Source organism: Homo sapiens, chromosome 18 (assembly GCF_000001405.40).
Source record: "Homo sapiens chromosome 18, GRCh38.p14 Primary Assembly".
Taxonomy (NCBI): domain Eukaryota; kingdom Metazoa; phylum Chordata; class Mammalia; order Primates; family Hominidae; genus Homo; species Homo sapiens.
In genome coordinates this window covers 61,943,969-62,514,013 of record NC_000018.10, presented here as the reverse complement: position 1 = coordinate 62,514,013, position 570,045 = coordinate 61,943,969, and the positions used below count along the sequence as shown (strand labels likewise).

At 39.0% G+C, this 570,045-nt stretch overlaps 3 protein-coding genes and 3 pseudogenes across 87 annotated transcripts, besides 28 other annotated features; 2 read left to right on the top strand and 4 right to left on the bottom strand.

The window, feature by feature from the left end:
- Positions 7,457–7,706: an enhancer, noted in NCBI's record as "active region_13431". NCBI's record gives its function as "activates an Ori minimal core promoter by ATAC-STARR-seq in GM12878 lymphoblastoid cells {active_cell/tissue: GM12878}" and the evidence as "EXISTENCE:reporter gene assay evidence [ECO:0000049][PMID:35858748]".
- Positions 19,798–19,967: an enhancer, noted in NCBI's record as "experimental_49001 CRE fragment used in MPRA reporter constructs". NCBI's record gives its function as "activates a minimal promoter by MPRAs in K562 erythroleukemia cells, with activity observed for both the introgressed and non-introgressed 18:60161365 variant alleles {active_cell/tissue: K562}" and the evidence as "EXISTENCE:reporter gene assay evidence [ECO:0000049][PMID:34662402]".
- On the bottom strand, positions 70,299–72,090 carry ACTBP9 (ACTB pseudogene 9; annotated as a pseudogene).
- Positions 93,256–93,305: a silencer, noted in NCBI's record as "silent region_9507". NCBI's record gives its function as "represses an Ori minimal core promoter by ATAC-STARR-seq in GM12878 lymphoblastoid cells {active_cell/tissue: GM12878}" and the evidence as "EXISTENCE:reporter gene assay evidence [ECO:0000049][PMID:35858748]".
- Positions 95,580–95,629: an enhancer, noted in NCBI's record as "active region_13430". NCBI's record gives its function as "activates an Ori minimal core promoter by ATAC-STARR-seq in GM12878 lymphoblastoid cells {active_cell/tissue: GM12878}" and the evidence as "EXISTENCE:reporter gene assay evidence [ECO:0000049][PMID:35858748]".
- RPL17P44 (ribosomal protein L17 pseudogene 44) lies at positions 97,757–98,357 on the bottom strand (annotated as a pseudogene).
- Positions 122,726–188,704, bottom strand: TNFRSF11A (TNF receptor superfamily member 11a). Of its 10 annotated transcripts, XM_011526245.3 has the most exons (11): positions 188,587–188,704; positions 177,627–177,700; positions 165,765–165,846; positions 164,077–164,202; positions 159,465–159,623; positions 155,673–155,761; positions 153,965–154,059; positions 152,221–152,334; positions 147,254–147,306; positions 144,530–145,313; positions 122,726–129,263 (listed from the first exon to the last, which is right to left on the bottom strand). In XM_011526245.3, exons 3-11 carry the CDS (start codon positions 165,801–165,803, stop codon positions 128,980–128,982), a joined length of 1,743 nt encoding a protein of 580 aa, XP_011524547.1. In that variant the 5' UTR covers positions 165,804–165,846; positions 177,627–177,700; positions 188,587–188,704; the 3' UTR covers positions 122,726–128,979. The 10 variants fall into 10 exon arrangements, with proteins under 10 accessions (XP_011524547.1, XP_011524546.1, NP_003830.1 ...); XM_011526244.3 differs by lacking the exon at positions 177,627–177,700 and having other exon boundaries at positions 155,673–155,766; NM_003839.4 differs by lacking the exon at positions 177,627–177,700 and having other exon boundaries at positions 155,673–155,766; positions 159,480–159,623.
- Positions 138,997–139,626: an enhancer, noted in NCBI's record as "NANOG-H3K27ac hESC enhancer chr18:60041621-60042250 (GRCh37/hg19 assembly coordinates)". NCBI's record gives its function as "activates a minimal SCP1, AML or CMV promoter by ChIP-STARR-seq in naive H9 embryonic stem cells {active_cell/tissue: H9 hESC(naive)}" and the evidence as "EXISTENCE:reporter gene assay evidence [ECO:0000049][PMID:30033119]".
- Positions 145,580–145,729: a silencer, noted in NCBI's record as "silent region_9506". NCBI's record gives its function as "represses an Ori minimal core promoter by ATAC-STARR-seq in GM12878 lymphoblastoid cells {active_cell/tissue: GM12878}" and the evidence as "EXISTENCE:reporter gene assay evidence [ECO:0000049][PMID:35858748]".
- Positions 146,515–147,051: an enhancer, noted in NCBI's record as "NANOG-H3K27ac hESC enhancer chr18:60034196-60034732 (GRCh37/hg19 assembly coordinates)". NCBI's record gives its function as "activates a minimal SCP1, AML or CMV promoter by ChIP-STARR-seq in naive H9 embryonic stem cells {active_cell/tissue: H9 hESC(naive)}" and the evidence as "EXISTENCE:reporter gene assay evidence [ECO:0000049][PMID:30033119]".
- Positions 188,613–188,812: a silencer, noted in NCBI's record as "silent region_9505". NCBI's record gives its function as "represses an Ori minimal core promoter by ATAC-STARR-seq in GM12878 lymphoblastoid cells {active_cell/tissue: GM12878}" and the evidence as "EXISTENCE:reporter gene assay evidence [ECO:0000049][PMID:35858748]".
- Positions 188,863–189,072: a silencer, noted in NCBI's record as "silent region_9504". NCBI's record gives its function as "represses an Ori minimal core promoter by ATAC-STARR-seq in GM12878 lymphoblastoid cells {active_cell/tissue: GM12878}" and the evidence as "EXISTENCE:reporter gene assay evidence [ECO:0000049][PMID:35858748]".
- RELCH (RAB11 binding and LisH domain, coiled-coil and HEAT repeat containing) lies at positions 203,765–326,759 on the bottom strand. 30 transcript variants are annotated; one of them, NR_144408.2, is made up of 33 exons: positions 325,983–326,759; positions 302,772–302,861; positions 292,906–292,977; positions 292,740–292,795; positions 292,517–292,630; positions 286,522–286,725; positions 286,325–286,416; positions 285,416–285,709; positions 282,745–282,820; positions 281,587–281,682; positions 281,414–281,437; positions 278,523–279,134; positions 274,535–274,614; positions 269,138–269,250; positions 261,260–261,350; positions 258,536–258,607; positions 255,926–256,066; positions 255,338–255,502; positions 252,356–252,503; positions 249,869–250,025; positions 249,162–249,285; positions 247,265–247,313; positions 245,066–245,145; positions 239,928–240,034; positions 238,541–238,640; positions 234,158–234,240; positions 233,572–233,654; positions 233,305–233,368; positions 231,570–231,708; positions 226,547–226,663; positions 222,383–222,471; positions 215,154–215,224; positions 203,765–208,600 (listed from the first exon to the last, which is right to left on the bottom strand). NR_144408.2 is itself a non-coding variant. In NM_001346235.2 (31 exons), exons 14-31 carry the CDS (start codon positions 261,344–261,346, stop codon positions 208,480–208,482), a joined length of 1,914 nt encoding a protein of 637 aa, NP_001333164.1. In that variant the 5' UTR covers positions 261,347–261,350; positions 269,138–269,250; positions 278,523–279,134; positions 281,414–281,437; positions 281,587–281,682; positions 282,745–282,820; positions 285,416–285,709; positions 286,325–286,416; positions 286,522–286,725; positions 292,517–292,630; positions 292,740–292,795; positions 292,906–292,977; positions 302,772–302,861; positions 325,983–326,759; the 3' UTR covers positions 203,765–208,479. The 30 variants fall into 30 exon arrangements, 20 of the variants coding, with proteins under 20 accessions (NP_001333164.1, NP_001333159.1, XP_011524413.1 ...); NR_144403.2 differs by lacking the exons at positions 233,572–233,654; positions 274,535–274,614 and adding an exon at positions 259,201–259,322; NR_144409.2 differs by lacking the exons at positions 274,535–274,614; positions 278,523–279,134 and adding an exon at positions 259,201–259,322 and having other exon boundaries at positions 226,547–228,565.
- Positions 223,538–223,716: a silencer, noted in NCBI's record as "fragment chr18:59957531-59957709 (GRCh37/hg19 assembly coordinates)". NCBI's record gives its function as "represses an EF-1alpha promoter that drives an FKBP-Casp9 reporter gene in an ReSE screen in phorbol 12-myristate 13-acetate-treated (for megakaryocytic differentiation) K562 erythroleukemia cells {active_cell/tissue: K562(+PMA)}" and the evidence as "EXISTENCE:reporter gene assay evidence [ECO:0000049][PMID:32094911]".
- Positions 263,235–263,404: an enhancer, noted in NCBI's record as "experimental_48897 CRE fragment used in MPRA reporter constructs". NCBI's record gives its function as "activates a minimal promoter by MPRAs in K562 erythroleukemia cells, with activity observed for both the introgressed and non-introgressed 18:59917928 variant alleles {active_cell/tissue: K562}" and the evidence as "EXISTENCE:reporter gene assay evidence [ECO:0000049][PMID:34662402]".
- Positions 264,370–264,419: a silencer, noted in NCBI's record as "silent region_9503". NCBI's record gives its function as "represses an Ori minimal core promoter by ATAC-STARR-seq in GM12878 lymphoblastoid cells {active_cell/tissue: GM12878}" and the evidence as "EXISTENCE:reporter gene assay evidence [ECO:0000049][PMID:35858748]".
- Positions 286,399–286,568: an enhancer, noted in NCBI's record as "experimental_48887 CRE fragment used in MPRA reporter constructs". NCBI's record gives its function as "activates a minimal promoter by MPRAs in K562 erythroleukemia cells, with activity observed for both the introgressed and non-introgressed 18:59894764 variant alleles {active_cell/tissue: K562}" and the evidence as "EXISTENCE:reporter gene assay evidence [ECO:0000049][PMID:34662402]".
- Positions 326,074–326,293: a silencer, noted in NCBI's record as "silent region_9502". NCBI's record gives its function as "represses an Ori minimal core promoter by ATAC-STARR-seq in GM12878 lymphoblastoid cells {active_cell/tissue: GM12878}" and the evidence as "EXISTENCE:reporter gene assay evidence [ECO:0000049][PMID:35858748]".
- Positions 326,444–326,653: an enhancer, noted in NCBI's record as "active region_13429". NCBI's record gives its function as "activates an Ori minimal core promoter by ATAC-STARR-seq in GM12878 lymphoblastoid cells {active_cell/tissue: GM12878}" and the evidence as "EXISTENCE:reporter gene assay evidence [ECO:0000049][PMID:35858748]".
- On the top strand, positions 326,958–496,399 carry PIGN (phosphatidylinositol glycan anchor biosynthesis class N). 47 transcript variants are annotated; one of them, XM_011525891.2, is made up of 32 exons: positions 326,958–326,991; positions 350,358–350,483; positions 351,685–351,761; positions 352,629–352,881; positions 356,206–356,327; positions 356,787–356,885; positions 359,363–359,469; positions 365,676–365,800; positions 366,913–367,043; positions 367,989–368,105; positions 370,668–370,708; positions 373,535–373,594; positions 374,939–375,031; positions 375,716–375,771; positions 399,375–399,453; positions 400,698–400,880; positions 404,041–404,180; positions 406,929–407,028; positions 407,133–407,225; positions 408,380–408,471; positions 411,112–411,220; positions 412,831–412,939; positions 418,064–418,166; positions 423,436–423,538; positions 425,172–425,258; positions 428,750–428,805; positions 429,408–429,483; positions 431,268–431,341; positions 439,193–439,235; positions 441,289–441,341; positions 443,508–443,624; positions 468,035–472,850. In XM_011525891.2, exons 4-32 carry the CDS (start codon positions 352,661–352,663, stop codon positions 468,156–468,158), a joined length of 2,913 nt encoding a protein of 970 aa, XP_011524193.1. In that variant the 5' UTR covers positions 326,958–326,991; positions 350,358–350,483; positions 351,685–351,761; positions 352,629–352,660; the 3' UTR covers positions 468,159–472,850. The 47 variants fall into 47 exon arrangements, with proteins under 47 accessions (XP_011524193.1, XP_011524198.1, NP_001425825.1 ...); XM_011525896.2 differs by having other exon boundaries at positions 326,958–327,170; positions 443,565–443,624; NM_001438896.1 differs by having other exon boundaries at positions 326,958–327,170.
- Positions 327,244–327,456: a silencer, noted in NCBI's record as "fragment chr18:59853791-59854003 (GRCh37/hg19 assembly coordinates)". NCBI's record gives its function as "represses an EF-1alpha promoter that drives an FKBP-Casp9 reporter gene in an ReSE screen in phorbol 12-myristate 13-acetate-treated (for megakaryocytic differentiation) K562 erythroleukemia cells {active_cell/tissue: K562(+PMA)}" and the evidence as "EXISTENCE:reporter gene assay evidence [ECO:0000049][PMID:32094911]".
- Positions 396,084–396,253: an enhancer, noted in NCBI's record as "experimental_48746 CRE fragment used in MPRA reporter constructs". NCBI's record gives its function as "activates a minimal promoter by MPRAs in K562 erythroleukemia cells, with activity observed for both the introgressed and non-introgressed 18:59785079 variant alleles {active_cell/tissue: K562}" and the evidence as "EXISTENCE:reporter gene assay evidence [ECO:0000049][PMID:34662402]".
- Positions 399,208–399,377: an enhancer, noted in NCBI's record as "experimental_48738 CRE fragment used in MPRA reporter constructs". NCBI's record gives its function as "activates a minimal promoter by MPRAs in K562 erythroleukemia cells, with activity observed for both the introgressed and non-introgressed 18:59781955 variant alleles {active_cell/tissue: K562}" and the evidence as "EXISTENCE:reporter gene assay evidence [ECO:0000049][PMID:34662402]".
- Positions 402,911–403,080: an enhancer, noted in NCBI's record as "experimental_48726/48728 CRE fragment used in MPRA reporter constructs". NCBI's record gives its function as "activates a minimal promoter by MPRAs in K562 erythroleukemia cells, with activity observed for both the introgressed and non-introgressed 18:59778252 or rs17642003 variant alleles {active_cell/tissue: K562}" and the evidence as "EXISTENCE:reporter gene assay evidence [ECO:0000049][PMID:34662402]".
- Position 402,995: a transcriptional cis regulatory region, noted in NCBI's record as "Neanderthal adaptively introgressed variant 18:59778252 (GRCh37/hg19 assembly coordinates) or rs17642003 in the experimental_48726/48728 CRE". NCBI's record gives its function as "modulates activity of the experimental_48726/48728 enhancer by MPRAs in K562 erythroleukemia cells {active_cell/tissue: K562}" and the evidence as "EXISTENCE:reporter gene assay evidence [ECO:0000049][PMID:34662402]".
- Positions 408,237–408,406: an enhancer, noted in NCBI's record as "experimental_48690 CRE fragment used in MPRA reporter constructs". NCBI's record gives its function as "activates a minimal promoter by MPRAs in K562 erythroleukemia cells, with activity observed for both the introgressed and non-introgressed 18:59772926 variant alleles {active_cell/tissue: K562}" and the evidence as "EXISTENCE:reporter gene assay evidence [ECO:0000049][PMID:34662402]".
- Positions 417,566–417,735: an enhancer, noted in NCBI's record as "experimental_48670 CRE fragment used in MPRA reporter constructs". NCBI's record gives its function as "activates a minimal promoter by MPRAs in K562 erythroleukemia cells, with activity observed for the non-introgressed 18:59763597 variant allele {active_cell/tissue: K562}" and the evidence as "EXISTENCE:reporter gene assay evidence [ECO:0000049][PMID:34662402]".
- Positions 485,724–486,018: a silencer, noted in NCBI's record as "tiled region #1275; HepG2 Repressive non-DNase unmatched - State 21:Repr, and K562 Repressive non-DNase unmatched - State 24:Quies". NCBI's record gives its function as "represses a minimal TATA promoter and a strong SV40 promoter by Sharpr-MPRA in HepG2 and K562 cells {active_cell/tissue: HepG2 | K562}" and the evidence as "EXISTENCE:reporter gene assay evidence [ECO:0000049][PMID:27701403]".
- Positions 511,611–512,449: an enhancer, noted in NCBI's record as "OCT4-NANOG-H3K27ac-H3K4me1 hESC enhancer chr18:59668798-59669636 (GRCh37/hg19 assembly coordinates)". NCBI's record gives its function as "activates a minimal SCP1, AML or CMV promoter by ChIP-STARR-seq in naive H9 embryonic stem cells {active_cell/tissue: H9 hESC(naive)}" and the evidence as "EXISTENCE:reporter gene assay evidence [ECO:0000049][PMID:30033119]".
- Positions 512,450–513,289: an enhancer, noted in NCBI's record as "OCT4-NANOG-H3K27ac-H3K4me1 hESC enhancer chr18:59667958-59668797 (GRCh37/hg19 assembly coordinates)". NCBI's record gives its function as "activates a minimal SCP1, AML or CMV promoter by ChIP-STARR-seq in naive H9 embryonic stem cells {active_cell/tissue: H9 hESC(naive)}" and the evidence as "EXISTENCE:reporter gene assay evidence [ECO:0000049][PMID:30033119]".
- Positions 548,902–549,071: an enhancer, noted in NCBI's record as "experimental_48472 CRE fragment used in MPRA reporter constructs". NCBI's record gives its function as "activates a minimal promoter by MPRAs in K562 erythroleukemia cells, with activity observed for the introgressed 18:59632261 variant allele {active_cell/tissue: K562}" and the evidence as "EXISTENCE:reporter gene assay evidence [ECO:0000049][PMID:34662402]".
- Positions 555,267–555,436: an enhancer, noted in NCBI's record as "experimental_48468 CRE fragment used in MPRA reporter constructs". NCBI's record gives its function as "activates a minimal promoter by MPRAs in K562 erythroleukemia cells, with activity observed for the non-introgressed 18:59625896 variant allele {active_cell/tissue: K562}" and the evidence as "EXISTENCE:reporter gene assay evidence [ECO:0000049][PMID:34662402]".
- On the top strand, positions 556,417–556,920 carry RPIAP1 (ribose 5-phosphate isomerase A pseudogene 1; annotated as a pseudogene).
- Positions 558,226–558,335: a silencer, noted in NCBI's record as "silent region_9501". NCBI's record gives its function as "represses an Ori minimal core promoter by ATAC-STARR-seq in GM12878 lymphoblastoid cells {active_cell/tissue: GM12878}" and the evidence as "EXISTENCE:reporter gene assay evidence [ECO:0000049][PMID:35858748]".

The following is a 570,045-nucleotide window of genomic DNA, read 5'->3' as shown; positions in this document are numbered from 1 at the left end:
CATTATCAATTTGAGATTATTCTTTTCTATTGAAGGTGTGATTAAAGGTACACATTTTTCCTATATATCCTGCTTTAGCTGCATCCCATATATTTTGATAGTTTTTTTCTCTGTTCCATTAAAAATATTTTCCAATTTTGCTTGTGCTTTTTTCCTTGGCTTATTTAGAACTGTGTTGTTTAATCTCTAAATATTTTTAAATTCCCTAAATTTTCTCATGTTGTTGATTTCTCATTTAATTCCATTGTGGCCAGAAAATAAACTTTGTAATATTTCAGTCCTCTGTTTTTAAAAATTCATTTGGGCTTGCTTGATGGCCTAGCTTATGGCGTGTCCTGTAGAATGTTTCATATGTGCTTAAAAAGAATTCTGCTGTTGTTGGGTGGAGTGTTCTATAGGTATCAGTTAGATCAAGTTGGTTGCTAGTGTTGCTCTAGTCTTCTATATCCCTGCTGTTTTTCTGTCTAGTTGTTTTTATCAAATATTGAGAGTGAAATATTGAAATCTGTAACTATTTACCATTTTTGTTGCTCTTCATTTCTTCTCATAGATTGGAGTTACTCTTTGGAACATTTCCTTGTTCTAGAGCTTCATTCTCTCCTTCCTTTTTTGTGTTATTATAGTTATCTACGTCACATCTTTATATTTTATAAGCTCAACAATAGTTTTATAATTATTTCATATAGTTGCATTTTCAATTAAGAAAAAAACCAGTCTGGGTCCAATGATTCACACCCTTAATCCTAGCACTTTGGGAAGCCAAAGGAGGAGGATCACTTGAGGCCAGGAATTTGAGACATGATGAGACACTGTCTCTACAGACATTTTTTTAAAAGTTAGCTAGGTGGGGTGGTGCATGCCTAGCTACTCGGGAGATTGAAGTGGGAGGATGGCTTGAGCCCAGGAGTTTGAGGTTGCAAGTGAGCTATGATCACACCACTGTACTGCAGCCTGGGTGACATAATAAGATCTATATCTAAAACAAAAAAAAAAGAAAAAAAGAAAAAAGAAAGATATTTATACTGTCTTTTATTGTTACATATATTTAATACTTACAAAAACTACCTTTGAGACTGCTCTGTTTCTTTATGTGAACTTGAGTTATCATCTGCTGTCATTTTCCTTCATCCTCAAGGATTCCTTTAGTATTTCTTGTAAGGCAAGTCAGCTAGGAACACATTATCTCGGTTTTTTTTGTTTGTTTAGTTTTTTGGAATATCTTTATTTGGCCTTTATTTCCAAAGAAGAGCTTTGCTGAATATAGAATTCTAGGTTGACAGGTTCTTCTTTTTTCCTTTAGTTCTTACAATATGTCATCCTATTGTCTTCTGGCCTTCACTCTGATGAAAATTCAGTTGTTAACATAATTGTGGGTTCCCTTGTATATAATGAGTTATTTTTGTCTTGATACTTCCATGATTTTCTCTTTGTCTTTGGCAGAACCCAGTGAAGATGAAAATGTGAAGTCCCTTTGTTCAGAAATTAAGAGTTTCAAAGTAGTGATGGGAAAGGCAGCCCTGATCTTTGGCTTTCAACAATTTTACTATGACTTATCCATGATATGTCAGTGGTTATTCTGTTTGGAATTAGTTGAGCTGCTTGAATGTGTAGATTAGGTTTTTCATCAAATTGAGAAGTTTGGGGCATTATTTCTTCAAATATTTTCTCTGCACCTTTCTTCTCATTCTGGTACTCTCATTATACACATGGTATCCTTCAGGTCTGTGAAGCTCTGTTCATTTTGTTATTCTTTTTCTTCTGTTCTTTAGATTGAATCTACTTCCAAGTTCATAGATTCTTCTTCTGCTATCTCAAACCTATTGAACCCCTCTAATAAATTTTTCATTCCAATTACTGTACTTTTCAACTTCAGAATTTCCATTTGGTTCTTTTTAATAATTTCTCTCTTTTCATCAGTATTCTCTATTTGATGAAATATTGTTGTCATCCTTTCATTTAATTATTTAAACATTATTTTCTTTAGTTATTTGAATGTATTTAGTCTTTGTCTAGTAAATCAAACATCTGGCCCCCCTCAGAGGTGGTCTCTATTGAGTGCTTCCATCCTCCCCTTCCACTGTGTATGAGTTATACTTACTGTTTCGTAGCATATCATAATTGTTGAAAACTGAACATTTTAGATAATGTGCTATACCAAGTTTGAATTCTGGTCCCCCTCAACTGCAGGTTGTTCTGATTTCTGTTTTGCTTGTTTGTTTAGCGATTTGCATGAACTAATTCTGTGGAATCTGGCTCCCTCACAACATGCAGCAGCTAATGTTTCTGCTCAGTTAATATTATTATTGTCGTTATCATTGTTTTCACTTCATGCCTAATTTCCTAAGGGTTACCCTGGGCCATCATAGCTTACTGGTCAGCCAGTGAGTGGTCAGAAGTTGTGCTTAAAACATCTTGATCTAATAAAGCTTCTACTTTTTAACTGACAGATTTGTGTTTAGGTGAAGATCACATGCAGTGTACAGGCAGTTTACAAGTCTACCCTGCTTTTATTTTTTTTATTTTATTATTTTTTTGAGACGGAGTCTCACTCTGTCGCCCAGGCTGAAGTGCAGTGGCATGGTCTCGGCTCACTGCAACCTTCACTTCCCAGATTCAAGTGATCCTCCTGCCTCAGCCTCCTGAGTAGCTGGGATTACCGGTGCATGCCACCACGACTGAGCTATTTTTTTTGTATTTTTAGTAGAAACGGGGTGTCACCATGTTGGCCAGGCTGGTCTCAAGCTCCTGACCTCAAATGATCCTCCTGCCTTGGCCTCCCAAAATGCTAGAATTACAGGCATGAGCCACCATCCCGGGCCAAGTCTACGCTGATTTTAGTATCTGTATCATAAAGCCTCATATTCAGTCAGCTACATAGCTAGCTAAAGCCATCTCTGGCCTCTCCTGAGCATATGCACAATTATGCATATGCAGGCAGTCTTCCAGACCCCCAGGGATATGTGAGAGCTTATCAGTGCCTACTGTGGCTGTCTCAGTCCCCAGATCACACTGTTAAATTTCTGGTTGGTCTGCTGGTATGTTGTTTACCCTAAACAGTGTTGCAACCTCAGGCTAGCTGCAATACTGGACTTCCCTGATTGTTTACCACTGAGATCCCTATTGTTTTTGACAGTGCTCCTGGGCATAGGTTTTTTTCAAGCTCTGGTACAAATGAACGCAGCCCCTTCTGCCAGCTACCTCCCATGACCTGCTCTGTCCTGGTAGAACTACCACACGATGAAGCTATGGGAAAAGGGTAGATAGGAACAGCCCCGGGGTAAAACACCACAGACCTCCACTGAGCTTACTAAAGTTTAGTGATTTTTTTTCAAAATAATTTCCTTTCAAGTTGTTGTATGACTTTGGTCAATTTACAGTGTACTGACATGGTTGTTTTTGATAATTTTGTCAAATTTTATCATTGCTTTTTGGGGAAAGGATTTGCCATGCTTCTTCCTCAGGCATTCTGGCAATCCTTCCGTATTTTTTGTAAGTGGTTTCTATAGGGGTGCAATAGACATTCTTAACTTTTCACAGTAACTTTAATGTTGTTTCCACTTTATGCAAAATGTAGAAACCTTGTAATAGAATATATAGATTCATTTACCACAACTCATGGTAAACACTTCCCCTGTCTCCTGTTCTTTTTTTTTTCAACTCCCAGTCAGTGAATAGATCTGCTCTTCTTTATGCCTTAGTTACTGTATATCTACCTACAGGTTTCAGGATTTGGATTAAGTAATGATTGGGCCCTCTTTCATTCAAAAAATACAAATGCTTTGAAGAGAGAAAAAACTATAACAAAAACTCTACATGTGTTCTGCATCTTTACATGTGTTCTCATCTCTTTATGTGTTCAATATGTATAGTACATGTCTCATGGTTTAGAATTCTTGAAAGAGGAAAGAAAGCCTTTATGTTTTAGGGACTAGTTACTAAAAGAATGGCTGTAATTCTTTTACTGTATAAAAGGTGCAAATGGTTATTTGGGGCAAAGGTATTATGTGCAGAGTGAGTGATCTGTGAACGCTTGCAATACCTTTACCCTTGTGCAATCACTCAGAACTGAACTTACATATCTTTTACACAGGAGAGAATTGGCATCCACCAATGTTTTGCTACTATTGATCCCAATCACTAAAATCTCTTAGAAATTTCAGGAAATGGTATATTTTCCATCCCTTACTATTCTAGTTTAAAGCATTAAGATTGGGGAAAATCTTTTACACCTTTGTTTCTGGTTTTTTTTTCCTTTGGAATATAATTTATTTACTTTTCAATGCTATCTTTTAGGATATATTTTTTCTCTTGTCCTAAAATTATCTCTTGGTGGAGGGCACTGTTAACTTTTTGCTTTGTGTGTGTGTAGGCTCATGTTATGCTATGTGTATGCTATTTTATGCTATGTGCCTGGTTATAACACATTTATCTATTTTGGAAAGTTAATTTTTAGCAATCAGAGAACATGTTTATCTCACTTGCCAAGAATAGATACTTTACGTTTCTGTTGCATTTCTTGTCTGCAGTGTTTCTCATCTCTTCCCAATTCTTTTAAATCTTAACCACGCTTGAGAACCCAGCTTGAATCACGGCTGGTTCCAGGACTCTTCCCCGGCTCTTCCACCTGGAAATGGTCTTTTCCTCCTTCCTTCATTTATTTCGCAAATAAATATTGAGTGCCCACTCTTTGTAAGACACTGATTAGGTAATAGAAGCTATGTAAAAGTTGTGACAAATAATTTTGCACTGGTAGATATGTGTTTCTATGCAGTCATGCACTGTATAACAATGTTTCAGTTAACCTAGGTTTGTATAAGTATACTCTATGATGTTTGCACAACAGTGAAGTCACGTAATGATGCACTTCTCAGAACATATTCCCATCGTGCAGAGATGCACAAGTATATCATATTTTCTCGGTTAAATTGTGATTTACTTGGGGGTACATCCTTCTCCTTATTGTTTCTTGTATTCCTTATAAAATTTAGCAGGGTGACTTCTACATAGTAAGGGTTCAAGAAAAAGCTGAATTTATATGATTATATTTGTAAATTTTCTTTAAATATACTTAGGTATGCAAGACACAAATAGTTCTTTTCTTTTTTTCTTTTGAGACAGAGTCTTGCTCTGTTGCCCAGGCTGGAGTGCAGTGGTGCGATCTTGGCTCACTGGTTAAAGCAATTCTCCTGCCTCAGCCTCCCAAGTAGCTGGGATTACAGGCACGCGCCACCATGCCCAACTAATGTTTGTATTCTTAGTAGATACGGGGTTTCACCATGTTGGCCGGGCTGGTCTCAAACTCATGGCCACCTTGGCCTCCCAAAGTGCTGGGCTTACAGGTATGAGCCATCACTCCTGGCCTAGGACTGAGTTATTTGAATGCAAATCAGGAAATGGCACATCGGAATTTATTATTTATTTTATTTTATTTTATTATTTTCTAGAGATGGGGGTCTCTCTATGTTGCCCAGGCTGGCCTCAACTCCTAGCCTCAAGTGATACTCATCACATCAGAATTTAGGGTACAAATATAGTCCATAACAATTGGAAATTTTAGTCCAGTCACCTCATTTTCCAACGCTATGATAAACATCCTTGTGAATGCTGTTCTCCTGGTCTAGAAGGCTCTTCTCAGCCTTCTGTGTGTCTAAGGCCCACCATTCTTCATTGTCAGGTTCCACCACTTCCAGAAGACAATAACCTGTCTTCCCCAACCATTTCAGTCCATACGGGTGCCATCTCCCTCTGAACTACTGTAGCACTTACCACCTAGTTCAGCAACCAGATTTCCCCAGCAACTCTTTCTATGTGGAATTCTTGTCTATTCTACGGGATATGGACCACATTATATATATACTTCTCTTTATGCCTGTGTGTCAAATACATTACTGATTAAAGCTTGGTTTTAAAGTCCAAATGTGGTCATATTGGTGAACTGCTATAAACCTTGCAGAGGCATTAGTAAAATAAAGGACTTCTTTTGGTACAAATTAGATGTGTGACAGGCTGCTTTTAACAGAGTATTGGCTTCACACAACTTTAAGTAGTGATTTTACCAGAAATGTTTACATTAAACAGCCTTTTTAGAAAGTAAACTGTTACAACTATCTTGTAAAGTAACCTAACAATATGTATCAAGAATCTTAAAACTTTTCATACCTTTTAGTGCACCTATTTTGGGGAGTTTAACTTAAGGAAACAATCCTAAAGCAGAAAAATAAAAAGCTTTGTATGTAAACATGTTTATAATAGGATATCAGTAATATTGTTGTTCCCAAAAAAGTGAATGAGCAAATACATTATATATACGTATACATACACACACAATATTTTATATGCTGATTGTTTCCACTTGTATTTCCCTGTGTTGATACAAATTTTACTAACTACATTTTTACTAGATATGTAATATTCTCTCATGTATATATAAAATTATATGTTTTATATAACATGTATAATTTAAATTTAAATATATAATATAAATTTATAATTTATATATAGTTATATAATATATATTTTTATATATGTATGAGAGAATATGTATCTAGTAAAAATATAGTTGGTAAAATTTGTATCAACACAGGGAAATACAATAAGTGGAAACAATCAGCATATAAAATTGTATATATGACATAGTCAAAATGATACACAAAAATATGAGTAGAAAGAAGAAATGAGAGGGAATATACCAAAATGCTAAGATGAGTTTTAGTGCCTGGATTGCCATTTAGATTTTTGTCTTTTTCTTTCTACTTTTTTTCTGTTTTCCAAATCATCAAAATTGGGCATAATTTCTGAATAAAAAAGAATATAATTTCAAATATGGAGGAGGCATCAAGGATTTAAATTTCAAGTAGACAGTTTTTAGAGTTTAAACATTTTAGTGATTTCGTGTCTGAAGTATGTGATTGTCCAAATTGTTGGATCTTCCCCACCCCCGCCCCTGCCCCCAACCCCGCCAAGTGCCGTCAGGTCTGGCGAGTGTCTAACCACTTGGTGGCCAGTTTAAATCTTTCCCACAAACTTTCTAGTTTATGTTGTCCCATGAGCCCTGGGGCAGTTTGGATTTTTGCAGAACTGAGAATAAGCTATGAATGAAAAGAAGAAAATGGGATTATAGATTCCTTTCCTCCACTTTATGGCCAGAATACTAGGTAGCTCAGGAAGTTCTGAATCAGTCCTTTTTCTAGGCAAAGGCAGAAATCCTGGGCTTGGGTTCTTCAAGGTAGGCTAATCAGGGTGTCAGAGATTTTTGGTGTCCTTTTAACATCCAGGAATTACAGATAAGGTAAATCAAGCCACGAACACATAGGTACTCAGGCAGCGATTGGACAAATTTATGCTCTACTACAGCAGATACATTTTGCCAATGCTGGAATAAATTGGCAAGGTACTAAGGTTTACCTCTGTTTAAAATTCCTGCTTGGGAATATCTACCTTAGAATAACTGTTCATTTTAATCAGGTTAAAGGGCACCAAGGAACAATTCTAACAAACAGAATCAGATAATACTAGTAAAAAGGGAAAGAGAATATCCTGAGAAACAGAACTGAAACTTAAGTGATAGGAGGAAAATGAAACGAAACTGAAACTTAGCCAGCAAAGCTATTTAAAAAAAAAAAAAGTCTCGATCTTAACAGAGACCTAGCAGGTAACTATATATGAGCCAGTATTATCAAAAGTAAAACCAATAAATGTTGTACATTTTCCTACGTTACACTTGAAAGAAACTCTTAACCAGCAGTGTGAGCTGCATGACCTTGCTGCAGCCACTGACGTTCTCTGAGTCTCAGTTTACTCATCTGTGAAAATAGGTGTAACAGTACATGCCAGCCTCAATTAAATACAGAACTTCAGGGCTTGAGGGGGTCTTGGAGGTCATCAGATCTTGGCTCCTCCACTGGACCAGGGCCTTGGGGCTACCATGCTTACCTTGTTGGTGTAAGTGAGCTCTCGCAGCAGCCAGACATACTGCAGAGCCCATTGTGGGTGCAGGCAAACTGACTCCCAGGTCATGTGCAAGAGGCCATGAGAGAAGACAGGAGGATATTCAACCAATCTGGCTTCAGAAGGAGGCTCTGTGAGGACAGCTGAGTGGCCCAAGGTGGCTCAGACAGGGTACAAGCAATCGTCATCCTCAGAGTGGGACTCCATAGTGTGATAAAGCAGCCATGGAGCGGGGACAGGAGACAGGGACGGGACACCACCAGGGCAGGGGACCCATGCAGACAGGACCCTGAGCTCAGAAGGGCCCTAAATGTTCTGCCAACACCTTCTTGATATTTTTTCTTTTCTTTTTTTTTTTTTTGAGAAAAGGTTTCACTCTGATGCCCAGGCTGGAGTACAATGGTGCAAATACAGCTCACTGCCACCTCAACCTCCAGTAGTCCTCCCACCTCAACTTCTTTAGTAGCTGGGACCACAGGCGTGCCCCACCACGCTTGGCTAAGTTGTTTCTTCTCTTCTTTGTAGAGATAGGGCCTCACTGTGTTGCCCGGCCTGGTCTCAAACTCCTGAGCTCAAGCGAACCTCCCACCCTGGCCTCCCAGTATGCTGGGATTACAGATGTGAGCCACTGTCCTGGCGTCATGGTGAAATTCTTAATTTTGTTAAGAGACATCCCCACAATTTCATTTCATACAGGCTCTGCAAATTATGTAGCCAGTGCAGGGTACAACATCCAAGATCTGCTGAACAGAGGGCTGGAGGGGAGGGGTTGTGACACAGGGTGATCAGAAACTGCTCTGGGATGTGTGACACTTCCCAAGCCTCAATAAACGGTAGAATGGGAATAGACTGCTTCCTGGCCCCTCAGGACTGGCTTAGCCATGAAGGACTAACCTGGATGTTCTTGGGGACTGTGGTTGATTCCCATGGAGGCAGCTCCACAGAGGTCCTGGGCTCAAGTGTGGTACCTGAGAGAGGGTCAAGAGTCTGGTGGTTGTTGTCATTTTAAAATTTATTCTATTTTATTGATGTAAAGTTCACTCAACATAAAATTAACTAAAACCTGAAGGTAGCTTTTTACAATATTTTAAATAGTTTTGTGCACGAAACAAAGTTTGTGATAAGTATTTTTGTGTGGAATTTACCACTTGTGGCATCATATCAGCATTCAAAAAGTTTCAGATTTTGATGATGAGTCGAAAATGCATTTAATACACCTAACCTACCAAGCATCAGAGCTTAGCCTAGCCTGCCTTAAACCATGCTAAGAACATTTACATTAGTCTACAGACGGGCAGAATCTTCTGTAACACAGTTGATGTAGTTTGGATATTTGTCCTCTCCAAACCTCATGTTGAAATTGGCCAGGCACAGTCGTTCATGCCTGTAATCCCACCACTTTGGGAGGCCGAGGCGGGCGGATCACGAGGTCAGGAGTTCGAGACCAGCCTGACCAACATGGGGAAACCTCGTCTCTGCTAAAAATACAAAAATTAGCTGGGCATGGTGGCACGCGCCTGGAATCCCAGCTACTCAGGAGGCTGAGGCAGGAGAATCGCTTGAACCCGGGAGGCGGAGGTTGCAGCACTCCAGCCTGGGAACAGAGTGAGACTCCGTCTCAAAAAAATAATTATTAAAAAAAAAAAAAAAAAAAAGAGGGAGAAATTTGACCCTGTGTTGGAGGCGGGGCCTGGTGAGAGGCGTTTGGGTGGAGGTGGGGCCTGGTGAGAGGTGTTTGGGTCAGGGAGGTGGGTCCCTCATGAATGGCTTGGGTCCTGTCCTTGTCCTCACAGTAATGACTGAGTTCCTTTTCTACCGGTTCCTGCAACCAGACGGAGTTTCGCTTTTGGCGCCCAGGCTGGAGTGCGGTGGGCAATCTCGGCTCACTGCAATCTCCGATTTCCGGTTTCAGGCGATTCTCCTGCCTCAGCCTCCCGAGTAGCTGGGATTACAGGCGCCCACCACCATGCCCCGCTAATTTTTGTATTTTTAGTAGAAACAGGGTTTCACCATGTTCACCAAGCTGGTCTCAAACTGCTGACCTCGTGATCCGCCCGCCTCGGCCTCCCAAAGTGCTGGGATTACAGGCGTGAGCCACTGCGCCCGGCCTCTTGCAACATTTGACTGTTAAAAAGAGCCTGACACCTCCTTCCCTCCCTCCTCCTCCCACTCTAGCCAAGCGATGCTTTATCTCCTTCCCCTTCCGCTATGATCACAAGTTTCCTGAGGTCCTCATCAGAAGCAGATGTTGGCAGCGGGCTTCTTGTGTACCCTGCAGAATTGTGAGCCAAATAAATCTCTTTTCTTTATAATTTTTTTTTAAAGGCCGGATGTGGTGGCTCACGCCTGTAATCCCAGCACTTTGAGAGGCCGAGGCAGGCGGATCACGAGGTCAGGAGTTTCAGACCAGACTGGCCAACATGGTAAAACCCCGTCTCTACTAAAAATACAAAAATTAGCTGGGCGTGGTGGCGGGCGCCTCTAGTCCCAGCTACTCTGGAGGCTGAGGCAGGAAAATCCCTTGAAACTGGAAGGCAGAGGTTGCGGTGAGTCGAGATCGCACCACTGCACTCCAACCTGGGCGAAAAAGCGAAACTCCATCCCCCCCACCCCCCAAAAAAGTTTCAGAGTTTGGAGCATTTCAGATTTTAGATTTTCGGATTAGGGATGTTCAACTGTGTAGAATTCAGTTGTATTTGGTGCGTTCACTGTACTGCGCAACAATCCGCTGTAGCTTGCTCCAAAGCATTTGTGTGACCTGAAAGGAAATCCTGTACCCATGAAGCACTCACTCCCCACTCCCCTCCTCTCTTCAATCCCTGCCAACAGCTAAAGTATTTTTGTCTCTGTGGGATTTACCTCTTCCCAATATGCCATACAAATGCAATCCTACAATCAATGACATTTGGTGTCTGTCGTCTCACTTCTCATACTGTTTTTGAGTTCATCCCCATGGTAGAATGAAGCATGTAGCATTGCGGTATTATGGCTGAATTATATCCCATGGTAGGTGCCTACCACGTTTTATTTATCTGTTGACGGGCATGTGGGTTGCTTTGCCTTTTGGCTATTGTGAATGGTGGTGCTATGCATATTACTGTACAATTATTTGAGTACCTGTTTTCCGGTTTTTTGAGGTATATACCCAGGATGTTAAATCGTATGATAATTCTGTATACCTTTTTGAGGAACTACCAAACTGTTTTCCACAAGGGCTACATCACTTCACAATGGTTCTAACTTCTCAATATCCTCGCCAATACTTGTTACTTTCTGTTATTTTCATTTTTATTTTTTGGACGGAGTCTCGCTCTGTCGCCCAGGCTGGAGTGCAGTGGCGCGATCTCAGCTCATTGCAAGCTCCGCCTCCTGGGTTCACGCCATTCTCCTGCCTCAGCCTCCCGAGTACCTGGGACTACAGGCACCTGCCACCACGCCTGGCTAATTTTTTGTATTTTTAGGAGAGACAGGGTTTCACCTTGTTAGCCAGGATGGTCTTGATTTCCTGACCTCGTGATCCACTGGCCTCGGCCTCCCAAAGTGCTGGGATTACAGGCGTGAACCACCGCGCCCAGCCCCTATTTTCTGTTTCCCTCCCCCCACCCAACTGTAGCCATCCTCCTCATGTGTATGAAGTGTATTTTATTGTGGTTTTGATTTGCATTTCCCTAATGACTAATGGTGTTGTATCTTTTCATGTGCTTGTTGGTCATTTATATATCTCCTTTGGAGAAATGTCCATTCAAGTCCTTTGCTTATTTTTGAATTTGATTGTGTTTTTTATCATTGAGTTTTTTTTTTTTTTTCCTTAGATGGAGTTTCACTCTTGTTGTCCAGGCTGGAGTAGTGCAATGGCGCGATCTCAGCTCGCTGCAACCTCCTCCTCCCAGGTTCAAGTGATTGTCCGGCCTCAGCCTCCTGAGTAGCTGAGATTACAGGCATGCACCACCACGCCCCGCTAATTTTGTATTTTTAGTAGAGACGGGGTTTCTCCATGTTGGTCAGGCTGGTCTCAAACTCCTGACCCCAGGTGATCCGCCTGCCTCGACCTCCCAGAGTGCTGGGATTACAGGCATGAGCCATCGCACCCAGCCTTTATCATTGAGTTCTAAGAGTTCTTTATATATTCTGGTTACAAGTCCCTTTATATGATATATGATTTGCAAATATTTTCTCCCATTGTTTTAGGTCATCTTTTGTTGACAGTGTCCTTTGATGCACAGTTTTAAATTTTTATGAGTCCCATTTATTTTTTCTTTTGTCACTTGTACCTTTGTGTTATTTCTAATAATTCATTGCCAAATCCAAGGTCATGAAGATTTACCCCTATGTTTTCTTACAAGAGTTGTATAGTTGTAGCTTCTAAATATAGGTCTTTGATCCATTCTGAGTTAATTCTTGTGTAAGCTGTAAAATAGGGGTCCACCTTCATTCTTTTGCATGTGAATATCCAGTTATCCCAGCATAATTTGTTGAATGACTATTTTTCCCCATTTTATTGTCTTGGCACCCTTGTCAACTAGCTATAGGTATATGGGTTTATTTCTGGGCTCCAAATTCTATTCCATTAATCTATATATCTTGTCATTTTGAATCAGTATGGATAGGAATGTGTCACAATGGGCTGTAGTCTACCTTGCACAGAGGCATGGTAAGTGACATGTCAATACATCCTGGCCAAAGGTCAGATACATAGGGTTTGGTAAATTTGATAAGAAGAGTGGAGCTATGAACATTAAGCACAAAAACTGCAAACATATAATATATACTGAGACAACAGCCCAGAAAATTTTTTAAGAACTCAAAATAAATCCATAAAGAGAGACAGCCTATGCAACCTTACTTGCCAGACCTGTCCTAGAAGCAATGGTTTGTATTATCTTGGTGGATGAACTCCTTCTACAAATACAAGTCAAACATTTTGAGGATGGGCAGATCCATCAAGTCCATTGTAAACAACTGAGAACATGGTGCTCCACATGCTAAAACCAGGAAGAAATTTGAATGCACTTGCTTGAAGCCATTTCAAATCATCTTTCTGTTTTCAGTTTTTGCAATATAACAATTTGCTTTTTTTTTTTTTTTAAGATGGAGTCTTGCTCTGTCACCTAGGCTGAAGTGTGGTGGCATGATCTCAGCTCACTGCAACCTCCACCTCCCAGGTTTAAGTGAGTCTCCCGCCTCAGTTTCCCAAGTAGCTGGGATTACAGATGCGCGCCACCACACCTGGCTAATTTTTGTATTTTTAGTAGAGATGTGGTTTCATCATGTTGGCCAGGCTGGTCTCAAACTCCTAAGCTCAAGTGATCCACCCACCTCAGCTTCCCAAAGTGCTGAAATTACAGGTATGAGCCACTGCACCCAGCCAACAATTTGCTTTGATCTCTCTTTAGACAATGTGGCCAAACTTTCTTGGAGTAAATTTAGTGCACGTAAATTCAATAAAATTGTTTAATAATGTAATATTTTAAATTAACCATTAATTATTAATTATCCATATTTTTATGTATGCATATATTATTTAGGTAATTATAACACATGCCCTCTGTCACACACATGTCCTGGGCACTAGAGTGGTGACAGATACAGTTTCTGCCTTCCTGAAGCTGCTGGGTCCTTCATCGACCTTGTATAAGGGCTAGGTAGCAGAGGTTACAAAATATCCCTGTGGCTCCACCTGCCATGGTTCTTTTGGCTCTGTCCTGAGTCCCTGGGCTCTGGACTCCCCAGCTGGCCAAGCCCACAAACCTACATTCCCCTTAGCCTCCCAGGTCAGCCAAGACATACAGGAGCTTTTTGTATGAAATTTTACTAGGATGCTAAGGGAAATCACAAAAGAAGAAAACACCAGAGCAGAGAAATAGATCAGTTTACTGAGTACAGATGATTTATCCCAAGGGAACAAGAGTTCCTCATTTCAGTACTACCACGAAAACCTTTCCCTAAGCCTCAGTCTTCCACACACTGCCGTCAACACTCCTGGAGCACTTCTTTCTTTGGCTGCCGACTCTTAAGAAGCTCTGCAAGGGAGGGATAACACCTTTGCAGGGACCTAATGGGCTATTGTGGTTAGGTTCCAGAACCTTCAGACTTTCTCTAGGGATAATTCACTGATGAAAACAAGCACTGCCAGCCCCAAGCTTACCCTAACCTTTGCAGGGACGTGGGGCAGAAGTACAAAGGGATGCCCACATACCATCTGTATAAATATTTAAAAGTTATTCCTCAAGCTAACAAACCATTAAATAGCATGTCCTTGCTAAATACAACTTCATCCTGACACAGAGAGCAGGTTCCAACTGAGAATTCCCTGTCCCATCTGCAGCCTGCCCCCCGACTCCCACCTTTCTTGCCTTACTCCACGAGGGGCCATTGTGTGCAGACCTCCAGCCACCAGGGCCAGGTTTTGTATTATTTCTTGCAACTGCATGTGAATCTACAATTATCCCAGTGAAAGTTTAGATAAAGAGGAAGGAAGAAGGGGGAAGGAGGAGGAGGGGTGGAGAGAGAGAGAGAGAGAGACAGAGAGAGCGAGCGAGCTGTGCAGTGTGACCTATAGACCCAAAGTCACTGTGCCTGATAGGCTCTTTGTTTGAGAGCCTGGCCTGGTCCCCCTCAGCCCGCCCCCTCCTCACAGAGCAAGGAGCCCACAGGCCAGTGGCTTTTGCCAAGCACTCGCTTAGTCCACAGTCTTGCCGAAATGGCCTCCAGCACGCTTCTAGGGCCTGCGAGGGCCTTCTCCTTGTGTCCGACTCCCGAGTGGGTCTTGCTGCACTGCCGGTGTGTGCACCTCTGGGCCCAAGAAGGCCAGCAGGTAGCTGTTTGTCGGAATCATGAACAGATCTTGATCTGGGAAATGAAGACCTGGAATGTCGGTAACCCTGCGTGGCAGTGATCCCGTTGGGGAAGGAGGAGAGGAACACTGCTTTTCTTCCTTCTTTTAGCCATAAGATTCTGGAAAGGAGAACCAGAGGAAGGCAGAGCCACCCCCTGGTACAGTCCCTGAACTCTAGTGAATGGGGCATGGTTCATGAAATACATTAGAGGCAAAGATCAACCACTCTGCTTCAATTAACCACATGCAATTGTGACATCAAACAAAAACGTCAGACGCCATTCCAAAGATTAAATTGTATAAATCTGAAATAAAGCAAGATATGCTTCATTATTTCACTCTTTAAACCATGAGCTATTTGTCCCTCTTTGCAAAGAAGGGCCATTGATTTTGGCAGCCACCACCCAACAGTTCAAAGTATAGGACATCTGACCAGGAGGCCACAGTGGAGAGAAGCTGTTCCTTGTTTCAAGTGCTGTCAGATATGAGGGTGTCCTGGTGTGAGCAACAACCTCATTCTCTGAGGATAAAGTGAATCAAGACCTGAGCTGTTATGGGACAGGAGGAAATAGGACATAGCAGGTAGCTGGTCTTAGGGTGCCGTTTAGAAGACATTTCTGGATGTTTAATATTCGTAATGGAATCACTTATCAATAACCAAGTGTTGAATATTTTCAAGTTCTGAACATTTCTTTTTCTATTCCAGTCTAATTTGTATTTCACAGCAAACTTTTGGAATTACCATCTTAGGTATTTCCTTAGGTGCTGCCTAGTTCCGCTCCCAGAAGGATTTGAAGCAGCTTATCTCTCTCTAAGGTTAATGTCTTTGGTCCCTAAAACTCTTCAAAATGCATTTGGTTTTATATTAGCCAAAATTTCTCTTGGGAAATTGTCAGAGAAATAAATAACTGAGGAGAGAGAGACATAGCCACACTAGGGATCTTGTGTTTGTGTGCCCTGAAAACATATTTCTGCTGGTGGCTGTGCTGGAGGAAAGGGCAAACACTTTTATATATATATATATGTACACTATATATATTTTTAAATTCGAGACAGGGTCTCTGTCACCCAGGCTGGAGTACAGTGGTGTGATCTCAGCTCACTTCAGCCTTGACCTCCCAGGCTCAAGCAATCCTACCTCAACCTCCCAAGTAGCTGAGTAGCTGGGTCTACAAGAGGTGTGCACCACCACACTGGCTAATTTTCAAAATATTTAAAAAGTCCTTTTTTTTTTTTTTTTTTTTTTTGAGACAGAGTCTCAGTCAGTCTCCCAGGCTGGAGAACAGTGACACGATCTCAGCTGACTGCAACCTCCGCCTTCTGGGTTCATGCCATTCTCCTGCCTCAGCTTCCCGAGTAGCTGAGACTACAGGCGCCCGCCACCATGTCCAGCTAATTTTTTGTATTTTTAGTAGAGACCGGGTTTCACCGTGTTAGCCAGGATGGTCTCCATCTCCTGACCTCGTGATTTGCCCGCCTCAGCCTCCCGAAGTGCTGGGATTATAGGCGTGAGCCACCGCGCCCAGCCTAAAAAGTCATTTCTAAGGGATTGTTTTGGAGAACAGGGCCTGGCACACAGAGTTGCTTGAGAAGCAGAGCCGATCTCCTGACCAGTGTGCCTCACGCCTGTGACAGGTTAGGAGTGGCTGCTGTCCTCTGGCAGGGTGCTGCCTTCTGAGACAAATATTATCATTTGCTGTGCAAGCTGTGTTGGAAATCACCACGTCCATCTCCAGCCCCATCTCCACTTCTCACTCTGGACCTTCCCATGAGCTCCTTGAGGGCAGGGCAGACAGCCCATTTGTATTTATGTCCTTAGACCAACGCATCATGCCCCACATCTGGTAGGTGCTGAATAAACGTTGAGCAGAATTTACAAGCACGCTTTTTATAGCTTCCTCCAAGTCATCTGTTAGAGTGTTGAGCAATAAAACATCAAGGACGGAACTATTGATCCTCCAGGTGCCAGGCTGACAATAATTTATTAATCCATATTGGAGGTATGTTAAGTCTAAAAAGGGAGAAGTCTTTGGAGGGACATGACAGTTTTTTCAGACACTTGAAAGCTTGTCCCAGGGGCAAGCTAAGAACCAATGGGTGAAAAATACAGAAAAGATAAAGTTCTCCCAAGAACAATATCATGGGTGAGGGCTTGGGGAAAGGGGCATTCTCATGATGGAAAATGGAATATATTGCCAAATTTGGTTCCACAAAAATAAAAATTCCATTCTATTTTTCTGGAACGGAATTTGGCAATATGTACAAAAAACCTTAAATATATGCAGAAATTTTGACCGAGGAATTCCACTTCTAGATTTTGGTTATAGAAGTTTGATCAGCTGCACAAAGATCTATGTACAAAGATGTTCAACACAGTACTGGTTATGATAGTGTAATAATTAGAGCCATGTAAACTTTTGACAATAAGGGCTTAAATAAATCATGATATATTCATTCAATGGAATGCCATACATTATTAAAATGGTGATTTGGAACTATGTTTGTTTGAATGAAAATATGTTTGTACTCTATGGGGGAAATAGAAACAAGTAGGATATAAATGGTTCCATTTTATTATATACACACACACACACACGGAGATGGAGAGAGATGGAGAGACAGACACAGAGAAAGTCTTGAAGCTTATATATCAAAATGCTATTGTGTTATTGGTGATTATCTTTCTGCGTGTTGGGAATACAACTGATTTCACATTTATTTGTATCCATTATTTCTAAATTTTTCAACTATAGATATATGATGTAATAACATATGGTGTAATAATAATCATCATCATCATCATAAAAAATTAGGACTGATGAATATGTGCCCCCACTGAAATGGTGAGCTTTCTTCTACCCAAAGTGCTCAGCCAGAGGCCAGATGGTTACTTGGTTGGATATTGTGGAGGAAAGTTGGAAGAGTGGAGTTTAAAGCCACTTCCAACTGTAAATGCTATGATCCATGAAGGAAGAAGGTGACACTGGAAAATGTGCCACAGATCCTCACGCAGTTTGTCTGGCAGATAGGGTAATTATTTGCAAGGCTTTTCTGTTGTTGATGAAGATGTCTATTTTATTTTAATTTTTTGAGACAGGGTCTTGCTCTGAATCCCAGGCTGGAGTGCAGCAGCATGTTCTTAGTTCACTGTAGCCTTGAGCCTCCTCCTGGGCTCAAGTGATCCTCCCACCTCAGCCTTCCGAGTAGATGGAACTATAGCTGCCACCATGCCTGGCTAACTTTTTTATTTTTTATAGAGATGGGGGTTTTGCTATGTTGCCCAGGCTGGTCTTGAACTCCTGGTCTTATACAATCTTCCCACCTCGACCTCTCAAAGTGTTGGGATTACAAGTGTGTCTGGCCTGAGAATGTCTTTAAAAATTGGAAATTATGTTCTTAATATTGGCCTCGTTCTGTGACTTCTTAGTGAGCAATAACCTAGGAATTGGAATATCCTCATGCTGTTCCCTGGCCTTACAAACTGAAATATTTGCCTCTCACCCCACTGGGTACAACATGAGCTCCCCACAGCCAGGGATTTTTGTTTCTTTTGTTCTAGATCCCAGAAGAGTGGTTGGCACACAGCAGGCACTCAATAAATATTTTTTGAATGAATAAATTAATGTTGGCAGAGTAAAATAAGCAACTTGGAAGACAGCTGCTATGCAAATAAATGCTTTCGCTGTGTTCATGCTAATTACTTCAAAAACATGAGTTTGGAAACAGAATTCCAAAACTAAAACTCATTTTGTCATGTAATTAATTTTTCAAATGATTAACATTCTTTAAAAATCAAGTATGATGTTTATATGGCCATACAGTTTAAAAATGAGAACTCCGCATTGTGTTCTAGATAACCACCGGTCAACAGCGCTTTCTCTAACGATAGAAATATTCTATATCTGCACTGTCTGGTACGGTAGCCACTAGCCACATTAGGCTATTGAGCAGTTGAAATGTGGCTGGTGAGAATGAGGAGCTGGTTTCTACATTTTATTTACTTTTAATTAATTTAAATTTAAACTTGAATAGCCATATGTGGCTAGTGGCTACTGTATCAGACAGTGCAGTTTTAGATCAAACTTCTCTTAGTTTATATGACAAGGTAGATACCATGTGCTTACCAAGATACCATATATAAGCATGAAACCATGGGTACAATCTAGACTGAATCTTGTACTGAGAGAAAGAGATGGAAATGAGTCCAAGACTTTTATATGCTTCGTATGCATGGCAGCAGAGTGACGTCATAGATTAAAACAATTTCTTTACCACACAGCCTTCCTAATCTCCAGTAGTCCTGCTAAACTCTCAACATTCCACAGAATTATTTGTATCCAAAAATAAGGTTTATAAAAGTTGCAAATCCAAAGCAATTATCTGTAGTGCATACTGTCAGCGTCAGAATGAAAAGTGCAATTTGCCAGAAAAGTATTATTGTTATTCTAGGGTGCCCTTTTTATTAGTTGACTATTGTACAATACTGCCTTCATAATGTTAGTTAAAAGTTTTTGTTTTTGCTTAAACATCACCTTTGATGTTGTTATCTCTAAAGCAGATAACAGCATTGAGGAATTAAGTGAATGCTAATTCAACTAAGCCAACCATTCAGAAGAACCACCCTGCTGTCCTCCTCAAAAGCCTTCATAGGCTGGGCATGGTGGCTCATGCCTATCAGCGATTTAAGAGGCCAAGGGAGGAGGATCACTTGAGCCCAGGAGTTTGAGACCAGCATGGGCAATAAAGTGAGACCCCGTCTCTACAAAAACTCCAAAACTTAACTGGGCATGGTGGCACGCACCTGTGATCCCAGCTACATGGGGGGCTGAGGTAGGAGGATTTCTTGACCCTGGGGGTCAAGGCTGCAGTGAGTGGCATTTACGCCACTGCACTCCAGCCTGGACAACAGAGTGAGACCCTGTCTCAAAAATGAATAAATAAAAATAAAATAAAATATAAATAACCTTTATAAACATGTGATGTGTTCTCCTTGAAATTAACTGAGTATTTATCTTAATTCTTCATCTTACTGATGTACAGTAGTCCCCCCTTATCCTTGGGGGACACATTCCAAGACCCCCAGTGGATGCCTGAAACCATAGCTAGTATCAAATCCTAGATATGTTTTTTCCTATGCCTACATACCTATGATAAAAGTTTAATTTACAAATTAGGCACAATGAGATTAACAATAACCAATAATAGAACAATTATAACAACACACTGTAATAAAGGTTATGTGAATATGGTTTCTCTCTCTCTGTAAGTATTTTACTGTACAGTCCTCACGCTTCTTTTTGGAATGATGGGAGATGAGAAAATGCCTATGTGATGAGATGAATTGAGGTGAATGGCACAGGCTTTGTGACCTAGGGTTAGGCTACCATCGACCTGCCGACGACACTTCAGGAGGATCATCTGCATTGGGTGATCCTGGATCATGCAGCCATGACAATATAGGTGGTGTCCAGTCATGACATTCAGGCAGGAACAGACAGTGGTGTTGATGACTAGCCAGCTAACCGGCAGGTAGCGAAGATAGTGCAGATACACTGGCAGGAGCAATTCACATCACATCCTGGGCAGGACGGAGTAGGATGAGATTTCATCATGCTACTCAGAATGGTGCACAATTTAAAACTCATGAGGTGTTTGTCTCCAGATCATTCCATGTAATATTTTCAGATTGCGGTTGACTGGGGATAACGGCAACCTCAGAAAGTGAAACCACAGATAAGTGTGGACTACTGTATAACTGTCCTATGGCCATTTGTAGTGACTTCGATGTTGCTGCAGGTGAAAGAACACACTGCAATTAAGGAGAAAGGCAAAAATGGAGGCAAACGCAGTTAAAATGAATATATTTTTGTTTTTAAATTTACTAAGCATTATAAGCAGATGGGGTGGGGGTGGAGAGACCGAATCACTTCCGAGAGCAGCAGGCTGGCCAAAGAAGGAACTCCCAGTGCTGGTGGGGACAGAGGACAGCCATGCACCCAGTGGGTGGGCACCTACAAACATGCTGTCCCCAGGGCGTGCTGCATGGAGGTATCCATGGGGGTCGATGTAGGAGGAGGCTCTTCTGCTGTTCCTGGAAGGGCCAGGATCTCTGAGTCTCTGGCACATTCTCACCACAGCTAATAAATGCCTCGAATGCCCCACCTTGGGTGACGGGGTGTGCCCTGAGGTCGCAATGCCCTACTCCCTGCTCTGGACACCGGGAACACAACGATACCCACAGACAAGTGCCTAGTGAATACGGAGAGTGTGTGAATGGTGCTTGACTCTTCATACAAAAGAACAGGAAGCTGGGGCACAGATGACACAAAACACTGTCCGTCAAACATCACCACTACCCGCTTCTACAACACCTTGTGTGATTCCTGACGCTATTCGCCTTCATCCATTTACCTTCTTGTTTCTCACATGTTTTCCCTGTATTCTGTTGGAAGAGTGTGATCCAGGTGCTGGGGTATGAGGTGGGGGTAATGTTGCCAACTTGAGATTAAACAGATCATCAGCTCAAAAAATAAATAAATAAATGAAAGAATTATAAGCTGTTGTTAGAAAGGTGCAATCATAGCCGGGGTGGTGGCACAGGCCTGCAGTCCCACCTACTTGGGAGGCTTAGGCGGGACCTGGGGAGATCAAGCCTGCAATGAGCCGTGATCAGGCCACTGCACTCCAGCTTGGGTGACAGAGTGAGACCCTGACTCAAAGAAAGAAAAAGAAAGAAGGAAAGAAAGAAAAAGAAAAGTGAGATCAGAAAACGGTTTGGCTGTTTTCCCATCACTACCTTCAAATGCGTGTTGTCAGGTCTCCCTTCTGGGAATCTGAATGCCTTGGAGGTCACCTCTGAGCATTTTGGATCCTTTATTTCAGTTTGCAAACTGTCACTAATTCCTGTATTTCAGATTTAATTCTTCATCTCCAATCTCACTGCTACCTCCAGAGTCGAGGACTTTGATTTTGGATTATAGATATTCTGTCTTGGAAGCTCAAAGATCTGCCAGCATTCCTGCTACAGGAGAATGTTCCTGAAATAATGCTGTGCTCATTCCCTCCACAATTAGCGGATGTGGAGTGAATGTCACCCTTTTGGCCCAGGGACCATCATGTCTTCAACTGCTTATTGCAACAGGTCTCAGTTAGATCTGCACACTGTGAGGTCAGAACAAATGGAAGGTTGTCTTTCTTGCGAATCAAGGGTGTACTGCAAACTGACCTGTTCCCTGAGGCAAGTCACCTGCTTCCCAGGCCTCAGCTTCCTCATCTCTAAAATATGAGATGAGACTGAATCGTTTTTTTAAGTTCTCTTCCAGCTTTGATTTTGAAATTATTTTCAGGTCAATGACCTAATTTTTAAGGTCTTTCATTGTTTCATCCAGTTCTTTCTAATCAAAAGTATCTCCCATTTCTCCTCAGTATGTAGATTTTCAGATCTGTCTTTGCTTCCCTTTCTCATCCTAGCTCAAATCACAGCTCCTTGGTCACTCCAGCTCATGGTGATTCTCCCTGTGTAATTGTCTCTGTTCCCAACTTACAATAAACACCTTGATAACATATATCATATTTTATGATTTGGCCATATGGTTTTATAGTTTCTAGCCCAATTTTTATTACTAGGAAGAGCTGTCCAATGAATACCTGATGGCTGATTGTTAATTATAATGTGTACTAGTCAGGGTTCTCCAGAGGGAGTTTATTAGGGAGAAATGGCTCACATGATTACAAGGCAAAGTCCCACAACAGGCCATCTGCAAGCTGGGGAAAGAGAGAAACTGGTAGTGGAGTCCAAGTTTGAAAGTTTCAGAACCAGGGAAGCCAACAGTGCAGCCTTCAGTCTGTGGCTGAAGGCCCGAGATACCCTGGGATGCCACTAGTGCAAGTACCAGAATCCAAAGGCAGAAGAACCTGGAGTCTGATGTCCAAGGGCAGGAGGAGTGGAAGCAAGGGTCTGGTACAGGAAGAAAGAGAGAGCCAGAAGATGCAGCAAGCAAACGTATCCTCCCTTCCTCCCCGTGCTTTGTTCTAGCTGTGCTGGCCACTGATTGGATGGCATCCACCCTCATTGAGGGTGGGCCCTCCTCTCCTAGCCCACCCACCATAATGTCAATCTCCTCTGGCAACACCCTCACAGACACACCCAGAAACAATACTAGCCATCTAGGCATTCCTCAGTCCACTCAAGTTGACACCTAATATTAACCATCACATAATGTATAAAAGTTAGCATGACATTCATTTTTCTACACAATAAAAGTCTATTGAGAACCAATTATGAGTCAGGCATTGTCATAGGCATGAGGGAACATTTGTGACCAAAACACACCACCTCTCCTGCCCATCTGAAGCCCACATTCCGGGTCACTTTTTCCTGTCCTTTTGAGGCCAGAAATGCATATTGTAATGTATAATGTAAATGTATGTTGTTTATATTGTTCCCAGGTTATGCAATGTCTTTAGAATCTATATGCCGTGCTGCTGTTGTAAAGCTGTGTGGATGCCTCTGAACAGGTCCATGCACCAAGGTCCCCAGTGATGGGGGTCCATTGCAGTAGGCAGCCGTGTCCTGGTGGCAGTCTGGCAGATGCCTTTAGTGAATTAAAATTTCTTGTAATTTCAGTTAATCATTTGCTGTTATTTCTCCACATGCCGTAGTGTGCCTTATCAGTGGAAATTGTATCTTTACAGCAGTAGTTCTCATACTTTTTGAACTCAGGACCTCTCTATACTCTTAAAAATTATTATTGGAACTCCAAAGAGGTTTGGTTTGTGTGAATTATAGCTGTGTAGTTACCCTATCAAAAATTTTTGAAAATGTTGATTAAATCATTTCAAAGCAATACTAAATCATGCATGAACATGAATAAAAGACTCATCCATTTATGTATGTTAACGTAAATTACATATTTTTATGAAAAATAGCGTTTTCATTTGTTGTTCTGCTTTCCAAAACAAAACACATTTGGTGAGAAAACTGGCATTATTTTATATTTTTATAGGTCTCTTTAATATGAAGCTTAGCATCTATTTGACAGCTGGATTCTCATATCTTCTGTGTTCGATCTGTTATAATACGTTTTTTGTGGAGTTTTTTTTTGTTTTTTTTTTTTTTTTTGGAGACAGAGTCTCACTCTGTCGCTCAGGCTGGAGTGCAGTGGTGCGATCTTGGCTCAACTGCAACCTCTGCCTCCCAGCTTCAAGCAATTCTCCTACCTCAGCCTCCCGAGTAGCTGAGTTTTAATTTAATTACGTGAAAAAAAATCTGACCTTGTACAGATATGAGTTTGGAAAAGAGGGGAGAATTGTCACAGCCTTTCTTATAGTTGTGAATATTATTTGAAACCTCACCAAAAGTAGACTAGTAGCAGTTTCTTAAGTTTAGTTGCAATGTGGAATCTATAAAACTGTATGAGTGAAATTTCCCCAATTAGTTACATTAATCCGTATATTTTGCAATTTGAAAGGATCTTTTATCCATGTTCATGCATTATTTTATAACATCATGCATGGACTGTTTGGAAAATATTCGTTCACTGAGTTGTGGGGATCGTCTAAATATTGACTCATTTTATTATACAATATCAAAACTACATCCATTCACATCACCACTGATCTCACCTGCAAAATCTTTAAGTATTGCGAAGCTCTCAAACTCATGATGCCTGATACAAGACTTGCAAAAATCTAATTTTTGCTTAAAATCTCAAAAGAAGCAAATCTATCAGTTGTTTTTCCTTAGAGTGACAAACTTACTTGGCTCATTTCCAGAAAATGTCTACCAAACAGCCAAGTCTGAATAACCCTAGTTGCCATTCTTTCAAGTAAAAGGAGCGTTCCATATAGAAAGCAGTTAGTTCACCTTGCAAGTCAAACTACAAGTGCTTTTCCTTGAGATTAACCGTGGTAGTTGGATACCCAGCTGAAGTGCTTTATGTATAATTTCTGTTTAATCACACAGAACACTCAAGGACATGTGCTTAAAGGTCAAGACTTAATAAAATTAATAGTTCCGCTGGGTGCGGTGGCTCATGCCTGTAATCCCAGCACTTTGGGAGGCCAAGGTGGGCGGATCACCTGAGGTCAGGAGTTTGAGACCAGCCTGACCAACATAGCAAAACCCTGTCTCTACTAAAAATACAAAAATTAGCCAGGTGTGGTGGTGCATGCCTGTAATCCTAGGTACTCGGGAAGCTGAGACAGGAAAATTGCTCGAACCCAGGAGGCAGAGGTTGTAGTGAGCTGAGATCACGCCACTGCACTCCAGCCTGGGCAGCAGACCAAGACTCCGCCTCAAAAAAAAAAAAAAAAAAAAAAGCTTATATTGCTTTATCAAGGACATTTTAATGTAAAACTTGCTTAGGACAAAACCCATCGTGGATGCCAGTGAAGAATACCATGACTAATGGTAACCATCGGACACCACTGTCCTGATTCATGCTAAGGCAGCTGTAGTTGTATCCCCCATTGCTATCGAAACATCATTACAAATGGCAACACAGTGAAAAAGGCAAATAACATCTTAGTATTTTTATGATCATAATCTTGACTTTGCAGACCCTCTGAAAGAGCCTTGGAGACCCCCAGGGGCCCATAGCATCACACTTTGAGAACTACTGCTTTAGAATCTGTTAGGGGCTGAATTATGTTCCCCCTAAATTTATATCTTGAAGCTCTAGCCTTCAATAATACCCAGAATGTGACTGTGGTCGGAGGTAGGGCTTTTAAAGAGTTGACTAAATTAAAATGAGGCCATTAGGGCAGGCACAAGTCCAATTTGACTGGTGTCCTTATAAGGAAAACAGATTAGGACACCAAGAGAGGCACTAGGGATGCCCGTGCAGAGGAAGGACCATGGGCAGAGGCTGCAAGAGGGAAGCCAGCTGGGAGCCAAGGAGAGAGGCTTCAAGGGAAACCACCCTGCCAGCACCGTGATTGTGGACTTCCAGCCTCCAGAACTGTGGGAAAACAAGTGTGCTGTTTAAGCCAACCTGTGCTATGTTGTTATGGCAGCCCTGGTAAATGAATATAGAGTCTTTCTCAGGCCTACTCCCCACGTCAGATGGCCTCTGCACCTATTGTCTTGAATATACATTTCCCCTCCTCTGCCTGGCAGATCAGCTCCAACACTGGTGTACCTGCGTCCCACCCTCCTTCAGACAGAGCTAACCAGCCCTGCATGGTGCTCATTTTGCCCTAGGTCCACCTTTTCATTACAGCTCTAGCCCAGGCATTTATCTACCCACCAAGCTGCTTCTCTGCTTAGCTGTGAGATTTTTGAATTTGTGGACCAATTCATTTGCCTCTTCATGGCCTCAGTGCCCAATGCAAGGCTTAGTGCATGGATAAATGCATGGATGTTAAATGTGTGGATAAATTTGTGTGGTGTAGCGGTTGCCGTCTATCCTTTCCTTGTGTTTGGCAGCTCTGAGGCAAAGCACACTCTGCTCTGATAGATTTGTGTCCAGGACCTCCTGGCCTATGGCCACAACTTGCTGTATAATATTAGTTTGGATGCTGTTTTAACAACTTAAAAAATTATCACATTATAAAAATGCATTGCCCCTCCTAAAGTATATATCAAATATTGAGTCACAGTTACACTTGCTTTGGGTATAATTTGAAAGAAAATTAAAAACTTCATTTCCCATTAAGACTTCAGTTTTCTTCTTTCTTAAAGTTATGGGCAAGTGTGGTGGCTCACACCTGTAATCCCAGTACTTTGGGAGGCTGAGGTGGGAGGATTGCTTGAGGCCAGGAGTTCGAGACCAGCCTGGGCAACATAGTGAGACTTAGTCTCTACAAAAATTACAAAAATTAGCCAGGTGTGGCCTTCGGTCCCAGCCACGCAGGAGGATCACTTGAGCCCAAGAGGTCAGGAACCATGCGAGTGCCACTGCATTCCAGCCTGGGCAGCAAAGCAAGACGCTGTCTCAAAAAAAAAAATGTTTACAAATTACCTGGGCATAAAGGTTAAGTCCTTGGCATGTACTTAACATAGTATCAAAATATTATCTTTGCCAATAACAAGCTTACTGCTAAAGATTCAAGAAGAGAATTTCAGAACACATAATCAAGAGACAAAAGATATATCCTTGTATTTTATACCAAAGTAGTTTGAGAAGTCACAATTCATTCACTAGACAGTAAGTTCCATGATGATATCATTCTGGTTAGTTCACTGCTATACCCCTAGCAACTAAAATTGTTTTTAACACAGAGAATATCTATAAAATTAATAAATGAATTTATAAAAGACAAAAAGTGAAAATATTACCATTGATTCACAGAATCACTAATTTCCCGGGGAACAAAGAGTATCTTTGGGAGCAAAAGTGTGAGACACAGCATAATCTTTGGTTTGTTTGTTTCTTTAAGATAGGGTTTTGCTCTGCCATCCAGGATGGAATGCAGTGGTGCCATTATGGCTCACTGCAGCCTCCTGGGCTTAGGGGATCCTCCCATCTCAGCCTTCCTAGTAGGTGGGACTACAGGCATGCACCACCGTGTCCAGCTAATTTTTGAATTTTTCCTTATTTTAGAGACAAGCTCTCACTATGTTGCCCAGGCTGATCTCAAACTCCTGACCTCAAGCAGTCCTCTTGCCTTGGCCTCAAAAGTGGTGGAATGACAGCCTGGGTTTTCACTTCAGTTACTACAATAGCATTATGCACGTTGGCCCCAAGGGACAGAGAGCTTGCTGTGTTGACTCACCTTTGCCTCTGACACTATCTTTAAAAAGGCAGTTAAGCTTCTTGGCTCTTTTCCCAGAGGTGAGTCGCTAGTTCACCTGAAATACCCAGTCAGTGCAAGGAGTCCTTCTCAAGGTGCACCCCCCTCAGGTATGGTGGGTGGGTCCTCTTGTTAGTTCAGTCAAGGGGTGACCCCCCAGGGGTGGGTCATTTTGTTAGTTCAGCCAAGGCCTTAAATATTTTCCAGAAAATTCTAATATTCCTTTCATTCAGTTCATTAATAAGCAGTTAATTACTCCTCTTATACAAACACATGATTCCTTTTTCAAGATAAAAAGAGATTTTATGTTCTCTGATCTTTCTCAGGTAATATACTTCTCTATTTCCTCGCTCCTCTCCATCTCCCAGCCCTCAGCAAACCTCTTTAAAATGTTTGCTTTTTGTTCTAAGACATTTGTGTTAGCCCCCTGATGGGCTTAGTGTCCTAATAGGAGGGAACGATGTTTTGAGTGGATCCCACTTGTTTTCAAAAGCATGTTTTCTTAAACATGCTTCACCTTGACAGTGAGGCCGACATTGAGTAATGTCAGAGCGTGCCTCTGCTATTCTCTTGAAAGACGTGTTAATAAAACTTGTCTAGCCTCCCAGGCTTTCTCTTTCTGGCTGGAGGGGGAGGTTTTCCTCTCATTCATTCTGACTCATTTTGTTGTCTCTTCCTCCTAAGAGCCTGCAGCATATCTGCCACGACCATGGTGTGTGACTCAACTGCATATTTTATCCCAGCGCTTGGCGGCACCTGCACGGTTTTGTAAGCCAGCAAGAGGCTGCGTTTCTACCCACTGCAAATCTTTCTTTTTACCTGATTTCTATATCCCACACAGATCCAACAGACAGAATAAAGGTTATATTTATCTGCGAGACCCCCAAAGGTAGGTAGAGTGTTATAAAAAATGAAAAACACATGCCTTAAAAACAGAGAGATTTTAAAGAAATATGAAATAGTAAAATAAGAAGAAATTCACCATCAAATATTAGAAAGTCATGTGAGAGAAGAAAAAAATAAAGATGCTATAGTTTGTGAATCATTCCTCCTCCACACTACCGAACTCTTCACTTGTGAACTCTTGTTTCATTGTATTTTAGGTATTTCTTTGCATGATTTGTTCTCCTTTAGGTTTTGGTTGCTGTAGGATAAAAACCGGGTTTTGTTTACTTCCATATCTCCAGTATCCAGCACAGTGCTTTGCTGGTTTGGGGCTCAACTGTGTTGCTGTGTTGGTGCTCAATAAAGGTTTATTAACGGCAAGAAAAGAAAAATAAACTGTTTCCTAGAGAAGACAGAAAGCCTATTGAGAGAGAAGATTGGAGTCTAACACATTAACCAAAAACAGCACAAAGCGTCCCTGGACCATAAGAAAAGGCGATTTTATGTGGCCATAATGTCATGTCTTGCCTCCAGCTTATTGGAAAGATACAGAGGATTACATACAGAATCGAGAGGGGAGAAGTGACGGAGTGGGGAATAGGGTAAGACTCATTGCAGATGGTGAATTTTAGAGTGGTGTTTTTCACACCCACGCTGTCCTATAGGCGGTAAGGCTGCAAGCAAATTAAATTAATCACAAAGTGTGAAATGCCTATGAATTCACCAGGAATGATTTGGGGATATTTTGAGAATTAAAGATGAGCAAAAGAATAATGGTCTAATGAGAGTTGGAAGAAAAAGAGGTTTCATCATCATTGCCATCCTCTTCCTTCTCAACACCATCATCAAATAAGCAGAAAACATAGTGTCAGTGTCAATACAGCTACACAGGGAAACATCTGCCTGATGAGATGCCTTCTAGAGAGAGATGCCCCTTTTATCAGCAGGTGCAGGAGGCCAATGAGGTAGGCAGGACAGGCAATGAACTGCAGCTTGGTGCTTGTTTTTCCCTGTGATTTTACTATAGTTATCATTGAGTGCCTCCGTTGATATAAGGTTCCCTACAGGGTTAGTATTCTGTTAACGTGGAAGAAGATGGAATCAGGATTTTTATATCTTCTGAAACAGATGGTTATAATTTAAACTTTATGAAATACAGGAAAGAAGAAATGCAATCAAAAACCTGAAAGTCCTAGTTTCTTGTTTTCCAGGCCAAAGCCTGCAGGATAATTGTATAAATAGTTCTGAGACTCCCTTCTATTTTTCTTCCTTCCTGAAGACAATCCGCAAAGTGTCCGTCTGGACATATCTAATGGTTAGCCAGATGGCATTCCAAGAATCGCTTTTCTGAAAGTCTGAGATCTCATCAGATACACTGGAATGATCTTGAGCTGGTGGATGGGAAACAGCGCCAAGGAGAGAAGCTGTGGAATGGAAGGAAGGGAAGAATAGAAAAGGGGGAAATATTTAATTTAAAACATGGAAGGAACAGTTGAGAGTGAGAAGAGAACAGCCTTATAGGTATTAAATCTCTCACCGTCCTTATGATGCAGTGTTGCCCTGAGCTAGTCTCAACACTACCACTGTATCTCTACAGCAGAGTAAATGCTATATTTGGGCTTATAATTGTCACAATCAGGATTGCTAACTGCAACACTTTCCTAGCTGAAATCAAACAGGTTTGAAAGCAAATTAGAATGGCTTTAAGCAAAGCTCATGAACCTTCCCTTCAGGAGCAACCAGAGCTATTCCAGGAGACCCCAGCCTCACATCAAATCCATGGCTGATGCTAGAAATTTGCCCAGAACTTCAGCACCTTGAGTCTACTTCTTGTGAGAATGTACCCTCCCTATACACCATTTTTTTTCATTAGCACTCTCCCAGAGTTAATAGTCAAAGTAAGCTGTATACTGGTCATTCAGGGGTTAGTGAATGAACTTCAATTTTGGTCCTGAGTATAAGGTTTTTAGGCATACAAATGTTTCTATTACATTCATAGATTTGTGCAACCATAACTCTTTTAATGGCTGAATAATATTCCATTGTATGGATACCACATTTTGTTGATTATTTCACGTGTTCATGGACACTTGTGTTTTTTCTACCTTTTGGCTACGGTGAATAGTGCTGTAAGGAACAATGGCACACACATTTCTGTTTGAGTCCATGTTTTCAATTATTTTAAGTCTATAACTAGAAGTCAGATTGTAATTCTATGTTTAGCTTTTGAGGAACCTCCAATTGTTTTCAACTACTGTAAATAGTACTGCAATGAACATTTGTGTATAAATATTTGTTCGAATACCTGTTTTCAATTGTTTTACTTATATACCTAGGAGTGGACTGGCTGGATCATATGGTAATTCTAAGTTTATCTTTTTGAGGAACTGCCAAACTGTTTTCCACAGGGCTGCACTAGTTTTTGTTCCTTTCCACCAGCATTGTAGAAGGGTTCCAATTTCTCCACATCCTCACCAATATTGTTATTTTCCTTTTTTTTAATTTTTTTATTTTTATTTTTTGCAGTTGAAAGATTTAATAGAGTGAAAACAGAGCTCCCATACAAAGGGAGGGGACCCAAAGGGGGTTGCCGTTGCCGGCTCGAATGCCTGGGTTTATATCCTGATCCTTGTCCCTCCCACTGTGCTCTCAGGCAATAGATGATTGGCTATTTCTTTACCTCCTGTTTTTGCCTAATTAGCATTTTAGTGAGCTCTCTGATTGGTCAGGTGTGAGCTAAGTTGCAAGCCCCGTGTTTAAAGGTGAATGCAGTCACCTTCCCAGCTAGGTTTAGGGATTCTTAGTCAGCCTAGGAAATCCAGCTAGTCCTGTCTCTCAGTACCCCCTCTGAACAGGAAAACCCAAGTGCTGTTGGGGAGGTTGGCTGATGACCGCCCTAACTGCTTCCTGCTGAACTGGGGCATAGTAGGGGTTGTGCAGTTGAGATTTCCTTGGGAGGGTTGCCTTCGCTGTCATTAACATTGGAGCATGGGCTAGCAGGCTGGTCCAGGGGTCTGTGGTAGATCTTAGTCATGGACTGCATCTGGGGCTCCATTTGAAGAATGATTTGTAGTTTTACAGCTTTGATTCTGGAAGAGACAAACTTAACAAGGAGGTTAAAGATACAGGGATTGAAATGTATGGCCTGCAGTACAGGGGATTATTTCTTTGGCACACTTTACGGGCCCTGACTATCTGCTTGATAATTTTGAAAAGGCCTGGTCCAGTAAATAATAATTTGGCCATCTGATGGGTGCTATCAATGCCTAAATATTTTCCATTTTTAAAAATAGCCATTCTAGTGGGCATGAAGTGTTATCTCATTGTGGTTTTGATTTGCATTTCCATAATGACTAATGATATTGAGTATCTTTTCATGTGCTTGTTGGTAATTTGTGTATTTTCTTTGGAGAAATGTCTATTGAAGTCTTTTGCCCATTTTTAAATTGAGTTGTCTTTTAGTTGTTAGGTTGTGCTGGATGCTAGACCCTTTCAGGCATATAATTTACAAATACTTTCTCTTATTCTATGAATTGTATTTTCACTCTCTTGATATAATTCTTTAGAGCACAGAAGTTTTAAATTTTGATGAAGTCTAATTGTTGTTTGTGGCTTTGGTGTCATTTCTAAGAATTCATGGACAAATGTGAGGTCATGAAGATTTACCTCTATGTTTTCTTCCAAGAGTGTTATAGTTTTAGCTCTTACATTTAGATTTCTGATCGATGTTAAGTAATTTTTATCTATGGTGTGAAGTAGAATCCAATTTTATTAATAGTATTTTGCATGTGAATATCCAGTTGTCCCTGCACCATTTGTTGAAAAGACTATTCTTTTCCTACCATGTGGTCTTGGCATCCTAGTCAAAAATCAGTTGACCACAGATGTATAGGTTTGTACTATTCATTCTATTTTATTGGTCTGTGTGTCTACCCTTAAACAAAAATAATGAAGCATAACAAATCAAAAATACGATCATATACTAATATAATACCTACATAGTTATCTTTACCATTGTTCTTTCTTTTTATTATTATTGCTCTTTATTTTTCATATAGCTTTGAGATACTGTCTAGGTACTAGAATTATTTTCATTATAGTTTGAAGGACTTTTTCAGGTCTATAGGCAGAAAACTCCCTCAGCTTTTTTGTTTATCTAGGAATGTCTCTCTTCTCTGTTCCTGCTTTTAAGATTTTTTTTCTTCCTGCTTTCAAGATTTTCTTCATCTTTGTCTTTTGATGGTTTGATTATGTGTCTGGAGTTCTTTGAGCTTCTTTAAAATCAAATTTGGGAAATGTGAGGCTACTCTTTCTTCAAATATTCTTTCCATCCCTTTCTTTCTCTGGGACTTTCATAATGCATATGTTAGAATACTGCAAATTATTCCACAGTTCTTTATGCTCTATTCACATGTCTTCATTTTTTTTCTTTCTGTTCCTCAAACTAGATAATTTCAATGAGCTCATCAAGTTTACTGATTCTTTCTTCTGCCTGCATAAATCTGCTGTTGAAGCTCTAGTAAAATTTTCATTTCAGTTATTGTATTTTTCAGCTCCAGAATTCCTATTTGCTTCCTTTATATAATTCAATTTCTTTATTGATATTTTTGTGGCATTATTTGTCTGGTTTCTTTTAATTTTTTTGTCAATGATTGCCTTTATCTATTTGAGGATATTTAAGGCAGTTGATTTAAAGCTTTGCCTAGTAAGACAATGTCTGTGCTTCCTCAGGGATACTTTCTGTTCATTTGGCTTTTTTTCCTGCAAATTGGCCATACTTTCTTGTATCTTTGTGCACCACGTGATTTTTTGGTTAGAAACTGGGCATGTTATATATTTAAATGTGGTAAGTGGATATAAGATTCTTCACCTTCCTCAAGGTTTGTTGTTATTGTTTGCTGTGGATGGCCTCTTAATTCTGTTGTTTCTTTAGCTTTTGGTCAGCTAGTGGTTTCACAGAGATTTTCTTAAAAGAAAAAAAAATAATAGTCTCCTGGTCTTTGCAGATTGGGTCTGTGTTAGGGATACTCCTTCCACACTTAGCCAGGCCATTTACAGCTCTGCCTTAGCCTTCACTTCCTGCTCACACTGAGCCTAAAAGTCAGCCAGAGGTGAGAGCTAAGGGGCTTTTCAGGTCTTTTCTGGGTATGCACCCTGCCCTGGGCATGCACATGACTTTCTAGATTTCCTGTTATATGCAGGAGATTACCAAATCCCTATTCCCCAAAGTAACTCTTTCCCTGGCTTTTTCTCCTAGGTTGTAGCATGTTTATTGTTTGACCCAACTGTAGTCTTTTACCCAAGGCAGCAACAGCTCATTCATTTGCCTATTGGTGTTTTCAAGGAACCCCTCTGCTTAGCAACTTTTCTGCACTGAAAGAGTTCTAAGTTAGATAAAACCAAAGCAAACACCCTGTGTCAGTCCTTCAAGGGATCCCCAGACAAACACAATTCTTTAGGAACTAGGTCTGCTCTGCTCCCTCTGGAACTAGGCACCCCCATCAGGAATATGGGTTGCATCTTAAAACTGCCAGCATGCTAGGAAAGGGAGAGGAGTAGGACAAAGCTAAGTTAAAACACCACAAAGCTATTCTACCATGTTTAAGTCATCTTTTCCTTCATTCAACATTCACTTGGTTTTTGGAGACCAGCACTATAGACTAATGCTGTTGACAATTTTCCAGACTTCTGACAATGTTGATTGTGACAGTTTTTGCTTGTTTATTTGATGTTTCTGTGGAGGGATGGGCCCTTGGAATTCCCTACTCTCCCATTTTTGCTGATATCACTCTCTCATACTTTCTTTTATATTTGAAATATTTTGTAATCTAAAAGAGGAAATGAGAAGTGTTATCTAGCTTTGCGTTATGTCTTCTGCAATATTTCTAGCCAGACACCAAGGTGAAGGCATCTAATGTAAGAATGTGTGAGGGGTGGCCAAGGAGCCCATAGAAACTCAAAAGAAAGTGTCATAAAGATGAGACTTACAAACCTGAGACTGGAGTTTCATTAGGTGGGCCTCTAGGAAACCTCAGTGACTAAAGGTCACAGACTTACAGATCTCAGACATTTTCTTCTTCCTATGATGCAATAGAAATATACAATGCACAATCCCACTTGTGAAGCATTGTTATCAAATGTTTAAATCAAATCTATTTAAGCGCCTATTTGATTTAAATTTTTGACAAGAATGCTTCACAAGTGGGGTTGTGCATTGTGTATTTCCTATTGCATCATATAAAGGAACAACGGAGCATATTAAATGAACCACAAGGATACAATCAGCAAATTCTGGAGTATCAGAAATGCTACAGGACAGACAGCTCAGTTCCTCCAGCAAATAAATGGCAAGGAAAGGAAAATGGGTGGGCATGGGGAGGAATGGTGCAACTCATAGACTAAAAGCAATTTAAGAGATACAACAACCAAATGCAATATATACACCTTAGTTTTTATCTCAATTTAAATCATTATGGGGCAGGTGAGGACATTTTAACAATGACTGGATATTTGATTATCTTAAAAAGTTAAGTTTTTAGCTGTGATAATGGTATTTTGGTTAACTTTTAAACATAAGTCCTTATATTTTGGAGTTACATAGCAAAGTGTTTATGGATGAAATAATATGGCATCCGGGATTTGATACCAAATAATCCACTGGAGACAGTGGGACAGTAGAGATAAAACAAGACTGGACATGTGCTCAAAATTGTTGGAGCTGAGTGATGAATGTGGAGGGATTTTATATTGCTATTTCTGTTGTTTAATATGTTTGATATTTTCCATAAAAATACATTTGAAAAATAGTAACTGAGATACTTATTTCTATAGCACCTAGTAGATCTTTGATATACTATGTTGATGAACTTCAAGTATTGATGTGCTATATTGATTAACTACAATCTTTGATATGCTATGTTGATTAACTTCAATAACTTGGGCACTAAAACTATTTCACTAAGCATCAAACTTAATAAATTCTTCCAAAAAAGCAAAATCTTAAAAAACTTTTAAAAGCAAAAACTTTTTGTAACAATAAACTTTTTCTAAAATTAAATGCTGAATTTAGTATGTCCAAATTACCTATATTACTTTTGTCTGTTTATTTAGCATTTGAAAAATAATCATCTTGTATAGAGAAATGTGATTTAAGATATAAGACAACCTTACTTATCTTTGTATTATCTCTGGGAAAACATCCTACTTCTACTTCTTAAGCGAAGCTTTCTGAGATTAAACAAAATTTATTGTCAAAGAAACTAATTTCAGTTTGATTTATTTTAACTAAAATGTTTACTCTGATTGTTTTTAGTCAGGAAAAATTCAAAACTAAGATTTACATACAGAACAAATTATAAGCCAGGCTAATAAGCTTAATCAGCTAATAATATCCTCAAAGAGAATACTTAGCAGAAAAACTTACTTTGGTTCAAGTTAACCTACTTATGCCTCAGGATGCAATGTTTTGAATTTTTGCAATCAGACCTTGGTGATAACTGAGCAGTAGGATATAAATAACTCCCACAGGTTTGTGTTCCAATAATGGAACACTAGGCATAAGTGGGTTTTGATAGAGAATGAGACCAGAGCATCTTGCCATGAAATATGTTTACTCCAGATTTCCATATTCCCACTATCACAGCTTAAAAAATTATCGACTTGTGGTCAAGCCTATTTTACCTACACTCCTAGAAATTTATTCTCCAGTACAGATAAAATTTTTGAGAATTATAGAAGGAAAAAAGAATCTTAATGGAAGATGTTTTTGTTTGTGCTGCTATAACAAAATACCATACACTGGATTATTTATAAACAATAGAAATTCATTTCTCACAGTTCTGGAGGCTGGGAAGTCCAAGATGAAGGTGTCAATAGGTTGCATGTCTGGAGAGGGCTGCCCTCTGCTTCCAAGATAGTGCCTTGCTGCTGCAGCCTCTGGAGGGAAGGAATGCTGTGTCCTCACATGACTGAAGAGCAGAAGGGAATGAACCCACTTTCTCAAGCCCTTCTATAAGGGTCCTAACCCCATTCTTTATGGCTCCTCATGATTGAATCACATCTTCAAGGCCTCACCTTTTAATTCTATCACTTTGGTGATTGTTTCAACATATGAATTTTGGGGGGACACATTCAGACCACAGCAGAAGCAAAAAAAAAAAAAATGGAATTGAAAGAAAACAAATACGTGGCAAATCAAAACTTATGAGATGTAGTTAAAGATGTGCTTAGAAAAAAATTATAGCCCTAAATATACTAGAGAGGAAGAAAGGATGAAAATTTGCTAACCTAACTAACCAACTTAAGAAGTTCAAAAAGAAGAGCAAATTAAATCCTAAGACAGTAGAAGGAAAAAAACTAAAGATCATTGATGAATTAATTAATAAAGCACAAAAATGTAAAATAGAGAGAGACAATGAAGCCAAAAGTTGGTTCTTTGGTAAGACTAATAATCAAATAAATCCTTAGCAAGACTGAAAAAGAGAAAAAGAGGCACAAGCTGCTAATATCAGGACTGTAAAAGGACATTGCTAAAGATCTAAGATTTGAAAAAGGTAATAACAAGGATGTCATCGATACCTCTGTACCAATAAATTTGAACATTTAGATTAAATGAGCAAATTTCCATATAAATATAACTTATGAAAACTGATGCAAGATGAAATAGGACCCTTATAAAAGGGTCCTTCAGAGAGTGGTTCATTCCCTTCTGCTCTTCAGCCATGTGAGGACACAGCATTCCTCCCCTCCAGAGGCTGCAGCAACAAGGCACTACCTTGGAAGCAGAGAACAGCCCTCTCCAGACATGCGACCTATTGACACCCTGATATTGGACTTCCCAGTCTCCAGAACTGTGAGAAACGAATTTCATCTAAATTGAATATCTATTAAGGAAACTGAATTTATGACTTTCATTCAAAGAAAACTCTAGGATTCCACTACTAGAAATCCTAGTGGGGATGGCCCCACTGGTGAAGTCTTCCATATATCTAAGAAAAAATAATATCACTCTTACACAAATTATTCCTAAAAATGGAAAAAAGAGGAAGCATTTCCCAACTTATTTTATGAAGACAGCATAATCTTGATACCAACAAAGGCAGCATAAAAAAAGAATATTACAGATTAATCTTTCTCAAAAACATAAATGCAAAAATCCTTTAAAAATAGGGAATTAAATCCCACATAGAAAGGATAATACATCATAACCAAGTTGGGCTTATTCTAGGAACGCAATATTGACTTGACATTTGAAAACCAATTATATAATTCAGCACATCAACAGAATAAAGAAGAAAAAATCATATGATGGATGACTGATAAATGGAGAGAAAAATTTGATAAGATGCAGCTCCCATTTATTTAAAACCTCTTAGCAAACTAGGAATGGAAGGCAGTTTTCTTAAAGATAATATAGTGGGTTGAACTGTGGCTCCCAAAAGGGTATGTCCAAATCATATCTCCCAGAACTGTGAATGTGATGGCATTTGGAAAAAAAGAGTTGATGGAGCAATGTGGCTGAATAGAAGCCTCCACCGATCACCCTCCTTGCAGGAATACCAAATTTTAACAACTAACTACACACAAAAAAAGCACCATTATAAGAATCAAAAATCAGGTCAGAAATCACAGTACCTGGTTTTGCCATTTTATTACTGAAAGAGGCACTGAAGAGGGTAGGGAAAACAATCTTGAATCATCTACATCACCCCTCCCTCTTGCCCTAGCATCTCTTGCCTAGATCTCTTGGAGAGAGAATCTGCACATTTTGGGGAGTGAGAGCACAGGGACTAGGAGACTTGGCATTGAACTCCATGCTTTCCTGTCACAGCAGACAGCAAAGCCATGCTGGTTCAGCCAGCACCTGCCCATGGACAGAGCATTGACACCTTAGCCAGAGGGGAATTGTCCATCCCAGCAGTTGGAACTTGAGTTTCTTGGCAAGCCTCACCACTGCAGACTAATGTGCTCTGGGGTAAACTTGAAAGGCAGTCTAGGACACAAGGACTGCAATTCCTAGGACAGTCCTAGTGCTGGGTGGGGGTTAGAGCCAGTGAACTAGGGTGGCATGTGACCTAGTGAGACACCAGCTGGAATGGCTAAAGCAGTGCTTGTGCCACCCCTTCCCCAACCCCATGCAGCACAGCTTGCAGCAAAGAAAGTGACTCCTTCCTTCTGCTTGAGGAGAGGAGAGCAAAGAGTAAAAAGGACTTTGTCTTGCATCTTGGATACCAGCTTAGCCACAATAGAATAGGGCACTGGGGCTGGGCATGGTGGCTCACACCTGTAATCCCAGCACTTTGGGAGGCCAAGGTGAGTGGATCACTTGAGCTCAGGAGTTTGAGACCAGCCTGGCCAACATGGTGAAACCCCATCTTTACTAAAAATACAAAAAATTAGCCGGGTGTGGTGGCTCATACCTGTGTCCCAGCTACTCAGGAAGCTGAAGCAGGAGAATCGCTTGAACCTGGGAGGTGGAGGTTGCAGTGAGCTAAGATCATGCCACTGCACTCCAGCCTGGGTGACAGAGTGAGACTGTCTCAAAAAAAAAAAAAAAATTGGGCAGTGGGCAGAGTTGTGAGGCCCCCTTCCCAGGCCTTCGCTCCCAGATGGCACTTCTAGACATACCCTGGGCCAGAAGGGAACCTGCTGCCTTGAAAGAAAGAACCCAGTAATGGAAGATTACCTGCTGACTAAAGAGCCCTTGGGCCCTGAATAACGAGTGGCAATGCCCAGATTGTACGCTGTGGGCATTGGGCTCTAAGATGTGCTGGCTTCAGGTGAGTCCCAGGACATTACAAACTGTGATGCTATGGTGAAAGACTCCTTCTGCTTGAGAAAAGCAGAGGGAAAATTAAAGGGGATTTTGTCTTGCACCCTAGGTACAAACCAGCTTGGCCACAGTGGGGCAGAGCACCAAGTAGACTCTTGGGGTTACTGAATCCAGGTATACGCTCTTGGACAGCACTTCTGGACCTGCTCTGGGACAGAGGGGAACACACTATCCTGAAAGGTGAGTCTCAGGCTGGGCAGCATTCACCACAAGCTGACTGAAGAGACCTTGGGCTTTAAGTGAACATTGGTGGTGGCCTCGCAGAACTCCCTGTGGGCTAGTGGTGGTGGTGGCCACTGGGAGAGACTCATCTGCCTGTGGAAAGGGGAGGGAAGAGCCGGAAGAAGGACTTTGTCTTGTGATCTGAGGGCCAGCTTAGCTGCAGTAGAATAGAATACCAGGTAGATTTCTAAGATTTTCTGACTATAATTCCTGGCTCCCAGACAACACATTTGAACCTGCCTAGAACCTGGTGGATCTTGCCACCCTGAAGGGAAGGACACAAACCTGTCTGGCTTCTCCACCTGCTGATTGCAGAACCCTAGGGCCTTGAGTGAATATAGGTGGTAGCCAGGTAGTGGTTATGGCAGGTCTTGGGCAAGACCTAGTGCTGTGCTGGCTTTAAGTCTAATGTAGCATAGTCCTAGTAGTGGCGGCCACAGGAGTGCTTGCATCATTCCACCCCCAGCTCCAGGCAGCTCATCACAGAGAGAAAGAGACTCCATTTGTGTGGGAGAAAGTAAGGAAAGAGAACAAGCGTATCTGCCTCATAATCCGGGGATCTTTTTCCTGATCTTATCCAAGACCACCGAAGTGGTACCTCTACAAGTCAGCAAGAACCACAGTTATTGCACTTGGGGCCCAATCCCTTTGAATGCTTAGAAAGTCTTCCCAAGAAAGGGGGGCACAAACAAGCGCAGACTGTAAAGACTGTAAAAAAACACCTAACCCAAACACTGAAGAACATCCACAAGCGTCAAGACCATCCAGAAAAACATGACCTTACCAAATGAACTAAATAGGGCACCAGGGACCAATCCTGGAGAAATAGAGATATGTGACCCTTCAGACAGAGAATTCAAAATAGCTGTTCTGAGGAAACTCAAAGAAATTTAAGATAACACAGAGAAGAAATTCAGAGTTCTATCAGATAAATTTAACAAACAGATTGAAATAATTAAAAAGAATCAAGCAGAAATTCCAGAGTTGAAAAATGCAATTGACATCATAAAGAATGCATGAGTCTGTTAATAGCAGAATTGATCTAAAAGAAAGAATTAGTGAGCTTGAAGATAGGCTATTTGAAAATACACAGTCAGAGGAGACAAAAGAAGAGAATAAAAAAGAATGACACATGCCTACAAGAGCTAGAAAATATCCTCAAAAGGTCAAATCACAGAATTATTGGCCTTACAGAGGAGGTAGAGAAAAAGATAACGGTAAAAAGTTTATTCAAAGGGATAATAACAGAGAACTTCCCAAACCTAAAGAAAAATATCAACATGCAAGTACAAGAAGGTTATAGAACACCAAACAGATTTAACCCAAAGAAGACTACATTAAAGCATTTAATAATCAAACTCCCAAAGGTCAAGGATAAAGAAAGGATCCTAAAGGCACCAAGAGAAAAGAAAGAAATAACATAAAATGGAGCTTCAATACATCCGTCAGCAGACTTTTCAGTGGAAACTTTACAGGCCAGGAGAGAGTGGCATGACATATTTAAAGTGCTGAAGGAAAAAAAACTTTACCCTAGATAGTATATCCAGCCAAAATGTCCTACAAACATAAAGGATATATATGGATTAAAAAGCAAGACCCTGTGATCTATTGCAAATGATTTTTCTTCTTTATTCTGTTGATATGCTGAATTGTATTAATTGTTTTTCAATGTCAAGGATATATTGAATGCAAATGGAATAAACTCTTCAATCAAAAGACACAGAATGGCTGAATGGATTAAAAAGCAAGACCCAATGATCTGTTGCCTAGAAGAAACACATTTCACCTATAAAGATATATAGACTGAAAATAAGAGATGGAAAAAGATATTCCACGCAAATAGAAACCAAAAAAGAGCAGGAGTAGCTATACCTATGTCATACAAAATAGATTTCAAGACAAAATCTGTAAGAAGAGACAAAAGTCATTATGTAGTAATAAAGGGGTCAATTTAGCAAGAGGATATAACAATTGCAAATATATATGAACCCAATGCTGGAGCACCCAGATACACAATGCAAATATTATTAAAGAGAGAGAGACAGATAAGCCCCAATACAATAATAGCTGGAGACTTCAATACCCCACTTCTAGCATTGGACAGATCTTCCAGACAGAAAATCAACAGAGAAACATTGGACTTAATCTGCACTGTAGAACAAATGGACCTAACAGATATTTACAAAACATTTCATCCAATGGCTGCAAAATACACATTCTTTTCCTCAGCACATGGATTATTTTTAAGGATAGACCATATGTTAGGTGACAAAGCAAATCTTAAAACATTCAAAAAAACCTGAAATAATATCACCCATCTTCTCTAACCACAATGGAATAAAATTAGAAATCATAACAAGAGGTATTTTGTAAACCATACAAACACATGGAAGTTAAACAATATGCTCCTGAATGACCACTGGGTCAACATGAAGAAATTAAGAAGGAAACTGAAAAATGTCGTGAAACAAATGATAATGGAAACACAACATACCCAAACCTATGGGATATAGCAAAAGCAGTACTAAGAGGGAAATTTATAGCCATAAATGCCTACATCAAAATAGAAGAAAAACTTCAAATAACCTAATGATGCATCTTAGAGAACTAGAAAAGCAAGAGCCAATAAAGCCCAAAATTAGTAGAAGAAATGATAAAAATCACAGCAGAAATAAATGAAATTGAATGAAGAAAACGATACAGAAGATAAATGAAATAAAAAGTTGGTATTTTGAAAAGATAAATAACGTTGACAAATGTTTAGCCAGACTAAGAAAAAAAGAGAGAAGACCCAAATAAGTAAAATTAGCAATGAAAAAGGAGACATCATGATCAATACTACAGGAATTCAAAGGATCATTAGTGGCTACTATAAGCAACTATATCCCAATAAATTGGAAAATCTGGAAGAAATGGACAAATTTCTAGATACATACAACCTACCAAGATTGAACTGGGAGGAAATCCAAAACCTGAACAGACCAATAACAAGTAATGAGATGGAAGCTGTAATAGAGTCTTCCAGTAAAGAAAACCCCGGGACCCGATGGCTTTATTGCTGAATTCTACCAAACATTTAAAGAATACCAATCCTATTTGAACTACTCCAAGAAAATATAGAAGGAGGGAATTCTTCCAAACTCATTCTATGAGGCCAGTATTACCCGGGTACCAAAACCAGACAAAGGCACATCAAAAAAAGGAGAAAACTACAGGCCAATATCTGTGATGAATATTGATGTAAAAATCCTCAACAAAATACTAACAAACCAAATTCAACAATACATTAAAAAAATCACTCATTCATGACCAATTGGGATTTATTCCAGGGTTGCAAGGATGGTTCAAATGCAAATCAATCAATGTGATATGTCATATCAACAGAATAAAGGACAAAAACCATATGATCATTTCAACTGACGCTGAGAAAGCATTTGATAACATTCAACAACCTTTCATGATTAAAAAAAATCCTAAAAAAACTGGGTATAAAAGAAACATACCTCAACATAATAAAAAATATATATATGACAGATTCACAGCTAGTATAATGTAGAATGGGAAAAAACTGAAAGCCTTTCCTCTAACATCTGGAACACAACAAAGATGCCCACTTTCACCACGGTTACTCAACCTGATACTAGAAATCCTAGCTAGAGCAATCAGACAAGAGAAAGAAATAAGGGGCATTCAAACTGGAAAGAAATGAGTTATCCTTGTTTGCAGACGATATAATCTTATATTTGGAAAAACCTAAAGATTCCACCAAGAAACTTTAGTAAAACTGAAATGAAAAACTTCAGTATCTTTCAGAAAAACTGCAGGATATAAAATCAACATACAAAAATCAGTAGCATTTTTATATACCAACAGTGAATAATCTGAAAAAGAAATTTAAAAAGCAATTCCATTTAAAATAGCCACATATAAAAGTAAACACCTAGGAATTAGCTTAACCAAAGAAGTGAAACATTTATACAATCATAACTATAAAACACTGATAAAAGAAATCGAAGAGGACACAGAAAAAGGAAAGTCACAAAAATTCTACAGAAGAGGACATACAAAAATATTCCATGTTATTGATCGGAAGAATTAATATGGTTAAAATGTTCATACTAGCCAAAGAAATCTACAGATTCAATGCAATCCCTGTTAAAATACCAGTGACATTCTTCACAGAAACAGAAAAAAAATCCATAAAATTTGTATGGAACCACATACAAGCTATCCATAACATTTCCATAAAATTTGTATGGAAACACAAACGACCCATAACAGCCAAAGCTATCCTGAGCAAAAAGAACAAAACTGGAGGAATCACATTATCTGACTTCAAATTGTACTACATAGCTATGGTAACCAAAACAGCATGGTCCTGGCATAAAAACAGACACACAGACCATGGAACAGAATAGAGAACCTAGAAACAAGTCCACACACTTACAGTGAACTCATTTTTGACAGAGGTGCCAAGAACATACACTGCGGAAAAGAAACTCTCTTGAATAAATGATGTTGGGAAAACTGTATATCCATACGCAGAAAACTTTAACTAGACCCCTGTCTCTTGCCATATACAAAAATAAAATCAAAGTGGATTACAGACTTTAATCTAAGACCTCAAACTATGAAACTTCTACAAGAAAACATTGGGGAAATGCTCCAGGACATTGGTCTGGGCAAAAATTTCTTGAGTAACACCCCACAAGCATAAGCAACCAAAGCAAAAATGTACAAATGGGATCACATCAAGTTAAAAAGCTTCTGCATAGCAAAGGAAACAATCAACAAAGTGAAGAGACAACCCACAGAATGGGAGAAAATATTTGCAAACTTAACCCTGTGACAAGGGATTAATAACCAGAATATATAAGGATCTCAAACAACACTATAGAAAAAATTTGAAGAATCCAATTTTAAAAATGGGCAAAAGACCTGAGTAGATATCTCTCAAAAGATAACATACAAATGTCAAACAAGCATATGAAAAGGTGTGCAACATCATTGATCACCAGAGAAATGCAAATCAAAACTACAATGAGGTATCATCTCACCCCAGTTAAAATGGCTTTTATCAAAAGACAGGCAATAACAAATGCTAGCAAGGAGGTGGAGAAAAGGGAACCCTCATACATTGTTGGGGGAAATGTAAATTAGAACAACTATGGAGAACAGTTTGGAGGTTCCTCAAAAACCTAAAAATAGAGTTATCCTTTGGGAGGGCGAGGTGGGCAGATCACGAAGTCAGGAGTTCATGACCAGGCTGGCGAACACAGTGAGATCCTGTCTCTACTAAAAACACAAAAATTAGCTGGGTCTTGTGGCAGGCACCTGTAATCCCAGCTACATGGGAGGCTGAGTCAGGAGAATCACTTGAACCCGGGAGGCAGAAGTTGCAGTGAGCTGAGATCGCACCATTGCACTCCAGCCTAGGCGACCAGAGTGAAACTCCATCTCACACACACACACACAAAAAAAAAGAAAAGAAAAAAATAGAGTTATCATATGATCCAGTAATCCTACTGCTGGGTATATACCCAAAAGAAAGGAAATTAGTATGCTGAAGGGATATCTGCACTCCCATGTTTATTGAAGCACCATTCGCAATAGCCAAGACATGGAAGCAACCTAAGTTGCTTTACATACATCAACAGATGAATGGATAAAGCAAATGTGGTACATATATACCATGGAGTACTATTCAGCCATGAGAAAGAATGAGATCCTATCATTTGCAACAACATGGATGGAACTCAATGTCATTATATTAAGTGAAATAAGCCAGGCACAGAAAGATAAATTTCATATGTTCTCACTTATTATGTGGGAACTAAAAATCAAAACAATTGAACTCATGGAGATAGAGAGTAGAAGGATGGTTACTAGAGGCTGGGAAGAGTAGTGAGGGAGTGGGGGTTGGGGGGAAGTGGGGATGATTAATGGGTACAAAAAGTACATATAGTTAGAAAGAATGAGTAAGACCTTGTATTAGTCTGCTGATAAAGACATACCTGAGACTGCATAATTTATACAGGAAAGGGATTTAATTGACTCAAAGTTCCACATGGCTGGGGAGGCCTCACAATCATGGAAGGAGGAGGAGCAAAGTCACATCTTACATGGCAGTAGGCAAGAGAGCGTGTGCCCTTTATAAAATCACCAGAGTCACTATCCCGAGAATAACATGGGAAAACCCGCCCCCATGATTCAGTTACCTCCCATGGGGTTCCTCCTATGACACATGGGAATTATGGGAGCTACAGTTCAAGATGAGATTTGGGTGGGGACACAGCCAAACCATATCAAACTTAGTATTTGATAGCACAACAGGAGGACTGTAGTCAATAATGATTTAATTGTACATTTAAAAATAACTAAAAGGGTGTAATTGGATTGTTTGTAATGCAAAGGATAAATGCTTCAGGGGATGGATTCCCCATTTACCATGATGTGAGTCTTACACATTACATGACTGTATCAAAGTATCTCATGTACCCCATAAATATATACACCTACTATGTACCCACAAAAATTAAAAACTAAAAAAGTTTAAAAGGGTCTCTGTAGTTGTAATTAAGTTGAGAACCTTGAGATGGGGTCATCTTGGATTTAGGGAGTACCCTAAGTCCAATGAAGAGGAGAAGACACAGAGACACAGAGAAAAGGCCATGTGAAGATGGAGACAGAGATTGGGGTGATGCATCCATCAGCCAAGGAATGCCAAGCATTGCTGACGATCACCAGAAACGAGGAGAAATACAGGAAACAGATTCTCCCTCAGAGCTTCCAGAAGGAAACAACACCACCAACATTTTGATTTCAGACTTCTGGCCTCCAGAACTGTTGGAGAATGAATTTTTGTTGTTTTAAGCCACCAAGTTGTGCTAATTTGTTAAAGCAACCTTAGGAAATCAATACAAGGGGTACCGACAAATAACCTCTTGCAAAAACTATACTCAATGGAAAAATATAGAATACCTTTTCCCTGAAATCAGGAGGGAAAAAAGGGTGACCACCATCATCACTTCTCTTCAACATTGAAGGGGAGGTTCTGGCCAGTGCACTAAGGGGAGAAAAAGAAATAAAAGTCATAAATATTGTAAAGAAAGAAATTAGGCTGGGCACAGTGGCTCATGCCTGTAATTCCAGCACCTTGAGGCTGAGGCGGGCAGATCACCTGAGGTCAGGATTTCGAGACCAGCCTGGCCAACATGGTGAAACTCTACTTCTACCAAAAATACAAAAATTAGCCAGGCGTGGTAGTGGCGCCTGTAATTCCAGCTATTTGAGGGCTGAGGCATGAGAATCGCTTGAACCCGGGAGGCGGAGTTTGCAGTGAGCTGAGGTCACACCATTGCACTCCAGCCTGGATGATAAGGAGAGACTGTGTCTCAAAAAAAACAAAAAATTTAAATTGTGATAAAATCATTTTTGGATAATGTGATTCTGTATATTTAAAAACATCTGAAAGAATGTACAGACAGGCTGGCTGCAGTGGCTCACACTTGTAATCCTAACACTTCGGGAGGCTGAGGCAGGACGATTGCTTAAGCCCAAGAGCTCAAGACCAGCCTGGGCAACAAGTGAGACCCCATCACTATAAAATTTAAAAAATAAAAATAAATAATGTCCAGGTAAATTCTTAGATCTGTCTCTCAGTCATGCGAGGACACAGTAAGAAGGGCATCATCTAAAGGCGGGAAACAGACCTCACCAGATTCTAAATCTGCTAGCACCTTGTTCGTGAACTTTCCAGCCTCCAGAACTGAGAGAAATACATTTCTGGTGTTTAAGCCACCAAGTCTTGGTATTTTGTTATAGCAGCCTGAGCTTATTCTTTTAGGTTTTAAACGTTTTAAGTTTTAAAACTTAAATTTTTTAGAAAAAATAACAATTTTAACCAGTTTTATTTTTCCTTTCTGGTGTTATGGAACATAATGAGGTTCTTGTTACTTTTTCCTCAATTGTTGATTAAAGTTGCCACTTAAGTGTGAAGTTTAGATAAACAACAAATTTAGGAGACATGATAAAAAGTTCATTGTTTATCTGAAATTATTATTATCATTTTTTTTGAGATGGAGTCTCACTCTCTTGCCTAGACTGGAGTGCAGTGGCATGATCTCAGCTCACTGCAACCTCTGCCTCCCAGGTTCAAGCGCTTTTCCTGTCTCAGCCTCCCAAGTAGCTGGAATTACAGGTCCATGCCACCACACCCTGCTAATTTTTGTATTTTTAGTAGAGACGGTGCTTCACCATGTTGGCCAGGCTTGTCTCGAACTCCTGACCTCAAATGATCTGCCCTCTTTTACCTCCCAAAGTGCTGGGATTACAGGCATGAGCCACTGTGCCCGGCCTGAAATTCATCTAATCAAGCATCTTGTATTTTTATTTGCTAAACTTTGATGGATCTTTTTTCTGTGGGTCACCATTTTCACAAAAAAGAGATTGATTAACTCTTGCTAAATAGGAAATTGGCAGGCAGGAAATGTGAAGAAGGTCCAGCTTTAGACAGAATTATTCTGTAGGTGTATCTAACAAGTCCTTCTCCTCTTGTTCTGTTTAACAACCATAACTTACTGTAAGTAATAAGCAATGATGGAAACTTCCATAGAGAAGAGAAGGCTTTAGAGTTAGTTACACCTGAGCTCAAATCCTAGCAGCATCTTTTATTAGCTTTGTGACCTTGGGCAAGTAACTCAATCTTCATCTGTAAAATAGTAATACTATTACTAAAAGCCTTCCACATTGCCATAAACCTTAAATAAAATAATATATGTAATAACTTAGCATGACAGCTGCCATAAATTAAAGTTCTCAACAAATAGCGGTTCACTTTTTTTCTATATTGGAGACAAGGTCTCACTCTGTTGCCGAGGCTGGAGTGCAGCAGCACGATCTCAGCTCATTGCAGCCTTGACCTCCCCAGGCTCAGGTGATCCTCCCACCTCAGCCTCCTGAGTAGCTGGGACTACAGCTGCACACCACCATGCCCAGCTAATTTTTTTGTAGAGATGGGGTTTTGCCATGTTGGCCAAGCTGGTCTCAAACTCCTGGGCTCAAGTGATCCTCCCACCTTGGCCTCCCAAAGTTCTGGGATTACAGGTGTGAGCCACCGCACTTGGCCCAAATGGCAGTTCTTCTTGTTAGTGTTGATACATGGTCCCTTTCTTTTATACCATTAAGGAAAGGACATAAAATAAATGCACAAATGACTATAATACGAGGCATACAATGATGTTGGTGAAATAGGGAAGGTATTATATTATGGAACTTCAGACGAGAAGTCATCTACCCTTTGATTCTTGCAATCAGATGTTCACTCGACACATAGTAATTGAACTTGAACCATGCACAGGTACACTACGGGCTACATTTGATGTGGAATTTAGAGTAATGCCATAGACTGTTTATGTCCCTCCAAAATTCATATGTTGAAACCAAATCCCAAAGGTGCTGGAATTTAGAGGTGAGGCCTTTGGGAAGTGATTAGGTCCTGAGGATGGAACCCTCTTGAATGGAATTAGTGCCCTTATGAAAGAGGCTCCAGAGAACTCTCATGCCTCTTCTGCCATGTGAAGTCACAGCAAGAAGATGGCCATCTGTGAGCCAGGAAGTGGGCCCTCAACAGACACCAAATCTACCAGTGCCTTGATCTTGGACTTCCCGTCCTCCAGAACTATGAGAAATTTCTGTTGTTCACAAACTACCCAATCTTGGTATTTTTGTTATAGCAGCCCAAGTGGATTAAGACAACAAAGGACATTCTAAGTGGCAAAAACACCTTGAAGACTTTTTAAGTGGAGAAAGCAGCTTTCTCCATGGTGGGAAAAATAGGGAATACATATAGGGAATAGCACATGACCTTGTTTGAAGGTGAAAAGAGGAGGAGAGTCAGGAGATGGGGTGGCTCTAAGTGCTGGGTCTAAGGATCTGGGCTTGATGTCACATCCATGGGGGTGCTATTAAATGTATTTTAGCAGGGCCATGAAAGATGAGGATGCACAAAAGAGTATTCTGCAGCATTGCACAAAAAGGAATGAGACGGAGATTTCCTAGTGGCTTGGGGAGGGAGGACACTGAGTTCAGGATCTATTGCAATAATGCTGATTTCATCACTCCCCTGCTTAAGACTCTTTAATGGCTTCCAGCTACCCAGAGGATCAAGTCCAGAGTGCTTTAGCTGGTCTAAAAGACCTGCATGTTCTGGCTCCTGCCTACTCCTCCCACCTTATGTCTCTGGGCTCTGGCCACAAGGCCTTTCTTCAGCCCCTTGGGCTGTTGGGACTCTCCCATATCTTGGGCTTCATGTTCGCTCTTCCATCTCCCTGGCATGTTCTCCTCCTACCATGTGGCCCTGGTAAACCCTACTCATCATTCATATGTTAGCTTAACTGACCCTCTGAGGGAAGTTTTCCTGGAGCCTCTAATTGGATGAGGTTTTCCCATTGTACACTCCCAGAGCATCCTAGGGTTCTCCTATGCGCACGCTTCACTATTTGCATATTTGTAATCATTTGCTTACTGCCTATAACTCTAGGTAGGAGGGCAGGAACTCAGCATACACTCCCCCTTTTCTTTTTTTTTTGAGACAGAATCTGGCTGTGTGCCCAGGCTAGAGTGCAATGGTGGGATCTCGGCTCACTGCAACCTCCACCTCCTGTGTTCAAGCGATTCTCCTGCCTCAGCCTCCTGAGGAGCTGGGACTACAGGCACGTGCCACCACGCCCAGCTAATTTTTTGTATTTTTAGTAGAGACGGGGTTTCACCATTTTGGCCAGGATGCTTTCGATCTCTTGACCTCATGATCTGCCCATCTCGGCCTCCCAAAATGCTGGGATTACAGGTGTGAGCCACCGCGCCCGGCCAGCATACACCACCCTTTGGGTACTAAGTAGTTGGCTGTCAATAAATACTTATTGACGGATGGACATGGTGGACAGTAACGGACTCCTTCGATTAGGATGATGGCAATGGAAATAACAAGGAGGGGATGGAGAAATATGAATCTGGAAGTCCATGCTTGCCTCTCTCCAAATGGAATGGTCTAGAACAGGGGTCAGCAAACTGTGAGTGGGGCCAAATCAGGCCAGCTGCCTGTTTTGTAAATGCAGTTTTATTGGAACAGAGCCACATTCATTCATTTATGTATTGTTTATGGCGGCCCTCACTTCGCAATGACAGAGTTGAGGAGTTGCAATGGTGAGCGGCGGGGCGGCCTGCAAAACCTGAAATATTTACTATCTGGCCCTATATAGAAAAAGTTTGCAAACCGCCACCCTAAAAGAAAGACTGCATGGAGGTTCGCCATAATAATTACAGTGGTTATCTTTGTGTGGCAGGATTATAGATGGGCTTTATATTCTTCTTAATTTTCTGCATTATTCATATTTTCTATGAAGAACATTATTTTTTATAATCAGTAAAACAATAAAGGTTATTAAAAAACAGATTGAGTGCCCCACTAATTCTTTTTAATTTTTAACTTCTAAGTGTTTTACACTTTTTTAAGGGAAAATCTTGTGAACCAGAGCTCTTTGCTTTGCTGGCTTTGGAGGGCAGAGCCAGACAACTCTAAGAGCAACAGAGGAAATCTCTGCTCCCCTGTTTTCTGCCCCAGTGGGACTGTGCTTTTCTGCTAGTTGGAGTCTGGCTTCTAATTCTAGGTTTACATAATCAAGCTGAGTGTTTCTATAAAACTTGGATTCCATTATATGTGTAGTTGTCACAAACTATACATGTCCATAATCAGCAACTTTATGGAACACTTAATATCTAGCAGTATTCTGACTGGAACCTATTTTCTAGAGTTTAATAACAATTATTAACTAAAGCTGCAAAGTGTAGACCCACAACTTTAACAGTGATTGCAGATTTTTTTTAAAAAAAAGTGTTAGCAAATGACTTCAATTAAAACAGAAAATGAATTTGCCAGATTTTCGTTCATGGCTGTGTCCCCAGCATAAGGAGCACATAATACGTGCTTAACAAATATCGGTTAAATCAAGAAATGAATTACTATAAAAGAAATAGGAGGCCAGGTGTGGTGGCTCACGCCTATAATCCCAGCACTTTGGGAGGCTGAGGCGGGCGGATCTCCCGAGGTCAGGAGTTCAAGACCAGCCTGGCCAACATGGTGAAACCCCATCTCTAATAAAAATACAAAAATTAGCTGGGTGTGGTGGTGTGCGCCTGTAATCCCAACTACTTGGGAGGCTGAGGCAGGAGAATCACTTGAACCCAGGAGGCAGAGGTTGCAGTAAGCCGAGATCATACCACTGCACTCCACCCTGGCAACAGAGCAAGACTCCATCTCAGAAAAAAAATAAAAAAAAGGAAAAAAGTGATACTCAGGGAAAATGATCTTTTACAAAACATTTCTATTAAGTATAAGAACAATGTGTACTCTTAGAAATACTGAAAATTAGGAAAAGGAGAAAAAAATCAAATCTATTATCTCAAATTTAAACCTATGAGTCTGGACACACTCTGGGAGACTGAGGTAGGAGGACCCCTTGAGCCCAGAAAGTTCAAGACCAGCCTGGGCAATGTAGGGAGACCCCATCTCCACCAAAAAAAAAAAAAAAAAATTTAGCTGGGTGTACTAGCAGGCACTTACAGTCCCAGCTACTCAGGAGACTGAGGTGGGAGGATCGCTTGAACCTGGGAAGTCAAGGCTACAGTGAGCTGTGATCATGCCACTGCCCTCCAGCCTCAATGACAGGGCAAGACCCTGTCTGAAATAAAAATAAAAATAAAGCTATCATCATCATTATTTTGTTGCACTGCTCTCATTCTTTTTCCATATGCCTAGCTTTGGAAATGTAATGTTAACTATGTACATTTACAATTTTGTCTTCCTCTTAAAATTAATCTTATAACATAAAAATTTTCCATGTAATTTCAAGGTCTTTGTAAACATTAATTTTAATGATTATATAATAAATGAAGTGGAATTCCATTATTTACTTAATTTCCACAGTAGTTTCTTTTCTTTTTTTTTCTTTTTTGCCCAATCTGGTAGACAAAGGTATAGTTTCTTTTCTTTTGTAATTATAAATACTACTACAAATAGCTTTGTGCATTTAGCCATTTTTCAAATAAAGCACTTGACAGGTAGCATATCAGCCCGGAGCGTCTACGGAATGCTACAGTAACAAACCCTCAAATCTCCGTGCTATGACAACAATGGTTTATTTCATGTTCATGCTATATGTCCACTGCAAAAACAGAATAATGGAATAAAGTCCTATAAAAATTCAGTTCCCTGCAATTTGATTCAACAAATATGTGTTGAGTGCCTGTTATTAACAAGGCCCACTGCTAGTCCTGAATGTAGTTGAAAAGATTTTCTGATGAGTCACAGATAAAATGAAAAGTGGGAACTTCATTTTCATCACATGCTGTACGGCAGCAGAAAAAAAATCAATAAGGCAAAAGATCATTTTTCTTAGTGTAGTCATTTGTATACCATGTCTGTATTGTTTCAGATGTGACTCTCTTTTTCTATCTGCCTCTGAAAAGCACTCCTTTATGCTTCAAGGACAGCCTGGTGTGTCTCTAGACCAGTGGAAAGCTTGATAGAGTCAATGCCAGGCCCTGGGATCCCCAGCCTTGGTTTTGCAACACACAAGTGTTCCCTGTGACCTTAAATGCTGTTGTGAAACTTTCCAAACAAAACACATTTCAATGCATGAAAAACAAATAAAAGAAAAAATACCCATTAGACCAATAATCTCCATCCTATGAATTTTCCTAAGGAAATATTCCAACAAAGGAAAAAACCATATACACATGAAAATCCTTGTTGTAGATATTTGTAATAGCAAAAGATTGCAGGTAAATTGTAGTATGTGTACTAGATGGAATACAATGAATCAGTAAACATTGATAAAAGTATGAAATTATGTAGAAACACAAATGTTTATGATTTAAAAGGAAAATAAAATTTCACCTATGTTGTAGAATTATATAACACGAATACGTTTTTTAAAAACTAGTAGGAAACATAAAATGGCTGATTTGTTACGAAATAGAACTTCTGCATTGTTTTTAAAGATTTGTATTTCTTCTATTTTTAACATTCAAAGCAATAAAACTTTTTTTTTTTTTTTTTTTTTTTTTTTTTTTTTTTTTTTGAGATGGAGTCTCACTCTGTCGCCCAGGCTGGAGTGCAGTGGCACGATCTCGGCTCACTGCAACCTCCACCTCCCAGGTTCACACCATTCTCCTGCCTCAGCTTCCCAAGTAGCTGGGACTACAGGCGCCTGCCACCATGCCCAGCTAATTTTTTTTGCATTTTTAGTAGAGACAGGGTTTCACCGTGTTAGCCAGGATGGTCTCAATCTCCTGACCTTGTGATCCGCCTGCCTTGGCCTCCCAAAGTGCTTGGATTTCAGGCGTGAGCCACCAGGCCCGGCCAACATTTTTTAAAAATACAATAAAACCCATTCCTGGGAGGAACTCTATGTTCAATTAATGTTTTTAAAAGTTGGAAGTAAAGACTTAGGTAGATTGCTAACACTGTGTTGGGATGTTTGTTTGGTAGCTCTTCTGGAAGCAACTGATCAGCTCCCCCTTTTTCTGCTATGCCCTTATTCCTCATCGCTCATAGACTGAATCATCGAAATAAAATGTTTTGAAATAGAGCTGTTTGGAGAAAAGAATATCCATTGCTATCTCTTGATATCACTTTCCAAAACTCAGAAAATGAATAGTTTTGAATGCCAAGGCATGCTTCGATATGAAATCTGTGGATCTAGGTGACAGAAGACATTTTTCAGAACTGACTATAATCAAGTCTTTCATTTTGCATTGAGTGGGCACACAGCAGACACCCGATAAATTGTTGATGGAATGAAAAGGAGGTGAGGGCTCTCTGTGCCCTCCAGATCAGCAGGCATTCAATGTGGGAGGCAGGAAGGACCATGGGATGAGGCCCAGCAGCCCCTGCAGAGAGCCCTCTCTCCACCCGCCCCAGCCCCACGGAGATCCTGGAGGAGGCATGAGCAAGAGCAGGCCCAGCGTTGGTGGGTTGATGGTTCTAGGGCGTTCCAACCAATTTTCACACCCTGTCAACAAAAGTGGAAGAAGGGACTGTTGAAAACCACCAAGGAGCTGCTGGGTTCCTGTACCTCACGTCAGCCAATTACATTCTTTACTGGAAGCTCTCTTGGGCTCTGATGCTGTAAGAACAGACTCTTGGAACCAACATTTATCCTTGAATCAAAAACTCGTTGGAAACATTACTGTGCTCTGCCATTTGAATCCGTAATACGCCACCAAGGCCAGAGACTTTTTTTTCTTTAGTATCTGTAACAACTCTTTGTTGATGATGTTAGTTTTGGTGTTTTGGTTTTGCCTGGAGCAGATCCCAATTTCTCCTTCGTAAACTTGATGACTGGCACAGCACAGCAGGAGCCTTCTAAATAGCTCAAGTGGCATCAATCTCAGCAGCCAGTGGCCACATGCCACCTCGTCACCTTGGCTGGGGTCCTGTAGACAGCACGGTGGCTGGTGGCATCTGTTTTGGCTGCTTCTCTGGGCTGTGCCTGAGCAGTGAAGAGACCAGTGTGGGTTTACCAGTGACCAGGAAGTCCTTGTTGAAAGAAAGATGGGAACAAGTCTTAAAGAGATAATTAGCATATTCCCGGGGAAATGACCCTTGACTGTTAGACACAGGCACTTGCAGTGAGCAGCTGCAATGTTACTGTTCAGGCCACCCTGGTAAGGGATCCCACAGGATCAGGGGCCCAGCCAGTCTGGGTAGCCCCAGTGGCTTTGTCTCTGTGTCTTCTTTTGCCCTACTTTGTTGCAAATTTAGCTAAAATATGTTTATCCCTTGGGTCATTGTGCAGTTTCAACTCCCTTTGCAAAATATTTCCCCAGGAGAAACTGGAGAGTAATTTTTAAGTATGAGTAATGAATTAGACTCCAGCCACATTTTCTGGGGAACAGGCAGGTGATTTTTTCTCTTTTCACACTGCAAAGAGATCCTAGAACGCTGACATCTGCAGGATGCCAGCCTCACCTGCATTCCTGACTGTTGGTTTGCTTCTTTAATGTAGAAGCTTAGGGGGAAAAAGAAGGCTTATTTAAATGATCTGATGTTTCCTTTACCAAAGATTTAAAAGATGCACAGAGTTCAGAAAACTGTGGGAAACGAACCTTCCACTGCCAAGTTTCAGGATGAAGAGAACACTCTGAGTGGTTTTCAATTGTCTGCTACAATAAATGATTAATTTTCCCATTATATTACATTAGAGGGATTAAAAATGATTCTGCCTTCCTTTTATACCCAGTTTTATGAGTCACTTGTATGATGGCGTGTCAGTAGTAATAAAGATGGACCAGACAGTTTAAATAAACTGTGCTCCAGCAGAAGGCTCCTGGGTGATGTGAGATTCCCTTAACTCTTTCTCTTGATTGAGGGTTTGGATGGAATCAGAGGCCAGGGTGGCAGGGCTGCAGGCAGCTGGGAGCCAGTTCCAAAGGCTGGCTCAAACTGGGTGGGGTTTGATGAACTGCCCCTCACCAGCGTCTCCTGCAGGCTCACTGTGTTAGTTTCCCACAGCTACTGTAACAGGGAACGACACACTGGGTGACTTAGAGCAACAGAAATGAATTATCATGCAGCTTGGGAGGCCATAGTCTGAGATGAAGATGTTGGCAGGGCCCTGCTGTCTCTGAAGGCAGCAGGGAAAGATTGGTTGGAGGCTCTCGGCTAGATTCTGGAGTTCCTGGGCTTGTGGCAGCAAAATTCCAGTCTTCACATGGCATTCTCCCTGTGTGTGTATGTCTCCAAATTTCCCTTTTTGATAACGACATCAATCATATTGGATTAGGGGCCCATAATACTCCAGTATAACCTCGTCTTAACTAATCGTATCTGCAACAACACTGTCTCCAAATAAGTCCACATTCTAAGGTACTGGAGATTAGGATGTCAACACAGGAATGATGGGGAGACGAACTTCAACCCAGACTGCGCACCCTGGTGAGTGTTGAAGCTTCACCCTCCATTCAGAAGCTGCAGGTAAGTGACCATGAGACTGCTTCTCCTCCCTGCTGCTCACCCCGGAGGAGGAGAAAAGCCAGCCTGTAGGGAGGCCCAGGCTTAGGTGAGGGACCCATACTTAGTTTGCATTTTCCTTACAGTTCTGCTCTGTTTCTGTTCCTCCTTCCTCAGATTACAGATGCTCCAATTCACTATCTAAATCATTATTATTATTATTATTATTTTTTGAGATGGACTCTCACTCTGTCTCCCAGGCTGGAGTGCAGTGGCACAATCTCGGCTCAATGCAACCTCCATCTCCCAGGTTCAAGCAATTCTCCTGCCTCAGGCTCTTGAGTAGCTGGGATTACAGGCATGTGAAAATGTGCAACCACACCTGGCTGATTTTTGTATTTTTAGTAGAGACGAGGTTTCGCCCTGTTGGCCAAGCTGGTCTTGAACTCCTGACGTCAAGTGATCCGCCCACCTTAGCCTCCCAAAGTGCTGGGATTACAGGTGTGAGCCACTGTGCCTGGCCCAAATCATTTTTCAAGAAATGATTTGGAATTTATTCACATTAAAAGAAAGAAGCATGATACCATGGAATCTTAACAGGCGATCTCAGAAGTCACCTAGTCTAAATCCTTTCCACGAATGTCCTAGATGATTCCTAGGTACCAAAGCTTCAACCAATGAATGAATGTCCCCAGTGGAATTCTGGGCCCTGGTGATCAAGTAGGATGGTTTTCTGGGAAAGTGATGGGAAGGATGGGTTGTTTAGGAGAGTTCTAAAGTCACAACCATGAAGCCACCTGTTTCTGCCCCAGAGAGTGTGCCTGGGTTTTCATACCTTGGATCCAAATAGCATCTTCCTTGGAGGCCAAGGTTCTGAAGAAGAGTGGGAGGGTGGGTGGGTGGGGGCACCCCCTTTTTGAGTGGGTGAGGCTCCACAATCACCTGAGAGCTGACGTGGGGTGACCCGTCACATATACACACAGGTTCGACACATTCTGCCCCTGAGGTTATCACAGCATCTGCTGAGTAAGTTCAATCCCTCAGGTATGTCAGAAGGGCAAGTACACTGAGATCCTGCTCCGGGAAGCTCAGAGTCCTTTTCTTTTAATAACTTTTCCCCCTATTTTCTTAAAAAGGAATATATATTCAATACATGAAACTGTGGAAAAATCATTAGAGTGTGTATTTTTTAATTGCTGTAATCCCTTTACCCAGAGATCCCTACTGCTAATGTTTCTGTGTATTTCATTTCTGTTTTCCCTCTATATATCTGTGTAGATTGATAGACAGTAGAGACATTTACAGAATAGGGCTGATATTGTAGATTACACTTTCATATCCTGTTTCTTCCAAGGGCTACTATGAATATTTCTACATGTTACTTAAAAAGCTTATACATATCATATTCAATGGCTATATAATGGTATTTTTTTGGCTATTTTATACGTTTATTAGCTATCCCATTGTTTGAGAACTTTAGGTTTGTTTTGCAGTTTGGGAGATATAAATATTTGATAATATTTGATTATTACCTTTGGTTGGTGCCTTAAAAGTGGAAGTGCTGGGTTAAAAGGCGTGAGCATTTGGAGGGATCTTGATAAATACTGCTAATTTATTACTGTCTCCCTTCCACATCCTAGTGAAGTCTTTCGCTTGTATTACAGCTGCCCAACATCTGGGCAGACAGTTCTTCATGGAGTGAGAGGTCAACAACCAGTGTCCTGGTATGAAGAGGATATAGAACTAACTTTCCCAATATTTCTGTGTCACTGAGCTGACAATAGCTGCATCCCCTTTTATTCAAATGTCTTGGGGGGTTTATTTTCCTACTCCTACTGGAGAAGGTTAGTGAGTACATGGCCAAGAACCCAGGGAGAAGAAAGCGTTGCCAGAAAGCAGTTACCTATTTTTTTCCCTAAATAAACCCATAACAGGAAGGAGATGGGAAAGGAAGAGATGAAATGAACCAAGCTGATTGTTAGCTGCTCACATTTCCTCGCAACAAATCATGCCATATAAGTTGCAGGAGGCAGATATTTAGTATCAACAGAATCATTATTTCATGCACCAGGAAACTGAGCAATGCTGGTGGAAATGTTGGCCAAATCCGTGCCCTAATTGATCTCAAGGCCACTTTTGGAAAAAAAAAGTGCATGAAAGACCCACAGGCGCCCCTAAGTGACCTGGGAAAACCTCTCTGGCTGACCCCTCTTTCCTAATCCCTTTGTTTCATTAATTTTTTACTACAAAATATTTTAGATATGTGAAAAGGCGTACCCACCACCCAGCTTGTTAAATAAAACCTTACAAATAAAGTGAGCCTTCGTGCCCGTTTATTACATTTCACCTTCACACCCCTGTTCCCAGAAATACTAATTATTCATAGTTTAGTGCTCACCATTGACATGTATTTCTTTATACTTCGGTACAGATGCATGCATTCCTAGGTACAATGTAGCATTGCTTCCCGTGATTTTTAGCTTTTGTAAGGATACAGTATACATCCTTTTGCAGACTACTTTTTTGTCCCACCGGATATCTATGAAACTTATTCATGTTGAACATGTAGCTCAGGTTCACTCATTTTTGCTGCTGCATAATATTCCTTTGTACGTACACTTTATTTATTGAGACAGAGTCTCACTTTGTCTCACAGCTACAGTGCAGAGGCGTGATTGAGGCTCACTGCAGCTTCGACCTCCCAGGCTTAAGCAATCTTCCCTCCTCAACTTTCTGAGTAGCTGGAAACTACAGGCACAAGCCACCACACCTGGCTAATTTTTGTATTTTTAATAGAGATGGGGTCTCACTATGCTGCCCAGGCTGGTCTTGAACTCCTAGGCTCAAGGGTTCCGCCTCCCAAAGTGCTGGGATTATAGGTGTGAGCCACCGCACCCACTCTGCTTAAGTTTTTGAATGATCAAATCTGGACAGAATGAACATGATAGTCGACCCTAAAAGGGAGAAAGCTGTCACTAAGGGGCAGCATCCAGAGGAGAGGCTGATTGGTCTGGATGGTGGTGATAGACCATTCTTCAACCATTGACAGATGGAACCACAACACTTCCCCGACTCCTGGTGAAGGGCCCAGGGAAATCTCCCAAATTGTCTAGTTTAGAAATGACTCTATGTACAGAACCAAGTCAGTTGATTTCCCCAGTCTATTAGTTCAGCACTCTTTACTACAAGCCTCAGAAACCAACTCTAGTTCATTTAAACCAAAATAGAACTTATTGAAAGGGTGCCAGTGACACAGAGGCTTGAAGAACCAGGTTTGGACAAGAGCTCTTGAAGCAGGAAAAATGACCCAAGGCATTTTGCAGAACTGACCTGGAGGAGACACCACTGGCCACAGATGCTGTGGCCTTCCTCAGCCCAGACATTGGACATCACCATCAACATCAACATTGGCATTGGTGGTTTCACTGTTGTGAGAACAAAAGCCCTGTTTGAGAGGGTTTCAGTGAGAACGGGAGGAAATGAGGTGGCAATGGAGAAGTCCCTGTAAAGGGAAGCTGAGAAATGGGTCTGTACCTAGAGGAGGGCATGGGGTCAAGAGGGTTTTGGGTTTTGTTTTGTGACAGAGTCTCGCTCTGTCACCCAGGCTGGAGTGCGGTGGTGCAATCTTGGCTCACTGCAACCTCTGCCTCCCAGGTTCAAGCAATTCTCCTGGCTCAGCCTCCCAAGTAGCTGGGATTACAGGTGCCCACCACCATGCTCGGCGAATTTTTGTATATTTAGTAGAGACAGGGTTTCATCATATTGGCTAGGCTGGTCTCGAACTTCTGACCTCAAGTGATCCACCTGCCTCAGCCTCCCGAAGTGTGCTGGGATTACAGGTATGAGCCACTGCACCTGGCCTAGAGGGTTTTTTAAGATGAGAACGCTGACAGCACGTTTGTGTACTCATGGGAATAATCTAGTGCAGAAAAAAGAGCAGATTAGATGATCACAGGAGCGACATTTTTGAGTAAGTGGGAAGGGATGCACCATTTGTACATGGAGGAGGAACAGTTCACTACAGTGATGGAGCAAACAGACAGTATTTCGGGACAGACACAGGAGGATAGTAGACGGGGAGGTGGGACAGGCAAGTTCTTTTCGGATGCCATCTATTTTCTCGGTGAAATAAGAAGCAAGGTCAATTGCAGATTATTAAGAAGGCAGCCAGGTGAGGTGGGTCACACCTGTAATCCCAGCACTTTGGGAGGCAGATGGATCACTTGAGCTCAGGAGTTTGAGCTCAGCCTGGGCAACATGATGAAACTCCATCTCTACAAAAAATTAAAAAATTAAAAAATTAGCTGGGCATGGGGACATGTGCCTGTAATTCCAGCTACTTGAGGGGCTGAAGCAGGAGGATCACTTGAACCCGGGAGGTCAAGGCTGTAGTGAGCCAAGATCATCACACCACTGTACTCCAGCCTGGGTGATAAAGCGAGGCCCTGTCTCTCTCTCTCTCTCTCTATATATATTATATATATGATAATTAAGGTGAAAAGGGCATCAAAAGGCTTGAGAACATGAAAAACAGAAATAACAATCAAATTTCAAAGGTTTTAATTTTTTTATTCCTGATTTTATAATATACTATGATAAAAATCAAATGAAAAAGAAATCTCTTAAAACGTCCAAAATGAACAAAAGTGGGATATAAATGATGTATATTGTTTTATCTTGGGGCATCAACTGTTAGTCTACAAAACTAGTTTCTCTACTAAAGAGCTCAGCCAGTCCTGGAGATTCTACAAACCCCCATCTATTTCCCTTTCTCCAGAAATGAAAGTGACAGAACAGTTAACATCTACTTGTCCTGAGTTAAAAGTCCAACTTGTGATATTGATTCTAACTAAACTTCAGAGAGTGAGAAAGGAATCTGTAAGAGGAGGGGGAAAACTTTAACCAGTGAGAATATACTGTGGCAAGTGCTGCATTTAAGAGACAAAGTCCAAGCAACCAGAGTTTTGCTCTTACAGAGCATGCAATGCTCTTCTGATAGCCGGAGAAGAAGATTCACCCTCCACGGATGTGTAAACAGCACTGGTTATTCTGCCAGCCACAGGATCTGTGATCCAGGCATCGTGGGCGTTTCAAAATAAGTGTTTTGAAATTTACCGCCCACACCTGCCATCTCCCTGCACCCACTGAATTTCAACACTGGTCTGGTGGTGCAATATTGATATTCCCCTGGCAAAAACTCCTTCCTGGAGGCTATGGGATGGGGTAGGCTTCTTGGTAGCAGTTTCCCTCAACTGCATGATCACCTCCCTGCACTGATTAGACAGTGTATGGCCAACCTGTCAATAAATTTGATTTAAAAATTTATTTCCTGGCTGAGCACAGTGGCTCATGCCTATAATTCCAGCACTTTGGGAGGCCGAGGTGGGAGGATTGCTTGAGACCAGGAATTAAAGACTGGCCTGAGTAATATAACGAGACCCCATCTCTACAAAAACATTTAAAAATAAAAAAAAAATTAGCCAGGCATAGTGGTATGTATCTGTAGTCCCAGCTACTCGGGAGACTGAGGCGGGAAGATTGGTTGAGCCCAGGAGGTTGAGGTAACAGTGAACTCTGTCTGATTGTGCCACTGCACTCCAGCCTGGGTAAGAGTGAGACACTCTCAAAAAAGAAAAAAAAAAAAAAAAAAAGAGAAAAGAAATAAAAAACTACAAATAGAAAAAAAATGAAATTAAAAAAATATTTTCTCCATAAAAAATTTTGCCAGGCCATATATTTTTCTCTTTGGCTCTTTTCCCAAAGTCATCCCTCTGATACTACTTGCTGGAAGCCCCAACAAGAGCACAAATTTGTCAATAATTTTCTCAGTTTCATTTAAAATGATGATTGACCTTCCCACCCCAGCCTGATTTCTTTCGGAGCGATCTAATTTCTTTGGAGACCTGTGCCTGTGGACTCGTGTTAATCTGTTAATTGAGTTAGACTGCTGCCAGAACATCACAAGCCCTTCATTTGAGCTCTATCCTGTGTCAAACGGTGAAACGCTGGATGTAATGAACCTATATTGGTTGAAAAAATGAGAGCTGATGAATTATCACCCAAATGTGATACTGATGACAGTAAATCCTTTGGAGGGGATGGCATGTCAGCCTCAGAAGTGCAGAGCTCATGGACCAGGCTGGCAGTGGGAAGGTTGGTGACTTCTAAGCAGTGTCACCTTCTGGAAGCTCTGACACTCAGCAAGTCAGTGCCAGGCGGAGAGGCATGACTCAGCACCCTGGCTCACCCCTCATAGACATTCTCCATGCCCCAGGATCGCAGTTTCAGTGCTATTCCCTGTGACTCAGCTGTCACGACCTCTTTGGGCAAGTTCCACCGCACGTTTTGTGGGCCAGGGCTCTTAATCTGAGTGCAAAGGCCTTATCAGCCAAGCAGATGGACCAGCAGCTGCCACTTCCCAGGGAAGCCAGGATTTACCCCTGGGTCAGCGGGAAAGGGTTTCCTGCGAGGATACCACGTGTAAAGTCCTTTGGGATGAAAGGCATTCTGAGGATGTGAGTTATCACAGCGGAGCTCACCAAGGCTTCTCCAATTTGATATAAATAACTCTGCATTGGCAGCAGATGGGAGGAGAGCCAACTAGTAATGAATACTAGGACAAACAAACAGGCCTCCGGGATGCCGGCCCAGCCTCTCCAAACCACAGTTGGCAACAGTTGGAGGTGGTGGTGGGCGAAGCTGTACCGGCAACATTGCATTAATCACTTATGAGTGAAGGGAGGAAGCGCTCCAGAATAACGGAAGTGCAAATAATTAGCAAAGGCCACACCACATAGGACTAGAAAGGGCATAACTGGGAAGCATGTTAATTTGCCTGACTTGATGTTTAGCTATTAACCAGCAAATCAGTAGTGACATAAAGGACCCTTCCTACTTACTAAGCTCTGTGTTTCAGAGATAACAGAGAGGGATGACACAGTGGTTGCACCACCCCACCCCCAACACAGAGCAACAACTCAATGGAAACAGAGGGAAAGCAAGTCTAGCGGTGCTGCATACAATAGCTAACTCCTGCAAAAAACAGACTCCTTATTGTATTGTTGGGGTGATATTAAGTATGGGAGGAAAAAGTGAGATGATTCCAAAGTGGGAACATTGGGGATGTGAAAGTTGTCAGAAGCAAAATGGAGTCACTAAGGTTAAGAAAACTCTGACAAACAGATCCAAGGAAGGCCATGAAGAGAGGATTCTCACACTTGTATGCCTGACCACGAAAGACTACAGAGACCACAACTTTGTACCAAGACCGTCACAGCCTTATACAACAAATGCTTCTGTAAGGACGTCTGCCCAGCAACTGCCTCTCCAGCCTTGGACGGGTGTCACCCTTGTTGTTGATCTTTTAGCCAGGGATAAGTATTTCAGAACAATTATGTAATCCCCTTCATTTTTTCCTTTAAAAATCCTTCTCTTCCTTTACCTCCCTGAATATGCACATGGTTTACCTATGGCACAGGTATTCACATTGCAATGCTCTGTTCCCAAGTAAACATCTTTTCTTTTAGACAGCCTCTCTTTGTTTGTTATTTAGATTGGTGGGGAACAAGCAAATATAAAAGACAGAGTTGCCTAGAGCTGAGATGCCAGGATTAGCCGTGCATTGATTGGGCTAAGCCATGGGCTGCAGTGAAACAGAGTGGGGAAGAGAAAGGGAGACTCTCGTTCGGCTGGGATAGTGCTCCCGGCTCTCAGGAGAAGCAAACCCAAGTCCTCCTTGGATAAAAGCATCGCCATCTTAGGTTCTCAGGGTTCCCATACATTAAGATCAACAAAATGAGTTCAGAATCAAATAACATGAAAAACACAAGCAAACAGGTTACCATGAGTGAGAATCAGCAAAAACAATCAACAACAGAATTAAACCCCCTTCCTTCGGGTAATGAAATTATCAGACTCAAAATACAAAATAACAGTGGATAAAATGTTTAAAACCTGAAAAAAAGGAATCTCAAAAATAATCAAGCAATAAGAGATCACAAAAATTACCTAGATTTTGAAAAAGACAAAATTGAAATTTGAAAACAGAATTGGCCGAGTGTGGTGGCTCACGCCTGTAATCCCAGCATTTTGGGAGGCTGAGGTGGGTGGATCATCTGAGGTCAGGGGTTCGAGACCAGCCTGGCCAACATGACAAAACCCCGTCTCTACTAAAAATACAAAAATTAGCTGGGCGTGGTGTTGGGTGCCTGTAATCCCAGCTACGCGGGAGGCTGAGGCAGGGAGAATCACTTGAACACTTGAACCCGGGAGGCAGAGCTTGCAGTGAGCCGAGATCTGCACTCCAGCCTGGGTGACAGAGTGAGACTCCATCTCAAAAAAAAAAAAAAAGAAAAGAAAAGAAAATAGAATTGCAAAAATTAAAAAAAAAAAAAGTCAATGGGTGGGTAAACAGCAAATTAGGTGAGGTGGGGGTGGTCTCAGAGGTGATGGAGGGCAGGTCCTGGGGGCTTTGCAGGGTCATAGAGGATGGTGCCAGGAAGCAATCACACTTTTGAGTACACTTGAGAGTTCTATAAAAGCCCATTAAATTATTGCAGAAAAGGGCTACATGATGACTGTTTGCACTAAGATTCTTTTGGTGCTGTTATGAGATTTGGTTTGTCTTTAATTTAGGCACACTGCTGAATGTGTGATCAATATTTAGTAATTATGTACAAATAGTCCCTGTTATAAATCAGAGTTGTTATTGCTGCCTTAAGCTTTGGCAACAAGCTGCTTCTTGGATATCGTGCCGTTTTCCTGGTGTCAGCTGCCTCAGTCAGCACTCAGCACTGTTCTCATACAAACCTGCATGTTGCAGTTAGTAGGAAACGTCTTGTTAAGGAGGGCAGACGCTGCCTTCCCAACGTGGCTAGGGTAGAGCTTCAGCACCTTTCTTCCCAGTGGGAGAATCAGGCCTCCGTCCCTAAATGCAGAATTCCAGCCAGAGGCTGTGAGGTTTTGTCCAGGCCCTCATGACTTCTTGCACAAAACTGTCCTAGGAACTTTGGGGGCTACAGTCACTCAACTCAAAAAGAAAATTCTGCTTCCTTCAAGGTCAAGGTGTATTAGTCAGAGTTCTCTTCAGGTACAGAACTAATAGGATAGATGTATATTTGAAAGGGAGTTTACTAAGGAGAATTGACTCACACGATCACAAGGTAAAGTCCCACGATAGGCTGTCTGCAAGTTGAGGAGCCAGGAAGCCAGTGGTGGATCAGTCCGAGTCCCGAAACCTCAAAAGTAGGGAAGCCGACAGTGCAGCCTCCAGTCTGTGGCCAAAGGCCCAAGAGCCTCTGGCAAACCACTGGTGTAAGATCAAGAGTTCAAAAGCTGAAGAACTTGGAGTCTGATGTTTGAGGGCAGGAAGCATCCAGCACTGGAGAAAGATAAAGGCCGGAAGACTCAGCAAGTCTGCTCTTCCACCTTCTCCTGCCTGCTTTATTCTAGCTGCACTGGCAGCTGATTAGATGGTGCCCACCCAGATTGAGGGTGGGTCTGCCTCTCCCAGTCCACTGACTCGAATGTTAATCTCCTTTGGTGCCTCACAGACACACCTAGGAACAATACTTAGCATCCTTCCATCCAATCAAGTTGACATTCAATATTAACCATCACAAAGGGCATCACAAGTAAACCCAGAGCTGAAGTCAGAGTGCCTGCCCCAAGTAATAATACCTGCAGCCCCTCCTGCAGGTTGGCACAGACTCTAGCCCTCAGTAGACTAATCCCTGACTCACTTCATCAGGTGTGGCCCTTGTGCTTCCCCAGGTGTGGACCTGGGCTCATGTTCATCAGAATCACCTGTGTGCTTAATAAAACTGCAGCCTCCAAAGCCTCACTCCGGCCTACTGAGTTCCTCTTCTGGTTGGAGTCAAGGAATCTTGCCTTCTGACAAGCACCCTGTTTGTATTAGTCTGTTTTCACATGCTATAAAGAACTTCCCTGAGACTGGGTAATTTATAAAGGAAAGTTTTAATTTACTCACAGTTCTGTATGGCTGAAGAGAACTCAGGAAACTTACAATCGTGGTGGAAGGGGAAGCAGCAGTGTCTTCCATGGCGGCAGGTGAGAGAGAACAGGCCAGGGGAACTGCCGTTTATAAAACCATCAGATCTCATGAGAACTCACGCACTATCATGAGAACAGCATGGGGGAAACTGTCTCCGTGATCCAATCACCTCCCACCAGGTCCCTCCCTCAATACATGGGGATTATAATTTGAGATGAGATTTGGATGGGGACACAGAGCCAAACTATATCACTGTCCTAGGTCAGTTTCCTAGAACCAGAGCTAAGATGGGAATTCTTGCGAACCTTATTGACTGGGGAAGCATTGCCCTTTGAAGGAGAGTGAGGGAACAGGATAGGGCAAGGGAAGCAAGTTAAGCAAGGGTCTGGTCCTCAATGGAGACTGGCTCCAGCCCAGTCCCATGGGGCGCTCCAGAACACAGACCGCACCTCGTAGTTGTCCCATCTTGACACAAGGGGAGTGGCATTTTGTGCCCTGTCATTGTACCCAAGCAAAGGTTATCCTCTGCTCACAAACTGCTACCTGCAGAAGCAGGCTGTTAATATGTGTCAGGAGTAGCCCCCCAGGCAAGATAATCCCCCTATGCCAGGACAGTTGAGTGGAGCAGCTCTCAGCCCCTAGCAGCCAACACTCACAGCAGACCCTCAGCAATCAATTCACATCCCCAGGAGATTCAAGCTAGAGCAAGATGGCTTGGCCAATAAAGCTGAAGAAAGCCTCAAATCGACATACTTTTCCTTCTTCTCCCATGGGGAACTAGACTAACTCAGCAGCCAACCAAGACAAAAGGGTTCTTTATGGAGTGGTGTCCTCATAATCACATTTGTTTCTTGCCAAGGCAATTTCAGCTGCCTAAACCTGTACCACACAGGCAAGAGAATCCAGATGTTGTCATGAGCCAAGAGAGACTCCATGATAGGAAAGCCTATATAAGGGGCCAGCACCCTGGAAGTACCCCATCCCTTCGTTATCTAGTTAGAGAGAACTGTTGCCTGGCACAGTGGTTCGTGCCTGTAATCTCAACATTTTGGGAGGCCAAGGTGGGAGGCTCTCTTGAATTCAGGGGTTTGAGACCAGCCTTGGCAACATAGCAAGACCCCCTCTCTACAAAAAATAAAAAATTAGTTGGGCACGGTGGTGCACACCTGTGGTCCCAGCTAGTTGGGAGGCTGAGGTGGGAGGATCATCTGGGCCTGGGGGGTCGAGGCTGCAGTGAGTCATGATCGTGCCACTGCATTCAGCCTGGGCAACAGAGTGAGACCCTGTCCACCCCCAAAAAAAGGATGAAGATTTTTTAAAAAGAAAGTAAACAAAGAGAGAGAAAAAACTGTCATCATTGGGCAAGCAGACAGCGAAATTGATGCCAGCCACACACATAAGGCTTCTATTTGACTTCTTAGAATCAGTAGGGAAAAATATCAATTTTATCTCAGGATTTTATCTCCTAATACTGTCCTCAAAGCCTTTGCTTCTGACCCAGCGCACATCAGAAGAGGGCTTACTAGCTGCTGCTTTTAAGGATAAATCGGTGTGTCCGAAGCCCTGTTGTCTGCCTCCCTACTTCTTCCAAGCAACACTAATGTACCCCTGTTTCCTCCTGAACTGGGCCATGCACATGCCAAACTGACACCTGACACATGTCAAATTCTCCTATAGATCATTATGAGAAACCCACATACCCCCCTTCACTCTTGCCTTTGGTTCAAAATAAATTAAAAACTGAAGACAAAGAATCTAACAGGAAATGAAAACAAAAACCTAATTTACCAAAATAGCTAGTCATTTACCCCCTGGAGGTATGAGTGGCTCACGCCTTGCTCTGAATCAGGGCATTGAATAAGAAACGCATGTGTTAAATATATATTTCAGCTTTACCTCAGACAGATGACTAATGGTGTTGTGCTGTGTTTTGTTTTGTTTTTTGTTAAACCCACAGAGATAATTATTTACTCAATAAAATTTAAACTGTTATCATAGCATAATTGGAAGTCGAGGGTAGTCATTTTCTCTCCCCGCCCCCTCCCAGCTGCAGGTGACATGGTCATATATTAGACAACATGATTATTAGTTTGCTTCTACAGTTTTGTGAAAAATTAATGGAGGGGAACTCCACAGGGCCTCATCTTCAGCAGCCTCCCTGTAGGTGCTTCTGTCCTCTCCCAACCTGAATATCCCTTATTTCTAACTGATCCATGTTCACTATCCCCAGGAAAAGGGACTATTTTACAGGCTTGCTATTTAGGGGAGAAGAAGCTGGCCATCTGTAAGCTCTCTTCTTTTTAATTTACCAGCTTTTAAGGGCTAGGAACAGTTTTGAACCATCCAAGTGAACCACTGGGTATCTGTCCAGTGGTCAGAGGGTAACAGGATCAGGGAACATTAGGAATAGATAAGACCTGGGTGATCACAGAACACAGCCCACCCATCACGGGGGTGAGCTAACCAGGGATGTATGTTAGCTGAGAGCTGGTCTGCAGAAGGGCTGGATCTGTTAGCGATGGCGGAGATCTGAGTTACCCCAAGTTACTGGCAGTGTGTCCATATGGGTCTGTAGCAACTTCAGCCCTTGCCTCCTCCGAAGAAAGCATTAAACTGAGGGCCATAAAGCAGAAAAAGAGACAGAGGCAAGTTTCAGAGCAGGAGTGGAAGTTTATTAAAAAGGCTTTAGAACAGAAAAGAAAGGAAAGAACCCTTGGGAGAGACCCAAGTGAGCGCCTGAAGGTCAAAGAGAGAAAAACAGCCCCTTTAACCTTGATCCTGGGACTTCATAGGCTCGCCTCTTTCCCATGATTCTTCCCCTAGGGTGTGCTTTCCACATGCGCAGTGCTTTCCTTACCCTTTGGAAATGAGCACGTGCAGTGTGTTTAGGGAGTTACATGCCTGCCCATCTGAGGCTTTTTCCTTTCTCTGGTGGCGTGTGTCCCCCGCAGCATCATACTTTGCCATTTTGTCACTTAACGTGTATGCCCCAGAAGCTGCTTCTCCCTGGGGTCTGCATTCAATTAACACTTTTTTTTTTTTTGAGACGGAGTCTCGCTCTGTCACCAGGCTGGAGTGCGGTGGCGCGATCTTGGCTCACTGCAACCTCCAACTCTTGGTTCAAGAGATTCTCCTGCCTCAGCCTCCTGAGTAGTTGGGACTACAGGCACGTGCCACCATGCCCAGCTAATTTTTGTATGTTTAGCAGAGACGGGTTTTCACCATGCTGGCCAGGATGGTCTCGATCTCTTGACCTTGTGACCTGCCCACCTTGGGAGAGCGTTAGACTGAAGATCTAAAGGTCCCTGGTTAGATCCTGGGTTTCGGCAATTAACGCTTTTAATGTTAACAGGTGTGGACCATCCAGAGATTGTCTCTCCCTGGCTGCCCAATTACCATTTTTAGAGCAGCAATGTGGTAACTGCTGAGCCATCACTTGACATTCCTAGTGTGTTGGGGGAGAGCCCTCTCCTGCCCCGCTCATGCCTGTCTAATTACCTAGAACAGACCTAGACCCAGACCGGATAATGGGCACCTCCCCCTGGGCTCCTGCTCAGTGTCCTACCCTGCATATGGCCCTTTCCCAGGCAGCTCCGTGGGTCTCTTCTGATTTAGGAATGGACCATGCTTCTGGGGTGACTGAATTTCCACACAGCACCCAGGGAACGAGTTAACCTCTATTTTGAATATATTCCATAAATCACTCTAGTTGATCTAAATATGGTTCTGGAATCATGAAAATAAAGTATAAGTGTGGTGCATGTCATGAGAATACAAAATGGTACTTCTTAGAACCCATTTTATTTTATTTTATTATTTTATTTTTAAGGTGTGCACTTTTATTCAGCTGGTCTCAAGTCAGTGTACAGGTAAACCCTGGCTGCCTCTACCCACTCCTAGGGAGACCAAAAGCCTTCATACATCTCAAGTTGGGGGACAAAAAAGGGGCACCACGAAGGCTGATCATTCAAAATGAAGCAAAATTAAAAAGTATTAAGGCGAAAATTAAAAAAGTTTTGCATTACATAATTTACATGAAGCAATGCTATCACCTCCTGTGTAGACTCGGGAGGGGACTGGGCCATTCTCCTTAAAGAGAAGCGGGGTGGCTTTTAGGAGGGCAAGGGACTTCCTGTAACAATGCATCTCACAATATTTGGAATGATTATTAAAAAAAAAAGAACAATGTACAATCAAAGTCTCGGCCACATTGTAGAACTTCGGGGGATGCTTGCTCCATCCAACTGCTGTCACCTTCACCGTTCCAGTTTTTAAATCCTGAGTCAAGCCAAAAAAAAAACCATAAAAAACAAAAAAGCAAATAAAGCCATGCCAATCTCATCTTGTTTTCTGCTCAGGTTAGGTTTTGTCAAGAGAGGGTGTAACGCAACTAAGTAACAGTCCGCCTAGAAGCATTTGTGGTGGACGATGGAGGGGCTGGACTCGTCATACTCCTGCTTGCTGATCCATATCTGCTGGGAGGTAGACAGCGAGGCCAGGATGGAGCTGCCAATCCACATGGAGTATTTGCGCTCAGAAGGAGCAATGATCTTGATCTTCATCGTGCTTGGAGCCAGGCCGGTGATCTCCTGCATCCTGTCGGCGATGCCAGGGTACACGGTGGTGCCGCCAGACAGCACTCTGTTGACGTACCGGTCTTTGCAGATGTCCATGTCACACTTCATGATGGAGTTGAAGGTAGTTTCATGGATGCCACAGGATTCCATGCCCAGGAAGGAAGGCTGAAAGAGTGCCTCAGGGCAGCGGAACTGCTCATTGCAGATGACTTGGCCACCTGGCAGCTCCTAGCTCTTCTCCAGCAGGGGGTTGGAGGCCACCATGGCCATCTCCTGCTCAAAGTCCAGGGCAACATAGCACAGCTTCTCCTCGATGTCATGCACGATTTCCCGCTTGGCCGTGGTGGTGAAGCTGTAGCCGCGCTCGGTGAGGATCTTCATGAGGTGGTCAGTCAGGTCTGGGCCAGCCAGGTCCAGATGCAGGATGGTGTGGGGGAGGGCATACCCCCCCGTAGATGGGCACAGTGTGGGTGAGCCCATCACCAGAGTCCATCACGATGCCAGTGGTATGGCCAGAGGCTTACAGGGACAGCAAGGCCTGGATGGCCACATACATGGCTGGGGTGTTGAAGGTCTCAAACATGATCTGGTTTACCTTCTCGTGGTTGGCCTTGGGGTTCAGAGAGGCCTCGGTCAGCAGCAGGGGGTGCTCCTCAGGAGCCACATGCAGCTCACTGTAGAAGGTGTGGAGCCAAATCTCCTCCATATCCTCCCAGTTGGTGACGATGCCATGCTCGATGCGGTACTTCAGGGTCAGAATGCCTCTCTTGCTCTGGGCCCTTGTCGCCCACGTAGGAGTCCTTCTGACCCATGCCCACCATCACACCCTGGTGCCTGGGGTGCCCCATGATGGAGAGGAAGACGGCCTGGAGAGCACTGTCGCCTGCGAAGCCAGCCCTGCACATGCCAGAGCCATTGTCGATGACGAGGGCGACAGTATCATCATCCATGGTGAGCTGGCAGCAGGTGTGGATGGGCGGCGGAGTGGCAAGGGACAAGGCTCTGTGCTCGCCGGGCAGATGCGGTCTCCGCGGTCTAGAACCCATTTTAGCTGGTAGCAACAATTCAGCCAGGTTCTGTGCCTCTGTTTAGCACCTTCTGTTTATGAGATAGGTAGTAGAGCCTACCAGGCAGTCACAAGACTTCAATCCACCTGGGTCAGCAGACCCTTTGTGTGGCATGGCATGAAATATTAATATACCGCCTTTCCTTAAAACCTGCACCTAGAGGCCTCAGTGTCTTCTCTTCCAACTCAGAGACCACCTTCCTCTATCTGCATTTTATCCTCTGCAGGTTGAATGGATCCCATGACATCTGGTGCAGAGATTCCTCAGCTCAGCAGTGCCTCAGAGTGATTCTTAGAGAGGACTAGGAACCAAGAGGCAAATGCACGAGGCACAAGTGGGCTTTGCCCCGGCGAAGGTGGAGGGAATGGGCCACTGGTGTCAGACGCTGGGATCAGATGCTCTGCCCGGCCACCTTCTCAGCCTGCTCCTGTGGATTACACCATTCCTCGTCTTCCCAAATGCCAGCCCTGCCAGCTGGGAAGCCCAGGGACCAGGTGATTGCTGTGCCTGGAATCTATCAGTCCTCTGAAAATGGCTTCTCCCTTGGCCACCAAAGGGGAGTAAACAATGCCATGGAGATTAAAATAATCATCAACAAGGACACTGGTTAATTGGGAAAGGTATTTTCCTTTTTTTTTCCTTTTTTTCTTTTTTGAGATGGAGTTTCGCTCTTGTTGCCCAGGCTGGTGTGCAGTGGCACGATCTCGGCTCACTGCAACCTCTGCCTCCCAGGTTCAAGGGATTCTCCTGCCTCAGCCTCCGAAGTAGCTGGGATTACAGGCATCTGCCACCATGCCTGGCTAATTTTGTATTTTTAGTAGAGATGGGGTTTCACCATGTTAGCCAGGCTGGTTTCAAACTCCTGACCTCAGGTGATCCACCCGCCTCGGCCTCCCAAAGTGCTGGGATTACAGGCATGAGCCATTGCGCCCAGCTGGGAAAGGTATTTTTCTTTACCAAAGAGAGTAAAGAACTATTGATTAGTAATTAAAGTCTGTGTAAACATACAACATGGTTGCTAAGGGTTTTCTTTTCTTTTCTTTTCTTTTTTTTTTTTTTTGAGACAGAGTCTTGCTCTGTCTCCAGGCTGGAGTGCAGTGGCACAATCTTGGCTCTCTCAACCTCTGCCTCCCACGTTCAAGCAATTCTCCTGCCTCAGTTTCCCGAGTAGCTGGGACTACAGGCGTGCACCACCATGCCCAGCTAATTTTTGTATTTTTAGTAGAGACCGTGTTTCACCATGTTGGCCAGAATGGTCTCGATCTCTTGACCTCATGATCCGCCTGCCTCGGCATCCCAAAGTGCTGGGATTACAGGCGTGAGCCACTGAGCCCAGCCAGGTTGCTAATGCTTTTCTATTATTTTCAGTAATAATTATAAATTAAGGAAAAGGCAAGAAGATTTGAGGATTTTTATCCCTGAAGATGAAATATGGGTTGTATTCAGAAGCTCTCAAAAAATAGTAAGAAATATTATGTTGAAAAATATATCAAACAATGGGAAAAAGTACCTTCGTATTTTTTTCCTAGCTATTAATTGTTAAGTGGGATCTAATTAAACTAAAGAGATTCTGCACAGCAAAAGAAACTACCATCAGAGTGAACAGGCAACCTACAAAATGGGAGAAAATTTTCGCAACCTACTCATCTGACAAAGGGCTAATATCCAGAATCTACAATGAACTCAAACAAATTTACAAGAAAAAAACAAACAACCCCATCAAAAAGTGGGCAAAGGATATGAACAGACACTTCTCAAAAGAAGACATTTATGCAGCCAAAAAAACACATGAAAAAATGCTCATGATCACTGGCCATCAGAGAAATGCAAATCAAAAGCACAATGAGATACCATCTCACACCTGTTAGAATGGCAATCATTAAAAAGTCAGGAAACAACAGGTGCTGGAAAGGATATGGAGAAACAGGAACACTTTTACACTGTTGGTGGGACAGTAAACTAGTTCAACCATTGTGGAAGTCAGTGTGGCGATTCCTCAGGGATCTAGAACTAGAAATACCATTTGACCCAGCCATCCCATCACTGGGTATATACCCAAAGGACTATAAATCATGCTGCTATAATGACACATGCACACGTATGTTTATTGTGGCACTATTCACAATAGCAAAGACTTGGAACCAACCCAAATGTCCAACAATGATAGACTGGATTAAGAAAATGTGGCACATATACACCGTGGAATACTATGCAGCCACAAAAAAGGATGAGTTCATGTCCTTTGTAGGGACATGGATGAAATTGGAAATCATCATTCTCGGTAAACTATCGCAAGGACAAAAAACCAAACACTGCATGTTCTCACTCATAGATGGGAATTGAACAATGAGAACACATGGACACAGGAAGGGGAACATCACACTCTGAGGACTGTTGTGGGGTGGGGGGAGGGGGGAGGGATGGCATTAGGAGATATACCTAATGCTAAATGACGAGTTAATTGGGTGCAGCACACCAGCATGGCACATGTGTACATATGTAACTAACCTGCACATTGTGCACATGTACCCTAAAACTTAAAGTATAATAATAATAATAAAAAAGAAAAAAAATTGTTAAAGCGATTTTCTCAGGCAAAGTGCCCTGATTAACTGAATCTTCCCAACCAATGACCATGTATGCGACAAAGGACCTGGCGACTGAGCCTGTTGAAGGTCTGCTTCCCCAAGGTGTAAAGAAAGAGATTAGTTCCCCACCCCCTACTGCCTCATGGGCCTTCTCACGGCAACCATTGCTTACAAAAGGGTCTGATAATTTTATGTTTTAATGACCCCATTTCCAGCACCAAGTAGCCTGTGATTGCCCCCATTTTTCTCGGGTCATTTGCTTGGCTGCTGAGCTGACAAAGCTGCCGTAGGCCTTCAGTTTACATTCAGAATCACTGATGCGCCACAGCAGACAGCGTAGAGAATGGACTCAGCCTCATCTGAGCCCCAACATAGCTGCTGGGTGCTTGGGTCCCACAGCTGCTTTGTGAGTGAAGCCGTGCCTCAGTTTCCTCACCTGTAATATGAGGGTATTTATACCTACTGTCTTAGTTTGGGTTTCCTCTCTCCCAAGAGCAGAACCTGAGTGAAGACTTGGGAGCAGGTATATTATTTGGAAAGTGTATTAGTTTGAGAAGGCTGCTGGAACCGATGACCACAAACTGGGTGGCTTGAAATAACAGAAATGTATGTGTCAGAGTCCTGGAGGTCAGATGTCCAAACATCAAAGTGTTGGCAGAGCTATGCTCTTTCCGAAGGTCCCAGGGTAAAATCGTCCCCTGCCTCTTCCTCGGCACGCCTGGGCTTGGAGCGGCATCCCTCCGGTCTCTGCCTCCGTCGCCACGTGGCCTTCTCCGTGTCTCTGTGCGTCCCTTTCCCTCTCTTATGAGGACACTCTCATTGGATTGAGGGCTCACCCTAATCCAGTGTGATCTCATCTCCCCCCTTAATTACATCTGCAAAGATCCTGTTTCCAAATGAGGCTGTATTCTGAGGTTCTGGGTGGACGTGGAATTTTGGGGGAATGCAACTTAGCCCCAGCACAGGGCTCATGGCTCCTTTCAGGTCCTAATCCCGGACTTACCCCATGTTGACCTTTAAGACGGACTAACTTAATGGGTATGCGACTTGGACGTCCTAGGAAGGGTAAAGGGTGTGGCTGGCGCTCAGGGTTCCTTCCTCACCACTCACCCCGGCCGAAATGTCCACATAAATCATTTCCAAACGATTTGACTCCACCTTCAAGACTCAGTCCTCCCAGAAATAGGAAAGATCTTCAAGACAGCTGCGATTCTCAAGGCGATGAGGCACATGAGGATCTCTGGCTGGGGGAGGGGGCTTTACAAAGAACATCTGCCCAGGAATCCTGGGAAGGATTCAGGAAGGAGTGCTTTACCAATGAAATAATTTCCACAGTCAACTGCGGCCACTTCTGCCGAGGTTTTACAGACCTCAGGTGTGTAACTTCTGTTTTAAGCTGTGCTTAGCACTTCCCAGCAGCTCGTTGCCCCTAGTGCTTGTTTGGGGGGTGGGGGGGTGGTGTGAATGGAGAGAAGAGTAAGGTTACCAGGCTGCAGCTCCCTGAAAGGGCAAACAACCGGAATTTCACATTTCCTGGAATAAGCAGCCTGAAATGTGTGGCAGGGACAGCAAATCGAATTTGGCTCACTAGCTGAAATCCCCTGTCAGATACGTGTCTGGGCAGAGTGCTGGATTAGGGAAGATTCTGAGGCTCATCTGGGCCAAGTGGGCAGAGCTGTGATAGAGTCGCAACGTGCCACAGACATCCCCAGGGACTCCTCAGGGCATGTGCCACAAATGTGTCATCCCTGGTGAATAGCTTTTTTTAGGACAGCTTCCTAAATGTGTTGTTGCCAGACATAGGTGACAAATTTAAAACACACAAATAAACAAAGTCATAGAAATGAGCTGTTTCTATGCTATTACTCCTTTGCCATATTTCTAAAGACATCTGGTTACTCAATGTAAAACCTTGTGATTTTTGAATCATAAATTCTCAGTGGCAAGGCACTGGGTCTATTTATACTCTCTAGCTGAGTACGTGCCCGATATCAGTTGTGTAACCGGGATTACTGGGCCTGGGCCAAGCCTGAGCTAAGCTAGCTGGAGCTGGGGTGGGTGAGTAAGGAGAAATGGGGATGAGGGTGTTCTAGTTCCAGTTCTGCCCCAAAGGGCTGCTGTATCACCTTGGGTGGTTCATTCCAAGCTTTGGCATCTCAGCTTCCCCATCTCTAAAATGGGAATAATGATTCTACCCCATCCTGCGTCACAGGTTGGAGTGAGATTGTGTGAGGGGGTGTATGGAATGGAAGCATGGCCTTGGGCCGAGCCAGAGTTGTCCTTTAGAACTCATTCCTGCACACTCTGAGGGCAGTGCCATAAAAAATAAGAATGTTTGCATGAGGCGGGCATTGCCCAGGAAATCCAGCTCTGATTGTTAAAAAAGACATCTGGAAATCTCCAGGGCCTAATGGTTCTGAGGATGCCAAACAAGGAAACCAGCTAAAAAGTCAGCAATGTCCCCGGGATGGGGACAAGGAACTGCCTGCGGCCACGCCTGAGGGAGGGAGCAGCGGTTTCAGGATCTGAACTTTCACTTCCTTGACACCATCTGCAGCAGCCCAGGATGGCCCAGCCAAGGCCATCTGACCTCCTAGCCAAGCCCTGAAGGGGCCTGAGAAATCACTCAGTTAAATGTTTGCCCATTTGCTTGTTTGCTTGTTTTTGTTTTTGAGATGGAGTGCAGTGGCGTGATCTCGGTTCACTGCGACCTCCGCCTCCCGGGTTCAAGCGATTCTCCTGCCTCAGCCTCCCGAGTAGCTGGGATTACAGACGCCCGCCACCATGCCTGGCTAATTTTTTGTATTTTTAGTAGAGAGTTTCACCATGTTGGCCAGGCTAGTCTCGAACTCCTGACCTCAGGTGATCCACCCACCTCAGCCTCCCAAAGTGCTGGGATTACAGGAGTGAGCCACCACGCCTGGCCTTGTTTTGTTTTTAATGAGGAAGCAGAAGGAAAAGTCATTTTCGCCAGGATCCCAAAGCTAATTAGTAGCTGAAAGGGAACAAGGACTCCGCTTCCCAGATGCCAGGGATAAAAGAGTACACAGGGAGCCAGAGGGAGACCCCAGAAAGAACCCTCTTCTTCCCCAGCAAGAGCTGGGCTTGAGAGATGACAGGGATGTGTTATTGGTGGGTTCCTTCATAGCGAAAGGGGTTGTCACTTGAGCAGGAGGAAAAAACCTGTGAGATTTCTGTCTTTTAAATCTATTTAATCCAGTCAATAATGAAATCAGTAAGAATTCTTATGATAGTCAGAAGGGTTGGATGTTCCGGAGATCTAAGCTGTGCACGGGAGGCCACTGAATTTTCTGGTTAAAGGCTGCAGTAGATTAAGATCTATGGTATAGCAAGGGAGGGCAGTGGACAGTCTGCCCTGGTGCAGGCAATGACGGGGGACATTGTCTGCAGAGAATTTAACAACACTAATAAAACGATCTAAGCACGGCTCTACGTGTTGGCAATTCTATATAATGTTAGGGACACAGTACTCCTCCTCCAATCATCTTTTGTTGGTCTAAGTTCTAAACAGCTGTGGTTACTGTTGAGTTTAATAGTATAGCTTCCGCTTAAATTAGCACATTTTTACTGTTTATCCTTTAGTAAACATTGTATTCCACATGGAAGTTAATTTGGCTGTCAATTCACAAGCACTCCGCTACACGTGTCTGTTCCAAACAGTGGATGAGAAGTAGACAATGGGAGTGATTGTAGGCAGAGACAAGGAACTTGAATGACTTCAATTCTGTCATTCTCTGCAACCTCTGCAACCAGGCAAAAATATATTCAGACTGTCAGAATGCACCTTGAACAGGTACACCAAGCTTTTTAAAATCGTTCCTTGCAGATCAGCACGGAGAAATGTGGAGAGGGGGCTGTTACCTCCACCAGAAGAAAAGGTGATTGTCAGGGAGAAAATGGACAGTTACATAGAAAAGAGAATCAACAGTCAAAGAAGAAGTGTTGGATGAAATGATCCAAGGTGCCAGTCTTAAATTGCCAGAAGAAGTTTCAGAGGCAGTGTTTGGACACCTCAGTCAATTTTACCAGGAGCTGGACAGAACACAATGGTTTAAGTAAGTCCCTGCTTGCTGTCATTCAGCTGCTTTCCCTGATTTTTGCAGAAAACTTGAAAACCAAGTATAATAGAAACGTATAATACATTTCCCGGTGATGGTTTTCTTAGTGAAAAATGTTCAACTGTGGAGACATTTGAAAGCTGCTACAATAATCCATCCTGAAGAAACAAAGACTTGAAGTGTATTGCCATTTCCGGAATTTGTTGTGCAATGGAATCTGCAAATTTATCCTTATGTTTATGGCTTTTCTGAACTTCTTGTATGCTTTTGGCTACGGGGGAAACAAAACTTCAGAAATTAAGATGAGTCAAAAGTATCCCTCTGCCAACAGTGAGTGAAGCTAGAATAATAAACCTGGCTACATTGCATATTAAATGTGGCTCTGCAAGGAAAATCAACTTTGATTAAATCACTGACAAATTTGCAGAAGTCTCAGAACCAAAAACTATAATGTCCCATGCATTAGCAATATGTAGGTAAAAGTTCTTCCCCTTTTCTCAGAAAAAGACCAGAATTTAAAAGTATTTACTTTTTTTCCTTTTTTGGCAATGTAGTATTTATTTATCTGCCATGATTATATATGTGAAGTTTAATAAAAGAAAAACTGGGGCTGGGCGTAGTGGCTCACACCTGTAATCTCAGCACTGGAACGCCAAGGCAGGAGGATTGCTTGAGCCCAGGATTTTGATACCAGCCTGAGCAACGTAGTGAGACCCCATCTCCACCAAAAAAGGAAAAAAAACAGAGGCAGGCATGGTGGCAAAAAGTTTTTTTGAGACAGGGTCTTGCTCTGTTGCCCAGGCTGGAGTGCAGTGGCACGACCTGGCTCACTGCAACCTCCGCTTCCCAGGCTTAAGCGATTCTCCTGACTCCTGAGTAGCTGGGACTACAGGCACATGCCACCATACCCGGCTAATTTTTTTTTTTTTTTTTTTGTATTTTTAGTAGAGATGGGGTTTCGCCATGTTGGCCAGGCTGTTCTCGAACTCCTGACCTCAAATGATCCATGTGCCTCGGCCTCCCAAAGTGCTGGGATTACAAGCGTGAACCACCGTGCCTGGCCAAAAAAATTGTCTTTAATTAAAAAAAGAAAAGAAAAGAAATTTCATTGTCTGCATTTCTTTCCCTGCCATTATCATTATTTGTTTAATTTTGTGATTATCATTAAAACTAATTTTGTCATATGGTAGAGGCATTGTTAAAGACGATCTACTGCAGGTGTCAAATACACTAGGCCCACTGCTAGAGCGGGCCCAGCATTCTGGGGGGATTTGCCAGTTAAAGGTGACACTCATGTCTATCAAGAGAAGAAGAAGATATAATTTGGTATTAAAACAAGCACCAACATCGGTACCTACATTCCTACGGTTACCTTTATCACATGGCAGATATTTGCCACCTGCTTCTCTTCTTGGCTGACAAAAGGCAATTTGCTGAATCCCAATGGACACAAGTACCTTGATTCTTGTGGAAAGGTCAGCTTCTACTTTGATGCTCTCTTGTTTTCACCCAAGTCCAGCCCTAGGCAGGACTGTGGAATCTGGGCAATTTATCTTTACAGGCTTCCTATGGGCCTCTTCTCTCTGAGAAGAAGGAACTTAATTCCTGCTGCCTCCCAGGCTCTCTTCCCCTGGCTCCGTATCAAATCTTCACACTTAGCGGCTGTGTGATATGTGGAGAAAGCAAGGCTTTTGGGGGTGCAATGACCCTAGTATTGTTCATTCTGGCTCTGTCACTTACTGGCTGTATGATCTAAGGCAATTCATTCTGAGCTTCAATGTTTCCATCTGTAAAATGTGGTTTATAGGCCGGGCGTAGTGGCTTATGCCTGTAATCCTAGCATTTTGGGAGGCTGAGGCAGTCAGATCACTTGAGGTCAGGAGTTTGAGACCAGCCTGGCCAACATGGTGAAACCCTGCCTCTACTAAAAATACAAAAAAAATTAGCCAGGCATGGTGATGGGCACCTGTAATCCCAGCTACTCAGGAGGCTGAAGTGGGAGAATCACTTGAACCCGGGAGGCAGAGGTTGCAGTGAGCTGAGATTGCGCCACTGCACTCCAGCCTAGGTGACAGAGTGAGAATTTGTCTCAAAATAAAATAAAATAATAAAATAAAATGTGGATGATAGCAGGTTATGAGAGTTACATGAGTAAACACACGTACAGGACTTCCAAGTTTCTTCCCTACAAGGACCAAGACTATGCACTCTTGGAGTAGATGTTCTGATGACCAAATTTCTGGTACCAGTCGACAATGGAGTTGCAAGGTATTTTAAGGGCAACCAGTTGTCTCATTGGAAAGAGCTATCCTGCACCGTCAAAGAATTTAGCAATTGGCATAAGGCTTTGGCCTTCCCACTAGGGACCCACATTAAGCTATAATCAGAGTTTCATTTTGGTGCCTACTCTAAACGTGCCATTCTTAGATAGTTGCACTGAAGATTGTGAGACTTTGTTTCTGCCCCATGAGAAGAAGGGCTCAGATCAATTGGCAAAGCCTGCTATGAAGAGGGGATCAGGGAAAGCCGGTCAGTGGAGCTCTGGGTTTGCTCTCCCTGTTTTGACCTCTCAGCTGTCAAAGCCAAATCTGTGTCCTATAGCCTAAGGCCACCCTTTCCTTGCATGCTTGACACAGGTGTGGAATAAAATCTGGTTATTTAAGCAAACATATACCGTTGGCTAGTTTGGATCCAGATAATGTTTTCCTCGAGCCAGGGTCATAATTTGAGAGGTGGGGCGTAGGCCAAACCTTAAAAAGCTGTTTGGCAACTCTAACAACTGGCAAGGAGGAAAGAAATTGGTAAACAATGTTTTAAAAATATGTGAAATGCCAAGCATTCTGTATTTAATTCCTAACATTTATTTATGGGTATTTGCTGCCATTTTTCAGGAATTCCAATAGCAAGTACCCAGTTGTTCCAAACCTCCACCCTGGTGCTCTGGAAACAAGATTCATGCTTCCAGCAGCCTCCAGGAGAATGGGGTAAACCAGGGCAGGACTTGCCCGGGAAGCCTCATACATAAGGACTGAGAGTTGATGACCAGATCCCTGCTTCAACTGACCCCAAAGGGGAGCAGTTTCTGTCCTGGCCCAAAGCCCTGCACCCATGGCACTTCCCTGGGCTGCCCCAACGCCCACGATCTCTTACATCTTTTAATGGCCAGCTAAGGACCTGTTATTTTTAATTGCAGTTTAACCTTTCTGGAGCTTCTTTATTAGTTTGAATTCCTACCACATACTAGAATTTATTTTTATTTATTTATTATTCATTTATTTATTTATTTTGAGACAGAGTCTTGCTCTGCCACCCAGGCTGGGGTGCAGTGGTGCGATCTTGGCTACTGCAAGCTCCGCCTCCCGGGTTCACACCATTCTCCTGCCTCAGCTTCCCAAGTAGCTGGGACTACAGGTGCCCGCCACCACGCCCGGCTAATTTTTTGTATTTTTAGTGGAGACAGGGTTTCACCGTGTTAGCCAGGATGGTCTCGATCTCCTGACCTCGTGATCCGCCCACCTCGGCCTCCCAAAGTGCTGGGATTACAGGGGTGGGCCACCATGCCCGGCCTAGAATTTTTAAAAAATAGTAATCAATGGACTCATTTTAATGCAAGAGGACTCACTCTTATTTGCCCCAAACTACATTCTTTTTACTCTCTGCATCTGATAGCCTGAAATTTGGTAAAACAAACAAACAGTCCTTGATTTTCAAAATTAATCATAATTTTCATGGATTTGCAAACTTCAAGTATAAGCCTCTCAAGTCTTTACCTCTGAAAACTCTCCTACAAAATTCCTCTATCTCTGTTCATTTCAGTGCCCCTGTCCTGCTTTTCCTTGCTTTGCTATAACTTTCTAGAGGTGTAGAGAACAGAAGTGAAAACTCCTTGAGCTGTGGATACCTGTATGTCATGTGATGACATACCAAGGACACAGAAGATTAAACACCGTTGTTAGTTCTCTTCCTCTTCCACCTTTTTTGGAAGAAAGTAAGTCCAGCTTCTCTTGACCTGGAGGAACATCTAAATCAGGCCTCTTTTATTCAGAATGGAGAGACTGTTCTGTCCTCTGGGTTAGAGAAAATGGATGGACTCATATTGGAAGATTTTGACAAAATTAATTGTTTCTGCAGATTGGCATTCCTTGTGAATTTTCCTGAAAGCACTCAGGAAGCTCTAAGGGTATAGTCCTAACTCTTGGGGCTTTGCTAGGGCAACTGTAGAAGGTGTTTGCACCCTGGATTAGAAGCATCAATCTTGGGTGGATTTGGGGACACGGCAGACTACACTTCAAGCCTCAGGGCTGGAGGAAGAAGGACAAAATCACGATTAGATCGAGGTAAATCCAGGTTTGCAAATGTGATTATTCAGAAATGGTGTCTTTTCTATGGGGAAGGCATGTCCCCTAAAAGCTGGTCAGAGCTAAGCTGTGAATTTTCTGTAGCTATTCAATACTGGGCAATGGTCACTAAAGAGGATACAGACCAGAAACCTAAAAAAACCATAAGACCTGGCTCTTATAAAAGATGTCAACAATATATGCTGTGTATGACTCAACTTGGACATGAATATCATTAGAAACTTTAGTGCTTATATTTCTCCAGCTTGAGTTTTCTTTGTTCTATATCCTTCCTTTACTCTTTTTTTCTTTTTTTTGAGATGGAGTTTTGCTCTTTCGTCCAGGCTGGAGTGCAGTGGCGCAATTTCGGCTCACTGCAACCTCCGCCTTACGGTTTCAAGAGATTCTCCTGCCTCAGCCTCCTGAATGGCTGGGATTACAGGCGCCTGGCACCGTGCTCGGCTAATTTTTGTATTTTTAGTAGAGACGGGGTTTCACCATGTTGGCCAGGCTGGTCTTGAGCTCCTGACCTCGTGATCCCCCCGCCTCGGCCTCCCAAAGTGTTGTGATTACAGGCGTGAGACACCGTGCCCAGCCCCTTCCTTTGTTCTTTTAGCAACTGTCCTAGGCTTTCACAGTCCAGTAAGTAGCTACTAGCTGTATATGACTATTTAAATCTAAATTAATTTAAATAAAATACAATTAAAACCTCATTTCCTTAGTTGTACCAGCCACCTTTAAAGTGCTCAAGGTATGGTTTTCTTTGAATTTATCCTACTTGGAGTTTTTAGAGATTTTCAAACCTGTAGCTTAATGTTTTTTCATTTTTTGAAAGATTTCAGACAGTAACTCATCAAATATTTCATGTGCCCCCTTCTCTCTTTTCTGTCTCTCTGAGACTTTCATGACATGTATTAAACCTTTTCACCATGTCCCATGTGTCAAGTATGCTCTTTTCTGTGTTTTTTTAATCCTTTTAATCCTGTGCTTCAGAATTGATACTTTTCTCCTGACCTATTTTCCACTACACTAACTCTCTTCTGCCATTGCTATTGTTTTATAAACTTCTTGCATTAAACTTTTAATTTCAGTTGTTTCAGTTTTTAGTTCTGAGATTTTACTTCATGCTTTTTAAAAACATAGATTCCAGTTTTCTGATGAAAGTTCCCATTTGAAAATCTATTTTCTTGAATATATAGAAAATCTATATCAAGAAAACAGATTTTCAAATGGAAACTTTAAAGTCCATGTATGATAATTCCAATATTTGGATCACCTATAGGTCTGTTTCTTCTGTCTGCTTTTTCTCTTGGCTTTGGTTATTTGGTTTTGTGATCTGACAGACCTGATAATTTTGGATTAAAAACTGTCTACACATGGTATGTAAATTGAAGAGGTTTAGGGTGTTTTTATGATCTCCCAGAAAGTATTGAATTTTCTTCTGGCAGAAGTACAGGCAGATCACATCAATCCCATCAGGGACTGAGGAGGATGATTGACAGACTGACTGGGTAAATTGGGTTACAGGAGTCTCAAGCTGTCCTGAGAAAGCACTGTTTATCTTTTATAGCAATATAAAATTCTGACTCTGCTCCACAGGAATAGTTATCTTAGCCTGAGTTTCTATAAACTGAGCCTGAGGCAAAATTCATTTGTGAATATGGTTTTTGAGGAGTGTCTTAGTTCATTTGGTCTGCAGTAACAAAGTACCATAAACTGGGTAGCTTATAAACAGCAAAAATTTAGTTCTCACCATTCTAGAGGCTGGGAAGTCCAAGATCAAGGTGCTGGCAGATTTGGTGTCTGGTGGGGGCCCACTTTCTTGTTCATAGATGGCATCTTTGAGCTGTGTTCTCACATGATAGAAGAGGCGAACAAGCTCCCTTGGGCCTATTGTATAAGGACATTAATCCCATGACCTCAGAGTCCTCATGACCTCTGCACCTCCCAAGAGGCCTCACCTCATAACACCATCGCTTTTGGGGATAGGATTTCAACATATTAATTTTGAGGAGGACACAAACATTCATACTGTAGCAAGGTGTATAGAAAAAGCAAAGAAAACGTGAGAAAAAGAGAGTAAGTAAGAAAAAGAGTCAGTCAAGATTCAAGAGAATGTGCTACTAAGATGGGCACCACTTTGTACTAAGGGCGTTGATTGCTTAAGGTTAGCATGATGTCTTCCAAAAGGCTACATGAGTGACAGTGTCTTAGCATAGTCCATTCAGAGGGAAAGAAGAAGGGAGAAGTATTTAGCTGCTGATTTTGTTGCCAATTGGTCAAAAGTTTGCCTCATGGGTCTTAACTCCCTGATACTATGCTTTGCATATATACAGGTGCCAAGAGCATTGCATGGCATCTCAGCAGTAACAAGGAAGCCCCAGGGCTTAAAAGAAAAGGCATGGCAATAGAGCAAAACAGAGTCATTGTGTATATGTGAGGTGACAGTCTCTGCAACTGAAGCCAAACTCATAGCCTCAGATACACGGGTCTCAGATGCATGGGTAACCAAGAGAATATGAGCTGGTACCTGAGAGGTGACAAATAAAGGGTACTATTATAGGACTCTTCAACTATGTGTCTCTGCTTCTTGAGACTCTGTATATGAACTTCCATCTCAACTAACACGGATGGTCATTATAACTCCATAATTCTGGAGAGTCACTCTCTGGAATGAACTTGATAGCCACGATGTTGAAAGACCAATCAGAATGTCTTTGTCCTAAGACTCTGGGATGTATGAGGTACAAGTCAGTTAACAGTGGTCCTCAACCCTTCCTACCCACATGTCTCTCCTGGAGGCAGAATCTTGGAAGCCTCGTTGATTATAGACACTCCTCAACTTATAATGGGGTTATGTCCTTGATAGCTCCCTGGTAATTCAGTCAAAAATTTTGTAAGTCAAAAATATCATAAGTTGAAAATGCATTTAACACTCCAATAAATCTATGGTAACATCAAAAAATTGTATCGGACTATCATAATGGGGGACCGGATCGTCTGTACTTTGTCTCCACCACAGTGGTATTTTTGAATTCACTGAATCACTTTTAAGGCCTTCTCAGACGTGAGTGCTCCAGGGTCGGGGGACTTCCTGAGTGGGATCCATGGTTCCAAGAACATCAATCATTTCAACTTTTAGGGTAGATAAAGTGAAGGGCAGAGTTGTCCTCTGGGATGATTTCAGGGGCAAAGAAGATCACTGCCTTTCTAAACACTTCTGCCATCTTCTTGGTAATGAATAATTGAGGAAAAATCATGTAAATATAGAGAGAATGGTGCACCAATGTCCCCTTCCTTAAAGTTAGTGATAATCAATTTTTATTTTCCTGAGATCAAGTTTTAATAGGAAAAAAGGAAAAAAAAATGGTGGCCTGCAACTTAGATGAGAGAAGAAAGAAGGAGACACAGATAGGGAGATTGAAAACACTCGATATCAGACTCATCCATTTCACAATTCCATTTGGATGGCTCCGAAATTGCAGCCCCCCTCTGAGGCTGAAGGGCCCAGGTTATTTTGGGGAAGTTAGCACACTTGGCTTTGTTTTTTTGTGTCCTTTCCCAGAACCACTCAGTAGGCAAATCAGAGGGCAAAAGGAGCCCCCATGTTCCCTTTTCCACTGTTTCTGAGTCAATTATCAACTTTTTCTTCTAAGAGACAGGGTCTCGCTGTGTCACCCACGCTGGAGTGCAGTAACACAATCATAACTCACTGTAGACTCAAACTCCTGGGCTCAAGCGATCCTCCCACCTCAGCCTTTTGAGTAGCTGGGACCATCAGTATGTGCCACCACTCCCAGCTAATTTTTTTTTATGTTTGTAGAGATAGGATCTCAGTATGTTGCCCAGGCTGGTCTCAAACTCAGCCTTAAGCACTCCTCCTGCTTTGGCCTCCCAAAGCGTTGGGATTACAGGCATGAGCCACTACGTCTTGCCTGTAATCAGTTTTGAAGACGGTGAAAATGGTGATGAGAGCACTTGCCATAGTTGTGCCTCTGGCATAAATCTATACCAAGGTGTTTAGCAAGTGTGCTTTGGTGATTTGTGTGTAATAATTACAGCAACATCTTGGAGGAAGTCCTCCAAACTTCCTAGAATAGCAGCAAGAAGTGGAGACAGAGTTCTTTACTGAGAATCTACTATGTGCCACATCTTTTGCTAGGAAGTTTCACATTTTATTTTCAAGCCTCACCATAGCACCACAAGGAAAGAACTATATTTCTCCAATTTACAGTTGATGAAAATGAGAATCAGGAGGATGGCATGAAGCTGGTGTTTAACAGAAACTTTGCCACTTACAAAAAGTAAAGTCTTCTATAGACAATACAAACTGGAAGTCTCTTTTAAGGCATAAAGCAAGGGCAGCCTGAGAGCACCTCTCAGAGTTTTATTACCGTTGAGCCCCCTACGGTTTTGCCCCCATATTTAAACACAGTGATTTTGATGGGAAAAGTTGGTTCAGGTTTTTTCTTCTTTCTTCTGTCTTGAGTATTTCAACTGGAAATGCACTTGATCCCGTCATGGTGTCAAAATCATCCTGTCCTTCTCAGCTGGCCACTCTTTGAGGCTGTTAACTGGCACAGACTGTCCAGCCAGTGCCAGGCTGCAATGCCTTCTCTGCCTGCCTGATCACTGGCTGTGCTGAGGACCAAACTAACTTCGATTGACAGTTACCTCCTCTATTCAGCCTCAAAGCCCTGAGAGCCTCCAAATAAGCATTTTCTCACCTGTTGCCATGCACTTTTACAATTTGGTCATGTGTTTATTGCAAGCTCATTTTGTACCTTGAGGGAGGGAGGTAGAAGGAATTTGATCGTGGATGATCTTATTAATGAGGGAAGCAGTAGGAAGTTCTGTCTAATCTGAAAATTAAGTCAAACGCGAAGGGTAAGTATCATTGTCTTCTAAATCTGCCTTCTTGGGCTTCTTGCTCATTCTGGGATTTTGCTCCTGTAATTGCTGGATACTAAGAGGAAAGTGCAAGAACCTCTGGTCGGACCTTAAGTGGAGCTCCATCTAGTGGGATCATTCTTAACTACAAGCAGGATGCTGCCAAGGGAGTCCCTTTTGCGTAAGTGGCCTGGCATCTGCCTCTTATTTTAGGCGCTGAGTCAACAGGATGATGGAGCATTTCCTAAATCCGAATAAGCCGAGGTAACACACCACGGATTTAAACAGGACGCATGTGAATTGAGCTAGGATATTTCAAAGCCCAATAACTTGAGTTTCGTTTACTCTTGACTGGAGAGAAGAGAGTGGACACGGAGGTGGAGTTCCTGGCAGCTGGGAAAACAGCAGGGAAGGAGGGGAGAGAGGAAGGCACGTGTCCTGTAAGTTTCTGTAAAAAGAAAAAAAAAAAAAACCCGGCATTGGCAGATTACATGAATGTCCTCTCCCTGAAGACAGAAGCAGGCTTCAGAAACTGGCTCTCAGCCCTGGAGAGAGGAAAATCCTGGTTTTTCCCACCCAGGTGGGACCAGCATTGCAGAGATCCTAAATGTTTTCATTTTTTCCTCTTCACCTGTTACTCAGTGTGGCCCGAACACAGATGGTGTCAATCCCCTCACCCCTCTTGTGTAGAGGCAGCCTGCTATAATTTTATATGGTGAGAATTCCAGGAAATTAAACACTGCTCAGATCAACATTCAGCCCCCAAGGCACGCTGTAACTTCTCTCTGCTGGAAGAGTGGATTCTTTTCCTAGAGTGCCACAGCAAAGCACCACAAACTGGGTGGCTTGAAACAATAGAAATTTATTCTCTCATAGTTCTGGGGCACCAGAAGTCTGAAATTGAGGTGTCAGCAGGGCCATGTTCTTTGGGGAGAATTTCTTTTTTTTTTTTTTTAATGTTTTAGAGATGGAATCTTGCTCTGTCGCCTAGGCTGGAGTGCAGTGGCATGATCTCAGCTCACTGCACTGTCCGCTTCCCGGGTTCAAGTGATTCTCCTGCCTCAGCCTCCTGAGTAGCTGGGATTACAGGCACGCGCCACCACGCCTGGCTAATTTTTGTATTTTTAGTAGAGACAGGGTTTTACCATGTTGGCCAGGCTAGTCTTGAACTCCTGACCTCAGGTGATCCACCTGCCTCAGCCTACCGAAGTGCTGGGATCACGAAGGCATTAGCCACCGTGCCCGACCTAGAAATTTATTCTCTCATATTTCTGAGGGGCCAGAAGTCTGAAATCAAGGTGTCAGCAGGGCCATGTTCTTTGGGGAGAATCTGTTCCTGGACTTTCTCCTAGTTTCTGTGTTGTGGGCAGTCCTTGGCTTGTAGATGCCTCCGTCGTCACACGGTGTTCTCTGTCTTCATATCATCTTCCCTCTGTGCGTGTCTTGTCTTCACATGGCGCTCTTGTCTCTACTCTTATTATAGGACACCAGTCATATTGGGTTGGGGCCCAGCCTACTTCAGATGATCTCATCTTAATTTATATCTTGATTCCACCTGCAAAGATCCTACTTCCAAAGAAGGTCACATTCATAGGTACTAGGACAGGTACTAGGGATTCAGACTTCAACATATCTTTTGGAGGGGTGCATTCAACCCACAAGAAATAGCAGGCAAGAAAAAAAATAAACTACAAGCTCACACCAGTTACAGGGTGTGGGAGAGGAGATCACAGTAGGGAATCCCCAGTCCTGCAGTTTGCCATTTCCCTGAGTTCCTGCCTCCCATTGACCCGAATCTCCATTATATGAAGCTACGTGGACAACACCAGACGAGACCATGATATCTTATACTGAATATTATCTGAATGGGATTAGAAATATGTTTTAAAGATGTGACTTTTCCTTAGAAAGGCAATAAAGGTCCATTATTTATTTGGAACACCTTCCACTTTATATTTGTCATGAACTCACTGCCTTTTATTTGTAGTGGGCATACAGGAAATAACCATGACCTGCTTGCTACTATCTGTGCATTTCCATTGAAATGGAAGGTCAATCTGAAATATGTAGGAACTTTCCTCTGAGTTGCTTTATCCAGGACATCTCCTTGTTTACAACACATTATTTATTCAACAGGTAATAAAATAAATCCTATTGCACTAAAGCATATACTAAACACTCTGATTCCATATGCTTTTCAATGCATGTTGCCCCTGTGCTGATAACACATGCATGTATGCATCAATTAAGTTCTGACCTTAGAGAAAATACTTTGCGCCTTTTTTTCAAACAGATGTAATAATACCTATCATGTATTGCCTGCCCCCTATGTGCCAGACACTATGCTAGCTTCTATGCATTATTTTATTTCATCCTTAAAATAAACTTATGCTGTATTATTATTATTCCTATTACAGATAAAAAAGCTAAGACTTCAATAACTAAGCATCTTGTTCTAAATCACGTAGCTTTTTAGTGGTGGAGCTGGAATTTAAATCCAAGTTTATGATTCCAAAGCTCACATTAGACCACCTTCATAGAATGTTTTCCATTGGCGGATTTTCCCTGACCAATCTAGTTCTTTTTTCTCTTGCCAAGCTTTGACTCACAAGAAAAGCAGCCCAGATTTAGGTGCATAAACCAGCAATTAAGGGTCCAAACCCATTTCCATGGCCCCACATTTTGCTATTGACCACTAGGTGGAGATATGCCTATTTTCTCTCCAAGTGATCTTGAACTCTTAACCGAATATATTAGTGAACTCATCTCCTCTCTTTGGGCCCCACAAAGTCCAAATGGATATAGAAGCAGAGTCAGATTACTAATGGGTCAAAACACACAGAACTGGGTATATGGACTAATCTGTTTATTTTAGTGTTTCTCTAGGCTTTATCAAAATTTTTTAAAAATCCAGTGATTCTAGATGATGGTTGAATGAACAATCCACTTATATACAATACCACTATAGGCTTGGAAACTACATGAATGTGGTTTTTGAACCACAAAGAGCTACACCAATGTAATGATCACCATAATAAAAATTCTGTGCCTAATAAAGGTGAAGATGCGATGGGCATCTTTCAAATGGACTTAGTGGCTATTATAAGATTATCTAATCTGTACAGACTATGTTCCTGGAGTAAATGGTAGACGGCATATACTCTTTGTGTGTCTGCGTGTGTGTGTGCATGCGTGTGTGTGTGTAATTGACTTTATTGGACCTTCAGTCCTTCATTAACTTATCTAACAAGTATTTATTAAGGGCCTCCAAGGTCAGGCCATATGGTAGGTATGGTACGTACACTGGTGAACCATATGCCACAGGCCCCAGTTCATATCATGGCTTGTGCAATAATGGGTGCATTGCAAACAAAAGATAACTTTCCTGGGTAGATATATTTGTGTGTGTGTGTGTGTGTGTGTGTGTGTGTGTAGAGTCAATCCTCATCATTTGCAGATTTTGAATTTGTGAACTTGCCTACTCACTAAAATCTATTTGTAACCCCAAAATTAATACTTGTGGCACTTTTATGGTCATCTGCAACACACAGAAGTGGCCAAGAAAATTGAGTCACCCAAAATGCACGTTCCCAGCGGAGGTCACACAAGGTGAGACACTCTGCCTTCTTGTCTCAGCTCTTGTACTATAAACAAGTGTCTTTCTCCTGGCCTATGAAATACCACATTTTTCACATTTTTGTACTTTTTGTTGGTGATTTTTCTGTTTAAAATGGCCTGCACACATACTGCTGAAGTGCTGTTTAGAGTTTCTAAGTGTAAGAAGGCTGTGATATGCCTGATGGAGAAAATACATGTGTTAGCAAAGCTTCATTCAGGCAAGAGTTATGGTGCTGTTGGCTATGAGTTCAATGTTAATCAACAATATATATTAAATAAGCATTCTTTAAACAGAGAACACATAAAACAAGGTTATGTATTGACCAGTTGATGAAAGAAATGTGACCGAAAGCTCACAGGAACTTAAGCCTCTATTTCCCCTAAGAGCAGTGGTTCAGTATTGGCCAATTAAGTCTTCAGGGTGACTTTGTAGACCATAGCCACTGGGAATAGCAAGAATTGACTCGTGTGTGTGTGCGTGTGTTGTAGTGTTAATAGGATTCCAAATGATCCTGGTGAGAGCTGGCATTGGTAAATATCAGCATGGCTGCTCAGTGAGCTCTCAGATAAGTCATATGCAGGCAAGATGGGAGGAGGGACCTAGTGATTAAAGTAACTACAGTAGGTGAAGAAAGAAGGTATGGGAGCTGGAGGGGATTTCTGATTTGTAGGCCAAGTACTCTACTATTTACATTTTTCATCTAAGCCAGAAAGACATAGATAAGAAGAAGGAGAGGGGAGATAGGAAAACTCATGAATGACCCTACAAACAAACATGGAGCTACCCAGATTGGGAGAACTGACTTTCCGATTCTACGGGATGATTGAGAAAGAGCCAATCTAGAGTTAATCTGTCACAGTAGGTTTCAGGAATGACTCTTACAGATGTTAAAGCTTTCTTATCATTTTCCATTATCTTTAATCCCCTGTTTGTTTTCTTGCCCTGTCCAGCACAAAATTGCCTTGATGACTTCCAAAGTATTTCCAGCCTTATTAAGGGTTGGAGTAGAGCAAGAGAGATGGACAGCTGGGTCCCTTCCTGCAGTGCCCATGTGGGAGAGCAAAGTCTGGGGGAAAGCAGGTGGTGATGGCTCAGAAGGAGAGCAGCTAGCCAATCCTTGGAAACCCTGAAGAAAGAATCCTTCACTACCCAGAAATTATTCCAAGATAGTTCCCACAGGTAAATGGTCCTGTAGCCAGCCATCCAAAGACATTCTCAAAAGAAGGGCCTGGACCTTTAAGAACCACGGGAGGAAGTTCTAAACACTGTAGAGATCAGGGCTTGAGACAAATGCTGGGGCCAACCCAGAGGGCTTTATTGATCTATCAGAGCCAGGGAACAAGGAAGACAACTCGTAGACCTAAGGGAGACTGTAGTGTAAATATCTGCCAAGAAGAATGCAGAACTACTCAGAACTGCTCAATAACGCTTTTGTTTCTGTATCACGGAAAATGATCTTTCTACCAGGAAGCGTATAATAAAAATAAGCTTAGAGAGCTATGAAACCCAGAGAGGGAGGAGCCTACAGCTTTAACATCCTGAGTGCGTGAGATAGAGCAGACAGAACTTCGAGCTCAGATGAGTCATATTGCAGGGGGCTGGGAGCTGTTGCGGGGTGATGGCTGAACAATTAGGGCAATGAGAGAGACACGACAAACACCCAAAGGGTCTGATGTAAAGATTTTTTTTTTTTTTAAAGAGGGAAATGTGGAGTCTAAGAATTATGAACAAGTTAGTGTTACTTCCTGGTTAAAGATTAGTACCTATCATTCAGCAGTCAGTTTTTCAGCCTTAGTCATGAGTAGAATTTAGAATAGGTGATGCCAAACTAACCACATTTTTTCTTTTTCTGGATTACTACTAGATTAGCAGATCGGGGGAATTCATGGAGTTCATGTGTGTGGATGTTGGCAAAGGCTCTGTCATGGTGCCATATAAATGAGATGGAGAAATGTGAATTGGATAATATCACACCACAACCATGGGCTGGATGGTCAACTGACCAAGAACATGGGCCAGCCAACAGCAGAGGCCCCTCCCAATTCCAAAGTGCAGGAAAATTGATTGGTTGCCACTTTTGAGCAAGAAGCTGATGACTCACTAAATTTCTACTATTGTGCTTGTTAGAGGAATACAATGATGCGTTCCTTCCGTGAGTTAGCCTGTTCAACCCAGCAGTTCCACTAAACATCCACTCAAATGCTTCTACATGAATGTTCACAGCAGCATTATTCCTAACAGTCAAAAAGTAGAAACACCCCAATTGTTCACCAACAGATGAATGGATAACAAAAATGTGGCATAGCCATGCTTCACATGTGTGCATTTCACTGTATATTAGTGTCACCTAATAACAGAATAGGGTATTAGTCTGTTTTCACATTTCTATAAAGAACTACCTAAGACTGGGTAATTTATGAAGAAAAGAGGTTTAATCGACTCACAGTTCCACAGGCTTAATAGGAAGCAAGACCAGGAAGCCTTAGGAAATTTACATTCATGATGGAAGGCAAAGGGGAAGTAAGCGCATCTTACTGTGGTGGAGCAGGAGAGAGAGAGAGCAAAGGTGGAAGTGTCGCACACTTTTATTTATTTATTTATTATTTATATATATTTTTTAATTATACTTTAAGTTCTAGGGTACATATGCACAACATGCAGGTTTGTTACATAGGTATACATGCGCCATGTTGGTTTTCTGCACCCATTAACTCGTCATTTACGTTAGGTATTTCTCCTAATGCTATCCCTCCCCCCTCCCCCAACCCCATGACAGGCCCGGGTGTATGATGTTCCCCGCCCTATATCCAAGTGTTCTCATTGTTCAATTCCCACCTGTGAGTGAGAACATGCGGTGTTTGGTTTTCTGTCCTTGTGATAGTTTGTTTAGAATGATGGTTTCCAGCTGCATCCATGTCCCTGCAAAGGACATGAACTCATCCTTTTTTTACGACTGCATAGTATTCCATGGTGTATATGTGCCACATTTTCTTAATCCAGTCTATCATTGATGGACATTTGGGTTGTTTCCAAGTCTTTGCTATTGTGAATAGTGCCGCAATATGTCACACACTTTTAAACCATCAGATCTTGTGACAACTCACTCACTGTCATGAGAACAACATGGGGGAAATCTGCCCCCATGATCCAGTCACCTCCCACCAGGCCCGTCCTCCAATTCAACATGAGATTTGTGTGGGGACAAAAATCCAAACCATATCAAACAGTAAGCAACAGAAAACATAGTATATCCACAATGGACTATGATTTGGAAAGAAAAAGGAATTAAATACTGATACATAGTACAGCATTGACAAACCTCAAAAACATTATGAAAGAGGACAGTCACCACGACTGCATACTGTATGATTTCATTTTCATTTCATTGTATGAAATATCCCAGATAGGTAAATCTAGGGAGAATGCAAAGATTAGTGGTCACTCAGGGCTGGGGGTGGGGGGTGCAGGTTGGAAGAAATAGTGAGTGACTGTGAGTGGATGCACAGTTTCTTTTTGGGGGTGATGAATTGTTCTAAAAATTGAATGTGGTGATGGTTGCACAACTCTGAATGTACACACAAAAAACCCATTGAATTGTGCACTTTAAAGAGATGAATTATATGGTATGTGAATTTTATTATTTGTATTTCTTTACACATACCAGTCATCTTCTGTTTGGGCGTTAGTTCTCAATTAGGATATAAAAGGATTCAGCAGTGATGGAGTTTCTCACAAAGGGGTGATGGGCCAAGGAGGTCATGGTCAGAAGGGCAGAGTGCACCCTTCACTGGCCCCTCTTAGGTGATGCTTGCAGAGTTGCTCACAGTTGAGCTCTTTGTAAGAAAGAACATAGAGGAAAAGCTGTAAGCTGCCAGCTATAGAAACCCCTGCAATGCTCCCTTCCTTCCTGTGAGGCACTTGTTCTAATGCGGGTAGTAACTTCTTTGAAATGCTCCAATCATGCCTTTCAGGGTGAAACCCCACATCAATAGCCAGCTTGGCAGCTCCCCAAGTTAGGCATCCATGACTTTCCTCTCTTTCACTGGTGCAACTGACACCATCTTGGAGTCCTGGTTGTCCACCATTGGTCATGTGAATTACTGTTGGTAACAGCTCAATAATGCTGTCATTTATAAAGAAGAGTGAACTTTTCTGGTAGAGATACATGTCAACAATGACAACACACCCTGGTTGGTCCTATGTCATAGGCTGTTTTAATTTACATGTTTACTTTTCAGCTCCTCTACCGAGGAACCACAAAGTAGTAATCTTTGCATCCCCAGGGCCCATGAAAGTTCATCCCTAAATGTTGAACGCTCCATAGATTGGTAGCCTGCTAGCTGGCAACTTGGGAAAATTAATTGCAAGAGAATTGAATCCTCAGTGAGTGCTTCTTTGTAAACATGGGATATTGAAATTTCTGTAAAGCAAGCCCTCACATAAAAAACTCACTTTACAGTGTGAAAATGCCAAAGTTGATTTAAAAATAAAATAGAAGTTAGGACAAATATATGCTTTTGCAAGCATTTATTCAGTGTTTAAATTCAAACAGCTCATATAAATGATATGTTCTAAACATTTCTTGGGGGGTACTTGGTCATGGGTAGGGTGAAATGAAGTTTTTTAAAATAAAAGTTCCATAAAGTTTTGACTGAAGGTATCATGTTTTTCCCCAGTTAATCTTTCAGGGTTAAGCATTGCTTTTCTTTATTGTGCCAAGAACCTCCAACTTCTAAGTTAGGTTTAATCTTCTCAAAAAGTATGCTCTGAGTATTTGATGGGTATGAATGTCTCCAAAGGTATTCAATGGAATATGCTGGTAAAAAGAGCTCTTTGAGGCTTCTCATTCTATGAATTTCAACGATTCCATTTTCATAAACTCCCCATGCTTGAGCTGCTCTGAATGAAAACTTGACAACTCAAGCCTATCTGCAAGAAAAACTTCTTTATTCAACACATAATGTAACCAGGGAAGATTTTTCTTTTTTGACAATTCCAATGGTGTTACTGTCCAAAAGGAGTCTTGTTCTCTTAGAATGAAGTTCTCAAAATATAGATTACAGAAAAAAAAAAAAGGAAATTGAAACCTCACTGAGATACTACTTCTCATTTCTCAGAGGGCCAAAAAAATCATAAAGAAGGACACCATACTCATTTCTGCTGGCAATATTAAGTGGTATAATCTTTATAGAAGAGAGTTTGACAATAGCTAGCAACATTATATGCATTTGCCTTTTGACTCATCAATCCCACTTCTAGGAATCTATTCCAAAGATGCTCTCAAAATAAGAAATTCATATACACAAGGCTTTTCATGATGACACTGCTAGTAAGAGCAAAAAACTGGGAATAGCCCAAATGTCCATCAACAGAGTAATGGTTGAATAAAGTACCTTCACATGTTGGAGTACTATGTAGCTGAAAAAAAGAACAAAGTTTTCTATGTATTGGTGTCAAGTGAGAATAATTTTTAAGTGCAATCCAGATGCAGAAAATGTGTATAATGGGTTACCTCTTCTCTGTGAAGGAAAAAACAACAAATATTTACTATATTTATTTGCTTACATAAAAAAATAATTGAAGGACAAATCAAAACTAAAAAATATTACTGTGGGAGAGGGAGGCAACAGAGGAGGGTACAGGTATGACAGCTAGACTTTCTGTTTATTTGATGGTATCTAGGAATTATTACTAATATTTTTAGATGTGATGATACTGTAGTATGTTTAAAAATTGCCTTATCTTTAGTGATATAAACTAAAGGCTTTTTAAAAGATAAAATTATGTGATATCTGGGACTTTTTAAAACTTTTAATTGCATTTATTCATTTATTGTCTTGAGACAGAGTCTCACTCTGTCACTCCGGCTGGAGTGCAGTGGCGCGATCTCGGCTCGTTGCAACCTCTGTCTCCCAGGTTCAAGCGATTCTCCTGCCTCAGCCTCCTGAGTAGCTGGGATTACAGGCACGCACCACCACGCCCAGCTAATTTTTTAATTTTTAATAGAGAAGGGGTTTCACCATGTTGGCCAGGCTGGTCTCAAACTCCTGACCTCAAGTGATCCACCCACCTCGGCCTCCCAAAGTGCTGGGATTACGGGCGTGAACCACTGTGCCTGGCCTTAACTGCATTTATTTTAATGCTGAATTTACTCCTGTGCCATAAGTTTTTGTTTCTTCAGTTTCTTCTGGGACATCTTTTTCTTCTGGGCAACCTCTTCTTTTGGTTTAGGAATAATTTGTTCCTTTTCAGTAAGGATCATCTCGATGTGGCAGGGAATGCTCACGTATGGCTTAATCTAACCATGAGCTCTGTAGGTCTGGTAACACATCTTAGATGCTTTGTCCACTTGGATATGCTCAATGACCAGAGAGTCTACATCTCAACCCTTAAGTTCAGCATTGCTCTCTGCATTTTTAAACATGTGCAGCAAAAATTCAGCACTCTTCTTGGGTCACCAACCTTGTGTCCAGCCCCACTGCTTGGCCTGGGCACACCTACCAACTCCACCACTGTAACGTTGGAATGGTACACACTGTTTCTGTAAAGTGACATCTTTCAGATACTTCATGGCTTTTTGTATATGCATAGCCTTGATGGCCTGGGCAGTTTCACGAGTGTTCTTAAAGTGAACAGGAAAATTTGAACCTCTTGATTTGTATGATTGTGTGGGCTTCTACAGATCAAGTGAATAGCAAACCATTTTCACAGATTACCTCAGGTTGTACCACTTAGTATTGCCAGCAGAAACACTTAGGGGAAGAGCTGAGACTTTCTTTAAAATAATTCGCTGGGGATGGAAGGGAAAGTAGGTTGAAGTAAAGAAACAAGAATGGCCAGGTGTTGATAATTGTTGAACTTGGTTGATAGCTACATAGGTGTTCACTTTATTTTTACTTCTTTTTCATGTTTGAAGATTCCCTAAGTAAATTAACATGTGTCATGAACTCTAGCTTTCCTCTTTCTTGACTTCTGATAATTTACCTAGAATATTATTTAATGCTTCTGAATCTATGCTTGTCCCATGAGCTGTAATATTAAATGAGCTAATGATCATGCCATCTTTCTTTGCTAGTTCTGCTAAACTGCTTTCCATGCATTGAAAGGAAATATTTTCATTACAACGATGACCAACCAGAAGGCAAAATAATTTGTTGATTGCGATTGGCTTCCGTCAGCTATTTTCTTTGTGACTGAAAATTACGTTTGTAGCTTAACAGAACCACTGGAACCGGGAGGCTCCTTCATGTCCATCCATGCCTGACTTCCGTTGCCAGGTGGAAGACAAGCCCTTTTGCTGTCTGAGGAGCTTGTCAGCATAACTCCTAGAGATGTCAGGGTGAATCTTGCTCCAGTCCCTCAGCCTGGAGTTCAGAAACGTTCTTTGGACAACACTGTGCTAGCCTGGAGTCTAGGATGCTGAGGCAGCATTTCATTCATGTCTGGGTGTACTGGTAGTGTACCCCATATCCCTGCAGGTCCTATATACAATGTCCTGTATAACTCTAAGATGGAAAATGTGAACCTGGTGTAGGTAAGATGATCTCTGACATATACAGAGATTAGGCTACATACAAGCCCACCTCAGCAATAGATGGTTAGGTTTCCAGGAAGGGTAATGGGACCCTTATTTTCTCAGACTTTATACCCAATGTGTACATCTCTCTCCCATGAGGATTTTATGACCCAGATGCTAAAAGAATGCATTGGGGATGGAAGGAGAAAAGGGGTTGAGGTATAGAAAAAAGAAGATAATTTAAAATTAATTAAAGTTGTAAAGGTATTTGCTCAGTGGTACCAGCCACATTTCAAGCACTCAGCAGCCATGTGGCCACTGGTTACCGTCTGGTCAACATGGAAAATTCTGTAGGGCAGCTCTGATCTGGAAGCTTGCACTGAGAATCTTGATGGTTTTTCACTTGAACTCCAGCCGAATTGACTTCCTTCTTTAACCTTTAGAAATTAAATCCTGTTGATGTCATACAAGGCATCTCTGTATCTGGTCTTGTCAGGAGTTTGAGCCTATTGCTAACATTGGCCAACACAGTGTGGAATATAGTGCTTCATTTCTTAAATGGTTGCTCTCCTGACTTATTGTGGAGATTTTATATTTTATGCATTATATTTCCTTTTCTCAGTCATAGTGATGAATGAAAAATTGTCAAAGTGTGAAGAAAAATGTACAAAAACTAGAGAGCTGTAAATGAGGCTCATTTGCTTGCAGTGTGGGTGCTGACCGAGCTGACTTCTGCTGGCTGGTCATTAGGCAGACATGGATTTGAGTTTCGTTATTAAGGAGGGTACCATTTATGATAAGAGTGTTGTAGGATAACAAGTTGTCATTATATACCACAGTTGACTTGACACACCATAATTGCCACAGCCAAAGTAATTGACTTCAATGTCTTCATAGCTTGATATTCAAATACTTTGGTAGTTAATGAAGTCTTGCCCATTTAAGGGTTTAGTCTAGAGTCAAAAATCCTAATTCCTAGTAGAAGGTGATCATGGTGGCCTTGATCAAGGTGATCAAGGCTATCTGAGCTGGTGGTTCCTTAACAAAGCATCTCAGACTATAGATAGTATCTTCTTCATGTGGTTTCCAGAGGGCGTAACATTGCTCTCCTAAGGCATTACTTTTTAACTATTTGATTAAATCCCCCTTAAAAATACGTTTTGGTTACACAAATAGAGGCATAGTTACTACCCAGGCAACTCCCTAAGGAGCCCCACTGAGGATATTTCTGGGAATTTTTTCCTTCAAGAAAGAATTGTTTCAAAAGTTTTGCTCAGGGACCTAGAATTTCCCTGAAAGATCATAGGATATTCCTGGCATAGGTTTGACATTACAGCACATGCTAGCCCAGCTAACTAATAGTTATTACACATCATCTTACACAGGAAGGTGCTAGCATGTTTTATGAATTTGAATGAATATTTGGAAATCTGACTGGTGTGGTAATGAAAAGATTTTGGCAGAAGCAATTGAGGAGCCCTTGACAATTACAGTTGAGAAATTATCCTGAGACAGCTGGAACATCAATTATGAAATAACCTTCCAGCTTGACATTTTAGATATCTCATATTTTCCAGCGTTCTAAAAGAGAAGACAGATGGCTCTAGCAGTTAAGCTTATTTCTCAGTATATTGAAATCCAAAATCAGGGCAAAAATGTGGTATGAACTAGACACAGGAGAGGGGCTACAGATGGGGTTGCTGGTCCAGCTCTGCAGTAAAGGCAGTCTTCATTGCCAAAGTCTCCTGTCTTTTACAAGGTATGAGATAATAGGAAGGCAAAGATGTTGGATGCATTTCATGCATGCATTTACTCATTCAATTATTATACATTCAGTTGATTATGGTTTGTGGGAGGATAGGATTTTCCATCCTTCTTACAGCCTTCTTGTCTTTTCCTCGTATCCCAGTGAGGAGAGGGTCTTAGAAAGACAGCCAAGCTAGGAAGATCACTTAAATGATAATACATATTAATGGTTAATATCAGCAAGAAGGACTTGTCTTGTTCACATCCTGCCCAAAGGAGCCTGAAAATCTTATGACTTGTGCTAAGCAGGGGAACAGGGAGGAACCTTGCTTTGGCTTCCTGGATAGTGCAGGAGGAATGCTCCCCATGACTCTGTGGGCTGCCACCAGGATGGAGCCAGGATCCTGAGGAAGGGCTGAGGATGGGAGGAAAAAAGAGAGAGGGCAGAGAAAGCAGAGACCCTCACAGGGAGGAGGGCTCTGTATGTAAGTAAGGACATGTCTGGCCCCATCTTCTGGAAGCCATGTGTGTTTCTGATTGCCTAGGAATAAGATTGTTTTCTTTCTGGCAATGGACTAGCCAGCCAATCGTCAGACCCTAGAAGAGGGAGGTGGAGGCTGGTCAAGGACTTATTCATCCGCAGGCCCCAGAGGCCCTTTGTGGGGAGCCTTAGAAACTTCACAATGGGGTCATCTCCAGAAGCTGCTTCTAAGGACTGGGAAGGGAAGGCTCATGAGTGAGCAAATGTACAAGGACAGCTGGAACTTAAGGGAAACGAATGACAGAAAGAAGCAAGCATTTACTTAGGGCTGTGCCAGGCACCTGCAGATAGCACTAGACTCGCTTGAGAAGTTTCCATGAACAGATATTTATAGCTGGGTTTTAAAACATCATAGTAAATTTGTTTGCTATGGTGGGCAGAATAATGACCCCCCAAAACTGTCCATGTCCTGATCCCTGGCACCTGTGAATATATCGGCTCACTTGGAAAAAAGAACTTTGCAGATGTGATTAAGAATCTAGAGATGGGAGGCCAGGCGTGGTGGCTCACGCCTCTAATCCCAGCACTTTAGGAGGCCAAGGTGGGTGGATCATCTGAGGTCAGGAGTTCGAGACCAGCCTGGCCAACATGGTGAAACCCCATCTCTACTAAAAATCAATAAAGTTAGCCAGGCTTGGTGGCAGGAGCCTGTAATCCCAGCTACTCGGGAGGCTGAGGCAGGAGAATTGCTTGAACCCAGGAGGTGGAGGTTGCAGTGAGCCAAGATTGCGCCATTGCACTCCAGCCTGGGCGACAAGAGTGAGACTCCATCTAAAAAAAATAATAATAATCTAGAGATGGGAGACTATCCTGGATTATCCAAGCCCTGCAAGTAAGCGAGAAGCAGGAGAGGCAGACTCAGAGCATGAGGTAATAGAAGCGGATGTTGGAGTGATGAGATTGCTGGTTTCAAAAACAGAGGAAGAGGCCTGGAGCCAAGGAACCCAGGCAGCCTCTAGAAGCTGCAAATGGGAAAGACAGATTCTCCCTGAGCCTCCAGAAGGAGTGTGGCCCTCCTGACTTCTTGATCTTTGCCCAGTGTATTAGTCCATTCTGACACTGCTAATAAAGACATACCTGAGACTGGGTAATTTATAAAGGAAAGAGGTTTAATTGACTCATACTTCCACATGGCTGGGGAGGCCTCACAATCATGTCAGAAGGCAAAGGAGGAACAAAGGCACGTCTTACATGGTGGCAGGCAAGAGAGCTTGTGCAGGGGAATTCCCATTTATAAAACCATCAGCTCTTGTGAGACTTATTCACTATCACAAGAATAGCCTGGGAAAGACCTGCCCCCATGATTCAATTACCTCCCACTTGTTCCCTCCCATGACACGTGGGAATTATGGGAGCTACAATTCAAGATGAGATTTGGGTGGGGACACAGCCAAACCATATCACCCTGTGAGTTTCAGACTTTTGACCTCCAGAACTACAAGATCATAAATTTGTGTTGTTTTAAGCCATGAAGTTTGTGGTCATTTGTTACGGCAGCAGTAGGAAACTGATAGACAGCAGTCCATCTATATCTGTGGGTTGTGGGTTCTGGGTTCTGCATCTGTGGATTCAACCAACCAGGAATCAAAAATACTTGGAAGAAACCGAATGGATGGTTGTGTCTGTGTTGAACATGTACAGAATTTATTTGTTATTATTCCCTAAATGATACAGTATGACAACTACGTATGTAGCATTTGGATTGTACTGGGTATGCTAAGCAATCTAGAGATAATTTAAAGCATAGGGGAGGATGTGTGTAGGTTATATGCAAATACTACATCATTTTCTGTAAGGGACTCGAGCATCCATGGAGTTTGGTGTCCTGGAACCAATCCCTCATGGATACCAAGGGACAATTGTACTTGTCTAACTGGATGATTGCCTAGTGTTTTTATGAGAAAACTAAAGAGGATGGACTCTTTCCATACCCCTTAGAAATACAAAATATCTTGGGAAGGCACAATAAAGCATGAGTAACATAGAAATTATGGAATATAGATTTTCCCCAAATAAGTGGAATTCTTACCTACCAATGTCCTACATTTTGCAGCCTGACAGTATGGAGGGAGAGCCCTGTCCTGCCCATGCACAGCCTGAAGGCACACCCCATGTGGATAGAACACCACGTTGCACATCCTCCCTGCAGAGCGCCTCAGGCCCACACTGCTCCCTACCCATGCTCAGTCCCACTTTGCCCAGCCGCAGTGTTGGACTCATTTTCCTCTGCTGGGTGAGTCTCGATGAGCCCTGCCTCCACTTGGGCAATTGTTTATAGAAGGTCAGCAGATCTCCTCTTCACGAAAAATGGGTCCACAGACTTTCTACTAGTGCAGGTGACCGAGGCCCCCCAGCCAAGGACGGGTTTTTCAAGCATTGGTGACAGACCTGTGTGACCCCAAGCTTTATGGGCCAGTGCTGCATCTTTCCAGTCTCAGTAGGTTTCCAGGAGCCCCGATGACTAAGACTTCAAATGTTCCTGAGGGACAGGATATCGTGATTGAGAAACCAACCATGTCTTACCTCCTGCCGTGAAGTCATTGATGAAAGAAATGAAGGTATTTTCCTTTCTGCACTCTAAGAAGGCAGCCCAGTCTTTGGGTCCTAGAGGGCTGGGTTTTCTCATCTTATCAACACTTCGATCTGTTAAAAAAAAAAAAAGTCTAGGCCCAAGAGCTCAGTTGTCCAGGGAGTAAAGGAGCTGTGTTAGTTTCCTGGTGCCATTATAACTAATCATCACAAACATGGTGCTTGACACAACACAACTCTATCATCTTCCAGTTCTGGAGGCTGGAAGTTTGAAGTGGCAGGGCTGGTTCCTGCTGGAAGCTCTAGGGTAAAATCCATTTCCTCACCTTTTCTAACTTCCAGAAGGCTCCAACCTTCTTTTGCCTGTGGCTCCTTCCTCCATCCTCAAAGTGCATCCTCCATTCTCTGCTTCCTTCATCACACGGCCTTCTCCTCTTCCGAAGTCAAATCTCTCTCTGCCTCCCTCTTCTGAGGATACGTGTGATTATATTTAGGATGCACCTGGATAATCCAGTATAATCTCCCCATTTTAAGAGTATTAATTTAATTGCATCTGCAAAGTCCCTTTTGCCATAGAAGTTACACTCCCAGGTTTCAGGGCCAAGGACATGGGCATTTCAGGAGACCATGACTGAGCAGGGGCCTGGGGCTTTAGGAAGTGAGCAGTGGTGTGGCCTCAAAGAGAGCAGTTAGACTTCCCAAGCCCAAGTGGGGTGGATTTCTCCTTCCATCCCCTTCCATTGCAGCACCCTGTCAATAACAGGATTCTCATGGGACACCCAGAGACCAAGCCCTAAGCTATGAGGCTAATGGTCTTTGCATCCAAGCTTTGCTCAGAAAGGACGTGGCAGTCCACCTTCGAAGGGACCACATGACCTGAGACAATGCATGAGGATTCATACATCATCCAGGATGGACTGAATGCCAAAAAGACCTTTCCCCAAAATTTCTGGACAGACTCTTACAGTACTTGAGGGAAGCAGAGTGGCACCCCAAAACCCGACGAAGTGAATTCACACTACCTTTGTCAAGCAGAGTCTCAGAACTATGTTTGATTTGCTTTAGAAAAAGTATAGTAATAGAACATATTTCCTGAATGCTGTCAGGTAAATTCATACATGTCTGGAGATGGGGCATGATTGGCTTCTTAAGCAAATATAGTCACATGCCACAAAACAACGTGCGGGTCAACAATAGACTGTAGATACAACCATGGCCCATGAGGTTATAATGAAGCTGGAAAAGTCCTATCACCTAGTGACGTCATAGTTGTCATAATGTCGTCTCGGTGCAAGGCATTCCTCTCGTGTTTGTGGTGATGCGGCTCTGCCAGTGGTTTAAAAAGTAAAAATAAAAGAAAAAAAAGAAATTTTAAGGCTGGGCGCTGTGACTCATGCTTGTAATCCCAGCACTTTGGGAGGCCGAGGCGGGCAGATCACCTGAGGTTGGGAGTTTGAGACCAGCCTGACCAACATGGAGAAACCCCTTCCCTACTAAAAATACAAAATTAGCCAGGCATGGTGGCGCATGCCTGTAATCCCAGCTACTCAGGAGGCTGAGGCAGGAGAATCATTTGAACCTAGGAGGCAGAGGTTGCAGTGAGCTGAGATCGCACCATTGCACTCCAGCCTGGACAACGAGAGCGAAACTCTGTCTCAAAAAAAGAAAAAAAAAAAAAAGAAAAGTTTAAAAGGAAAAAAGCTTATAGAACAATAACATGAAGAAAGTATTTTTTCACAGTTGTACAGTGTGTTTGTGTTTTAAGCTAGGTGTTATTACAAGAGTCAAAATGTTAAAAAATTTCAAAGCTTATTAAGTAAAAAAATTACAGTAAACAAAGATGAATTGATCATTGAAGAAAGGAAAATATTTTGGAAGAGTTGGTGCAGTGTAAGTAAGTGTAGCTTGTTTCTAAAGTCTACAGCAGCGTAGAGTGACGTCCCAGGCCTCCACATTCACTCCTCACTCACTGGCCCATCCAGAGCAACTTCCAGTCCTGCCAGCTCCAAGACAGATGGGTCATTTTCTGTCTTTCATACTGTATTTCGACTGTGTCTATTCTATTCTTAGATACAAAAATGCTTCCCATCATGTCACAGTGGCCTACAGTATTCAGCAGAGCAGCATGCTGTACACGTTTGTAGCCTAGGAGCAATGCGGTGTACCATCGAACCTAGGTGTCTGGTAGGCTGCACCACCTAGGATTGTGTGAGAACACTCTATGATGTTCTCACCACGATGAAATCGCCTAACGCGGCATCTCTCAGAACCAGCCCCGTGGTTAAGCCACACAGGACTGTGTCAGGGTGTCAGCATTCACATCACGTCCTGATATATCTCCTCCAAGAAGCCTGCTTTATAGAAAATGAATTTTCTTATCACAAGGCTTTAGGTTCCTTTCTTTTCTGGTTAATGGGGGGAAAATCCAGGCAGACAAGCCTCAGGTGATGTGGCCACTTTCATCTCAGTCAATATCAATTGGGTCCTATCAGAGCTCCCAGGCTCCTGGAATGGGAATTCTCTGTCCTTCCCCCAGTTTTAATTTCCTTCCTCAGAAAAAGGGACACAGTCTGCATTAGTGTGCAGGATGTGAGGACTGCACGGGTATCTGGCTTTCACACCTGGCCAGTTCTGAGCTCTACAGGCTGCATTCACCAGGCAAGGATGGGGAGAGAGCTGGAGGTGCAGTGGTGGTGTGGGCAAGGGTGGTGCCAGTGTCCTGCCAGGGAGGACCTTGGGATAGTGGGTGCTGATCACACTAGGGAGAAGGCCGGCATTGTTCATAGGTGAAAGTGGAAATTCTCTTATTTTATTTTATTATTTATCTATTTTTTTTTTTTTGGAGACAGAGTCTCACTCTGTCACCCAGGCTGGAGTGCAGTGGTGTGACCTTGGCTCACTGCAACCTCCGCCTCCTGGGTTCAAGCAATTCTCCTGCCTTAGCCTTCCAAGTAGCTGGGACTATAGGTGCACACCGCCATGCCTGGCTAATTTTTTGTATTTTAGTGGAGACAGGGTTTCACCATGTTGCCCAGGCTGGTCTCGAACTCCTGAGCTCAGGCAATCTGCCCGCCTCGGCCTCCCAAAGTGCTGGGATTATGGGCGTGAGCCACCGCGCCCGGCCAATTCTCTTATTTTAAAAACCTGAAGTGACTGTCACAGCTTCTGCTTGAAGGGCAGTGCATCATTCATTTCTCTGGGAAAATAAATTCCGACGGCTCAGGTCCAACTAGAGGGAGGGAAGAGAGGATAGAAGTGTCGCAGCCCCACCTGCTTGGTCACTGGGGTGGACGGCCAGTGAGCAGGGAGCACTCAGCACTCTGGTGCCTTTGGCCAAGAGCTGAGCAGGGGCTGGTGGGAGCTGCACGGCCGCTACTGGTGAAATCACAGAACTGAGTCACATGGAAGGGGCGAAGGAGCCCAGAAAACTGAATTGTGTGGCCTCAGGATGAAGTGGCTGGGGGATGGGAAAGGACATGGCCGTGACAAAATATAACAGGCTGTGGAGAAATCCACCCTGTGAGAAATCCCAGCACTGGAGGCCCAGATAATATTCATTTATGTTATTTGTATTTCTGCAGGGCCGTAATACTGTTGAATATTAGGCACTCGGGTGCCTAATAAATATCTGGTTTATCTCATCTATTCCTTACAATGGCCATTTTGAAAGGGGTTCTAGCCATATTCCACACCACCCCCCCAACCCACCCATGGGGATTCTGCCACCGCCATGGAAAACACCTGAGCTGTCCTGCTGGAGAGGCCCCATGGAAGTGCACTGAGGCTCCCTGGCCTAGAGCCGAGGAAGGGAAGCATGGAGGAGGTAAGCAACTTGTCCAAGATGGCAAAGCCTTTAAGCAATGGGGCCTGAGCCGAGGAACTGCCATCTTGAGGTCCAAACAACCACTGTCACGAGCCCGTGGTAAGGGCTGTTATGCACACATCTGCCTTTGGGGAGGTTTCAGGGGGGCTGAAGGGTAATGGAAGCCCACTGGGCTCCATGCCTGGGGTGGCACAGCAGAGAGATAAAAACAGTACTGAGAGGCAGCCAGGGAGGCAGGAAGAGGGCCTTAGAGATCTTAAAGGCCTGCATGATCTCTCAGCGCTGAGGATTAATGGAACTCCTGGATGGGTCCCCAGGACCTTGCTTGCAGCTTGAGCTGCAGTGTTTCCTTGAACCCCGAGTTGCTCGATGGAACACACACATCCACCTTTGCGCCCCTCCTGCCCATCACTCAGTCCAGTACATGGCAAGAGCCCAGTAGGGTACAGCTTCAGTGAATGAGGGAGGCAAGTCCAGATCAAGAGCCATGTCTCGGTCGTTGCTCAATAACAAACCACCCCAAAGCTAGTGGCATAGAGTGGCCTCTATTATTTACTTACAAGTCTGGGCTCAGCTGTGAAGTCTTAGGTAGGGTTACTCATGAGGCTGCAGTCTAACCTGGAGGCTCATATAGGGCTGCATGGTCTAAGGCAGAGGTCCACAACCCCCGGGCCATGGACTGGTACCAGCGGCCTGTTAGGAGCCAGGCTACACAGCAGCAGGTGAGTGGTGGGTGAGCACACATTACCGCCTGAGCTCCACCTCCTGTCAGATCAGCGGACCAGGGCCACGGGAGCACGAACCCTACTATGAACTGCACCTGTGAGGGATCTAGGTTGTGGCTCCTTATGAGAGTGGAATGCCTGATGATCTGCGGTGGAAAGGTTTCTTCCCAAAACCATCCCCCAGCCCATCTGTGGAAAAATTGTCTCCCATGAAACCGATCTGTGGTACCAAAAAGGTTGGGGACCACAGGTCTAAGGCCTCATTCACATTCTAGGGCTATAGGCCAAGGAGCCTCAGTGCTGTTCCATGGGGCCTCACCAGCAGGATGGCTCAGGTGTTTTCCATGGTGGTGACAGAATCCCCAAAGGTCAGGCCCCCATGTACAAGTACTTATCAGGCCTCTCCTTGGGTCACCTGTGCTGGTACCCATTGGCCAAAGCAAGTCACGTGGCCAAGCCCAGCATCAGTGTGGGAAGGGACTCCTCTAGGCCATAAATACTGGAAGGTCTGATTCATGCGAGGGCATGGAAGGTGTAACACCCACCTCAGGCGCATTAACCCAGGATTAGCCCTTAGGCCCTTAGGCCTGAATTCTGGAAGAATTATTTTTCCTTCTTCCTTTACTAATAAACTTGGAATAGAGGTGAATTCACATTTGTATCAGTTACAAAATCAAGAACAAGTCAGCTGGGCATGATGGCTCACACCTGTAATCCTGGCACATTGGGAAGTCAAGGCAGGTGGGAACTCAGGAGTTTGAGACCAGCCTAGGCAACACTGCAAAACCCCATCTCTGCTAAAAATACAAAAATTTGCCATGCGTGGTGGCACACACCTGTAATCACAGCTACTTGGGAGGCTGAGGCTTGAACCTGGGAGCTCAAGGCTCCAAGTGAGCCAAGATGGTGCCACTGTACTCCAGCCTGGGTGACAACATGAGGCCCTGTCTCAAAAAAAAAAAAAAAAAAAAAAAAAGAAAAGAAAAGAAAAGAAAAAGAAAGAAAAAGGATAAGTCAAGGTCAGGACAGAACAACCAGGGGGTTAATTATGTAACAGGTTCAGGTTCAGCTGATTCCTCCACAGGCTTCCAGGTCCTTTGGAGCAGTAGAGCCCACAGGAGAAAGACAAGAGACAGGAGCCCCCTGGACCCCGCCCTCCCCGCCTTCCTGTGAGTGGCATTAGGCTGGACGTTGCCTCAATTCTTCACATCCTCCGGGACATCATGAAATTTGTCGGCATAGAGCAAAGGAGCTTTTGGCCAGGGATTTTCTGCTGGCTGTTTCTATTTACTGGGGGCAAACTAATAGGAAATTATGTTCTTATCTTGGCAACTATAAAGTACTTTCCTTCTGATTCCCTAATCCCTGTAGATGGTGCTTATGTTCACCTGCTGCTACCAAATGCTGACATTTGCTCGGACTGAAACATCCCAGAGGTGTGTTGTGGTAAAGTGGTTCTCAAACATCTTGGAAGGTGTAAACTCCTTCACTGGGGCCCAAGACATCTCCAGACCAATTTCCTTCACCCTCCAAAATCATAAATAGAGGCCATTAAAAATCTCATCCCCTGAGCCGGGCGCGGTAGCTCACGCCTGTAATCCCAGCACTTTGGGAGGCCGAGGCGGGTGGATCACGAGGTCAGGAGATCGAGACCATCCTGGCTAACACCGTGAAACCCCCGTCTCTACTAAAAATACAAAAAATTAGCCGGGCGTGGTGGCGGGTGCCTGTAGTCCCAGCTACTTGGGAGGCTGAGGCTGGGAAATGGCATGAACCAGGGAGGCGGAGCTTGCAGTGAGCCGAGATTGCGCCACTGCACTCCAGCCTGGGCGATGGAGTGAGACTCTGTCTCAAAAAAAAAAAAAAAAAAAAAAAAAATCTCATCTCCTGAATGGATGAGGAGAACAACACAGATGGGTGAGCCACAGTGAGAGACGCTATAAGGAAGTTACTAACCAAAACCCATTCGGACAGTGTCCTGTTGACTTCTGAATGTGTCAAGGTCCAGGTAGGAAAGAGATGGCCCACACAAATTGGGTAATTTGAGAATTTAATAAAAGAACTTGCATCTCCTGCCCTTGTTTCTGACTCTGATCCTCTGTGCTCCACCTTTGACTCCAGCCATGGGTGGAGTGAAGTTTGGGGCCCCACCTGCTTGGTGCTAACATCCCTCACCCCAGATGGACTTTGCCTTCATCTTTGCCCTGGGACTTCCCTGACACTGTAGAGACTTGGAGGCCATGGGAGCTCATGCTAAACAGATGACACAAGTACAGCCAGAAACCAGCAGAGAGTTAATTCCCCGCTGGACAGCCTCTACTGAAGGGGTACGGAAATCCACCCATCTTGCAGGTGGGCAGTTCTGATGCAAAATCTTCGTGCTTCTGCAGAAGGTCCTGGGGGATCAAGTGCTGGTTGCTCTGCTGTTGCACTGATGTTCCCTCCGCCCCAATTTCACACTCCCTGGTCCCCCACTCCACTTCCCAAGAAAACTCCCGCCCATAAGACTTTGTCTCAGTCTTAACTGAGATGTGAGCAGGGTGTCATAGACTGAATTGTGTCCTCCCAAAATTCATATGTTGAATTCCTACCCTCCATTGTCACTGTATTTGAAGATAGAGCTTTAGGGAGATAATTTACTTTAAATGAGGCCATATGGGTGGGACCTTAGTCCAATAGGTCTGGTGTCCACATAAGCAGAGGAGGAGACACAGCAGGAGTGTATGCACACAGAGACAAGGCCACGTGAGGACACAATGAGAAGGTGGCCACCTGCAGGCCAGGAAGATGGCCCACACCAGAAACGGATCCTGACAGCATCTTGATCTTGGGCTTCGGCCTCTAGAACTTTGAGAGAATACATTTCTTCATCTAAGCCATCCAGTCTGTGGTATTTTGTTATGGTAGCCCGAGAAGACTCATACACAGGGTTTAGGCAAATCATGAAGAATAGTGTGGTATACTAGGGGACACTGGGGCCAGTGGGTACATTACCACCCTTCATTCTAGAGGCCAGGATGGGAGGGGCTAGTGGAACCTGGACACAGAGAAGCTGGGAGAAGCGTGATGAGAGCTGCGATCTTCAGCTACAGCTGACCTGCAGGAGGGAGCTGGCAGAATCCATGCCCTGGCCTCCCTCTCTCTCTCCTGTCTCCTGCTGCGGCCTCCTAGTGGCACAACCAGAAGCGAGAGTGCAGAGGGTCCTGTTGGTGTGGTCCATTGTATGTCAGCTTTGGCCCAGAGCAGGGCAGACAGAGAAGGACACAGTGTGGATTCAGAGGGCAAACCTGAGACTTCCAGAACAAACGCGGGACCACAGCAGAAACCCCACTGTCCTAGTGGTATCCTCTTTTGTCTGAATCTTTTTAAGTTCTGGGAGGGAGTAATAGATCTTTGCAGTCAGAGCTAGGTACCCAAATGTATTAGTTTTTTAGGGCTGCTGTAACAAGCTAAAAAAAAAAACTGGGTTTCTCACAGTTTAGGAGGCTCAAAGTCCTACATGTGACTACATCAATCTTGTTTCTGCCTCTGTCTTCACACAGCTGTCTTCCCTCTGTGTGTCTTCCTCTCCTTGTGAGGACATCATTCAATTTAGGGCCCATACTAATCCGGTATGACCTCATCTTAACTTGATTATACCTACAAACATTCTATTTCAAAATAAGGTCACGTTCACAGGTGCCAGGGTTAGGACTTCAACGTATTTTTTGGGGAGGGGACACAATTTAACCATAATACCTTTGGCCCGGTGCGGTGGCTCACACCTGTATTCCCAACACTTTGGGAAGTCGAGGTGGGCAGATCACTTGAGGCCAGGAGTTTGAGACCAGCCTGGCCAACATAGCGAAACCCCGCCTCTGCTAAAAATACAAAAATTAGCTGGGCTTGGTGGCGTGTGCCTGTAATCTCAGCTACTCGGGAGGCTGAGGCAGGAGAATCGCTAGAACCTGGTAGGAGGTTGCAGTGAGCCGGGATCGTGCCACTGCACTCCAATCTGGGCGACGGAGGGAGACTCTGTCTCCAAAAAACAATAAAACAAAAACAAACAAACAAACAAAAAAACCAACACAACACCCATGGTAGGCTATATGTCTGGGAAAAGCTTTTCTTCAGCAGGGATGGAGGACAGGGACTTGGAGTCCTATCTAAGACTGGATGCTGAAATCCTTGAAATCCTGGGAGCTGGGGAAAGGTCACCCCAAATTCCAAAGCTTCAGTGGTTCTCCACTGTGCTGACTTTCAGCTAGAAACTAGAATTCACCTTTGGGAGCAGACTATTCTTTTGCTTTGAGAAAAATACATGATTGCCCTTTTGTTTATGCAAAGTGAAGCAACTATTCTGTTCTGAATGATGGTGGCTCAAGATAAAGGGACCTGTGTGATAATCTCAAGGCTGATCTTCACAAGTGGCAGGTTTGCATCTTGCAGAGTTTTTCAGGGGAAGGAGTTGGGCGTCGTTTCCGAGTAGGGTAAACATGGTTTCAAGTACATTCCCATTGCTTGTGGTGGAGATGGGAGAAGTGGGTGATGGATGGAAGTTACAGGCCCTGCAATTTGGAGCCCAGCTGAAGGCTAAGGAGAGGTCTACCCTGAAACTCACAGTAGTGTGCTGGAACTAGCTCTATGGACTTGTAAGAGCCGATTGTAAAATTTTCAGGAATTTTGCAAGCTGGTTGATAAACATGGCCATCATTTAAAACTAAATTATAGGCTGGGTGTGGCAGCTCACGCCTATAATTCCAGAACTTTGGGAGGCCGAGGCAGGAGGATTGCTTGAGGCCAGGAGTTCAAGACCAGCCTGGGTGGGAGAGAAAGTCCCTGTTTCTACAAAAAATTCAAAAAGAATGATTGACGTTGGGCTCAGGGATGGTGGTGGCACACACCTGCTCGAAAGGCTGAGGCAGGAGGATTCCTTGAGCCCAGGAGTTGGAGGCTGCAGTGAGCCATGATTGCATCACTGCACCCCAGCTTGGGTGACAGAGTGAGACCTTGTCTCTAAAAAAAAATTAAATTAAAACTAAATTATATACGTTTACAATTAAATAAATTATATTAAAAACAGAGGTCATAAATACTCAGAGTTCATTGCTTGATAATTATTTTACTACATTTTCTCTCATCAGTGCTCTTGAGGTCTATTGCACCAGTCCGAGGAAAATACAATATAAACATGTGCTATTGTGCATCTCTTCCCAACTCCATTCAATAACATCACAGCCGGGAGCTTGAAATCACAGGAATTGCAAACGCTAGGGCTCAGCCCCTCCAGCAGGTGGCTAAATGTTTACCAGCACCCCACGGCCAGACAGAGATGCTGCTGACTCTAGAGTTGTGGGCTGTCCAGTGCTATTTGCCTTTTCTGTGCTGGGGAAGGGTAAACAGGAAGCAGGGTGTGAATCAGCATGGAAGAGCACAGCAGCCTGGAGAAGCAGGTGACAAGGTGGCAAGGGTGAAGTAGGGAAGGTGGAGTGCAGCCCAGCCCGGGATTTATAGGATTGACACTGCTGAGGATTTACAGACCACAGAGGCTCTGTGCTGGCAACTGAGCACTTTTGACTCAACTCTGTACCAAGGGCCCCAGAATAAAAAAGAACCTGTAAACATGGCTTGAAGAGTCTCAGAAACAGCCTGAGAATGGGACCCAAGTCAGCACTGGGTTTCTTGTCCTCCCACAGGAAGGGGGCTCCACCTGTTGTCTCCAGGGAGACTGATAAGGTCTAAGGTCTAGAGAATTAATACAGTCTCTTCTCTAGGCTTTCTCTAATACCAGAGCATGCCCAGGGGATATTCTCCAAGGGGAGTGCCATTCATAGCCTCTCCTAAAGTTACGTGTCCACAAAATATGTAGCTCATGAACTGGGGCTCCACAAAACACACTTTGGAAAGTTCTGCATTAGACACCTGGGCATCATGCAAATCTACCCAGCCAGCCCAGCACTTTCCAGCCTATTCCAGTGCAGTGATCCATAAAGAAGGAAGTGCCTGTTATTTTCTCACACATGGTTATGCTCAAATGGACCCCTCCCTTAGAACACTTCCTCATCACTCCACCATCCCTCAAAATGGGAAGAACTCTTTTTTGAATGATTTAATAATGAAGAGCAAACTTCAGAACATTGACATCACCATCATGTGGCCAGAAAGCGTCAGTGAGGGCTAGGCTGCTAGATTTAGCAAATAAAACTACAGGATGCCCAGTTAAGTTCGAATTTAGGATAAGCAAAGGATGACTGTTAGTATATATGTAGGTCCTATGCAATATTTGAGACATATAAATACTAAGAAAGTACTAGCTCTTTATCTGAGAATTTAACTGGGCATCTTGGATTTTCTTGGCAATGCTGGTGAGGGTAGGATTTTTAAGGAATGCTGTCAGGTCTTTGGGGAGGCTATTGTGGGGTAGTGGGAAGAGAACAAGCTTTGGAGTCAGGTCTGGAGGGACTTTGAGTTTGGCCACTACAATAGCAACATGAGCAAGTTACTTAACCTCTCTGACCTCCAGGTTCCCCAGCTATAAGTACCTGTGGGAGATCATATCTCATTCATAAGATGGCTGATAGGATTAAATTTGAAAATTTATGAAACAGACTCTAGTGCAATGATCAGCACATAGTAGTTAAGTTTAACTAATGTTAGTCCCATTCTCTCCTCCTACTGTTCTCTTTTATTTGGGGTCAATCATTGAGGACACAAATAATTTTGCTGGAATCCTGGAGGCTATAGTGAACAGTACTGCGTCCTGCAAAGTTTTCATCTTTTACCTTTCTGTTTCTATGGGGCTTCAGTAGTTTCCAATCAAGGACCTAAATCACAGCTTCTCATTCTTCCCTGCACAGCCCTCAGGCCTGAGGACCTCAAGAGAGACATCTAGAAGCCATTCTAGGGAAACTAAGCCCACAGCCCCGGTCTATCTGATAATTCAAACATTCAACAATGCTGCTAAGGACAATTAGCAAAAGCCTGCACAGAAGTCTCTGTGTTTTGTTTGTAAAGTGCTGAGTTTACAAATAGTGTTGACTTGGCTTGTGAACCGCTGCTGGACAACAGGCCAAAGAGGGCAGAGGAGTCCTACCCCAAGTGGCTCTCCTCCTCTGTGTCTTCCGCTGTCACACTGTTGCTGAACGAACACATTTTATTTTCAATTTCCTAGGCGAATGAAGAACTGTAAAACTGACGCTCCAAACACAGTGAACACCTGAAGCTATGAGTACTAGTCTTTATATTGGTTTACGTAATTATTTTTGTAACAGTGTTAATTCTCTAATTATGTTCCATTTGGACAATGCTAATGATTTAAAATTAGTTTGTAGCATGTTTGTACTGAGTAGAAAACAAAATCGGTTGGATTGGGCAGTGAAGGGAGTTATAGGGAAATTTGGGGCAACTCAGTATTCTAAATTGGCTGTGCGTCATTCTGAAAGAAGATAATCCATATGCATCATGTAGACCAATAACTTTTAAAAAACCATTTCCTGGAAGAGAAATGAGAACAGTCCAAGGCTGCCATTGTTCTAATTATGGGTTTGCTTTTTCCCAGAGCACAGGAATCTTTACATTCATTTCAAAACAGCACTAAGAAGTGGAAAGCTTTCTTTTAATGACAATGCAAGCTCATTTGAATGTTTAAAAACACTTCTTGAACACAGAACCAATTGCTATCCTACCTACTGCTTTGGTATCAAGGATGTTGATTGTAAAAGTCTTAATTAAATGATAAGAGGGAAAAAGTCATCATGTAAGAGTGCAATTACCCAGAAGCATACTTTATCTCATTATTAACTTCTTTGGATAGATCTAAAACCTATAGAAGCTGTGCTTTTAGGAAAACAAACAAATAAAACAAACTTCTTATCATTAGCAACTATTTTAAACTGCTTATAGAGTCAGTCTGTGGCCAACACCAAATGCCGGGGGGATGCGGAGCCATTGGCTCTTCCATGCATTGCTGTGTTGTAAACACACATGCTGTGGTCTGAATGTCCGTGTCTTCCCAAATTCATATTTTGAAACCTAATCACCAAGAAGATGGTATTAGGAGGTGGGGCCATGAGGTGGGAGGAGCCCTCATGAATGGAATTAGTGTCCTCATAAAAGAGGCCCAGAGAGCTGTCTTGCCCTTCTGCCATGTGAGGGTACAGCAGGACTTTGCCAGTCTGCAACCCAGAAGAGGGCCCTCACCACAACTCGGCCAGGCTGGCACCCTGATTTTGGACTTAGCCTCCAGGATTGTGAGAAATACATTTCTACTGTTTATAAGCCACCTAGCCTACGGTATTTTGTTATAGCAGCTGGAACAGTCTAAGACACTTACACAATCCAGCAGTCCCACTCCTAGTTACCCAAGAGAAGTGAAAACTTATGTCCACAAAGCTCTGTCACTACAGAAACCCACAGTGAGTGTTGACAGCAGTTTTATTCATAGTTTCTCAAAACCAGAAATAATCCATCTGTCACTCAACTGGTGAATGGATAAACAAATTCTAATACAACGAGGCAAAGAAAAAAAAACACTATTTAGCAATAAAAAGGAACAAGCAAGTGATACATGCAAAAACATGCCATTATGCTAAGTGAAAGAAGCCAGATCCAAACAACTACATACAGTATGATTCCGTTTATGTGACATTCTGGGAAAGGCCAAGCTATAGGGATAGAGAACAGATCAGTTGTTGCCAGGGGCTCAGGTGGGGAAGACAATTGACTACAAAGGAGCAGGAAGGAACATTTTACAGTGATGGAGATGGTCTATGTCGTGATTGTGGTGGTGGTTGCATGACTACATGCATTTGTCAGAATTCATAGAACTGTAGATGTAAAAAGGTGAACCTTCCCTCATGTACATGATACTGACTCAATAAAGTGATGTATTTTAAAATGAGTCATTTTGTGACTCTCTGCGTATGCTGATGTTGAATAACCTTTCATTAAAACTCTTAAGGGAAATAAGCATGGGGAAGGCGGGCAAGTGGAGCAAAGGGGGAGTGACTCCTTTGCTTTTCAAATAACTAGCCCAGGTGCTACACTGTAGCTGCTTTTCTCTGAGCAGGAAACAGAAGTGGCTTGGGTGACAGGGCCTATGACTGACTGTAGTGTTCTTGAAGAACAGTGGTCACCATCTGTCCCTCTTGGTGAATGTCCTCTAGTCCATGGATGCCTGCTCATTGTCCACACCATCCATGGATGCTCAGACATGGTGTGTGTGGGTTTGTATTTGTAATTGTTTGTTCAGGTTTAAAGATCTCTCAGCCATGTCATGATGGTGATTTCATTATTTATAATGAACATATGGTCATGAACACAGATCCACAGGGCCTGGCAGCAATAATGGACAAATGCCCATCAGCTACTGAGTGGGCTGCCCATCCTTCTGACATTGCACACGTATTTGCACTTGCTCTAGGTGCTAAAAAAGGATAACCAGTGTCATCTTATCACAGAAAGGAATCTCTTTGGGGGCATAGCGCCAACAAGTTACAATCTAAGGATGTAATGTTAGAGTTCTCCAGAGAAATAGAACCATAGATAGAGAAAGAAAGAGAGAGGTAGATCTATAGATAGATGTGTGTGTGCATATATATACATGTAGATACATGTGTGTATATATATATATACACACATGCATATATATACACACACATATAAATATATGTATATAGAGAAATATACATACATAGAGATAGATATTTTATATGTATTATATATGTATTTATATGTATATATGTAATATATAATGTATTAGGGGTCTCTAGAGGGACAGAACTAATAGGATAGACAAATATATAAAAGGGAGTTTATTAAGTATTAACTCACCCAATCACAAGGTCCCACAACAGGCCGTCTGCAAGCTGAGGAGAAAGGAGAGCCAGTCCGAGTCCCAAAACTGAAGAACTTGGAGTCTGACGTTCAAGGGCAGGAAGCATCCAGCATGGGAGAAAGATGTAGGCTGGGAAGCTAGGCCAGTCTAGTCTTTTCATGTTTTTCTGCCTGCTTTATATTCTAGCTGTGCTGGCAGCTGATTAGATGGTCCCCACCCAGATTGAGGGTGAGTCTGCCTCTCCCAGTCCACTGACTCAAATGTTAATCTCCTTTGGCAACACCCTCACAGATACACCCAGAATCAATACTTTGCATTCTTCAATCCAACCAAGTTGACACTCAGTATTAACCATCACATATATAGAGAGATTGATTGAGTTATTAATGATAAGGAATTGGTTCGTGCAATTATGGAGGCCAAGAAGTCCTATGATCTATTGCAAGTTGGAGATCTGTTGTCTGGAAAGCTGTTGGTGTAGTTCAAAGGCCTCAGAACCAGAGGGCTGATGGTATAAACTTCAGTCCAAGTCTGAAGGCCTGAGAACAAGGTGCACAGAGGGTAAGACAGAATCCATGGATGTCCCAGCTCAAGTTGTCAGGCAGAGAGGAAAATTCAACCTTCCTCTGTCTTTTTATTGTATTTGGCCCTCAACGAACTGGATGATGCCTGCACACTGGTGAGGGTGGGTCTTCTTTACTCTGTCTACTGATTCAAATGTGTGTCTCTTCATAGAGGCAGAAATAATGTTTAACCAGATATCTGGACATCCTGTGGCTTAGTCATATTTATACATAAAATTAACCATCATAGATATAAAGTTTTCAATGCAAAGTTCTATGACTTACTATTTAATTTGGGACTAAATCTGATTCTAATGAAAAGATTTGTGGTATGAAAAGAATATTTCCGTCATTGACTCTGCCTATCCAAATCAGTTTAACTCTAGTTCATAGCATTTTTTTACAGCTGAAAGCAGAATGCCTTGGAGGAAGCAAAAATTACTAGATATAAACATGACCGCCTATCCACAAAGTCATCCTAACCGTGGGCAGGTCTCGAACTCCTGACCTCAAGCCATCTGCCCATCTCTGCCTCCCAAAGTGTTGGAATTACAGGCGTGAGCCACCGCACCCAGCCAGTTTCATTTTCCTTGACTCCCTAAGGCATTGTTAGAGGTTCTTATTTTTCCTGCTTCCTTTGGGAACCCAGATATGAGCATGAGTTCTTGATCTTGTCAGCTCAAGATTTTGCTTTTCTTGAAGGAATTTCTAAACAATCTCATATTTCAGTCTACCATGTGCTGTTGCTTCTTCACAGGGTATTGCCTTGGGCTCACCTGTATGAAATCGCTTCTTCAGTTTTGTTTCCTTTAGCTTGCCTTATGAATTCTGCTTTGAAATCTCTCCTTTGGACATAGTAGCCTTGTCTGGACTTTGGTCAGCGTGTGAAAACGCAGTAAGGAAGTTGGGATGACGGCGAGGCAGTGAGGTTTAAGGGTGTTCCTGAGGGTTCAGGGCATATCACCTGCATTCACTCATTCAGCACATGTTTCTTGAGCATCCACATATGCCAGGAATCATGCTGCCTGCTGGATACAGTGGCGTGTGTGCGTGTGTGTGTGTGCGTGTGTGTGTGTGCGTGTGTGTGTGTGCGTGTGTGTGTGGTGGTGAGACAGGTCCTATTCAAATTCTAAAATAAATTTATCATTACAAGCTGGAATAATGCCACAAAGGATAAGTTCCAGCATCTCTAAGCACCCCTAAAAAGGGGACCAGTCTGGTCTCAGGGAGAAAGGGCAGTTAGGAAATGCTGCCCTGAGGAAGTGCTGTTTGAACTGAGAGGTGAATTGGATCTAACCAAGGGAAAAACCAGGAAGAATGCTGCAGTCAGAGAAAATCACATGTGCAAAGCCCCCAAGGTAGGCAGTGTGTGCACTGGAGAGACCAGTGCAGCTGGAGGTGGGGAGAGTAGCGTGAGATGAGGCTGGAGGGTGGGGAGCCATGAGGACCATCTGAAAGCCTTTGGTCTGTATTCCACGAACAACAGAGAGCCGTGAAGTTTTATGTGAAGGCTGATGAAATTCGACTGGAGTTTTATATTTTCAAGAGTACCTGCTCTTGGGAAGGCTGGTTCGGGTAAGGTTCATAATGCCCTGATTCCTTTTTTCCCAACATCTGCCTGTCTCTGGCATAGTCGGCTTCACTAGCTGCAAGTATAAACACAGTCACAGCTCATCATTTTTCCAATTAATATTAATAGCTGGAGCTCCCATATGTCAAACTGCTCACATTTGAAGCCTCCCCCACCAGTCGTCTACAAACTCCAACATCTTACTTGGTCCAAAGCAGACACATTCTCCTTCCAAATGCCCCAGAGAGGGTGAGGAAGGCTAGTGACTTCAGTAGCCTGAAGGGACTACAGTCCCTGTCTCCTGCCTCAGTCATGGCCTCTGCTCACTGCTGGGCACTGGTCTTATGCATACACATACTTCTCTACCCCCGAGGGGAGGCTTGGGCTTCAGGGTTAAAATCAGACCTCCCTCACTCACATGCTCTGCCTTTGTCTCCAGAGCTGAGTCAGAGGCGGCTGGATGTGCAGGAGCATCCACTTGTCCAGCCCCAAATCTCTCCCACAAACCTTCCACGTCAGGCCATCAGCCCAGGTGCACCTTTAGCACCCTGGGTATCCTTCCCTGCTGGGGAATCTTAATCCTTCAGAGAAGCTCCCAGTTGTTGACCCTCTTGGGGCCTTTCTTGTCACCCAGCACAGGCTCTGTGGACTAAGGGACAACTGCAGAGGCATGTTTGTTGTGCTCTGGTCACAACAAACAGATATTTACCATATGATATTTACCAGACCAACACAAACCAACTGGACTTACACTGATGTGATTAAACAACTTTCCTCATGCCAACAAAATCTGTCCCGGGGATGCTTGCTGTCTCCCTTGCCAGGCATAGAGGATGATGGCATTTGCACTCTGTTTTTATTTTTTCCCTCACCCAGCACTCATTATAATATTCTCCTTAATATATAAAATAATCAGAAAATATCAATAGAAAGACATTTCATGGGCTGGGCACGGTGGCTCACACCTGTAATCCCAGCACTTTGGGAGGCTGAGGTGGTGAATAACGAGGTCAAGAGATCAAGACCATCCTGGCCAACAGGGTGAAACTCCGTCTCTACTAAAAATACGAAAATTAGCTGGACGTGGTGGTGGGTTCCTGTAGTCCCAGTTACTGGGGAGGCTGAGGCAGGAGAATCCCTTGAACATGGGAGGCAGAGGTTGCAGTGAGCCGAGATCATGCCACTGCACTCCAGCCTGGCGACAGAGCAAGACTCTGTCTCAAAAAAAAAAAAAAAAAAAAAGAAAGACATTTCACAGTTCCCCGACCAATAAAACACATTTATATCAGCATGTGTGTTACAAAACTCAGTTTCCACGGGAGAATGGGCCCCTAGGAGGGTGACTGCTGCATTCCATAAGGATATAGGACAATTCTAGGACATGGCAGCTCAGAACTGGGCCCTGACATTGGGAGTCCCACTGTGTAAATGTGGAAAAATGTACTCTGAATAAACACTACTGGTGTACATCTCCTGAAACATAATTTTTTAAAAAATGAAAAATTATGTCTTCATTTTTTTCTAATCATAACAGATACTTACAGAAATGCTCTAAAAACTTTAAACATGCTTATTCCACTTTCCAGAATATATAAAGAACTTTCAAAACTCAATAAGAAAACAATTAAAAACAAACAATCCCAGCTCTTTGGAGGCCAGAGTGGGAGGATTGCTTGAGGTCAGGAATTTGAAACCAGCCTGGATGACATAGCAAGACCCTCTCACTACAGAAAAATTAAAAAGTTAGCTGGGCACGGTAGCACATATCTAGGCCCAGCTATCCAGGAGTCTGAGGTAGGAGGATCATTTGAGCCTGGGAAATCGAGGCTTCAGTGAGCTGTGATCACACCATTGCACTCCAGCCTCGGTGACAGAGCAAGACCCTATCTCACAAAAAGAAAGAAAAAAAATGAGCAAAAGATTTGAACATACTTCATCAAATAAGAGACAAAGATAGCCAAATAAGCACACGAGAAGGTATTCAGTCACAGACTGAAAAGAAAGCCACAGTGAGATACTATACACCTATAAGAATGGCAAGCATTAAAGCAAACCAGCAAATAACTGATGATACCAAATGCTGGTGAGGATGTGGAGCAACTAGAACTCTCATGCATTGCTGATGGGAATGCAAAATGGTACAGACACTTTAGAAAACAGTTTTGCAGTTTCTTATAAAGTTAAACTGATATTTACCATACGATCCCGTAATCCCACTCCTGGATATTTACTCAAGATAAGTGAAAGCACACATCCACACGAGTTTTTATAGTAGCTTTATTTGTAATCTCCCCAAACAGGAAAGAACCCATATGTTGGTGAATAAACCGCAGTACATCCATACAATGGACTACTACTCAGAAAAAAAATGGAACTACTGGTGTACCCACCGATGGATCTCAAGGACATTATGTGGAAAGAAGCCAGACTCAAATGGCTATGAGCTGTGTAACTCTACACGACAAATTGGAAAAGGTGAAACTATGGGAAGAGAGAACAGATAATGGTTGCCAGGGGCTAGGGGTAGTGGGGAAGGGATTGACTGAAAAGGGAAATGGGAACTTTGGGATGTTGAAATATTCTATATCTTGATTGTGATGGTGGTGGTTACACAACTATGTATTTTTGTTAAAACTCATAAAACTATATATCTAAAAAGGGTGAATTTTACTGTATATAACAAACTCAATAGACCCGATGTAAAAAATGTTTATTTTTCCACTGACAGAGTAAATATTTAGAGAAAGCTCTTCTAAGAACTTTAAACATTCATTTTAATGGTTTCTTTGTCATTGAAAGAGAGAGGCTATAAAAGCCAATAAAAATGGATTTGCTTCTTCATTTTAGGGTAAGATGTTTTACTGCTGCTGCTTAAATGGAGACAGTCTCTAAGAGCCTCACCATAAGAATGTCGTTTTTCTCACGACTTAAAGTCTATACAGCCTTTGTTTCCTGGGCTACCCCTGCCCGTGAGAAACCAAGAGCCTGGGTGAGAGCAAAAGCTTTCATTGACTCCAGTGCCCTCCTGAAGGGGCCTGGACCTATAATGCCACCTCCTCTGAGCCGGTGGTCAATGTGTTATTCTTCCCAAACGGGGAGAGGCACCAGGAATACCATGACAAACTAGCCCACATAGCCTTTCAACCTTCACATCTGGCTATTCTTTGCGCCCTACATGTTGCCTACACTGATGCCCATTTTAATCATAGTCTTTTAAGACAGTATAATGTGAAGTTATATTGGGTAAGTCTACTTCCCTCAGTGTGTCATGTCAGAAGATGACAACTTTTGGGTCAACCATAACAGTCCTGTCAACTGTGGAGAAGGTGCGTCCCTCCGACCTAGTTGCAAAGAGTGGGAAGGTGTCCCAGGTGGGCAGCAGAGCTTGGTTATAGTTACGTGGTCCGACATGATGACTGAGATGGCTCCTGAGCCCAGGAATGAACAAGTGTCAGAGACAGGGAGGGAAAGTAGTGTAGGACAGTCAGATCTCTACTACTGGAATCTTCTAGGAACTGCCAGTGAGTGCTTGGTTGTCTCTCATCTCACGTCATCCTCAAACCAGCCCTAAAGACTAATATTAGTACCTTCTGCTTACGCATGTTGAAAACAAGGCTAAGAAGTGATGTAGCTGCACAAGATAAGTCCACAAGTCACAGCGCTGAGTCATGAACCAGGTCTGCCTGCAAAACGTCTGCATTTTCTATCACACAGGGAAGAGGGTAGTGTCACCAGCTCCTTGGTTAGTACGAAGATCTGGTAACAGGCCTGTAATTTTGTCATTTTAACTTTTATACTCCTGGTAATCTTAAAGATTTTTTTAAAACATTCCTGTATGCCAGTTTTATGAATGGGATGAAGGAAAGAGATGTTAGCCTAGCATGAGTTTCAACCTCACCCTGGGGTCAGGATAACTGGGTAAGAGGGAGGTAGGAAGAGAGAAAACTGGACTCACAGCTGTGCAGAGCCATGCGGGTGGGTCAGGAGGAGCAGCAAGTCTTGTGGGTGTGCCTGCCCACTGGGACATTTATTCGGTCCTCCTCTTTGTTGAAACCTTGGGGGACATAGGATTGTTTTGCCGCAGTAGGCAGTTCCGCAGTGGGGCAGCCATGGGGGTGTTGGTCCAGGGCGGCTCCCCCTGCACCACTTGGCTTGGCTTCAGTGATCCCACCTAGACCCCGCCTGTGCTCACTGCTGGCACCGCCACTGCCCAGTGTCAGGTCCCTCCTCTTCTCTGGCAAAGCTTTAGTGGTTGCAAGACTTCACCAGCAGGGCTCTGGGGGTCAGAAATTCCACAGACAGCCCCTTCCCAGAAGCCTCCTCTGGCGCTTGGAGCAGAGCATTGTCTCGTCTTCTCTGCTCCGAACCCTCCAGCGCTCCTCATCTCCTTTCCCAGGTGCTCAGGGCCCTGCCACTAAAAGCACACTCAATAAACATGATGATTCACCAACAGAGTGTTTAGGGCTTTGAATGCTTTGTCTCCTCTTCCAAAAGCGGGTTATGCAACTTGTGCCCAGCGCAGCCCACAGCAATGCACCAGACTCACATGCCATCAGAGACTGTCAAAGAGCAAACAACTCAAAACTACGTTTCTTCCACCAAAGACAGCACCTTTGCTCAAGCTCACCCTTGTATAATCGTAACAAGAGTTTGTTTGTTGAGCTGAGGTGAAGGGTGAACACTCGATCTTTTATCTGTTTATATGCAGGTTTCTCTACCCCAAGGTATCTCACCAGTTTTCTTGATTTTAGAAGTTGTGACTTTTCAGTTTTCTGTGCCAAAGGAATGTGGAAGCAGTACAGTAGGCTCAATTCCCAAATCACCTATATTTGGCTCTGGAAAGAATTTTGACACAGCACTTAAATATGAACGTGGGTGTCCCTTTCATTGTGGGAATCTATAGTGCTGTGCATTAAGGGAATTCAATCACCAGAGAAGGAGCTACTCACTGGTTAGGGGCTGGGATATGTTCCTCTTTTTTTCCCAGAATGCACTCTTCTCTGCAGCATTTTACTCCACGCAGTGCCCTGTGGTGGACAGATGGCAAGGGGGCCATCTTCCCCTCTGTGTGTCCACCCCCTACCCTCTCATTCCGCAACTCTTCCCATGGGGGGATATGCTGCTCCCCCATCCCTTGGATCTGGGCTGCCTTTGTGACCTGCTTTGGCCCACAGAATGTGGCAGAAGTGACAGCATGCCAGTTAGAGCCTAGGCCTCAAGAAGCCTGGCAGGTTTCTGCTTGTTCTCAGGCTCGACACCACCATGAGAGCATGCCCAGCTAGGTGGCTGGAAGGATGGGAGACAGGTGGAGAGCACACAGCCTGGCCCGGCCAACTAGCCGGGTCATTGTAAATGGGTAAGCAAACCAGGCCAGGAGGGACCAGGCCTGAAGAACCACCCAAGCTGATCCAACCCATAGAATTGGGAGCTAAATAAGTGGTGGTTTTTATTTTTGTTTTTTTACACTGGAGTGCACTGACCCAATCAAAGCTCACAGTAACCTTGAACTCCTGGACTCAAGCATCCTCCTGCCTCAGCCTCCTGAGTAGCCAGGACTGCAGGTGCACACCACCGTGCCCAGATAAGTTTTGTATTTTTTGTAGAGACGAGGTCTCACTCCATTGCCCAGTTTGATCTCTAACTACTGTCCTCAAGTGATCCTCCTGCCTTGGCCTCCCAAAGCACTGGGAGGCATGAACCGCTGTGCCTGGCCAATGGTGACTATTTTAAGCCACTAAGTCTTTGGGTGGTTTGTTACACTGAAATAATCCCATTTTCCCCACCACATGAAGGTTCTGATCTAACACATTCAAACTGCTCTTGAGAAATTCATTCTTCCTTCCGACAGCTGAGTAAAATGTGAGTAGGAAACATGATACTCCATTTCCATTTCAGCTCTTTCACTGGGTACCCAGGCTGTATTTTAATAAATTTTTGTGAAATCAACAGCATATATATTATTAAAGCAAGTATTTTCTGTCCCTAGTCTGTGGTCCAGGGAATGAGCAATAAGATACAAATGAACGGTTGACACCATACCATAAAGATTAGGAATAAGCATATCATAAAGATTAGCAATAAGTTGGATCATGATTTTACAGTGAGCTCGGTTTTAGTAAGCCATAAAAAGGATTTTATGGTGAAACATAAGCTTAATATAATCTCTTTATCATGTTCCCCCTAATAACTGTTCATTACTGCTTCAGTTCATTTTGTTTACACTTGTCACATACATCTCTACAGTACACAGACACAGACTTATATTTTCTATACATTTTTTAGCATTGAGTTGCCTTTGGATCAATATAGAATTAGTAGGGATCAGTGCAGGAAATAATATTACCTTTTTCTGAAAGTAGAGTCTTACTTATGTATATAGCACCTTTGATTTAAGGATCTCAAGGTACTTTAACATTCACTGTAGCATACTTCTAATATCTCTGGGTAGGGAAACTATTATAAATTATCATTATTGCCTTTTTATAGAAGGAAAAAATAAAAGCAAAGAAAAGCGAAGTGCTCAGTGAGATGACAGTCACAGCAGAAACTCGGGTTTTCAGCTCAGCATTCTACTTTGTGAACTGTAACTCTGTAATATATTCCATATCAAAAGGTATAATGGTTTCCTCCATTTGTATAACATCTCTCTGTGGATGATGTTAAATAAAAGGGCAGGAATGACGGTAAATTCCCACCAACGGATCCTCCTGGCTGTGCAGTTATTTCCTGCAGTTCTTTATGTTGGCTAAGGAGTCCCATAAATTACAGAACTGTCCTGTGCTTCTCCACTGAAAATCCTAATCGACCGCTACCACCCCAGCATTTCCAGCAGGAGGGAAAAACCAGTGATCCACAGTCATGCTCTTCAGCTGGGCATTTGTGGCCAGTAAAGTCTGGGCAGTGACTACTATTAGTGCTTTCTTTTATAACCTCCCAGATGTGCAAAATTAATTTTAACTTGCTTGTGTATTTTTGCTTTTCCCCAGTATTTGCGGGGAACCAGTGCTCACTGGGTAACAAAAGATAAAACCACCCAGGGGATTTCCTTCCACCTGGAGCGTCCTCTAGGCTTCTCACAAGCGGGATGATGCCAAGAGAAAGGCACCTTTAGGATAATAAGTTTTCTTAAATTCACAACATGCAGATTTGGCTTTACATTTAAATGCATTGGAAAATGGAATGTTTTCCACTTCTACAAGGCTAACCCACAGATGCACGATTATTTACGAATAAAAGAGGATCTATTCACGCTATTCTTATCTAGACAAAAAAAATGCAAATTAAAATTTCAACTTTATTCTTCCTTGAACTTCCCGGGCCCTTTCTTTCCAGGAGCCCCATGTCCTGTTCATTTTCTCCATCTTTTCCAGAGAGACCTCTAGAATAAGAAGAATGCCAAGCTGCAGCAACTTGGAGTTTTAGAAATTTGCTTACCAAGTACCTGAGTGCCTCTGCCAGCATGGATAAATTAACCACCTAGCGGGTAAGGTCACATACTGAGCTTAGTTCTGCTTAAGGAACGACACAAACTTAAAAAGATTCAGGAGAAATAAATCGGGTTTCCTTTTTTCTTTCTTTTAGAAAAATGAGAATATAGAACATTTTTCAGAATATGAAAGTCCCACCACATGTTCCTAGCAACTTAGCAACTATCTCCAGGCCTCACATGTTTAGCCCTTTCCCAAAAGTGTTTACAATGAACACACACTGGGAAAGCCATCTCTAAAACACTGTGAGCAGGGGCACAAAAGAAAATACGTAAAGCAGGCCAGCGTGGGGGCTCACGCCTGTAATCCCAGTACTTTGGGAGGCCGAGGCTGGAGGACTGCTTTAGCTGGGGAGTTTGAGACCAGGCTGGGTAACATGGTGGGACCGTGTCTCTGGGGGGGGAGTCGGGGGGAGGAAGCTGGGCGTGGCCTGCAGCTGTGATCCCAGCTACTCCGAAGGTTGAGGTGGGAGGATCACTTGGATTGCTTGAGCCCAGGAGTTAGAGGCTGCACCGGGCTATAATCGCACCACTGCACTCTAGCCTGGGCCAGAGCCAGGTTGCCAAAAAAAGAAAAAAAAAAGGAAAAGAGAAAAGAAAGAGACCCTCACCTTTAGGAGAATTTTTGAGAAAACCTTTACATTAAAAAAGAGGGAGGAAAGATATCAAGAAAAGTTATGAAAAGGAATACAAATATGGGGGGAAAACAGACCCCCCCCCCCACAGAACAGGATAGTCATAAAAATAGCTGTCATAGTGCCACAAATTACTGCTGCGAGTTTGAGGAGTGGCAGGGGAGACATCTGCCCCAGTGCGGCGGGCTGCTGAGCATCCGTGGGCATGGGGACAGTCCTCATCAATTCACTTCCTGAAAAGCCCATTTCCTGGAAGGCAAAGTGGGCAGAGAATGCCGGGTGGTCTTCCTCGACTGTACCGATCGATCCCTGGGTGGCCGGGGCTGGGGCAGAGGCTGCGGTGCTGCCCTCGCGAGCCCTGGCTCCGAGCTTCGGGCTCCCAGCCATGGGGGGCGCTCAAGCCTTGGCCCCGCCTTGCTCCTGCACCGGCCTCGAGGCCTTCTCCGGCTCCCGCAGCCCCTCGGGGCCGCCGCACGGGTCCGGGAAGCGCGGGCCGTTCCCCGCGAAGGAGTCTCGGCGCGCCAGGGTCTCCTCCTGCACCGGGCGGCCCATGGGCTCCGCAGCCGCCGCCGCGCCCTCCTGCGAGGTCTGGCTGACGTAGACCACGATGATGTCGCCCTTGAAGTTCATCACCTGCCCGCTGGAGATGAACGTGGAGTTACTGTTTCCAGTCACATTTCCTGCGGGGAGAGGAAGGGAGAACACGGGGAGGGTGAGTCAGCGCCCGGAGGCAGGGTCTGCCGAGAGGAAGGTTCCGGGGAGTGGAGGGCGGCTCCCCGGATTCCCACAGCCCGGGGCCACAGGGAACCACACTGTAACCCTCCAGGCCCACTGAGGCGGAGGAAGGCGGGGCAGAGAAAAGAGGAATGGAAGAGAAAAAAGACAAAAGAAGTAAAGAGAAGAGGCGGGGAGAGGAAGAGAGGAGGAAAAGGAGTGGAGGAGGGAGGGGGGAAGGGGGAGGAGAGGGCTAGGAAGAGGAGGAGGAGAGGAAAGAAAGGGTGGAGGAAGAGGAAGGAGAGAGGAACAAGAAGGGGGGAGGAGGAGGGGAGGAAGAGGAGGAGGAGAGGAGGAGGGGAGGTAAAGGAGGGGAAGAGGAGGAGGAGGAGAGGAGGAACAGGAAAGGAGGAGGGGAGGAAAAGGAGGAGGAGAGGAAGAGGAGGAGGAGGAGAGGAGGAACAGAAAAGGAGGGGAGAGGAAGAGATGAGAAACGAGCAAGCCTAGGGGCAGACTCATGCTTTACCATTTGCTTGTGAGGTGGGACTCTGGGATACTGGCAAGAGAGCACACCAAGATTACAGAATCACAGACAAGATTCAGATGTTACAAAAGAGAGAGAGAGTGTATGTGTATTTGTGTGTGTGTGTGTGTGTGTGTGTGTGTGTGTTCAACACAGAACAAGCACAGCTAAGGAAGGAGACCTCAGTCTGCTCTCCTCTCTGGACTCACATCTGAGGCCCCATCACCGTGGGTGCCTTGGTTCCTCATGGTCCCTAACAACTCAGCCCTGGAGGATCATGGGGCCACGTGGGCTCAGCTTTCAGTAGAGATTAATCCACTTCCTTAACATTAAAATTACTCCCGGAAACAAAACAGATTCACAAAACTAAAATAGAAAAAAAAAGTCCTATAAATCACTTTTCCCTTCTGAACTCTGAAGGGTGTTTTGTCCCTAAGGGGTTCTAGCATCATTGCTTTGTGGGTGACTAGATGTGGCCAGTCTTTCAGCAACGGGCCTTTTGAAAAACAAACAAAGTCCAACAAATGTTAGGCAACCTGCTAGCTCTTACGATTCTTCCATTTTAAAGACAGAAATTTCCTAGACTTTGGTCTAGGAAAGTGCCACAAACCAAGCAGATCTAGAAACACCCCAACACTCAGCATCACAAACAGAATCCTTCCATTTGATCAGGGGCCAGGAATGTCAAAATGGCTCCTCACGATTCACCCCTTTTTCTTCTCCATTGTGACTCAGCTTAGTAATAATTCATACAAATAAAATGAAGTTTTTGTTACCACTCCACACGAGATTTTCCTCGAATTTGGAAGGCATGTTTTGGATGGCCTGACTAAAATACCGATACGCATGTAGGAAATTCCTTTGAGGAGCCTTCCCCTGACCCACTGGGTAACCTCTAGAGAAGCCAAGACCAAAACACAAGGAAAAGCCCATGAAGACACAAGGATTTCAAGTATGAGCAACAAATCCAAAGTCCTGGAAGGAGGTCTGTGCCTCATGCTGTTTCTCCCATGGGCAGTTGTGTGGGATGTCCTTCAAGATGGGCAGTGGCAGGACTTGTCTAAGAACCCCCAATTAGCATGAGGGAGGCCCGTTGGCATTCCTGTTTACCACCTACCCAGCACCTTCTCCACCCCCTCTCCACACATTGCCAGGCATGCAGCGTACTCCAGTGAGGGTCTGCTCACCACTGTATCTACGCCCTTCTGCTCCCACCACTTACCAAGTTACTTCTCAAGTCTGTTGTCACCAGATAAACTCATCAGGAAATTTAATTACATATTAGGTAAAGCAGTGAAATATTAGTGAGAAAAAATGGGAAATGTTTCTATGAAAACTAAAGTGAATGCTTTGCAAGGACCCAAATAAAAGTTAACAAACAAACAAACAAACAAACATACAAACAAAATGAAACAATCACCACAAACTGTTCAACTGGTGTGGTGGTGTAGGCAAGGAAACTAAGAAAAAAGAAAGAAAAAGGAAGGACTTCTGGTTTCAAAATGGCGGCACAGAAGCAAGCTGGTTCCACTCCCCCCGCAGAAAACCAAAACAAAACACACAGCACCGACATTATCACTCAAAATATTCTAGAACACAAATATGACAATGAGACAGTTCCCAGGGCCACAGAGAAGTGAGAAAGGAAGAAAAAGAATAGGAAAAGGAAATAATAAAACTCCAGAAGGATTTTGCTCTCAAATATCTGTAATTTCTCATTTCACATTGAAGAAATCGAAACTGGAAATTAAGGTGGTGTGGTTAATGTAAAAAGGGCTCAGGAGGCCGGGCGCGGTGGCTCACGCCTGTAATCCCAGCACTTTGGGAGGCCGAGGCGAGTAGATCACCTGGGGTCAGGAGTTCAAGACCAGCCTGGCCAATATGGCGAAACCCCGTTTCTACTAAAAATACAAAAAGTAGCTCAGCATAGTGGTGGGCACCTGCAATCCCAGCTACTTAGGAGGCTGAGGTAGGAGAAGTGCTTGAACCCAGGAGGCGGAGGTTGCAGTGAGTCAAGATCGCGCCACTGCACCCAGCCTGGGTGGAGTGCAAGACTCTCTCAAAAAAAAAAAAAAAAAAAAAAAAAGGACTCAGGAAACTATAATCAGCCAGTACATACAGACTTATACTATAAAATAATCAGTGTGTCAACTATAAGGTATATGTTTTAAGTAAAAAAATATTTAAGAGATGAACTTGTAAGATGACATTTTTAAGTAACTCAGCAACTGCTGACCAGGGGCTGATAAAAAGGCTTCTACCGTAGCAGCAACAGAAGTAGGCGTAGCAACACAGTTAAGTCCTCCTAGAGAAATCACTACTTGGTTAATAGAAAAAGTCAAAGTGAAAACTAAAAAGTACATGGAATGGGACATTCAATTTTTTAAAAAAAGCACATACAATGAAAATTCTATTCTGATTAAAAACATACCATGTTTATTTAATAAAATAAGCAATTTAAAGTTGCTTAGTCGTATGATTATTCTTGACCTAGTTCCTCTAGTTTTAATATACACCATGACACAAACAGATAAGTCTATGAAGAGAATAAAGAAGAGATGAGATTAAATGCAAAACCATCCATCATGAGGTGTTCTCACTACGACATCATCGCCTGCTGGTTCTGTTGCTCTTCAGTATCACGTAAAACTGCACAGAGGATATCTCCAGCCACTGTATGATGGATTTATGGTTTTGAATTCGTTCTCATCTCTTCTTTATCCTCCTCACTGATTTATCTGCTTATGTCATGGTATATATTATTTCTCTGCCATTTTAAATTTTATTTTTCAACAGATCATCATGAATCCATTGTTGTTTACTTCTTTCTTGTGAGAACCTCTGATGAGTCTGAATCCAGGTAAAACCTATGGTTTGTGTAAAGTCTTTCATCTTGAGAATTTCATTCCATGCCATTGCTCCATGGCAAACAGTATCTTTGATACTGATAACCTAAATATTCTATAGGACCTATATTCATTTTTGTTTTCTTTTTTCAGATGGACCTCAAACCCTTTTGCCTAAGTAGAATATCTAAACATTTCAGAATCCTTTGTTTCATGGACTGAACCAAGAATATTATTGTTGGGGAACTAAGCGCGGTGGCTGACACCTGTAATCCTGGCATTTTGGGAGGCCGAAGTGGGTGAATGCTTAAGCCCAGGAGTTGGAGACCAGCCTGGGCAACATGGTGAAACCCTGCCTCTATGAAAAATACAAAAAAGTTAGTTGGGTGTGGTGGCACACGCTTGTAGTCACAGCTACTTGGGAGGCTGAGGTGGGAGGATCACCTGAGCCCAGAGATGCTGAGGCTCCAGTGATCTGTGATCATGCCACTGCACTCCAGCCTGGGTGACAGAGTGACCCCCATCTCAAAAAAAAAAAAAAAGAATATTATTTTTGGAAGGCCGTGAGGCTTGTGGAAGGGCAAAAACTAGGCCTTTAAATTCCTGACCATTGGCTGGGCGCAGTGGCTCACGCCTGTAATCCCAGTACTTTGGGAGGCCGAGGCGGGTGGATCACGAGGTCAGGAGATCGAGACCATCCTGGTTAACACGGTGAAACCTGGTCTCTACTAAAAATAAAAAAAATTAGCTGGGTGTGGTGGCAGGCGCCTGTAGTCCCAGCTACTCGGGAGGCTGAGGCAGGAGAATGGCGTGAACCCAGGAGGCGGAGCTTGCAGTGAGCCGAGATCATGCCACTGCACTCCAGCCTGGGCGACAGAGTGAGACTCTCTCAAAAAAAAAAAAAAAAAAAAATTCCTGACCGTTAAGATGTAAAGGACAGTTACCTAGAAAGATTTAGGAGATTCTAAAACAAGTTTATTCTTCAAGTGTTTCTTTAACAAACCTAAAATTAATGACAAAAACAACCATTGGTCAAGTCTATCCATGCATGGTGACTCTTGTGAGATATAGTAAACTGATAGAGACTAAACCTTTTTTAAAAAAGTTATACTGATGTGCCAATCACACAATACGTGGCAATTCTTAAGTGGCAGCAGAGTGGTCGCCATGGGCCTGTGCAGCCGCACAAGGTCTTATGCTCTGAAGAGCTCCACGCTGGGTTAAATGCTTTGCTGTCATCATGAAATTCTTATTAATTTTTGCAAAAGGGGAAAATTTTTCATTTTCCACTGGGCTATGTCAGTTATGTCACCAGTCCTGAAGGCGCGGGCAACTCTTAGGAGCATTACTCTGGGAACTTTCCCCACTGAGGCTCTAATCTAGCACTACCGTTTTCGGAAGTGACATCTTATAAGTTGGACATTTTTCAATATTACAGAAGTGTTTGCTAATCAGATTTTCTCTACTAAATATTCAGTAAAACTGAGTTGTAGAAGCTCTCCACTTATGCTTCTAAAATACTGATCCTGTGATATGTTTCCCTCATGTTCAAGCCACCCACCCCTTGCTGCAAAACACCAACTTTCTGATGGAAAACGGGCCTGTCCTTTGCGAATGGGTCTACTGATTGTACCAATTGTATCTTGAATGCTTTACCTACAATTTCTAGTTTTGGGTTCTTTAACGTGGAAAGAGAACCAAAAGTCACTTGCCAAAAAGCAGTCTAAGTGCAGGAGCCTTCTAGAGTTTTCTTCCTTCCACCTTTCACGGTTGTGTCATTCACCTCAACTTCAATACCAAAAAGGTTTTAGCAATTCATTCCCCGAATCATCCCAAAGTATTCAGTAGTTTTCATAGAAATAATCATGATTATCAAACTCATTTTTTCTTGCCAGTTAACGTAATAGTTAATGTTTTGAATGACAAGATCAGCTCACACTCACAGAACTGGGAGCACCCATGGACTTTAGAAAACATGGCCATTCAGCAGGTGGCAGCAGAAGGGTCTGGGTATTCCAGAGTGACCCAAGAGTTGTGAATAATCAGTGTGCTATGGGCTTCAGTCAGCTTCCTGGGCGGGTGTGGGTTAATCTGTGGGTTGAGTGGAGATAGATTGAGTACCTACTACAATAATAACAGTAACAGAAGCAACACTCTCCATACAGAATTGACTAAGCCCTCTCTCCAGGCCAGGTTGGCTGCATCACAAACACCAGCTTGCAGGTGCTCTGCACGTGAGCACGCCAGGTTTCTGTGATTGGTTTTTTTCCCCTTTACCGACTGACACTGTTCAAGGATGAAAACTGCCAAACAGCCTTCTTTTTCCATGGCACGTCATAATCCAGATTCACCGGAAAGCAATCTAATGACATCAATGTCATTGTGGTGTTTCAGTCTCTGAAGAGCAGAGGTGAATAAGTGGTAGCTAGAGGGATGGAGGCATTAATGGCTGCCTGAATTCAGGAGGGGCAGAAATGTGGGGCAGAGAATAGGAGTCTAGAAGCTCTTGGGTCTTGTCCTGAGACTTGGCTCTCACTAGTGGTGAGAATTTGGAACAAACCACCTAACTCTCCCAATCTGTATCAAGCTGTGCTGGCCTGGCAGTGTGCAACTGCGTAGAGCAAGCAAATATTAATAATACACATTTGTTAAATAAATGAACAAATGAGCACATGAATATTCAGCAGGATAGCATAAGGGTCAAACAAGATGATAGATTTGAAAATGCTAGGGAAATAGCAAAGAGTCAGTCACAGGTGCAATGGTGGCATTCCTCCTCCCAGAAAGTAATATCCGTGCTCACGGAACTCCCAAGGACACAGAGATTCATGAAATACACTGAAGAGTAGTATTATCTTTCCATCCCTGTCTTGTTAGAGGATCTCAATGCGTCTTAAAGACTGAAAGGGCACTTTCTCTGGAAATCTAACCAACTTCTGTTTGCTCTGCCGAAGTCCTCAATCATATGATTGTCTTCGGTTACAACACTCATCTATATAATTCTACATTAAACCCCACAGTCTCATTTCTCATCACGCAAGTCTGCTGTGAGTTGAATGTAGCATGAGAGTAGATCAAGGCTTAGAATTAGTTGGTAATATCCTTATCTAATAGATACCTCAGTCCTGAACTGTCCTTGCTAAAAGTAAGAATTCCTTAACATTTGCTTTCTGTATTGCAGAACAGATTAGTTGTTCACATCAGAGAGCTCACATCTGATCTGCGATGGTGACATCAATAGGTCACCATGTTGGCAGCTGTATAATCAGGTGGGTGCTGTGGGTCTCCTTTTCAACATGGTTCTCATGGTTTCTGCAGTTGATACGTATCCCAGGAGGGTAACTCTTCCCACTGAATGCCTAGAAACTCAACGGGGACCTCTGCAGTTAGCAGGGACCTCTCCCTTGCTGGTGGCTAGTAAGGGAGTATGAAAAGGGGAGGGATGGTTCAGATGAGGCTTACCCAAGATGGCCTAAAAAGATCCGAGGCTTAAGAGAATGAAGAAACAAGCCGCAGACTGGAAGAAAATATCTGCAAAAGCCACATCTGACAAAGGACTATTTCCCAAAATAAACAAGGAACTCTTAAAACTCAACAATAAGAAAACAAATAACCCGATTAAAAAATGGACCCAAGGCCTTAACAGACACCTCACCAAAGATATCCAGATGGCAAACAGGCATATGAAAAGATGCTCCACATCATATGTCATTAGGGAAGTGAGAATTTATGCAACAGTGAGACACCACTACACACCTATTAGAATGGCTCAGATCCAGAACACTGACAACACCAAATGCTGGCGAGCATGGGGGTGGGTGGCAGGAACTCTTATTCTTGGCTAGTGGGAATGCAAAAGGGTACAGCTGCTTTGGAAGACAGTTTGATGACTTCTTACAAAACTGAACATACAGTTATCATATGATCCAGCAATCATACTCTTTGGTATTTACCCAAAGAAGTTGAAAACTTATGTCCACACAAAAATCTGCACACAGATGTTTACAGCAGCTGTAGTCATAATTGCCAAAACTTGGAAGCAGCCAAGAGTCCTTCAGTAAATGAAGGGATAAACAAATCCCCCATGTCCTCCACACAATGGAATATTATTTAGTGTTAAAAAGAAAAGAGCTGGCCAGGCACGGTGGCTCACGCCTATAATCCCAGCACTTTGGGAGGCCGAGGCGGGCGACTCTCAAGGTCAGGAGATGGAGACCATCTTGGCTAACACAGTGAAACCCCGTCTCTACTAAAAAAATACAAAAAATTTGCTGGGCATGGTGGCAGGCGCCTGTAGTCCCAGCTACTCGGGAGGCTGAGGCAGGAGAATGGCATGAACCCGGAGGCGGGGCCTGCAGTGAGCCAAGATCACGCCACTGCACTCCAGCCTGGGTGACAGAATGAGACTCCGTCTGAAAAAATAAAAAAAGAAAAGAGCTATCAAGCCATGAAAAGACATGGAGGAAACTTAGATTCATAATGCTAAGTAAACAAAGCCAATCTGAAAAGGCTATAGAATGTATGATTCCAACTCTATGGCATTCTGGACCAGGAAAAACTATGGAGACAGTAGAAAGATCAGTAGTTGCCAGAAGTTCAGAGAGAGGAAGGGGTGAGTAGAGCACAGAGGATTTGTAGGGCAGTGAAACTACCCTGTAGGAGACTATCATGGTGGATGCATGCCAGGATACATTGGTCCAAACCCATAGAACGTACAACACAAAGAGTGGACCCCAATGTGTCAATATGCGCTCGTCAAGTGCAGCAAATGTACCACTCTAGTGGGGGAGGCTGTGCATGTGTGGGGGGCAGGAGGTATATAGGAAATCTCTGTACCTGCCCCTCAATTTTCCTATGAAGCTAAAACTGCTCTAAAAAATAGTCTACATTAAAAACATGAAGACCAGAGGTTTTTTATAGGCATTGTTAGTCCATTAAGCCAAACCAGGCCTTGTCCCTCCCCTCTTGCCTCCTCTCCTCGGGATCCCTTTCTGACAGTGTTCCCCTTCGAGGCTGCCTCTGACCTTTATTTGACATTTATTTTGCTTGCCAAAAAAAAAAAAAAAAAAGATAAAGTTTGAAGCATGTGGAAGAAAAGGCTCTCCCCACAAGAGAAAGTGATAGTGAAAATAGTAACATCCCAAGACAACTGGCAGAAGAGAGGGGTCTCACCATAACCAGGGGACCATCACGCACTGTGCATCCTACTGTCCCTCCTGTGGAACCCTCTGGGCCAGGCCAGGCCTGGCTACTGCCTCTCCCTCAGCCAGAGTAGCCAATGATGCCAGGACTGTGCTTGTCCCTATTCTGTGACACACTGAGGATTCTCCAAGACACAGTAAATAAATGAAATCAGCATCACTTGCACTGACTTAAGAGGAGACAGTGCGGTGGTTTAAGGTTGCACTGCAGCCCTGACCTTCTGGGCTCAGGTGATCATCCCACCTCAGCCTCCCGAGTGGCTGGGACTACAGGTACATGCTACCACATCTGGCTAATTTTTTTTAAATTTTTGTAGAGAAGAGGTCTATGTTGCCCAGGCTGGTCCTGAACTCCTGGGTTCAAGAGATCCTCCCACCTTGGCTTCCCAAAGTGCTGGGGTTACAGGTGGGAGCCACTGTGCCCTGGCCTGCAATCAGATACTTGAACCATGGCTTTGTCGCTTACTAGCTGTATGATCCTGGGCGAGGAACTTGTCCCATAGAATTTCTGTGAGGAATAAGAAGATAATACACACAAAACACTCAGCACCCAGTGACTAACGTCTATAATATCACTGACAAAACTGTAACCTTCAGGCTATCGAACCAATCTTACAGGTCCCTGAACACAATATGACTGATGAAATTTGAAGGCTACCCAAAAGTATGATTTGAAAGCCAGAATGACATGGGGATTTTTATTAAATATGGGAATTTGGAAGTGTTTCCAACAGTTAAGATGGATTAGTTGGCAGGGTGCAGAGGGTCACACCTGTAATCCCAGACAGTGCAGTGGGTTAGGGTACAAGCTTCATAATCAGACATTTGTTTTTGTTTCTTTGAGAAAGGGTCTTGCTTAATCGCTCAGGCTGGAGTGCAGTGGCGTGAACACAGCTCACTGCAGTCCTGACCTCCTGGGCTTGGCTGTCCTCCCACCTCAGCCTCCTGAGTGGCTGGGACTATACACCTTGGGAGGCCTAGGTGTGTGGATCCGTTTGAGCTCAGGAGTTCGAGACTAGCCTGGGCAGCATGACGAAACTCAGTCTCTAAAAAAAAAAAAACACACACACAAAAATTAGCAGGGTGTGGTGGTACAGGCCTGTTGTCCCAGCTACTCGGGAGGCTGAGATGGGAGGATGGATTGAGCCTGGGGGACGGAGGCTGCAATGAGCCAAGATCGTGCCACTGCTCTCCAGCCTGGGTAATAGAGCCAAACCCTGTCTCAAAAAAAACTTAAAAAAAAAGAATGGATTAGTTGACTTAACATTAATATTTAATGTGACTTAACCAGAAAAATGTTCAGGTAACTTGAGAGTGTTAAAAATAGCAAGTAAGTCAACAGAAACAATGAATCAGTGATGTTTCCCATCATAATCAGAATGATGCTTCTACTTTGTCCATGCTTGACATAGCAGGCTCCGTGGAATCTGCATTTCTCAGGCAGAAAGAACAAACTTAGTTCTAAGAACACAATCCCTGACAGAATTTACATTTTTAAGCAAGACAATGCATACCTTTCTTCTCAAAAGCTTATTATGTTGTTTAAAATGCCTAACACATGAATATTAAATCACAAGAACTATGCCAAATAATACCACCAAATTGTAATGTAGATTTTCTTCCAAGGAAGAGAACTAAAAATATACACAAATACACTCAAACTACCCAGGCTACATTGGGTTCTTTTGGAATTTTTTAAAAAACTTATTTTATATTTAACCCATATGCTTCTCATGTGATTTTCCTTTTTATGGAAATGTAAGTTCTGTTTCAGGCATTTAGAAGAAACTGGGTATGTGATGGTAAGGGAAGGGAAACAGTATTTAATAGTTCCATTCTGAATCATGCTTGAAAATTACTTAGAAAGTCTTACAGACCAAAGCCTTCCAAAATGAGCCCTATCAGTGCAGAAAGAAGGGAGACAGGACGAAATGAAGCAGAGTACACACAGTGACCACATTTTTTGTATATTTTGAAATAGTGCATTGATGTTTTACAGCAATGAAAGCTGAATATTATCACCAGATAACCAAATTATGAAATATCTATATTAACTTCAAGATTCAGGGCCAATGAACCAGTATCTGCCCTTACGAGATTTAGCTGAAAGTGAAATGCAAGGTGGTGAACGGCATTCTAACAAGAGTGTGAAGAAAGAGATAGAAGGCTGTCCGCTGCTGGAGGGGAAGAAAGGAGGGGAGGTAAGTTTGGATAGGAAAATCTTCTGTACTCTCAGAATGGAAATGGATGATCAACAACAGTCATTTCAAGAGAGAGTGGGACCAGGGACGGAGACTGAGGACAGAGGAGGATGAGGGGTCAGGCAGGTCTTCACTGTCCCGTGTTCCTGGCTCCCAGGTGATGGCCTTGGAGAGTCTATAATGCTAGGATGAACCAGCTCACCTGTGCTCTGTCACTTCTGCCTCCTCTGCCCAGGACACTAGGTGAGCCCAGGGCAGCCAGTGCCGGCCCTTCCATCCCCCTCCTTCTCCAGCTCCCTAGAGCAGACCAAAGAACTAGGAGGCTGAGAGTGACTTGGGGGAACAAACAGGATACAGTGGTCTCATGTTCATCTATTTATTCCTGAATGGATGAATGAATGAGTGTATAAGCATCCATTCACTTAACATATTGAGATACTAGAAAGATTAGGCTATGAGAATTCCCTTTTTTCTTTTCTTTCTTTTTTTTTTTGAGACAGAGTCTTGCTCTGCCGCCCAGGCTGGAGTGCAGTGGCAAGATCTCAGATCACCTCCACCTCCCTGACTCAAGCAATTCTCCTGCCTCAGCTTCTCAAGTAGCTGGGATTCCAGGCGCATGCCACCATGCCCAGCTAATTTTTTTTATTTTTAGTAGAGATGGGGTTTCCCCATGTTGGTCAGGATGGTCTTGAACTCCTGACCTAAAGTGATCCGCCCACCTCAGCCTCCCAAAGTGCTGGGATTATAGGCGTGAGCCACTGCACCCAGCCAGGATTCCCACTAACTGGTTGTGGCTGCCTAGAGCTGGGGTGTTGATAGGGTGTGAGATTATCCAGGCTGGTGAGAAAGACCCCAAGATTCATTACAAACAACAGGCCGCAGGTCAGGGATGGGGCAGACTGTGGAAGGCCTGGATTTCTCAAATGATTGATACCTTTTCACACGGTCCACTCCCTGGCATTAATCCCTACTTGTTTTTCAGGCTTTTTCAAGGCTCTGTGGCTCAGTGGACCTTCAATAAATTGGACCTTCAATAAATTAATTGAAAAACAAATAGGTATTCTGTGTTCATCAAGAATTGTTTGCAGCCATAGAAAAAGAAGGAAATCATGTCCTCTGCAGCAACATGGATGCAGTTGGAGGCCATTATCCTATGTAAATTAGTACAGAAACAGAAAACCAAACACTGCGTGTTCTCACTTATAAGTGGAAGCTAAACACTGGGTATTCATGGACATAAAGAAGGCAACAATAGACACTGGGCACTTCTAACTAGGCAGGGGAGAGAGGGAGAGAAACAAGGATTGAAGATACTGTGCTCACTGCCTGGATGACGAGATCAGTCATACCCCAAAACTCAGCATCATACAATATACCCAGGTACAAACCTGCACATGTACCCTGAATCTAAGATAAAAGTTGAAATAATTAAAAAGCAAAATGATTTTTAAAAGATAAAAAAAAAAAAAGACCACCCCAACTTTCTCCAGCTCAGAAGTGATAGACTAACGAGTGGCTTCAGGAGCCAAAACCAAGCCACCAGCCAACAACAGACACATTAATCATAAGCAGTTATGGTTTCTTTCGCATGAAATAACTCTCTAGGGGCACAGTGAGAATGCGCCAATCTCCAGGTGAGAGGGCTTGTAACCAAGGCAACCATCACGTCATCAGGATTAGGCGTAACTTCAGACCTAAATTAAGGCATGGTTATTTAAGACATAACCAGAAGTATGCTTCCCCCTTCACTGATCTTTGCTAATCATTCTCCTTGCTTCTTAGGACTTATAACATGGCTAACATAGCCTTAACAGCACTGGGTATCATGATTTTTAAAGTTGTCTACACTTGTGGAGCTGTCTGAAAAATAATCATTCTCCTCACAAAGATGCTGGGACAGGAGATACTCTTCCCTAAAGGAAAAGTCCCCAGTCACTGTCATTTCTCCAGAACTATTTGATGTGATTGTAAGTAAAAACAAACAAAAAATCCTCTCATATAAAAATCCAAAAAACCCTTAAACAAATGTCACATCAGCACAGTCCTGAGAGCACAGGGGCTTTGAGGGGACCATGGGATAAGGCCTCTGTAGGACTGCTCACCGAAGCTCCAGCCTCTTTCACGCATTTTATAGAACGTAAATTGTGACTTTTTAAAAAACTACATGAAAAAGCAAGAATGAGAAAGTACTATTTTGACCAGAAACCATAAGGCCTGTTCATGGAGAAGTAATTGTGGAGAGAATAGCACAGCCTCCAAAATCAATCTGGCTGCTGCCTCTCCTCAGGCGAAAATTAATTTGGCCCGCTTGCTGGCGTCGACCACGGGCAGACTCTCTACGGATGTTTTGCATGGCTAAGCACCAGACGAAGACAGAAAAAGCAGTGTAAACTTTTTGCAAATTAACACCACTTAGTTGATGACACACTTTTTATTCCTTTTCTCCATCCCTAGATGGTTTAGTGCTAGAGAAATAAAAGATGATGAAAAACAGACTAGGCTACGGTTTTGACTCTTACAGGAGAGCAAAGATCGGGCTTTTTGTTTTATGGCATTAAAAGATCCATGTGTCTCTCTCTCTCTCTTTAAATCTGGCCAACACTGTTCTTCCAAGAACTGCTGCTGATTTTCACACAGAGGCAACATCATCTTCCTGGTGTCACCCACTGAAAAACCGGTCTGCCCCTGACAGTGTGGCCAGGACCTGGCTGCTGCCAGAGACAGAACGTCAGCTTTCTCGCTCCCCACAGCCCAGGGTCCTGTCTGTCTCCACAACCAAGGGGAAGACAATAAACTGAGAGAAAAGAAATAGAACAGGCCAGGTGCAGTGGCTCACGCCTGCAATCCCAGCACTTTGGGAGACTGAGGCAGGTGGATCACCTGAGGTCAGGCGTTTGAGACCAGCCTGGCCAACATGGAAAAACCCCATCTTTACTGAAAATACAAAAATTAGCATGGTGTGGTGGCATGCGCCTATAGTCCCAGCCACTCGGGAGGCTGAGGCAGGAGAACTGCTTGAACCCGAGAGGTGGAGGTTGCAATGAGCCGAGATCGCGCCACTGCACTCCAGCCTGGGCGACAGAGTGAGACTTGGTCTCAAAAAAAAAAAAGAAAAGAAAAGAAAAGAAAAGAAATAGAACAATGCAAACGAACAGCAAAGCCCAGTCATGGAGATTCCTTACAATCTTAAAAAATAAGAACAATTCTGAGATCTTCTGAGAAGAAAACATACCAGTTCTTTGAAAAATATCCCCAAACATATCTCCTCCTTTCTGTTTGACTGAGAACTGCTATTACTGAATTTATACATCAGTAAATCTATGTAGCTGCAGCAAAACCACAAGCTTGAGGAACAGATTAAAGCCAGGAACCATCATTCCCACGAGGCAAAACAGTCTCTGTGTTTAAGGCACAGATCTAGCTACCTCAGATTTATAAAACAATTCGAAGACCGGCTGCTAGCACCACTTGCAGTCTAAATAAAGAAGCAGAGAAGAAAAAGCATCTCTGGAGAGGGGCGGCCTATGAATGGGCCTTTTAAAAATATGAGTTGGAGGATTCTGTGAAGCCCCTTAAATAGTATATATCCATATATTCGTTTTTCTGGAGGGAGTGTCTGTAGCTTTCGGAAGATTCTCAAAGAGATCCCTGACCCTTCAAATGACAGTTAATTCTCAGAGCCAGAGCCCTCACTATCAGCTGCAAAGTCCTTTGTAACTATGTAATAAAACAGATGGTGTTTTACCCTCATGGGAAAAAGTTATAATATTATAATCGGTGGGTTGTTCATGCTCAGGCAGTGTTGCAGTGATACATCTTTATAATGATGTTAAATTGTTAAAATTATCTGCCTGGTTCCATAAATATATGATACGTTGTGGTTATAAAAGGGGCCTTTCTCATGAAACTTTTTAAAAGACAGTTTTACTGTATCATTCATTTGGTATAGAATCAACACATTATTCACAATAAATATTAATTAATTAAGGATTAACTAAACAATTTTGTGTGTCCTCCTAAAACTTATAAGTGCTTTCTTGGGGGAGATTTAAGAGGCCTAAGGTGCTTTGAAAACAAAAACCAAAAAGCAGAAATCTGAGGGAATGCCTTGGCTCAGCCAGTCCTGACGCCGATGTTGACTTTGTCTTTCCGGGGTCAGTGCTGGGGCTTGAGGTCTAATCCTATCATGAAAAGCCTGAATGCAAAAGGGTATGGGATATGCATGGATGCAGAAACTGCCCCAGTGGTAAACGATGAAGCCACACAGCGCTGGGCGCAGTGTATAACCAAACACGTGGACTGAATCCAAAGCCATCCTGTAAAAATGCTTATTAAGAGAAAAAGCACAAGCTGAGGTTTTCCCATTAGCTTCCTCCTTCCTAAATGGTAATACCTGCCCCCAAACCCTGTACCAAGAACTGGCCCTTCTGCTCAGAAGTGAGAGACTGGGAAGTCACTTACCAGATGCAGGGGACTGGCCACCAGGGGAGCTTCCAGACCCGGCACCTGCCCTCGCTGAGCTTGGGAGCCTCCCATCAGCCCCATCCTCGGGCTGGTCTCTGGCCTCCGTCCTGCTGGCTTCTTCTTCAGGGGGAAGGCCCATGCCATAGGCGCACTGGGGCAAGGGTCCACGTTTTGGGGAACCCACGAGGGGTTCACAGTCCTCCCCAGGAGGGTTCCGGCAGCCTGTGCAGACATCTGCCCAGTTGGGGCTGGGGCTGGCTGCCCAGTGCGGGCAATGGCCACTGTCCACCTCTTTTTGCAAGTAGTTTTCAGAGGACATGGGAGTCCAATCAGTCCTGCACAGGGGCTCAGTGCAGTTGCAGCTTTCTGAACCCACTGTGCTCTGTGTCCCCGTGAAGCACTGGCTTAAACTGTCATTCTCCCCCACCTCCAGGGGTTCAGAGAAAGGAGGTGTGGATTTGCTTCCAGGCTCAGTGAGGAACAGTAACTGGTCTGTGGGCTGGGAGGGCCTGTCCATGTATTCATCTTCTGTGGGCATCTGTCTGAAGCTGTCTTCCTCTATCTCGGTCTTGCTGACCAATGAGAGCATCCTGGCATCTTCGCCTTGTGCGTAGGGACCACCTCCTACACATGTGCCCTGACAGACACCACCTTGATCTGGGTAGCACATATCTTCTGGAAATGTCTTCTCCTCCAGAGTCAGCAGTAAGACACCTTCACATGCTCCCTGCTGACCAAAGTTTGCCGTGTGTGTACTGACACAACTGTCACCTGAGGACTCCTGCCGATTTACATTCAGAAGGCAGAGGCATTAATACCTAGAGTTATTAGGACAAGTTTAGCTAAACATTGCTGAAAACAGTGTTTACACTGATTATTTCCACCATAACAAGTACAGATGGAAAACTGACTATGGAACTTTGTGTTATTTCAAATTACCGAGTGCAGGAGAACTCTAGAATGGAATACAACTAGAAACAAATGAATGTAGCTGCATCTCAGATGAAAAGCATGTTCACATCTGAGCAAGGAGAGGAGCTAACCCAAATGACTTTTGAACACAGTATTCTGACTACATATTCTCAATCTAAATACAAAACCCCAAAACAACTGTAAACAAATATTGAACTCGAGTAAGCAGCTCTGTGTATCACTGTGGTATGCTCTAGTAATTCTGAAACTACGTTCTATGTATTCTAGAATTGAGCAAATGAGGAAATATACTGAGAATAATAGGAGCCAGGTTTCATACAGCTGGGGAAAGAAAGATTCAAATATGGGAAAGGGAAAGACCAGAATGAATCATGTTGAGTTGGCCTGGAATTAGAGAAATCAGTTTGAGCTTATGCTTTCAAATGTATACATTTTATATCAAAGAAAGTAGATCTAACCAGGCGTGGTGGCTCATGCCTGCAATCCCAGGATTTTGGGAGACCAAGGTGGGTGGATCACCTGAGTTCAGGAGTTCAAGACCAGCCTGGGCAACACAGTGAAACCCTGTCTCTACTAAAAATACAAAAATTAGTTGGGTGTGGTGGCGGGCACCTGTAATCCCAGATACTCAGGAGGCTGAGGCAGAAGAATCGCTTGAACCTGGGAGGCAGAGGTTGCAGTGAGCCGAGATTGCGCCATTGCACTCAAGCCTGGATGAGAGAGTGAGATTCTGTCTCAAAAAAAAAAAAAAAAAAAAAAAGAAGAAGAAGAAAAGAAAGAAAGATCTAAAGGACATAATGAAATAATTAATGAAAATTTAATATCAAATGTGGGTTGAATAATAGTATTGTACCATTGTTAAATTTCTTGATTCCGATACATGTACTATGGTTATATATGAGAATGTCTTTGTTCTTAAATACACACTGAAATATTTAAGGATATGGGACACACAGTCTGCCATTCACTGTAAAATGATTCAAGAAGAAAACATACCTGTGTTCATATACACACATACAGAGAGTAAGCAAATCACAAAGCAATGAGAGAAAATAGAAACAACTGGTGGGCCTATGTCTAGGGTATATGGAAGGTCTTTGTCCTTTTCTCACTACTTTCCTATAATTTTGAACTGTGTCAACATAAAATGTTACCAGAATAACTACAGAGTCAAGGAAAGTTGCAGTTCATCCTTCTTAGGAATCTGTACCAGACAATCAAGATTGGTACTAAAAAAAATGACATGAACACAGAGATGACAGAAGTGGAAACAAAGACAAAGAAAACAGGCATCTAGAATGAGCCTGGACTTGGGCTTTGAGCTGCTCTGCAGGGATCCATCCTGGAATTTGAGGTTTGATCACTGAACCTGGAAATGCCCTGTAAGCAAAGGAGCTGAGGCCGGGCGCGGTGGCTCCTGCCTATAATCCCAGCACTTTGGGAGGCTGAGGCAGGTGGATCACTTGAGGCCAGGAGTTCGAGACTAGCGTGGCCAACACGGTGAAGCCCTGTCTCTATTAAAAACACAAAAAATTAGCCAGGCTTGGTAGTGGGCTCCTGTAATCCCAGCTGCTCAGGAGGCTGAGGCAGGAGAATCACTTGACCCTGGGAGGTGGAGGTTGCAGTGAGCTGAGATTGCACCCCTGCACTCCAGCCTGAGGCACAGAGCGAGACTCCGTCTCAAAAAAAGTGGGGGTGGGGGGGGGTGCTCAATATGTGACTAGGATGGCTCTACCAGCCTAACTGTTGAATGTACTTAACAGAGGCACCAACAACTGTTCACTCTACCTTATCTCCACTTAGGCGGCCACAAGCCTCATTGATCCAGTGCCACAAATTAGCTAGAAAACACAAAGCAAGGATAAGGACTTCAAGTTATTATTTCCCACTTCTTTTCTTTTAAATAAAGGTTATTATGTATATTTAAGGTATACAACATGTTATAGGACAAATATAGATAGTAAAATGGTTACTATAGTGAAGCAAATTAACATACCCATCATCTCACTTAGTTACCCATTTTTATGTGTGTGTGGCAAGATCCGCTAAAATCTACAAATTTAGCAAAAATCTTGAATATGATACAACATGATTAACTACAGTCCCCATCTGTACATTAGATTCCTGGACAACTTTCTTCATCCTGCACATCTGCTACTTTGTATCCTCCGACCCACATCTCCCCATTTTCTTTCCCCCTGTCCCTGCTAACCATTGTTTTATTCTATATCTCTGTATATTTGACTTTTGGGGAACACTACACATATAAGTGCAATCATTCTAGATTTTTATTTCTCTATCAGGCTCAGTATTATGACCACTAGGTCAGTTCAATATTATCTTTCAACAGAGTCCACCGCAAGTCTTTCAGTGAGCACTCCTGGGAGTGAAAGCATTTAAAAGTAAATCAACTGATTTAAAGGCTATGAAGGGCCAGGCGCGGTGGCTCACACCTGTAATGCCAGCACTTTGGGAGGCCAAGGCAGGTGGATCACTTGAGGTCAGGAGTTCATGACTAGCCTGGCCAACATGGTGAAACCACATCTCTACTAAAAATACAAAAATTAGCCGGGCATGGTGGCAATGTCCTGTAATCCCAGCTACTTGGGAGGCTGAAGCAGGAGAATTGCTTGAACCTGGCAGGCGGAGGCTGCAGTGAGCTGAGATTGTGCCACTGCACTCCAACCTAGGCAACAGAGCGAAACTCTGTCTCAAAAAAACCAAAAAATAAAATAAAAAAATAAAAAATAAAAAATAAAGGCTATGAAGCCATCTTACTCCCATCAAAAACAGAACTTCCTGTTCTATGCAAAGCAAAACATGATCCTCTAACGTTTCAGTGACTTCCTCTGGGCACATTTGGGGGCTGTCAGAGGTGCTGCTATGACTATAGACATTCTCATTCTCTTAACAAGTTTTCTTTGGCTATGAGGGACTAAGTTAGACATCATAGAAGAACAAAGAAAACATGTCTAGGAGACTGGTTTTTCCAGTGAACTAGGTTGAATGTACTATAAAAGTGAGGCAAACACAGCAAGCTAGGTGTCAGACCCACTGAGACCAGCGGGCCCCAAGACCTTTTCCACTATATCTGGCTGCTTCTCAGAAGAAAGAAGAATATGTTCAAAAAAGTACATCTCCACCCACTCTTACAGAAGTGATGAAACCTAAAAGGTTAAATTTTATGAATTTTAAGAAATCTATGAATTTATATTATGCAAAGATACAATTTTATCCCACTTCTAATGAACATTTAATGTTGGGTTCACTATAAAGACTAAAGTTAGGGCTGGACCCGGTGGCTCACACCTGTAATCCCAGCACTTTGGGAGGCTGAGGTGGGCGGACCGCTTCAGCTCAGGAGTTTGAGACCAGCTTGGGCAACATGGTGAAACCCCACCTCTATAAAAAAATACAAAAATTAGCCGGGCATGGTGGTGCATGCCTGTGGTCCCAGCTACTTGGGGGGCTGAGGTGGGAGGATTGTTTGAGCCCGGGAGGGAGGTCGAGGCTGCAGTGAGCCACGCTTGTGCCACTGCAGTCCTGCCTGGGTGACAAAGTGAGACCCTGTCTCAAAAAGCAACAACAATAAAAAACAAAACCGACTAAAGTTAGGAGTTGTCAGGTTCTCCATGGGAAGATCATCACAGTTCAGTGTAACAGCTAATGAGCACTTAAGCGTGCCAGGGAGGGTGCTAAGCAGTCTCATCACAAAATAGGGGAAATAATAGTGCCCACCTCATGGTGCTGTTGTGAAGATGTACGTAGTACACGCAAAATATATATAGTCATGTCAGCACATATTAAATATTTAATATGTGTCAGCTATTGCTATTATCATCATTATTCTTGCTTCTTTTCTCTTATTTTGCAATTATATATCAAGGTAAACCACGCCCTCCCTACCCCCCACCAAAAGAGAAAAGGACAGTTGCAGCTGTTTCCTTGGAGGAATCAGTCTAGACAATCACAAATGGCACTAAAAAATAATACCTGTCCACGGAGCTGATAAACATGCAGACCTGCCATGATCACCTCTCCTCTGGACAACTGCAAACAGCTTCCTAACTGGTGCGCCTGCATCTACTCTCACTGTACCACACATTTGTTTGCTACTCTAAAGCCAGAGGGCCGCCCTTGGTCCCCTTTGCTAAGGACAAGGAGCAAACTCCTTCAGCAGCCGCTACATGGTCTCGCCATGCCCTCCTCTCCAGCCTCATCTTCCACTTGGTCCCTGGCTTTCTGCTACGGTGCCATTAGCTCCTTCCAGCCCGCTAATGCACTGTGCTCCCCTCATCATGCAGCTCTCTCACGATAGAATGCCTGTGGTTCTCCTGATGCCCCTTGTCTAGTGAATTCTGACTTGTCTTTCAGATCTTAACTCACCCATTTCCTCCTCTGGGAGACCCTGGCTGGCCCCAGGGATGGGCTGACCTTCTGTCATCTGCCACTTGGTGCTCAGCACCTTCTCTTGCATACTCAGCTTCCCTCTGTGGGCTTAACGCCTACCCTGCCCACTAAGATGCTTCCTCCAGGAGGGCACTGGCTGTGTCTGTGTTGCTCGATATTGAGACCCCAGTGTCAGTCCAGTCCCTGATGATCAATAAACATGTATGGATGAAAGGATGAAGAGCTAACAGTCATGACATCCAGTTCACTAAATGGTAGGCCCATATGGCAGTAAAATAGTATCAAAAAGAAAAACCTAAAGAACAAAACATCAGGAAGTCTGTTTATCTCACATAAACGTGCCTACAAGCGACCTTCATCATCTGAACATGCATTATCCAAATCCCTAGTAATGATGTTGTTAAGGAGGTGAAGCTGCACTAAATAAAGGCATTCAACAATGAACAGACTCTTTAAGAAATGGTCACCACTTGGCTGGGTGCGGTGGCTCATGCATGTAATCCCAGCACTTTGGGAGGCCAAGGTGGGTGGATCATGAGGTCAGGAGTTCGAGACCAGCCTGACCAACGTGGTGAAACCCCATCTCTACTAAAAATACAAAAATTAGCCAGGCATGGTGGCAAATGCCCGTAATCCCAGGTACTCAGGAGGCTGAGGGAGGAGAATCGCTGCAACCCAGGAGGCGGAGGTTGCAGTGAGCTGAGATCACACCACTGCACTCCAGCTTGGGCGACAGAGCGAGACTCTGTCTCAAAAAAAAAAAAAAAAAAAAAGGGTCATCACTCAAACATTGCTCACTGCTTAACACTGGCATCTGCAATCCCCATCTTTCCTCTTTAATTAATCTTCTGATTGTCTAGTGTTTCATTTGGCAATGTAATGGTTAGAGAAGTAGCTAGATATGCAGGGTCTCTTGAAGTCCAAGAGTGTGACGTGGGAAAACTGATCAAATCACAGCAAGGCAAAGGTGGGCCCTATAAATAAGCAACCAACTGGGCCAGGCGTGGTGGCTCACGCCTGTAATCCCAGCACTTTGGAAGGCAGAGGCCAGTGGATCACCTGAGGCCAGGAGATCGAGACCAGCCTGGCCAACATGGTCAAACCCCATTTCTACTAAAAATACAAAAATTAGCTGGGCGTGGTGGCAAATGCCTGTAATCCCAGCTACTCGGGAGGCTGAGGCAGGAGAATCACTTGAACCTGGGAGGCGGAGGCTGCAGTGAGTCGAGATCGTGCCACTACACTCCAGCCTAGGCAACATAGCGAGACTCTGTCTAAAAAATAAATAAGTAAATAAATAAATAAATAAGAGAGCAACTGAAAATGGAAAAGGATGGTGAAACAGCAGGTTTTTAATATTCAAGTCAAAAGAGAATGACTTGAATATTAAAGGAAAGATTTAAGAGATATTCTTAGGAAATCTAATGATGCCTTGAATCCTTTCGTAAAAATTACACATTTTTAGCTTTGTAGTCTACAAGTTAAACATGACGTGATGTTTAAAGACACTAACAAATTTGTGTGGGAAAATTATTCCCAAGAAACAGGATAAGACTTGACCGTCTATTCTAAGAATAAGCACCCAAATTTTATTCAATATAACTTATTTTCATAATCGAAGGTTCTTTTTTTTTTTTTTTTTTTTTTTGAGATGAAGTTTTGCTCTTGTTGTCCAGGCTGGAGTGCAATGGCATGATCTTGGCTCACTGCAACCTCTGCCTCCTAGGTTCAAGTGATCCTCCTACCTCAGCCTCTCAAGTAGCTGGAATTACAGGCATGTGCCACCATGTCTGGCTAATTTTGTATTTTTAGTACAGATGGGGTTTCACCATGTTGGCCAGGCTGCTCTCAAACTCCTGACCTCAGGTGATCCACCTGCCTCGGCCTCTCAAAGTGCTGGGATTACAAGTGTGAGCCACCACACCCACCGAAGGTTCTTATTTCAAAGTAACACTCCAGTCAGAAATTCCCCCCTACCGGTCATCTAAATATTTTATGTATATTTTAAAAGCATGCATTAAAAATTGATGTATTCTAGGATAAATGCAAGCTCCCATATATGTGATGCTGCAGAGTCTACACAACTCAAATACAGAGCTTACAAGTCATCCGTTTCCTGAACGCCAGCGTATTCCTGTTCCCTTATATACAACTAGGCAGGATATTGGCTTTTTCAAGTTTTTGGAGTTTTGTTTCTTTTTGCCAGAGAATGATAAAACGTGTTTTGCTTTAGTTTAAGCAGATCACCATAGGCAGCAAGTAGACAATCTACTCAACTTCCAAAGCATTTACCTAGAAATCTATCTTTTAAGATTGGTTTGCAAAAACCACCATAGACACAATACCTGTGAGTGCTTTCCCTTTTTTCCTATAGCAAACGCCAAAGATGATGGCAGCCACCAGGGCCACAGACGCGAAGAGAAGCAGAATTATTAAACCGGGCAAGTAAACATGGGGTTCTGTATTGGAAGAAAATGAGAAATATGGTAGTAAAGATTCTTTAATTTTACGCAGTTGAAAAACAAATCCCGGTAAATCAAACCTCAGAATCAAAAATGTTGGTCTGGGATAGCAGAAGTGACAGTCCCCACCCTTGGCTGCCCTTTGTCCGCGAGCACTCACATTCCAAAGGGTGAGATCCACAATCTCAGCCAGCCCTGCTCAGTCCGGTTTCACTCTACGGGAGAGCAGCCAGGGCCATTACGGTGTTTCTACCTTAGAACAGCTCTCATCATGCTCACCACATCACCCAGTCTCATTTTGGCTAACCTCCAGAACCCTTCAGTATCCCCAGAAAAATGACCCCTGCAGACAAAAGGAGCTTCTTCTATCTCTTTCCTAATAGCAACAGGGCACCAGGGGTTTGCTGGTCATGAGAACAGAACCACAGCCATCCTGTGAAATATTTCTGTAGTTTTCATCCCCGACACCACGTGGACCCAACTGTTCTCTTCATCCCTCCCTGATCACTTCATTGCTAGAATCCTTGCTCAAAACTCTTGATTTACATGACCTGGTTTCCTGGACTCCTACTTTTCCTCTCCTCTTTTTTAAAATAACTTTTTATTCCTTCAGTTATATTTAATGTTATCTGCCAAATGGTCTTTAAAAAAGTTTGCTCTGATTGTGTAACTCCACATCCAGAATGCTTTAATGTCTTCCTGTTTCCCAAAACATCAAGGCCAAACCCCTGATTTCTTGGTCAAAGCTTGTTAACCCGGTTATTCTGTGGCCTATTGTTCTCTTTCCTCATCTGAAAGGTCTCCTTGCCACTGAAGCAATCTCTTCCGATATCTGGACCCACACCTCCACACTGTCCTGCTCACCAAGTAACCAGCCTCCACCATCAACTTTCTGGCAATCTGAAACTCTACTTAAGATTAATTTAATGTGGCTGGGCACAGTGGCTCACTACTGTAATCCTAGCACTTTGGGAGACCAAGGCGGGCAGATCACCTGGGGCCAGGAGTTTGAGACCAGCCTGGCCAACACGGTGAAACCCTGTCTCTACTAAAAACACAAAAACTAGCTGGGCATGGTGGTGTGCGCCTGTAATCCCAGCTACTCAGGAGGCTGAGGCAGGAGAATCGCTTGAACCCGGGAGTTGGAGGTTGCAGTGAGCTGATATCACGCCACTGCACTCCAGCCTGGGTGGCAGAGTGACACTCTATCTCAAAAAGAAAAAAAAAAAAGATTAATTTAATCTAATCTACAACATGTTCCATAGATAATGATAGCTAGATCCTAACAATTTGGGAAGATGACTAAAATCTCCTCATAGACACCCTCACTTGTGACCACCATCATCCCACCATGTCTGAGCATTTTAATTTATGTTTGCAGCTCTATTTTCTTTTTATGTATATCAAAACATTATTAGTTACCCCCAATCCAGTGTAGAAAATTATCAAGGAAACAACATACCTGGAATTAAAATACTGATGAGAATGAAATATTCAGCTGACCATGCACGGGATGAAATAAAGGGGGAGAGGACGCCCGCAAATCCACGTGCCATCTGGGAGGGATCTAAACCAGCTGACCACCCTGGGGCACATCTATCAACCAACAGGCTCTTTTTAAACATACCATTTGGTGGTTTTCTAGCTGGCAGAGAAGAACTGCAAACCGCATCGGATTTCTCTGTCCCATGATGTTCTACTCTCTTTCCAAGGAAGGTACAGCTGTGGGGGAAAAGGTGGTTCAGTGCTTTGGTTTTATAAGCTTGTTTTTTAAAAAGTGAACAAATGCAAAACTCTCCCAGATTGCCAGCTCCTTCAGGAGAGGAACCCACGCCTTCTTGGACATTTGAATCCCCTGTGCCTTCCACAGGGAGGAGAACAGCACAAGGTGGGACAAACAAATAAACAAAAGCAAACGCTGCCTGTGTTCTCTGACAGCTACTCTGAGATTGCGGTCAGCAAAGGAGCAGAGCAGAGTCTTCAGGAAAGAATATTCTGGCCGTGCCTGGGTGGCTCAGGCCTGTCATCCTAGCACTTTGGGAGGCTGAGGCAAGAAGATTGCTTGAGCCCAGGAATTAGAGACTAGCCTGGGCAACATGGTGAAACCCTGTCTCTACAAAAAATTTAAAAATCAGCTGGGTGCGGTGTACGTGCCTGTGGTCTCAGCTACTGTGGAGGCAAAGGCAGGAGGATTGCTTGAGCCCAGGAGGTTGAAGGTGCAGTGAGCCGTGTTTGTACCACTGCACTTTGGCCTGGGCAACAGAGCGAGATCATGTCTCAAGAAAAAAAAAATGCATATTCCAATAGCTTCAATTACATGGTTAAGTGACATACTTTTGCTGATTGCTCTTTTTGAAAAACACAGAAAATCCTCTTGAACATAAAATTTGGATAAGTGAATCAGAAAATAAACATTTATTTATGTATTTTAATTTAATTTTCATTGTTTAAAAATGTGAGATGGGGTCTTGCTATGTTGCCCAGGCTGTTCTCAAACTCCTGGGCTCAAGCAAACCTCCTGCCTCTGACTCCTGAGTAGCTGGGATTACAGGCACGTGCCACCATGCCCAGCAGAAAATAAACATTTAATAAGAAATATACAGGGAACTGAAAGAATCATTATGTTGATTATTGGTATGCAACAACAAACATGCAATGAAAGGACCCATGAATTCCACTATAGATTTACTCACATACGTGAGAAATCATATATATATGAGATTCTTCATTAAAAAATTATGTATTACTGTAAAAGACTGGGAACAACCTAAATGACTATCAATAAAGAACTTATTACATAACTTACAGTACATCTCTACAATGAAATACTATGCAGCTGTGAAAAGCCAAGAAAATCATGAACTGGTGAACTAATATAGAAAAAGCTTCAGGATATAATATGTGAAAAAAAACCCCACGATGTTGACAGCATGCAAACATTTATATAAACAGGAGGCTTCTATATGTACACACACACACAAATAACTGGATGAATAAATCAGTGATGTTGGGAAATCGGGAGAAGTAGGCGTGACCACTGAATAAATGTTATAAATCATTTTCAACCAAACAAGGTTAGAAAAAGCTGCAACCGTAAGTCACAGATTACCAAATCTAAAAAGTCACACGAAGTTCCTGTCACACATAGGGCTGAAGAATTAGTTTGACTGGTTTATTTTCCCCAGGCTGAATTGACAGACTTTTTCCATTTTGAACGTGGCTTCAAGAGGAAGCCTAACCCAACAGAATCCGTCCGTTTTCAACCCAGACGAGACAGTGGAGGTTGAGTTGTTTAAAAACCAACCATCTCTTCTGACTCCTTTGTTGTTACTTACTTGGTCCAGGGTCTGCATTTGTCCGTGGAGGAAAAGGCATCAGAGAAGTAGCCTGCAAGGCAAGGTTTGCACACTGTGTCCTTGTTGAGCTGCACTGTGAGAAAAAAAAAAAAAAACAACCCAGACAGAACAAACAAAAAACAAACGAGGTCACTTAGAGATCATCCAGGCTGGGACTCCAGAGGACTGGAGGTGAGGCGCTGCCCCTCTCTGCCCTCACCTCCCACCCCTGTGCCCACCCCTGTGTCTAACTTCTTCAGCTCCCACAGGCTTGGGCCCACAGAGCAGTTCTGACCCCAGCAGTGAGTTATGGAACCACGCTCAGAAAGGTAACTGACTTGATGTCAGGCCACTAACACTGGTATGTGATGTCCAGGTCAGGCTAGCTCTGGTCATGACCCTTTGTTGTTCTGAGCCACTCCCCTGGTCACCGACACTTTGTTTCCTAGTCTGGGAGCCGATGTTGACTGCTCCTGCTATCTGTCTCTTGTTTTCCCCCATGCACCTGCCAGCTAGCCCAGCCTCTGTCTGCAGGGAATGGCAGACACATTACTGCTTTGAAGGTCACTGTCCTGACCTCTTCTGATGAGCTTAATCTCCTCAGTCCAAATATCAGAGTGTCAACAAAGTTTTCTCAGTTAAAAAAAGAAGACGAGGAAGAACCCTACAGGTCTCTTTCCCTGCAACCAAGGGTTGGTATCAAACATTTTCTATAAAGGGTCATAGAGTAAATATCTTAGGCTTTGCAGGCCTATGGTCTCTGCTGCAGCTACTCATAGCATGAAAGCAGTCCAACAATACATTAAAAGCAATGCACGAGGGTGTGTTCCAATAAAACTTTACTGATAAACACAGTGGCACAATGGATCTTAGACCCCTTCCTTAATGGACAGTGTTGAAAGTAGGAGCTGATCCTGGTTAGTGAACTGACTTGACTCTCATATTCTTCAAAAACTACACTGTCAAAATAAATGTCTCAGGTTTCCTATGCCTATTCCCTCTACTGCAATCCACACATGATGATTCTTCGGTAAGTCCCAAGAAGAACATTGGCTACTATGTGATATCATAATCAGGCAACTGGCTGGTGCCCAAACCACAAATTACTCCTGAAATTAGTAGCACTTCTGTGATTTACTTTCGTGAATAAAACACTAAAAAAAGGAAATAAATTTTCTTTGTCCAGAGTCAAGTATGAAGTATACTGTTGATTTCTGCAATTTGGCTGGCTAGGTAGGGTACCCGCTCCTTCACCTAGCAATTTGATTTGCCTTGAATCTTTATTAAGAAGAGCCCAGTTGACATCTAATAACTCACATTAATTTGAACAGCTTTTTAAAAGAGAAGCACAATCTAGAGTTGTGAGAAGCCCTCAAAATCGAAGAGACGGGGGCTAACAGGCATACAAAGGGTTAAGGGTGTTAATTTCCATAGCTTGACTTCCATATGACTCTTAGTAACACTGACCTGCCAGAAGCATCCTGCAGGCTCCTTTCCTTGCTCCCTTTCATAATCACACTTTTCCCATTTCACAAAAGATATACTTTTTACCCACCCCATAGTTTGCTGCTATGCTGCCAAACCTCTGAGATGCTGAACGAGGTGACAAGTGGACATTGGGGATGGCAGAGTTCCTGCGCCTCCCAGCACAGTTCCCACCTTTCCCGCTCTATTAAGGGCAAAAGCAGGATGATAGAAATGGGGCAGCTGCGATCAGGCTGACTTGTTCTGAATTGAAATTATGCAGGGTGGGACAGGAGTGAAATTTCCATTCATCTACCGTTTCCCCTCTATCCTCAACCTATTTTGTCCAAAAATGAACCCATTTCCAAAGGTACAAGGCAGAGAGAAAGTCTAATAGAATCCCTGATGTGACATGCTGGTGAAAACCTAAAGGAAAGGCTCTGGGCCTCTTCTATTTTAGAATCAGAATTCAGAGGGAGTTGGCTGTGATAGGGAGATCCATTTTAACCATTAAAAAATCAAGTCAGACTTTTTGTAAGAGAAAGCACATCTGGTTTAGTCAATGCATTTGATAATAAAGACCGAATGTGTCAGTTAGACTCTGTGATGGACATTTTCCTTGATATGAATTGAAATGGATAATATTTTAATTCTCCCAACCCTGTCCAAGTATTTTGGGTTAAAACCAGGTGCCTCTAAGGGAATGAGTAATAGGCATAAATAATCATTTGTTAAGTCGTGGAAAAAAACGCTTTTGTTATACTTCCTAGAAGTCAGGAAAGCAAATTACTCTAAGAAATACTTTTTCAACTCAAAAGGATTTCTATTCCTTTACTTTCAACAAAATTGAAGGACACAATTGAATTCTCAACTGATAGAGCGTTAAAAATAACTTCTGATATCACATCAGTAGGTGAGCTTGGCCACATAAATCAGAAGGTACTGAAAGAAATTGAGGGACACACCTATAACCAAAGTGTTTCCTTTGCCATTCAGTTATTTATGTGAACAAATTTCTCAGCACTTACATACATAAAAACAAAAAGTAGAAACAGAATTGATGTTGAATGCTGTTGCATTTTAGCAAGAAGTAATATTTAGCCACAAATATATGAATTGGAAAAACAATCCCACTCATTATGGAGGTCAGAAGTTTTTACTTTTATGATTATAATATAGCAAAATAGGATATATTCATTTGTGACCAATTGTGTAATAATAAATGCAGTGACAACTTGGTCCAGAAGAAATGTTTTTAACCCTCAGTCAAAGTAAATATTTAAAAATTAAGATTTTGACTAGGTGTGGTGGCTCATGCCTATAATCCCAGCCCAGCACTTTGGGAGGCCGAGGTGGGCAGATCACCTGAAGTCGGGAGTTCGAGACCAGCCTGACCAACATAGAGAAACCCCATCTCTACCAAAAATACAAAATTAGCCAGGCGTGGTGGTGCATCCCGGTAATCCCAGTTATTCAAGAGGCTGAGGCAGGAGAATCGCTTGAACCTGGGAGGCAGAGGTTGCGGTGAGCCGAGATTGTGCCATTGCACTCCAGCCTGGGCAACAAGAGCAAAACTCCATCTCAAAAAAAAAATAAATAAAATAAATAAAGATTTCAAATAGGTGCATATTTTTCAATATGTGCATATTCGAATGTGAAAAGGTGATTAGTAAAAACCCTCCAAGCATAAAAAATATATCAGGATAAAATTCTATGGGGAAGGTGGAATGGATAGGAAACAAAAGGAGAGAAAGTAACTATGTAAACTGTCCAATAGTTAAATACAATTGGCGCATTTAAAAATGAATCATAGTGGGCACAAATGGCCATGGTGTTTACATTCCCCTGGATTCGTTTCTTCAGTGTTATCGCAGTTATAATTCCCTGGTAACTAAGTCCTTATCAGTTCTTCAAACTTGTAACAAAACTTTTTAGATGTCAACTTAAAAACGTGCTGGGGTGGGGGATGCATGGTTTTTCCAAAATTCTAATGGGTGCACACTTTTCAAAAACGTCCAATCACCCCTGCACTATCCTGCTGGCTCCTAAGTGGGGATCCCAGGTTTCCACGGATGGAGGAGCCCCAGCAACCCCTGGCCATGGCCAGAGCATGTAGGCAAATTGCCCGCAGTCCCTTTGAAGAACCTAAGCCGAGGATTCATTCTCAGGTCTTGCCTGGGCCTGTATCTCGTGGAAAATCAGCCCCCACCTTTCCCCATCCCTCAGGTTCCTCCAATGCTGCCTAGCACCCTGGAGCTTTCTTGCTGCTATTATCAAGACTGTCTCAAAGCTGGCTTTGCATGGCTCAGCAAGAGCCGACAGACGCACACATCCAACCCGTACACGGGTGCTGGGCGCCCAGGCCCGGCGCGCACTCGGTGTTGCGGCGGCAGCACTCGCAGTCCTGGCTCCAGTGGTACCCAGCCGTGCACGCGCAGCGCCGGGGGGTCGTGCTGTTGCCGGCGACCACGGCCACCAGGGCCTTGCCTGCGGGAGACAAGAGACAGGTCAGTGGCCAGGGAGGGGCAGGCAGCCCAAACACACCGCCCACGACTGCGCTATCCAACATCCAGCCCAGAGCAGCAGCCCGCCTGGCAGGCCTGCAGAGTGAATCACCAGGACACTGCTCGAGAAGTCCCAAGTTCCTCCTCGCACTTCCTGCACTGGCACGAAAACGTCACGGGGGGGTTCTTCTCTCTCTCATAATTAAGAGTTTTGTGGGCTTTTTTTAAAAGTCAATTTTCATGTTAGTAGAAAGATAAGGACTTGGGAATTGATGATCATTGAATGTTTTGGCGAATGCAGAAGGGTCACAGAGTTGAGCTTCCTCGTTTTTTGTAAATTCAAATGCCATATGTATAAGACTAACGCAAGACTGGACCTTAGAGAACAGGGTTTCTGGAGGTTTAGGATTCATTGTAGGATCCTGAGGCATCCCAGGGTGAAAACGGGTTGTTGTGGAGTTACATGCATGGAGAGGGTACAGAGGCAGGCCCAGTGACATGCTTGGAGTCAAACTCTCCTCAAGCACTCAGGGTAACATGCTTGTTTCTGTTTTCACAACACATGGCCTTCTTGTTCCAAATCTCCTGGCCCCTTCCAGTTTTTCTGGAATGCAGGTACGTGGGAATTGATCTGTTGTAAACTACACACACACACACACACGTATCTGTTATAAACTACATACACACACAAATATGAATCAAATTATTGATCAATCAATAGTCCTCATTATTTGCAGATTCATATTTGTGAATTCACCTGCTCAATAAAATTTATTTGCACCCCAAAATCAATCCTCTTGGTACTTCTGCAGTCCTTCAGGGACAGAACCGTGTACATTTTGAGTTGCTCCACACTCAGGTTTCTGGCTGAGGTTGGGTAATCGATGCTCTGCCTTCTTGTTTCAGCTCACAGAAGGTAAACGAGCTTTTTGTTGGTGATTTCCCTGCTTACAACAGCCCCCAACTGTCGTGCTGAAGAGCTGTCTAGCGTTCTAAGTGCAAGAAAACTGTGGTGTGCCTTACAGAGAAAATAAGTGTGTTAGAGAAGCTTCACTCAGGCATGAATTACAGTGCTGTTGGCCATGAGTGCAATGTTAATGAATCAACAACATGTATCAAATAAGGTGTCTTTAACAGAAACACACATGAAACAAGTTTACGTGGTGATCAGTCCGTGACAGTGTGACTGGAGGCTTGCAGGAACCTCACCCTGTAATCCACTAGGAGTAATGGCTCAGGATTTGCTAATTCAGTGTTCACGGTGACTTTATAGAACATAACTACTGTGCATAACCACAGTCAACTGCACATAAGTACATGACCCCATACCCCCCAACATGATACAAAACAATAACATTATTTAAAACAGACCTTGTACCCTTCTAGGGCTCCTTCTCACCTGGATTGTCCAAACAGCCCCTGCACCTTATATTCCTGAATACTTATAGGAATTCCAAGGGAAAAACAAGCCAACAAACCAGAAACCCGCTGTCTCTTATGGTCTCAAGTTACAGCCAGTAGGGAGGGGACATTTCCTATTTCCAATCTTTATAGACCCAAGCTTGGTGACCCTGGAGAAGTCCCCATTTCCTGCAGTGCCCACTCTTCCAAGGCCCCAGTCAGCTCTGCAACATCAAGGCCAAAATGCAAAAACATGTCCACAACACATGGGAACGTCCACAGACACATGCCACTTCTCTGGAAAATTCCAACTACTCCTAGGATCCCATCCGAATGTAAGCCTGGGTGGTGATGAATAATTTTGACATAATTTAAAATATTGTATGTAATGTACCAGATTTTTGGCTTTAATCAACTTTGGCAGTAGACAGAATGAATCTTTATTTCCAAGAGACAGCAATGAGTCAAGGTCATTACTAAGCAGTGGGAAATAAAAAAGGCTTGATCAGATGCTTCTGCTCAGTGGAGTTTCCATGTTACCTTCCCTAGCCAAAATCTGCCAGCTGTCTCCAGCACATTAGAAAAATTATGGTGTTAAAAGAAACACTTATTCTCTAATTCTGTCCATTGGGGAAAAAACTTCTATACACAAGGATCAATCCAGTAGTGAGTCTTCTCTAGAGTCCAGACTGAGGTCACTAAATAAAATGTTCCTCTAAAAACAATCATGAAACCTTAGAGAAATGTCTGATTGTAGTTTAAGACAAGGATTGTGCAAGCTAAGCATGGAAGCAATAGATGCCTGGGCTGTATCAAAACACCTTGGGCCACCTCATAGAAATGTGACAATCTGAGCACCATTACAACCAGTTATTGCAGGCAAGGGACCATGGCTCATGCTGTAATCCCAGCGCTTTGGGAGGCCGAGGCGGGGGGATCCCTTGAGGTCAGGAGTTCAGGACCAGCCTGGACACACGGTGAAACGCCCTCTCTACTAAAAATATAAAAGTTAGCAGGGCATGGTGGCACGTGCCTGTAATCCCAGCTACTTGGGAGGCCAAGGCAGGAGAATCGTTTGAACCCGGGAGGCCAAGGTTGCAGTGAGCCAAAATTGTGCCACTGCACTCCAGCTTGGGCGACAGAGCAAGACTCAAAAACAAACAAACAAACAACAGCAACAATAACTGCAATAGACTGAAACTAAAACACCTCAAATAGCTCCATAATATAAGTCCTTGGGAGAATGCTGGATGATTAAGATATTGTTTTGCAAAGTGATAAATAAGGTTAAAAGCATTTATTCTATCTTTTCTATATGTACTGCACTACAGGATAAATGCAGTAACTTTATCAATAAATAGTTGATGAGGGAAGTTTATCTTCATAAAGCATGCCAGCTAATAAATGAAAAAGAAATGAGAGAATCAGAACATCACCTTTCTGCAGCCCTTAAAGGAAACACATCTAAACCATGACCATCAGCAGCTGCTAATGTTAGAAAGAGGAATGCTCAGCTATTACATGGTTCTAATATTCTATGTATGAACTATATTATATATGAAGTTTGCCACAAACAAAACAAAAAACAAAGCAGAATCTGATTGGCCTTCTAGAGCTAACAACCAATTTATAAGAAATTGATCTAACAACCAATTTATAAGAAGGGGTCAGGCCGGGCATTGTGGCTCACGCCTGTAATCCCAGCACTTTGGGAGGCTGAGGCGGGTGCATCACTTGAGGTCAGGAGTTTGAGACCAACCTGGCCAACACGGTGAAACCTCAGCCCTACTAAAAATACAAAAATTAGCCAGGCATGGTGGCACGTGCCTGTAATCCCAGCTACTGGGGAGGCTGAGGCAGCAGAATAGCTTAAACCCGGGAGGGAGTGGTTGCAGTGAGCTGAGATTGTGCCACTGCACTCCAGCCTGGGTGACAGAGCAAGACTCCATCTCAAAAAAAAAAAAAAAAAAGAAAGAAAAAAGAAATATAAGGGACAGAATAATACATTAAATGATACCAAGGGAATGCAACCAACAAAATGTGGCCTGTGCAATCTCCACAGGACTAACATCACGGTTTCTTCAAAAAATGAGCTCAATGGAAAAAGGAAAGAAGGGAGAGAAAGGAACCTCTGTTTCTTAAGAGAATTAAGAGACATATTTTGCTCCTGATTCCTTCAAATAAACTATACTTTAAAAAACATTCCAGGCAAGAAACTTAAGACAGTCTGGTAAGGAGATCAGACTGTGTTAATAAAATATTTATAGTTTAGGAAAAAGGTGAAGAGTAGAGCTGGTTTTGAGTCCTGCTTCACACGTGTTAACCTTGGAGAAGTTATTCAACCTCTCTGAATCTCCGTTTCTCAATCTTTAAAGGGGATAGGCCGGGCACGGTGGCTCACACCTGTAATCCCAGCACTTTGGAAGGCCGAGGCGGGCAGATCACAAGGTCAGGAGATCGAGACCATCCTGGCTAACATGGTGAAACCCCGTCTCTACTAAAAGTACAAAAAATTAGCTGGGCGTGGTGGGGGGTGCCTGTAGTCCCAGCTACTCAGGAGGCTGAGGCAGGAGAATGGCATGAACCTGGGAGGCAGAGCTTGCAGTGAGCTGAGATCGCGCCACTGCACTCCAGCCTGGGCGACAGAGCGAGACTCCGTCTCAAATAAATTAAAAAAATAAATAAATAAATAAACAAATAAAATAAAAGGGATAAGTATGGCTACCTACAGGATTTCAGGGAGGATTAAACCACACAAAAATAGGTGGGAACATTATGGAAACATTATGTCAAGTCTATGATGTGTCCCATGATTAAATGGCAACATAAATATATTCCAGAACAAATGTTCTAAATGAAGAATTTTAACAGAGGCCTTGGGGATCTAAAACGCATCTTTCTTGGGATGTGTAGTCACAACTTCCTTTCATGTTCCTGAAACGAAACATCATTGGCTGCCTCTAAAAATGTTTCTATAGAAAAAGAGGTCTGAGGTTTCTACACTTCCCACTGACACACTGACAGGACGGGCTCACCTGTATCACAAACTTTATGCAGCAAGCATTTATCTTCTTCATTCCAGCTATCCAAGTATTCATCCGGGCCACAGGGCAGACATACACTGTCAGAGGTAGTAGTGCATTTAGAAGACATGTACTTTCCTTAAAAAAATGAGGGAGAAAAATGCAACCATCAAAAAACCAAACAAAAACAGCAACACAAAGCAAAACAGCAACAAAAATTGCACCCATCTATGGGACCAATAATCATTGGTGCCCATGATCCCAGGACACCCCCCAAAGACAATATGACACAGGAGAAGAGGCCACAATGCAGTGACTGCAGCACCCTGGGCTCCTCAGGCCACGCAGCTGGCTGAAATAACCCCACCTGGGTCCGCTGAGCCTGTGGTCACAGCAGTCTCTTAATTCTTCTAAGTAAAAAGCCAACCACCCTCTGCACCCAAAAAGTCTGCTAAGGAATAGAATGATGGGCCAGGCACGGTGGCTCACACCTGTAATCCCAGCAGTTTGGGAGGCGGAGACGGGCGGATCACCTGAGGCCAGAAATTTGAGACTAGCCTGGCCAAATGGTGAAATCTCGTCTCTACTAAAGATACAAAAATCAGCCAGGCGTGGTGGCAGGTGACTGTAGTCCCAGCTACTTGGGAGGCTGAGGCAGGAGAATTGCTGCCTCAACCTCTGGGAGATGGAGGTTGCAGTGACCTGAAATCATGCCACTGCACTCCAGCCTGGGCAACAGAGCAAGACCCCATCTCAAAAAGAAAAAAAGAAAAAAAAAAAAAAGGAATAGAATGATGATTTTAAACTGGGCCGCAGAACTTGAAAGATTCCCTGGAACCCACTCAGGGAATAAGAGGGGTAGGCAAGAGGAACTTCATCACCCATCCCCTCTCCCCTCTGCCTTCCATCTGGATAGGCAACTTCTTGTTAACTTCTTTTTGTTAACTTCCTCTACACTTACTACCGGCTCATGGTTAGCTTCGTTTGACCAAGTGTCACGCTGCGCCCCACCCGCCTATCCAACACACACTTGACCATTACTGGATCTTGGTTCTGCACATCCAATAAATAATTGTAGCTGAAATATCCAAAATATCTTGTTATAAGGTAACCCACCTTCCCCTCCCCAGAATGATGAGAGAGTGCGGGCCCCGTGGACTGTGGCTTTCACTGGGGCTGCAGAAATAGTCAGCCACACTTCTGGCAGAACAACTTGGGGCAGGTGGTAGCCAGTCCACCTTCTGCTCCTCAACAGGTATATGGAAAAAGGTACGACAAGGGTTTAGGCAATTTTTAGCAGCAACAATTCCAGTGTGGTTATTCCAAAATAAAATTTCTGTGAAAACAATTTTAAGTAAGAGCTGCATTTCACATTTGAGAGTTTGAGTCATAAAGTGCTAAAATATTAGTTTTTAAAAACTTCTTGCCATCTCGAGAAATAGTGTTTTGGAAAATTGTGTTTCAGCCCAAATTAAGCAACAGTTTTTAAAGTTGTTTTTGTTTTTTTCTAAGGGATTTTAAAATCCCTTCAAATCTCTATTGAGAGAAAGATTTTTGTCTTCAGAGTGACAGACATTACCACCTGCCACTACCATAACGCGTCTATCCAATTTCTTTTTTTCATCTGGCAGACAGAAAAAATAATGAAAGCCTCACCCACTTTTGAGGGGCAATGCAAGGTGGCTCAGAAGCAGGTGTACCTGGTTCACATTTGTTACAGCACCGTCCCAGATGCTCATAATGCTTCTCACTGGTACATGGAGGAGCGATCTGCAAAGCCACCTGAAAAGAACACTGAGGTCAGGCAGAGAGTCCACACAGCTCTTTCTGGATAAAACTAGGTAAAACAAAAAGGGAATCACCAAATTACTTTTTTTTTTTTTTTTTTTTTGAATGGAGTTTCGCTCTTGTTGCCCAGGCTGGAGTGCAATGGCGTGATCTCAGTTCACCGCAACCTCTACCTCCCAGGCTCAAGCGATTCTCCTACTTTAGCCTCCTGAGTAGCTGGGATTACAGGGTTTTTTTTTGTTTTTTTGTTTTTTTTTTTAGACAGAGTCTTGCTCTATTGCCCAGGCTGGAGTGCAATGGCGCAACCTCACCTCACTGCAACCTCTGCTTTCTGGTTTCAGGCGATTCTCCTGCCTCAGCCTCCCAAGTAGCTGGGACTATAGCCACGCACCACCTAATTTTTGTATTTTTAGTAGAGACGGGGTTTCACCATGTTGGCCAGGCTGGCCTTGAACTCCTGACCTCAGGTGATCCACCCGCCTCGGCCTCCCAAAGTGCTGGGATTACAAGCCTGAGCCACCACGCCCGGCCTGCTTACCTTTTAACTTGTTAAACACACAGAGAATTTTAAAAAGCGGGGAAAGCAAGGTGTTGTAGGGGCTTCCTGGGCTCTGCCCTCACTACCTGTTGCCTGAAGGACTGCAGGAGCTGTTTAAGCTTCCTCAGCCTCTGGTTCCCTTCTGGTTCAAAACGGTATGATTCTAAGACAAATACCAATTTCTGAATCTGCCCATCTGAGTAAAACAAAAGAAAACAGAGCAGCCCAGGCATCTATAATCACCCAGAGATTCTTATCAGTTTGCCACAGAAAAGTTCTTTTCCTGATCAGCATTCTTGGTGTGAGCAAAAAACAACACACACTCCTGTTGACAAGCAGTCATGTCAGAAACTGAAGAACTGGGCTTAGCCGAACAGACATCCACGTATGCACACCACACTTGCGATTCATGCAAGTTCCCTGCTGTGTCGTCGAATACAGAGTCACAAACCTTCCCCTCAAGGGTCTTAGAGTGGAATGAAACACATACCAGATGGGCCCTACCTCAGCAGTAGTAGGAAGGAAGCAGAAGCAGCCAGGATGGCTTCCTGAGGGAGGTGGTAAGTAATCAGCCTTCCAGGATAAATAGAAATCAGCCAGACCAGGAAACAGAAACTGGCAGGTGGAGGTAGTGGGAGGAAGTAGGAAGACTTTGGACAATATGAGCAGTTCAAACAGGGGCAATGAGGCCTGAAACAGCTCTTGGGAGGCAGTAAGAGACCTTCAGTCCAGCTGGAGCCCAGTGTCACAAAGGCAGTCAGGGGAGGGCTTCATCTGCATATGAAAGTGCTCGGATGGAGGGCGCAGAGATAATATGGCTTGGAAAAAGCCATGCATCCTCAAAATAGCTCCATTATAGAAGGCAGCTTTATAAAGAAAGCACCAAACCCAGGAAAGCCCAGGCTAGCTGAGTGGGTGTGGGGCACACAGCCATCACGGACCTTTCTGACCTCACCCTGGCCAGCAAAGGGGTTATGAGGAGGCTGAGGTCGATGAGAAGGTCCCAGTGTGTTATTGAGGTGATGTGTGACAGGAAGGTTGTACTTGGACTTGCTTCCTGGGCCCTGCTAACACTCCCCGTGGACACCGGGTAACACACATCAGATGCTCCCCATGTATTCACTGGGTGACAGAGTCTTAGGGAAGCTGCATTGAGCCCAGCGGACTGAGGAAGAATTGCTTAAAAGAAGCCACCACACCTCTCCCTTCTGAGATGCTTTTCTCTGTTTTAGATGCCACCCTTCTCTGTCTCCCTCTGTGTGTAATGTACATGCACAGAAGAAAGAGGCAAAGTGGTAAAACTACATGCGGCCATGCAAACTGGGTCAAAAAGCTGGATTCATCCGAGCCTAAGGATTCATGAGCATTGTTGCAATGCTGATGACAAGGCAAACAGGATAAATATGAAGTTGGACTGTATTTCAGATGACAAAGGGTATTAATTGCTTCTGATCCCCTAAGGGGGCAGCCACAGACTCAGTAAAATGAGCACATACTTTGTGTTCTACACACAGAAAGGTACTTTTTAGGGGAATTTGGTAAATGGGATATCCCTGAAGTAGCTGCTTAGGGGCACTGTCAGATGTCACAAGCTGTGTCCTGGGCTCCAAGCCCTGGTGCCTGTTGAGTATATCTGACCTGAACATGTAGACAATTCACTCCATGTTTAGGAGTATGGCTGCGATTCATTCAACCCACCTATCCTCCAACTCAGGAGCTTTACACCTCTTCGAAGAAACAAGGAAGTCACTGCTTCCAGAAATGACCAGCTGTCCTAACTTTTAATTGATTGTCACAGATATAAAATCCATTTCTCTCTCCTAAGCTTCTACCTCACTATGACTTTTCACCTGAATGTGCCTCTTGCCCTCCCACCCCTGCCCAAAAACTGAGGTATAAAATTCACGGACCATAAAATTAAACCTTTTAAAGTATACCTACCGTTCAGTGGTTTTTAGCACTTTGGCAAGGTTGAACAACCATCGCGGCTATCTAATTCCTGAACATTTTCATCACCCCAAAACTGACATGTCTACTTGACAGAGTTATAGGATTACAGATCTTTTAAGCAGCAGCAGAAATTTTGCTGCTGGGAAAATTGCTATGGTGAGGCAGAAAATTATGCTTTTAATCTCATTTAGGGTCCAGCTTAAGCAGAAACCTACTTTGTTCTCTAGTTACATGATATACTTTGAAGTATACCTTCAAACCTTCAACATGGCAATATACATACAACTTAAAATGCAACATAAGTACATATTTTTAAGTAAATGTGGTTTGCAAGTAAATAAAGGAAATCTGGAAAACTCTTTAGGTTGTTGGTGCATGCCAAAGACAAAGCATGCCTTTATTGCCCCTTTTCCTCTTCCTTTCTGGCTCTCTGCTTCCAGTGTTCTTTCCCTCCACTTGCAGACCCTTTTCCTCCCCACACAGCCCGTAAAGCGTGCCCTGTGCTGGTCTCATTCTAATCTCATGCCTCAGTTCCAGCAACAAATCGCCTGGTGAGCGCTGTGCACTGCAGCCCCATGCTTGTAACTCTTAGGAAATCCAGTGCTTCTGTCACTCCAGCCTGTCTTGCTTTGCCAGGTACCTGAGGATTGACCGACTTGTCCCCTTGACGCTGCAGGCCAGACTGGCTCTCTCCTTGCTCCTGATCCCCAGACTCTGTCTTGAGTCCCACATGCTTGGGCTCAGTTTCCCGTTAGACTGCCCTGGATCTGTTTCCTTATACCAGTCTCCCTCTGCCTGCACGGCCTGTCAGGTTCATCCTCTGGGTGTCATTTTTTTGTGTGCATGAATGAACGGCTGTCCCTGCCCCTCCCAGTCTGACCTCTCATTTTGCCTACAGTATTCTGGTTCTGATGTCTACCATTTCACCATTAACTGCCCTGCCAGCCAGCAGCTGGCAAGAGCCTGAAGATGGCTCCAGATCCCCTTGGCAGTAGCCCTCTAGGCTTCTGCCTTTCCCTTTCACCTGCCTAGAACTTCAGTCAGACTCTATCCTCCAAGACCAAGCTCCCCAGGGTTGCAAAGTGGTAGCTATTATTATCGGTAGCAGCCCTAGTAAAGCAATCATTTGATAAAAACATGTTCCTGCTTAAGTGTTCTTAAGGAATCTCCCAGGGAATGGGGAAATTTGGGCATAAGGCCCCAGATCTTCAGTTAATAGAGTGATTTTGTCAGCCACTTACAGTTGCCTCTTTTTCCCTAAGATGCAGCAAGGAAAAGCCTTTGATGACTGAGTTGAGATGTACAGGCTTTTATTTACTGAGATTTTTCTAGTTCACCTTTAAGACTGATAGAGTCAAAGCTTTGGAATCGCAGTTGTCTTCATGAAGCAAATAAAGCAGAAATACTTTTAAATTTTTATTTATTGAATAGGGAATACAGTCCCATGAGACAAAATTCAAAACGAACAATAGCTTGCTTAGGAAACTCTGTCCCAGTCTCTCCCAGTCACTCTTCTGCACAGGTAACCCATGTTACCGGCCATCTTTTGGGGTGCATTCTTCTGGAGGTGAAAGGAGAATGAACTTGTGATCTAATCGAGGGCCTATTCTACATCACAGCCGCCTTGGAGGCTGGCTGGGATCAGGTTGCTCTTGTGTTTTGGGGAATATAATTTGACTTCTTAGAGGTCTTGTTTAGAAAAGCAGCCATGGATTGATAGAGTATAGTTCTTAATCAATAAGCTGAAAATATTCTCTTTGGTCCACAGAATCTATATCAACTAACCTGTATTCTGACAGAACTCACTGGAATTAATAAGGAACATTAGTCTGTTCATAGCAAATATTCTCTGCACATACAAATTCCCCCTACAAATTCCTTGCTAAGTCTAAAAAAAGGAGTTAAAACAGCAAGATGATTTGACTTCTCTTGCTTCGCTTTCTTGTGTCTTTTTGTGTCTTCTACGCATTTGTTTCAGGGCATACAGGCTGGTGTTTATCTTAACGGCTGATGGACTCTTCTAGAATAACCATGTCCACAGTCTGTGCAAGGCTTTCGGAGGGCGGGGGAGATAATAAATTTGAAATTAAAAAATCCCTTTATAAAGCAATGTGGATTTATTTCCCTACGCAAAGCCATGTTGAGTCTAATTCTGAAAAACCATAAGCTGAAGAAACATAACATTTCTGCCAGTGGAGCCACAGAGACGAGCAGATCTGTATTTAGAATCCTGCAGGGAAGGTTGACTTAAATATTTATTTTCCATGCTGTTAACCCAATTGTAGTGCAAGTCATTATGGATACTAAAATTACTTTCTTGCTCCACTGAAAATTCATGCTGACATCGAACGATGTAGAAAGAGGCTTGGCCCCTCTTGTCAAATCGAGACGAAAAGAACGTAACCTAGAAGAACAAATGAGGGATTTTCCATAGATTTTGTTTTATAAAATATCATCCTTGACTATATTTCAGAATTTGGCTATAACTTCAGTAAGGATGGTATCAAATTTCTGAATCTTACAGTAGAGTCGAAAGATGTGGTTTTTCTTAAGAGAGAAACGATTAAATGTGAAAACAACACTTCACTTAACAGCCCTGCTGTCCTGGAAAAAAATATCTTTAAAGAAAGTCACTATCGAAACTGATCCTACCCAGAACAGAATACAAATAAATTACTAGCAACCTGTGTACCCAAAACACTAAAAGAGCTTCTTTAAATAAGACAATCTTACCCTAAGGAATTATTTCTCTTTGAAGCACTTTGTTTTAGAAGTAAATAAACAACAAACATATAAAAGGTAGAATTAATACATCAGAGTAACCTACAAACAAATGCTCTTGGTTCTTGTCCATTTCTTTGAATGTCTTTTTTCTCAGCCACCTGGGCTGACAGGCCGGCGAGAAGGTCTCAGTTTCTCCCGGTCACAAGTGTTTCCATTAATGAGTCAAAATATAGACCCTTTGAATTCAGATGTTCTGGGCTATCATTCCTGGTCTGCCCCTTCCTTAGCTGCTTTCTCCAGCTAAATTTATCTCTATTTTATCCAGCTTTCTATTCTGGATCATGGCACAGTCCTGTGCCTGTGAATGTGAGGAAAACGTCCCACCATGGTGATTCGCAGCAAAACATTCATAACCAGGAGTGGAAATGATGCAGGAATCACGTGAGGCCCAGACACCAGATAGGGCAGATTCCTATTCAAAAAAATTAAATGACAAAGAAAGTCTGACATGACAGAATATAGGATTTTTTTTTTTTTTTTTTTTTTTTGAGACAGAATCTCACTCTGTCACCCAGGCTGGAGTGCAGTGGCATGATCATAGCTCACTGCAGCCTTGACCTCCCAGGCTCAAGAGATTCTCCCACCTCAGCCTCCCGAGTAGCTGGGACCACAGGTGCCCACCACCATGCCGGGCTAATTTTTGTATTTTTTGGTAGACACGGGGTTTCACCATGTTGCCCAGGCTGGTCTTGAACCCCTGAGCTCAAGAGATTTGCCCACCTCAGCCTCCCAAAGTGCTGGGATTACAGGCGTGAGACACCACACCCAGTCTGCACATGGGAATTTTAGCAAAGCAGAAGTAAGGGCCAGGAGAACTCAGGTTGGAGGAGGGGACAAGGTACCTTGAGCGCTGGTGACAAGAGTATGAAGTAGCCTGGCCAGGCAGTCCCCAAGAACTGAGTTGGGCTTCAGGGAAGGAGGATTTTTCTACCCAGGGCAGTCCTCGAAACTGGGCTTCCAGTTTGACCCGGAGAGAAGAATGCCTGATATTTCTTTAATAAAACTGACTACATTTCTAAAATCTCAGGACCAAAAAAAAAAAAAAAAAAAAAAGCCATTCTCAGCCTGAGTCTCCTCACCTGTACAATAGTGCTAATTAATAACTGTGCCTATCCTGCTGCACTGAGAGGCAGACGTGAGAACTCCTATACATGATGTGGCACTGGCAAACGGCCAGACTGCACAAACACAAAGGTTCTGCCTCCTCAATTCAAAGCTGAAGACCTTTCTAGTAGGCTGCTGGGAGAAATGGAGATGTGATTGTATCACACCCCACTGCAGTGGTCTGTATCCAATAGAGGAGGGATATTCACGGGCACAGCTGAGTGGAATTAGTAAAAGTATATGTAACTTCCATCCAGTCATTCCCTGAGGGGAGAGAGGGAAAAGGGTGTCACTAGAAAGGGGAAAAATGATGGAAAAGATAAACTGGGTACCCAGAGACAAGTTCTCAAGGCCTGACAATCTTCCCGCACAAACCATCCTTGTGCACTTTTAACCTGATTATGACAAACCAAAGCTGCATAGCAGAGTATTTTAGCAGGACAACTAGGAAAAAATGCATGCGTTAAAAAGCATGTTTGATTTCACATAAAGAAGTCCTTTATCACGGGATTGGAAACTTGAGGCATCAATGTGAAATTGGCGATGAGTGGTCCGAGTCATTTCAGTGCTTTTCTGTCTGGGGGTTCAGTCAGTTCCACGAGCCACACTTGGGTGAAGGCAGACACAGTTTACTCAGTCCGTCTGCTGATAAAGCTGCTGCCAGATTATATCTGTGATTTCTGTTAACTAGGACATAAACGAATTATGATCGAATATCCTAGACATTCTCATTTTAAATAAGCTCGGCAGATAGAATTTCAATCTTACAGATTCACAGAGAAAATATCAGGCATGTTTCTTTTGTACAAACCAGAGCTTCACATTTCAAGCTTCAGAACAACATCGCATAGGCGCCTACCAAGATGGTGTGTTATAAGAGACCGTGAGGATAAAGGGGCAGTGTTTTAGGATCCCCTGCTCACCTTGCTGGATCACGTGGCACACCCCATGGGTGTGTTCACCCTACCTGGGAAACCTGTCAATCATGTAACACATTAAAAACTTGGAGGTCCTAAGTTATACCAGTCAGGTACATGGCCTAAGTCACAACAGAGGTAGATACAGAGAATCACAGGGTTTAACAGAAAATGCCCTGAGTGTTTAAAATATAATTCATTTCTAAGAAATATATTTTACACATAGCTCTTGAAAAAAAAATTCTGCTGCCAAAAGTTAGGCTCATACATTTTGTGATTTGTACAATATGAAAATATGTGTCTAGTTTATTGGAGAAGATCATGAAGAAACTATAACTGTCACAAACAATATTATAATTGATTAAAAAAAAAAAAGCTTAGCACAGTGACTCACGCCTGTAACCCCAGCATTTGGGGAGGCAGAAGTGGGAGGACTGCTTGAGCTCAGGAGTTTGAGACCCTGTCTCTATAAAACTTTAAAAATTATCCAAGTGTGGTAGCGTGTGCCTGTGGACCCAGCTATTCAGGAGGTTGAGGCAGGAGGATCGCTTGAGCCTAGGAGGTTGAGGCTGCAGTGAGCAGTGATTGCACCACTGCACTCCAGCCTGGGTGACAGAGTGAGACCCTGTTTCAAAGAAAACCCAAAACGAATGATAAAGGATTTGGGACTCTTTTCTGATACAGAGTCTCATTCTGTCACCTAGGCTAGAGTGCAGTGGTGTGATCACTGCTCACTGTAGCCTCGACCTCCTGGGTTCAAGCAATCTTCCCATACTCAAGTGATCCTCCTGGGCTCATGCCATCTTCCCATGCCAGCCCCTGAGTAGCTGGGACTACAAGGCCTAGGGATTTGGGACATTCTAAAATGCATTCTATGAATGTCTATCTAGTGATAAAAAGTATTCAAAACTCCAACTTAAAAGCACTCATCACAGCTGGTCAGCTTCTACTGGTCTCACTGAAAATTACAAATAACGAATCAGTCCTCTCCCCACACACATACTGTTCCCCGCAAAGAGGCTGTTGAGTTCATTTAATCACCGGGTAAGAGCGAGTCTGAGTCATTCACCTTTGCCTGAGTCACTCGCCTTTATCTCGAAAAATGATTTTTCTCCAGAAGATAGAGTTTGATGTAGTCAGAGTTTAACAGGAGGAAGTATCAATCTCTTTACGAAGTTCTGCTGTCATCACACTGTCAAAGGCATCTTCACTGAGCTCTCTCCCATACCTGCATGAGGTCCTGGCTTGCTGTAGGACTGAAGGCAGGACCTGTCTCTGCCCTCTCACAGCTTTTGTAAAGGAGGACACAGCCACATATAGAGAGGAAGGAAAACTGTGACCAGTCAGAGCCCCACACAGCAGTGCCAGAACTAATGCATTGGAAAGATCCTCCCTGATCGTGGACGAGGAAGGAGAATTGCAACCCTGGCCTCAGACTGGTGTCCACGTCTTCCTTGGCTTTGAATGGGCAGGGAAACAGACAGAGATAGGGAAGGACTTACAAGAGGAAGTGCACAAGCTGGGGAGGGTGAGGTTGCGGGGCAGAGACAGAAGGATTCGAGAGGAGGGAGAGGACAGAGCAAATGGGAGACTCGGGCAGGTGCAGGCGGAGAGCCTGGGGGGCTGGGCAGGTATGTTCTGACAGTAGAAGGAAAAGGTGGGGGCTGCTTCGGGGCTTCCAGGAAAGGGCAGCTAGTCAGTGAGTTGTAGAAGGAAGGGAGGGTCTTTTTTTAGCAGCACCATGAAACATATTGTAAAGACTGTTGGGATGAGAAAGCGCAAGAAGGTGCAAACTCGTTTTAGACAAGAACAGAGCCTGGGCTAGGATCTCATGGAGGAAACAGAGATGGAGACGAAAAGTGCAGGCAGGAGCCGACAGCAAAGTGGCAACTCTGGATGGCAAAATCTGCAGGAGGCCAGGAATGCAGCTCATTTCGGGAGGCGAGAAAGGGCTGTCTCCCACTGCCAAACACTGAATTAGGCTCTTTTTATGCCTGTCCTTTGAATGCCTTTTTAAAAAAACTTTGGGGCCATTTAATATTTTTTATTGTGGAAAATAGATACAAAATTTGCCATTTTAACCATTTTAAAGTATGATTCAGGGGCAATAAGTAGCAACGATTGCCACTATCTATTTCCAGAACATTCTCATCACCCCAAATAGAATCTCTGTAACCGTTAACTAGTAACTCCCCATTCCCCCTCCCTCAAGCTCCTGGAAACCACCTTTCTACTGTCTGTCTCTGAGTCTGACCACTCTCTATACCTCATGTAAGTGGAACCACACAGTATTTTTCCCTTTGTGTCTGGCGAATTTTGCTTAGCATAATGTCTCCAAGGTTCATCCATATTGTATTATGTACCAGAACGCCATTCCTTTTTATGGCTGGATAATATTCCACCACATGTATAGACCATATCTTGTTTATCCATTCATCCACTGATGGACACCTAGGTTGTTTCTACCTTTTGGCTACAGTGAATAATCCTGCAATGAACACTGGCACACAAGTATCTGAATCCCTGTTTTCAGTTCTTTTTGGTCTATACCTAGGAATCCTAAGTTAATTCTATGTTTAGCTCTTCGAGGCACCCACCCCTCAACTGTTTTCCGCAGGGGTGGCATCATTGCACATTCCCAGCAGCACTGCATGAGGGTTCCAACTTCTCCACATCTTCAACAACACATGTTATTTTCTGGTTTTGTTTGGTTTTTGGTTTTTAAAATAATAGCCATCCTGATGTGTGTGAGGTAGTATCTCCTTGTGGTTCCAGTTTGCATTTTCCTAATGACTAATGAGGTGGAGCATCTTTTCTTGTGCTTATTGGCCACCTGTGTATCTTCCTTGAAGAAATGTCTATTCAAGTCCTTTGTCCGTTTTCATAGGGTAATTTAATTTTGCCTAGTTCTGTTCACAGGATTTGATTTAGCTGCTGACAACACTGACTGAATTCACAACCTGAAAGTCGACCAATCAGATACACATTCATTTATTTCCCAATTAAGTGAACACATACTATGCGCCAGGGACAATTTCAGATCCTCTGGATACAGTGGATAGAACTCAACCGAGAGAGTCCTGGCTTACAGTCCAGGGGAGAAGAACAACTATAAGTAAACAGATAAGGAAATCTGGTCGCAACAATTGTCATGAAAAAAGTGAAACAATCTATGTAAGGTGGTGGTATGATTACAGGAAGCCTCTTTGAGAAGATGACATTTGAGTGGAGTCCTGCTTAAAGCCAGGGAACAAGCCAAATGTACAGCACGTGCCAGGAGGAGGATTACAGGTGGACATATTTGCCAAGGCCCTTGGAGGAAGCATGCACGGCTTGACGGAGAAACAGCAAGATAGCCCGTGTGACTAAGTGCAGTGTGAGGTGGGTAGGGTATAAGGTCACATAACTGATTACTAATTTATACGCATTGTGAGTTAATATACACCCATACCGTCAGAATTGTGTGGTATTGATCATATTGGACATTGCCATTACCCCATAAAGGTTTAAATACTAGGCACTTCATGCTATTTTCATTAGCAGGCAGGAATTACCACCTTTGCCACTAGATTTTTAAAACATATATTATTAATTGTGATAAAATACACATAACATAAAAATTTGCCATATTAACCATTTTGTCACAAGTTCTTTTTTTGGAATATATAGTATGCACAGAAAAAAAATCTAACTTAGGTCGGGTTTGATAAAAAACAAAAACTTAAAAATATAGGTAACTGTGATTAGAAGTCCTGACATATTCACCATTCTGATTTAGCAAACTGCACAATTGACTTTATACACCGTCTTGAAAGTTGCTTGTTATTGGGCCCATCAGCATTTCCCCCTCTGACCACCTTGATTCCAGATGTGCTTCTTAAAGGAAAGAAAGCGCACAGCACTGACTCAGGCGCCCATCAATGGTCTGTTGATTTTTACTCAGCCCTCTGCCTTACTCCCCTCACAATGCATTTATTATCTCTGCTCCTTGAAAAGAAAACATATGGCCCAAGGGAAAATGAAGAAACAAGCTTGCGTTTCAAAACTTTAATTGCAAGTGTCTTTGTCTTCCAGAGAGATAAGAGTGAAGAGTCTGCAGCCCTGGGCTACCTGGAATCCAAGGGCAAGGCCGGTTGTTTCCTCAATACAGTAATTAGGATGGCTTTGACTTGTCCTTATGTTACGATGCACCCCTATTTCCACAGGCTCCAGTGAATGCCCCTTTATTCTCCCAGTGTGAAAGCCTTTTTACATTGTCATTCTTGGGGTTTGTTTTTTTCTTTAACTTTGTATTCATTTCAGATAAGAACTGCTTTCTCTTCTTTTCCGTAGTAGAAGCCAACAAGCCCTGTGGTCACTTCTGAGAGTGCACCCCCGGCTGGAGGCCACGTCCCTCTAGGCTCTGCCTCCATGCTGGGGCTGCACGAACTGCTCAGGCCAGGAGTCCCCAAAGTGACGGAAGGAGGAAGCATTCCCCTTACCTGCTGCCCTCCCTTCCTTCACTGCCCAGCCTTCAGGGTGAAATCCAGTGCTTCTCCAATGTGCGCAGAATCACCTGAAAATTTTATTAAAATGCAGGTTCTGATTCCCTGGGTCTGGAACAGAGCCTGAGACTACATTCCTAACAAGCTCCCAGGCAAGGTCAATGCCGGTCTCTGAGGAGCAGGCTAGAGATTTTATTGAAAACCAAAAACCAGGACTTTCTCCTATTTCCAAACACTGCATAGTCATCTCTGACTGTACAATAGACATTGAGAACCACCTCTCCCATCCCTGGACACCTTTTATCTATTTATCTATTGATGAATGGGGGTATAGGAAGAATTGGCCCTAGTGAAATATCTACTACGTGCCAGGCACTGTGCTTGGAGGCCTGGCTTCCCTTCCCTTCCTGCATCCTCCCAAGAGAGATTAATCAACTTGCTGAGATGGCTGGTGATAAGGAGACTGGAACAGTGCTAGGCATGTAGCAAATATTCAAATACTTGATAAATTAATAAATAATTTTTCTCAAAGACCACTGTAACCTCATAACTTCCCTATACAGAAGACTGTAACAGTTTCCTTCTAGCACTGAATCAAATTCACACTCCCAAGCACGCCCTTGGAAAGACTCCACTGATTTGGGACAAAATCCGAGATACCCTGAGGGAAGAGGGTTGCAAAATCAAGATTAGCAATCTCTTTCTGGGCTGAAACTCTCTTTTCTAATAAGGACTGAACACGGGGCTGCCTAACAGGAGACACAGCTGTTTCAGCCTCTTTGTGCCCGTCACTCATGCCAGGAAATGGAGAGCCTCCCATGAGGCCTCTTCTGCGTGACCTCACCCCTTGGGTGCAGAGGGGCAGGTGCCCACCACCTTGAGTCCCCTTACCCATGAGGACTGCCCCACACAGTTAAGATGACTGGTTATGCCTTCTGGTGCTTGGTCTTTTGCAATTTTACATGGAAATTGGATCCCAGACCAGGCGTGGTGGCTCATGCCTGTGATCCCAGCACTTTGGGAGGCCAAGGCAGGTGGATCACCTGAGGTGAGGAGTTCGAAACTGGCCAATATGGTAAATCCCTGTCTCTACTAAAAATACAAAAAAAATTAGCCAAATGTGGTGTTAGGTACCTGTCATCCCAGCTACTTGGGAGGCTGAGGCAGGAGAATTGCTTGAACCCGAGAAGCGAGGTTCAGTGAGCTGAGATCGCGCCACTGCACTCCAGCCTGGGTAACAAAAAAAAAAAAAAAATTCCGACCCCAGTGGCTTGGTCACAGGGACCTCCAACTGGACCCAACTGGAGCACAGAAACTTCAGCCCATTAGAAAGGGGCAATTTTCCACTTTTAAACCTTGTGACCCACAGAAGTTAATAGGTTAAGGTTTAAGACAGAGGTTCCAGCTGTGTTTTCACTGAATTTAACTGCCCCCTTGATCTCACAGTCCATTGTCATAGGTTTTGGGGATCTGCTGCTAGATTTCTGGCCACTGTGCATTAGTGACACCATGTTGTCATTCTCCCCCTAAACCCCGCTAGTGTCTCCTGATCTCACTCCAAGTAAAAGCTTGAGACTGACCGTGACCCAGAGGCCATGTGTGTTCTGACCCTCTTTCTTATTTGAACTTTTCTCTTACTACTTAGAAAGTGTCTTTTAAGGGATCAAAAAAAGTTAGTAATAGAAAATGATTTTGATTTGTTCCATGGTAGAGACATGTCAAAAGAGGAGCCCAGGTTATTCTCATCAAGGGAAGAGTCCCCAGATTAGCTATAATTGTAGTAAGACTAAGACATAAAGGACCTTTAAAAATATAACTACCTACTTCCGAAAGCTTATGAGGGCAAAGGTTTAACCTATCACTGTCTGCTGCCCTGGGGCTCCAAGGCCATCCTTCTCCCTCCTCCCACCCTACACAGAGCCTGGCAGGTGGTGGGAGTGGGATGAACACGCGTGGAGAGATGCGACCCTCTGAGGCGGTACACCCAGGGCTACAGCACAGTGGTACGGTATAGTCTAACTCTGGGGTGTGGGGCATAGACGAGCCAGTGCTGCCTTGGCTTCAGGAAGTGGTGGTGATTCAAGACATACACTTCTTTTCCTCCTGAGTCAGGGATCAACTGGCACATGGACCCTGTGCCAAGAGTGCCTGGAGTGCCTTTTATCTGGATTAGCCTTAAAGACACAGCATTGCCATTTCTGCTTAAGAATAGTTCTAGAGGCCAGGCGCGGTGGCTCATGCCTGCAATCCCAGCACTTTGGGAGGCCGAGGCGGGCAGATCACTTGAGGTCAAGAGTTCAAGACCAGCCTGGCCAACATGTCGAAAACCCGTCTCTACTAAAAATACAAAAATTAGCCTGGCATGGTGACGAGCACCTGTAATCCCAGCTACTCGGGAGGCTGAGGCAGGGAGAATTGCTTGAATGGGGGAGGCGGAGGTTGCAGTGAGCCAAGATGGCACCACCGCATTCCAGCCTAGGCGACAGAGTGAGACTCCTTCTCAAAAAAAAAAAAGTTCTAGAAAGCCCTCAGTGAGTACATACTTGAGCAGACAAGACAGACCCCCACAAATGCAGACTGGGCACGCATTTGCATGGGTGTCCCCAAATACCAAAAAGCTTTCTGTCCCACCATTCTGGGAGGTCCCTTTCTCTACTCCCTACCCCATCACAGAGTTGACTATACAAGCAGTTTACCTGAGGGGTGAAGACCACAGTCACTGGAGCGCTGCCTGGTAGGAGCTCCAGCTCTGCCACTCACTAGCTGTGCAAACTCAGGCAAGTTAATCAGTCTCTCTGTGCCTCAGTTTTCTCAACTTACTAGCAAGGTGGAGTGAGCATTAGATATAATCCGTGTAAAGTACATGCCTGGCACACAGGAGGGGTTCAACAGATGGCCGGTACTTGTAATATATTAATCTTCTAATATTGTCAGAGCTGAGTGCAAACCTTTTCATGGAATCCCGGGGTCTCTAGCAGCTGTTCTCAAACTTGAGCATGTGTCAGAATCAGCGGAGAGGTTGTGAAGCCACAGACTGCTGGCCCCCACCCCCAGAGTTTCTGATTCGGTAGGTGGGGGGCATAAGAAGGTGCATTTCTAACGAGTTCCCGGGGGAGACTGATGCTGGGCCCAGACCCCACAGTTGGAGAACCCCTGGCTTCAGGGCAGAGTCCCAGTTCTGGAGGTTTATTCGCAAGCCCTTTGTGATCCAGGCCTCCAGGACTTTCCCAGCTGGCTTTATCCTTCCCCGGTACCTGTCATCAGTCCTGGGCTCCACACATCAGGGCGGGACATGATTTTCTCATGCCTGTCACCACCTCTGCCCTTCTCCCTCCAGCTCTCTTTTCCTCTCAGAATCACACCCATCCTTCCAGGACCAGATCAAACACCCCCTGCCCGATTCTCCACTCGGAACTCATCCTTCCCATGCCTGTGTCCTAGAGGCATCTCATGTGTTCCTCCTGTGGGGCTCCGTGGGAACGAAGAATGGGACATCCGACCTTCCCCATCAGATCTCAGCCTCTCTGAAGTCAGAGGCAGCAACGTCCTGAGTCTGATGTTCCCAAAATACTTGGTGGGTTTTGTTTGGTTTGGGGTTGTTGGCTTTTTTGCCAGTAAATCCAAAAAAAGTATCTCGTTGAATTGAAAAGAAAAAAAAAAGTTTACAAAGAGGTTAAAGGAACTGGAATGAATAACCCTGGGGAAGGGGAAGTTGTGGGCTAACAATCTTCAACAATAGAAATATTAAAATAAAGAAGACATTGACCAACTGGTTTTTACCCCATTAAAGAACAAATTTGAGGAAATGGGGTCAAATTGTGACATGTTAGATTTAGGTCTGTTAGAGGGAAGTTCCTGATATTAGGAATTATTCAACAAGGAAACGGGTTAGCAAGGGCAGAAGTGAATAATCTCGACTAAGCTTTAAAAATGGAATTGATTCTCAATTACCATGAAAGTGTTAGATGTGATCCTGCTTGTATATCTGACTATGAAGTTGAGAGAAGACAGGGGCCTTTAAACGTCTCTTTTACTGGCTATGAACTTGCCAGCTGTTTGTGCTACTACGTGATACACTATTAAGTTAGGTGCTAACTGCATTAGGTAAGTAATACATATTTTTAAAAAGTCAATACTTTAGGGAAGTGGTCCATTTCCCATCTGTGGGATGTGATGCGAACCCCAAACCAGCCAACACAGTGGTGCCAGTAGGATTTCTGGCAATGCCACACAATCTTTCCCCATTGCCCAGCTTAGCCATCACATTCACCAAGAGCTAAACAGAGTTTTTCTTCCTCATTTTTCATGGAAAGTCTTCAAATTTCTGATAGCTTGAGGAAGTGGCTCTTGTACTCTCAACACTCTCAACAGGAAATGTAATAAGTTATTATTACTTTGATGAACTAAAAGGGTGGTTTTTACAGTCAGGTCTTCCTGATACTTGGAAATCTGGCAGCTCTGTCCCTTTGCTGGTGCCAGACGGGCCTCCGTGTCACCTGCTGGGTCAGGATTTTTTGGGGGTATGGGGAAGTCTAAGAGGCACTGGACACAGAGGAAGGGAAACGCTCATCTTAGGCAGCGGCAATGTGCCAGGAAAATGTGTATCATGCAAGCAAACAGTTTTTGCGCAGCTCTTGGTCCAACATAAACACTGCTTCTTTTGGGGTTAGGTGACATATTTGAGGCCAGTGTGGGAAGACCACAGGTCAGGTCACACCTGCCTCTGCTCTGATGTGACTCTCTGGGGATCACTGGCTGTTTATCTCTCTTCAGTGTGTGTTAAGAGCTCTGTCTCTACGCTGAACTTCTCATTCCAAGACATCTCTAGGTCTGGCAATGGCTCTCTAGATGTCAGAGCCTGCAAGTTCCCTGCACAGCACAATGCCACGGGGCTTTTACCATGTTTGCCTCTACAGGGTCTAATGAACTTTGTCTCTGCCTCCCAATAAGAGAACCCAAAAAAGGGGAGATTCAAGAGCCTAAACGTAATCCTTCTTTTTTGTTTGGGAAAAACAACAACACTTCTTCACTTGAACCAGAACAACATTTTGATTTGGACTAAGACAGCAATTTCCTTAATAAAGTGAAAAATATAACCCAAACAGCCAGCTTTTTTGTCCTGACAGCTGCCGTGTCTTATTTATTTATTTATTTATTTACTATTTATTTATTTATTTACTTTGGGATGGAGTCTCGCTCTGTCACCCAGGCTGGAGTGCAGTGGTGCCACTCGGTTCACTGTAACCTCCACCTCCTGGATACAAGCGATTCTCCTGCCTCAGCCTCCCGAGCAGCTGGGATTACAGGCATGTACCCTCACGCCGGGCTAATTTTTTTATTTTTAGTAGAGACGGGGTTTCACCATGTTGGTCGGGCTGGTCTCAAACTCCTGACCTCATGATCTGCCACCTTGGCCTCCCAAAGTGCTGGGATTGCAGGCGTGAGCCACCACACCCGGCCTTATTTTATTTTTTTACTAGTTAAGTGAAGCAGTGGGAGTGGAGAAGGAACAAATAAATCTGTTAACTGGTTGTGATTAATTGGTTGTAAACACCATTGCACTCAGACCTGCCTGCCATGTCTTTTTTTTTCTAATAACCAGCCACATCCGTCCTTTGCCCCTGCACCTTCTGCCCCTGCACAGCCCCACTGGCTCTGAAATCGCCCCTGTACTCAGATTCTCCTTCTCTCGCCACTGCCCTGACCTGATTCAGGCCCTTTCCCAAACCAAGGCAGTAGGCTCCTTACTGGCCCCCTCCGGCCCGCCCCTGGACACTCTTCCCCTAATACACAAAACTGATCATGGCCCTCTCCAGCTCACAGCTCAATATTAAATCTGAACTATTTGCTTGTACCTAAAGCCTTTGAGTGCTGGCTTTTGCCTTCCTCTCTCCCCACACCCCTGAGTCCAGGAATCCTGTCCTTCCTTCGGTTCCCTGCAAACACTCCACTCTGATGCGAGTCCCTGCTGTTCTCACCGCCAGACAAAGCACTGGTCATTCTGGAACCCCCAGCCTAAGAGCTGTTCTCTCATGCGGTCTGCAGAGCTTTAGACACATGTGACCACACAGGAAGGATGGGAAGTCCTCTCTGACACTTTCAGGTGAAGGCACTCCTTATCCTGTGTGCCCACGACAAGTTGAAAACCCTCCCCAGAACACCGGATCCTGCTGTCTTTTAATCATCTGCACACACCTGGACTGCCAATCTCCTGAAGACAGGAGCTGTGGCCCTTGGTCTCTGTTTCCTCAGTCCACTGCAGAGTGTGCTACAGGTTGTGGGTACTCCATTTGTTGCAGTCACTGAATGCATTGAACACAAATTCAGGTTTATTTTCTCATTATCGAATGCTGTGGCCTGCAAGCAGTGACCCAAAGCACTCAAAGGCTGAAAGTCGACGGTGGCTCACAAAACAAACACACATATAAAGTCATCATCACACGGCCCTAAAGAATGTACTTCCCACTGCTGACTGGGGCTGCTTTGGGCTTCTTGGCGTGAGAGCACACTGCGACTGGAACGTGACACAGTGAGAACAGCAGCACCAGTCAGCCCTCTGACAAGGAGCTTCTGGTGACCCAGGCAGACAGGCAGCCTGCCTGGGGAGCGCTGCCAGGTTGGTCTCGCAGGCAGGAAATAGAGTGTCTCTCAGAATCAGGACAGAGATATGGGGCTGTGCGTAATCTTGCTCCACACCCACTCGGTTTTAAACCTCAAAAGTTCACTAAGAACTTCAGAGGGATCAAGGCTATTTTGCTGAAACCCACGGCTCCTTCTTGGTTCTTTCAAGCTTAGCGTTTTGGGGCACAAAGGGTGAGCTGAACTTAAACTGTGTTTCCAGCAGTGGACACCATAGAAAGCCCCACACTGCAACTAGAGGGAAATACACAGAAAGGCCGTCCCACAATCCGGGCAGAGAATGAAAGGGTACTCAGAGGAAAAATCACCTGCTGGGCAGAATCCTACCCATGCCAGTCCTGGGGTGCACTGAGCTGGAGTCAGCAGCCTGTGTGCTCAGAGGCAGGTGTGCTTCCCTGTGGACTAAGGCCAGGATGCTGTGAGGAGACAGCAGTCAGGCCATGGGCCACCTGGCCAGGGGGCAGATGCCCTAGGGAGTGAACCACCTGGACAGTTGCGTACCATCAGGATGGGCTGCAGACTCACATCAGCCAAAAAAACAAAAAACAAACCAAAAAATGGCCTAGACAACATTCCTAGAGACCACTGGATACAGCATGTGGGAAAAACACTATTTTTTTTTCCATGAACTTCAAAAATAGGAAAATACAATGGGGGAAATTTTAATATTGACATGGCAGATGAAGTCCACACTACCCCTTCTTAAAACAACACTCTTTGCAGAGGAGGCCCTGCTTTGGAACTCCCCTTTTCATGTCCTCATAAAACACTGATTTATTGACCTCCAAAGGCACATTTTTATTGTTTCAGTTTTCCTGATGTAAGAAGTTCTGGTAGATAACTGAAAAAGCAAGCTATTTCCTTATCAACACAGGGAGTATGTTCCTATTACAGGTTTGCCATTTTAGGGGGAAGTGGTAGAAAGGAAATAACAGGGGAGGCATTTGAAATATTTCTCAGCAAAATGAACTGTAAGCCCACAGATCTGTGTCTGTGCTCCCCAAACAAGGCATGACTGCATATATCCATGTCTCCCCTCTCGGATGGGATGGGGGGCAGGAGGAAAGGTGGCACAGAGCACCCACCCACCCTATGACCCAGAGTCACACCCTGGGGGATTTCTTCGGAGGGGTCTCCCCATGGGCGCTCCAGGGCCCTGTGGCCTGCTTCTGATTAGTCGACTTTACCACCTCAGTAAGGGCCATCCAAGAGTTACCTCAAAACTATAAAAGTTCAATGCCCAATTTGTTTGGTGGGGGTTTCCTGAATTAGGTGATTTGTGCTATCTGCAAGGTCATAAAAATATATGGTTGTTTTTTTTTTTCTTTCTTTCTGTAAGATTCTTTTAGGTCTAAAGCATTCACACCATCCTCCCAACATAGGGAGCTTTCTTCCCACCTCCTAGAATCATTTCTTCCCTGACCTCTGGTTTCCCACACATCTTTCCAAGACCACTTGGGAAACCCCTTCATCCCGAAGTCCTTAGGGATTCCTCCAGCGGTCCTCCCTCCCTCTCTCCCTCCCCTCCTCCCTCTCTCCCTTCCTCTGCCACCCTCTGTACTTTTCTTATCATTTGCTGCTCTCTTATCATCACAGCTTTTCCCATCTGGCGCTCTCCACTAGACTGTGACCCATGCGCCTTCCCCTTATTCCTCATTAGCACAGTGTTTGACACCACCAATGTCTGTTGTCCTGCGTATGCACGCACCTGCTCTTGCATCTTATAACCCCAGATAAACATGACCGTGTACAATCCATTACCTTAATGAAAACAGTGTGCATCTATATTTTGTTACCTGGAATAAACAGCAGGACTAGCTACATAAAAATTCAAAATGTTTTTATCTGTAGGCAAATAGTTTTATTCTATCTGAAAATGAATTCCCTCACAAATACAAGCAGGCAGAGATATAATCATAGAAATGTTTTAAAGGGCAAAACTTATAGCCTTTCAGGTAAGTTTGAACCTATTTAATATAATAAAAATGAAACTAAATACGATCCCTACAGATAAGGCACTTTCTGGAAGCCATTTATGCCAACTATTTTGCAAAACCAATTTACCCACTAGGCAGTTCCTGAAGTCTTGCCTGGTGTTTGATCATTAACATCTTCAATGAACTGTCAATGCCATTCCTAAATTTTGAGCTAATGGAATAGGCTGGCCAAACAAGCAGTCATTGAATACAGAGAGAGCTTTTTCCTAGATAACCACAGTATCTCTAGGAAATATTATTTTAAGGCTGCATCTAGTCTCACCTTTGAGAGAAAATGCATTTCTACTGGGAAGGTTGGGCACCAAGTAAAATAAGCAGAAAAGCATTCCAATGTCACTTGATTGTGAAAGAGTTCAGGAAATGCCACCCCAAAATATGCCACTATGGTGTGCTGATTATTTTGAACTCAGGGCAGGTGGTAGTGGCCACGGGCAGAGGTTTCTCTGAACTCTGCCCAAAGAAAGATCCTCCAAAACGAACTCAAATGTCTCAAATCTCCGCCGTGGGAATCTTCTCACCCAGAGAAGATTCTCACCCAGAGAAGATTAACTCCGATTACAGGAGAGGAGACAGGAGGTTGACACCAGCCCACACAGGCTCTCACCTATTCTCCGAAGGGCTGGTCAGAGACCATTTTTATTGCCTGAGAATCTTTTATGTGCCTGACAAGATGTCCTTTACTCACCATATGCTTCCTCCCCAAACCCGCCCCAAAATCTGTTTTGCAGCACCCTGCAGAAGCCCCTATGGATGCTATAATGAGCTTCAATCATCTGACCCTTCCTCAAGTCTCTTATTTTGTAGGAGTCCTGTGCCTATGTATGTAATTAAGTACAGTTTTTCTCCTGTTAGTCTGTCTTATATCAATTGAATTCGTGGCCCAGCCAAGGAATTCATAAGGTTCCTAGAAGGTTCGCTCCCCTAGAATTGGAAATGACCAATGCAAAAGTTTACATTTTTAAACATGCATAATGAAAGGGGCTTAAAGGCAAAAAGACGGGAAACAGCATTTGTTGAAAGGTCTCCCTGAAAAATAAACTTATTTTGATAGCATTTGTTGTTCATATTAGAACCGAACGCCTTTTATGCACATATGAATATGTCATTTTGCGACAGCAGTGAGAGATAATTTTGCAACTGCGTGGTCAGGCAGGTTTTTCTTAGGTGGCTAGCTGTTCGCTGAAACCCTGGTCCTTTGGTTCAAATAAGGTAGCACCCCGTTCAACCTGTTGAACACTTAATTAAGCAACACCTGAAGTGCTTAAAATGAAAAAATCCTTTAGACTTTTCCGCCTTCGTTTCCCTCAACCATACTGACAGACCCATACAATTGGGAATGAATCTTCCCTAGAATCTTTTGCTTCAGCCTTCAGTGCACCCACATTATTTCTGTCAAGGCTTTTCCCCTCTCTTCTCACCCAAACACGATTCTCCATGCGTCCCTCCCCACGCCTCTCCGGGTTCCGTGCCCGGCTGCGGAGGGACGGCAGCAGCCTAACCTAGTGTTAACAGAGGGGAAATCTGACCCAGCCGAAACCAAGAAAACCACCACTCGCCCTTCCCTGTGAGAGCTTTCAAGTTCGTATCAACGATTTTTAAAGCGTTTGTTGTGCTGGGTGTGCTTCCCTCTGCGGCCCTCCTCCACGAGGCAGAAAGTCCGTGCCTGGCTGCATTCGCTTGCTAACTGTACTGAGAAACCTGTTCCGAGAGGACCGGGAAGCCACTCGGGTCTGCGAGGGTCAAGTCCAGCATCCCCGGGGCGCGCGCGCAGTCTCTCCCCGCCGTGCGGGGCCTCCAGGCGAGCTGGCAGGGGTGTCCCCGAAGGGGCTCAGGGGAGGCAAAGGCAAGCCCGCAGTTCAGGGACGGAGGGAATCATGTCTCTTTCCGGGTGGAAATTTGGGACGGAGGCCACCCGGGAGAAATCGTATCGGGAACGGTTATCTGCCGCAAGTGAGGTGCCCACGGCGCTGTCTCCCGCGGCACCGCCCGGCGCAAGCGCTTAGTAGGTGCTCAAGAAGCATTTGGAGAAAATGACAGCATCAAAGCCTGCGGCTAAGAGGGGCTTTTGGAAGAGCCCGTTTCGGGTGTTGCGGTCCCGCCAACCTGCTCCTTCTGCGCCCCAGTTTCCCTCCGCTTGCCCTTTCCCGCCCTCCGCCGTCCAACTCTGGAAGCGCCTCCCCAGCTTCCCACGGCCTCCGCTCCCCAAAACTCCGGCTCCTCTCGGAAGGCGGAGGAGCCAGGATGCCGCCGGCCCCGGCCCTTCCCGGGGCTCCCGAGGAGGCGTCGGGCCGCGCGGCCCGGCAGGCGCGGGCGCTCCTTACCTGCAGCCGGGCGAGCAGCGCGCAGAGCAGCAGCAGCGCGAACAGCGGGCGGCGCCGCCGGGCGCGCGGGGCCATGGCGCGGGACAGGCTGGCGGGCGCCGCGGCCTCAGCGGCCTCTGTGGCCCAGCGGGCGCGGCTGCCGCGGCCCTGTGTGGTCCCGCCCCCGTGCCCCGCCCCGCACCTGCCCCCGCGCCGCCCTCCTGCGCCCCCCTCCGGCCGGGCCCGGCGGTGCCAGCCAGGTGGTGCCCAAGCTCCCCTGGTTTGCGGTGGGACGCGGGGCCCCGCTCGGGGAGGGGCCCCGGGGGTGTTCGCCGCGCCCGGTGCCTCCTTGGTCCGGTCTCCGCCCCTGGCCCAGGTGCTCGGGCTGCAGACAGGTTGGCGGGAGACCAGCCCTGGGTTGCCCTTCACGGCACTGGCTCCTGCCTTGCCGCACCCCAGGCCTGTGGGCCCCGCCTCCCGGGAAGGAATGGGGGCATCGGGGTGGTCCTGCTCCTGCCCCGCGCGCCCACCCTTCGAGGCCCGGCCTTCCGAAAGTGGATGCGCCACCGTCGAGAATGAACGGGAGGAGGATCCTTCCTGGAGATTTCGTCGACTGCAGTTAAGGCATCAACACAATACACCATCCGCCAATCTTCGTAAAATACTCCTCTTGTTCTTTGCTTCAAAATGTTGGGGCCAGCAGCCACTATCTCTTTTTCTTCTCCTGATCCTCTGCCTCCGCCCCTCACCCGTCCTGCACCCACCAAATTCTAGAAAGGCACCAGGCTCCGCCAGCCTTGAGGCGTCCCCCAGCCCCCATCACCACATTGGCCCTTTCAGACATAAAGTGGCCAGATGTCTGGGGCACAGTGTTACCTAAAAACTGAGGTCCGTTCTTCTGGTGCAGTAAGGCCAAGCCATCCGCACTAAGGTTTGCACTGGGAGAAAAGAGGGCGCTTATCTGCAGAGCTCCAGGCAAGGAGAATGGGGCAGCTCTTGCTTAAATCCTGACCTTCAGTTGGCTTGCAAGTAAGGATTTTTAAACGCAGGGTTAATTTCAAGAAAGCAGAAGTTACAGGCAAAATCATAATACACGGAGGTTGCACATTGGTTTGGTCTAACAAGCTGGGATATCTTGAAAATCTTTAAAGTGAGGGTGCTTATAGGTTATACATTCAAAGATTTTCTGACTTGCCATCAGTGAAGGAAGAGAAGCTTTGTTAAAAATTTGGGGTCAGCAAAAATGAATGTTAGCTCTGGCTCGTGGGTGTGACTTCCTCCTTGCCCTTCAGGAAGAAATTTAGAAGAAAGAATGGTGGTCAGTTCCGTCCTCATTTCCCCCTTGTCTGAGGTCTGCATGCCAGTGGATCTGTTTTGTTGGGGGTCTGGGTTTCTGAGAAACAATTCAGGGACATATGTTAAGATGTTATCTTTCGTTTCTATAGGGAATCTAACTTCCTTGGTTATTGTTTTAAGCTATAATTACCTTCTTGCTTATCAAGTTACTTATTTACTTCTTAGGGCTAGCTAGGTACCTGGAATTTCCCTTGAAGGAACTCAAGATTTTCCTTTATTTCCATGCTTAGGGGTGCTCCACAGGCTCCTAAGATGGGTTCCTGCTCCATCTCAATAGCATCCTGTTGTTTTTGTTTGTCATTACTTGCTTAGGATTGTGTCTTTCCTCACATTCTAGGTCGATGTTGGATCCATACGTATAATCCCTCCTTTGTATCATGTATTAGTCCGTTTTCATGCTGCTGATAAAGACAGGGCAATTTACAAAAGAAAGAGGTTTAACGGACTTACAGTTCCATGTGGCTGGGGAGGTCTCACAATCATGGTGAAAGGCAAGGAGGAGCAAGTCACATCTTTCCTGGATGGCAGCAGGCAAAGAGAGAGCTTGTGCAAGGAAACTCCCATTTTTAAAACCATCAGATCTCATGAGACTTACTCACTTCACAAGAACAGCACGGGAAAGACCTGCAGCCATGATTCAATTACCTCCCACCAGGTCCCTGCCACAACACGTGGGAATTGAAGATGAGATTTGGGGTGGGGACAGAGCCAAACCATATCATAAGGTAACTGTTTATATGAAGATACTTGTCCCATGCCAATAGAATATAACCTGTTTTGAATTCCTGGATTGCCAGAACTATTCACTTGCCTTACTTTTAGCCCAGCACATGGCATATCTTGGTCAAAATTCCATGTGCACTTGAAAAAGCTATGTATTTTGCTGTTGTCAGTAAAGTACATTATGAGTGTCAATCAGGTCAAATAGGCTGAAATATCCATACTGATTTTCCGTTACTTGTTCTGAGAAAAAGTGTGGAAATTTCCAACAATAACTGTATTTGTCTATTTTTCCTTTTATTTCTGTCAGTTTTTTCATATTCTTGAAGCTCTACTTAGAGGTATAAACATTTAGAATTATTATGTCTTCCTGATGAATTGAGACGTTTATCATTATTATATGTCTTCCTTGATTGGTGGTAAAATCAAATTCTCATGTCCACTTTGATATTAATTATATAGCCATTTCACCTTTCTTATGAATAGCATTTAGATGATCTATCTCAATCTATCTTTTTACTTTTAATTTATCTATATCATTTAAAGTGACAGCATTACATTTGGCTCTTTTTTCCCATTTTACCCATTTTGACAATCTCTGCCTTTTGATTGGAGTGTTTAGATTGTTCACATGTAATGCGATTATAGATATGGTGAAGTTTAAGTCTACCATTGTGCTATTTTTCTATTTTTTCCATCCGTTTTTCTATTTGTTCCTTTTTTTCCTCTTTTCCTACTTTCTTTTGGTTTGAGCATTTTTAGGATTCTGTTTTCTCTTCATGTTAGTTTGTTTTATATGCATCCTTGTTTTATTATTTTGGTGGCAGCTCTGGGTTTACAATGCACATCCATAATTTATCACAGTCTACCTTCAGATAAAATTCTGCCACTTTCTCCCTCCCTCCCTTTGTGCTACCATAGTCATACTACTTGGCTGGCTTTTTAACTCCCTACTGTACAGCCTAATTGGTGCACTGCTGAGTTGCTTTTGTGCTTTTTAGAAAGTGATCTGGCAGTGTTGATTTTAAAAATTAAAAATTGCAAATATCATTTGATGAAGCAATTCTGTATCTGGGAATCAAACATATCAATACATAAAGAAAGAGACAAAAGGATGTTTAGTATAGCATTTTTATAAAACCACAAAAAGAAAAAATGTGAATAGCTGTTAATATACAAATGGTGGAAAGTATTATTGCCTATCACAGTTTTGAATATAATGCAGCTACTTAAGAATATTATGTAGTTTTGGAAAGATGTTCATGATTATGAAGTAAAAGAAGTAAGTTACAGAGCAATATCATCCCATGTTTCTAAAGAACCGTAAACATGATTTTATCTATATAAGCAAAGAAAGTTTCTAGAAAGGATAATAGGAAACACTAATAGCATAGTCACACTTAAAAATCCATTTAATCCTCACAACAGGCGTGTAAAGAGTACAATTACTACTTCCATTTTACAAATGAGGATACTGAGGTACGGTGAGATTAAAAACTTACCTGGAGTCACTTGCCAATCAGTGGCAGAGCTGTGATTCCAATCCTGGTTCTCTGACTCGGGGGTGGGAGTCCTGCTTCACTAAGCACCACATTTTTAACATCAGGTGAGCGGCAGAAGGAAAAGGAGAAACTCACACTTTTATTTTTGATGTTTCTAAACTATTTACATTGAGGAAAATGCACTTTTGCATTTTTAACTGGCAGTTGTGTAAACTTGGTAAATAGATGTTAAAACTCTAAATGAAGTAAGTACAGGAATGGTCACAAGCACAGACAAAATAATACTGAATTATCTAGTGTGTCGCCATCTTCAATGAGGAGACAGGCTTTCTGGGAAAAGCACGGTTAGGAAAGCTAGATGAGATTATTATTTTGCTAAAAGGAACTGACTTGTGGGAGAAGGTACTTTCACCGTGGCACTTCATGAAAAATACCAAGGCTTACTCCTGGCACACTTCCAACATTACCCCCTTCTATTTTCTAAGAAGAGTAGGGGACTTAAAACTTCTGCTTGGAAAGCCCCAGAGGTGAGTGTGCTGATTTTGGAAGCACTTTTGAACAGCAGAATGCCTATGTTAACACATTAAATCTACTAATAATTTAAAATTTTTTAAAATTAAATTACTCTTAAAGATATCTCTACAGAACTATCACTCAAATAATTCCAATATTTTATAAATATTAATGTATAATACAATACAATAATAAAATCCAAGAAAATAGGCTTGAGGATGTTATCTTTCCTATACATAGAGCATTATCATGAGAAACATGGAAGTAATTGATCTCAAATACTGTTTTTCTATATTCACTGAAGAATAAACACATAGCTAAGGTGATTGCTCTCATTTGCAAAAACTAGTTTCAATGTTGTTTGTGATTTTAAAAACCGACATTTGGCGGGGTGTGGTGGCCCACGCCTGTAACCCCAGCACGGAGGCCAAGGTGGGTGGATCACGTGGGTCAGGAGTTGGAGACCAGCCTGGCCAATATGGTGAAACCCCGTCTCTACTAAAAATACAAAAATTAGCCGGGCGTGGTAGTGCACACCTGTAATCCCAGCTACTCAGAAGACTGAGGCACAAAAATTGCTTGCACCCAGGAGGGCGGAGGTTGCAGTGAGCCGAGATTGCGCCACTGCACTCCAGCCTGGGTAACAGAAGGTGACTCTGTCTCAACACACACACACACACACACACACACACACACACACTTATAAGCACATATACAATAAAATTTAGTTATATGTAACAAATGTAAAAATATATTTTAAACAATTTTCAAAATTAAAATATTTTTAAACAATATTTAAAAATATTAGCTTTAATATTTATTAAAGCTAAATGTTTTCCATTTTTAAAAAGTAATCAACTGACAATGAACTTCTTTATTTTCTCTGGGGGAAAAAAAGAGCACATTATACCTATTCAGGAATCATAGATTGATATGAAAACTCTTCTACATGGATAGTGTGCACCTCATGCTGGAAATCCCCACTTCTCAATTCTGCACGAAGTGTTTGGTTTTCAGAATTAAAAAAGTAAAATGAAAATGTAGCCATAATTTTTGTTTCTAGTGGATGGCTTGCAAGGATTATCTTACGTTTTAACAGGTCTTCATTTAAGCACCAGAAAGCACAGGCACAATCTTGTTAATGAGATGCTTATCAATCGCAGCAAGAATAAGAATTGTTCAGTTTATGTATTTTTTTCATGTGGTGCTATATATATAGTTGCTGTTACTGGGTATAGAGCTAAAGAGAATACATAAAAGACTTAAATTAATTATGCAAACATAAGACTTTACGAATCTTGCATATAGTGAAAACTTATTAATAAATAAAAATGTTTTTATTACCTACCTGTAATTTTTTTTTTTTTTTTTGGACAGAGTCTCGCTCTCGTCTCCTAGGCTGGAGTGCAGTGGCATGATCTCGGCGAACTGCAACCTCCACCTCCTGCGTTCAAGCGATTCTCCTGCCTCAGCCTCCCGAGTAGCTGGGACTATAGGCACGCGCCACCACACCCAGCTAATTTTTTGTATTTTTAGTAGGGACGGGGTTTCACCATGTTGGCCAGGATAGTCTTGATCTCTTAACCTCGTGATCTGCCCGCCCAAAGTGCTGGGATTACAGGCGTGAGCCACTGTGCCCGGCCTTTTTTTTTTTTCCCGAGACCCAGTCTCACACTTATCTCCCAGGGTAGAGTGCAATGGCGCGATCTCAGCTCACTGCAACCTCTGCCTCCTGTGTTCAAGCGATTATCTTGCCTCAGCCTCTGAGTAGCTGGGATTACAGGTGCACGCCACCATGCCCAGCTAATTTTTATATTTTTAGTGGAGATGGGGTTTCACCATGTTGGCCAGGCTGGTCTCAAATTCCTGACCTCAGGTGATCTGCCTGTCTCAGCCTCCCAAAGTGCTGGGATTACAGGTGTGATTACTGCACCCAGCAACCACCCTGTAATGTTTTGTTTTTCCTCTCGTATTTCCTAGTAGTAAGAAATATATATATTTTTTTTACAAAGGTAAACCAATGATAAATTTGTGTTGACTCAGAGATTAATCAAGGTGCAACACTATCCCATAATAATACCCAACATAACATGAAAACTTTTAAACTGTATACATGACACCTGTCTTGCCTCACTTTGGTAGACAATAATTTCTTTAGTTGTGCAGATTTGGTATTCAAAATACATGAATTTCTAAACTGTATGAGTAATATTAGTAGTTATCACACACTTTTTGGATATTTTGTTACAGATAAAGTAGTATCTAGCGGAAACAGGGACATAATTTGTATCTCCTTTGTTTCCTTTTTTTTTTTTTTAACTCTAATGATCTTATGCCACATTTGGAGGACGTGGCTGTATGCACCTTATCAGTGAACAGAAGCACAGGCGTTATCCTATAGGCTGATGGCAAAGTTCTACCTTCAGACTGGTCAGGTTCAGACTGTCCTTAATAGACAACTGATGCTGTTATCTAGATTGAGATAGAATTGTTTTTTAAAATATTTTTTATTGGAACTATAACACACAAAGTGTAAAGCTTGCTGAATCATCAGAAAATGAAAACATACATATAGCCAGCAGTCAAATTACAAAGTAGAACATTACCAGCACCCCCAAAGCCCACTTATGCTCACTTGAGTCAGTATCCTTCCTCCTTGTAGATTAAGTTATAATATCATGAATTAGTTTTGTCTGCTTTTGAACTTCATAAAGTCTATACTGTAGTACGTAGTATTGTGTGTAGGGCTTTTATTTAATATTTTACAAGATTCATTCTTGTTACTACTGGATAGTGTTGCATTGTATGAATGTATCACAATGTATTCATTTTGCTGATGAAGGATATTAAGGTTATTTACAGTTTGGGGCTGTTATGAATAATGCTGCTATGAGCATTTATGGATGTCTTTTGGTGAATATATGTATGCATTTCTGTGGAAATGCATGTTTTGCTAGGTCATAGGGAGACCTATTTCAATTTTAGTAGGTACTGCCAATTTTCCAATGTGGTTGTACAAATTCCACCCCCATTTAGAAGTGTCTGAAGAGTTGCACTTGCTCCACATCCTGGTCAACATCTGATATTATTGGACTTTTAAATTTTGGCTTTTCTAAGTAGGTGTAGAGTATTATTATTTCATTTTAATGATACATCATTATAAATGATGCATCATTGTAATAATGTAACATTACATCTAATGATGTATCATTAGTATCATTTTATTTCCTGTGTCTTTTCATATGTTTATTGGCCATTGGGTTATCCTCTTCTGCAAAGTGTTGATTCAAGTCTTTTGTCCATTTTTCTTTTGGGTTCTTGTCCTCCTTATGGATTTGTGGGAATTCTTTGTATAATGTCGATATGATTTCTTTGTTGGTTGTATGTATTACAAATATATTCTCCTGCTCCGTGGATTTTCTTTTTTAATCTTTTTCTTTTTTTTTTCCTTTTAGAGACAGGGTCTTGTTCAATTGCCCAGGCTGGAGTGCAGTGGTGCGATCATGGCTCACTATGACCTCAAACATCTGGGCTCAAATGATCCTTCCACACCAGCTTCCTGAGTAACTGGGACCATAGGTGTGTGCTACCACACCTGAATATTTTAAAATTTTTTGGAGAGACAGGAGTCTTACTATGTTGCCCAGGCTGGTCTCAAACTCCTGGGCTCAAGCAATCCTCCCACCTTGGCCTCCCAAAGTGCTGGCATTATAGGCGTGAGCCACCATGCCTAGCCTTTATCTGTAGATTCTAAAAAGATTTTTTTTTTTGTGTACACGATTGTGTTGTGTGTAAATAACGACAGTCTTATTTCTCCTTTTCCAATTCCTGTAGCTTTTATTTCTTTTCCTTGACTTGTTGCACTGAACAAGGTCTCTAGTACAAAGTTGAATAAAAGTGGTAACAGCAAGTATCCTTGACTCATTCCTAATTCTGTATTTTACTCTGAAGTATGATGTTTGCTATAGTTTTTCGTAGCTAATAATCCTTATCAAAGTAAGGAAGTTTCTATTGTTAGTTTGCTGAGGTTTTTTTTTTCATAAATAGATTTTGAATTTTATCAAGTATTTTTACTGTGTTTATTGAGATGATCATATTTGTTCAGTTAATATGGTGATTTTTGAATGTTAAATCAACCTCGAATACCTTTTATAAATTCAACATAGTAAAGCTGTTTTATTCTTTTTGGACATTGGTGGATTCAGATTGCTAATATTTAGTTTAGGAGTTTTTACATCTGTGTTCATGAGATTGGCCTGTTACTTTCCTTCTGAATTGGATCTTGTCAGATTTTGAAGTCAGGGATTTGCTGGCCAGGACTGTGGAATATGTGGAGAGCTTTGAAAGTGTATACAAGAATGGTACTATTTTTTCCTTAAATACTTGGTAGAATTCACTAATGAAGCTATTTGAGCATTGTTTTTTCTTTGTGGCATGGTTTAAAATTACAAATTCAATTTCTTTACTAGATATAGAACTACTCAGATTTTACATTTCTCCTTGTGTTAGTTTTGGTAAGTAGTTTTCCTTTTTTGTAAAAGTAGGAATATTTTTAAAATATAATATCTATTCCATCTAAACTTTCAAATCTATTGGTATAAAGTTATTCATAATATCTTTGTATTATATTTTGAATATCTTGGGGTTTGTAGATTTTTTTTCATCTTTCATATTGGTAATTTATGCCTTTTCTTTTTCTTGCTAAGTCTTGCTAGGCTTAATCAATTTTATTAGTTTAGCTAGAATAAAATACTCAGCTTTGTTGATCTGGACTGTGTGTTTGAGTTTTCTATTTCACTAATATCTAATCTGTACTGCTTCTTTATTTCAGCTTACTTTGCTGTTTTCAAACTTCTTGAAATGAACGTTAGATAATTGATCTTTTTGCTTTTTTTTTTTTATTTTTTGAGATGGAGTCTAGCTCTCTCGCCAAGCTGGAGTTCAGTGGCACGGTCTTGGCTCACTGCAACCTCCACCTCCCAGGTTCAAGCGATTCTCCTGGCTCAGTCTCCCGAGTAGCTGGGATTACAGGCATGCGCCACCACACCTGGCTAATTTTTTGGTATTTTTAGTAGAGATGGGGTTTTACCATGTTGGTCAGGCTGGTCTCGAACTCCTGATCTCAGGTGATCCAACCACCTCAGCCTCCCAAAGTGCTGGGATTATAATTGATCTTAAGCCTTTCTTCTTTTTGCATCTATGTATTTAAAGCTGTATGTACATTTCCCTCTAATCATGGCTTTAGCTCAGTATCATCTCACAAGTTTGATATTTTTATTATTTAATAAATAAGTTTTCTAGCTTCCATTGTCATTTCTTCCTTAACCTGTGGTTTCTTTTAGAAGTACATTGCTTATATTGGGGCTCAAGCAATCCTCCTGCTTCAGTTTCCTGACTACCTGGGACTACAGGCACGTGCCACCATGCCTGGCTAATTTTTGTATTTTTTGTAGAGATGGGGCTTTGTCATTTTGCCCAGGCTGGTCTTAAACTCCTGAGCTCAAGTAATCTGCCAGTCTTGGCCTCCCAAAGTGTTAGGATTACAGGCATAAGCTACCGTGCTCAGCCTTATTTCACCTTTAAATATGAATGAATAACCAAAGGTGACCAGATGTTTGAGGAAATGTCCATTACAAAAGAGAAAATGATGAATAAATAGAACAATAACACTGAAGGAAACAGAGATAAGTAATAAGCTAGAAAATAAAAAATAATCTTAATTAGTATCCTTAAGGAGATTAAAGCAGTTTTTGCATCCTTGAAACAAAAACAGAATGCTAAGAAAAAGTATCAGAGAACACACTAGAGCTCTTAGAATAAACATAAATGCCAAAAGAAAAAAAAAGAAAACAACACAAAAGTTGAAAAATAAAGCCCAGGAAGTATTCCAGAAAGTAGAACAAATGAGAGAAGTAGAAAATATGGAAGAAAAGGCCAGGTGTGATGGCTCACGTCTGTAATCTCAGCACTTTGGGAGGCCGAGGTGGGAGGATCACCTGAGGTCAGGAGTTCGAGACCAGCCTGGCCAACATGGTGAAACCCCATCTCTACTAAATACAAAAAATTAGCAGGGTATGGTGGCGCATGTCTGTAATCTCAGCTACTTGGGAGGCTGTGGCAGAAGAATTGCTTGAACCCAGGAGGCGGAGGTTGCAGTGAGCGGAGATTGCACCATTGCACTCCAGCCTGGGCAACAAGAGTGAAACTCCGTCTCAAAAAAAAGAAAGTATGGAAGAAAAAAGGGTTCTCAAAAACGTCTTTATCTTAGGGACTATAGGTAAAATAGCTTTATTTGCTTTTCATCCTTCCAGTTCACTTTACTGGCATATTCTCACTAGAACATATTTTTTGGCTTTATTGAGACCCACTCATCAGATAATTTTTCCCTCAACATTTACCCCAATATCTCATTTTCCCCATACCGGTTTAGATTCTATGGCCAATCACTATAATCTTTCCTTTGCAAACACCTTTAATGCCTGTGTCCTTGCTTTTCATCTTACACACCTGGAAAACCCAAGCCCTGATTATACTTTATTCTCTGCATCTGCTCCAGAATGGCTGCTCCTAGCTCAAGAAAAGTAAAAACAATTGTGCTAACTGGCTTCTCATTAAATTCGTAATTACTATTTTCAAATGGGCTCTCAAAATTCCTCGGCGATCCTATAGTTCCTTCCATAATCTACTCGGCCATTCTTGAAGACAACCATTACTACCTTCCTTCTTTTCAAATCTCCAATACTTCCCATATACAGCCACGCTAATGTCTTTGCTTCATACGTCACTGAGAAAATGGAAGGAATCAGATGGAAACCCCCTAATCTTCCCACCACTAAATCTACCAATTACCTGCAAGTCTATCTATTCTCTGCTTTCTCTCATTACAGTGGAAGCCAGTCCTCCATTTGTGCTCCGAATCTCACCCACCTTGCCTTCTCAAGGATTCCTCTGTTATTGACAATTGCTGCTGCCGCCATCACCACTCCCTCCCACTTTACCAGCTTATTCTCATCAGTGCACGAATATGATTTAATTGCTCCCATTATAGAACAAAACTAAGCAAACTCTCTCTTGACCCTTCCAGCTACCAGTACTTCTGCTCCTCTTCAAGGCAAAAAAAAATTTTTTTTTTGAGATGGGGTCTTGCTCTGTTGCCAAGGCTGGAGAGCAGTGGTGTGATCTTGGCTCACTGCAACCTCTGCCTCCCGGGTTCAAGCGATTCTCATGCCTCAGCCTCCCAAGTAGCTTGGACTACAGGCACCCTCCGTGGAGCCTGGCTAATTTTTGTATATTTAGTAGAGACAGGGTTTCACCCTGAGACAGGCTGGTCTCAAACTCCTGACCTCAGGTGATCCTCCCACCTTGGCCTCCCAAAGTGGTGGGATTTTAGGTGTAAGCCACTATGCCCGGCCCAAGGCAAAATTTCTTGAAAGAGCTGTTATCTCTACTCTTTTTCCTTAAGTCATTCCAATCAGGCTATTTCCACCAATCCACTGAAACTAGTACTGAAGTCATCAGTGGCTTTCATCTTCCAATGGGTCTCAGATCCTTCCCATCTTGACTGATAGTGGCAACTGATACAGCTAATTGGCCCCTTTGGTGTAATGCTCCCATCTTTGCTTCCATGATGCCACTCTCTCCTGGTTTCCCTCCTACCTGATTGTTTACTCCTTCCAACTCCTTCAGTAGTTCCCCTTGCTCTGCTTAATCTCCAAGTATGTGAGTGTCTCAGAGTTGATTTGAATCCTCTTCTCCACTGTTACTTTCTCCCCAGGCCATCTCACCTAGTTCCACGGGTTTATCAAAATACTGATGACTCCATAATCTTCAGTCCTGTCTGTCTTGAGATCTGGATGTGGCTAACTTCTTACTTGACATTTCCACAGGCAACTCCCAGACATCTTAAAGTTAATACATCTAAGACAAAATTGTTCTTTACTTCACTTTGTAACTATTGTCATCACCTATTGTTATTCATGCCAAAAATCTAGGTGACGTCCTTGGTTTTTCCTTTCCCTTCACTCTTCATATCCAATCTATCATGCCCATCTACTTCTACAGTGTATCTCAAATCTGCCCTATTCCTTCCACTTTCGTGTAAGCCATCATCTCTTGCCTGGACTACTGTATTCGCTTCTGCCTTCAGCCTCTACTCTTGACCTTCTGCAACATATTCTTATATAGCAGAAGTATATCTAGCCATGATATGAATTGGATCAATCATTTCACTACTTGAACTATTCAAAGACTTCCCTTTCTAACTTCTAACCATAGTGTACAAGGTGCTATATGATCCAGCTACATGCCTCTCTCCAATCTCATGTTCTGATACTGTCTCACTCTAGCCACATTTTTTTTTCAGTTCCTTGAACACAGCACAATTTTTCACCTTGTGATCTATGCACACACTGCCTTTTTCCCCCTCTTCTTAATTTCACATGGTTAAAGCCTATTCTTCCTAGTTATCAAATAAAATGTCACCTCAGCAAAGCCTTCCAAAGTAAACCATAATCACCTTAATTAGAGTAAATCCTCCTTAGTCCTTCTCTCTCAACCTATTTGTTTCCTTGCCTGCTTGCAAGCTCTGTAAGTAGGCTGTGTTGGTCTTATTCCCTCTATCCCTATGCCTAGCATAAAATAGGTACTCCATAAATATATGGTGAATGATGAATTACTTGACCATCTTTAGAAAAAAAAATGGCTTCTCTGCATTTACAAATCCCTTGGTAAACTTGGTGAGGCTTGTTGATCAGGGGTGCTGCCAGAGAGCCAGATATGAATATAAGCTCAGCCTAGCTTTTTAGGCCACACATAGATGGGACACTCTTTATCTGTGCTCTTATTTAGCCCACATTTTCTACCTCAGATATAAACAAGGACATTATGAGAAACAGTCAAATACTTGCTGAGGTCAAGATGCACAATACTACACCAGCCTCCTGACCGATATATAATAGCTCTATCGAAAGAACATTGGATTAGTTTGACACGTGGTCTTAGCAAACTCAAGTATGAGTTTGGGGGACTTTCAGGGATGTCTAATTATGCTCACAAACCATCCTTTTAATCTAGTCGACAATCTTGCATGGAATTGGCATCAAGCTCAATAATTCATTAATTCAATGTTTGTTGAGTACCTAGCATATAAAAGGCATTCTTTACTGAAAAGACACTGGTTGAAATGAATAGACATCATTTCCTCTTACGGAGATGAGACTAGTGAGAAAAAGAGACCAAAACAAAACAAGAAAATGAGTACTGGTAGAAGTAATCATAAACAAGAAAATCCAAGGTGATATGAGGGAATTACAGGGGGTTACTTTAGATTGGGTGGTCAGAAAAGGCCCACCTGAAGAGCCTATTCAGATTGAAAATCAAATGGTAATCCATATTTTGTAAAATCTATTGGCTTCTCATTTTTGAAAATCACATTTGCCCAGCTCTAGTCTTCTGTCGCCTCTCCATGATTTCTTGAGGATAATAATTACATTACAATGCCATAAGGGTTTGAGTAGTATGGCAAAGAAAACAAAATGGTCTCCACATTTGATATGTAGCATTTATCCCCTAAGATCTGAACACATTTATAGCTTTAGCAAGAAACCTAGATTCTAACTTTTTTCATTATTGGTCAATGGTTAACTGAAGAGGTTCTTTTTAAAGATAACACTAGGAGCCAATTATTTTCAAGAAATGTCAATTCTGATTTTCCTTACTAGTATGAAAAGTTTGGTTGCAAGATTAAAGGAAGGAGCCAACACACTCAAACTACATATCAAAGGAAGCCAGTTACTCTTAGAATCAAATATATACGAACAGACATGAGTGAAGTTATAAAGGGTAAAATATTTTTCAGAAACCTAAATAAATTATGTAATGGAAAATTTTACGTTGACTACTCATTTTTATCACAAGTTTTGGTAAATAAAAAAAAACCTTGCTAATCTTTACTAGGTTAGAAACTCTAAAAGAGAGGTTAAAGTAGGCAAAAGTAACTATCAAAGTGGTTTCTGCCTGCTACTGCAATTTTTATCAATTATGCCTGGCGTGATAACCTATTTACTTACTGGAACATGAGATCTAACAAAAATATGGAGAAGAGGGTTATCCATGTTTATTCATGCTTTAGTTATTCAGTGATTTAAAAATTTTAACTCCACCCTGAACTTTTCATAATACTTTTGTCAAGTGAAGAATCATGAGGTTCATAAACTTGGAAACAAGAGCTTCCTTTCTCATAAAGGGTTGCAGCCTTCAGGCTGGCCATCCTGCAGGTTGGGAAGCGTAGCCTCTGGCAGAAGCCAGGAGCAAGCACTTTGAGGGAGGGGTAAAGGGAACAGGAATTGATATTGACTGGCGTGGCCATATACAACTTCAACAAGCTGTAGGAGAAGTCACGAATATTAATGAAAGGAGAAACATGCACATATAAGCTTCATGCCTCTTCATGGACAGCATGTTAAAAAAATGGCTACATTAACATGAGCCAAGGGTGGCATTTTTGGCCCTCTGACATCAAAAGGTGAAGCAGAGGACACAAAACCCCTCATTGCACATCCTCCTCAAGTGGGCCAAAACTTGTCTGGAGATGGTGGTCAGGTTCAAGGAAGGTATGCATTGTGAAATTGGTGAGCAGTCGCACTGAAACTGCAAAGAGGTGGCTGCAAAGAGGGAGGGGGCATCCAGTAGCAGACTCAGACTATTCGCTAAAGGCAATAAAGGAATAAGTTGTTGGTTTCTTGTTTTCCAGAGCTAGTTTCTGCGTCCTCCTTAGGAAAGAATTCTGGTTAAAGGTTAAGGAAGAGGCATACTGAGGTGTGTCTGACCTCCCATCCTGTCATGCTGGTACCTTAGTTTTGAAGGTTTCTCTGGGGTCCCCTTGGCCAAGAGGAGGTCTGTTCAGTTGGCTGGGGGGCTTAGGATTTTACTTTTATTTCCTACTCCCTAAGTGCTAAAGCACTTTCAGGTTTATTACTATGTAATTTCCATAAATAAAGTCCTGTGAGGAATAGAGAACACATTTTCATGCTCTTTGGGGGTAAGAAAAGAATTTGACAGAAAGGTGACCATATTTAGAAAATCCATATGAAAAATAAATTAGAAAACAATTTACATTATGAAAGTATTCACCTTTAAGTTTCATTATTTAATACATGATGGGAAGGCTTATGAACAGAGAAAGCTAAGAATTTAAAGAACTGTCAAGTAATGATCAGAAATGAAGATAAAGCATCTATGAAATCATAAAGTCAATGAGAAATTATTATATTTATATTACTCAGCAATGTACATTTTATAGAGAGATTATCTGTAACATTTCCAGCTTCATTGAAGATGCATGTCCTGAAAATATCTAAGGTTTAAAATGCCAACAATTAAGAAAGGGTTACTTTTCCAGGAGGGAAGCAGTTTGTTAAAATTATAAAAAGCAGATTACTATCAACAAATGACACCCTAAAAAGATCACTGACCAAGAATTTAATATACATAACACACAACACAAAATACCAGTTTATAAACTACATATATTTTACTACATTAAAGTCCCTCCAGAAATCTATTCATGCAATGATCTAACTGAAATAAATATGGTGGATTAGTCTGTAATGGAATAAAAGGAATTAAAATAGTAATATAGTTCTCCATGTAGATATGCGGGGGACAGAATTTCCCAGATTTATTGACGCCTCTCTGGAGAAAAGCAAACAGTTTACATTCCTCATAACACTGAACTGAAGATATTATTTATATACTATCAAAATAAAATATATTTGTTTTTGATGCAATATTAAGTTTATATTAACTGTTATGTACTTTATGATTGGTGTGGTCTTAACAGAGAATAGGATGTTTTAAGATTTTTCTTAAACATGCAAAGTAAACCACAAAAAAGACAATCAAAACAGTTTCCTGTACTTGGTTCTGAAGAGAAAATATGAATGATGAGATGTGCCACTTGGAGACTGTGATCACAGTGTAGGCTCACACACAAAATGCATACAGAACACATTCTTACGCAGTATGAAAATTGTCTAAAATTCAATTTTTTTACCAATATGCAGAAACTTACCTGATACATTATTTTTGATTAGTAGTTTGTCTCTATTATTATTTTTTTTTTTTGAGATGTAGTCTCACTCTCGCCCAGGCTAGAGTGCAGTGGCACGATCTTGGCTCACTGCAACCTCCACTCCCTGGGTTCAAGTGATTCTCCTGCCTCAGACTCCAGAGTAGCTGGGATTACAGGTGTGCGCCACCATACCCGGCTAATTTTGTATTTTTAGTAGAGACGGTTTCACCATGTTGGTCAGGCTAGTCTTGAACTCCCGGCCTCAAGTGATCTTCCCGCCTCAGCCTCCCAAAGTGCTGGTATTACAGGCATGAGCCACCGTGCCCGGCCAGTCTCTATTTCTTTTTAATGTACTGAAAAAAATAGTATCAAAACTAAGCACACTGTAAAGTTACAGTAGAACTTTGAAATAGATGTCTACTCATACAAAAGGCTAAATTTATTTTGTAGTTTTCTTGTAAGAGAATTAACATCCAACCTTGAAGGTTGAATTTTGTTACCTGGCTAATCTGGAGTATTTCATGAATTATGAATTAGAATTGCTACTTACAAAGCTTTTTTTTTTGTTTTTGAGATGGAGTCTTGCTCTGTGGACCAGGCTGGAGTGCAGTGGTGCAATAGCGGCCCACTGCAATCTCCGCTTCCCAGGTTCAAACGATTCTCCTGTCTCAGCCTCCCGAGTAGCAGGGATTACAGGCCCACGTCACCACGCCTGGCTAATTTTTGTATTTTTAGAGGCGGGGTTTCACCACGTTGGCCAGGCTGGTCTTGAACTACTGACCTCAAGTGATTCGTCACCTTGGCCTCCCAAAGTGCTGAGATTACAGGCGTGAGCCACAGCGCACAGTCCAAAGCTCTTTAAGTGTAACATTGAAGAGCTAAAGTGTAACTTTCTTTAATGAACTGAAAAAATTAGTACAATCTTTACACAAAGAATAGTTAAGAAAATATAACCAGCACAGAATGTTAGCTGTAGTTAGCTACTGCAGTTCAAAGATCAGCAGGGTAGTAACTACAGAAAGTTACATCCTTGGAGTTCAAATAATGGTCCAAAATAGGTTGTCTTGAAAAATGGGATGATGAAAAGACAATTCAATACATCCTGATCTCACCTCTCTAAATTTTAAGAGAGACTATTTGAGCCAACTTTTTAAAAACAAGAATGTGATAGCACCTTGACTTGAGACCCCCATTAGAATTATAGTGTATAGTAGTGACATATCCTATAGTAGTGACATATCCTAAAAGCTATGGATAATGAGGATGGCATGACTTAAATTACTCACAATTTCGTTCAGGTTGAAAATCAATTTGATGTTTAGCAAAATAATCTCTCTAAAGGGGTGAATAATGCAAACCAATGAAGGTCATAGACACCTATGTATAGAGATAGATACTGCCATCATTCAAGCACTGTTCTTGGAAGAATTCAGCTAAATTAGTAATTATGGCACTTCTGGATTTCTGAAAAAATTTAATCTCTGGATTACTCTGGAAACACAGGTATAATTTCAAATTAGCTTTTCATTACTTTGCAAACTTAGTTTTTCATTAAGTTGAACACTTAAAAACTTGTACCGTAAGTTTACTTCTGTTTAAAAGGAATGAGTATGGGAGTTTTATGCCCTATTTTGGACTCAGTCCAAATCTCAGTCTCAATGATTAGTGTCTGTCTTGTCTGTAAAGACAAGACATATTTTACTAAAAACAAACAAACAAACAAAAAACAAAACCACAATGTGAAATCTTAATGATATTAAAATATTTAAGAAAAGAGACTCTCACTTGAAATACACTGTGAATCTTGCCTACTATTGCCTTTAAAAAAACATTAGCACTTAAATAAATATATTCATTAATTAAGAAAAATGTTCACAATAAAAATACATTCTACCCATTCACCTGATAACAAACATACACATATTCTACTATAGTTTGAAGCAAATCAGAGTTTAAACATTTTTCTTCCAGGTACCTCTGAAATGTATTAGTTTTATAGCAACATGGTCCCCTTTTAGTAAAAATAAACCAAAATAGGTAAATTTATATAAATTATATTTACAAAATATTAGTATATTCTCATGAATATAGGCTTTTCTCATTTTTTTGCTTAATAGAAAGTATAGTGTTTCAAAACGAAAGTAAAATGCATAGCCCAAACCAAATCAAAAACATATGCAAAAACATTTTATTTATAATAGATCAACATTTTTGACATGAAAGGTAGCCACTTTCAATTTCTCAGGAATGCCTAGAACCCAACAGTTTTCAGAAAGACTACTTAGTTCACAATTATTTCACTGTAGGTAAATGAAATAATTTCAGAATGAACTTTTTAAATGGCTTTGCCTATGGCAAATTGTTTTATAAACTTGAATGTATGGTAAGCTAGCTTTCCCAGGAAATGAATGTAATCCAACTATGTTCCAAATGTATTAAACCAGTTTATACAACAAATATGAGAATCACTTATGTGCATCAACTGTGCTAAAACAAGAATTCTTTTTATCAAAATATTCATTTTTCAAAAAGGCCTCACATTAACCCCTCAAACCAAGCACCCCCTTCCTATGTCCAGCACTCTTTTCTACTTCGAGTTGCATGACTGTAGAGACAACTGTCAAATTCCAGTGGAACTGTACACTGACTTAAGACTCTATGTAATATACATCAAACACAGGAGGTCACTGACTTTAAGGGACGAGGTGATAACTAACTAGTTATAATTCAGCCAATGTCTTTTTTAGTTTAGAGGGAAAAAAGTAGCCCCCAAGTGTCCTTAACTTTTCAGTACTTCTCTGTAACACACAGAATGAAAAGGTACTCTCTAAAATTAAAATCATTAGAAAATATCTTAAATAAAGTGTTTTACATAAATAAGTGTTAAATTTCAGATTCAAACTATATTTTCTTCTGTATCTCAATTTGGGAAAAATCTCACAATTATTAACTCTTCTCAGTTACATTTATTTTTGAGCATTTAAATCTACTATACACCAGTTTGTAAAATTCACCTTGGTTACCTCTCCCCATGCCTATGTGCTGTCTTTCCTCAGGTAAGTCCATTATATGCATCTAAGTGCTGGGGAGGTTTAAATAGCACTTAAAGAATATTCATGAGAGTTCTGAAATGAAGGTTTCGTCTTTAGCTATTGACTGTAGGATTTGTAATTCAAATCATCACAGCATCCTAAAGAAATACTGTGTGAATGGAATGCACACAATTCCTACAGAACACACAAACTGATGTCCAAAAGGCACAGAGTAATGCTGGTGGCTCTTTCTAGTCAGTTAAGAAACAATAAAAAGTCTGCATTATTCTTTCATAATTTAAATACTTAAGTAATCTCCACTTTATTATTTTATAACAATGACTTCAAATTTACATTATTTTAAGTACCATTGTAATAGCTTAGTGTATAATACAGATATTTGCGAATATCCCATCCAAAAATTAAAAAAAACTTCTTCACTATATATATATTTATATAAAAATTATTCTGAAAGACAAGAACATAGACAAGGGACTTGGTACAGACCATCAACTCAATTTTCTATCACCACAGTTGTAACTCCAAAATCAACAAATATACAGCAGTAATTAAAAGCAGTGCAAATATCTTTGGAGGTTAGGATAAAATTATAATGCAAGAACATAAAACTGAGGAAACAAAAAAGGCAAGTACTTCAAGTACAAGGAACCAGTCGGCTTGAGGTCCATCTTAGTGTTTACTGGGGGCTTCTTTCCTGCTTCTACTTCTTTCTCTGAAATACATTGGCCAACATGGCACCTGATGTTGTCAACTGGCCCATTTTGTTCAAAAACTTGGTCTTTGTATCTTCACTCACTAAGCTTGCAGCAATTGACATTGAGCTAGGAAAGAAAATTTAAAATTCATGTAAAGCAATTAAAAAAATAAAAATTTTTCATTTATTTAGTAGCATATCATTAACGAACACACTCTGAATTGGCGTCACAAAAGGGAAACTAATATTTATGGAGGGTAGTTTGTATATGCCATACTAGGTTAGGAGCTTTCATGTTCATTATCTATAGTAAAGGAAGCAGTATGTGTAGTGGTTAGGAACAAGTCTGGGACTGGACTGAATCTTGGCTCTGTTTACCAGCTCGGGTAAATTATTTAATCTCATCTGTAAAACGAGGATGATTCTAGTATTTGCCTCCTAGGGTTATTAGGATTATATTAACACAACTGTAAAGTGCTCAGTATAGTGCTAGGCACATAATAGCATGATGTAATTGTTAGTAGTTATTCTTTATCACTTCATTTAATTCTTACAGCAATCCTGGAAGATAAATATTATCAGTATTTTCACAAATGAGTAAATTAAATTGCAATGAAGTTTTGTGCTGTGCTGATAATAATCCTATGGTATATTCCTTTTTAGGGGGATATTCCTTTTTTGGGGGATGTCCTGAATTGCCAGTTGCATTGATTTCAATCAACAGTTTCGAGTCCATTTCTTCTTTCTTTTTCACCAACCTGCTCTGTAGGGAATAAACACAATCTAAATGACCTCTAAAGATTGCTAATTTATCATAGTACTGAACAGAAACAGAATACTGATCAAGCACAATTTTTCAATGACCTGACAACTGTCCTGTAATAGACTTGGAATCTAGTTTATTGCCTTGTGCCTTTGGCCAACATGCTTTAGCTCTCTCTGACTCAGTTTCCTCATCTGTAAAACACAGCTTGCAATTTCTGTTGTAAAATATTCTGAGGATTAAGTAAGATAATGTGTTTGAACATGTCAAAGACAACGTGTGGCAAGCTGCAGGTGCTCAACATGTCTGTTGAATCTACTGCATGAGGTGTGTGCTGCCACGGAGCACACCTGGGTCTATGTAGTCTATAAGGGTGTGCACTGTGAATTACTCAAGTTAAAAACCAAACCAGAACTCCCACCTTGAAAAGCTTCTCCACATTGCTCTTCTGACAGTACAACAGTGGGTTCTCTTTCCTGCTGCTTCTCTTCCCACAAAGTAATCTTCCCTAAGGTTCAGTATTTGGCTCTTGATTCTTCAATTATAAAACTTACTCTCCAAGTTTCAAATTGAATCGCATCCCTTTTCCTGAGGGTCAGTCCCACATTACTATTATTTGCTAGATAAAGCCAACATCTCAAGCTTCTGTTCACGCCCTAACTTTAGAAATAACTCTCCATTTTAACTCCCCCCTCTTTTTGCCAGTGGTTCTACTATTTTCCTCTCTTTCTAACAGTGAATTTAATAGCTCCTTCTACTTCTATTTCAAACCAATCACAAGTCCTGTGACCTTATTCTTTGAAGCATCTCCTCTACTGTTTCTTTTTACTTCCATGGCTAATACTTCACAACTCAGTGATTCCAACAGTCTTCCATCTTTAATTACCAGATTAACTTCTAAAAGTCACTTCTTGATATCACATCTTAGCTCAAAAATCTTTAATGCTTACATACCACCTACAAGATGAAATGTGCTTTGCATTCAGGAAATGTAGCAATCTATTTCTTGTTTTTCCATACCACTGTCACTGACTGTCTCTTTGACCCCCTTCAGTCAGGTTTGTCCAGTCTATTGTTCAACCACTCTCAAATCTTTCTATCCACTGCCTACCCATCTTTCAAAGCCCAGCTGAAGTCCTATGGTGCCTTTCCTTAACATTCTAGCTTTTCAGTGCTCTTCCTTTCTTTAGAAAACTCAGTGTAAGTCAAAAGATAAGTATGATTTAAATTTACATCTAGAAAAAGGGGATGTATGGGTCAGACCATAGTTGAGATACCAAGTTTTAATGATATTCTAAGAGGAGGCCAACCATGATGTTAAGGAGTCTGGAAACTATAAGAGGTAAAAATGAAAGGAATGAAGAATATTTGGCTTGAAGAAGATTTAGGTGACTTAACCAATACCTGCATACATCATATGTGAAAAACTGGATATATAATGTATATCTGCAGGGGTGTATATATCTGCGTAGGTCTACTGATACACATCATAGTCACCTGGAAAACTTCTGAAAATGCAGATCCCTAGGCCTAATCCAGTACTTCTGATTCTTTCCATCTGAGGTAGGAGGCCCAGGTCTATACTACAAAGCTTTTCAGTTAAAAAAAAAAAATCATTGCATTACAGCAATTCCGCCCCCACCCCAAGACACAGTGTAAATTTTTATCAGTTTTATAAAGGGGTTTGTAACACTCTCCCACCCCTCTACCAGATGATAAAGACTTGTTTTAGAGGGCCTAGGCATTTTGGAAAGGGAGATTTTAATCCAGGAAAAGATAATTTTTTAAAAAGAGTTATTAAAATGAAATGGGCTACCTTGTAATGTGTATCCTCACTGGAAGTTTTCAAGCAAATCTCAGATCTTTTCTTTGCAACTAATATCCCTATCTTCTTTAAAACTATTCATGTCCTATATTACTTATCTCTTTTCTTCTCTTTAAAATCTCCATTTGGGCCAGGCACAGCGGCTCACAGCTGTAATCCCAGCACTTTGGGAGGTCAAGACGGGTAGATCACTTGAGGTCAGGAGTTTGAGACCAGCCTGGCCGACATGGTGAAACCCCCTCTCTAGTAAAAATACATTAATTAGCTGGGCATGATGGTGCACGCCTGTAATCCCAGCTACTCGGGAGGGAGGCTAAGGCAGGAGAATTGCTTAAACCTGGGAGGCGGAGGTTGCAGTGAGCCGAGATGGTGCCACTGCACTCCAGCCTGGGAGACAGAGTGAGACTCTATCTTGAAAAAAACAAAAACAAAAACAAAAATAAAATCTCCACTTGATTTCTAACACCATTCTGGTTTGCCTTCTATTTCTCAGTTAAGTTCTTCCATATGCATCTGAAATGTTGGTGTCTAATTCCATGCCTGGTCACCTTCTCCCCATCAGAGCCCCCTTTTCAAGTGATATCATTTATCTACCACTGCTCCAACCATAAGCCTTTAATTACCACCCATATGCTGCTAATGGTTCTTAAATCTCAATGAACTGCCTATAGTGTTTCTCTACCTGTGCCTCACATTTTAAATATTCCTCTTCAGAATAGTTCTTCCTATAGTTCCATTTTGTTGTATTTTATCATCATCCGTTTAAATGTTCAGATCAGAAATGTAGGAATCTTTTGATTCTGTTCTCCTTCACTCTTAATCAGCTGCCAAGTTAAATTGAGTTCACATCTGAAATACGGATCTCAAATCCATCTTCTCATATTCACTGCCATACACTGGCATTATAACATGGTGGTTCAAGTCACGGTCTCAAGGACCGTAATGCCTGGGTTCTGGTTCCTCCACTTAGTAGCTAGGTGGCCTCTGAGCAACTTACCTGCCTCTCTGTCATCTGTAAAATGAGAATAGTAAAAGTATCTACTTTGTAGGCTTAGTATGACAATTATTAGCAAATATATGAAAAATGTTTAGAATGGTATCTGGTTCATAAGCATTACTTATTGTTACTTTCCCATCCAAGACCACACTTCATCTTATCATGGGTTCCTGTAACAGCTTTCTCATCTCTTCCACCCACTTCTCTATTCACTAGAGTCTGGTTCCTAAAGCAGTGATTCTCAAGGTGTGGTTCCTAGACCTGCAGCATTAGCACCACCTGGGAACTTGTTACCAATACAAATTCTCAGACTCCACTCCAATCTTCTGAATCAAAAACTCTGGGGATGGTACTCAGCAATTTCCAGGTGATTCTGATGGACACTAACGCTAGACAACCAAAGTTCCTAAGTATTGGCTACAGGTAGCAGGCCAAATCTAGCCTGCTGTTTTTATAAATAAAGTTTTACTGAAACACAACCATGCACATTTATTTACATATTGCCAAAGGCTGCTTTCCTGCTACAATAGCAGAGTCTAGCTCAGTAGCTGTGACAGAGATTGTATGGTCTCCAAAGTTTAAAATAATATTTACTATCTCTACAAAAAAGTTTGCCACCACCTGGCCTATAACATAAAGTCCAAATCTCCCAGTGTGGCACACAGAATTCTTTATTGTCTGGTGCCTGCCTACCTTTATATACTTATCTCTACCATTCTCCCACATGTACTCTGTACTCTAGCTTTACTTACAGTTCCCAAACACGCTCCTCTGTAACTTTTGTCATTTTGCACAGTGCTGATTTTTCTGCATGTAATCCTCTTTTGCTCTTCCTTTTTTCCTCCCTAGTCAGCCATTCATATCTGAAGACTCCTGTATTCCTTTATCCTTGGAACCATTTGCAGGCATTGTTTTAGTGTTTATCTTTATTTTTAACTGCTTCTTTTTCCCACTTTCAGCTGTGAATACCCCGAGGGAAGAGACTATGACTTGCTCAAGCTCATCTTTGTGAACAGCCCATGGTAAGCACTCTGAATTTTACTTACTGCTGAATGAATATAAGAAGGGTACCAAAATAGTTATGCATACATTTTCTGCCTGCAGATCAGTGCTTTTCAAACTTTTCTGACACAGATCCATAGTAAGTGCCACATTTTACATGATGACTTGTAGTACTTACACAGGTAACTGATGTTTCATAAGAAAGACTCATCTTTACCACTTGGGATGTACTCTCCATTTGATTCTATTTCTCGGGATGAAATACGTGTCACAACCAATTGAATTAATTAAACAATGTACTAACGTCAATGATCTGCAGTTTGAAAAATACTGCTTTTAACCACAGGCTCTTTGAAGGTGAAATCCATATATGCAACATCTTTGTATTCCCCACAACAAAAGGCAGAGCTCTTCACAGATACAGATATCTTTATCTGCACCCACTCTTGCTTTTCCTTCCATCTTAGAAGCAGTTCCTTTCACTGCTTCAAGTAAAATACTTTCCTCTTGTGCTTTTGATCTACAATAGACTTCAGAGGAAGGGTGGGGTCAAGGAAGGCTTCCCTGAAGAGGCAACATCTAAGCTCTGTCCTGAAGGATGAGTAGGAACTAGCCAGGCAGAGTAAGAATACTCCTGGCAGACGGAATCATATGTGTAAAAACCTGAGGAGAACAGAAGCTTGCCGTGAATCTGATTAAGTCTCTAGATCTAGACCCAGCTACCAAATATACAAGAAATAGAGAAGAACATGTTAAAAGACAGAAGAGAAATGCAATCACCAAAATTCAGACTGTGGGAAACTCTATAGGACAAATGACTCAGTTTCTTCAATAAGTAAATTGTATGGAGAAAAAAGGAATAAAAGGGTGACATTCTATCTATGGATTGAAGGAGACAACATAGCAACCAACTACAATGTACAGAACTCATTTGGACCCTGACTCAAAGAAACAAACTAAGGAAGACAAACAACAAATCACTGACATTTATGAAACAAGGAGAAATTTGAACAAAAGCCAGACAGTTGATGATATTAAGTTGTTATTGTTATGTTGGTGTGATAATGATATTGTGTTTATGTTTTTTTAAATAATACTTATCTTTAAAAGATACATATCAGAGAATGGGAGGGAGAAGTAGGTCAGGTATGGATGAAATTGAAGCTGGGTTACAGTTATAACATGTATAGAAATTCATTATATTTTCAGTTTATTTTTGTGTTTGTTAGAAAAACCTGTAAAAAACCTCTATAAAAAACCACTAATAATATAGAAGATGTGAATGTGTCTATTGTTTTAATCCTCTGTGGTTAAAATGGATATATATGGAGAAGACTGCTTCCATTCTAAGAGGCTTTATAAAGTAAGGGTTCTAACACATCAAAGATATATGCGTGTTGCACATGGGGAATAGGGAGGAGCGTATGCGTGAGTGTGTGTGTGTTTCTAGACTGATAGGATGAAACACTTATTCCCAGTAGTTAGCCTTAAAAAAAGTACTTTTGAGCTTTTTATGTCTAATAGAGTCCACTTAAGATGCTCAAGGTTATTTCAGTAAGAGTACGTACAGCTCATTTGTAAATAACTCCCACTCCTGAAACTCCAACGTTATAATACTCTTTCACGTCTATGCTTATATTTTAATTTTACTGAATCCTTGGATTCCAATTAGTTTGATTAGAAGCATGTGACTAGAACATTCCCAAGTTGATAGTCCTTTATGCAGTACGTTGTTCATCTTACAACTCCTGTCACAAGTTTCTAGACATTCTTTTGACTGGTGAGTGAACAACCCAGCTACATAAAAGAATTTTGTTGGAAGCTTTTAAACATGCAGATCCCTAGGCTGACTGAGAATATTGAGAGAAGGCGCAGGGCATGGGGTGGAGACCTGAATTTTAAATTCCCCAGATAATTCTGATGAGATAGTTTATGGACCAGGATTTGAGAACCAATGACTTAAATCATTTTCTTGTCTTCCAAACAAAGGACTATAACGTAACACAAAATGACACATTACACTGATTGACAGCAAATTTAGATAGAAAAATTAAAGTTAACATGTAGCCTTAAAAAAAGAATTAATGTCTTACCCTTGAGGCTCTTGGACGGTCTTGTTTTCAACTTTTTGTTCACATTCTTTTATCATGGAACTTAAAATAACCTGATTAAAAAAATTTACCTTAGTGAAATACAGTTTACATAGTAAAATACTATGGTTTAATCTAATGTTTTAATTTTTAATATTCCTATAAGCTAATATGTTAATTAAAAATTTAGTTTTGGCAGTTACTTTGTTAAAGGAATTCATATTAGATTGCTAGACTAGGTTCAGAAGTAGCTTTAAAAAATCTCAATCATATAACAATAATTTATTTTGATTTTCACTAGTCTTCTTTCTAAATGTTTTCTATTCTCCCTTAGCTTACTCACCATCTTCTAATGTTAAAAGTAAAATTTATATACATCTATATATTTAACATACACACACACTATGGTCACACACATATTTTCCCAGTAAAAGCTGTCCTGTTCTACGCCCCTTTGCTTTCTCCAGGTTGCAAAAAGCAAGATCCCTTATTTTAATGTCTAGAGCTGAGACTAGGTACAGCACCATGGCTATTAAAATATAATGAGGGATATGCTGGGTGTGTAAAAGTTAACACGATTCCTGCAGGGAGACTGAGTGAGTGATAGAAAGGTTAGAGAGAACTAAACTGCTGCTCTAATATCTGGCAACCACACCAGAAAATGAATGGCTCTTCTGAATATTCTTGGCCCATGTTTGGGCATGGAGGTCCCTAAAAAAATATTTATTGTCTACCTACTACGGGCTAGGTATCTTTTTAGACGGGGGGGGATAAAGCAAATAAAACAGACAATATTCCCTACTTGTGGAGCTTATGTTCTAGTAAGAGAGACAGATACACAAAAAGCAGGTAAATTATGTAGTGTATTAGAAAGTGATAAGGGTTTTAGAAAAAACATTGAGTAAGATAAGGGGTACTAGGAAGGCCAAAGTGGAGAACGGTACAATTCACATGGAAGTGTTCAGGGTAGGCTTCATGGAGATGATAATGTTTAAGTAAAAACATGAAGGAGATGGAGGAATAAATGCTGCAGATGCTAGGAAGAGGCTGCTCAAAGGCTGTGAGGTGTGACTAGACCTGCCATGTCCTAAGGAAAGAAGACAGAGTTGGTGCAGGGTGAGCAAGGGAGACAGGATAGAAGATGAAGTCTTAGATGTACTAGAAGAGAGGGCCAGATCCTATAGTGCCTTGAGATTATGATAAGGACTTTGGGGATTATTCTGAGAGAATGAAACTTTTATCATGCATCATGTGGGAAACTCTAGGTTACGCTTTTTTGAATGTATTCTCTGCTTCCCCACTCTCTTGTCTCACAGGTTATAGCATCTGTTTGTTTGGCTAGTTTTTTGCTTTTTGGTTTTTAAGGGGAATTTTTTGTATTTTTTTTTATCCTCCTTGCATTGTCTCTGTTTCCTCCAGTATCCTTCTTTCTTCTATATTTTCATCTCTATCTTTGGTATTCTAGGCTTTTCTAAATGACTGGTAATCTTGGGATGTCTACTAATGACTGGAGCACCAAAATGTGGATTAGAATCTCTTTATGCATCAGTAGACTTCACTTTAAGTTAAATCTGGCAAAAACCTAACTTTCTGTTGATCTTTTTTCTCCTGTAGGTATAAACCTGACAGCCAGCATTTGAAGGGTAATGAGGTGTCCCATCATTAACTAGCTGTCACTTATTTTCCCTCTTTTCAGTATGGTTTTCAGCTATGCCCGATATCTCAAGTCTACAGAGTAAAGCTCCAGTCTCTCTTCAAGGTTGCAAAGGGAATCTGGGAATCTGATCCTTTTAAAGTCTTTAAATTATTCCTCTTATTCAGTCCCACCATACCCTAATGGAGGTAGGGAAATTTGCGGTGAAACAGGCTTGCTTCTTCTAAGTTCTGTCCTAAGGACTTAGATTTAGCATTTATCCTGGAAGCAAGGATCCTCAACAAAATACTAGCAAACTTAATCCAGCTACATATAAAAGGAAGTATTCAACATAACCAAGTGGGATTTATCCCAGGAATGCATGGTTGGTTTAGTACTCCAAGATAAATTAATGTAATACACTGTATCAACAGAAGAAAAAACAACCTCATGATCATCTCAATTGATGCAGAAGAAAACATTTGACAATATCTAACATCCCTTCATAATAAAAACATTCAAAAACTAGGAATAGAAGGAAACTTCCTCAACCTGATAAAGGGCATCTAAGAAACATACAAAGCAAAACTGAAAAGAACTAAAAGGGGAAGTAGACAATCCCCAATCATAACTTTTTTTTTTTTGAGATGGAGTTTCGCTCTTGTTGCCCAGGCTGGAGTGCAATGGCGTGATCTTGGCTCACTGCAACCTCCACCTCCTGGGTTCAAATGATTCTCCTGCCTCAGCCTCCCAAGTAGCTGGAATTACAAGCATGCACCACCACACCTGGCTAATTTTGTATTTTTAGTAGAGACAGGGTTTCTCCATGTTGGTCAGGCTGGTCTCGAACTCCTGACCTCAGGTATCTGCCTGCCTCAGCCTCCCAAAGTGCTGGGATTACAGGCGTGGGCCACCACGCCTGGCTGCCAATTGTAACTTTCAACGCGTCTTTCAACAGCTGATGAAACAAGCAGGTCACAAAAAAACTGATACAAAGATAGAATGGAACCATAAAATTAACTAACCTTATTTTATTGAAATATATAAAACAATATACCTAATAATGACAGAATGTATATTCTTTTCAAATGCCACATTGATCATATTCTGGGTCATTAGGATAACTGTAACAAATTTCAAAGGACTGAAATCAGACTGTTCTCTGACTGTAGTTAAGATAGAAATCAGTAACAAAAATATCACAAGATAATTCCCCCTGCCCCCCAATTAAACAAACCCCATGGGTCAGTTATGAAATACTGGAAATAAAACTCTAATTTGAACTAAATGATAATAAAGATAAAATATAGCAAATGCATGGGATACAGCTAAAACAATACTTAAAACCTTAAATTCATAGCTGAGCATGGTGGCTCAAGCCTGTAATCCCAGCACTGTGGGAGGCCAAGGTGGGTGGATCGCTTGAACCCAAGAGTTTGAGACCAGCCTGGGCAGCGTGGCAAAACCCTGTCTCTACTAAAAATACAAAAAATTAGCTTGGCATGGTGGTGCATGCCTGTAGTCCCAGCTACTCAGGAGGCTGAGGTGGGGGGATCACTGGGAGGCAGAGGTTGCAGTGAGCCAAAATAGCACCACTGTACTCCAGCATGGGTGACAGTGAGACCCTGTCTCAAAAAAACAAACAAAAAGCCAAAACCCTTAAATTCATATATCAGAAAAGAAGAAAAGTTTAAAAATAACCTAAGCTTCCTCCTCAAGAAGTTAGAAAAATAGAAAAACAAACCTAAACAAAATAAAAGGAAATACAGATGAAAACAGATATAAGTAAAACAGAAAAAAAAAGCAGTAGGGAAAAATCAACACAGCTAAAAGTGCAATATTTGAGATTAATGAAACTGATAAATCCCTATTCAAAACTAACTTTAAAAGAAAGAGAAAAAAAAAAAAAAAACACACCAGGCTGGGGATGGTGGCTCACGCCTGTAGTCCCAGCGTGTTGAAAGGAGATCTAAATAAATATAAGATATAGCATGTTCTATATAGCAAGACTCAATCATAGAGAAGAATCCCCAAATTAATTTACAGAGTCAATTCAATTTCAATCAGAATCTAAATAAGATCCTTCTTGGAACTTGTCAATATAATACTAAACTTTATATGAGGAAGGTAAGGGTCATGAACAGTCAAAACATTTCTAAAAAAGGACAGGATGCTGGACTTGTCCTACTGAATTTCTGGACTTTTAAACAAGACAACTGTAATGAAGACAACATATCATTTTTATAATAATTGACAAAGAAACCAGTGAGAAAGAATGTTCCCCAATAACAGGCACGTACATACACTGGAACTTCATGTATGACAGAGGCAGCATTGCCAATCAGTGCAAAAAGGATGAACGGTTCAAAAAACATACTGAAATAACAGATTGTCCATATAGGAAAAGAAATATAATTGGAATGCTAGCTCACATCATACATAAAAACCAATTCTAGTAAAATTAATAATTTTATTGTATAAAGTCAATTTAAAAAAATTTCAGAAGTATAGGAAATAATGTCTTTTATAAATGATCAATAAATCTGACTATTAAAAAATTAAGAATCAGTGTTCGAAGATGCCAAAAATATGAAAAGACATGTCATAAATTGGAAACAGATATTCATAAAACATAAAATTGACTAAGTATTGGTATATTCCAGATATATAATGAACTTCCAAAAAGTAACGGTTAAGACAGCCTAAATGAAAAATAGGCAGAAAACCTAAATAGACTTTAATAGAAGAACACAACTCATCAATAAGCATACCAAAGGATGCTCAAACTTGACAGTAATTAGAGAAATGCAAATCAGAAACATAATGGTAATTTTATATCCACTAAATTAGAAAGTTTAACAATACCAAGTGTTGGCAAACATAAGAACTAAAAGAGTACTCCCATACACTGCCTATAGGGGTATAAATTGTTAGCATTTTGGAAAACAATTTAGCATTAGCTGGCAAAACTGAAAGTGTATACACTGTACAATCTGTTGATTCTACTCCCAGTTTGTATCTCACAGACAAACTTTTGTACATGTGCATCATAAGATGCTTGTAATTCTGTTTATAATAACAAAATACTGGAAATATCACCTATTTTCCCAGAAAGAAGAATGGATAAACTATGGCATAATCATACAAAGGAATACTATTCAGTAAGGACAATAAAATAACTACTTTTGCAAATATCAATAAGAATGAAATTTATAAACAAAATGAGTGAAAAAAGCAAATCATATAAGAATACATACAGGAGATTCCATATATACAGGATAGGAGAAATATGCAAAATTAAACAATATGTTGTTTAGGGATAAATAAATATGTGGTAAAACAATAAGAAAAACAAAGTATGAAAATATAAAATTCTGGGCAAGTGTTAAACTTGGAGGAGCACATGAGAGGGACATGATTAGGGAGGGGCATATATGGAACTTTTAAGATACTGGTAATTTTCTATTTCTTAAGCTAGGTAGTAATTACATGGGTGTTAGTTTAATTATTATTATTTTAAAAATTTTTCCTTCTTTTTTCCCCCATCAACTTTGTGACAGTATAACTGTTTCTTAAACAAGACTGATAGTCATAGTCTTTTGTGTCAATTTGGCTAGGATATAGCACCCAGTTATTTAATCAAACAGTGACCCAGGCATTGCTGTGAAGGTATTCTGTAGATGTGATGAACATCACAATAAATTAATTCTAAGTAAAGGAGATTATTGCCCTAAAAAATATGGGTAGGTCTCACCCAAGCAGTTGAAGGCTTTATGAGCAAAAAGTGAGGTTTCCTGAAGAAGGAATCTGCCTCAAATACTGCTTGAGTTATCAGCCTGCCCTCCGTATTTTGGACTGAAGCCTGAAACATCAATTCCTGCCTGAGTGTTCTGCCTTATGGTCTCTCCTACATATTTTGGACTTGCCAGCCCCCTCAACTGCATAAGCCAATTCCTTAAAATAAATCTCTTAATATATCATTTTGGTTTTGCTTCTCTGGAGAACCCTGACTAATACAAACAGATATGTAATATAGCCTTTGAGTGTATATTCTACACTTTGCATTATGAAATGGCATTCTTTTGACAGAGGGAAGAGAATAGGCAAAGGCATGGAAGAAAAGACGATGTTATATGGTGGAGATGAATTAGTTTGGCATGGCTGGGGCAGAGTGTGTGATGGAGGAGAAAGGGCGCAGGATGAAACTATCAAGATGAACAGGTGTCAGATGATAAAAGGCCTTGTATGTAAGAAACTTGTAAAGGGTTTTTAATAGGAGAATAACACGAAGAGATTTATACTTTAGGAAAAGTACTTTGGCTGTAGTGAGAAACAACAGTAGAGAGCTAAGATTGGAGAAAAATTAGGATATTCTACAATGGTTTCAATGAGATAACAATAATCTCATTGAATGAGATTCAACTAACAGGGTGGCACAGGTATAAAGAAACGGAAGAGATTAGAAAGACATTATGAAATTAAAGAACTAATTGGACATACTCTATGTTAACTATCAGATATATGACTTGGGGAGAAAGCAGTATGGCATTAGCCAAAGTGGGAGACAGACAGTAATTCTGGTTGAGGGGATTGGCCATGCTGAATTTTAAATGATGCCTGTAGGACATGCAGGTGGAATAGACAGATGGCAGTGAGCCATGAAGTTCTATGGCTCCAGCATGGGGTTAGAGCAGAAGATGAAACTTGTGTGATATTAACATATAGTAAAGGCAAGTTAGATGATGAGTATGGATGAACTTGTTCATGGAGAGTAATTCTAATGAATGAAAAGGTGAGGTAAGAAAGGAGGGGAGATTGGGAAGAACTGACTAGAGAAGTAAGAAAAAAACAGGAATAGAAGTGGAGTCCCAGGAGCCACAGGAGTTTTGAATCAGAAAATGCTGCAGAGAGACGTGAAGCTATAAGAACTAAAAAAAAGTCCTATCAGGGTGGCAGCTTGGTCATGAGTGATCTTAAAGATGGCAGTTTCAATGGATTAGTGTGATGCAGGGAATATGATGTACCAATAGACACTGTAAAAGTTGAGAGAGTAAATGTGGATGATCAGGAAGAATAAGAGACTTGGAGAGGGATGAAAGGAAGGTTTTGCTATTTAGGAGTGGAGAGTCAAACATCGTAAAAGGAAAAGCTGATGGAAAAATAGGTTGAAGATACAGAATAGAAAATAAATGATAAACAGGGATTTGGAGGAAACGAGGGGAAACAGGAGACAAATAGAATGAAATAAAATAGTTATGAAGAAATGAAGATGGAAAATAGAAACTGCACTTAAGAAAGTTGATGGTCAGAGAGAACTAATATTTTATAGTTAAAAATTTTCACATACATTATCTTATTAAAGTCTCATTATATTAAGTGAAGGAGAGTGTATTATCCCTACTGTAGACAATTAAAGAGAGGCTTAAAGATGTGAAAGGAGTTGCTGAAGATATCGCATCTAGTAAATAAATCGATAAAATGACATTGAGCTAGATTTAAAAAAATTACAGCATATCATAAGCCTCACATAGAGAAGACTGCAAGTCTATATATGAGGTATTAAAACATGAATATGGCACTGGTAATCACAGTGGCTCACCTCATGCTCTGGAGAGAGATGTTCCATGTCAGTCCGTAAACATCTGAGACCAGGTAAAAAGTGATTAACCATTAAATCCTCTGAAATGACTTGGGACAAGGTAGTTAAGGGAATTAAACAAAACCAAATTGGTATGTCCAACAGAACAACCGAGTTACTACATATAAAAGAGAAGCCTTCTTATATCATACCTATGGCATAGTGATCACTCAGGGTAAACAGGCTCCCCTCAAGCATGAATCCTCATTTGCAGAGTAAGTTATTTATCAGGAGTCAATTGTGTTTATTCACACAAAGCTATTTATGTCAGTGGTATTCATCATTTAAATTACAGAATGTCATGGAAATGTATAAAGTGAGCGTAACAATTAAGTCATGTAACCCAATCAGATGTTTCAATGAATATGAAAAAAGTATAAAAAGTAAGTTTTCCATGACAACTAAGTTGAAAGTTTTGGGAAAAACTGATAAATGCAAATTGCTTAAAACATTGCTGTTTAACTATTACGTATAAGACAATTGTAAACGATTGAGAAAAATATAAAAATCTAGAAAAACTCTATAGTGCATATCAGAAATATTTCTGGATCCTCTTTAAAGAACTTTAACCTGCAAATCATAGACAACTGCATTACAGATGTGATTTACCTGAGAAAGAAGATGTTTAACTATAATCAACAGATTCACACAAAAGAGATGCCTATATCAAAAGACCGGTAAAAGAAAATAACATATATACATTTTAAGTTAAAATAAGTTATCTAAGGTAGATACCATTTTCCTGATTTCTTGCTTTAACCATCCTGTTAAACTGACCTACTATAGGTCCTGATTGAGTTGGATAACAGAGCTTTTACTGTAATAAGAGCATTTGTTAAGTTTAGGATTACTTGTAGTTCTCAGTCATCTTTGAGTTTTAGTTGATTATCTTGACATTAAAAGGTATCAGGAAAACTTTCTCCAGAAAACAATTCATCTTGTTCATTCCCGTCAATTCTGATACATTCTCCCTTTATTCTAGCCTGTAAAGCTAGCTCCTATTTAATATCACACCACAAAAAAGCCAGTAAGTGAGTTCCCTTATAAAGATATTTTTTTTTAACAGAATTTTTTGCTCTTCTCACGCAGGCTGGAGTGCAGTGGCACAATCTTGGCTCACTGCAACCTCCGCCTCCTGGGTTCAAGTGATTCTCCTGCCTCAGCCTCCCAAGTAGCTGGGATTACAGGTGCACGGCACCACATCCAGCTAATTTTTTATATTTTTAGTAGAGATGGGGTTTCACCATGTTCGGCTGGTCTCGAACCCCTGACCTCAGGTGATCTGCCCGCCTTGGCCTCCCAAAGTGCTGGGATTACAGGCGTGAGCCACCGTGCCCGGCCATAAAGATGATTAAATTAGATGACTTAAATGAGTTCCCTTATAAAGATGACTTAGTTGAAAAAATGAATTTCACTAAGAAAAAAATCAGTGTAACTACTGCTTTGAAAATACAGTTATAAATAAAAATTGTTCACAGACATGGATCCTATAATGAGTGATTTATAAATTTAACAGGTATTAAAAATATAAACATCATTTGGTCAAACCAAATCCCTATAGACATATAGAGGGCTACAACCTAATGATTATGTAGTCTTGCTTTCTAGATATGGGGATAAGTGGCACCAAAATATAACTGTGAATGACCTTTGAATTAGTAGTTTAAGAGTCTGATCTAGAGAAATATGGGCATGGAATGAGAAGCTGAATATGGCCCTACTTAGAAGAGGGAAGTCACTTTTCTTTTCCTCTTTCTACTCTCTGTTGGGGGCCTACCTTTTCCCTATGGATCAATCTTTCTCAAGGATTCGAAAGTTAAAGGTAATTAGTTCCATCAGATATTAGGAAACACCTTTACCTCACTGGTGAATGATGGTTAGCCTCTGACTGCTAACAATGAAAGAAGATTCTTAGTTTATTAAGGGAGATCACTGCATTTTAGATAGCTCAATTAGGAAGTTTTTCTTATAAAAGAAATCAGCCTCTGTTATCTCTGCTTGTTAGTATTAGCTCTGTACCTTAGCTGCACAGTGTGCCTCATCATCCTTCTACCTAAAAACCTTTAAAATATCTTTTCATCCCCAAGCCATCTCTTCTCCAGGTTAAACATTCCTAAATTCCTTCAAACTTTCCTTAAACATGACTTCTCGACTTATTATTATGCCAAAATGTTATACACTATAGTTTTTCTAATGTCTGTATTAAAACATGATGGTAGGCTAAAAGGAGCACTCTTCTGATCAGCTTAGAATACAATGGAACAGAACAGATTAGAACAATGTGATTTTATTAGGGGCCACAGCACTGTTGACTCAAGTACAAGTTCTGACTCATGTAGAACTAACACTTTTAGTACTTGAACAGGGACTGTTGTTAAGATGGTTCTTCCCCTTACCATATTGGTATGTCGCCTTTTTACTGTATTTACTCTAGTGATATTCTATGCATGTCTAAACACACAATAATATTCCTTTTATATAGATTTCTATGCCCTTTGGAAACCACTGCCTTCCCTACTTGGAAAATTTGGTTTTACAGAGCCAAACATTTGGATCTTTTAACTTTCCCATTTTCCTTGAGGCATATTCCTTTAGAAACTCTCTGCTATATAAGATTATACATAACGTTTTGTGTAAGTTTTAAATATTATTTTCACAAAGTCCAATTAAACACACCAATGTTTTCTTTCTTTGAGATACAAACTCTGCGATGCACCACTGTTGCTTTCTTGCAAGGGTCCTATCACTTCTCCAATACTAAAGAATTCTTACTTGCTAATTCAGAATATCAGTTCCTCTTTTTGCTTCCTCTATCTTCCCTAAATTGAAAATGCCAACAAGAAATCAAGAATGATAAGTTCTGCTTTTAGTGGAACTAAACTTATAGAAGACATGAATAGTTGAGGTTACAAAATTATTAAATTATTAAAATATGGTGCCATCTATATTTTAAAAAACATGGCTCATATCCTCCTCACGATTAGGCCATTTGTAATAGATTTCCAACATAAACTGCTCTGAACCATGCATCCAACTTTCAGTTTTAGTATTTCCAAAGACACATAGCTACTTCACAGATAGCTCTACTTTTCTACTTTCTCTATTTGGTTTATTCTGAACAAAAATAACTTCTTATTGGTACATTCTAGTCCAGAATCCAGTGTCAATGACTGTTAGTAATATTTTATGGCATATTTATCTCATTTAAAATTACCTGTTCATGTTGCTTATTACATCAAACTCATCAGACTGGTATATAACAATGTGAACCACATATAATAATCCTGAAACTCTTCCTTTGTTCTCTGTTTTTTGTTTAGCATGTACTTTAGCATTTAGCCTTTCACTCTTTTTTCAATCTCTCATTTCCCCTTTCTTCAACCCTTCTGCCTTTTAAATAAAAGAGCCTAAAAGTTGGGAGTTCACTTTGCCCATCGTTATCTTTACTTCCTTCTTAGTTTTATTTTATAGGCATAGGATAGTAAACAGAACATTTAACAGAATGGCTAAAGTTCTTTGTTCCAGTCACAGTTTTGCTTTTAACTATAAAAAACAGAAGGCATTCATGTCTTTAAGCCTTAGTTTAATCATTTACAGTCACTGACATGGACCTACATGATCTCTAAGTTTTCTCCCAGTTCTACAATCACTGGAGATCATTAGCTTTGTTGGCCCTGTACTTGTCCAATGTGTGATATCTCTCTAAGAGATACTCATAATATTCCACTGGATACTGAGAGTTAAACATTCACTGAAAAACCTAAATGCCAAGTCATATATACAAGGCTTCCTTTTGATTAACAGAAGTCTCAGCTGTAATTCTTTCTGCCCTTTATTTCTTGCTCAGTTATGTAGCTAACTAATATAAATAAAAACTTCAGGTTAAGAACTTCATCAAAATTCTCAAAACTATAGAACATAAAAGCACAGAGGACTTAAACTTATCTTTTAAAATTATGAGATGGCTAGAAGAAGGAGTGGAGTGAGACAAATCAAATCTTCAATTTTCTACAACGCTTAATGTAAGTTGAAGAAAAGAAGTTCTACTTTTCAATCTTTACCAACCAAGTTCCACTCTAAGATTGGTTACATAAATGTAGATACACCTTAATAAAACAAGGATACAACAACAGGAAAGTGCACTGTAGGCTTCAAAAAGATGCGTAGCAATGTCCAGTCTTTTAGAATCCACAATCTGTAAGTTGTTCACCAAGGCTAACTTATGCAAATGTGGTATAACAACTGAAAACAGAAAAAAAAGGGTTAAATTTTTACCCAAAACATGCATACAAAACCCTGACACACTTTAACAATAATTTATCACTTTAATTTATGAAATTTCATTTTAATTCTGAATGACTTCAAAAGATTACCCATATCTTATACTTGCTTTTTCTTAACTAGGGAAGAAAGTAGTTTTTCAAAATAAAAAGTGATCTGGCATTTGGGGGAAACAAATTTTAGTACTGTCACTATTACCTAATTATGAGGATGTATATAGATTATTTGGCCTCACTGTAATTCAGTTTCCCAGTTTGAAAAATGAAGCCCAAATAATTATAAACAACATACCTCTTGTATTATTTATACTTGCAGTTAAGTTTCTCCATAAAAATAAAATATTACCATTGCTATGAAATCAAAAGAGTATATTCTTTTTCAACAACCTATTATTTCACTCCTTCAGAATACTATTATCAGCTTTAGTTTCTCAAATTCTTAGCAAAGACCAATGTCAAACAGCACTGGCGGCTGAGTTTTCAAGTTATTCAATGAGTTTAATACCCTCAAAGAGTAACATAAAATTTCAACCTACTGCTAAATAAAAGCAATGGTCCAAGAAACAAAAACCAATTCAGTAGCAATGAGCACCTCTAGAGCCTAAGATTGTGTTTTCTGGGTACCATTTCCCACTAAAACCAGGGCTCTTTGAAGAAATGGCTTCAGGGTCAGTGATTGTTAAATTGTTAATCACAAGACCAATCACACAACCCCTTTCTAGTCTCTGCTTGGTTGAGGATCACAAAACGCCACCCATAAGCATCAACTGCTGACCAACTGTAGTGACCCCTTTCTTGTTTGCACTGAGTTTGTGTATATAAAGTCATAATCTTCTACTGGAAAAACTCCTGCATCCTAAATAAGCTGGGGCAATAATCACAACTTTCATGCTTAGCTTAGTAAAACCCCACAAAAACTCAGAATAACAATGATCATTTTTAGGGGACCTTTTGACTTGTCAAAATTAATAACAGTATATTTATGAGGAGCTCTAGAACAAATTAGGAAACAAAAACTCCAAACATTCAGTTGAAAGCTTCATTAATTGGCACGCTGAGGCCTCAACAAAATAGTGACTCTAAGTCTCTCTCAAAGACTCACTAGTTCATTTCTGCCCAAACATTCAGAAACTTATCATTCTTTCACTTTATCTATTCATATATGGTTCCTTTATTTCATCTTCTCCTGAGTCTCTGACCTTTTTACAAGGTTTTTCTCAGAAATGCAACAATCACACTGCATAATATCCCCTTAAAATTGCTTGACTAGAAGAAATCTATAGAAGTTCATTTAAACTGTAGTCTCAAGGAAGTTAAAGCCTCTAATTAAGGATCTTCCTAATTCTCAGGAAGACAGACAGAACTTTACTATAGAATTCAGATTTCACTACACACATATTGTCCTGGGGTACCACATATGTATTAATTAATTCACTTAACAGTTAACCCCTCAGATGTAGACAGATGGTTAAAAGCAGTAGGAGATGAAGGACCAGGAGATGATTTAATAATAACCCAGATGGATATCATTCTTTCTTTTTTATTAAGAGATGGGGTCTTGCTCTGTTGCTTGGGCTGGAATGCAATGACTATTCACAGGTGCAATCATAGTGCACCACAGCCTCAAACACTTGGACTCAAGTGATCTTCCTGCCTTGGCCTCCCGAGTTGATGGACTACAGATACGTGCCACCATGCCTAGCTAATTTTTAAACATCTTTTGTAGGGACTTATCTTGCTGTGTTGCTCAGGCTGGTGTTGAACTCCTGGCCTCAAGTGATCCTCCCACCTCAGCTTCTGAGTAGGTGGGACTATAGACACGTGGCACCATGCCTGACTTAGACAGGCTAATTCTAAAACTGACCTTCAGTGGGAAAGAAAAAGAGGAAATACATAACATAAAGTCACTGCAGAAGCCTTTTTCTTTAGGGCAGATTGAACAAGGATTTAAAATTGTAAATGAAAAAAGGATAATAGGAGATTTTATAAAACCGTATTTCGCAGAAAATTAGCCGGATGTGGTGGTGCATGCCTGTAATCCCAGCTACTCGGGAGGCTGAGGCAGGAGAATCACTTGAACCAGGGAGGCGCAGGTTGCAGTGAGCTGAGATGGCATCACTGTACTCCAGCCTGGGTGACAGAGCAAGACTCTGCCTCAGAAACAACAAACAAACAAACAAACAAACAAACAAAAAACTGTATATCAGAAAACGTTCAAAAATATTCTGGGGTAGATCCAATAGTCATAAAGGGAATCTTGTCCTATTTTTGTTTGTTTGTTTGAATAAATGGGCCCAGACCTCAAACAAGAAACTTAGGGGAAAAAATCAGAAATGGAAAATTGCCACTTCAGAAAATCTCCAATGTACGACTGAACATTTTCAGAGAGTCTTACTAAGTAAAATAGCTGAAAACAAAAAACAACTCTACGGTGTTCCAGATAAAACAACTGGTTCCTAAAAATAAAAACAAGACCAAAGGTCCTGTGATAACTAACAATTGGGAAAGAACAAGGGCCACTGAAAGAACTAATGTCCTCTATTAGCCAAGAAATAGAGGGGCAAATACCTAAATACCCAAAATGCCACTCCAAGGGAGACGTTACCACCCAGAAATTCTCTGTCCATCCTCCAAACTCCCAAAGCCAATTGTCTATAAATACTTAGGAATAACACTATCGCATTCTTCATACAGGTTCTACTTCAATATTTATCTTATTAATATAGAGTACTAAATTCCTCAGGGTAAGTTCTAAAGCAAAAGAGAAGCCACTTGACTGGGAAGTAAGTACAAAGGTGGAAAAAAAGGCTAATTTTTATCTTAAAAAAATCTGGTTGTACCAAAATGTGAAAGAAGACTGTATAAGACATACTTGTGGGTACACAGTAAGTTGCAGGAGGCTTTAAGGATAATGGTTTACTAGAACTATTCAAGCAGTGGGAATTTCTCACCTCAATCTGTTCCCAAAACAACCTTTAATTGTTATTTGGGGGCCATTATGAGAAGAAAATTCATTTTTTCCTCTTGAACAACTCCTACAAATTTGATAGGTAGGTATCTATTCTACAATAAAACTGTCAAATAAAATGGAAGGGTTATTTTTAGATATTCTTGAAAATTCTAGAAAGAGAAATTAAGATATTGACACTATGTTTAATTTGAAAAATAACTATAGTCCCAGAATTACTGAAAAAAGATTCCGAAGAATCAACAAAATAATTGGAGCAGATCCTATAAGAATCCAGATGGATTCTTCCCAGATTATCATGAGTCTTTCTTTTGAATATACATAGAAAGGTCAAATCATGCTCTAGAAAAGTTTTAACTATATGACACGGCACACAGCAAGGACCCATTTAATGCAACAACACTGCACACACCAAAGACCCGTTTAACATGACAACATATCAAATACCCATTTAACTTGACAACATGGCACACACCAAAGACCCATTGCCTGTTGAGCCTATCCTTTAATCCAGCAGCCAAGAGTTGGTCTCCTTGCCTCAGAGCAACTACAGCCTCGAAAAGTCAAAGCACCTTCAGAGTTCCTACCTAGAATCACCTGTAAATTTGACACTGCAACATGTGGAACTATCCCTAGTGCTAACTAAAATATCAACTTTCTTCTGTTAGTTGGCTAATTATAAAGACACTTACCTAGTGAAAAAAAATGTCATGACTGTGTTTCTATAGTTTGATCAGTGTGCATGCCTTCAATCGATTTTTTGGACACTGCAGTCCAAATCCTGACTTAGTATTTTTTGTTGATGACTCTTATCTTAAAGAGTCATATGCCAGCCTGGATATGTAACAGTCTGCCGGAGAATAAAATAATGTACTAGAAACTAAACTGATTTAAGTGACCCAACTTGTGGCCCTCTCTAGAGCATGTCAAATTGCTAAAAATAAAAGAGCTATGATAACTGATATGCTTTTGGAGTCATAAGTTCTTAATGCTTTGATGCTATCCAAAGAAATTGTGGCCATAAATGTTGAGGCCCACAGTAAAAGAGACTCTGTAAAATCTAGAGAAAAAAGGCAGACAATTGTGGAAGATCATGTAGCAGATCAACAAGCTATGAATTAAAACAAAGTTATGTATCGTGCTGAATGGCATGCTAAGTGGAAGAAATGTCTGTTTTTCATAAGAACATGTCTAGAAACACACAAAAATTTCCTTAAAAATAAAAAATAAACTCTAAGGCAGCACAGTATTTAGCAATTAGCAGTTATTAAGAAATATTTCTAAAATAACTTGAAATTAAGTTTGAGTTACTCTTCATATGTCTTACAGCAATCAGTATACAGTATAAGACCATCTGTATACTTATACAGTATAAGACCATCCACTAGGGCGGGTGCGGTGGTTCACGCCTGTAATCCCAACACTTTGGGAGGCTGAGGCAGGCAGATCACCTGAGATCAGGAGCTGGAGACCAGCCTGGCCAACATGGCAAAACCCCGTCTCTACGAAAAATACAAAAATTAGCCGGGCATGGTGGTGGGCACCTGTAATCCCAACTACTTGGGAGGCTGAGGCAGGAGAATCACTTGTACCCAGGAGGCAGAGGTTGCAGTGAGCTGAGATCATGCCATTGCACTCCAGCTTGGGTGACAGAGCGAGACTCTGTCTCAAAACAAAATAATACAAAACCATCCACTAATATCAATACTGATTAATTCACAATAACTAACTTGTTTCATGTTTAGCTTTCAGTACACAAGAGTACACAAGGCTTTCAGTACACAAGGCTTTAACACATGACAAATGCACCAAAATTTTAATACATGACAAGGCCTCAGAGGAGTGTCTAGCTTTGATCTTACATTACAATTCAGGAAAAAGGTAGAAAAATGCAACTTACACTCATCTCGGAACCTGGGTTCTGCGTTAGGGCCAACTCTACCAAATGTTTTTATGATCTCTGTATGCAAAGAATGTTGGTCTTGATACTGAGGATCTTCCAGGAAAGAAGCCAACTGCATTTTCACTCTTTCCAGCAACTTAAAATTGGATATTGTACAGTCATTTCATAGAATATTGAAAACTGAGTAGTGTTGTTAAAGTGAAAGACACACATTAAACATGACTTAAAGCAGTGGATTAAAGCAACCTATAGTCCAATGACAGTAGAAATTTGGAATTAAATAAATAGTTATTTAATCTTTTGGCTCAGAGAAGGTTTCCTACTTTTGCTTATGCTTACAAATTCTTAATTAAAAAATACAAATATTCCTGAACAAATTATAACAACAAAAGAAAAAAAATCCCACCGTATTTAGGGAAAAGTAGGTAACTTTATGATTATTTTGTATCTAAATTATAATTCTTAAAACAAATCACACTGTAAGTTACCCAATTATTCACCTTCTGAAAGCAATGAGTCATTAATGACTTACATCTTACTCACATTTCCCTAAAAGACATTTTTATTTTAGGTTTTGAGAACATGTTGAAATTCTGCCAAGACTGCAAGCTTTGCAGAATGATGTGCTTTTCCTCTGTGGCTTCACCAGTGAAATATATAAGTGAAAAAATGGAAAATATTCTTTCTGTAACTAACAAAACTTTAGTTTTTGTCATGAAAAATCTATATGACAAAGGAGTTTTATTAAAACTTTTTTCTTTTGGGTAATATGTCCACAAATAATATATGTGCTAATCTACAGGGTTTTTTCATTTGTATAAGGACATATCCAATATAATAACAAAGAAATAAAAATCTGATATCAATTTTGAGAAGTGTCTTATAGTTAGTGTTGCAAATAGAATCTAAAAAACTTGAAATTAGTTTCAGAATTAAAATACACCTTTAAGAAGGAAGACCTTGGTGGTCTCCTGAAACAGGCATGACAGAGGGTCTGCCCAGAGATCTACTCTGCAACAAGAGGATACCAGTCTACTAAATCACTTTTACAGCTTCATACCAATGACACAGTTATCAGAATACAAGTGCCCTCTTGCCTTCATTTATAACTGAGATACATTTGTGTTCCTAATGATGTTATCTGGGAAAACAGTCCTCAAATCTGTGCAACACTGGCAATCAAGAATTTATGTAGATTGGCCAGAAGCCTACCGGGTAATAGAAGGCTTTGGAACTAGACCTGATTTGAAGGATTATTCAAAACTGCAACATCCAGCTCAGCTTACAATAGAACATCTAGCAAGCTTGTCCAATACACCTTATTTTGTTGTTGTTCTGTTTTGTTTTGTTTAAGGCTTTTAGCAGCCTGAAGCCGGGGTTTTTAGTTTCTGTCTCTAGTGATAAGTAGAAAAGAGGGAAGAGGAAGGGGCTTTACTGGCCCAATCAGAAAGAGAAACTAAGAACCCATGACTATATTCTCTCCCTTGGACATCCCTGAAAGCTTGGCCTATACTTAATGTTCTGACTGAGAGGAAAGACTAGAGATTTCCTTAGGATATGGAAATATACCTTGGTTAGGCTACCATGTTTTCACAGTGAGATCCTCCTCTGGCCTGTAACTAACTAGGGCACAAAATAAAAGGTAAGATGCTCCCTGCAGCCTACCACCAGATACATGTATCATGACCACATCAATATTACACAGACATAAATAAATTTCAATTATTCCTACCTCTCTTTGAATTACTGTTTCCATAATAGTGCCAAAGGCTGGAATTGTGGCAATCCTGACAGAGCTGTTAGAATTAAAACAGAAAGAAACTGAAGATTTGAGATGAACAACGAGTATTATTAAAATGTATATTAAAGTAAGTACAAGGTAAATATACTGTATTAGTCTCTAGCAATGACAAATTAAATAAATTTAAAAAAAGCAGACCAAGAAGAATGCTCAAAAAGACAGACAGGATAACTTAAGGTCGCAGTCTGTGAAACTCACAATTCAGGATCACTGGACAAGGTAACAAGGGCCGGAGCAACCCGCTTGTCAACTAACGCTTCACTCATGCCTCGAAGAGTCAGCTGTAAACCAGTCAACATGCAATAAAAAATGGTTTGGTAAACTGGAATAAGAACTGGGTTAGCTGTGACTGAGGATGGGCAGGCAGACTCATTGGCCTTTCTTGGTTTAGTCATCCACACGAGACATTAAAATGTTAGGCCATTGGTTCATGCTACTACACTTACTGGTAACAACCTGTTAGTGAGATTAGGAGAGCATCCCTTCTTGGCTTGAAAGAAACAGTCCATCAGCATATTTTAGGTTCTGGAAGTATTTATTGAGCACTAATGTTACTAATATATTTTTTCAATACGTGGCCTCCAAATTACACTTATGGTGAGGGTTGATTTAAAAAGAACCATGATATATAAAGAATAATGTGATAAAGTTTAAAATCAAATAAGCATAATCCAGTATTATTAATTTAAAGAGATTCTTCAATAAATTTAAGAGCTGATGGTTATTTCTTGACAGGCACATTTTGAAAGGGATGCCGAATATAAAAGGCAGGGATGACACTTACATTTCAGGGTCACTGGAGAGAGTAATGAGAGCAGGAACAACCCTCTGAGCTACCAGAGTTTCATTCACCCCCTTCACCAACAGCTGATTGGTCAGCACAGGGGGTATTCACAGGTGATGCACGGAAAGAGCAAACACAGTGCGCCACGGGAAGAAGGAAGGAACAACCAAGAGAAAGAGAGAAAACACAAAAGCAAAACCAAAATTAGAAGCTAAGCAAATACTGCTGCTAGAGTGCTTTACAAAGGCAGAGAATGCTTAGGAGGAAAATAAAGCTTAAGTAGCCTAGCGTCCATGAAAACAGATTTTGTCACCAGTTTAACAGCAGTTTGTACTTTTGGTCAAAGAGTCTAAGCAATTTCAATGTCCATCAAAATGCAACTGAAAAGAATACTTTTTTAGCTTGTTTGACACATATTGTGCTCTATGGTTAAAATTCTCAAAGTAAGGGTGGTATGCTTTTATCATGACCAACAGGGTACAAACTGGGCTGTTTTTAAACCAAACTCACAGGAGTAGCAGTCACCACTAAACCACTTATTATTGTGCTATAGCAAGTGTATTTTAAAACCATATAGGACAATTCCTAATCTTTTAAATAATATAGCCTTCTCTTTTGAGGTACAGAGATATAAGGCTGCCTATTGGAAAGTATTACACTTGGGAATCAGATCTGGGTTCAGACGTCAGTTCTCCACATATAAGCCATGTGGTCTTAGATACATAGTATTTTCCATAACCTCTTGAAACGCAAGTTTTCTCATCTGAAAATGGTGATATTATTATCTACCTCAAAGGGCTGTTGTGCTATGAATTTGCAAATAACATACCTAAATACTGTGCCTGACAAACAGGCATTCAAGAAATGAGAGTTTAATTATTTTGATTACTGCAAGAATATATGATTTGTAATATGTTTGGAAGAAATGATCTAATTTAAAAAACTTCAGTTAATATCTAAATAGGTCTTTGTTTTAGATTTCTTATAAATTCAAATAAAATGTAAAATAAAAAAGATGAGTAGAACTAGATCTCTATAATCTAATCACAAAACAATTCATTTAGCAACCAATGCTAAATTGCAATACAAGAGAACAATACTGAGCCGTATACATTTTGTTTGATAAATATTACTGAATTTTATGAGTTCAACCGAGAAGGGCAATCCCCTTCTCAATTTCAGAATGTAAGCACATATTAATCCTAAATGCTCACCAATCTGTTTACCTAGTAGCTAGTACTTAGTCCTCACAGAAGATCAAAGATGTCACAGAATTTTTTGTAACAAAAATCTACCATTGTGTACATATGTGAAGGTATTCCTCCTATATAACACATCAGAGAAAGTAACTCACTTTATGTGAAGATTCTTAATTTTGCAATGATTTTTCACCATTTACCAATTGATTCATTTTAGAATCTACTTCAATATTCTGAAATAATTTTTATAAAAAAACAGATAATTAACCAGGAATAAAATGACAAAGAACTTTTAATATCTTAAACATTACAGATATTGGATAGAAAGAAATAGGACAAGGAAGTTCAAATATTGTTAAATAAAACTTTCTTCTCTGTATCATTTTATAAGTAAGATTGCTTAGATTTGAATCAGCATCTTGAAATTTCTGCTATCTTGAGTCTGTCAAAAGCATTAAAAAAGAGGTAATGTAGAGGACAAATTAATTTTTCATTGGTGTAGGGTTTTTAAGTTCAATTTCTTTATTAAGCTAGAAAATCACAAAGTACATTTAAGAGCTATCAATTGTTATACACTTTAACACAATATATCATTTGATCTTTTCACTTGATGAAGTAAGTACAAATATCATCAATATTTTAACAGATGAAGAAACTGAGGCTTCGGAAAGTAACTTGTCCAAGTCTAAGTTGCAGGGCCTGCAAAGGAACTCTGTCCCATCTGACTTAAAGTCCATGACCTCTTTGAGTTGTGCTCTAATGTTACATGTTCAATTTCCTTATGATTAAAATATATATGAAGCTCTTTTCTGCATCTTTTGGGAAATTTATTATAACATGATAAATTCCTCTTATAAAATAATTTTATTAATTTGCTACTTCAAAAAGTAATTTATATTCCCTTATTTAACAATGGGAATAATATGATTGATTGGGTTCCCTCTTTTTGTCCTGCTGTCTAAAAATTAAACTCAATTTATTAGTGAATTTCAGTGACCATACCCTATTAGGTTCCTGGTATATGTATGCCTCATTTTCTTCTCATTTCTCATTTTCTTTTCTTTCTGGTCTTACCTTTTAAAAAAAGAATGTGTTTTTTTTATGTTTTTATTTTGAATTAACTTTTTTAGGGTAAGCAGGCATAATTCTAAATTATAAAGCATCAGTATCAAAATAAATCTTATGACCCATTATTCTTTTAACACAATTTTGTTCAAATAAGAACCACTGACAAAAAAGGAACTTTAATTTCTCTTACTGATAACTTTTACTGACATGCTCATTGAAATGTATCATTAATGAATTTGAAAAACATTGAAATAGTCTCTCAAACAAGATCCAGAAGTTCATCAACAACCTGAGAGGACACTGAAAACTGCTTAAGCATAGATAGATATAGTTTCCAGACCAGCACTGACAGCAAACAGAGAAACCAAAACCAGACATAAGCCACGTATAATAAGGCAGAAAACCAAACAAAACAAGCAAAAAACCTCAAAACAAGTGAAAAGGGAGGATTCATTCTATTTACTTATTTTCATTTACATGGTTTGATTCACCAGTGCACACTCACATTTTAGAGATGAAAGATTTAAGAAAAAGAAATAGCTTTTATGAGCTTAGAATAAAATCATAGGAAGAGAGTATATTAAAGAAATAGCTCTTCATTTAAAAAGATACTTTTTTCTTTTTGGGGAGAGGAGAGACTGATGAATGACTTTTCTTTCATGGTAATGCCCCCTTTTCAGCATATCGAATAATCAAAACGATTTATATCCAGAAGGAACTTGTACTAGACATAAAACCAAATAGTGGCTTTGGCATTCATCATCACAAAAAACCTGATTACGGCTTTTTAAAAGTTGCTTCTGTATGATAACTGAGGGAATAACATGGATGGAGAATTTTCAACTTCCTGATAACAATGGAATTTTCTGGAATTCACAAATCTAATTTACGTATTTGAAAATTTTAGAAAGCATATATTTTAAATATATCAGTACCCCATCTCCAATTGCAATTTATCTTAAATTGTGGAGAAATTCTGATATTCGGCAAGATTTGAATTAACCAATTCTTTTTATAGAAATAAATGTTTAGGTATTTTAAGAAACACATGAATATTGGGGCAATTTTAGTTTGGATAAGTATATGTTCCCTATTACTATCATATATTTTGTGAAGTAATAGCATGGATGGAAAAAATAATGATAATGACAGTAAACATATAAGCACTTATTATGTTCCAGAGACTGTTTTAAGGGCTTTACAAGCATTAATTAGTTTAATATTAACAAAAATCCTTTGAGACTGATACTTTGAGACAGATACTTTTTGTTATCAACTTTCTTTTGTACATGAGGAAACTAAGGTACAGAGAGGCTCAACCTTGTCCAAGTAATTTACAAAGTCACTAGGTAGCAGAGATGGAAACTGAACCAAGGCAGCCTAGATTTATTGCAAGACTGGAAATCAATAAGAAACAGTAAACCAATTTTAGTGCTCAAATAAAGTTCTAAACCTCAACCTCACTGCTCCCCACCTACACACATACTAGGGCTATGACATAATTTGCTATATGATGGGTACAAAACATAGTTATTTCAATTTCATACTTAACTTGGGTAGGTAGCAATTTAGTACAATTTAGGTAAATTACCTGGTCTCCTCTCTTTTGCAACTCTATGGGCAGTTAATGTATTGGGATGTTATTCTACATATGAAATGTTAGGGAATAGTGACGTAGGAGTAACCAATAAAATAAACATTTCCATAATTTCAATAATTGATTTTCTAATGCTACTGATAAATTCAACTATATTTTACAACTTGAAAGATATCCTATGTTGTTTCAGTTTATTTACCTCAGTAAATCAAAAAGTATAGTCAGAAAGAGTTATATAAGTTAGAAATTAAAATAAGATTTAAAAGATAGTTTGAGAAATAAAAGTGATAATTGAATAACATTCAAGGAACCAGTAAGCTGAGAAAACATTTTTAAATATGTTAAAGCTAAATTTCTGCCCCATCACACAGTACACAACCAGACACTGTTCAAAGCCATAAAATATATATCAACATAACATGATATGCAAAGCCTTTTTATTAAAAAAAATTCCCTTCTTCTTCGCAAAAAAAAAAAAATCATTATAATTGAAACCAACAGAGGCATGTGTTGACATACCTCAAACATTCTAGCAGCAGTACACCTCACGAGTGCTGAAGTATGGACAACACCATACCACAAAACAGTTAATAGTAACTCATGGTAGGCTGGGTTTGCACTAGAAGAAAAAAAAAAAAACAGTGTTAAAATTGAGAGCCACAGTCCCTTACTAGTGAACTGAAAAACACGATATTTATAAGGAATATTAATGATAATAATATTTGCAGAACATATGGAATTACTTTGTTTGGTTACATAGGTTACAACTAAGATTCTCGGCTAGGCGCAGTGGCTCACGCCTGTAATCCCAGCACTTTGAGAGGATAAGGTGGGCAGATCACGAGGTCAAGAGATCGAGACCATCCTGGCCAACATGGTGAAACCCTGTCTCTACTAAAAACACAAAAATTAGCTGGGCATGGTGATGCGCACCTGTAGTCCCAGCTACTCAGGAGGCTGAGGCAGGAGAATTGCTTGAACGCAGGAGGCAGAGGTTGCAGTGAGCTGAGATCGCACCACTGCACTCTAGCCTGGTGACAGAGCGAGACTCCGTCTCAAAAAACATAGAAACAAACAACTAAGATTCTCCAAAAAAGATGTCACCTTCCTTATACAACCACAATCTTTTAGCATATTCAGAAATCACACTTGTAACTTCTCTAAGAATTCACAATTGTGACAGATAATTCCACTCTTTTTAATAGCATGCAAGTTAAAATTATGAAGAAACAAATTTCTCCATGAGGAAAAAGGAAAGATCACTGGACTAAGAGTCAAGTGGGTAAATTACAACTTCTGTGGGTCTTGGTTTCTGCATCTATAAAAATTGGGGAAGCAGTACATGTCCTATGTATGTCACATGGTTGTTGTAGAATCAAATAAAATCAACTCAAACCATCTATACGGAAGGGTATGTTGGCTGTGAAGCCTATGCAAATGAAAGGTGGTATTATTAACAAATGCATGAGTGTGTTTTCAGTAAAGACTGAGATAAAATTATTTTAGCAGCCAGATGATGTGATGATGAGCAGGACTAAGCAAATCAAACAGTGAAAACAGGAGCCAAACAAGCTGGCTTTCACTTGGGGCTCCTTTTTCAGTTCTGGGAAACTAAATTTTCTTCAAATCTGTACTTCATTTTATTTCTCCAACTGCTTCAAAGAAAACATATGTCTGCACCCTTTCCCCTACTTTTTAAATTACAATGTATTGATTATAAAATATTAAGAATGAACAAATAAGCAAAACCAAGAAACAAACTAAAATACACAAAAAAACCCTTAAGTTTCAAAACCAAGAGAATTGGTGTGCATGTCAACTCTTTTAGACTTAAAATATGTACTCTATAAATCCAATCTAAAAACTTTATATGCCTTTTAGCAAACTATAAGCTGTTATTTCTTACCCCAATTCCACAAAAGAAGCCTTCAGGCTATCAAGAGGAGCATGAGATAATGAAAGCAGCGTCATTACATCTTCTAAGAATCCAACTAACAGTTTTCGGTCTTCTTCCTACAGAGGAAAAATACTGATACTGAATTTCCAAACAATCAAGTAGAACTAAATACCATATTTACCTATCTATAATTAGAAAATGTTACCAAATAAGGGGAAAATATCCAAATTTGGAAGCTATTTTAATTAAAAGATATTTATTAAGCATATCTATCATCAGAATGGTATGAAGACAGACTATCTTGATACTTTAATTTAGACCTGTGGTCTAATATAGTAGTAGCCACTAGCCACATGTGGCTACTTATATTTAAATTTAAATAAGAAATTATGTAAAGTGAAAGATTCAGTTCCTCAGTCAAACTGGGTACAGTGCAAAGGCTTAATAGACACACGTGGCAAGTGCCTAGCTGATTGGACAACTCAGCTGTAAATTATTTCCGTCACTGTAAAAGTTTGGATGTTTGGTCCTGATTTAGAACATTAAAAAGTATAATCTTTTATTAAAATTTACCTTACGAATTTTTGTTCCCATAAATTTTGGCTCTATATAATACAAACTACTAGAATAGTTACCCCGTTGTAGAAAAAATAGTAGAAAATTGATTTCTAAGAAATTATCTTTGCAATATCCTAGTGGTGAAAACTGCACACTTAGTAAAATATAGACTACTGTGTTCTTTTAAGAAACAGATGCACACCTTGATTAAAAAATAATCTGTGTTTTTCAAACTTTTTTCAACGAACTATTATTACTTTCATAATCAGAAAATATGTTAGAAAAAGAAAACCCGCTAAATTAAGAGAGTAAAAAAAATAATGTTTTATGTTAAATTAACCTAAATGTATATGGGAAGGGAATCTGATAGTCTGTCAGAAAATAAATACATAATAAAGTCAAGTCAACATTAGGGACACAGAAGGTCAACAGTAAATAGCTTCTGAATGTATCAATAGATCATGAGGAAGACTGGATTACCACCTATCCTTTTTTTTTTTTGCTACATAATCAGGTTAGTTAAGAATGAAGTAGAGATAAGGATTGACAAAAGTAATGGTTAACATGAAAAAAGGGTGAATATAACAGTTTTAGGACACACAATTTAACTGACAAATCAGCATCAGGACAACGCTGGAATGGTGATTTCACCCATTTTTAGTTGCCTACTATTTCAAATATAAAATAGACATAACTTTGGAAAACAAGCTGAAAATCTGAGAAAAACCTAAATGTGAAATAAGAGCTATAAAATAAGACTTCTAAATAAGTATGAATTCTTTCGATTTTTAAAAATTTACTATAATCTTATTTATCATTTTTGGACTCTCAAAACAAGTAATACTGCTTATGTATTTGATTCAAGATAATTTTTGTTTAATGTAATTTACCCTAACAAAAATTTTTGTTTAGTGAGATAAACATTAACTGCTGGTATGTGCTTCCTAAAATAAGAAACACTGGCAATCTGTGATTGCTACCTCAATATGCTATTTATTTTGTAATAAGCTGAAAAGTTCTTATCTCTTTACAGATATGAATAACATATTTAGACTTCATAATGACTCAAAAGAAATGCCCCTTATTCATTTATTCAACAGATCTATTCTGAGGGCCTATTATGAGCCAAACCTTGTTCTTGGCATTTAATTATTATGATTTAAAATGTTATTTATGGTCAAAATAAAAATATTAACAAAACTTCAAGAGGGTAAAAAAGAGAGAGAATAAAATACTGACATCGCACATTATACAAGGACACTTTCCAAAGTTAGAGAATGGTAGGCATACTGTTGCGTCTAGCACTGTTAGGACTTAATATCTTTGATCTCCACAAATTTATGAACAATAGAGACAATTTATTAACATACATGACTTAAAATCTTTTACAAACAGAAAAGTATCCATATCAGGGTAGTATTAGAAACTAGTGTAGAAAAGAAAAATTTAAAAGGATACTGTGCCACTTTAACAGAGCTGTAACTTCTATTGCAAGGTAATATGTGATACTGTATAACTGTATTTTAATACTACAGGATGATTCAAATTTGTCTTGAAAGAAGAGTATAATAACTGCCACCAAAACAGATATATAGACCAATGGGACAGAACAGAGGCCTCAGAAATAACACCACACATCTACAACCATCTGATCTTTGACAAACCTGACAAAAACAAGAAATGGGGAAAGGATTCCCTATTTAATAAATGGTGCTGGGAAAACTGGCTAGCCATGTGTAGAAAGTGGAAACTGGATCCCTTCCTTACACCTTATACAAAAATTAAGTCAAGATGCATTAAACACTTAAACGTTAGACCTAAAACCATAAAAACCCTAGAAGAAAACCTAGGCAATACTATTCAGGACATAGGCATGGGCAAGGACTTCATGACTAAAACACCAAAAGCAGTGACAACAAAAGCCAAAATAGACAAATGGGATCTAATTAAACTAAAAAGCTTCTGCACAGCAAAAGAAACTACCATCAGAGTGAACAGGCAACCTACAGAATGGGATAAAATTTTTGCAATCTACTCATCTGACAAAGGGCTATTATCCAGAATCTACAAAGAACTCAAACAAATTTACAAGAAAAAAACAACCCCATCAAAAAGTGTGTGAAGCATATGAACAGACACTTCTCAAAAGAAGACATTTATGCAGCCAACAGACACATGAAAAATGCTCATCATCACTGGCCATCAGAGAAGTGCAAATCAAAACCACAATGAGATACCATCTCACACCAGTTAGAATGGCAATCATTAAAAAGTCAGGAAACAACAGGTGCTGGAGAGGATGTGGAAAAATAGGAACGCTTTTACACTGTTGGTGGGTCTGTAAACTAGTTCAACCATTGTGGAAGACAGTGTGGCAATTCCTCAAGGATCTAGAACTAGAAATACCATTTGACCCAACGATCCCATTACTGGGTATATACCCAAAGGATTATAAATCATACTACTATAAAGACACATGCACACGTATGTTTATTGCGGCACTATTCACAATAGCAAAGACTTGGAACCAACCCAAATGTCCATCAATGATAGATTGGATTAAGAAAATGTGGCACATATACACCATGGATGCAGCTGGAAACCATCATTCTGAGCAAACTATCACAAGGACAGAAAACCAAACACCACATGTTCTCACTCATAGGTGGGAATTGAACAATGAGAACACTTGGACACAAGGCGGGGAACATCACACCCCGAGGCCTGTTGTGGGGTGGGGGGCAGGGGGAGGAACAGCTTTAGGAGAAATACCTAATGTAAATGACAAGTTAAGGGGTGCAGCAAACCAACATGGCACATGTATACCGATGTAACGAACTTGAACGTTGTGCACATGTACCCTAGAACTTAAAGTATAATAATAAAAATAAAAAAAAGAAAGAAGAGTACAATAAATATGAATTGCTGTACTTTGAATTTAAAGAGCAAAATAAATAAGTTAGTAGTGGGTAAAAATTCAGGAAACCATTGGAAAAGGTGTTTCTTCTTCATTCTTACATTCTAACTTCTAAAAGTGCTTTATCCCGAGTCAGTATTTCCACCTTACTGGTGGGACTGCCTCATACTTAAAAATTACTACTATGCTTTGAGACACATCATATGTTATTTACTTAAAACAATGTTAAGTAGAGTGTGGCAGCCTGTTACATTGGTGGCCACCACTGAACCACACCTCCTGGTTCACACCCTGGCTTACTTCCCTACTTTTGCTTGAATCTGAGCTGTGCCTGTGACTTATTTAGCAAGGGACTGCAGTAGAAACCATGTTGTGCTAATTCCAGGCCTAAGCCTTAGCCTAGCAGATTCTGCCTTTTCATTCTTGGGAGGCGTTAGCCACTATGTGATAAGTCTGGCTCTGCTGCTTCAGAAGCCATGTGGAGACAGAGAGAGGTCCTGAGACTTATGTAGAGACCTCTTCAGCTAACCCACTTACTGCAGCAACAGAAGTGACCACCAGCAAAAACAGCAGAAGAGGAGAAAGCTGAGTGAGGCCCAGATTGCAGAATCATGAGCAAATGAAACAGTTATAATAGACCATTATGTTTTGGGGTAGTTTGTTATGCAGTAACAATTAAGAAAAATAAAGTACAGGTTAAGCATCCCTAATCTGAAAATCCAGAATGCTCTAAAATTTGAAACTTTGTGAGTACCAAACTGATACTGTGTGTGAAAGCCTGTCATCATTTGCTGTGGCTGTTGTTCAACAGATGATACAGGTATTCTGGTGATGCTACTGTGCTTTGTTACCCTGAGCACATTATTTTTTCGCTGTATTGATGATATGTCATATTTTCTTATTGTTAAGTACTTACATGTGAAAAAGTATAAGAAAATGATTGCTTATTGGTAGCATATAAATGCAAAGTCAGGAATGATGATCGTGATGCCAACCAACCAGATTGTCCACATAGGTGGCTGAGACAGCAACTCCTTTGCTTTCTGATGGTTCAATGTACACAAACTGTTTCATGCACAAAATTATTTAAAATATTGTATAAAATTACCTTCAGGCTATGTGTATAATGTGTATATGAAACACATTTTGTGTTTAGACTTGGGTCCCATTCCCAAGATATCTCATTATGTATATGCAAATACTCCTTTATCTGAAAAAAAAAATCCAAAATCTGAAAACACTTTCATCCTAAGCATTTGAGATAAGGGATACTCAACCTGCCTTATTAAAAAGTACTTAGCTAAAAATGTTGATAAGGTATAGTGTTCTACAGTGCTTTGTAGCTTAGTTCACCTAACGTATGTGTTCTGCTTATCATTTATCTATGAAAAACTTATCATGGAACACAAAGAAACTCTGCTAAGTAAGTACAATCTAACACTTCTAACAAAATATCAAAAAGCTCATAATCTCTAAATTTATTTGTTCAACTGAGGTTTTACTCAGGCCCTTATTATTCAAATATGCTATCCATTATAAATTATTTATTGAATAAAATAAGTAAATTGTTTTTCTTTATTGGTAGCAATGTCACTTACATTAAGAAGACACAATACTAGGCATTTTTCTAAATGGAAAGCCTTTTACTAGAGAGTAAGAATTTTTCCCTTACCTGAATATAACACGTAAGGACTCCTGTTGCATAAATGGGGACTGTAGCTTTAGTGAGGACCCCATTTCCTGCTGAGGAATCTAAAATTATTAAAATAATTTAAAAAAACATAAGTATATTTTAAGTGTAAAGAAAAAAATCATAATGCGATTATATTTAAAATTACAACTGTTTACTAGGTTACAAGTAAGTATTATCATTACTTTGGAAAACATATGTTTATTGGTGGTTGTAAAATACAACTTAGTGTTTCCTGAAGAGCCACTAGCATAAACATTTCTGATAAATGGCAAAGAATTTTAATAACCCAAATGAGATGGTATACTCTTGATTTCCATAATTGGAAATCAGAACTTTCTTCTTGAAAGTCTTCTAAGCGTCCCTATAGGCAGGTTGTCCAAAATTTTTATGCTTTCAATTTGCAGTTTACTAAAATGTAAACACACTCACCTAAAAGCACATAGATATATGTTATTTGATCTATTTCTAGATATGAGGTAGTTTTCAGTACTAGCCTGAGTTCCTGAGCCCCTCCTGCATCCTCAGTAGGGTTTTCAGCCAGACAGAGCCCTGATTATTTTCATGGAGGGGGAAGGAATCATGCTAAGTAAAGCAGAGAAAAAGGGGAAAGTATGCAACCATAGTTCTGTGCCCTGTAACTGCTTTGTAAGAGATTTTCTTATACACCCTCTGTGGACAATTTCAAAAGAAAAGTTGTGAGAGGACAATTATCATTCACAGCACCAACAGCTTTTATTTACTGATCATGAGGCACTGTTTTAAGTGCTTTAGTTTGCTGTTATATTCCCAAGAATAGTTTTTTACTATACTATACTTATTTTTTATATGGCTTTAAATTATTTTCTGAGGGTACTACATAAAGAAATTGAGTTGAAAAGATTTATTTAACTGCCCTGAAGAAATTTTGCAAAAAAGACAGTTCCATTTTCACATTAATTAGTATTTGAGGTTTGTTTATTCTCTTGGTGAGAGTACCTTTTTTGGGGAGGGAGTGTGGATGTTAATGTTAGAACATAAGCTTAAAGTATATTCATAGATTATTACAGGGGTTGATAATCACTTCCTATTTATTTCAACAGCTAAACATTCATGGCTAACTAATAATTCCAAAAGCTGTCAGTTTTTAAAATATTTACCTTTTTTCTTCACTAATTTATCACAAGAATTAATAATAAACATATATTACCAACAATTTAGGCATTATAAAATCAATCCTTTAAAAAGACATTAAAAATAAACATTAGGAGTTATTTGTCCACCGCCCCCACACCCCAAATCTCTTCAATGTCTTCAGGCTTAAAAGAATTAATTTATTCATTTTCTGACTACTTCTGAGGACTGCCAAAAATGGTGTTTTCTAGACCATTCAACTCAAACCACTAAGGTGTGTGTATATATATATATGTATACACACACACACACACACACACACACACACACACATATATACCTAGACTATATATATATTCTATACACACACACACACACACACATACATATATACCTAGACTATATATATATTCTATATATAGAGAGATATATATTCAAAATCAACCAAATTAAAAATGGGGGTGGGGGTGCTACACATGTTCCACAGTTTATTCCTAGAAACTAGAAAAATACATAGGGACACAAGATCCATACATAAACAAGTCCTTAGGCCAATGGTACCATAACTAGACTCGTTAAAGTAGATGAGTGAAAACTATCAATGAAGTAGCTGGAGCTACCCATTCAAGTCTGTAGTTTCTCTCATGTTTCATTTTGAAAACATATATGCTTATATACCGTTCTTTTCCACTATGTTTAATTTTTAAAAGTATTATAGAACTAATTAGGAATTAGATGCAGCTTATTTTATAATTGTCAGTCTCTTGAATATACTACTTCAGACCTCTAAAGGTTGAGTACCCAGGTTGTAAAGCTCAGCCTTATATCAATTTGGTTACAATGAAGGTATATATTCACAATCAGATTGACAGGGATTAATCTCACTGCCACTAATGGGAAGGATATTAGATGTGACACAGTTATAAAACCAAGAACTCCATAATATAAGTTTTCCTTTTCAATTGTAGTTGCTAGTTCATTTATACAATTTACATATATGGAGAATATAGTATTTTTCCTGCATAAAGAAATGCAATTGTTTTTAAAAGTAATAATGAACAAACTCACCAATGTTTTCTTCAGATAGTCTTAAAATCTCCTGGAACTGAGGTTTTACCTAAGCAACCCAAAGAGAAGATTCAAAAAGTCTCAGGTTCAATGGGCAAATTGATTAAATGAAATGTTTACTACTGTTGCTACTACTATTCATTTATTTATTTAGCTTTATAGATGACTAAGTTAAGTGGTCAGAAATGTAATAATTCTTAATCATGAGGCTTAGGATAGAAGAGTCAAATTAATGAAAATAAAAACTTTAAGGATAAATTTTTGAAAAAATCAACTCAAGTCAACAAGTGAATGGCCTCTGGTTTCTTTTATTAAATTAAAATAATTTCCAATATGATTTTAAGTGGTTGAAATTACTGCCTTCTAAAACTGAACTTGGTTATAGAAGGATTATTTAGGTAGATATTACATGGTTAGAATTATCGAAAAAAGCATTTGCCTGTATTTTTAAAAAACGAAAAGGAAATTCCAGTCACTTCAGGTGTTTAGTAAGTAACATATTCATCCTGTGATATTTATGTTCATCTTTTATTACAACTTTTCAAATTGAAATATGAAATACAGAATTTAACTTTAATATGTTAAGTTAGAACAGAGGTTTGTTTAAATTTTTTATTATTAAAATTATCACAGATTTCAGGCCACTGAAGACAACCACTTACTGTTAAGTACATAAGTAGATTCCTACTTGCTTTTCTAAAAAAAAAAATAGCTACTTGTTTTGGAGATATCAAACAATTTTTGCCAATATTGATAACAGGAAAATCAAATTATATTTGTTTAACAACTGAATGCTAGTGAAAAATACAAAATAATTTTAATTTTCTTTTTCCTACAATAACATCAAGGTCTGGTTTTTGCCCTCCTCTCTGTAGGTGAGGCACATTAATTTATATATTTAGCTTAAACTGAGAGAAAGGCCAATGTTAAAAGGTTCATGTACTGAATTGCGCTAAGAGAATTAAAAGACACTGAAGCAAATTCTTCATTTCACACATGAAAAGACTAAGCCCACATAATTTAACTTAAATAGTAAAGATCATAAACATTAGTCAACAGATAATAGGACCATAACCCAAGTCTTCTGAATTTTGTCCAGTTCCTTATAGCATACTATTTACTTTAAATGTTTCAACTATAGATTTAATAGTAAAGAGCTACACTAAATTAAATTTAATAATTAAAATGCTTACCTTTTAAATGTGTTTATTAACATTTGATTATAGAAACTACACCTTTTTATGTTTTTATTAGCTCTCTAAAGTACTGGCTTAACAAAATGTTATGAAGACAAATGGATTAATAGGATTAATGAATAAATTAGGATCTAATGACATTCCAATGTTAATATTTGAAACTACAAAATAACCTGGATAGGCAAATGTGACAAATGATACTTTTGGTAATGACTGAAACATGTAGAATTTATCTCCAGTGTCCATGCTATTCTAAGAGGTGGCATCTTCGCAGCAAGTTTTATATATAAGTTGCTGTGGTTCCATAATCGCTTGAGGTTTTTACCAAAGTGTGCTGAGCAAACAGCTGCTTCCTGAACCTGTGATAGACAGTAAGTACCAGCAGCACATTCAAAGGATTGTGGTTGAGTTCCCTAGCTGACACTTCCTATATTGAAAATCTTTGAGGATATCTACAATGAGTAAAGCTTATATCCAAGTCTGGATATGAACTAAGCTTAGGCTAAATCATCTTCTGAAAATCAGTAAAGATAAGAATATTACCAACTAGAACTTTTTTTTACTATCATAGTATTCTAGGATATTAAAGAAGCGAATTAGATAAAAGAATGGTTCATGCTTTTATTTACCCTGTTACAGTGTTAACACATTACATTTCTATGTCTTTTTCATATAAGAAAACATGGAATACAAGTTTTTACCTTAGTGTTTGTAAAAATTTTGCCAAATGTCCGGCAAAGGCGCCAGAAAAATCTGGAGAATTCATGGACACAGGCAGTTGAAGTAACATTAATTTTGCCAACTATTTCTATAAGTTGTGGCAACCTGAATATGAAAGGAAAGAAAAATAGGCAGGGGATACATATAAATTACTGTTTCCTTGCCAATTTCTGAAACAATGCAAATCTAATAACCTGTTCTATTTCGTTCTTTGAAAGGAAAGGCATTGTCTGGGACCCTCTGAATAGGTTGTAAGATTACATTATACTGTATAGACTTAAAAAAGTAAATTTTAACTGTTTGCCAGAAAATATATGAAACCTTAATGGTAGAATTCCGAGTACAGAGTTAATGTGACTCAAATCTATGGATCTGATGCTTCACACAAGAGCTTGGCTTTACATGGCATCATTTTAGCCTCAAAAATGAGAAGTCTAGATGTAGTTTAAAATCCATCACCACGATTGGACAAACAAGATGGCAGATAGATCATTCGGATAAAATACAGCAACATCTTCTTCTCAGATAAATTACATATCCAATGGTGTGAATCCTCTGTGTCCTAAAGGTGTTTACCAAAAATGATGCCGAGTTACATTTTAAAAGTTTTGTTATATTTTGTTCTTAGGGCCAAGGCTAAATATAAGAGTTATCATCTATTCAAATTAATATGGAGGTGGTAACTTACAATTGATTGACAACCCACAGTAAACTCTCCCAGCCTGTTGTACCCTCTTGTTCTAGCTGGTAGTCATAAAGTTGCAGCAGCACTGCCAATTGCTCACGACTTCCGATAATAGTGGACACATCTTGAAGAGGCGACATAGGCCGAGGAAACCTAGTCACTACACATAAAAGAAGCAAAATAAATCATATGGAAATTGGCATTTTGGGAACTTAGATATTCTGTTGAAAGGAAAATAAGGTCCTTTCTCCTCATATTTAATTACTTTCTTATTGTAAATTTTAAATATAAAATTGAAATACACTAATTAAGTCATTTTTAGGAAAATCAAGAAATTCCTGTGATATGAGAACAAATCCAACAAATCTCAAAAGATTTTATTCCCACAGCAGAATGTAAGCTCTATGAGCAGAAATTTTTATCTATTTTATTCATGATTGTGTCCTAAGTGTCTAAAACAATGCCTGACATAAATATTTGTTCATGTTGTGTAATAAATTGGTACTAAAAATATTTGTGTGGGTTACCATTTTTATGAGAAAACAAATCTTCATTCATAACAAATTATAACCCAAATTTTATGTGTGTGTATATATAAACGGACATATAGACATATGGATATACCCTAAATAAGGATATAATAAATCCTTATTTATAATAAATACATTATAACCTAAATGAAGGTATAGTAACATTAACATTTATAGCTACTGTTAAAAGTCAGAAAGTTAAACTAAGTCAACAAGAATGAAAAATAAAGGACAATCACAAGAAAAGGTCACATAAATGTTAGAAGGGAATCCCATAAGTATTAGAAGGATATGTTCAGGATGATACTGTTCTATCTAATCTCCAGCATATGCTTGGCAATAGATGACATTTAAGAATCATTTGTTAAATAAATGAGAGAATGATAACAAGTATTATGAGTTGAACTGCCCCCCGCCCAAATTTTTATGTTTAAGTCCTAACCTATAGTATCTCAGAATGGGATCTTATTTGGAAATAGGGTTGCTGTAGATGTAGTTAGACAAGATGAAATCATACTGAAGTAGTCGCTTATCCAACACAACCGATGTCCTTATAAGAAGGGAAAATCTGGACACAGAAACAAGCACACAGAAAGTGTGCCACGTGAAGATAAAGGCAAGGTTTGGGGTGATGCATCTAAAAGCCAAGAAACACTAAAGAGTGCCAGCAAACCACCAGAAGCCAGGGGAGAGCCCAGAACAGCCTTTACCTCGCAGTTTCCCTAAGACTACCCTGCCAACACCTTGATCTCAGACTTCTAAAATTCAGAAGTGTGAGATAATAAATTTCTGTTGTTTAAGCCACTCAGTTGGTGGTCCTTTGTTAAGGCAGCCATAGTAAACGAATACAGAAAGCTAAAAAGAAAAAGGGAATTAGAAAGATAGGAAAATCCCTAGGCAGATGAAATGCCTAAATGAGTAAGAGTAAAGGGGTAGAACCTGAAGTGGCCAGCTGGGAGAGCTTTATGAAGTCTTATCTAAAGTCTGAATTTTCATTCTCCTCAATTTAAAAATGTTAAATTAACTCCACACCATTCATTCTCAATTTTCCAAATAAAACTGACATCCAAATAGTATACACTATTTTTATCATGTGGCTTCATGTATCTTTGGACACACTGCATCATACTCCAAATATTATAGGTAGCCTACAGTTTACATGAAAAATGAAATTCAAGAAGATTGTCTGTTGATGTTCTCAATGTTATAATTCTTTGTCCATTAGACACCAGTAAGAGACATGGATAATTTCACAACTCTGAAAAGGCTGCAAAGGTGCCTGATACATAGCAATAGCTTGTCTATAGCCATTTGTCCTGGACGTTAAGGTGCAACAGGGTTATCAATTGCCTGTCAAGTTTCAAAGGTCATTTACTAGCTACTCGGAGAGTAAGATAAGAAAATACTGGCCTCTCCTGTCAATTTTATGTACTTCTGAAAGTAAGTCACATTTCTTCTTTGGAAAAACACAAATTCTGCCACAGATGCTTTTATATTTCTTTCTATCAAGGACATAGTAGAAAAAAGTAATTATATTTACCTTCCTCTATTAAAAATAAAATTAAAAAGTTGGGGAAGAAAATATAAAGAAAGCAGAAATGACAAGCTTCATATACTGGCACTAGTAACTATTAAAAGAATCTTTTGTTGACTCAGATCTATTAACGGAAGGAAATATTTATTTCAGCCTCCCCAGAAAGGCTATAAAAAGGCTATAGATTAAGAGCAACAAGAAAGTATAAGTATTATAAAATAAGACAATGGGGCTTATCCATAAAAGATGAAGCCATATTGTTTACCATACGTATAATCTTATGACCATGAGATTCTACACACATAATACATTTTAAAAATTATGCTGTCATATAAAGTGATTTTTAGACTTTTAATAAAAAACAATTCTTTGGGAAGCTAGGCTGCTAATATTCTACATTTTTCTTCCAGAATTTAAGTTCAGTACCTTCTATCTGTGGCACTTCACCATGAAGCTTGGCTTTGCTGGAGAAAGGTGCATTCTGTAGCACTAATGCAAAGAGAGATGGGATCAAGGACTGCAAGGCAGAAAGATACATGTGGAGTTTGTGTTCATCCAGTCCATGTTCTCCTTCCTGAAACATAAGGAGGTGGAAGCTAATTTTAGTCTTTTGAAGTTACATTGCTAATTGGATTTATGTATGATGTTCTTCCTTACTGTGGCAAATCAAAGATTTAAGGACCTTTATGTTGGACTCAAACAAGCAGTAAGGCACTCTAGAGTGGTAGAATCTTTTACATGGAAAACTATAGGGTAAACATCAGTCATTTCCATTTGTAGGGAATAGTTTTTGTAATTTTACTTTTTCATTAGAGAAGGTCTTATCTTTTGAAATTTTATAAGACAGGGTAAAGAAATTAAAGTAAGGGACAGGAATCACTTTATCTTTTTTCTTGTTAGAATTGATACATAAATAATTGTACATATTACGGGGTACCATGAGATATTTTGATACAGGCATACAATGTGTAATGATTGAATCAAGGTATTGAGATATGCATCACCTCGAACGTGTATCATTTCTTTGTGTTAGGAACATTCCAAATTTTCTCTTCTAGCTATTTTTCAAATATATAACACATTATTGTTAACTATGGTCACCCTACTGTGCTATCAAACACTAGAATGTATTTCTTCTATCTAACTGTATTTTTCTGTTCATTACTCCCCCAGACCCCAGCTTCTGGTCCATTTCATTCTTTACCTCCTTGAGATCAACTGTTTAAGCTCCCACATGTGAGTGAGAACATTCAATATTTGTCTTTCTGTGCCTGGTTTATTTCACTTAACATAATGTCCTCTAGGCTACCTGCTGCAGCAAACGACAGGATAGCATTCTTTTTTTAATGGCTGAATAATATTCCATTGTTTATATATACCATATTTTCTTTATCTATTCATCTACTGATGGACACTTAGGTTGATTCTATATCCTGACTATTATGAATAGTGCTGTAAGAAATATGTGAGTGCTTGAAACTCAACATGTAAGTCCTTGAAAGTATATATCTTTTCAATATACTGACTTCCTTTCTTTTAGATATATACCCAGTGGTGGGATTGGTGGATTACAGGTATTTCTGTTTTTAGTTTTGTGAGGAACTTCCACACTGTTTTCCATAGTGGCTGTACTAATTTACATTCCTACCAACAGTGTACGAAGGTTCCCCTTTCTCCACACCTTGACCAGCATCTTTTTTTTTTTTTTTGTCTTTTTAATAATAGTCATTTCAACTGGGGTGACATGATACTTCATTTTGGTTTAGATTTGCATTTACCTGATGATTAGTGATGTTAAACACTTCTTCATATAACTTTTGGCCATATGTCTTCTTTTGAGAAGTGTTTATTCAGATCATTTGCCCATTCCTTAATTGGATTTTTTTTTTTTGCTGTTGAGTTGTTTGAATCCTTACATATTTTGGTTATTAATCCCTTGTTGGATGGAGAGTTTGCAAATATTTTCTCCCATTCTGTAGGCTGTTTGTTCACTCTGCTGATTCCTTTGCTGCGCGGAAGCTTTTTACTTTAATATAATCCCATTTGTCTATTTTTGCTTTGTTGCCTATGCTTTTGAGATCTTTCTTCAAAAATCTTTGCTCAGACCAACGTACTGAAACAATGTTTTCTTTTAGTAGTTTCATGTCTTACATTTAAGTCTTTAATCCATTTTCAGTTGACTTACTGAAGAAACTGTCCTTTCCTCAATATATGTTCTTGGTGCCTTTGTCAAAAATGAGCTGGCTGTAAATGTGTGAATTTATTTCTGGGTTCTCTACTCTATTACACTGGTCAATATGTCTGTTTTATGCCAATACCAAGATGTTTGGTTACTACTGCTTTGAAGTATATTTTGAAGTCAGATAGTGCACTTTTTCCAGATTTGTTCTTTTTGCTCAGGCTTGCTTTGGTTATTCAGGGTCTTTTGTGGTTCCACATGAATTTTCAGATTGCTTTTTCTATATCTTAAAGAATGTCCTCCATATTTTGATAGGGATTGCAATGAATCTGTAGATCACTTTGGGTAGTATACACATTTTTAACAATATTAATTCTTCTATGAACAACTAAATATGGATATCTTTTTTTTTTAACATTTCCTCTTCAATTTCTTTCATCAGTGTTTTATAGTTTTCATGGCAGAGATCCTTCATCTCTTTGGTTATATATATTCCTAAGCATTTTTTATAAAACTATTGTAAATGTGATTGCTTTCTTGATTTTTTTTTTAGCTTATTCACTGTTGGCATATAGAAATGCTCAAACGCTAACCCAGCAGCATTTCATGCTATAATACTTCCCCTCTCCTACTTCCTATCTCTTTTTATAGATTTGGCACATAATATGCACTACACAAATAATAATTTCTCTTCTAGTCTCTAAAAGAAACTTTTAATACAAAAATTAGATCAAGAAGTTTCTATTGTTCCATCAACATTTCTTTAATTCTTGTATGTGGGAAAAATTAAAAGTTCATTTTAAAAATGAGAAATGAACTACTGGAGTGGAATAACCACAGTTAAAGCAATTTTGACACTATGTAAGAAAGCTTTAGAGACTCATTTTCTCTGCATTCTGGAACTAGAGTTGATGGTTTGTGTAAAATATTTAAGTACTCAGAAGGGTCAAGAAAGAGCTGGCTTTCTGAATAATGTAGGAGTTACTTCCATGAAGGTGCATTTCAGTTAACAAATGCACATCATGCCCTTTCTCTTCCTCCAGCTTCAGCAAAGCAAAACTTCCTCAAATCTCTTTCTTGGCTCCAGTCCAACAGCATCTTTAACTGGTAATGTATTAGTATGTTAAGCTAAGGGCACTTTCTGTCTCTGTTCTCTAACATTGTTCCAAGATGGCTTAGGACAGACCTTTTAAGTTTCTACAAACTATATAAACAAAAGAAGAACTTACCCTGAGAAGTTTTTCAATCTTGTTCAGTAGTGTAAGTATAAGATGAGACTGTAAATTTCCAAGTTCTGTAGTCCACGCAGCGTAAGCTGGTAAAAATACTTGATGTGTAGCACTAACTACTCTTTCTGAGGGATCACCCAAGGCTGACAGCAACAATTCAAAACCCTGTCAATGAGAAAAAGGCAAATGTAGATTTTTAAAGGGATAAACTTAAAATAAAACACTTAATAAAAAGTAATAAAAATTTCAATAAATTAAGAACATATTTTTAAGCAAGAAAGAAGGCCATCCATAATCCTAGCCTTGCCATGTATCCACTGATGAGCAAACCAAAGAGAGGGAGTGGTAAACATAGAATACCTCTTGCCAATTTCCTGCCAGAAAGCTGTGGCAGATACTATAACTGAAGTGTAGCATTCTCTCCTCTGAGCTGCAAAATTGAAACCAGGCAGCCATCCCCAGATGACTAAAGTTGACATACCTGCCATCCTTATGATACATTATAAAGTATCTAAATCAGAGATTTGGAATATTATAATACTTGGAATTTTATAATGGAGTAAAATCAGTTCATTCTGAAAAACATACCTGATGATATTTGTCTGGATCATCAATGTATCCCATAATGATACCAAGGCTTTTGATAACAGCTTCTCTTACCAAATCTGCCTTATCTTCCATTAACATTTGTTGCAACATTGAAAGAACCAAGGAGCTACGGATTTCTTTCTGAAAATAAACATGTTTTTACTATTTATTTACACCTAAGCACAGAAGTATAGAAAATAATATGACAAACATCAGTGTGGTCAAAATCCAGATTAAACAGGTATTAACATTTTTATTAAAAATGCTGACTAACTGTTGATGTACAGAGATTTTGCTTCAGACCTTTTTTTTTTGAAGACATAAAACATTACAGATACAGCAAAAATATCACTCATGCCCAAATCCCTTCCTCTCTAGAGGCAGTAATATCTACTTTGAATTTGGTATTTATTAATCATCTCTCAGCATGTTTTTTATATCTTTACTAAATATGTAAAAATCTCTCAAATCCTTGCAGTTCACACTAGGAGGCACTTTCAACAAATCAACAAAGTCTACTACAAACTCTACTACAAATGGACAATGACTCTCGTGTCACTATTTGTTTCACTCAGAGAAGAGCACTGAGAGTTTTAACAGGAGGAACTACAAAAATCTCTCTGGCAATTAGAAAATTTGTCTGGGATATGGTGAGGAAACCTAAAATCCTGGCATTCCTATTTCTTTGAAGAAGTGGGAAAAAAAGGATAATAAAATAAGAGAGTGAACTTTAAAAGTACTTAAAAATTGCATTGCTCTTTTTTATGCTAATAGTTAATATAATGTACACCCACTGCTGTGCCTTGATTTCACACAGAATATTTTCCAGTTATGATAAAGAGTGTTTTAGCTTCATGGCTGAGGTTAGGATAAAGAGCTACCAATATACAAATTCATGCTCCTCCTCTCCTACTTGTACTAATATTGCAATTTATAAAATTCTTAAAACATAAACTTGTTTAGGTCCTTTTTACATACAATAACTACGATAAAATAAAAATAAAGGCAGATGACATGGCTATTTGCATAAATTTACAGCATGATTTGGTATGTAGAGCAAGGCTTGAGAGACATTTTTAAAAAGTCTGGTTTTCACTTTTTAGAAACAAAAATACATGCAATTTTAGCATATCTTAAAACACATTTAGGTTGGTGAATATATAACATCTTTTGGTACAGCCTCATTTATTTACTTTTTAGGCTAAAAATTGCCCTAAAATATCTTAAACTATTTAAAGGGACTTGTTGGTTGGTATCCACACAAGGCAATATGACAGAGGAAAATAAGCTTCAAGTGGGCATTTGCTTTATGCTGATTTAGGCAAGGGTCAACTGTGGCAATCAGTTTTAGTATGCCACAGGGACCCCACCAGAGCATTGGTCAGGAGGCATTACTCTATTTAAGTCATGAACACACTGAGAAACTGCCAATGTAGAGACATTTTGCTGCTATCAGTGACAATGGGGTACGCAGAAGGCAAACATAGATCCGCTGAGGAAACATTGTATCTATTATTAATACTGCTTAGTATTCTAGGATCAGAGTAGAACAGCCTATTTATCCTTTGAGAGCAAGGGATGCTCATCTGTCTTGGAACAATAAATAATAAGATGCTCAAAACCATTTGCATCAATCTGTATGATTTATCACAACAATAAGGCATTTTCTTCCACTAGAAAAACATTAAAAAAATTTCACCGTGCCTAGTTCCTGGTGAAGGTATGGGAAAATAAAAACTCCAAGGTACTGTTAGTAGGAGTATAAATCCACTGGCAATGAATGCTGTCTACTTGGTTTCCTTGAAGTGACATTCTCACTCCATCCAATTTCATGAAAATGTCTGCCACATACCCAAGTCTGAAAAACCAGTTTGACTGTAAGTGTTTCTGTGAAGTAAAATTGGTGTCCCATTAAAAAAAAAGCAGCTAGTTGAGCTCATAACTCAAACAACTGCCTAAGTGCTTTTCCTGCAAATGGCTATAATTTTTCAGTATGCAGCAAAGGGTTTTTATATGAGTACTTTCTATTTTGTCTCACAGAATATTAAAAAGATGCATGCTTCACAGGTCAAAATTTAGTAAAATAAATAATTTTACTGATTCAGCAAGCTCCTTTTTAGGTGAAATTGGCTTTTTCTGCAAAAGCATGGCAGTAAAGAATACAATCATTATTATAATAGTACATTTGGGTGCCACTGCCCTGATTAGTGCTAATGCAGCAGCATTTTTGCCCATCCCTGCTTTTGCACCAACAATACAAATTTCAACACAGTGAAAGAGACAAAAAGTGTCTTATTATTATGAAAACAGTTTTCTCCTCATGGACCTTTTTGGAAGGATCTCAAGGAAACCCCCAGGGTCCTCAGACCACACTATGAGAACTGCTGATATAGTTTAATATATTTATACTCATCCAAAATCAGTGGTAATGTACCTATGTGTCTGCAATGCCATACTGTACTAATGTGAGTCTCTTTTTTGGATCATCTCTTTTCTTTATTAAGACAGCACATCTAGGAGACATTTGGATTAAAATCTATAAGACACTCAAAAAAAGGTTTTTCTATTATTGGAAAAATAGTTTAAAGAAAAAAAAAAAGACAATCTTACAGGAAGGTAAGGTGCCAGTGCTCCACAGGATTCTGCCACAAGCAGTCGTCTTTCTGGGTATTTGTGATTAATCTAGAGCAAAAAAAATAAATAAATCAAGCATAAACAGCATACCCTCCCTTCCTTCAAAAGAGAATTACATTTCACCACAAATCCTGTTAAGAATGCAATAAAGCTTCTTCCTTTTCCACTTCTGGGAATCCCTGTTTGACTATACCTGGATCGGGAATGAGGGAGTGAGGGAGAACCTAAATATGAGGTTACAGGGGTCATCTGTTAAAGAAAAAAGGGAAAACCAAGATGAAAATTTGGCAAGGTATCTAGAGATTATGGGCTTGCCTAAGAGTAGGCCTTCCTTAGAGTAACAGGAGAAACCAGGACCTTTCCCTAGCAAGAGTAGAATATTTTTAAACTTGGAAAACTCAGCTTCTGGATCTTATAGATACGGTCTATAATATGTGCCAGTCTTCTTTCTTCAACCTAAGGGATGAGGAAGGAAGTTAATCAATGATTTGACCAGAACCCTTGCTAGAAATATGCTTTTATTTATAAAGTAAGCAGACTTCAATCCATTCCTCTGTTTGCAAATGCAAAATGATGGGGTTTTGCTATTGTGATGACTACACTGAACCATAACCAAAAATAACAAAAAAAATGACACATACTGGGTTTTGTTCCCATATGTCTTCTTCATAGAATATAAATCTTTCTTTGACTGGAAAAGGAGTATATTTGTTCTCATATTCCCATATGAAAAGGTGACATAATTCATTAATGTATTGGATGCCTAAAATTAAGAAAAAAAATTATATAATAATCTACTGGGCAACAAACTGGAGGTAGGCGGCTAGATAGATCCCCGATATCCAAGTTTACTCAGGTTACAGAAGAGGTGGCAGTAGAGATGTTTATAACTGACATCTTTGAATTAAATTTAATCCAGATGTAGTTACCTCAAAAGTAGAATGTTTGAATGTCAACGTATGGCTGTGCATAAACTTTCGTTTGCTTTTCTTTAGCTCAGTAAGTCTCAAAATTGAAATGCAAAAATCAATTGTATGTCTATATATTAGCAATGAACAAACTAAAAATAAAATTAAGAAAAAAGTCTATTTACAATAGCATCCAAAAGCATGAAATACTTAGAAATAAATAAAACAAAAGGGCAAAACGTACACTACTCGGAAAAATACAAATTACTGTTGAGAGAAATTTTAAAAGACCCAATGCATGGAAAGACATCCTAAATTCATAGAATGAAAGACTTAATATATAAAATTAGGATGGCAATACTCTCTAGATAAATCTATAGATTCAATGCATTGTTTATGAAAATCCCAGCTGGCTTCTTTGCAAAAATTGAAAAATGATCCTAAAATTCATAAGAAAATTCAAGGGACCTGGAACCGTCAAAATAATCTTGAAAGAGGAGAACCGAATTCAAGCAGTTAGGGTTTGTCTTTGGGATAGCAAAAATGTTTAAAAACTGATTGTAGTGAAGCTTGCACAACACTGAAACCATTAAATTGTACACTTGAAAAGAAAAAGACAAAAGAAAATGGAAAAAATATAAAAAATTAAATGTGCACAATTAACTGTATAGAATTGTAAATTGAAAGTTATATGGATATATTGTACCCAAGTTATTTTGACTCCAAGTGATTAGAACCTCACCCTAAATTAGTATGCACTGTAATTTATAGATGGTATAAGGGATTGTGACAGGTAGTTATTATTATATGTAATGTTTACTTTGTCTATTGAATCTAGGGTTTCTACTTTATTTTGGTGGAAAAAATGAATGCCCAAAGAACTTGGGAATAGGACTATAAATGACTAATACTTCAGTGATATTCCAGAGACTAATATTTTTCTTAAGAATAAGTGACTGTGCTATTGTAAATAAAGCCATGTAATTTGTCTCCATAAGCAGGAAACACATCTTTTTAAGGTGGAAAAATAAGGTGCTGAATGATCTAAACATTAAGTCTAGAAAGTCAATGATTCTGAGTTATACAGAGGACTGGAATTTTAAATTCAATGTAAAAGCAAAATCATTGTTAGTAAAATAATGAGTTCAAGTATAAATACAAAAACCTCCCACATCAAAGATTTACACCTTATATATTTGTAATATATACAAGTATACAATATATATTTCTATTTACACACACACACACACACACACACACACACACACACACACACACAATCTTCTTGCTGTTTCTTCAAGTATACTCCCACCTCAGGGCCTTTGTTCTTGTTGCATCTTAGTTCATTCAGATTCTTTCCTAAACATCATTGCCTCAGAGATTCTTTCTCTGACCACCCTTCATAGGAGAGCATTCCCCATCACTCTCTCACCCTTATCCTGCTTTATTTTTCTTCTTCATAATATAAATTACTACAAAATAGCAGACCATTTCTTTGTTTACTCATTTTCCCATTAGGATGTCTTTGTCTTTTGTTCACCACTGTATCCCTAGTGACTACCTCAGTACCTGGCACTGAAATTAGTGTTTCATAAGTACTTGTTGACTGAATGAATAAAGGAAAGCACCCCAGAGCATTCGTAAGTACTAATAAATCACTGTGCTGGGCTACAGAAACATCAGCATAATTTATATCCCACATATTTCTTAAACGCCTTTAAAAAGGAAACTATGTATCTTCTTAAGAAATCAGGCTATAATAGCTAGGTGAAAACTCAATACAGTTATTTACCTGTTCCCAACACTGTGGTAAAAGTTCAGCTTCTACACGTGTTGGTCCAACATGACGCGCAAATGCCACACAACCTGTCAGTATCATTTGCCTGAAAAATAATATAAAAAACGGCTTGTATTTGCATGAGAAAGCACAACTAGGACTAAGGGTTAAAAAAGTCTCATCTCTATAAATTCACATAGAGTACAAGATTTTTATACAATCAAATTAGACTTTTTATTTATTTATTTTTTTTGAGATAGAGTCTGGCTGTCTCCCAGGCTGGAGTGCAGTGGCATAATCTTGGCTTACTGCAACCTCCACCTCCCAGGCTCAAGCAGCCCTCCCACCTCATCCTCTCGAGTAGCTGGGACTATAAGTGTTCACCACCATGCCCAGATAGTTTCTGTGTTTTTTTGTAGAGACGGCGTTTCACCATGTTGCACAGTCTGGTTTTGAAAAATTAGACCTTTTGGCCCGGTGCAGTAGCTCACGCCTGTAATCCCAGCACTTTGGGAGGCTGAGGCGGGCAGATCATGAGGTCAGGAGATAGAGACCGCCCTGGCCAACATGGTGAAACCCCGTCTCTACTAAAAAAAAAAAAAAAAAATTAGCCGGGCGTGGTGGCACCCGACTGTAGTCCCAGCTACTCGGGAGGCTGAGGCAGGGGAATCACTTGAACCTGGGAAGCGGAGGTTGCGGTGAGCCTAGATAGCGCCACTGCACCCCAGCCTGGCAACAGAGTGAGACTCCGTCTCAAGAAAAAAAAGAAAAAAAGAAAAAATTATACCTTGCTAACAATGGCCTAAGCTGCCACCAAGAACCTAAGTTCTTTAAGATTAGCCACTCCAGCAGTGACAACACCATCTGTGACAGATGTTGTGAAGGGATTTCTGTATAGGTATGAGGCTGAATCTCATAACCTTCCAAATTACCTTCCCACACATACATTCTGAGATTATATATGCCCAATGCTTCAGTTTCTACACAACTTCACTTTCTAGACACTAAAACAACCAGTGATTATTCTCCCAGTGTTTCTATAATTAAAAACTACAGTATCATATTAATAAAGTGGTATTTTAAGAATCAGATTTTTTGGTATTATACCTAAGATAACTATGGTAGGTAGTTTCTGACATGACTCTCAATGATCGCATCTCTTTGAGTGCAGACTGGGCCTAGTGACTTGTGTCTAATGAATAGAATATGACCAAAGTGATAAGAGGTCAATTTTGAGATTAGGTTCCAAAAGTCTGTGATGTCCATCTTGTTGGACTCTACTGCCTTCTCAGCAGGCATGCTTAGATAAACCAAGCTGCCATGTTGGAGAGACCCACATGGGAAGGAATTAAAGGTGGCTTCTGGCCACCAGTCAGTGAGGAGATGAAGCCCTCAGACTAAGAATCCTTGAGGAACTGATTCTTGACAATGACCAACTGTGTGATTAAGATTAAAAGCAAACCCTTCTCCAGCTAAATCCCTTCTCCAGCTGAGATGACTATAGCCCCAACGGACCTTTGACTACAGCTTTGTAAGAGACCCTGAAGCAGAGGACCCAGATTCCTGACCCACAGAAACTGTAAGATAAAAGATGTTTTAAACCACTTTCTTCTGGGGTACTTTGTTACAAAACAATAGTTAACCAATAACTAATACATTATCTTCATTTGAATTGATAGATTTGTAACTAAAAAAAACATAAAATTCTAAGTAAGACTTTGCACTCTTCAGAATGAAGTTCCATCTAAAATGACTTTAAAATGCAGAATTTTAAGTTCTTCCACTTTGATTGTCTAACACTTTAAAACAGTAAAACCTGATGGGAAAAAAAGTATATTTTTAATAGATGTTTTAAAGTAGCCAACTTCAAGGAAAACCAAAATAGAATGCTTATGTAATTCACATTAATTATAAAATCAGTACTTTACGTCTAGGCATTGCTCATTGTTATATCTCAATATATGTCAATTTAAATTAACTGCAAAATGACTTTAAATTTCTATTTGGTTTGGTCAGATTAGTTACTAATTGTTTGCTTAAGTTAAGAAGAATAACAAAGCTCTTTGGAAACACTGGGGGAAACGGTGAGCCAATGTGTCTTCACTGTACATTGCAAGCAGCTTCTAATTCACCACAATCCTTGTAGTTTTTATCTATCTGATTCCCCTTTATATCATTACCCTCTGTTTCTACTTCTCAACTTTTCTTTTGCATTCCTATTTCCTTCTACTTTAGGAAGGCAAATAAAGTGAATGAAAGGAAAATGGAAAAAGATATTAGCAAGCACTTCAGCTGCCTGCTCCTAATGAACATTTCCTAATAGCTGATCATTGTTTTTGCCCTCATTAGTGTATTAAAATGAGAAGCCATACATGTTTGATAATTGTAATAGCTAAATTTTCTTAAAAAGCGTTTTGAACACTTACAAGAGGTGCACACTTGTATAGAGCTTCACATGAAATGACTATAAATCATAAGTCACCATCACTATACTAAAGACTACAAACTTTAATAGGAAAAAACATTAGGCCCCTTGAAATAAACTTCTTAGAAGAGTTAATATTGAAAATTTTAGAAAATATGACGGCTTTGAAATACAGTCCAAAACAGAAAAGATTAGAAGGCCCACAGGTTATTAACAACATTGGAAATAGGCTACTATGATAGTAAAAATAAATGTTGTTCCTACTTGTGGAAAATCACAGTACAAGGATTGTTTCATTAGTAAATGATACAGGTAGACATATGGTACCAATTATGGTTGCTAGAAAAGAATTGGTGAAAGCATCATTATTGAGCATAAAATTAAGCTTTTCTCGGGATACGATCAAAGCAGCCTGAGATTCATTAAGAAAAATAACTGATTATATCAAATATATTTTGCTAACCTAAAGTTTTTGCTTTTTTCATGTTATTTATATTATATAACACATAGCTAATAATGAATATATTAGTCTATTTTAGTAAATTTATATTTGTGTAAGGTGAAAGTAGATCACTTTCACCTTACAGAAAAAAAAAAGCGTGGACTTGAGTGTTGATCCCTGATGCACCTTGACCTGAAGTAAGGCTAGTAAGTACTTTTGGCCACCAGGTGGCAGCTGTTAGCTTTACATGCAAGGTTTATGAAAATAGACTCTAAGACCAGGTTTTTGCCTTGAAAATCTAAAAATGAAAATGTAATAATAACTATATTTAATTATTAACTAAATTACCAAGATAGGAAATGGTATTTTTAAAGGAAAAAATAAAATACTAATTTTCCTATAGTACCACCAAGTTGTCCTTGGGAAATTTTTAGTTTGCAATGAATGGTACTAATATAGTGATTTAATTTCCCTTATTCCTAGTTGACTTGCATGTTAGGGCTGCTGGTATAAATTAACCTTAGCTGGATACTGAAAAGAGCAAGTTTCTCTACTTGGTCAGGTATATTTTGATAATTGCAGAAAAGAAGTTTCAGTAATAGAATTTCAAAGTCTATAGAAGTGTTTGTATTCTCCTAGTTGAGGGGTTCTTTGTATTTTAAAATATAAGCTTGATATCTTTCATAGTTCATTCTTATTTATGATTTTCCAACATTCTCAGAAGAGGAAAAATTATATCAGTCAGAAAAGCAAGTACTGAAATTACATAAAGCTACAAAATCATTAAGTACAATTCTATTATTTTGCAAAGTATAAGCAAAAATCATTTTTTCATTAAGATAAAAATTATAACATAGGAAAACATTCAACTGCTTTATTTTATCCAATTGGTGCTTAATCCATCTATCCACCCATCCAGGATGCTTTGTTCAAGTCCCTACTTGTACAGCTTCACTTAATATTTAAATGTTTTATGATTTGAGGTAGATAGCTATCATCATTGCTTGATCAAAACCCATTCAGCTTTCTTCTCATGTGTCACCCTGATCTGTGGCCCTCCTCATCACTCTGAGTAGATGCTCAACTCAGGCATCTTTACTTGTGGGTATTAGACTCAGGACTAGCCAAAATAACATACCGTATCTCTTTAGCCACACAGCAATGGTTTACTGATAACCCAGTGATGCACAAATTCATATATTAAATATTTTATTTTTTTATAAAGCATAAACATTTTTTAATAAAGCATAACCATTAAAAGATCATAATGTATCTAGTTCATCTGTGGGAAAAAGGGGAATGTTTAGGAGAAATCAAGCATGGCATATAAAGGCAAAGCAGTATGTGAATTAGAAGTCCAAAGGTAACTAAAACAAATGAGTAATTGGAATAGTAAGAATGAAAATATTGCAGAACATTGTGGGTGAGGCCAGTGTTCCCTCTGCTTATTACAAAAATTTGGGCAACGTTTCCTCTGTTAATTAATACATAACTTCAAACTTCAAAGACTTTCATAATTAAAGAGAAACTGGGATTTAACTGTTGAGGGAGTTTACTGGAGCCAACTTTCTGAGGATTATTAACAAATTTGCTCATTTTAAAACAAAATGACTGGAATAAAATGTGTTGCTAAGTTCATCACAATGCCTTTATAAGGAAAAAGTTTAAAGGGTTGCAGCAAAGTTTACGGAGGAAACTTTATACATGCATTTTTATAAACATGTATATACAGGAGCTTTATACATGCATTTTTGTGAACTTACATTGAGTGAAGCAGTAATTAATGCCAAAATGCTTTTAAGGCTGTCAATCTGTTGATTAACACTATTCATACCATGCACAAAGGTAATGGCAGCTTTCCAAAACATTTTACAGAAAAGTCAGGGCCTGATATTGCAGGAACATATACATTTACATTTTGTCCATCAGGATGTATTATGAGCTATGGTTGAAGAGTTTCTGGAAATTATTGAAACCACAAAAGTTTGGGCAAACAATCCTTCAATCCTGCAAATGGCCAGTGAATACCGTGCTTTATTGATATGTGAAATTTATCAGCTCGGCACAGTGGCTCATGCTTGTAATCCCAGCACCTGGCAAAGTCCAGGCAGGCAGATCACTTGAATCCAGGAGTTCAAGACCAGCCTGGGCAACAAGACGAAACCCTGTCTCTACAAAAAATACAACCATTAGCCAGGCATGGTGATGCATGCCTGTGGTCCCAGCTACTTGGCTACTTGGGAGGTGGGAGAATCACCTGAGCCTGGGAAGGTGGAGGTTGCAGTGAGCCATGATTGTGCCTCTGCACTCCAGCCTGGGAGACAGAGTGAGACCCTGTCTCAGGAAAAAAAAAAAAAAATCGCTTATAATAAACATGGATTCAATTTTCAATAGTCTCAAATCTATTACTTTGTCTTCAACATAAATTTGAAAACACTGCATATTTTAATTTTTTTTTCATTCTGCTAGCTCTCCTTATTCCAGACAATCTTTTTCCTCTAAGCCTACATTTATTTTGGCTCCATTCTCCTGTTTATAATAGCCAGGAATTCTTGCCTCTTTTTTAGGCCACTAAATGATGTTTCAAAATGTTTCTTTGGTTCTTGTAATACATCATTTTCTAAGATATGCCTTTATTCTGAATTTAGAGTAACTGTTATTTTCACTGTAAAGTGCAATTTTTATGGGGCTCATGTGGATTTTGGTTTCTATAGACTAATCTTTGATAAGAAGAAATTGATCCAGCTCCAGTTCATTTTGAGAGAAAGGGAGGAGCCACAGTTAATGGCTTCACTCCCTGAGATATCTCAGATATATTAAAGACATAATAATTTAATGTCGTTCTGCTGAATCCAGGTGTGCTTTTCTCCTTTTCTCAACGCCCAGTTCTCTTGACAATGATGATAATTTATGCTATACAGGATTTGAAGTAGGCTGGAGTTTAATTCAGACAAATATCGTATATAAAAAAACTAACCCTTACTGTGTACTTCTAGGGCTATTTCTGGTCTTTATCTGGCTTTGTTTGTGATAAAACCACATATTTAAGGATAAAAGATATCATTTGCCCATCTCCCTCTATTTCTTGTTTACTGGGAATAATAATCTCTGAATGGATGAAGAAAGAGAAACACTGACAGCAGACTGAATGAGGACAGAAATAACTGACTGCCTTAGATAAAAATAATGGCTGTCTGACTTAGTGCATTCTACTTACTTGTTAGCCAACTGAAACATACTTTTCTCAAAGTGAAAACTACAAGGGCCTTCCTAATAGAGCTTCATTAAATGATATTAGAGTAACAGAAAATTTTCTCAGGCCCTTCAAATGGCTGACTGTTAACTGTGTTTTTCACAAATGTTTAGTGTTTATATCTTAGTTTTTTATACTTTTTAAATGTCTTCAATAGCAAATTCCAATTTGGGAAGGAAATATCAAGAAATGTCAACCTATCACTACCTTAAACCAGAAGTTCTCTCTCTCAACAATCAAGATTGAAAAAAATAAACTCCACTTGCTTTCAGTTGGGAGAATCTCACTGTAAGGTAAACATTAAAAAGTAGCTCAGAATCTAACAGAATAGAATATATATACACATATTTCTAAGAAAAGACGCTTACTGAGATTACATGAATATCAAAAATTATTAGGCAATAAGCCATACAAACAGAATTCTTAAAAAGATAGAAAGTTTTGTGTATAAAAACTGCACCTCAATGTTTTACGATAAATGGTTTGATGCAAAATCTGCATTTTGAGCTTTTATAGGTCTTAGGATTCATAAAAAATATCACTGAGAACATATACAGGCAGATGAAGTTGGGCTTTTTTAAAAAAATCTGCCTTACTGAAGGTTAGTTAGGTTTCTATTTGGAGAACATTAGAATGCCTGAGGGGGTCACCAGGTATGTACAATTTGCTGCTATGCTACCTATCTGGAACTTGTTGCACTTGGAGAGCAGAGGAGAAGAGCCGTTTTCTAGTCAACAGATGATTTGGCTAGAATACATTCACTCCCTCCCCCTTCCACTAGAGGGTTTGGGCATAATCTAATCATCAATTACTAGTAGATGCTTGTCTACTAGAAAGCAGAAAAGTGTATTAATGGCAGATTTTTTTCAGACAAAAGTAACTATCTTGCAATTTTCAGAGAACATTTACATTTTTACAAGAAATTGAATTAGTCCCTCAAAAATACAAGATAATTTAGATAATGGCCTTCAGTACCTATATCTGTGTAGCAACCTTGAGAAACTTAACTTTTTGTTTTTTTTGAGACGGACTTTCACTCTTGTCTCCCAGGCTGGAGTGCAATGGCATGTTCTTGGCTCATTTGCAACCTCTGCCTCTTGGGTTCAAGCGATTCTCCTGCCTCAGCCTCCTGAGTAGCTGGGATTACAGGCGCCCACCACCACGCCCAGCTGATTTTTTCGTATTTTTAGAAGAGATAGAGTTTCACCATGTTGACCAGGCTGGTCACGAATTCCTGACCTCAGATGATCTGCCTGCCTCCGCCTCCCAAAGTCCTGGGATTACAGGCATGAGCCATGGCGCCTGGCCGAAACTGAACATTTTGAGAAGGTATAGAATTCCTTTTCAAAGATTTAAACAATGAGACTTGTCAGTAATTATAGCAGGTGATAAGTAATCAGGTCTTAGTAGGATTTATACATATTTTAGAAAGCTATTTTTGTTTTAGGTTTTATTTATTATGCATAAGGTAAATTTCTTAGAGTGATTTCCCTATTATCTGTTTTTTTTGTTGCAGTAAATTCCAGGTCCCTTTAAAAAGAGAAGGTGAGGAGGAAAGGGAACCTGATGATGACATTATAGTTTGAAATGCATTTTCGTAGGTTTTGAAACCATGAAGGAGTGAATCCATGATGGGGGAATGCTCCAGCGCTGCTAAAATAGATACTGGAAGGAAAGAAGGCATTTTAGATTCAAATGCTAATCCTGATGCCTAATTAGTTAAAATCAGTAAGTCACATTGTATTTCTTTTTCACATATGTAATCATACCCACCTTTGCTCATCATCTGGCCTCTTGATCAAATTGAAAAGTATGTGGAGAAGCTGATCTCGCTCTTTAGGCTCAGGATGTAGACATGCTGTACACAATATGAGGGGGATCAACTCCTAAAGAAATACGAGGGTGGAAAAATTCAAATAAAAACACATTGCAGAATATTCTTTTTTCCTCCACAATATTCTTAAATGGACATTTAAAGTGAAATAAACCTCAGTAAACAAAAGGGTAAATTTTAATTTTGTAAGGTTGGTAATTCAAGAGATGTTTACACTAAAACGTTTATGTGTTGGTTGTGGAGGAAATGTAAATCACAATGTAACAAAAGTTGCTTAAGATTCAACTAGCCTTGGTTTTTAATCTAGTACTTCCCAAGGGCCCACTAGCTTTTACACTAAATAACATTCCATCATGTGACATGCTGACACCGTAATTTTAATTCTAAAAGTGTTTTTAAACAAAAGTTGCAGAAGTCCACTATAATTTAAAACTTAAAAAGATAATAAAAAATAAAGACCACTTTTCCCACTTCTGTAAGGACAATATAATGTCCTTATGATTAGATCTAACAATTTTGTACCCTTAGCACTTGACCCAGTGCCTAACTAAAAAGACCATTTTCATAGATGTTGAATTGTCTCAGTATCAGTAGAAATATTTGATGTTGAAATACAAAATTTTAACAATATTTTGTTTTCTTCACATTCAATATGCAGAGGTAAATTCAGCATTTTGTAGGAAAGTAAGAGCTAAAAGTTTATTTCTAAGAGACACTTGAAATTAATTACATTGTTTTACATTTTAATTAAGATGAAATTCTTAACACTAAAGTACATTCAAAATACATTAATGTTTTTCATTTGAGTGGATTTTCAAATCCAAGAAGAATAATGGTCCAAAAGTAATAAAATATTTTTGCGAGAAATCCTCTAAGTTATAAAAACAATATTTTGTAAATACAGTAAAGAAATCACTATGATGTAATTAAGAAGGGAAGAATGACTACACCCATTTCTTTCCCATCTGTCTTGATACTCACCGAAAACTGTTAAGAGATTTAAAATAGAAATTGATCACTATTGTAATAATGCATGATTATTACTGTCTATAATAATATAACCTAACAAAAATAATAATGTAACCTGAAGAAAAGCATGATAAAAAGTCTACACTGTTGAAGTATTTTCACACTTTGAAGATGCTTCCTAAGAGATGATTTTTCGAAGAGTTGAAACTGAAGCTTAAATGTATGACTAGAAGTCTCTCTCCGTTGTTTCTAAAGTCTTTATATATTGCAAATCTTAAATTTGAAGGTACAAAGATATAGGTAAGAGGAGCTAAGAATATATCTGAGAAAAAAAGAATGTGAAACATTTATTCTGCCATTTTCAGTCTTCCTGTTTGGGCATCTCTGTAGGTTTTACCTTAGTGAATAATTGAAAAGGAATAAAAAATGATTAGGAAAAATAATTTTGCACTGGGAATGAGAGACAGAGCATATGTGTAGATCCTATATGTTTTCCCTAGAGGCTTAATATAATGCTTGATGGATTAGTCCTGATTCTGTAGAAGAAAATAAACAACCTTTTACAAAATAGTAAATATTCTGTCTGGCTGGAAATTTAACAATATTAGGGTAGGAGATCATTAATAGCAAGGACTGTCCTAATCCTTAGTTGATTCCATATGGGCTGCTGAGAGGCAATGATACTAATGAGACGACTAAGACATTGCATCATCAGGGTATACTATTGAGAGTAGAACCTTAAGGATGAAAAGTAGTTATTCTGGAAGCATTAAAAAAGTGAGAAGCTATTCTAATGCCTGAAAACCAAGAAAAGCCCTAATAATTTTATTTGTACTTTGTCTTCATGTCAGATCTTGTTTCCTCCTAATCTCCCTTCCTGCTTTCCCATCATCTCTACATGTATACTTCTCATACTATTTTTCCCATTTCTTCCTAGCCTATTACTGTTTAAAGTTATGAAATGAAGGTAAGATAGCTGCTATAATTGCAAACACACACACACACACTTAAAATGTAGAGTATAATCTTTAACTTCTTTATCTCAAAAACAAGCATACAAAAACAACTGTGTTGCTCTTTATCCTTTACGCCTTATATTTTACTTTCTTTTGCTTTTTTATCATGAGGCTTAGTGATCCTTAATCAAGGAGGAAGTTTATGTCATACATTAATATGGACAATATTTTAACTGAAATATGGCTACAGATGTGCCAAACTGAGAACTCTGGCCCAGGAGCTGAAAGAGTTCTTACCTTAGTTTACCACTTAGTACCAAGGAAACTAAAGAAAAGCACAAACTTCTCTTTCAGTTTCTTCAAGTGAAACACGTAGGAATTAAGATTAATGCACAAATGGAAAACACTTCACATACATTCTGCAATTTATCTATTGCTGCTAATTTTTCCTTCTGAAAGCAAAGATGGCCTAAAAAAGCCGTTTCAACACAGCAGTTGCTATGAATCAATTCAAACTGACATATTAGAAGGAAAGTATTTGTGAGTCCTTGTCTCCTTGAACCCTAAATTTCTGTGAATTTAGGACTTTGAAAAAAATATTTTTCACTTTTCTTAATCACAGTAATAATTGATATTGCCATCAGCTTTTATTTCTTGCTGGCAAATTAACAACATATGGGAAGTCACTGCCAATAATTTTTGGTTGCTATTCCATGCCAAGGAGAGTGGTCCACCTTGGCATATTATGGCTATGGCAGTTACAACTCAGAGTTTAAAGGATGCCGGATGGCTTCTTCCTCTTACAGCAACACAGAGCTGAGAAGAGGTCCAGTAAGTGAGGAAGAAAAATGCAGAGAGTGGTCTGTTTCTGACAGAGCCAGCAAGGAACACGATTAGGATAATTGCTAGATTGAGACTGCCCCCAAATATGCTAATTTCTCAATTATCCATTTATTTATAACTTCTATTTGTATTGCTATTAAAATAAAAAATAGATTCTGTAAGTATATGTCTGTTGTGTTATTTATTCACATTTATTGTGAATTCATCTTTCAAGCCTCTGAAACACTAATAAATCCACACCAGAATTTACTAAGTCTGTATTTACCATTTTCAGACTATTCATAAGTTAATAGACTTGAATCAATATTCTCCCTTTGGCATCATCTCTCACACTGAAAAAGTATAGTCTTAAAACTTTCCTTATAATTCTGAATACAGCATTTAAAAAATGGTGATTAAATTTCCATCAGAAGACAAGGTGTTCTAAAAATATCTTTGAAAGACTAAATGTAAATCAGAATAATAGAGCAATAAAAAAATCCTTAGGCATATTAGATTTAACATTTCATGTAATATTAAAATAATAACTATGGTAAGAAAATAACTATGGCTTGGGTAATATTAGATCCAAGAGGTATTTTTTTTGCTTCACATAATAAAACTTATGTGTTTGCATTTCTTTCTTTTTATTAAGAGACTGGGTCTTGTTATATTGCCCAGGCTTGAAGGCAATTGGCTATTTACAGGCGTGATCATAGCACACTACTGCCCCAAACTCCTGGGCTCAAGAGATCTGTTGTGGGCAGTGACTATCTGGGGCTGGTGTTGCTCTGAGTGGTAAAAATAATTTGCCAAGACAGTTGTGGGTAAAGAAAGGCAGATTTATTAGACAAAGTAGGAAAATACATTGCAAGAAAGCAAAGGGCAGGTCAGCAAGAGAGGAGCTAACTGCAAGGAGACAAAGAGTTGCTGGTGCTCATGCTGTGTGCTGAAGAGGGCTTTGTGCAGTACTGATAAAGCTAAGGTTGCAGTAAGCTAACTTGCATTTTTCTATTAGCTGAGGTGTCTGGTGATAGCTTTGCACAGGAAGATTGTGAGTTATTTGCACAGGAGGGCTATGTGTCCTGGACCATAAAGAAAGGCAGACTTACAGCTTATCCACTTTCTTTTTTTGCTTTCCCTCAGTCTCGCCAGCCCAACTCCCCCTCCTTATTTAGAACTCCACAAGATCCTCCTGCCTCAGCCTCCTTAGTAGCAGGAACTATGTGCCACTGTGCCCAGCTAATATAGCCATATTTTAAGCAATAGGAAAATATTTTAAAACATGATTTGGCAACCTAGAGAGTACTCAGTAATGTGTATTGAAGTGAAATATTTAACAGAGTGTCTATGATCATTAAAGAGAAAAATCAGTATAATAATCCTACTGCAGAATTTCTAGGACTTTTAGAATTCATTAATAGAAGAGGATTAGCATTCGAAACCAGCCTGGGCAAGATGGCGAAACCCTATCTCTACCAAAAATACAAAAATTAGCTGGGCGTGGTGGTGTGCACCTGTAGTCGCAGTTGCTTGGGAGGCTGAGGTAGGAGGATCTATTGAGGCCAGAAGGTCAAGGCTGCAGTGAGCTGTGATTGTGCCACTGTACTCCAGCCTGGGTGACAGAGTGAGACCCTGTCACCAAAAAAAAAAAGAAAAAGAAAAAAAAAAGAAAATGGTTTTCTTTGAGTCAATGGTAATCTTTTGAAATTTAAATTTCAATATTTAATATCCATATTTAAATAAATCAAGATAATTCTTTTGCACAATCCAAAGGAAAGAACATATGCTGAAAACAATTGGGGATGGAGTAGAAACGACTGAAGAAGGAAGGAAAGACAATAAGCAATATAAAAATATCTGTTCCAAAGCAGCTAAGATATCCTTGGCTTATCAGTACTCTACTTGTCAAGATTATATACAAATATAATGTGATATCATATTTACTTATTATTTTATTTGGATTTTTATTTAGATTATATCCAAATATAATGTGACATTATTTTACTTACTAGTGTCAAGATACAAGATACACTTGTATCTTGGCTTATCAGTACCCTAATTGTCACATTACATTATATCCAAATATATTTATATCCAAATATATATTACATTTGGATATAATGTGAAAATTAGGGTACTGATAAGCGAAGATACAAGTGTATAAAATTTAATACATAGCACAGAAGGCGTGGAGGAACCTAAACAAAAGGCTTATCAGTACAAGACAAGGAGGGTCAAGAAGGTAACGTAAACATGTAAAACAAAGGGTATAAGGAAAACAATAATGCAAACATGATGATAAACAGCACTAACACGGGGCTTTAGTGACTAGGGGCAAAAAAGTATGGCAGCAACTGTGGCTAACTAGAGATCCCATGTCCCACCTACAGGGGACAGACCGGAACTGTGCTCCAATTGAAAAGATCATTTGGAAATGTAAGTCTAGTGCTCTTAGACTGGAGGAAAACTCCAGACTAGGAGTTTTCAAAAAAAGCCAAAATTTTGTATTTTTAGGTAAAATATCAGTTTTTAAAAGTTTGATAACTAGCACATCATTTTTACCATTACTGAATAGGCCAAACAAACCTATCTGTGAGCCTTTGTTGGTCTGTAGATAGTGTACAACCTCTGATTTAACTTTTCAGTTGAAACTTTTCAGCTTGTTCCTGTTCATATAAAAAGGAAACCCAATAAAGAAAGACATTACAAAGACTCACATAAGAAAAAAAAAAAAAGATTACTCACCTCTGTAAAAGTTTTACAATTCAAGGGCTGCTAAAAATACCGATTCTTAGAATTATTAATATTAAATATCTATAATTTCCAGGGCTCAATCTTTAGGAAACCTAAAGTACCTAAATAACCTTACCTCAAGTCTCACTATTGCTAAAGAAATGTGATGTACTCACAAAATTAAATATGCACACATGCCAACATCACATAGGTTTAAAGAAGGGAGTCAAAACTTCCTATCTACTTTATTACACTTATCCACTATACTACTGTATACATCTCATAGAGTTATGATCCTCTGAGGCGATCATTACTTGTAAGGTTTCCATGAAGGAAACATGAGTGGCAATGTAAAAGATCAAAGTCTAGTTTCTCATAAGACGGGAGGTCTGTAGAGGTACCAACTACTTTAAAAACTTTTAGGGAATTGGTTCTTTCCTTTGCCTTTTTTGTTACAGCTTTACTGAGATAAGTGGTTTTCTCCTTTGCCTTTTTAATGACGGTTTTATTGAGATATGTTTCATCTTCATAAAGTCCATCCATTTCAATTGTCTATTCAGTGGTTTTTAGCACATTCAGAGTTGTACAACCATTGTTACAATATAATTTTAGAAGACTTCCAATATCCCAAAAGGAAAGCTGGTCTCCATTAAGTCTCTCCTCATTTCCACTCCCATCTCAGCCCCAGATTTCTCCTTTGATATTCCAACTTAGCTAGCTGATAGAACATATTTCCTTGGCACAGAATGAAACTGAAAGTTACATTTTGATGTATGATTACCAAAAATGCTACTTGAAGTAATCTTTTAAAAAATTCTATTTTTTAATTATAGAATTTCCTCTTCAAATGCGGTCAAAGCAGAAATTGTGAAAAACCAACTACTTTAGCTTATTTACTATATACATTTATCAAATGACAAATATATTTATTTCTATAATTTGGCTCAAAAGATTCAAGTTTCCTGAACCAATCCATTAAAATGAACTACTATGTAAGCCACATATAAAAAATCAGTCCATCTTTTACTTTTCTCTCCCAAAATGAACAGGCAAGGAACTACAGAAGGATCAACTAAACCCAAGGCCAGTAGAAGGAAGGAAATAATAAAGATTACAGCAGAGATAAATATTTGACTTTAAAATATAAGTTAGTAAAAAGAGACTACCATTATTTCAAAGAACCTAAGAGGTACATATTTCTGTTAAACTTTTTAGTATCTTTGAAATATGGGTGTATCTTATGATAGATAGCACGCCATAATTCAATTGGGATTCTTTTTCTTTCTTAAAGAAACATAACTGTTACAACCAATTGCATCTTAGATTTAAAATAAGATGCACTGAATTAAAAAATATTATAATTGTAACCTGAAGATTGAGTAAAGTTGTTACTTTTTTCTTTTTCTTGTTTTAAAGAAAAACAAATAATGCTAATATCTATATTCATCGTGCTTTCTATTTAAAAAAGTTAATTTATTAGACAGCTCTGATTAAACCTTTATCCTACTATCTTTAAAACAGTGGGTCACAAAATCAGTTGAATGGGTCATGAACAGCATGTTTTTCTTTTTTAATTGCTTACTTAAGGATTTTTTTCTTTATTTTTCCAAAATATTTATAAAATCATGTTTGGTATTGCTTGTCTTTACTTTATGTTTTGTAAAACTTTTAATTTTATATATGTAAGTACATACTGGCACATGATGTAAAACATCTTTTTTACTGAAGGTGTAGTCAAAGTTTGAAAACACTAATAGAAAGTTCTTTATATCATGATATAAAAAGTAAAATCTAATGTTAAGTATAAAAACAGCAAAGTAGAGAGTAGTGCATAGAATACAGTATCATTTGTTTAAATCATGGGGAAAAGATCACATATTTGAATTTATACATGCACAAAGTATCTCCGAAGGAATATAAGACAGTTCTACAATAATAGTTGGAGTCTTCAATACCCTACTTTCATACTGTACAGAAATTCTAGACAGAAGATCAATAAGGAAATAGAGAACCCAAACTTTATAAAACAACTAAATCTAATAAAATTATACAGAACACTCCACTTAACATCAGCAGAATATATATTCTTCTCAAATGCACACAGAACGTTCTCCAGGACAGACCATAAGTTAGGCATAGGTAATTCTTAGTAAATTTAAAAGATCAAAGTCATATAAAATATTTCTCTGACTACAACAGAATGAAATTAAGAATCAGTAACACAAGAAAAATGGAACATTCACAAATATGTGGCTATTAAACAACATGCTCTTAAATAAGCAATAGGTCAAGGAAGAAATCAAGAATTAATGAGAAAACATTGAGATGAATGAAAATGAAAACAACATACCAAAACTAATGAGATACAGCAAAAGCAGTACTCAGAGGGAAATTTATAGCTATAAATACCTACATTAAAAAAGATCTCAAGTCAGTAATTCAATATCTTATGGAACTACAGAAAGATCAAACTAAACCCAAGGCCAGCAGAAGGAAAGAAATAATAAAGATTACAGAGATAAATGAAACATAGACTAGAAAAACAATAAAGAGAATTAACAAAACAAAAGTTGGTTTTTGAAAAGAGAAACAAAATTGACAAACGTTTAGCTAGACTGACTGAAAAAGAGAGAAGATGCAAATAACTAGGATCAGAAATGAAAGCAAGGATGTTAGTACCGATGTTACAGAAATTAAAAGATATAAGTTAATACTATGAACAACTGTTCATCAACAAATCAGATAATCAAGATGAAATGAACTAATTCCTAGAATCATAGAAATCACCAAACTGATTAAGTAGAAAATCCCAACAGACTTATAACAAGGAAACAGACTGAAGAGTTCCTATACCCTATCAAGCCAGCCTTAGCCCAATACCAAAACCAATACCAAATACCAAAACACAAGATAAGAAAACCACAGAACAGTATCCCTTATGAATATAGACAAAAAAATACTTAACAAAATACTAACGACAGATCCAAAAGCACATTAGAAGGTTTATAAACCAAGGCCAAATGGGATGTATCTCATGAATGCAAGGGTGGTTTAACATAAAATCAGGCAATGTATAAATAATGCAGGCATATGACAGTAGAACGAAAGGGGAAAAATCGCATTATCATCTCAACAGATGCAGAAAAAGCATGTGGCAAATTCAATGCCATTTTATGATAAGAATATTTAGCAAACTAGGGATAAAAGGAAACTTCTTTAATATGACAAAGGGCATTTATAAAAATTCTATAGCAAACATCATAGTCAATGGTGAAAGATTGAAGCTTTCCTGTAAGATCAGAAACAAGGCAAGGATATTGCTTTCTCAAAACATTACCATCCAAATTGTATTGGAAATCCTAGCCAGAGCAATTAAGCAAGAGGAAAAAATAAAAGCCATCTATATTGTAAAGAAGAAGCAAAACTATCTCTCTACGTGCAGATGACATGATTCTATATATGTAGAAAATCTCATAGAACCCATAAAAAATGATTAGAGTTAATAAGCAAATGCAGCAAAGTTGCAAGATTTAAGATCAACACACAATGACCAGTGTTGTTTTGATAACCAGGATAAACCTTTCCCTTCTTGAAAAGAAAACTAAAAGAACAATTCCATTTACAATACCATCCAAGAGAACAAAATACCTAGGAATAAATTTAGCCAAAGAAGTGAAAGAATTGTATACTAAAAATTACAAAATATTACTGAAAGAAATTAAAGATCTAAAACAAAAAGACATTCCATGTCCATGAACTGGAAAACTTAATGTTGTTAGGATGACAATACTCCCAAAGAGATCTACAGATTTAATGTAATCTCTATAAAAATTTCAATGACCTGTTTTGCAGAAGTGAAAGGCTGAGCATCAAATTCATGCGGAACTGCAAGGGACCCTGAACAGACAATAGTGATGTGCAGTTAGAGGACTCATATATCCCAATTTCAAAACTTACTACAAACAACAGTTATCAAAACAGTGTGGTAGTGGCATATGGCTAGACATACAGACCAATGGAACAGAACTGAAAGTCCAGAAATAAACCCGAAGAATCTAGGCCCAACTGATTTTTGACAAAAGTAGCAAGACTATTCAAAAGAGGAATTTTTTTATCTTGAACAAATGTTTCTGGATAACTGGATAGCCATATGAAAAGAATAAAGTTAGACGCTGTTTTACTCCATATATAAAAATTAACTCAAAATGAATCGTTGACCTAAATATATATAACAAATGTTTTCTTCTAATTGTTTCATAGCTTTAGCTCTTATATATATTCATATACATATAGATATATATATCTTCTATAACATTGATTGACTTGGCAATGGTTTCTTAAAATTGATACTTAGAGCACAAACAACACAACAAAAAAATAGATAAATCAGATTTCATAAAAATGGAAAACATTTGCCCATCAAAGGATATGGTCAAGAGTGTAAAAAGAAAACCTACAGGATGAAAGAAAATATTTGCAAATCATATATATGATAAGGGTTTACTACCCAGAATATATAAAAAAACTCTTACAACTCAAAAACATGAAGATAAACAATCAAATTTAAAAATGGTCAAAGGACTTGAAAGAATACTCTAGAAGCTAGCAAAACTGACTGCATGTGACAGAAGCTCAAGGACAGGAATAAAGGAATTTTCATTGTACATTTTTTTTACATTAAAAAAATTACACCATGTAAACATATTAATCAAAACATTAAACCCTGTTTCCAATGCTTTATTTAATCAGCTAAGATATTACTAAGTTCAGTTTACTAAAGAACATTTAAATTTTATTTAAATACCAATAAAAAGGCTTTTGCTGACAAGAGAATATATATCAAACTTGAGAAATAAGAAGTCAAAATATTAATCCTTCAATCACAGGAGTTTTATAAAAATGTAGATTTAATGCTTAAGCCCTGGAGTTTGAGGCTGTAGCGAGCCATGACTGTGCCACTGTACTCCAGCCTGAGTGACAGTGTGAGAACCTGCCTCAAATAAAAAAAAAAACCCAAAAAACAAAACAAAACAAAAAACCAACAACTCTCTCTGTCTCCCCATAGAGGGAGAGATATGTATAGATTTATAATAAGAAACGGGTGAAATATTAAAAAGTAATTCAATATCAAGAGATGTAACGAAAAAATGTTTTGTTCTGTTATGCCCAGGGATTGATTTTAAATCACTCTAAGACATAATTCATTATTTACCAATTTAATTTTGAGGAAATACAATTTCATTTTATTATAAATGGCAACTTTTCTGATAAAACATACAAATAATTAAATGAACAAAGATAGATGATCAGTTTTTCATGAAATATATATTTTTTAATTATAAAAAATTTAAAATCAGCCAGAAAAGTAAACATCATACCACAAATTAGTTATATGTGTGCATATAGGTAGATAATCTGTATGTATAATGTATCTGATTACTGATGATGCAAATTTATAAATATTTCATGCAGTACAATCATTTTAATGGTAGTCTTTTATGATAATATGAAAAATTAAAATAAAAAAGCTAAAACTGAATTTCATAATAATTAGGTTTCTGTAACACTCTAAAGATGATATTAAGGAAATACAGTAAAAGGGATGCAAACATTAATGCATTACATGGATTATGTTACAAGCTAAAAAAGGAAAAGAAGCTCAAACACCATTCTGCCAAGCAGAACTGCAAAACAATCTGAAATTGGACACTGATCCTTCAAGACATATAAGACTTTCCATACTTATTAATATCTTATGACTATTTTAAAATAATTAGGTAAAAATAAAGCCATCAGTGGAAAACCATCTTTTTAATTGTTTTTATTAAAAATACCTATGGGGATAAAAAATTTTAAAGCTCTACATGTTTTCTTGAGGATCAGTACAAATTTCTTGTGCTAAATGGATAATTGAAAATAAGCTTTAAATGGGTTTTGCCAATGCATTATGTACCTATCATACTGTAGGTCCCAGAAATTATGATTGAATCAGTGGTAAATATTAAGAAGATAACAATAGAAAGTTACATGACACACTCTAAAATTGTCTTCATTTATTCTTTATAAAATTTTTTTGATCTAAAAATTTTATCTCAAAGAGTTCAATAAAATAATTTAAATTATCTGCAAACATCCACTGTCATTTAAATGAGATTATAAATAACTTCCCATTAATCTTTTGACTAAATATAACTATATTTAATAATAATTTATAAATAACAACAATAAAGATAACTTCCTATAGTGTTTATGGATCATAACATAGGCTATGTGGAGTCAAATATATTTGCAAATGTATTTTGGATACTTAAAGCATCTGTCAATAACCGGTTAACTGCAAGAAAAATAAAAAAGGTACTTTAAAAAGTTGTTGTAGTCAATATTACAACTATCCTATTATAAGAGAAATGTGATTTATTGCCAAACAAGCATAATAACACATTTATAATCGGCAACTACAAGTACATTTATGACTAGTGTTATATTATTCCTCCTGACTAGTTTTATATTATTCATCCCTGTTAATTTTCAATACAAAGAGTGTCCATTTCTGTTGACATATGAAGCATATCATACCAAGAGCACAGATAATTAGTTAACTGGTAATGTAAAAACCAGACAGTGTTCATGGCACATAAATGGACCTACAGTAATAGTTAGTGCTGCAGAAGCTAACAATGCTTTAAGCAAAATTGGAAAAACATGAATACCATGCAGTTTTACTGAACTCACCTGACAGAGGTGTAAAACCATTCTCTAGGAGCAGAGATGCATGCACAAAAGTAAGAATATGATTGCAAGTAATAGACTTTAACAAAATAAAAATATAACACTCAACTTCAAAATGACAAAAAATGGACAACATGATGGGATTACTGGGACGAAAATACTTTCATGTGTCTTACCTCTCTCTTTGCCAATAGCACATTGGGAACAATGTGTGGCAGGCAGCGTCCCAGCATTAACATAACGCTTTTTTCACTGTCTGCAATACGAGACACCTAGAAAACCAAAGAATTAATAAACAATGATAGTGGAGAACTTCTGTGCATAATAATATGGAAAAGTTCATTCTTTAGGCCCTGATACCTCTGCCCTAAACACACATTCCAATATTTTAACTTATGATAACAACAACAACAACAACAACAACAGCAGCAGCAGCAGCAACAACAGCAACAGTGCTCCAATCAACATCCATATTTCTTTGGGCTAGAAACAGATTTAAAATACCATTAAAATCAAGGGTGAAGCCAAGGAGGCCTAATAGGCTTCATTTCTGGGAACAAGTAGGGGTAATAGCACAGGAGTAGGGCAGCCTCAATGTTCGTTTTTGTCTTTGAAGAGATGCTCACAAAGCTACTACCATTAGCTACAGTGATAATCTGTACAAAGAACTTGGAAATACAAGGGGTAGGCTAAGGAAGGTGATCCAGTCTTATAATGAGGATTGCCAGAGTGCATCCAAACCATCCTCTATCTAGCTCTGTGATATTCTCAATGACATTGTGGAACAGAAGCCCATGGCAAGTCAAGTGAAATGAAACACAGAACAGCAAGAAAAGGAGGAGTGAGTACACAGGTAAGAAAAAACAGTAATAATAAAATACCCCCTCAAGACTAATCTGCAAAAATAAATACAAAATAGTTGAGAAAATCTAATATGCAAGCTAATAAACTCAACTATTGGACATAACCACTCCTAATGAAATGAAAATAATAGAGTAATTTAAATAAACAATTAATATATAAACAGTGTACACTTAAGTTGGTTTTCTGAATTATATCTAAGAGATGCTGTCATTAAACATACTATTAAAAATAGAGTTTATAAAATGTCACTTTAACGTTAATAAAATGTTAATAGAAAAAACAGAAATAATCAACTACTTTCCTTAAAAGTTTAAAATTTTAGGAACTATATCTTAGAGCATTATTTTACATAATGGATTTGCATTTGAAATACAGTCTTATCACAGATGCTTCTGTAGAAGAGAAACTTAAAAAGAAGAAAAACAGTAGAATGTTTTTAAAAAGTTGTGGAAATAGGTGGTATAATTTACCTCGTATCCTAAACGACTATCTGCTGACATTCGACAAAAAGAGAGTAGTGCTTGATGGAATGCAGGAGACAATTTCCTAGAAGAAAATGTATGAAAAAGAGACAATATCAAATAATTACCATTGACATTTAAGGAGAAATTTAAGTTATGTATTATAACTTCCATTCCAGCATTAATCCTACCCCACAAAGCTAACCAGATTTCTGAGCCACCAGTGACTTGAAGAACACTTCACTGGAGAAACTTATACAGGTCACTTAGGAGAAAAAAAATCAACAGTAACTGGTGTTCTTGCAGTAGTTTGATGTTATGTGAAAAAATGGCATTTATAGTTAGTGGATCAAACCTAAAGTGGTATAGTAGATCAATGCCTATAGAAATGATTTGAAAATCTGAAATGAGGACTTTCTCCAACCCCAATTCTCTATGGTCCCAGAAAGGTAAACACAAAGGTAAAGTGGATAAAGGTTGACCTGGTATATTGCTGAGAGGAATTAAAGCTTTGCAGATATATATAATGCTAATGATAAATCTGAATATTAGAAAACCACAAACAATAAGTCTAAAGATAAACGGAGGCACAGCTCATTCAATATTCATGATACATTTTAAAGAAAGTTTCTGTTTGCAGTTGAAAATATTAGCCTATTTATGTTTAATAAAGGAGGTTAAAACATTTATATTTCTAAAACAACACCAGTCTCTATGTAGTATTATTCATAAAATTATGACTATGAGTTGTACTTTATGTCTTAAATCTGCAAAGAAAAGGCTAACACCAAAAATTAGATAATAAAGCTTATTTAGTATACACCACAAAATGGAGCTCAGTAATTTCTATGATTATAGAGTACTGTATCAAAGCTTGAGCCTTTTGCTGTTTTATGCTCCTCTCATATTCCCTCAGAGGGGGACCATAATCCTTCCACTTGCCCAAGTCAGAAACCTCAAATCAGGCTTGATCCTTTTTTTTGAGATGGGGTCTTGCTGTATTGCCCATGCTGGTCTAGAACTCCTGGGCTCAAGCGATCCTTCCATCTCAGCCTCCTGAGTAGCTGGGATTAGAGGCACATCCCATCGTCCCTGGCTTCCTTCCCTTTATCTTCACCCCAAATCCATTCAATCTTTTAACTTCTAATAATCTTGCAGATCCATATACTTCTTTCCCTTCCCATTACCAATGTCTGAATATAGAACAGGCCTCCATCATTTCTTACTTGGGTTCTTCCAACATATACCCGTATAGTTTCCTTGCTCCCAGTCTTGCTACCTTCCAATTACCTCTAGCTCAGAGGACCCTTTCTAAAGCTTAGATACCATCATGTCCCAACCTCTAAAATGAATTAACGCAAGCTTACATGACTTCTTAGACTTTGCTTACTTCTCCAACTTTGTCTTCTATCCTTCCTTTCACTAGCATTATTTGCTTAAGCCTCACTAAACCCTTCTTTGTTCCCCTAAAGCACTGTTTCATTTGTGCATGTGGGAACACTCTTTCTTTTACCTCTTTGCTTGTTAACTCTTACATAGTCTTCAAGTCTTGGATGACACTTCTATGAAACTTTCCTGCTCTGAAGACTAGGTTAGTGCCTTGATTACATGTTCCCAAAGCAAGTTGGACTTATTTTATTATACTACTTTTCATACCTTAGTGTTATTGCTTGTCTGTCTCTCTCATACTATAAGGTTTGAGGTTTGGGCCATGTCTGTTTCAGTTCTGTGACCAACACAGACAGACAGACAGACAGACACACACACACACACACACACACACACACACACACCCCTACTATACACAGAAGAAGCTGTGGTTCATGAGTGGAAAGCTTTATTTAAATAAAAATCCAATACTTCTTAGTAATAATGGGAACCTATAAGTCTGAAGCAAATTAGTTGTGCTTTTCTATTATATGCTCATAGTAGGCATAACATCTCTCTATTTAATAGGAAACGAAGTATGACCTTGTGGCTGAAAATGCACCATAGGATATTTGTAAGAATTAAATGAGTTAGTATACATAAAGCATTGAGGATTCTGTCTGACATATAAAAAGAGCTCAGTAATATTCCTTTCTTAAAAGTATTTTTTAATCATAATCTAAAAGTTTTAAAATTATATTTTTGTCCCCTCCACTAGGAAACATAATCACAAAGTGCAGGGACCATGGTTTTTGTCATCTGCGAGTTCTGACACCCAATATAAATTAAACATATGAATTAACAGAATACTAATGATGTAATATTTGTAATGGAAGCAGACACAGGAAAAAAAAAGTAGGAGCAAAAATTATTCCTTCTTTAACATAGGCAACTACGCAGCATCAAAATATTCCTCTGAGTCTGATAACGACTAAAGGATAGAGAAAAAAGCACTGGGTAAGTGTTTACAGCACATAGTAATAACATATTAGTTATGGGTTTAAATACTTAGCTAAGATAGAACCTAGCTCATTGATGGGTAATTCCTTTTTGATTTAATTTAATTTAGTAACTAATAATTTTGTGACTTTTTTGTGACAACTACTTTGCTATGTGTTAAGTTCATGTCAAATATAAAAATTAATATATTTGATCTGCAAAAAAGCGGTTTAAATAAAAACAGTAGCTCTTCCCGTTTGACATGTACTAAATAGCTGAAAGATGCATTTCAAAATATAGGATGCATACTAACCTATTAGGTTTATCAAAATGAACTGTCTTTTTACTTGATAGAGAAGAAGGTGGCATTCCTTCTCTTTCTCTCCTGGGGAATGAATTTGGGGAATTCTCTTTAGGAATAGTGGAATCAGCTTCATCTGATATTGAAAGATGGATGTCTGTGTTTTTTCCCTTGTCTGAACTATTTACATCTGGATGCTGTCCACTGTCCTCAGAGTCTTTGTGGGGCAACTGATCCAAAGGAGGCTGAACAGAGTCACAAACTGCTGGGATGGCAAAGTGTTCATTTTTGAGGAAGTCCATTTCACTGTAGAAAGAGAAATTAAGAGAAATCACCAGAGGACAACTGTATTTTTGAAAACTAGCATAAATCTCATAATGGGTTTAATGTTTTAAAAGCATATTTAAAAGTATTAGTAGCAAATGATTGGCAAGTAATAAATCTTTTTTATGCAATATTCACTGATGCTTCATATACCTAAAACTGTAGCTATAAACTCAAGAATGAAGCATAAAAATGGCCTTAAAAACCCTGCTTTTGATTGGCACTTAAATTTCTTTTATTCATTTGCAAAGTGGGATAACTTCCTCAAACCCACAGGATTATTACAAGAACTAAATGGAATAATGAACAGGAAATATGTACAACACTAATATGAGGGAGAAATCAAAATATCTTATTTCTTAGTTCCAAGACATAATTGATTGTAAGATCACCATATTGATTTAGTAACTTGTTTTGGGAAAAAAAACCTATTACTATTTTAAATACATTAAACAATTACAAAACTTTCTTTCAGAAGTATTAAAATGTGAAGCAATTATGCCTTGCAACTGGAATATTGTTTCATATATTTGCATAACTTGCCAATACTTTTAAACACCTTAAGAGGATTTTTAGGAATAATGATCAAGTACTAACCTTTTAAGTCTTCTGATTTGCTCCATCAATGACCATTTCTCACTATTTAACAAACTAATTTTATCTTCTAATTTCTGTACTAACATGGAGTTCTAAAATCAAAACAGGAGAAAAACAGAAACTCAAGATCTCACTGTACGCTTTTACATAGTTTAAATACTTTCTGTGGACTTGACTAATTAGTTGCTATCTCTCACCTCTGCAGGCTGGGGAGTTTCAAGAGTTGGAGGAAGGTTGCTTATAATTGGTGTAAGGGCCTCTAATTCATCTTCTTCTACTCCACTGGCCACATCTACAAGATCTTTTCCAGTTACTTGATGATTTCCAAAATCCCGGTAGAGTTGCAATAAGTCTGGAGGTTTTGGAATGTTTAATCCTACATCATCCCATAATTCAAAATCCTAAAAGATAAAAAAAAAACATAAAAAATCTTCGAGGAAATTTTATCTTACATTTTTGAAATTCATATTATTGCTAATATCTTTTTTTTTTTTAAGATCGGTTTTGCTGTGTCATGCAGGCTGGAGTACAGTGGCACAATCATAGATGGCTCACTGTAGCCTCAAACTCCTGGGCTGAAGCGAGCCTCCCACCTCAGCCTCCCAAGTAGCTGGAACTACAAGCACCCGCCACTGTGCCGAACCAATCAAAAAAAATTTTTTTTTGTAGAGATGGGGTCTTGCTTTGTTGCCTAGGATGGTCTCAAACACCTGGCTTTAAGCAATCCTCCCACCTTGGCCTCCCAAAGTGTTGAGATTACAGGTGTGAGCCACCACAGCCAGCCTCTGTGAATATATTGAAAACCCAACATAATCATAATTTTGTTATAATATCAAAGTGTATGTTCCAAGTTAGTAAATAACATTCTTACATTTATTTTACACTTTCCAGTATCCAATATTATTCTTGTAAGTTTCCTGACCTTCTAGATCAATAGGTTTAATTGTCTTAGGTATCAAAATGTTACACAATTTTTTTATTATATCTCTTAAAAATATAAACTCTCTTTACTTTGTTTTATATTAACTTTAAGCTCATAAAACATGCTCAAATATTTGCATGACATCATAAAACATGTTTAGATTAAGGAAGTCTCAGTACATAAATTGTACCTATTATTTATAGGTTATAAGTAAACTCAAATCATTAATTTTGTTCTTCTTTTATTACTCCAACTTAATACATATTAGTGTAATCTCTAATGGGTAGGGAAACAATTTAATCTGCATGTCTTCTTGCTGTAAATGTTTGAATATAATTCATATTATTACAAATACTTCTGGCAATTTTCAGAATCCAAATAGCTACTCTTCAATTTGTTGTGTATTAAAACGTGTTCAACAGTTTTATTAACTGCAACAGTTTTATTAAAAGTACAAAAAAGCACAGCAACTTAAGCATTCTGTAGAGAAAGATCTTTAGAAGAGCTTCATAAAATTGCTGAGTAATCAATTGCACGTAAATACACTGTCTCACCATTCTATCTTCCTTTAATATATCATAATTTAGTACTAATTTGATAGATTATAACCTATGAGAACCTCTAAGAAATTGGCATATTAATTTGAACATTCTAAATGTGATATTCTTAATCCTTTGACGGTTTATTTGAATGATGAGATAGCTATTATTGAGGACTAAATCGAGGTAGATATGAGTATTACAAGTGGGGGCTTTAGAGAAAACCAGAGGAAGTATGAAATTTGTATCTTTCTCCACTATCACTGTTACAAATTAATTTGAGGGAGGCTTAAACTGGTCATCTGTAAAATGAGTAAAATATTTATTATCTCTTAGGGTTTTTGTAAGGATAAATTAAATGTATATAAAAGCCTTAACACAGTGCTTGGCCCACAAGAACTAAACAACTTTTAACTTAAAAAAAAAAAACTTATTAAATGAACATTACACATAATTCAAATGTCCATCTATCTATCATTCAACCAAAATTTAAGATGTATCTACCTTGAGCTTAGAACTAGAAATAATTTCTAGTTGCTCCATATCCTTGCCAAAACTTCATAGGTAAACATTCTAATTAACGTGTTGTGGTATCTCAATGTGATTGAATTTGCATTTCTCTAATGAATACAAATGTTGAGAATCTTTTTCACGTGCTTATTTTCCATCCATATAACTTCCTTAGTGAAGCACCTGTTTAAAATTTTTGTGCATTCTTTTAAAAAATAGATTAATTTTCTATTATTAAGTTTAGAGAGCTCTTTATAAATTTTGGATATAACTCCTTTATTAGATATGTTACTTGCAATATTTTCACCCTCTCGGTCTTCTCATTCACTTAAAAGTGGCTTCCAAACAGCAGAAGTTATTAATTTTGATGAGAGCAAATCTGACAGAGAACATCATGCTTTTTGTGTCATATCTAATAAATGTTTTGCCTATCTTCCAAGCCTGCAGTGATTTTTTTTTTCCTGTTTTCCTCTAGAAGCCTTACAGCTTTTTAGGATCTATATTTAAGTATATGCTCCATTTTGAGTTAATTTTTGTATATGGTATGGTTTGATGTTTATTTTGTTTAGGCAAATGGTTCCATTACCATTTGTAAAAAAAAGACTACCCTTTCTGCATGGAAGGTATTTTGCATTTTGTCAGAATTCAACAGATCATCTATGTGGAAGTCCATCTCTGGATTCTATTCTGTTTCATCAATTTATTTGTCTATATACAAATATGACAAATAATATCTTTACTATAATATCTTTTAAGACTTGAAGCCAGGTAGTTTAGGTCCTCCAAATTTGTTCTTCTTTATTAAAGTTGTTTTGGCTGTTTCCTTTTCATATGAATTTTAGAAAAAAATCATTACTTTCCACAAAAATGCCAGTAAGAAGTGAGATTTAGATTTCATTGAAAATACAAATCAAAATTGTTACCTTGACAATATTGGGTCTTCTGATCCATGAGCACAATATCTCTTCATTTAAATCTCTTTAATTTATCTCAATGTTAAGTAGCTTTCAGTGTAGAAGCTGTCAGATTTATTCCTAAGTTATTTCCTATTTTTTAATACTATTGAACATGATATTTTAAAAATTTGATTTCCAATTGGTTGTTGCTAACATATGATAGGTTTTTGTATACTTACCTTGTTTCCTACAACCTTGCTAAAATCACTTAGTTTTTGTACCGTTTTTGGAGAGTCTATAGGATTTTCTATACACATGATCATGTCATTGGTGAATAAGGACTGTTATTTCTTCCTTTCCAAAATGTGTGCTTGAATTACTTTTTCTTGCCTTATTGCACTAGCTAGAATCTTCAGTATGATGCTGAATAGAAGTAGTGAGAATAAATGTTCTTGTTTCCATCTTCATCTTTCATCATTAAGAATGATGTTAGTGTGGGATACTATGCAGCCGTAAAAAAGATGAGTTCATGTCCTTTGCAGGGACATGGATGAAGCTGGAAACCATCATTCTCAGCAAACTATCACAAGGACAGAAAACCAAGCACTGCATGTTCTCATTCACAGGTGGGAATTGAACAATTAGATCACTTGGACACATGGTGAGGAACATCACACACCAGGGCCTGTTGGGGCATGAGGGGCTGGGGGAGGGATAGCGTTAGGAGAAATGCCTAATGTAAATGACGAGGTGATGGGTGCAGCAAACCAACATGGCACATGTATACCTATGTATCAAACCTGCACGTTGTGCACATGTACCCTAGAACTTAAAGTATAATAATAAAAAAAAAGAAAAAGAATGATGTTAGTGATAGGTTTTCTATAAATGTCCTCTATCAGTTGGGGAAATGACTCTCTATTTCTAATTTCTTTAAAGTTTTAAAAGAGAATGGATGTTGGATTGAGTCAAATGCCTTTTCTGCATCTTCTCAGATGATTATTTGATTTTCTTTTTAATATGATCAATTACAATGACTGATTTTTGGATATGAACTCAACCTTATATTCCTGAGATAAACCTCATTTGGTCATAATGAATTGTCCTTTTAACATTCTGTTTAATTTGATTTGCTAAAATGTTATGTATAATTTCTATATCTATATTAATAAAGGAAATGAGCCTGTAATTTTATTTGTTTGCAGTGTCTTTGTCTGGTTTTGATATCAGAAGTATGCTGGTCTCATTGAATGAGTTTGGAAGTATTCCCTTATCTTTAATTTCTAGAAGAGTTTGTATTACTTCTTCCTCCAATGTTTGGTCAAATTTGCAAGTGAAGCCATCCAGACCTGGAGTTTTCTTGGTAGTAGTATTTTTAAGTACAAATTTTATTTCTTTAATAAATATAAAGCCCTTCAAATAATCTATTTCTTCTTGAGTGTGCTTTGGCAGTTGTCTTCTTACAAGAAAAGTTATTCATAACATTCTTTTATTATTCTTCTAATATAAGTAAAATCTGTAGTGATGTAACCTTGCTCATTGTTGATTTTGGTTATTTGTATCTTCTCTCTTTTTCCTAATCAGTTAGGCTAGAGGTTTATCAATTTTACTGATCTTCTCAAAGGACTACTTGTTTGTTTCATTAATTTTTCTCTATTGTTTTCTGCTGCCTGTGTCATTGACTTATGCTATCATCTTTATCATTTCCTTTCTTCTACTTACTTTGGGTTTCACTTGGTTTTCTTTTTTTAGTTTCTTAAGGCAGAGCCTGATTTCACTGATTTGAATTTTTTTCTTTCCTTGTATAGACATTTAGTGCTATGAATTTCCCTCTAAGTGCTATTTTAGTTATATCCCACAAATTTTGATATGTTTTGTTTTCATCTTCACTCAGTTCAAAATACTTCATAATTTCCCTTTTCTTTTTTAACTCATGCGTTATTTGGAAATAACTTTGTTACTAATTGCTAGTTAATTTCACCATCTTAAGACTTGTTTTATAACCCATAATATGGTCTAACTTTGTAAGTGAACCATTTGAATTTAAAGAGTATGTATTCACTGTTGAAGGATGAAGCATTTTTATAAAATTGTAATTATGCCCATTGGTTGATAACATAGCACAAGCCTTCTATATCCTAAAAGATTTTCTGTTGACTTGTTCTATTAATTATTGAGAGAGCATTGTTGACATCTCTAATTTCTGATTTTTATTCGAGAAGGACTAATCATTTACACTTACAGTGAATACTGATAGAGCTAGGTTTTAATCTAACCATTTTATTATCTGTTTTCTATGTATTCCATCTATTTTTTGCTCCTCTTTTCCTCTTTTTCTGTGTTCTTTTTGACCTCTCAATGTTTCTCACATATTCAAAATCTTTCCTATTCACTGTTTAGTCGATCATTTAAAAAACATGATTAACCTAAACTATAACCATAGTATAGCATTGTATAATACTCATGTTAAATATTAGTTTAATGTCTCTTACATAGCACATGTTCAGTGACACTACCATTGAATAAAAAATAACTAGATACTTATTGCATTTAATTTTGCCAAATATATTCTAATAACTGAGGGGTTAACTGAACTATCTTACTCAGAAAATTTCTATTTTTGCTAAAGGATCTATAGGAGATTTTATGAACCAACAGAATAATCTTGATTTAAAATGATGGCCTTCAGATTCCTAAATAATAAATTCACTGGCATTTACTTTTTTAAGGTGTAAGATTCAAACCAATCCATTAGCACTAAGAAGTCAAAATATTCCATTTGAGAGATGACACTAAAATAAGACATCTTTTTTGCTTAAAGAGATTTTATCAGGAAAATAATAATAAAGTTCTAAAATTGGCCCCTATTCAGAGAGATACAGCTGATTTTCTCACTCTCATTTACAATATACTCTCTTAAATACTGTCATATATTTATCTAACATCTTAATTGTTACAGTGGAATTGAAGAGGTTTATAGTTAAACTGGATTTATAAGTACACAAGAACCTATACTATAAAGTATGTCTTTAAAAAGCATACTTTATGAATATATGCAAAAATGAGTGGACTATATAGTCACTGAGGAGTAGTAAAAAGGAATCTAGAAAGAATGAAAAGTCTTTATGTAGAAAGCAACAGGGAAAGAATAAAGTCTGTAAGCTAATAGAATTAGCTTCAGGCAAGAGACTGCTGTTCTAGTAACTAGCCTTGTAGAATTTTACTATATATATAACTTAAAAAAAAAAAAAAAGAAACTACGTAAAAGAAAAAGTGAATTATAAGTGTAGAAAAAAATCACTGTAAAAACAAAAAGTAACTTTACCTGATCATCGTTTTCATCTGAAAAGGTTATTGATGTAAGCTTATAGTTATTCTTCAATAAAAATTCATTGACTAAGAAGTTTAGAGCTCTCTTTTCAAGAGGTTTGATTGGCTCCTGGAAGCAAAATAAGAGGCAAACAGGAAATCATAAGTATTCCTCCTTCAATATTTATGTTACCATTTAATGTGGAAGATTAATTTTACATTTGTCTTCTGTCACCCACCTGAATTTCAGGACTTGATTTGTAATTTTTTCGTTCCTGTAAAGGAACTTCATGTTCTGGTGGAAAAAAACATAAGTACTATTTTACTATTTTACATTTTAAAATATCTCAGCTACTTCTACATTGTCAAAGTTGAAAAGTCTCAAAAAAGTTTTATGTACACCACCTGCGGCCTTTGTCAGGTTGGCTCGGAGGGCCTGAATGGTCTCCTTGGCTTTCCGTAGTTCAAACTCCAGGACTGGACAGGGATTTGGAATAAACACACACAGGCATCCAACCAAGAAAAGGGAAACAAAAATTAAAAAATAAAAAGCAAGGATGGGTATGAAAAAAAAATACAATTTGTATTGAAAACAGAAAGCATGCAATCTTTATGAAACTTGTGAACGCATGCAGCAGAGTTGATTTGCAAGCAAACTGGTGAATGTTTTCCATAGTTTTAGTAGAATTCAGGGGGTTATTATCAAATGTTCTAGCTGTCTGACAAGGAATAGCTCTATTTAAAAATAAAATCTATGGCATACTCTCATTTAGATAAATAAAAATATTAATAATCTGGGTACTTCTGCTTTATTCAGTCTAGGTAAGAAATGTAATGGATGTGTGCAGGTGACATAATTTCAGGGGATAAGGTAAAAATTAGATGAAGCCCAAGCAAATATTCTTAAAAAGAAAAACTTAGGATTTTTTTTTTACAAAAGTTAACTTAAAATGCATTATCTAGAATAATGTTATAAATCAACGTATAGAGACGTTAGTGAATAGTTCCCTTCATTAGGATGTTGAAGGAATATGGTTTCAATATTTAACAAATGTCGTGATGCCTATACATTTTTCTACAAACAAGAGTATGTTTTCTAAAAACAAACACAGATACATCAAACACATATCAAAAAAAAAAAAAAAAAATCCAAAACCCCAAGGGTTTTATTTTTCATTTAGAGCCACAGGATAGAAACAGTTTCACTTTTAATTCCTAATTAAGATAATTCTATAGCAAATGAATGTGTACATTTCTAAAAGTATAGTTTTCTAAGGATACTGAGTAGGATTAAGTAGAATTTCAAAGTTTCTGATAACTCTTCTAATAGATTTGTTCATGTTAAGAGGTACTAGTGAAACTCAGGATTTCTCCTATTATCACAGAGTGTGATTATGACATAAATATGAATATTGAGGAAACATTTTAATAAGCTCTTTAAAATGTTAGACTTGAGAAAAAATATATTTCTGAGAAGTAAAGCTCTGGGAAAATTAAGTGATCTTTGCCACAAATGAATATTAAGAAATTACAGTAGTTAAATCATTCTGCATAAAAACTGGAACTGAAGGTTTCATCTTAAAGATGCAATTTTTTCCTAACTGACTAATACACATAAAAAAGATGCCAAATGAGATGTTATCAGAGCCACAGCTATAAAAATATATGGAAAAATTAGGATTCACTCAGTTTGCACATTTTCAATAAAAACAAGATGTAATTGAATCACATCTAGTACACAAAGGCCAATTATTTTGATGCACAGAATTTAACTGCAGCAACATGGAAGCACCACTAAAAATCAGATGACATCGTATGTTACTTTATGTTTTTTGGTAGTCAGCAATGCTGATCTGCAAATACTTCTGTGCAACAAAGTTAAACATTTTCCTTAACATTTACACTTCCGGAAACTCTTAGAGTTGCATTGAAGTAAGACTGGACACATTCAGTGTGTAAGGTAAGTACAGAATAGGTTTACACAGCATGTTGGTTTACTTTTTTTTTTTTTTTACATTTTAAAACTCTAGGCAATTGATTTTGATTTAAAAATATCTAACTGTATCTTAAATAAATATATATATCATGCTTTTGATATCACTTAAAATTTTCTAAGACATTACAGAACAATTGCAGATCAGAAGTGCCCTACGCCAGAATGATAGAAATATGAAAAAAAAAAAAAAAAGAAAAAAAGAAAAAAAAACTGGTTAAAACACAAACTGGGAAAAAACTCAAAATGCAATTGGTGAAAGTTTAGGTGACCAAGAGTAAAACACTGAATGATTAAGGCACAGAAAGCCAGAAAAACCCATGTCAGACGGCAAGAATTTATATTTTTATGCACATCTACATATATATTGCCAAATGTCATTAGAATTTACCAATACTTTGAAAAGATAATACTTATCAATATGAATTCACTCTGCTGCATGTTTCTTAATATACAATATAGACTTTAAAAGACAAAGGCGTATGTTTGAATCTATAGTACATTTCTATAAAGGCATAATATGATCAAGTAATTGCAGTTACATGAGAAAGTTTCAAAAGAAAGGTTAATAGCAATGTTGTATTTACAGATATATGAATGTATCTTCTTTATTAGCATTAGATTAAAGCTAAAAATTAATTATCCTGTAAAGAGAGACATTGTGCGGAACAACCTTGCAAATATTTTTCAAATATTGTAATCCTTCCTAAAAATATTTGAGGATATGTATGTTTATTAAAAATGCTGCAGGAATGACCAACCAAGTGGCTCATAGTCCAACTCTGCTGAATACAATTTTACTAGAACTAAAGTAATAACTGCAAAGATGTAGATGTATATTAACATCGCATATTATAATCTTACCAAAATAGTTAACACTTAAAAGTCAGTATAAGCAACTCCAGATTAGTTGAAACAGTTATTTCTCAAACTGCACTGGATAATACTGTAGTATATTAGAGGCACTTGAGTGCTTAAAGATTATGCTTTCATGACTTATGAGATGTACAACTATGTGGAGACACCAAAGGTGGAATGTGAAATTTCAAAGTAGAAATAAAATATCAATACTTTGTTGTCCAACTCAATTCATCACTAATATTATCTTGAAATGCTTGCTAGACTTAGTTCTTTTTGGCCCACACTCAAAATATTGCTGTATTTTAAAAGATCTTTTCCATAACACTGGTCTGAAGAAGTATTTTTTCATTCCCATTCTAGTTCATTATTGATGAGTTCCAATCAATAGGTCTGAGTCATCTATTTTGCTATGTAAAATTGTCTTCTTTCAAGTCAGAATTTTCTGGAATTTTTTTCCTGACTATAAGGTGATTTGAAATAACACTTTCCCGTCTTTAATACTTATTTTAGTATCCCAGAACAGTTGTAAGAAAAGAAAAAATTCTCTTTTCAATTTTCATAAGAATATGAGTTAGAATAAAAACCCGTCCCTAAAATAATACAAAAGTCCTAAGGCAGTACTATCATCACCTTTACTAGGTTTAGAAAATTCTCCCTGCCAATTATAGACTTGAGAAACTTAGTACTGTTAGGCATGACTTAGCAATAAATAAGTGAAAGCAAGATGCAATCTCCATAGTTTGTAGATACTTGTTTTTCTATATTCAACTTGGTGGGAACAAAGCATCCTCTTTCCCACAGCCTTAAAAAAAATTCTTCCCACTATTGTTCTTTCTGCTTGAGTTCCTCTATCACTCATCTCAAAGTTGGTGTTTATCCATGTATCATCCTTAGACATTTTCTTAATTTACACACTTCACTGGAATGACTTTCACTCTGGTGGTTTTAAGTTTCACAAGTACTCTGAAGACTCCGAAATTTAAAAAATCTTTTCACAAGACACCGACCTACCCAGTTATCTCCTGGACATGCCCACTTGAATGTCTCATAAATTACTAGTTCAATATTATCTATGGATTTCATCATCTTCCTTTCAAATGTGGTTCTCCTGCAGTCTCTCCAATAATGGCACCATTATTGACCCAGTTGGCCAAATGGGAAACCTGAAGATGACTATTCACTTATTCCTTGCCCTTACTCTCACACTAATTAAATGTTTAAGCCATACTGATTCCAACCTTTAATAACTCCTGAAATAACCATTCATCTACACTGTCTCTGCAATTGTCATAGTTCAGACCTTTATGACTTAATATATAAATTACTACAATAACCTAAAACCCTAAAGACTGAAAAATCATACAGAAAACCATGATTTTCTAAACTTATCTAACCATGAAACTCTTTTTCTTTTTTCCCACTTTTGTTTTTTCCCTATGAAATGAACATTCTCATGAAATACACTTTTAGCAATGTTAATCTAAAGATAAAACCCTCCTTCTCCAGCCCACTAAAATTTAATGAACATATAATCACTTTTATTTTTAGATTAAATATAACCACCCACCACAATGATGTATTCTTTTTTTCCTCTCTGAGCCTATTTTAATTTCATGGTGACGAATAACAAGAAATCTATTTTCAAAATGCTATTTATCTTCTTTACAGCCTTGTTGGAGCACCTATCCTATTTTAAATCTGACAAAATTATGAAATAAGATTTAGATATGGTTTAAATCAAGAAAATCAAAATGTACTGCTAATAGGAAGGAAAAGATTTATCTGTACCTAGGGAGAAACAAAATTAGAAGCCAAATAGGCTTATTTAATCCTGATAAAGCTGGATATGGATGCTGCCAGGCCATTACCTAAGAAATGAGAAGCCTACTTCTAATCCAGGGGACAGGGACAGGTGATCCTACAGCAAAAATCTAAAGACCATTTTAGAATGTCTACTAGATTATGTAAGCTTCCTAAAGGCTTCATATGTCTGTACTATTGACCGTTGTTCCAAGAGTAGCATAATGCTTGAACTATAGAGAGGGCACTCAGCAAATACTTGCTGAGTATGAATGGACATTCCGATACTTGATGTGACATGTGATAAATCTGAAACATTAACTGATCTTACCAGCATTCAGGAATGTCTTTCCCTACAAATCAGAAAGCATAGTTCTAGTTCTCCAGATCTCAAAACAGAGTTAAGGTGTGAACTAGAGAAGTAATTCAGTAATAGAGATATGAGAACATATCTGATGCTAAAAGATGGATCTTGTGAACCTGAAACAGGAATATAGGGGGGTTCTAAAATCAACAAGGTCTCTATTACCATTTCCAACGTACTGAACTTGTATCTGTTATGACAGATATAGACATATTTCAGACAAATTCCTGAAGAGCAGAAACGTTATCTATCTTGTATGTCTACATAGAAACCTAACACATAGTACCTAACACGTAGCAGATGCTTGAAATGCCTAAAATAAGTTAAATAATGGCTATCTCGATATTTAGAATACAGATATCTCTTGTTACCTTTAAAAAAACTAGAAAATTGAAGAGGTACATTGTATATGCACTAAGTACAGTAGTTTTGTTTAATAACATAGAGAAAGGCTTTTACTTAAAATGAAAAATCACCTATATTAAACTCATTGGTTTGGTGTCTGCTACTACTTAAATCATTTTATATAAAAATGTATGCTTCATATGAAAACTAAATTGAGAAATGGAAAATATCTAAAAAAGTTTTTAAAATTTTACTTTTCTAAGAAAATGGCTCTGTGAAATAGTTTCATATAAGAAAGACAAGAATATGCTATCCACATGAATATACAGATGGGTCAGAACTACAGCCTGGTACTAAAAGATCTATTGTGGGCTCTGGAATAAAACCTCTATGTGATACATCCTGATCATGCCCCTTACTATATGGAAGCTACTGGGCAAATTTCTCAACCTTGGTATAAGCATTAGTTTTCTAGGCTTATAGAAACTATAAACCTAAAAATGACCTATTTTGCAGCATTCCTAACAAGATTAAATAAAATATTTTATATAAAGCACCTAGCATAGTGCCTGGCATGAAGTAGGTACTTAATAAACATTTGTTCCTTTAGAGATCCCTTCCTCTTTGAAGGAATATGTGTGCAGATGTGAAAAAATAACCAGACTTTTAAATCTAGGAGAAAGGTGGTAAGAATGCTGCCGAAAACAAATCTAGTATCTGTCTCATAAATTAACAGCTGATTAAGGGTTAGAGGAGACCCTTCATTTGCCAGGTGGGTAAACAGACTCATTAGTGTGTTATCCACAAGCTCCTTCTACCCAGCATTGCTATAGGAAAATAATACAGATGTTTGTTCTTAGATGTCTCTTTATTCTTCTTCTTTTTGCCTCATATCATAGTAACAGACACAGTTTATTCTGTTATCCTACAGAAGCTTATTTCAGAGCTTCTGCCAATTTGGGTAGATTCAAATGAGAAATTCTAACACTTTAAGTCACAGAAGCTTCAAAATTAAATCATTGGGAGATGGAATTTACAATTAAAAGAGTGGAAAGATTTGAAAAATCTGCAGCCTGTCCATGTAAAGATTGAAAACGTATGTTCAGAGAACAAACCAAGGGTGTGGTAAGTGGCCATTTGATAAGGATATGAGTAGAAGGAAGCCAGGTAAGACATCAAGACAATGGGAGAAAGACCTTGAAGCCATTGCAGAGCTCTTTCAGGCTGTCCCTCCTATCACAGGCCCAGAGTTCTAGGGGGGTAGAGTAGTTTTGGGAGGCAGGACCAGAGTGCCCTCCATGGTTTTACTGCTCAAAGTCCCCTCAAAACTCTGCTCCCTGCATTCTGGTGCAGTACTCCTTGGCCACTCCATCTATGGCTCCAGCAGGTCCAAGTGAGGCTTGTGGTGCAGCTCCAGAGGGTGCAAGCAGTAAGCTTTGGCAGCTTCCTTGTGGTGCTGACTCTGTAGACATGCAGAGTGTATGAGCTATGGGGTCATGGCAGCCTGCACCTAGATTTCAAACAATGTATTGGGAAGCCTGGGGGCCCAGGCAGAAACCTACTGCAGGGTCAGAGCTGCCACAGAGTCTCCATCAGAGCAATGTCAAGAGGAGCTGTGGGAGTAGGACCACTTCTGCGACCCAGAACTGCAGAGCTACCAGCTTGCAGGAGTAGCCTGGGAGAGCTGCAGGCACAAGACTCCAAACCATGAGGAGTTAATGAGGTTTACGTGTAATTCAATGGCAGATGAAAGACAATTATCTTTTCCCAATTACTGGCCTTTTGATAGGCTTTTCAAGTAAAAGCAAAGAGTCACAATCTTTTTGGAAATAGGAATTATGATTAATTGAAATTTTTTTAAAAAAAGTTTCATCTACACACACATTTGGTTCAATAACAAGCCATGGTACATGAGCACTAAAAGACTGAAAGATATTCTCTTGGGATTATATATGCTCTTCTTCCTCCTTTTCCTATTGAACATGAATCACAGCATTTATTTATATATGAGCACAGTACAGCAATTAAAGGTTATTTTATTTCTCCAAACTTAAGAGAAATAGTATATTCTATAGGTTAAAAATGTAAGGTCTGCTGTCTTATGATAGTCTCAAATTAAAAAAAAAACAGGCCAAAACTATCACATATTTAATATATTTCACTCCTAGTTGTGCAAATCTGAGGCTTATCCAGGTCCACTACCCTTTGCTCATTGTCTCTCAAAAAGCATTTAGGTCAGACAGAGAATATGAACCTTTTTACTCTGCCTTCTAATAAAAAGTTACACAGGGAAAGAAAACGTTATGTACACAGTGAAATTTGGTCAGAGGAACTTCTATTTTCTTCTTCTCTTCTACCTATATTGACATAAATAGAGATTATACCAAACAATTAATGATCTTTTTTTTTTTTTTTTTTTTTGAGACTGAGTCTCACTCTGTCACCCAGGCTGGAGTGCAGAGGTATAATCTTGGCTCACTGCAACCTCCACCTCCTGGATTCAAGCAATTCTCCTGTCTCAGCCTCCTGAGTAGCTGGGACTGCAGGCACACGCAACCATGCCCAGCTAATTTTTGTATTTTTAGTAGAGATGGGGTTTCACCATATTGGTCAGGCTGGTCTCGAACTCCTGACCTCAGGTGATCGACCCGCCTCTGCCTCCCAAGTGCTGGGATTACAGGCGTGAGCCACAGCGCCCGGCCTAATGATCATAAATTTATGCTAAACATTTTGCGTTTATGTCAGTTTCCCCCTAATTAGAAGTACTAAAATATCTAAATAATGAAAATAATAATAAACCTCTTCAATTTTACTCAATCTAAAATATAAGTTTTAATAAGGAAATTAAAGGAAAAAACATAATTATATGGATAACTTCTGGGTAGGAGTTATTTTTTAATATGTAACAATTTGTACAATAAAACTATACAACACTAGATATAGTCTCTAAATAAACTAAAATGCCATATATTTTATAATATAAATAGCTAATATATATAACAAGTGCTATTTAATGAGTGATACAATTAGGATAAATTCATCCTAAAATTTGAATTGTAAATTTTTAGATATTACCAATGTGATTTGCCACTTTGATACAGTTGTCAATAAATGATGCTCATAACTCAACCATGATTTGACATGGAGAGCCACATTAAACTATTCTAGTGATTTCCCCATTACATGGATATTCTGCTATTATTTATATTGCTGAATCTTCTCTCAGAAAAACAATTACATTTTTTTTCTAACTCATATAACACTGTCTGAGATTTTAAAATATTCAATATCTCTAGTCTTGAGCAAGGAATGAAAATCATTTATTGGAATGACATTTTAAATTAGATCAAACCTAATCTTTCATGCCAAGAGGTAGCAAATAATAGTCAATCGTAGACTGTTCCTGGGCTATGTGGATTTGAATCCTAGCTCTGCTACTAAGTCTTACATAATTTCTCTCAGAGCCTCAATATCCTGGGGAGAGGAACAAGATAACAGTTCTATAACTCAGTGAGTTAATATAAATTTAGAACAGTGTTTAGAATGGAACAAATGTTATATAAGAATTAGCACTCATTTTTATTCATAATGACCACGAGGGTTAAGCATTTGGTATGTTTTAAAAAACTTGTCCCAGTAAATGGAAGAAAAATTCAACAGAGTTGGTCAAAACAGAAATCACATTATGGGTATTCTCTGACCCCATATTTTTTTCACAGACCGTGTGTGTCCCATGTGGCATCCCTTTTGTTCCAGAAGTACCTACCATTTTGATGGAGCTCAAGATACCCAACTGATGTCTGTCTGCTTTCTCCATCTCTCTCAAAGCCTAAGTCTTATGAAAACTACAATTCCTGCAAGGCACTCAAGAATGATTTCAATGGCAGACAGACACAGACTTGAGGCACCAGAACGGTAGCAGATATTTACACTCAAGGAGCCAAGGCTGCTAACGGGGTGAATTCCAAAGTGGACCCCTAGCAAATTCCAATGGGGCTTATCTGGTGTAGGCAGAACACAGGGTACAAACTGATCCTCTGAAGTCCCTACAGATCCAATGGTGGTGCCTAGAAGGCAAGACTGGTATGGGAGAGAGGATGGGGGGATGGGAAGGGAGGAAGATTGAAATTAGCAACCAAGCAATTAAAAAGGATGTTGTCCTTCTTATTGGGATGGGCAGTGTCCTGGAGGCCCTTACTGGACCAATCATTAACCCTCTTTAACCCTCTTTTTTTTGGATCATAGCAAAGTCAGAAATTTCTGAAGACATGCTGTGATGGTTGGTGAGCACTCAGGGAACTCAAGGCAAAGTTTTAGCAACAAGCACAGAAGTATTTTAACCTTTTTATTTTATTTATTTATTTATTTGCTTATTTATTTTTTTTTAATTTAAGAGATTAAGTGTCATTATGTTGCCCAAGCTGGTCTCAAATTCCTGGCCTCAAGCAATCCTCCCACCTCAGCTTCCCAAATAGCAAATAGCTGGGATTACAGGTGTGAACCACCATGCCTGGTTCAAAACCAATTTTTAACAATCAATAGAGTTGTATTGGTACACAAATATGACTATCAGCCCTGGTTTGGAGGATCAAAGGAATGAGGCTAAGGTTCAACTTTGTCTTGGACCTGTCATACATTAGTTTTACAACTGTGTGGTTGTAAACTGCTGGCTCCAAGTATAACTTAGCAAATTATAGGGATACATAACCAGAAACTCAGTACCACAAGAAGAAAAAGTTGGGGAACCCCCAAACTTGCAGTAAATTAGTAATTAGTAACATAACTTTGTATAATAACTATATATGTTATAGTCACATACCAAACTGTAGAAGGAAAAAAATTCCTCAAGCCATTTCATTATTTCTGGAATGTCAAAGAATCCAAATCTGTCCTTACAATTTTACTCACCTGCCACTTTTTCATCTGTTTCCCTGTTACCATCATCTGAATATCTTGCAAAGTCTAAAGAATCAAGGGTACTAATGCTCCCAGCTCGATCTATAATAAAGAGAAATATAAAAGTTTTTTAATTTAATTGTTAAAATAAGGAACAGGAATTCAAATACTTATGATTATTTCCAGTTAATAAACCTGGAATTCTAAGATCCAGGAATTCTTTTAAAACAACAACAACAGAACAAAGTAAAAATGCTCACAGCAATCAAGTTACTTTAACTAAGTTTCCCTGCCCAAATCTCCGGCCAACTCCCAAATAATGCACACACAGGGAATATTGCAAGCAGCCCAGGCAAGGACAAAACAAACAAACAAAACAGAAGTTTGAGCTGCCACCTAAGAAAGAGTTTACAGATTGAACAAGTGCCTACTGAAAGAACAGAATCCAGTCTTCACGGCCTAACACACACATTATCCATCACACAGTCAAAAATTACTTGATACACAAAAACCAGTAAAATGTGATCCACTCCAAGAAATAACACAATCAATGGGACCAACTCCTAGATGATACCAGGACATAATGGTAAAATCAGTAGACTAAGATTTTATTATAGCTAGTATAACTATGCTCAGTGAAGTAAAGGAATATATGTATACAATAAACGAAAGGAGTTAATATCTTAGCAAAAACTATGGAATGTAAAAAATGCTAATAGAAATTCTAGAACTGAAATACAAGTATCTGAAATTAAAAATGCCTTGTACAGCCTAATCACAGAATGGAGATGAGAGAGGAAAGGGTCAGAAATCTCAAAGATGGATTAATGGAAATTATTCAATCTGCAGAATACAGACAAAAAAGATTGAAAAGAAAATTAACAGAGCCTTAGGGACATGTGGAACAATAAAAAAGGTCTAACATATGCAGAATTGGAATCCACAACTGATGAGGCAAGAGATGGGGTAGGTACAGGTTCAAGGTCAGAGAACATCAAGGAGGGTAAGTAAAGAGAAGAGAAACTTAGGCACCTATTAATCAAATAGCGAAAAACCAAAAATTTAGAGAAAATATTAAAAGCAGACAGAGAAAAACAATGTTCTCATAGAGGGAAACAATGATGTGAATGACTGCTGATTCCTCATAAAAAACCATGAAACCAAAAACATCCAGTTTGGAAAAGAACAAGCAAAACTACTGCTATTCACAGATGACATGATGTTATATATAAGAAACTCTCAGGAATCCACTGAAAAACATTAGACGTAACAAATGAGTTTTTCAAAGTTGCAGAACATGGGACCAATGCACAAAAATCAGTTGGATTTTTATACATTAGCAATGACAATCCAAAATTAAAACAAAGACAAGTTTCATTTCCAAACACATCAAAAAAATTTTAAGAATACATTTAACAAAAACATGCAAAATGTATACAGTAAAAACTACAAAACATTGTCCAAAGAAATTAAAGATGATCTAAATCAACAGAAAGACAGCTCAGGCTTACAGATAAGAAGATCCATATCAGAACAGCAATATTCTACAATTAATCTTCAGATTCAATGCAATTCCTATCAAAATTCTAGCTGCCTTTTTTTTTTTTGCAGAAATTGAGAACTTGATGCTAAAACTCACATGGAAACAAAAAAGTCTCAGAATAGCTGAACAATCTTGAAAAGGAATAAAGATGGAGGACTGATACTTCCTGATTTCAAACTTAAGAGTAATCAAGGCAGCACAGTTTTGGCATACAGATTCAGAACAATGCAATAGAATTCAGAGTCCAGAAATAAGCCCTTACATTTATGGTCAAGTAGTTTTTGACAATAGTACCAAGACATTTCACTGGAGGAAAGAAGTTTTTTCAACAAATTGTGCTGGGCCAACTGTATATCTACATGTAAAAAAAGGAAATTGGACCACTACTTCACATCACAAGCAAAAATGGATCATAGACCCAATGTAAGTGAAAATTGCAAAACTTTTATTAGGAAATGCAGAAGCAAATCATCATGGCCTTGGGTTAGGCAATCATTTCTTAGATATAACACAAAGCATTAGCAATGTTGTAAGCAGAAAAATGGCTCCTCACAGATGTCCACATTCTACTCCTTTGAATGTGTGAATATGTTACTTTACATGGCAAAGGTGAAGTGAGGTTATTATTAAGATTGCTTATCAGCTGACCTTAAAAAAGAGACATTATCCTGGGTTATTCAGATAGACCTAATGTAATCACAAAGATCTTGAAAAGTGGAGGAGGGCCATGAGCCAAGGAATTCCGGCATCCTCTAGGACCTGGAAAAGGCTTCCCCTAGAGCCTAAAACCTCCAGAACTGCCAATACCTTGATTTTAGACCATTTAGCTCAACGTGAGACCCACTGTGAGATTTCTACTATGCAGCCATAAAAAAGAAGAAGATCACGTCTTTTGTGGGAACAGCTGGAGGCCATTATCCTTACCAAACTAACGTAGGAACAGAAAGCCAAATACCACATATTCTCATTCATAAGTGGGAGCTAAATGAAGAGAACACATGGACACAAAGAAGGGAACGACAGACACTGGGGCCAACTTGAAGGTAGAGGGTGGAAGGAGGGAGAGGAGCAGAAAAAATAACTACTGGGTACTAGGCTTAGTACCTGAGTGACAAATTAATCTGTACAACAAATCCCCGTAACACAACTTTACCTATATAACAAACCTGCACATGCACCCCCGAACCTAAAATAAAAATTAGAAAAAAAAGAACCATGAGGTAATAAATTTGCGTTCTTCTGAGCTATGACGTTTTTGTCAACTTTTTAAAGTAGCCATAGGAAACTAATACCGTGATAAAGGAATGAACTGATAAACTAGATTTCATCAGAATTAAATTTTTTTTTTTTTTTTTGCTTTAAAAGTCACCATGAAGAAAGTGAAAACACAATCTACACAATGGAAGAAATACGTGCAAATCAAGTATCTGTTAAGGGCCATATCTACATGATATAAAGAATTCTTATAACTCAATAAAAAAGACAGCACAATTAAAAAATGGACAAAGCGTTCTCCAAAGAAGATATGGAAATGGCCAATGAATGAAGGAGAGATGCTCAAAAGGGAAATGATATTCATTAGGGAAATGAAAATCAAACCACAATGAGGTACATTTCAAATCAACTAGATGGTTGTAGTAAAAGAGATGGTAAGTTGCAGAAGATGTGGAGAAACTGAAACCCTCATACATCACTCTTCTTAATGTAAAGTGGTACAGCTGCTTTGGAAGTTTGGCAGTTCCTCCTTGAAAACATTATACTAAATAAAAGAAGCTAGACACATAAGGCTACATGGCTATATACTGTATGACCATTCATATAAAATGTCCAAAATTGGCAAATCCATAGAAACACAAAGTAGATTTTAGCTGGCATCATAGGAGAATGGGTAGTGACTGGTAATAGGTACAGGGTTTCTTTTGGGGTGATAAAAATGTTCTGGAATTAGAGTGGTGACAGTTGTACAATTTTGTAAATGCACAGAGAACCACCAAATTGTACACTTTAAAAGGGTGAATTGATGGTATATGAATTATTTTTCACTTTAATAAAAAGACAAGACAATAGTGTTGGTGACAATGTGAAGAAATTGGAATCCTTACATCTAGCTGGTGGGAATGGTATGGACATTTTGGAATACAGTTTAGCAGTTTCTTAAAAGGCTACAGAGTTATCTATCATAGGACAGTAATTCTACTTCCACCTAAAGAGAAAGGACAGTATATGTCCACACAAAATCTTGTACATAATTATTCATAGCAGCATTATTCACAATGGCAAAAAAGTGGAAACAACTAAATATCTGTCCATTGATAAATGAAGAAATAAAATGTGGTATATATCTGTACAATAGAATGTTATTCAGCAATAAAAAGGATGGAACTATTGAAACATGCTACAACAATGGATGAACTCTGAAAACATTATGCTGACAGAAGATAGTTATAAGAGAACCACATATTGTATGATTTCCATCTATATAAATTGCACAGAATAGGCAAATATATAGTGATAGAAAGTCTGTCTCTATAGACATAGAGATTAGTGATTGGGGGTTGAGGGGGAAAATGGAGTGTACGCTAATGGATAAGAGATTTGTTTTGGGGATTATGAACAGGCTGCAAAAGTAGATTAGGTAATGGTTGTACAATTCTGTAAATATACTAAAAATGAATGGAAATATACTAAAAACCAATGAATTGTACACTTTAAATGAGGCTGAGGTGGGAGGATCACTTGAACCCACGAGTTTAAGACCAGCCTGGTGGGCAACATAGCAAGACCCTGCCTCTACAAAAAAGTAAAGGCAGAAGGAAAGAACAAACAAGTGTATTGAGTTTTCCAAGTATGGACAAGTTGTGTATGAATAGCAGTTACAATGTACAGAAGCTGCGGGGCGGGGAGAGGGGGTGGTGGGTGGGGCGGGAGCAGGCAAGTCATGACAGCTGAGGCTAGGTAGGTTGTAAAGTAGCAGGAAGGACATTTTAACTGCTTCTCTATTAAATTTTACACACACAAAACTTTTTTTTATCCAGCTAATGTTTAAAAAGGGACAAATAAGAGGCTATTGTCAACCCTCTGTTAAATTGTTACTTACACAGTACTTAAAGTATACATATTGATCTAAGGAAATGGATTATTTGTGTATAGAAAGCACAATCTTGACAAATGAATGGAAGTTATAGGAATACAGATTTGGACTCCACCTTGGGCTCCCCCATCACCTTTTAAAACAGTTAGTACATCACAATAATCAAGATGGTTGACTCTTCAAATAGGGCTATGTCATTATCAATGTACCACTTGCCTTTAAATCCCTATTAGGTGAACTAAATGAAATTCTACATATATCATTCTTCTTAAACACTGTTTCTATCTGGAGAAACATTTAATTTCCCTGCAGTTTAATTATACCTGCTAAGTAATAGCTTGCAGGTTCTCCTTTACAAGCCTGGCCAACATGGTGAAAACCCATCTCTACTAAAAATACAAAAACTAGCCGGGTATGGTAGCAGGTACCTATAATCCCAGTTACTCTGGAGGCAGAGGTTGTAGTGACCTGAGATTGTGCCACTGCACTTCAGCCTGGGCGACAGAAGGAGTCTCCATCTCAAAAAACAAACAAACAAACAAAAACAAACAAAAAAACTTGCTATCTATCAACTCAAGTTTTTGTTTGTTTGTTTTGGAGACAGGGTCTTGCCCTGTTGCCCAGGCTGGAGTGCAGTGATAAAATCATGGCTTACTGCAGTCTCGACTTCCTGGGCTCAAGCGATCCTCCCACTTCAGCCTCCCAGTTAGCTGGTGGGACTATGAGCCACCAGGTCTGGCTAATTTTTTTAAAAAAATTATGGAGACAGGGTCTTGCCATGTTGCTCTGGCTGGTCTCAAACTCCTGGGTTCGAGCAATCCTCCTGCCTTGGCCTCCCAAAGTGCTGGGATTATAGGCGAGAGCCACCACACCCAGCCCAATTTAAGTTTTAAGACAACATAAACAAAAATAATGATGACAGAAAGCCAAATATTACAGTACTCTTCATTATAACATAGTTTCTTTCAGCACAAGCTAAGAAATACCAAATACAGTAACCACAGACATCTCAAAAAGTTAATATTAAAAATGTGCTGAACTCAGGACTACTACTTAGCAATTTAAAAATAAAATACTGACATGTGCAATAATATGAGTGAATCTCAAACGCTTTATGCTGAAAGAAGCCTTATAGGAGTACCTACAATATTTCATTTATATGAAGTTTTTAGAACAGGCAATAGTACTTTACGGTAGGAAAAAATTAATAGTGGTTCTTGTGGTAAAGGGCTAGAAGGGGTAGGAACTGACTGGAAAGGGCCTTGAGGGAACTTTCCAGGGTGATGGTAATATTGTATATATAATATGAGTTTGGGTTACTACAGGTACATTCTTTGTTCAAACTTATCAAATGGTACACTTAAGATTTATATATTTTACTCTCTTTAAATATTACCTCAAAACCTCCACAATTTTAAAATATTGAGCTCTAATTAATGACATGCATGATAAAGTATTAAGCGTACTGATATGTGCAACTTAATTTGAAAAGCATAAAAAATAAGATGTACTGTTGATGGAGAAATGGCTGAAAAGATGTATTGATATGAGATAAACCAAGTATGGTTAACTGGAATTAGGTGGTGGATGTATGGGTAAAAAATTCTTTCAACTTGTCTGTATGCTTTGAACTTTTCATAATAAAAAGTTAAAGAAATAAAACTTGAATGTATGGGGGTAAAATGAGCTAACACTGATCAGGATCCATTAATAATCAAGGTTGAATCCTGGAAAATAGCTATTCTTACTGTCTTAAATAAACAAACAAAAATTTTGTGTTTTTCTCCCTCTGTTTGAAATTGAACCAAAGCTAGACCATGAATCACTAAAAGAAAGGAAACAAATTTCAAAATATTGTGGATAAACTTTATAAGGCTTTTTACTAATAGACCTTTTAAATAACTGAAAATATAAAATGCTAAACTGGAATAAACCATTGGGTTATCAGTACGTCTGCCTTGGTAAATAACTAATATGACATATTATAAAATGGAGGGCTGGGTGTGGTGACTCATGGCTATCATCAGAGCGCTTTGGGAGGCTGAGGCGGGGGACTGTTTGAGGGGTTTGAGACCAGCCTGGGAAACGTAGTGAGACATTGTCTCTACAAAAAATCGAAAAATTAGTTGGGCATGGTGGCACATTCCTGCAGTCCCAGCTAGGAGGCTAAGGTGGGAGGATCACTTGAGCTCAGAAGGGTGAGGCTGTAATGAGCCATGATTGAGACACTGCATTCCAGCCTGGGTGACGGAGGGAGACTCTGTCTCAAAAAATAAATGCATAAATAAATAAAATAAAATGAAGTTCCTGGATTACTATGCAATACCTAAAATTTCCAGTTCTTTAAAATAAAATTAATCTAACTACTTTTCTCCAATATTTTTTATTACACTATAAATGATTATTCCTTCGAATTATTAAAAAAGTACTATAAATAATTATAAAATAAAAGTACATAGAAGACTAGATAAATCATCCTAACACCACTAAAACTGGGGATAAGGGCAGTATATCATCAAATTTTTTGCTTGAATTTCTAAATATTGTTTTTTGAATTTTCCCCCATATATAAGTATGTAAAGATATTTGTGTAAAAAATAGAATAAATTTATATATACAATCTTATATCTTGCTGTTTTTTTGAGATAGGCTCTTACCCTGTCACTGAGGCTGGAATGCAGTGGCATGATCATAGCTCGCTGTAACCCAAAACTCCTAGGCTCATGTGATCTTCCCGCCTCAGCCTTCCAAGTAGCTAGGACTAGAGATGTGCCACCATTGCTGACTAACTTTTTAATTTTTTTGTAGAGATGGGTCTCACTATGTTGCCCAGGCTGGTGTTAAATTCCTGGCCTCAAGCAGTCCTCCTGCCTTGGCTTCCCAAAGTGCTGGGATCACATATGTATTGTTTTTTAAAAATGAAGCTTATATAGTGAGAAATTGCAATATTATTAAGGCTACTGATAAAGTTGATTAAGGCTACTGCTAAATCGCTTTCCAAAATAAGTGTACATAGCAATCTGAATTCCAACAATAATATGTAACAGCATTTGTCAATGTTCAGTATTATTTTTAATCTTCACCAATTTAACATGCTATAAAATTATATTTTGTTTAATTATGTATCTCTTTGATTTCTAGTGAGCTTGGACATTCTTTTTTTTTGAGACAGAGTCTCACTCTGTCACCAGGGTGGAGTGCAGTGGCGCAATCTCGGCTCACTGCAACCTCCGCCTCCCAGGTTCAAGCCATTCTCCTGCCTCAGCCTCCCGAGTAGCTGGGACTACAGGCGCCCGCCACCACGCCCAGCTAATTTTTTGTATTTTTAGTAGAGATGGGGTTTCACCATGTTGGCCAGGATGGTCTCGATCTCTTGACCTCGTGATCTGCCTGCCTCGGCCTCCCAAAGTGCTGATATTACAGGTGTGAGCCACCATGTCCAGCTACATTCTTTCAAAAATATATTGACCATTTATTTTTGGGGTTTGTGTGTGAATTATCTATTCATGTCTTTTGATCTTGTATTTAATATCTAGATATTCCTGATATATTAGTTGATCTGGCCATTGCTGCCCTAAGCAGAAACTCCACTTGAGTACTATCTTCTCTTCTCTTAGGCCCATGTCGTGGCTCCTTATTAGCTACTCTGAAGTCTCTAACCTGCATAGGAAAACATGTACACTCAATGGTGAACTTTTATCAACCAATATTCTGGTGCTGTGATACCAGGCTTCATTGTTTTATTCCTGATTTTAATAGAATGTTAGGTATGGTGTTGGCTGTTAATTTCAGATAAATATTTCTTATTAGGTATCCATCTGTTATTAGTTTACTAAGTCTTTTTCATCTTCCTTCTAATATTTTAAATCATATATACAAGCCTAGATTAGAGCTACTTTGGTCATGAGACATTATTCTTCAATAACACCATTATTATTTCTCTAAAAGTTTTAAAGAACTCATTTATTCAACAGGGAGACTCTTGGGGGAAAGCAAACACACACTTTAATTTTCAACTTGGCATTATCATGGCCGTTGAAAAATATATTTTCTAATTTTTTCTAGTTCCAAGCCAACAACTTCATATTCTCCAGGAAAAAAAAGCTCTGATATCTTTTAATATAATAAATATGATGTCACAAAAGAAAAACAATCTCTCAATTCATTAAAATCTACTCCATCTTGTCAGAAAGAAAAATTATTTATGGAAGAAAGTAATTTTAACTTTGACTGGACTACCCTATATGTACTTTGGATTTTAAGACTAGTAACAGGTTATATTAAAGCTTCAAGGTAAATGTGCTTCTTTAGATTAAGCCACAATTCTTTTCCAGGAGAAGCAAATGCCTTTTGTTTTCCAAATGTCCTAATATACAAGAAGAGTTTGGGAAAATTAGCCTCTTTTATTAAGAATCTACCATATTCTAATATGAAGTATTTTAACTACAGAGCATTTCTTCAAATACCAGGATGCCTATTGTGTAACTTCTTAACAATTCACTTTATAACTCAGAAACAAATAATCAGGTACTTTCATCATAGTTGGTAAACTGGTAAAACCTGTTCATAAGTTTTATCAAGTCTGAGAACTAAACCTATTATACACAGTCGTGCAGATTGATGTTTTAAATCACATACAAAAGTAGTTTTATTTATATTTACATTTAATATTTTAGTACTGCTGAAAAATGTTTTTACTATAATTGAAAAACTTAGTCTCAGATCCTTGAAAACTACATGGCACTTTAAGAACCAAATGCATCAGAAAAACGGACCAGCTGTCGACTAATAAAAGAGTATTGGGTAATTTAAATATTTATTGAACAACTACTGTGAACTAGGTCACTGACAGGAATAGCAAAATAATTTTTTTAAAGGACATGGATATATAAGTCTAAGTAATCATGTTTATATATGCTTACATTTGCATTAATGTTTTTGTAAACATCCACAATACATTATTAATAATAACTGACTCTGAGAAGCAGAAGTACATTTTTCACTACATATTTCTCTTTGTATTATTTGAGCTTTTTGTTTTTACTTTTGGCATTTTCCCCCATAATTACATTTAATATATACTTTAATATGGGCACTTTATAATTTAAAAATCATGAAAGTATCCAATTCACAATTAAATGGAAAAAAAATCAAGCAATTCGCTTTATATTACAATTCTTTCAGTAAAGACGATTTATTCAACCATGCTTAAAAAAATCTGTCATGAGAAAGAAATTTATAATAATAAATTCAATAAATATAAAGATATTGCTAATAACAGACTTACTTTAAAAGTAATTCTATTTAAACCTGAGGTTGTGTGTAAACATTTTAAAATGTTATTCAAGGGCCGGGGGCGGTGGCTCACGCCTGTAATCCCAGCACTTTGGGAGGCCGAGGCAGGCGGATCACAAGGTCAGGAGATCGAGACCATCCTGGCTGAAACGGTGAAACTCCGTCTCTAATAAAAATACAAAAAATTAGCTGGGCATGGTGGCATGCGCCTGTAGACCCAGCTACTTGGGAGGCTGAGGCAGGAGAATCACTGGAACCTGGGAGGCGGAGGTTGCAGTAAGCCGAGATCGCGCCACTGCACTCCAGCCTGGGCAACAGAGCTAGTCTCAGTCTCAAAAAAAAAAAAAAAAAAAAAAAAAAAGCAAAGAAAAAACAGTTATTCACTTAAGGTGGGATCTCAGAGATGTATGTCAAAGAAAGAGAACCTATAAGGCTACTCTAAAATATGAAAGTTAAAAAAATAAGACTATAAATTTTCTACTTTGGAAATAATATAAAATTCATTCAATACTAATGAAAAGTTTCTTTTATGTGGGCACTGTATTTATAAACGTCAGAGTAAAACCACAAAGGTACTCTGCCTCCTCCCACTCAAGGTCAGTTCTGAAATTATTTGGAAGGCTTGGTATAGCAGTAACCTTGGTGATAAAGAAAGGAAAGATGTGAAACACTTTAGAATACACATGATACACCAGAATAGAAAGGCTAATTTCTGGATAGACCAGGATCTTGGTCTATCTCTCCATTAAAAAAAAAAAAAAAAGTTGGGGACAGCCTTTTACTTTTAGCAACTGCGGCACTCACATTTATATTTTCCTGATCCTCAATTCCTCTCCAAAGATGGGGCTAATTTTTCACTGACCTCTATGTCCAAAATATTTGAGAGCTAAAAGGAATTAAGACAGTACAATCCCCTCATTTTTACAGATGAGAGAACTGAAGCTATGTACTTATGCAGTATTTACTAAGCCATAGTGAGGAGTACAAAGATAAAACTTCGGTAAAACTTTGTCCTTGCCTTAAGGAAGCTTATGAATCATTGGAATTAAGTCATATACAGGGATAACAATAATACAATTGGCTTACTTTATCTTAAAGGTTAAAAAATTAATCTGTGAGCAAGCCAGAAGTAGAATTCAAGCCTCCCAGTTTGCAGCCCACTGTCTTTTTCTCTTTGTCACAGGGTTTCAGAAAGAGTGGAACTTCAAAGTCAAGATTTACACTTGGGAAGAAACTTACATGCTGAAACTTTATTGACAAGCTAGTCACTTAAAATTTCTATAATACAAGATGACTTTATCATATGAAAAGCTATTAGTAAAGAGAATGATTATTGTTAGTGATGACAACAATAGTAATTATTATTATTAACATTCTTTTTGACCACTTATTTTATGCCACATACTTTACACAGATAACCTTTCATAACAACCCTGTGCTAAAGGAGTCATTACCATCTGCATTTTACAGTAAAGGAAACAAAGACTATCCAGAGTCATGCAATGAGGGAGTGGCAGAATAGAAATATGAACTCAAGCTCTCCGACAGCAAAGCCTGAGCTCTAAACCATTGGTTCTCTTGAATAATATGTAAGAGCATCCAGGTTCTGATCGCCTAGATTCCAGGTAAGTTGGGTTTGATGTTGTGAATGGCCTCAGAAACAGAGCTTTGATGGAATCTTGCTCAGACAGAGTTGAGGAAATCGGATATAAAGTAAAAGGTTAATTTTCACAAGAAAATATTCCCAACTTATAAATGTTTAGGAAACTACTACCTAAAGATCAATTCTTTAACGTAACTTCAATATTTACTGAAAGCTTGTATGCCAGGCACAATATTAAGTACTGTTGATACACAGATAAATTTTCTATAAACTGTCTACCTTAGGCATTTATGCTAGGCATGAAAGAGGACAATATAAGACCTATGAGCTAACATCTTTTAAAAAATCTAGTCAGCTAAAACATCTACACACAAACATTTCAATAATATTATTAAGAGTTAATTAGAAACACATATTCACAGGTCTGTATATAATTAATTTCCATAAGTGGAACAGCCAAAAAAACCCCTCAAGTACAGAAGATTTAGAGATCACCATGGGCTGGAGAAACTTTAGGGAAAGGCAGGAATATAAACAGGATCTTCCTTTAAGGATGCACAGGATTTAGAAGAAATATGGAAGACAGGACAAGTATTCCATAAGAAAAAAAAAATAATGTGGACAAGGATACCAGGCAAGAAAATAGAATATTAATATAATATAATAAATATAAATATTCAAGAAAATATAACACATGTTTCAAGGGAAAAATGAAACAATGTGAGTAGAATAAAGGTTTTGCATATGGACAACATGGTTGAAAGGGCAGGAAGAAGCAAAACTAAAGGGATAACTTTATTATACATAGCCACAATAAAATATTTTAAAGTCACTTTTATACTTTGACAAATATACCGTACAAAAAGAGAAGAAATTAAAAAATTCCTAGTGAGGTTTATAAATTTTTTCTGTAATATATATTTTTTTGCTACTAAAAAAGGTTTGAAAAAGTTGCTTCGGACAGGAGGAAGCAATTTTATTTAAAAGGCTTTAGCTAGAATGACATGAATAAATAACTATGAATGAATAACTCTTAAAATCAAGTAAGAGTAAGGATGGAGGAAGAGATTAAAGCTATAGGATAAGACTAAAACTGATGGTACAAATGTGAGCTAAAGCCTAAACTAAGGGAGCTCACAAGCACACACTGATAGGTGGTTTGAAGTAACAGAAATGTCAACGATACTACCTTGAGCAATCTTATCCACCCACAACAGGACCAGCTGGTTTCAAAAACAAATGAACACTATTTCTGACGGCTGAGGATTTTTGACATAATAGGTGAGAAAATCTGGAAGAAGGCTACACCCATGATTGCAACTGTGTTCTACTCCTCCTTGAGGTTTAGTCATGCTCCATGACTAGATCAGCAACTTATAAGTAACCATGCAGCAAACCCTGAAGATTAAAAAAAAGAGAGCACAAGCTAATTTGGCCTTGTTAGTTTATTTCACAGAGAGGAACAGTTGATGACTATATTTGGCTGTCAGTTGAGGTTTAGTTGATCCTGGGCTTTGCCCAGATATCCTACAATCACATGTAGGATGTGACTATCCTAATTTTGATTAAGTTTAATGCTATGCAGTGTGGGCGCCTTGATGAAATGAAGTGATGCTTTAGGCAGATTATTCATCTGTGACTTAGTGTGGTGCTATGGTTTGTCACTCTAATTATTTTTTAAATGATCAATTTTGTACTATCTGGCTTGCCTTCTGCATTAAGAAGTGATTTACCCAAGCTGAAAGAGCTAGTAAGTGGCAGAGACAGAACTGAAGATCAGACATTGGTATAAGTCCAGTGGTCTTCAAACAATAGGCTGATTTCAAAATTATAGCTGGTATAGTCTGGCACAGACCTAGTGTTGTTTTATCAGTCAAAATGTTTCCACAGCTACTATGATGAAGCCCATATTTCTCTATTTGTTCACACCAACATGAGATGTCTGTCCTGTATCTTAGTATAATCCAATCATATCAGCTCTAGGGCATTCTTCTTGATCCCGCTATCTTTTGCTGAATCTTGGTAAATACCATTGCTATATTCAATTGTAATGGGTATTCAATTCTCAGAAATCTATGAGGAATCTATCCTTAAAGAAAATTAATCAATTTACAGTCAACTTGTTCAGGTTTTCCTATATAGATTTCCTTAGTTTGTAGAAACTAAGTATACTGTAGATGTGAAGTTTCTCAACTGATATTTGTAATTCAGATATAAGTATTGTGTATTTTTAGACAAGGCTGGGAGGCTGGGAGCTGCAGGATAGGGTGGAACAGCACAGTTAAAAGCTAAATTAAAAACAAATTCACTCAATTTAATTTTTGACTGAAAAATGCCAAACAACCAATCTAGGTTTTTAACAAACATTTTGAAGATCCAGCTCTAACTTCCTTGTTTGAAAAGTAGAAAGCATAATTTTAATTTTTCACAGAAATAAGGTTGGTTTTCCCAGATTAATATCCTTATCTTGCTTCCTTGTAGAGTACCACAAGAGGCTGAAATGTCATATTGTATTTTTGCAACTACCCCAGTGGAAACACCCTATTATATGGTAAGCAGATGATGGTAAGCAGGGAGTGTCATGTTCCCAGATGATGTTTTAAACATGAAAAAATACAAGAGCTATTATCTTTCCTTCACCTGTACTTCCTTTTCCTTTCCTTACTCAGGATAAAGAGTCTAAATATAGCCAAATAATAAAGTTACTATTTATTCAAAATTTTACCCACTCTGGAGGGTCAAACTTAACTTTTACTTTCCCCACAGGCCCATTTCATTTTCACAATCAACAAAGATTTTTCTATAACAGAATGTTTATATTCTGTAAACATTATCTTTGCCACAGGAGACTATTCTCAAATTCTTTCATGTGTTAGTCTTACCTCTCCATCAAGAACATAAGCTCAAGGATATGCATTAAACTTTTAGATCGCTGTAATCCTTAACTGACCACAATGTTTAATAAATATATCGATGTAAAAATACTGAATACCAACTATATTCAGGCCACCATGCTAAGCAGGGATTATATCTAACTACAGGAATAAATTTGAAACAATTGGAAAGACATAGGAAAGAAAAATGACAGTTACACAGTAGATATATTTAGGAACGTCTATGGCCCAGAGAATAGTGGAAAGTCTAATTCAGGTAAAAGCAGTGAACTTAATAAATTTTAGAAATGTTGTGATGGGGCCGGGCGCAGTGGCTCACGCCTGTAATCCCAGCACGTTGGGAGGCCGAGGCAGGTGGATCACTTGAGGCCAGGAATTCAAGACATGCCTGGCCAACATGGCAAAACCTAATCTCTACCAAAAATACAAAAATTAGCCAGGTGTGGTGGTGCGGGCTTGTAATCCCAGCTACTGAGGAGGCTGAGGCACCAGAGTCACTTGAACCCAGGAGGCAGAGGTTGCAGCGAGCCAAGATTGTGCCACTGCACTCCAGTTTGGCCGACAGAGGGCGACTATGTCTCAAAAAAAGAAAAGAAAAGAAAAGAAAAATTGCGCTGGTATTTTCTCTCTCAGAAAGCAGAGGAAACACTAAATCCAATCCCAACTTAACAGAGGGGAACTACTTTATAAAGTAGAAGGGATGAAAAGTTTGTAAGAAAGCAATCGTGACATCTTAGTGTTGGCGATGCTAAGAAAGGAACACCGAGCATAGTTAGATATATGCTTTCAGAGTTCTGAGAAACGATACGTTGGATCATGAAAGAAAGATTTTAGGCCAGGCTTGGTGGCTCACGCCTGTAATCCCAGCACTTTGGGAGGCCGAGGCGGGCGGATCACATGAGGTCAGAAGTTTGAGACCAGCCTGGCCAACGTGGTAAAACCTGGTCTCTACCAAAAATAAAAAAATTGGCTGGGTGTGGTGGCATGCGCCTGTAGTCCTAGCTACTCGGGAGGCTGAGGCAGGAGAACTGCTTGAACCCGGGAGGTGGAGATGGCAGTGAGCCAAGACTGCACCACTGCACTCCAGCCTGGCAGAGGGAGACTCCGTCTCGAAAAAAAAAGAAAAAAAAAAGGAAGATGATTTTGGAAGGCTGCAAGCTCATAGGTGAAATGATTACATTCAAACATAAATGACTACCTCCTGTTAGCTGCCTTATAAAAATCTGAAGGCATGGTAAAAGAAATCTATCACCAAAAGGCATGTTAGTTGCCCTCTCCACTTGATCACATTACATCTCTACTGTGCAAAGAACTGGGCTAATCATAAGAAATTACAGTCTAATTTTGATTAGAGCCCTAATGCTTCAAGCAGAAAAAGCATTACTCTTGCTAAGTTACTATAACCTGCTCAGTGTTCATCAATGTCATTACCACAATTTTTATCTTGCAATGTAACTAGAAAACAAAGTACTGAATGGAAGCTATCCTGGCTCACCTGGCAAAAATACAGTGTATACACACACACACACACACACACACACACACACAGAGTGTGTGTATATTCCAGCAAATAATATTACATATAAAAGATCTAATTGGTTCATCATGTAAATTTAGTAGGAACATTACAACGATGCTACAAGAATTTATCCAAAACTGAGATTTCCTTAGAATATCTGTTAAAAGTAATTTTATTCAGTTAATAGAAATTCTATTGAAAACATCAAACTTATAAAGCTATATATCCTGTTCATATTTGAATGTTTTGTAAATATGGATTATTCTTATAATCAAGAAAAAAATTAAACAGTATGAAGACTTCTTAAAGTATGTTTAAAAGTACAACTATATTACAGTATTAAGTCAACAGTTTTAGGGAGATAATTCACTAAATCTAAAATTATAAAGGTTAATAGGATTGCATTGTTCTTAAACATCATTAAATAAAGAAAACCACTTTTTATTATACATTTATTGTTCTGAAGTATTCTGAATTTTCAGATCAGACACATATCAATCAAAATATATACAAAAACAAATCAAAATAATGTTTTAGATAATCCATACTACCAATCTTTAAACCGTTTATAATCAACCAACAAGTGCTTATTGAGTATTATAAAATCACATCCAAGTAGTATCAATCGACATGCTAAAATTGAATATATAGAGGACCTTTAAAAATAGGCAGTAGCCCTGTCCTAGACAATATAATTTGTGTGATCAGGAGCTTAGTTGAAATCTTCCAAATACAGTACTGAGCACAGTTTTATACAAGTATTTTAAAACTGTACTAAAGTTTGTACTATAAATGTCTACATGTTTATAGGAGGAATATTTAAGAAATATTTCTTTTCTCCTTTATGATACCTTCATTAAAATACGGTTCCTGCCGCCATAGACCTAATTGTAAAAGTCAAAACTATAAAACTTGTAAGAGAAAATCTTTGCAACTCTGGGGTAGGCAAATGTTTCTCAAAAGGACATACAGAACATAAATTATTAAAGAAAAAAACAGTCAACTGGATTTGATGAAATCAAAAGCTTTTGTTCACAAGACACACTGTTTTTTGGGGTTTTTTTTGAGACAGGGTCTCGTTCTTTCTCCCAGGCTGGAGTGCAGTGGTATCATGGCTCACTGCAGCCTTGGCCACCTGGGCTCAAGCGATCCTCCTATCTCAGCCTCTCAAATAGCTGGGACCACAGGCATAGGCCACCATGCACGGATAATTTTTGTATTTTTTTTGTAGTGACGGAGTTTTGTCATGTTGCCCAGGCTGGTCTCAAACTCCTGGGCTCAAGCCATCTGCTCACCTCATCCTCCCAAAGTGCTGGGATTACAGGTGTGAGCCACTACGCCTGGTCTGAGACACATCATTAAGAAAATAAAGGGAAATCAGACTGGAAGAAAATATTTGCAAAATTCACATTTGATAATGCACATATAGAGAACTCTTACAACTCAATAATGAAACAAAACCAACATGTAAAAAACCTTAATTTAAAAAAGGGCAAAATACTATCCCTGATGAACATCAATGCAAAAATCCTCAATAAAATACTGGCAAATCGAAGCCAGCAGCACGTCAAAAAGTTTATTCACTACAATCAAGTTGGCTTCATCCCTGAGTTGCAAGATTGGTTCAACATACACAAATCAGTAATGTAATTCATCACATAAACAGAACTAAAGACAAAAACCACATGATTATCTCAATAGATACAGAAAAGGCCTTTGATAAAATTCAACATTCCTTTATGTTAAAAACTCTCAATATACTAGGTAATGAAAGAACATACCTCAAAATAATAAGAGCCATATATGACAAACCCACAGCCAATATCATACTGAATGGGCAAAAGCTGGAAGCAATCCCCTTGAAAACTGGCACAAGACAAGGATGCCCTCTCTCCCCACTCCTATTCAACATGGTATTGGAAGTTCTGGCCAGGGATCATGCAAGAGGAAGAAATAAAGGGTATTCAAATAGGAGGCGAGGAAGTTAAATTGTCTTTGCAGATGACACAATCCTGTATCTAGAAAACCCCACTGTCTCAGCCCAAAAGCTTCTTAAGCTGATAGGCAACTACAGCAAAGTCTCAGGATACAAAATTAATGTGCAAATATCACAGGGATTCCTACACACCAACAACAGACAAGCAGAGAGCTAAATCATGAATGAACTCCCATTCATAAATGCTATGAAGAGAATAAAATACCTAGGAACGCAGCTAACAAAGGAAGTGAAGCACCTCTTCAAGGAGAACTACAAACCACTGTTAAAGGAAATAGAGAGAACACAATAAATGGATGCTCATGGATAAGAAGAATCAATATCATGAAAATGGCTATACTGCCCAAAGTAATTTATAGATTCAATGCTATTCCCATTTAACTACCATTGACATTCTTCATAGAATTAGAAAAAACTTTTAAAATTCATATGGAACCAAAAAAGAGCCCGTATAGCCAAGACAATCCTCAGCAAAAAGAACAAAGCTGGAGACATCATGCTACCTCACTTCAGACTATACTACAAGGTTACAGTAACCAAAACAGCATGGTACTGGTACAAAAACAGACACGGACCAACAGAACAGAAGAGAGCATTCAGAAATAAGACTGGATACTTACAACCATCTGATCTTTGACATACATGACAAAAACAAGCAAAGGGGAAAGAATTCCTTATTTAATAAAATGCTGGGAGAACTGGCTAGCCATATGCAGAAAATCGACACTGGACTCCTTCCTTACAACTTATACAAAAATTAACTCAAGGTGGATTAAAGACTTAAATGTAGAACCCAAAACTATGAAAACCCTTGAAGAAAATCTAGGCAATACCATTCAGGACATAGGCACGGGCAAATATTTCATGCCAAAAATGCCAAAAGCAATTGCAACAAAAGCAAAAATTGGCAAATGGGATCTAATTAAACTTAAGAGCTTCTGCACAGCAAAATAAACTATCAGAGTGAACAGACAACCTACAGAATGGGAGAAAATGTTTGCAACCTATACATCTGATAAAGGTCTAACATCCAGAGTCTACAAGGAATTTAAACAAATTTACAAGAAAAAACAATCCCATTAAAAAGTGGGCAAAGGACACGAATGGACATTTCTCAAAAGAAGACATTCATGCGGCAACAAGCATATGAAAAAAGGCTCAACATCACTGATCATTAGAGAAATGCAAATCAAAACCACAATGAAATACCATCTTAGGCCAGTCAGAATGGTGATTATTAAAAAGTCAAGAAACAACAGATGCTGGAGAGGTTGCAGAGAAATAGGAACACTTTTACACTGTTGCTGGGACTGTAAATTAGTTAAACCATTGTGGAAGACAGCGTGGTGATTCCTCTAAGATCTAGAACCAGAAATACCATTTGACCCAGCAATCCCATTACTGGGTATATGCCCAAAGGAATGTAAATCATTCTATTATAAAGATACAGGCATGTGTATCTTCATTGCAGCACTATTCACAATAGGAAAGACATGGGAATCAACCCAAATGCCCATCAATGAAAGACTGGATAAAGAAAATGTGATACATGCACACCATGGAATACTATGCAGCCAGCCATAAAAAGCAACAGGATCATGTCCTTTGCAGGCACATAGATGGAGCTGGAAGCCATTATCCTCAGCAAACTAACACAGAAACAGAAAACCAAACACCGTATGTTCTCATATATAAGTAGGAGCTGAACAGTGAGAACACATGGACATGGTGGGTGAGGGGGAGAGTATCAGGAAAAATAGCTAATGCGTGCTGGGCATAATACCTAGGTGATGGGTTAATCTGTGCAGAAAACCACCATGACACATGTCTACCTATGTCACCAATCTGCACACCCTGCACATGTACCCTGGAAGTTGAAGGTGAAAAAAACGGTGCAAAAGATTGAATAGGCATTTCATAAAAAATATACTAAGCAAAAGGCACAGGAAAAGGACCTCAGAATCATTAGTCATCAGGGAAATAGAAATTAAAGCCACAATGAGACACTGCTACATTCTCACTAAAATGACAGATTAAAAAGCCCAAAAATACCAAATGTTTAGGAGATGTACAGAAACTGGAACTCTTGTACATTGGTGGTGGAAATTTTAAATGGTCCATTTTGGAAAACAGTTTGGCAGTTTCTCATAAAGACGTAAATGGGAGCTTTCTTTACAATAACACAAAACTGGAAAAAACACAAATGTCTTAAAAGACACAAATTTTTTATCCCCCCCTTTTGGGGATAAAACCAAAAAGGAATGATCTAGAAATACACACAAAGACATAGATGACTTTTAAAAACATGCTGAAGGCAGATACACAAAAAAATACGTTCTATGATTCTATTTATATCGAATTTTAGAACAGGCAAAACTTATCTAAAGACGTAGTTCTCAACTGGGGCAATTATGCCCTCCCCTTCCCTGGGCAATGCTGGAGACATTTTTGGTGGTCATAACTGGGGTGGCATAGGTATGGGGGTGGTTGCTAAAGGCATCTGGTGGGTAGAGGTCAGGGATGCTGTTAAACATTTTATAATACACAGGCCAGCAGCCACGGCAAAGCATTACCAGGCCCAAAATGTTGAAAGTACCCAGGCCCAGGTTGAGAAATTCTGTTCTAAGTGATCAGTGGTGGTCTAGATGGAAGTAAGGATATTGAATGAAGGAATTCTGGGGATAATAAAAATGTTCTGTATTTTATTTTATTTACTTTTATTTATTTATTTATTTTTGAGATGGAGTCTTGCTCTGTCGCCCAGGCTGGACTGCAGTGGTGGGATCTCGGCTCACTGTAACCTCTGCCTCCTGGGTTCAAGCAATTCTCCTGCCTCAGTCTCCCGTGTAGCTGGGATTACAGGTGCCCACCACCACGCCTAGCTAATTTTTGTATTTTTAGTAGAGAAGGGGTTTCACCATGTTGGCCAGGCTGGTCTCGAAATCCTGACCTCGTGATCTGGCTGCCTCATCCTCCCAAAGTGTTGGGATTACGGGCGTGAGCCACTGCACCCTGCCGATGTTCTGTATTTTAATTGTGGTAGTGACTGATTTGTCAAAACTCACCAAACTGCACACACTTAAAACGTGTAAATTTTACTGTATGCAAATTTTACATCCAAGTTGATGCTAAAAAGTATAGTGCCTGTATAAGACTATGTTAAACAGTTTAATCCATTTTTTGTTTTTTAAAACACATGCACAGAAAAGACAGGTAAGGCAACTACCATTAAAGACAGGAAAAGCAAATACCATTGGTGGGATTATGGATAATTTTGAATTTTTTGTCCTGTTGTTCATTTGCTTAGTATTAAGTAAAAATTTAATAAACTTGATGTGTACACACACACATAGAGACAAACACAAACACTTATATATCCAGTACCTAAAACAGGTACAAATAAATGAGGATAATAGAAAAGCACAGGTGCACATGAATATTTAATTGTGATATTTGATCATAAGACTCTAGTTATTTCAAGAAAGTATAAAAATGTATAATGCAAAGGCACTTAGAAGTAAGGTTTTACTCTAAAACACTGCTAAACTATTTAATGAGCTCAATTATAATTCTTTCAATACAAAAAGTTTGCAAGGAGGAATTTTCACTAGAAACAATGCTATGATAGCCCTAATAAGACAGGGTGAAAAGGTCAAGAAATTCTTTAAAATTAAATGAATAAAGTTACCAACTAAGGAATAATCCATTTCACTGTATTAATACGGTTGAAAACACAGCAGATACAATTCAGTTATGTTCATCAACAGCCAGGGACTGAGCAAAGTGTGAGAAATTTATTATAAAAATGTCTCTGAAGAACTGACCAATGGAGAAAAATGGTATTGTCAACAATCACATACAAACGGGCTAAAGGCTATGATGGAGGTTTGAAAGTGTTAACAATGAAAGAAACCAAGCAACTACCTAAGCCTGGAGGAAGCATGTACAAAGGTGACATCTTAGCTAGACCTTGTCTGGTGAAAAATCATGAGATAATTTAGAAATCTTAGAAATAACACAAAAACCAAAAAAAAAAAACAACAAAAAAAAAAAACAAAAAAAGACCCACCACCACACATAACAATTTTGTTACACTACTGTCTCATTTTATAGTCTTAAAGGTCAGCAATGAGAAAATCTTTTCCCGAAAAAGAAGATTATCCTACATATTGGGTAAGGAAATTATAACTACTGAGAAAATCCCATATCCAAGGGGGAAATATATTTAAGATTCACCTTGATAGAAAATGCACTCCCTAAGCTTCCACCACGTCTACGTTTGGCAATTTAAGTCTCTGGCACTATTCAAAAGCATAGTGATTAAAAAAAAATCAATTAGGCTGCAGTTTAAAAATTCTATATGAATACTTGTTAATATAGAATTAATATATGGCCTCATACTAAAACATCTCCATACATTAGTAAGGGAATATTTAAGATACCTCCCAAAAGGGAGACACTGGGAATCCTACATACAGTACACTACATCTTTGACAGTAAGTTTTCAAGCCATAAGAGATGCTTACGAATATATGGGGTAAACGATTACTCTATGCTGCTAAAAATCATTCCAAGGTAAAAAGGTCAATTCCTATCTAATGCAAAGAGAAAAGCCTGCAAGGTGGTGGGATGGTGAGACAGACTGCTGGTAGAACCTGTCTGCCTTGCTCCTTGGATTTCCTGTAATTTTGGACATTACTTAAATTAAGGCATTGAAACTGAATTACATCAACTTTATCTCAACAGAACAAATTTTGTGCAGCAGAAAACCCAATTTTGGCGGTGAAAAAGTCGTCCCAAAGACAAAGGGTCTTAAGTACATCTGACTTTTCGGAGACAGCAGCAGTGTGTCCTATTCTTTCTCTCCTGGCTCAGACTCAAAGAACTACTGCAGGCAATTCAGGTAACACTATTTCCTGGTAGTGTGATTCAGGTAACTGGAGAAAAAGGAAAATGCTTAAAGCAATAAACTAGTATAAAAGGGAACCTTCTGGAGTCCCGTAATAGCCAGTGAACTAGAAACTCTTGATATTTTATAGATACTGACACCAGTAGGGGAGCCAGGAGCCAAGTGCAACACCAGCCAAGGGTTGGAAGCAGGCAGAGAGAACAGTCATTGCCTGATCCTCTTGCTTCCACCGCAAAAGAGCGCCCCCACCCCAATACTCTCGTTCCTTAAAATGTCCCTATCGGGACCCACGCAGAAATACCCCCTCTCCCCTACAGTAACTCCGTACAATCCCAAATACCCTGCCGGAGTGTGACAGGCTGCGTCCACTTACTGAGCTGTCCCCCGCCCGACGCTGTACTCGGTTCCCGACCTCCAGCGCCCCCAACGCCGGCTGCTCCAGGGACCCCTGGCGCCCCCATCCCCGGCGGGGTTCCACTTTGCCTCTCGAAGTTGCCTGGATTGGAGAAGTAGTCGCGCAGCCGAGGCAGCTCCCGGCCACTCTCTAACAGCTCGGTATGCAGCTCCAGGGCGGTCAGCAAGTATTGATCGCGCAACAGCTGAGCAGCGATCGCATCAATTGATAATCGGGCCGGGGTCTCCCCGGTGCCCCCCAGGGCCACTGCAGCCGCCGACGCCTCCCCAGGGAGCCCTGGCCGCGCACTGCTTCCTAAGGCCACGGGATCCTGTGGCGACAGCGAGCCCGCAGAGCCAGGATCTAGGCCACTTCCGGCGCCCAGCCGAAGTACTGCCCGCCGTTCCTCTGTTGCAGCTACCTCGTCATCGTCCTCATCCGAATCACTGAGAAATGGATTCACGCCGCCACCACTGCCACTACCTCCAGGCGCCATCGCCGCCATCTTATCCTGTCAGGAGTGTGGGCGCCTCCCTGACTGGTTCCGACGGGCCGCAGCCCGAATCCTCTAGGCCTCAGGGGACACAGCGCACCTCCACAGCCCCGGCCTGACCACGTCCTGCCTCCCGACTTAGAGACAAGGAGTACGCTCCAAGGCAGGAGATCCGGATGCAGCTGCACCTGATGCCTCAGCCTCTGCTGCACCAGCAGCCCGGCTCTGCAGGCGTCTTCCTGGTCTCCAGTCTCGCGAGAACTGGAGCGTGCCCCTGCCCCTCTCCCCGATCTAGCCCCGCCCCAGCCCCGCCCCAGCCCACTTCAGCTCCGCCCATTCCCAGCGCCAGATAGCAAAGATTGAAGGCCCCGCTCTCCGCTCAAAAGCAAAACTCCACCCACGACTCCTCCATGATTGGTCAGAGAAGGAAGGCGTGGAGCGGACTGACGGGAGACTGGCCCGAGAATTATCGCGATAGCAGCAGCGGCCGGGCAGGTATTGGGGGCGTTCCGGAATTGAGGGGTGGTTGTAGTGGTGGCTTAGGAATACCCTCCCGGCTATCGCTTCAGTGGGTAGAGGGGACCACTGCCCGAGAGCTTTAATGGAGCTGGGTCCTGCCTTCGCGCTGAGGAGCCCTCGTTTTCGAGATCAGGCCTGACCGGGATAAGCTCCAGGTAAAGTTCAGGGACCAGTGCGCGGAGGGTGTCGGCGCCCAAACTGTGGTGTCGCGCCCGCGGACGCGCTGTTTCCCTACTGCGCTGCACTTTTTCTCGCTATTTGCTGCCAGTGGTGACATTTTGTCCCCATGGATAGCAAGTGCCCAGGCCTGTAGTCGGAATGTGACTTCCTTTCTTTTCCCTTCTCTGCCACATGCTTGCACACTCGGGAGGCCTAGCGACAGCACGACTTCTCAGCCCCGGAGGTGGTCCTGCCTGTGGGTGGGGACGGGGGCTGGAGAGACTAAACGGAAAAGGGAACGCTGAGGTTGGCATTTGCCTGGATCTGGGAACATCGTCGAGTTGGAAAACAAATTGTTAGGTACTCAATAAACGCTTAGGATTTAATACACGATTTACACAACAGGGACCCTTCAGAATATCTAATGCTGTCTCACCAGTAGACAGATAAGTAAACTTAAGCCAAGAGTGGTTGTTATAAAATCAGCTCCACGCCGGGCGCGGTGGCTCACGCCTGTAATCCCAGCACTTTGGGAGGCCGAGCCGGGCGGATCACGAGGTCGGGAGTTCGAGACCAGCCTGACCAACATGGTGAAACCCCTTCTCTACTAAAAACACAAAAATTAGTTGGGCGTGGTGGCGCAAGCCTGCAATCCCAGCTACTCAGGAGGCTGAGGCAGGAGAATCGCTTGAACCCCGGAGGCGAAGATTGCAGTGAGCCGAGGTCGCGCCACTGCACTCCAGCCTGGGCGACAGAACGAGACTCCGTCTCAAAAAAAAAAAAAAAAAAAAAAAAAAATCAATTCCGCTAATAAGGAGTCAAAGGAATTAACATCATTTCTCTTATGTCCCAAACGATTCTTTATCCACTGTCTCCTGCAACATTTCTGACTCGTTCATGCAGGCTAGAATCAAGGTTTTGGAACTTAGAACTATTTTAAAAGTTGAATGCTTCAGAGAGTTTTGATTTTTTTGATGAAATGTTAGCATATAAAGTACATATCCTAAGTTTAGAAGATCAACGTTTATCTTTTATGTCATTCCTTGATTATGATCTGAAAAGGTAAAGGAATTTCCAGTCAATACAATTAGACTGCTATTTCTTATGGCTCCTATTTTTTTCACACACAAATGACCACTTTTCCAGGCTTTAGATTTCCTTTCTTAGTGTACAGGTAAGTGACATATTACATTCAGTGTGTAGTAAACATTCCACAGTAAAGTATCTCCCGTTAGCTCCATGGAAAAATTAAAATAGACGATTCTTACATAACCTTAGGTCAGGTTATTGGTTTACATGTAAAAGTATGCCAACAGTTAAGAGTAGGCTTTAATTTCAATATACCCAGGCTCAATAAACTAAAATTTTCATTTGAATGGGGATTTGGGTTTTTAAAATTTTATTTTTGCTAGAAGTTTAAAAAAAAAGTACCAAGAATTTAAACTATTTTTTTATAGGACATTAGTTCCCAATGTTTTAATGATAAATAGTTTTCTGTGCCATATATTAAAAGTAAAACATGGGGAAAAAAATCCCCCCAAATAGAATTGAAATGGCAAATACTGTATCCTGTTAGAGATTTCTTAGCAAAAGGGATTGCTGATCCGTATTTTAGTTGGATTTTCCAGAGAGATTAAAATGGAACCAATTTCTGGAATCCAGGAATGGAGGATTAGTGAATGGCATGGGAAGGGCATGATTAGAAATGGATTGTTTATATACAATATTTCCATCTCCATGATTGGGAAATTGAGAAATCTCCTGCATTTAGGATTCCTGAAGAGGATTATGCTTATAAGATAGAAAAGCTTAAGTTCAGATCCCAATTCTACTCATTATTTATTGTGAGACCTTGAAAAAGTTACCTAACTTCTCAGCCTCACTTGCATTCGTCTATCAAAGGGGATAAGGAAAGTACACAGAATTGAGAATGTTCTTGTCCCAGTGCCTGGTACCTGCTACACAATAACTATTACTGTGGTCACTTATTAATTATTGAAATATTAGTATGTGTTGAGAACATTTGACAAGTGTTTAAAAATAAAACTAATATCAATCGTTTTGGCAGTGCAAGCCTGAAAAAGCAATTAAGTCAGTAGGGCTGAAGGGAGTATCTTTAATTTGGGGTCTCAGTTCTAAAACACAAGTTGAAAATAGATTTAAAATGTTTCCTCAGAGTTGTAAGAACTTGCATGTAGAGGAATTCTTCCCATACAAATCTGTGGTTTTCTGCTTCTATTTCTGCCTCCTATCCTATAACCATGAACTTGTGTGTTTGATCTTGTAAGCCCATTAGAAATCAACTGCCCAGTCTTCCCAGTATGTACTTTTCTTTTCCACAATACACAGAGGTTTGGTTATTCGTGAATAATGTATAAGTAACACACACTGGAATATTAAAAATTACCGATCACTACTTATAATAATGTATTATTAATAGTGTTGGGAAATTTCCTTTCTACTTAGTAAGATTTTCATTAATCTAGGCCCTTACAACTAATGTTTCATCTGACTAATGATAGTTATTAAAGCTTGTGCCTTAGCAATGAAGATGTAAAAGATGCCTTTTTTCAAAGCACGTCAATCATTTTAGTATTTAAAAAATTATTTTAGGTTTTAATAGTCTTAAAAGAACCACAAGTAATATTCTGAATGCAAGTTTTGGTTGACTTGAGGTTTTAGTAATACCTCATGTTTTATTGTTTTTCAGTGTGTGGTAAACATCCACAGATAAACTAGATAACTTGTATTGGTACATGCATATATCTTTTTAAAATTTTAATAGTTATGTGTTTGTTTTGGAGGTATTTCTTTTTCAATAAATCTGAATAAATTGTGATTTTCTTTAAAGAGAAGTATTAAGTAATATTTAGTATTAAGCAATTAAACTAATTAAAATAAGTAGTTAGTGAATGCTGATATTTTGTAATAACTGCAATTTTATTTACATTAATAGTAAATTACTTTATCATAAAAGGTTTAGTTTTTTTTTTTTTAAAGTATTTTCAGTCTTCACATCTTGTTCTGGAGGAACAAAAACAGAAGCAGGGCATCCTCTAGTGGCTGTAGTGCATATTGCATTTACCCTTGAAATGATAATTCTAAATAATTTATTCAGCAAACATTTGAGTCCTTACTAAGTGCATAAGACTCTGATGGGTGTTGGAGATGCCCCGTCCTGCTGTCATGGAATTGTGGTGAAGTGACAGAGACAGACATTAATTCAAATAGTCGTAGACAAAGCTATGTAATTACAAACTGAAGTAAAAGTTTTCGTTTCTGACTTCACCTGCATAGTCCCTGAGGAAGTGATGCTTGAAATGGAATGTTAGGAGAGAGTGGAAGATAGGTTGCAAGTACATTCTGCAGAGAGGAATTGAGCCTACAAAGGTCTTATAGCAGTGGGATACTTGAATAAAAGAAGGGGCCAGTGATGTGAGATGTTACAAAGTAAAGGGGAGTGCTATGAGACAGGTTTAGAAAAGAAGGCAGAGGCTAGTCTATAAAAGACCTTGTTAGTCACATTAAGGATTTTAGTCTAGATTAGTAGGTGAAAAGGCACTGGAGAGTTTTTTTTTTCCAGCTGTGACTTCATTTTTAAATTTATTTTTTAATATACGATTTTATGTATTCATTGTGTACATGATGTTCTTCAGTTTATATACATTGTGAAATGCTCAAATCTAGCTAAGTAACAAATGCATTACCTTACACATAGTTATCATTTTTGTGATGAGAAATTTGAACATCTACCCTTTTAGCAGTTTTCAAGAATACAATATATCATCATTAACTAGAGTCACCATGCTGTACAACAGAGCTCTTGAACTTATTCCTTCTATCTAACTCTAATATGAATGCTTTGATCAGTATCTCTACAATTGCCCCCCGCTGTGGAACTACCCCAGCCTCTGGTTACCACCATTCTGCTTCTAATTCAGTGGGGTCAACTTTCTTAAGTTCCACATAGGAGTGAAATCATGCAGTATTTGTGTTTCTGCACCTGGCTTATTTCACTTAGCATACCAGGCTTCAGGAACATCCGTGTTGTTGCAAACGTGTCTTTTGACTTTAAAGACAGTGAATGCTTCACAGAAGGCACTGGAGAGTTTTATACAAGGGGTAAGATGTTCAGATTTTCTTTTGAAAAAAGAAAAGCAAGTAATACTCTGGCTACATGGCAAGAAATGGATCAGAGAAGGGTTAGAGTATATAGGGGTGACCTATTCCTGCATTGCAGTAGTTCGCATAAGAGATGGTATACATCTTAAATTATAGAGGTGTCAATGGAGATTAAGACAAATGAACAGATTCAAGAAACACAAAGTGGACAATTGTTAGATTAAATAAAGGGGAAGAATAGGGTGTAAAGAACAATGCCTATTTCTCAGACTTACATACTTGGTGGGAAGGTGGTGCCACCTACTGAGATTGTGAACACTAAGGATTTAGTAGGTAGTAGACAAGGCTCATGGGAAATGTTATGAATTTGGTTTTAAACCTACTTAGTTGAGTGTCTTTGAAACGTCCATGTAGATTTATAAAGGTTCGAGTTACATATGTGGATTTGGAGCTATAATTTGTTGAGGCTTTTGCATATTAGGTAATAACTGAAGCCACAGATATGATGAAACTTGCCAGGATAGAAAGTATAGAGTGAGAAGAAAAGACAGCTGAGGACCAAGTTTTGAGTAACTCCAAAATTTAGTGATCAGATAGAGACTGTTCAACATTGGTCAGAGGTGTAGGTGAAAAATGAAAGCAGTAATGTTCATAGAAGCCAAGTGATAACAGCCTATTAAAAAGGAGAAGGCAGCCGGGCATGGTGGCTCATGCCTGTAATCCCACCACTTTGGGAGGATGAGGTAGGTGGATCACCTGAGGTCAGGAGTTTGAGACCAGCCTGGCCAACATGGTGAAACCCTGTCTCTACTAAAAATACAAAATTACCTGGGCATGATGCTGTGTGCCTGTAATCCCAGCTACTTGGGAGGCTGAGGCAGGAGAATTGCTTGAACCCGGGAGGTGGAGGTTGCAGTGAGCCGAGATCGCGCCACTGCACTCCAGCCTGGGCGATAGATAGGGCGAGACTCTGTCTAAAAAGAAATAAAAATAAAAAGGAGAAGGCGACTGGGCCCAGCAACTCACACCTGTAATCCCAGCACTTTAGGAGGCCGAGGTGAGTAGATGACTTGAGCCCAGGAGTTCAAGACCAGCCTGGGCAACATGGCAAGACCCCCGCTCTACAAAAAATACAAAAATTAGCTGAATGTGGTAAACATGCACCTGTGGTCCCCGCTACTTGGGAAGCTGAGGTGGGAGGATGACTTAGCCCAGGAAGCTTAGGTTGCTTAGAAAATGAAGACTAAAAAATAGCTATTAGATTTTGCACTGTTAACTGTCTTTACTTTCTTATGAAGTAATGACAATAAGGTTTAAGTTGTTTGAGATTTAGGTGGTCAGGAAAAAAAAGAGGTCACATTCAGCCTTTTCAAGAAGTTTGACTGTGTTGGGGAGAAAAGGGCAATAGATGTTTAAAATTTTTTTTATTAATACTGATATTTATGAGATGTATCCTTTTCAGAAATATGGTATTTCATTATGAATAAACAATTTATCTGTTCCCTATGGTTAGATATTGTTTCCAATTTTTTATTATTACAAATAGCAAAAGCCAAGATTTGAATGTAAAGGTTTAAAACCTTTTTCTTTCTGATGTGTAATTTTATCATAGTAAATTCTACACTAGTAGCAGTACTAATACTTGTGAGCTGGTTAAAAACATAAGCTGATGTCTACCTCACACCATATACAAATAATTATTTTTGTTTCAGAGGACACAAACCAACACAAATAAATTTTAAATAATGAAAGGTAAAAAACAAAAATCTAAAACTATTAGAAGAATATATGTGACATAAGAACCAGGAAAGTTTTCTTCTATAGTACAAGACACAAAAAACTCACACCAGAAAGGATAAATGTTTGACAAATTTTACTGTATTAAAGTTGAAAAATTTATTTTAACAAAAGGCCCTATGAACAACATTTATATATAAATGTGTATATCTAGCTATGTATAAACATACACACACTATATAAACATACACACACATATAATTGTAATGTACAAGTCAAATAAAAGGTCAATAACCCTAATCCTATCTGATCAAAGGATATGAATAGGCAGTTGAAAGGAAGAGAGACCCAATTGGCCAATAAAAACATGAAAAAATTTTCATACTCACTAGTAATCAGGCAAATACATATTCAAATAACAGGATGCCAATTTGGCCTGTTCAAATTGTCTTAAGGTAAATATGACAGTATCAAGCAATTAGGGGGATTTAGAGATATAGAAGCTTTCGTACATTGCTGGAGAGTATGTAAATTAGTATGGACACTTTGCCAGTCACTTGTAAAGTTGAAAATTTTGTTTATTAGAGCAATTCCACTTATAGAGGTGGCTTTCAATCTTATTGGTCCATAGAATAATTTAAAATAAAACTTTCAGTACAGGTTATGTACATGCAAGAATATTGATGCGTGGATACACAGGAAAAAAACACACTTTTTCAAAATAATCATGTACTACTTCTGAAGTACTTTGTGATGTGATATATTCTATATTTTATCCAATCCTATTGTACTGTATTCTATTTCATTTTTTAAAAAAAGGAAAGAAGGCTAATTGCAGTCCATGAAATTATTTTGTTATGGGTCACTACTCTACAGTTTGTAAAAATTCTAAAAATCTCCACCTTTACCATAAGAGAGCAGCTTAATTGCCATATTATTTGTAATCATGACAACTGCGAGTGATGTTGATCAGCAGGATAGTGTTCAATTAAATTGTAATAGAGTCATATAATAGAATATAGGTCTTGAATGTTTGAGATCATTTATAAGGCTTTTTTGGTAGTACTGATTAGAATAAGCTTATAAAAGAAATAATGGCTTTGCATCTATACTGGTAAAAATTAATTTCAAGTAAGGTGGGGAAAGCAGGAGTGGAAATGATGATGATTATAATATTAATGTAATCTTGTAGAATGACAGATGGCTTTTATTTATGTATGTATTTATTTATTTTGAGACAGGGTCTCACTTTGTCACCCAGGCTGGAGTGCAGTGGCGTGATCTCAGCTCACTGGCAGCCTCGATCTCCGGGGTTCAAGCAATCCTCCTGCCTCAGCCCCACAAGTAGCTGGGACTACAGGCATGTGCCACCATGCCTGACTAATTTTTTTGCATTTTTTGTAGAGATGGGGTTTCACCACATTGCCCAGGCTGGTCTCAAACTCCTGAGCTCAAGTGATCCACCTGCCTTGGCCTCATAAAGTGCTAGGATTACAGGTGTGAGCCATCAGGCCTGACCGACAGATGGCTTTTAATTACACAATTGACTGGGTTTAACATATATACTCTTCATACAGAAGAACATCAATTTATGTAGGTGCCTCGTCATCTCAGGAGGTGGAGTGTAACTCCTCACTCTTTAAGTGTTGGCTGCACGTAGTGACTTCCTACCAAAAACTATAGTATGAAATGGGGGAACATTTACATGGAGAAACTTTACAGTGAACTTTACAGAGGACAAACTGAACAAACCGCCTCAGCCAAGTGGTCAAGTTTTATATTAACAGTTTAGTAAGTCATGTTGACAGTACCCTTAATGTGATGTGAAGAAAATGGTACTTTATGTATGTATGTTTCCTCTCCTGAACCCATAACCCCAGACTTACCATGAGAAAAACATCAGATAAATCCCAATAGCAAGACATTATACAAAATCTCTGACCAGTACTCCTCAAAACTCACAAGGTCATCAAAACAAGCAAAGTCTGAGAAATTATCACAGCCAAGAGAAGCCTAAGGAGATATGGTGACTAGCTGCCCTGTGGTATCCTGGTAGAGTTTCTGGAACAGAAAAAGGATGTGAGATACAGATAAAAGATTTTGAACTCAAGTGGGCAGGAATCATCTAAAGAACTAATAACCTCTAGTCTACTTGCCATGAGAAAATTTGAAAATTAGTTCTCATATGGGATTTTGTAAAGTCACATAGAGTTTACAATTAAAAATGACATAAATCTTGATGAAAAAATATATACCCCAGAATAATAAGCAAATGAACTAGTGCTAATTATATGGCTTAATAGTTTATCTGATAATCTTGTGTGCAGGCTCCAAGTACTATCTTACAGTTTTTCTTTCCTCTTCTTCTTTTTTTTTTTTTAAGTGGGTCTTGCTATGTTCCCAGGCTAGCCTTGAATTCCTAGGCTCAAGCAATCCTCTCGCCTCACCCTCCTAAGTAGCTGGGACTACCAGCTCTGTCTTACAGTTTTGGCTGGTTTTACTTCACATCGTAGGTTTGTGTATTTTTAGTAAATGTTGAAGTGGTTAAGAACACAATCTCTAGGTGACATTACCGAAAATGGCAGAGTACGGTGGTTTATTATAAGGGTTAGTTCCTCCACTGAAACAAGCATAAGGGGGCAGAGTGACAGGATCAACTGTTTTGGGATTCTAAAATCTGGTCTGACATTTACAGCAACCAGGAGACTGCATAATGAAGAAGAGGGCAGCTGAATTTCAGAGTGCTGTGGCATTTAATCCACTGGATTACCATCCTCATTCACCATTGTGGCAATGGCAGCAGCTGTGGGGACTATGGCCCACATTTCTGGTGTGACTTGCTTGTATTTAGTATGGACTTTGTTCTTAAAATACTGTGGTTGTGCATTTTGATCTGTCTAGTGGTTTCCTGAGTGACCAATGTAGAGGCTGAATTTTGTCCCATCTTTATCCCCCGCAAAAATTACATGTAATGCATTCCCAGAAAGATCCTGAGAGGTGCCTACGCTTCTACCTTTGGAAGATCTGTGAGCACTAGACAAGCAGAAGGTGAAGGCTAAGGCAGAAGTGTAGGTGGCCAAGCTTAGTGTGAGAGTACTTCAGCTGAGAGCCAGACTACAAAAACTTGGGAGAGTACTATTTGTTTTTGTTTTAGGCATTTAAGGAAATCTAAATCTGCCATTGGCTGATCAGTAAGATAACAAAACAGAGACTTTAATGACCATAAACAAAAGGAATAAAGTCTTTGCAAAAATAGTTTGGAAAAGTTACTAAACAAAAGGCTGAACCCTTCAAAAATCAAAAGAAAATGCCAGAATTCTGGAATCTGATTTCTAGAATTACTGCATTATAATATTCGAAATATAAATTTCAACAGAAAGTTACAAAAAAGCATATAAAGACTCAGGAAAGGATGGCATATTCACAGAAAAAAATAAACAAATTGGTGGAAGCCACCCTTGAGGAAGTCCTGACATTGGACTTAGTAGACAAAGACGTTAATCATCTGTCTTAAATATGTCAAAATGCTATGGGAAACCATAGACAAAGAACTAAAGGAAGTCAGGAAAGTGATGTATGAACGAGATAAGAGCATCAAAAGAGATATAAATTATTAGAATGAACCAAATAGAAATACTGGAGCTTAGCAGTACAATAATTGAAACAAACTGTTCACAAGAGGGATTCAGCAGCAAATTTGAACAGGTGGAAGAAAGAGTCAATGAACCTGAAAATGGGGCAATTGCAATTATAGAAGCAGAAAGAAAAAGAAATGAAGAAAAGTGAACAAAACCATAGGGACCTATGGGACACCATCTTTAATTCATAAGCTTTTTAATATGGTTTATGCCAATGTGAACATTAAATCACTGATAGTCTGTAAGTTTAGCAAATCATGTTTGACAAGAACAAAGGTTACCTGAAATCAGAGCTATCCATAAAACTTGCGGTGGTTTATAATTACAACAGTGTATCTTTTGAGTATAGATTCAGACTCCAATTTTTTTTTTTTTACTTTTTATTTAAAAATAATGTTTAGATCTGTGGAAAAGTTGCAAAAACAGTACAGAGTTCCAGTACACCCTTTACTCAACTTCACCTAATGTAAACATCTTATGTAAACATCATATAATTATCAAAACCAGTACATTAGTATTTGTATAATACTATTAACTACAGATCTTAGTTGAAGTTAACTAGTTTTTCCACTATTTTCTCATCCGGTTTCCCTTGTTGTGTTTAGGTAAGTCTCTTTAACCTCCTCCATTCTTTTACAGAGTACTTGTCCATTATTTTGTAGGCTGTCTCAATTTGGGTCTATCTGATATATTACCATTATTAGATTGAGATTATACATTTTTAACAAGAATACCACATGTTCTTTTGCCAAGACTACCATGTTTTGCCTTTCTCGGTGCATCTGGTCAGGGTTACATGATGTTAGTATGTCTTACTATTGGTTGTGTTAACCATGACCACTTGGTTAAATGGTGTCTGACTATTTTCTCCATTGTTAGTATTTTTCCCTTTGTAAGGAATAAATATTTGGAGACGTTTCTTTAAGACTGCAAATATCCTGTTTCCCTGAAACTTTGATCCATTGATTTTAGCATTTATCAATGGATCTTGGTGGCAATAATTACTGTGATGTTTGCCTAGTTGTAATTTTATATCTCCCTCATTCCTGCTACCTGAATTAATTGAAATTATTCTGTAAAAAAGAGATATGGGATTCTAAACTCATTAATATCTCATTGTATTCTGGTAGAGATAAGGATAATAAGTCATTACTTGTTAAAGCAATTCTCTCTAACATAATGTTAGAGAAAATTATCAATTATATTCTCACTTGATTTTCCTTTCTGGAATTTTAGATACTCTTTTATAGCCTAGTTATATATCTCATTAAATAAGTTATTTAAAAATAAAAATTGCCTGAAACTTCTTGTTCATTTCTTACCTTTTCTTTATCTGAAATTTGAGACAATAGAGCCTGTACTTCCTAATTGAAAGATTAATTAGCTAATGATGGTTCCTAAGATACCTAGGGGGAATTTTAGAAGCTTTCAAGGACTTTTTATTAGCTCTCTTCCTGCCATATTCCCCAAAATAAGTAAAATTTCTCTTTGACTTGATGCTACATTAACTGTACTTTTTAGTGAACTGGGGGAAAATAAATAAAGTTCAAATATATACTCATTCCACCAATGAATCATAAAGTGACTGCACTATGCCGTTAGGTGGTGAGCATGAGTGAACAGAAACACAGTCATTGCCTTCATTCTAGCTTATATTCTAGTCTGAGGATACATATTAGAAACATGCATTTGGCCGGGTGTGGTGGCTTACACCTGTAATCCCAGCACTTTGGGAGCCCAAGGTGGGATGCCATAATGAGGTGAGAGAGGTATGCAGGGCCACGGAGGTAGTGGAAGAACACAGGATATTACTCTTGGAACAATGGAAAGCTACTCACAGACTTTAAGAAGGGAAAAGATGTAATCTAATTTACATTGAAAGGGAAGAAAATGGAAATTTTATGGGGAATGGGTTAAAGAGTTTTAACCTTTAATCTGAGTTTTGGGGTCAGTACCTGTGTATAAAATTCCTGAAGAACAATTAGAATGAAGTATAGTGAACAAGTGAAATGTTCTACAATTTGTAGAGTAAAATATGTAATTACTTTAGATGAAGGGAGAAACTTACATTGTGTAGTTTTCTGCAGTTTGGTAGGGAAACCATTTGGAAGTTGTTGAAGAGGTCCAGGTGAAAAATAATGGACTTAGGTGATGGCAGTGAATGTGGAGAAGTGAAAACACGAGTTCCTTTGAAAACAAAACTCAACTGGACACTGAGTTTTATATATATAATGACATAAACATTATATATATTAGATATATTAAATATATATATTTATTATATATAAAAATATATATTTATAATATATATCTAATATATATAATGTTTATGTCATTCATGTTTAGTAGTGAACACTGTGAGTCTGTAATCAAGAAATTTTATTAATTTGATTAGGGGAGTTGTTTTCAGATCCTCTTAAAAGCTTTTTTGAGGGGGAGGGGATTGAATTGCATGACAGTTTAAAAATGGTCTCATTGTCTCATAGCCATGATTTTTATAGGAACTAAGTAATTGTATAGGACATTCATTTTTCTGTTCAGCTAGTTGCTATGTATGTTTTTAAAAATATTGTGCTTACCTAAACCACTTTTAAAAATAATGCATTAGCATTAATTTAACCGATTTAATTAATTAATAATATTGGGAATTTAATAGGATCAGAGAAAATATGAATAATATAAGCTTCTATTGGATAATGCAATGGTTAAAAGTAAATGTGTCTATGATGGTAGTTAAGTCTTTATAATTGTTTACTCATTCATCTCGCCTAATTAGATTTTTACTGCTGCATATTAAATAACAGTATGAGCTGAGACCTCACTTCATGTCTCTGGCCTTCAGCTTGTTCTTTTGTGAACTCAAAGTTTGACTCAATTGCCTTTGCTTTATAATATGCCATTTCTTCATATAGGCAATAAACATTTACTAAGGAGCTATTAATGGGTCAGTCACAAGTGGAAGAATGTTGTGAATATAGAAGTGAATGGGAGTGTGTCTAAAAGATCATATAATTTGGTATGTAAAACTGAAAAAGTAAGTAATTACAGCAGTGAACTAGGAGCTACCATGGAAGTGTTTCTAAGGCAGACAATGAGAAGATGAGAAATGATCAGTTTTTTTTTTTTTTTGAGTTGGAGTCTCGCTTTGTCGCCCAGGCTGGAGTGCAGTGGCATGATCTTGGTTCACTGTAAACTCCGCCTCCCAGATTCAAGTGATTTTCCTGCCTCAGCCTCCTGAGTAGCTGGGATTACAGGTGCCCGCCACCATGCCCAGCTAATTTTTGTATTTTTAGTAGAGATGGGGTTTCACCACATTGGTCAGGCTGGTCTCGAACTCTTGACTTCGTGATCTGCCCTCCTTGGCCTCCCAAAGTGCTGAGATTACAGGCGTAAGCCACCGCACCCGGCCGAGAAATGATCAGTTTTAATAGTGAAATTATGGAAGGCTTTTTAGCTTTTGCCACCTATTTGTTGCTCTTCCTTGTGTTCCAATTGGAAAGGATGAAGGGAGAGAATTAATTAGGTGGTTGAATTGGCAGAATTTAGTGACCATATGACTATTCTTATTTCATAATGTTTAATTTATCTTTGTGAAGCAAAACTGAAGTGTTATCATTTACTGAGTGCCAAGTGTTGGGCTAGGTACTTGACATACGTTTATTCTAATCCTCACAACCATTTTTATAGTTCATCAGTATTATCTGCATTTTACAGGTAAGAAATACAAAGTTTGGGTAATTTTAGTAATGTACCTAATGCCAGAATCCGCTAAGGACATGATCTCCAAGTGCATCCAAAATAGACACCAAGGCTGGGTGCAATGGCTTACACATGTAATCCCAGCACTTTTTGGGAGGCTGAGGTGAGAGGATTGCTTCAGCCCAGGAGTTCAAGACCAGCCTGGGTGACACAGTGAGACCCAGTCTCTAGAAAAAGTAAAATAAAATTAGCCAGGTGTAGTGGCACACCTTGTGGTCCCGGCTACTAGGGAGGCTGAGGTGGGAGGATTGTCTGAGGCTCGGAAATTGTGCTGTTGCACTCCAGCCTGGGTGGCAGAGTGAGGCTACTGTCTCAAAAATAAATAAACAGAATAGACACCAAGTTGCGTTTTAAAATTTTGTAGACCGTAACCTAATAAATGGCTGAATAGAGTTATTGTCAAAATGCTTGTTATTTACAGAGTTTATTTGCATGATTTGGATCACCAATAAGAAGTCCCAATCTTAATTACCAATTTGGCAGGAAAATATATCTTTGTCTCTTCTATTGCTTTCTTCAGCATAATGTAAAGTCAACTATTTACAGGTTGATTTTAAAAATATGAGTTGGGTTGCTTCACAATCTAGTTATTTTTAGTATTGCTAATATTTTGTGTTCGTATGGTGTCATTGGGGAGTCTACTTATTTCCCATAATACTTCTGTAATGGAGTAGGGCTGACAGTGTCTTTTTTTATGGATAAGGAAACAGTAACAGTGGCTTTACTAGAATCCACTCTTATTATGTAACAGAACTAGATTTTTGTGTTGGCTATTATAACTTTAAGATGGTCAAAGTTCTGAAATAAAATGTTTTGTTACTTCAGTAAACCTTGGAAAATTTATATTATCTTTTAACACATAAACTTTGATACTTAACTTAGCAAAGCAGTGCAGTGGCAAATGGGACAAGAAAGAACATGAGCCCAGGGAGTTATTTGTAAATGCAAATATACATTTGCATTTACATTTACAATTTACAAATATACATTTGCATTTACAAATGCACATTTGCATTTACAAATACATCTTAATGTACTTATAAGTTAAGTACATTATTAGAGTACTAAGTTAAGTACATATGTGTAAGTACATATTAGAGTACTAAGATTTATTTCCATGATAAAGAGGAGGTGTTTAAATCAAAGTGAACATCTGTAAATCTAAATATGCCATATGTACTTTAGCTCTGGATAGAATTTAAGATCTAACTGAAAGGAATTAAGTACTTGAAAAATGACTTATTTTGAATAACTAATGTGATACTTGCCCTTAGACTGGATCCTGGACTGCAGGACAGGAAAAAGGGATAATAGGTAAATATTATGGACAATTTTAGTCAATAAATTTGACAGTTAGGATGAAATGGACAAATGGATAAATTCCTTAAAAACTACGAAAGCTTACTTAAGAAGTAATAGATAACCTGAATATCTATATGTGTTTATCTGTATCTATATATGTGAAGACATTGGATATATGGTTGAAAACCTTGTCACAAAGAAAACCCCAAGCCAGTGGTTTCATTGGTGAATTTTGTTATTCGATAAAGGAAGAAATAATACAAATTTTACACAAACTCTTCCAAAAAGTACAAGAAGGAACAGCATTTCCCAACTCATTGTCTGATACCAAAACCACAGAAAGATATAAGAAAAGAAAATTATAGTCTTATATCTTTCATAAACTTTGCTGCAAAAAATGGTAAAATTTTAACTAAGACCAACAATATGTAGAAAGGATAATACTTAATGACTAAGTGGGGTTTATTCTGGGAATGTAAGATGCGTTTAACATTTGAAATTTAATCAATATTAATTCACCACATTAACAGGCCAAAATATTAATTCACCACATTAACAGGCCAGAAAAATCAGATGATCATAATTATCTCAGTAGATACAACAAAAAGTATTTGACAAAATCCAACATCCATTCATGATTTAAAGCTGTCAGCATATTAGGAGTAAAAGGAAACTTCCTCAGCCTACTAGAGGGAATCTACAAAAACCTGGAAAACTGACAGCATTCATCCTAATATTGGAAACAAGGCAAGGATTTCTGCTGTAATCACTTCTATTCCACATCATACTGGAGGTTCTAGATAATATAAAAAGCATAAGATGTAAATAAAATACATAAAGATTGACAAGAAGTACAATTGTCTTTATTCATAGATAACCTAATTATCTCCAGAAAGTTAAAAAGCATATACACAAAAGCCACCGTAACAGTTGATCAGTGTTGCAGGGTACAGGGTCAATATATAAAGATCAATGTTGATTTAAGAATTAACAAGGAGAAATTGAAATAAAAAATAACATTACAATAGTACCAAAAATATGAAATTTGTAAAGATGGTATTTAAAAATGATGTACAAGACCTATTAATTTGAAACTACAGAACATTGCTGAGGGAAATTAAAGAAGACCTAAATAAATGGAGAGTTATACTGTATTCCTGGACAGAGAGACTAAATATTGTTATCAGTTCTTCCCCAGTTGGTCTGTGGATTTAACTCCATTCCAAACAGAATGTCATCATGCTTTTTTATAGATACTGACTTCGCTTCTGCAGCTTCCTTACCTCTCTCAGCCTTCATAGATTGAAAAGAGTTAGGGTCTTAAACTCTGGATTAGGCTTTGGCTTGAGGAAATGTTGTGGCTGGTTTGATCTTCTATCCAGACCACTCAAATTTTCTTCATATCAGCAATAAGACTGTTTAACTTTATTATCATTCATGTATTCACTGGAGTAACACTTTTAATTTTCTTCAAGAACTTTTCCTTTGCATTTACAAACTGGATAACTGTTTAAAACAAGAGGCCTAGCTTTCAGCCTGTCTTGGCTTTCAAAATGCCTTCTTCACTAAGCTTAATCATCTCTAACTTTTGAGTTAAAATGAGAGACACATGAGTCTTTCTTTCACTTGAACACTTAGGATGCCATTGTAGGGTTATTAATTGTCCTAATTTCAATTTAGTTGTGTTTTGGAATAGCAAGGCCCAAGGAGAGGGAGAGAGATGGGGGATGGCCAGTTGGTGGAACCGTCAGAACACACACATTTATTAAGTTTGCTGTCTTATATGGAATTGTCTCAAAACAATTACAATCATAACATCAAAGATCACTGATCGTAGATCAACATAACTGACAATAGTAATGAAAAAGTTTGAAATAATTGCAAGAATTACAAAATATGACACAGACATGAAGTGAGCACATATTGTTGGAAAAATAGCACCAATATACTTGCTCAATGCTGGGTTGCTTCAAACTGTCACCTTGCAAAAATAAATCTGCGAAGAGCAATCAAGTAAAGCACAATAAGATGTGGTATGCCTGCATCTAGAATATATTAAGAACCATTATGGTTCTGTGACAAGAACACAATCTAATTAAAAAATTAAATCCGTACAAATGGTAGATCAGTAAGCCTATGGAAAGATACTCAATAATATTAGTCATTAGGGAAATTATATTAAAATCACAACAAGCTACCAGTACACACCCACTTCAGATGAAGTTTGAAAGATTGACAATGCCAGGTGTTGCTGAGAATTAGAGCCACTGAAACTCTCATATATTGCTGGTGGGAATGTAAAGTTGTACAACAATTTTGGAAAACAACTAGTTTGTCAGTTTCTGAAAAAGTTAAACATGGCTGGGCACAGTGGCTTACACCTGTAATCCCAGCACTTTGGGAGGCCAAGGCAGGAGAATCACTTGAACCCAGGAGTTCGAGACCAGCCTGGGCAACATACTGAGATCCCCCCATCTCTACGAAAAATTTAAAACTTAGCTGGCATGCTGGCTCTCACCTGTGGTCCCAGCTGCTCAGGAGGCTGAGGTGGGAGGATCACTTGAGCCCAGGAGGTCAAGGCTGCAGTAAGCCGTGATCGTACGACTGCACTGCAGCCTGGGCAACAGAGCAAGACTTTGTCTCAAGGGAAAAAAAAAAGTTAAACATATATTTACAATTTGACCTAGCCATTTTATTCCCAAGTGTTTACTGAAGAGAAATGAAAGCAGTGACTCACGCCTGTCATCTCAGCACTTTGGGAGTCCAAGGCAGGAGGATTGCTTGAGCCCAGGAGTTTCAAAAAAAAAATAATAAAAAAATAAGAAGAAGAAATGAAAGCACACGCCCATACATAAGCTGTTACGTGATTCTTCATAGCAGCTTTATTTGAAATAGCCAAAAACTTTTAGAAACAACACAAGTGTCTGTTAACATGAGAGTGAATAAACAAATTATGCTATATCTGTGCAATGGAATAATGCTCAATAATAAAAAGGAACAAACATATATGATTCTAAAAGTATTTATGCTCAGTGGAAGAATTCAGATGGAAGAGAGTACATGATGCAGAAATAGATTTTTATAAAATTCAAAAATGCAAACAAATCTATAGTGGTAGAAAATACATTAGTGGGCTGGGCATGGTACACCTATAATTCCAGCACTTGGGAGGCCAAGGTGGGCAGATCACTTGAAGCCAGGAGTTCCAAGACCAGCCTGGCCAACATGGCAAAACCCTCTCTCTACTAAAAATACAAAAATAGCTGAGCATGGTGGTACACGTCTGTAGTCCCAGCTACTCAGGTGGCTAAGGCATGAGAATTGCTTGAACCTGGGAGGCGGAGGTTGCGGTGAGCTGAGATCATGCCACTGCACTCCAGCCTGGGTAACAAAAAGTGAGACCGTCTCAAAAAAAAAAAAAAAAAAAATTAGTGGTTGTCTAGGAAATGGGGTAATGTTGGATTACAAAGACTCATAAGAAAACTTTTAGGTTGATGGGTTTGTTCATTATGACTGTGATTATTACACTTTATGTACAGTTTTTTGGTCAATTATGCCTCAGTAAAGCTATAAAAATGCTATAAAGAACATTATTGGATCACTTCACAAAATTGGAATATGGATGGTAGATTAAATATTACATTGATGTTGAATTTACTGAATTGATACCTATACTGTAGGTGTATAAGAGAGTATCATTATTCCTAGGAAGTAAACACTGAAGTATTTAGGAATAAAGAGTCATGGTGTATATAACTTATCCTCAAATGGTTCAGAAACAATGTTATGTGATCAGATATATACAGAGAAAAAGGACAAAGCACAGAGGCAAGGCTGGGATGGAGCAAAGCAGAGAAAGAGTGGGAAAAAAGAACAAATAGGGGAAATGTTAACATTTAGGTGAATATGCTAAGGGGTATACAGGTGTCTGTACCATTCTCGTAACTTTGTTTGAAATTATTTTCAAATAAAAGATATTAAAAATGTGTAATAAAGAAAGCATGGTTACTTACAATGATTCCATAGTTGGGACATAAAATATAATAACCAGAAAGAAAAGTTGGTAAATTGAACTTAATCAGAATTTTTTTTTTTTTGAGACAGAGTTTCACTTTTGTTGTCCAGGCTAGAGTGCAATGGCGCAATCTTGGCTCACCACAACCTCTGCCTCCGGGGTTCAAGCAATTCTCCTGCCTCAGCGTCCCAAGTGGTTGGGTGCGCCACCACGCCTAGCTAATTTTGTATTTTTGGTAGAGATAGGGTTTCTCCATTTTTGGTCAGGCTGGTCTCAAACTCCTGACCTCAGGTGATCCACCAGCCTTGGCCTCCCAAAGTGCTGGGATTGCAAGCGTGAGCCACCGCACCTGGCTGAACTTAATCAGAATTTAAAAGTACTGTTTTTTTATATACACCGTTAAAAAAATGAGAAGGGATAAAAAGATGAGACTAAAAAATGTCCATTAAACATGTGAAAAGTTGCTCATGATCATTGATCATCAGGAAAATGTAAATTTCATAATATATTATCTACAATAAGTTATCACTACACTTCTATTGTGTGTGTGTGTATATATATATATATGTAGAGAGAGAGAGAGAGAGTGTGTTATGGAGACATATAACTTTGTTTTTTTTTTGTTTTTTTTTTTTGAGACGGAGTTTCACTCTGTTGCTCAGGCTGGAGTGCAGTGGTGCGATCTTGGCTCACTGCAGCCTCTGCCTCGCAGGTTCAAGCGATTCTCCTGCCTCAGCCTCCCGAGTAGCTGAGACCACAGGTGTGCACCACCACACCTGGCTAATTTTTGTATTTTTAGTAGAGATGGGGTTTCACCAGGTTGGCTAGGCTGGTTTTGAACTCCTGACCTCAAGAGATCCACCCACCTCGGCCTCCCAAAATGCTGGGATTACAGGCATGAGCCACCATGCCTGGCCAACTTTGAATACACACACACACACACACACACACACACACACACACACACACACACACACACATATATATCTCTATATATCTCTATCTATATATATGTGTGTGTATATATATATAGAGAGAGATTTTATATATATACATAGAGAGAGAGAGAGAGAGAGAGCGCTCCTGCTCTCTGTCAATAGACAAGGCATACGGGAGAGAACGAGGTGTCAGTCTGTGTTCTTAAGGAGCTTACATTCTAGTGGAAGAGATACACTAAATAAATATTTATTTTATTTTTTATTTTACTTTAGGTTCTGGGATACATGTGCAGAATGCACAGGTTTGTTACGTAGGTATACATGTGCCATGGTGGTTTACTGCACCTATCAACCTGTCATCTAGGTTTTAAAACCTGCATGCATTAGGTATTTGCCCTAATGCTCTCCCTTCTTTTGTCCTCCACCCCTGCTACAGGCCCTGGTGTTTGTTGTTCCCTTCTCTGTGTCCATGTGTTCTCATTGTTTAACTCTCACGAGTGAGAACATGTGGTATTTGTTTTTGTGTTCCTGTGTTAGTTTGCTGAGAATGATGGCTTCTGGTTTCATCTATGTCCCTGCAAAGGACATGATCTCATTCTTTTTTATGGCTGCATAATATTCCATGGTGTATATATGCCACATTTTCTTTATCCAGTCTATCATTAATGGGCATTTGGGTTGGTTCAAGTCTTTGCTGTTGTAAATAGTGCTGCAATAAACATATGTCTGCATGTGTCTTTATATAGAATGATTTATAATCCTTTGGGTATATACCCAGTAATGGGATTGCTGGGTCAAATGGTATTTCTTGTTCTAGATCCTTGAGAAATTGCCACACTGTCTTCCACAATAGTTGAACTAATTTACACTCCCACCAACAGTGTAAAAACATTCCTATTTCTCCACAGCCTCGCCACTAAATAAATATTAACAATAGCTACAGAATGTATGTTTGTTTGGATCAAGGAAGATGGAGGAGGGGCCTACTTCAGAGTGATCAGAAGAACCTTTAGTTGGTGACGTTTGAGAAGGGGCATGAAAGATGAGAAGAAGCCTGCTGCAGGGTAGAGCCAACCAGAGCGCAATACCAGTTTGCCTGCAACCAATATGTTTCTCTGGCTGCTAGACTTTCAGTGCTAAAAGCAAGAAGGTCCTGCGCAAACTCAGAGTAGCCCAGCTCCTCCACTTGTGCTCTCCATTCCATCCCCTCTTGCTATCCTGAGAATTTAACTCCAGCTTTCTGCTGCATCATTCATATCCTTCTATATTCTAAATTATTCCTCAGCACACAAATCTTCTAGTCTCTAATAGCTTAGGAAAACCCTTTACTGACCCTACATCAATTTTTATTTTTCTTCTTTTCTTCAAAGTTAGTATTCTCCCAAAGAGTTGTGCTCATTCCACTCTCACTCCCTCACCTCCCATTTACTTTTCAAACAACCACTTTAATGGGACTCAGCTCACACGACTGTTTAAACTTCTCAATAAAGTTAACAAGAACTCCAAGCTCCTAGATTACTCATTACTGTCCTTACTCCAGCCTTTAAGCAGATCTGACAGTTAACCACACCCTTCACGCTTGAATCACTGTTCTTTTAATTTCAAGGGCCCCTCATCTGGTTTTCCTTCTACTTCACTGGCTAATTTTTTTCTGTCTCTAGTAGTGGCTCTCTCTAGGTCATTCTTGTAGTTAAGATATCCTCTCTTGAGTTTCACAGCAACTGTCTGCCTTATTATGGCATCTCGAGCTTAAATTTAATGTATCAAAAAGAAAATGCTCAATACTTTCTCCCTCAGCTTTACGTCCCCCCATATCCTGTAAGGAAATCTTTTCCTTCTCTAAGTTAAAGACCATTCACATGCTCAAACCAGAAATCTGGAAGTCATTTTTTACCTCTTTACCCATATCCTTTTATTGAAGCCCCAGGTCTTAGTTTATTTTGTGTTGCTATAACAGAATACCTGAAACTGGGTAATGTATAAAGAAAAGAGGTTTATTTAGTTCACAGTTCTACAGGCTAGGCAGTTAAAGGACACGGACCTGGCTTCTGGTGAGGGCTTCTGTGCTTTGTTATAACATGGCAGAGAAGAACAAAGGGGATGTGAGCATGTGTGAAGAGGGACCGAACAGGAGGAGGAACCTCACTTTACAACAACCCATTCCTGAGAAGGGGAGTTAATCCATTCCCAGAGAGCTAATTCCTCTGCTCCAGAGTGAGAACTCAGTGCTGTGAGAATAGCACCAAGCCATTCATGTGGGATCCAACCGTGTGACCTAAACACCTCTCACTAGGCTCCACCTCCCATCACAGCCACAATGGGGTCAAATTTCAACATGCCTTTTCGTGGGGAAAAGCACAAACCATAGCAACCTTCCTTATCTCCCTCCAAAGTATAACTCGATTATCAACTTCCTTCTGTTAACTTCCACTGCACTAATTTATACTAATCAACAATAATCTCTTTCTTGGCCTATTTTACATACTAACTAGCTTTCTAATAGTCTCCTTGATTCATTTCTTTACCCACTACAATCTGCTCTCTACATTCAGCCAGTGTAATTAACATATGTATTAACATATACATAATAATGATTATGTGTGATAATAATCAACATAATGTATGTATTACTGTGTGATATGGTTTGGCTCTGCGTCCCCACCCAAATCCCATCTCGAATTGTAATCCCCATGTGTTGAGGGAGGGACCTGGTGGGAGGCGATTGAATCATGGGGTGGATTTCCCCCTTGCTGTTCTCCTGATAGTGAGTGGGTTCTCGTGAGATCTGGGTGTTTGAAAGTCTGTGGCATTTCCCACTTTGCTCACTCTCTCTTTTGCTCTGCCATGGTAAGGCGTGCTTGCTTCTCCTTTGTCTTCTACCATGATTTAAGTTTTCTGAGGCCTCGCAGTCATGCTTCCTGTTAAGCCTGTGGAACTGTGAAACCACTTTTCTTCATAAATTGCCCAGTTTCAGATGGTTCTTCGTAGCAATGTGAAAATGGACTAATACATTATGTTATATATTATAGTATGAAATATGTGTAAAAATATGTCTGCAGCAGAGACAGTGATATTTACCAAATATTTCCTCAGTTTTCCATATTTTCCAGCTTCTTGTAATTAAGTGGATCTACATGACTGCCTTTGGTCAATACCCAATGTTTATTTTAAAACAAAACTGATTGTGTACCCATGTTCATAATATCACTCACAGTCACCAAAAGGTGCAGGCAACTCAAATGTCTATGAATAAGTGACTGGATAACCAAAACATGGTATATACATGCAATGTTCTGATTTCAGTCTTAAAAAGGAAGGAAATTCTGATATGCTACAACATGGATGAAACTTGAGGACATTATGCTAAGTAAAATAAGCTAATCAAAAAAGAATAAATACTGTATAATTTCACTTGTATGAAGTAGCAAGAATAGTTATACCCATGGAAATAGAAAGTAGAACAGTGGTTCCCCAGGGTTAGGACAGGGGCGAATGGAGAGTTGTTTAATGCGTATATATAGAATTGCAGTTTTGTAAGATGAAAAGTTCTGGAGATTGGTTGTACAACACTGTGAATATATTTAACACTACAGAACTCTGTGCTTTAAAATGTCTAAAATGGTAAATGTTATGTGAATTTTTTAACAATTTTTTTAATGTTTTATGTTCTAGAAACAGTATTATGTCTCAGTCCTGTGCAAAGTGAGATGAGCTGTAGCCTTTGGAGACCTATAATTTTGAACATAGATGTTCCTTAAAAGCTAAATCTTTTTGAACAGATGATGATAAACCTGGAAGGTAAATTTAGATATAGATACTTTTGCATTTCTTCTTCGTATTCTCTGAGGGTATTTTAAGTAGTTGACCCAACAAAATGCTCTTGAAACAAAATTGAAAACAAAAAATACCATGTGCCACAAAGGTAACTAATCTAGGTTTCTTCGGGGACCAGAACACCATGCAAATATGAGCTTTGAAAATAACGTAATAAAGGTTATCTCCAACAGGAAAATACAACTGGGTCAGGTTTATTATTAGGTGTACCGTAGTCCTTTTTTCGTTGGGACCTCTGTGTTGTTTCTAGAGTAGAAAAGGTCTAATGTCTAAAATCTACTATAATAATCAAAACAAAAGAGCAAGTCATGAAGAACTGTAAGTAGGAAATCAGTATACACCCTTACTGGCTAGCAGGCAAGCAAATAAAAATGGATATAAATTTAAAGTACTGTAATATGACTGATGCACTAAAAAGATTACTGTCAATTTTCAGAACTTTCAGATTTGGGTAAACAGTTATTTACATGTTTCTAATGGAATCTTAAATTGGTTTGGTAATTTGAAGAATTTTTCACAATATTTGAATCTTTAATTCTACATTGAGAATTATATTTAAGAAAATAACACAAATATATTCAGAATTATTTTACATTCATATTGATAATTTAGCATTTAATGTTCATTAGGTTGTTTAGTAAAAAAACATAAAATTTACTTTTTAAAAAAATTAAGGACAGTGATTATTATTCTAAACTGCCTCAGAAAATGGAAAGTTGATTTGTAGTAGCACAGAAGAGGGGAGGGAATATGCTATATGACACATAAAGATTCTCTTTGTCAGTTAGCTATGAGATGCAAAATAGCATCTACTTACTAAGGAACTTTTGTACTTTGTAGAATATCTTTGATATTTAGTTGACCCTTGGTTCTCAGAAAATAAGTGGCTTGTAATTTGACCTTTTGCTCTATCATGTTTTCTTTTTTATAATCTGCTTGACTTTGATGAGTGTTTTTCCAATGTTTCATTTGTTTTTGCAAGGTTATTTTGCCATCCTTTCCTTCCATGATGTGATTCTTCAGGCCAAGAAGAAAAAGATGTGTCTGTAGCTAAAATTACCTCATCCTTGGTGTTTTTCAGCCTAGGATCACTATATGTAGCTAATGCCGTTACATTACAACTAAGACAAGTTCCAATACTTTTTTTTTTCTCCTCGATCTGCAGAGATTCACCAACAATAGCAAATTACACACTGGCTTGGAAAGTACTCCCATGTTCCGTTTGATCTTGGCAATTTAATGGTATCTTCTTTTACAGTTTTATTTAAATGTTTCATATTGCTTCGTTTTTCTTCCTTAAGTATTTGTAAGTTCATCAGCTCTGTGATGAACTTACAGAGAACTCGATATTCTTTATAGTACCCCAGCACCCAGTTATGCATGTGATGTGTGCACAAAACATTTTTATTGAGTGGATAAAACATAACCTTTTTGATTGATTCAGGGAACTAAAATAAAATGTTTCTTTAATAAGTACAAATTTTCTGAAGCACAGATGAAATTTAACTTCATATGATTCTGCCAAATGTGATAGAATACATGTTTCCTGCTCAATATGGTAATAGTCAAGAGAGCCAGAATACCAAAGTAAGAAGAAAAAAAAAATCACAAATATTTGAATAATTTAAATCAATTCAGCAACATCTAAATAATTATAACTGATTTAAATAATTAAAAATCCGTTATTGGCAATGATTGTCATATGTACAACCAAGAGTTGCACGACTTATATTTTCTTTTTGTAGGATTTGACTTGGCTGAACGCTAACTCTTTTTAGGACTGATTTAATTATTTATTTGTTCTTTGGTCCTGTGCTAATTTTTATGAGCTTATTATGCAGTTAAATTCATTATAGTTTATTTGTCCCAATTACTTATTATACTTGAACTTTTTCTTTTTGCTTAGATGTACTTTATTACATATTTGATTTCAGTATTATGTCACATTATTAAATAGTGCTTATTGTTACCACCACAAATGAAAGTAAAGTTGTGAGTTATATAATAATTAAAAATATATGTTTCATCTACTTGTGATCATCAAAATATGTGAAAATACATATGAATGCATTAAGATTTACCCCAATTTAATTTTGTTCTCTCTTTCAGCTGTTCTTGAAGACTAATTAGTTACACTGGATATGCTGCTGTTCTTTACTTTGGGATTGCTTATACATTTTGTGTTCTTCGCCTCCATCTTTGACATTTATTTTACATCTCCTTTGGTTCATGGAATGACTCCTCAGTTTACACCATTGCCTCCTCCAGCGAGAAGATTAGTGTTGTTTGTTGCTGATGGCCTTCGAGCAGATGCACTTTACGAATTAGATGAAAATGGAAACTCTAGAGCACCGTTTATTAGGTAAGCATGTAAACTGATACAGAGACATCTCTTAAAATGTTATTCTGAGTTAAGTAAACTGCAAAATATCTTACTATTTATCATGCACTGGGCACAGGGGTGATGATGAGAAAGAGAATAGGGCACTTGTACATTTGCCTTTGTCTTATGGGTCAGCACTAGATGCTACTTTATTTCCTCCTAGGTGTTATTTCTGGTATTGTTGAAGCTGATAACCGGTGAATTGAAATGGATAGGCTTAGCTGCTTAAGCTAAATTGTCCTAATTTCCCAAACTTGGCTCAAGACTCACTATATTATTTTTTTCTTAAAAAATAAGTCTGCTGGCTGGGCACAGTGGCTCACGCCTGTAATCCCAGCACTTTGGGAGGCTGAGGCACAGGGATCACCTGAGGTCAGGAGTTTGAGACCAGCCTGACCAACATGGAGAAACCCCGTTTCTACTAAAAATACAAAAAATTAGCTGGGGGTGGTGGCACATGCCTGTAATCCTAGCTACCTGGGAGGCTGAGGCAGGAGAACCTGCGAGGCAGAGGTTGCAGTGAGCCGAGATGGTGCCATTGCACTCCAGCTTGGGCAACAAGAGCAAAACTCCGTCTCAAAAAAAAAAACAAAAAAAAAGTCTGCTAATTTTACAAAATAAAGACAAGCATAAATATTAATGAATTACTAATTTCAATGATGTTTAAGTACAAAATATAGACTTCAAATTAAAACACAACCTTCTGTAAAAGAATATAGAGCCCTTTCACTTCTATATCACTGTTTAACATAACTTTGGCTTCTGTTAAGTTGCTTTAAAAAGAAATATTTAATTTCTTGGACTTACAAAGGGCCTACAAACAATTGCTCTTTTTCTGATTAGTGGCAACTCCTGAAAGGCCTTGTAATGCTGTTATGGAGAGATTAAAATAGAATTCAAGAGGAAATTTATCTAAAATGTTGTGTCTTCCCCCATCTCCATCTGTCATCATTACCTCCTATCATTTTACTCTGTTTTCTTTTTCTTTTTCTTTTTTTTGAGACGGAGTCTCGCTCTGTCACCCAGGCTGGAGTGCAGTGGCGTGATCTCAGCTCACTGCCAGCTCAGCCTCCCAGGTTCACGCCATTCTCCTGCCTCAGCCTCCCGAGTAGCTGGGACTACAGGCGCCCGCCACCACACCCGGCTAATTTTTTGTATTTTTGGTAGAGACGGGATTTCACCGTGTTAGCCAGGATGGTCTTGATCTCCTGACCTCATGATCCACCTGCCTTAGCCTCCCAAGTGCTGGGATTACAGGCGTGAGCCACCGTGCCTGGCCTGTTTTATTTTTCTTTATAGTACTTCCATCATGAAAGTTCCATGAGACTGGGGACTTATCCACCACTTTATCTCCAGTTCCTATAACATAATGGGCAATTAACAAATATTTGTTGACAGCTAGAAGAATGGATGAACTCTAATGCTGTGTTGAATTTTCAGAACTAAATTTACGATAGCTCAGAGAGATGCATAACATATTGAAGGATAAAAATAAAGAAAAGAGAGACTCAAGTCAATAGACGAACATTGTGGGAAAATAAGATCAAACCAAGGTTAAGTACAGTACACAAAAATCTGTAACAAATTTCTAGAAATAATTAAAGTATTTGGGTGAATTTCTTAGTTGCCAAAGGAAAGAGAGAAATATACTTCATTTCAAAATTAAGAGGATAAAAATATACTGGTAAAATAAAGTCAAGCTTTTCTGGTGGCACTTGTTTCTCCTTTGGATCTTACTAACGGAAGCTCTGTGGGCTCAAACAGTTGATGTTTTGTGTTGTGTGCCATTGTATATTTACAATGTCAGGAATCTTCTAGCTTCTTCTAAGCCTGTTTTTGAAAGGTTTTTTGTTGTTGTTATTTGTTTTGAGAGGGAGTCTCACTCTGTCGCCCAGGCTGGAGTGCAATGGTGCAATCTTGGCTCACTGCAACATCTGCCTCCCAGGTTCAAGCGATTCTCCTGCCTCAGCCTCCTGAGTAGCTGGGATTACAGGCACGTGCCACCACGCCCGGCTAATTTTTGTACCTTTGGTAGAGACGGGGTTTCACCATGTTGACCAGGCTGGTTTCGAACTCCTGACCTCCACCTGCCTCAGCTTCCCAAAGTGCTGGGATTACAGGCGTGAGCCACCGCATCTGGCCCAAAATTTGTTTTATAAAAACGTGATCTAAACTAATGTTTTTAAATACAGTATCTAAACTAATGCTTTTAAATAGAGTATCCACATTTCTTTATACCTCCCCTTTCTGTTTAAGTCCAGTTTTCATTATATAACTCAAGAAGTTAAAGAATATTTCTCGTTAATATTTGGTCCAGTGGTTTTGAAACTGTTTACTTATTATGAATGTATTTCACCAAAACTGCTTTTATTATTAGGTAAGTCAATAGTAAAAGAACTGACACCAGTAGTTATAAATATTTTTCTTTAGAATGTATTGAGAGGCAGATATTTATCTTGAAAAATGTTATTGTTGAGTTTACTATTTTATAACTTATTGCTCTGCTGGCCTTTCACCTATAATAGCACCACTTGTAGTTTTGCTTTCTTCCCCAAATTTTGCAAATCACTGTGGATACAACTTAAATAATGTTGACATCTTTTAGCAAAATAATCTTTTTGCCTGTTTTAATCTCAAATTTGGGGATATAATTTAACTCCTAATTAGGAGTGTAGCCATTTTCCCTCCCCTTAGTTTTTTAAGAATTTTTCAACTAAACAAATTTGAAAGGATTATTTGATGAACATCTGTATACCCTTTACCTAGTATGACAATTTTAACCTTTTTTCATAATTGCGTTCACCCTCTCCTGGCCCCTCTGCCACCTGCACCACAGGGGTACCCATGTATGTCCATCTAGTTATAATTATTTTTTCCTTAACAATTCGAAAGCAAGAAACTTTACCCCAAACACTTCAGCCTATATCTCTTAAATAACCACAATACTATTATCACACCTAATGCAATTTAACATTGATATAATAATATATGTTTTATCTCTGGATAACAAACCATCTCTGTTTTGTGGCTTAAAACAACAATCATGTATTTTGTTTCATGATTCTGTGCAGTGGTTGAATGGTTCTTTGTTTGGTCTTACATCAGCAAATTCATGCTGCTGCATTCAGCTGGTAGATGCTAGGAATGGGCTCACCTGGAATTTGAAAAATTCCTTTCCTTCTTAAGTTTTGACTTAAGTTTTTTGCTTTTGATTCCTTCTGTAATAATCTTATGTTTCTAAAGCTTTATGTGAGAGTATCTAATCATAGTCTGTGTTAACTATTTGTCTTTAATATCTTTTAGGAATATCATAATGCATGAAGGCAGCTGGGGCATATCTCATACACGTGTGCCAACAGAATCTCGGCCAGGTCATGTAGCTCTGATAGCTGGGTTTTATGAAGATGTCAGTGCAGTTGCCAAAGGTATTGTCTATTTGGACAATCTTATGAAATGAAAAATTTGTCAAGTAAATATTAGTCCTTTACCACTTAATCATGTCACAAAGTGAAGGTATGTTTTGAGATATTTTGGACAAATGTTTTAGCATGCTTTGCTGACATGAATACCCACTGGTACTGACTCCAGAATTGAAACTTTAGTATTTCATTATCCTGTGTTATTGAAAGAATTTGGGTTGGATGGAAGCATAATTTTCCTAGATATTACTCTTGAAAGTTCAAAAATAATTTTATATTTCATTAAGAAGTAAATTATCTATTGTTAGTTTTTTTTTAAATAGTGGTATAATATGCATAATATAAAATCTATTAGTTTTGCATTTATTCACTGACTAATGTAATTGTTATTATTTGAAGAATAGTTCTTTAGGGGCTTATTGTACCATGTGTATATAACTATTACTGCTTGCTTGCTTTCTGAAGGATGGAAGGAAAATCCTGTAGAGTTTGATTCTCTTTTTAATGAAAGTAAATACACATGGAGCTGGGGAAGCCCAGATATCCTGCCTATGTTTGCCAAAGGTAAGAGTCACTGATTATGTTTCCTCAGATAGTAAATAGGGAGTAAGTCAATATGGTAGTTTTCTATTTTTATGTATGTAATGTATGTGTTGATTTTTACACATATTTTTACATTTTTAACATTTCTGAAATAGGGATGTTTAATTACAGTATTTTTTTTTCCTTCTTAGTTATACTTGAGATATTGGCACATCATACAGTTAGATAGTATTTTGGATTCAATTAAGTGGTATATAGCACTATCGCTTAACAGCTATATAATCTTGAGCAATTTATATAACCTCTCTGAGCTTCAATTTCCTTTTCATAAAATGTGATAATATTAGTTTCTGTCTCATAGATTTATTTTTATAATTAAATTATGTAATTCATGTGAAATATTTAGCATAGCACTTTTCACATAACTTGATTATAAATGATGATGTTGAGGTGTGGTTCATTATACTTTGGTAAATTATTTTAAAAGTTAGTAGCTACTCATATAAAGATTTAAACATTGGCTGGGCACAGTGGCTCACACCTGTAATCTCAGCATTTTGGGAGGCTGAGGCAGGTGGATCACTTGAGCTCAGGAGTTGGAGACCAGTCTGGGCAACAAGGTGAGACCCACATCTCTACAACAAACAAAAAATTAGCTGAGTGTGGTGGCATGTGCCTGTAGTCCCAACTACTCAGGTGGCTGAGGTGGGAAGAGTGCTTGAGAGCCTGGGATGTTGAGGCTGCAGTGAGCCATGATTATGCCACTGCACTCCAGCCTGGGCAACAGAGCAACACCCTATCTCAAAAAAAATATTTAAGTGTTAAAATATATAGTTATAATTCCTGTTTTAATACATCGAAGATGCCATATATTCTGGCATTTGATATATATGGCATTTAACATATAATTTATTTAAATTGATATTTAATATACTGAATGTAGCATTTAGATTTATTGTTTATATGCATGATTCTGCAAATATTGGGACATCTCTTAATTAGAAAATTCATTTATATTATTTTCTAAAATCAGTTGGATGAATTTCATGTCATTAAATGCTTTTAAGTGGGAGCAGAAAGATTGATCATTTCACTTATCAGAAAGGATTTGTAACATACTTAGTCATGAGTGTAATTAAAATAATGGGAACTATTGAAGATTATTATGTGTCCAGGAAGCAAAATATATATTGAGAATTTTACAGATGATAGTCATAGAACATTATTATACTGGGCGGACCAAAAAGCCCCAAACTGTTTGCCATTTATATATTGCCTTCTTTGGAAAGCAGTTTCGTTTTTTTGGGAGCTGGTGGTGGTAAGGGTGGATTCAGTTGCTATGGCTTATCAAACTAACATTCCTATTTCTGGCTACAATGGATGGGAGAGGACAAATAATTGAATTAGAGATAGTCTAATGTTCCATATCTTGTAGTAAACAGCAAACCCAGTCAGACCTTTTTATTTGGGATGTGGGAAGAGGAATGGCTGAGCTGTGGAATAGGGTCATTAGAGCTGAACTGGTGCTATAAAGATTGTATTACTTTATTATATATCTCTCTTTTTGTTTTTGTTTTTTTGAGACGGAGTTTTGCCCTTGTTGCCCAGGCTGGAGTGCAGTGGCACGATCTCAGCTCACTGCCACCTCTGCCTCCTTGGTTCAAGCGATTCTTCTGCCTCAGCCCCCTGAGTAGCTGGGATTACAAGCGCACACCACCACACCCAGCTAATTTTTTTCTCTTTTTAGTAGAGACGGGGTTTCATCATGTTGGCCAGGGGGGTCTCGATCTCCCGACCTCCGGTGATCCACCTGCCTCGGCCTCCCAAAATACAGGGATTACAGGTGTGAGCCACCACACTGGCCATATCTCTTTCTTATTACCTGCAAGAGCCTATCAAACTCAGAAATTCACTAAACTGTTTAGATTCTTAATACACTCTTGCAAATATATGAGATTGTCATATCTGTTGACCCCTTCAAACTCTTTGGCAATAAGCAATATTTATTCTCTTAGAAGTTGAGAAAAATACTCATAGTTTATGAATAAGAGAAGTGAAATATCTGAATTTTCTTCTTATGTTAAGAAGGTTTGTACAACACACATCATCTATTTTAGATTGTAGCATTCTAAGGGGCACACATGTTTTGAATAGTTTAATCCTTAAAGGGAGACAAATATTGTGCTTATTTTTGTTATATTGCTTATTAGAGTTGTGATTTTGGTGTGTTAATTAACATATAATGAATCTGCGAAATTAAAATATGTTATTTTTGAGGACAAAAAGCAATAGAATACATTAAAGTATGTAGCATGGTCCATAGCACATAACATAAATAAATGTTAATTATTCCTCCCATTTTTCTCTTCCCCATCATAATGAACAATGCTTTGTGAAAATTCTGGTTACTCACAAAAATCTGTGAATGACTAGCTCATATTTTATGATAGTTTAAAAGATTTTGTAAAAAGATTATTTTTTCCAAATTTTCTTTTCAGGTGCTAGTGGAGACCACGTTTATACATATAGTTATGATGCTAAAAGAGAGGATTTTGGTGCTCAAGATGCAACAAAACTGGATACGTGGGTTTTTGATAATGTTAAGGTTTGTGCTATTGAGTGGTTAATATACAAAAAGCATATTTTTACCTGAAGTATTGGAGACTGTATCCCACGTTTTTTCTGTTTTCATGAGCTTTGAAAGTTCTATGTTGTAGCACACTGTTCTGAATTCTAAGATTTAATTCTAAAAAATTACACATTCTAAATAAATAAGAGAAGTTTTAAACTCCTTTGTTTCTATTAGTAAAATGAGCCCTAGATTAGGATTTAGGAAACCTGTTTTTCGTTTCTAGTTTGTGATTCATCCTGGGTAAATTTTGATCTTTCATTGACCATGGAATCAGACTCTTGTAGTAATGGACCATATGAGATGTAGGAAAGCCTTTGGGAAAATGCTGTTCAAATGTAATACATTTATAATAACAAAGTGGATGATTTTTTAAAAAATACTTTAAAGAAAAATTAGATAAGCAGATTATATAGGCAAAAACAAATTAGCAAATTGATCATAATAAAAATCTATGGTTCCTTTAAGTACTAGTTTTTTGAACATTTTATAATGACAATTATCATAGTTTCATGAGGAATACGATATAATTTATATTCTCAAAAAGTGTGTGAAAATCTCAATTGTGGACATTGGCTCTCTTCTTTTACCAGTGCATTATTCCTCATCTCCAAATAACAACTCATAATTCATCCATTATAAGAAGCTTTGATTGATACTTCTTTTTTCTAGTAATGTCTTTTGAACTGACTTTGTGGACTTCTCCATGATATAGCCATTTTTGTTTGTTTGTAAATGTACTCCTTAGTATATATCTGCCTTTTTCTTTGTATTTGCTTAGCAGAAATTAAGTGCTCTAAAATTCATTGCTAAACCCTATTTTTTTCCAAGGGTTTTTCCCTTGAAATTTTCTTTTTACTTTTAATATATACTTTTGTCAACAGGGAAAACTTTCAACTTAAATAAAATCTGTGTAAGAAAATGATTAGCAAATTATTTTGCTAATCATCACTTCTTAACTTAATGTGCTAATATTAATATCTGCATGAAATCCTTTGGCTTCTAATTTCATATGTGTAGCTAAAATCCCTCCAAAATCATGGAATTGATTCCTTGTGAATGTACATACATAGCTGGTAGCTGGCCTGATTTTCATGTCTTTCTTCCTTTCTTTATTTCAACACTACTAGTCTTGACACGGTAGTGAACAGAAAAAAAGATTTGCACATGACTTCATAAAATATGGTAGATATATATTAACCAAGTTATAATGAAAATATGAAGTCATCAGCATTGGTAAGTGATGTGAAGGAAAAATACAGACCAAGAATATATCTTCAGAAAATTCTAATCTGTGCTGGGTAGTTAGGGGAAGGCTAAGAGGTTTGAGATAATCTCTGAGCAGGTACAGGAGACAAAGAAATGGATAGGGATGGATTGGTATGGAAAGGTATTGCAGGCCAACAGCATTATGTAAATCTTGGTCAAGAGCCAGCATAATGGATTTGAGGAAGTGAGAAAGAAGGGAGGTTAGTGTGGCAGGAGGACTGCCTGGGAGCCAGGTCTCAGAAGAGGCTAGAGAGTGAGGTAAGGGTTTTACTCGAACTTCATGTCCTGGCTAGAGACTCATGTTTAATTCAAGCCAAACAGTTTCCAGATCCATGCAGTTTTCTACTCACCTGTTTTTTTGTAACTGTGGTTAAAAAAAAAAATATATATATATATATATGCAAAATACAGAATTTACTGTCTTAAGCATTTTAAGTGTTTGCAGACAGTCCCCAGCTTAACAATGGTTTAACTTACGATTCTTTTGACTTTCCACCAGTGCAAAAGCAATACATATTTAGTATAAACCGGACATTGAGTATCCATACAACCATTTTGTTTTTTACTTTCAGTATAGTATTCAAAAATTACATGAGATTGTAATTATTATCTCACTTATTTCACATTATCAACACTTTATTAAAAAATAGGCTTTATGTTAGATGATTTTGCCCAACTGTAGACTAATGTAAATGTTCTGAGCATGTTGAAGGTAGTGTAAACCAAAAATAAAATTCTAAGCACCTCTCCCCCAACCCCCCAACTATCTCAATGGACTTTCTCAGCCAGGGCGCTTTTAAAATGTAACCTGAGAGACTGATTCAGGCCATAAGGGGAAGTGGGTGTTGGACATGCCTCATTATACCTCTCTGGCATTAACGTCAACACAGACCTTAAAGTCTAATAAGAAACATGTACCCTAAAACTTAAAGTATAATAATAATAAAATTAAAAAAAAAAGAAACATTTTACAACCTATTCTCTCTGAAGCCTACTATCTGAAGGGTTCCTCTGCAAATAAGAACTTTGGATTCCACAATCTCTTATCTTAACCCAGACATTCCTTTCTTTTGATCCCAAGTCTTTAGAGAAACTCAACCAATTGCCAACCGGAAAATTTTTAAATTTCCCCCCAATCCCCACTTTGAGTTGTCCTGCCTTTCTGGACCAAACCAATGTATTCCTTAAATATATTTGGTTGAAGTCTCATGTCTCCCCAAAATGTATAAAACCAGGCTGCACCCCGACCACCTTGAGCAAATATTCTCAAGATCTCCTGAGCACTGTGTCATGGGCCATGGCCACTCATATTTGGCTCAGAATAAATCTCTTCAAATATTTTATAGAGTGTGACTCTTCGTTGACAGTAGGCCAGGCTAAGCTATGATGTTTGGTAGGTTAGGTATGTTACTGGCACAAGGTATCTGAATTACCGGCAACAAATCTGTAAGGATCTGCAGCAACCTCAATTCTTACCTTCCCAGAAGAAAAACTTCGACTGGGGGTCATAAGGCAGAAGAAGAGACCAAGGCAGCAATGGAAGTTTATTTACAAAAACTTTAGAACGGGAAAGAAAGGAAAGTATGCCTAGAAGAGTCCCAAGTGAGCAGCGAGGTCAAGTGCAGTGTTTAATCTTGATCCTAGGACTTTATAGGCTGGCCGCTTTCCATGATTCTTCCCTTAGGGTGGGGCGCCCGCATGCACAGTGCCCTCCTTAACCTTGGGAGGTGAGCATGCATAGTGTGTTTAGAAAGTTGTACACATACCTATCCGAGGCTTTCTTTCCTTTTCTGGTGGAGTGCCCCCTGACAGGCATACTATGCCATTTGGTCTATTAATGCACATACCTGAGAAGTTGCATCTCTCTGGTGCTTGCATTCAGTTAACACTTTAGTGCAGCAAGTGTAGACCATCAGGAAATGGCCTCTCCCTGGTGCCAGCTGCCAATCTACCACTTTTAGAGAGGCAGTGTGATAATTGCTGAATCATCACCCGACATTCCTAGTGGTCGGGGAAGACCCCTCCCTTGCCCCACTCATGCCTGTCTAACTACCTGTAACAGGTATATTACATGCATTTTTGACCTACAATAGTTTCAATTTAGGATGGGTTTATTGGGATATAACCCCATTGCAAGTGAGGAGCATCTGTAATTTAGTAGTGTTAAGTATGTTCATGTTGTTATGCAGCTAATAATCTCTAGAATATTTCATCTTGCAAAACAAACTCTGTACCCATTAAACAATAACTCCGGCCAGGCGCTGTGGCTCACACCTGTAATCCCAGCACTTTGGGAGGCCGAGGCGGGTGGATCACGTTCTCAAGAGATTGAGACCATCCTGGCCAACATGGTGAAACCCTGTCTCTACTAAAAATACAAAAATTAGCCGGGCATGGTGGCACGTGCCTGTAGTCCCAGCTACTCAGGAGGCTGAGAGGCAGGAGAATCGCTTGAACCCGGGAGGTGGAGGTTGCAGTGAGCCGAGATTGCGCCATTGCACTCCAGCCTGGCGACAGAGTGAGACTCCGTCTCAAAAACAAACAAACAAACAAAAAAAATAACTCTTCATTTCCCCCTCCCCCAACGCCTGGCAACCACCATTCTACTTTCTATTTCTATGCATTTGACTACTCTAGGCACCTTATATCATAACTGGAATCATACAGTCTATGTCTTTTTGTGATTGGCTTATTTCACTTAGTATAATGGCCTCAAAGGTTCGCCTGGGTTGAATCTATTTACTTTAAAAAACTCAGTTCATGCATCTTCTTCTCTATTAGGTCTTCTGTGACTTCTCTTTGCTTTGCCCTATTTCCAGTTCGACTTAGATAACCCTCCTCTATATTCCCTTAATACTTTATTGTGCTATACTATAACTGTTCATACATTGACATATTCCCCTTCAATATACGTCTTGTTGGCACAGATACTGACTTTTTCACACTGTTAACTTTAAACCCTATCAGAGGCTGGGCGCGGTGGCTCACGCCTGTAATCCCAGCACTTTGGGAGGCCGAGGTGGGTGAATCACTTGAGGCCAGGAGTTTGAGACCAGCCTAGCCAACATGGTGATATCCTCTCTCTACTAAAAATACAAAAAAATTAGCCGAGCATGGTGGTGCATGTCTGAAATCCCAGCTACTTGGGAGGCTGAGGCAAGAGAATCGCTTGAACCCAGGAGACAGAGGTTGCAGTGAGCCAAGATTGTGCTGCTGCACTCCAGCCTGGGCGATAGAGACTGTCTCAACAACAACAACAGCAACAAACTCTTATCAGGGAATTGTTTGGTACATGAATAAGTATATTAACTTAGATTAGATCATACCTGTGTAATATGGAAAAAAATAACTTAAAAGTTTACTTCTATCTTAGTAAAGATAATGCTGGCAGTAGGCAGCTGAGCATTGATGCAGTCCAGGATGCTATAGTGGTTCTACAGTATCACTGACACTTAGTCTCCTAAAGTTTTCCTCTAACTTCAGGGCATGAGTTTTATCTTCAAAGTTATGTCATGACCCAAGATAATCCTGGAGTTCCCGCCCTTATGTTAGTGTTATAGGTCAAAAATATGAAGAATAAAAAAGGACCTTCTTTCCTACTGAATTATATTTATTTCAAAAAGCCTTAGATCCACATAGCTTTATGACTGAAATGTTTGACTTAAATCTCATTGGCCAAAACCACAAAGGCACATCTAGCTGCAAGAAAGGATAGGATAGGCACATCTAGCTGCCAGAAAGGATTACATAGCTGAATATATTGTACCAGCCATAGAACAAATTATAGATGTAATTCAAGTCATTTGCTCAGTTTTTTTGTTTTCAGCTCTCAATTATGTGTTTAACTTTTAATTCTTTTCTCTTAAAGAGCTTATTGTTTTTATCTAGATTTAAATTTTCTTAGGGGTTAAGTAGAATGTATATGAAAGTTAGGGGGCAATTTTATACTTTTGAGAAGGATGATAGGTTATATATTGTATTAATTTATTTCTATTCTTGAATAGTTTCTCTAATTGCACCATTTGTGTTTTTTAACATAGTAGTGAAGAGTTATTTGAAAAAAATACTTAAATACTTCAGACTTTTGTTGAAAAGTTAAACATATCTTGTTAAAAGTTAACATCTTCTACAGTTAAAGGCATTTATGTGAACAACAAAGATGTATCTTGGATAGCCTGTTAACTTATTTAAAATAATTTAAAAGTAGTCTTCATAGTTTTGCACCCATGTTCATGCATATGTGAATACAGGGTGAATCATTTGCCTTAGAAGGGTTTATGAATCTAGTTTATCATTATTTAATTAGCATAATAATCTTCAAATTTTATTTTAATTAATTATTCCCAGCCTCACCCTGCCAAGTAATATTTTATTAATTGGTTGCTTTTCTGTTACATGATTTGAAGAACACATTCTAGCTGGGGCAAAGGAAGTAATTAGGAGGCTATTTGCAATGTTCTACATTAGAGATTACGGTTGGACTAGGTTGATAGTACACAGGACAATGAAAAGTGGTCCAGTTCTGAAATATTTAAAAAAATAAATTATTCTTAAACTGGTAACAGTATTACTATATTATTTTTGACTCTTGCCAAAATATGTCTTCAATCTGCTGTATTTTATTAAGTTAGATGTGGGATTAACAACATTATGAGATCTCTATGAAATTATGATCCCCTTTCTAACATCTTTTTTTGGCCTTATTATAACAGAGAAAACAGCTAACTCATTATTTGAACATAGATGTCTGAACTGATAGCAAAGACGTTGTGTTGGTAGGTCTTGAGCACAGATTTAAACAACGTGAGATAATTTAATTTTGTACTTATGCATAAATTTAAATGTTTTCATCAGTATTATTTTTAAAATAAAACAAATGAACTAAATATTTTTAACTCATTTGTTATATGTAGGACTTCTTTCATCATGCCAGAAACAACCAGTCTTTGTTTTCTAAAATAAATGAAGAGAAAATAGTTTTTTTCTTACATTTATTAGGAATAGATACAAACGGACATGCTCATCGACCATCCTCGAGGTAATTTAATATTGTGTTTAATTGTATTTTTTAGGGCAACAGCTATTCTATTGAACTTTTTATTATAAAGTTTTCTTTGGAATTATAACAACAGAGCTAATATTTTAAACAACTACTGTAATGTTTATTAAGTTCTCAATTATATGAGATTTCCAATATAGTCGTTTAAATCATATGTGCTGTATCCAGATGGCACATTAATATAAGTAAAATATATCCTGTACATATTACATAATCTTCATTTACTGAAGCAGAGAAAAAAATTATCTAAAATATCTATATATTTTAGAAATATTTTCAGTGAATCTTGAAAATATAAAGCATTTTATGGTATTAACTTTTATATCACCAAAAGATGTAATTATTTATTCCTTGTGTATTCCCTTTAATTAGTATTGTATCTAGCAAATAAATTGTATACATTTTTGTATACCATAATTCAATAACACTCCTTATATATGACAGCAAGTATTTTTCTCACTTTTGAGGACCATAAGTAAAAGGAAGATACCATGTTATACTCTTATTTCTGACTTTGCATTTGGTTTAAATTAGCCTAACAGTGGCTGTAAAGCCTATTGGGTTAGCTGCCAGTGATGAATACCTCACAATCCCCTTCTTAAACGTGATGCACTGCTGTAATTGATGGAATATTCATATCGAATGAACCTTGTTCAGTTGTGTGGCAGTCTTAAATATAATGTGTTCAAAACATGATATTATATTTTATATCAAAAGCACTTTAGGGAATGAAAATATTCTATACTTGAAATGATACTTGTAATGTGGCCAAACAGTTTAGTTTATGTAGTAAGAGTGAGAGACATGAACGTCATCTATCTCATTTAGGACCTAAAAAGGGTTTATTAAAATATATTTGTTAATCATTCCCCTCCTTTTAAGCCATCTTTGAAAACTATTTCAGGTTATTTAGCTTCATTAAAAGGAGAAAAAATTATTTTAACAATCTAGAGTACTCTGATTTTAAAATATTAAAGATGAAATCTAAAAGCATTTCAGAAGTTACTGATTTTGAATGTAATGAATCCACGTTGAATAAATTTGATTTCTCCAAATTAATTTAATTTGTTCCTCTGTTTCTTTACAAATAGAGACTACAAGCACAATATTAAAAAAGTTGATGATGGAGTTAAAGAAATCGTGTCTATGTTTAACCACTTCTATGGAAATGATGGGAAAACAACATTTATCTTTACCTCTGACCATGGAATGACAGACTGGGGTTAGTGTGTCTTTAATTGATATGTACCTTACAATTAAAGTAGTGATAAATGTAGCTGGTAAATATTTTATGATGTTGAGAGGATTAGATGTCTTGCTGTATACAAAATGTCTAGCACATAATTCTGTGCTTAAAATGTTAGCCTAAAAAACAACTGATCTTATAAAAAAATATTTTCTCTAACTAAAAAACGAATATATTCTCATTTACAAATGACAAACTAGAGAAAAGTGGAGAAGAAAATAAAAAGTAGCTATTATTTATCTACAGAGAATTAACTGTATATGATGGCAAAGGGAGTGACGTTAAGATGGTGTTACTGAGGGACCGAGGGCTGCTGAAATTCTGTCCCGGGTAAGCCTGTGCGCCCTGTGAGATTCCCAAGGCAAATGCAATGTGTGCACAGAGAACAAAATAAAGCAAAGATGAGATTTGTCCCCAAATCACAATATGGATTTCTAGTGATTTGAGTTCCACTTTATAAAGGACTTCTTTTGGCTCTACCTGCCAGAGTGGCCTGGAAGAAAAGGACCCAGAGACCTTGCCATCTTCTCCAGAAAGACTTAGTCTCTACTGCTTGCCCCAAGCTTGGGTGGTTACTGCCCAAGGGAGCTCTCTGTTCTTTCTGTCTGCAGTGCTGCTCTGGCAGCAGCAACATTTCTTCCATGTCTTATTGTTATTATTTCTATTCTTTCAACCATAGTTACTCAGCAGGCAGTCTGGTTTTTTGTTTTACTTTATGCCTGTTTGTTGTTGTTTCTCTAACTTGCTTTATAGGAATATTGTCAAACTAATTGCCATAAAAGGTTGTAACCATTTGGTAATGTAGTCACTAGAATTAACTATATATGGATCAACTCTTTAAAACAAACTATTTTAAAAAATATTTAGTTGTAAGTTAGTTCTTCTATATTTGTCTTATTATTCTTTATATCTTATTTGTAGGTTCCCATGGGGCTGGTCATCCTTCAGAGACTTTAACTCCTTTAGTCACTTGGGGAGCTGGAATCAAGTATCCCCAAAGAGTATCAGCTCAGCAATTTGATGATGCATTTTTGAAAGGTACAAGCATTTCTTTACTGGTTTATAAATACAACCTCTTAAAATAAGAACAAAGTTTAAATTTTTAAGAAATCACTCTTCAAATTTTAGTTGTAAATCCCTCATTTTGACATTTGTGCCATTACTATTTCTATACAAACACTACAAGGGGTTGTTGGCTTCTCTCTTCTCACAGAGCCATTTGTTGAACCCTTCCCAGCACACCACTGCTAATAACTAGACTTTCTGAATGTCTAAACTGATAAACTGAACTTTTGATGTTCTTTTATTAATTTATTAATTTGAATGTGAGGTAGAGTAAATAAAAATTAAAAAAGAGGAAATTTAAGGTTTCATAGAGGTAAATAATCAGTTTTTGAGATTTTTCAACCCAAACAAAGTACATGCTGTCAGTTATAAAATCACCCTACCTACAAGATATTTCTATTAGATAAAAAGCAAGAGGTAGTACTGAGCTATTTCAACCCCAGGCCCTAATGAAGACAGAAGAGCACAGTGAATAATGCACTCAACAGCATGTCTTCAGTAAGTAATGGTGCATTTTTCAGAGGGCGATTTCTTATATATTTGTAAGTGCTAATGGAGAGCATCATGCCACATCATAGGTCCACAGGGGAGACATTGACAAAAGGCCAGAACAGTGTAACCAGTACACTGCCATGATTATTTCCAGATTTATTTAAGCATGAAAGAAAAAGAAGCTAGTGGACTCTTTTTTTCATCTACTACATATCTTTGAGATAGCCCCTGCTTTCTCAGAACTTAACATTCTAGTAGGAGAATTAAAGCAACTATAAACAAAACTTACACATTATGATAATTTTATGAAGAAAATTAGGGTGATATGATAAAAGAGGAGGTAGGACTGGGCTCCTTTCTCCACCCTGCCCCCCCCCCCCCGCCAGTTTCCTTAGAGACAGGTTCTTGCCGTGTCTCTAAAGGAATGGAATGGGCTGGAATGTAGTAGCTGTTCACAGGTTCACAGGCCAGTCGTAGCTCACTACAGCCTGGAACTCCTGGGCTCAAGCAATCTTCCTGCCCCAGCCTCCCAAGTCGCTGGAACCACAGGTGTGTACCATGCCTGACTCAGTCTGCCACATTTTTATTAAGATATTTGGCAAAGGAGGCAAAATGCATTGGTTTTAAATGTATAGCTTTATGAATTTTACCTGCATATATATACCATGTAGTCTCCATCCAGATTCACCATACATTTATACCCTAGAAGTTTCCCTTATGGAGCAGGATACATTTTATAGAGTGGGCTAATAGAACATCTTTTCACAGTTAGGATAAGAGGGAGCCATTCATATGAAGGTTAGGGCAGGAGTGTTCCAGGCAGAGGGAATAGCAAATGAAGAGGCTAAAAATAGAAAGAGCGTAGCTTGTTTGAGGAACAGAATTGGAAGGCTGATGTGGCTGAGCACTGTCAGCTGGGAGCAGAGTACAATGAGTTGAGAGTTGGAGAGGTAAACAAGAGGTAGATCATTTGAGGCACCAAATCCTGGGTAAGGAGAGCATGAAGTATGTTCCGAGTGCAGTGCTCTATCATTAAAGCCTGTTAGAGCATTGCCAACATTCCAGTTTGCCATAGGAGCTACCTTTCTGACTGCTCTGTGGTAAATGGATTAGATTGGATCAAAATAGAAAGTAGGGTAAATAGTATGTTTGTATTTATGAGATTTAACTTTATTTTGGCATTTGATTTCATGTTGAATTGACGTTTTAGAATCACATGATTTCAAGAATCATCAGAAATGTATTTTTTCTCATATGAATATTAAATATCATACATTTTAGAGAAAAGGAATGGGCATTTTTTCATCAACTGATTAGTGTGAATTTTTGGTAGAGTCAGAAACGTATTTTTAAACTTTAATTAGCTTATTGAATGAAATTTTATTATACAAATATCTTATAACTCTTTTGGCAGTGTATCCTAAAGCCATTAAATCAAGACGGTCTCTCATAATCACTTGTTTAGATTTCCGTTTAATGCAATTTCTGAATTTATGTGTAGAAAAATGGAAGAATGAGCCTATCTTTGAAGACAATTTTAATAATAACTCAATATACTATGTTAACATTTGTGATTAGTGACTACAGGAACATCACAACTACAGTTTTAGGTGTTTTGGGAGGAACTGCCATCACAGAGAAAAAGAGAAGCTTGAATTAATTAACTTCCTATGAATTGCCTTAATAACTCTCTAGAACAGGATTGTAATGAGTTGTCAATGCTGACAGTTGTTACCATTGTGCTTTTTCACTTCCATCTTTCCTTCCTCAGCCTCTGATGTTTTGAAACAATTATCTCCCAGTAAACATTTAAGAAGCTTAATAAATCATCACAGGAAACACCAAATATTTACTTTTTGTTTTTTTTAAATTCTTTAAAAAAATACACCTTTGCCTTTAAGCATGATTTTTATTCATACTTGGCTTAAAATAGACATTTCTAACACCTATGTTTTCCATAAGTATTGGCCACTCCTAAAAATCAAATGATTTATTCTTTTTTAAATCTTAACATCAGATCTTGTGTCTGATTGTATCTTTCAGAGTGGAGATTGGAGAATTGGAAGAGGCTAGATGTCAATCAGGTATCCAGTTCGATTTTATTACATTCAAATTTAATTTTATCTTCTATAAGAAGGTTAGACAAAAACTATGAAAAAGAGATAATATTAATATTGACAAAGTCTTTTTCAAAACATTTCAGTTACTAAGGGGAATTCTTTTAGTGCAAATATTTTAGCCCAGCTAATCTCTCTTGTGGCAAAACAAACAAAACTTGAAGTGAAAATAAAAGACTTCTTCCAAATAACATTGGATAATTATTTGTTATGTAAATTGAAATTTGCATGCCTCTTAAATTTCTGTGATTGCTTTTCATGGTTGTATTGCTTAATTTAAGCACAGATCTATTAAAATTCCTGTTATGGGTTTGTTTCCTATAGTATGTCAGTTACCTTTTCTTTTTGTTAACACATATTTTACCTTTACTTCTAACCAGCAACCTTACAAATGCAATGGGGAAAAAAATGATGAGATTATAAATTACTCAGCTAGAAACCTTCTGTTAGAGGAAAATGTATAGCCAATCTGATAAAGTTAGATCAGTAGCATTGTCTGTAAATATGAAGCACAGAATTTTCATTGTTAAAAACATGCTACCTTAATAGCCATCTTCACTATTTGTAGAAGGTATAGCATCATTGGGATATGGCTTCCAAAGTGGCAGGAGTATCTTGCCTTCCAGGTCACCACACAAGCTGAGATTACTTACTGTGGTGGACAAACCAAGGTCTAGGGTCTCATTTTCAGGCCTGTGGTTGTAGAAACTTGTTTCTTCCCAGCAAAATAAGAATAGTCTTCTCCTGGGATAGATGCATACTACCCAAGTAAATGAACATGAACATATAAAGTCAGAATAGCAGTTTATTAATTTGCCATTAAAAATCACTGTCAAAAAGACGGGAATGACTTGAAGATCACAAAACAAGAACATCCCTTATTCATAGCCAGACCAGATCATAATCAGCAATTGAACATAGATTCAGTTATTGCTCTCTGAATTGTCAGTCTGTTGGCAAACACTCCTGCTTCAAATCTCCATCAAATGAGAATCTCTTTGTCTATTCATTCCTTCTACTAACACTGTGATGTGTCTGTGGTGTGTTTCAACTTTGTGCTAAGTCTAAGTATTTAGTGGTGAGTTAAGGCAGACATAATCCCTGTCCTGGGAAATGTATACCTTAGGGGTAAGAACAGATACTCATCAGTCTGTTGTACAAATACATGTAAACTTATAGCTGTGGTAAGTACTGCAACAGAGATTTGTGCAGCTGTGAGACTGTAGAGTGGATGTATATGATAGACTGTAGTCAGCAAAGGCTTCCTGAGAAGTCGAGGAATGAGCTGAGATTGATGAATAAGCAGGAATTAGCAGGCCAAGGCAGTAGGAGGAGGGCTTTTCAGGCAGAGGAAATGTGTACACTAAGTTCTGGTGAGAGGGTACATGGTGTATTAAAGGGTCTTGAAGAAAGCTGTTATATAGCAATAGAAACCATGGGGTGGTGTGAGGCAGAAGAAGGGAGGCGCAGCCCCTTCAGGGTCTCATGGGCCTTGTGAACTTAATTCTGAAAGTTCAAAGAATCCTTGAAGAGTTTGAAGCCTAGAGAGTGACACGATGTGGTTTTTTGTGTGTGAAAGAATACCCCTGGCTGCAGCATGGAGAAGAGATTAGAGGTGGCCGACAGTGGATTCTGAGGGAAAAGGAAAAGGTGACTAGGAAGACTTTGGAGATTTCCAGTTTTCTGGAGGATGGTACCTGGTAATGACAATCTAAATAGTAGAAAGTGAGAAAGACTGAGAGCCTGGGAACAAACTTGATGAATTCCAACTTTAAATGAGGGACTAGCGAACGTATCTGAAAAGGAGGAGCCAGTGAGATAGAAGAAACTCAGCTGTGTGGTGTTGAGGCCAAGAAAGGAGTGGCCTATGCCATACTGCTGAAAGGCCTAGTAATGCCAGCAACAATTGTAGCTACCATTATCACAGGCTTATTATGTGCCAGGTACTTTATAAGTTTTATCTCATTTAATCCTGTCACACCTCTGTAAGGGAAAAACTTGCATTTATTTTTTTAACTGATAAAGGAATCAAGCAACTGGAGGGTTAAAAAACCTACCTGAGAATTTGAAACTGGGCATTCTCAATTCCGAGTACTTTATTGCCTGAAAAATTATAAGGACTTACATAAACATAGTCAATTAGATTTAGAAAATGGGGTTGTTAGCTCTCTTAGAGAGAGCAGTCTTTGGAATGATAAAGGGTCATAGTGAGTCACAGTGGGCAGAAGAGTGATGGGAAGGTGAGGAAGCGAAGATAGAAAAAGCATGAACAACTCTTCCGAGAAATTGAACTTAAAGAGGAGATATCCAAAATGGTATTTGGGATCTTTTGACTAAAGAGCCTCTTCTCTGGTTTATGTCTTTTCTGGACATCACTGGCTGGTCAAACCTCCTTCTGATACTTTGTTTTTCTACTTAATATATACATTTCTCCAGTTAAAGTCTACTCTTGATATTCATTTTATGTCTAAATAAGGCATCCTTTGTATAATACTGAAAAACTGTTACATAAAATGGTCAAATTCTTAGCTAATAGGATAAGTAATTTTTTGTTTTAGTATGTTTTACATTTAGGGCCTTTAGTGGTTTCTTTTCAAAATTTTTTTTATAGGTTCATATACATCTAGCAAATGACACTTTTAGAGATTAATATCTTTTTTATTAAATACATGTTTGAAGGTAACTGATTATAACAAATATCATGGTTATTTTCCAAAATATGGTTGCATTACATTATTTAATTTCTTTGTTGATGTCCATAGACTTCTTAGAATTGAGCTTTTTTATTTGTAGGCTGATATTGCACCATTGATGACTTCCCTTATTGGAGTTCCCTTTCCTCTTAACTCAGTGGTAAGGAATAAAATTTTATTATCAACTCTCAGTATAAAAAAAAACTATCGCACAGTAAAATGTACTCTTTTTTATGTGTTTCTGAATAATCTGGGTTTTTTTTTTAGATGGGGTCTTGCTATGTTGCCCAGGCTGGTCTTGAACTTCTGGGCTCAAGCAGTCCTCCCATCTCAGCCTCCCAAGTGTCTGGGATTACAGGCATGCACCACTGCTTCCAGCTTATATAATCTTTGATTACATTTAAAACTATATATTCCTGTATATTTATTTCTAAATATGCAATACCTCATGATTGCTTGTGTATTATATTCTATAACATGGAACATGAGCCAAATAGCTTTTCTTTAAATATTTTAATTTTCTAAAATGTGTATGATTTATATCTTTGTATTCTGGTTATAATTGATAGAAATGTATAAGTAATTTTTTTATTACAAGCAGCAAAAACTGACTTCGTTTAAAGGGAAATTATTGAAAAGATATTGGTGATTTGCTGAAACAAAGTGGTGCTTGAAAACCAGCCTTGTAATAACCTGGAACCAGGATATCTGGAGACTTGGAAGAAGGAACCACAGCCATGATCCCATGGCAGAGCTGTTCTCAGGGCACTGACATGAGGGTAGAGTAGCATTATACCTTAGTTTCTATCCCTTGACTATCAGGAGTCAAATTCCAGATGGTCTAGCCTGGGTTGTAATCAGCAGGTCCCTGGATTATAAACCTAACATGCTGTATATAATGGGCAAGATTTCTCAACAGAAAATAGTAATGCTGTTAAGAATGGGCCCTGGATACTGAAATGCCAAAAAATAACTATTTCAACCAGCCACTCTTATTAGCTCTTCGAAATCAAATGTACTCTTAAAAAATAATGTTATTTAACCCAGAATGCTAAGTAATATGACCCCGACAGTCATAGTGTTTGTGTATATGTATAATGAAACAAAAGTTTAACAGAATAGTCCTTACTCTTATTATGTACAGTACACTCTGATATGTCTGAAGTCTTTTATTTTAAGTATGCTGGCTGTGGCCTACCATTGTAATTGTTTTTTGTGCGTGAAGCACTCAGTTCACTACCTAGCACGTAGTTATCTCTCAGCCAATGCCAGGTGTTACTGAATTTAATTCATCTCTTGCTTTGCTTACCTTAATACATCTACTTTGTGAGAAAAATAATAGAACATCTTTCAGTTATAGTTTTAAAAAGATTTTTCATTTAACTATTTCAATTATTTATTTGTCCATATGCCTTATCTTTATTGCTTTTAAGTCTGTTTTGTTTTATAAGGATAGCCTGAGCTGTCTGAATACTATCAATAAGCTGGTGTTTGTTATTTTCAGGGAATCCTTCCTGTGGATTATCTTAACAACACTGATCTCTTCAAAGCAGAGAGCATGTTTACAAATGCAGTACAGATTCTTGAACAGTTCAAGGTAAAAAAAAAATTCAAAAAGGCACGCACAAAAATGGACAATACTACAATTTAAATATTGAATATATTTAGGGAAAATATTTGATTTTGTTTTTAACTATTTCCCTGTAATTTACCTTTAAATTTTATGTATTTGACTTGTGTTTCACATTTCTGAAGGGTAGGTTCTATGGCTCAGTCTGAGGACATAAAATTGTGTTTGAGGAGTATGACTGCATGTAAGATTACCACATATGCTTACAAAGACTACAAGTCAATTCTTTAACTATTAGAATTTGCCCCATAGAAATCATATTAGAGATTGCAACATTTCTTGTCATTCCATGTATGTTATGAGATTCCTTAAGAATTTAAAGAGGTGACCCTTTGACTAAAACCTTCTGTTATTCTTAATGCTTTTAAGAATAAGCGGTTTGGCTTGTTTTATTTTCAGAGTTAAGGAAGTACAGTTTTAATTACAGTATGTTACTTTGCAAGATTGATATGTTTAATTCTCAGCTTATTGAGATAGTAAGAAAATGTTAAATTTTTCTTTAAATATTTATGAAACAATATAGTAACATAAAATTCCATTTATTTTCAAAGTGGTTAACCATCCCTAAAGAATCATTTTAATGGATGTTTATATTTCAAAATGGAATTCATTATTTTTCTCATTTGTAATATTTTCATACTTGGTTCCCAGGTGAAAATGACTCAGAAGAAAGAAGTTACTTTACCATTTTTGTTTACACCATTTAAGTAAGTCCCTTACATTTTTTTATTAACTTGAAGGAAAGAATTTTCCACTGAGTTTGCAATTTTTCACTGAGTGATAGGATTAGTTTACTTATACAGTTTGCCATTTTATATACATTAGTGTAAACTCCAAATTGAAATCCTCTTCTATTGCTGTTGTTAAATAATGAGCCAGGTGCTAGATAACTTTGAATGGCTGGAAGAGGGATGAGGGAATGGAGAGATACATGAGAAATATTAAGCAGGTGAACTCCACAGGGCTTGACTGGTTGGCTAGGAAGGTGTGGGGGCAGGAACGAGTGTGACTTCCTGGCACTTGGCTTGGTTGATTAGGAAGATGCTGGTACCATATGGCTTTTTGAAAGAAGAACTAGTTCAGGAGACAAAGATGAATGTTACTAAGTTCAACTTACATTTGAAGATATCAGTTAATTAATTAGAAAGAGGGGCTTGGGTCTCAGAAGATGTATGTTGCTTGTGAAGATTTTGAAGCCGTGAGAATAAAGATAGGCTGGGCGCAGTGGCTCATTCCTGTAATCCCAGCACTTTGGGAGGCTGAGGCAGGCAGATCTCTTGAGCTCAGGAGTTCGAGACCAGCCTGGGCAACATGGTGAAACCCCGTCTCTAGTAAAAATGCAAAAATTAGCCGGGCATAGTGGTGCATGCCTATAGTCCCAGCTACTCGGGTGGCTGAGGCAGGAGAATTGCTACACATGTAGGAGGCTCTAGAATTCTGGGAGACATCAGCTTCTACTGGGTGGGTGTATTAGGGTTCTCTAGAGGGACAGAACTAATAGGATAGATGTATATGTGAAGGGGAGTTTATTAAGGAGTATTGACTCACATAATCACAAGGTGACGTCCCAGAATAGACCGTCTGCAATATGAGGAGTAAAGAAGCCAGTCTGAGTCCCAAAACCTCAAAAGTAGGGAAGCTGACAGTATAGCCTTCAGTCTGTGGCCAAAGGCCCGAGAGCCCCTAGCAAACCACTGGTGTAAGTCCAAGAGTCTAAAAGCTGAAGAATTCGGAGTCTGATGTTCAAGTGCAAGCAGCATCCAGCGCAGGAGAAATATGAGGCTGGAAAACTCAGCAAGTCTGCTCATTCCACATTCTTCTGCCTGCTTTATTCTAGCTGTGCTGGCAGCTGATTAGATGATGCCCACTTGAGGGTGGGTCTGCTTCTCCCACTCCACTGACTCAAAGGTTAATCTCCTTTGGCAACAATGTCACAGACATACCCAGGAACAATACTTTACATCCTTCAATCAAGTTGACACTCAATATTAACCATCACAGTAGGCAAAGAAGAGAGCTGACTTTGGTGAGCAGCAGATTTTGCTGTCCCAGGTCCAGGAAGATGTGTTTTCCTTGCATCAGGAAAGGGAAGATCTAGATCACAGACCTGGCTCTGCACTACTGACTGCATATGTGGGCTTGCATCTTTGAGGTTCACATTCAATTAGCAAGGATTTTGCTATTGACCAATTAAATAGAAATTGTTTTATCTATGAATCTTAAGGATGTGATTGAATGACTTCATTGGAGTTATTTTTGACAACTTCTGTTGCACTAGTGTGATATTCATAAATTAGAAAGGCGGCCGGGCACGGTGGCTCACTCCTATAATCCCAGCACTTTGGGAGGCCGAGGCAGGCGGATCACAAGGTCAGGAGTTTGAGACCAGCCTGGCCAATATGGTGAAACCCCGTCTCTACTAAAAATACAAAAATTAGCTGGGCATGGTGGCGGGCACCTGTAGTCCCAGCTACTTGGGAGGCTGAGGCAGGAGAATCGCTTGAACCCGGGAGGCAGAGGTTGCAGTGAGCTGAGATCGCACTACTGCACTCCAGCCTGGGCAACAGAGCGAGACTCCATCTCAAAAATAAAAGAAAGGCATAAATATTACATTACCCTCTGAATACTGTGGTTGTATACTTGAGTTTTTATGTGTGTATATATATGTGTATAGGAGAGTAAAAATAAAATGAAATTAGGATTTTGCAAGTTATAATCATATAAAATTGATTACCCTAAATATATCATTAGGATATTATGTTATTTACATCTCTTATGCTAATTCTAATTTTCTTTTATTGTAGTATAGTAGAATTGAGATTTGTTAATGGAATTGGTTCTGAGGAATATATAAATGTTCATATGTTTTTCAAGAAATATTGATTGACTAGTATGTGTTTTGCGGATATAGCAGTGAACAGGATAGACAAAGGCTTTGCATTCATAGAGTTTATTTGTACAGTAGTGTCACAGGCAAACTATAACCAAATGAAGAAGTGAATAAGGAATACATTATCAATTCCTTTTATGAAGAAAATACACCGGCTGTTGAGAGTGAGAATAAGTGAGGGTTACTTTAGACCAGCCACTTTAGAAAGGCTGGTTAGGAGCCTGGCCAGTGTGGTGAAACCCTGTCTCTACCAAAAAATATAAAAATGAGCCAGGCATGGTGGCACCTGCTTGTAATCCCAGCTACTCGGGAGGCTGAGGCATGAGAATCACTTGAACCAGAGAGGCAGAGGTTGCAGCAGTGAGCCAAGATCCCACCACTGCACTCCAGCCTGAGCAACAGAGTGAGACCCTGTCTGAAAAAAAAAAAAAAAAAAAAAAGACAAAGAAAAAACAAAAGAAAAGAAAGAAAGGCTAGTTAGGGAAGGACTCTTCGTCAAGGGTTCAGGTGCACACTGCTACCCCTTTTTCCACGTGGCATGGTAACTGATCATAGACTTCCCCTATTTTGATGTTCAGTGTCTGCCTGCACATACATATTCAAAGCCACTGTGTCCTCTGGGGGTCTGGCGGGATGGCTGATTCCCATGTACTGGTTCACCCACTCTAGAGCATAGTGACCAGCCCTGCCTGTAGACCTGTCTGGCTAAAAATCACCACTTGCTAAAAGCCTGCAATATGGTCAAAAAAATCTAAGATAACATGAGAAATGGACTCTTGAGGTCATATGAAATTCAAGGAACAGAACCAAACCTAAAAACATTAAAATTCTCAGAAATATTTAAGAAACTATTGCATCCATAAAACAAAAGCAGCATTAACTTTGCAAAATGTAGAAAGGTACTAGATGCATTAAAAATAACTTCTACATTTAATAAGAAAATAAATATTTCATAAGAATGCAACAAAAAACTTAAAGATAAGTTGTATAAGAATGGTCCAAATGAGAGGCAGATCCTCCAAATTAGAATAGGAAGTGAGTGGACCTCAAACTAAATGAAATGAATTTTAAGTAGTAGATGGATTGAGTAAGAAGCTGGAGGAAATTAAGGACATGATGTATACATAGAAAGCATACATTTCTTCATCCGCCCGCCCATCAAAAAAAACAATGACAATCAGAAACTTAAGGGAGAAAGAAACATTTCAAACTTTACAAGAAAGCATGCTTCAAATATAAAGCACCCTCAGATGTGGCATGATTTTGAACAGTTGCTAGGAGTGTGAGAAAGGGAATTCATTTGAACATTGTCATGTGGATCAAGGCTTTAAAGAAATAGATGAGAAAATCTAATTGTAGCATAAAACTTTGTTTTTCAGTGGACAGTATTTAAATAGTCATGTGATATAAGTATTGGTTTTCAGCTTTTAGAGTCAATCCTTGGACAAAGCAGGGAAGAATGAATTATGATTACAGAATAGAATGCAAATGTTAGCAGCCTTGAAAATGTACAAGTGCAGTTAACAGGTTGGAAGGCAGAGAGGGAAGGAAATGTACATGGAATAGTAGCGGTGCTATTGTCTTCATGAAATAGAATATGGAGAATTTTATCTTTAGTTGAATTCGTCAGAGGTTTAGGTATTAGTTTTTGTTTTGTTTTGTTTTGTTTGAGACTGACTCTCGTTCTGTTGCTCAGGCTGGAGTGCAGTGGCGCAATCTTGGCTCACTGCAACCTCTGCCTCCTGGGTTCAAGCAATTCTCCTGCCTCAGTCTCCTGAGTAGCTGGGCTTACAAGCACGCCACCACGCCCAGCTAATTTTTGTGTTTTTAGTAGAGATGGGGTTTCACCATGTTGGCTAGGCTGGTCTCGAACTCCTGACCTCGTGATCCACCCACCTCGGCCTCCCAAAGTGCTGGGATTACAGGCATGAGCCACCACGCCCAGCCTTAGGTATTAGATTATGAAAGTAACCAAGGTCACCAAAAGAGGAGGTAAAAATGTGATATAGCCAAATTGAGTGGGGAGGAAAGCCAGAGACAACAAGGGGTCAACAAAAAGTACCCCCAGTCATCAAGTCAAGAAAAAGTAAGAAGAACATGTTTTTTAAAAATGTAGGCAAGTACCGGAATAACTAAAAACAAACACATGTAAAAGTTTTTGGTCTGGGTTGGTGAACTGAGAAATGAAAAAGAGTTATTATGCCCTTGTGTAGTGTTTGATTTTTAAAAAATATGTGCATATATTGCTTTGATAAAACTTATTTTTAAAAGTATGTTTATCAAAATAAATAGATATTCTAATCATTGGCACAAATTCAGTAGAATATGTAATTGGAAAAGGATACTATTCATAATAGAAATAAAATACCCAGCAATAAAATAATGAGAAATGTATATTGTAAAGAAAACTGTCAAATTTTATTAAGGACATAACAGGCAATATAAACAAACAAATGTTGGATAATACTGTTCAATACTGTAAAAATGTCGGTCCTCTCCAAATTACTTACTGAATATGGTATTATAACAAAAGGATTTTTGTATAACTCAAAAACATAATTTTAAAATTTATATCAAAAATAAATTCTCAAGAATAGCTTAATTAGTTTTGAGAAAGAAGAACAAGATAAGAGATTTGCTCTGCTAGATAACAGAACACATTCTAAAGCTATTATAACTCTAAAAAATGTAGTATTGATGCAGGCCAAACATATAGATTTAGTGGAACTGATTCGTGAGTACATAAAGAGATAAGATTCACTTGTCTACAACGTGCACCTTGACTTATGATGGGGTTACATCCCTAAGTTGCAAATAATGTAAGTGCAAAATGGATTTAATACACCTAACCTACTGAACATCATAGCTTAGTCTAGCCTACCTTTAATGTGCTGAGAACACTTAACATTAGCCTACAGTTGGTCAGAATCATCTAACATAAAGCCGACTGTATAATAAAGTATTGAATATCTCATGTAATTTATTGAATACTGCATTGAAAGTGAAGAACAAAATGATTGTGTGGGTACTCAAAGTATGCTTTCTACTGAATGCATATCACTTCCATGTTAGCTGAAAAATCCTAAGTCAAACTCTCATAAGTTTGGGACAATCTGTATATGGGATTTGGTTTTGACTGAAGGTAGTGTTTCAAATCAGTAGGAGAAAGATTTGTACTAAGAAAATTGACCATTTGGAAAAAATAAGGCTAGCTCTTGTAACCTCATTTCATTCACAAAACTAAATTCTACATTGATTAAAGAACTGAATATTTAAAAATAAGTAAAAGTGTGAGGTCTATAAAATATAAAATTTAACAGTCATATGGAAAAGATATTAGCTAGCATCATAATCAGAATTTTATTTTATCATTTTTTTTTAATAGAGATGGGATCTCCCTATGTTGCCCAAGCTTATCTTGAACTCCTGGGCTCAAGCGGTCTGCCTGCCTTGGCCTCCCAAAGTGCTGGGATTGCAGGTGTGAGCTACTGTGCCTGACTGTAATCAGAATTTATTAATTATATCAGTTACATAAAATTGGAAAATATACCAGAACCAGGTGGAATACTAAATTGAAAATTATTTTTTAATCATTTAGGGAGATGTGAACCACAGAAATTATTTGTTAAATTATTTTTAAGAGTATTTAGTTTCACTCATTAAAAATTTCATTCCCCCTTGAGGTATTTTGAAATAGAATATTTAAGGGCATTGACTAAATGTTAGCTCTGCATTACAAGTCTTTAATGTTTGGTGTTATCAGAAAAAACAGTTATCACCATTTACTGAGTACCATCGACCCTTTATTTCTTTAGTCCAGTGGGTTTTTTTCACATTAACATCATATATTTCTTTTTAATCACTTTTATATATGCACATAATGTCAGCATGTCTTCTTAGAAACTATATCAAGTAAATGTGGGCCTATAAACATAAAAGATCAAAGAGTACTGTTGTCACACATGCTTTTAGCAAAAAAGATAACCCAGGTTCTTTTCACAAACTATTGTGTAATAAAGTCTTTCCTTTTGTATAAGCATCATTTTTTTTTGTTCTTAGAAATATATTGTTCACTTGTCTGTTCTTAACTTGAGAAAATTCATCTAGGACATTGGCATCTGAAAATTCATAGTATCAAAATTTTCGTGACATGATTAATTTCACCAGCATTATTAGATTTTAGTTTAATGGTATCTTCACCATTTTTCCATTATCTTGTTCAGTCTTTTCTAGCATAGTTATGAGTAATTGGTGAATAATAAAATAATTCCTAGGGTAATGAAATAGCAAATGTTTCAGGACGTAGGAAAAATAAAATTGCCAAGATTCTTTATCTTAGGCTTGTAAAAGGGTCTAACAGGGCCATGTGGTAATTGCATATCCTATTTTTTTGCAAAAATAAATAAATTTTCTCTTTGATATTTTAAAGACCTCTAAAAAGAATAAAAGTCATAAAACATCCATTCTGATAAAGAGAACTGCTAAAAAACAAACACCTGAAGCTAAAATTGGGTCTGGCAGACCCTGGTGATGGTATGCTGAAGGATGACCAGCAGGTGGAGCTACATGACCAGGAGAGGCATAAAAGGATCACCCATCTGTAAAAGGAGGAAAAACACTTTATGTTTAAAATTGTATACTTTAGAGGCTGGAGTAAGACAAGAAATAATTTAAAAGAAAAAATGCCACAGAATAAGAAGAAAGCAAAAAAGATCTCTTCAGAGATATCTTAGGGGGAAGAATACGGAATTGGGAAGGGGATATATACCTTGCCAATAGAAGCAAAAATATTTGTTACTTTTTTATTTGAAAATTATTATATAAATTTGATAAACAAAGAAATTTTAACAAAAAACTGTATTTTCTACTAAAATGGCAACAGTATTTGGTTTCTCTTATAAAATTTGTTTCTTTTAGCTGATAAAGGCCCTTCCCTTAGACCCAACTTAAATACTAGCTTGTATGTGAACCTTTCTACCAGTTTACCTATCTGATTTACTAATTATTTGTAAGAAACATAATTTTCTGCTTCAAAACTGAAATTTATCTTTAAAAAAAACTTCTGTGCATCACATACCTACATAGAAAAATATTATTCATTTATTCACTTATGACATGAAGGGTGATACGATTCTATATCATTGGTCATGCTAAAGGAATGAAAATTATTCTAGAAATAACTTTTTATCCTGCTTTCTCTGTCTTTATACTCTTAAAATATTTTTCCCTTTAAATAGACATTCTAAAAAGGAATAGACAAGTATTACTAAAATATTAGGTCATGTGTAGATGAAAGCAAAAAAAATTTGTAACAAAAATCAGAGTAAGAAAGGGCAGCATTTTAGGAGATCTTGTCCTCTAAACACTAGCTGACCCTGAATAATTGATAAAATTCTTGGTAATCCTAAAATGTGGTTTACCTTATTCTATAGTATTAAGTAACCATTAAAAAAATGAATAGTAACAATTACAGCAAAGTAATGTGCACAGATTAAGACAACTCATTTCTCTCTTTTTTTTTAACTTAAACATGACATGTTTATAGATTCTTTAAAACTTGATATTTTCAATAAAAACAATTTAGTCAATAAAGGAAATTTTTCCTCACAAATTACTATGTAGAATGTTGTATTTCAAACATGTTGCTTTTTAAGTTAATACTTCATTAGTTTATCCATATCTGTAACTATGCATAGATTAAAGGGAAAATGAACAACAAATAGTAAAACCATCACTTTTCCTTGTGGGCAATCTGAATTTGGGCAGTTGATAGGAAGATATATTAGTTTTCTAGGGTTGCCATAACAAACTACCACAACCTACATGGCTTAGCATAACAGAAATACATTCTTTCACAGTTCTAGAGACTAAAGTCCAAAATTAAGGCTAGGAGTCCAAAAGCAAGGTGTCACCAGAACCATGCTCCCTCCAAAGGCTTAGAGTAGAATCTTCCCTTGCCTCTACCTAGCTTCTGGGGGCTGCAAGCAATCCTCGGTTTCCTTGGCTTGTAGCTTTATCATTCTACTCTCTATCTCTGTCATCAGTGGTCTTCTTCCTTGTGTCTCTGTCTCCAGATCTCCCTCTCAAGGACACCAGTCACTAGATTTAAGGTTCACCCTAATTTAGTATTAATGTGCTTTAGCTTGATGATGTCTACAAAGACACTATTTCAAAATCAGGTCACATTCCCAGATACCAGGGGTTAGGACCTTTTTGGGGGACACAATTTAACTCTCAACAGAAATTAATAGTTTACATTTGTCATCATTTCAGCCATTGCAGAGTAATTATCTTACAATGCTTCATTGATTTACTTAACCAGTATTTATTGTTTTCCTACTGTGTCCCAGGCACTATACTGATGTTGGAAAAGATAGACGTAGTGCCTGCCCTTGTTGGACACAAAGTCTAATGGGAACATATAGACAGTATAGCAAATGATACAGCATGATAAGGGATAATTCAATGTATTATGAGTGACTGTTTTTGTAAGAACAGTTGAGGAGCACCAAACCCACAGATGAGGGATGCAAATTTATAGGAAGTTAAATAAGACAACTTCAGTGAAGGCAGTGTTGGAAAGAGAACTTTTGATTTGTTGATACCTCAGAGAGCAGCTGAGATGGAGACGCAAGAAGTCTTCAGCTCAACGCACTTCTGAGGTAGTAACAGCCAATATACTAGCTTTCATTAACTTGACACTAATTGCTATGGGCTGCAGTGGGTCTGAGACAGCTAAGAATGTGGACTTAAGGTGGGAAAGTATGGCAGTGATGTGCTAACAAGAGACTCAGCTCTCTGAGAGAGGGAAAGACTCCCATTAATAGCCTTTGCCAATTTCATTGGTATAAATACGCTCACTATGATCAATCTCAAGCTACCAAGGATGATGCGACTAGAGAAAGGGAAGAGTTGTACACCATCTGCTCTCGGGAGCTGGTGTGAGCAGCCCTCAGCACGCCACTGAGGGAGGGAGAGAAGGGAGTAAGGAATTGAGGCAAGGGGAGAGAAAGCCAGGTGTTGAGAGCTAATAGAAAGTGCTTTCCAATATTGGCTTTGCATTGTCCTTGGAAGGGAATTTTGCAGGGAGTGAGTGGGGAGATCTGCATTTCCAATGAAACATCGTTGTATACTTATATTTTAATATTTCTTTATGATGACTTCTTATTTTGAAGCCAAATAGAAGAAACTTAATAGTTTATTTTTGCCTTACATTTTTCATGTTAAATATATTAAAGAAAATGTATTTTAGCTAAGGGACAGTAGATGCAAATGTAATAATAAAATATTATAGCCCTCTAGAAATAATGGGCTTATAGAATTTAATGAATATTTTAAACATTTTATTAAAATATTTTAATGACTCAAAACCCACTTTTGTAATGTGAAAACAAAGGATAATTTTTTCCTCATATCAACCTAAATGAACTCTTCTACCTTTTTTTCTTTTCTTTTTTTTCTTGATCTCTGTGGCTGCATGTGAGTATCCAGCTGTGCCCTGAGCTAACACTGTTACCTATGCAGTGATTCTGGAGTTGGGTAGCTTTTCCCCCTGATCTCTTATGGACCCCATCTGTTCTAAAGTTCCTTGTTTAAATGTAAAATACCTTCCGTGGCCTAGTGGTTTTAATTATGTTACTAGCTCTGTGGTCTGATCATTTAGGAGTTTCTTTGGCATTCCTCCTGGCTGGCTTCCAGCCATTTCTTTGTTTATACTTTTTACCACAAGCAAATCTCATCATCTCCAAAGATGATATCTCTGAAAGTCCTCAGTTTGTCACACCAGTCACAAGTATCTGAAAAGAGGGGAAGAAAATAATCAAATCCTTTTCCCCAAGTTTGAAATTCAGGAATTTTATATATTTTTTTGGTAATGTCATGAATAGTATAGTGATTTTTAAATGTATAGTTGTTTTATATATGATATTTTTAAATTCAGGAATAATTCTTGTGGGAATTATAAGATGTTTTTGACATTATAAAAGTGGGAATAAAAAATATTTTAGAAGATAAATATCCTAAACCAAGAGTTAGAAAATTTCATAAGGATTTTTCATAAGTTTGTTGGTATGTTTTCCATGTGTAGTTTCCCATGCATTTTCTTGTTGGGAAAATAGCACCATGTATTTTTAATTGCCATTTCCATCATCAGTCCTATCTTCTCCTTCCGCTATTATGTATGTTTATTATGGCCTGGATAATTGGAGTAAGAAAAATGCCACAGGATATAGGTCCCAGCTACTCAGGAGGCTGATATGGGAGGATCACTTGAGCCAAGGAGATCAAGGCTCCAGCGAACCTCAGTCACACCACTGCGTTCCAGTCTGGGTGAAGAAGCAATACCTTGTCTCAAAAAACAAAACAAAAAAAAAACACACAAAAAAACCAGACTGTTGCAGTTGTTCAAGCAAATGATAAGGTCTTGCACCATTGCTTTCCTCATGACTACCCGCTCACAGTTATTATGTACTTAGTGTATGCAAGGCACTGTTTTAAATAATTTATCAGTGTTCGCTCATTTAATTCTTAAAACAGCCTGATATGGCGGGTACTGTTATTACAGATACTTCGGCTGCAGTGGTTTGACTTAGGATTTTTCGACTTTATGATGGTGTGAAAGCTATACGCATTCAATAGAAACCATACTTCAGCAACAGTATTCAATAAATTACATGAGATATTCAGCACTTTAGTATAAAACAAGCTTTGTGTTAGATAATTTTGTCAAACTGTAGCCTGATGTAAATATTCTGAGTACATTTAAGATAGGCTAGGTTAAGCTATGATGTTTGGTTGGTTAGATGTAAATGGAAATTGACTTAAGATATTTTCAACTTATGGTGGGTTTATTGGGATGTAGCATTATCTTAAGTTGAGGAGCACCTGTATCTCATTTTCACATGAGGAAACTGAATCAGAATGATACTTCCCCCAAGTAACAGAATTAGTAAACATTGAAGCTAGGATGGAACCCAGGCAGTCTGGCACAGAATCTATCACTAACCAGGGTAAGATTTATCCTTCCCAGTGTCCTCCTTGAGAAATACTGCTTTAAGATTGACAAGATAGGAATGGAAGGAAGTTAGGGGTTTAAGGTACAATGGAAGTTGAATCATTAAGGTACAATGGAAGTTGAATCATTCAACAATTAAGTTGAACGGATGTTGGACATATATTATGATTTACTAAACTGCTGCTCATAGGATGAGGGTCAAGTTCAGTTGTGGATCTGCTGAGTTTGAGCTGTCTGTAGAACAGCATCATGGTGTGACTGTATAGACAATCGGAAATCTGAATCTAAAGCTCAGGAGCAGGAATCAAGCTCTAAATATAGATTTTGGAAATTATCCATACCCTAGTATTAATTGATGCTGTGAGGCTGGGTGAAATCCCTCAGTTAAGGATACTAGAGGCTGGAATATTGGGCAAGGACAGAGGGAAAGCGTAGGAAGTGCTAATATTGTTTTTCCCTATTTTTACATTTTGTAAAATAGATTTTCAATACATGATGAAACTGGGATGCAGAGACTTTAAAAAGTTCACATGAAGCTTTTAAGCACATATAAGCATTTCATTACAGTGATTTTTATGTTCCTTGATCATAGTTTACACTAGTTCTTTTGCTCCAGCCTAATAAATCACTCAGCACCTGTAATATAAAATGATATTTTCTGTGGTAAAATTTTAGAAAAATGACATAAACTTGTCAGTTTGCAAACACTATAGTGTTTACCATGAATTCATGACATCAATATTTAGTTTATCTGGCAGAATGTAGAAAAATGTATTAATCACTAGAAAGTATGATAATTATTATTTAAATGTTATATATGTTGAAAGAATCTTAGGACAAACAGGTGAAGTCTTATGGTATTTTGTGATATATATAATAATATTTTTGAAACTGCTTTTGTTTGTTAATAAAAATAGAAATTGCATGGAGAAATTGCTTGGCCAAAAATAGATACAATGACTGATCCAGATACTCTTGTTTTCAGATTTTTTTCTCATGCTGTTTTAATTGTAAACTGTTATACAATTGGGTTACTAAAACCCTTGATGGGTTCTAGTAATCACCAACTAGTAAGTCATAAAACTTTTGTAACTTACTGTATTTCAGAATTGTTATTCAGATTTTCCAAATTATTCTTTGTGAGTTATGTATGATGTCATGAAAACACTGATTTTTGTGTTTTTCATTCGTATTTTAAAATATTTAGTTATTCTAGTTTTATAACTTTAACATCCCATTTTAAAGCAAGACTTAAAAAAGTTTTTTCGTAATAGAATATACACCAAACACAACCTTAGTATTTATCAAAGAAAAACAAATTCAAGTTAGACATACTTTTTTCCATTTTTGAAATTAGCAAAAAAGATTTTTATATGATTATGTTGCTAAATGGACACAAAATGCTGTTGTAGTATACACGTATATAATCACTCTTTTGGAGAGTAAATTCCACACTGTAAAGAACCTTAAAGTATTTAAAATCTTTAACCAAGCAGTTCCATCGTGTGATACAGAACTTCAGGAAGTGAATGTGAAAAAGTCTTTGCCCCAAGGTATTCATCCTAGGATTGCTTATAATCAAAAAAATGGAAAGCCACATAATTGAACAATAATAACATGTCTACTAGAAAGACTATGCAACCATTAAATGTTCTGTTTTCAGATTCTAATATGTCTTAGAATAATGTTTATAATATAATCATCAACAAAATGCAACTTACAAAGTTACACATTTGGTATGATTACAACTACATTAAAAATTCGTGTGTGTGTGTGTGTTTATACACATATATACAAACGTGTATATTTATATACACATATGTACAAACGTGTATATTTATATACACATATGTACAAACGTGTATATTTATATACACATATGTACAAACATGTATATACACATATGTACAAACGTGTATATTTATATACACATATGTACAAACGTGTATATATACATGTATGTACAAACATGTATATTTATATACATGTATGTACAAATTGTATATTTATATATAAAGGGAATTTAATGAAAAATGCTAACATTAGTAAGATATGTGCTCTGGCAGTGATTTTTATTTTTTACTCATGCTTTTTTTGTATTTAACTATTAAAAATAATTACATGTTTTTTGACGAGAAAAATATTTTTAAAAGAGAAGTATTTCTATAGTTTATAGTTTTCTGAAATAGGTTTACATAAAGGCACATAATGAGACATAAAGTTTTTTAGCAAAGAAAAATAGGCAAAATGTAAAATAAATTTTGCCTGTTTTCCCATGCACACACATTGAAAGGAAACACAACAAAAATTTCAAAGCATGTTGGAGAAGGCCCTAAGGCATATGATGTCTGGTATTTGAAGAAGTGCAGGAAAGAGCAAAAGAGAGGAATGGGCAGGGGCCATATCTCTCCTCATAGGCAGGTTTAGCATTTTTACTTTGTCCTCAAAGTAGTGGATTTTAAGGCATGGTTAGATTTGCATTTTACGCATATCATTCACAGGTACCTGTGAGTTGTGGGAAGCAGGTTTTCCTCCACTTTAGAGATAATAAACCTGAAACTCCCAAGTCCTTAGTTACCTTGCTAGTGAGATTTACAGCTAAAACTTGAATCTAGACAGTCTCTCTCCTAATCTGGTATCTTTTTTTGCCATTCCTTCTGCCTCAAATGATATGTAATTTAGTACCTTTATGTTTTTAAAGGGAATACCATCAGATCTTTTGGTAAATTAGTAAATTTAGTGAAATTTGGTAAGTATTCTTTTAAGCAGATTTAGATCACATGTATAGTTCAGTAATATAGTAAATAATGGTATTTCTGTGGAATGCTTGGTCTACTAATGTTGCTGTGGTTTATTTAATCATTTTTCTCAAAATCTGATCTTAATGGCAGCTCATTATATAGACATAGTCAGTTTTTATTGTTAAGAAGTTATTCCATTTCTGAATAAGGAGTTGTCAGGGAGGTAAGCCAACAAGTTTAGTGTCATAACACCTTTGTGAAAATTTGAGTGTTTCAGTCTCTCTATATGATGCTTCATGCATTAGGGCTCATAATTAGTTCATAAAAGTAGAATTTTGAGAAACCTTTTCTATACAGTTTTGTCTCACTTTTTTTTTTTCATTTTTATAGTCACAGAAGATATAATGAGTTATAATATGTGATAAAATTAGTGGATCTTCTTCTTCTCTGGCCTTCCAAGTTTCCTATTGTCTGCATTCCAGTATCCTTTCCTATTCTTCATTATGCTAACTAGTTTTCCTAACATAGGAACCAAACATTCAGTTAATATTTTAGATGCCCCTTACTATTCAAACTCTCCCTTAATATCTAAAATTCAAAAACTGAATAGATGTGGATAATACCATATTTTCTTGTTAAACTAACTTGGTATCAGACTCTTATTATCTTAATTCAAAAGGTGAAATGAATTGGATATTCATTGTACAACTGCTTTCTAATATCTTTCAGTTTCCTCACTCTTATTTTCATCCTGATTTTAGGAAGAAAAATCATCCTGATTTGGTCTATGGAATAAATGGTAATATTCTTTGAAAGTTCTTATCAGCAAATTAATATCATGATAGCTTTTTTTCAGCCATTTAGTTCTTAATGTGCCTTCTTTTTCACTCAAGACATGGTTTGTTTTTTCTCATCAGTAGACAGTATGTTTTTATTATCCTCATTTTCCATCATCTTGTAGGCATTTAAGTGCAGATTTGATCACTTATGTAACTTTTCAGCAATTATTAAGGCTTTAAGAATTTTTTTCTATTATAGTCTTTCATTTTTTTAAATTTCATTTTTAGAAAGAGGGTCTTACGCTGTTGCCCAGGCTGCAGTATAGTGGCCCAGTCATGGCTCACTGGAGCCTTGACTTCCTGGGCTCAAGCTGTCCTCCTGCCTCAGCCTTCTGAGTAGCTAGGACAACAGGTGAGCAACACCATGCTTGGCTAATGTTGCCAAGGCTAGTCTCGAGCTCCTGGCCTCAAGCAATCCTCCTGTCTTGGCCTCCCAAAGTACTAAGTGCCTGAGTCACTGCACCCAGCCTCTATTATGGTCATTTTTGTTAATCAAAAATTTACATTCCATTGCTGGCTTATTCTTTATAAGGGCATGAGAGTTAATTAACGCTGCAAATATCCCAGAGACTTTATAGATGAATAATTTATCATTATTATACTATATTATATCTAAAACTTGTATTATTTTGGAAAAAGAGGAAAGATAGGTCTAGAGGGAACTGGAAGGAATCTAAACTCTTTGGTGTCAATGTTTAAACTGCTTTCTTGAAAAGAAAACATATTCTCTGAACAAAGATTCTTGTACCAAGTAAATCAATTTACTTTTCACAAGTAAGAGTAACTAATCAGGGTCTTTTTTATTAGCATCTGAGAACATATTTTCATTCCAGAAGTCTTCTCTTCACCATATTAAATTATGTAGTTCCTTCATCCTTTCCTTAGGGAAAGTTAATTTTCAACCCTGTATTTGATCTTGCTGCTATTCTGAATCCACTCCAGATGTCCTTGTCGCTGTTTGTGCTATCAACCTAGAAGCAAGGAAGTGCTAGGCATTTGCATTCATTAAGAGGGAACTGATAAAAATTTGCTATTGGATTCTGAATATTATAAAAAAAATATTAATTGAAATAAAAATAATATAAGGAAGTTAAGTAGAAATTTAGCTTATATGAGTAATCTAGGAATTTTAGTTTGAAAATTTTCTTTGTAAAATTGATACATTACATACATATTTTAGGGGTACATGATACATTCATATAATCAAATCAGGGAAATTTGGATGTCCATTACCTTAAATAGTTATCTTTTCTGTACACCAGGATCTTTTTAATTATTCTGTTCCAGCTATTTTGAAATGTATAATATATTAATGTTAACCATAGTCATCCTACTGCTCTATTGAACACCAGCTCTTATTTCTTCTATCAAACTGTGTTATTTATACCCATTAATCCACCTCTCTTCATTGCCTTCTCCCCTCTACTTTTCTAACCTCTGGTAACCACCAGTCTACTCTCTACTCCCTGTGTACTGTTGGTGGGAATGTAAATTAGTACAACCACCATGGAAGACAGTTTGGAGGTTCCTCAAAAAACTAAATATAGAACTACCATATGATCCAACAATTCCACTACTAGGTATATATATCTAAAAGAAAGGAAATCAATATATTGAAGAGATAATCTGCACTCCCGTGTTTATTGCAGTACTACTTACAGTAGCTAAAATATGGAATCAATCTAAGTGCCCATCAGTAGATTAAGGGATAAAGAAAATATGGTATATATACATGATGCAATGTTATTCATTCATAAAAAAGGAATGAAATCCTGTCACTGGCAGCAACATGAGTGGAACTGGAGATCATTATGTTAAGTGAAATAAGAGCGACACGGAAAGACAAATTTTACATGTTCTCACTCATATGTGGGAGCTAAAAAAAATAGATAGGAAATGTTCTTACCATCCATTCAGATAAATAGAATTCCCTGCAAAAGGTTGTGCCCTTAAGAAGTAGAAACTTTTCTGCATCATGGAATAATTTATGTGTTAATTCATGTATAACAATAAAATATTCAATATTTATTGAATAATATTCAATAGATTATCAGCTTTTAGTGATAAAAATGTGTAAAGTGCTTGGATTTATTGCCTGAATAAGGTTTAGAATGGGAATTTTTTTACCTCTGTGGTTTGATGGGTGAATTCTGAGGTCTGGGCACAGGAATTGTGGTGCCAACTCTTTATGTGACTTACTAGAACAACTTTTCCTAAGACTAAAATGACACTGCTGGCTGCTATTGTAGCCTTTTCTTCTTCAGAAATATCCCTGGCTTTCTATTGTGCCTTACATCATCTCTCAGCATTACCTTAGTCTTTGCATTCTAGTGTGTCATTGGCAAATGCCCTTGCCAATGCCCTCACCCTATCTTAAGACTTTTGCCTTAAAGTCAATGCCTGGACTTATATTAGTATAATGACAGCAGCATTGTTTATATTTGTGTGTTATGTCTTTTCTCATATCCTTTCACTTTTAACATTTTGATGTTCTTATATTTAAGGTATGTCTTCTGTAAGTAGCACATAATTGACTTTGTTGTTTGTTTTTTTATCCAGTATTCTACTTTTTTTCTTTTAGTTGGTGTTTTCGGACCATTTATACTTACTATAATAACTGATATATTTAGGTTTGTTTTCAATTTATCCCATCTGTTTTATGTTCCTTTTTCTGTTTTATTTTGTTTTTTTGTAGGATTAATTAAGTATTTTAAATTATTTTAATTTTCCAGCCCTCCCCTGCCCACATATTGGCTTGTTATTTATACATCCTTTTCATGGTCATGTTAAAGATTATGACAAGCATTTTGGGCACATTATTAGTTTAATATAAATTAAATTAATGTAAATTAACTTTAAATAACTTTCATACCTTTGATGTTATTGTTATATATTTTAATTATAAGTATATTGCTACATTTCAACTTTTTGCCTTGTATTATCAACATTTATTTAGATTTACTCATATATTCACTGTGCCTTTTGCTCTTCATTCCTTTCCACATTTCTGTATTTCTTGTCTATGATATGACATTTCTTTTCAAGGGTATTTGCCAGTGAAAGACATTTTTCTGTTGTTATTTGTTTGAAAATTCATTATTTTACCTTAACTTTTCAAACATCTTTTCAAGTGAAATTCTAGATTGTCAGTTATTTTCTTTCAGAAACTTAAGGATGTCATTCCATCATTCCTGTTCAGTGACCAACTGTTTTAATGTCATTTGTTTGAAGGCAATTTGTCCCCTTCCCCTTCCCCTTCCCCCAGCTGCTTTTAAGATTTTCTCTTTGACTGGTTTTCAGCAGTTTTACTGCCTGTCCATATACATGGTTTTCTTTGTACTTATTTTGCTTGGGGTTTGTAGATGTTCTTAAATCTGTGGATTAGTATCTTTCATTAGTTTTGTAAAGTTCTTGGCCTTTATCTTATCAGATATTGCTTCTGCCATATTCCATCTCTCCCTCTCTGGTATTCCAATTACATTCATATTAGACCTGTTTCATCATGACTCGCATTCTATTTCTATAATCTTTTTAGTATTTTTCTGTCTTTTTGCTCTTCAAGCTTCAGGCAAGGTATTTTCTTTTCTTTTTTCTTTTTCTTTCTTTCTTTCTTTTTTTTTTTTGAGACAGAGTCTCACTCTGTTGCCCAGGCTGGAGTGCAGTGTCACGATCTTGGCTCACTGCAACCTCTGCCTCTCAGGTTCAAGCAATTCTCCTGCCTCAACCTCCTGAGTAGCTGGGTTTAAAGGCATGCATCACCACACCCGGCTAAGTTTTGTACTTTTAGTAGAGACTGGGTTTCACCATGTTGGCCAGGCTGGTCTCAAACTCCTGACCTCAAGTGATCTGCCCACCTTGGCCTCCCAAAGTGTTGGGATTACAGGCGTGAGCCATCGCACCCAGCCCAGGCAAGGTATTTTCTACTGATTCTGTCATGAGTTACACCAGATTTATCTTCTGTTGTGTCTAGATTGCTGTTATTGAGTTCTTAATTTCACTTGTTAAATGTTTTTAAATTCTAGAACTTCCATTTTGATTTTTAAAAAAATAGATTCTGTTCTTTGTTACAACTTTCTGTCTTGTCTTCTTGACATATTAACCATAATTATTTTAGCATCTGTACCTGATAATACCAATAACCAAACCATTTGTGAGTTTGTTTCGATTCTTTTTTTTTCAATTGGTCTTGTTTGTTAAGTCTGGTAGTTTTAAAATGAATCCTTATCTTTATATATTAAAAGTTTTAGAATCTCTGGATTATCTCATTTTTCTCCAGAGAGGTTTTGCCTTGTCCTCTGATGGCCACAAAGAGTAGTGGCTGACTCAAGGCCGTGCTGCGATTTTAAGCCTCCTTTGATCTCTGGTTTGTCTCTGTTCTTAGAGTGTAGTATCTCAGGGATCCCTATACAGACCTTGTAGTATCTAGAACCTTTCTTCTCTGGTGGTCACTGAATACCAATTTTTGTCTCTTGTACATCTTGAGACTACCAAAACTTCTGTCTGCTTTTCAGGGACATTCTTCTTAGCTTCTTGTCCTCTTGTTCTATACAAATGAGTGTCAGACTTACCTTTTTTTTTTTTCACCTCTTTTCTCATCAAGACTTGGCCTTTCTTTCTTTACCTGAGTTCTCTGAATAATATAGTATAATATAATATTTCTTTCTTATAAAAGCTCTTTCTCTCACTCTTCTTAAGATTTCACCTCAGAATATGTGTTAGTTTAAAATTCCAGATGCACTTTTAAAATGTCTTTCTTAAAAAATCCACAATGAAAATGTATATTATTTTCTTATTTTTCTTCCTTTTTAGGTCCTCAAGTTCTGGCTGCATTGGCAGCTAAAAACTTTAATTTTTATCTCTCCAGTCTTCCAAGATTGCCAAAGACTCTTGGATTCTCTACTTCCTGGCAGCAGCTATATCCCCAAATTCTCAGCCTCTTGCTTTGTGCCAAGAATAACAATGGTAGATTCCCTCAGAGTTACAGTTTGTAGAATTTTGGATTACTTCCCTGTGGTTTCCTTCTCTCTAGGATCTTAGCCTTTCATTACTTGATTGTTTTGGTACCTTCAAATTTATTTTATTGGGCTTTCTAGTTGTTCTTGGTGGGAGCATTGCTATGCCCAAAGCTTCTCTGGCATAACCAGAAGTTATGGTTAAATCTTAGTGTTTTAGTCATTTTATTTAAAAGTGTTAATGAACAAGTAATGCATGCACACAATAAAATTTATACAAACAATAATAAAAAGTCACTTTTCCTCCTGTATTCCAGTCTTATAGTCTTTTTCTTTGGAGGCAAAGTTGCAGTTTATTATGTATCTATCTATCTATATCATGTATACATATATACAGGAATATAATCTAAATAATATCCAATAATATCCAAAAGAAAGGAAATCAATATATTGAAGAGATAATCTGCACTCCTATGTTTATTGCAGTACTACTTGCAGTAGCTAAAATATGGAATCAATCCAAGTGCCCATCAGTGGATTAAGGGATAAAGAAAATATGGTATATATACATGATGCGTCTTGTATATTGCAATATTATTCATTCATAAAAAAGAATGAAATCCTGTCATTTGCAGCAACATGGGTGGAACTGGAGATCATTATGTTAAGTGAAATAAGGCCGCCACAGAAAGACGAATTTTACATGTTCTCACTCATATGTGGGAGCTAAAAAAAATAGCTTTGATGACGTAGACAAGAATTGACAGAATAGAATTGATGAAGTAGACAAGAATACATATGTATACATGATATATGTATATCCTTCTTGTTATATTTCAAGTTCTATTTATAAAATATTTCAAACATGCTGAAAAGAATAGAGGATATAATAAAAATTGTTGTACCCACAACTCAGGTTTAAGAAAATGTTAACATTTTACCATATTTAGATTCTTTTTAGAGGGGGGGGCTGAGGAATAAAATGGTGTAATACACTTCAATCCCTATTTTAAAAATCTATTTTATTTAACAGTTCTTTTTTCTATTTAGTTTGGTTTTCAGGATTTATCCATGTTTATATGTATAGATCTCCCTTGTTCATTTTAGTTCACATATGGCATTCCTTTAATTACTCCTCTGCCAACCCCCATTTATTTTGTTGTTATTTGGTTTTGTTTACATAAATCTGAACATATTTTACTCTATATTCTAGACTTTATATTTCTTACAAAACCTCTTTATGTTTAAAGTATGTGATACCAAGAAAATTTACTTTATATCCCCTCTCAATTTGATGGAAAACTAAAAATAAAACGTATATTTGGGGACAAGTGTATGAGAGTCTTTAATGTCATGGTGATACATTGAGGCTTGTATAGAACATTTGGTGAATTCCAGATATATTGCAAATCTTTGATATGTCTACCTTTGGCATGTCCCAAGTTTTATAAATAGTGCATTTAGGAAAAATTACAAATTACCCTGACTCCTGTTTCTTTACCTTAATACTTCCAATATAATATAACATAACATAATATATAATGTAAATATTTCTCCTTAAGAATTTTTTTCTCTTATTCTTCATAAGACTTCACTTAACAGAATGTCTGTTAAATTAGCTTAAGTAATTTAGCTTCAGACAAGCTTTTTTTCCTTTCTTTTTATTTTAAATTTTAGGTACATTACAAATGGCAACGTATGGTAGTCTCTTATTTTTCTTCCTTTTTTAGGTCTGCAATATTTTGATAGCATTGTATTCAAAATTTATTGATTCATTTTATGTGCTTTAGCACTTTGCTAAGTATTATTGTGGATATTAATGGAATATAAGACATTATCTTGGCCCACATGGAGGCTAAAATTTAATTGAAGAGAAATAAACTGATCATTAGACCACTAACTGAAGTGCTAATGATGTGAAGTGAGATTTGGAGTAGACCATAAAGGATGATGAATATTTGATTTTAGAAAGCAAAGAGGGGAACATCTTTATGATACCAGCTAGGTGAAGCTTGAAGAGTTTCACCATTATGCAGCTGAGGGTACACATTTGCGATAATGGGAAATTAAGTGAAGTAGCAGCAGAGGGTCATCAATAGTCCAGGAAGATTAGAATTGATGAAGTAGACAGTGAGATGCCCATATCAATTGTAAGTGAGAGGATGCAATCAGTATTTTAGGAAGCTGAGTGGATCAGAGCAAGAGGAAGGAGGTCAACTAGAAAGCTTTTATGGAAATTTGGGAAATTCAACTTAGATATAGCCTTCCAAAAAATGCCTATGCACTTTGGCACAGTAATTGCTATACTAAGGCTTCTGGGAAAACACTTCAAAATGTGTGGTATCTGAAGGTACAGAGAACTGGATCAAAGCAACATTTTAAAGTAACTTGTTTTTCTTTCATGTGTTTTTGCCTTGTGGCACCTTTTCCCTCCAAATCCCAGTGAATCCAGTGGTGGGGAATTTTCCTGCAGTCTGCAACATGAGAACCCAGTGTGGTTGGGTTCCCCTGAGTTGGAATATCTGGGAGCTCTTAGAGTAGGCACAGATTCTTTTTTTATTTTTTGTAGAAATGAGGTCTTGCTTTGTTGCCCAAGCTGGTCTCGAATGCCTGACCTCTAGTGATCCTCCTACCTCGGTCCCCCAAAGTGCTGGGACTACAAGCATGAACCACTGTCCCAAGCCAAAGCACAGATCCTTAATCAGAGTATCCCATAGAACTCTGAGAGAGTTCATAGATAAGCTTCTGGGTTTATGAATTTTCTGAAATTATATTTTAAATTTTGGATTATGTACATTTTCTAGACAAGAGTTTCAGATTCTGAAAGAAGTCTCTGACCCTCCCCCCTCCCAAATTAATAATTACTGCTTAAAAGATTTACTTTGTACAAGTCTCAGTCCTATCTCTTCAGAGACTGCTTGAGCCAAGTAGAAAGAAGATAAGTGATTATATTATGTCGACCCATGTGCAGTTGCCAATATTTAATTTAGTAGTTTTTGGCCTATGAAACATCAATTTCATGTGATCCAACCTAATATAGCCTTAAATAACTTTGCATGCATTTTTAAAATGTAAAGCCATTCATTTTAGACATGTAGGTTTTAGTTAAGCAGCATATATTCAAATTTGAATTTAAATATATAGATTTATTTCATTAAGACAATTAAATTCTGGTTATATTTCCTCAATTTCTACATTCCATAAATTTAATGACTTTAGTTTTATGTAGTTTCGGGTTATGCAGTATTTTTTGGGAGTATTTCTCTTGTGTATTTAGTGTTTCTACTCTGGTAAAACAGGATAGGGAAATGGTGGAAAGAGAAATGAAAGAGGAACGAAGAAGGTATATGATATAGTATAAAAATAGCAAATACGTTCAAATTATTCATTAACTTCCAATGGTGGTTAGTCTCTGCCTGGAGCTCTTTGATAATAAGAATTCTCAGGCCCTGTTTGGCTCAGGGATAAAAAGAACATTGATGGATCTGTCCTCAATCACGTGAAGTCTGCCATGAGCACAGGACAACTGAGTGGCAGAGCTCATGCCATACGTTTGGTGTTCTGCTAATTACTTCAATTTAATCAGAATTTCTTTGTTAGCCAGAGTATTACATTTCTTCAGAATGATGGATTATATGACTTTCATAAGTGTAGTTTGGCATTTGAAACTTCGAGTCAAGAAAACCAAATTTAACTATAAGCTATTTCTTGGAAGACTTCAGAGAACAAACAGCAATTCAGGTTTTTTTCTTTGATTTTTGTTTTGTTTGCTGTTTTGTAATTTTCACTATCTTTGTTTTTTAATTAAGGGGAAAAAAGAAACATATACTTGGAATGAGGAAACCCTTTAAACCTATTCTTTTTTTTATATATAGACTGCTTTCTGATTCCAAACAGTTCAACATTTTAAGAAAAGCAAGATCTTATATAAAACACAGAAAGTTTGATGAAGTGGTAAGTATACCGGCCTTATAGACATAAATAGCTGATTATCATTTTGGGGATGGAGAGGAGAAAAATAGAGCAAAGTAGGCAGGCCAGGGAGCTTTCTTGAGCCCTCAAGGAAGGATTGCATTTCCTGAGTAGCTGCTTTAGCAGTGGACAGATCTCTCTTATTTCAACTAATATTATGGGTAAATTTTTTTTTTTTTTTTTGAGACAGAGTGTCGCTGTTGCCCAGGCTGGAGTGCAGTGGCACAATCTCAGCTCACTGCAACCTCCGCCTCCCAGGTTCAAGCAATCCTCCTGCCTCAGCCTCCTGAGTAGCTGGGATTACAGGCATGCGCCACAACACCCAGCTAGTTTTTGTATTTTTAGTAGAGATGGGGTTTTGCCATGTTGGCCAGGCTGGTCTTGAACTTCTGACATCAGGTGATCCACCCGCCTTGGCTTCCCAAAGTGCTGGGATTACAGGCATGAGCCACCGCACCCGGCCCACATTTTTTTAGGTTAGCATTAGAAATAAACTATTACCATTTTTTAAAATGAGAAAATAGATGCCAAGTTTGTGTCACCCTTCTTAATGTATAATATTTTAGAATACTATATGTTTGCCACTTGGAATTATCTATACATTATTAAAAGTCTAATGATTCATGTTGAAATTTTGACTCTTCCAAACTCCTATCTCACTGTTTTTCATTAATTTTTCTTTGTTAAATGGTCATTTAATTTTAAAGTAGAAAAGAATTCTGTTTTCATTTCTAAAATTGCCTAAATAATTGCCAATCCGTGCATTTCTAATGCTTTTTTTGATGATTTTAAAATGATAAGCTATTCTTCTCCTGTAAAATATTAAGCTACTTAATGATGTTTTATAACTGATTTGAGTAATCTCATATGAGAAAAAATATAAATATGGCCATTATCATTATTTGGGACCTATATTAGAGAGCCTTCATTTCTTTTATGAGTTGTCTGAATATCATTTCCACAAACACACATATACAACACAAATAGTTTACATTTAAAATGCCCTTTCTTATTAAGATTAAAAAGTTCATTTTATTCCAAATTTTTCTCATACTTTAAAAGAAGATCCTGGAACAATTAAAATCTGTTCTTAATCCATCATCTACAGTTATTCACTAATTTTAATACAACAGTTTGGCTGTTAGGAATTTAAAATTTTCCTTTCTTTAAAATGTAGGTTTTCTTATTATTTCTGTTAGCAAGTTATATATGTTTTTTCTCCATAGGTCTCCCTTTGCAAGGAGCTAATTCATCTTGCATTGAAAGGATTGTCCTATTATCACACATATGACAGATTCTTTTTGGGCGTCAATGTTGTTATTGGTTTTGTGGGATGGATATCTTATGCCTCTTTGTTGATCATCAAGTCTCATTCCAACCTTATAAAAGGTGTTAGTAAAGAAGTGAAGGTACGTTTAGAAAATGTGAGGATTCAGATGATGGTATAAAATCACTAGTACTGAATCCAGTGTAATGAGTTTATAGGATGTGCAAGTCATTGTTCTAAGCTAACTCTTGTTTATCTTTCATTTGCTTTTATTGTATTGGATTTTTCCTCAGTTATCTCTGTTTCTTCAGTTGAGAAAAAGATATATTGATAATAATGATCCTATAACTTAAGAAAGCTATAAAGATAGAGGTGTAAGTAATTTAAGTGCTCCTATGTTATCAATGGTGTCGACCTTCTGTTTTATTTTATAACTAGCATTTTATAAGTATTCCATATCTTTCTAGTACAACTGGTCAGAAAACTACTTCAAAACAATATGTTTAATTTTATTTGATATTAAAAGTTTGGGAGCTAGAGAACAATAAAATTATTTGCTCATAATGTTTCTTCTTAAATGATGTATACATTTTTTAATTACTTACCTTCTTTTAACTTTTTGAAGTTTCTCAAAATGCAGATTTCTAGACCTCTCCAAGTATTCTTATTTTAAGAATTTGTTCCTACTTTACTATGCTTTCAGTGAAAAAATAAAAATTAAAAAAATCTCTTTAATGATACTTCATATTGCTGAGACAATATAACAGTATGTATATGGTTTTACTACATTAAAACACTTTACTCTTTTAAAATATATTTCTAACTATCATTTACCAGGGGCACTATGCCACTTTCATTTCCTTTGCTTCATTCTCTTTAATGATTATTACCATGTTCAAGTTCTCTAAAAAGTAATATATCCTGGTGGTGTATTTTTAATAATAGTCTGCAGATATTTCCAGTGGTAACTTTTCCAATTTTATATTTTATTATTCTGTAATGGAAGTAAGGCCATTAGTGTTTATTATAATTTTGTATAATGCTTTAATGTATCTTAAATAATTTCCCCCAAGTAATTTTAATTATTTGAGTGTATGTGAAATTGGCTGGAATGGGAATTGTATCTAGGCATTCTTAGAACTCATAACAGTGCTAGAAGTAGACATAATTTATGTTTGCAAAAAAGGAAGCTGAAGCTGAGGAGGATTAAGTTACTTATTAAAGGCCACTCAGATAGCATGTGAGGGACTGAGACTTTAATCCAGAGCAGTCGTGGGCCAGAGAGTGCCTTTTCATGTTTATCTTAATATTCAGTTTATTGAGAAAAAAATATGTTTTTATATTGATATGTTAACAAGATTTCATAGCTGATAGTTCTTCATTATTCGTTAATCTGATAATACAGCCAATATTTAATTGAGTGTATGGTACAATGCTAGATGCTGGCAAGGGTATCCAATCTTTTGGCTACCCTAAGCCACATTGGAAAAAGAATAATTGTCCTGGGGCACACATAAAATACACTATCAACAGCTGATGAGCTTTAAAGCTCATTCAAAGCTGTCCTGGACCACAGGTGGCCTGTGGGCTGCAGACTGGACAAGCTTGCTGTATAGGCTATACAAAGAAATAAAAGATTCAGATTCTACCATCAAGAAGCTTAGAATTTAATAAAGTAGGTAAGAGATGTACACATATAACCAACCACCTTACCAGGCATAAGTCACTATATCTACACTCGACTACAAAAGAAAACTTTAAGATATGTAAAGTGTTTGGGATAATAAAAAGACTATCATATTTTAAATATGAGAGCTGACTTTAGGGTGACGATAACAGGAAAAAGTAAGTCTTGGTGGGAGTTTAACAGTCAGAATCTAGGGAGAGGTTGAGAATTAAAGCAAACTGAATGATGTAAACAGAGGCAGATTTGGGAAGATGTACTGTTCTTCTGGGTTAATAGTAGTATGTATTGAGCCCCACTGTTCCAGGACTGCCCTGGGTGCTTTATGTAAGTTATTTAGTTAGGCTTAACACTACCCTAAATTTGGTGGTTATGATTCTCATAATATAGATGGAGGGATTTAGGCTCAGAAAAATTACCTGTTTTCCACAAGGACACATGGGTTTTAAATGACAGAACCCATATTTTCTGACACTTGAATTCTTTCTCTTTCTATGCCATGCTTCCTTCAAAATAAATAGTTCACTTTGTATAGAATGTGGGAGGTTTGTTCGAGGGACTGATAAGAAATAATACAATATAGATTAGGCCGAAGTAATCAAAGGCTTCAAATGCTGGACTACAGCATTTACACTTTATTTAGTGAGGAGTTTGGTACGTTAATAAAAACCAGAGAAATAGAACCAGGCTATATATATATATAATATATATACATATTTATATATATATATGTATTATATATATATTTTTTATTATGCTTTAAGTTCTAGGGTACATGTGCACAATGTGCAGGTTTGTTACATATGTACACATGTGCCATGTAGTATAAGAAATTGGCTTATGTGATTGTGGGGCCTAGTTAGGCAAGTCCTAAATTCACAGGTCAGGCTGTCAGGAAAGGCAGACTGAACTCGCCAGCAGGAGCTGAAGCTGCACTCAACAGGTAGAATTTCTCCTTTAGGGAACCCTTAGTTTTGCTCTTAAAGGTTTTCAACGGATTGAATGAGGACTACCCAGATTATCTAGGATAATCTCCTGTACTTAAAGTCCCTGACCTTTACACCATGCAGACTATCACTAGTGAATTAGATTGATGAATTCTCTGTTTTGGCAGGTGATTGGGAATAGTGCATATGACTGAATGAAGTTTCTATTGGGTGGGCAATAGAGAGAGAAGCTTAGATAGCTTGTCACATTGGAGCTTGAATAGATAAGACATTGTTCCAAATGATAATTAAGTCCCATACCTTATTATGGATTAAATAGGCTTTTGCGAGTTATCCAGAGAACTCAATCAACATTTATAAAATATTCCTAAAAGGAAACATGTTCAGAATTCTGAACAAGTTACTTGCAAACAAACTTTAAGGCCATAGTCACTTTTAAGTTGAGAATTGCTTAATTGCAGCAATTCCAGGTTATCTAGGTTTTTCCTCTCTAATATGCTCCTCAAATAATAGATTTTTTTCCTTGTCTTAATGCAGCTCTTTGATTAATCATCTAGTAGTATAACCATTGAAAGAAAGTAATAGGTTTTCTTTACTTTATAAAATCTCTTTTAAAACCTATCAATTACCATTGGTTTGGAAGTGTTTCAATGTTTTGTTTGATTTTTCAGAAACCAAGCCATCTCCTGCCTTGTAGTTTTGTAGCTATTGGCATTTTAGTAGCATTTTTTCTGCTGATTCAAGCCTGTCCCTGGACATATTATGTATATGGTTTGTTGCCACTGCCAATATGGTATGCGGTTCTAAGAGAGTAAGTAATGCATCTTGCTGCCTTGTTTTTTCACTTCATTGACAGTTAAATCTGTATTTAAAATGCAGTAGATTTCTGTACCATAAGTCATCAAATATATTTATAATACTGTACTTTCAAACCTCCAGTCCCTCTCACTTCATTTATAACTGCATAAATGTTGAGTAGGATATAAACATTCTTTCTGTTGTACTTTTCCCTTTTGACTTCATCTTTATTTTTCTGAAGTGGCAGTGTTCACTTCTTTGTGTATCTTTTATAGAAAAAAAATGGAATAAAAGTAACGATTAATATTGATCATACTATGCCTAGACTAACTTGCATTTTGAACTTGTGTCATCATCTCAGATTCCAATATATCTTCATATTTGACAAAGATATTTGCATGTTTTATTTCCATACATTTTGACTCCTCCTTTCCTAGCGATTGTGTAGATCTAGATAAATTAAACTTTGTAGTTAAATCTAATACGGTTATATTTACACACAGAGATTAGTCTATATTTTTCACATGTGCTGTGGTTCTACCTGTAAGTGCTTCCTCACAGGTTGTACTTAAAATAGAGTGTATTGTTAACATTGTAGAAAACATTAGAAGTAAGGCTCTTTGGTGAGTTTCAAACACTTTTAATAAAACCACTAGAAGGGAGTACTAGTTCATGCTCACTGGCAGCTGGAGTCATGTTGCAGATCTTATTGGTTTCTATTTTTACACCAGTAATCTATAATTTAAACTTAGTCATGGATATCAAAGTATTTTCTGAGCAAACCAGACCCCTAAAGTCAATGAAAGAATGAGAGCCTATTATAATAAGGGTATCCCCAAGGTTGGCTTAACATGTGCATCGTGACACTATGCATAATTTTATTCTAATTTTTCTTAACTTTAGCTTTGACTGCTTCTTCCTTCTTTTAAAACATGATGTATTAAAAATATTTCGGAGTTGGCTGGGTGCAAGGGCTCACGCCTGTAATCCCAGCACTTTGGGAGGCCAAGGCAGGTGGATCACTTGAGGTCAGGAGTTCGAGACCAGCCTGACCAACATGGCAAAATGTTTCTACTAAAAATACAAAAATTAGCTGGGCATGGTGGTATGCACCTGTAATTCCAGCTACTCAGGAGGCTGAGGCATGAGAATTGCTTGAACCCAGGAGGTGGAGGTTGCAGTGAGCCAAGATTGCACCACTGCACTCCAGCCTGAGCGACAGAGTGAGACTCTGTCTCAAAAAAAAAAATTAACTTAAAAATATCAAAAATTAATATTAATATTAAAATGCTTAAAATATTAACTATAAGGCAAAAAGACACTGATCAAATAACATATTGTTACCTCTCCATTTGAAAGGAATAGGGTTGTTGCATACGCATATTTAACTCAGATTTTTAAAAATGTCATTTAGTCTGGTTTTTAAACTTTTAGAACAAAAGGTTTTGTCTTTGCAGAAAATTGTATCTAGTACAGAACCCCTCCTGAATTATTAAATGTCCTAATTATGAAGAAAACATATATATTTAAATTTTAAGGGAAAACATGATTTTGAAAGTATGTTGTGTCCTATCTTTATCTTTTTGATAGATTGTATAGGAAAAAGACATAAAAATTCACAGTCTTCTAAATGATTTTACAAAATCATCTGTTGATCCTCTGTGCTTATTCATTGTTAAGAATAAAAGAAACATTCCCCTTTTGACTGGTGTTAGCTTTTCTTTCCTACATGGCACCTTCCTCATTTTGATGAAATTCTGCAGCTGTTGCTTTCAGTCAGAGAAAGGTCATAAACCAAATGATACTGACCTTCTAAAATTACCTACTTAATAATGCACTACAAATGTTAACTTTTTTTCCTAGTGATGAAATGTAAAAAGTACTCAAGTATGTAATACATTTTTGATGGTTATGAGTTCACTTGATTACCGTTAGTGTACAATTAGTGACATCTTAAATTGGGTTTGGAAAAGGTTATTTAGCTCAGTTAGAAAATGTAATTAAGATTTTTCTCTAACTAGATTAGGAAACCCTACCTTTATTTCATTAAGATTTAAATATAGGATTACTTGGGTGAATTTTAAAAAATTTTTCAGTTTATATGCATTTGGATTCATTGTGTTTTATATTGATGTTGTATCTGTAATTGTATGAATCCGTGTTTAAACTAAGATCAAACAAGATTCATTTATTGTCATTAATGCTTATAAAAACCAAGCAAACTTTTGTGATCATTTTCTTTTTTTTTTTTTTGAGACAGCGTTTCGCTCTTGTTGTCCGGGCTGGAGTGCAATGGCATGATCTCAGCTGACTGCAACCTCCACCTCCCAGGTTCAAGCTATTCTCCTGTCTCAGCCTCCTGAGTAGCTGGGATTACAGGCATGTGCCATCACGCCTGGCTAATTTTGTATTTTTAGTGAGATGGGGTTTCACCATGTTGGCCAGGCTGGTCTCAAACTTGTGACCTCAGGTGATCCGCCCTCTTCAGCCTCCCAAAGTGCTGGGATTACAGGCCTGAGCCACTGCACCTGGCTGATCGTTTTCAAATTAATTCAGAAATTACATTTTCCCTAAAATACTTCTAGATTAAAAAAAAATAGGTAAATAAAGCCCTTGAAACAAATCCGTTAGAGCTTATTTTAGTTTTTGAATAATCTATAAATGGAAAATTATGTAGTGTTTTAGCTTTGTGCAAAGTTTGTATTGTTATACTATGTATGACCTAACTTTAAAATTCAATCAGTCTTTTTATTTGAAACAGATTTCAAGTTATTCAGGACCTTGTTGTATCAGTGTTGACCTATCCTCTGAGCCATTTTGTTGGGTACCTGTTAGCCTTTACCCTGGGAATTGAAGTATTAGTAAGTAACTTACCAGATTACAACATTTGCAAATTTCTTTTATATATTTGTAACTAGTATTAAATGACCTTATTTTTCATTCCTTCTTTGGAATGCATTACTAGGTTCTCAGTTTTTTCTACCGCTATATGCTTACCGCTGGACTTACTGCCTTTGCAGCTTGGCCATTTCTCACTCGGCTGTGGACTCGAGCAAAGGTATGAGTACTCATTTTGACATAGGACAGATTAGTAACTACTTTGTTTTGACACATGTGTAACTCAAGGAACTGTTTATTTTTAAAGAAAAGGGTAGAATGTGTTCTTACATAAAAGAGCCTAGTCATATTGATAGGAGGACTGACATTACCTGTAAGGTTTCAGTAATTCACTTAGACTTTCACATCAAAATGGGCCAGTTATGTGGTAATTGAAATGCTATATAAGTTGTACTGATATGTCCATCTCTGAAGCATTTCCTGGATTTGTTTAGCTTCAAATATCTTGATAATGGACCAGGCAAGGAGTCGTCCAGAGCAGCACAGCCCAGTGGCTTAGGGGTCTGCACTCTGTGAGTCACAGGAAACACCTCCCTCGTTACCCTGAGCCACTCAGTTTTTTTTTTTTCTGGATAAGTATGTATTTATTATAGATTATTAAAAATATAGTCAGTCTTGATTTTCTTCCTTCAGCTACATAGGGAATTACAATGTGCTTCTACAAAGAATGCACTTATATTTCCACTTTGATACTTTTTGATAGAAGTAGCAGGAAGATATCTTCTTTCTACTCTGAGAATTTATTAAAAAATCTTCAATGAATGGGATTATCGATCTTTTAATTTGTGAGGGATCTTAATCTAATTACAAAAGTAGTTTTACTTATTTTCCTTCTGGGCTCAGTTGTTTGGTGATTATTGTAGGCCACCTTTTTTATAGATGTCTTCATCAATATATGGTCTAACCTAAATTGAATGAAGCACTTTATGCAGGTTTAAATACTGGTTATTTTATTTACTTGTCATGGACCTGGTACTACTTATATTTTAACTTCTCTGAGCTCTGTTTCATCATCTGATGTATTGGGAATGATAATACCTGCCTCTTGAGGTTATTGTGAGAATTAAATGAGAAAGTGCTCATATTATACCTAATACTATACCTGCTATGCAACAGGTCCTTCACAAATAGTAACTATTACTTTTTAAAGTAGTTAGCTGTTGATTCTGCTAGAAAGTATTTGAAAAATAAAATAATAAACAGCTGTAAGGCTTTGCATTTTCCTTTTACCTTCACAGTCATATAGTCTGTGAAACACTAATGATAGTTTTCTATACCATATTTGTCTAAAGATAACTTTTTTCTTGATTTTAGATGACCTCACTGAGTTGGACTTTCTTCTCTTTGCTCCTGGCAGTGTTCCCACTGATGCCGGTTGTAGGTCGAAAGCCAGACATCTCTCTAGTGTATGAATAATATTGTATTTTATTCTATTTTCAATACACTTTTTTTTCCTCAATTAACACTGTAAAATTTGAACCTAATCTTGGTCAAGAATATAAAATCATGTGAACTAACGGGAATTTAAAATACCAATATCAAACCATTAGTCATGATTTTGGCCTAGGTTCTAAGAGTCATTAAACCTCCTAGTAGGTGCTTTCGGGCTTTCATAATGAAATTGTGCCACTGATAACTTAAAATCCCGCCCATTTTTTTTTGTTTAAGTCTAGAAGGTTTTCTTTCTTTTATGCTTGGAGGAATCAGTAAAAGTTTTAGTTTCATGTGAAAAAACATTCTGTTGCCAAAACAAAAATGTCTCAAAGCTACTGTGTTAGCCCTCTTTGCTTTAATCATGTCCACACTAAAATGTCATGTAAAAATTAAATTTTCTGCTATTCTAAATTGAATGTAAAGATCTCCATGGGAGGAAACTCTATTCACCTTGCCAGCTTTCCCATGTTTAACCACTCAAATTGTTTGAAAATTCTTCTGCATATCTTACCTAAATTCCTTACTGTGCTGCTATATTTATTTCTCTTCAATAGACCTAAATAAATTTATAAAATAACTGGTTACCTTTGCTTTTAACTGCACTTTATTGTCAAGTAAATTATGGGCTGTTTGAGTGTGCATATGATCATTATTTCATTTAACATTTCCTCTCTTATTGTCTAATCATGGGAATTAGAAATTAAATCATCTTTGTTACTTTCTTCAGAATGCTATAAGCATTTTTTAAAACATTCTAACCAAGTCTGTAATGGATAATGGTATATATTTTTAAATCAAGGAAGATTAACTAAATACTATTTTGTAAAAATATGTGCTGATTTATGAGATTCTATACATTTTCTCCTATTTGTATGAGAATACCAATATGCAATAGACCAGGAAATATCCCAGGAAGTCACTTTATTAGCAGAGCTCAAAATAATTGTATTGAATTCTAACACCATACTATCTAAGCCATACTTTATTAGAGTGTTACTAGGTAAAAACATTTTGCAACTGTCATAACCTATAAATAGTATATGACAAAATGAATTCCAATATTTTCATTTATTTCTTGCTTCAGATAGCTCTGTAAGCTCTTGTATTGTTTCTATAAAGCCCCTTTCCTTCCCTTTGTCAGTCTCTGCCTATCAGTCCTGCTCAAGCAGTATTGCCATAGTTGAGCAGAATTTATCATATGCTAAAAGGGAAGGAAATTGTATAAATTTGCCACTTGCGTATTCTACTAAAGATGAATGTGGGAAGCAAATAAACTTGTTAAAATATGAGAAATCTAATTTATATTTTAGAAAATTATATTGTTTCCCTCTAAATTTAAATTGCTCAGTGACTTTAAGTTTATCCTACTAGCTATATTTGCAACTTATTTATTTTGATTCCTGGTTCATGGGGAAATTTCTACTCTCCTTTTCATCTGTCACAGCATCTCCCTTCTTCAGAAAATCACAAAGATGTGATTTTGTGAAACATTTAAGGATACAATTAAAGGAAAAAGCAAACGTGTACAACATGGTTGTGATGTCTGTTACTCCAGTGTTCTAAAGTAAAAACATATTTGCCAATAAGTTTAGATACCAAATTATTTTAAAAATTAAGAAAGAGAAAAAAAGCAAAGAATCTTGATCATATGTGACTATTTTTTCCTAAATTTTAATGATAATCCATGTTGAATATATGATTACCTTTCTCCTTAGGATTCTCAAAGAGTGTATTTGAAGCATCACAACCAACCATCAAGCATTTTTCTGGGGATTCCTGCTTTGCATTCTTCTTAGGTGTCCAGCTCTGCTTTTTGCTCTTTCTTTTTTCTCTTCAACCAATTCCTTTTCTCTTAGTTCTATTTGGGTTCTGGATTTCATCCTCAGCATAATTCTGGCTGTGCTATGTTATTCAGATGTTAAGGAGGTGAGAAAGAGCTCAACAATAGGGCACCATTTCCTTGGTATCAGTCACCTTTGACTTTAGGAAACATACTATACCTGGTGTGTTTCCTTACTGTTATTTCATTACTGTACAAATGCCTCACCTGCATGCCACCCATGTGACCACTGCCTACCCCTTCCCTCAGCCAGGAGCAGCTGAGGAAAATACCAAGGTCTGTCACAGAAGGGAGCTGTTTTTCCTGCTAGAAATAATGTGGGTTATATATGTAGATACTTTTTGCATGAGTAAGTTTCATAATCACAAAATACATGTTGTAGATACTGATAATATACTTGTTTAGCTATCTTTTATATTGTAAATTTTTGTAAATTTGCCCAATTCAGGCTAAATATTATAGTATTTGATATGCCTAAAATTTTTTTAAATTAAATTATAGAAGCAAGGTAGAGATACTTAGAAAATTGTGGGGAGAGGTTACAAATAACCCCATCCAGCAGTATCTTTATCCTAAGATTAAAAGTTTTCTTAAAATCTTAAAACTTAAAAGTTTTCTTAAAAATCTGAAAATGTACCCATTTTGCTACTTCCTCTTGATTAAGCCAAATGACTGAGAGGTTCTGTATTAGAGTAAGATGTCTCATATTTCCATCTGATATGTGTTCGTAAATATCTGAAGAAAATTTAAAATTAATTGTATTTCAAAACAGGATGGGTGCAGGCTTGCTGGTTCTTCTGTTATCCCTGTGTGTTGTAACATCTCTCATGAAAAGAAAAGATAGCTTTATAAAGGAAGAGCTATTGGTACATCTGTTACAGGTCAGTTACAGATTTTCAATACTATGTTATACTAATGATATACTGAAATGTGTCTTATGGTTATATTTAATTATGTTCATAAAATGCCATTACCTTTATGCTACTTAGTATCTGCCAGCTGAGAAGAAAGCTTTCATTTAAGATGCTACATGGAAATGTGTTCTTTAAGAGGTATGAAATAGCAAAAGGTCCATAAGAGGCAGCCCAGTGATGCCTGAAGAGCAGAGGTTATGGAAACTGTATTGACCAAAAAGTTGAACTGAAAAGGGCTTCATCTGGACTGAGATTCTACATTGTCCTCATTTGGGTCAGGGAAGGTCACTTCCTTGAAGTGAAAGCAGCCTGGGGTATGTTTATATTAAGAATAGCCAGTTTAAGACTTCAGTTAATGTCCCAGGTGAAAATAAACTTCAGCATGGTTGGTGGCTTTGGTGTGGTGAAAATAACTTTGAACTTGATGTTTCAAAATTGAGTCAGTTCCCAGTTACGCTGCATACTAGATGGGTACTTTTTAGTAATTTGATTTCAGTTTGTGTGGTTTTTTTGTTTTTTGTATGTGTTTTTTTGAAATGAGGTCTTACTCCTGTCACCCAGGGTGGAGTGCAGTGGCACAATCTCAGCTCAATGCAACCCCTGCCTTCCAGGTTCAAGTGATTCTCCTGCCTCAGCTTCTTGAGTAGCTGGGATTACAGGCGAGAGCCACTACGCCTGGCTAATGTTGTATATTTAGTAGAGTCAGGGTTTCACCACGTTGGCCAGGCTGGTCTTGAACTCCTGACCTCAGGTGATCCACCCACCCCGGCCTCCCAAAGTCCTGGGATTACAGGCGTGAGCCACCACACAGCCACTTCAGTTTGTTTTTAATCTGTAGAGATAATATCTGATAGGGTTGTGACAGAGATCATATCATGTGATAGTCTATAAAATGACAACTTTTTCCATAGATAACGATGGAAAACATCTGTTTTTCTTTTTAACTGAATAAATAAATAAATAACCACGTCTAGACCACACACAAAAAGCAAAACTCATATGAGTGTTCTCAAAAAATTTCCTCAAGAATAGAGCTTGGATAGTAGATGGTATTTCCAAGAACACTCTGAAATAAAAATATACAACATTTGAAGGATTACATCACAAGTTAAATTCATTTTTGGAGAGCAACAGGGAACTTATAAAAAGAGAAGAATTTTTTGTCAAAAATCCTGTCAAGCCATTGGAACATATGTTTCCTTTTAAATGGTACTCTGACTGGCTTTACACTTAAGCCATAGTAGCTTTGACAGAATGTATCCAGAATAATAAGTACTTTGACAGAAGTGAATGTTTCTGAATCTCTCTCTAGGGTAGCCAAGAATATCATGCTAACATTCTTACGTGCTTTGTTAGACATACCCCTGAGTATTAGGTAACTCTGTTACAAAATTCATTTTTGCATTAGGTTTATTAACTTGCATCAGTTCCTGTACTGTCCACTGTATTTCATTGATTCCAAGATACACATTTTTTCCACATTTTAATGTCTCAGAAATAAGAATGTCTTACATTCTTGCTAGTTAGAGTCTTTCACTACCTTCTCTTTTTTTAACCTATTTCATCTTTGTCTTTAGGTGCTGAGCACAGTGCTCTCCATGTATGTTGTGTATAGCACTCAGAGTAGTCTACTCAGGAAGCAAGGACTGCCTCTCATGAATCAAATTATTAGCTGGGCAACATTAGGTAAGAGGCCACTCAAACCAGGTGAGGTAATTTGACATCAACTTAGTTATTTTAAAATGATCTGTTTATGTCTGTATCATTGTTATTGAAAGAAATAATTTTATTGCAGGAAAATAATAATAACTGGCTATTATTTCTATCTCTTGCTGGAATTTAACAAAGAGAATTTTTATGTTCATGCATGTGTTAACAAGATAATTTGATAGAATATTTATGAGCTGATAATAAAGCTATGTATTTATTAACATCTCATAAGATTTGACTAAGTGATTCCAAAAGAGATAAGGGTGAAGAGGATCTTATGCCTCATTTTCATGCCAATTCATAAATTCTCTGTTCTTACACAGGGACTGGGAAATGTTTAAATTTTATCTGTTTCCCTTCCTGAAAATAACATCGACTAGTATACCTTACATATTTTTTAAAGCTAGTTAGACATTTGAAAGCATATTTTTCTATGTAGTCCTCTTAATTAGGAATGTTGGAATATATGTGTGAAGCAAACATGTAATTTAAGGACTTAGGTTTTCCCTTCCAGTTGGAAGACAAGAGCAAGTTTTGAGCTCAAGTTTTTTGTTCAGAAAAGACACTTTGTAATGCCTGTGAATAATTTGACATATGCTTTAACTTTTACATCTTTTGATGATTTTTGTTGTTTGGGTCATGGGGGCCCACCCCTCATGAATGGCTGTACTAACTTACATTCCCACCAACAATGTACAAAGGTTCCCCCTTCCCCACATCATTGCCAGCATCTGCTATTTTTTATCTTTTTGATAATAGCAATTCTAACTGGGGTGAGATGATATCTCATTGTGGTTTTGATTTGCATTTCTTTGAAGATTAGTGATAGTGAATATTTCTTCATATACCTGTTGGCCATTTGAATGTCTTCTTTTGAGAAATGTCTACTCAGATCATTTGCCCATTTTTTAGTTGGATTAATAGGTTTTTTGCTGTTGAATTGTTTGTACTTTTTATATATTTTGGTTATTAATTCCTTGTCAGATGGGTAGTTTGCAAATATTTTCTCCCATTCTGTAGGTTGTCTCTTCACTCCGTTGATGGTTTCCTTTGCTATGCAGAAGCTTTTTAGCTTGATATAATCCCCTTTGTCTACTTTTGCTTTTGTTGCCTGTGCTTTTGAGGTCTTACCCAAAATGTCTTTGTCAGACTACTGTCCTGAAGTGTTTTCCAAATGTTTTCTTCTAGTACTTTATGGTTTCAGGTCTTACATTTAAGCCTTTAATCCATTTTGAGTTGATTTCTTTTTTATGTGGTAAGAGATAAGTGTCTTGTTTTATTGTTTTGAAAATGGATATTCCATTTTCCTAGCACCGTTTATTGGAGAGACAGTCCTTTCCTCAATGTATGTTCTTGGTGCCTTTGTCTAAATGAGTTGGCTATAAATATGTGGATTTATTTCTGGGTTCTCTATTCTGTTCCATTCATCTATGTGTCTGTTTCTATGCCAGTACCATGCTGTTTGGGTTACTATAGCTTTGTAGTTTACTTTGAAATCATGCCTTCAGCCTGACTTCATGATGCCTCCAGCTTTGTTCTTTTTTTAAAAGCTTAAGATTGCTTTGGCTATTCAGAGTCTTTTGTGGGCCCACATGAATTTTAGGATTTTTTCTATTTCTGTGAAGGATGTCATAATTTTTGTTTTATATATGTTGTTTGAAGCAAAATATTCATAACTATTACATTATCATTGTGGAATGTTACTTTTAACATCACAAAGTGTTCTTCTTTGCTTTATTGATTGTTTTTGGTCTAAAGTATACTTTGGTATCAGGATTGCAACTCTAGATTTCGTGCTGTTTCCATTTGCCTTTATTTTTAGCCTTTTTGAATCACTGTGTTTTAAGATTAGTTCCTGTATTCTGCGTAGAGTTAGGTTTTGCTTTATATGCCAATTCGACAATTTTTTTTCTTTTAACTAAAAAGGTGAGTTGAGCTCATTCACATTTACTAACATGACTCGTAGGCTTGTTCTCAAGAAGCATATAAAACACTGCATAATGTGTAGGTGTGCTCTACTACAACAAATTGAAGATTCTGTCAAGAAGATTCTGTCAAATCTTATGTTGTAGCAGAGCACACTTGTACATTATGCAGTGTTTTATATGCTTCTTTCTCTATTTGGAGTATCCTATATGATTTTATTTATTGTCCTTATTGATTTGATTATTGTTTTGGAATGGTGAGGAGGAGATTCAGAATCAGTTTACTGCTATTGTTCACCAAACATGAAAGTTTCTCTGGGCATGTATTTTAAACAAGATCTTTCCTCCTTGGGATTGGTAGAGCTAGGTTCTAGAGGATACCTACAAAATGATGTAAGACATGAAATTGTTAACTCATAGGTAAGTCATCAGTATCTCCAAAGGTCTCTTTTAGGCACAGATACACCATGGTCTAGCTTTAATGAGCATTTTTGCTTAATATGCTATGATCTCCAAATGGATGGTATATTTTGAAATTGGTTCTACTTATGTCATTTAGAATAGAGACTCTTATTTCCCCTTTATTACCTTATCAATCATTTAGACAAAAGTAAAACAAGGACAGAAAATGTGTACAGTTTTACAGAAGAGGTCTCATTTGAACTGACTTTTATTATTTGCTTTTTATTTTTTTATTTCTTAACAACCACCGTATGTCCAACAGATTAACTGACTTTTAAAATCAGACATATTGAAATGTTATTCCTTCCAGTTAAAATATGTATCAGTTTATTATGATTGGAGCTACACATCTGGAAAAAAAGTCAGAAGCTACTCATCTAAGGGTATTAAAAAATGTAACTTCATAGTCTTAAATCTTGCAGTGACTTGACTTTAGGTGAAATTGACATTACATGTAACTTAATTTAGAAGATGTTGACTAATAATAATAACCACAGTTAACAGTTACTAAGCACTATGTGCTAGGCACTATGCTCAGGGAACATTGTATAGGTGAAATTGTATTTAATCCTCACAACTTTTTAATGTTATCTCTATTTGACAGGTGGGTAAATTTCTGCTTGGATCAGTTAATGAACTTGCCCTATAGTTTAAACAGTTAGTAAGTGATTCAGCCGGGATTTCATCCCAACTTGTCTATCTTCAACCTCTAGAGCACTAGGGGGATTAGAAAGTTATGCACATTTCCTTCCCAGAATAGAGATGGAGGAGTTTATGTTTTGCCACCCCACCCACTTCATCTGCCCTTCCTCCACTTGGGTAGTTGCTTTTATTATCCCGGGGGAGAGTCGATACATCTCTCATGCATGGTGAAGTCATTCCTGTTTCTCTTTTCCAAGGGGCATACTGCAACTGTCAGTGCATACTTTACGGTGGGAAAACTTGGAGAAGGAATGGGTTAGGAAAAAATCAGTTTCTGAGGAGTAAGTTGTCTTTGAACTAAGATATAAATGCCTAATTAAGCAAAGAGTGCTAAATCTTGAGTAATACTTTTATTTCATTAGAAAATAATTCATTTTTGGGTATATACCCAGTAATGGGATGGCTGGGTCAAATGGTATTTCTAGTTCTAGATCCCTGAGGAATCGCCACACTGACTTCCACAATAGTTGAACTAGTTTACAGTCCCACCAACAGTGTAAAAGTGTTCCTATTTCTCCGCATCCTCTCCAGCACCTGTTGTTTCCTGACTTTTTAATGATTGCCATTCTAACTGGTGTGAGATGATATCTCATAGTGGTTTTGATTTGCATTTCTCTGATGGCCAGTGATGATGAGCATTTCTTCATGTGTTTTTTGGCTGCATAAATGTCTTCTTTTGAGAAGTGTCTGTTCATGTCCTTCGCCCACTTTTTGATGGGGTTGTTTGTTTTTTTCTTGTAAATTTGTTTGAGTTCATTGTAGATTCTGGATATTAGCCCTTTGTCAGATGAGTAGGTTGCGAAAATTTTCTCCCATGTTGTAGGTTGCCTGTTCACTCTGATGGTAGTTTCTTTTGCTGTGCAGAAGCTCTTTAGTTTAATTAGATCCCATTTGTCAATTTTGTCTTTTGTTGCCATTGCTTTTGGTGTTTTGGACATGAACATGCTGCTATAAAGACACATGCACACGTATGTTTATTGCGGCACTATTCACAATAGCAAAGACTTGGAACCAACCCAAATGTCCAACAATGATAGACTGGATTAAGAAAATGTGGCACATATACACCATGGAATACTATGCAGCCATAAAATATGATGAGTTCATATCCTTTGTAGGGACATGGATGAAATTGGAAACCATCATTCTCAGTAAACTATCGCAAGAACAAAAAACCAAACACCGCATATTCTCACTCATAGGTGGGAATTGAACAATGAGATCACATGGACACAGGAAGGGGAATATCACACTCTGGGGACTGTGGTGGGGTCGGGGGAGGGGGAAGGGATAGCATTGGGAGATATACCTAATGCTAGATGACACATTAGTGGGTGCAGCGCACCAGCATGGCACATGTATACATATGTAACTAACCTGCACAATGTGCACATGTACCCTAAAACTTAGAGTATAATAAAAAAAAAAAAAAAAAAAAAAAAAAAGAAAATAATTCATTTTTGAGTTAATATTATTATAGTTATCTGGGCTGAATATAAATTGAGAAAATATGGGCGTAGTTAAAAAAATGAAATGTAATGTTAATTAAAAATGTGAGGCTTGACTGTGATTAGGGGAAATGTAGCCTCATGTTCAAGGTCACAAAACAATAAATGCCATAAATGATACTAGATTATTCAGAGCTTCTACAGTAACTTTTTTTTTTAAGATGGAGTTTCACTCTTGTCACCCAGGCTGGAGTGCAGTGGTGCAATCTCGGCTCACTGCAACCTCTGCCTCCCGGGTTCAAGCGATTCTCCTACCTCAGCCTCCTGAGTAGCTGGGATTACAGGCGCCTGCCACCACACCCAGCTAATTTTTGTATTTTTAGTAGAGACGGGGTTTTATCATGTTGGCAAGGCTGGTCTCGAACTCCTGACCTCAGGTGATCTGCCCACCTCGGCCTCCCAAAGTGCTGAGATTACAGGTGTGAGCCACCACGCCCGGCCCTACGCTAACATTTTTTTTGTGTCTCTTATACTGACAGATGACCTGTTCTGTTTCATTGCAGCCTCTTCCTTGGTTGTGCCACTACTGAGTTCTCCAGTTCTCTTTCAGCGATTGTTCAGCATACTTCTTTCATTGATGTCAACCTACCTACTTCTAAGCACAGGGTATAAACTTTTTAACAATTTAATTTTATAGCAGCAAGTTTTAAATGATATATTGATATTTTCTCTATTAGTATTTAACTTCTGGAAATAAAAAATGTTTTCTAAATCTTGAGGGATACATTATAAATATTTTCTTCTCTATGAGAACTGTATCTGACTTGATCTGTAATCTTCTGTTTTCTGTTTTTTAAATCCATTTCATGATATTGCTTGCTGTCTTTGTCTTTCTCTTTTCTGAAGTTGCTAAAATACCATTTAACTATAATGTTAAAAAATTCTGATTGTGGAAGAATTTTGTCTCATTGATTTTTATTTTTATTGCATTCCTTATATTGATTTTAAATTATGCTTTGATTTGTCCATTCTTCTTTGAATATAGTATTTTTTTAATCTTACATATCTCACAGTTCAGATATTCATTTGATTCAGAGAACCTTCAGAATATTTTCCCAAAACTTTTAAAGATTTTTATTTAAGATTGAAATTTTCTTGCCAAAACAAAACAAAAAATCAGCAGCTTGACTTGGGGTAAATCCCAAAGCATTTTCTAGAACTCAGTGAAGACAGGGATATACTCTGTCCATTAACTTTGAAGAATTCTTTTCTTGCTTTTGAATTTTGTCCTTACTTAAATCTTTATGAGGGTAAGAAATGTGTACATTATAACAAACAATGACTAGAACAAACAGTGAATAAACACCACTCATAAACAGTTTGAATTTTGGCCCAAATACAGAATCTTGATTGAAGTTAGACTAAACCTAGGGATTCACCATTATGCTATGAGATTATTCACAGTTCAAATGATTTTGTAAAGCCATTTGGGGTCTAAGGCTCAGGTTCTCCCTTTTGGAAACTTAGTTGTCATAGTTCAAAATTAGAGAGATGTTCTCAAAGTCTTCCCACAGTAGACTCTAACACCCTAAGTGACCTAGACCCCAGGAGTTCTTGTAGTCTCATATAAGAGATGATCCAGTGGGGCCCTAAACCTTTTTTTCACCAAAGCTGTCTATCTTCTTTTGTTTCCCTTCCCCCTGCCTAACCAGATGTGGGCCACAGCTCTGAAGATGTGATATGAATGTCATGGAAATTTTTACCAGTTACCTAATAAGATTATAAGATAGGCTTCCTTTGAGATTTAGACCTTTGAAATATAACTTTAAAATAAAACTGGAAATTTATGAGCATCTGTTATTCAAGAGTGATGAACATCATGAAAGCTTAAAATCTTTCACAGTTTTCACCCTTTATTAGTGAAATTTCAGGATAAATAATTTTGTTAAATTAGAATCTATGAGAGTAAAAATGAATTCAACTATGCACAAGTTTTTAATCTATATAAGGAAGCAGAAGTTAAAATAATTTCTATTCTAACCTACCATTTCAGGGAGACTTGTGAGTTTTATTAAGAGATCACACCCAGAGGTTGACTTAAGGAAATAAATGTTTGAAAGCGTCCAGAAATATGTACTAAATTCTGTACAGTCTCTTAATAGGCCTTTCTCTTTTTTGAACTTTCAAATTCTAAAGCAATAAACAGATTTAAAGGGATGTGTAGTTGATTAAAAATGTAAACAAATATAAAAATAGATCTGATTTGCTGGATTAGAAAAGGAGAGAAAGAAGCAAGGATAATTGAAGTTTAATTTTGAATGAAAAACTATTTCATAATGTAGCATTAGTTAATCATGTAACTTACATAGGGGATAAATATTTTAAATCATCAATTTAATAGTCATAGGAGATGCCCAAACAAATTATCATAATAAGCATAATCATAATCATAACTTATTTTAAGAAAATCTAAAAAGTGAAAATTTATACCTAAAATCAGAATAATAAGGCACTATATAACCTTGTTAATGAATTCATTAAGAGATACATTATTCAACATCAGAAAGTATATCTAGCTTTGCCAAAAAAAATTAAAAAGAGTATCTTGAAATAGCACAGTTCAGTCATTTCAATCAGTACATCTTCTCAGTGTCAAATCAGTTTTGCAAAACACAGTCCACCTGTTATGATTCAGCCTCACCATTTTGGATGACCTGGAGGGTTCTCTACGTAAATTAGTGAATATTCAGAATTACAGAGTATTTAAAAGAAATGTAGTTATATTATAATATAGAAATATAGCAGCAGTAATCCTAAATTCTTACAATGCATCCTTGATTTATTGAATAAAGAAGATTCATTTTTAATCAGCACTTAATTATTTTTATGCAAATGGAGCTATTGTAATACTTGAAAATAGTTTGTTCTCTTGGTTAAAGTTGGTTAAACATTTCCCTTTGAAATTTTCTTTGCATTATTCCTTTGCTTAGCAAACTGTAATACAAAGCTAAATGCCTTGTCTGCCCTATTCAATTTTCACAGAGACCAAACCAGCAGATCCTAATTTAGTAAGTTTTCATTATGTTCTCCCTGAGCCGGTGATGACATTTCATTGATATTTCAGTTTATTAATGCAGATATACAGACTTTATATGAACTATTGATTGTTTTAAGAGATAAAGTCCCATAGGAAGATTATCTTTATCTGGTTTATTCATCTCCATTTTACAAAAGAAAGTGATCATAATGTATAGTTTTTGAAAGGAAATAAATTCTACTATTTGTAGAACTATGACATTTATGTTTTTAAATATTAGGAAACAGTAACTTCATATATAACTTCAAATCTTTAAAAAAATGACGGTTGCCTTTTGTTCAGAGTATGCACCTTAATTCAATTAATCAACAGTTGTTTTTTCTTTCATATCTCCAGTGTCCAGAGCACTATGCAATCACACAGAGAGAACCATTAGTGTACTGCTAGTGTACAATAGAGTTATAAGCTGCTATAAAATAAGAACTATATTTTACAGTGTTAGGCAATTACAAAATCAAACAATTAAGTTACTGTGAGTTAATGAAGTTGTGAATTGTATGAAATGAAGACTGACTAGAGAAAGAGCTTGAATAGGAAAGCTGAGTTAGTGCCATCAATGATGTTGAACTGAACTTTAAAGAAAGGCCAGGGATACAAGCATTGTAAATATTTGTTTTTCAATTTTTAAAAAATCATTGGAAAAATAGTGTCATCACATTATCGAAAGTAGGAATAAGGGATAAAATCATGTATTAACTCTACTCTTGTTAATGTTCTGGTATATTTCTTTCTGGTGTTACCCCCGTATTTGTCTTTTTAACATAGAATTAATCACAGTACATGTTCTATTTTGGATCTTTTTTTCTAATTAACATTATTTCAGAAGCATTTTCTAGGTGGCTCTTAGGCTTTCTAGCCACCATTTTAATAGATATTTAATATTTCATGATATGGATTTTGTTTCAACTTTTTATTATCACAGATAATATTTTGAGTTATGTTTTTATGCATAAGCTTTTTCATAGTCTAGATTATTTCCTTTGTTCACTTCTCATATAGTGTATTTGGGCCATTGGGTGTGAACTTTCTTTTTTTAACTTGTAATTGTCTTAAGAACAGTGCCAATGTATAATATCTACAACAAACTATATATGAGGGGTACTATTTCATCATATCTGTAACAAATATGTAACAGTATTTGGTATTTCCATTTTTAAATAAGAATATCAAATGTTATATTAATAGGTCAAAAGTGGCACTGCTTTGTACAGTTTTCTGTACTTGTTTTACTCATGATATTTTCTCATGTGTGTAGGTATCTGTTCATATCCCTGGGCCTTCTAAGTCTTATATATCAAGTGATTTGTGTATGCTTTCTGAAACCTGAATCTTTCCTTCTGCCCAGTCTTCAGTGTTATAATTTTATAATTTGTAATAGCGTTTAAAGTGTTTGGTTTTTTTTGCTTTCTTATCTTTAGGAAATAGTGGCGTATGCTGTAGAGTTCAGTAGTTGAAAGACTCAAAAAGGAAATAAGGCTTTGTTTTGTTTTGTAACTTCTGATTAGATAAATAACTCACTCAGCAAATATTTGTGAGCTGGGCCAGCAGTGGTAATGAGACAGACAGACTTGGTTTTCAAAGATTTTATAAAGTAATAATAGACGCTTACAGGTAGACATGTGATTAAGATGGTGTAAGTACTATAATAGAGCATTTAGGGATTATGAAGGTGGAACATTTACCCCAGACAAAGCGGAAACTGTTTAGAAAAGGCTTCTATCACTGTGTTGTCTCATGAGCATTTCTTCTTTGTTTTTGTGTCCATTTTACACTCCAGCCTGTAGGTGTACCACACATTTAATCATTCCCCGGTGGACATGTAGGTTGTTTTCTGTTTCCTGCTTCTGTAAACAATATTACAACAGATATCTTTATAATGGAAATTGTAGCACATGTCTGCTTATTTTCTCAGGGTAAATTTTTAGAAATGGCCTTATTGCATTATAGTATATGAATATTTTTGAGATTCTTAATACATAGTATCAGATGGTCTTCCAGAAAGTGTATATTCCTATAGAGAGCATATGAGAGTTCCTTTTTCATCACATTCTTGTCAACACTGTTTTGTTTTTGAGACAGAATCTCACACTGTAACCTGGGTGGGAGTGCAGTGGCGTGATCTCAGCTTACTGCAACCTCTGCCTCCCGGGTTCACGTGATTCTCCTGCCTCAGCCTCCCGAGTTAGCTGGGCAGGCGCACACCACCACACCCGGCTAATTTTTTGTATTTTTAGTAGAGACAGGGTTTCACTATGCTGGCCAGACTGGTCTCGACTCCTGACCTCGGGATCTGCCTGCTCCGGCCTGCCAAAGTGCTGGGATTACAGGCATGAACCACCACGCCTGGCCAACACTGTTGTTTTAATATTGGCAAATATGATATATCACCATTGTTTTCATTTCCATATGTTATCAATAAGGTCAAACATAATTTTCGTGTTTGTGTTCTTGTTGCGCCCATTTTTTTGAAAATTTAGAGTGTTCCTTTTCCTCTTCTATGTATGTTAATAATTTTACCTCAAGAATTATCTTTTTACCTTTGTCTTCATGCCTTCTTTCTCTTTTATGTATATCTGTCATTTGCTTTATGAATGGCTTTTATATATTTCTATTATTTTAAACACATAATTATCTCAAGATTTCACATCACTCAAAAAAGATGATGTTGGAGTTAAAATTTAAATATTACTTTCCTACTTTCTTCTTAAGTTTTGTAATATTGTGACTTAGAAGTATTATCAAATTGTTTTAATTTTGAGAAAGACCTCAGTGTAAATTTGCATTTTTACTTATTTTACTGTTTTTTTCTTTTCATTTCTACCTTTCCCCACCTGTTAGGTATGAAGCTCTCTTTCCACTAGTGTTGTCTTGTTTGATGTTTGTCTGGATAAACATAGAACAAGAAACTCTACAACAATCTGGTGTTTGCTGTAAACAAAAGGTAGCTGGTCAAAGTCATTTTTGTTTTTATTTGAGACTATTAGTCTCTATCCTATAAGGAAGTTGCAATATTATTTCAAAAATTCTTTCTACTTAAAATTTTAGTGTTAAAAGTTTTAGTTGTTTGGCATTAATAATTAAGTTAAACTTAATAATAGATAAGGAAGATTTTTTACTTATCACAGAAAAGCACAATTTTGTTGTTGTATAGGTTGGGCTTTTCTTAGTGATTACTTGAGGATCATTGATTTAAAAAAGTCAATATAAGTGAAGGAATACAGAAAAGAATGCTTTTTATCTTATTTTCTTCATATTTCACATCCAATTTTTCCTTCCGTCAATTTATCTTGGAAGAATTTTAATGTTGTCACAAGTCAATTTATGAATTTTATTATAAGGTGACATTTACGTTTCTATTGTTGTTTTTCACTTTCTGGTCATCCTAATCCAAATTGCTTATTCTGCTGCCTTAATGATTGTGGCCTCAGTCCAAATCTTAGATTGTGTATGCAACACATAATACTTTGAGTTGGCTAAAATCCAACCAATTTTTAAGGATACCTTTATCATGGTGGGCTACAGAGTTAAATTGATGTTTCTTGTCTATATTTAGAGCTGATGGTAATTCTGAGAAATTGGTGATAGAATATTTGCAGTTTTACTAAGGTCGGATAAAATGAATATTACAGAAAATACTTTCATAGTTGATCCATCGTTATATGGCTCCAGTTGAGTTTGTAGATTGTTATTGATAATTCAGAATGATTAATTTCAATAAAGAAGAAACTTTATTGAGGCATATTTAATAATTACTGGTTTTAAACTTTTAGTCCTTGAATATTAAAATAATACATGAAAAGCAGTTTTGAGCAGATTCATGTAAATACTCAGAGATTAGCCTTAATGTTAAATATTTTGTCAGGCTGAGGATTATTGTGTTACTTTTTAAATTCTATGTTTTTAACTAAAAGCAAATGTATTTCATTCTAGAAAAGAGTATTAAAACATCCCAAGAACTTACTAGAAAATTACATGGGAAGTAGGAGTGGGGAAAGTCTACCTTTAAATTCACCCATTAGTGTTCTATTTGTGGAGGGTGATTAAGCAAGAGTGCACTCACCTTGTTGGATTGAGTGGCTTTCTGTTCTACCAAAGACAGGACTATGTTGCTTTTTTATAGAAAGAAAATTTCTCTGCAAATAGAATTAATAGAGGGACAAATAAACAAACATTTAATTTTACCATGTCTTTTAATATGATACCATATCTAGGTTTAAGATGATCAGGACACTCTGAGAAATTAGTCTTTGAAGAGGGAAGAATTATATAGGGATTTTAAAATGAAGCATTTATATAAGATAAGAAAAAACTCAATTCTCACTTTTATTACACATATAGCAACACTACAACTGTGTTCTATATATTATTAGCAACATATTTTACCTTTTGGCACATTTTATTAAGGTGTAATTAAACCCTAGGGAAAGATTTATTGTTTATTGTTTATTGTTTATTTTTTTGTCAGCACAGGGCATGTTTCTAGCCATTGTAACTTAGCCATTGTAAGTTTGCCTTCAAATATAGAAATAAGCCAACTGTTATTGTGCATTAATATTTTTCTTATTATCTCACAGCTCACCAGTATCCAGTTCTCTTATAATACTGATATAACTCAGTTTCGACAGCTATATCTGGATGACATCCGTAGGGCCTTTTTCCTTGTATCCTTTGTGGAGACTTTGGTTTAAAGAGCTGCAACTCCCACTTAATGGAGTAAGAAGACATGGAAGGTGTTTCTGCCCATCACTTAATAGTGGTGTTAAGTACTTTAACCTCCCTGAACTATAGTTTTCTCATGTAATTCACATTAAAAATTTTTTTGAACTATAGAAAAGTATAAATAATTTTATGTATGTATATATATATATTCCTGCTATTCAGATATTAGCCATTAGTACTTTGTCACATATGTTTTTTAAAAATGTGTTTTTAAGAAGTTAAAACATTAGAGCTAAAGCCAAAGTCTTTCAACTCCCGACTTCAATCGAATTTCTCACATCCTGGAAGAAACCACAATTATGAGTTCATATCTTTTTATGTGCATTTTATTCTGAACTCACATTACATAACATCTGTCTCACAGAGGTTTTTGGATCACATCAGAGGCAATGTTGTGAAAGTTGTTAGTAGTAGAAGTTTGAAAGACAGTATGGCAGAGGAAAGTCTTAGTTTGGAAAGGCTGACTGACTAGCTGCAAGAAATCATAGGGATGTATTTCCTTTATTTTATTTTATTCAGCTTTATTGAAGTATAATTGACAAAAATTGTATATATTTAAGGTGTATATTTTGATGTTTTGATATATGTATACATTGTAAAATGATCACCACAATCAAGCTAATTATCATATCGATTGCCTCACGTACTTACTGCTTTTTCTTTCTTTCTGTTTTTGCAGTGAGAACACTTAAGATCAGCTCTCTTAGCGCATTTCAAGTATACAATACAATATTACTGACTATAGTCACCATGCTGTACATTTAATCTCCAGACCTTATTCATCTTGCACAACTGAAACTTCATACACTTTCACCAACATTTCCCCTTTCCCCACTCCTCTCAGCCCTCAGCAACCATCATTCTACTCTCTTTTTTAAGTGTGACTATTTTACTTTTGCTAGCTGTAGGAGTTCCTCGTATGTTTTGGATATTAACCCTTATCAGATACATGGCTTGTAAGTATTGGAGGCATTTTCTTTGAGCTGACCATGGTGCAGAGTCTAGACCTCAGGTACAGGAAATAAATATTCCATCCTCTCTGTCTCTTGCTTTTACTCTGTTTTGCTTTCTTTCTCTCTTTACAGGTTCCTTCCAATCAGCTAATACTATTAAAGCACTTTACCCACTGAACCTTGCATTTCCCTAAATTATAATTTCATCTTGTCCTTTCTGTTTAATTTTTTGAAAGAAAAATTTATAGTTGCTGCCATTATTTTCTCTCCATGTATATGCCATATCCGCAAACCTCTAACAATGCCTGGCACGTAGCAGTGCTCTATCAGTATTTGTCAGATGTCTCTGCCGAAGTTGTACTGTCAGTGGTCTGCAGGGGCTTCCTGATCACTCAAATCTATTCAGTTTACCTGACCACACTTTAACATTCAAGTCTATGTTTTCTCTTTCTTTTCCCTTCACATCCAGTACACAGTACAAGTTTTCTTCTAAGATTTTTATATCACTTCTATTCTTCTTCTCTATAATTACTTCCTTTGCCTGATCTTCAGCCATACTTTTTTCTCCATGCTCCACCATTAACCTTCTTTTATTGTGCCTGGTTTATGCCATATTTTCCTGTAACTTTGGTAGACACTTCTATGCAAACAACTCTAAGATGTGTTTTTCCAAACTTGACCCCTTTCGTGACCTCGAGGACCACATGTCTAACATTCTGCTGGGCATCACCAAATATGTGTCCCAAACTGACTAACAACTGCCACTCCTCTTCAAAGTCACTCTCTCTGGCAGGCCTTATCTCATTTAATGGCATCACCATACTCCCAGTCCCCAAGACATCCAACTTGTTGTCATATTTAACTGCTCCTTGTCCACTTCTAAAGTCCCTGTGGCTCCCTTCACTCTAGATCTTCATTCCCACTGCATCAGTTCACATTTCCTTATCTCTGACATGGACTACTGAAATGGCTCCCAACTTAAATTTTCTGCCTCCAATTATTTGTCTCCCTTATCTGAATATCACACAGTCACTGATGTTTCTTGATTATAACACTAGCCTAAAAGATTTGCTACTCTTCACTGTATCCACAATAAAGTTCAGGCTTTTTAAAAAAAAAAAAAAAACAAAAAACGGAGTCTTACTCTGTCACTAGGCTGGAGTGCAATGGCACAATCTTGGCTCACTGCAACCTCCACTTGCCGGGTTCAAGTGATTCTCCTGCCTCAGCCTCCTGAGTAGCTGGGACTATAGGCGTGCACCACCAGGACCGGCTAATTTTTGTATTTTTAGTAGAGACGGGGTTTCACCATGTTGGCCAGGATGGTCTTGATCTCTTGACCCCGTGGTCTGCCCGCCTCAGCCTCCCTAAGTGCTGGGATTACAGGCATGAGCCACTACACCCGGCCCAGTTCAGGCTTTTTATTAATATGCCACCAGTCTATATTTCTTGCTTCATCTTTCACCATATCCTTCGATAAAGTCTAAGTTCCTATCTGTCAAGCCTTTTTACTCTTTCTTGGCGTTGTCATTTTTTTCTCACTGTTCTTTACCTTAAAATGTCTCTCCTCTATTTCTGTCATCATATCTTAGTCACCATTTGAGTATTTTGAGACTATTTTATTTATGTTTATATTCTTAGTGCCTATCTCTGTCTCTGACATCTACTAGACAATAAACGGTTGCTTAGATGATTCGTTGAATCACTGAATGCATGAATACATTAAAGGCTCAGCTCACCAACTCAAATGCCTCTTTTTCACTGAAAATTGTCATGATTCGTACTTCCTCTTCGGCGTTGCCTCACCATTTCTGTGGGTGTCTATGGTAATGAAAGAGCTAATGCTTATCAAGCCCTTTCAGTGGGCTAGGCACCATTTTAAGTGCTTTGCTAGCAGTAAGTTCTTGGACACTAAGATTAATATCAATGTTTTATTGCTTTACTAATACAAATGTAAGTTTCAGAAATGTCAAAAAGATGTTCAGCATTTTCTCATGTGTCATTCTCTATTGAATTATTTTAAAACATGGTATCTTGTTTCTTCCTGAGCCTTTCAAGTGGTCTAGCATGTGCTTAGCAGGTGGTGGGTTTACGGCAAGCATATATAGACTATAACTGTGTCTCTCAGCTGAAAATATCTATGATACACACTAGATCCATGTTTTTCTTTTGAAAAAATCACTAGCAGCCCACTACAGATATGGTCCACCTTGCTCATATTAGGGAAGAGGAAAATAACTTACTAGGAACTGAGTGAGGATGACCTCTCAGGCCTCATTATTCTCGGTACACAGCCTCTTCAATCTGGCTGTTTTAAAATGCATTCACAAGGAGTTATAATGGAATGTTCATTGAAAACAATTCATGGTACAAGTAAAAGAGCAAATTACTCTCAAGGTAAAATTAGCATATCTTTTCTAAATGAAAAGGAAATTTGTATGAAATCTGAGTTGTTTTGCCATTTCCTTGACTCCCTTTAGGTTTTCTTCTTAGTGACAGCATTTTTTGGAACTGGAAATATAGCTTCTATTAACAGGTAATTTTAAATGAAAGTGGCATATATATATAACTAAAAAATAATGCAACCTGGGACTTCTATACCTTTTGTTCTGTACCTTATTATTTTTTTTTCTTTTTGAGACCAAGTCTCACTCTGTTGCCTAGACTGGAGGGCAGTGGTGTGATCTCGGCTCATTGCAACCTCTGCCTCCCAGGTTCAAGCGATTCTCATGCCTCAGCCTCCCGAGTAGCTGGGATTACAGGTGCCCGCCACCATGCCTGGCTAATTTTTGTATTTTTAGTAGAGACGGGGTTTCACTATGTTGGTCAGGCTGGTCTCAAACTGCTGACCGCAGGTGATCCACCCGCCTCAGCCTGCCAAAGTGCTGGGATTACAGGCGTGAGCCACGGCACCCAGCCTGCACCTTGCTTTTTATACTGAATGATATATTTTGGAGATTGGTATGTATTGGCACATTCGGATCTACTGCGTTCATTTTAGTGGCTTCATAATATGATGTTTGCTTGTGTTTTAGTAAGTAGATTTCAGAGAATTAGTTTAAACATCTTTTTAGAAGAATATTCTTTTAAAGTTACAGAGTGAATTCTAAATTCTTTTTCCTTGTTATAATTCCCTAGCTTTGATCTTGCCTCTGTCTATTGCTTTCTGACTGTGTTCAGTCCTTTTATGATGGGAGCCCTGATGATGTGGAAGGTTAGTTTTCTTATTTTGTTATTTGTCTTAAGCTATTGATTGATTAAGATTATAAAGTCATTTAGACAGAGTTAAGTAGCAATGGAAAGAAGATATCCTTTCAGAGTTGGCACTGCTAAACTGGAGGTGAGACCCTCTATCCCTTACTCCAAACCACAGTTAATCTTTTTGCTTTACTCATAAGTGCATTTGACTTCAAAAGAGTAGGGATTCAACTGTTAATCTGAGAGGATCTTATCAGATGTGATTAAAGCCTGTGGGAAGCTATGGATCAAACTGCAGTGCTGCTAAAGAGTATAAGGTTCCCTGAACCCATGTTCTCTACCCATGAGATTGCCAACATAATCTTTTCTCATAAGCCATGTACCTGGAATTGATCAATTCATTCAACAAATGTGTCATTTTCTGCTATATTTAGTAATGTGCCAGATATTAGCTGGGTGCTGACAGTACAAAGATAATGACCATTTTCAGCTTTCCAGGGGTTCAGATTCTTCATTAGAATGTAATTCATGTTCTTCTTCTCTAAGGTCATTATGCTTGTTTTATTCCCTTTACCATAATGCCTGACACATTTTACTTAGTATATATTTGTTTAAATAAAGTAAACTGATTCTTGCCTAAAATCCGATTACCTAATGTTCAGATTTATGAATAAAAATGGTTAAAGGTGTCATCTTAATAGGATTAATGTCTACTTTTTGTTATTACACTAATACAAATGGAAGTTTAAGAAGTGTTAAAAAGATGTTCAGTTTCTCACATCCTGTTCCCTACTGAGTTATTTTAAAACATGTTGCTATTTCCTTAATTTTCACTCACATTTTTTAAATGGTTTTTTTTCCCAGTTTATTAAAGACCATTGGCCTTTAATTAAAAACAAGCAAGCAAGCAAGCAAGCAAGCAAGAAAGAAAGACAAAGCTCAAATTAGAATGCTAGGTTCTTAATCTCCAGCACAATGCAGTAAGCTTTAATGACATAATACACTTGATGACTTTTGTTGACTGATGTGTCTAGAAGTGAGGGCCCTGCTGAATTCTATTTTATTCATATGTCCTTCACTTGAAAAAGAACTGTATGCTGCCTTGAACATCATTTATTTTCCATATCTCCCCCTGTTTTGAAACATCAAGTTATATATATTTTTCAAAATTGATAATTGGAAAGCAATACCTCAAGATATTAACAGTATTAGCTCTGGATTATGGATTTTCAACCAGCATAAATTTTACTATAGCTTTATTTCAAATGTTTTATAAATTTTTTCATATTTGTTATAATGAGTGTGAATTTTATAATCATAAATAAATGTATTTTTTTAAAAAAGGCAAAGATTAAGAAGCTGAATCATGTTTATAATGTTATAGTTTTAAATAACCAGATGGGTTTAAGGATCTGTGAATCAAATTATCAGGTTATATAATTTATTTGATTTGGGCATTCTGTGCTTTTCACACCCTCTTGGAATCTTTTGAACATTGTGGTTAATTATTAGAATACATTAAATGGAACAAAATTTGTAATAGGCTTTTATTTGGAATATGTATTGATGTTTGCTGTCTTTTACATCGTATAGCTTATTAATGTAGGTTTTTAAGTCAGTTTCATCACCGTTCTATGTGCCATTGGTATCATGCTTTTATTTCAGTGTTTGCTCTTCACTAGTATATATAAAAGTTACTTGAGAAATTGAAAATATTTCTGTAAGCAGAAATAGTATTTTTTTCAAAAAGTGTTTCAGATGCTTCAGTTATTCCTTGCATCATTTATTGTTCTTTTACAGATTTTAATCCCCTTTGTTCTTGTTATGTGTGCTTTTGAAGCAGTTCAGTTGACTACTCAGTTATCGTCAAAAAGGTAAGATGAATTAGTTTAAGAAACATTTGATTTGCCTATTTTTAGGAGATGAGAGTAAACTTTCGAAGACATTTCATATGATTGCTATTAAGACACTGTAACATAGATTGTTTATTACAAAAATGAGAAAATTTTCACCCGTTTAGTCAGTGTTGCTTGTCATTAGAGGAAATTAGTTGATTAGGGCCTCTAGCAGACAAACTTGCTTTCTCAGCAATAAAATGTTATTAGAGTATTATTCAAGCTAGTGAAGAACCTCCCTAGAAAACAGTAAAACATAAATGTTAAATTATTGTAGTTAATTACTTGTTATAACTGTGCCTACAAAAAGCAAAAGATACTCTAACTTTTATTTTGGTTTATTTCTTAAATATGTTATATAAATATGTTAACATTATTTCATTTTCCATGACTTAAAATTAACTTTTCTACATGTCAAAAATATACTCAGTTTCTCTGTCATGATTTCTGTACATTTGACAAATGGAGTAGGAAGTATTCTTTCTGAGTTTTGAGGAATTTCTGGAGCAGTCCGTCTTAAGCAATCAAGACTGTGGAAGAAAAGCTGTCAACTCAACTATTTGCTTTTTTTAACCAATAAAATTGCCTCATCAGCACAGGGACTCTGTAAAATACTTGATATAAATATGAAGCTTAGCAGTTTTGTTATTCTTGAATCAAGCTAGCATATTCAATGCTGAAAGAAATAACTAATATTAGCATAAATTTGCATGTTGTTCTTGATGAGTATAAGCTAGAACTGGGTTTAGCATAGTATTATGGATATGCCATAATGAAAAAAGTTTTTCTTCCACTGCTTAAGAATACTAGAAATCTCATTTCTAGTTTTAGTATATTTTTGCAGGATATTTACATGAATTTAATATTGAAAGTATTTATGCCTTGTCAATATCACATAAGAGATATTTACTTAGATGCAATAAAAACTGGTGAATGACATGTACTTTCCTGCATCTTTGTTGGTGGATAAGATTTTTAGAAGGGATTTTAATTAAGGTTTAAATAAGAAGAGCTGGGGACATGTGGAATGAGAAATAGAAGGCTCATCAAAATGTATGTGTGTATGTATTCTTATATTTGTGCGTGTCTATAGTAATGCTATCTGGAAACTAGTGCAATGAAAAACAAAACACAACAGGAGAGAACTGAGGCAAAGGTGGCTCAGAAAGGTCTCTTTTGACCTTTAAACTCAGAAGTCACTGACATTTCTTCCTGGATATCACACTGACTCATCAAATTTAATGTCACACATTGAAGCCAGTGATGCCTTTTCTTCCTATTGCAAACTAGCTTCTCATCCTGTTTTCTTTATTTAATACATCACACAAGCTGAAGTCCAGCCACCCTTACTGCCATACTGCTTACCAAATAATCACTGATATCATCTCTCCTTTCTGTTCACCTTTTAACAGTCTTATTATTTATATTGCTAATCATTTTCTTACAACTGTTGGAAGCCTACAGTTAAGATGGGGGTGGATATATATACTAATGACTTATTTGTTTATTAGGTCTATAATGCCAAGGACGAGTTCAGTATAACAAACCAGTGAAATGATTCTGCTTCTCTTCCGACTCACTCCTTAAAATGTGTATTGAACAAAAGTGAAGTAGAAAAGTTGTATTAACATTGTTTTTTTTCATAACTTAAAATTTACTTTTCTAATTATTAATAATTTATCTAGTGTCTCAGTGTTAATAATTGGGTTCATCAGCAAAACCTTGTAAATTTTGGGTAGAGACCACAAAAAGGTAGTAGCTGTGCATGAAGATTACCTGATAGTTTATCTGTTAAGAATGCTTATGGATGTAAGCAATGAAAATCTAACTAACAGTAGCTCAGAGAAATAGAGATTTATGTCCTCACGTCACATGGAGTCTGGAGGTTGGCAGCCCATAACTCTGTGATGCCATCAGCAACCCTGCTTTTCTGCATTCCTAAGAATGGTAGATTCTTAGATTGTTGCTTTTACCCTCGTGTTTTTCTCATCATGCCTCCATCTGCCATCGTATCTCATCTGCCATCCAGACAGGAACAAGGGAAAAGGACTAATGAGGAAAAAGGCAAGGAGATATGTCAGCCGATTCTCCTTTTCTGTCAGGGTAGCAGTGTCTTTCCCAAAGGCCCCATGTAGCAGATTTCTGACTATGTCTCTATGGCCAGAACTCTGTCTGGCACACATTCATTTTAAACTGGAAGGTTGTTAGGGAAAAGGAAGGTGTGGGGGTGTGAAACAACCTGCCAAAAGTGTCACAATTGTGGCCAGTTCATTTCACAGTTTGAGATGACATGGACCATGAAGACCTTTGTCACCTTCAGAATGCAGCAAAGCATGAGAGAAGATTAGAAGGCCGCTGAGAAAGAGAAACAAGTTTTAGTATTACAGAAGTATTCAACAACCAACCATATAAGATCTGAAAGGGATGATTTTTCAGTTCTGTGTTTGATTAAATACTCAACTGTACAAGAGCCATGGCTACACGGCAGGGATTGGGGGAAAAAAAACACAAAAACTTGGAAATAGCAGTTGTCAACAATGTGATCTAGCAGCCAAAAAGCTAGTTTTCTCATGCCCTCTATTAATTGAAGTGAAAATATTTTGACTCTAATTTTGAATATACCATTTTGTTCTGATGGATATTTTTATCTCCAGAATGTTTTGCTCACATATTTAGGAATCCAAATTTGAATCAGAATTATTATAATATTGAATAACTTTTATTGGGAAAGTGTTTTTATGTGGGTACTCTATTAAATCAGCTTAATTTTTAAATTAATTTTATATGAAGTAGAAGTAAATTACTTCTAAGTATTTCTATTTTGATTTTTAATTTATTAAAATTATTTTTATTAATTTTCAGAAACTTTTTGTGTTATTTGTTTTTATCTTAAAGTCTATGGATTTCAGCTCCTGCCAGAGTTTTTTTTTTTTTCTTCTACAGTTATCATATCTACCAGGTCTCATTCACCTAGATCAGATATTACAGATCTGGTTATTGTCAAGATTTGCTTCTTCCATCATTATTTTGTTAGTTACAGATTTTATTCTGTGGTTTTAGCCTTCTACAATGTTATTTGGTGTTGTTTCTACCAGGTCTAATTTTTCCTGGGTCAGATTTTTTGTATTCTATGAAATCAAAAGGAAAAGGCTCTTAAGTCAGTCTTAAATCTAAAGCATATTTCACAATGTGTGGCATTAGCCATTTTCAGTTTTATTTTATGCTAATTTCTCCTACTATTCATTCAGTACATAGGGTTTGAGTTTGTATCATATACCGGGCACTGTACTAGCCACTGGTGATACATTTTGTGATCAGAGCTTACTGTCTACCTGGGGAGACAAAGAAAATAAAATGCTTGTAATAACAAAATTTCAAGTAGTGTTAAATGTCAGGGGAAAAAATGAAGTGATTCAGGGAGACTTCTCTAAGGAGAAGCAATTTATGCAAAAACCTTAATATGGTCTTTACTCACATAGTTTTATGGTTCACTCAGGTGGAGGGAGTGAAACATACAAAGGGCATGAGTTGAAAACATGCTTGGTGTATTTGGAGAACAGCAAGAAAGGTAGCCTTAAGCAGAGTGTGCTAGCAGAAGAATTGTAGGAAATAAAGTTGAACAGGTTGGCAGGGGCAGAAAAGAAGGGGCCACAGATAGGACTTCACCATTATTCAGTTGTGGCAAGAAGCCTTTGGTAGGTTTTGAAGGCTGTTCTGTCTGTTGCATGGATAATAACTTTAGGAAGACAAGAATAAGAGCAGGGAGATCAATTAAGGGTCTTGCAAGTGAACAATCACAGTGGCTCAGTGGGGATGATAAGTAATATTTATTATCAATTGGATAAAAGCTCAATAGCAGGTATTTATCTCTTGAATAAAAAGGTATTTACGAGGAAACTCATAGGATCTAGGTACACAGTAGCTTCAAAACATCTTGGAGATCAAATAATACCATATAACTAACCTGACTTCAATAAAATTATTGTATTTAGAGCAAGGGAATGATAACCCTATCCTTCTTAAAATTAGATCACCATGAATATTGAATAGTGTATTACATTTATGCCTTCGCATTTGAGCAACATATGAATAAACGAGGGAACCAGGGACACATTCAAAGGAACGTGGTGAAGATGCTGAAGGCCTCTGAGAGTCAGTAGAGCCATAGGGAGGCAGTGTGCGTAATGGTTAGGAGCACAGGCTGTGGGGCCAGACTTGCTGTTAGAAGTCTATGACTTACTGTTACTAGCTGTGTGACCTTGAGCAGGCTTACTTCTGGGTTCTTCAGTTTCCACAGAATGGTTCAAGAATATGAAGATTTGCTCTGGAAAATCATTTTCCTTCCTTTTAATTAAGACTTAGTTCAGGGATCGTATTCTCTGTTAAACCTTTTTTACCCAACTGCTCCACTCTCCAGAATCCTTCCACCCTCAAATTTCTGGCTAAGTTAGGTAACTCAGACTGTGGCTGATAAAATTGTTTCTTACTTTTCTGTTTCACACCCAGTTAGGGGCTGATTTGTGTCCCCTAAAATTCTTATGTTGAAGTCCTGACCCCCAAGTACCTCAGAATATGACTAAATTTGGAGACAGGGCCTTTCAATAGGTAACTAAAATGAGGTGATATGGGTGGGCCCTAGTCCAATATGACTGATGTCCTTATAAGAGGAAAAGATTAAGACACAGTCAAACACAGAAGAGATAACATGTGAACCTAAGGGAGAATATGGCCATTTACAAGCTAAGGAAAGAGACCTCAAATAAGACCGATGCTGCTCACACACGATCTTGGACTTCCAGCCTCCAGAACTATGAGGAAATTTATATTGTTTAAGCCACTCAATCTGTGGGACTTTGTTATGGCAACCCTAGCTAATACACACCTTGTGAACTCCATAAGGGGAGAGATTATATCTTTAATTTCATTTAAAGCTTTTGTTTAAGGAGTGAGAATGAAACCGATATTTACTAGGCAGATACCATATGTCAGGCACTGTATTAGGTACTTTCCACATATTACCTGACTTAATTTTTCCAATGATACTAGGAAATATAGATATTATTACAACCATTTTATAGATAAGGAAACTGAGGCTAAGACAATAAATAACTTAATCAGATGTGTCTTAACTTCAGAAGGATCCCAGAATATCATCTGTGTCACACAGTAATATAATTATCTTTAGAAAAATAAAAATATTTCTAAAAAATCAAAACTTTTTAAAAAAGGTATGTAAAGGTTTTTTAAAGGTTTTGTTTGTTTGTTTGTTTGTTTGTTTTGAGGCAGAGTCTCACTCTGTCACCCAGGCTGGAGTGCAGTGGTGTGATCTCATTGCAACCTCCACCTCCCACATTCAATCGATTCTCGTGCCTCAGCCTCCCGAGTAGCTGGGCTTACAGGCATGTGCCACCACACCTGCCTAATTTTTCTATTTTTAGTAGAGCCGGGTTTTCGCCATGTTGGCCAGGCTGGTCTTGAACTCCTGGCCTCAAGCAATTCACCCACCTCGGCCTCCTAAAGTGCTGGGATTACAGGTGTGAGCCACCGCACTCATTCTAAAGCTCTTTTGAATTGTATTTATTATTTTTCTATTCCAGAAGAACTGGGTCCATAGGGTAGAATATTTGTTGTGCTTTGATTCACAGAAGAAAGAACTCTGCAGTAATTGGAGCTGCTGAAAATGGAGTGGATTCTGTTGCTGCAACCACTAAAACTAGTGCTAGACAATGCCTTTATTGGGATTGATACTTTGGGAATTCATGCTTTAGGTAGAAGGTTGTACTGGATGACCATTGCATTCTCTACAAACTCTTAATCAGATTAACACACTTTATTATGTGTCTGAATGGAATTATACTTCAGTAAGATATGATCAGTCTGACTTGTGGTATATATCTGCATATGTGAATTATTGAGTTACATGTCTTTATTTCAAACCTATGGTTAGAAAAACAATTATTTATTAAAAAGAAGTCACAAACCTCTACCAAAACCTCACACTTTATTCAAAAATTAACTCAAAATGGACCACAGATTTAAACTTCTAGGAAAAAAATAGAGCAAATCCTTGGGATTTGGGTTAGGCGAAGAGTTAGGCTTGACATCAAAATTGTAACCCATTAAAGGAAAAATTGATAAACTGGACTTCTTCAGAATTAAAAGTTTTTGCTCTGTGAAAGACTCTAGTAAGAGGAAGAGAACATAGGTTACATACTGGGAGAAAATATTTACAAACCAGGTTATCTGACAAAAGACTAGTATCTAGAATATAAAAAGAATGCACAAAACTCAACAGTAAAAAAATAATTTAATTAGAAAGTGAGCAAAACACCTGAAGAAGATATACAGATGGCAAATAAGACAATGAAAAGTTGTTCAGCATTATTAGCCATTAAAGGAATGCATGTAAAACCACAATGGGTTGGGCGTGGTGGCTCATGCCTGTAATCCCAGCACTTTGGGAGGCCGAGGCGGGCGGATACGAGGTCAGGAGTACAAGACTAGCCTGACCAACATGGTGTAACCCCGTCTCTACTAAAAATACAAAAATTATCCGGGCGTTGTGGCGGGTGCCTGTAGTCCCAGCTACTTGGGAGACTGAGGCAGGAGAATCGCTTGAACCCAGGAGGCGGAGGTTGCAGTGAGCCAAGATTGTACCACTGCACTCCAGCCTGGGCGACGGAGCGAGACTCCATCTCAAAAAAGAAAAAAAAAATCAACAATGAAATATCATTACACACTTACCAGAACAGTTTATCAGAATAGTTAAAAACAAATAGTGGCATCACCAAATGCTGTTGAGGATGTAAGGAAATTGCTCTCATGCATTGCTAGTGGAAATGTAACATGGTACAACCACTCTGAAAAGAGTTTTACAGTTTCTTATGAAACTAAACATGCTACTGTTGTATGACCTAGCAATTGCACTCTTGATGTATTTTCCTAGAGAAATGAAAGGTTTACACAAAAAATTAGACACAAATGTTTATAAAAGCTTTATTTGTAAGAGCCACAAACTGGAACAATAGCCACAAGTAGAAACAACCCTTGATGTCCTTTGGTGCTTGAATGGTTAAGTAAACCATTGTATATCCATATGATGGAGTACTATTCAGCCATAAAAGTAAATGACCCATTGATACAGCACCTTGGATGATTCTTGAGAAAATTATGCTAAGTGAGAAAAGCCAATCCCAGAAGGTTACAAAAGGTAACAAAGTGTTATATAAATTGTTCAACTTGTTATGTATGTGATTCTACTCATAAAACACTCTTAAAATGACAAAATTATAGAAATGGGGGACAGATTAGTGGCTCTCAGGGGTGAGGGATTAGGCAGAGGGATGGTGAGGGGAGGACAGATGTGGCTATAAAATGGCATCATGAGAGATCTTTGTGCTGATGGGAACACTCTTTACCTTGACAGTATCAGTGTCATTGTCCTGCTTGGGATATTATACTATGGTTTTACAAGATCTTCCCACTGGGGGAAACTGGGTAAAGGGTACAGAGGATCCCTCTGTATTATTTCTTGAAATTGCATATTAGTTAACAATTACCTCAAAAGTTTAGTTTTGAAAATCATAATGTATGTCCCTTTCATTTTACTGAAATAAATATTCAGAGCACTTAATAACACATTTTACAGTCCAGCTCATCTCTATGGTATGGTCACCCATGATAATATGAAAAGAACCTTTGAAAGTTGTATTTTCAGAAGCAAAAATACCAACAATACTAGGTTATTTGCCTAGTCTCACTTGGATTTTAATGAGCTTGAAAAATGCACCTGTTGTATTAGATGTAATTTTTCCTTCTTTTTTTTTCCAGCCTTTTTCTCATTGTTCTCGTCATATCAGACATTATGGCTTTGGTAAGGCATTACTGGGTAGTCCATATAAATTAGATTAAGAGTCCTGGGTTAATTTAATAAAGAGAAATATGAATGCATTTTGGTACGTGAAATCTTTAGATGTTGAGTTGTAAGTGCTGGCATAATTTACACAATAAATTATGTTCTTTTATATTAGTTATGCAGGATGTGTGCTCTTCTTCAGGTGTCAAAAGTCTTACTACTTGAATTTGTCATACCTCGTCTTCCATGTTGCTTTGTATCTGAAATGAACCTTCCAAAGAAAATTAGCAGAAAAAGCTAACTTTAAATTTAGATAATACATCATTTTTCTACTGAAATGTTGATTTTTAACCCTTCTCTCAGATTAAAAATGAAAGGAAAAGAGGGAGGGAAGGAAGGAAGGAAACAGGAAATACAGCTTTTCTGTTGGGAAGATGTTAATCAAGACGTAGCTGCAATAAATGAGTTCTGATGTATGTAGGTAGGCCTCTCTCATTAACAAAAAGAGGAACCTATTTTATGTCTACAACTTTGGGGAGTTCCCAAGACCACCCTCAGCTTTAGTAATTCACTAGAATTCACTGAAATCACTGAATGCTGTTATATTCAGTTACAGTTTATTCCAGTGCATAGGGCAGAGTCCAGGACACCAAATGCCAAGCTTCTGTTTCTCCCTGTGGAATCAGGACAGCATTACCCTCCCACTATTGATGTGTGACAGTACACATGGAGTATTGCCAACCAGGCTTACCTAAGCTTTGTTGTCCAGACTTTTTAGTGGGGCTTGATCACATACTGCCTACCTGGCTGACCTTTAATCCCTTCTGGGGATACAGCTGGTAATATGGCCCAAAGCCCTCATCATATATCACATTATTAGACTGTCCAGTGGCCAAGCCCTCAGGCAGAACCTTCTATGAGGCATGACATTCCATGACATTCCAAGGGCCCAGAAATTGCCTCCCAGTAGCTGAGAATGAACACCAGCGGTCTTTTTGGGTAAGGTTAATTTGTCACCATATAACATCCCATGCCAGAAGTAACTAGGAATACTAATAAGGGTAGCTTCCCAAATCAGATTCCTAGTCACTCGGTTTAGATGAGAGTACTTTTGTGTGGTGGTGAACCATTATTCATTGTATTTCTGAAACTGACCACACATAATGTGAGAGCAAATCAGCTTTCAGTTTTGTGCAAAGTGACAAACAGACATATTAATAGAAGAGGATTGAAATTCTGATTAATTTTGTATAAAAAAGATTGCATAAATTGACTTGAACAGCCATTTGTGATATAACTTCTGCTCATTTGATTGACATCTTCTCTTACCTCTCCATCCTTGTTTTCTCTACACCATCCTCCCTTTGACACTACCAAGCTCTCTCTGGACTCTTGATGTATATATAGGCTATTCCCTCTGCCAGAAACTTCTTTCTATCCAAACCTCCTTTCATCTGACTCCTACTTTTTACTTAGATTTCACCTTGCAATGGGAAGCCTTCCCTTCCATTCTAATCAGGGTATGAACCCCTTCCTCTGTTTCTATAATTGCCTATATTTTCCAATGATAACACTCCCTCCATCCCCCCCTTACACACACACACACACACACACACACACACACACCCCTGATAATTTGATGGAATTATTTACTACAGCCTATGCCTTGTGAGGAGGAGTTTATCTCCAGCACCTAAGACAGTGATCGGCACACAGTAGGTAGTCAGTACAGTAAATATTTGTTGGTAGATGGATGACGTGGCTTCTTTCCACTGACATCTTTAGTATTATCTAGTTTTTTTTATTGATGTTGGCTTGTTCTTCTTTATTTCTAATTATTCAGAAATGTCACTTTTGTGTTCATTTGATTGATAATTCTATTTCTGGATTTTAGACTACTGCTAATTCTAATCCAAGCAAAAGTTTCAGTAAATGACATATTCTTGTTGATTACAGTCAGATAGTGATTCTTAGAGTCAGAAATCTGAAACATACAGTCCTAAAATAGCTTTGTTTTTAGACTGAATCTAAATAGCTTTGTTTTTCATTAAGCCTTTTTTTTTTTTTACAGCATTTTTTCTTCTTGGTCAAGGATTATGGCAGCTGGCTTGATATTGGGACAAGGTATAGTATATATGGTCATGCATTGCTTAACAACAGGGATAAGTTCTGAGAAATATATTGTTAGGCAATTTCTTCACTGTGCAAACATCACAGAGTATATTCACACAAACCTAGATGGTGTAGCCTACAACACACCTAGGATATGGTACAGCCTATTGCTCCTAGACTATAAACCTGTACAGCATGTTATCATACTGAATACTGTAGGCAATTGTAACCCAATGGTAAGTATTTATGTATCTACACATAGAAAAGGTATAGTAAAAAATTCAGTGTAAAAGATTTTTTAACTGGTATACCTATCTAGGACACTTACCATGAATGGAGCTTGCAGGACTGGAAGTTGTTCTGGGTGAGTCAGTGAGTTATTACAGTAACCTTTTTTACTTTATAAGGTTCTTAACTTTTTGACTTTATAATAACACTTAGCTTAAACACACAAACACATTATATAGCTATACAAAAACCTTTTCTTTCTTTATATCCCTATTCTCTAAGCTCTTTTCTATTTTAAAATTAATATTTTAATTTAATATTTTAAAATCACTTTTTTTTACTTTTTAAACTTTTTTGATAAAAACTAAGATACACACACACACACATTCACCTAGGCCTACAGAGGGTCAGGATTTTTATTTCCACATCTTGTCCCACTGGAAGGTGTTCACAGGCAATAACATGCATGGAGCTGTCATCTATGACAACAGTGCTTTCTAGAATACCTCCTGAAGGACCTGCCTGAGGATATTTTACAGTTAAATTTATATATATATATATATATATATATATATATATATATATATATATATGGAAAAGGAGTACAGTCTAAAAAACGATGAAAAATATGGTATAGTAAATGTAGATACTGGTAACAGTTGTTTATTGTCATTATCAGATATTATGTACTGTACATAATTGTGTGTGCCAGACTTTTATAGGACTGGCAGTGCAGTAGGTTTGTTCACACCAGCATCACCACAAACAAGCGAGAGTAATGCTTTGTGCTGCAAAGACACTGCGCTATCACTAGGTCTGTTATCATCTTATGGGACCACCATGTATATGCAGTCCATTGTTGACTAAAACATCATTATGTGGTGCATGACTACACTCACGCAGAAGTTCTTAATAGTGCAGTAAAAAAAAATTAAAACTTAGTATCTTAGTATAGAAGGTGCCCATATGATTTTGAGGTAAGCGCAGCAATTAGCAATTATTTTAAGCCCCTGGAAATGAGACATCTTTCCAATTCTTGGCATTAGCACATTAGCAAATGTTTACATGGAATGCTGTGGGGAGGATGATAGATGTTAAGTCTAGAGAGAACTAAAGGGCAGCAGAAGATGCAAGATAAACTGCTTGAATCCGCGGTTTCAAAGTTGATCATTCCAGAGTCCTAGTGTGTTTTCTTAATCTCTCATCTCTGTTTAGAAAAATGAGGTTGTTCCGGTTGCAGTATGAATTTTATATGGTGGTTTAAATTTCATGTGATCATTATCTGCCTCTTAGAATCTTTAATATGGTAACCTTTTAACATGTGATAACTATTTAAAGTGTAATTTGAGGTCAGGAACAGTGGCCCACGCCTGTAATCCTAGCACTTTGGGAGGCCGAGGTGGGAGGACTGCTTGAGCCCAGGAGTTTGAGACCAGCCTGGGAAACATAGTGAGACCCTGTTTCTACAAAAAGCAAAAAAAAAATTACCCGAGTGCAGTGGCCCATGCCTGTAGTCTCAGCTACTCAGGAGGCTAAGGCAGAAAAAGTGCTTGAGCCTGGGAGGTCAAAAGAGTTTAGTGAGCCATGACTGGGCCACTGCACTCCAGCCTGGGCCACAGAGTGATATCCCATATCAAAAAAAAATTAATTAATTAGTTAATTAAAAATAAAGTATAATCTGAACAAAAAGTCAGGTTCCTTTTTATTGTGATTTAAATTTCAATGATTGCCATAACCTGTTAAATTTCTTTTCTTTGAGAAGAAGAAAGCAAAATTGACCCTTTTGCCTTTTCTTCTCCAAATGCATTCTGAGACAGAATACATTTTTGTATACTGATTTTATTTCATTTAGTCAATATTCATTCATCACTTTGTGTTGCCAGGAATTGTATGGGTTTGCAGGAGACACCATGTGTTAAACATCCTCTTCCCTCTGTTGATACCTCTTAGGCAACTCCTGGCATGTACTGCCTGGTTATTTATGTACATATCTGCCTCTCCCAATAGACTGTGGATGCTCTCAGATCCAGGATTGGATTTGAATCTCTTACATGCCATACGTGCTTGGTACGTAAAAGGTACTCCATAGAAAATTGATTTGGTTTTCATTTGTCTCTTATACTTGAAAGTTTAGGGAAAGTTTAGATATCCCCTTCTGCTTCCCAGCCCTCTCATTCTAAAGTGTCCAGGCGGATAGTGGCCAGAGCATGGGCTTTAAACCAGAGCGCCTGGGTTTGAATCTCATTTCTGCCACTTTTGAGCTGTGAAACCTTTGCTAAGTGACTTAATCTCTCTAAGCCCCCCGTTTCTCTTGTAGTCATTTTGAATGAATTAATTTATATAAAGCATTTAAGTATTTAGCATAGTGCCTGGCATCTAATAAGCTTCAGTGAATGTCAGCAATTGTTACTGTTGTCATTCTGTAATTCTGTTTTTTTGTCCTTTATAGTGCTTCTTGCATTTGGCATACCTTTCTTTACCATTTGATTATTTTCATTTTAGACATTGGTCAGAATTTTGTTTCAAAAATATTCTGGTAAAATACAGTATTTTGTTTATGAGACTTTTTCTTTTATTTTTAATTGTGGTAAACTACACATAATGAAATTTGTCATCATAACAATTTTTAAGTGTACAGTTCAATGGTATTAAGTATACATTCACATGGTTGTGCAACTATTACCACACACCATCTGTCTCCAGAACTCTTTCCATCTTGAGAAACAAACTCTGAATGCATTAATCAGTCACACCCCATTCTCCCGCTCATCAGCCCCTGGCAACCACCATTCTACCTTTGTTTCTATGAATTTGATGACTCTGGGTATCTCATATAAATGAAATCATACAGTATTTGTCTTTCTTGCAACTGACTTATTTCACTTGGTGTAATATCGTCAAGGTTCATGTATATTGTAGCATGTGTCAGAATTTTGTTCCTTTTAAAGGCTGAATGATAGTTCATTGTACGTATATATGCATATGCCATATTGTTCACCTGTTCATCTGTCAATGGATACTAGAGTTGTTTCCACCTTTGTTTATTGTAAATAATGCTGCTGTGAACTTGGGAGTGAGACTGTTTTGATGAGAGAAATTAAATTGGTTTGACTCTAAACAGGTGCCAAGGAATGAAGAAGATGCAGTTTTCATAGGAAGATGTGCATCATTAGTTTATGAACAGGCATTCATTTGTATTGCACTAAGAATTTTAGATTTTCTTTAATTAGCTTGAGGTTTATCTTTACCTGGCGTGTTTTTTCTTCAAAGTAAAAATTGTTTACTCTTATTACCAGTAATAACATGTATAAAACATAAAGCACTTTTTCATATCCATGATCTCAATTCAATCCAGCAAATATTTATTGAGCACCAGCTGTATGCTAGGAGAGTTGCTGGGGATGAGAAACTCACAGTTCTGGGCTTTCAGGAAGCATAAGGCTGGAGGAGGAAGCAGATCCGTGAGCAGGCCATATGGTGCAGTGTGAGAAATTTTAGAGTAGTCTCTCTTGTACTGTGGGGACACTTAGGGTGTCTCTCTGAGTCTTGTAGCTTAAGGAAGGCTTTTCAGAACAGGAGCTGTCTGAACACTGCAAGTGTGGGGCTTACAAGAGTACATTGGGTCACAAGAACTAGGGAGAATGTGTAGAGTGAGAGAAGGTGAAGAGCAGAGAACAAGAAGTGTGGAAACAAGGCTGAAAGAAGTGGCCAGAAGGCAGGAGAAAATCTAGAGAGAGCAGTATTGTGAAAATCAAGCGAGCATTTCAGGCAGGAGAGAGGTCATGCAGTCTCAGATATGACAGAGTGTAAGTGAAAACATAAAGGTGTGCCTTGGTTTAAGTGGCAGAGGACGTTGTTGAGCTTGGCTGGAGAAGTTTCAGGGGTAGGATCTGGTGCTAGATTGCTGTGCTGAATCAGATCCACCAATTTCCAGGTGAGGACTGCAGACCAAAGATAAACATTTTTCTTTTTTCTACCAAGACCCCAATAAAAATAAACAAACTTAGCAAAATGAAAAGAGTGGGAGAAGGACTATCAGCAAATTTGAGTTCAACAAATTTCTAGAAGATAGATAACCAGAGGGAGGAAACAGCAGCTGAGAAACTACAGACAGGTATGGCAAAGGGAAAGGAGGTCCAGGGACCTCAGACTCAGTGAGACAGTAATGTGGAAGGAGGAGTGAGGAAGGGAAGCAGGAGATTAATTGGATATCTGCCTACCAAATGATGATATCAACAGGCTCTCCATAGCCCGTCTCCTTCCTTCATCCCCATGGAGAAAGTGCTACAGGCATTTTATTCCAAGTAGAAAACCAGAAGACACCTCTAAAGAGACAAAAAAACAAACAAACAAACAAAGACCTGGGAGGAATTTCATTGCTATGATATATGTGCCTCCACTTTAGTAAGGCTGTTCTCCATTCTAGCATGTGTAGCCTCCTCCTAACAAAGGACAGAGACAGGCATCCCTCCCGCTCATCCTAAAACACGACACAGCAATTCTTATTACATGCATAGAACTTACTGGTGGCCTTCCTATTCGTGAGTGAGACCTAGAGGGAAAAGAAACTTTCTTAAAAAGTGAAATACACACTACCTCTGACCCAGCAATTCCATGCCTAGGTACCCAAGAGAAGGCAAAACATACGTATGCTGAAAGACTTGTACAGGAATTTTCATAGCAGCTGTATTCATAAGAACCAAAATCTTGAAACAACCCAAATGTTCATCAGCACATGAATGGGTAAACAAATTGTGCTATTGCCATACAATGGGATATTACTTACCTATAAAAAGAAATGAGTAAGTGATGAACTCAACTACATGGATGACTATCAGATACTTTATAGAGTTAAAGAAACCAGATATGTAAGAGTATATAGTGTACTCCATTTATATAAAATTCTAGAGCAGGCAAAACTATAGTCACAGAAAGTTGACCACTGATTGTTTGGGGCTGGCAGTTGGGGTATGATTGACCACAAAAGGGCCTGTAGGAACTTTTAGGGTGACAGAAATGTTCTATATATTGAAGTTGTTTTTAGTTACATGGATGTAGCATTTGTCAATAATCGGCTAACTGGACATTTAAAATGGTTCCATTTTCTCACATGTAAATTATACCTCAAAGTTGATTCATAAGGAAAAATAGAAAAACTAAAAGTTGAAATGAGTGGAGCCTAGTATGCATAGATTAAATTCTGGTTAGTAGGAGGGACTTTGTTTCAAATGGGTGCATGCATAAACAACAACATAAAGGTAATAAGTCATATTAGGGGGGTAACCACCAGAAGATCTAAAAAGAAAAGTAGTTAGAGTGGTTGCTGTAAAAAGTGAATAAGAAGGAATGAAAGATTGTTGCTTTTCATTATAAATCTTTCTCCATTATTTTGCTTTTCTAGTACTTGCATGTATGACTGATAAAAGCTAAAGAGAAAAATGCATAAGTAGAATTGGAGGTCAGGAAGTAGAGTTCTAAGTACAGACCACTCTTTCAAGTTTAATTAGAAAGGGGAGGAGAAACAAAGTAGTATTTGCATGGGAATACTCTCACACCTCCCTTTGAGGGAGATTATATTTTCATTTATTTTACTAATGAGCATGAGGAATATTATAATTAGAAGGAGTGAATGTCCCTAGTTAAATCAGTTTAATTACTCTCTGTCAAAGAAGGATTTTGAAGGCATTATGTGGGGCCCAAATGGAGTTAACTCATTCCCAGAGCAGAGTAGAGGCAGAGAGCCTCCCACAAGGTCACAGCAAGGCTGTGCATTGCTACACAGAGTCCACATACCCAACAGTTGTTTATCTGAGATCGGAGTCCTGAAAGACGTGATAAAGGCTGTTCAGAGACCACAGAGTCCTCTCTATTAGATAAAAGGCAAAGTAAGATAGAAGCTCAAACTTGAGTAGGAGGCCCAGGATGTCAGTCAAAGGATTGCCCCTGGTCACACATCTACCAAAAATAACCAACACTTCTACTGTGCTACTCTATTTACATTATCTTCTACATTATTTCATGTGATTTTCCTCGTAACACTGTAAAGTAGATACTATCGTTCACAGTAGATAATTTTACCATCTCCATTTTACAGATGAGGACACTGTGGCCCTAAGGAGATTGGGACTTGCTCATGTCACAGAGTCGATCAGTGGTTGAGCTGATCTTAAAGGATGCACTTGTGAATGGGGAAGCTGCCATGGGGTGTGTAGGCTGCTCAGTCACTGCCTGTTTTGTGCATGCTGCCAAACTGCACAGTTGAAAAAGTGATTTGTTATTTATGTCAGAAGACAGAAACAAGTAGTAAATGTCACATTGGTAATTAAAAGGAAAGCCTTGTGACATGAAGACTATTGTTAGCAAGTTAAAAGCTATGGTTAAAGAAAGCCTGTGGGAGTATTAGGCTGCCAAAACTAAAGCTTTGAGTAAGACCCAAAAGGGCTTTTGCTAGGGCTACAGAGAATGGGGCAAAATCAGGGAAGTAGTGATGAAACGAGATACCCAGAAGCAGGCCCCTGAACAGAAATTTTCCTTGGCTGCAGCATCCCCTTTGCTTACCTTGATGCCTGGGACTGAAATAGAGGAGATTTCAGCCTTGGAATCCTGAATTCATTATCTTTTTCCTACTTACTAACATACTTAGTCTTTCATGCTTTCATTCAACAACCACTTACTGAGCAACAACATAAGCCTGTCTTTTTTTTATTTTTATTTTTTTTTGGAGACGGAGTCTCGCTCTGTCACCCAGGCTGGAGTGCAGTGGCGCGATCTCGGCTCACAAGCTCTGTCTCCCGGGTTCACACCATTCTCCTGCCTCAGCCTCCCGAGTAGCTGGGACTACAGGCGCCCACCACCTCGCCCGGCTAATTTTTTTGTATTTTTAGTAGAGACGGGGTTTCACCATCTTAGCCAGGATGGTCTCGATATTCTGACCTCGTGATCCGCCCGCCTCGGCCTCCCAAAGTGCTGGGATTACAGGCGTGAGCCACCACGCCCCGCCAAGCCTGTCTTTTTAATTATATTCATCCTGCCCCTTATTCAGTTTTTCTCAACTGAATAATCCATTCTCTTGTTAGTTCATCATGGGTTCCATTCTGTTGAGCACTCTTTTCCCTGTTTTGTTTCTGTCACCTTCAGTCTTTCATCTAAAACTTGATTGGCAGAGTATTCCCAGAACAACTTCTCTTTCCTTTCTCTACCTCTGTAATAATGCACTGTTTTATAAAAAAGTTTTTAAAAAAAGGAAAGGAGGGGAGATAGGAAAGAGAAAGAGAAAGGAAGGAAGGAAGGCATGCAAAGGAAAGAAGGAATAAAGGAGGACAAAGGGAGGGAGAGAGAGAGAGAAAGAAAAAGAAAACGCCTTTTAGCCTTTTATTGTCCCCCTTCCTGCATCAGTATCAGCCTTTGGTCTATTCCGGAAGTCCCGTGTTTGTCCTTGTCCAGGAGGCTTTCCTTTATCCCTTCTGCAATCTTTAATGTTGCTTGTTTAAAGACTCACCATTTTTCTCTTGAAAATTCTGGGAAGTTTTTTTTTTTAGAAGTGTCAAGTTCAGCTGTTTTAAGTAATTTAATACAACCATGTTTCTCTTCTCTCCTCTCCCTCTGGGATCACCAGAAACTAATTGGGGGATTGTATTGTTTTGCCACAGAAAAACTTCTACCCAAACCTGGGAAAAGCAGGTTAAGTTAAACAGTGATTGGGAAAAGTTAAGGATTATTGAGAAAGGTATTAAACTGATGATAATGATATTACTAGAGTAGAATATCATTTATTGTATGCAGTGTATTAGGAATTGTACTTATGTTATCTCATTGAGTCTCATGAAATGATGTGAAGAAAATATTAACAATTTCTGTTTTACAGAGTAGAAACTGGTTCTGAAAGACTGATTGCACAATAATGTGGCATAGCTAGGTTTATTTTTTGCATTGTGTATGTGTTTAATAAATTGATCGTTTTTCAGAAAAAAATACATATTGAACACTCACCATACATAAAGCATTCCCAGACATTGTCAAGTACCCAGAGATGAATGGACTGCCAGCCTTAAGACTTGGTGATGCTCCATCTCTGGAGACAGATAGCTACTTCATCAGGAACTTAAGCATAAGGATGTATAACTGGTATGGGACATTCCAGTCCTGGAAGTGTATGACTCTTAACACATGGCCACTGCTTTCAGGGAGGTTATGGCCTAATATAGGTTTAAAGACATAATGATAATGATTATAGTATAAGGCAACATGTGGTTAAGGGTTATAAAAATACAGGAGGGAGGCTGCTTCACTTAAGCCTTCAGTGACAGGAAACATTATGCCAAGTCTGGCATTTGAACTGGGCCTTGAACAAAAGGTGTAATTTCTTTTTTTGTTTGTTTTATTATGCTTTAAGTTCTAGGGTACATGTGCACAACGTGCAGATTTGTTACATATGTATACATGTGCCATGTTGGTGTGCTGCACCCATTAGCTCATCATTTACATTAGGTATATCTCCTAATGCTATCCCTTCCCCCTCCCCCCACCCCATGACAGGCCTCAGTGTGTGATGTTTCCTACCCTGTGTCCAAGTGTTCTCATTGTTCAATTCCCACCTATGAGTGAGAACATGCGGTGTTTGGTTTTCTGTCCTCACAATAGTTTGCTCAGAATGATGGTTTCCAGCTTCATCCATGTCCCTGCAAAGTACACGAACTCATCCTTTTGTATGGCTGCATAGTATTCCATGGTGTATATGTGCCACATTTTCATATGTCTGTCTAAAGTAGTCTTCCCAGACCTGTAAGTCCCCTAATTGAAATTATACCTTTTGGCACCTTTTGTAATTTCAATTAGGGGACTTACAGGTTTGGGAAGACTATTTTAGACAGACAGATGGACATGAGTAAAGCCATAGAGGTAAAAAGCCCAATGCATATGTGCATGATATGTGATAAATAATTTGGATTTCAGAAACCATAGATTTTGGCTAAAATCTATAAAACCATAGATTTTGGATAAAATCTATAAAACCATAGATTTTGGCTAAAATCTATAAAACCATAGATTTTGGCTAAAATCTATAAAACCATAGATTTTGGCTAAAATCTATAAAACCATAGATTTTGGCTAAAATCTATAAAACCATAGATTTTGGCTAAAATCTATAAAACCATAGATTTTGGCTAAAATCTATAAAACCATAGATTTTGGCTAAAATCTATAAAACCATAGATTTTGGATAAAATCTATAAAACCATAGATTTTGGATAAAGAAATTTCTAGAAAATAGCCTTTGGGAGGCTTAAGTTTTTTATTTTGATATGGTCCATTTTATTTTACATTTATTACCTGTGTTTGCTTGACACATTTTTGTTATTTTTGTTTTCCCTTCCTCTCATGAGTGTTGATGCTCAGTACATTTTAAAAGAGCTAGTGCAAGCTTGCATTTAACGTCTATCATGATGTTCCTCTTGATATTTGTGTGGTACCTCCAGCCTTATCCTTAACATTCCTTTACACAGCCCTCATGGAATAAACAGCACAAAACAGCAACGACAACAGCAAAAAAAAAAAAAAAAAAAAAAAAAAAAAAGCAGAATACAAAAGCATAAAACAAATAATGAGCATCATTCAAACCAAGGGAAACAGAATGACATATCAGCACTTATAGGCAGAGAATGCATTTATAACCACCACCACCCGGTACTAGCCATGAGAAAAGGGTGTTAACTTTATGTTTCAATGATTTATGTATACATATTAAAATATTATATTATTAATGCAATTCAGGGTAAAATATGCTATAGGAATATTTCGTGATAATATTTTTTATAATGGGAGCTGCCCTGAATATACAGTGATCCTATGCCCTGATTTCCCGGAGACTTCCTGATTTATGCCTGGTGGCCTGCTATAATCATTACACCCCCATCTATACAACATTAAAAATCCAAAGTGGATAAGAAGAAGACAAAGGCACAGCCAGTTAATAAGTTATGTTAAACCTTAGTTTATCTCATTCTCAGTATTTCATCATTGGGGATCTAACCCCCATAGGTTAAACGGGATGCTTGCTCTGAGAAACTTCTCAAAGGCAGGTATAAGAAACCTTAGATCTGTCTTCATCAGGCTGATGGCACTGAACAAATCTACATAAATTTCCCACATATTCTCTTAGTCATTCCTGATGAAATATCTCCTTGCTCTGTCTTCTTTGTCTCTTATTATGTCATCTAAAAGGTGCCCACTTTAAGAGAGGAAGTTGATTGCAGGTGGGGGGAGCAGGGTCAGGATGGAGAGGCCAAAATGAAATCTGAGTTGGTGAAGTTAGGCTTTCTAAATGGAATTGCCCCTGATTGATGCTGCAATGTGATGTTTTTCTTATTGCTAAGTTAGAATTCTAAGGTCTTTCCTTTGTATCCTCTATAGCGGTGATGTCATATAGTGCCTCTGTGAACCATGTGGTGCTGGTCTAATGGGCAGGAGTGGTTCATGCATCTTCATAAACATCTAGTTTATTGCGAGGAAAAGGCTTGGATAATGGTGGGGAAGTAGGGGGAAATGTACGTCAAGATTCAAAACTAAAGCACCATACGATAGGGTTCACATGTCAAAACTTCATTATTGTACTTTTTCTGCTTTCTGTTTGTGAGAATGTTGCATTTAAGTTTTGAGTTTCCAATTATTCTTGTGTGAAGGTACATTTGAAAAGCTGTGGTGTTTCTTGTCATGTCGCTGATATTATAAACTGACCGGCAGAGCTCCCTTCACAGGTGCCGGGGTTATTGGAATTGTGCTCCTGCACTGGTTCCCCTTCATGACGAATTTTATTCCTAAACTCCTTTGTGTTAATAGTATAATTAGCGATTTCAGCCATTCCATGCTTTTTATTCACGGGAATGGAATGTTGCCCTTTTGTCCTCACTATTTTATTGCATTTTTTTTTTTTTTTTTTTTTTTTTTTGAGACGGAGTCTCGCTCTGTCGCCCAGGCCGGAATGCGGACTGCAGTGGCACAATCTCGGCTCACTGCAAGCTCCTTTATTGCTTTTTTTTTTTGCATTTATTCCTGAAATGGCGGGAATCTGTCCCAGAATTTGAGAGAGGAGTGGGAGCTGACTGCCCCGTGAATGTAGTCTGGCATGTATCTGTAATGTTTATAGTGTTGTGGTGATTGCCATGGATTTTCAGAACACTTTTGAGAGATTTGTCACCTGTTATTAATAGTTGCAGGTTAATAAGTATAGTTTCTTAAATAATAAAGATTGTATTATTAGGGCATTAGATAGTATATCTGTTTATAGGCATAGTACTCTGTGTTTCAAATGCATCTTCAGAGCAGATTTTACCAAACTGAAATTGAGACTCAGGAAGCATACACTACAGTCAGTGTATTCAGCTGAAACTACTGGTGTGAGTTCAGTGTTTCTCTTGAGAACCTGTGGCATCGGGTATGCTTTTTAACAGCCATGTGAAAAATATCCTGCCCAGGCCATAAAACTGTTCAGCTGACAGAGCTAATTTAGTATTTTCTTCTTTTGATCTTTACACTTTATCTTCATTTATAGCAGGTCATAAACTTTATAGAGTATTGCCTTTTATACGGCATACTGAAAGTACATTTTTAAAACTAGAGAAAAAAATTCCTTTGAGGTAATTTTCATAACTATAAAAACGTATATTCAGATTTGCGTCCTCAATGCATTTGTAGTGAGGTGAATAGAGTCAGGATCATCAGTTTGATTGAGCTGAGTTTGATTTGATGGCAGTCTTCATTTGGACTTTAATTGTTTCTCACATGCACGATTGTTATACCTTATTGAAATACAAATGACAACTAACGTGTTTATCATTTCTCTTTTGATATAATGAGAACTCAAAAAAAAGAGAGAACTCATGATTCTATTCAATAGTGTTTGTATATCCTAAATGTAATTAATAAGTGTCATAAAACATCTGTACTGTTACAGTGAATACCAAACTTTATTAAAACCAATGATTCTCAGACTTTTTCTGCCCCAGTACATTGAACAGGTATGACCTGCTTCTATCGCCCATCACCCTTATAGAGGAGAAATATGATCAACATTTTGTCACCATTGTGCAGGTTGAAAAGGCCTGCCTGGCAATTCCATGTGCCTCCACACATACGCTCTTCCCCTCGACCATCACACATGCACACCTTGAGAACTGCTGATTTAAATGATGGCACAATAGTCATGGGAGGGGAGTGCGAACAGCTGAACTCATTTCAAGTTGAAATTTGATGTTCCTTTAACTCTGCTATGGCGAGATGACACCAAGACTTGATTGATGCAAGATAACACAAGCTGGATGCCTTATGGCTCAATTGCATGAAGATGATGAGCTTCACAACTGTTTCCTGCCAATTATGTTAGCTTACATGAGCCAAGAGTCAGTAATTTCAGGCCACTGTAAGGAAATGAGTGATCTGTGGAATGCCTTTTATAGACAGACTTTAGATTAAATTTGAGGATGGGTCACCTACTGGTTTTACAAACCGTTTTTGTTTAGACATCAAATCAGATTTAATATTTTAACCTGTAAGTGATGGCAAAATTCAGCAAGAAAAATCTGCTAGCATGTAATCTTTTCTTTCTTTGTTTTTATTCTTAACAGCTTTATTGAGTATAATTCATACCATAAAATTTATCTATTTTCATTTTTTAATGATTTAATAAATGTTTTAAGTCATTTTGATGATTTTTGGCAAATGTATGGAGTTGTGCAACCATCACAATCTATTTTTTGAACATTTCCATCACACAGAAAATACCCTCTACCTGTTCACAATCTGTTCCCATTACCATCCCAAGCCCAGGCAACAACAAATCTGCTTTCTGTCTCTACAGATTTGCCTATTGTGGACATTTCATATAAACAGAAAAATACAATATGTAGTTTTTTTCATCTAACTTCTTCCAGTTAGTGTAACTTTTTTTTGGCATTCATCTATATTGCAGCATGTAAAAGTACTTTATTCATTGCTGAATAATGTTCCATTGTTTGGATATACCACATTCTGTTTATCCTTTCTATAATGCTTATAAAAGATTAATCTTTTATGGTCCTTGTTGCTTTTAATCTACCTAGCTCCCCACCTCCTTGCCTGGTTTCCCCCCTGGAACCAAGGTCAGATTGAGCTTTTCTGGATTTGACCTCCAGGCTCTATGCTGAAGAGTTTGTACTCCTTCACTCATCTCATCTCTGACTACAAACTTTGGTCCCTGAAGAAGTTGGGATGATTATATCCAGTGTTTTTTTTTTTTTTTTTTTTTTTTTTTGAGACAGGGTCTCAGGGTACAGTGAGGTGATCACCACTGCAGCTTCCACCTTGTAGGCTGAAGTGATCTTCCCAACTCAGTTTCCTGAGTAGTGAGGACCACAGCTGTGTGCCGTGACACCCGGGTAATTATTTTAATTTTTATTTTTTAGAGACAGGGTCTCACTCTGCTGCCCAGGCTGGTCTCAAATTCCTAAGCTCAAGAGATCCTCCTGCCTTGGCCTCCCAAAGTCATGGGGTTAGAAGCATGAGCCACTACACCTGGCCTGGATTGAGGATTTTAATCTCAGGAGCTGGTACCAATTTTGGAGTGTCTTCTGAGGCCTCAGAAACAGAATAGAGTTGAAGATTTCTCTGGTAATTATGAGTCAGCCTTAGAGTTCTGTGGCTAAACCTAGCATAATTTGTAAACATCACATAAATAGCAATATATTACAAATATACTAAAGAAAATACTGAAAGCATTAAGAAAAGATAAGTCATTCATAATTCAGTGTCTCAGTTTGCAGTATTCAGGGAGAACCACTATTCAACATGTTGATGTATGTCCTTTTAGCTTTAATTTATGTGCAGACATATACAGTTTCTTTAAAAGATGGTTTTCTATAATAACCATTTCCCCATGTGAGTAAATACTTTTGAAAATATGAAAGTTAGTCTCATGAGCAGTGCAAGGTCAGAGATAACCAGATTCATTCACGTTTGCGTCTTTCCATAGTGTCAGACTTCTGTTGATGCTATTTCAATAGCAAAAGGCCATGAACTGCATGGAGTTTTCTAGGAGGCAGTCCTCCTTAGAACTTTCCGGTCACTTGGTAGTCACAGCTGCACAGCCACAAGCCACTCCACAAGTCAGTCAATATTGTCAACTATATGTAATATTATACCTAATTAATATATAAATGTTACAGATTAAACATTCCACAACAAACAAAGTAACATTTAACATCAAGAGAAGAGAGATAGGAAAAAGGGTTAAGGAAATAGTCCAGGGAGAGTGAGGAAGACAGAAAGAACCTCCTGGTCTGGGCCAGGGCCCATCTGTTTTACAAGAAAGAGTCTTTACAAGAAAGAGTCTTTGAAGGCCACCCACCTTCAGTGGCAGGTGCTGGGTGCTTATCAGGAGTGATAGCAAGACAGTGTCAGTTAAGACAGCCATTTTGAGCTGTGAAGTCCTGCTCTTTTTATGGCTGCAGAGTCCTCCAGTGAGGACTGATAGTGGAAGAGTGTGCCTGTTTATGTCCTTATCTGGTTGGATGCAGTCTTTATTTATTAATTTATTAAGCAAAGTATCTTTTCCCTGTTGGCAAAGTGTCCTGTGAAATGTAAGATGGAGTCTTTTTCTGAGATGGAGTTACTTGTGTCAAGGGTGCTCTGTACAGTTAGTGTAGCTAGAATGGTATGAGGGAAAACATGGTCAGGAGAGAATTCATAGAGTAGATATTTGCTATCACTTATGGCCTTTGAAAGTCATTGTAAAGAATTGGGAGTTTATTCCAAGTGTAAGTTGAAGCATTAGTTTGTTGAGCAGAAAGTTATTTTATTTGCTTCACATTTTTGACATAACACTGGCCACAATGTAAAGAACCTATTGGAGGGATCGAGAGAGGGAGAAGGAAGATTGAGGAAGAGGCTTTCGTGGTATCGTAAGCTAGAGATGATGGCAGTTTAGGCTAGGGTAGCAATTCAAAATAGCAACAAGTGGCTGGACTTAGAAAATATTTTCAGAGAGGTTGATAGGATTTGTTGATAGACTAATATACTGGGAGAAAAAAAGAATCAAGGGCAACTCCTAGTTTTGTTTTTTAATCTTGAGTAACTGAGTGACTAGGAAAGCCATTGCAGAAATCTGGAGAAAGCTCTAGGAGGAGTGAGTTTGGTGAAGGAAGGTGTGGGAGATTAAGATCTGGGTTTTGCATATATAAAATTTAAATTAGGATGGTGCTGGAGGGAGCTATGGGATCTTGGGAGAGTTAGAATGAGACAAATTACACATTTGTGTGGTAAAGGATATGCTCACCTAGAGAAGGAAAAATGGGTGATATCTAAGAGGGAAAGGGATAATTGGAAAAATAAAGTCCTTTAGTACAGTGGTCCCCAGTCATTTTGGCACCAGGGACCAGTTTCGTGGAAGACAGTTTTTCCACGGATGGGGTGAAGGGTGCAGGGGCCAGCAGGGGATGGTTTCAGGATGAAACCATTCTACCTCAGATCATCAGGCATTCGTTATATTTTCATAATGGGTGCACAACCTAGATCCCTTGCATGCGCAGTTCACAATAGAGTTCGTGCTCCTGTGAGAATCTAATGCCGCCACTCATTTGACAGGAGGTGGAGCTCAGGCAGTAATGCCAGCGATGCAGAGCAGCTGCAAATACAGATGAAGCTTCGCTCACTTCCCCGCCGCTCACCTCCTGCTGTGTGGCCCAGTTCCTAACAGGCCATGAACTGGTACGGGTCCAAGGCTTGAGGGTTGGAGACCCCAGCTTTAGTGGGAGAGTTGGGATGAAATCCAAACTAGAAGTGGAGGGGTTTGTTTTAGACAAGAAAGGTACCTGAGGCAGTGTGGGCACAGATATGAGTGGGTTAGAAAGTTCGGGGTGAGAAGAGGCACTTCTCTTGCGATCACTTTATCAGTATTTTCTCGGTTTAAAAAAAAGCAGAGTCATCTGCTGAGATGGGAGGAAGGTGACAGGACTTTGAGGAGAGGAGAAAGGACACAAATTGGTTTGACTCAGAGAAGAATAACTCAGAAGTGTGCAATCAGGATTGAGACACTGATGAGAACCAAATCTCATTTGTGCTTATAAGTTTAAAGTGAGTCCAGCCAGAACAGTTGTGAGTTACTGATGATGATTCCTTGATCTTGGGTGACAGGATGATCTGTTCTCTTCCGTTGTCCTGTTGATTCTAATGCCCGTATTACATTTAACTTTATATTTTAATATTTTGCAGGGTGAGTTTTACTTTAGTTTTGTAGAAACTTTTCGTTTCCTTTGGCATTTTGGTTTTGCTTTTTAGCTTTCGGTATTGATTATGCTTATTCTATTTTGGGAGAGTCTGATCTTATTAGGTTGGTGCAAAAGTAATTGCGGTTTTTGCCTTTTTTTTTTTTTTTAGTGGCAAAAACCACAATTACTTTTGCACCAACTTAAATAAGTTCAGATTAAATTTGCCGGGGTAACATAAAACAAAAGAAGATTTTATCATTTCTTCTAATTATAAATTATCTTTAATAATTCATTTAACAAATATTGATTAAGTGCCTATAAGACCTTGCATGAGACGTTAGAGATGCAATGGGAAAAGAGATAAAAATTATAGTCCCTGCTTCCACAGAGCTCACAGGCCAGGGTAGAGGCCAGCAACCTATGCCCTTTAGCCAAATGCAGCCCACCTCTTGATTTTGTACAGCCTGTGAACTAAAAAAAATTTTTAATTAAACATTTCATTTTAACATTATTATAGATTCACATGAGGTTGTAAGAAATAATACAGAGAGATCTCCTATACCCTCTACCTTATTTCCCCCCAGTGGTAACTTTATGCAGAACTATAGTATAACATATAGTAAAACCAGGATGTTGACATTGAAACTGTCAAAAGACAGAACATTTCTACCAGCACAAGGATCCTTCATGTTGCCCTTTATAGCCCAGGCACTTCCCTCCCACCCAGAAACCCTCCTTAACCCCTGGCAACATTTAATGTTTTCCATTTCTGTAGTTGTTACTTCATAAATATGATACAAAGTAAATCATATAGTATGTAACTTTTTGGAGTTAGCATTTTTTTCACTGTCAGAGTAATTCTCTGGTGATTCATTGTTGCGTATTTCAGTAGTTCGTTACTTCTTATTGCTGAGTAAATCCATGGTATGGATGTGCCACAGTTTGTTTAATCATTCACCTGTTGAAAGACATCAAGGTTATTTCAAGGTTTTGGCTATTATGAATAAAGATCCTATAAACATTCTTGTGAACAGTTTTTTCCCTCTGGCATGCATGCTCAGAATCATATTTGCTGAGTCTTATATTATTTGCATGCTGAGTTTTAAAAGAAACTGCCACCAGAGTGGTTGTACCAGAGACTGTCAATCCAGTTTCTCTGCATCCTTGCCAGCATTTGGTGCTGTCAATATTTTTTATTTTAGCTATTCAAGTGGGTGTGTAGTGATATCTCATTTTGGCTTCAACTTGCATAATAGTTAATGATGTTGAACACTTTTTCATCTATTTATTTACTGACTTTATATCCTCTTTGATGAAACGTCTGTTCATGTCTTTTGATCATTTTCTAATTGAATTGTTTGTGGAGCTTTTTTTACTGTTGAGTTTTGAGAATTTATTCTATATTTTATTCTAGGAAATAGTCCTTTGTAGCTGAGTGCAGTGGCTCATGCCTGTAATCCCAACACTGTGGGAGGGCCAAAGCGGGCAGATTGCTTAAGCCCAAGAGTTCAAGACCAGCCTGGGTAACATGGCAAGACCCCATCTCTACAGAAAATACAAAAATTAGCTGGCTGTGGTGGTGCATGCCTGTGGTCTCAGCTACTCAGGAGGCTGAGGTGGAGGATCACCTGAGCCCAGGGAGGTCAAAGCTGCAGTGAACTATGATCATACCACTGCACTCCAGCCTGGGTGACAGAGCAAGACCCTGCCTAAAAAAAAAAAAAAAAAAAAATAGGAAAAAAAAAAGTATTTTGTTGAATGTGTGGCTTGCAAGTGTTTTATCCCAGTCTGTAGCTTGTCTTTTTACCCTCTTAACAGGGCCCTTCACAGAGCAAAAGTTTTTTGTTTTTTTTTTTAAGCCCAATTTATCAGATTTACTTTTTTAGATTGTGCTTTTTGTATTAAGACTAGGAACTCTTTGGCTAGCTCCAGATCCCAAAGATTTTTTTTCTAAAATGTTTATGTTTTTACATTTTACTTTTAAGTCCATGATCCATTTTAGTTAATTTTTGTATATAGTGTGAGACTCACACTGATAGGGTGTGGTGATATCAGGTATATGGTTTACACTCTTTCAGGGGGATGGGGTGCAGATTTGCATGGGTCTGCTTCCCCGTCTGCGCTTGCTTTAGCTGTGTCCCATAAACTGTGATGTGTTGGTTTTTTATTTTCATTACATTCAATCTGTTTTTTTTATTTCTCTTGAAACTTCATCTTTGACCCATGGATTATTTACAGTTGTGTTGTTTAGTTTCCAAGTGTTTGGTAATGTATCTGTTATCCATTGTTGATTTCTAGTTGGATTCCACTGTGGTCAGAGAAGGCACTCTGTGTGATTTCAGTTCTTTTAAACTTGCTGAGGTTTGTTTTATGGCCCAGAATATGATCTATCTTGGTATATATGAGCACTTGAAAAGAGCATGTATTCTGCTGTTGTTGGGTAGAGTGTTTTATCATTGTGAATTAAATCTTGTTGTTTGATAGTGTTGAGTTCTGTATTCTTGCTGATTTTCAGTGTTGTTGTTCTATCAATTTTTGAGAAAAGGGTATCTTTGCTCTGAAGTCTGTTTGCTCTGAAGTCTATTTTATCTGATATTAATATAGCCACTCCAGCTTTTTTAAAATAAATGTTTGCATGATGTTTCCTCCATAATTGAAGTGAGTGTCTTTTAGACAGCATGTGGTTTGGTCACGGTCATGTTTTTTATTCTCTTCTACCAATCTCTGTTTTTCAGTTGGTGTATTTAGACTATTCACATTTAATGCAGTTATTGATATGTTAGGGCTTAAGTCTGCCATTTTATTTTTTTGTTTTCTGTTTGTTCTCAGTGTTTTGTGTTTCCTGACATCCAGTGTATTACTTGAACATTTTATAGAATTATTTTTTTACTTTTCTGTGGTGTTATTAATGTATCTCTTTGTATGGCTTTTTAAATGGTTGCTGTAGGTATTATATATACATAGCTAATCCCAGTCTACTGGTGATGTCATTTTACCAGTTTAAGTAATATATGGAAACCTTACCTCCTTCTACATCCCATTGCCTTCCCTTGCTTACAATAAAATTGTCTTAAATATTTCCTCTACACACATTTGAAACCATGTCATACAGTATTAGAATTTTCACATCAGCTAGCAAATATAATTTAGAAAACTTAAGAGGACAAGGAAAACTTATTGTCTTTACCCAGATTTTTACTTACTGAGTTCTTTTTCCTTCATAATTTTAGCAGATTCTTTCTTTATTGTTTTATTTCTGTTTAGAAAACTTCCTTCAGAGAAATAAAATACAGACAAGCAAATGCTGAGAGATTTTGTCACCACCAGGCCTGCCCTAAAAGAGCTCCTGAAGGAAGCACTAAATGTGGAAAGGAACAACCAGTACCAGCCACTGCAAAATCATGCCAAATTGTAAAGACCATCAAGGCTAGGAAGAAACTGCATCAACTAACGAGCAAAATAACCAGCTAACATCATAATGACAGGATCAAATTCACACATAACAATATTAACTTTAAAGGTAAATGGACTAAATGCTCCAATTAAAAGACACAGACTGGCAAATTGGATAAAGAGTCAAGACCCATCAGTGTGCTGTATTCAGGAAACCCATCTCACGTGCAGAGACACACATAGGCTCAAAATAAAAGGATGGAGGAAGATCTACCAAGCAAATGGAAAACAAAAAAAGGCAGGGGTTGCAATCCTAGTCTCTGATAAAACAGACTTTAAACCAACAAAGATCAAAAGAGACAAAGAAGGCCATTACATAATGGTAAAGGGATCAATTCAACAAGAAGAGCTAAGTATCCTAAATATATATGCACCCAATACAGGAGCACCAAGATTCATAAAGCAAGTCCTGAGTGACCTACAAAGAGACTTAGACTCCCACACATTAATAATGGGAGACTTTAACACCCCACTGTCAACATTAGACAGATCAACGAGACAGAAAGTCATCAAGGATACCCAGGAATTGAACTCAGCTCTGCACCAAGTGGACCTAATAGACATCTACAGAACTCTCCACCCCAAATCAACAGAATATACATTTTTTTCAGCACCACACCACACCTATTCCAAAATTGACCACATAGTTGGAAGTAAAGCTCTCCTCAACAAATGTAAAAGAACAGAAATTATAACAAACTGTCTCTCAGACCACAGTGCAATAAAACTAGAACTCAGGATTAAGAAACTCACTCAAAACCACTCAACTACATGGAAACTGAACAACCTGCTCCTGAATGACTACTGGGTACATAATGAAAGGAAGGCAGAAATAAAGATGTTCTTTGAAACCAATGAGAACAAAGACACAACATACCAGAATCTCTGGGACACATTCAAAGCAGTGTGTAGAGGGAAATTTATAGCACTAAATGCCCACAAGAGAAAGCAGGAAAGATCCAAAATTGACACCTTAACATCACAATTGAACGAACTAGAAAAGAAAGAGCAAACGTATTCAAAAGCTAGCAGAAGGCAAGAAATAACTAAAATCAGAGCACAACTGAAGGAAATAGAGACACAAAAAACCCTTCAAAAAATTAAGGAATCCAGGAGCTGGTTTTTTGAAAGGATCAACAAAATTGATAGACCACTAGCAAGACTAATAAAGAAGAAAAGAGAGAAGAATCAAATAGACGCAATAAAAAATGATAAAGGGGAAATCACCACCAATCCCACAGAAATACAAACTACCATCAGAGAATACTACAAACACCTCTATGCAAATAAACTAGAAAATCTAGAAGAAATGGATAAATTCCTCGACACATACACCCTCCCAAGACTAAACCAGGAAGAAGTTGAATCTCTGAATAGTCCAATAACAGGCTCTGAAATTGTGGCAATAATCAATAGCTTACCAACCAAAAAGAGTCCAGGACCAGATGGATTCACAGCCAAATTCTACCAGAGGTTTAAGGAAGAACTGGTACCATTCCTTCTGAAACTACTCTAATCAATAGAAAAAGAGGGAATCCTCCCTAACTCATTTTATGAGGCCAGCATCATCCTGATACCAAAGCCGGGCAGAGACACAACCAAAAAAGAGAATTTTAGACCAATATCCTTGATGAACATTGATGCAAAAATCCTCAATAAAATACTGGCAAACCGAATCCAGCAGCACATCAAAAAGCTTATCCACCATGATCAAGTGGGCTTCATCCCTGGGATGCAAGGCTGGTTCAATATACACAAATCAATAAATGTAATCCAGCATATAAACATAACCAAAGACAAAAACCACATGATTATCTCAATAGATGCAGAAAAGGCCTTTGACAAAATTCAACAACCGTTCATGCTAAAAACTCTTAATAAATTAGGTATTGATGGGACGTATCTCAAAATAATAAGAGCTATCTATGACAAACCCACAGCCAATATCATACTGAATGGGCAAAAACTGGAAACATTCCCTTTGAAAACTGACACAAGACAGGGATGCCCTCTCTCACCACTCCTATTCAACATAGTGTTGGAAGTTCTGGCCAGGGCAATTAGGCAGGAGAAGGAAGTAAAGGGTATTCAATTAGGAAAAGAGGAAGTCAAATTGTCCCTGTTTGCAGATGACATGATTGTATATCTAGAAAACCCCACTGTCTCAGCCCAAAATCTCCTTAAGCTGATAAGCAACTTCAGCAAAGTCTCAGGATACAAAATCAATGTACAAAAATCACAAGCATTCTTATACACCAACAACAGACAAACAGAGAGCCAAATCATGAGTGAACTCCCATTCACAGTTGCTTCAAAGAGAATAAAATACCTAGGAATCCAACTTACATGGGACATGAAGGACCTCTTCAAGGAGAACTACAAACCACTGCTCAATGAAATAAAAGAGGATACAAACAAATGGAAGAACATTCCATGCTCATGGGTAGGAAGAATCAATATCGTGAAAATGGCCATACTGCCCAAGGTAATTTATAGATTCAATGCCATCCCCATTAAGCTACCAATGCCTTTCTTCACAGAATTGGAAAAAACTACTTTAAAGTTCATATGGAACCAAAAAGGAGCCCGCATCGCCAAGTCAATCCTAAGCCAAAAGAACAAAGCTGGAGGCATCACGCTACCTGACTTCAAACTATACTACAAGGCTACAGTAACCAAAACAGCATGATACTGGTACCAAAACAGAGATATAGATCAATGGAACAGAACAGAGCCCTCAGAAATAACACCACATATCTACAACTATCTGATCTTTGACAAACCTGAGAAAAACAAGCAATGGGGAAAGGATTCCCTATTTAATAAATGGTGCTGGGAAAACTGGCTAGCCATATGTAGAAAGCTGAAACTGGATCCCTTCCTTACACCTTATACAAAAATCAATTCAAGATGGATTAAAGACTTAAATGTTAGACCTAAAACCATAAAAACCCTAGAAGAAAACCTAGGCATTACCATTCAGGACATAGGCATGGACAAGGACTTCATGTCTAAAACACCAAAAGCAATGGCAACAAAAGCCAAAATTGACAAATGGGATCTAATTAAACTAAAGAGCTTCTTCACAGCAAAAGAAACTACCATCAGAGTGAACAGGCAACCTACAACATGGGAGAAAATTTTCGCAACCTACTCATCTGACAAAGGGCTAATATCCAGAATCTACAATGAACTCAAACAAATTTACAAGAAAAAAACAACCCCATCAAAAAGTGGGCGAAGGACATGGACAGACACTTCTCAAAAGAAGACATTTATGCAGCCAAAAAACACATGAAAAAATGCTCACCATCACTGGCCATCAGAGAAATGCAAATCAAAACCACAATGAGATACCATCTCACACCAGTTAGAATGGCAATCATTAAAAAGTCAGGAAACAACAGGTGCTGGAGAGGATGTGGAGAAACAGGAACACTTTTACACTGTTGGTGGGACTGTAAACTAGTTCAACCATTGTGGAAGTCAGTGTGGCGATTCCTCAGGGATCTAGAACTAGAAGTACCATTTGACCCAGCCATCCCATTACTGAGTATATACCCAAGGGACTATAAATCATGCTGCTATAAAGACACATGCACACGTATGTTTATTGCGGCACTATTCACAATAGCAAAGACTTGGAACCAACCCAAATGTCCAACAATGATAGACTGGATTAAGAAAATGTGGCACATATATACCATGGAATACTATGCAGCCATAAAAAAGGATGAGTTCATGTCCTTTGTAGGGACATGGATGAAATTGGAAATCATCATTCTCAGTAAACTATCGCAAGGACAAAAAACCAAACACCGCATATTCTCACTCATAGGTGGGAATTGAACAATGAGAACACATGGACACAGGAAGGGGAACATCACACTCTGGGGACTGTTGTGGGGTAGGGGGAGGGGGGAGGGATAGCATTAGGAGATATGCCTAATGCTAAATGACGAGTTAATGGGTGCAGCACACCAGCATGGCACATGTATACATATGTAACTAACCTGCACATTGTGCACATGTACCCTAAAACTTAAAGTATAATAATAATAAAAAAAAAAAAAGAAAAGAAAACTTCCTTCAGACATTCTTTTAGGTTAGGTCTGCAGGCAATAAATTCATTTGGTTTTTTTTTTTCATCTGTGAATTCTGATTTCCCCTTATTTCCGTGGGATATTTTTATTGGATTCTGGGTTGACAGTTATTTTTCTTTCAACACTTGAAAAATGGTGCACCATTTTCTGCTGGTTTCCATATTTTCTGATGAGAAATCTGCTGTTATTCAAATTGTTTTTCCCCTATAGGTAAGGTGTCATTTCTCACTGCTTTCAAATTCTTTTCTTTGTTTTTAGTTTTTAGTAATTTGATGTGTCTTTGTGTGGATTGCTTTGGGTTTACCTTATTTGAGGTTTGCTTAGCTTCTGTAAGATTTATGTCTTTTGCCAAATTTGGAAACTTTTCAGCCACTATTCCTGTGAGTACTCTTTTAGCCTCTTTTTCTTTTCCTTCTAGAAGTCCAGTGACACAAATGTTAGATCTTTTGTCACAGTCCACAGGTCCCTGAGACTCTGTTCATTTTTTTTTAACATCTATTTTTGTTTTTCAGGCTGGGTAAATTCTGTTGTTTTATCCTCAGGTTCATGGATCCTTTCCTGTGCCCCCTCAGTTCTGCTATTGAGCACTTCCATGGAAATTTTTATTTTGGTTATTGCATTTTTTAGTTCTAGACTTCTTTATTTGCTTCTTATTTACATCTTCTTTGCTGAGAATTCCTATTTCTTAGCTCAGATTTTCTGTTTTTTTGTGTGTTTGTTTCTAGTATGTACATAATTGCTCATTAAAGTATTTTTATAATGACCACTTTAAAATTTTTGCCAGATAATTCTAACAGCTCTGTTATTTAGGTTTTGATATCAGTTAATTGTCTTTTTTCATTCTGCTTGAGATCTTCCTGGTTCTTGATGTGGTGAGTGATTTTCTTTTGAAACCTAGACATTTTGGGTATTTGGTTATGAGATTCTCAGTCTTATTTAAACCTGTTTTAACTGGCTTCTGACATTCCTATGGCAGGGGAAGAGGGGACACTACCTCATTTCTGCCTGATGAGGTTAGAAATCCAGGTTCCCCTTGCAGCCTCCATTGGCACCCGAGAGGGAGCTCCTTACTGCTGCCTGCCAGGGACCAGCGTTACGGCACCCTGCAAGGCCTCCACTACTGCCTTCATGACTGGGAAAGACAGAGGTCCCCTTTGCCTCCCATGCAACCTCCACTAATAACATGGTCAGGAAAGGAATGGCCTTTCTACCTCTGAGTGGAGGTGGAATTCCTGGCTCTCCACTAGGCCTCCTCTGACATGACCCCATTGAAGAGGGGGAGGGACCTCATTACTGCTTCATGGAGGTGGAAGTCTAGGCTCCCCACGTGATGTCCACTGACATCCTCCAGGTATGGACAGAAGTACCAGCTTCCCTCCTCAGCCTTCCCTGACACCATGACAGTGGAGGGGAGGGCATAGCCGGGGAGTTAGAGTGCCCCATTATAGCCTGGTGAGGATGGAAGTCTGGGCTCCCCACTCAGCCTATGCTGGAATAGGTAGGGGTGGAGCCACATTTTTTCTGTGGTGTTTGGCTGAAGTAGATCAGTTAATATCTAAACATTTTCTGTCTTTCTGGCTGCCCCTTTCCTTGTCTGTCCCTTAGCTGCGAGCATAGGCTCTTGTGGTGGTGGTATTATTGTTTTTTGGGGATTTCTTTTTGGTCTGTGCCCAGTGGCATTTCCAGGTTGCTGCTGTCTTCCTGCAAAAGAAAATTCAGGAAATTCTTTGGGTCCCAAGATCACTGACCAGTTTGCCCTCTTTCCACCACCTGGAGTCGTCTTACGTTTGTTTATAGTGTCCAACATTTTTAGTTGTATAGTCAGCCCTCTGTATCCTTGGGTTCCACATCATGGATTCAGCCAGCTATAGGTTGAAAATATTTTTTTAATTGCATCTGTACTGAACATGTACAGACTTTCTATTCTTTCTATTATTCCCTAAACAATATAGTGTAACAATTATTTACATGGCATTTACATTTTATTAGGTATTGTAAATAATCTAGAGATGATCTAAAGAAGCAGTCCCCAACCTTTTTGGCATAAGGGAGTAGTTTCATGGAAGACAATTTTTCCACACGCCGCTGTGTATGTGGGGGTGAGGGATGGTTTCGGGATGAAACTGTTCCACCTCAGATCATCAGGCATTCGTTAGATTCTCATAAGAAGTGCACAACCTAGATCCCTTGCAAGCACAGTTCACGACAGGGTTCGTGCTCCTCTGAGAATCTAATGCTGCCGCTGATCTGACAGGAGGCGGAGCTCGGGCAGTAATGGTCACTGGTCCACCACTCACCTCCTGCTTTGCAGCCAGTTCCTAACAGGCCACAGACTGGTACCAGTCCACTGCCTGAGGTTTGGGGACCCCTGGTCTGAAGTATACAGGAGGATATACATAGCTTATATGCAAATACGGCACCATTTTATATCAGGGACTTGAGCATTCAAAGATTTGGGTATTCGTGGAAGGTCCTGGAACCAGTCCATGGACAGCTGTACTTGAAGGTCCTGGAACCAGATACCAACAGACAGCTGTACTTAGCAGGAGGAATAAGGTAAAGAACACCCACTCCAGCTCCTGAAAGTGGAGATTTTCATCTGTCCATTTAAAACCATTCAGAGGAATCTCATGATTTTCCTCACCTGTGTTCTCTCTGCCTGTAACATCTTTTTCTCCTTTTGCAGCATCAGCCACTATGTGATTGTCATGTCCATGACCATCTTTTTGGTGTTCCTCAATGGCCTGGCCCAGCTGCTCACAACGAAGAAACTCAGACTATGTGGCAAACCCAAAAGTCACTTCATGTGAGGTTGCTGAAGCACCATTCAGCATCTGGATCCTGATTCTCCTTTTAAGCTAAAATCTCATCAAGGCTTCAATAAGAAGATGGATATGGATATATAGTATATTCTACTCCTGTAAGGAAAATGGTATTTGGAATTCCGAATTGACAGGTTATCTGGAACAAAGGAGCTTCTTTTTTTTTCTAGGTTTTGCAGGCATGAAATAGTGATTATATCTGTGGAAAAGCATAGGAAGGCATTCTCCTTTTTCATTTTTTTCCTTTGGCTGGCAGCTCTTCCCAGTGATGTTGAGAGCACCTGCAGCAATCTGGTCCCCAGTCGCACAACTTCCCACATACCCAGAGGAGAGCATATGCCTGTGGGGGCAGTGCTGATGGCATCCAGAGTCATTGCTGTGGCTGAGCTGGAAGGAAATCACCAGGTGCCACCGTCAATATTTATCAGCTTTCAGCACTGGTTTTGTTAGACAGTCAGGGTGTATTATTTCAAGAGCTTCAATAAAAAAAGTGTTTGCAGGTATTTGTCATATTTCTTTAGTATGCAATAATGCTATCTTATCCTTTTTAGTGCTATTTCTCAGGTTTTCTCAGTCAACCAGCTAGATGCATGTGATGCATGTCTATCCTTCACTTTTTTTTTTTCATTTCTGGATTTTCCTGGGATTTCTGACAACACAAAAGTAGAAAGTGCTTGGTATTTCTGTCTTATACATAGGAAAACATTTAAAATAAATAGTTTTTAATTGTAGGCTCAACATCTGTTACCCCATAGCTTTTTCGTATATTGTTTCTTTCCCTTTGAATTTCTTTTTACTGTCATCTATTATTTTAACAGGAGTTAAAATAACTCCTGTTAAACTTTCTGACAATATCATAAGAATTCATATTAAAGGTGTTATTCTTTCTGGTTGTGAGATTCTAGCACAAAGGCCTAAAATCATCAAATTAGATTTCCATTTGTAAACAAATTCTAATGGGCAAAATATCTTGAGAGCAGTTTTTATATGGATTATCCATAAAATGACCTTTACATATCCCTGCAGAGTTGGCCTTTTGCCCGTGGTGTGCTAGTAGCTTTGGCTGATGCTAAGCTTTCCTGGTATGCGCCCTATTTTTAAGAAGTAATTGCTTTTGAATTAAGTTATAGCATTACTAATTCATGTTAATGACTAGGAAACCCTCTGTAATTTACAAGATTTTTCAAATTGGTGGGGAGTGAATAAATACAATTTAAAAGTCAGAAATCAGTTTGGCAAAGTGTACTTTCTTAATTTCTATTTATGATGAAGTATAGTCATAATTTATTTGTAATACTACTTTATGGTATACCAGTGAAAGAACTGTAGTATAAAAAAGAGGTATTAATGTTTTATGAAATCTCATGCATCAGTTCATAGCATAAAATCTAGCTGGACAACTAAGAAGCTATGGTAGCAAACAGTGATGTTGATGGAATGAGAATCATGAACTTTCATATTACCTCAAAGGATTTTTTTATCAGTTTTTTTCACACATCAGAAAAAACTGACTGTATAAACACTTATCACTGACCTTTTTCTATGTGTAGTTTTGCCTTTTATCTTTTCCCAAATTTTTATAAAGAGAAATTAATAAATATTTTATTACAACATTGTAAAGGGTGCTCAGTTTTTTTATCTTTCTTTATTTTGCTCTTTGAGGCATATCTTTTTCTTAATTTTGTCCTTTCAGGTCAGTGTGAGTCTGTAGAATAGGTTGAACTTCCTTCTGACAGTATCATAGAGTTTGTGGAGTTTGTGTTGTGTGCCTGCAGCCACAGGCTCGCCTTGCTGCACCGTAACTGGCCCCTTCAGACTCACATGGGAACAAGCCTTTTCTGTTGCAGTTTCCCAGATATCTTTAAATGTTTTGAAATGTATATTTTTATGTTGCAAAACAGAAAAAAGAAACGAGTTAGGGAAAAAGTATTTCTATTTAAGGTATTTATTTTTTCATTCTACCTATGCCATAGATTTCTGAATCAAGACTTAGGACATTTGCTGATTAACAATGTTTAAATTAGGAATTGTTATAAGAATTAAAATAGGCAGAACAAGTTGTGAAAATATTGAACCAAAAAAAGGCCATGCTATCATCTTAGAGGGCCCATGAATAAACCTTAGAGGGAATCCTAAGGCTTTAGGAAACCGCTGCAGCTTGTCTGTCATTTTCCAATATGTTAATTATTATACTTAGTGTACAGTATTTAGAATACAAAATGCTTTTTTATTTTTTAGGAAAATAATGTTATAAATGATTGTATATTTTCATAGTAATGTCTTTATAATTATTTATTAATGATAGAGCTGAATTAGAAAAGCTCTTCATCCATTATAATATGGTTTCTCATGAAAAACTTATTACAAATTTCAGCCAACTCAGATATTAAGAACATCAGTGTCAATCCTCCTCCCCTCCTGCGACCTTTTTACACTTGTTTTGGTGGACTAGGGGCTCCTTTTCTCCTCCTTTTTGACATATAACTGTGCCATTAAAAACATGATTTCTGATGAAGCTGGCCTAGAGGGAATGAAGGAGATTGCGTGGGTATGGTCTCTAGGACAGGCGTAGCTGTTGCAGGGCCACCCTGTCCTTGGGAGAACCTGGTGAGCTCCCATATTCACACTAGATGCCATCATGTCAGGGGGCTGAAGAGAATGGAGCTAATCAACTCTGTCATTTGGAGAAGACCCCCTTCAGACCAGTTCTGAGAACTCCTTCTTTTAAGAGACCAGAGATAACTTGATCATTTCTCACCTTTTCGTAGTTGTTCTTTTTTATGTTGACATTCCCCTTACTGTTTTTAAAATGCTTCAAAGCATTAATGATTGTTATGCTGTGTGCTTTCAGTACTATGGCAATATCTTTGTAGCATTTTCCCATTTCTGTATAAGCATGGTTTTTTGTTTTTTTTTTTTTCGTTTTTGTTTTGAGACAGGGTCTCACTCTTGTTCAGGCTAGAATGCAGTGGCACCATCTCAGCTCACTGCAACCTCTGCCTCCTGGGCTCAAGTGATCCTGCCACCTCAGCCTCCTGAGTAGCTGAGACTACAGGCACATGCCCCCACACCTAGCTAATTTTAAAATATTTTTTGATGGAGACAGGGTTTCACTATGTTTTCCAGGCAGCAGCATTTTTTTTTGACTGGGATTTCTTTATGATGCTTTGTTATTTAAAAAAAAAATGAGAAGGAAACATTAATAATCAAAATTATCTTTAATTGGCCTCACAGGGCTAAAATCTAGAATTATTATTACTCTTGGGTAAACTCATGAAAAGTACTTAATATTCATTCTATAAAGAAACAAAAAGAACCTTTGAGATGTGTCTCTTATTCATTTCCTTGGGTACACTTAAAACGGGTTACAGTTACTGCTCAACTTTCTACCTTCAGAACTGCAGCATTTATTTGCCACACAGCAGCATTTATCAGAGATTGTCCCTTAGAACATTGGTTCCTTGTAATACAAATAAATGTCATAATAAAAATAGTTTCTTTTTTCTTTCTTTCTTTTTTTTTCAAGACAGACTCTGGCTCTCTCGCCAAGGCTGGAATGCAGTGGCGCAATGTCAGCTCACTGCAAGCTCCGCCTCCCTGGTTCAAGCGATTCTTCTGCCTCAGCCTCCTGAGTAGCTGGGATTACAGGTGCCCACCACCACGTCTGGCTAATTTTCATATTTTTAGTACTGACAAGGTTTCACCATGTTTGTCAGGCTCATCTTGAACTCCTGACCTCAAGCAGTTCACCCGCCTCGGCCTCCCAAAGTGCTGGGATTACAGGCGTGAGCTGCCTCACCCAGCTGAAAAGAGTTTCTTAATTAAATATATTTGAGAAACATCTAGTCAAACCACCTTAAATAGGTATATTTACATTAGTTCTAAGGGAATTTAACTTGTGATGTACGTTGTGAAGGGAGGAAGATAGCATTATGCCAAAAGTTTCCACTAGCTTGACAGCAGACCCTGTCTTAGAGTTTTCTTCCTGATTGGTAAACATAAGAAATGTTTCCAAAGCCGGGCTTGGTGGCTCACCCCTGTAATTCCAGCACTTTGGGAGGCCGAGGTGGGTGGATCACTTGAGGTCAGGAGTTCGAGACCAGTCTGGCCAAGATGGCAAAACCCCATCTCTACTAAACACACACACACACACACACACACACACACACACACACACACACACACACACACACACACACACACCCGGCGGGGTGGTAGGCTCCTGTAATCCTTGCTACTCAGGAGCCTGAGGCATGAGAATTGCTTGAACCTGGGAGGTGGAATTTGCAATGAGCCGAGATGGTGCCACTCTGGGCGACAAAGTGAGACTCTGCCTCAAAAAGAAATGTCTCCATATAATTTTGCACTAAAACCTTAATTTGTCATAGTTTTGAAAATAGGGTGTTGTATGTTGATTGAATTTTTTTCCCTGAGAACTGGAATACCATTTTTACTTTAACCCTTAATGTGAGAAAACTTTACAATTTCCTGCAATTTTTCCTGCCTCTGTATATATTACACCTGTCATCATTTAGTCTTTCATGTGGGAAAGGCCAGTGGTACCAGATTGCATTCGGTTCATCATGGCTCATTGTCTAGCCCTGCTAGAGTATAGACTAAGCCTTCATACCTTATGTTTTATATCTTTTACCTGAAAAATAAATTTGCACCAAATTTCAACTTGTTTTCTTATGATTTGACAGTGTAGAAAGTGATTAGTAGTTAAATTTTTATAATGCTTTGTTATTTAAAAAAACTATGAAAAGAAAACATCAGTTATCAAAATTTCCTTTAATTGGCCTCAAAGGGCTAAAATCTAAAATTATTATTACTCTTGGGTAAACTCATGAAAAGATAAATTCTTTTTACAGAAGAATTTAATTAGCTTGACTGGTATCAAATACCAATTGCATCAAACATCAGTGATTCCATGAATTTTTTAAAGTTGTTTTTACTTTAAGCAGATAATGTTCAGTGAATTTGACTAATGTGATTAACGAAGGGACCAACACAGGTAATTGTCAATCTTACAGACATAAACTGTTACCTCGAATATCCCTGTATTACTTGAAATTCTAGAAATCGTCTGTCAACATTTTAAAAGCTCCTCTCCTTGCTGATGAGAAGTAATATTCTTAAAGTTAGAAACCATACAATTAAATCCTGATTTGCCTGATACATGTTTGCTTATCATGTCCTATCTCTCATGCTATTGTGATTGGTTTTATTTTATTAAAAACTGCTCATAGCATAGCCAGGTGATCTATGTGAACATCAACAGTGATAAGCTGACAGTATGTACCCTGGATACATGATGAGAATGGCACTTTAGCTACACGGACTTCCTCCCCAGTGCTCATAAACCCAGTCTAATCATGAGAAAAACAGACAAATATCAATATAGGAACATTTGGCAAAATACCCAGTGAGTACTTTTCAAAACTACCAAGGTCATCAAAAACGAGAAAAGGCTGAGAAACTGTCAAAGCCAAGAGAAGCCTGTAGAGACATGACCACTGCATGGGGTGCGGCACCCTGGATGGGCCCTAAACATGCGGTGCGGCACCCTGGATGGGGCCCTAAACATGGGGTGCGGCACCCTGGATGGGGCCCTAAACATGATGTGCGGCACCCTGGATGGGGCCCTAAACATGGGGTGCGGCACCCTGGAAGGGGCCCTAAACATGAGTTGCGGCACCCTGGCTGGGCCCTAAACATGGGGTGCGGCACCCTGGAAGGGGCCCTAAACATGGGGTGCGGCATCGTCGATGGGGCCCTAAACATGGGGTGCGGCACTCTGGATGGGGCCCTAAACATGGGGTGCGGCACCCTGGATGGGGCCCTAAACATGGGGTGCGGCACCCTGGATGGGGCCCTAAACATGATGTGCGGCACCCTGGATGGGGCCCTAAACATGGGGTGCGGCACCCTGGAAGGGGCCCTAAACATGAGTTGCGGCACCCTGGCTGGGCCCTAAACATGGGGTGCGGCACCCTGGAAGGGGCCCTAAACATGGGGTGCGGCATCGTCGATGGGGCCCTAAACATGGGGTGCGGCACTCTGGATGGGCCCTAAACATGGGGTGCGGCACCCTGGATGGGGCCCTAAACATGATGTGCGGCACCCTGGATGGGGCCCTAAACATGGGGTGCGGCACCCTGGATGGGCCCTAAACATGGGGTGCGGCACCCTGAATGGGCCCTAATCATGGGGTGCGGCACTCTGGATGGGGCCCTAAACATGGGGTGCGGCACCCTGGATGGACCCTAAACATGGGGTGCGGCACCCTGGATGGACCCTAAACATGGGGTGCGGCACCCTGGATGGGGCCCTAAACATGAGATGCGGCACCCTGGATGGGGCCCTAAACATGGGGTGCGGCATCCTGGATGGGGCCCTGAAACAGAAAAGGACATCAGGTAAAAACTAAGGAAATCTGAATAAAGTATGGAATGTAGTTAATAAAATGTCAATATTTGTTCATTAAATGTGAAAACTGTGCCTTAGTAGTTTTTAGTAATTAGTAATCATTAGGTATTAATAATAAGAGAAACTGGGTGAGGGAGTGTGTTGGAACCCTCTGTATTAATTTTGCAAATTTTCTATAAAACTATTGTAAAATAACAAGATTATTTAAAATTGTAATTTTATGTTTTTAAAATTTTTACTCTATACACATAATTTTACATAAATGCATTAGAAGTGTAATAACAGAGAAGCAGAGGATTGAAGGGGTGGTTCACTGGTTTTTTTCTGTTTTCGTTATTTCTCCCTAGTTCTCTCTCTGCTCTTTCACTCCTGTAACTCCTCTCTGAGCCATGTTAGAGCCCAATGTGTATAACATTTTTCTTCCTGAATTACTTTCAATCAATTATTGTAGCTATTATTATTATTATTATTATTATTATTATTATTATTATTATTTTGAGACAGGGTCTCACTGTGTCGTGCAAGCTGTAGTGCAGTGGTACAATGATGGCTCACTGCTTCCTTGACTTCCTGGGTTCAAACAGCCCTCTTACCTCAGCCTCCTGAATAGCTGGAACCACGGGCTAATTTTTAAATATTTTGTTTTTGTAGAGACAGGGTCCTGCCATGCTGCCCAGGATGGTCTTGAATTCCTGGGCTCATGCAATCTGCCCCTTGGTCTCCCAAAGTATTGGGATCAGAGGCACGAGCCACTGTGCCCAGCCAATTATTATGTTCCACATAAATCTCACATGAGTGTGTAGTGGTCAGCTGTGCCTTTGCTCAGCATTTCCTCTTGAGATAACTGTGCCTGCATTGCTAACCTTCTGTTTCTGGCAGGAGCCAAAAATTTTTTATGACCCTTCTCACCACATTTGACTAGTTTAGGGGTGCACATCCAACCCACACAAGACCAGTCTAAGTTCTTTGCAAGATTTTCAAGCTGCAACTGAGAGAAAGTTTCTAACATGTGAAGTTTCAGAGCTGTTTTTGGCCAAGTTCAATTAAGTGAAATATTCTAGTAACCTCCCAGTAAGTAATCTTTTCAAAAAAAAAAAAAAAAAAAACACGGAGGGGGATTGAATTCACTGATCTCTCTAAGAACACGGTGGATTACGAGAAATCCGAAGCTCCACTTAAAATGTTTATTTTTGTTCCTGGTTTTTATCTTCTGCTAAGTTGGAATTTAGGGGGCAGAATGGTTCCATGAAAACTGATTCAGACTTTATCCCTCCGATTCACAGTGCTGCTTTCATGCCTAATACTACAAAATGTTCAAGTGCCCTGTTTTGGTATTATGTAGTAAAAACAGGAATTAAAAATCTTAGCTTTGCATAGCCTCAATCTCCAGGAACTGCAAAGAACTCTTACATGTTCATTCCTCCAAAACAAAATACAAATTTTCTCATAGGTGCTACTGGAGAAACAATAGCACAAATAATCCCAATGGAGAGCCTGCCATATGCCAAGCCCTGTGCCAGGGGCTTTACACTCATGATCTCACATAATTGAGTTATTGCAACCACTAGTGCTAGGCCAGACCTCAGCGAGCCTGGTCTGGGTTCCAGGCTGTCAAGAAGGATGTCTTAGGCTCTACTCAAGTTTGGTTTTTCTTCAGCAAAAGCAACAAACACTGGAAAGATAGTAACGAGAGAAAAATATATAGGTGGTTTTGCCCTCCCCTCAAAGGTCTCTCCAGCTCACCGTGCCTCCACCAAAGATTAGGGCTCTTAGAAGCCCGAGGAGAACGATTTGCCCAGTAGAGCAGAGGAACACAGAGCATGGACCCGCTGCCCTCAGTGCTCACAGCCATGGCAGCATTCCCAAACAACTTACATCACCGTAAGAGGCAGTGGTTGTGCTGCTCAGGAGGGCCAGCTTCACTAGGCCTTTACGTCCCTGCTTTGTCTGCACGATGGGGCCCTGGGCTGTTCCACCCATGCCCACTGAGGGGCTTTCATGTGGACAGGCCCGGCCATGGCCCATACAACACCAACCAAGGTAGATATCAGCCTTATTTTCCAGATAAGAAAACTGAAGTTCCAAGAGACTAAATGAATGTTCCAGAGTCCTCCCTTTGGCAAGTTGATTTGCTAGTCAACTCAGAGCTAATTTCAGTCTAAGTCTAAAGCGAAAACTTTTAATCACCAGACTCCCTTAGGGGTATACAACTGCTTCCTTGGGGATGCCAGAAAAATAGTCCACACAGACGATAACACTTGGAAACAAAATACATTTATCCTTTGCTTAGGTCACATGAGTGGAATTACATAGATGATGACAGCAGTAGCCTTAATGTGCAGGTCAGTGGCATGAGTTAAAGTAAGACATTGCATTAATCAGCAGATAATTCAATATCCTCTCCTAGTCAAGCAGAGTGGGGATACAAAGTATAAGACATCAGTCCTGCCCTTGAAGAGCTTGTGTTGTAATTGAGGAGGTAATAATAATGAAACTGGCAGATCATATTTACTGAGTGCTTCCTCTGCACCAGCTGGTTGACCTCAAATCCCTCACGTGTCCCAGGTCAAGGAAGACCAGCAATGAAAGTTATGGGCAGTTGAATGCTGAGTGGCCAGACATGATGGCAGGTTAACATACCAGTTAGCATCTGCTAAGATAAGGATTCTTTCAGGGCCTATGGCAGTAATATGCTCCTCCTGAAATGCAATGTCCTAACTAGCAGTTGACAAAAAAGAAGGGCATAATATGGCCATTGAGAACCAGTGGAATGAAACCAGCCCTGTGGACAGCTTTGTAGCCCCTAGTTTAGGATCTCTCCATAGTTTCCTTGCTCCATAAACAATTTGTTATGTAAGAAATTCAAGTACTAAAATATCCAGAGGAAAAACAACATAATCCACGGTTCACATGTGTTTTACTTGTGGCAAGCATTGCTAGTTACCTACCCAGTATCCACTCTCCTTTTTTACCATCAGAACCTTGATTTGTTTGTCAGAAATATGCCCAGAGCCAGGCAGGGTGGCATACACCTATAGTCCCAGCTACTCAGGAGGCTGAGGCAAGAGGATTGCTTAAGCCCAGGAGTTCAAGGACAGCCTGGGCAACATAGTGAGACCACATCTCTAAAAAAATCTTTAAAAAAAAAAGTATACTGGGATTTAAAAAACAACAACAACAATTAAAAAGAAAAAAAAAGAAAAAAAACTCATCTTCCCTTGCAATGATGCATGCCAATGCAGTGCAGCTCTTGCCAATTATGTACACACAGAAGTCTCTGGGTAGAGCTTCTGGAAACCTCAGTGGAGCTGATGTTCCTTCCTGCCTGTTGCCTTTTCCTCCTGTATCTGAAATGTAGGCATGCTGCTGGAGGTGGAGCAGTTTTGCAACCTAGGAATAATGCATTTGAAAATGAAACTACCTGGAAAGGAAGGCTTAGCTGGAAGATGGATGATGACTGAGTCCATGGTAGAATCCCTTAGCTGCTCACCATACCACCCTAGAAAAGCTCACCTCCAGCTTCTGGATACATGAGAAAAGTAAAGCCTTTTTTGGTTAAGCACTCTAAATCTGATTATGTTCCTGACATACTTGATGAAATTAGAAATATAAGTACTTGTTAAAAATAGGTTTTCAAACACCGCATGTTCTCACTCATAGGTGGGAATCGAACAATGAGAACACTTGGACACAGGATGGGGAACATCACACACCGGGGCCTGTTGTGGGGTGGGGGGAAGGGGGAGGGATAGCATTAGGAGATATACCTAATGTAAATGATGAGTTAATGGGTGCAGCACACCAACATGGCACATGTATACATATGTAACAAACCTGCAGGTTGTGCACATGTACCCTAGAACTTAAAGTACAATAAAAAAAAGATAAAAAAGTAATAAGTTAGGTTTCTTAAATAAGGCCTTCTGAAAAAACAAGATTGAACTGTCTGGTTTCCCAGGGGAACTCCACAGCTGCGGGAATTTAAACATTATGATATTGAGTTACAATGTTTTGTTCAGAGATGGCCATAATCAAGGCATTGGTTCAAGGTCTTAGTTGAACTTTACATATAACTATACAAAAATCAGTAGATTAATTTGCCATTGCTTTTCTTTGGGGTGCATTTTTGTATCAGTTCGTTCTCATTCTGCTAATAAAGACATACCCAAGACTGGGTAATTTACAAAAGGAGAGAGATTTAATGGACTTACAGTTCCACATGGCTGGGGAGGCCTCACAATCATGGTGGAAGGTGAATGAGGAGCAAAGTCATGTCTCACATGGTGGCAGGCAAAAAAAGCATGTGCAGGGGAGCTCCCCTTTATAAAACCATCAGATCTCATGAGATTTATTCACTATCATGAGAACAGCACAGGAGAAACCCACCCCCATGGTTTAATTACCTCCCACAAGGTCCCTCCCATGACAAGTGGGGATTATTACAATTCAAGGTGGTTTGGGTGGGGACACAGAGCCAAACCATAGCATTCTCCCCCGGCCCCTCCCAAATCTTATGTCCTCACATTTCAAAACCAATCATGCCATCCCAACAGTCCCCCAAAGTCTTAATTCATTTCAGTATTAACTCAGAAGTCCACAGTCCAAAGTCTCATCTGAGACAAGGCAAGTCCCCTTCCTTTACATGAGCCTGTAAAATCAAAATTACTTCCTAAATACAGTAGGGGTACAGATATTGGGTAAATACACCTGTTTCAAATGGGAGAAGTTGGCCAAAACGAAGGAGCTACAGGCCCCATGCAAGTCCAGAATCCAAGAAGGCAGCAATTAAATCTTAAAGCTTCAAAATAATCTCCTTTGACTCCATGTCTCACATCCAGGTCACACTGATGCAAGAGTTAGGCTCCCACGGCCTTGGGCAGCTCCACCCCTGTGGTTTTGCAGGGTACAGCCCCAGTCCTGTCTGCTTTCATGGGCTGGCATTGAGTGTCTGTGGCTTTTTCAGGTGCACGGTGCAAGCTGTTGGTGGATCTACCATTCTGGGGTCTGGAGGACAGTGGCCTCTTACAGCTCCACTAGGCAGTACACCAGTGGAGACTCTGTGTGGGAGCTCCAACACAGGAGGCTGAGGCAAGAGGATTGCTTAAGTCCAGGAGTTCAAGGACAGCCTGGGCAACATAGTGAGACCACGTCTCACTTATTAGATTCAGAAAACAGAACAAAACAAGGAACACATTGGCTTTCTAGCCATTCACCAATGGGTTGTATGGTTTTAAAATGTTTGCTATTTTATCTATTGGTCCTCAAAGCTAGAGCCCTGCCTCTTTCAAGACTTTACCAGGTTATAAGGGAAACACAAAGGCATATTCAACCTAATTCTTGCCCTCAAGAAACTGATAATGCAGTTTAGGAGGCAGAATTTATGCACTCTAGAATCACACAGACCCATCTGGGCTCTGCTTCTTATTAGTTGTGTGACCTTAGACAAACCCCTCTGAGTCTCAACTGATTCATCTGTAATACTGTGATAATACTGCCTGCCCCATGACATGTTTATTGGTCTCAATGCACTTATGACTTAGATTAGATTGAAACATTAAATTGTATTAAATTTGTTTACAGGCTTCACCTCTGAATAAGAACATTAGCTTCTTAGTGCACTGCATACTTAAAGTATGGGTATAGATGATACAGCTGGTGAATAAAGGCAGCATGTGATATTTGCCTTACGAGCAATACGTGCAACAAGTACTCAGAGACTCCGAGAGAGAAAGCTCAGGAAAACTGATGTGCCAAGAAGGCCAGCAATTGAGAAGGGGCTTGAGGGAAGAGTTCAAATAAGCATAGTTCTACAATGAAATACAGAACTCAATTTATATTCAGAAGTAAAAGATTTAATTCCATTGATCACATGTTTGTAGGCATTCGTGCTTAATGAACCATCAGCATGTGTAAGGCACTGAACTAAACACTTTAGAAGAAGTAACAGATATAATCTACTATCAGTCACGTTTATCAAAGGAAACTAAGATTCAGGTTAACTCACCCAAGTCAAACAGCCAGGAAGTGGTGCAGTTTTTTTATTTCATACAGTTCAGTATGAGGCAGCCTCTTATCGGTATGCTTTCCTCTCAATCCAACTTTACAAATCCAGTGATTTTATGTAGACAAGCCATACTGTGGAGGTGTTATTTTGATTGTCAGCGTTCTACCTTCTTATTTGCGTGGATTTCTATTAAAGGGGTCTTGGGGGGATGCAGTGCTCTGCCTCCCACTATAGAAGCTGAAGGTGGCCCCATATAGTGGTTCTTAGCAGCCCAGCTGGGGCAGACACTAGCTATGGCATCCAAGGAAACTGCAATGATGTTCCTTGCAGGTCCCCTTGGCTGCGTCCTCTGTGGCCCAGCTTCCCTTGGTCCCCAACCATTTGTTAAGCCTGCCTAGTTACTCTACAAGCCATTTGTATCCTAAAAACTTTTGTCTGCATCTCTGTTACTTGTGACCAAAACCTTTAATTGATATGCATACATTGAATGTGTTTGTATCTCTTCAGCATTTAGTGTGATTTCTCACTGTGGCTTTTAACAAAATTTTCATGAACTCTTGTGTAGTCCTTACAATGTGCCAGACGCTGTTTTAAATGCTTTACAAATACTAACCTCTTTAATTCTTATAAGAACCCTGTGAGGTAGGTATTATTATACTATTTTACAGATGGGAAAACTGAAACACTGGATAATTATAAATAACTTGCCCAAGATCTCACAGCTAGTAAACAATGAGACTTTTAAAAAAAATTTTAAATGCATAGTTTTCCCAAACATTTTGTCTTGTCATCAGCATAAGAGCATCTGTAGATTTTTGTTTCTGAAAATGCAATCACTGCAGCTAACCAGGTGGTGTGGAAACTAGACTTTTTCCATTGCATATAGATAATCAAGTATGAACAGTATACTTAGGAAAACATGCTCCTGAAGTTGACTACGTGTGTGCAGTTGGCTTGGGGCACACTTGCACCAGATTCTTGACATTCACCTTTGAAGCATATGCCAGCTGCGTTCCAGATGGCATGTGAAGCAGAAGGATGAAGAGCTTTCCTCAGTTTTCTTTTAATCAGCATTAAAGGATGGAAGTAAATATTGGTTGTCTATTTTTAAGCAATTGAAGTTTGCAAAGACATGGAAGTTCACAGTATACTTAGTATAGTGGTGTGAATTATGGGTGCCCCAAAAGATCTCTCCACATCCTAGCCCCCAGCATCTGTGAATGTGACCTTATTAGGAAAAAAGGAGTCGCTGCAGATACAATGAAGGATGCTAAGATGAGCTCATCCTGGATTATCCAGGTGGTCCCTAAACCCAATGGCAAAAGTCCTTAAAAGGAACAGAAGAGAAGTCACAAGAAGGATTAGGCCATGTGAAGCTGGAGGCTGAGAGTGATGCAGCCACAAGCCAAGGAACACCTGGAGTCACCAGAAGCTGGAAGAGGCAAGGAAGGATCCACCCCGAGAGCCTTAAGAGGGAGCAGCACTCTACTGGTACCTGGATATAGGACTTTGGAACTGTGAAAAAATAAATTTCCATTGGTCAAGCCACTCTGTTTGTGATAATTTGCTATGGCAGCCACAGGAAATGAGTACACTTGGGGAGGTAAATTTTTCACTTCTCTGATTGTTTAGTACTTTGACACATATCACTCAAATCCTTACCATAAGAGGTTAGCTACAGAAACATGAAAACAGAAAAGAAAAAAAATGGTCCCAAAGAAATCATTTGCCCTGTTTCTTTTGAATATTCATTTTTGAGGCAAAATCCGGGCTGTGCCTGCATGTTTGGGGAGGATGGTCCCTGACCCCTTGGCTGCATCTGGGGATAGTGTAGATTTTAGGAATACTGTGCTTCTTCCTTGGGGCAGAGCATCACTCAACTTTTCATTTCCCTTCAAAGAAATTTCCATCTACTGAAATCCATTTCAGTGGACTCAGAAGGTTCATCCCTACTTTTTATTCCAAGGGTTCCCATAAATAGTTTCAGACAAATTTGTTCCATGATGTTTCCTCAGTCTTGGTTTATGAGATATGCCTAACATATGTGTATTAGTCTGTTCTCATGCTGCTAATAAAGACATACCCAAGACTGGGTAATTTATAAAGGAAAGAGCTCACAGTTCCACATGGCTGGGGAGGCCTCACAATCATGGTGGAAGGCGAATGAGGAGCAGTCATGTCTTACATGGCAGCAGGCAAGAGAGCTTGTGCAGGGAAACTGCCATTTATAAAACCATCAGAACTTGTGAGACTTATTCATTACCATGAGAACTGTATGGGGGAAACCACTCCCATGATTCAATTATCTCCACCTGGCCTTGCCCTTGACATGTGGGGATTATTATAATTCAAGGTGAGATTTGGGTGAAGACACAGCAAAACCATACCAATATGTGTACACTTTTTAAGAGTTATATATTTAATTTAATTTAGAGACAGGGTCTCACTGTGTTCCCCAGGCTGTACTCAAACTCCTGGGCTCAAGCCATCCTCCCACCTCAGCCTCGAGTAGCTGGGACCATCCTCAAGCCATCCTCCCACCTCAGCACTTGAGTAGGTGCATGACACTGTACCCGGCAAGAGTCATATATAAGTTAGTACTTAGAAATCCCCAAAGGCACATGCAGTGCCACACAGTGGTGAGAAGATCATGATCTTTTTTTCCTCATTTTGAAAGTGCAGATAATAGCACAAGCAATTTACTGGGCCACAAGTTTGAGTATCAGAGTTCAACATGAAATGTGAATATAAAAATATCAGCACAATGTGAAGATAAAAATATCAGCACATAAACCTAAAGGTGGAGTTCACTACTCTTTAATGTCAAGATTGCTAATGGTTTGGCTTTTCTGGAACATTCCTGCCATATTTTTCTGGACATGTATAGAGCTCTGTGACTTTCCTTTTCCCTTTGATATTTCTGGTATTTATGTGTCTGGATCCAATTGAAACCAGGAAGTTGAAAGTTTATGATAAACCCGGTTGTCCTTTTAACTGTTGCCCTCAGGGGCTTACTTGAGAAGTGCCTCATTCTCAGTAATTCTGTGACATCCATGACCTGATCCAGGATGTAGAAGAGAATGTCCCCCCAGGATCTCTGTGTGCAAGTCCTCTGAGTCCTGATCCAGATTTGGCGTAAGTTAGACATACCACCACAGGCCTCTGCAACAGGGCCTGACACCATCACAAGAACATTCTCTGCATCTCAGAGTGAAGCCTTCTAGTGGCATTTCACTTGTTAAGCCCCTGAGTCTTATGTAATGCTAACCGACATTCTGGCTTATAAGATCTTATCTCATGTCAGTCTGATGGCTGGAGCTGCTGTTCTAAATGCTTCCAGGGCCTCGGAGGCTGACCAAACTCACTGGAGTCTGAGACCGGAGAATAATGAGAGGAGGACCTGTTATCCATCCCCTGGGTCTTCTCTGCAATCCATCCCCTGGATCTTCTCTGCATTTGAGAGCTTGTGTGGCGAGAGGCTCACTCAAGGGACCTCTTAGTTTATCTGGTAGACCTGCTCCTTCAGGATGCTACTAATACGGGAACAAAGTTGATGAGTCCTGGATCTGGTTTTATGAGTTTGACCCAATGCAATGAATGCTTTAATGTGAGCTGCAGATGCATGTCACTCCTGCCGAGGAATTAGATGAAGTTTAATGAAAGGCCAGTATCTTCTCCTGCTAAGAGTTCTGTTCTGCTCTCTCTGTTCCTATTCCTAGTCTCCCTTCTCCCCTCCGCCTCCCCACTTATGTCGTTGCTTTTCTGAGTGGCCATTGGAAGTTCTGGCTTTACTCCTGAATATATCCTGGAGCATAGCAGTCACCGGTACTAAATACCCTCTTCCCTTCCTCATTAAATTTTCAGATTAAGCCAGTTTAACTGGCTGTTGACAATGCAAATATATCTTCAAGAAAGAAAAGAAGTTTAATGTCCTTTCATGCACCCATCTACCCAACCATCCTTCCATCCCCTTTCTATCTTTACCTACCTGAGCCCTTGTGACTCAGCTGTGAGGTTGGATTAGGGAAACCGAAATGGTTAGAGACCGTTATAATGACCTTACAATCAGGTGCTTCTCAGGCTTTGCAGGTGGTGAGAAAGGCTGGTGGGAATATGAGAAAAAAGAAGAGAGAGGGGGAAGATCCAAATGGTTCTCTGGATCAGTTTATCCAAAGGACAGAGAAAAACGAAAAGTGGTTTAAAGTTATCAAAAGATGGAACAGTCCTTCTTCTTCATCCAAAGCATCTTCCTCCCACTCTTTCCTGTCCCTTCAAAACTGTATGGCTGCACAGGATTCCATGGGAGGAAGACAAAGAGATGGAAGGCACATGGAAGTGACTCTCACCAGGCACCACTGGCCTCCATGTCCGCAGTCCAGTGGCTTGTCCCTGTCTGTTTTGTGCTAGAACTCTCCATGGCCTTTGACTCTGGGGACCATTTTACATAATAGCTGCACAACATCTGTGCTGTTTTTCATATGGAGAGTTGACAGCGCTGATCTACTGCTGCAAAGGACAAGCATGTTGAATTGCTTTTTGGGAATTCTAGCAGTGTTGCTATCAGTGAAAACTGTTGCCCTTTCTTCCTCTGATGATAATTTCCTTACTTGGGAAGCAAACCCAAAACCTTATCCTTGTTAGCTCCATATTCTAAGAAGCTAAGAAAACAGAACTGGGATGCTGCTATCAAAGGAACAATGCCATCTCTTATTCGAGAAAACTCCTGCGACTTGGATCTACGTGAAAATGTAGATCATTTCACAATGGCATCTTGCTCAGAACTGTTAATTTTTTACAGCACAATGCTTTTCAATTTAAGTAATTAGAATCATAATGGAGACAAGAAGGAGTAGAAACTTGCTTCTAAAAATTTTAAGCAGAAAATGTCTGAAGCTTTGTTGAGAAGATGATTCTTGCCAGCTACTGCCATACCAAATAATGGCATTTCTTTCAACTAAAATATTTTTAAAGGCTTCTTGTTTAAATTTCTTCTATTTCTTTTTAGAGCAGATGGTCTAAATGACCAAAGCCTACGCCAAGAGGGTTTGATTCATTCTTTCGGAGGTGCTGACACCTTGGAAGTGTAAACAGCTGGATGGCTCAGGAGAATAAAGTCAGCTGAATTGCTCTACTCTATCAGTGCTGTTGCAGATTTTTGTTGTCACAACTGGCAGAGACACTTTCCCAGGAGGCTCAGGTATATAAAGGCGTGAAGCACCTGAAAACTGTCAGCTGTTCTTATCATCTCCGCTGTCATTGTCACGAGAAGCTAGGGGAAAGAGCTGGAAGTGGATTTGCCCTCCATTCGGCAGGGTATTCCATGTATTGTGGAACCCAGTGCTTGCAGCAGCCTTGCCACAGGGGAGCACAGTGTAAGTGGTGATATTGGAATGCACTGTATGCTGATAGGGAAAAGGCACATTTACATAGAAATAAGGATTGATCACCTTATTGCCTTTTTCTTTTTCTTTTCTTTTCTTTCTTTCTTTTTTTCTTTTTTTATTGAGACAGGGTCTCATTCTATCACTCAGGCTGAAGTGCAGTGGCGTGATCACGGCTCACTGCTGCCTTGACCTCCCAGGCTCAAGCAATCCTCCCACCTCAGCCTTCCTAGTAGCTGGGATAACAAGTGTGTGCCACCACACCCAGCTAAAGTTCTCACTATTGTGAAAGGAAAATAAATCTTGGCGACCCAAAATTGCTAAGCTAAATGTCAAACTAGGACCTGTTCAGGGCAAACCTGTCTCCCATTCTATTCAAAGTCACCCCTCTGCTCACTGAGATAAATGCATATCTGGTTGCCTCCTTTGGAGAGGTTCGTCAGAAACTCAAAAGAATGCAACCGTGTCTGTTATCTACCTACAACCTGGAAGCCCACTCCCTGCTTTGAGTTGTCCCGCTTTTGCTTCGCGTTGTCCCGCCTTTCTGGACTGAACCAATGTTCATCTTACATATCTTGATTGGTGTCTCATGTCTCCCTAAAATGTATAAAACCAAACTGTGTTTTGACCACCTTGGGCACATGTCGTCAGGACCTCCTGAGGCTGTGTCATGGGCACGTGTCCTCAACCTTGACAAAATAAACTTTCTAAGTTAACTGAGACCTGTCTCAGATATTTGGGGTTCAAACTATGTTGCCCAGGTTGGTCTTGAACTCCTGGGCTCAAGGGATCTTCTCCTCTCGGCCTCCTTTATTTATTTATTAATTTGAAATGGAGTCTCACTCTGTCACCAGGCTGGAGTGCAGTGGCATGATCTGGGCTCACTGCAACCTCTGCCTCCCGGATTCAAGTGATTCTCCTGCCTCTGCCTCCTGAGTAGCTGGGGTTACAGGTGCCTGCCACCACACCCAGCTAATTTTTGTATTTTTAGTAGAGAGGGGGTTTCACCATGTTGGCCAGGCTGGTCTCGAACTCCTGACCTCAGGTGATCCACCTGCCTCGGCCTCTTAAAGTGCTGGAATTACAGGCGTGAGCCACCGCGCCTTGGCCCCCCGTCAGCCTCCTTTAAAAGCTTGTCCCTCAAAGGAAACATCCTTCTCAGGCCACACTGATTTGCACATTTGCAGTAGTCATGGCTCCACATTGTTCTGTGATGACTAAGGTGTTGCCTCCTTCCTACTTCCCTGGGAACTTCTGATATGTCTGTCAAGTTCCCAAGACAAATTCATTCTGGAATGTCTTTTGACAAGAGTGGCAGTAGCAGAGGCAGAGTCAGGAAGGCTGTTGGGGTTCTCCGTGTGAAGAAAGTACACTGGGTACATTTTGAAGTAATAACAGATATCAAACTTTATAAAATTGTTACCCCAGACAGTTTTTAAGTAGATTACTCTCCAACTTGAAAGGTTTGGTTTTTTCAGAGAGGCCTGTAGGCTGCTATTTATCTTTGTTCTTGTGCCAGTATCAGTATAATTTGTCATCAGTTGGTTCTTGGGGCTGTGGAATTGGTGGTAATCAAATACAGAATGAAATTTTCACCTGTTCTTGAAATTCAAGGTGGGCTAAGATTGCTTAAATGTATGTCACTCTTTAGAATTTATAATGCTGAGTCTTGTTCAAATTGGTTGCTCCGTTCTTTTTTTTTTCTGCCAACTTTCAGATTATCTGTTGAAAATGGACATAATAGCATTAACTGTATCTTTTTGTTTAAACATCAAAATTCACATTTCAAGAAGCTAGAATGCTTCCTTAGCGCCTAAGCATTCTATGTAATCCTTTTTGTTTTTCCTTTAACAGAGATAAATTACTGAGTTCTTATGGGTGCCACTCATACTGCAATGAATGAACGGGATTTATAAAGGAATAACTGAGCTATCACAATGTGAGTGATATTACAAATAAATGTGTCCCGGGTGCTATGGAGGCTCAGGAGGGACACCAATAACTTCCGACAAGGTGCAGGGATTGGGTAGATTTCACAGCTCTGATACTGGATGTAGGTCTTGTTGTGACAGTTATTATTAACTTGGAGGAATTTAGGACCAGACGCATGGGTAGCAACAATCTAAGTAAAAGACGAATGGAACTTGAATTAAGACAGGGGCAGTGGCAGGAGGCATATATGAAACTTTCTGGAGGCTTGTTGAATTGACTGGATGTAGGGGCTGAGGGGGATGGAGAAGTCACAGGTGGTGGATATTCCTGCTTAGACACTGAGTGAATATGGGTACTTTGGCTTAGGTAGGAAACCCGGGAGGAGAAGACATTTAGGGCATGATAATAAATTTTATTCTAGACATGGTCAGTGTGAGGTGTCCAGATGCAACCTGGAGGGAATGTCCAATGGAGGTTTGCATAAGCAAGACTTAGAAACAAGCTCTGTGCTGAACAGACACATATGGGAGTGCTAAGCATGGCATGTAACGTCTTTTGTGAAATAGTCCCTGGCTGTGCTTCCAGCTTCATCTCTTGCTATTTGCCTCTCTCATTATGTTTGCTAAGCTTATCCAACCACATGCAGTTGTATCCTCTCTCACTTCTGGTCTTTACATATACCCTTAATTGTGCCTGAAACACCTATTATCTCTAAGTGGGGAAAAAAAGACCAAAAAACAAGAGGAAACAAAATAACTGTCTCAGTGAAGAACTAACAAATATACTGGCTTTTCATTTAGAACACAAAAACCTAATGTTGACTGAAAACAAACCAAGTTGAACTGGCTATGTACAGCATGATACCATTTTTATGGTATCAAATACCATACAGGTGTAGCAAATACATATATGAGTAAAAGAATTGACAAGTTTGAACATGATGAACATGATGTGTCTCCATTTATTCAGGCCTATTTTTATAGCCTTCAATAGAGATATAACATTTTTGCCTAGAAATCTTGTGCAATTTTATTATCCATTCCCAATCTTTCTCTTATTCATCCATTATAGACACAGATCAATGTTTCTTCCTCTGCTAGGGTTTCTCCTACTTGTACCCATAAGAGTGGTTGAGGTTTCCTTCTTCATGTTTCAATGGCCTCTTTGAGAATAAGGACAATGTCTTATTCATGGTGACATTTCCAACTCTTCACCAGGGTGGAGCACATATATGATCATAATCAGTATTTGTTTTTATTTTGTTTTGTTTTATAGAGAAACCAGGTGTTGCTATGTTGCCCAGGTTGGTCTTGAACTCCTGGGTTCAAGTGATCCTCCCACTTCTGCCTCCTAAAGTGCTTGGATTACAGACGTGAGCCACTGTACCCAGTCAGTAATATTTGAAGACAAGTGATAGTTGAGCCACAGGAGCTAGTGAGTTCTTCTAAGGGATGCATATAAAGGTAGAAAGAAACAAGGGGGGCCCTGACAAGTACCAAAATGTGGGGCTAAGGTTGGAGTTATAGAGCAAAAGAAAATTGTGAAAAGGACTGAGAAGGACTATAGAGAGGAGGAAAAAGAGGAGAACCAGGGTTAAGGGGGAGAGAATTTCTAGAAGATTGTATAAATGATATCAGATATCCCAGAGCAGCCAAGTGAGATGTGGTCTGGAGTTTCTACTGCTAGAGGAAATCGGTGAAGCCCTCATGAGAACAGGGAAGGGGCTGGGGGAGGAGCTTGACTGTGCACCGTGTCTCTTTCCAATGTCTCCCAGCAGCTATGGAAACTGAGATGTTTTCTTCTTTGTGAGAGAACTTGACTTCTTTGTTTAACCTCAATCTTTCTCTGCCACCTTCATAAGTATTTCAATGGTGGACTTAAATGCTTTTGATTTACTTGTTCGTAGGGTTTCAAAAATCCAATGTATATCCAAAATAAAGGAATTAATTAACATGCATCAGCCTATTCAAGTGGTTTCTAGTTACCTAGATGCCAAACTCTTTGTATCCTAATTTCTTAGACAAAACCTACTTTTAGCTGCCCTCTGTATTCCAGTAGAAAATAGGGCATCCTTACTTCCCACAGTTCTGATATGCATGAATTTCAGCCGCTATGCTTTAGTTAAATAACACCTTCCCTCAACAGCACATTCAAATTACCATGGTATATTAGCTCTAAGTAACTGCATAAAGTACACAATTCACTGCTAGCTCTTCAGTCCACAAATCACTATGCAAATAAGAGATGCACATCATGATCAGTGACCAATCATACAACTTTCAGTCTATCAGTGACTGGTCACTGTGTATCTGTTACTCAGTTCATGCACAGACAGCAAAGTGTGCAGTTGTGTTGCCTTCTTGTCTCCCATGTGACATTTCATCACAATGGATAATCAAAAGAGGGAACTGACCAACGAAGATGAAATTGCAGCAAAAAAGCCCAAAAGTGGTGATGCTGTAAGTGAAACTTGAATCAAATGTAAATTGAGTTACAGAAGAAATAGTTCATGGTGGAACTGTTGATACAGCCACCATTGAGAGGCTTCAGATAAGCAGCCACAAAAACGTGCTGAAGGTGAATTTATTGACAGAAATGAGGAAAGTGATTGTGACCCAAATGTCCATTGAATGGATGAGCAAAATGTGGTATACCCATACAATGGAATTGTATTCACTGATAAAAAGGACTGAAGTGCTGGTACATGCTACCACATGGGTGACCTTGAAAACATTATGCTAAGTGAAAGAAGCAATCACAAAAGACCACATAGATTGTATGATTTTATAAAATATCCTGAATTGGCAGATCCACAGAGACAGAAAGTAGATGAATTGTTGCCTGGGGCTTTGGAAGTGGGGAATAAGGAGTGACTGCTAATGGGTATGGGATTTCTTTTAGGGGTGATGAAAATGTTTTGAAATTCCATCATGGTGATGGTTGCACAACTCTGTGACTATACACTCAATCCTTCATATCCGTAGGTTCCACATCTGTGGATTCAACCAATAGCGGATCAAAAATATTCAGAAAAAAAAAATTGCATCTTTTCCAAACATGCACAGACAACTTTTCTTGTCATTATTCCCTGAACAATACAGTAGAACATCTATTTACATAGCACTTACATTGTATAAGTCATTATAAGTAATTTAGAAATTATTTAAAATATATGGGAGGATATGCATAGGTTATTTGCAAAGACTATGTCATTTTATATCAAGGACTTGAGCACCTGCAGATTCTGGTATCCACAGAGGGTCTTGAAACAAATTCCCCACAGATACCAAGGGATGACTGTACTAACAAGTAATGAATTATGTACTTTGGGTTTTATGGTATGTGAATTATATATCAATAAAGCTGTTACTAATGAAATGCAAGGTACTAAATAAATACTAGTTTCATTATTTTTTCATTTTCCTATACACTTAAAACCAACAGTAAGAGAGATTTTAATATTCTTACAAGAAATTTTAAAGGTCACAGAGCAACCATAATTTTTCCCCTTGACTATTAAGAGTGTTTAATACAGTTTCAGCTTGCAGTCATTTTTATAGTCCTGCACTACCATGCAATGGAGGATTGCCTAGAATTTCTAGACCAGCTTAGCAGAAAATTCTCTAGCAATTCAGGGCTTAACCTTATTGTCCAGTTTCTTTAATTATAGGTGTGGCTTGACAAAAATGGCTTTTACTAGTATTGTCTGTGAGGGTATAGTGAAAATTAATGCTTTCAGTTTGAATCCTTATCTGTTTATTAACTAAGGTTAAAACAAATCCAATCAGTGAAGCAAATATTCAAGCTTAATTATGACTTCCAAGTTACCTCTCCTTGACAGGCAGAATCATAAGATGGCCCCCAATATTTTTGCCCCATAGTGTAAAGACTGTATATGATCCCCCCACCTTGAGTGGGGTTAGTACCAGTGAATATTATAGGATACTCTCTCCCTTAGGCTATGTTATCTAAGATGCCATCATAGCAGACTGGAGGGGGGATCTTCTGCTGCCTTTGAAGACGTGAACTGCTATGTTGTGGAAGGGCCACATGGCCAGGGCCTGACGGCAGCCTCAAGGACTAAGAGCTAATAGTTTAATAATAATAATAATAATAGCTACTACTAATAATAATGGCTAATAGCCAGCAAGAAAGTGGGACTCAATCCTGTAGCCACAGGAACTAAATCTGCCAACACCTCAAATGAACTTGGAAGAGAACTTAAAGCTCCAGATAAGAATGTAGCTCAGCCGAGACCCTGATTTCAGCTTTGTGAGACCCCAAATAGTCCCACTTGCCATGCCCAAACTTCTGACCTATAGAAACTGTGAGATAATAACCGGGTGTTGTTTTACATGGCTAAATCTGTGATCATGTGTTATGCTGCAATAGGAAAGGTGTACACTTGACAACCAGAGCCAATAAAACGTTGACTTAGTTTTCTTCACAGAAATCCTGGTGGGGGCACCTGTCTCCAGAGAGGAGTAGCAGCATGTTTGCCAGCAGCCCCTGTGCAAAGTCAGGGTTTCTGAATCTCAAGGTTTCCTCTCCTACAATGCACCCCACTGCATGTGCAGCAACACTTGGCCCTTTTCATGTCACCCAGTGGGACTGCAGCTCAGAGAAATGATGCAATTATGTTTCTCTGGCTACTGCTATTGCTGTGAGTAATAAACTGTCTTTTGTCTCTGACCCAGAAAGCCTGTGTCTTCTGGCTGTATCTATAAAACTGTGACAAGATACCTTGTTGCCTTGCTAGCAGAATAAAATCTCAAGCCCTTTCACACACAGCTCCTGGCTTGACATACACAACAATTTGTGTATCTATCCATCTGTTAATGGGCATTTGGTTTGTTCTCTGTTTGGCGGTTTTTAATAAGTAAAGCTGCTTAAACATCCATGCATAAGTCTTTGTATGAACATGTATTTCCTTTTCTCTTGGGTAAATACCTAGGTGTGAAATGCCTGGATCATTTAGTAGGTGTATGTTTATTTTTAAAAAGAAATTTCCAAACTATATTCCAAAGTGGTGGTACCATTTTTTATTCACCCCGAAAGAATATGAGAGTCCCAGTTCCTCCACATCCCTGTCAGCCCTTGATATGCTCAGTCTTTAAATTTTTTTTTTTTTTTTTTTGAGACAGAGTCTCGCTCAGTCGCCCAGGCTAGTGTGCAATGGCGCGATCTCGGCTCACTGCAAGCTCCGCCTGCCAGGTTCACGCCATTCTCCTGCCTCAGTCTCCCGAGTAGCTGGGACTACAGGCGCCTGCTACCACGCCCGGCTAATTTTTTTTTTTTTTTTAATATTTTTAGCAGAGACGGGGTTTCACCATGTTAGCCAGGATGGTCTGGGATCTCCTGACCTCGTGATCTGCCCACCTCGGCCTCCCAAAGTGCTGGGATTACAGGCATGAGCCACCGCGCCCGGCCAGTCTTTAAAAATTTTAACCATTCTAATGGGTAGGTAGGAGTATCTCATTGTAGTTTTAATTTGTATTTTCCTAATTACTAATTTGCTAATATGCGAATGTCTATTAATGTTCTTTGGTGAAGAGTCTATTCAAATCTTTAGTCCATTAAAAAAAAAAAACTGTTTTAAAGTCTTTATCTGCTAATCCCATCATCTCTGTCATTTCAAGGTCTTTCTGTTGACTACTTTTCTCCTGGTTCCAGATCGTATCTTGCTGCTTCTTCACATGTCTAGAGGTTATGTATTGTATGCTATAAATTATGAATGCTACAGAGTTGAATGTCTACATTTGTTATGTTCTGTACTAGAGTGTTGGATTTTGTGCTGCCCGGCAGTTCGTTTCCTTACAGATCATCTTGGTAGTTCCCAGTGTTGGTTTAAAGCCCTGTTAGGTAGATCTAGAGCAGCCTTTCTGGGGATTTCTCCACTCTGGCTGATCAGTACTTGAGCATCTCCAGACCCGTTCAGGCTCCGGTAGTTCAACTCTCAGCTCCCTAGTGTTCTTTGCTCAGTTGCATGGAGTCTTTTTTGTCCTACAAAGGAGTAGCTTGGTATTTAGCCACAGCCTCCAGGACACCCCTATGCAGATATCTGCAACTCCTCCTCTGCAAGCACTCTCCCAATGGGACCGTGCCCTGCACATTCTGACTGTCTCCATAATCCAGAGTTCCAATTTCTGTCTCCTCAGTTCAGCAGCAACGCTGTGCTATGCTGGGCTTCCTCCCTGTGCCACAGTCTGGAAAGTGCCTAAAGTCAGAAAGGGTTATGAAGGGACTGTCAGGGACCACAGTCTTGTGCCTCCTTTTACCCAATGTCTGAAAACTGTAATTTCATATATTTTGTCCAGTGTTATTGTTGCTTACTGCGGGAGGGCTAGGCCAGTATCAGTTAATCTGTTGTGGCCAGAAGCAGAATCCTAAGTGTGCTATATTGGGAAATTTCATTGGAAGGCTTCCCTGAGGAACAAATAATGATTGAAATGAAAAGCCATGGAGAAGTGGCTCACCTGGTCTCCTGAAGTGTCCACCTTTTGCCTCCCCACTAGTTCCTCTGAGATTTTTAGGTAAAAGGGTTATTAAGGTGGATTTAAAGAAGTTTTGTCTTATTTCTGGTTTTCAGCTAACTAGCAAAACTAAAATGTGTCTAGAGCTAGTCCCAGGTAATTTCCCCTAACTCTTCACAAGTTAATCACAGATTCACAAAGTGAACTTTTTAAAGCTATTTGTTTTGTTAGTCTAAGAAGTAAACATGCTAATGTAACTAACGAAATGTCTTGAAGAAACATTAAAGTTTGGAAATAATGTCCATCTCTGGCAAATAGTGGAACTTAGCCCTCCCAAAATACTACAGGTATCAGTTATGAAGGCTACAAGTTTGTATCAAAGAGGTGGAATGAAGGGACGTGGGAGACTGGGTTTAAATTTTTGCTTTGCTTTTTTTTGTTTGTTTGGAGTGCAGTGGTACAATCATAGCTCACTGCAGCCTGAAACTCCTAGACTTGAGGGATCCTCCCATCTCAGCCTCCTGAGTGTCTGGGACTACAGGCATGTTCCACCATACCTGGCTAAGTTTTTTAATTTTCAGTAGAGCCAGGGTCTCACTATGTTGGTTTCAAACTCCTGGCCTCAAATGATCCTCCAGCCCTGGCCTCCGAAAGTACTGAGATTACAGGTGTGAGCCACTGTGCCCAGCCTCCAATGCTTTTTCTAACTGCCAACCTTGGGCAGGTCCTTTGACACCTCTGGGCTGTGTGTGTGTGTGTATGTGTGTGCGTGTGTTTTCTTCTGTAGATGAGGAAGTGAGGTTAGCTCCTTTCTGGCTTCAAGGCAGCAAGTAGAGGCCTTTTGTTACATGCATGTGGTTTCAGAATCAGACCTGTAATTGAACCTCGGGCTTGCCACCCACAGTCTGGGAGGCCTTGGAAAATGTACTGCTTCCTCTGGAGCCCCAGGTTTCTCTTTAAAACTGGAATAACTAATGTTAAGGTTATCATGAGGACAAATGATGTAACAAACCATGTGCTCAGCTCAGAGCCCAGCACAAGGTAAAGGTATGTAACAGGCCACCAAAAAAATGAACCTCCTAAAGTAATGGGTGGTAAGTTAGCACAGTATGCCTATCTGTACTGCATTCGATGCTTCTGCAAGTCCTGGCTGCTAAGCATGTGTTGCCCTAGTGAATGTAAATCTTAATAGGAAAAGAATAATTCCAAGCACTTAGAAAGTGAAGGAGGCAATGATTTTTACATGTGTACGGATCAAACGGAATCGTTCCACTGAATGTGCATGAGCCCTCGCCTCAGTGCTGGTGAAGGCAGCCAACAGCTGTTTCTATTTAATTCTTCAACTTGATCTCGCCCATTCCCAGCCTCCCAGCTCTACCAGAGCAGCTGGAAGTCCTCACAGATTCTTTTGTGAAGCTTCCCTTCCCAGGGCAGGCCGGAGCCAGCCCTGCTTTCCCTGTATGTTTGCTATGATTCCTCTAGTTTTCACTTGACCTCCTGTGCCTGTTAGTTCCCATGCAGTTCTGAATTGGTCTTTTGAGCTTTTAGCTATCGCCAAAGCCTCTGACTGTTCTTCTCTCAAGGTGGGAAGGAATGCATATGGGAATATGGGGAAACAGAATAAGCTTTTGTGGTGCACACTGTTCGTTGCCAACTCAAATTCATTGTCCCTGTCTCTTTTGCTAGTGGAACCTCAGTTTTGTTCAGGGTGGTAATATGCCCGATAAAATGTTGACTTCAACCCTCGCAGCTAGGGGTGGCCAAGTGGAGTAGTCTGGCCGATAAGATGTAAGAGGAAGTTGCCGAGTGGGGCTGTTGGGAAAGCTCTTTATAAAGGAGCTATCTCAAAGGTCATGCTTTTTTTTTTTTCTCCACTTCACCAGGCACTTCACTGGGCCTGACTGCAGAAGCACTGCCTGGAGGTGTAGGAAACATCTCACAAAAATGGAGCTGAAGGCCATGGTCTCGGATGAAAGAGGACAGAGCTCAAAATAGGGTGAGTTACCCCTGGCACCATGGAGCTGCCAAACCAACCTTGGATGACCTAACTCTGGAATCCTTTTTGACATGAAAAGAATGGAACTCCTGTTTCATTTAAGGTAATGTTTAGTTGTTTCTTCTGTTATTTGCAGTATAATGCAAACCTAAGTGATACTACTTTTTGTGTGAAAATAAGATAAGTATTTGTCTGTGTCCATGGGAGAAGTAATAAACTCACCAGCATAGAATGAATTTAAGCAAAGGTTAGATAGACATCACTCAGGGGTGTTTAAAGGGATTCTTGCATTAAGTGGAAAGTTGAACTTGGCAGAAAAGCAGAATGTTTATTAAAGAAAAACCATTTGGGATAAAAGTGGCTTATGGCACCTCAAAGTTAAATTTCAATTACTGTAAAATAAAATTTCTTTATTATTTTAGCACTTAAGGAAGCTACAATTCTATGTGTATAACATATTCCTGTTTCCTACATTTTTTTCAAATCTATGAGGATTAAGAAAACATTTTTAAAATCTGCAGGATTTTAGGAAACACAGCAGAATTTTCATTCAGTGAATCAAGTTCACCTTAATTAAAAAGTTGATTTTAAAAATCGTTATCATTTATGACAGCCTGGATGAAACTGGAGGACACTATGCTAAGTGAAAAAGCCAAGCACAGAAAGACAAATACTATATGATCTCACTCATATGTGGAATCTTAAATGTGGAACTCACAGAAGCAGAGAGTAGAATGGTGGTTACCAAGGTTCAGGGTTGAGGAGAGGAGACTGGGAAGTTGGTAGAAGGATACAAAACTTCAGTTAGGAGGAATCTGTTCTGCAGATCTATTGTACAACATGGGATTATAGTTAATAACAATGTATTGTATACTTGAAAGTTGCTCAGAATAGATTTTAAATGTTCTCAGCACACACACAAAGAGATAAGTATGTGAGGTAATAGATATGTTAATTGGCTCGATTTAGTTATTTCACAATGTATACATACAGCAAAACATCATGTTGTACACTATAAATATATACAATTTTTATTTGTCAATTAAGAAACTAATAATTAAAAAAGTCAAACTTTCTCAACTATAGAAAAGATTGTTTCATGTGTAGCCTTCTGGGACTCCTAATTAAACATGGTAGCTTGAACACATGCTTATCTTTGTTCCTTCTTAAAACCTCATTAAAATTAAAGATATGAAAAATGGATAAGCCCAAGGAAATGAAGAGAATGTAAGAGATAAGAAGAGCAGACAAGAACTTTTAAGAAATTTACAGAAGATAGAGAATGGATGTGAAAATAGTAGAAAAATTAGGGAAAAAAAGGTAAAAATGAGTGCCTACAACCTACAACCAACATCATATTTAATAGTGAAATATTGTAAACTTCCTGCCTGTGATTGGAAATAAGACAAGAATGCCTACTATTGATATCTCTACTTCTACTCAACATTGTATTGAATGTACAATAAAACATAAAATAACACCATTTTCGAAAGCAACTTAAAACATCAATGTCTAGGGATAAATCTAGTAAAAGATTTTAAAGACTGCCATACAAAAAAACTATATTGTGTCATTAAAATAAATTAAAGAATATCTTTTAAAAATGGAAGGATTTACTATGTTCATGGATTGGAAGAGCTAATATTATAAGAGACAATATTGTAAAATTGTAATTCTTTCCAAATTAATTTGTTGGTTCAATGCAATTCTAATCAAAATCCTGGTAGATCATTTTGTGGAAATTGGTAAACTGATTCTAAACTTTATTTGAAAATGCAAAGACTCAACAATAGGGAAGACAGCCTAAAGAAGAACAAAGCTTGTAAACTTATTCTTAAACCACAATTATTGTGATGGTTTTGTTGTTATTGTTGTTGTTTTGAGATGCAGTCTTGCTCTGTCACCTAGGCTGGAGTGCAATGGCATGATCTTGGCTCACTGAAACCTCTGCCTCCTGGGTTCAAGTGATTTTCCTGCCTCAGCCTCCTGAGTAGCTGGGATTACAGGCATGTGCCACCATGCCCAGTTAATTTTTGTATTTTTAGTAGAGACAGAGTTTCACCATGCTGGCTAGGCTGGTCTCAAACTCCTGACCTCAAGCGATCTGCCTGCTTTGGCCTCCCAAAGTGCTGGGATTACAGGTATGAGCCACCATGCCCAGCCTGTGATGGTTTATCTTCTACCAACATCACAATTTACTTGGAATTTAGTTTTTGATATGGTATGAGGTAGGGATAAAGATGCATATTTCTAGAAGATAACATAGGTACAAAATACACCAATTGTATAGGAAAATATTGATGTGTGTTCTTACATTAAAATAAAAAACTTGATTCATCAAAAGACCTATTAAGATAGTCAAAAGGTGAGCAGAAGAGTAAGATAAGATATTCACAATACATATAATTAGCAAAGGGCTTTTATCAAGAATATACAAATAATTCTGTCAAATCCATAAGAAAAAGACTACAATCGAATGAGAGACTCACTGATATTAAATAACTTTTTCAAATATACAACAACATAACAATAATTAAAAGCAGAGGCTCTAGAATAAGGTCATCTGAGTTCAAATCCTAGCTCTGCCTTTTACTAGCCTTGTTGTCTGCTATGAATTTCTTAACCTCTCTCTGTTCCTGTTTCCTACTAGTGATAGCACTTATATATTACGGTTATTGCAAGGCTAAAGTGAGATAATACAAGCAAAGCTCTGAGAATAATGCCTAGCCCTTTGTTTTGACTACATACATTTTTATTTTTATTATTAAGAATTGGGAAAACAAATCTTTGTTTTCATCCAAAACTCATGCTTTTGACCATTACACTATACGGCCTTCAGGAAATTTTTGCTGTTCAGTTCTCAATTCACTAAAACCTTGAATAATTTGCTGTTCAGCCTCAACTCTTATCAACCTTTATATAAGTTGTATTACAGGATCAGTGCTTTATTATAAATCCACTCACTCATTTTTAAAGAAACCTTGCGGTAGGATAAAGATAATAATGCCAGCTGGGTGTGGTGGCTCATGTAGCACTTTGGGAGGCCAAGGCGGGTGGATCACGAGGCCAGGAGTTCAACACCAGCCTGGCCAAGATGGTGAAACCACGTCTTTACTAAAAATACAAAAATTAGCCAGGCGTGGTGGCGGGCACCTGTAATCCCAGCTGCTCAGGAGGCTGAGGCAGAGAACTGCTTGAACCCGGGAGGTGGAGGTTGCAGTGAGCAGAGATCATGCCACTGGGCTCCAGCCTGGGTGACAGAGCAAGACTCCATCTCAAAAAAAAAAAAATATATATATATATATATATATATATGTATATAAAATAATGCTAATAATTTTTATTTACTACTTACTGCATACCAGATACTGGTCTACACAATTTACATGCCATTTCTCCTTTAACTGCCACATCAACTCTTTAAAGTAGGTATGTTATTATCCCCATGTTAAATAAAAGGAAACTGAGGCACAGAAGATTTAAGAAACTTGACCAAAGTCATAGGGCTGCTAAGTGGTAGAGAGTAGATCAGTACTCAGCTCAGTTGCTCTCAGAATCTGCCATAACTTTTCTGTAGGAGTAGTCAGATAACAGTTCACTAATTTTTTTTTAATATAAGAGTTTACATAGTGAAGCATAACACTGTTCTTTAGGATTCTCAGGGACACAGAGTAACTCAGCAAAATAATTGAAATTATTTATAATAGTAAACAATTCATATCATGTGTATATAAATTAACCTAAATAATATATTCCACATAGGCAGAAATACACTAAAATAATAAGAGCAATTATTTCTGTTTAGTGGGATTAAAGGTAGTTTCATTTTCTTTTGTAAACTTTTTTGTTTTTCAATTTTTCTACAATAATTTTACTAAAACAATGTTACTGTTACAAGAAAAAAATCAGAGAAAAATTGTATATTGCCACAATTTCCAAATGCGAACTGAAAACTGTACTTTAGGTACACAACAACAGACAGCTGTTTTCAGTCCTGCTGTTTGTGTCTCATCCAGTGGCTCACTGTACCTCAAAGACAAATTTTCGGGTGAAAATTCTGTTTCTGGATGTCAGGGTCATCTCCATATTTAACCTCAGGCTCATGTTAGGATTGACTTCATAGACTGGGTCCTCAATCTTCTGGAATGTGAAGTAGCGAAGCCACTTCTTGTTGCCCTTCCAGAGAGCCAAAGGCCAACAGGGAAAGAGCCATGCAAGGAAAAGGGAAAGCACTTTGGTTGGGTGGCAAGCAAGAATGTCATAGAGATAGGTACTTGGAAATCAATGTCATCGTTCGGTCTGCGGGCAAGAGACTTCCTCCATGAGTTTGAGATTTATAAATGATGACTAGAGACCTTGGGGAGTAGGGATGGGTAATCAGTTCCTTGCAAGAAGGTGAGCTCTAGAGAAATGTTCTGAGATGGAAGAGGGATGCTGGGCACTTGGTTTCTGAGGTAAGCAGAGGAGTTTGAATGTACTCAAAGGAAGCACGATTATCCCAGGGTGCTCCATAAGGACCTGGAAGTATTTGGTAAGGTCCTATCCCAAAGAAACTAATTCTAAGTCAGAGTCTGACAAGGAATGGGGAAAGAGACAATCTTGGCTGCAACATTTCAAACTAACGCAGCCATAACTGGTATGGATGCCAGTTGAAGGTGCCATAAAGAAGAAAGTTGCAATAAGGTCATGATGTGAGCTGTGGTTATGGAGAGAGCAGGGAATCTTGGTTCCCTGAGATTTTTCCTTTCCCCTGCCAGTGTGATTTGGAAGATGCTGGCAGTGAGATGATCTTGCAAAAAAAACCTCAAAACTAACAAACAAAAAATCTGAGGTCATATCCATCCACGCACCAGCTCAACCTTCTCCATCCTAGGACCTGATACTCCCACCATCCAAAGCAAAGCTCACCATTCTTCCTTCACTCCTTCCTGTCTAGGCTCTGGTTGTTTTTGAGACTTGGCTTATCTTTCTTAGAGTCTTAGGCTTATCATTCTTAGAGTCTGTCTAGATGTTTGTTTTAACCACATTTTTTATTTCTTTGGAAGAACCATGGCTTCAAAAAAGTACAGGGAGAGAGGTGGGGCAGAGTTGAAAAATGTGACAGGAAAACAGTGAGAATTTGGCAAAAGCCAGGACTTGGTGAGAGACAGGTGAGTCTAAATGACCTAGAGGTTTCTCTGTGAGAAGCTGGACCCTTGCACCAGGACCCTGGATCAAGTACCAGGGCCCTTGGTAGCTCCCTCCTGTCATAAATGGCTTTGTTCTGAGCACATTCTGACCTTAGGAGCATACAGAGTTCATCCATAGTTACAAGAAAGGAGAGCCAGTCTATGGGCACAAATGCCAGTAGATGACCACAGGGATTTTAGCTTTCTGTAGAGAAAAGCTCAGCACCAGATGGATGAACTCGTCTATGAAAAACTGAAAATGTCTCAGTATTTATAGGTGGTAATATTTTAGGAGGTAAATGGCAAAACTAAAATTTATACAGCTTGAGGACATTCATTTCCAAAAGGCATAATGTAAAGGACACAAGTTGCCTGGTACGGGGCCTCAGTGTCCTGCAACGTTGTCTTATTTGCATTGATTGAGCAAACTGTTCACAAAGCATCCTGTAAGATCTGCTTCAGCTAAAACTAACTGAGAAACGATGGTCTTTTTGATAATTGTGCAAGATGGGAGGGACACGGATGCTATAGGAATGAGCTTCCTTAGTAATTGGCCACAAGATATTAATTTGTGATTCAATAATTACAATAGCCATATGGATGAGCCTGGTTTCTTCTCTGTGTCAGTAATGTGTTCCCCACTCTCTTTCAGCCGTCCACTGCCGTGGCCAAACCTTAGACTTTGTTATAACCGTTAACTCCGCAATTTCCACGATCTCAAGTAGAAGTGAACTCATTGTTCACCTTCCAGCACACTCTTCCTGGAAGCCTAGTAATCTCGCAACTTATCACATCTCTTGGTCTTATTGCCTTTTTACTGTCCCTTATCACTTCATGTTTTCACACACCCCATTATCCAGCTTAGAGTCCATGACCCAGAATTACAAGCACTCTCATCTCCTTTGCCTCTGTCTCCAACCTGCCTAGAAAAACTTCAACTTTGGCTAGCCACTTCTTTGCCTATTCACTCCTACAGCCCACAGCTGATCATGGTTGAAGAACAACACCCAGCCATGCTGGTTGGCCTCACTCTAAATTCATAACTGACAGCTTCATGTGGGCCCTGAGAGCTGCATGGAAATCCTGCTACATTTCGCTAGTTAATTCACTGTCTAGCTCTCCTAGACACCTGTTCTCACTTTCCTCAAGCCTCCCACACCTGCTTCTCTACAAGCTCAGGTGAAGACATTATTTAACTTTCTTCTGCTCTCATTCCCAAATCTACCACCTACTCACCTCCATCTGGCGTCCCTCCTGTTGTTGGGGATGAACCTTAAATGTTCCTATCTCAGGTCAACCCTTCCACTTGCCCGATAGGTTCTGTCTGCTCTCACTTAATCGGGAGTAAATATCTAGCCATTCTACCCTCTGTACCCCTTTCTATAGGATCATTCCCTTCAGCAGACAAATATATTACTTTCCCCATCTTCTAATAAACAAACCTTTAACTCCACATTTCTGTCCAGCAATCGCTTCATTACTTTGTCATCCATTTCAACAAAACCCCATGAAAAAATGTGCTATACATTTGGCCCTCCATACCCGAGGGTTCTGTATTTGCAGATTCAACCAACTGAGAACCAAAAATATTTGAAAAGCAGAGAAAACAAAACAAAACAAAAAAACAAAAACCAGGTTGGGTGCAGTGGCTCACACCTGTAATCCCAACATTTTGGGAGGCCAAGATGGGAGGATTGCTTGAGTGCAGGAGTTTGAGGCTGCAGTAAGCTATGATTGTACCACTGCATTCCAGCCTGGGTGACAGAGCAAGACCCTGAGTCTAAAATTTTTTTAATACAACAATAAAAAATAGCATGAATAAAAAAATATAGTATGGCAAGTATTCACTAGCACTAAGCTTCTATGAGGTATTACAAATAATCTAGAGATGATTTAAAGTATATCAGCAGTATATGTAGGTTGTTTGTAGATACTACACCATTTTATGTCAGCGACTTGAGCATCCACAGATTTTGGCATCTGAAGAGGGTTCTAGAACCAATCCCCCATGGACACTGAGGGATATCTCTGCTTCTCTCCAATCTCTCTCCTCCTACAATTTCTATACGAAGTCACTCTGATTAGGCTTTTGTTCTTAATACTCCACCTTTACTACTTTTCTGAAGGTCTCTAATAATCTCCACATAGCCAAATCCAAAGGTCTTCATCTTCCTGACCCATCAACAGAGGCGAAGGAGTTGAGAGTGCTTTTAATTCTGGATCATGAACTCTAAGCTGGACTGTGGGGAATGTGAAGACACAAAGTAGGCAAAGGACAATGAAAAGGCAATAAGACCAACAGATCTGATGAGTCGCAGGATCTTAAAACACATCATCACTCTCTTTTTCAAACACACTCTCTTCTTATCGTCCAGGACACCACAATCTCTTGTTTTCTTTCTTCCTCACTACAAAGGTGGATTTATCTTGAAGCTAAAGAAGCGTAAGTGTCAGGGACCCTCACTGTTATGGGCCCTTTCTAAGGCCCATCTAGGAATATGCTTACATGCTCATATCTTTTTGGAGTATTTGCAAAGTAAGATATTTTAACATAATTGGTCAAACTTCCCCTCATATGCAGATGATCTGGAAGCTCCACTCTGACCCTTCTGATCTCTCATTACTGTTTTGTGCAACCTGCTCCAGACATACACAGAGCTGCTAGTGCTGAACAGTGCCCACCTCTGCAGAAACTCTTGAGCAATCACTGAAAAGTACAGGCATGCTAAAACCTAGATCCCTTGCCTTGAGTCAGTGCAGTTCTGAAGTGTAACCTACACGGCTGAGTTTCCCTGTGGATCGGAAAGAAACTGCCCTCTGGGATTTTGCCTGAGATCATGCTCTTGCTGGGTGTCCTCTCCTGCCTATTTTGCTTCCTGCACCACCTTCCTGGTCTCCTGAGGTGCTACATGGTCACGTTCACAGTGATCCTTGTCTCTGGGTCTATTTTGGGGATGTCAACCTAAGGCCATATTGATCATCAACATCCTCTAACATCAAACAGAGACACAGCCAGACAGTAAGTGCACCCAACCTTGCCAAAAATGTCAAACCAGAATCTTATCAAGCTTCTAAATGCAATGACCAATTTAGAGGAAATTCAGCAGTCAGAGAACACAAAAAATACATGACGCATAGGGATTTGATTAGAAAAATACAGACTGTGGGAAACTCTACAGAGAAAACAACCTGATTCCTTAAACAAATTAATTACAAAAAAGAGATAAGAAATCTATGGATTTTTAAAAAACTGGAGACATATCAATTAATCACAACTTTAAATTCTGATTCAAACAAACCATAAAAATAAATGTATGGCATCTCATGAGATCATTAGAGATTTGGATACAATATCTGAGAATATTAGGACATTATTAATCATGTTTGCTGAAGTATGTTTAGGGCATTGTTATTTTTAAAGAATTCTTATATTTTAGAAATACATATGGAAATATTGATAGACAAAATACTGTAATATGTAGAAATTGCTGTAAAGCTGCAGAGGAAAGGAGAAAGCGGGTGGAGTACAGTGGAAACAAGACTGGCCATGAATCCATCATTGTTGAAACTGGGTGCAGGGGTTCCTGGGAATATACTATACTATTCTGTCTACTTTTGTATAATTTGAAAGTTTCCATATTAGAAACTTAAAAACTTGCCCTTGTGTGAGATGGTATTGGAATATTAGGATGACTGTATTTTGGAGATTGAGTTGAGTTGGAGATATGTTTAGTTTGGGTTTAGTGGGATGTATTTATGTGGTTTGCGGTTTCTCCTGTGGGTGGCTGAGTTTTTTCTATCCCTCTGGAATAGGAGTGCTTGGAGGAGTTCTCCTACTGCCCAGGGTACTGGCTTAACTGGAATTGAGGCAAAGGTGGGAGGGCAGAAATGAAAACCTGCTATCAATGTGGCGTATAGTACGCAGCACTGGAAGTGTGTGAGAGTGAAAGGGAAACAAGGTTTGAAAAGTAGTTGTAGACAATTCTTCTTAGCATCAGATATGTGAAATTATAAGCTCTTTTTGTAAAATTCAATTATTTGATGCTTCATCCGAATGGAAGTTCTCTCTTATCAGGAGTACAAAGGAATACAATTAAATATGTACTATATACTTCTGTCTAATTTTAAAAATTGTGGTGAAACACACAGAACATAAAATTTACCATCTTAACCATTTTTAGGTGTTTTGTTCAGTGGTATTAAATATATTCAGGAGCCGGGTGCAGTGGCTCATGCCTGTAATCCCAGTACTTTGAGAGGCTGAGGTGGCAGAATCACTTGAGTCCAGGAGATCAAGAGCAGCCTGGGGAACATTGTGAGACCCTCATCTCTACAAAAAGAATTTTAAAAATCTTTTAAAAAAGAATTAAAGACCGGGCATGGTGGCTCACACCTGTAATCCCAGCACTTTGGGAGGTCAAGGTGGGCAGATTGCCTGAGGTCAGGAGTTTGAGACCATCCTGGCTGATGTGGTGAAACCCCGTCTCTACTAAAAATGCAAAAAATTAGCTGAGCGTGTTGGCGGGTGCCTGTAATCCCAGCTACTTGGGAGGCTGAGGTAGGAGAATTGCTTGAACCCAGGAGACGGAGGTTGCGGTGAGCCGAGATGGTGCCACTGCACTCCATCCTGGGCGACAGAGTGAGACTCTGTCTCAAAAAAATAGATAAATAAAATAAAGAATTAAAAATAAATAAGTAAATTCATAATGTTGTGCAACCATCACCACCATAACTCCTTCATCTTAACTCCATAACTCTTTCGTCTTGTGAAATGGAAACTCCATACCTATTAAACAATAACTCTCAATTCTCCCCTCCCCCAAACCTCTGGCAACCACCATTCTACTTTTTGTCTCTATGATTTTAATGACTCTAAGTACCTCATATAAGTGGAATCATTCAGTATTTGTCTTTCTGGGACTGGCTTATTTCACTTAGCATAATGTCCCCAAGTTTTATCCACATAGCATATGTCAGAATTTCCTTTCTATTAAAGGCTGAATAATATTCCATTGTATGCATACATCACATATTGCTTATCTTGCTTCCACATTTTAGCTATTGTAAATAACATGGGTGTGAAATATCTCCTTGAGATCCTGCTTTCAATTCCTTGGGGTATATACCCTGAAGTGGAATTGCTGGATCATATGGTAATTCTATTTTTAATTTTTTGAGGAACTGCCATACTATTTTTCACATTGGCTATTCCATTTTACATTTTCACCAACAACGCGCAAGAGTTTCAATTTCTTACATCCTTGCAAACACTTGTTATTTTCTGATTTTTAAAAAAAATAATAGCCACCCCAATGGGGGTGAATGATATCTCATTGTGGTTTTGATTTGCATTTCCCTAATGATTAGTAATGTTGAGCATCTTCTCATGTGCATACTGGTTATTTGTATATCTTCTTTGGAGACATGTCTTGATATGGTTATGGTTTGGCTGTGTCCCCACCCAAATCTCAACTTGAATTGTATCTCCCAGAATTCCCCCATGTTGTGGGAGGGACCCGGGGGAGGTAGATGAATCATGGGGGCTGGTCTTTTCTGTGCTGTTCTCATGATAGTGAATAAGTGTCATGAGATCTGATGGGTTTATTAGGGGTTTCTGCTTTTGTGTCTTCCTCATTTTCTCTTGCTGCCACCATGTAAGAAGTGCCTTTTGCCTCCCAGCCCAGCCATGTGGAACTGTAATTCCAATTAAACCTCTTTTTCTCCCCAGTTTTGGGTATGTCTTTATCAGCAGCATTAAAATGAACTAATACATTAGATTGGTACCAGTAGAGTGGGGAGTTACTGAAAAGATACCTGAAAGTGTGGAAGCAACTTTGGAACTGGGTAACAGGCAGAGGTTGAAACAGTTTGGAGGGCTCAGAAGAAGTCAGGAAAATGTGAAAAAGTGTGGAACCTCCTAGAGACTTGATGAACAGCTTTGATCAAAATGCTGATAGTGATATGTACAATAAAATCCAGGCTGAAGTGGTCTCAGACGGAGATGAGGAACTTTTTGGGAATTGGAGCAAAGGTGACTCTTGTTATGCTTTAGCAAAGAGACTGGTGGTATTTTGCCTCTTCCCTAGAGATTTGTGGAACTTTGAACTTGAGAGAGATGATTTAGGTTATCTGATGGAAGAAATTTATAAGCAGCAAAGCATTCAAGAGGTGACTTGGGTGCTGTTAAAGGCATTCTGTTTTATAAGGGAAGAAGAGCATAAAAGTTTGGGAAATTTGCAGCCTGACTATGCAATATAAAAGAAAAACCCATTTTCTGGGGAGAAACAGAAGCCAGCTGCAAAAATTTGCATAAGTAGCAAGGAGCCTAATGTTAATCCACAAGACCATGGGGAAAATGTCTCCAGGCCATGTCAGAAAACTTCATGGCAGCCCCTCCCATAACAGGACTGGAGGCCCAGGAGGAAAAAGTGGTTTTGTGGGCCAGGCCCTGGGTCCACGTGCTGTGTGCAGCCTACAGACTTGGTGCCCTGTGTCCCAGCCACTCCAGCCATGGCTGAAAGAGGCCAATGTACAGCTCAGGCTGTGTGTCTTCAGAGGGTGGAAGCCCCAAGCCTTGGCAGCTTCCATGTGGTGTTGAGCCTGCAGGTACACAGAAGTCAGGAAGTGAGGTTTGGGAACCTCTGCCTAGATTTCAGAAGATGTGTGGAAATGCCTGGATGTCCAGGCAAAAGTTTGCTGCAAGAGTGGAGGCCTCATGGAGAACCTCTGCTAGGGCAGTGTGGAAGGGAAATGTGGGGTCGAAGCTCCCACACAGAATCCCTACTGGGACTACCTCTTTGCAGATGTGACTAAGGATATTGAGATGAGGGGATGATCCTGGATCATCATGGTTTTGAAATGTGAGGACATGAGATTTGGAGGGGCTGGGGTGGAATGATGTGGTTTAGCTGTGTCCCCACCCAAATCTCAACTTGAATTGTATCTCCCAGAATTCCCCCATGTTGTGGTAAGGACCCAGGCGGGTAATTGAATCATGGGGGCCAGTCTTTCCCACGCTGTTCTCATGATGGTGAATAAGTCTCACAAGACCTGATGGGTTTATTGGGGTTTCTTCTTTTGCTTCTTTCTCATTTTCTTTTGCCGTCACCATGTAAGAAGTGCCTTTTGCCTCCTATCATGATTCTGCAGCCTCCCCAGCCATGTGGAACTGTGAGTCCAATTAAACCTCTTTTTTTTCTTCCCAGTTTTGGGTATGTCTTTATCAGCAGCATGAAAAGGGACTAATGCATGTCTATTTAAGTCCTTTGCTTACTTTTGAATCAGGTTGTTTTAATTAAGGATTGCTTAAACTCTATCAGGACTATAGACACCAAGGAAGTTTGTGTGTGAAGACACTGATTTTATGCATTTTATGCTTACAAGCTAAGAATAATTTAAAAACTGTGCTCAATCATGCCAGAAGGAAAAGTGATTATTTTTCTACTTTCCTTATAGAAAATAACGGTAAAAAACAACTGAAATATAAAGAGTTATTTTAAAAGTATGCAGCCCAAATACGTAAAGATACAAATGTAGGAGTGTATCAGGCAGTTAAATAATCAAAAATATTATGGAATTTATGAATGTTACCTTAAATAGCTATTTTTAAAGAGGGGAGGAGTTTTGCAGATGTGATTAAAATAAGGATCTTGACATGAGGATATTGTCCTGGATTATCCAGGTGGGACCTAAAGGACCTTCACATTATTTATTATATTTGTCAGCTTTTAAAAACTGCAATTTGATGTGATTTTTCCCATTCTAAATGTATATTCATATTTGTATTTAATTTTAATTTTATATACTTTTTCTTTAAGATGGATGCCAAAATTGTATAAGCTTCAGGCTCTTCTGCCCACTGATCATTCCTGCTTAGTTTTCTTCCTCGATTCTTCCTTTTCTCTCTCATTTCCAAACTTTGGGGTGTCCCAGGATTCGGTTCTCAGACTTGTCACCATCTAGATTCACTCCATAGATACAGGTAGTCAGGGTTTAATCAGGGAAGCAGAATCATGATGAGTATTACTGAATGGGGCTTGTTATTGGAGTAAGACCTCATACAATTGTGTAAGAAGCTAGGGAAGGAAGGGTCTGAAAGGGGGAGTTGAAGAGATGAGAGAAAAGTCACTACCAGCCCTCCTGAAGCACTGGGGTGGGCGGACGAGTTTGTGCTTCCAAAGGCACACCCAGCTGCAAAAGTGGGACTGGGAAGGAGAGACATAGATGTCCGGGGAAGGCTGTTGCCGCCAAGCTGGCTGGTGGGCCTGGGGCTGCTGTTGTCACAGGAGAAGCTGGATGCAGTGTGGGGAAGACCGAGAGGCTGGAGTCCCCCGCCCCTCTCTGTCTGTCTCCCTCAGTATCTAATCAGACACCCCTGGAAGAACAATGGCAGCTGCTTCACTTCTACCTTCCAGTCTTATGAGAAGTTCTTTCTTGGTCAATGCTAATGTATAACCGTACAAGGAAAGAAGTTCTGGACATGTAATTACAGTTTAGCCAACTTAACACAGTTTCAGACTGCCACACTGTGTAGCCTCACTTTGTCTTATGGCTTTACATTCTACCTGTATACCAATGATTCACAACTGTATAGGCCCTGTCTGACCTTCTCTGAAATCCAGACTTAAGTCTAACTCCCTATTAAAGCACGATTTGTATATTTTATAGGGTTTTCACATTTAACATCTCCAAAACTGAGTTCGTCCTCTTATCTGAACCTATTTTTCCAGAATCTGCCTCTGAGAAATAGTGCAAAGACCAAAAGCTTTGGGGTCACCTTATTTCTTTCTCTCCCACTCAAAAAGTAATCTAAAAATCCTACAGGTTATTCCTTTAAAAAAATTCATTTTCTGATCCCTTCTATAATAAGCTGAAAAAATGCTCTCCAAAAGACTTTCATATCCTAATCTCTGGAATCTGTAAATGTTATTTTATATAGCTACTTAAAAGGGAGGGGGGAACGTCTTTGCAGATGTGATTAAGGATATTGAGATGAGGGGATGATCCTGGATTATTCAGGTGGGACCTAAATACAATGACATGTATCCTTACAAAAAGGAGGTGGAGGGAGTCTTGATAGATACAGAGGAGAAGGGGATGATGGAGCAGAGAGAGAGAGGAAGAGAGAGGCAAGAGAGAGAAAAGAGATGAGAAGATGCTGGCCTTGAAGACTGGAGTGATGCAACCACAAGCCAACATCCACCAGAGGCTGCAGGAGCCAAAGAACAGATTCCCCACTAAGCTTCTGAAGGGCATGCACCTTGCTGACACCTAAATATTGGCTCAACAATGCTGATTTGGGACTTCTGCCCTCCAGAACTGTGAGAGAATAAATGTCTGTTGCTTTATATCACCAAGTTTGCAGTACTTTGTTATAAGAAATGAATATACCTTCTTACCATTTTCTCTCCGATAACCCTGTTTCAGAGTACCCTCATCTCTTGTGTGGAGTATCACCTAGCCTCCGGTCTAATGGGTCTCTCTGTGTCTGTCCTTGTTCCACCCCCTATAGTCTAGTTCAACACAGCAGTCAGATGAATATTTGAAAATAGAAGTCAGATCATGTCACTCCTTATTCGAAAACCATCAGTTATCTCCTGTCTCATGTAGAGTAAAACCTCAATTTCTCAAATAGTAATAGTCTACACAGGCCTATGGGATTGGCTTGCTTCTGACTGGCTCACTTTATCTCTGATGCTTCATATTAGTAGCATCAGCTTCCTTGGTGCTTCTCAAGTATGCTACACGTGTTCCTGCCTCAGAACTTTGGCACTTGCTTCTTCATCTGTATAGAGTGCACTCCCTGTCTGATATGGTTTAGATGTTTGTCCCCTCCAAATCTCATGTTGAAATGTGATGCCCAGTGTTGGAGGTGGGGTCTGGTCGGGGGTTATGGGGGAGAATCCCTCATGAGTGGCTTAGCACCATCCCCTTGGTGATGAATGAATTCTTGCTCAGTTAGTTCGTGCAAGATCTGATTGTTTAAAAGAGTCTGGGACCTCCCCCTTCTCTCTCTTGCTCCTGCTCTAGCCACATGTTGTTCTTGGTTCCACTTTGTCTTCCACCATGATTGTAAGCTTCCTGAAGCTCTCACCAGAAGCCTAGCAGATGTTGATACCATGCTTGTATAGCCTGCAAAACCGTGAGCCAATTAAACCTCTTTTCTTTTTAAATTATCTGGTCTCAGATATTCCTTTATAGTAACACAAGGATGCACTAATACAGAAAATTGATACTGAAGCATGGGACATTGATATAAAGATACCTGAAAATGTGGTAGTGGCTTTGGAGCTGGGTATCAGGCAGAGGGTAGAAGAGTTTGGGGGGCTCAAAAGAAGACAGGAAGACAAAGGAAGGTTTGGAACTTCTTAGAGGCTGGTTAGGTGGTTGTGACCAAAATGCTGATAGAGATATGGACAGTGAAGTCCAGACTGATGAAGTCTCAGATGGAAATGAGGAAGTTATTGCGAACTGGAGCAAAGGTCACCCATTTTATGTTTTAGCAAAGAACTTAGCTGCATTGTGTCCATGTCCTAGGGCTCTGGAAGTTTGAACTTAACAGTGATGACTTAGGGTATCTGGTGGAAGAAATTTCTAAATAGTAAAGCATTCAAGTTGTGGCCTGGCTCCTTCCAATAGCCAGGATCAGATGTAGGAGCAAAAGAATGATTTAAAGTTGGAACCTATATTTAAAAGGGAAGCAGAGTGTAAAAATTTGGAAAAGTCACAACCTGGCCATGTGATAGAGGAAAAAAGAGCATTTTCAGGAGAGGAATTCAAGTGGGCTGTGGAGCAACCACTTGCTAGATTAGCATGACTAAAAGGAAGCCAAGTGCTAATATCCAAGACAATGGGAAAAGTCCTGGAAGGCATTTCAGAGATTTCTGAGGCAGCCCCTTCCATCATGGACCCAGAGGCCTAGAAGAAAAGAATGGTTTCAGGGGTCAAGCCCTGGGCTCTGCTTCCCTGTGCAGCCTCAGGACACTGCTCCCTGCATTCCAACTGCTCCAACTCCAGCTGCAGCTGCAGCTCAAAGGAGTCCAGGTAAAGCTTGAGCCACAGCTCTTGAGGGTGCAAGCCACAAGCCTTGGCAGTTTCCACATGGTGTTAAGTGTGAAGGAGGCTTGGAGGATTCCAGCTGGATTTCAGAGGATGGGTGGAAAAGCCTGGGTGCCCAGGCAGAAGCCTTCTGCAGAGGTGGAGCCCCCACCAGAGAAACTCTACTAGGGTGGTGCAAAGGAGAAACGTGGGGTTGGAGACTTCATGCAGAGTGCCTACCAAGGGACTGCCTAGTGGAGTGGTGGGAAGGAGGCCACCACCCTCCAGACCTGAGAATGGTTGATTCATTGGCAGCTTGCATCCTCTGTCTGGAAAAGCCACAAGCACTCAATTCCAACCCATGAGAACAGCCACATGGGCTGCACCCTGCAAAGCCACAGAGACAGAGCTGCCCAAAGCTTTGAGAGCCCACCCCTTTCACAATTGTGCCCAGGATGTGGGATATAGAGTCAAAGATTATTTTAGAATTTTAAGATTAAATGACTGCCCAACTGGGTTTCAGACTTGTTTGAGGCCTATTACCCCTTTCTTTGGCTGATTTCTCCCTTTTGGGATGGGACTGTATCCTCAATGCCTATACTACCATTGCATCTTGAAAGTAAATAATTTGCTTTTGATATCACAGCCTCATAGGTGGAAGGAACCCATCTCTAGATAAGACTTTGGACTTTGGGACTTTTGAGTTAAGGTGAGGACAAGTTAAGACTCTGGGGGACTATTGCAAAGGCACGATTGTATTTTGAAATGTGAGAAGGACATGAAATTGGGAGGGCCAAGGGTGGAATGATATGGTTTGGATGTATGTCCCCTCAAAATCTCTTATTGAAATGTGATTCCCAATGTTGAAGGTGGGTCCTAGTGGGAGGTGATTGGATCATGGGGGCAGATCCCTCATGAACAATGTATTAGTCCATTTTCATGCTGCTGATAAAGGCATACATAAGACTGGGCAATTTACAATAGAAAGAGGTTTAATGAACTTACAGTTCCACATGCTGGAGAGGCCTCACAATCTTGGTGGAAAGCAAGGAGGAGCAAGTCACATTTTACATGGATGGCAGTAGGCAAAGAGAGAGAGCTTGTGCAGTGGTACTCCTCTTTTTAAAACCATCAGATCTTGTGAGATTTATTCACTATCATGAGAACAGCATGGGAAAGACCTGCCCCCATGATTCAGTTACCTCCCAGCAGGTCTTTCCCACAACATGTGGGAATTCAAGATGAGATTTGGGTGGGGACACAGCCAAACCATATCAAATGGCTTAGCACCATCCATTTGGTGATGAGTGAGTTCTCACTGAGTTCACATAATATCTGGTTGTTTAAGTCTGAAACCTCTTCCTTCTCTTTCTTGCCCCTGCTCTCACCATGTGATATGCCTGCTCCTGCTTCACCTTCTGCCATGATTGTAAGCTTCCTGAGGCCTGAACTAGAAGCTGACCAGATGTTGGTGCCATGCTTATATAGCCTGCAAAACCATGAACCAATTAAACCCCTTTTCTTTATAAATTACCCAGTCTCAGGTATTCCTTTATAGTAATGCAGAAATGGCCTAACACATTGTCCCCTCCATGGCCATGTGGTTTACCTCTTTACCTGATAGATAAGACCTTTTTCTGACCATCCTTTTCAAAATAACAACCCCCCAACCTCACTCCCCTGCATTTCTGTCCTTTTCCCTTCTTCTTCCTTTATAGTACATATATATATTCTTGCTTGGTTGTTTGTCCTCTCCCTTTAGCATATAAGCTCTGTGAGGGCAGGATATTTCTTTGTTTTTTTTCACTCTTGAATCCTATGCCTAGAAAGGGCTATGACACATAATGGATGCTGAATAATATTTGTTGAATGAATAAATTATCTAAGAATGCCAGGCTAGTTTTATATTACAAATATTTTGCTCCATTAAAAGGTCATGTGTTGAGTTGCAATAGGCAGCAGAAAATATCAGCCAACTCATTTCATGATTTTATTAATATTCCTTGGAGACAGGATGCTTGCACTTTTCAAAATGTCACTCTGGTCAGCAACTGAGCCCTATGCTGCTATTCTGTTGTAAGGTATATAATGGGACTGTCATGCATTCCAGAAATGGAGATAAGATCATGTTTTTCCCAGCCCTCTGCTTTAAGCTGGAAGGAAAGGATCAAGTGGGAATATGGTATTACTTTAAAGGGCTTTTTCAATCTAACAGTCTTTGATCCCATCTGTGGGTTGAATAAGCAACATACCATTTCATTCATCCCTCTCAGCTCTGAGGTCCCTCTCTTCTAATTCTTCCTCTCCCTAGTCACTTCCTGTCACAGCAATGGTTTCAAAATTAAACTCCAATTCTAAAACAAATGAAGCAAAGGCAGGAAGGGGGAAATGAATCACAAGCATATGGGAACAGTTTTGTTTGAAAGCATGATCAGCATTCTTTGCAAACAAGCTGTGGCCATATGTGGCAGGGTGGGTATAGAAGGAGTTTTTAAAATATGAGTGATAAACTGTGATAAATCAGAAAACAGTTATAAAGAGAAAGCTCACTAATGATTGGTTTGATGGTGAGATAAACTCTCTCTCTAAGGAGACAGGTATTTTTGCATCTTTTTTTTTTTTTTTTAATTAAACGATTCCTAATAGGTAGCCTGAGGTGAAAGAAACATCTTGCCTGAATTAGGCAAAGAATCTGTGGACAATTTGTTGGGACTTGTTTCTTGGCTAAAACCTGGGTCACTTGAATTCAAATGTATCGATATATCAAAGAAAGTTAATTGTAGAGTCAGATTTATTGCGTCTGGGTTCTCATGCCTACGGGAAGAGAGGAAGAGATGTAAGAGATGTGTGCGTGTGCGTTTCCTTCATCGATTGATTCATTCAATAAATATTTATTTAGTTCTGAACAAATGTCAGGTACAATGTCAAACTCTGAGTGTTAAATGGTGAGCAAAACTCAGGGGTTTAGGTGGTAAGCAAAATTGTGATGGTTGCTGCCTTCATGGAGCACAAACAAATGAAAAATAGCAACTGTGGTTTCTGCGACCAAAGAGAGCAGTAGGTGATTCTGTGAGAGACTGTGATGGGACATGGGACACCTGACCTAGTCTGGGGAGTCAATAAAGGCTTCCCTAAGGCAATGCTTGACCTGCAGGTGGGAGATGAGTCATTTAAATGGTAGGAGGGGGTGCATAGTTGGTGTTCAGGGCAGATGGGCTATTTGTGCAGTGACCCAGGGGCTGGTGGGCTTGCAGGTTCAGGAACTGAAAGAAGGGCAATGGAGGGCAATGCATCTGGAGTACAGAGCATGAAGGCTGGTGTCAAGAGATGGGAAAGAATAGAAAGAGCTGTGTTTTATTCACGAGGAGAAACCCTCAGAAAGTGGGACAGGGCACCTGATCAAGAGCATGCTTTCTCCTATACCCTCTCCATTCTGAGTCACGGAGAACATGCTGTAAGGAGGCAGAAGTGATAAAAACTGGTGACATTAAATCAGTCTTTCATCTGGCGAATGTGAAGAGTGCCTAATATGTAGGAGGCATTGTTCTAGGTCCTAGGATGTAAGAGATGAACCAGAAATGTCCTGATTTCTCCTCATAAGTCTAACAGTCTAAGTAGGATGTGACAATTCATAATCATAGTCATATGAATAAACAGTGCATTGCAAATGACACAGTGCTACAAAAGAACAGTGTAGGATGCTCTGAGATCCTAACAGGGGTCCTAACTTTGCGTGTGTTTGGCAGGAGGCTCAAGGATGGTTCCCACTGAAGACTAGGTTGACTAAGAGTTATTGGTATAATTATTAGAAAGTTACTGGGAACTTCAATTATCCCTCCTATTTCTACTCCCAATCTTTATTTCATTAGGTGACCTTGACCTTCATGCTTCCTCCCTCTTATTAAATAAAAACTATGCGAGGCCATTGTTTTGGACTAAACTCCTGCACTGGGTTCCAACAGACCAGACTAAAAATCAAGATGGAATCACCCATGCTCACCAAACCCACCCTGAGTTGTTGTTATCTGGCCTTCCAAGAAATCAGAAGAGAGAGATAGCCCAATTTCCCAAAGAGACGAGTTTCAATCTTCAATCAGCATGAAAATGATATTCCCTCTGTTTTAATCCTTACAACAGACTGACCCGAAGTAACCTGCTGTTAACCCCTCAGATTGTTCTGTCTCCCTATCCCTGCCTTGCAAGGAAATTAACTTTGAAATGGCCAATTCATTTTCGTTCTTTGTTTTTCCTTTCTTCATCCCCTTTTATGTATATAAAGCCAACCTCCCCTGTTCAGTTCACTGGAACACTTATTTTATTTTATGGAATGAAGTGTTGCCCTGTTCTAGAATCACAATAAAGCCAATTGAGATATTTAAGCTAAATTTGTTGTAATTGTGTTTTTTGACACTCTGTATGTAAACGGCAGCAATTGAATAGCAAGGTGACAGTGTTTCTGGTAGAGATGAAAAAACCTACATACTCTGAGAGTCATGTTTGTGAGCTGGATGTGGTGGTAAATGAAATAATAAATTATCAGATCATTGGGGAGCTCTGATTTTGTTCTGTTTATACTATATATTAATCTACCAGGAGGGCAGCAATATTGATATTTCTAAACTAACACCTTTTTTCTTACTAAACCAATTACTTCCAACATGTTAACAGTTCATCACCTCAAACTAGTCTATTTTCCAATCAGTTGAAGACAGAAAATCCATAAGCAGTTTATCAGTGTGTGATGCTGTTTACATTTCAGTGCAGCCATCAATGTGGTTTTTCATCATTCTTGGTACACCCAGCCCAATCTCTTCACAAATTAATGTATTTATCTAAAAACAAGCAGCAACTTGTGCTTATATATGTAGCCTAGAAGCCAGCCAGAGCTGACATCCAAGGAACTTTGGGTGTGGTTGGTTGTTCCCAAAGATAAAGGCCAATATCAGGAATTGTTCTGAATTGACATAGTCCTTTACCAAAAGCACACAAACTCTATGCCTACAGTGAAACTGTAAGTGATAACCCAAAATGACTACTGTAATGTGGATTTTAATTCCATCGTGTCCACTTAATAGTGTATATCTTGGACAAGTTTCTTAAGTTCTCTAAGTTTTCCCACCTCCTCTCCGCTGCTTTTTGTTTAGTAAAGTTGTAATAATTATATCTACTCTGCCCTTCTCATTTAGTTGTTCAAATTAAATGAGAAAATACTTGTGAATATACTTTGTCAACTCTAGATCAATATTTATGTGTAGGATACCGTCATTGCCATACAGGGTAGAATGGCATCATTGACCCCAATTCTTTGCTCCTTCCTGTAACTATATGCCCTTTGCCATGTGACTTTGCAAGTCCTCCTCTGAAGAGGCAGGATGTATTTCCCTGCTTCTTGACTTGAGTTTGGTTATGTTACTTGCTTCAGCCAATAGAATGTGGCAAAAGTGACAGTGCACACAGCTCTGAGCCTAGCCTCAGTCTTATGAAGACCAGTATGTTTCTGCTTGCTCTTCTACGCTCTGCCAATTACCATGAGAACATGTCCAGGCCAGATCTCTGTTCCCAGGAAGAGGAAAGGCATGTGGAGCAGAATGACTTCAGCCTAGATGCCCTAGCTTAGCCCCACCTAGACCAGCAGCCTCCCAGCTGGCCTGTATATATGTATGTGGCTGAGTCCAGCCAAGATCAGCAGAGGGCCCAGTTGAACCATGTGAAGTAAATAAATGTGAATTGTTGTATGGCACTGAGGTTTTGTTGTTGTTGGTTACATAGCACTATTGTAGTAATAGTTAATCAAATCATCCATCCAAACCTCCACCCATCCAGCCAATCAAACATCCATTGGTCCACTAAGCCCATGGTGTTTTCCAGGGACAAAAAGAAGAGATTTCAGTTTTGAATTGACTTTTCCTTCTCTCTTTTTGCTCCTGTATGCTCTTCCCTGCTTGCCCCAATTTTTTAAAATAAATTGTTCAAGAGTTGCAAATAGGGAATATTCTGTATAGCACTTCAAGTTATCCGAATAAAAAGCACAAGAGAAAACTAACAAATTTTTTAAATGTTTACTTCTGATATGTAGATGAGGAGTCTGTTAGGATTCCATGCTTTCTTTTTTATAGTCCAATTTATAGATGGGACTTGTCTATAAGTGAATGCAAAAGACAGAAACAAATTAAGGGCCTTAATGTCACCGAGTTTTGAAAGTCTTTTGGGGCAGTTCTAAGCTAATAATTCAACATAATACACATATTGAATATACACCACATGTAAGGCATAGTATAAGGTCCTGAGGAAACAGAAATAAATGAGGCTCTCAAAGATGTAGTAAGGGAAATGAAATGCAAACTACTCATCATGTTGCTTCTCATCAATTCTGTAACATTTTTTGCACTTTTTTACATTTTAAATTCAAGATGATATGCTGTAGTTTAGTTGGTAGTTAGTGTTTCCTCTTTCTTTGTTGTATATAAAATAACGATACAGATTATAATTGATAGTATCTTAAAGCCAACAAAACAGGAAAGCAGATTGCTATGAGAACAGCATATATACCATAATATAGGATCAAAAAGCAAGGAGAGATGACTTCTTCTTGATAATATAGGGGAAGACTTCATGGAGGAAGAATTTATTTGAGATGCCAAAAAACGTAAAGAATTTTAATTTAAAAATTGAAGCTAGAATAAAGACCACAGTAGGTCAATTGGTTCCTAAACTTTCTATCACCAAGGGACAATTTTTAAATTACCTATTCCCTCCTCCACCCCATGTTGTTGTTTAAAAGATTTGTCATTATAAGTAAATTTGCATTTATCAAGAGGTACTTCACTTTTCAATTTGATAGAAAAACCCATGCATTACTGTTAATCAGAGTTTCTAATCAGATGAGATAATCAGTATTTCACAGTGAGTTAGCATTTTTGGCCAAAAGTCAAGAAACTTCATATTTTAGTTAGTCTATGAGATTATTATTCTAGGTGACTGTTTAATTCCTATTAGGATTTTTGAAATATTGACAATAATTAATTCTAGATGGGAACCACCATACTACATGAGAAGTGCATCGTAAGAAAATATGTAGACAGGGGACCTACAAGTTGTGATTATGAATACACTTACCCAGCGCTTTCAGCAAATGAGGAAAAATGAGAGAGATGGTAGGAAAGTATGAGGGCCAGCTCATAGAGGGTCTTGAATGTCACACTTAAGAATTTAGACTTTCACCGTAACCATGACTGTAGAATTCATTACTGAATACAGAACTAATAGTATGAATTTGGTAAGCAGGAGAGGAGAAGGAGAACTGCCCTATATAACATAGCTAAAGTAAAAACTGAATGACTAAATTTCCACCAAAAGAACAACAGATGTGCCACAGCTTGCATGCTTATCTATTGTGATGTGGCTGCCAACAAACTAAATTTGGGAGGAACCAGTAAGCTTCACCATTAATTCTATATTTCTACATGAAAGTTCCAGGGAAGATACTGTATTGTGTAATAGCAAGAGGTTGAATTCTGAATTCAGACCACCTGGGTTCATGTTCTGGCTTGATTGCATGTTAGCTCTGTAGCTTTAGGCAAGTAACTGAAGATCTTTGACCTTAACTTTTATATATAAATGGGAAAAAATATTATCAATATTAGGAGACATTTGTAAGGATGACATGAAATAATGTTTGGAAGTTGTCTTGTACGTAGTTAGCAGGATTTAATTACTTAATTCATTTCTTTTAGGTTTGCTTGGAAAGCCAAATGTCAAGAGATTTTGTAGTGGCACAGAAAAATAAATTCAGTCTTTTCTCTTTCCATCATCTCGTAAGATGCCAAACTGACTGGTAATCAAGACCCCAGGAGAAAACATACGCTCCAGACACCAGCTTCATCTTGGCAGTGGTCTCAGTTGGACTTGAGAGTAAATAGGAGATGACAGCTGAATCTGGTGTGGAGATTCAGGAAGGTGGTTTTCCTGGAGGACGTTAACTGGAAGTTTATAGATTGCAAATAATGATCATTGTTGTAAATACATGAGGGTAGGGGAGAGAGGAAGCATTTTGGAGAATAAAGTTCTGAAATTCCTGGACAGGATTGAAATGAGAATTCAGAAGTACTAGAGCTTAGTATCCTGTTAAGGAGATCATGGCTGCCTCATTGCTACTGTTCTGCAAATTTCTTTAGCAATTCCTTTTAATCAGTCACGTTTGAAATTGTCACTGCAGAAAATGTTTTCCCAGTGAACATGCTTCGATATATGCTGACTAATAATAGTGAAACCTTATCTTTGGCATGTACTTTTGGACTGTTCAAAGTGGTTTCACATTTATAATTGCATTTGCTTTTCAGAATGACCTTCAGAGGGAAGTAGGGTATTATTATTCCCTTTTTAAAAATGAGGAATCTGAAACCACAAATTGCATAAGGAACTTACCCAATGTTCATGGTTATTAAATGGAAAAGAAAATTTAGATTTTTCTAGTCACCTCTTTTTTTGGGAGACTATTTTGTTTTCTCATTTTATATTTTCTCTCTCAACAGTTTTGTGTCAGCCCACGCTGTTTCTGGGGTCACAAGAGACAAATATTTACCATTTCTCATCCTGCACATTTTTTGGAGGCTGTTACAGAAAATTGACAACACTCTTCATCCATTTGATCTAAGACTTGCTGAAGGCTGAGACTTGAACTCTTCTGTCTAAAGGAGTTGAGGGTGGAATTATTGAACCCATGGTCAGGACCAGATCCCCCCTTTTTTCCCTACACCTTAAGTCTGTTCACCTTCTAATTGTTGCAGACTAAGATGTCAATTCAGTCCCTTCCTTTTTCTTTTTCAGGGGCTATTGACTATGGTAAAATCCAGTGTCCTTCACAACAAACAACACTTTCTTTCCCTGGTTCAGAGCATTTCACATTCCTTCCATATTACTCAGCCTTCTACAGTCATTTTGAGGCACAGACCTGTATGTGCCTTCTCCCCTCCCCATTTTCCTTCTCATTTTAGACAGGAAATCACCCCTCAGAAACCCTTGGGTGAAGAAAAACAATGTAATGAATAATATGTAGGACATCTTATGAAAGTGCCAACAACTTTTTGCAAAGGCCTCAGCGTTCTCATACTTTTACTGTAGTTTCATTTATGTATTTTAGCATTTTATTAGTAATTAAAGTTGATGATTGGTCAAATCTCTCTAATGTCTCAAAAAGACTGTTTGGGTTATTTCCACTTTGTAACAAATCATCTCAAAGTTTAGTGGCTTAAAACTACAGCCATGTATTTGCTTGTGATTTTGCAGTGTGAGTGGTTCTAGTCATCTTTGTGTAGTTTCCCATGCAGCTGGAGTGGCCTGGGGGCTTGAATGGGACAGGAACATTGAAGATAGCATTTGAACTAGGTTAGATAATGTCTCCCCAAAGTTTATGTTTATGCAGAACCTCAGAATGTGACCTCAGAGGTTTAATTTTCCAAATAAAACTCCTTTTATTTGGAAAGAGGGTCTTTGCAGATGTAATGAGTTAAGACGAGGTCATGCTGGATTAGAGTGGCCATGTGTCTAGCTTCCTAGCAGGGATGGCTGGAGGATCTGAAGCCTGAGTTTTCAGACTTCTAGAATCTCTCTCCATGTGGTCTCTCTACCAGGCTACCTGGACCTCTTGACATAAAGGCTCGAGGTTCCGAGAGAGTGAAACCTGAAGCTTCCAGGCCCCTTATGGGTTCAGCTCAGAGCTATCACTAGGTTACTTCTCTCATGTTCTGTTAGTTAAGGCAAATTACAGGGCCAGCTCCAATCAGGAGGAGGAAATCGAGTCCACCTATTGATGGAGGCACAAAAGGCATCTACAGGGTCGAGAGGAATTGTTGGTGTTCATCTTTGGAGTCAGCCTCCAGGAAGGATCATGGAGACCTGAGTTTGAAAGGGCATTTTACTGCCTTATAGAGCCTCTCAGTGTGAGTCACCATATAGACTTCTTTCTCTGACAGTCTTCTGGACTTCCAAGTCATGTCTTTGAGTGTCAGCCAGCCCACTCCTTCATGTCAGCCCTGCCAGCTGGCCACGTGGTGGTCCAGAAGGCAGCCCATGCTGAGCTTCCAGCATCTAGGATTTGGCATGGGAGTGCGTGCAGTTGCCCATTGGGAAGATAATGTGGCATTCCTTGTGGAAACAATTATTGTTCCTGTGAGGTCAGTGCTGACCACAGTATATACAGTTCTCCAAACTCAGGTTAGCAGGATGATGGTGCCTTTCTGAGAAAGATAACAAAGGTAACTGTTGACACAATCAAGGCAATGCACATGAACAAGTGAAATGAGGGAAGAAGTAGAAGTAGCTATAATAACACAAATTAGTAGCTGAGACTGGACTCAAGAGATTTAGAAGTCACAGGAACTGAACTTGAGTTGATTTGATTCTAAATCTTTGCTTTTCCCCTGCACAGTATTTTTTGAAGCATTGAAATCTTTGTGGAAGAACTTGGAAGATGGATAAAAAAGGAAGATATAACTTAAGGTTATTGAGGAAATGAAGTAATATTGCAGGGTAATACAATAGTTTGTCTTGCTCAGGTCATTTGATTTTCTTTCCTTAAAAATGTTTTCATACATTAATAATATTTATTGTACATTTCAGAATTGCCAAGGGAGTAAATTTCAAATGTTCTCACTTTAAAAAATGTTACATATTTGAGATGATTGATACATTAACAAGCTTGATTTAATTATTCCACATTGTATTCATTAATCATAATATCACTTTTTACTCATTTTGTACATACATACAATTATAAATTATCAATTTATAATAAAAATCAAAATTAAAATATTTTTATGTAACGTGATAAATACAAAATAATACATATTATATATAAAATTATGACATATATAGTAATATATATTCCTGTGAACCCGCTACCTAAGAGCTGGAATATTGACCATATCATTGCATCAACCTTCTTGCCTTTTCTATCTCTATCTGGAAGATTTCTATCTGATCTTTTCTAACCACGATTCTGAACTTGGTGTTTGGCATTTTCTTGCTTATTTGACAACTAGATCTTCAGATCTGAATCGAAAGGGAAAACCTAGCCTGACTCCTAGCTAATGCTAAAGGGATTTTCTGGTTGTTAGCATATTAATGCACCTGCTTTTTTGTATATTCTATAAAAGTATTACACTTGTGTGATGAGCAGCCTCTAGAAGCCACACTGACTTCTTGAGTGCTGCTGGGTTTGTGTGACAATGTCTCATTGTTTGTTTGTTTGATTTTTTGAGACAGGGTCTCGCTCTGTTGCCCAGGCTGAAGCACAGTGGCAAGTTCGCAACTCACCACAGCCTCGACCTCCTGGGCTCAAGTGATCCTCTTATCTCAGCCTCCCTGGTCACTGGGACCACAGGTGTGTGCCACCACACCCAGCTCATTTTTTTTTTTTTTTTTAAGTTACTGTAGAGACAGAGTCTAGGTTGCCCAGGCTGGTCTTAAAATCCTGGGCTCAAGCGATTCTCCTGCCTCAGCCTCCCAAAGTGCTGGGATTACAGGTGTGAGCCACTGACTGTGCCTGGCCAATGCCTTATAGTTAATCATAGCTAATATGGTTGTTTTCTTCTTATGATCTTATATAGGCACTATGAACCCAAAAGACTTAAAAAACCCTTTCCTCTTCTCCCATTCTTAATTTGCACCTCTTTAACTTTTTTTGCTCGAGTGTCTGGGTCAGCTGTACTGAGACCAAAATCTGTGGTTTCTGGAAGTCTGGAGAGACTAAGTCCTTTGGAGCAGAAAATGTGGCAATTGCAGAGTTGTTCCATAATTGTTTCTACTTTGTATAATCTGTTTCCCAGGGACATAGCAGAAGTATGGAGAAGCATTTTCAGGGTTATGTAAAATTTCAAAGGTGAAGATTCCACCTGGGGAATATTTGCTGTTGAATTACTTCAGCGGCATATAGATTACACAAATTATGTAACGATTACTTTCATCACAGAAAACCCATTTTTCCTACCTGGAGAATGTTTAATTTCATTTCCCTTTTACCATAGTAAAATTACACACACATGGATTTTGTTGTTGTTATGCAGAAGATTTCACAATAAAGTGTGAAAGTCCTTCCACTCCACATCCAGGCCAATTTCCTAGAGTCGAACACTTCTAACAGTTCTCATTTTTAGTTATTCTGGTGGCTCCTTGAATGTGTTTAAATAATATACTACTTCTTGATGTATCAATAATATTGCTTATTTACTTATCTCTGTCTCGTGTTGATGTTATTTTAGTTTTTCTAATGGCTACAAGTACACCTTAGGAAGTGAATATGACTTTGATTGATGATTGCTTCTCAACTTTCTGACCTCTGGATATTGACATGCCCAGGGACTCAGTTCTCAGGCCTTTTCTTTTTAATTCTGTACTTTCTGCATAGGTGGCCTCCTACAGTTCCACAGCTTTAAATATCACCTGTAGATTGATGCCTGCCAAGTTAATATTGCCAGCCTGTCTCTCCCCTGTATTTCAGACTCAATTATCCTATTACCTACCTGCCATCTCCAACTGTATATATAATAAACATCTCAAACTTAACATATCCTAACCTGAGATCTTGACGTCGCGGAAAACTGGCTCTTCCCTCAGTCTACTTCATCTCAGATGATGGAAACTCCGTCCTTACTGTTACTTAGGCCAAAAGTCTTGTCATTATCCTTGACTATCTGAAAGCAAGGCCTTTTGGGTCTACCTTTATATCCAGCATTTGACTTCTTCTTTCCATTCCTCATCTCTACCCGTGGGTCCCAGCCACCATCATCTCTCCCTCCGATCATTGCAAGGGCCTCCTAAATAGCTTTTTGCTTCAGTTGCCTTCAGTTATCACCTTAATTACTTTCAATATCTTCTCAATGCAGCAGCCAGAATGACCTGTTAACATCTCAGTTATATCAAGTCCTTCCTCTTCCCAGATACTTCTAGTGGTTCACTTCTAGTTATATCAAGTCCTTCCTCTTCCCAGATACTTCCCAGATACTTCTAGTGGTTCATCTTTCTTAAAATAATAGACAAAATCTTTATTATGCCCTGCAAGGCCCCACATGACCTGGTTTCTTGTTGCCTCTCTGCGGGAGTTTAGATAATTCTACAGTTAGAGGAAGCCAGGCCATATAAGTCCAGTCTCACTCTGACACCAAATTGCAAATTTGGAAACTTTCCAAAACCACCCTCAGTTTGGATAATTCACTAGAAGGACTCACGAAACTCACTGAAAACTGATACATTCAGAGTTACAGTTTATTACAGGGAAGGATACAGATTAAAATCAGCCAAAGGAAGAGAGACACAGGGCAGAAATACTGGAGGGTCCCAAACGCAGAGCTTCGTGTTGTCCTCTCCTAATAAAGTCTGGACAGCCTTATCCTCCCGATATGTGACAATATGCACAAAGTATTGCCAGCAGGGATGCTCACATTAGCCTTGGTGTTCAGTGTGTTTATTGGGTCTCCACCACATAGGCACAGTTGACTGCCCATGTGGCTGATCTGGTTCCAGCCCTTCAGGAGGTCAAGCTAATACCACATGACCCAAAGCATCCCCAACGCCCAACCACATTGTTCCTTGGCCCAAGACCATAGACAAAGAAAGACACTACTATCAGGCATGACATTCCAAAGGCTTAGGAATGACCTCTCAGAAGTCAAAGGCAAAGGCCAGGTCTCTTTTTTGGGCAGGGTTAGATTCTTTACTAGATATTCTCTGTATTAGTCCATTTTCTGTTGCTTATAACAAAATACCTGAAGCTAGGTAATTTATAAAGAAAAGGGATTTATTTCTTATAGTTATGGAGGCTGAGAAGTCCAGGGTTGAGGGGTGTATCAGGTGAGAGCCTTCTTACAGGTGGAGACTCTTTGCAAAGTCCTGAGGCCACACAAAGCATCAGATGATGCGGAGGCTGAGCACGCTAGCTCACGTGTCTCTTCCCCTTCTTATAGAAATACCAATCCCATTCCTGTGGCAACCCATTAATCCATTAACCCACTATTCCATGAATGGATTCCGTTCACAAGGGCAGAGCCCTCGTGATTCAATTACCACTTAAAGGCCTCACTTGTCAATACTGCCACGTTAGGAATTAAGCTTCAACATTAGTTTTGGAGGGGGACAATCATGTAAATCATGGCACTCTCTGACCTTAGAAATTATCCCTCTCTCCCGCTGAGAAACAGGCCTGCTCCTCAAACACACCAGGTTTACTCCTGCCTTAAGTCCCTGGTACTTCTTGTTCCCACTGCCTGGAATACATTTTCTCCAGATGTGCACATGCCTCACTTCCTCCAGTCTTCAGGGTCCTCTCAGTGAGATAGAGATGGGATTTAAATGTAGACTGCCTAGCACCACAGCCCCCACTCTATTTAATGTACTACATAACCTGCAAGTCAAGATTTGTAACACTGCATTTTGTTCTAAAATTATATTGAAATCTTTCATGGGTGAATTCTTAAAGTTTGGACATCAATAATCTTTTTTTCTTTTCTTTTGAGACAGGTTTCACTCTGTCTCCCAGGCTGGAGCATAGTGATGCAATGACCTCCCAGGCTTAGGTGATCCTTCAGCCTCAGCCACCTGGGTACCTGGGACTATAAGCCTTTGCCACCACGCCCGGCTAATTTTTGTACTTTGGGTAGAGATGAAGTCTTGCCATATTGCCCAGGCTGGTCTTAAACTCCTGGGCTCAAGCAATCTGCCCATCTCAACCTCCCAAAGTGCTGGAATTATAGGCAGGAGCCACACTGTGCCTGGTCAATAATCTGTTTTTACACTGTGTGCTAGGATAATCATCCTTTAATGCAGATGCAAAGTCATGACTCTTTTTGCCAATCATAGAAGACTGTTCCTAGCCAATGCTTCCCTTTGTATGCTCTTGGTTGATGCCCAGTTCACCTTCTTGTGATCCTGGGGTCTGGTGAGGCTCTTCACTAGTCAGAGCAGTCTTTCCTTCACCACAGTGTCCAGTAAGGGTCTCTCTCCCATTCTCTTTGCTCCTATGGATTTGCTCCCATGTGATTGGGATCTCTAATGTAGTGGGAAGTGGGGTAGAAAGGGTCAGAGTGAGGGATGGTGAGCCAATACCAGTGCTCAGTCCCCCATCTGGAACTAGATGCCCCCAAAAATTCTTTTTCGAAATTTTATTTTAAAATTAGAATCTGGAACAACAACAACAAAATATTAAGGGAATAAATTAACATTTATTGAGTGGCTTAGAGTGTGCCAGACACTATTATAAGCACTTCCCAGATATCAGCTAGTTGAATCCTCTTAGAGCCCCATCAGATATAAATGCATCGTATATGAATACATTGATTTCTAATTTATAGATGATGAAACCGAGGCTTATAGACAAGTTAGGAAACTCACAGAAAGTCACAGTCTAAAATGCTAAAAGTCTAGCAAAGTAACAAGAGGAGGATTTTAGATGCTTGGAACATTTCCTTTGCACCACTCATATCATACATGGATCTTTCACTGCTTTCTCACAAGAGTGACTTGGGACAGAAGACAGAAATAAATATAGTTTTTGGACATTTAAAGCATATGGACTCCTTGAGGCAAGGCCTTGGATTTTGCTTAGAGCCTTCTGGATTATCCATCAGCTCATGGGCAAGCAGTAGATTTGCATCTCTCAGTGTTGCAACCCCAAACAGAGAATATATATATATCCTTGCATTTACTATCTTAAAGAGATATTTATTTTTTATTTTTGAGGGGTAGAAAAAAGTAAATGATGACAGTACCATTTCACCATTTAAAAAGTAATACAAATTGGTAGGTGTATTAGTCCGTTCTCACGCTGCTATGAAGAGATACCCAAGACTGGGTAATTTATAAAGGAAAGAGGTTTACTTGACTCATAGTTCCGCAGGGCTGGGGAGGCCTCAGGAAACTTACAATCATGTTGGAAAGGGAGGCAAACACGTCCTTCTTCACCAGGCCAGCCAGCACTCCCCAGTTGCTGCCACCAACTGGTGGCAGCAAAGAGAGGTGTAGAGTAAAGTCGGGGAAGGCCCCTTATAAAACCATCAGATCACATAAGAACTCACTCACTATCACAAGAACACCATGGAGGTAACCGCCCCCATGATTCAATTATCTCCCATAGGGTCCTTCCCATGACACATGGGGATTATGGGAGCTACAATTCAAGATGAGACTTGGGTGGGGACACAGCCAAAATGTATCAGTAGGGTACACCCATGTACTTTCAAACCTAAATATTTTCTGAAATAATTGTATTAAGTGATTAATTTATGGGTCTCTGAAATAAGTCTGGGGATAACTACTGATATGGGCATGGTTTAGAGTTCACTGGGTTAGACTGTTGTTCAAACTGTTGTCATAAAATAGATTTAAAATGTTTTAAAATCCCTAAAAATAAGGCCAGGCTCTGTCATTCCTAATAACATTCTAAAAGTTCCTGAAGGTCACTGTGATGAACGTGGGTGCATGAGGAAATATTTCCTCAAATGCCTGACTCTTTCCATCATGACTGGGAAGAATGGGAAAGGTTTTGTCTAAAACACATCTGGAACTGTAGGAACAAAAACTGGTGGATTTTAGAAAGCCCTTCAGGCAACTGCAGAATTATATTTTGTAGCAATTACATTAAAGTAGCTTCCAATCCATGTGTTATGGAGAAAATGAATTGCCAGTGTGCTGTCTTCAGAAATTCAAATTAAGCCCTTTTGCAAAGGGAAAAGAAGTTACATAAATGCTAAGGTTGACTACTTCCCAGTAAGCTCTATTCCCAAGTAGGCAAGTGTATTGGAATTACTTTAGGAAAGCTGGTTGTCAGCTTTTCCTTGTTTTTCTTCTAAGTGAACTCCTAATATAAAAATGTTCCTGATTTAGACCTTGGCAGTCCCCAGTTTACAGACGGATTGAGTTCTGCAAATTGAATTCTAATCTAGCTGTTTGGACATAAGAATGTATTTTCCCAATGAAACAGTGTTGTAAATGATGGCTAGAGTCCCAGACCAGCACACAAAACTCTTCTTAACTCTCAATGTTCTAAAAAGAATACCATAGACCAGTGTTTTTTAAATGAAAACAACTACTGATTAGTGGACCACTGCTATAGACTGAATGTTTATGTCCCCCCAAAATTCATATGTTAAAACCTACTCCCCAGTGTGATCGTATTTGGAGGTGGGGCCTTTGGGAGATTCTGAGGTCATGAGTGGGGTTAGGGGCTGATATGGTTTGGCTGTATGTTCCCACCCAAATCTCATCTCGAGTTGTAATCCCCATGTGCTAGGGAGGGACCTGGTGGGTGGTGATTGGATCATGGCGGCGGTTCCCCCCATGATGTTCTGGTGATAGTGAGTGAGTTCTCACAAGATCTGATGGTTTAAAAGTGTGGCACTTCCTCCTCCCCCACCTCCTGCTGCCATGTAAGATGTATTTTCCTTCCCCTTCACCTTCTACCATGATTGTATGTTTCCTGAGGCCTCCTCAGCTATGTGGAACTGTAAGTCAATTAAACTTCTTTCCTTTATAAATTACCCAGTCTCAGGTATTTCTCTATAGCAGTGTGAAAACAGACGAATACAGGGGTCTTATAAAAAACATCCTAGAGAGCTCCCTCACCCCTTTCGCCATGTGAGGATACGACTAGAAGATGCCGTCTATGAACCACGAAGCAGGTCCTTACCAGACACCAAATCTTTCAGTGCCCTGTTCTTTGACTCCCAGTCTTCAGTACTTTGAGAAATAAATTTGTTTCTCATAAAGCCAGGATGCCCCTTAGGTTTTCCCTGTTTGAACATTTAGGGTTCAAAAGAGTGAGTACTGTTTTATGGAACTTCTGTTTCAGATATGAGTGTATATGAGAAATATTGCAATAGGCCAAGACTGTTTCCACCAAGGAAAATATCCCCCTGTAGGACTCTTCCAAAATCACAGGTATAGGTGTCAGGGTTACATTACTGCAGATACTTTGAGTTTCAAATGATTTGAACAAACTCCTATGAAGCATAATGTGCTTGGTAGCACATATATGCATGTGCATTGTGTGTGTGTGGGTATCTTGAGTGGAAAGCTGAAAGCTGGGTTGACTAGGAAGGAGATAAAGGCTAGCCACAATGTGTGATAGAGACTGGGAAGTAGTGGCCAGAATTCTACGGTGAGAGTTAGCAAACTTTTTACAACCTGTGAGCTAATTATTTTTTCTCACTTTTAAAAAGTTGTTAAAAAAAAGAAAATGAAGGATATGTGTCTGGGACTGTATATGGACTATAAAGCCTAATATTTACTATCTAACCCTTTAGAGAAAAAATTTGCAGAACCCCCTTTCTAGGGGAAGAAGGAGCAAGTAATTACTAGGACGCTAAAGAAAAGCAGGGATAATTCAAAGTGCACTCTCAACACCAAGCTGTAAGATAATGATAAATCCTCACCCAGTGAGACTATAGAGGATCGAGAATAAGGGAAATCTTAAAAATCTTCGGTGAGAGAAGACTGAGTACCTGCTATGGTTTGGTTTGTTTCCACCAAAACTCATGTTGGAATTTGCTCTCCAGTGTGTCAGTGTTGGGAGGTGGGGCCTGGTAGGAAGTGTTTCAGTGATGGGGGCAGATCCTTCATGAATGACTTGGTGCTGTTCTTGCAGTAAAAAGTGAGTTTTCACTCTGGCAAGACTGGATTAGTTGTCAGGGAGATGGCTTAGTTCCCTTGAGAGTAAGTTGTTATAAAGCCAGGATGCCCATGGGGTTTTCCCTCTTCAAACGTGTCTGCTTCCCCCTTTGACCTTCGCCACTTTATGACAACATGAAATCCTAACCAGAAGCCAGAGCCCTTGAACTTCCCAGTCTACATAACCATGAGCTAAATAAACATCTTTTCTTTATAAATTACCTAGTCTCAGGTATTCTTTTATAGCAACACAAAATGAACCAATATTGTGTCTAAGAGGAAATGACTCTCAGGCTGACAGCTGACTTCTCATTAGCCACAATAGAACCCAGAAGCAAAGTGTTAAGGAAAAATACTTGCAACTAGAAATTTTAAGCCAGATCACTTATCTTCTAAGAGTAAGGGTCAAATAAAGACATTTTCTGACATAAAAGTTTATAACTTCCTACTTATAATTTCTCAATAAAATAACTATTAAAATAAGTACTCAGCAAGAAGAAATTAGAACTCCCAGGGAAATCAGGGATGAAGGAAATAATGAGGAAAAGGATGGTTTTCAGAGCCTGGGAAGGGTATGGGGGGCTAGGGTTAGGTGAGGATGGTTAATGGGTGCAAAAAAATACTGAGGAAGAACGAATAAGACCTACGATTCGATAGCACAATGGGATGACTATAGTCAATAACAACTTTTTTTTTTTTTTTTGATACGGGGTCTTGTTCTGTCACCCAGAATGAAGTGCAGTGGCACGATCTTGGCTCAATGCAACCTCTGCCTCCCAGTTCGAGTGATTCTCCTGCCTCGCCTCCTGAGTAGCTGAGATGCCACCATGCCCTGCTAATTTTTGTATTTTCAGTAGAGATGGGGTTTCACCATGTTGGCCAGGCTGGTCTCGAACTCCTGACCTCAAGTGATCTGCCCACCTTGGCCTCCCAAAGTGATGAGATTACAGGCATGAGCCACTGTGCGTTGCCAATAATAACTTAATTGTACATTTTTAAATAACTAAAAGAGTATAATTAGATTGTTTGTAACACAAAGGACAAATAACTGCTTGAGGGGATGAATACCCCATTCTCGATGATGTGATTATTATGCATTGCATGCCCATATCAAAACATCTCATGCACCCCATGAACATATACACCTACTATGTACCCACAAAAATTTAAACATTTAAGAAAAGGAAATAATGGGGAGTCTGGAAATGGTTAAAATGTATCATCAAATTTAACTCTTGTCTAAAATTAACTTAAAATACTAAAAAAAAAGCAAAATTGTAAAACTAGTAAACAATTACATAATGAGAAAGGGTGTTCAATTACAAAGTGTGCTAAAGTTCTTGTACTTGGGAGGGTGATGAAAACATTGATTATCTTTGAGCTATGTTAGAAAATTGTGTGGGAGGCCAGGCACAGTGGCTCACTCCTGTAATCCCAGCACTTTGGGAGGCCAAGGCAGGTAGATCGCTTGAGATTAGAAGTTAGAGAGCAGCCTGGGCAACATGATGAAACCCCATCTCTACCAAAAATACAAAACATTAGCCAGACATGGTGGTGTGCATCTGTGGTCCCAGCTACTCCAGAGGCTGAGCGGGGAGGATCGCTTGAGCCTGGGAGGCAGAGGTTGCAGTAAACCAAGATTGCGCCATTGCAATCCAGCCTGGGCGACAGAGCAAGACTGTGTCTCAAAAAAGAAAAAGAAAAAATTGTATGGGAAAAAAATGCATGTTGGAAAAAATTGTACGTTTAGAATATTGTTAATATTAATGTTATGTAAAATGTTTACATTTAAGAAATTGTATATTAGCGAATTGTATAGAAAAAACTCAGGTCCAAGAACACTGGGGCGGGGTTTAAAGATGAAGGTGAAGCTGATCAATTTTATATTCTATCACAGCAGTTTTATGGGAAGAAAATAGCTGCAGGATATGCCTCTGTGAATGGGGCTTCCCCAGTCTTTCTGTTTTTCCCTAACAGAGAAGCACTGAGAGTGATGAAGATGGTATGCAGTCCTCAGGAAGTGCAGAATTTATCAGGTTTTAGAAGCTTTGGCTGAGTAAATGCCAGGTTTTATTTATTTGTTTATTTTCTTCTGTAGGTAGGCCCTGATGCTGCTGTTCAGCAACCACATCACTCAGGTTTGACGGAAAGATTTGGAAACTGAAAACTTGCTGAGTTGTACTTATGCAATTGCGCTCTCTCTCTCTCTCTCTCTCTCTTCTTGAATCTACACCACAGATTTTGCAACCTACTGTATCAGTCCCTGTGAGGCAGGACCTAGTTCATTCCCATGCATGTCAGTTTCAGGGTTTTCCATGGTCAGGCCTGTGCATGGCCTTCCATGTGAGAAAACAAAATCTGACAAAAGGTGGGAAAGAACAGAAAATGAAGCAGAGAAACATGTTGGTAAGCAGAAAACTCAAAGAAACTGAAGACAGCAGGAGAGTCTTAAAAGCAGCTGGGGGTGGTGGGGTTGGGGAAAGAAACTACAAATTAGCTTCAAAGATGCAAAATAAAACAAGAGATTTCTCAGCAGAAATAACCAAAGCCAGAAGATAATGAAATATCTTCAATGTGTTGAAAGAAAATAATCTCCAACCTAGTATTCTATACACAGGAAAAATATCCTTTAGCAATGAATGCGATAAAGACATTTTCAGGCAAACACAAAGTGAGTGAATTTGTTACCAATGAAACCACACTAATGCAAGTATTAAAAAGTATTTTTTAAATATAGGAATATGGGCCGGGTGCGGTGGCTCACACCTGTAATCCCAGCACTTTGGGAGACTGAGGCAGGCAGATCATGAGGTCAGGAGATCGAGATAATCCTGGCTAACACGGTGAAACCCTGTCTCTACTAAAAATACAAAAAATTAGCCGGCCGTGGTGGCACACACCTGTAGTCCCAGCTACTTGGGAGGCTGAGGCAGAATTGCTTGAACCTGGGAGGCGGAGCTTGCAGTGAGCCGAGATCGCACCACGGCACTCCAGCCTGGGTGACAGAGTGAACTCCATCTCAAAAAGTAAATGAATGAATGAATGAATGAATATGATCCCAGATCACAGCTCAGAGATGCAGGGCTGAATAAAAAGCAATAAAAAGGCAAATATATAGGTAAAGCTAAATGAGTGTTGACTGTATATAATAATGATGCCATTTAAAAGGTTTCAAATATATATAGAATTAAAATGCAAAACAATAAGCATAGGAAGCAAATATGGTTAAGTGTAGCTAAAGTGTTGTAAGGTCTTTGCATTGTCCAGGAATAAAATATGAGTACGAATTAACATTCTATTTTTGATAGATTAAGGATGCATGCTCCATTATCCTTAGCAAACTAATGCAGGAACAGAAAACCAAATACCCCATGTTCTCACTTACGAGTGGGAGCTAAGTGATGAAAGCACGTGGACACTTAGAGGGGAACAACACACACTGGGGCTTACAGAAGGGTGGAGGGTGGGAGGAGGAAGAAGATCAGGAAAAATAACTAATGGCTGCTATGCTTAATTCCTGGGTGATGAAATAGTCTATATAACAATCCCTGTGACATGAGTTTACCTATATAACAAACCTGCCCATGTGCCCCTGAACTTAAGATAAAAGTTAAAAAAGATACATGCTGCGATCTATGATACTTTCAATAGATTAGTAAGAGAGTGTACGGTTTCCAAAGTAGAAAAAAAGTGAAATAAAAAATAATCAGTGGGCTCATAGTTTCTGTTTGGGATTATAAGAAGGTTCTGGAAATAGATCATGGTGATGGTTGTGCAACATTGTGCATGCACTTAATGCCACTGAAATGTGCACTTAAAAATAGTGAATATGGTACATTTTATGTGATGTACATTTTACCATAATAAATTTTTTAAAAATCAATTAAGAAAGCAAGAAAAGGTAAAATAGAAATGTGGGAGAGGCAGAATCAATCATAGCCCATAATAAGGTTTAAAGTTTTATATCTGTAATCAGTACATAGACTGGACTAAATGTTTTCACTAAGAGAAAGTTTAGCAAATGGGGCATAAAAATGAAAACCAACTATTAGCTGCTTTCAAGAGACCCAAGAGAATACAGATGGAAAAATAAATCAATCAAATGCTAAATTTTAAATCCTGGCATAACTATGTTCATATCATACAAAGTAAATTTTAAAGCAAAAAATAATACTGGAGAAATAGAGGGATGCTTCATAATGATAATGGTTTAATACATCTCAAGGATATGATCATTCTAAATTTGTGTATAACTGTTAATATGGTATCAATATACAAAGTAAAATTTGAAAAAACTAAAAAATCATAGACAAATCTATAATTGTAGTGGTTGCTTTAAATTTACATTTTTCAGTAACTGATAGCATAAACAGAGCAAAAATAAAACCCAAATGACAATCAATAACTATAATAACTAAATATGTAGAATATTTAAAATGCATTATTAAGTTTAATCTAATGAACATATATAGTAAATTTCTCCTAACAACTATACAATGTACACTCTTTTCAAGGATGTAGAGCATTTATAAAAACGAACACATATTCAGCCATAAAGCCAAGCTAAAGAAATGTCAAAGGATTAAATCTTATAGAATATGTTCTCTGACCACAATAGGATTAATCAAAAGGTTACCAGAACATCCCCACATGTTTAGAAATAAGACAATACACTTCTAAATAAACAATGGGTCAGAGAAGAAAGATTTTGATCAGCATGATAATGAAAATATGACACATCAAAACTTGCAGGATGCAGCTGAAGATCTAAATACTTACAATGAAATTCATAACATTAAAAGCATGGATGAGAAAAGAAGCCAGGCTGAAATTGAAGAGCTAATCATCCATCTCAAGAAGTTAGAAAACCCAAGGAAAGTAGAAAGTAGAAAATAATCAGAATAAAAGCAATAAAGCAGAAATCAATGAAATAGAAAACAAATATATAATAAACGAGATCAGCAAAGCCAAGTGTTGATGCTTTGAAAAGGCTCATAAAATTGAAATCCCCTAGTGCTAGAAATCTATTTTAAAAAGAGAAGGAACACACAAATGTCCTTTGGAATGAAAAAAGGGTCACCATTACCTATGAAGTAAGCATTAAAATGATAAGACAAAATTATGAACAATTATATATAATAAACTTGAAAGTTTAGATCAAGTGGAGAAATTCCAGGAAATATACAACTTACAGAAACTGACATGATGATATAGAGAGCCTGAAAATTTCTGAATATTGAGGAAATTGAATTAGTTATGAAAATCTTACCATGAAGAAAACATCAGGTTCAAGTGGATTTACTTGAGATTTCTATCAACTATTAAGTAAGAAATAATAATAATCTTAAGTTTTTCTAGAAAATAGAAAAAATCGGAACAACCATCAATATATTTTATGAGGCAAGTACAACCTTGATATCAAAATTTTACAGATAATGAAAAAGGAAAATTATAGACCAATTTCATTTATGAACATAAAATCAAATATCACAAATAAAATATTAGCTAACCAAGTCTAGCAACATATAAAAGAGTAACACATCATGACCAAGTAGGGGTTATTCCATGATTGCATGGTTGGTTTTATCAAAAATTAACAATGTAATTTGTCCATGAACACAATAAAGGAGAAAAAATACATGATAATCTAGATAGATGCAGGAATGGTGTTTGATAAAACATTCTTTCATGATAAAAATTATTAGCAAATTTGTACTAGAAGGGAACTTCCTTGACCTGATAAAGTATGCCTTTCCATAAACCTACATCAAACATCAGGTTTAATAGTAAAAATTGGAAGCATTCCCATTAAAATAAATAAAAGGGTTCTATCATTGTACCTATTCAATGTTTAGCCAATGGAATAAACTAAGAAAAACAAATAAGAATATAAGTTTCAGAAAGGAAGAGATGAACATTATCTTCAGATGTGATTGTTTCTACAGTAAATCAAATATCTAAAGTTAAAGCTGAAGAAGTAATAACAGAATTCATCAAGACATCTAGATACTACATCTATATATAAAAATCATTAGTAATAATCAAACAGAAAATGCCAGAAAACTCTATTCACAATAGCCACAAATACATAAGATACTTAGGGGTAAACCCAACTAATGATGTATAGGACCTTTGATGTAAAAATCGAAAAACATGTCTGAAGGATTTAAAATAAGACACAAATAGACTGACATTCTTGTTATTGAAGGAAAGAACCAATATTATAAAGCTAGCAATTTTTCCTGAATTAATCCATAAACTTCTAAAAGAAAATACAGGGGAGTATCTTTATGACCTCAATATGGCAAAGAATTTCTTAAGACATAAAAAATACAAACTTAAGAAAAAAACATTAGTGAGACTTACAATGCTAAAGCTAAAAACTTTTGTTTAACGAAAGACATCATCACAAAGTTAAAGAACAAGTCCAAAGTAGGGGAAGATAGTTATAAAAGATAAACAGCTGGAATTTATAGAGCGATCCTAAACATCGAAAAGAGAATGATCCTCCAATAGAAAAATGGGCAAAGCCTAACAACCTGGCAATACAGAAAGAAGGAAATCAGAATGGCTGAGGATCATGAAAAGGTGCTTCCCCCAACCTGCTACCAGAAAAATGAAAATGAAAGCAACCTTGTGACGTCACTTCATCCACATCAAAAAGGCAAACATTTTTAAAGTGTGATGATGCTAAGTACAGTCATGTGTCACATAAGGACATTTTGGTCAACGACAGGCCATTTGTATGATGGTGGTCCCACAAGAAAATAATAGTGTATTTTTACGGTACCTTTTCTATGTTTGGATATGTTTAGATACACAGATAGTATTGTGTTACAGTTGTGAGATACACAGATAGTTAGCATTGTGTTACAGTTGCCTGCAGTATTCAGTACAGTGACATGCTGTACAGGTTTGTAGCCTAGGAGAAATAGACTATCCATTTAGCCGAAGACTGTAGTAGCGACACCATCTAGGTCTGTGTAAGTGTACTCTGTGATGTTCACACAATAGCGAAATCACCTAAGGATGCATGTCTCAGAATGGATCCCTGCATCCCTGCTGTTAACCAAAGCATGGGCATGACTGTATTAGTGAGGGGGTGGAGCAATGTGGACTCTCATGTACTGCTGGTAGGAACATTAATTGTTACAACTACTATTGAGAGCAATTTGGGACTGACTAATAAAGTTGGAGATGTGCGCAGGGACACAAGAACTAGAATGTTCACAGCAACATCATGTGTAAAGAGATGTGTGGAGTTACATGAATGCAGATGGCATATGAGAAACCCCTTCAGAGGCATGATTTTATTGATATTATTGCTCAAAAGGAACAACCACCCACTAGAAAAGGGGGAGGTTCTGTTGCTGCAGAATTCAAGGAGACAGTCTTCTAGGATAAATACATTCAGAGCCATAACCAGGTCCAAGACAACTGTTTATCCTGGTGGCTGGAGGTTTCTGTCAACTCATCATGAAGAGACATTTTGTAATTAAATAAGAAATCATGGATGTAAAACATGCTGAAATTATGGATGATATTTGCACATATTGTAAAGACTTGATGAATCTGTATGTCACCTATAATATTCATTTTCAGTTACTTCCCTTAATTCTAAAGCTTGGAGTTAGGGTGTGGTTAGAATCCCATTTAGTCATGATTGGAGTAGAAACCCCTGAACTGAACTGGATCATGGAGTGTGATTTTGTTGCTTCTGTAGGCCTGTCTTGCTAACTACACACAGTCTCTATAAAGATGCTGATCACGGATGTTAACACTGATGGACTTCTCCCAAAAAAAGGTCTCTATCCAGTTATTCATTCCCACTCATTCATTCACTCGCCCATTCAACCCATCATCATTGAATATTTACGACATGATAAAGATTACAACGAAGTATATTTGGGCCCTAATTTTAAGAAGCTCAGAGTCATGTGAGTGGGAAAGAAAAGCACATGGATGAATCATTGCAACACAAGACATTAACTGCTATGAGAACTGTGGGAGCAAAGTGCTTTGACAGCCGTAGAAGGTCCTCCAGAGATTGAAATAACTGAGTGGGTTCTTGTAGAATGAGCAAAAATTGTGTGGCGAGGCCCAGAGTGTTACCATATTTGCATGTGAAAAGCTGTTTCCAATACTTTGACTTACGATTTCTCAGCCTTGGCACTATTGCCATTGGGGGCCAACTATGTCTTTGTTGAGGGGGGCTGTCCTGTGCATTGTCCCATGATAAGCAGCAGCCCTGGCCTTACCCACTAGATGCCAGTAGCACCCCTGCTTCCCCTAGTGAGTTGTGACAACCGAAAATATCTCTAAGCATTGCCAAATGTCCCCATGGGGCGGTCAAGATTTTCTCCCCCTACCCTTGTCAAGCTGCTTTAGCTGATGCTGTTGTTGTTTCTGCTGTTCTTCTTTATTTATTTTTTTCCCCAGGTATCTCTGTGCATTATCCAATTGGAGAAAAGATTTTTTAAAAATTCACAATGCGTTGTATCTCAGTTTTCTTTTATTTCACTTTCCATTGAATTGGGCTGAACTGGGTTCCTGCCTTGTACTGCTCATGTCACCCCTTTAATTTGTCTCTCTGTGTTCCAGGGGTAAGTCCAGGCTTTGTGGTTGCCTAATGGACTGGACCCTGGATTCTTGACCGCAAGTTCAAATGCATGAGCACAGCTCCTCTCTGTTTTCATCTAGCCCATCTTCAGGAATATATTCTCTATTCTTTTCTAGTTTTGTTTTCTTTTGTTTTGTCTCCTGTTTTGTTCTCCAGGCTGGCAGAGGCTATTTATTCTGCTTCTATTGCTGTAGGCAGAAAGCGATAGCTTATAGCCAAAGTGCTGCCATAAAAACTTCCCTGCTGGGAACAAGAAGCCCTTTTCTCTGGCCCAGGGTATTTCTCTCCAAACTTCTGTTTCTCTCACACTGCTGGGCCAGGGACAAAATGGCCATATTTAATATGCAAACGCTGCAGGTCACCCCTCTAATGGCAGTTGTCCCAGCAGAAAAGCCCTTCTTAGCTCCATTAAGTGGTTTGGCTTCTTCCCTTCTCACTGTGTGTGGATTACTTTTACACTTCCAAAAATCCTTATGAAAACACTCTTAATCATGGCAACAAAAAAGTCAACACAATTGATCATTTTGGCAGGTTCTATAGGCCTACTTTTAAAGTCCAAATACTCAAAGAGGTTTAAGTGCTAAAAAATAATGAACTCAAAAAGAAATGGGAACCTCCATGAACATGACCTGTATGTGTTCTTATTTAATTAATATTGACAGAGCTGGGGTGGGGCAGAACACAGAGGAGGTGGGTGACTGCAGGCTTTTCTTTCTTCCCACTAACATACGTATTACTGAACCCAGTCCTTCAGAACTCCGGTATCAAAGCAAGAACAATCTATTCATTTTTAGGTCAGCGGTTCTCAAATTTTAGGGTGTGTCAGAATCCCCTGAAGCACAGTTTTAACTGGGCACCACCCTCAGCATCTCTGATTCGGCAGGTGCTATGGACCGAATGTGACCCCCAGAATTCATATGTTGAAGCTCTTACCACCCAATATGATGCTATCTGGAGGTAGAGTCTGTAGGGAGGTGATTAAAGTCAGATGAGGCCATAAGGGTAAGCCCTAATCCAATAGGATTCCTGTCCTTATAAAAAGAGGAAGAGAAACCACAGAGCTCTCTCTCTTCAAGTGCATACAGAACAAAGGCCATGTGAGGCCACAATGAGAAGGCAGCTGTTTACAAGCCCGGAAGAGAGCCCTTACCAGAATCCAACTCTGATGTCAACTTGATCTTGGACTTCTCGCCTCCATAACTGTGAGAAAATGAATTCTGTTGTTTAAGCCAACCAGTGTGTGGTATTCTGTTGTGGCAGCCTGAGCCGAGGAATACAGTGGCCTGGGCTGTAGTCTGAGAGTCCACATTTGTAACAGCTTCCCAGGTGAGGCTGCTGCTTATGTGGTTGCTCCAGGGCCCACACTTTGAGAACCACTGCTTCACCTCTTGCTGGTCATCAGCCATGTGATAGACTGGAGTTGTAATCCAGATGCCTTTCTTTATGACCTGTTGTATTTTATCCTTTTGGAATTTAAATGCTAATCTTGGGCTTAAGAACCAACAGACCCTGTTGTTTGCTCCTCATGCTGTGTCCTTTGAAAAGACATCCTTCTGTCTCTTGCCTCCTTCTCCTGGGGTGCTGGGAGAAGAGCCCATAGAATTTTGGTGTCAGGTTGTTAAGACACAGAGTAACCAATGAAAGCAAGAGAGATTGCCACTCTCTTTTTTTCTGATCTACAGTAGAAAATTTGGGTTTCTTATGTAGACATGCACCCAGTGGTAATTTTTATGTTACATAAAATCATGTATACACACACACATTCTGACAATGGAAAAGAAAATGCTGCTCAGGGGTAGAGTGGAGTTCCAGGGAAGTAGATCATAATTCATATCTGATTTTCTGTCTGGTTTCATTTCTGACTTGTATTTTGGATTTTATTCCATCAAGTGGAGGCTCCTGTTTGAACACTATTACCTCTGGTACCCATCTTTATTTGGTGACCAGTTTCACCCTCACCTTGCTTTTTGATCTCTTAAGACCTTAAAGGAAAAATAAAAGGAGTATGTTTGATAAGAGAAAAGGAATTATGGGCTTCAGGAGGTGTCATACTTAAAGCTTTTCCAACAGGCTGACAGGATGAATTGCTTAAAAACGCTGGGCCTGCTGATCTTATAACACTGAGGCAGTGTTCACAGATATTTTCAACAACTGGGAGACACTGGAGTGGGTTCAGTAATTTATATGTCAGTAGAAAGAAAGGAGAGCATGCAATTGGCTCCCTCCTTTGTGATTTATCCCCTCCCATCTTTTTATATATAGATGAAAAGAATCCACTTTTATATATCATATATTAATATATTATGATATGATATATATGATATATGCTATATATTATATTATTGTATAATATATATTATATTATTGTATTATATATTATATTATTGTATAATATATTATATTATTGTATAATATATATTATATTATTGTATTATATATTATATTATTGTATAATATATATTATGTTATTGTATAATATATATTATGTTATTGTATAATATATATTATGTTATTGTATAATATATATTATGTTATTGTATAATATATATTATGTTATTGTATAATATAATATATTATGTTATTGTATAATATAATATATTATGTTATTGTATAATATAATATATTATGTTATTGTATAATATATTATGTTATTGTATAATATAATATATTATGTTATTGTATAATATATTATGTTATTGTATAATATAATATATTATGTTATTGTATAATATATTATGTTATTGTATAATATAATATATTATGTTATTGTATAATATATTATGTTATTGTATAATATAATATATTATGTTATTGTATAATATAATATATTATGTTATTGTATAATATAATTATTATTATACAATAATAATTATTATATAATATATATAAATTATAATTTATATATATAATTTATAATTTATATATATAAGATAATTTATAATTATGAAAATAATAATTATTATATAATATAATATATTATATTGTATAATATATTATATATTTTGCATAATATATAATATATTATATTATTGTATAATTGTATAATATTGTATATATTGTATAATATATTATATATTATAGTATAATATATTATATATTGTTATTGTATAATATATAAATTATATTATTATATAATATATAATATATTATTGTATAATATATAATATATTATTGTATAATATATAATATATTATTGTATAATATATTATATTATAGTATAATATATTATATATTATTGTATAATATATTACATTATATTATTGTATAATATATTACATTATATTATTGTATAATATATTACATTATATTATTGTATAATATATAATATATTATGTTATAGTATAATATATAATATATTATGTTATTGTATAATATATAATATATTATGTTATAGTATAATATATAATATATTATGTTATAGTATAATATATAATATATTATGTTATTGTATAATATATAATATATTATGTTATTGTATAATATATAATATATTATGTTATTGTATAATATATAATATATTATGTTATTGTATAATATATAATATATTATGTTATTGTATAATATATAATATATTATATTATTGTATAATATATAATATATTATATTATTGTATAATATATAATATATTATATTATTGTATAATATATAATATATTATATTATTGTATAATATATAATATATTATATATTATATTATTGTATAATATATTATATATTATATTATTGTATAATATATTATATTATTGTGTAATATATTATATTATTGTATAATATATTATTGTATAACATATATATTATATTATTGTATAATATAATATATTATATTTTGTATAATATATAATATATTTTGTATAATATATAATATATTATTGTACAATATATAATATATTATTGTATAATATATAATATATTATTGTATAATATATTATATTACTGTATAATATATAATATATTATATTATTGTATAATATATTATATATTATTGTATAATATTTTATATATTATTGTATAATATATATTATTGTATAATATATATTATTGTATAATGTATATTATACTATAATATATTATATATTATAGTATAATATGTAATATATTATACTATAATATATAATATATTATAGTATAATATATTATATATATTGAATATATTAATATTGAAGGAGGTTGGGTGTGGTGGCTCATGCCTGTAATCCTAGCACTTTGGGAGGCCAAGGCGAGCACATCACCTGAGGTCAGGAGTTCAAGACCAGCCTGGCCAACATGGTGAAACCCCGTCTCTACTAAAAATACAAAAATTATCTGGGGATGGCGGTGGCCACCTGCCATCCCAGCTACTTGGGAGGCTGAAGCAGGAGAATCACTTGAACCTGGGAGGCAGGGGTTGCAGTGAGCCAAGATCGTGCCATTGCACTCCAGCCTATACAAACAGAGTGAAACTCTGTCTCAAATATATAACATATTATTCAACAATATATTATATATTATTGTATAATATATTATATATTATTGAATAATATATTATATATTGTTGTATAATATATAATATATTGTTGTATAATATATAATATATTGTTGTATAATACATAATATATTGTTGTATAATATATAATATATTGTTGTATAATATATAATATATTGTATAATATATAACATATTGTATAATATATATTATTGTATAATATATAATACATTATTGTATAATATATAATACATTATTGTATAATATGTAATACATTATATTATTGTATAATATGTAATACATTATATTATTGTATAATATGTAATACATTGTATTATTGTATAATATGTAATACATTGTATTATTGTATAATATATAATACATTATATTATTGTATAATATATAATATATTGTATATTGTATAATATATTATATATTGTATATTGTATAATATATTATATATTGTATAATATATAATATATATTATATCTTATATATATCATATATTGTATAATATATAATATATATTATATCTTATATATCATATATTATTATATATTTGAGACAGAGTTTCACTCTGTTTGTATAGGCTGGAGTGCAATGGCACGATCTTGGCTCACTGCAACCCCTGCCTCCCAGGTTCAAGTGATTCTCCTGCTTCAGCCTCCCAAGTAGCTGGGATGGCAGGTGGCCACCGCCATCCCCAGATAATTTTTGTATTTTTAGTAGAGACGGGGTTTCACCATGTTGGCCAGGCTGGTCTTGAACTCCTGACCTCAGGTGATGTGCTCGCCTTGGCCTCCCAAAGTGCTAGGATTACAGGCATGAGCCACCACACCCAACCTCCTTCAATGTTAATTAGGAAAACATGCAGGTGACATTCACGGAGGTCTGTAATTTCTTTATGAGTGGACTCTTTTTTAAAAGTCAAAAGTCTTTTTTAACCTTACAAAAGTTAAAACTCTTTTAAAAAGTCTTTTGTTAACATTTCCTTTTTTAAAAAGATGAATTAGAGCTTTCCTCCCTATGGCAGGAATAGGTGGGCATTAGTTTCCCTCTAAGTGAACAATTCTCCCAACAGGGAAACCTCCAAGAAAATAGATACGTTATGAGCGGAAGGTGTCCGAGTTACCAGTGGAGTATCCGTGCAGGTCTGCAGCAACTTCAATTCTTGCCTCTTCAGAAGAAAGAATTTGACTGAGGGACATAAAGCAGAAGAGATTGAGGCGAGATTCAGAGCAGGAATGGAAATTTATTTAAAAAGGTTTTAGAACAGGAAAGAGGAAAATTCACTTGGAAGAGACCCAAGTGGGCACCTGAAGGTCAAGTGCCGTGTTTAACCTTGATTTTAGGACTGTATAGGCTTGCCTCTTTCCCATGATTCTTCCCTGAGGGTGGGCTGCCCGCATGCGCAGTGCCCTCCTTACCCTTGGGAGGTGAGCACGAGCAGTGTGTGTAGGAAGCTGCATGCATGCCCATCTAAGGCTTTTTTTTTTTTCTTTTGAGATGGAGTTTCGCTCTGTCACCCAGGCTGGAGTATAATGGCGCCGTTTCGGCTCACTGCAACCTCTGCCTCCTGGGCTCAAGTGATCCTCCTGCCTCAGCCTCCCCGGTAGCTGGGATTACAGGCATGCACCACCGTGCCCAGCTAATTTTGTGTTTTTAGTAGAGACGGGGTTTCTCCATGTTAGTCAGGCTGGTCTCGAATCCTGACCTCAGGTGATCCGCCTGCCTTGGCCTCCCAAAGTGCTGGGATTAAAGGCGTGAGCCTCTGCGCCCGACCCCCATCCGAAGCTTTCTTCCCCTTTCCGATGGAGTGCCTCTAGAAGGGCATATTTTGCCATTTCGTCTCTTACTGCGCATGCCTGGAAAGTTGCTTCCCTTGATGCCTGCATTCAATGAACACTTTAACATTCACAGCTGTGGATTATCAAGAGATTGTCTCTCCCTGGCACCCTGGCACTGGCTGCATTATCACTTTTAGAGAGGCAGTGTGACAGCTGTCGAACCATCGCCTGACATGCCTAGTGGGTCGGGGAGAAGGGCCGTCTCCTAACCGGCTCATGCCTATCTCACTACCTGTAACAGACACACACCAGTGATTTCTATACTTGATTATTGAAATCCTTTCCTGAAGTTCAGTTCTCCTTCTTAAAGACTGTCTTAGCCAATACCACATGATCTCACTTAATGTGGACTCTAAAAAAGTTGAAGTCATAGAAGTAGAGGGTAGAGTGGAGGTTACCAGGGCTAGGGTGACAGGCTGGGGAAGGTGACATGTTGTTCAAAGGGTACAAAGTTTCAGTTCCACAGGAGGCATAAGTTTTACCCAGCTTGGAGAGTACAGTTAACAGTGATGTATTGTTTATTTCGAAATTGCTAAAAGAGTAGATTTTAAATGTTCTCAATACAAAAAAATGGTAAATATGTAGGGTGAAAGATATGTTAATTAGTTACTTATCCCACAATATATACATACATCATAACATGCATATATACATGTTATGATGTATCATAACATCACTTTGTGCACCATGAATATATATGTCAATTAAAAACAAAATAAAAATTTAAAAATAGAAGACAGTCTTGGGATTCAGTGGATTTAAACTGATATTCTTTTATTAAAACATCTGGGCTAGGCTGGGCGTGGTGGCTCATGCCTGTAATCCCAGCACTTTGGGAGGCCGAGACAGGCAGATCACTTGAGGTCAGGAGTTCGAGACTAGCCTAGCCAACATGACAAAATCCCCTCTCTATTAAAAATATACAAATTAGCTGGGTGTGGTGGTGTGCACCTATAATCCCAGCTACTCGGGAAGCTGAGGCAGGAGAATTGCTTGAACCTGAGAGGCAGAGGTTGCAGTGAGCTGAGCTTGCACCACTGCACTTCAGCCGGGGTGACAGAGCAAGATTCTGTCTCAAAAAAAAAAAAAAAAAGAAAGAAAAAGAAAAGAAAAGAAAATATCTGGGCTAACAATACTTAGAGAAACCTAGGGGAAAAAATGTCCCAATACCTGCTTTAAGCTTTGGAGTAATGTTCTCCTGAGGGCGGCAGAAGCAACAGCATAGTTGAGCTTTCAACCAGCATTCTAAAGCCGGTTGAGGAAATGTCCTGTGAGTCCTCTACACAGAGTGACCACTTACAGAAAACCTCTCTCCTTTGTCTGTTTCCTATGCCTTCTGCTCCAGGTGGGTGTTCCTGCTCATGGTTCTTTCATGCCATCCCTTCTTTCCCAGACTCCTCTCCCTCCTTATCTTCTGACCCACAACCCTCTCTTCATTTCTCAGCCCTCCAGAAACCCCCTGGAGATAAGCTAAGAATAACATGTTTCTTCTAAAGGGAAGGATATACATTCAAGAAAGAAAAAGAGAAAATTTAGAGTGCGAGGGGGCAGAGACAGAAATTAAAAGAGGGGGCGTACAATAGCCCCAAAGTGGAAACAGCCCAAACTTCCAACAACAGATAAATGGATAAACAAAATGTGGCATATACATACAACAGAATATTACTCAGCCATGAAAAGGAATGAAGTGCTGATACATGTCATAATATAGACGAACCCCAAAATGTTATGCTAAGTGAAAGAAACCAGACACAGAATGCTACATATTTTATGATTCCATTTATAATAAATATCCAGAATAGATGTATCCATAAAGACAGAAGGCAAATTGGGGTTGCCAGGGATGGGGTGTGGAGGTTGGGGTAGGAGGAGATAGGATATGGGTATGGGCTTTACTTTGGAGTGTTAGAAATGTTTTGGAACTAGATAGAGATGGTGGTTGTACAGCATTGTAGAGGCATTAAATGTCATAAAATTGTTGGCTCTAAAATGGTGAATTTTATATTATATAAATTTCATCTCAGTAAAGTTAAAAAAATTTATGAAGGGGAGAAAGATGTGTCAAAACTTCCAATTCCACTTCTTTTAGATTTCATAACCTTCACATTGGCCTTTCTCCTAAATTGTGTCTCAGAGAAAGTTTCACATTTAATTTAGATACTAAGCCCCACGGATTGGTCCTGGGTTGACCTCCAAATCTTGTTAAGTATTGAATCAGTCTTCAGTAAAACAGCCCTAATAACAATGGGAAGAATAAAGTCATCCTGTGAGTCAGTGAGAGGACTGGGAATGGATCCCGAGGAGCATTACCTTGCAGTCTCTTCTAAATTCTGTTGATATCTCTCCATGTCCCTGAAACTCCTGACATAATGGAAAATGACTTGTCAAATGATGTCATCCACCCAACCAGGAGAAAAAGCTCAGAGGAGCCTCGAACATAGGTTACAGATTGCCACGTCCTCTGGAGGCTGTTGCATTCAGATTTGATCGTGCTGTTGGCAGAATTATGAAGCAACGTAAAATTTGTCTGGGCTGCTCTTAGCTCACTCTTTTCTGTATCCTTTGACCCTCTCTGGGACCCTGGCTTCTAGGCTCCAAGCACCTGGACAGAGCTTCTACCCCTCTACCTCTCCTTTTATTCTTCCATCTATACCAGTATTTAGAAAGGTGACATCATTTCTCCCTGAGAATGAATTTTACGTAAGCACCTCCTACTAACATTGTTGAAGATATGTCCACTTCGTCGTGAGCCCCAGATATTTTCACAGGGTTGCTGAGCATTGTCAGGACCCTCAGTCCATCTGGTGATCTGCCTGGTGTGTTCCAGGAAGGCACACTGGAGTAATTCACTATTGCAGATCACTGTCAAATATGAAGTCTAGGTACCAAAGAGAAGTAGTAGTAGTCAGGGTACCCTAGCTGGTAAACTGACTAAATAGATTGAATTGTAGAAAAATACAGATCTACAAAAGTGATTAAGGTTCTAGCTTTAACTTTGCCCAGAGGCAAATTGCTGGGTTTCTATGCCTAAAAAGGATCAAAGGACCAGTTGACTCAATGGTGCAATTTGCATTAGGTCCATTTAACTCAAAAAAACATTTTACCTTCAAGGAGTTTATGAGTCATTTCTATATTCTCTTTCCAACATCTATAATACCCTCCTGTAATATGCTCTCACATTATCCCTGCTTATTGAGATCACAAGAGGGGCCACCAGGTGATGGAGAGCTAAACTATAATTAGAAAAACGTATCTCTGTACTTGCAGGTAATACAGATTTAGCACCTCACTTGGCTGGCCAACCTCTTTTTGCGACTTCAAAATCATTCAATACTATCCATTTTCAAGGAAATGGGGAACACTTCCAAGTTGTTTGTTATTACCATGTACCTATCAGAGTCCCCACTTTCTAGGAACACAAGGTGTTATCAGTGTCAGATGATCCAATTCACAAGTGGTTGTTAACTGCTGGTCAGCTGAAGATGTCACTGATGCTCTGTCCATTCTTGGGCGCCTCTCAGGGACTTCAGCTTGCACTGCCCATTCAAGTACCAACCACGCACCATAGAATGAGAAGTTGGAGGGAAAATATTTAGGCCTACACTTTGCTCCTAATTTTCTCGTGTTTTAAATGCAAACTAATGGAATCTGCAAGAAATATCAGCAAAGTAAGTGTGCAAATATAGTTGCCAGAGGCCTTTTCAGGATCCTTATCCTTTCAATGAGACTTAGAACACGCCTCTGTCATTTCCTAACATTTTGGTTTGCTGGGTTTTTATTAACTACTTGACATCGATTTTTAGAAATCTTCTTTGGGGGTAGGGACTACATTTTTTCCACTTCTTATTTTCAATATTTATTTTTCCATTCTGAAGCTTAATCTCAGGGGGAAGTTCCTTGGTCAGTGTTTGGGAAAATTACTTTTGGGGCTGTTGCCAGACCTCTGGGTGACTTTGAAGTCCAGACAGCACCAAACTAAACATGGTCATAGCCCTTTTGCTGCTATTTGTGTAAGTGTCTGTTGCATTGGGTGCCTCTGGGCAGGCCCAGGGAAACTTTGGAAATTAGATTGATTCCAATGAATAAATTAACTCAACAATATTGCACAGATAAAATCAACCTGATTTTGATGACTCTGGAATGGATGAACATTTGTAAATATGCCTTTACATTTCCAAAATAACATGGGCTAAAGAGGTGACAGAAGTCATTACTTTTAAATCTTCTATCAACATCATTTTAGGAGATTTTAGGAGTCAAACTGAGGGATAATAGTTTGGAAAGTTTTGTGGAATTTTTTGTAAGGCTAAATATCCGATATTGCCAAGGGGTGTGGTGGGGCTGATACATGAGGATGACTTATTAGGGGAAGTTCAGCTCCTTTTCCAGGTGCCTAAGACATTACTTTGACAACCTGTTGAGGAAATTAACCCATGACATTGGTAACAGAGAAAAGATCGAATGCACCACCCTTTTTTCATCTGTTTAACCAGGCCCTCTATTTGTCTTATATTTGTTTCACCCATCTGCACTCTGTAATGTAGATTGGTACTGCTACTGTTCCTCACACTCCAAATCTTTGACACTGTTAAATCTTGAGAGGATAAAATAGCTCTTAGACTCCATGAAGGGCAATGACAGAATTGGTATGGTTACTACCGGGTATTCAGGGAAAGTCCATATGTATAAAGATTTCTCCATGTTTCTGAGCTGTGATCACCATGATTTTGTATTTAGTAATAGACCTAGTATAGTATTTATCTTTTGCTGCATAACAAATTGTCCCCAAACTTAACAGCTGCAAACAACAGCAACCATCCATTATGTCATAGTTTTTGAGAGTCAGGAGCGAGGTGGTTCTGGCTCACGGTCTCTTATATTGTTGGCCAGGGCTACAGGCATCTGAAGGCTTGAGTGAGGTTGGAAGAAGATCCACTTCTTTTTTTTTTTTTTCAAGATGGAGTCTTGCTCTGTTGCCCAGGCTGGAGTTCAGTGGTGTGAGCTCGGCTCACTGCTCAGCTCACTGCAACCTTCACCCCCAAGGTTCAAGCAGTTCTCTTGCCTCAGCCTCCCAAGTAGATGGGATTACAGGCGCTGGCCACAATGCCTAGCTAATTTTTGTATTTTTTTGTTTGTTTGTTTTGAGACGGTGTCTTGCTCTGTCGCCCAGGCTGGAGTGCAGTGGCTCTATCTAGGCTCACTGCAAGCTCTGCCTCCCGGGTTCACACCATTCTCCTGCCTCAGCCTCCTGAGTAGCTGGGACTACAGGTGCCCGCCACCACGCCCGGCTAATTTTTTGTATTTTTAGTAGAGATGGGGTTTCACCACGTTGGCCAGGCTGATCTCGAACTCTGGGCCTCAAGTGATCTGCCCGTCTCAGCCTACCAAAGTGCTGTGATTACAGGCATGAGCCACTGTGCCTGGCCTGTGGAAAACCCACTTCTAAGAAAGCTCACTCACAGGGTTGGTAAATTGATGCTGCTTTTTGGCAGAAAGCCTCACTTGCTCACCATGCAGAATTCTCCATGGGGTACTTGAGTGTCTTTGTGACATGGTAACTGGGTTCTCCCAGAGTGAGTGATGGAAGAGAAACAGAGGACACAATGTCTTTTATGAGCATGGATGCCACGGACCATCAATTCTGCACATCCTTTTGCTCCGCAGGCCAGCCCTATTCAATGTGGGAGAGGAGGACATGCCAGGAGAAAGAATCATTGAGTGCCGTCTTGGAGACTGCCTACCACACCTAGAATTACTCTGCCATGATACCTTGGACCAGGTGGAGTCTTGGGGAGCTAGGAAGGCATCTGTTTTTTGTGGCTTCTTTGTGGACTACAGTCTTGCCTGCTTCCTAGGCCTCTCCCTAGTGAGGTCTCCCTGGCTGGCTGTCTGCTTTGTTTCCAAGCCTTTAGAAATTTCTCCTATGGGTTGGGCATGGTGGCTGATGCCTGTAATCCCAGCACTGTGGGAGGCCAAGGTAGGTGGATCACCTGAGGTCAGGAGTTTGAGACCAGCCTGGCCAACATGGTGAAATCCAGTCTCTATTAAAACTACAAAAATTAGCTGGGCATGGTGGCACACACCAGTTATCCTAGCTACTCGGGAGGCTGAGGTGGGAGAATCGCTTGAACCCAGGAGGTGGAGGTTGCAGTGAGCTGAGATCATGCCACTGCACTCCAGCCTGGGTGACAGAGCGACACTCCATAGGAAAAAAAAAAAGAAAGAAAGAAAAGAAAAAAGAAATTTATCCTATGGCTGGACTTCAACCTTAAAGGTCCCCAGAATCAGCACATTGCAGAGATGGAAAGGTCAACAGTGGTCTGATTCCCTTCTTCTATTATAAGGAACTATCATTATTTACAAGGTCAATCTAAGATAGTTCTTAGACAGATCACCTGTAATAACCTATTACCTGTGGCTCAAAAGTGAGGGGTCTGGAAATTTCCCTTCGTGATTTGGGCTACTAAGATCCAGAGGGTTGAGAGTTGAAGAGTTACCCTTATACTCCTTCTGTCCTTATTTTAATACTGCGTACTCCCCTGTACACCTAGACCCTTGTCATTGTATGAATGAATGAACAGATAATTGATTTTCAATAAGGAGATGGGAAAATTGCTGAAGACCTTTGATGCCAGGAGTGTGGAGAAGGGGAAGCACTGAAGAGAGGTTTGTCCCAGTATATGCTCCTCCCACTAATTTGGCAGGGATGTGGGTTACGCCAGAGACTGGAGGAATAAGTGGACCAAACCTCTCTTACTCAAATCCTCCCTTCCTTGGGCTTCACTGTCAAATTTCCAAACCAACCATCTTTTCCAGAAAGGGTCCATAGACTGGGCATGGTGGCTCACACCTGTTATCCCAACACTTTGGGAGGCCGAGGCAGGAGGATGTCTTGAGCCCAGGAGTTTGAGACCAGCCTGGGCAACATAGGAAGACCCCATCTCTACAAAAAAAATAAAAAAATTAGCTGAGTCTGGTGATGTGCACCTATAGTCCTGGCTACTCGGGAGGCTGAGATGGGAGGATCACTTGAGCCAGAGAAGTCAAGGCTGCAGTGAGCCATAATTGCACCACTTCACTCTGGCCTGGGTGGCAAAGTAAGACTCTGTCTCAAATAAATAAAAGAAAAAGGGTCCATAGGATTCACTGCTCCTTAGTCCTCATGGCTGTCCACGTGTGCATAACTTCCGGCAAGGTCAACTGAACCGAAACAGAAGTCATTTCCTTAGGGGTGAAACAAATAAGGCATGAAAAACTAAAGGGTAAACAACTGTATTTTTTTGAGGGATGGGACTCTAGCAAAGTATCAGAATTAAGGCAGGCCTTTGAGGTTTTCTTTCCTTAAAATGATGCTTGATTGATCTCCTCAGTCTATACTTTGTGAACACAGTGTCCAATGCAGGCAGCCTTGCTCGCTTCATAGAAAAAAACCACAGCTCTTCTAATTGTGGCTCTAGCCTATGGAGTGATGATTCTCCCTATGTATGTTCTATCTGGGCCAATCCCAGAGAAGTTTAAGACACTGTTGTTCCAGGGGAAGAGCAATAAAATAGCTAGCATGGATGATTTATACCTGGAACTCATTAAATTTGTTTCCTCTTCTACATCTAAGCTAGCCAAGTATTTTTTGCCGTGGTTTGCTGGCATTTTCCCATCCATCTGGACACATGCCAGAGATAACCCCTCTCATAAAGAACTTTGGAACTATGACTTGAAATAGTGCAGACTTGCATCATGTTTAGCTGTTTGGCAAAGTGGCTTGAAAAATGTGAGTACTTGACGATTTCAAACTGTTGGCAATAATAGGATCTTCTGTTTCCAGGAACACTCTCAGGCTTTTAGGTCTTGTTGTTCTGCTTAAATTATACCAGGTACTAGCCATATTTCTAAGAGTATTTCCTAACATGGGGTCTAAGGATTGTTTGTGTGTGTGTGTGTGTGTGTGTGTGTGTGTGTGTGTGTGTGTATGAGACAGAGGAAGATACAGAGACAGAAAGAGACAGAAAGATGGAGAAAAAGAGACAAAAAGAGACAGAGAGGCAGAGATAGAGTCCTCACTCTTGACTGCAGCTCCTGAAGGAGTTCTTAGAAGCAACTGACACTATTGTCGGAGCATCAGAAATTGGAGTGGGAGAATTAGGTGAAGGCTGAATGAAATGTCAGAGAAGGTTGTAAGGACAGAAAGCAGTCATTCACATTAAGAGGTGAAGGAATATTGTCATAGAATAAAGGGAAGGAAAGATAATTTAAAGAAAAGAATAGAGGTCTTAGACAATCTGCTTGATGATCAAGAATTTCTGACACCAAGAAATAGAAGAATGTACACTTCTCAGAAAAGAGACCATTGGATTAGCATAGAAGGAACCTCCCAAGTTCTTCTGAAGGATGTGGCCCCTGCCCAGCCAATTGGAAGAGAACAACCAAAAAGTTTCTTTGTAGTAGAGGATGCACTGTGATCTCAAGAAACAACTCGTAGCTTCTCTCTAACTTAGGGGAACACAAGGAATCCCTGAGAAACCTAGAAGAGCTGATTAAGCTGAGTCACAGCAGGATACAGTGGCTCATGCCTGTAATCCCAGCACTTTGGGAGGCCGAGGCAGGAGGATTACTTCAGTGGGAGTGTTTGAGAGCAGCCTGGGCAACATAGGGAGACCCCATCTCTATAAAAACAAAACAAAAACAAATATTGATTATAATCATGTATGTGCATGGTAGTGCATGCCTGTGATCCCAGCTACTCAGGAGGCTGAGGTGGGAGGATTGCTGGAGCCCAGGAGGTCAAGGCTGCTTTGAGCCAGGATTGTGCCAATGCACTCTAGCCTGAGCAACAGAGAGATATCTCGTTTCAAAAAGAAAAAGAGAAAAGGAAAAAGTTGAGTCACATTTATGACGGGCTGGAGGAATGAACAAAGAAAAGCTAAGAAAAGGGAAAAGATCCAGGGATGTCTGATGGAACCATTCACGTAAGCCAATGGGTGCCGCCAGTGCTCATAAAGACAATACCTGCCTCATCTTAGATGAAAAAATATGGCGCATGAAGACATAAGTGTTTGTATGGTTACATAACTAGTACATGAGCATCATTCTTGTCTTCCCATAGGGTTTGGAGGACTTCATAGTGGTAAGCTTGTCACAAACAGATGAGAGTTAGTGAGCACCTCATGCATAATCCATCCAGCATCACAGGCCTCGTCCCCTGCCTGCTTCCCTCCGCAGCCTCGAGAAAAGTGAACAGCTCTCTCTCTGCTGCTCACACCAATTGGTGCTCCTGGGGTAGCAGATGACTAGACGATGGAAATATTTTATAGATCCTGTGATTTCAAGAGTAGAGAAAGTAGATTTTTGAAGAGGAGAAATCACTTAGAGGAAGTGACCAGGGCTGGTCGGCTTTTTATGGTGGTTCCTTTGCCCCCAAAACCTCTGCCCCTGGTGTTGGTTTATGAAAAATCACAACAGCAGGGATTGTTTGGGATAAGACGTGTCTTCTAGGGGCAGGATGTCGTGGGCTATTAGTCATTCATCATCAGCGTGGATCGGCTGGTGCAGACTGTTTCCTCTATGAGAGCTGATAGTGGTTGTACTGAGGCAACGGATGTTTGATTTGAAAGCAACTGAGGAGCAATTGGGTGATTGTGGAGCATGGAGCATTTTGAAGGGATGAGAAGGGGTGGGATGCTTCAGTGGGAGCTAGAGAGCAGCTCCCAACCGTGGAGACTAAGAATTGAGGGAGCAGGCCAAAAAGAACAGCCCGAGAAACTTCTTCAGGCCCTAATGTAATGGGACGACAGAAATCACAGAGCAGACACCAGAGTGAGTCATCAGGAGGCAGTGCCCTGGGCCCTTCAGCAACCTCTACAGGCGGCTGCTGGTGCTGCTCTGGGGTGGGCTGGGGGTGCATCCTCCAGCGGAGGTGGGAACAGCTGGAACCTCCAGGGCTCCCACGTGCAGCTCTCAGGGCATACACAGTCCAGGACCTGCTGCAATGCTGGCAGCACAAGCACCAGCTATGGGAACTCCAACAGCGTCTGCCTGGCCCCCTCCATGATGTCCAAGGCCAAGGAGGCTAAGAACTGGCGGGACACGGGGTGGTGGAGAACCACATGAGGAATAACCAAGTGCTGGGAACTGGAAGTGATTCTACAAGTGTCCATGCTGTGCAGCGAGTAGCTGAAAGGTGAAGCAGGAGATTCTGACCTGGTCTGCGTTCCCACTTCCCTCCAGGCCTGTCAGCTTCTTTCCCGTCATCAGGAAAGATTCAAAGAACCCTGGGGATCAGTGGCACAAGGGAATCCCAGTGGCCTTCGTCCCAGTGAGCTGAGCTATGAGCCAGAAGTTTACAGGTGTGGTTGAATTCCAAATGGCTGTCAACAAGGCAGGTCCAGTGGTGACAGATAATGGGAATTTTATCTTGGACTGGAAGTTTGACCAGGTACATAAATGGGGTGAAGTGAACAGAGCTGCCAGAATGGTCCCACGTGTGGTGGACACAGGCCTGTTCATCCACATGGCTGAGAGAGCCTACTTCAGGATGCAGGATGGCTCAGTGAACAGGAGGGAACAGCCTTTCTGTTGACCTTGCAAGCAGCAGAGTGTCTTCACCCTCGAACCACAGGTCACAGCCAAGGGGGATGTTTCTTTCCAGGGGCCTTTGCCTTCATGTGTCTGTGCCAGGGTGGACAACTGGCAGAAGGGAGAAGGCAGGGCAGTTAAATCCAGTCTTCTGAAGTATTGTTATTAAGTATCTTTTTTTTTTTGAGATAGGGTCTTGCTCTGTCACCCAGGCTGGAGTGCAGTGGCGTGATCTTGGCTCACTGCAGCCTCCGTTTCCTGGGTTCAAGCAATTCTCGTGCCTCAGCCTTCCAAATAGCTGGGATTACAGGTGCCCACCACCATTCCCAGCTAATTTTTGTATTTTTCGTAGAGACAGGGTTTTGCCATGTTGACCAGGCTGGTCTCGAGCTCCTGACCCGAAGTGATCTGCCCGCCTTGGCTTTCCGTAGTGCTGGGATTACAGGTGTGAGCCACTGTGCCCAGCCTGTTATTAAATATCTTTTAAAAGAGAGAAATATAAATATGTATTTTTACTATTAAAGTATTCAGGGTTTTTTAATAAAGATAAAAAAAGAGAAATCATAGTGAGGTCTGAGGATGGGTTTCCTGAGTTGTGCGCTTGGAATAGTAGTGGGAGTTAGGGTAAAAGAGTTCACTTTAGGAAATCAGAATTTAGTGTTTCTTTGCTGCAGGACTCCTCTGAGACTTTAATATGCTAATGAGCATCATGCATATCCAAAAAAGACTGCAATATAAAGTGTGTAACAAGTTTATTTTAGCAAACATTTGAAGGGCATCTCAGGGGATTAGTGGTCAACAGGATACATTTTCGACGAATAAATTCTTGTTTATTTGAAACGTCGACATCTAAAATCTTGGGCAGTATTTTCACCTCCGAACTTCAGGTGAAAAGGTGGTGTTAGTTGGGCCATCTGTTTTCTTTCTAATTCTGGAATCTATACCCATAAGAAATGCAAGCAGGTACCATCTGAATGAAGATTGATGGGGCAATGGAAGGAGGTAGGAAAGGCAGCAAAGGCAAAAGTCAGCATTATGAAATCCTCCCAATGCCAAGTGACTCTGAAAAACAGGAGGGGAATGCATTTCCTCCTGCACTCCTCATTCCACAGCTGTGGGACCCACAGCTCAGAGCACCCCATGCTGCAGTTACTAACTTTTCCTCTCCACTGACAATTCACAGACCTGCCCAGCATGTCTCTGTTAAGTCCTACAAGTTTTATCTCCTAAATGGCTCTTGTATTAGCCTGTTCTCACATTGCTATAAAGAAATACCTGAGACTGGTTAATTTATACAGAAAAGAGGTTTAATTGGCTCATGATTCTGCAGGCTGTACAGGAAGCATGATGCTGGCAACTGCTTGGCCTCTGAGGAGGCCTCAGGAAATTTACAGTCATGGCAGAAGGCAAAAGGGGAAGTGAGACGTTTCATATGGCCAGAGCAGGAGGAAAAATATGGGGGAGATACTACCTACTTTTAAGCAACCATATCTCATGAGAACTCACTCACTATCATGAGACTAGCACTAGGTAGATGGAGCTAAACCATCAGAAACCACACCCATGGTACATTCACCTCCCACCGGGCCCCACTTCCAACACTGAGGGTTACAACTGAGCATGAGATTTGGGTGGGGACATAGATCCAAACCGTATCAGCTCTCAAATAGAACTAGTATGTGATCTAGCAACACCACTGCTGGGTATATATCCAAACAAAAAGACATCCATATATTTAAGAAATATCTGCACCTCCCATGTCTGCTGCAGCACTATTCACAATAGCCAAGATATGGAATCAGCTTAAGTGTCCATCAGTGGATGAATGGATAAAGAAAGTGTGGTACATATACATAATGGAATACTATTCAGCCTTAAGAAGAATGAAATCCTGTCATTTGCAACAACATGGATGAAACTGGAGGACATTATATTAAGTGAAATAAGCGAGGCACAGAAAGACAAATACTGCATCTTCTCACTCATATGTGAGAGCTAAAAAAAGCTGAACTCATGGAGATAGAGAGCAGAATGCTGGTTACCAGAGGCTGGAAAGGGCAGTCTGGAGGAGGGGATAGCGAGAGGATGGTTAGTAGGTACAAAAATACAGTTAGATAGAAGGAATAAATCTAGTGTTTAGTTGCACAATAGGGCAACTGGAGTTAACAATAATTTATTATGTATTTTAAAGTAACTGAAAAAGTGGAATTGGAATGTTACTAACACAAAGAAGTGATAAATGCTTGAGGTGGTAGATACCCCACTTACCCACATTTGATCATTATACCTTGTATGCTTGTAGCAAAATATCACATGCACCCCATGAATATGTACAACTACTATGTATCCACAGTAATTAAAAATTTTTAAATATTTAGAAATAGCTCTTAAATCTGTCCCTTCCCTCCAACTCTAACAGTTCCCTAATCTCACACCTGATCTCCCAGCATAGGGCACCATGGGGCTCTCCCATGTCTGCTCCAGCCCCATCTAGCTCATCCTCCGTGCTGCAGTCCCAGCTTCAAACACAAATCAAATCAGGTCAGCACGCCCACCCACCTGCCTCTAGCTGAAAGTCCTCTCATTTTTTCTCGCAGCATGGAGAATCCTTTACTGAGGCTCGGAAGGCCCTGTGTGGCTGCCCCTCACACACCTCTCCTGCCTTTTCTCATCCACACTGTCCCTTGCTCCCTGAAACCCAGCCACATGGGCCCCCTTCCAGCAGATTCCCTGGTGCCATCTGCCACAGGACCTTGGCACATGTGGCCCTCTCTGCTTTTGCCACCCTCCCGCTTTCAGCTCAATCACATTTTCTTAGGGCATGCTTTTCTGGTCTCTCTGGCTGGTTCAGATCCTCCTGTAAGCCCTCATGGTACCATGCACCCCTCCTGTTGACTTCCTGCAGCTGCACTTTGTGTTGATGTCTGCGACTGTATGATTAGTGTCTGCCTTTTGCACTGGGAAGGCCAGTCATATGTTCCATGAGGACAGGCAGTCTTTGTCCATTGCTGCAACTCAACTGCTTAGCATGGTGCCTCATAAATAAGAGAACATCAATCTGATAATACTATTTTATTTCATGGCTTGAGTAATTGGTTGGACCTAAATCCCTTGACAGCAGAGGTTTCTGCCTGAGGTCCATGGAGTATGTATATACCCTTCTACAAAATGTATACAAATATTTGTGCAGTTATGTTTTTCTGAGGGAAAGTGTGCACAGAGGGCTCTATGAACTGCTCCTCTTCCTGCCAAAAAGTTAACCATGGTGGTCCTATAATTATTTGGATTTTCAAAAGAATTACCTCTTACCGAAATGGATCTTAAATAACCAACATGTGTCAGGCACAGGAGCCGTTAAGGCCAAGTTCTGACTGATTGGACGGTAAAAGTGCAATGAGACACTCTCAGTGTATTGCTTACCTAGAGAGAAAGGAAAGACCCACCAAAGTGCCAGTTCCCCACGGTCCTTTTCCCACATGTGACAGAGCAGGACACCAAGGCAGGAGGAACCATGACAGCAGCTTGAGTTGGGAGGAACCCTGTTGCCAAGAGCCCAGTCTTAGACGGCAGCTAAGCAGGTTCATCATCTGCAGTTTTTTTTTCTCAAGAGGGCAAGGAAGGAAACCTCATTCTTCTTCACAACCTGGGATATGATGGGAATTAACCTTCTAACAGCCTCCCAGAAGAGACAGGCAGGGAAGGGGAGAGGGCCTTCCAGGGAGGGCCGTAAGTAGCTCTGCAGGCTCAGAGGAGCTGCGACTCAAGTCTCCTCTGCCTGCAGGACTTATGTGGACATGTGCAGGGTGTCCCAGGTGCGAGGGGGAGCAGCTTCTTTACAACAGGTTAACAACAGAGCGTGAATATTTCTAGGCAGAGTGAGAGAGGATCATGTTGGCCCATCCAGTCATTCAGTGTGCAGGCAGAATATTTCTCACTGCTGCTTCTCTCCTGGTTTCAACTGCCGGAAACTCTTCCTGCTTTTCATTCCTCTAATTGCTTACAGTCTCCAAAACCTCAAATGCTTATTTATGTTTTTGTCCCCTAATGGTTCTCACAACAGCAGCAGTGGACCAGAGCTGTCTAGTTGTAAGAATAAGAATTTTCTGGATCCAGAGCCAGAATTGTTAGGGAGGACTGTGGTGATGCATTCTGCATTTCTTTCTCTTTCTTTCTTTCTTTCTTTCTTTCTTTCTTTCTTTCTTTCTTTCTTTCTTTCTTTCTTTCTTTCTTTCTCTCTCTCTCTTTCCTTCCTTCCTTCCTTCCCTCTTCCTTCCTTCCTTCCTTCCTTCCTTCCTTCCTTCCTTCCTTCCTTCCTTCCTTCCTTTCTTTTCTTTTTTTGAGGTGGAGTCTCACTCTGTCTCCCAGGCTGGAGTGCAGTGGCACGATCTTGGCTCACTGCAAGCTCCGCCTCCCAGGTTCAAGCAATTCTTCTGCCTCAGCCTCCCGAGTAGCTGGGATTACAGGCATCTGCTACCACGCCCGGTTAATTTTTGTATTTTTAGTAGAGATGGGGTTTTGTTATGTTGGCCAGGCTGATCTCGAATGCCTGACCTCGGGTGATCCACCCGCCTCAGCCTCCCAAAGTGCTGGGATTACAGGCATGAGCCACCTAGCTCAGCCACATTCCGCATTTCTAACAATTGCTTGAAAAGGCACTGTTTATGAGTGGAGAATTGTTTGTATTTAAGAGACAGCCTCAGGTAGTGGAAAGCCCAGTTTTGCTGCTGAGAATGTGTGGTGGTGATGATTCATGGATCCGTGGGTAAAAATGCTGTCTGCTCCCTGTCTCTGGTGAGCTGACTGTAACAAGGCCTCCAGTGAGGCTTGCGGAGACTCGCTTAAGCTCCCCGGAGGAGGTGAGGGAAAATCCCAGAAGATGCAAATTGAGTTCTCTTACAGTGAAAGGACATAGCCCCTGGTGATAAGCAGCCCACACTCTGGTTTTAATAAGCTTGAGGTTTGGTACTTCTTAGTAATGAGCAGAATTTAAAGGAAATGAAACCAACTCAGAAGTTTTAGCTCATTTGTTGTATAGCAGAAAGCACCAATTAGTGATTGGAATAGCGGTAGGTAATGTCTTGCAACGAAGTGACAAGGTAGAAAAAGGATTTGGGATTTCTCCAGCCTACTTTATGGCTGATAGAATTTTGGTCTCTCTCTCACAAAATAATGTGTAGGCCCTTATCTAATTAGGAAACAAGGTGATTGGCTGTCTAAGGCAATGTCATGCCTGAGTAGCATTGGTAAGATCCTCCTTAGTCCAGGAACTGTAGCATGTTTAAGGCCATTGTAATGTTAGCATCAACAACCCTGGAAGGGTTTTTTTTTTTTTAATTCACCCCAAGAGAATGTTTTCAGTGGAACTCAGCGACATCCTGAAGTTGAAATAAATGTCCATGTGTCTCCAAGCAAATGCCCCATGTCTCTTACATTTAACCATACAGAAGAAACAGTAAGCAGCATGAATCCTTTCATTTTCCTGGGTAATAGGTAAGTGGCAAAAAGAATTGGCTTTTGACATTGAAGGAGGCCCTAAAACTCTGACCTACTGAATGTGTTGCTGACAGCAGTGTAACTACATTGGGGTAGTGCCGGAGATGGGGCCAATCACCATGGAAAACCCTGAACCAACTAGCTGGGCATGGTGGTGAGCTCCTGTAATCCCAGCTACTCTGGAGGCTGAGGCAGGAGAATCGCTTGAACCCGGGAGGTGGAGGCTTCAGTAAGCCAAGATCGCGCCACTGCACTCTAGCCTGGGAGACAGAGCTAGACTCTGTTTCCAAAAAAGGAAATGCAGAATGCGTCACCACAGTCCTCCCTAACAATTCCAGCCCTGGATCCAGAAAATTTTTATTCTTACAACTAGACAGCTCTGGTCCACTGCTGCTGTTATGAGAACCATTAGGGGACAAAAAGAAATAAGCGTTTGAGGTTTTAGGGACTGTAAGCAATTAGAGGAATGAAAAGCAGGAAGAGTTTCCAACAGTTGAAACCCTGAAGCATTCCAGGGTTTTCTCTCCAGGAACCTCAAGGGCCACATGAAGGAACACTGGACTTTCTGTAGGATCACTGCTCCTTTGGCATCCACGGAGTCACAGTGAAGGACATTCCCAACAATGTTTTGGGTGGCTGATGGGAAGACAGTGGTCATGGAACCAAAGGATTTGGAAAAACTTACAAACGAAGACACAAACTGGAAACGTAATCCTTGAGTTCTTAAAGGCTTTCTCAGACATGACCTTGATTTGTACTTTTTTGCCTCTGAAATGGGAGTATAATTCTGCTCTTTCAAAGGTACCATAAGGGCTGATGAATTAAACAACATAAATTATTTTTGCAAATATAAAACTCTAATACAAATAAAGAAATCATAGTACATATAGACCCTTCATAGCCTATAAAAAGAATTAATGTGGATGCAGAAAGCTATTCTATTTAAATGGTTAAAAAATGAGTAGCAGTTCCTTTCTGTTTGGATTTTAATTGAAGCCTAGGGATTTATGTGAGGAAACACCTGACTGAGCATGGACAAGGACAATTATTTGGAGAGAAAAATATGGTTTTGAAATTCACACCCAGTGCCAGGGCTCTGAAGGTGCATGCCAGGTTTCAGGGAACATTGTCTGGTCTCAGGGGAGTACACATGCAGAAATTTACTTTGCTTCTAATTTATATAGTATGAGACAAAACTAAAACATGGGTGACCGTTTCCCTGAGATCTCAGGAATGTTATAAGGGATGTTGTTAATAGAAGGAAACAAATGGAAAAAATTCCTCTGCTCCCATTTAAAAATGTCACCACACTGAAGAGGAAACCCGTAATAGTGCTTATCTCTCAATACAGTTTTGCATCTGAGCTTGGCCAAAGATGTCTCCACGTTTCTCCCTGTTTTGCTTAAGCATCCCAATTCCAATGCCTAATAAACCGATAGCATCCTAGTATTGTTAGACACACCCAGAGTGAAACCTAATAACTGAAAGCCCATATCAAATCAGAGAGCTGCCCTCACGGGTGAGAGAGACAGGGAGAAGGACAGGCTTTGGGGCTGCCCAGGGATGAGCTAGGAGAGCCGAGGTCAGACTCCCGTCATGATTTGGCTCAAGGGTTTTGCATTCCAGTTTCAATTCAGGTTCCAGCACGTATAGTGACTCATAAACAGGGCACAAACGAGCATGGATGTTGTGATTAACCAAGAAAAAGGAATGGAACAAAGCAGACAGCAAAGTGGGTGGGAAACGTTCCCGGGGTTGCTGCGGAGTCAGAAGCAGGGAGTGACTGCAGGTCAGACTGCATCAGGCTGGGGACGTGTATTTCCGAAGGGGAATGGTGAGGGGGACAGAGGTGGTCGGGAGATGCCAGAACACATCCGTCTCATCTTGATGGCAATCTCACTGCAGTATTTTGGTCAAAAGGAGGGAAAAACACAGACTGGATGAGCTGGGTGAGCACAGAGAGAAGTGGGCACCCTGGCTGTGTCCCAGAATTTCCATACGGGGGAACCATGGGCCAGATGAGCAGTGGGACCACCACCGCTCATGAGGGACAACAAGCAGCCCTGGGCAGTATTGGGCCTATTCAGGCACGGGGGGAGTGAGGGTAGGGCAGGGAATGGGGATCTGCCACTTGCCTTTAATGAGTGGTCTTAGAAGTCCCAACTTTAGGGCTAATTTTTAGAATCAAGATGTAACTTATATACAGTCAAGCTTGAGGAATGTTTGCATATGCATATACCCATGTAAACAACTATATCTATTACCCCAGACTCCTTCATCCCCCTTCCCAATCAAGACCATCATTCAGAGGCAACCACTTCCTGATTTCTATCATCACAGATTCATTTTACCTGTCCTTAGGCTTCATCTCCATGGAATCGTAACAATGTATACTCATTGTGTCTGCCCTTTTCACTCAACAAGATTTATTGGAGATGTGCCCTTGTTTTTGGATGCATCGGTGGGTAGCAATGTGAAGGGCACACTTTTTCCTTCCTTGGGTGCTACTTTCTCTTTCACTGAGTTTGATGTTAAGTGTTAAGAAGCTAGATGTCATACTATGTAAATTCTAAACCAAAAGAGAAGTCCCACATAAAAAATATCTGACAGCATGCTACCAGGGACATCACAATCCCGTGTCCTGCTGTAGCAACTCAGCAGACATGTTTTTGTTGCGTGGTTTTTACTGTGTGTGCTTCTCTGCCTTCCACTGCGGGGTAAACCCTTCCCCCAGGCTTGTGAAGGTGGCCTTTTGTTTTCAAAGAGCCACAGAACTGCTACTGGCTAAATCACAGGGTGTTTAAGGCTGTGATTGAAATTTAGGAGCCAGCACTCAATGTCACCTTTGATGATCTAAAATTGCACACAAGGTAAACCGGATCTCCCCATAATAGATGGCACACAGAAGCTCATTTTTAGATTGTGTTCTCACAGGGTCTTGCTGCAGTTGACTGATGTTATTAAACTTTAAGGACCCCTCTGGGAAGGAGGTTTGCTCTGAATAGCAGTGTTCTCAGGGAGATTGTGACCTGGTGACCTCACCCAATTGAATCTCTTTCATTTTATAGAAAATCTGAAGCTCCTCATTATGAAGCTGACCAAGAATAGCAGTGCAGCTTTTTCCTTTTCTGCTTTAGCACATTCCAGGGGATCAGAGGCTGAGCTTCCTGAATATAACCGGGACATGAGCTTATGGAAATGGAATGAGACCAAGGATGTACAGAGTGAAATTCACACATGCTGCACAATGAGCAATGCCGCGTCCCTAACTAAGCAAGTGGCACCAAGGGTCCCTTTACCTTTGGTAACTGTAACAGAAACAGATCTCCTTTTTATAGTTCTGTCTCTGCAGAACAGCAGCCCTGAAAAGCTAATTGGTCCTCAGCCATGGTGACAGTGTCTATGCGCTCCCTTGACAGTGAACACTCAGGCCTGTGGCTTTGAAGCCCCTGGGGAGGGAGAAAGAGGGCAGCCAGGGTGGTCCCTTTTCATGGCAGGAAATTGCCAGATAGGCTTGTGTGAAAAATGTCCCAAAAGAGTGAGTAACCCTCCCCTATGCGAGTGTCTGATTAATACTGAAGGGTGGTGATTTTCTGCACAGAAAGCAACAGACAAAAGCATTTAGAAAGAAGAAATGAAGAAAAGTTAATTTACAAAGACGTGAAGGGAGTCAGATTTCAAAAGGACTGATCCTCCTTAGAAAGAACCAAATACAGGAAGAAAACCATAGCCTTACAAGTTGGTCAAATTTATATTACTTCGTTCTTGGTGGAATACAATAACTTTTTCACACGATCATCATACTCACACGTGTTGGCATTGTGAAAGTCAGGGATAAAGCCATTTTTTGTTTGTTTGTTTGTTTTTGGTTTAGAGAGTCAGGCAGGGTTGTTGGAATTGTTCAAGTTTTTATTATCTGGGGGAACAGACATCAACAGAGCGACCCTATTATTTTTGGTTTATCTCAGAGTGCAAACTCTTTCCCCTTTTTTCCTAACTGTACTATGTCATATTCTTAATCACAGTGAAGCAGAGCAAAGGATCAGTTTTGCCTAGGGAGATCCCTCTTTTGTTCAAGTTCCCCGTCCCTAAGGTGCAGTTTGGTCACATAAGATGCCTAGTGATTTTCCGACTCAGTATCATTAATTTGATATTTTGCTTTATTTGATGATTTTTATTTTCATAGGAGCAATGAGTGTTACACATTACACAAGGACCCCCCCTTTTTTTTTAGTTTTAATAAAGCTAGAGCAACATGATATTAACACTTAAAAGTTAGTGCTGGAGGCCTTGTTAAACCCCTAAGGGTATAATTTACCTTTATATTTCAGAAGTATTTTGTTTTCCTTCTCAGTTGGTCCACTGAGATCAGGAACCAAGAACCATCCAATTCACATCTACCAGCCTTTGCCCAGCCTTTGCCCAAAGTGCCTCTAACTTTTAAAAGTATTAGAGTCTCATCTTTCCCTGATATCTTTTTGTTGTCAATATTCCCTGCCTGCCTTTGAGGCAGGGGTCCCATAAGTCACAGAGCAGACTGTAGATCAATTTCATGGGAGGACCTCGAGGGCCTTACTCCCCACATGTGGAGGCATAGTCCCTGGGCTTGTCTTACCTAATTAGATGAGGTTTCTGGCATGATCGTGGTTATAGATTTGATTTATCCAATTATACCCTGGCTGGAAAAGGAACATATTCTTGTTGAACTTATGCAAATAATTTACAGTTACAGAGAGTAGAGGAATTTAGTGAAGGCACTTTGCATAATATTTAATCGTTATTAGTGTTCCATCTCATTATTTTTTATAAAATCATTATTCCTATATTAATTTATAGTCTATGTTATTAAGACTTTTTTTCCCTGAATTCCAAGGGCTCAGTTGGAACAAGATACCATTTAAAGAAGATTTCACACCAATTTGAACAAGCATAATCTGTCAAATTGAGGGTCAGTGCTAGATTAAGAAGAAAAGGGGTTTCTTGCCATGCCCATTTAAAATAGAATCCTGACTGCAATTAAATCACTGCATTTCATTCACCTCGTCCTAGGGAATTCATTTGTATTTTGTTGATCTTAGACTAAACAGTCTGTTTCCATGAAGTCATTTGCTTCGGGAGGGGAAAAGTTCCAGGATCCTGATTCAGTCTCTTGGTACAGTCTTGCAGTCTGGGGTGAAGAAGTTGGCTCACAATGAGAAGCCTGTACCTATGAGTCTATTCCCTGTAGGTTCAACTGTCTGAGGATCTGGTTCAGTCCTTTACTTAGGCTCCTTTGATATTTCTTTCGGCATCAATTTCTGATTTGTTTTTGTATTTCAGTAAGTGGGGGGGAAAAGCAGAAAATACTTCTGAATGATAAGATTCAAAGGCTTTGCTCAATTTATTAAAATAATCCTAATATCAGAATGTAAAGAAAAATTCTCTCTTGAGATGCAATAAGCAATCAATTTGTTAGGAGTTTGCTGATGCTTGTTCTGAGGTTAAGAACACATAAACAGTGAGGACATTGTGAAATCTTCAGGGTCTCTAATTTATCCCTATGTATTCTGATTGTCATCAATTGACAAGAGTGTTTATGTAGAAAACCAAGATATCTCTTTTTGAAATTAATCTATTTATTTGCAGTTACCATGCCAACCTTTGAACATTAACATGTGTTTTTGATACAAAATTTCATAAGTACTGAAATATTTATATTAATTACATTTAACTTATATGTAATTAATACAGAGACGTTTAGCTTCTATTTTTAATTGCCGGTTTTTCATATTGTGGACATAAGAGTGTTGAATATTTTAAAACTAGAGAATGCCAGATTATTTCAATTACCTGTTTTTTTACTCTCCATATTATCTGTTTTCTTACAAGGCAAGAGATAAAATCTTTGTCACGGCCAATGGACAACTAAAAAACTCTGAAGATACTTTAGGTATAACAGATATCTTGATAGGATTGGTATTCAACTTTGGTCCTGAATTTGGGAAAGTTAATATCAAAAAGAGTTGTCAGAGGTAACATGAGCATTAGTCACAGAGGCATGAAGACAAGAAATAGTTTTAGGTAATATTTTAAATAAACACAGCAATAGGTAAAAATGATTATTAAGAATGGTAGCATTTCAAAACTGAAGATCTATTAAAATGGATTCAAAAGTATAACAAAAAACAATGAGTTACAGAGTATTTTAGTAATAAAGGGAACCACTGATACCTGGACATGTTAAACTATTTAACACTTATCTTTTTCATTCTTTCAATTTTTCATTTTAACAGAAGGAAACCCAAATTCTAATTTTATGCTTTCTGATTACCATAGATATCGTGATCTGCAGTAAATGATACATAAGCCCTTTGCACCCTATGGACAAACGAATTATCACTGGGCCAATTTTGAAAAAATGTTGACTTATTTCTTGGCCTCTTTCAAACTCACTATATTCAGGCTAGTAAGTTTACATTTTGTTCCTTTCTGCACTTGTGGTATACCCCCTCAGATTGTCTTCTATCATTGTCTTGTTTTGGCACAAGCAGACAATTTTATTTAAAACAAAACAAACACGCACACAGTGCAATACATCTTTAACAAATCTTAAAGGGACAAGTTTATACATGCATTTTAACCTGCTAACTGATGACAAGAGTACAGTAAAACTAGTGTTTTTAGGAATACAAGATAGGTACTAAGTTTGATTTTCTATTAGTTTGAAGTTTTAAAGTTAATGATTCTGAAAATACAATTTGAACCAATGTATTGAGGAGAAACAAAGGTCTGTCAGACAGCCATTTAGTGAGAGAAATTATTTCTTTAAAAAATATGGAGGTAGAGGCTGGCTGTAGTGGCTAATGCCTGTAATCCCAGTCCTTTGGGAAGCTGAGTCAGGTGGATGGCTTGAGTTCGGGAGTTTGAGACCAGCCTGGGCAACATAGTGAAACCTTGTCTCTACAGAAAAATTAGCCAGGTGTGGCAGCACGTGCTTGTAGTCCCAGCTACTGGAGAGCTGAAGTGGGAGAATCGCTTGAACTTGGGAGGTGGAGGCTGCTGTGAGCTGAGATCATGAGTGAGACCACTGCACTCCAACCTGCATGATAGAGTGAGACCCTGCCTCAAAAAAGAAACCAAACCAAACCAAAACCAAAACCAAAACAATAAAACAAATGGACATGGGACAACTGGTATCCACATGTAAAAGAATTAAGTTGGACTCTTACCTCACACCATATGCAAAAATGAACTCAAAATTGATCAACAACCTAAATACAAAAGCTAAACTGTAAAACTCTTAAAAGAAAACTTAGGAATAAACATTTAGGATTCTGAATTTAGTAATGGATTCTTAGATATGACACCAAAAGCACAGCAACAAAAGAAAAAAACACATTGCACTTCACCAAAATTGAAAACTTTTGAATGTCAAAAGACATCATCAAGAAAGTGAAAAGATAACCTGTAGAATGGGAGAAAATATTTGCAATCGTATATCTGTTATGGGCCTAGTGTCCAGAATAAAGAACTTTTACAACTCAACAGCAAAAAGACAAAAAACCCAATTTTAAAATGGGCAAAGAACTTGAAATAGACTTCTCCAAATATATGCAAATGGCCAAAATACACATGAAAAGATGCTCAACAACATTGGTTATTAGCAAAGTGCAAATCAAAACCACAATGAGATATGACCTTACAGTCACTACAATAGCTAAGTAAAAGAAAAAAAACATAAAATAATAAATATTGGCCAGGATGCAGAGAAATTGGAATCCTTGCACAGTGCTGGTGAGAATGTAAAATGGTGCAGCCATTGTGGAAAACAA

What these genes read in the sequence shown, in the direction of transcription:
- TNFRSF11A (XM_011526244.3), bottom strand. Translation starts at nt 188,661, where the DNA reads ATGGCCCCGCGCGCCCGGCGGCGCCGCCCGCTGTTCGCGCTGCTGCTG. An exon ending in CCCGTGTACGGGTTGGATGT is followed by an intron (nt 155,767 to 159,464) that starts GTGCGTCTGTCG and finishes TTTTTCTCACAG; the next exon opens with TGCAGCTCAACAAGGACACA. An exon ending in AAATGCAGACCCTGGACCAA is followed by an intron (nt 154,060 to 155,672) that starts GTAAGTAACAAC and finishes TTTCCCCCACAG; the next exon opens with CTGTACCTTCCTTGGAAAGA.
- RELCH (NM_001346229.2), bottom strand. Translation starts at nt 326,508, where the DNA reads ATGGCGGCGATGGCGCCTGGAGGTAGTGGCAGTGGTGGCGGCGTGAAT. An exon ending in AAACTCCCCAGCCTGCAGAG is followed by an intron (nt 286,417 to 286,521) that starts GTGAGAGATAGC and finishes TTTTGATTTTAG; the next exon opens with AACTCCATGTTAGTACAGAA. An exon ending in AGATTGAAAAACTTCTCAGG is followed by an intron (nt 252,504 to 255,337) that starts GTAAGTTCTTCT and finishes CTTATGTTTCAG; the next exon opens with GAAGGAGAACATGGACTGGA.
- PIGN (XM_011525894.2), top strand. Translation starts at nt 352,661, where the DNA reads ATGCTGCTGTTCTTTACTTTGGGATTGCTTATACATTTTGTGTTCTTC. An exon ending in CCTGCCTATGTTTGCCAAAG is followed by an intron (nt 356,886 to 359,362) that starts GTAAGAGTCACT and finishes TTTTCTTTTCAG; the next exon opens with GTGCTAGTGGAGACCACGTT. An exon ending in TACCTACTTCTAAGCACAGG is followed by an intron (nt 418,167 to 423,435) that starts GTATAAACTTTT and finishes CCCACCTGTTAG; the next exon opens with GTATGAAGCTCTCTTTCCAC.